General features: G+C 45.8%; 14 protein-coding genes and 7 long non-coding RNA genes across 98 annotated transcripts; 12 read left to right on the top strand and 9 right to left on the bottom strand.

Moving 5' to 3' along the window:
* The first annotated feature begins 14,978 nt into the window (after positions 1–14,978).
* On the top strand, positions 14,979–26,535 carry PVALB (parvalbumin). 3 transcript variants are annotated; one of them, XM_032444972.2, is made up of 5 exons: positions 14,979–15,042; positions 18,382–18,449; positions 20,292–20,424; positions 20,996–21,105; positions 26,312–26,535. In XM_032444972.2, exons 2-5 carry the CDS (start codon positions 18,389–18,391, stop codon positions 26,338–26,340), a joined length of 333 nt encoding a protein of 110 aa, XP_032300863.1. In that variant the 5' UTR covers positions 14,979–15,042; positions 18,382–18,388; the 3' UTR covers positions 26,341–26,535. The 3 variants fall into 3 exon arrangements, with proteins under 3 accessions (XP_032300863.1, XP_015717794.1, XP_015717784.1); XM_015862308.2 differs by lacking the exon at positions 14,979–15,042 and adding an exon at positions 17,553–18,111; XM_015862298.3 differs by lacking the exon at positions 14,979–15,042 and having other exon boundaries at positions 18,173–18,449.
* Positions 26,536–35,780: 9,245 nt separating this feature from the next.
* Positions 35,781–48,844, top strand: IFT27 (intraflagellar transport 27). Of its 9 annotated transcripts, XM_085539644.1 has the most exons (8): positions 35,781–35,899; positions 36,906–37,172; positions 38,888–38,967; positions 40,042–40,101; positions 40,783–40,842; positions 41,813–41,930; positions 42,235–42,344; positions 42,548–48,844. In XM_085539644.1, the coding sequence occupies exons 3-8, from the start codon at positions 38,923–38,925 to the stop codon at positions 42,644–42,646; spliced, it is 492 nt and encodes a 163-aa protein (XP_085395770.1). In that variant the 5' UTR covers positions 35,781–35,899; positions 36,906–37,172; positions 38,888–38,922; the 3' UTR covers positions 42,647–48,844. The 9 variants fall into 9 exon arrangements, 7 of the variants coding, with proteins under 7 accessions (XP_085395770.1, XP_015717743.1, XP_015717732.1 ...); XR_014943432.1 differs by lacking the exon at positions 36,906–37,172 and having other exon boundaries at positions 41,785–41,930; XR_014943431.1 differs by lacking the exon at positions 36,906–37,172 and having other exon boundaries at positions 40,744–40,842; positions 41,785–41,930.
* A 10,292-nt stretch (positions 48,845–59,136) lies between these two features.
* Positions 59,137–107,865, top strand: CACNG2 (calcium voltage-gated channel auxiliary subunit gamma 2). 2 transcript variants are annotated; one of them, XM_015862227.3, is made up of 5 exons: positions 59,350–59,921; positions 60,466–60,611; positions 102,792–102,875; positions 105,653–105,793; positions 106,101–107,865. In XM_015862227.3, exons 2-5 carry the CDS (start codon positions 60,470–60,472, stop codon positions 106,634–106,636), a joined length of 903 nt encoding a protein of 300 aa, XP_015717713.1. In that variant the 5' UTR covers positions 59,350–59,921; positions 60,466–60,469; the 3' UTR covers positions 106,637–107,865. The 2 variants fall into 2 exon arrangements, with proteins under 2 accessions (XP_015717706.1, XP_015717713.1); XM_015862220.3 differs by having other exon boundaries at positions 59,137–60,611.
* A 7,581-nt stretch (positions 107,866–115,446) lies between these two features.
* LOC146762414 (uncharacterized) lies at positions 115,447–116,334 on the bottom strand. The gene is made up of 2 exons (XR_014935665.1): positions 116,243–116,334; positions 115,447–115,606 (listed from the first exon to the last, which is right to left on the bottom strand). It is a non-coding gene; the product is annotated as an uncharacterized LOC146762414 (long non-coding RNA).
* A 43-nt stretch (positions 116,335–116,377) lies between these two features.
* Positions 116,378–124,102, top strand: EIF3D (eukaryotic translation initiation factor 3 subunit D). Of its 4 annotated transcripts, none has more exons than XR_014935663.1 (15): positions 116,378–116,479; positions 116,705–116,838; positions 117,987–118,032; positions 118,422–118,558; positions 118,661–118,746; positions 119,206–119,278; positions 119,418–119,530; positions 119,729–119,861; positions 120,445–120,592; positions 120,854–120,984; positions 121,470–121,555; positions 121,733–121,923; positions 122,318–122,460; positions 123,411–123,691; positions 123,990–124,102. XR_014935663.1 is itself a non-coding variant. In XM_015862178.3 (15 exons), the coding sequence occupies exons 2-15, from the start codon at positions 116,716–116,718 to the stop codon at positions 124,001–124,003; spliced, it is 1,644 nt and encodes a 547-aa protein (XP_015717664.1). In that variant the 5' UTR covers positions 116,378–116,479; positions 116,705–116,715; the 3' UTR covers positions 124,004–124,102. The 4 variants fall into 4 exon arrangements, 2 of the variants coding, with proteins under 2 accessions (XP_015717664.1, XP_015717657.1); XR_014935662.1 differs by having other exon boundaries at positions 119,415–119,530; XM_015862178.3 differs by having other exon boundaries at positions 121,733–121,862.
* Positions 124,103–124,213: 111 nt separating this feature from the next.
* Positions 124,214–132,347, top strand: FOXRED2 (FAD dependent oxidoreductase domain containing 2). 6 transcript variants are annotated; one of them, XR_014935656.1, is made up of 9 exons: positions 124,214–124,369; positions 124,525–125,046; positions 126,383–126,634; positions 127,311–127,580; positions 127,812–127,978; positions 128,628–128,797; positions 129,300–129,541; positions 130,405–130,575; positions 131,334–132,347. XR_014935656.1 is itself a non-coding variant. In XM_015862156.3 (9 exons), exons 2-9 carry the CDS (start codon positions 124,538–124,540, stop codon positions 131,597–131,599), a joined length of 2,043 nt encoding a protein of 680 aa, XP_015717642.2. In that variant the 5' UTR covers positions 124,214–124,369; positions 124,525–124,537; the 3' UTR covers positions 131,600–132,347. The 6 variants fall into 6 exon arrangements, 2 of the variants coding, with proteins under 2 accessions (XP_015717642.2, XP_085375377.1); XR_014935655.1 differs by lacking the exon at positions 131,334–132,347 and adding an exon at positions 129,679–129,787 and having other exon boundaries at positions 128,628–128,793; positions 130,405–130,541; XM_015862156.3 differs by having other exon boundaries at positions 128,628–128,793.
* A 477-nt stretch (positions 132,348–132,824) lies between these two features.
* TXN2 (thioredoxin 2) lies at positions 132,825–138,851 on the top strand. 2 transcript variants are annotated; one of them, XM_085519279.1, is made up of 4 exons: positions 132,825–133,118; positions 133,277–133,488; positions 133,973–134,096; positions 138,155–138,851. In XM_085519279.1, the coding sequence occupies exons 2-4, from the start codon at positions 133,277–133,279 to the stop codon at positions 138,269–138,271; spliced, it is 453 nt and encodes a 150-aa protein (XP_085375405.1). In that variant the 5' UTR covers positions 132,825–133,118; the 3' UTR covers positions 138,272–138,851. The 2 variants fall into 2 exon arrangements, with proteins under 2 accessions (XP_085375405.1, XP_015717678.2); XM_015862192.3 differs by lacking the exon at positions 132,825–133,118 and having other exon boundaries at positions 133,150–133,488.
* Positions 138,852–155,854: 17,003 nt separating this feature from the next.
* MYH9 (myosin heavy chain 9) lies at positions 155,855–221,443 on the top strand. Of its 2 annotated transcripts, none has more exons than XM_015862207.3 (41): positions 155,855–155,979; positions 169,595–169,947; positions 174,673–174,829; positions 184,815–184,842; positions 185,610–185,703; positions 190,058–190,150; positions 190,829–190,892; positions 191,088–191,186; positions 192,034–192,177; positions 194,217–194,312; positions 195,366–195,484; positions 196,439–196,591; positions 197,981–198,154; positions 199,065–199,238; positions 199,828–199,942; positions 202,317–202,510; positions 202,841–202,962; positions 203,319–203,388; positions 203,913–204,073; positions 204,811–204,919; positions 205,884–206,015; positions 206,601–206,807; positions 207,321–207,458; positions 207,977–208,100; positions 208,919–209,090; positions 209,660–209,872; positions 210,290–210,434; positions 210,945–211,151; positions 211,976–212,080; positions 212,722–212,874; positions 213,211–213,459; positions 213,949–214,161; positions 215,127–215,339; positions 215,678–215,839; positions 216,524–216,652; positions 217,006–217,094; positions 217,298–217,421; positions 218,522–218,730; positions 219,167–219,275; positions 219,494–219,666; positions 219,826–221,443. In XM_015862207.3, the coding sequence occupies exons 2-41, from the start codon at positions 169,615–169,617 to the stop codon at positions 219,941–219,943; spliced, it is 5,883 nt and encodes a 1,960-aa protein (XP_015717693.2). In that variant the 5' UTR covers positions 155,855–155,979; positions 169,595–169,614; the 3' UTR covers positions 219,944–221,443. The 2 variants fall into 2 exon arrangements, with proteins under 2 accessions (XP_015717693.2, XP_085375353.1); XM_085519227.1 differs by having other exon boundaries at positions 212,722–212,940.
* Positions 221,444–229,388: 7,945 nt separating this feature from the next.
* LOC146762413 (uncharacterized) lies at positions 229,389–231,217 on the bottom strand. Its single transcript, XR_014935643.1, has 2 exons — positions 231,083–231,217; positions 229,389–229,769 (listed from the first exon to the last, which is right to left on the bottom strand). It is a non-coding gene; the product is annotated as an uncharacterized LOC146762413 (long non-coding RNA).
* A 13-nt stretch (positions 231,218–231,230) lies between these two features.
* Positions 231,231–388,882, top strand: RBFOX2 (RNA binding fox-1 homolog 2). Of its 50 annotated transcripts, none has more exons than XR_014935598.1 (15): positions 231,231–231,731; positions 261,870–261,920; positions 331,515–331,739; positions 341,670–341,816; positions 352,245–352,298; positions 360,684–360,776; positions 363,502–363,562; positions 365,928–365,981; positions 366,118–366,210; positions 366,789–366,856; positions 367,270–367,402; positions 373,376–373,415; positions 381,134–381,222; positions 382,169–382,241; positions 383,339–387,381. XR_014935598.1 is itself a non-coding variant. In XM_085519211.1 (15 exons), the coding sequence occupies exons 1-15, from the start codon at positions 231,534–231,536 to the stop codon at positions 383,391–383,393; spliced, it is 1,446 nt and encodes a 481-aa protein (XP_085375337.1). In that variant the 5' UTR covers positions 231,238–231,533; the 3' UTR covers positions 383,394–387,381. The 50 variants fall into 50 exon arrangements, 37 of the variants coding, with proteins under 37 accessions (XP_085375337.1, XP_085375339.1, XP_032300879.1 ...); XR_004307447.2 differs by lacking the exon at positions 366,789–366,856 and adding an exon at positions 376,088–376,130 and having other exon boundaries at positions 231,238–231,731; positions 383,339–383,590; XR_014935631.1 differs by lacking the exon at positions 360,684–360,776 and adding an exon at positions 357,056–357,096 and having other exon boundaries at positions 231,238–231,731; positions 383,339–383,590.
* On the bottom strand, positions 281,133–282,642 carry LOC146762412 (uncharacterized). The gene is made up of 2 exons (XR_014935642.1): positions 282,527–282,642; positions 281,133–281,786 (listed from the first exon to the last, which is right to left on the bottom strand). It is a non-coding gene; the product is annotated as an uncharacterized LOC146762412 (long non-coding RNA).
* A 4,390-nt stretch (positions 388,883–393,272) lies between the features above and the next one.
* On the bottom strand, positions 393,273–397,138 carry LOC107314328 (uncharacterized). The gene is made up of 4 exons (XR_001555351.3): positions 396,769–397,138; positions 395,829–396,108; positions 393,888–394,036; positions 393,273–393,788 (listed from the first exon to the last, which is right to left on the bottom strand). It is a non-coding gene; the product is annotated as an uncharacterized LOC107314328 (long non-coding RNA).
* A 132-nt stretch (positions 397,139–397,270) lies between these two features.
* Positions 397,271–400,949, top strand: MB (myoglobin). Its single transcript, XM_015863455.3, has 3 exons — positions 397,271–397,433; positions 399,446–399,668; positions 400,548–400,949. The coding sequence occupies exons 1-3, from the start codon at positions 397,339–397,341 to the stop codon at positions 400,692–400,694; spliced, it is 465 nt and encodes a 154-aa protein (XP_015718941.1). The 5' UTR covers positions 397,271–397,338; the 3' UTR covers positions 400,695–400,949.
* A 24,779-nt stretch (positions 400,950–425,728) lies between these two features.
* On the bottom strand, positions 425,729–434,403 carry RASD2 (RASD family member 2). The gene is made up of 3 exons (XM_015863463.3): positions 433,389–434,403; positions 429,520–429,799; positions 425,729–427,981 (listed from the first exon to the last, which is right to left on the bottom strand). The coding sequence occupies exons 2-3, from the start codon at positions 429,788–429,790 to the stop codon at positions 427,452–427,454; spliced, it is 801 nt and encodes a 266-aa protein (XP_015718949.2). The 5' UTR covers positions 429,791–429,799; positions 433,389–434,403; the 3' UTR covers positions 425,729–427,451.
* A 31,398-nt stretch (positions 434,404–465,801) lies between these two features.
* On the top strand, positions 465,802–473,465 carry LOC116653498 (uncharacterized). Its single transcript, XR_004307477.2, has 2 exons — positions 465,802–466,162; positions 473,030–473,465. It is a non-coding gene; the product is annotated as an uncharacterized LOC116653498 (long non-coding RNA).
* Positions 473,466–481,287: 7,822 nt separating this feature from the next.
* On the bottom strand, positions 481,288–489,057 carry MCM5 (minichromosome maintenance complex component 5). 2 transcript variants are annotated; one of them, XM_015863474.3, is made up of 17 exons: positions 488,991–489,057; positions 488,729–488,911; positions 488,349–488,475; positions 488,144–488,272; positions 487,846–488,018; positions 486,212–486,367; positions 485,824–485,990; positions 485,497–485,668; positions 485,270–485,381; positions 484,446–484,589; positions 484,276–484,341; positions 483,818–483,994; positions 483,135–483,247; positions 482,713–482,841; positions 482,311–482,453; positions 482,042–482,169; positions 481,288–481,612 (listed from the first exon to the last, which is right to left on the bottom strand). In XM_015863474.3, the coding sequence occupies exons 2-17, from the start codon at positions 488,893–488,895 to the stop codon at positions 481,511–481,513; spliced, it is 2,205 nt and encodes a 734-aa protein (XP_015718960.1). In that variant the 5' UTR covers positions 488,896–488,911; positions 488,991–489,057; the 3' UTR covers positions 481,288–481,510. The 2 variants fall into 2 exon arrangements, with proteins under 2 accessions (XP_015718960.1, XP_032300919.1); XM_032445028.2 differs by having other exon boundaries at positions 488,729–489,007.
* A 779-nt stretch (positions 489,058–489,836) lies between these two features.
* Positions 489,837–490,286, top strand: LOC146762411 (uncharacterized). Its single transcript, XR_014935486.1, has 2 exons — positions 489,837–489,933; positions 490,024–490,286. It is a non-coding gene; the product is annotated as an uncharacterized LOC146762411 (long non-coding RNA).
* On the bottom strand, positions 490,173–495,446 carry HMOX1 (heme oxygenase 1). The gene is made up of 5 exons (XM_015863488.3): positions 495,337–495,446; positions 494,957–495,077; positions 492,448–492,939; positions 491,857–491,965; positions 490,173–490,911 (listed from the first exon to the last, which is right to left on the bottom strand). The coding sequence occupies exons 1-5, from the start codon at positions 495,366–495,368 to the stop codon at positions 490,775–490,777; spliced, it is 891 nt and encodes a 296-aa protein (XP_015718974.2). The 5' UTR covers positions 495,369–495,446; the 3' UTR covers positions 490,173–490,774.
* Positions 495,447–499,154: 3,708 nt separating this feature from the next.
* On the top strand, positions 499,155–518,012 carry LOC146762410 (uncharacterized). Its single transcript, XR_014935483.1, has 2 exons — positions 499,155–499,301; positions 517,075–518,012. It is a non-coding gene; the product is annotated as an uncharacterized LOC146762410 (long non-coding RNA).
* Positions 500,671–520,107, bottom strand: TOM1 (target of myb1 membrane trafficking protein). 4 transcript variants are annotated; one of them, XM_085518946.1, is made up of 16 exons: positions 520,021–520,107; positions 514,122–514,206; positions 512,480–512,558; positions 512,190–512,339; positions 511,936–512,070; positions 511,489–511,635; positions 510,358–510,474; positions 509,738–509,871; positions 509,043–509,076; positions 508,383–508,491; positions 507,278–507,398; positions 504,533–504,608; positions 504,029–504,091; positions 502,396–502,455; positions 502,151–502,187; positions 500,671–502,058 (listed from the first exon to the last, which is right to left on the bottom strand). In XM_085518946.1, the coding sequence occupies exons 1-16, from the start codon at positions 520,070–520,072 to the stop codon at positions 501,910–501,912; spliced, it is 1,548 nt and encodes a 515-aa protein (XP_085375072.1). In that variant the 5' UTR covers positions 520,073–520,107; the 3' UTR covers positions 500,671–501,909. The 4 variants fall into 4 exon arrangements, 2 of the variants coding, with proteins under 2 accessions (XP_085375072.1, XP_015719019.2); XM_015863533.3 differs by lacking the exon at positions 504,029–504,091; XR_014935473.1 differs by lacking the exons at positions 500,671–502,058; positions 502,151–502,187; positions 504,029–504,091; positions 507,278–507,398 and having other exon boundaries at positions 502,395–502,455.
* Positions 520,108–520,227: 120 nt separating this feature from the next.
* HMGXB4 (HMG-box containing 4) lies at positions 520,228–534,482 on the bottom strand. 4 transcript variants are annotated; one of them, XM_085518929.1, is made up of 12 exons: positions 534,275–534,482; positions 532,199–532,304; positions 531,504–531,607; positions 530,035–530,110; positions 527,991–529,071; positions 527,912–527,954; positions 526,737–526,818; positions 525,636–525,700; positions 525,245–525,350; positions 524,613–524,782; positions 523,630–523,752; positions 520,228–520,726 (listed from the first exon to the last, which is right to left on the bottom strand). In XM_085518929.1, exons 2-12 carry the CDS (start codon positions 532,227–532,229, stop codon positions 520,619–520,621), a joined length of 1,989 nt encoding a protein of 662 aa, XP_085375055.1. In that variant the 5' UTR covers positions 532,230–532,304; positions 534,275–534,482; the 3' UTR covers positions 520,228–520,618. The 4 variants fall into 4 exon arrangements, with proteins under 4 accessions (XP_085375055.1, XP_085375052.1, XP_085375061.1 ...); XM_085518926.1 differs by having other exon boundaries at positions 527,912–529,071; positions 534,233–534,482; XM_085518935.1 differs by having other exon boundaries at positions 520,228–522,062; positions 527,912–529,071.
* Between the last annotated feature and the right edge of the window lie 28,792 nt (positions 534,483–563,274).

Here is a 563,274-nt window from a genome sequence, read left to right as displayed (position 1 = left end):
TTGTTCATTGTTCTTGTTCATCACTGATGAAAATGTATTTATCTTGGTGGTGACTACTGAAAAATGGTGTTTTGTAGCTGAGAATTTGCATTATCAAGTAGTGTTGTTGTGCTCCTTGTAGCTGTAGTAGTTTCCATGGAAATGAATACGAAGCAATACTTTTGGAGTGACCTACGTACATCCCCAAACAGTCAGGCAAAGGTACACCTACACATCACATCTCTTGGCAATTCACCTGTAAATACAGATGGAAATGCAGCCTCCACCACACATGCCTCAGGGCAAAATAAGATTGGCACAGCAAAAAAAATTTCATGATTTTATGATGTAAGGAAGGAGCCAAAACACAACCTCAGCCGTGACCTTTTCTGCAATGGTTTTTCTGAATGACATACCTGCTACTGAGATAGCATCTGAAGAATCCAGTCCTTGAAGAGCTGTGTCTCTCTGCTTTAATGCCTTTGCCCTGTTTGCCAGCCCCTCATTAAGTTTGCCAGATTCCACTACGAACAGCTTGTAGAATCTGCTGTAGAACTGGAATTCAATGCCACAACAGTGGGTTTCTCACTAGGAATCAGATCACAGGAGAGTGGAAAGGAAGGCAGAAAACCAAATGTCAATAGCTCTTCTTCATGAGTGAAGAGGGATCTCCTTGTGAAAAGACGCAAATGAAAAGAGTAAGTAAAGGAGAAAATATGAAAAAAACATTCTTATTACCACAAAATACAATAAAATGTATTTGCTATCTGAGCAATTTTGTTCCATGCTGTCTGGTTGGGACACTCTCAGTTCAGTCCGCCGTGAAACACTCAAAAGTGGCGGGGGATACGATGTCCTGTTCCAGTTCTTTCTGTTCCACCTCTCGCCTCTGAGTTCTGCTGAATGTGACATTTTTCCCTGGCGCCTAATACACAGAACTCTGCTGCTAATTTTATGCACAGAGTTCTCATGCTGTGTAATTTGAGGCCAGTCTCCTCCGACAGCCTGCCAACCAGAGTACACACCTTCCAACACCGCTTCTGCTGCAGAGAAATGGGGGAAGGGAGGTGGAAATGAGCCAGACAAGCAACAAGCTTCTCAGAGGTGTTTGGCTAATTTTTTGGCTCTCGGATCTTTCACCATCTCTCCCTGTGCAGTTTGTCATCAGATTGATCCAACAGGTCTGTCAACAGTTCCAAAAAGCCAACTCAAGGCTCTCTTCTCTCCCCTTTTTTCCTTGTGTTAGATACTATGAAGCTGCAAGTCTATTCAGACTTTTGGCCATGAGGCTTTTCTAATTCTACAGAGACACAGAATAAGAACAAATTTCTGCAAGATCATAGTCAAAGGTTTTAAAGAGAAACTAGTGTGTCCTTTTCCCCACCCCAGTTGATGTCTGTGCATCTCAAAGATGAGAGTCTGAATTACACAGGATTCTATCAAAATCAAAATGGTCAAGTAGCCTTCAAATCCCAGTTTGATCATACTCAAAAAGAAACTGAAACTGGATATGTTCCCATTAACTGAGTAGAAAAACTTTTGTGCCAGATGCTCTATTCTGCTTTCAACCAACTGGACCAACTTTTGCTGAAGCTTTTTAGTGGAGTCATCCCTTTCCACAGTACAGAAAGTATTGAATTGGACTCATTTTCAGTACTGCTTATTTCTACTCTGGTGCTGATAATACCAGAAGGAGAATATCCCATAGCATTCTCTTCTCCTACCTGCATTTTAAAGCTGTCTTGACTGTATCAACCAATAGGCAGGTAAACTGTTTAAACTACAGGTTAAATAGAAATAATAATAATAATGTTATTAATCGCTTCTACTGCACTTTCTGTTAGAACAAAATAAACTATGTTGCCAAAAGACTTCTTTGGATGGTACAATATCCTCCCCACTAAATGCTTCTTCTGGTATAACTATACTGACCTGCAGTATTAACTGCAGACCTGGTCTCAAGGAAGAAGATAGCAGACCTTGCTGTATAGCAAGTGTTGTCATAGTCCAGAGATATAGATGAGACTAAAGAAATTTTTACTTGAGAATTTTAAAAGAGATGAGACATTTTCTGGTGCCCTGCAGTAGGGAATAATGAGCTTTGATATCCAGGCAACTTTATTTGTAGCTCCTCTCAGAGTGAAGAGGATGAGAGAATAAAGAAGGAGAGACCAAGAAGAGGAACATAGTCCTTTATTCCATATGCAGAGTGTGGAATAAGCAAAAGATAAGGCAAAGAAGTCAGCTTATTTATATACTGCACAGACGTAGCTGTCAACATGTTTGCTGAATAAAAAGAGCAGAAATAAGGGCAGTGGGCAGTGGGCAGTAAAAGGAACATAAGTTTGTGAAGGCAGTAAATAGAGATGTGTAAGAACACTCAAATGTAAAGAGGGATTGAGAAGAATCCATCCCTCCTCTGAAGACAAGCTTTGCATTTCCACACTTGACCCACATGTGTCTGACCATCTAATTTATGGGAGACCTCAAGCTGACCAGCCAGCCGGCTGATAATAAATTATTTCTCTCAGATAAGCCAGGATGATTTACACTGGGAGAAAGGAAGAGAAAACTGAGGAAAAAGAACCATTCCCTTTCCTTCCTTGGATGATTTCTGCTTGAGATATGCTGTTGTCACCTAAAAATCTGCCTCAGGTACCCTGTGGTGACAATGCTCTTTGCCAAGATCTTCCTGTTATAAAAGCCAACAGATCAGAGCCCTTTTCCACTGCCTGCCAGCATGGCTGCCTAGCATACCTCCTCCTTCAGCTCTGTGATACTAGCAATTATGCTGACCAGCTTTGCTCAAATCCTTTCATTTTCCTCTTCTTTCATATACCTTTATCATTCATCTTCTCATATTTTAGTTATTGGTTTATTCTTTAGAAAGAGTCTAAAACCAGTCCTGAATTATATTCCCATTCTCTTGTTTTCTGTTTGTTGCCATTATTCTTACTGTCCTCTATTTTGATTTCTTGCATTTTCTTTGCATTCCACCCTGGAAAAGGGCTATTTTAAGAGGAGCACTTTAAGAAAAATAGAACCATTAAGAGGTCATTTTTCTATCTGACAAAAAAAGGATGCAGATCCAAGACAGGGGAATGTCAAAGATGCCTGCACTTGTGTGTTGGCTTGTTTTAGTATTTCCTCCAGTTATTTGGATCTGTATCTTGTTTCCTGCCTAACTGGATGGAAGCACTTCTTTTGCAGCATTCTGTTGACCTATGGGAGGGCACAGCCACCTTAAAAGGGACCTAGGCAAGCTGGTGCAATAGACTAACAGCAAAACCATGAAATTTGGCAAAGGTGAAGTCCTGCACCCAGGTTAGAAAGAGTGAGGGGATCAGCTGGACTAGTAGAAGCCCTGTAAAATGGGACCTGGGCGGCCTGATGGAGAAAGTAAATTGAGCATGAGTCAGCAATGGTGATTTGCAGCAATGAAGGCTAATGATTTCTAACAAGACTAGCTTCATTAATTATCAAAAAAATAGCTAGTAGGTAATGAGAAATTATTTTTCTTCACAACTAAATGCTTACAAGGCTTTACACGCAATACTATTGTTTGTTCTGGAGCCAGAGCTTTGAGCAACCTGGTGGGTGATGTCCCTGCCTATAGTGGGGGTCTGGGAATAGATGATCTTAAACATCCCTTCCAAATCAAAACATTCTACGATCTTAAAAACAGAAATATTGACTATCTGAATAGGAACCAACCCACTTGCAACTGGGGGAGGAGTGTGAGACAGCCATCGTGAAAATGCATAGAGGCAAAACATATGCAGTGCACAAGCACTAAGCATGCACTAATTATATCAGTAATAAATGTCATTCTTCAGATACTCCTTTGTCCTAGTAGTTTGGCTGCTACTAATAAGTCTCTTTATTCTTGTCATTGCAATGGCCTTTAAACGTCTAGATGCTTACTAAAAGAAATAAAGTCATATAAATAAATCTAGCATGCCTGGATACACGTCTGACATGCTGGAAAAAAAGAATGCAGAAAAAGTTATGCAGCTTGACGTTGGATTCTTACATCCATAGTCCAATCAGAAATGATGCTGTTCACATACACTTGCATGCCAGATGTAATGCTGATAGGTGATGTAATCACCTATGTCATGATGTAACTCTGCAAAGAGCAGAACATCAGAAAATGTACTAATAAAATATTTAGCTTCTCCCACTCTTGAATCCATCTTTTGATTCCTAAAAGTAGACCTGTAAACCTACTTTGAGTCCCTCCTTTCCAGTAGTGCCTTAATCTATATGATGCAGGAAAAAAAATAGTCACAAAGCACATTTGGCTGCTTCAGCCAGCATAGCTCCCATACTTAGTCCTTCTGATGATTGACTGATGCTTTCAAAGCCTACAAAGCTTAGATAGGCTAACAGCAGATATGCTACTTTTACATATAATCCTTTTTCAAATCTCGACGAACCCTTTGTTGGAATAATAGTCATCCAGCTGCTAAACTCACAAGATAATTAAACTCTGTGTCTCTGTGTGAAGGGACATTTCTTTTTAAGCAGATTTAATTTTTATCGAATTATTTCTCCATCTTAATTTGATAATAATTATTCAAATACTTTTTTTTTTTTTTTTTGACCTTTTTTCACATAAGTCCTTTCCTGGGCTATGGGACAATGGAAAAACTGAAAACATAGCTGAGATAGCAGAAGAAGGAAGAGGGAGGCAAGAAATAGTTCCTGACCATTCACATTTAAATCCTAAATCATACTTCAGAGATACTCTTCATAGTTGAAAAGTAAAGCATATGCACAGGGCTGTGCACGATCACAGTGTCTTTGGCACAAGAGTTGTTTCTCTCTGTGAGACGCTGAAGTGCAGTACTTATGAAAGGCCCTGGTTACAGCTGAATCTACAGAAAATGATGCAATATAAAAACAAGTGAGGAAGGAGCACGTAGGAAAATAAACTTGAAATCTTTTCTAATAAGGCTGTTCTCCAAGTAAGTAACTGACCAAATTTTCATGGACTGATTTGGTTTGAGTCTTCTTTTTTTGACTGCACACAGGGAATACTGGTCAGTGCATCCACTTTACTATCCACTGAAAGTGTTAAGAAGACACACTTACGAATTCTCATTTGAATTAACACTGCCACGGAAGTGCAAAGACCTTATCTAAACACGACAGTCTATGCATTAGATGTAGTCAGCACAGCAAGTTACCAACAGCTTTTTCTTCTGGGACAGCAAAGTATCTAGAGCTATGGAAGGGCATTTGCTAGATGCTATTGATTCCAATCAGGATATCACCTCTCTGGCTTTGTAGAAGTAATAACATAAATAGTTGCATCTTTGGATTTCTTCCTCCAAGCGTCTGTACCTACAAAAACCTCCTTGTCTCTGAAAACCACCCATTTACTTCTGTAAAATGATGACTTTCTGTAGGCAAAGCATGGCATGCCACTGTTTAAGGGAGATTTTTAGCAGATGTTTTTGTTTTGCTCTCTCATCTTCAGGCTCCTTTTAAGGAGCTATTAGCCTTTTAGGCTCCCTAATCCCCCAACTAAATTTATCAGCAGTTGATAGCAGCCAAGAGTTAAGCTAAATTAAACTTTGAAATCTCTGTACAGTGTATCAGATGCACTTCTGGTAGGGGAGGTGGAGCAGACAGCTCCAAATGTTCTACTTAACAAGAGTCGGAAGAATCATGCTTTTCTCCAAAGGTTTCTCAAAGCTTCCTCAGATTTTTCAAGATCACCACCACTTCCTGATTTTATAAAAGCAAAAAATGAACTACTGAAACAGTCTGCTGTTTACCTCTATATCACATGTGTACATATACATGTGTGCATATACATGCACAGGCGCACACTTTCCTCTACAAGTGTGTACATCATGTGTGGAGAAAGGCGTGTGAATGCACACTAAGGTTAAGGCTGCATGTACACTTCAGATGTCTGTTCTAGCCCACACTCATGGTGAGCTAGTATTTATCTATGTGTGTGTATGCCTCCGTGTGTCTATGCGTATCTGTTCCCCAGATCTTGTCCTCACCCAATCAATCATTCCCTTGCTTGCTGCTCTCACACTCTAAGCATTTATCAGAACAGATACCCCTCGGCTCTCTATCCTGCTCTTTAAGATGAGTAGTAAAATAGTCAGTCTCAAATAATTTGCACGTCAACATCAGTAACTGGTTAGTTTTGATGACACTATATCGTATTCCCCTATTATTCCAGAACTGTGCACTTTTCTATTGGAAGATGGGCTGATATGCATCCTTATGATAAAATAAAAGCCAACAAAACATGGAAAGGGACAAAAAAATCTTAATCTTTTTGAGATAATATAAAAAGACATGGAAATTAAAAAAGGAATGTTTAAGAGGAAAAGGTATAAGATAGCAACTTTTCAGCTGTAGGACAGCAATTGTGATATAAACTATCAGATGTTCTCAGAAGCCACTGATATCTAACAACAGATCAGTACCAACATTGACCAGCAGTCTCAATCAAGTTCATAACAGATCGGCCTTCTCTCCACCAAGTAATTATTCAGAGCTATTAATCAATCCCTGTCTCACTGAAATTTCTATTAAAATCCCTGGAAGAGAAGTCTGGTCAAATCTCCGAGGAAAGCACCAGAAGGAGTTCCAATGACAAATGCAGAAGATGGCTCAGGTCCTAAAAAGGAAGCTGAGTTAATACTACTGCCCTCTGGGTGTAAAAGCAGTTGTTGCATACTGGATTACAGTATAGTGGTGAAATGAAGACAAACTTCATCTTTGAAAACCTCATAGCATTTTTATCTGAGGTCACATCAAAGATTTGTTTCCACAATCAGTAGTCTATCATTTTCACCAGTTTTTCTTTTCAGTAGAGAAAGTGTGTGTGAGAGGTGTGATTTCTGCTGTCTGTGTCCCCATGGCTACTAGGAACAGCTAGGAAGGGAATTGGGCACATCACAGCATACTAAATGTCAGGTTAACAAATTCCAACACAACAGCTCCGAGAAACAGACGTTTGCTTTCTCCCACCTTCATCCTCCCATATCACACTAAAAAAAAAGGAAAAAAAAAAAAATCAAAGTGAAGTCAACTATGGAAAACCAGCCAAAGCCATGTAAGGGGATCAAATACGTCCTTCAGAAACATAAACATCTCTAAAAATAGGGAACAGCCATGTAAGCCACTTGTTTTTACTCATCGCAGTAATAAAAGGTCCTTGCAAGGGACTTGCACAAGCTCTGTGCTGATACAGTAGCATCTGGTCTCCCCATTGCTGGAGAGAAATGGTGAAGAGGATTTAGAGCGTGTGTAACCTGAGAGAGAAATCATCTGTCATTCCCTCACAGGGCATTAGCAAACTTTCTCTCTCCCGAGAGTAGAGCTGCTTTCCTTTCCCTGCCTCTTGAGATTACTGCTTTAAGCGCTATTATAATATACATGATTTTGAATAATATGAATAACAAGGAAGAAATCCAGCTCTATTAAGAAAAGGCAAGGGAAACTGAGCTGACAGGAGACCTCTGTGCCCAGGGAGGTGGTGCAGTCACCGTCCCTGGAGATGTTCCAGAACTGTGTGGATGTGGCACTGAGGGACGTGGTCAGTGGGCATGGTGGGGATGGACCAAGTGAGGTTAGAGTTCTTTTCCAGCCTTCGTGATTCTGTGATTCCACATTCCATGCAGTACACGGTGTGAACTCAGTAGCAGTGGTCATGTAACAAACAGATCCCCTCTGTGAAAGGGAAGATCCCTGCGCTCCACCCAGGTGAAACTGCCATGGGCTGTACTTCTCATAAGTGAGATCCAGAGCACCAATAAAGAGAAGGATACAAGGATCCAAAACAGTCAGACAGCAGTAAAGGAAGTGTATGAAGGTACGTGAAGTACACTAGCTCAGAGATCAGCAGAGTTTTTAGTATGCTCTGCAATCTGTCTTCTTTTTCAAAAGGTAGAGGGTAGAAATGTCAGGGTAGAAGTGCAGGAAAATAACAGAGATGATACATTTCAAAGAGGCAATATGCTGACAAAAATCACATCACTTGTATCTTGCATGCCTCTGGTTTGTACAAAAGCAAGGTATTAATGAACACCTTACTCAAACTATCTCACTCTTCTTCAAGACAGCAGCTTCCCTGTCCCACTGAGATCAAAACCCAAAGGTTCTGGGAGCTACTGCTTCTTACAAATGACTTTGAAAACACCCCAGCACAAGCTTAGAACTCTGATATGTATCATTCAGATATGTACCACATGTTATATTTGATGCTCCACGTCTAGATTACAAAATTGCTTTTACCTAGACAAGGAATATTCACAATGTTTTGAAAGGTGAGGTGCAAAAAGACCATATGGTAAGGTGATACACATAAGAAACAGCCGCTCTGAACTGCTTTAGGAAGGAGAAAGAATACCAGCGTCTAAGCTGAAAATGTATGCCTGTAATGAGAAATAATTCAGATGTGCATAATAATAATATTTTAAAAAGACCATGGTACTTTTTATAAAATAATTTAGCCCAATAGAGCTATTTTATTTTATTTTATTTTATTTTTGCAAATAATATTGTAAATCATGAAAATAAACCTTTTTTTACATCACTGAGAAGAAAATGAAATCCCTCTGCAGAGAAATATCAACGAGATGATGAGCTTATCATCAAAAGAAGAGTTTAAAAGGGAATTGCAATAAATCATGGGCCACCACTAATGGCAGATAAGGTGCCATTACCCTTAAGAAGATGTCCGAGAGTCCTTGGTAAACATTCTCCCCAGAAGGTGAGGTTCAGCAGAAGAGAACAGCAACCCAAGTTGATGAAGGAGAGAAAGTGGAGGGGAATTGGGTGGTTGGGTCTGATTCAGTCTGGGAACTACGTGGAGATATTCTTTTGGTGACAGCGTGTTTATTTCGTGCGCATCTATTAACAACCAGACTGAGACTGTTGGACTCATTATTTAGGATGACCAAACCATACTATGGTACAATGACTTCTGTTTGCTGACATTCTCCTTGGAGGGACTGAAATTGTTACCAATCCTGTAAATGGAAGAATTGATTTCTAATGGAATATTGACAATGAACAAAGAGCTGAAGTAACACTGCTCATTTCTGATGCTAGTTAGAGGCTTTCTTACTGGGAACTTTCTACCTGGAGGTTGGCAGGAAAAGCCCCATTCAAGCATCACTGCCATGGAATTCTTCCCACTCACTGTTTACCCAGAAACACGTGAGTCCTTTACAAACTTCTGACTTTTAAATCCCTTGCACTGTGCACTAACAGCTCTGAAAGAAATTATGAAAGCATAAGGGGGAAAAAAAAGGCACAGCAGATTAGAGAGTAACTAACAGAATTTGGTTTACCACAGGATTCCAACTGCTAAAACAGAGGTCTAATTTCCCCAAAAGCTACCTACCTTGATTCAAATGCTTTGTCTGCTCCCCTTCCAGCAGCCTGATACAAATGGGAATAAGTAATGAAGCCATCTTTCTGCTGTGCCTGTTTTCCTAGAATATAACCCCTGTGGTAATAATTACATGGGCTTATCCATCTCAGTATGAACACCACCAGAGTGTCAATTATGACAAATGGCTGATGCCCATGAGTGTCTTGTAAAGAAAACCAACTGTTTCCATTCTCTTAACCCAGGGTCAAGGTTTCCCACTGGGACTAACAGCTTTTTTTCCTGCTGTAAGTATCCATTTGAGAGTTGTTAGAAGGTGTTATGATACACAGACTTCCTTTTTCAGCACTAGCTTCTTTGTGTGTGGTAATCTGAGCCTAACTCTCACTAGGGGTTTGCACAGAAACACCTATCGCTGATTTCCATTCAGATTATCCCCTTTGGGTTGTACTGCTTATTTCACATTCTTTTCCACATTATTTGCAATGCAGGCTGCAGATTTCCCAAAACTCACTGGTGGCATGGACTATTAGTGACCTGCTTCTGGCCTCTGGGGTATCTCTTGTAGCTATTTGCTATTTTCAGCTTTTGAGCCAATTACCAGAGGAGTCACACTGAAAAACAGAACTACTAAATCTTGATCCTAGGCATATGACCTGCTATCAGGCAAGCCAAAAATAGTCAATTGCATGGATTATTAGGAAGTAATGGAACCTAAAAAGCCAGAATCATAGGATCACAGAATGGCCTGGGTTGAAAGAGACATCAAGGGCCATCCAGTTCCAATCTGCCGCCATGGGCAGGGCTGCCACCCACCAGCTGCCCAGAGCCCCATCAAACCTGGCCTTGAGTGCCTCCATGGGTGGAGCATCTCATCAGTCTGATATAATCCATATGGCAGAAGAAAATAATAAGTACATAAAAACAACTAAAATTCACAGAGCACTGGTGTAAAATATAGGTACAACTCAATAAGCACGCCCATATGCAGCCTAAAGAACCCATATATGAAGTGAAGAGCAGCATATAAGCAATAAGTCACAGTAAACAGAATCACAGAATCACAGAATGACCCGGGTTGGAAGGGACCTCAAGGATCATGTAGTTCCAACCCCCCTGCCTAGCAGGGCCACCAAACATACACCTTTACTAGATCAGGTTTCCCAGGGCCCCGTCCAACCTGGTCTTGAACACCTCCAAGGACGGGGCAAAACAGGGACTGAAGTTTCCGGGTTTAAAATAGTGAGGAAAAATATTTTTCTCCCAAGGGTAGTCAGTTATTCTGTTAACTGATGTATTTTCACATTTATTCTCTCCACTCGACTGTTCCACTGTTCACGTGTGTGGTTATCATAATCTACACTGAGGAAAATCAGAGCCACCACATTGGATCGCTTTAAAAAAGAAACAAAGTCCCTCCAGTCCAAAAGCCTGTCCCCAGCAATGGACACATACAAAAGCCTTTGGAGGCAGACAAGCTCAAGGAAAACACATTGTGACACTTTTCCCAAATCCAATCCCAGATCTCAACTACTTTATCTCAGGAACTTCAAAAGCTGGATGTGGCTCATATAAGTTTAGTAACTTACAATGGAGCTCTCTACCATGAATCTGCCTATTCTCCTCTCCCATACACTGAAGCTCTCAGTATCACAACGTTTTTGACAAACTGCGTGGCAGACTAAATGTGATAGGTGTCACACCCTTATTGTATATCCTATATACATTATATTTACTACTATCCTTTGAAAAAAATTGTAGGTTGTACTCATCAACATGGTGAATTTTTTCCCACCAATTTTACCATACAGTTCTGGACAGCTTCTAATGTGGGTATTGATATTCCATCTTCCTAATAATTCCCAAATGCACTATAGTAATTCAAATTAATATTCACTCCTGTGTCTCCACAAGACTTTTAGTACAACATTTGTATAAGTTAAAATCTCAGTATTTAATAGTTTCCAGTAATATGGAGCTGTTAAAGTATCTAATTTCAGTTAACAAAATAGCAATGAAATATTTCTTCCTTCCTTTATTTAGAGTTAATGTGGAAGAGGACCATATACCTAGCACATTGTAGGAAGAAGCAAGGAGGAAGAAAACATACATCAACACCAAAGAAAAGAATGCCATTTTAAGGCTTCCTATCCTGCCTATAGCTGGACACATAGGTGAGGTCAGCGTTAAGCTTTGCAGTAGAGGAAACTGGAGGGGTTCATGTGTTGTGAGTAATGGCTGCAAAATGCTTCAATAGGTTTTTAAGTGAAAAAATGCTGCAGGCATACTGTATGTGTATATATACGTGTGTGTGTGTGTGTGTGTGTGTTTTCTTAAAGATTTAAAATCGTTGTTTCCAAACCTAAATGCAATATGGATAGATACACACCTGTCTTGGACTGCAGCAAACTCAAGCAGATTAATCATTCCTGGCTTATATCCTAGAAACAGTTTAGAAACTATAACAGATACCTATCACAAAAATGTCAACAAAACTGGGAGAACACCAAAGCAAGCAAGAAACAAAAGTCATTACAGACATAGGGAGACTTATCTGTGAGGAAAGATGTAAAATAGGTAATTCTGCATAGAGGCTATAGCCTGACTAGTGCAAGGACTTGAGAATATTATAACTGTAAAATCAAATGGAAGGCATTAACTCCAATAAGAGTCAATCCAGAGAGTTATATGAGAGACTGACGATCTAAAAATGTATGAGAAAAGTTAACTGGCAACTAAGAAACATTTTTATTCAATGCCAACTCTGAATTTTGGAATATGTTCTCCAGTAAAGGATGTCATACAGTTTACATGTACTAGATAGAAGATAGCAGCAGGACAAGCTTTCTTTCCAAAGCACTGGTAATGCATTATGATGCTAACACTGAAAATTTCAGGTACGCTGGCAGGTGTGGACTTAGGGCACCTGATTATTCAGATGGCAATTGTTTAGGTATGGACTGAGAAAAAGAAGTGAAAATGGATGAGAGTCCCAACTAATACTGCAGGGGAAGTCCAGTCCTTAACAAGCCTGATTAAGATGAAAACTGCTGTTAAACAAACATTCTCCCTAAATCCTATTGTTTCATATAGGTGAACTCTCAGTTGTCAAGTGTCCTGCAGCCACAATGCTCCACATCTTTCTGTTTCAGTCAAATCTGTACTAATAACCTAGAAGGATCAGTTTTTACTTGTGTTCTTCTTATCCTTAAAAAATAAAAAGAGTTTTAATTAATGAAATACTTGACATGTAACAAACATCTGTCCAACAAGGTCATAAGTCTGCTTCTCTCCTTGTAAATAAGCATTAGCGGGAACTCAATAAATGGATGAGAAAGGATTTAAGGAAGGATTTCCGCTAATCAGGATAGCTTTCTTATGGTTGAATTACTCAGAGGAGTCATAATGGCCAACCTTGCTCTCGTTCCAACAAATCAGACAGAAATGGAAGTCATACTCCAGTAGTCAAACAGGCTGTCCTACTGTCCTTAGCCACCCTAAGCTGCTAGAAGTACAGAAGGAGGGAAAGTTGTTCTACTGGGTACTGATAGAAATACAGCAACCAGCTGATAGCCATGAGGTGCTGGTATCTCTAAACCAGAACATGATTGTTGTACACATCAAAGGTATATAATGTGTGAAAGTGTAATGCAAACTCTGCATCACTGAATGTAGCCAATAGAGCACTGCTGAATCATACCGCTCATAGGCAACACATCATTTGGCTAAAACATTTGGATCCACAAGAGTCAGCTGCTTTACAGTGTAATTGAGTACTAGGCTACACCTGCTCTGATCGAGGGCACAGAGGAAGGTTTGTCAACATGAGGAATAAAGGAGCCCACCTGAAATGCAATACTCCTTTCCCCACTACTGGAGTACATGCAAAATTCAAAGACCGCTAGAGGAAATGTAATACAATTAAATAAGAGAGAGAAATTTAAATTGATTGAATTAACACTTGTCATTTTTGATTCGATAAAGCTTCCTCTTCTGAAATTGTCTAAAGCTCCTGGAGAGTTTCCAACTTATCGCAGAACTTGGCATCATAATGATGCTGGCATTAGCAAAATATTTTTAAATACCCTCATCCCACACACAACTCAATTATCTTTCCTTCCTTCTAGGATCAATTAATCAAGCTAGAAGAATCAAATCTCGCTTTTGCAACACCCGCCTTTCCTGAAAGATAACTTTCATTGTATCACAGCAGCCTAAAAACTATTGAGTTGGCATCCTGAAACTGAAAATATACTCCGGATAAATGTGATTCACAGTTCTTCACAAAATGTTTCCCCTTGCCAGATGAACATTTAAAATCAAGGAAAGTGGCCCCAGGTGGAGTACAAAACAGCAAACAGTTCTCAATTGTGCTTTTACTTTGTTATTATTCCTTGATAGAGTAAAAAAATAGAGGCATCCTCAAAGGCTAAAGGAAGCAACTCTGCATAAAGAGAATTCATACACTGAGAAGGTTAGAGTCCATTTATTATGCTCATATATACTGTATCTCTTCATTTACAGTCCTCTACCTCTCCTATGTGAGCTCAGGTTGTAAATCCTTTAGGCTTCCACAGTACCTTTCCCAATGAGATCCAGACTGGAGATTTTGTAGGAACAACCAATGTTGCACAAACTGATGCCTGTGGGAAGCACCTCCTGAACAACTTACATTGGACATAACTGCATTTTGATCTTGGCCTGCACTGAAAAAAATTGTTTCTGCCACCTGTCAAGGTCAGGACTAGATGATCTTAGAGGTCTTTTCCAACCTTCATGATTCTATGATTCTAAAGATGGGTGGTGAAGCTTTAGTTGGGGGTTGCAGCTTAGGACTGGTTTCAGGTGGTGTGTGCTGAGGCTAAGGAGAAAGGAGGACAAATTTCAGTATTGCCTCTGTTTTGCTCAGTGGTGGATGAAGTGGTTGTATCTTCATAAAGTCATAGAACTACAGAATCACAGAGGCTGGAAAGACCACCAGGGTCACCTTGTCCAACCGCCAACCCATCCCCACCATGCCCACTGACCACGTCCCTCAGTGCCACATCCACACAGTTCTGGAACACCTCCAGGGATGGCGACTGCACCACCTCCCTGGGCAGCCTGTGCCACTGCAGCACTGCTCTTTCAAAGAAGAATTTTTTCCTAATGTCTGACCCAAACCTCCCCTGGTGCAACTTGAGGACATCACCTCTCATCCTATCCCCTAAACTGGGAGAAGAGCCTGACTCCCATCTCACTACAGCCTCCTTTCAGATCACTGTAGAGAGTGAGATCTTCCTCCCCACCTCCCAGGCTGGACTCCCTGATAGAGCTCTGCAAGCTGCCTCCGTCTGATAGAATCTGAAGGCCCATTTGCTCTGCACAGCTGATCCCCGCTGCCTGCCTCTCCCCTTAACAATAAAGTCTCAAGCAGACCGTCAGCTTGCCGAGGTAATAGGTTTTCACAGCCAGGGGAAGGTGAGTGCCAAGGATTATTAATAGTGTTCCTTAGTTAAGGAAAAGATAAATGTGACACCGTCACCAAAATCCCTGAATATCAGATACCAGTGAGGAGTGGGTATCACTTGCTAAAAATAGAAAGAGCAGGAGAGATTATATAAGTGGGGTCCCTACCCCGAGTTCCACTTCTTTTTGATCACCTCCGTATCTAAGAACCTTTTCAAGAGTGCTTAGGAGAGATCCAAAAGGTAAGTAGCAAGAAAATGCTGAAACTTCCACAGAGAATGTGGATTCGTCCGATCTGGGCAGAACCCCGGACCTCCGCCCGAACGGACTGTAAACGGGGAAGCGCTTCCATCACTCCGACCCCTTCGCACAGACCCAAACCGAAGGACAAAGAGGTGCAAATCTCCCCCGCACAGAGGAGTGGATTCCCGCAGAGAAGATTGCGGGCCATTAGGAAGAGGAAATGGAACGCACTGAGGGAGGTGGGGTGAAAATGCGGGGAGAAAGTCAGAAAATGGAAACAACAGAAGAGGGGAAGGGAGAGGGGAAAGAGAAGGAGAATTAGAGGATTTCTCGAGAGGAATTTAATGAAGCGCTCAGTCAGACACAGAAGGTGAAAAAGAAAAGAAAGCAGCTCCAAAACACGTGGCAGAAAGGAAACGTCTCTTTATGCACATGCGATGGGATGAATGCGCTCTCCTTGATGCGGTCATTAGGAAGATGGATGTGTCACCCTTTTCGCCTGCCTGCAGCTCGAGCTGCTGGCGTGGGGCTTCTGCTGCTCATCCCGTTCTCCCGACTCTCTTGCTTTGGCAAGGGAGGTTGGATTTCGACTTGATTTCCTCGATGCTGGTGAGGACATCACCGCGTTGGTGCTGGAGGAAGGGGGAGTTATCTCTGCGAAAGCCCTGCTTGGAAATGCACTGTGTAGATTTCGCAAAGTGTTCGGGCAGGAAAAAGAAGGAAGGAAAAAAAAAAAAAAAAAAAAGGAAAGAAATTGGCAAAAATTTCAACAGTAAAGCAAAACGTGTCATTCATCCCGGAGGGATGATGCGGAAGAGGTGAAGGGTCGAGTTTGAAACTGCCAATTCGTGAAACGCCTTGTTTATATTAGGACAGCATATATTAGGATAGCATATATTGGGATAGCATCACAGTTGTGACTAAAGCTGGGCGGTTGAAAGCTTCTAGAAGTTTGTTGGCAGATGCTGTGCCGAGATTAGAGACGGGCCTCGGCCTCTGCCGAGGCTGCATATTATGTCCCCTTTGGGTAGCTTTGTAAACCCACATGCGGCCTCCTCTTCTTATGGGAAGTCGGGGGATAGTGTGCTTTGTGCTACACAAAGACTCCAGCTGGTGCTGGTGCTTCAGCTTTTCTGGCGCTTTTCACTTCTTCTCTTCTACAACAGGCTGATGCCTGAGGGGTTCCCACATCGTTAGGGATGCAGGGTCTCAGCCCAGGGTGCTGAGCGAAGCTCCGGGCAGGAGGCTCGGAGCACTGCAGCCCTCTGCCAGCCCTGGGCTTGGATTACGTGTGGGGGAGGGCAGCCGTCCAAGCGCCCTGCCTTGTCAGCAAAGCGAGACCGACACCGAAACCCGATTCACCCGCAACGAGAGCATCTTCTGAGGCCGATGGGCAGCAGCCAGCACCGCTCGTGGGGACCTGAAGGGAGGCTCTAAGGATCCGAGAGAGAGGAAGCCTCGGTGATGGGGTCACAAAAGAAAGCGAAGAAGAGGTGGAAGGTGAATCCCAGCTCCTGAGTGGATGGCACCGATGCTAGACTTGGCAAAGGGGATGAGGATGTCCTAATAGGATGGAGGCATCTCCATTGGAAAAAAAAAAAAAAAGAAAAAAGAAAAAAGAAAAAAAAGATATTTTTTTCCTCTTCCATCAATAGGAACAAGTAAAGATACACCAATTACAGAAGATCATGCAACCAGCACGGTGGTTTCTCCTGTTAATAGTTGTATATTTGTGGGACTACATTTGACCTATGCGTAAAACAAGGCGACGACTGACTGCACTACACAGAGCTTCTTCAGCTCCATCCTCTGAGCCGAACTCCACCATTTCTGCATCAACTCTTCCACCTCCCGGCCCCGAAACCACTGCAGGAAATACAGGGGCAGCTGAGGAGAGTGAAGCCCTCCGGGTTGAGTGTGCATCCCGTTCTGTGCGTAAAGGAGATGGATGCTGCTCCCCCATCCGTCACCAATGTTTGTCCTTGAAGACAACAAAGCCTCTCTTGTATCCTAGGAAATACACAGAAATTAGGGAGAAAGGGGGAAAAAGGAGGAAAAAAAAAAAGGTTCCAAACGACAGTCCCTCCTACAGGGAAGACTTCGCTGTTTAAAAAGGAAAAGAGAAAAAGTAGGGACCCCAGCGTCACCTCCTCCTCCGTCCTTCTGCTCTCGGTGACACGCTAATGACTCATCTGCTGGAGCTGAGCTTGGGCCGCCGAGAGGAGGGTGGGGGCTCGTGCTTTACGAAGGGATTACCGACAGCCAGACGCTCCTGCAAAGCAGCCCCCTCCTTTTTGAGGCCGCTCTGGCGTTCGGGCCATGGGTGCCATTGCGTCAGCGGGGTCGGGCAGGAGCTGCTGACAGCGGGTGGGGATGCTGCTGCCACACCGCTTCCCTCCCCGCCTGTCCTCAGGCAGAGATGCCAGTGTTCCTACCGAGATCTGCCCTACTCCTGGGCCCTAACCTTGGCTATCTCAGTCCTATGGCTCCTGCCCAAACTCTCCGAGCGGGTCGGTCCCGAGGTGAGAAACGGGCACTGTCTCTTGAAGCAAACAAACCCAGAAAACACAGAATCTCTCAGTCCTTTTAGCTGCTCCTTTGAGGTTGTGGGTCCCGCTCGAGGACCCCGGTGCCCTGCAGGAGCATGGCATGAGCCCGGGGTCACCTCCCGCTTCCCCTTCGGTGAATCCCATGGCGGAGGGCTCTGCAGCACAGTGGGAGCGGCAGCCGTGAGATTCGCGGGGATGTGATAATGAATTCAGCGCGGATGATGCTTAATATGGAGTGGCCCGAAAGAAACGAGGTCTAAGGGGAGGGGGGTGGGGGGGAGGCGGAATGGGAGGGGGACGTTTCAAGTGTTTGAACGAGAAAGCAAACGTTCAAGAGCTCCGTTCCATTTGCATCCCGACCCCAAGAGCTGCTTGAAGCTTGGCATATGCTGCAGTTCCGACTACAACTGGTAAAGCTCATCCCGACTTCCCCAACGGAAGGGATCCGCTCTGCAGTTCCACCGCACCCGAGGACTTGACCTTGGCACGGCCGCTCCGACTCAGCCCCGCAGCTCTCCCGTAAGGCACCGCCCCGCAGGGAGCGCCCCCGGCCGGGTCCCCACGAAGGCATCCCCGTACCCCGTCCTTCAGGGGACCGCTCCGTACGCACCGGGGGAGCGGCAGCCCGTGGCACTTCGCCACGCGCAGCTCTATCCGTGGCTGGCGCCGGGCCAGTCGCTCCCGACGTGCCATCATCCCCACACGGCACTGCAGCTTTGGTCATATGAGCAGAAATGATGAGAAAAGCACTTTTTTAATCTTTTCGCACTTGCTTCCCTGTTCAAACAGTTGCAGGATGGCGATGACTGACGTGCTCAACGCTGAGGATATCAAGAAGGCTGTGGGAGCCTTCTCAGGTAAGTGCTTAATTTTCTTTCTTTTTCTTTCTTTTTCTCCTCCTTTTCGTCTCTACAGCCCAGGATGGCAGTGCATTTATTTAAGCTCGGGGAAGATTACAGCTAGATAAAATAGCAAAGAGGACGCGTTCTCAGAAGCGCGGCGAAGGCGTGACAGGTTTATCAGGTGCAGGGCTGCATCCTCAGCAAAGTTGCTCTGCACAAGAAGGAGCTGAAATGCTCATTCCTTTTCAGAAGGAGGTAAGCAGCAGCTGCGGGCTGTGCTTTGCTCGTGAGAGGAGACTTCTAAAGGAACCGAGGGGGATTATGTCCTGATGCAGGATAGGGACGGTGGCAGCTTTCCAGCCATCCAACATTCAGTTTCAAGTACTGCAGAACTGCTCTTTTGCATTTCAAGGAGATAAAAGCCTCTCTTTCCTTACTCCCTATGCGGAATGCCCCAGCGGGCTTTGCTTTTCGGGATGGAGCAGGAGGCAACAGCAGCAGAGCGAGCGAGTGCGCCGCTCGACTGCAGGAGCTTTCCGCAGGGCGAATGGCTGCAGCGGTCCCTACGTCCCATATATCTCGGGCTCCTCCGGTGTTCAGATATTCCTCATCTCTTTCATTGTCAAAACTGACGGCAAACCCTTTTCCTGCTCCGTGCTCCGAATGTTAAGGGTTGCTCTCAAGGAAACGGCGGCATAATGCCCCCCCATCCCCATACCACCCCCTCCGCCCCTGCCCCGAAGTGCCCTTTTCTCCTGCTCTGTGCGGTGACCTTCCCGAACAGAGGCAGTGCAAAGCCCGCTGAGCTCCGATAAACTCAGCAGCCATAAAGTCGCAGGGACCAACGAACTGCTCTACTCGATCCGGCGGCTGTTTACCTCATTAGCTCCCGTTGTTCCAGGACCGTTTCCAAGTCCCGGAGCAGAAGCAATTAGGAGCAACTAATGACAGGTCTCAGCCAAACAGATCCCGAGTGATTGAGCTTCCTTCGCTTTATGCAATAGGAAAAGCTGCGTTAGGAACAAAGATGCATAATAATAATAAAACATAAATAAATAAATAAATAAATCCACAACACCTTGTGGAGGTCACGGGACTGGATTTCAGCAGCACTTATCTAGGCTGCACCATAGCCGTTAGCGGGGGGCTGCATGGGTGGGACAGGCGGTTTGGTTAAACTACGGGGAGGTGCAGCAGGTAAACCCCATTTATTATCTCCACTCCCATCTCCATGGCTCTGCTTTTTCCCCAGCGACTGTGCCTCAGAGGGTCCTGCAGGCACAGCACAGCACTGCCTTGCAGAGCCTGAGCTTACAGACACTGATAGCACATGCCTTTAGTGGTAGCAATGCTCTATTCCAATTTTGGGCGAGCCTTAAGGAAAAATGGACCAGAACCATACAAGCCACGTGCACCAAAATAGATCTTGTCCACGGAGGTGGAAATATCAAAAAGTGACAGTGGTCTAATAGTCGGAGTTTGCTCTTTGAATGTTTCTCTTTTTTTTAGGGTAAAACTTGTTAAAACATATTTTAAGGCACTGAAATGAGAGTAGGCAGGTTAGCCTTCAGCCTCCAACTCTGCACAGAGTTCCTGTGTGACCTTGGGCAAGTCTTCATCCCTCTGTAGCTCAGTTCTTCACTTGCAAAAGGGAAACAGTTCCCTTCTCACCATTTGTTTATTTAAACAAGTGTGAAGCGTGACTATTGCGGTGCTCCTGCCGCTCCATGGCTACAATGTACTTTAGCCTCCCAGGGTAGGACATGCAGCAGTAAAGAAGAAAAGCATGGGGTTATGCATGTTATGTAAGTTTTAATGATTTTTCTAAACCATCCTATGGCTTTTCGCCCCCTATAGCAGCTGAATCTTTTAACTACAAGAAGTTCTTTGAGATGGTGGGATTAAAAAAGAAGAGCCCAGAAGATGTGAAGAAGGTTTTCCATATCCTTGATAAAGACCGGAGTGGCTTCATTGAAGAGGAAGAGTTAAAGTAAGCAAAGATACGGTGTTTCTCAAACAGCCTCACCTTAAGAGTCTGATTTCCTTCCCACAAGATTCTAGATAACAGCTTATGGTTTGGTCTCCCAACTGGTATTTGTGTGCAGTAATCAGCTGTTTGCTGGTTGAAGGGACTATAGTGTGTTGGAGGTAGCTAGTTGTGGGATCCCTCAAACTCTTGAATGATCAGTACCTCAAGGATGGTATTTCCCATAGATTCAGAGTACAGCACTCCTTCTGAATGATAAAGAGCAGTGCTGCAGTGGCACAGGGTGCCCAGGGAGGTGGTGGAGTCTCCATCTCTGGAGGTGTTCCAGTGCCGTGTGGATGTGGCACTGAGGGACGTGGGCAGTGGGCATGGTGGGGATGGGCTGGAGGTTGGATCAGGTGATCTTAGACCTCTTTTCCAACCTTTATGATTCTATGATTCTATGACCTTTCCTGAATCCAACCAGGGATTCTACCTCATATATGAAACAGCAATGCAAATAAATACTAAGTGAAAGTGTTCTGGAGCAAACAAACAAAAACAGTTTTCTTTTTTTTCCATTCTTCCTCATTAGGTTTGTACTGAAGGGCTTTACCCCAGATGGCAGAGACCTATCAGACACAGAGACAAAGGCTCTTCTGGCTGCTGGAGATAAGGACGGCGATGGTAAAATTGGCGCTGATGGTACGTAACAAGAGGAATAAACTTGCATAGGAAAAATCGAATATTGCTCTTACATACAAGAACTGAGTAAATCTAGGAATCACCGCGGGCGGTGACCTTCTGAAGGGCACAATGTGGGTTTAATGAAATGACAAGCCCTGCTACATTGCCCGTACTTTACTTGCATGCTTCAGGGGAAACAGAAGCCGAATTCTGACACTAGAGGGGGCAAGAGTTTAGAGTTTAGTTTGTAATTAAGAGACGTAGGAATAAATACCAACACGACTTCTTTTTAGAATCATTTTATTCTTTCTGCGGACTTCAATGAGGGTCAGGACGCCGAGACTTCACAGAGAGGTGTGAATTTAGAAAAGAAAATAGCTGAGTTCCAGCATTTTGCCTTGGTAACTAGTGAAGAAGAAAGTAACGCTTTCTGAAATCATTCAAAGCCTTGCAATGTCCTTAAAATTCAAAGTACAGTCAGTCTGCAACCACAGTGTCATCCAATAACAGTCTATATGTTAGTCTATGTGCTAGTGTTTATGCAGGTCTTCACAACTAAAGACTCCATTGATCTCTTTTTATAAATATGAGAACTACAAGGAGTGAGAAATTCCCTCTCACCATGTTGCTTTTCAGTTTCCCCTCGGGGTCAATTAAATCGGCCCTTTTCCCTCTTTTTCTCCTGTATCCCTGAGACAAATCAGAAGAGGCATTTCTGAATTACATCCTTCCTCACTGCAGGAGATGATAGCAGGGGATTGTGGCCAGAGCACTAAATCACCCAGACAGCAGGCAATTGCTAAGTTTTCACCATGCCGATAAGCCACACGATAGGTTGAAGTGTAAACATATCTTAAAATAATAATAATGGTAATAATAACCTCATATCTCTGTTCTCTGTACAACTCTGAGATCAATTAAAAATGTTGTCTCCAAATAAAAAGCAATTATAAAAAGGAATAAAAGGCAAAATGAGGTTATCTGACAGTCTCCTAGTTTAGAAGCTGAAGCAATGTCATACAGTTATCCTCGGACAGTCAGGTGGTATATTTGCTGAAGCGTCTGCTTGTAGCACAATGGCATATCAGTGAATATCATCCTGTTTCTAATCTAAAAGTTCTTAATTTATCAGATGCTGATTATATTACAGTTATAGAGGAGTAATTGTGAAGGACTTGGGAAGCTCTTGCTAGATTTTAGCAGCATTACTGAAGCTGATGAGTCCGCCATTATTTAACATTTTATATACTATATGGGTCCTTCTTAGTCCCATTAAAATGAATGGCACTGACACTAAAGTCAGTGGGCCCAATTTTCAGGAGAAAACTTGATTCAGGTAAGTAAGCTTGCAGCTGATTGGCCAACCTCACGTCAGACATTCTCAGTTATGCAGAAGTCTGCAGAGCAAAAACCAGCTCAAATGGAATAAAATAAGTATCTCGCAGAGCCATTTTAGCTAATATGAAAGAACGACATTAACATTTTCACGCAAGATTGACCATAGCACTTTTTTAAAGTTGAAACAATGCCTAGAAGTTATTATACTATGACAAAACAATATGAAACACTTATCTTTTTCCTTCTTCTGCAATTATCACTCTTCCTTAACTCTGAAATAGAATTACTCTGAATTTACACTAGATAATGAGAATGAAGAGCTTCTTTTCTTTTCCTTTCTCCTCTCCTCTCCTCTCCTCTCCTCTCCTCTCCTCTCCTCTCCTCTCCTCTCCTCTCCTCTCCTCTCCTCTCCTCTCCTCTCCTCTCCTCTCCTCTCCTCTCCTCTCCTCTCCTCTCCTCTCCTCTCCTCTCCTCTCCTCTCCTCTCCTCTTTTCTCTCTCTTTCTCTCTACTCTCCTTTTCTTTCCCTTCTTCTGGCCACATCACTACTGCATAAAATCTGTTCCTTTTCACTTTCTTAAATTTGACTCTGACAATCAGTTACACCACAAAGGCTGAAAGAGCAGGTAAAGGAAACAGCTGGAACTGGGACCAAAGGGTGAGGATGACTGATACTTCACACTTTCTCCTTTAGTTCATAAATCCAATTCCAGATTATAAGTGCTCAGAACTAACTACCTAAATTAAACACAGTCATAAATGTACATTACATCATATAGCAGTCGGGCTGAATGGATTGTCTTTTACCACCACAGAGCTGTTTCTCTCAGCTGTTTCACCACAAACATTAATCTCAACCTCTTAATCAGCCTCCTTTCCATAAGAGGTCTCACATTACAAATTCTTCTCATAGGTTCCCCACTTAAAGGATTCTTTCCTTTCTGCAAGACTGTCCAGCTCAAAAATTATTGCATCAACTTATTGAATCGAGATTTGTAATTTGTGGTTCCTTAGCCCATTTCAACTAGCTGAATACATACAACATGTTCATGCAAGACACAGTCACTCTCTCTGCAATGCCAGGCCTCTTTAAGTTTCAGTGATATGAACAGAAAGTGAAGAATCTGAAAAAAAAAAAAAATCTAGGCCAAAGCCAGGTTAGTTACCTAATAAAACTACTAGCATTAGCTTTCAGATTGGACTGAGAAGAGATGCTGAAGTAGCTTCAGGAGAATGTTTTTAGCAGTGGACAGACATGCTTTTCAGTTTCTTAGTACTAACAGACTTGAGGAAGTATATGTAGAGAATTTTCAAAGACCATGTGCTGTAGATGGAACAAAATGTCAAAAATATCCTAAGTCATAGAATTACAGAATGGCTTGGGTTGGAAGGGACCTCAAGGATCATCAAGCCCTAGCCCCCCTGCTGCATGCAGGGCCACCAACCTCCATGTCTAATATTGGACCAGGCTGCCCAGGGTCCCATCCAACCTGGCCTTGAACACCTCCAGGGATGGGGCGTCCACAGCCTCTCTGGGCAGCCTCTGCCAGAGCCTCACCACTCAGTACAGGTAAACCTCTAAAGCTTTTACAAATATTCTAATTACTTTCTTTAAAAGTTGCAAAAGTGAGGCATCCTGCATTCAAAATTACAACTGGTATGCTATGACCTTGACTATTAGTGTAAGTCATTATAAATACATTTTCTACTGTAAAAATTGAATCCAGTGAGAGGAATTATTCTTCTACAACCTGTTCTCTGTAATTACATCTGTCATTTTGGTAAAGTACTACCAGGTATGTGTTAGAGTATGCGCTACTGAACTGTATTAAACACAGTGGGACAATCCTTCCCTTTTACATCAGAGCTTTTGTGCAGGACAGCAAGCAAAATACTTTAAAACCTTGTAACTGAAAACTATAATTTGTGTGTTTTTATATTTGTTTGGAAGGAGGCTTGCACCTGTAGGAGAGGATGCAGTCAATCAGAAGGGTTATCTCATCAACAGGCCATTCAACAGCAATAAACTGTTACCAAAATGAGCATCATACAGGGCCTCGTGAATAGTGCCTTATGTCAGAGGTTTTGCATACATGAATATGCTTTGTGACAATGCAGCCACAGTCCGCCTGCAGTTAAGCTAACCTTCATGTGAAAATAGTTGGCAAAATAGTTTGCAAAGTTATTAAGCTGGAGCATCTCTGAAGAATCTATGAAGTATACTGAAAATACTGGATAAAGTATTAAGTGTATAGCAATTATTCATGAAGGAACGCTTTATGGTTTGGTGGCTTTCAGAAAGTACCCTTGAAATATATTGCTATCAAGTGATAAAATCTAGCATAAGGTAGTACAGAAATTTTCTTGCTTCAGGTTGAATAACCTTTTCCAAATACATTCAGTAGACACAACCTGTTTTAAAAATGAATTAATTAAGCAGTAGCAAGTATGACAACCTGTTCTAATAGAATATGCATTGTTAGTTTTCCCTTTTAGAAAGGTTTTGTCTATGGGAGTTCATGTTTCTCTCTATAGGATCAATTCACTCACTGATTTAATAACCACTTTCCCTTCCTGCCCAGAACAGTCTGGGTTTCCATCACAAGTGGTTTATATTATCTCTTAAATCCAGTTTGCAGCACTTCTGATCTAAGTACCCCCACCATGTACAGGATTTATGCACGTTTCATGTTAAGTAATCCGCATAACTAATCCTAATTTGGATGTACTTCTTTCAAAATGATGGACAATTGTGGATTTAATTTAAACCTCTGACACTTATTTCTCAGTCTGGCATGTGAGTGTTTGGCAAAATATTTTTGGACACATCATAAGTATTATCTGTATGCACATACCAATCAGTGAAGATATCACTGAGTTAGAGATTCGCATTTTCCTTCTGAATGTTAGAATGTTCTTTAAAATTCCAAATTTTCACTTGCTTTTACTAGATGAAAGACATCGCTTTTTGTTATGTCAAACTTCAATAATTTTCTTCTGAGCTTTTACAGATGTCTCCCTCCCATTTGTTACCTTCCTCTGAGCTGGTTATGTTCAACCCATAAACTGCTTGATCTGTAGACCCTCTAATCCTTCTATCATCTTTGTTTCCCTTCCTGGAATTCCCTTCAATCTGTGATTTTTAACACTTTTCAGAACATACAACTGTGACCCATCCAAGGTTAGATGGAGTTATGAATTTTAACCTCCATAGGTAATACTGCACTGAAAGGCATTAGATACATTACACTATAAAATTATCCCAAACTGCAGATAGATACCTTTATGTAAACATTATGAGTAGAACACTAATAAAAGGCCAGAGAACAAATTCCCAGCCCTCTGAAATCCCAGTAATTTTTCTCATCATCATCAATGTGGTCAACATTACTATGTAGGTTCTTACAGTGGAGTCAGCCTTCTGTTTTGCAGTCTATCATTTTCAATTTGCCAGTCCAAAATTGCATTTGCATGTAATATATTTATAACGCAGGGACACAAACACTCTGAATGGCTCATTCATGAGTCTCTTTGCCAAAATCTGATAGAAAGGAAATTTATCTGACTGCGGAATTAAATTTCTAGCTCTTGCCTTCATCCCATTGAGATCTACAAAAGAAAAACAGGAAACCAATCAAGTTCTTCACATGAATAGCAGCGGCCAATTCTGACAGCCTGGCATGCGTAGCATCTATTTCACTTCACTACAAGATTTCCTAAGTCAACAGTGACTTAGGAATTACCTTTAATTAACTTGGATTTCTTTTGTTCCTCTGTTCTTGTGATGTCTCTGCTACATCAGCAAATCTGTAATCACCGTAATGTGATTCTTCTTTCTTTATATCTTCCTTTATTTAACATTTGATTTTCTTTTTCCCCCTCTCCAGAATTTGCAACTATGGTGGCTGAATCATAAAGGCTTTAAGCAATGCAAACCCTTCACCCATCCTTCTCTGCCCAATTCCAACCACTTCCCGCTGACTGCTTTGGCTCCTGTTCTATTTATTTATGTTATTTTATACTCCAGCTCTGTTCTCTGCAATCCTGCAACTCTGTAACTGTGCTGAAAGACTCTGTTAAAAGAATAAAGGTCACATCAATCTGGGCTTCACTCTCTCTCACTATCACTTGTTTCTTATTTCACATAGTCTTGGCAGACATTAAGTGAAACTGCTGCTTTATCCCTAGTTAGGGTAAAGTGTAATTATTTGGGATAAAACTTGCACAAAAATGAGTCATTCAGTCCAAGCTCTGAATTGTGGAAGAACTGACTGCATTATTTTTAAGCCACAGACGGATGCATTCTCACAGCCTGGAAAATCACTAGTGATGGCGATCACCCAGCTTCATTTGGCAGTTTGTTCTTCTGACTTAATCAGTTGTTATAGCTAAAATGAATTTCCTATATGTTCGCCTACATCTTTTCTGATGCATTTTGGTGACCGGTAAATGATTTGTATAGTTTGCTAAATCTGCCTGGTGCAGGGGGATTCCAAGATTTGTTAAGAGTATCAGATGTTGCTCATCATGCAGAGGGATAACTTTGTCCAGTATTAAAATGTGATCACTTTTGAAACATAGGGTATGTTTATTAGCAGTGGTATACAAGTATCTAGGATAGAAAGAATGCATTACACAAAAGAGTCAACGTTATGAATGTGAGGAAAGAAGCATCGAGATTGGGCGGTGATGCTACTGCTGACATTCCCACTGTTAAAATGGAGTATCAAAAATATACACATACCAAAAAAACCCTTATCTTCTACAGCTGTTGAAAACAGTGAACTTCTTTCTTTGAGTTACATATAGGAAACTGAGACTCAGACTAGAGAAGCAAGTAGACAATGGTAAAGCTATGACAGAGCAAAGAACCAAATGTTTATCTCCCCAATCTTTGTCAGTAACTTTGAAAGCAAGCTACTGCTTTTTCTCCTATTTTATTTTCTTTTAAATCAAAGATTAGAATGTATATAAATCATTTTCGGACAACGTTTCCCCCTCATTTTGACAGAACATTGATTAATACTTCAATTAAGAGGAAAGGTATTTGCCATTCCTTGATTCCAAACTACTCCCTGCAGCAATAATATCTTAATCCATTCTGACTATCATTGATTTCATATATATACATATGCATATATATATATATAAGGTTAAGATTGAAACTCTGTCACCACCACATTGTACAGAGCTCCATTCTCTGCCACAGCAATTGCTGATGCTACTTGCAATGCCAATAAACACTCCCTAGAGCCATGCTAGGTTTTCCCTCTATAGTCACTTACAAGGAAGACTTTATGCTGAAGCTGCTGTTCATCCAAAAGAAATCCTCTAGTTTTGCACAATGTACATACGGATCTGAAAAATGTATTGATTTTTAAGTATCCAAATAAAGCAAATGAAAATGTATTGCAACGAAGCAAGATGGTTTATTTATTTTTTTTCTCGGCAGCTGCTGACCTCAAGTGGTAACAAGGCGTAATTACAAGAGCTCAGAGGCCCACTGAAAAAAAATGTTAGTCCCCCAAACACAGAAGCATCACGAATAAAGATCCATTTAATCAAAGAAACGCCATAAAAATCGTTATACAGCCAAAGGTTTTTATATTCTCTGTCTGTCTTACATTTTTAATACATCCTCGTGTGGGATGAAAAAAAAAACAACAAAACCCTGTAATTTTATCCAGGGCTTAGCAAAGAAAAAAATATATCTAGCACAATAGAACAAATAGCAAATAATGAGTCTACAAAATTACTTACAGAACTCTATTGGAAATAAAACAAGTTGAAGTAGCACTTATTGAGATATTTTACTGGTATAAAAGTCTGAAGACTCCAGTGATTCCCACCTCGGTCCCTCAATGACTTCTGAACAAGCAGCACTTAATTGGCCTGTATTTTTCCACTGGATAAGATTAAAAGACTATCCTTTTGCTTTCAGATAGAAGAAGTTACAATCAGAATGCCACTTTCAGTACATTCAGAGACCTCCAATGCAGCACATTCAATTTTCGTGGTAGACTTGATATTCTAAATGAGAATCAATATCTCACTATCCACACCTTCGGTTAGTTTGTGCAAGCCAGCATACCTGGGTCATCTACCCACACCATCAGAACTCTCAAACTCTGCTTTAAATCATTATTCTTAACTGGGTTTTAAATTCAAAGTTCTAACTTCAGTATTTCACACCTTTAGCAGTAGAGAACATATATATATATATATTCAAGTGTCTAATGAAAATACGCATCTGCCCGAATCCAAAAGGACTATTCTATCAGTTATTAAACTACCACCACTCTCAAATCTTGAATTGTCCATTTTCCACCAAAGAAAAACTCTCAGAACTTTCGTGACCCCTCGATGTTAAATGGAGTTTCCCCATTTGCGATTCAAAATGCAGCAAGTTTAAATGCATAATTTTACTCTAAAATAGAGAATAAAACACACGTAATGTATCAAATGTTTCATTTTAATATCATTAAGACTGTCACAGATTGTCTGCTGTGAAGACTGAAGAATCTGCAATGAAATTCAATCAGGCTTTCCATCAGGGTGTGCTTTACAGTACGTTTGACTAATTAAAAAAAACACAACCCACATTACCCTGTGATGTACAATTTTGTACAGAAAGATGTGTTAATTTGCACAGAAATTGAGCTTCTCAGAGAAACATTTGCCTTAATTTCTTTGCTGGCATTATCATCTTTGTCATGAACAGTAAATCCTCTGTAGTTTACTCCCCGGTTGTAATGCAGCAGAAGTTATTAAACAAACAAACAAACATAGCAATAACTCCATCATCACACTGAAGACAAAATCTTAAATAACCAATACACATCCCTTCATCAGGTACAAAACCAGTGGCTTGCAACACGACTCAACTGGATGATTTAAGACATAAATTAGAGTTACCCACATGAAAAAGATACTACTTGTTCATAGTGATATTATATATTGCTAGAAAAGAAACAGAGACATCTCTCAGGTGCAGCTCAAAAGGACGAACCAGATCCTCAAGACATAAATAAAATATGATTTCCTGACAAAAGACGAAACATTCAACAATGAAAATTTACACCAACAGATCATCTTCAACTCTTAATGTTTCTAAGACCACTGTTTACCAGTACCAAATCTTTAACCAACAAACACATAACTGTTTACGCTTTACAAGGTCCTGCCAAACTTTTAATGGAGTTTCATGGATCAGCAATTTTCCACATGCCTTATTTTTGCAATCAATGGACTGGAGGCCATAACACCTGTCCACTTTGTAAAAATGGAGGTAGAAGGTATATCTACTAGTCTATCTACCGATCATGAGCATATCACTGCCTAATATTCCATGAATGCCTCCACTCTTCATCAAAGAAAAGCTTTCTCATTTGCTCCTTTTGCCTCCTCTGACTTTGCATCTTTGAGTGAAGAGTAAAGACACTTTCCTCCAGTTTCTAAATAGTTTTGAAGACTGGAAATGCAGTCCACGCTCCCCAGTAGCACTTTAAGAGATCCTCTAAACATCAACAATATTCCATCTGAAACAGTTAATACTGTTCTCGCTATGGGATTAAAAATTACATAATTTAGCAGTATTTTAAATAATTTCTGCCTCAACCCAACAATTCGACACTGAAGAGTGCAAATTTACACGAGGTTTACTGAAGACACAAATTAGCCCACAGAATTTATGCCAATGAGCATAAAAGCACAAAAGAAGTTCATTTGACTCTAAAATCCCAGGTGGAAATTTATGTTGTCAGCAGATAATGATTTTATTTATAAATTAGCGGCAAATGAAATTTCAAAGCACACATCAAACCATCAAAATCAAGCTGTGATTGAAGTTTTTGCTGACATTTTTGTAAGAATGTCAAAGATGCAAGAGTGCAGACTTCAGTACGTGAATGTCATTGGAACACCTCCCCTGGGTCTTGGCCTCTCTCATTGCTCAGGTGCGTATGAAAGTGAACTGCTGCTCAAACTCTCAAAGAATATTTTGGCAGATTCTCTTTTCCAAAGAGAAACACTCTTTAGAAATCCCACACCTAAAACAGCTTTTCAATTAAATAAGTGAGAGTAAAGCAAAATGTTTCTGAAGGTGGTAAGCTGTGATAATGAGCGATCAGTTGTCAAAACCTTCCCACACTGTAGGAACTCCTACTGTGGGACAATTACTTCACATGGGAGGAGGTACATTGCTGGTTAGAGCTCTCCTAGTTAATAAAGTGACAAAGCTTAACAAAGCTTGGTATACTTTCTAGCACAGAAATTAATATAAATGCAAATATTAGAGTTACTTCTCCAGCTGCCAAATAAATAGAAGGAACTGCAGTAGCTGCAATAATATAATAATACAAACATAAAAGGACCTAAATAAAAACACTGGAATGTACTTAATTAGGCAATGTATCACGTAGCTAGAAAAGATTTTTCTTTTCATAAACTTATTTGGTCTTCTATCTAGGAAAATCTAAGTGAAAGGATCTTGTCAGTGCCTGAATGAGAATGGCCATCTCAAAATACTGTAGGTTTTAATTCTAAGGGATACTCATCTTGAGCCATTAACAGCTCACATACAAAAATACAGATGGTTTAAGTGGTATCAAGCTGGCGTTAACAGATACTCAAGCTGCCAAGTGGAAAGAATAGAGTAACTATCTGCTAATCTCAATTTCAACACTCTAGCGCTTGAGATGGAGAAAGTGAGGTCAAATGTCTAATAGGCATAACTGGAGGGACAGGCCATGGGTTGCTGAGAAGCCAAATGGTTTAGAGCTGTTTTTCTGTTTTGGAAATGTTGCCCGGAAGGGTACTTTCTTAATTTCAATGGTTAACAAACTTCATTTCCAGTAGCTCCATAATGCAATGCAGTTTTTAGAATGTATCACTGTATATGAAAATAGGTAAGTGTAAATTATCAAGCACTTATTACTGCTCTAATACAGAGACAAATTAGAATTATGTGGCTTTGCTAATTTTAGGCTTCCTTCTGTAAATGAATGAAGATTTTCTCTTTTAAAACATTTGCATTCCATCCCCCTCCTTAAAGTAATTTTCAATTTTGCTGGATACAGCACAACTGCATCCACTCCTTCAGCTGCAATGGGTTGTTGAAATTGAGCTATTGCCCAGCACCTGCTCTTAGTCAGACAGCTCAAATCAGAGGTTAGGGGAAAAAATAAAGATTTTATGTAATTGTAATGCAAGTCTCCTTTCAGCTTTGCTGCAGTCAGTGTTCAATTATGTTCTGTAACAATCTCCATTACTAGAGCCAGTGTTTCTCTGTTCCTCCCTGCATGCATTAACTCTTGTTCACACGTGACAGGCTTCTTAGCAAAGCAGAGGAGTCTTAAGAGACATTTTCCCATAAATTTAATGAGCCTACGTCTTTTTCTTTGCCTGCTGAGGATCCTAGTGTTCAAGTGTATCTTCATTTTTAATGCTCCAAAGGAAGATAACCGGAATAATGTAACTTATTTCTCACCAAAAGCCCAATAGGTCAAAATTAGCCTAAAATTTCACCTCGTCTACTGAGTACAAACCACAGAGCAGGTTAACAATGAAGTAATCTTTTTTTTCCCCCAGAATATACACTATTTTTACAAGCTTAAGATCCTACTCATTCAGCATTTTTATTAGTTCACTCTGTGGCCAAGATGTTTAAGACTTCGCCAGAAGCAGGAAGCAAGGCTTCACATCTGTAGGAAAAAAAGTGATGAAGAGCTCATCTAGCAAGGCTTGACAGCAAATGGGAAGGAAGTAGCTGGTGTGAACACCTACTGGGAATTCAGGAGGGGGAGCTTTGCTTTTAGTATTAGAAAGCTAGAAATTTATGGAGAGAGAAAGCTGTAACATAGAGGCCAGAGGGTGAACAAGATAGAAATTTGGGGTCTGGGACTTGGGGAGAAAATAATCCAATCCAGGTGATTAGAGTGAGGATTTGAATAGCTTGGAGAAGGAGAGGCTTTATTATATTATCAACGCATTATCATAAATTGACCTTGAAAAGAAAGAACATGCATAGTATGGAAAAGTTTGTGCCTGAATATTAACCTTTTATATGAGAGGAGATGGTAGAAAACAGCAAGATGCAGACTCCTGATTTCTTTTAGGAATCTCAAGTCCTTCTTTTTTGTGTCTCCCATGAAAGCTGTGGTCACATGTCTGACTCTCAGCTGTCAGGAAAGGCCAAACAATTCTATCAGTCATGGTGGCAGAGAAAATCCTGAAAATTCAAACCCTAAAAACTTAGGGACAATATGAAACAGAACATCACCTTCTGTATCTTACAGCCCCTTCCCCACAGAGCAGAAGCATACTCAGTGCTCACTTAAGAGCACAACAGTGGCTGCTCCAGTAAGAGCATACTCAGAGCTGGGAAAGGTGCAGGACCAGTAAGATTCACTAAAATTAAATGAATCCTGTATGAGGCTTCAGATTCCAATTCAGCTTTGGGATATACTGCTAAAAACTGCAGAAAGATCAGGGCTGTCTTCCCAGTATTTTTCCTAGCCTTACTATTTTTCAGTGCAATCTGACACTAAACTGTGACCCTGATTTTCCTATATACTGTATGCAAGAGCAAACAAATAAGAAAGAATCAAGCTGGAATTTTTCCAGGCATATTCAGAATAATTATTCCAAATAACTCTCCTTATCTTTATCCTTGTGGATTTGAACACATCCTTGAGAAATCTGTCCCTCATTCCATATTCATCAGAATAGAGGACAAAACAGTTAAAATTAGCATACTCAAACCAAGTCTATAACCTTGCAGAGATACCAACTCTACATATAATAATTTACCGCTTTCTATTGATGCTACAACCACCATTCATTTCTAACTTCCACTTTCCCAGTGTAGTACATCAGAAACAAATGGCAGATATGCCAGATCAATCAGAAGTGCTGCAGTAGCTGCCAAAAAATTCTTTGGCTGATGCCACCATTTCACAGTCATCTTAAATTTCAGTGCAGGCTCATCCAAAAAGCCTTCATACCCATGTCTCAGTTCCCACCACAAAAGAGCAAGAACAGAAGACCTGTTATCAACAGCGATATAGGAAGCATCCATATCCATACTTCTGTGCTAAGAGTCTCACTTCAAATAAAAGAAACAAAAGGCAATTTTGAGGGATCCCCCCTCTCACAGATTTCAGAGCCTTCCAGACACATCACTAAAAACTCATGGTTAATGTTGTAAGGATGCATACAGATTAAAAGCCATGCGAACTCTGAATATTCATCAGTTTTCAAGGTTTTTCTTATGCTATTTTGTCAGATTGTTTTAAAGTAACATAAGATTTAAAAGGGAACTGATGATACAGTTTGTATTTAAGCAAGTTCTTACCTAAAGATCTACTAATTCCTTTCATCAGCACTAATGCCCTCCTGAGAAGCATCGCTGACTCCAAGGATAGCTACATTAGTACCTAGAAACCTCAGCCCATTCAAGACACAGGTTTCTACTCGCTCAACCCAGAACATCCCCTGAGTCTTTGAATCTGAAATACAAAATCAAACCCTAGGAATATTAGTGAGTTCTGCCTCACTGGAATCACTTTTGAACAAGTACATTTTGTGAAGGACGTAACAAAGGGAATAGTTAAGCGTCCTACAAGTACATTTATCAGTTTAAAAGACCATATGACCTTTGTTTAATCCCCACTGCAAAGCCCTGCTTTACCTTGTTATTGCCATTTTTTGCCACTCCTGCTGGAGCCACAGTGCTATCTGCAACCCGATGAACTGTGAGCCCCACATGCTGTTTATTTGCTGCTTCGTGACCATTGCCTAAAGGAACGTGACTTCAAATTTCATGGTCTTGCAGCTGCCAGAGCAACTTATCCTGCTCACATTAGACAAGGAGCACTTCCCACACTTAAGGAATCTTGCTATATTTGATAAGGAAATGAAATGGGTGAGTAAAGGAGCGCTCTATTTCTCTCTAGCTGCTAAGTACAGGATTTAACCCAATCAACACTTCTCTGGGGTAAGAACCTCATCCTGTGCTGTGGTTTTTGGTGTTCTGCTTTGTGTTGTTTGACTTGGGTTTTTTTCAAGCCAGCAGGGTTTCTTTCCCCCTCCCTCTTCATGTATTCAAGATGAGAGAAGCTTCAGTGAGCACAGTTACCAGTACTCCAATTTATTCAGCAGCAACCCCTGTGGACTGCTAACAGCAGAATGCAATTCTGCTTGGATTATAAGGTGTAGATAAGTAATTCCATCCTTAATCTATCACTGTCAGTGCAGACAAGGGAAGGACTTTTACCTACGAGAAATGAAGCAGAGGAAAAAATATATATATAATGTGTGGGGCAAAAGGACAGCTGAAAAATAGCAAGGATACGAGTCCTTGCTGCATGCTATGTGCATGCAGAGCTAAGCAGGAAAAGGGGGAACAAGATAAAGTACCAGGATGCTCAAAGTAAAGAATGTGATAAAGGATATAGCCAGGTTCAAAGCAGAAATTCTCAATAGCAATGAGAATTCCACTTCTAGCATAATCTATGCCTTCTGGTAAAGGTCCCCAGTGTGAATTGTAGAGGTGTTTTGAGACCTTGCTAAATGCTGATGGATTTTACTTTACATTTACATTACAGACGCGATCGATAAATCTCAAGTACATCATAATGAAGCCTCAAAGCCTTTGCATGCAAACCTGTCAGTAAACTGGGACAATATAACAAATAGACAAGGATAACACAAGGGTTGCATAAATAGAACTGTAGGGGCTGGAAGGGAACTCTGGAGTCCAACCCCCTGCTAAAAGCGGCTTCCATGGAGCACAATGCAGAATGGTGGGCAAACCAAGTCACAAATAACACACTTGAAGCCTCACCCCACAGCCATGCATTAACACGGCTCTACACCCAGCCATACATGCGAGTGAAGGGCTCTTCTGCCCGGAAGATCCCATTGCTTGGAATGGAGATAGATGTAGGACGGAAGCTTTTCTGCCTCGCTCACACTTGTCGTTTTGCTCCTTAGTGCTTCCAATCTCCTCTTCTGTAGTCTTTTGCCCGCAGCTTTATTTTTTTCTGCTCTTTTTCAAGTGAGTTAATTTTGGCTAGGTGGTACCGTCCCCTGAGCTCTATCCAATAACAAGTCGGTTTCTACATACGTAGTTAGTTGCTGGGCAGAAAACACTCCGCTTTACCACAGCGGCACCGCCCTCCGCCTCGCCTCAGCCACAAGAAGGGCGGGAGCCAGGATTTGAGTGACAGGACGCTCGGAAGGCGGGCAAAGACACAGCAACAAATAGTAACTCCGGCTAGCCTTGACGAGCAGAGCTCGTAGCCAATCGGATTTAGCGTCCCGGATGAAGGCGGGGCGCCCCGTTGCTAGGGTCGCGCTGTTGTTAGGGCCGCGGCAGAGCGTGGTGGCGGTCGCCTCAGCATTCCCGGCCCGGCGCATCCGCCTTCCCCGGGCCGGGGCGATGGTGAAGCTCTCCGCCAAGTGCCTGCTGGCAGGTGAGTCCGGCCTCCGCCGCCTCGCAGGCATGGACAAGCCCCCTTAACGAGGTGGGAGTTCTGGGAGGGAGTTGGTGGCGGGTCGTGCGGCCTGGCAGGTCGGCGGAGGTGACGGGAAAGGATTGGGCAGCACCCGGGGGATGGGGCGGTGGTACCGCCTCCCCCGTTCGCGTGGGAGGGCGTGAAGTGCGGTGAGATCGGCTGGGGAAGGGGAGGGTCTGAAGCGAGTGGGTGGGGGAGGATGGAGGGGGAGGGGGAGGACAAAGGGTGCCTGCTGCACGGAGCATTCCTTCCCTCTAAGTGAGCTGGAGGTTATTCTGAGGGGGGGAAAGTGAGGTGAAGACTCCGCTTTGTTCAGTCAGGATGGATTACGGAGGTGCTGAGAGTAAATTCAGCCGACTGTCAATGCTACAGGAAGGAAAGGCTTTTCATTGAGCGCATGGTATCAGCCACAAGTGCAGAACCAGAAAACCTTGGTGTGCTGACAACTCTCCAGTTAACTCTTTGCTTCAACTTTGTTTTCCAGAATTAATCCAGAATTAAATCTTTTCTTTTTCCTTGGAAGTAGCGAACTGTCGGCTCGCACAAAGCCAAGTGCAAGCTTTGGCAAATGCAAATGAGTGCTTTTCCTTGCTGTTACTGTTGACAGTTACCATGGACAGCATGACTACCTTACCCATCTTCAAGATTTGAGACTTGCACATCACTTCCAATTTGGTTTCCAGATCCTAGTATAGGTTTTCTTTAATGTTACCAAAGGCTGATTCCATCACACTCCCGAACTCACATGGTTTTTCTTTGTATGACTCAGTTATGTTCTTAATCCCAGCTGGGTTTGAAGCTGCCCTTTCAATTCTGCTCACAATGCAAACAACAGAAACGCTCTGTTCCATGTCATAGAAACAGATCCCTTTGTAGTGCTCTTAAGAACTAGGATAGTACCTGTATCTTGTTGAAAATAATGAATTAATGCAGCAGTCCAGGCAAAATAACTTCTTTCTTTCAGGAGAGAATGTAATAGATGTGAGAGGCGAGAAACCACAACAACCTGGAGAGAACAAGAGAATGCAATTACATTGGTAGAAGCAAAAACATCTGAGATAGATCGAGAAATTCTTGTGTACCTAAGGAAATGATTACGAAGAATAGAACGGCTGACAGTACTGGGAGCTGCACCGTGGTCAAGGAGAACAGCAGAGGGGAAAGGACTTTTGTTAGCAGAACAGATGCTATTAACTTGACAATAGAAAGCGATCCCCGTGTTATCTCAAGGGTAATTTACAAACACAGACGAAGATACTGTTTGAGTTTACTTTGGAGACACCATGAAAGGGTTTTCTTTGTAAGACACGTATTTTCTCCGTAGTAGGTATTTCGGAGACACGCAATGATTTCTGGCAGAATAACAGAAACATGGATGGAATAAATTCTGTGGGATGCAGTATTTGCAGACGAGACCAAGCTAAATGGAAAGTGCAAGGAAACTTATTTTGAGGGAGGAGTGTAATGATATAATGGGCGAAGAGAATGGCAAAGAAGAAGAAAAAGAGGGGGGAAAAAAAAAGCTGAGGCTGCCAAATAAAAGAAAAGGAACACCTTAGGTAAGAATTTGCACTCGATGTTGAAAGTAAAAGGAGCTTGCAGAGTTTGTAGCAGTGTATGCTTTTCTATCTCATTTTACAAAGACAGATCTAATTATCTATTGAAATACAGAATAGCTTCCACTCAGAACAGAGTGTTGTCTTCAGCACAAGCTTGAACTGATCAGGGAACAAACAAGCTGATTTACCAGATTTTCCTGTCTAAATATTATGAACCCATCTCAGCTCAAAGTAAGCAAGCATGCTAAAAATGTTTAAACAAGAACTGCTTTGGTTTGTACATCCAGTAGCAATTGTAACTATCCAAAATACTCTTCTTTGAAATATGATGTGAGGGGATAACTTACCAATCTCCTTCAAAACACCATCTAGGATATTTTAATAGGGCCAGAATGTACCCCTTTCTGAGGGTTTTTTTATTACCAGTATAACATAGGAAGTTTGTGTTCCCAGCTTGACTGTCATGAGTGTTCTTTGCAGGGTAAAGCTAGAACACTGAGATACTTAATTCCTGGTTTTTGTCCCTTTGAACTATCCAGGCTGTTGAAAGGATATGTGAAGAGAAGATAAGCTTCCTGAGAACATTAACGTGCCTCTGTTTTGCAGGGACTGTGATCTGTTTTGTGGAATGATTTGGGCTTAGGTGAATTCTGCAGTTCTCTGCTGTCACTTTAGGTCTTGCAGAATTTTCTAACAGTGGGCCAAAGAAGGGCAGAAATTTACCCAAAGTGTTATGCAAGTGACACCAGTAAACCTTTGTTCTAGAGGAGCAAAAATGAAAGCCCTTTAGTTTGCCTTCCATACAGGGATGAATCAGCAGGCTTCCTTTCCAGCCAAGTGACATTTGCTTCTGTTATGCCCAGGATGCAACTAATGAGCCACCAGCAGCATTGAGTCAGCAAGAGCTGCTCACTTAGCAGGGTCAGCAAGAAGAGTTCATCGAGGAATGTTACCAGATTAAGCAGCTTTGAAGCGTATGTGTATTTTAAGGAGAGAAAACAGCCAATGCACCTCAGTCTCCCTTATCATGTTGTCATATTCTTTGTGTCACCACACCTGGAAAACATGAGTTCTTAGGTAAAGGCTATAGGGTAGATTCCTAAACACAAATTCTAAAACAAACAGCAATTCAGCCTCAATCTGGGAACTCTTTATTATCATTCATAGAGTAAAAACCTGATCTCAGCATCAATATGCATAATAACAATATTGATTTCATCACATAGGTAGTACATTTCAGATTATTTTGTCACAGTCACCTTGCCTGCATTCAGAGTTGTAGTACTCAGTGTCTTGTGGCATAAGACAGGAACAGAACTGAGGGAAAATAAAATTCTCTATGATTATATATATATATATGTACATATATTGATCCTTGGTTTTGCAGGTGATCCAGCTGTGGGGAAGAGTGCCTTAGCCCAGATGTTCCGCAATGATGGGGCTCATTTTCAGAAGAATTATACGTTGGTAAGTGCAAGTTACATGACAAGCTCAATCTGCTGTCCAGCAACTTTTCTAAGTTACATGAGAGAAATAAGAAGCCCTAGAACAAAGCAAATAATATGGTTTGTTGAGGCATTCAAGTTGGGTCTTACTTAGTTCCCTTTGTCTTGCACCGTAGAATCTGAAGAGAAGTGATTTAATGTTCTGTAAGTTTTTTACGTTATGTGGGTGCTGGTTTTGAAACAATGGTGAGTATATCAGTTAATTGTTATAATTTTCCTTCTGAACCAATATTTTCCCAAGCTTTTGTGGTGTGAGTTGAGTTCTCCCCCTTAGGAAATACTCTATGAAAAAAGCATCACTGAAGGAGAAAGCTCTTAATTCCAACTATTCAGTGTGCATGTGGACATTGTGCTTATCACTATGCAAACATGAAGATGTTCTGCATAGCCCCAAGATAATTATAATCTGCAGAAACTGTTCCCAGATGAAGAGGATACAGTTTGCAGTCTTTCAGTGAGATAATCAATGGTGATGACTAATCAGAAGCAGGATAAAAATAAAAGTAAATATAAGTAAAGTAAAAAAAGGAAAATATGAATGCAGGGGGAAAAAAGAACCCTATATTATGTTTATTCATTGAAATAAAGATGGAAACCAGAAGTTAAGGATAGAAATAGAACAAACAAACGAGCTACAAAGCAGAATGAGATAAAAGGTGGCAAGAGGCACAAATAACCTCAGTCCCATATGTTAGCTGATCACATGGCTGGTGCAGAATGTTCCGAGGCTGCTTCAGAGCAGCAATGTGACAGTGAATGTAGCCCCACAGATTTCAACTAATACGCTGGTATACAAACAAAGCTCTGAACACTGGTACTCTGTCTTTTTCCCATTTGAGCAAATCTACACAGCTGTGACATGTAAGGAGGACAATGTTACCAAAGCTATGAGGAGCACTGCTGAGTTCCCAGCAGTCTGTTTGATGGGATGGGTATGATTTGCAAAAATTGCCTCAATCTCATGCATAGTTGGTATGCAGTTGGGCAGGCTCTTAAAAACTCTTTTGATCCCTGTTTTCCTGATTCTTCTTGACAGACAACGGGCATTGAACTGTTGGTGAAGGCTATATCAGTTCCAGAGACAAGTGATAGTGTGGTGAGTTTTTCTGTGACATAAATTGGGTCAGAAAGAGACATCTGGAGCTCAAGCCTCCCTTTCCATCTCATTCCATTAGAAGACGGCACTGTATGTTCATAAGGCCATTAAGTTGCAATAAGGAAGTGAGACTGGTCATGTGTAATTTCTTGTGCTCCATGGTTAGCTTCATCTTAAAATATGTTTTATATAGTTGTGTCCAAAAGGACATCTTAAACCGAAGCTGTCACAAACACTTTTTGCTTTCTGTTCTGTCTTTCAGGACAATCAAGTTTAGTTCATGTTTCTTAGAACTACAGAAGATGAAACTGTTCCTTTTCCTTAAATGCCCTACACTTCCACTACTGTAATATGGACACGTGTGTCATTTTATAAAAATAGTGGAAATTACCTTTTTACTGCCCCACTCTTCCCAGTGTTCTCTTTCCAGTAGAGGTAGAAACAAGGCCTAGGGCTTTGGAGGTAATCCTTTTATCATTTATACATGAAAAAAATCACCACTTCTTTTATCATACTGTCTGAAGTTGGGGTACACACAGTGCCAGGAGCAAGTCCCTCAGGGACGTGAGACTGCTATACTGAACAAAATGCAGGGATGACAAGTTGCAGTGTTTACTTTCAGAACCTTCCTCTACTTTGCAGTGTTCCTGGCAAGAGCCTTCTTTCTGCTTCTGCTTTCAGGAATTCTTCATTTTTGACTCTGCAGGCAAAGATCTATTTTCCGAGATGCTGGAGAAACTGGTAAGTGTTATGTAACAGTCCTCTTCTTCCAAAGAAGTGCTTTTGCTTTGAAGATCTGAACTCCTCAGTCTGACAGATATAGCAAACTTTTTCTTTAGTGTAAATGGGAGCATTTACCGCAGTTGCCAATGCATCCTGTTCTACCTCTCTAAAACTTGTAAAGGTGCTAGAATAAATACTTTTAAGAGGAAGGAAAGCAGATAATCCTTCAGTTTTCTGACAAAAGAAGTAGGGATTTTTAACTGTGAATAACTGTGTGCTGTTGGTTATAGTATTTCTTTTTCTCAGAAATACATCTATTCTGCTGCTACTTCAGCAGTGATGTTTTTTTGTGTGTGTGTTGTAAATGATATCTTGATACAACAGGACACATTTTTGTCCTTGAGCATAATACTGCCTTTGATTGTTGTGTGGTTGGTTTTTTTTTTCCTTCAATCATTCCTCTCTTTTCTGGTACAGTTCTCCATTGTGCTATCTCACTTGAAAGGTAGAATCAGTTAATTGATAGGAAGTTTCCCAAGACAGCTAAGTCAACCTGATACTGCTCTACAAGAGGCAGTTGCACTGTTGCCCTTGCACCAGGTCTGATTTGCAAGGGACCCCTCTGGAAGCTGACTCAGCTTCTCAAACTGGCAGAAAACCTTTCTAATTTTTTTTCTCTAGGATTAATTTTGTGCTGATTGAGCATGAGGAATCAGCTTCCCTGGGAATAAGATGAGTGCCAAAGCTGGTGCAAGGAGCAGGACCATAAAGATAGAATTGAGGAAGTAAAGCAAGACTGTATCACTCAATGCCAGCTATCCATTTAATCAACTCAGCTGAGATGCATAACCTCAACCCAGGCATAGGTTTCCTGTGTATTAGGCTTTTTATTTTTATCTTAGCATCTGTGCTTGCCATGCAGATGTGGACTGGCTGTTGACCACATTGGTTTCATTACAGCTGACAGTGTTCCTTTCTTGCTGTGCAGTGGGAGCAACCAAATGTCCTGTGCCTTGTGTATGATGTCACTAATGAGCAATCTTTCAACAACTGTGCCAAGTGGCTAGAAAAGCTGAGGGCACAAGCAGTTGGAATGCACGTCCCAGGTAAGAAATGGATGATATTCTTGCTATCTGCACCCCTGTTGTATGGCAGCAGTTGTTTCTGTTGAGATGTGGCATAGTGCATTTATTTTAAGGCAGGTGCAGACACAGCTTCCTCCTACTCACAGTGCAGATAAAGACATGAATATGTTTTAGATCATTCCTTAGTGGAACCTTTTCTAGATGGTCACATTTTGTTATGCCTCACACCAACTTTTTCAGGTACCTCTGCAATGTCCCAGCATTTATTGCTAACAAATCATCATTTCTGAGTTCTATTTCCTTTGTTTCTTTTTGTTTTCTGCAGGTGTCTTAGTGGGGAATAAAACAGATCTGGTTGGTCGTCGAGTTGTGGAACAGAAACAAGCGCAGGAATGGGCTGACAAACACGGCCTGGAATACTGTGAGATGTCAGTAGTGAGTATCTGCTCTTTTCGCCTTCTATAGAAGTGGGAATTTGTGAAGTTATCTTCTCTTTCAGCTGAGGGTAAATGACTGGGGACTCATTTCCACTTATTTGTCCTCTAACTCACCCTCAGTTTTAGTCTCTTTTGTGAAGCTGTTTGAACAGAAATAGTGAAATGCTTAGTTATCTGTCATTTACAATTTTCTTTCTACAGAAGGAGATGAAAAATTTTGAGGCCCCTTTCAACATCCTGGCAAAGTCATTTTACCAGCTGTACAAAGAAAAAGTGGAAATCTTTCATTCACTGGCTTGAGGGCCATGACTGGGATGACTTATCTTCAGAGCTTCTTCTAGTGCCCAGAATCCTATGGACTGGAATACAGAGAGAGGAAAAAAGATGAGCTTTTTGCTTCTTCGCGGTCATCTTCTGGTAATTCAAAATAAACTAGAAATAAGTGAGTGGCAAACATTGTTTTGGAACTGCTACCTTAGCATCACCTTCATGTCTGTTACCTCGGTTCTTTGCTAACTGAAAGTCTGTTAGGTTGGAGAAGGCAGGGAATAGAAGGGGGAAGGCAGAATGGAAATTGCCAGCTTTTTGCCTTGTTAATAGTGCCTTGTCTCATGTCTGAACAAACTTTCTGCTGCTACAAGCAAGGATGTAGAGATTTGAAGGAGGAGATGGGAAGCTGGCAGGATACTTTTTTGCTTAAGCAACCCAGCACTGGTACATACATCGCAGGGCAGGACTGATTCAGCCCTACTACTTGCTAAGCATTTTCAGTTGAAAGTCTGTGGCCTAAAATGGACGCGTAGCGTCTCTGATGTGTGGGGATTGAATTGGATTTAGGTGTGCTGTGGGAGCACCCACAATTTGAGACCTATTTTAACAGTGTTATTCTTATCAGTTCTAGGATTTATATAGTGATGACTAACATCTCTTTGTAATGACTAGAATTTGGTTTTCTTCAACGAGGCTCTTCCACTGCTGGTCTGTCTTGCATCTATACCACTGTCAATTGGTAACGCAGTGCCCTCTGCTGGCCCTCGGTCACAAAATTTCTGGAGCAGCTTGCTCTGTTGAAGCAAGGACTTCACACAGTCTTAGCCAAATTGGCTTATCTGTAAAATGGAGTCATATGGTGAGAATACCTCTTTTATTCCAGGGGCAAGTCTAAAACGGAAATTGCCATTTCTTCTTCATGCGTTTGTTATTTTATTTGGTTTTATGTCATTTTGTATCTTGTCAGCTGAACTTAGCAACATCATGTTCTCATTAGGCTTAGTTCTCAATCCCTTACTAGAATCAATCATCTTTGTTGTTAAACTTTCCCTGCTTATCCTTGCATTTCAAAGAACAAGCTATTCTGATTTCAGAAGTGGAAACAGGACTCAGGAAATAAAAGACAAACTGGCTAAGTTAATTTGATTCAGCCATGTATAGCTGGAAGTTTTGTATCAAAGGGTAAAGGCATGGACAGAACACTCTGTGTGAGATGTTGACATTGCATATATAAGAATTGCTAATATTTGCTAATGCAGTATGTGAAAACATCCAGTTAAGTACTGCCTTGCAGTTCAAAACTGTAACATTTCCCCTCTTCCAGAACTATTTTAGCCTCCCCTGGGTAAGGAAGGCTAATTTCTGAGGAGAATAAACAGTAAGTAGTTTTTCAGGCAAGCTTTTCAGGAATCTGTGTTTCAATATTTTTATACGTATATTTTATAACCACTTTTATGCCCAGTGCTAGGAATATGACTGCAGATGTTGTAGCAGAGTTTATGAAGCACTTCAAGAATCTGGAATAGCAGCTGGGCTCATTTTACTGGCAACACTATGTTGATGCTGGGAATTAGCTAGGGAGCATGAATACAGTCTAGAGGTTAAGCAGGCACTGAGCCTGCTGGAAAAGAAAATGAATAGGTTTGTTGTTTTGTTTTTACAAATCCACTTGGAAAAAAAGGTGACAGAACTAGCTGGGGAAAGCTCTTATTTCAAGAAAAGGAGGACTCCTCTGTGGGCTTAGGGTCACTAGACACAACTCACCTTCTTTAGGCTTGGGTTGGCTTTAACTTACATGTGTTGCCTTGTTAATCCTGAGGGTGTGTGTTGATTTACAATAGACTGAATGGAAGTTTGCCTGCACATGCTTGTACCTCTTACTATTAGGAATAACAGTTATTTTGGATGTTAAGCTGATCTAAAGGAGGTAGTTCATTTTCCCCTACTTCTACTGATGATGTGATTGCAACACAAGACTTTTTTTTTCATCTTGAAAATAGAATACCAGGTGTGTCTGCCACCTGTGATGTGATAGATGGGGGCAGGGAGGTGAATGCCTTAGGAATGGGTGATGAAATGAGTCCTGAACGATCACCTTTAGCGGGTGAGTTTAATCTCTCTGCACCAGAAAGACCTCCCATAACTTCAAATAAACAGCTTAAATGCACCAGTAAGATTGGTGAACATTGTTTTATTAAATGAACACATAAGCTGGAGGATCTCATTAAGGGAGTGCTGGTGGTGATTTCTGATTTATTGGGAAGCTGCTTTTGATAGGTTAGTGAAGAAAAATGCATCCTATGCAGGGGAAGATATATTGCCCAAGTGAGAAAATGTATGATCTAATTAGCTAGCAGTAGGGATTCATCTGGTGCCCCTTTCCTTCTTTCTGCAGGCTAAGACTTGAATTAGAGAAGAGGTTGTGTCAGAAGCACATAGCCCACCTTGCTCTTCATTTCAAGCACTAAAGTAGTCATAATTTAACATCCTTCAAAATACTGTGTTTGTCCATTACCATCTCCATCGTTCTGAATGGATTTTGAAAGCATAATATATTGTCTTTTTTAGCTACTAGGCTGTGTAACAGTAGCGTGATGTGGCTGATACTATTTTCCTAGTTCATTTGTGACTTTAGTTATAGAGACCAATAGCGAAGGGTGAGTGGAGACCATGGGAGTCAGATACAAACAGGCTGTGGAAAAAATTTGTTTATGAAGTGAGGATGTTTGTTTGCTGCTTATAGCCTTTGTATCTCCCTGAATTACAAGTGCTGCGGGAGACAGTGGGAGAAAGGCAGAAATCATGTCTGCTGGCCATTGTTGTCTTCTTATAGCTCCCCTACTTTGTCTAGGTATGCAGTGCTGTAGGTGTTACAAGGATAGATAATGCCGGGACAAAAAGAAATGGTTTTAAGTTAAAGGAGGAAATATTTAAGGTGGATGTCACGGGTAAGTTCTTTACCAAGAGAGTGGTGAGATGCTGGCAGAGGCTGCCCAGAGAGGTAGACGCTTTGTACCTGGAGGTGTTCATGACCAGGTTGGATGGGGCCTTGGGCATCCTGATCTATATTAGATATGGAGGTTGGTAGCCCTGCATGCAGCAAGGGGGCTGGAGCTTGATGATCCTTGAGGTTCCTTCCAACCCAGACCATTCCATGATTCTGTGTGTTCAGCATGCGTGCTTAGAACCCAGAAGAACCCTAATTCAGCCAGAACTGAAATTTCAAAAGACAGGAGAAGAAGCAAGCAGGCCTTTAACCATCTTTGTGAAGTACAGTGAAGATTAATCTTTATTGTGGGATTTAATAAGCATTTCAAAGTTGATTATACTGTGATAAGATCTGTTCATTCTTAACAATGGAGTGGTCACTGCTGTTCATAATAAAGCACCACAAATACTGAAATGGGGCTGTCAGAACAATTTCTTCCAGGGATCTGTTCATTTTACAGACTTAAAACTTAAGAAAGGACATCTTTTAGAAAACTGATCTGATAAAGGACGCTATTTGGGTCCAGAGTTATTTCTGATGTAACTTCAGTGACTTAAAGGGCTGGATTTAGTCTCTTATGCCATTTGACTCCCTTGGGTAAGCTTCATTTCTTTACCTTCTATACATCTTGGACCGATCTGACCTGATAGCAAAAGACACATGATGTTGTTGAAAATGAAATACTGCCTTGGGGCAGAAGGATAAACTGTGGCCTCCTGAGGTCTTCCCAGCAATACTTTCTATAATTCTATTAGATTAAGTGGGGAAAGAAGTAGTGTGGAAAGCATAAAACAGGCTAAGTCATAAACTAGCAATTAAAGTGGGAGCTGGGCCGGGCTACAGCAGAAAAGGTACAATCTATCCCAATTAAGAGCTGTATCTCAAGAGAAACCAGGAGCCTGACGCAGGTGCTGACAGCAGGGAAAACACTGCATTTCTGTTCCGTAGGCAGCAAATCCTTTCTACTGGTGCTTACACAGATCCATGGGGGTCCATACCCTGCTCAGGACTGTGCTCTGCTTTTAATAATTACTGTATCTACGATATTCAGCTGACAGCTGCTTGCAATTGTTTTCTCATCTGCCTGTATAAAGCCAGTGGTGTGATGACAGATCTCTATTAGTAGAAGGAAGATGTGTCTGTTCTTGACATCATCCATTATGGGATCCTTCTCTCTCTCTGTGTTCACAGACTTTCTCCATTTCAACTCCTTCTTCATGGAGAATAGCTACCACTGCTTGTTTTCAGCAAGTAATTTTTCAGTCTTGTAGATGATGCTCTGTGTTCCCAGGGCTAAGAGGCTTCTAGGTCCTTCTGCGGCAGAGGTGGATTGCAAGCAGGAAATATTCAAGGGCCATGTTGGCCCCCTCAGCGTTTCTCTTAGCCTAAGGGCACATCATCTCTCTGCTTCTCGCATCCTATTTTCTCCTCCTGCTGTCATCTTGCCTTGAGAACAATGTTTTCTGTGCCGGTTGCCCTTGGCTCTGTTGACCCGGAACAACAAGGCTTGGGGGAGGGAGAAAGAAGAGAGCATCTCAATCTCGAGTCCTTTCAGGTGTTGTGAACTCTTGGGTGCTATGATTCCTTGTCAAAATCACCTCAGAAGTGGGGATGTTGCACAGTCTAGAGTGTAATTCTCTGGCAGAAGACCCCCAGCTGAGTCCCAGCAGCCTCATCTTGGCTCTTCAGAGTTTGCTGCAGTATATCTTTCATAGACACTGGCTGTTCTTATTCTGACTTGGAGTTGTGTTTGTTTGTTTGTTTATTGTTTTGTTTTGTTTTTACTCCTTGGGGGTCCTTCTCTTATTCTTCTGTCACAGCTTCACATATTTCTTCCCCTAGAGCTGTTTGTCAAGAAAAGTCTGGAATTGCTCTCTTTCCTGGTCTCTGAGATCAAATCCAAATTTGGCAATGTTTAAAAGGGAAATGTGACAGACCCTACATGTCAAGCTGGGGTCAGGGATGGGGTCAGTTTGATGAGTTTCCCTCCAGCCAGATATGCATCAGTTGGAGAAATGCGGAGACTGTTATCTTTCTGTACAAGTACTGGAAAAATATGCAATGTGAAGACTTTTAGTCAGGGAGTGTGAGCAGAGTAGGTATATAGGCAGAACTCCTATACTGCCGTGCCTCAAACAGCGGGAATGAAGGAGAAGTAGGGGAATAGGAATGTGCAGGAATGAGTGGGGTCTGTGTTCCTTCATTAAGAGCCCAAGAGATTTGCAAAGGGAGAGTGGGAAATGCGGATGGAAAGACCTGAGGCTTTTCCTGGCTTGTAGAGTTATGTATGGAAATTAAGTGAGGGGAAACGTAATTTATGCTTGAGCTGTTGAGGGAAAACGAGGATACAAGATAGTGCTGGGTGACACTGCAGGTTGGAGAACAGGTGGTAAGAATAAATAAGTGAATAGAAATTTGCAGGACCAAGATCTCCTGGTCAAGCTTGGTTTGGAGAGTTTAGAGCCATGATGAGTAAGGTCAATGGCAACCATGAGTTCAGGTTCAAGATAAAGAGTTTGCAATAGACAAAGGCAGGTTGAATTAAAGTCTATGTGACAGAGTTGATGCTGGAGTTTGATGCCGCAGTAGTGAGAACCCATATAAGTAAGCCTAGGAGTATTGTGGGGAAATAAACGCAGCAAGCTGTGATGCTCTGAGGAGTGTATTCAGGGGAGGCTGGGAAAAATAAAACAGCTGTAGACACCATTGGACTGAACAGGTGGAAGAATGCAGAGACTGGAAATTCAGATTGTGTGAGTGCAACTCCTCGATAGGATTTCTGAGTGGAAGGAAATAAACACCTACAATTATTGCCTACAAATTTTGGTACTATTTAAAAAGGGAAAAAAATAAAAGTTAGGTTCTTTTACCAGCACTATGGTGATACACTTGCTTAAACTCTTTTTTTTTTTTTTTCTGGGGGGAGTGGATAGAGAGACTAACACATAAGCTTACACATAATTGTGCTGCACCATATATTATATCCGTCCATTCAGAGAATGGAAAGAGAACCTTCATCTCATTTGACCAAGCAAAAGTGACAACTACAACTTCAGGATTGACATTTCACTACAAAAACTGTTCATGACCAGCTAATCAGTGGAAGACCTCCTGAAAATATCAATATTAACCTCAAAAAATACAAAATGCAATGTGTATGTGGTCGATGTAAAGCAGATAGAAATCACCCTGTTTGTGAATTTGCTACTAACTATAATAAAAATGCCTCTAAATGCGAATGAGTGGAATTTCTTTTCTCTCTTGGTTTCCCTTCACTCTTGCTACTCAGTTTTGATACTTGTGAAGCATCTCTTAGTATCACGGTTGTGTGTGGCCATTGCGTGCTATTTCTAGGTCTCTGATTTTGTGATGCTGAAACTGGAAGTGCTGGAATTCATGTTGCAGTTGAAGCACCAGGCATAAAATACAGAACAGTATGTCTAGGAAAGACCACTTACAAGGTTAAAGTAATGCTTTTCAGTGCTATTGTCAGCAAAGAGGTATCAGGCTGTGAGGAATGGGAAAATGTTAGATGGGTTAGGAAATCTGGTAGCTTATAAACAATTGTCATTTCTTGGAACTGAGTTAAATATGATGCTGCAAGTCTCTGGATACAAATATCAGGGGAGGCAGCAGAAAAGGTAAGGGAGCTTTCTTACCCAGTATCATAAAACTGGGAAAGGGCAGGAGAATATTTCTGGTATGGACACAAACAGAGTATTGCAGCTTTTTCTGCCCTCTCTAGTCTCTGCACCCACTCAGACCTGGGGGTATTTCCTTCAAGTGGACTGAGTCATTGCTGTTGATGGACCTTCTAGCTAAGACTGCCAGTAGGGTGGCATCCCTCTTTGCCTAGACAGGTTCACAACCATTTGATTCCTCTGTACTGTCCACGCCTCTAGCCTATGAACAGTCCCTGCACATGGGGGTCTGACTGCTGCTAGTAGCCATACATCCCCTCAACTCTGATTCACTTCCCGTGCTAATGCTCCTCCTATCCCCATTACCTTCAGACTCCTTAAATCCTCACATATACTCACCCTTGTGGGGTTATACACCAATGTCAGGAAAAAGCACTGGACTTCCTATCCGCTACTACCTTCTCTTGCCCCTCTCTTCTCCATCTGGTGCTAGGGTAGAGCTTGTTCATCCAGCTAATTCTGGCACAAAACCGAACTGGTATGGGAGTGAGAGAGCTGTACCCATGTTGGATATGTGTTTCTTTGCGGGTGAGGGGCATCTGAAGCAGGCACCCTTTCCTCCTTTTATTAGACTGCTCTCATTTATTACACCATCTGTTTTCCCAGTGCCAGAGATGATGCTGGGGATATGTGACTTGGGGCACTCAGGCAGAAACTGGCCTGCACAAGGCCGGCCATGTGTTTGCCTCCTAGCAATGCAGCGGTCAGCAGCAAATTCTTTGCCGCCGCCTCCTCTCAGTATGAGAGAGCAAGCGTGGGCCTGGGTGTGTAGGAGACACAAAGAGATAAAATATGTGAAGGAACAGGGGAGGGCACGGGAGGGACGTGAACTGGGGTACATATCTATCAGCTAGAGAAAACTGTGGGAAGGAGGGATGGACAGGCAGACAGATAGAGAAGGAAAGAAGGCAAGAGGAATGGATTGTCAGGAGGGAAAGGAAGAACTGGGGTAGGGGGAGGCAAAGAAATGGACTGGCTGGGGGACAGTGAGAGCAAGGCTGAGAAGGAAGGGCAGGCAGGCAGAGTTGTCTGATATGTATTGGGGGGAGAGATGGATAATCTGCGGGAGAGAGACGTGTCAGCTAGGTACTATGGTAATAGGTAACTGGATAACTACAGAGACGGGGATGAAGTGATTGCTTGTGTGTGCATCTGTGTTTGTATTTGCCTGTGTAGGGGGGAGCCGAGTGAATGACAGAGAGGGAGAACAGCCATAAGGAGAGAGGAAAGAGATAAAGCAGTGCTATAAGAAAGAGCAAAAGAGCAAAGCTAGAGATAAAATGTGGGAAGAAGAGAGATGAGGGAAGGCAAGGCAGCCCTCAGAGTGCAAACAAGAATGGAGATTTGGTGGGGAGAGAGGAAGGAAGCTCTCATGAGAAGGAGGGAGACTAAGTGCTAGTACTCGTGTTCAGAGCTGAGGTTCTCTTCCTGGGACCTGAGAGAGGATAGAGGGCAAAAAATATGAGCACGACTCCATAAGACTAAGAAGCAGCATTTTCTTACACACAGGGCTCACTGCCAATGCAGAGACCCAGTGGACCTGGGAATGTAAATGCCACTGTTCTAGTGCAGGGTGTTTCCTGCTTGCTGACCTGCAATGTACCTGAGCATCTGCAACCTGTGGACTTCCTATTTCCAGTATACCTGCTTGACTGCTAGGAGCTGTTTATGATGGCAAGTCAGACATTTATTTCTAATTTTATTCTCCTTTCTCTTGCCCTTTTTCCTCACAGCATATTCTCAATGGAAAAAGAGACATGAAAAAAGAACAGTGCCCAAATTTACAGGCACCTTCTTAGTTCTTCTGCCTCATGTTGTAGATACCACTTTGCCCTGCAGCCTGACTCAGCCAGTACCCCTCTCTCTGACCATTTCTTTTCAGTCCTTTGCTGTGTCTTTTTTTTTTTTCATCTCCTTATTTATGTCTTCCTTTAACTTTCTGCCATCTTAATTCTGTACTCTTCCCCATAAATTCACCTTCTCTATTACATTCTAAGATTCTAGGTTATGTGCCTCCCCTTGTTGTTTCAGCTTATTTCTTCTAGTCTTTTCTTTTGCTCCTTTTATTCTCTCCCTGATTCCTCCATCTCCTCCAGTCTGTGCCTGTCTGCTTGCTTTCTCTCACTCTCTGTCTGTCTCTTTTGAACTGGGTTGTGAATTCTGTTGGCATCAGAGTGGGACAAACTGTAAAACTGAGGTTCCCGGAGGGCCAGGTTGTGATCATTTTATTTTTACAATGTCCTTGGATGTATAAAGGTGTTTGTTTGAGGGGGAGGAGCAGTGCATGTGCTCCATGTGGGAGAATACAGGGGAGTGCAGGCCGGAACGAATGAAGCTTGAAAATAATATAGGTCAGTTGCAGAGAAAGTCCCAGTGGTCTGTGAAACAGAGAACTGCTTTGACACTTCAGACTGGCTACTGGAAAGATGGCAACTGAACAGTTTTATCCGAATGACGCAAGCAACCTGGAAAAGTGTCCTGTGAAAGAGTGCAGGAGTGGTGAGCATTTGAGCAGAGCCAAGCCCTGCCACCTCCATAATACAGGGAATAACCAGCCTGAAATTCCATGTTGCTGCTTCTGAGCGGTCTTCTCCTATATGCATCCCTCTGACCGCTGCATGGAATGGGGAACATGGTGGAGATGCACCTCACCGTGCACATTTCCAGACCTGCTCACCAGGTCAGAGATGGCAACAACAGAACAAAGAGATCAGTGGAGAACCAAGGAGGACTGTACCCCCAAACCCTTGGCGAATTTTGGCCAGCCTCTGCTGAGGATGGTGCTGCAAAGGAACCTCACACCACCAGCAGAGAGACATCACCAAGGCTCTGAGCCTGGCCTGGTCAAGTTGGAAGAACCAAGTGCTCTTCCTGGCAGTGCTGGGAGTTGATTTGCTCTGCGTTAAGAGTTCTCACTTGCCATGATTTACCATAGACTGTAAACTCTGCTCTCAGGCCTTTCCCAGAAAATTTCACAAGTGGCTACTAGCTGCAGTGAATGATTGAAAGTGGCAAATCCTGATAAGTAACTTCTGATTTCATTTCTATTAAAAATTTTTGTTGATATAAGAGTCATCTGTTAAGATGACATTTAGATATCAAAACAGACATCCAGATTTTCAGAGACTTCGTCTCTGTGAAATCAATGTGAGCTGCTGACTGCTCAGCATAACTGAAAATCAGGACAGTTCTTCAATGTCTAAACGTGGAGTTAGAAGCCTAAATACACGCGTGTTTTGCTTTCTTTTTAAAATAGACCCCCATTCCCGAGAAAGGGAATGTCATCTCTCTACAGCTTCTGTTCATGTACGCTTTTCTGTGCATAGCCATAATGCTGTGGTCTAGCATCTGATTGTCTTAACTCAATGTGTTTCACCTAATCCCTCTATAGGAATTCACTCGCTGGATCCTGAACAATTATGAAAGTAATACAAATGCAAGTCCTAGGAATTCATTTGGTGGCTCCGTGGCCACAATACAGCCACTGGCTTTCACTGAAACAGTGTCTGAAATACATGTACGTTTCATGAGATGTCTCCCCAATGATAAGATGCTGCATAAAGAAATCCCCCTCACTGTTATCACTGATGTCAGTGGGACCCAGTGATTATGAATTTTCTAAGATTCCCGACTTGCTGAGTTCTCAGATAGGTGCTGGGATACATGTTTCTCTTGATTTGTCCCACTGAAAAGGCAGAGGTATGATATGACCTATCCCAGAGTCTAATCATTTCTCTTAATTTGCTTAGGATGTTCTTTCAAGAGACTTTAAATTCAGGTGGGGTTTTATTTTCAGTGAGCATCAGAAAAATTAGGAGTTCATTATTCCTTTCCTGGTATTCTAAGCTACACGACAGAAAAAGAGCTAAGGACACCCTAAAGAAGAATTGGTTATATAGCTCCCTTGCAGAAGGGTTACCTGTGTTGTTATCTCCAGACCTAGAAGAGCAAGTTTGTCCCATGCAGAAAGCTTCAGCGATGCCTCTGTGGCTGTTGAGGACCAGAGGCAAAAGCTGGCTTTCAGGCTGGACTATGGCTTTAAAAGATATTACTGAATAGATGAGGCTGCATAGGATCCTCTTTGTCCTCATCTTCGCCCTTTACACTGGAGGAAAGTCTGATATCAGAGAACACTGATCAAGGTCAACATGAAGCATCCTCACTGTAGGCCTCACCTTTCCTCCAGCATTTATCACTGTGCTGATATTTCCAGGAAGCTTCCAAAAACCTTCAATTCAGAAAAAAAGAAACCCAACAACTTCTCTTTCTCACCTTATTCTTCACAGTTCTCTGATTACTTCTATGTTTACATGAAAACAAGCTTTGTTGTTCTTTAAGAGTCAAACTGCAGCTACTGCATATTTCCTCACTGGAATTTTATTTGACCTATTTGTCAAGAAATCATGGCTTTTTTAACCCTTGGATTCTGAGCAATAGTGACCATCCCTGATCATGAGAGGTGGATCTTGTGTGAGTTGTGGTCCAAGTTAACTGATGGGTAATGGATTTATTATGAACAAGACCAAGTTATCTGTGCCCATGTTTCATGTAGTTCCAGTGAGATGCATTGCTCTATGCTGTATTCTGAAGACCTTTTCCCCTGTGTCTTGCCTTTAAGCAGATTCTGATCACAAAGCCTGAGCTATATTCTTTTTACTACCTTTTTGTGAGGAATGTGTGACTCAGCTTGGGTTTTTTTCTCCACTTATTTGTATCATTTAGTTCTGCTTTTCAGGCATTTGTTTAGTCAGGTATCAAGGCACTGTACCTCTTTGCCCTGTTTCCTGGAATATGCTTCCAGGACTGCATTTATATGGATGTCTTTGAGAACTGTGTATGCCTGATTTTGCATATGGATGGAGAAACAACAACAAAAAAAGATCTAGATGAAGAATCTGAGGATACAGCAACAGAGTAGGAATGGCATATGAATAAGCCGGTCTTAAACTGGATTTCTATGGGACATAGTTTATCAAGGAGTAAGGGTGTGTAGAGGAATGCATTTATTTACACACAGGATGGACCAGTGTGAAGGTAAACTCAAAATATATATCAGGTGCATAATAACATACACTCCAGAGTGGAAAATTATGAGGGATAGCATCTGATTGAGGAGGGTAGTGTCTTTAGTTTAACACAGGCAAATACATGGAATAGACATTCTGATGAGGTGGGGAATTTTGCTGTAACTAATTGTCTCTTTTAGTCATATTCAGTGAGTTTGCATGTGTATGCATGTATATCCTCACTGAGGATACTTTACCAAATGCTGTAATTCCAGATAGAGTGATTGGTTAGCAGCCTGCCCTCTGTTACAGTTAATGGGTTGCAGGCATTGATTTTTTTTTTTTCTATTCCTATTGATTAGGAGGCTGCTGTTCATACAAACCTCAGCATGGAAAGGGAAAGAGAGGCAAAACAGTTCTCATCCCAGCAATTCATGGTGGCAGAAATGTCATGCTGGGAATCTCAGTATTCTCTTACTACCCCTTTCAAGTAGAGAAGGGCACCTTTCCCTTTTTGAAGAGTTCAGTCCTTAAGGCACATTAGATGACTTCCTTTTCGTCTTACCATTCGAGGTAGCAAACATTTCAGTCAGAGGTTACCATTCAGTGGTAAATAATATTGTGTGAGACAAGGGAGTCTTGCTTGGGAAGCAGGGGTGTTTTAGCTTCAACACTCAATGCACAACAGATTTTTTGGACAACGATTGATCTCAGTTCATTTATGACAATACTCGGATCTCACTAACATCAGTGCATAGACTTTGGCTTTGGTGGGGTTTGTGGTTTCAGTTCATCAGTGCTTTCACAAAGTAATTCAAGTGTTACCATTAGCAGCATGTTTATTTGTGAGACTTCTGTACCATATCTCCTTTTTTTTTTTCTCCCCTTCTGATTGTAGTGTTATGCTAGAGATGAATTTCATAGAGTATTCAAATATTTTATTTTTACACTGTCTTTTATGTTGAACCTCAAGTTAAGACTTGAAGTTAAGGAGAGAGGACCACTGAGGATTTGTACGTCTGTATTTATCTCTCTATCATCTCCACATGTGATTCTTGGACAAAACAAAGATTTCCTTCTTTCTTCAGTTTGCTAGTTTGTCAAACTGGTCTAAGAAAACCACCAGCATGCAGATACTATGTAAATGATGTCTTACATATTTTGGGTCCCCCAGATTTGGATGCCAGTGATGACTGCTCTGATCACCCTCTCTGCTTACCTAAACACATGGATATACGGGGTTTTTTTCAACCTTCTCCAGTGAAAGTTCTTAAATATTAATTCCTTTTCTGGATCATACCTCACTTCTGTCTTTCTGCCCCATTGGTTTTCAGTTCTATAATCATCACTCTAACCCCAATTTATTTTTCCTAACATCTCCTCCGCTGGTGCAGCTGTCTATTAACACCTCTGCTCTGCTTGCAAATACAACTGCATCAACTCCATCCCTTTTACATCTCATTACAGCAGCTCGTTCTGAGATGGCTTGTCCAGTATGAAGATTCCTAGATACCAAATCACTGTCTGATTTTATTCTGAGCCAAAAATCTCCACTGCAGCACTCAATCCAGAGATACTCTATTCAGCTCCATTACCATCCCATAGAGTTGCTTCCGACTTCATGCCCTTCATCTCCCTTCCTGTATCTTTCTCGTGCCCCTTTCTTTCCTACAGCACTGCCCCTTCTCTCCACAAATAGCAGCACTCATGGTTTGCCATTGGAAGCAGACTTCCTGCGGCTCCTTGTCTCATCAGCCTCTCATTTCAAGTAATTTAAAATGTAATTTAAAATCTCTCTATTTCCTCCAGACTATTAATTTCTCTCTCCTTACTCTTCTATAGATGTCATTCCGTGTTGCACTATTCAGTAAGATGCGACTGTTGTAAAATTCTGCCACGATGTTTTTAATCTGCATTCTTGTTTTGTATTATCATTTTTAACGATTCTTTGTAGGAAAGATGAAATCTCAGCACAGCATCTAGCCACAGCACAAGCAGTCACACAGGACATCCTGGCATTTGCATTGCCTTTGTTTCGTTCTTCTCCAGCGGCATTTAGAACAACTGTAGAGGGATTACTGTGAATGGTTTAAGAGGATATAAGTAGGGTAGCAGGAAGAGAATTATTTCTGAAAATTGGGAAGTGTGAGGCAGGAAGTCACCTTTAGTCCTGATCCTGAGACATAATGAACCATCACAGGACCCACTGCTCTTAGCCAGAGATTAAAAGACTCATTGTTCTGCAGGCCTGGCCTTCTTATACTGGCAGTTTCTTTGGAGACATTGTGTCCCTGTCTTGTTGCTGGAGTCATTTGAAATCAAACTTGTAAAACCTGTAGAAATACATAATAAAGGCAACAGTTACAGATTAGTTTGAGGGCCACTGTTTTGGCCCAGCTTCTGCTTCATCCTCTGAAATTGTCTGAATTAGTCAAATGTAAAGATAAGTAATCCAGCAGTTCCAGCAGTATTTTTCTAGTTACAGATGAAATGTGTGATTTCTCTCTATGTTGAGATGCCTTGAAAGTCCCAGTCTGCAACTTCTGCAGTGGCTGTTCACTCACTCTACTTGTCTCGCTCTACTCAGTTACCAACAGATGCTACCAAAAGACAACTCCCATTTGTGCAGCCCCATGCACCCTGATCTGAAGGGGCACTCCAGTTTGTCACAGTAAAATAAACACTTAACAGCATGGGGTGCCCAGGAGAGCCCTGAGTGAAAATACGCCTTTTCTCCCTATCCTCTTTGAATGACCCTGCTGTTTGAGCACAAGTGAGGTTCCATAAGGCTTGAGTCCTTTTTGTTTCCACTCACTCTAGCCGGGTTGCTTTGTGACATTACTGGGAGAGCTGTATTGCACTATTTTGAGATCGCAAAGTAACTGAGGACAGATTTCCAGTGTGTCTTTCCCTTCCATGTACTCAGTGTTGATGCCTGATGGATTTTAGTGCCAACATAGTCTGCTGAAATTTTTCCTCTTCAGAGTCTTCCAGGCTGCTCCTCGTTCAAATTTTCTTCGGAGAGTAATGACCACCAACACAAAAATAAATAGCTCAGAACCACCAGAATGGCACATTCATCCCTTATGCTGCCTTCTTTCAACAGAAAGCATTCAGGAGCAGAGGAGAAGTCCTAGGGTGATCTTGTGTATCTTTGCTAGCTAAAAGCCTTGTAGAACCTCCTCCTCATCACAAGCCACCTCTGTAGTGCTTTAATCTCCCACTGTCTTAGGGGGATTCTCTGTATCTCTCCACCCTTTATTTGAACCAAGGCCAGTAGTTCAGAGAGTCTGCCAACAGCTACCATGCTCACCACTGTTCCACCAGGCTGAAATACACAGTCCACAAGGGCCACCCCCTCCTTTGCCCATCCTCAGCTGTTTGGCAGCTCCATGAGTGCAGAGAAAACAAAAACAAAAACCAGCTTTTCCAAGAGAGAAGACCATCAGCCCCCCCACACACACCCCTCCAAATGAGGCTAGGAATTATGGTAGTCCCCCAGCAATGTATTAGTGGGCCCAACCCGCACTGTCACCTTCCTCATCCTACATCCTTTCTACCTCCCCAGGACCTGCTGGTAGCAATCTGCATGCAGCCGATGCCACACACCATCCATGCTTGCTAGTACGACACCCCATCATGTTCTCAGCTCCCTGCTGAACCGAGGAAATGCTCAGCTGCCTTTTGTCCCCCCTCCTCTCCTGCTGCTTGCCATAGAGCCCTTCATGTCCAACTGTCCTGGGGGAGATTGTCCTGAAATGGCAGTCCCAGGCTGCACCCAAAGAAGGACAGTGGAAGAGAGAAATGGAGTTATGATATTACAGTGTGTCTGAGGCCCTCCAACTGGTTCAACTACCCAGCACCCCCTCCCCTCAGACCCTTTATTCCCCTGGAAGAGCAGTGAACTTAATGCAGCCCTTCTGGTTTCTCATTCACTGAACAATGAATCTGATCAGAGTGAAACAAAATCGGAAGCATCATGAATTAGATGGTTTCTTTTCTTTATGATTGCTGCATTAATGAGCAGCTACATGTATAGAACGAGGAGGTGACTAATGTAATTAACCTGATGTAATGATACTGCTGAGGAAAGGAGAGACAGTTATGACATACTAAGATGTTAGCATTGCACAGTTTTATATACGTTCTCAGTACTATCGGGTTGTGTCTGACACAAAAACTTAAGCACTGATAGATTTCAGTCTGCATCAATTCACCTCATGCATATTTCTGTGGAAAAAAGAGGACTGATATGTGGGATATTTTCCAGGGTTGGGGGAGAGGAATTCGGTTTGGCGGTCCCGTTCCTTAGCAAAATCACAGTAATAACAAGAAATCGACCTTTCTTGTGAAGAGTCTTCCCAAAATGTCTGCTTCTTGAAGGAAGCTATGGGATTTCACAGAAAGCTACGAAGAGAAAGTAAAAACGCAGGGATTCACACAACATTGGTCAGGGGGAGACAGAGGGACGGAAAACGAGCAACACCAAAACATATGCAACTTGCAGTAAAGCCGAGAAGAGTGAGAAGCGAGCACTTAAAAATAATAACAACAACAAAAATAGGAGAAATAAATGCTTATTTTAAAATTACCCTTCCACGTTACATTTCATCCGTCTCCTGGGGGAGAGAAACGGCTGCCTGAAGTTTTGTGTGGATCTAACTGCGGCATGTGCGGGTTGTGCTTGCCGCTCTGGGCACGTATGGCGGGGATGCAAAGGCAGCTGAGCCGGGGGGCGGAGGGGGAGTGCGGGTGGGGGCGAAAGGCTGAAAGGCAGAAAGAGGTAGAGCCCCAGCTACGCCTTCCCTTGGGCTCCGGCAGCCGGGGGGAGCAACCCAGCCCGGGGCTGGCAGCGGAGGGGTAGGCACAGGGAGGGGGGAGGCTGCCCCCTCCGCCCCTCCCTGCCTGCCTGCCTGCCTGCCCGCGCAGAGCGAAGGAGGGCGGCTGCCGCCCGCGGATGCTGGGGCGCGGGCAGGGCGGGCGGCGCGGGCGGCGCGGGCAGGGGAGCTGTCCTTCAGCACCGCGGGCCGCGGAGCGCCGCTCCGGCACTGCCGCCCGGGGAGCTGTCCTTCAGCACCGGGGGGCCGGGAGCGCTCCTCCCGCGCCGCGGACCGGGGAGCTGTCCTTCAGCACCGCGGGCCGCCGCCGCCGCCGCCGGGGAGCTGTCCAGCGCCTCGCCGCCGCCTTGATGCAGTAGCGGGGCCCGGGAGTCGCCGGGGGCCGCCGCGGGGCAGCGGGTGCCGCAGCCGGGCGCCGCTCCGCGCCCCCAGCCCAGGAGGGCACCGCGCCTGTCCCCCTCCTCCCCTAGGAGCCCCCCTCTCTCCTCGCCCACCTCCGCCGGGAGCGAGCGCCGCGGCTGTGCGGAAAAGCCATGGGAGGCAAGACCTCGGCACCTGTTCAGCTGAAATCAAGGGCTTACAGTATACTGGGCAGTCTGGCTTGGTGATAGGAGCGAACGAAAGGAAGGAGAAGCGAGCAAGAAAAAGTGAGAGAGGATTGGAGCGACTGCCGCTGCTGGGGGAAAAAAAAAATAAAAACCCAAGGAAGATAACTGGGAAGGAAAAGGATTTTCATGGCGCAGGCTGCAGAGCTAAGCAAGAAGACTGAAGGTTGCATCTCTGCTCTTACAGTCTCTAACTGTCTAGGTCCAGATAATGAGAGATTGTGTTGAGGATGCTGCTGCTGCTCCCCTGTTCACTGTGGAAGCCATCTCCAAATTAGCCATTACATATGGAAACTGGAGACCAGAATTTTAGAAAAAGGGATTAAGGCGTCTCGTTTTGGGGGGGGTTCTCTCTTTATTTGTTTGGTTTTTTCTTGGTTCTTTTGTGTCTCTTTTTTTTTCTTTTTCCTTTTTCCTTTTTTTATATTTCAACCAGAACGTTTCCGATTTAAAAGGCAAGCCTGTTCCCGTGTGGTCTTTCTAATTTACACTCTTTTCCGTGGGCTTTCTTACCTCTCTTTTTTGATATCTATCTCTCTATATATACCCATTATATTATTAGTCGGAATTATTATTCTTTTATTTTATTAAACACACACACCCCAAGAATCAGAAGGCGGTTGGGTATTTGTATAATGAAGAATTATGGGGCTCTTTGACAGAGGTGTTCAGATGCTTTTAACCACCGTTGGTGCTTTCGCTGCCTTCAGCCTGATGACCATAGCTGTGGGGACCGACTACTGGCTTTACTCCAGAGGGGTTTGCAAGACTAAAACTGTCAGTGAGAACGAAACCAGCAAAAAGAACGAGGAAGTCATGACCCATTCTGGATTATGGAGAACCTGCTGCCTGGAAGGTATTTGATTCTGGATCTCCACCCTCCCCCCCTCCTCCCCCTCCACTTTCCTCTCCCCCTATCCCATATCCCCCCCCATTCCCAATAATCCCTTCACATTCCACCATTTTCTAACTTCATTCCTTTCACCACAATTGAGAGTGGTGGGCTTAGTTACATGGGTCACAGAGGCAAGAAGACAAGCAAATTATTCTTTTCTCCGTTCCCTTCTTCCCTTCCTCAGCCTCTGCCCTACAATCTCCCCAGAATTTCATTGCCCCCCTTCCGACGGGAATAATATGTGTCTTACAAAAACACCAAGAGACCCTTTCAAAGAGCAACTATGTGGTCTACCTGTCCTCAGGTTGTTTGTATTGCCTGGGAAATCAATGCCAAAATGCTGTGTTATTGCTGTGCTCCGTCTGCAACCACAGAGTGAAATAATTTGTCTTTTTGCAAATGGTTTATTTGCAAAGACTAGACTGAGAGTGAGGGGCAGTGTGGGGAGGGGGTGGCTGCAAAGCAATTCAGATGCATTTATTGGTTCACTTTAGAAAGGATAAAAGAGAGAAGGGGAAATAACCCTGCGATGTCCAAAATGTCTCATTCAGTAAAACTGGTGATTCCAGTCCTCTCAAGCAGAGTTCAGAGCATTTCATAATGTCTGTGAGCAACCACATCTTACTGGGCTGGGTGCAGGGGGTTCTATTTGGCAGCTGATTGGTTTGTTTTGGGGCTGGGATCCTTCCCCCACTTGTTTGTTGTTGGGGGTAGATTTTTGTTTGGGGGCTTTTTTTTAAGGTTTATGGTAGAAGCTAAAAATAAACAAGTGTCTGAATAGAAAAATCAGCATAAGTCTTATGTGGTGAAACTGCACAGCAACTCAGTGACATGTCTGATGGCATAACAGCCACTGCCGCAGCCAACTTCTGGAATCAGACGTTCGTAAGGGAGGGGGAGAGAAGTGAGGGGCCAGCAGTTCACTTTTGAATATATGTTGCTCAGTCCTGCTATTGGCACACATGTGGGCTGGGGAGGTGGGCTGCAGCTGATGATGGAGGGATAGGGGCTACCGATGTAAATGCGTGATTTTCTGTTATACATGTAGCGAGATGGAGGGAGCAAGAGCAAGGCAGTGCACATTGCAGCCCGGTATCAAAATGCTGCTTATGAATCAGCCTCCAGCCAGAGATTGGGCTACAGGGGCTGGTGGGTGCCTGCAGATAACGCCCAGGTCTGCTAGTGCCCCCCAGAGCTGGGTGTGCCTGGAGCTCCCTGATGGGCAAGAGGGGAAGCAGGTACTGCAGGAACGATTTTCTGAGAGTGCACTGGAAGATGCAAGGCAGGGGGAGGGGGAATAAACTGTGTATGTCCTAACGTCTCCCACCAAAGCAAGCTAAAGCTGCTGTTTAGAAATGGTTGTGTCCGGGAAGAAGCGCAAATTTCCCCCCCATTCTTGGTGCAAACGGTTGAGTGATGGCTGGACATGTTTTGAATAGCTAAGTGACTTCATTGAGCGATGGTCTATTTGACGCATACTGCATTTAGTGCCCTTTGTCAACCCAAACTGCTGCCTTTTAACATATCCTGCAGAGGAGCTCTATGCTGAATACTATATGCTGTCTCCATGCCAGAAAATCAATAGCAGTAAATTAATGGGGGATGTTTTAAACACACTCACTCGCGCACATGCACGGATTTCTTCCAAATAGATAAATATATGGAGATATATATTAATAAAGAATGAAAAGCCTTTCACATAGCTATTCATTACAACAGGGGAGAGAGACATTTCCTTAATTAAAAATTAATGAGGAGGCAAAAAAAAAAAAAAAAAAAGAAAAGCAAAAAAAAAAAGCAAGAAAAAGCAAGCCCAAAAGCGAAGCCATGTGGGGCGGGAGGGAGGCTGCAGTGAGAACTCCCCTCATGAGCTGTGTCCCCGAGCCAGAGGGTGGAGGGAGGCTGGGGAGGAGACAAGGTATGAGGACCCCGGCCAGGAGTGGCAGTGAATTCAGATCATGTCCATGTGCCCACGGAGCCGGATCCAGAGGGATGCGGTCAGAGGGGGAGGAGGAAGAGGCGGGTGAGGTTTGTCAGATCGGAGGAGCTCAAGGCTCCTTCTCCTTTACATCCAACAGGACCCCACAGGGACTGTGGAGAAGTCGTTGCATGATAAGGGAAAGAGACAGGATGCTCCCCATCAAAAGTTCCAGTGTTCCCATCCCTTCCCAGTGCCATCTTGGTCCCCTGCCCATGCTCTCATGCAAAATCAGACTGCAGCCCAACACAAGAGCTGGGAAGGGCAGCATGAGGGATGGTAATTCTTTTTTGTCCCCATGACACAAACAAGGGGGCCTATTTGGCTCCCCAGAGCTGCTGGATGTGGGGCAGAAATTGTAAGGGGGGCTGGAAGGTGCTAGGAACTGCCTGGGAGCAAGCCCTGCTCTGAGCATCACCAGCCTGAGGACACAGGTTGTCTCAAAACTTCGAGCTAGGTAACAGGAGTTCCATGGCCATACACTGTGCAGGATATGGGCATGGCTGTGCCTCATGGCTGAGGATGCCTCTAACTGGCTCCCCTCATTCCAAGTCTGCATGGGCTGGTGGCTGTTATTCCTTAATCCCAGGATGGCACATCCCCAATGGACACACATGAGAGGGCACTGGGCAACCCCCAGATGTCATATCTGATAAGCCAGAAGGTTGTCTTCCTTCTCAGCATAAGGAATCAAAAAGGTGTCCCTGATTCACTTGATCTCCCAAGTGAAAGCTGCAAGCTGGGTGGAGAAGGGTGCTGCAGAGGCTCCTTACCTTCATGGTGTGTGGGTTAGATGGGTTTGGGAAGGGAAAAGGCTGCTCCCAGGATGCTGTGGAAATGGCCAAACCCTTGGACTCTGCTCACACCCTTCTCACAGTGTGGCAAAAATACCTGGAGAAGAGAGTGGGACAGAAATGGTGCAAGCCCATAGGGTTTGGAGAGTCAGTGAAGAGGAGGGCAGAGGAATTTTAATGAGAAAATAATCAAAGAAGGAGCCAAAACAATCTTCTGCTAACAATAGGAAGGCTCTGATGAGGTTGACTTCATTCTGGGGGATATAAGGGAATGCTAGCACTAGCCAGCACTATAGACTGTCAGAAATGGTGAACTCTTCCTATTCCAGTGCTGTGGTAAATAGTATTTCTTTATCTTGGCCAAGATATCCAATAGCAAAAAGGAACGTGGAGGCTCAGCCTGTGCACACAGACATGCTGCAATCAGAAAGCAAGTTCGCCTTGAACAGTTCGGTTCCTGGGCTTTTAGGATTTTAGGGTTCCCTCTGTCTAGTCATTCAGCATTCTCAGTCAGTATCTTCAGAGCCTTGTGTTGTTCCTAAAATCAATGTTATTTTGGGTGTTCAGCCTCTGTTGGGATCCCTATCCTCTCTTTCCTGCATCCTACAGGGAGCCCCTGTTCAACACCAGGGCTGGAGCAGAAAGGTAATGATGTTTCCCATTACTGCAGACCATGCTTACAATTCTTTTCCTAATCTTCCTTCAGATAATTCTCTCTAAGGTTTTGGGAGTGCTTAAATGTGTACTTAAGATGCTCAGAAACCTTTGCTCTGCAAGAAAAATGGGAGAACCTATGTCAGCCCAATGACCACGTATACACAGAGTGTGCATGAACGTCTAGCAGTTGAGACCCATGAGCTCATGGCACACATAGGTGCTGCACCTCTTGCAACTTTGAAATGGCTGCAGAGCTTCCAGCCTAATTCCTCCTTGCCAACGAATGCTTTTAAAGCACTTTTTATTATGAGTGATGCCTTGTCTAATTCTTTCATTAGCTCCTGTAGATCTCCTACAGGATCTCAAAAAGTGAATGACGAAGCCTTATCAGGGTCTTATGAAGCAAGTAAATGAAATGTATTTTATATCTGTAGGTTATTGGTTTTGTCATGTTGTCATTATTATTAGGAAAGGGATAGGTCTGGGAGGCTTTTCTACTGAGAAGGGAGAGATTGGAGTCCGGGGCAGGCAGGCATGAGTGATGCGCATGGGGTTAGACATCCCTGTAGATCTTACCGGTGTGAAGGCAAGTAATTGAATGGATGTTGGTGCAGAAAATAATTCCTGCCTAGAGACCCTTCCCAAGGAAAATTAATGAGCTGATCTGTTCCCTTTCCAGTTTGTTACATCTGAGCAGCGCATGAGAGTTAAGTGGAGTTACAGTGTTTGCAGAAACAAGAAGCTGAGGGCAAGGCAAGGCAGAGCACAGGTGCTGGACACAGTCCTGGTGCTGCATCTCTTCCCCACACTGCTTCTTTCAGTGCTGTCTGCTGATGGACCACTTCTTTCCCTTCACGTGATCTTATGAGCATTTCTTCCTTCTCTTCCCTCTTATCTACCTTTCACCCTTCATTTTCCTCATGCCTAGTCCCACCCTGCAGAGCTGCCCACCATCCTATTTCTGTGGATCCACAAAGCTGGTGGCATCCTTTCCCCTGACTCTTGCTGCCCTACACTGGAAGATTTCTGAGGAAGCAGTGTAAATAGCAGAAGATTGAAGGAGAGTCCCCACGCTCATTGTGCAGGAGCATCCCAGATCACAGCCCAGAGACGCAGGAAGCAGAGGCTTGGTGCCGCACTGCCTGCTGCCGGCATTGCCTCTGCCAGGCAGAGGGAGGATGCAGAGATACACGGGCCTGGTGTGAAGAGGGAGGCAAAGGATTTCCAGAAGTGGGGTGCAGGTGGTGAGGGGGAAGCACGTGGGATCCCAGGCATGGGTGGGTTTAGTTCTCACAGTGCTTAAATTCACACATCACTGAGAGCTGGGGATTCAATGGGCTGAGACCTGCAAGCTCACTTCATTTCAGATTTGACAAGGAAATGCTGTTCCTTGCCAACCAGCTGCTAGAACCGACTTCTAAATTGTGCTTGAATTCTGGATCTCCCTACCGACAGAGAAATAGGAATGGGTTAATATTGTCCTGAAATGCACCAGAAATTGCCTTGCTGAAGAGAGTGAGAGTGAAATGCAGTGGGAGGGACATGGAGATGCAGTGTGGCAGCAGTAATGTATAAAGAAATTACACAGAGATAGAACAAATGTCTCCTTGCCAGGGAGACCAGGAGCTATTCCTATCCCACGATTCCATGTTAACCCATCACTTTCCCACCCAAGCCCCTCTGCTCCGTCTCGCTCAGCTGCAGTTCAGTGCAACCTCATTGGGAATTCATGGGAGGAGGGCTGCCAGGGCTCGCCAGCAGCATCTCCATATTTATTTCCTTTAAAAGCAGCAGCGAGGAGGTTGCCGAGAGGAACGGGGAACATTTCAGGCTCTCATCTGGCTCTGCCCCCTGCCCCTGTTTTAAGAGCAGGATTCCCAGTCAAGCATACCCTCTTTATCCCAGGGGGAGCCCTCGCCACCGCGTTCTGCGCTTATTCCCCCTTCACATCTCCCCATTGCTGGGGATGCACTGCTGCCTTCCGGGGCACCATAGCCTCCCCTTTGAGAGGGGCTTTCCGGGAGGACTAGGGTCTGCTGCCTGAGGAGGGGTCACGAGCAGGACCCCCAGCCCCAGGGCTGCAGCAGCCCGACAGGGAAATGCAGAGTGCAGGATGGGTCAGGAGCACGGGGAGCAGACTGCAAATGCAACGCACCCCAAAGTTATTTTTCCCTCGCCTGCATGACCCCAGCTTGCTCCTCACCCTCCATCTTTGACTCATTCTATCCATCTCCATTTTAATTTGTTCTCGTTTCCCTCCCCTGTTTTTCCTCTTTATTTTTCTCTTTCATCTTCATGTCTCTTCTGCGCTCTCTCAGAAGCAGCTTCCCCTTCATTATTCCTCCCTGATTCTCTCCAAGTTCTCCGAGGCCCATCCCCCTTTGCTCTTTCCTCTGTTACATTAGCTTGTCCTTGCTTTCCTCTGTCCCCTTTGCTCCTGCTATCTCATCTGTCTGTCCTCTTTCCTTTTCTCTCTGCCACCACATCACCCTGGCTGCCCCCATCTCACATTCTCTCAGCCCAGAGAACCCACCCTATCAGAGCTCCTTTCCAAGGCAGCTCCTCGGGGTGGATGTCCCCCATCTCTTTCTCTGGCCAACCTCCCCTCCCCCCCCCCCTCCACCCTGCTCCCAGCAGCCTATGACACCGGTTGCTGTTGCTGCCTTCTCTCACCCTCAGGGCACTACAGCTCCCTCTGCCCCCCTCCCCCCCTTGTGCTCCCCTCATTGCTCGTTGCCTGTGGTCCAGCCGACGTCCCTTCACTTTGCAGCCTCCAACCTCCGTGGCCGGAGGGCTCACTGGCAGCGCAGCTGATGAGCTGGCTCATCTGCATGCAGCCAGCAACTGGGCTGGAAGGAGCTCCCGGCAGCCCTAAATACCCTCCCTGGCAGCCCTCAGACATGAATCAGGCCAGTCTCCAACGGGAAAATCAGGGTCTCTGCAACCATCACCCTGGGGCCGTTGCTGTGCACTACAGGGAACGTCTCAGCAAACAGCCATCCTTTTCAAGCTGCTTACAGGGAGAGAATTCTCTCTGAGATCCTCAGGATCACCCCCACAGGGTTGAGGAGAATGGGGCTGGGGTCTTCAGTGGGTCTCAATCCTGAGATCAGAGAGTACCGTTGGCTGATGGGAAAAGGAGGGCTGTAGGGTTTGCAGGGCTCTAAATGAAACATAGCAGCTCCCCAGTTCCCTGAAACAGGAATATTGCTACCCCATGGCTCGGGGAAGTGCATGGCTGTAGACAGAAAACCCACTGGCAGCAAGTCCCCTAGCATTTGGAGTGGAGGAGGGTGGATAACAGAGTACAAGGAGTCATCTGGGGAAGAAAGTAAAACCATTAAAGCTAGACAGGGATAAAGAGGAGTAAGGAAGACCATGTGTGTGAGGACAGGCTGAAAGACTAGATGTGTTTGCCTGGAAAAGGAGGTGAATGAGTGAGAAAGCAATTGGATTGTGTTGAATAATGAATGGGCTAGAGAAGATGGATCAGTAGCTCTTGATTTCCCCATTTTGTAACACACAGACAAGAGGACCTGACGTGAGTCACCGGAGACCCAGTTAAAGCTTTCTCATTTGATGCGTATCAGGGCTGTGGAGTTTATTGCCACCGGAGATCCCGTGGCCAAGATTTTAACAACATTTAGCAAGCAAGTGGGCATTTACAACAGAGTTCACGAAAATTAAGTGTCCTCATAATGGATATGAACAGCGTTTTGGGTGTTTTGTAATTCAGCAATTAAGCTAGGCTCCATAAAAACTAGGATAACATTTCACAAGGGCAGTCTATCCCCTATCTGACTGCCATGTGCTTCTTGCCTCTTCCCTGAAACATTTGTCAGGGATTAAACGGAGCTCAGATTTACTTAGTCTGGCATTCCCTTTGTTTCTAGATGTTCTGCTATGCAATTGCAACATAAGATGCAAACTAGGCCTGCATTTCTGCCAGTGTCAATGACTGCCCTAATTTGACAAATTAACTGTGAGTTTAGGTATTTCTATCATATTTTGTTAGAAAGGATCTGGGATATAGAGCAATTAAGAGCATACAGAATTAAGTGGAGTCCTTTTTCTTCACACCCCAGGGTATAAAGTGAGTAGTTAGCAGTGAAGGTACTATATAAGTGCAAAGAGTTATTATTGTTGATATCCCTGCTTCCCAGAAAGCAATAGGCTTTGGGTCTCTTTGATGCTATCATGACTAAATTAGAAACGAGGTTGTCTCTTTTCTTTTGCATCTGTGGCAGTGATTACTGAACTGGCAACTGATGACGTACAACACTGTAGTGTTCCTATGCACAAGGGATGAAGGCCTGATTCTCCCCTCCTTTGCACTGGTGCAACCTCAGTGACTGGGAAGGAGCTGTGCTGCTTTCACGGTCCATGAAGGCAAGAGGGAAATCAGGCCGAGGAAGGGCTGTGCAAGCTTTAAGCAGCTGTTTCCCTTGAGGTTGCCATGTGCCCTGCTTCCAACAGTGCTGTATCCCACAAACCAGAGGCTCAGTTTGCCTTCAGAGCGTGGAATGCCTATTTATGTCATCTATTCCTCCAGCCCAGCAGTACCTTTCTTTAAACTACTTCAACTTTCTTCATCTTTCACCCTCTCTAGAAAAGTCCAAGTTGGCATCTTTCACAGTGGGACAAAAGTCCTCCTATGGGCTCCTCACCTGAGGTTGGTAGAAGTGAGAAATGGCAGAGGAGACCATGCATCCCCTGGCATTCAGCTCCCTGCTTTTCTTCCTTCTGCATTTCTGTCTTTCATAGAATCTCTATCATTTGCTGACAGCTTTCTGTCTCCCAGCCCCATTTATCCCCTTTGTGCTACAAAAAAGCTCCCCTATAAAATTCCAAACTACACAGTCAGAGTTTTCATAACAAGCCCTGCAGGATAGGTGAAATCCACTTCTGTTTCTGTGGCACAGTCTGATGGAGTTTTTATATCAGCTTCCTATCAAACCTATAACTCCCCAGAGAAGTATATGGACTTTATCCTGCACTTCCTGTTACCCCAGAGCATATACTTCTACCTGTTAGCCCTGAAAAGCAGAAAATGAGGATGCTATACAAAAACTTGAGACTGCAGTGCCATGCTATCCATGGGTAGGAATTCCTCTGATGTGTGTTTTTGCTAGAAGCGGAACAACTATAAATTTCTGATTTAGCTTGTTGTATAAAGTATACATTCTGTCAAATAAAGAATAACACTATCCACCTCCATCCCCTGGATTTCTTCCTGTTTCTCAGTTTTCATTCTCTCCATGAACATGATTTTTTTAGCGTGTTTTATTTTTCTCCTCCCACTGCTTCATAACTGCATTTCATTCTTAAATTTGCCATCGCTCAGGGAAGTTCCCTCTTCATTCAGGTCCTGTTTATACCACCAGTGTAGCTGCAGTCTGATGGATCTCACTTGAACATTGAATATTTCCCAGGTTTATGGTCTTGTTCATTCAGTGTCATAGACCAAGCACTGTCAATCACACAGCTTTTCATCCAACCCTATTTGCTGACTCCTGCAACCTGTCCATTGCAAATAGCACATTTCTGAGAACATGTTTCTGGATCTTCATTCCCTCCTGCAAATGCTTCTTAGAGCTCTCCTTTCTGTTTTCATTTTGTCCTTTGCTCATTCCATCAGTCCCCTTCAGAATTCATTGCTTCTACTTATCTTCCCTTTTTCTTTACTTACTCTCTCAGATCTCCTCTCCTCTCCTCTCCTCTCCTCTCCTCTCCTCTCCTCTCCTCTCCTCTCCTCTCCTCTCCTCTCCTCTCCTCTCCTCTCCTCTCCTCTCCTCTCCTCTCCTCTCCTCTCCTCTTCTCTTCTCTTCATTTCAATTTACAAATTCTCCTGGGTAGGAGACACCCCCAATCCCAAACAGCTCATCCAGTGGAGTGGTGAAAATGGTTTGACAGCTAAACATGTACATGTGTGTGCACGTGTGTGTATCTCCTTTCAGATGTGGCCAGTCAGAAAGCTTGGGAGTTGAGATGAAGTATCCTAGCTCTGACGTTTGCCTTTCAGAGAGCCCTGAGGAGTCATTTCAGAATGCAGATGGCCCTCAAAATTGCCTTCAGAGGACAGGGTCCCAAGGAATCAATCATCAGGAATTTCTGCTGCTTTCTTTTATATTCAAGCATTGCCCTTTTCCTTAGGCTGAGGGTCATGTTTTTGTTGGCTTTTGTTTTGTTGTTGTTGGTTTTGTTTTTGTTTTTTAAGGGCAGTGGCAGAACCATTAAAGAAGACATTTTTCTCTTACTCATTTTTGACTGAGGGAGTGAATGAACTGTGATAAATATTTTTCTGTATATAGCTTGAGCTGTCTCAGAGAAGTGGCAGAGGAAACAGATGGCAGAGGCCCTTTATAGGCAGCTGCTGTTGTCTCTTAAGGTGTCACCAGCACAAGAAAAGTGGTTGTAATTGGGCAGCTTCAAGATCAGCAGCCCCTGAGAGGACTTGAGCAGAAAAGAATGTCATCCGGTGTGAAGGGGGGGGAGGCAGAAATCAAATATTCAGAGACTAAGGAATAGCGCTTGAGGGGTGAAATAAAGTACAGGAAATAGTTTGAAGCAAGGATGAACCCTTATTAAATGACATGACTGGAGGATGGTTTTCTTGCATTTGGGAGTTCACACTTGGCCACAGACAGTGGGAACATTGTAGGCAGGGTGAAGAAGGTGGTTTCGGGTATTTTGGGGATAGAAAGAGGAGGTGGTGTGCAAAGGAAACAGCTGAGTGAGAGACACAGATTTTCAACGTGCTATGGAAACGCAGCCCACGGGAGAGGAAAGGTCCAGGAGTAGCCATTTCCAGGCTCTTCTTCCTCCAGCTTGCTTCACAGCAACACTGCAGTGTGCTTTTGAGATGAGGGGTGCTACAGTTCAGTGTAGAAGCCTCTGTCCTAGAAATTCCCTGGATGATTTTCGTGCATGGAGCCCAGAGCCTGCCAGTACCCAGCACAAAGTGAAATTGTAAGCTGACCTGTAAAACAACAGAACTGGAGACATGTAGTGGCTCCCTCAAGAAATAACCAGAACAAAGATTCTTTATAACTTTCAAGATGGGAGAGATTTTGCTTTGGGCTAGACTCCTAAGTCTTCTAGTCATGGAGATGTCTACATTTCTTCTGCTGCCTTTGTGTCCCAAAAGCAGGATCCACGTATTCCTTTGCAGAAGAAAATTCACAGATAAGGTCAATAGGAAGCTTGGGAGGAAACCAGAGAGGATTGCAGGGTCTGTCTTGAAGTGCAGGGGTTTGGGTTAACATAGCAGCTGTGGACAGCTGGGGATTAATGCAGCTGAAGGTTTCGGTGTCCTCTAGCTAAGACGCATCCATTGCAGCTGTACTCAAGCACCTCATCGTCTTGAAAGAAAAAACTGCTGAGAGCAGACCAGTGCAGCTATTTCACTACTGGTAGGAGGAAAAACAGAGAAACTAATATGCCAGCCCTGCAGAGTGAAGTGTAATGCAAAGAGCAGCACACAGGAAAAAAGTGTGAGATTGACAATTTTCCTAAATTTCAGGTGACTGCCTATTCATTGCAGAACTCTTCCCCAATCATTGCACCACTCTCCCCCATTTCAGTCATCACTTTGTCCCTTTGTACGCAGAAAAGAATAACTCAGTAAGGCCAAGAGCAGCTTTCCAGGAATTAATTCCAGGGGCTGTCTAAGATCACAGGAGAAGGGTGTTTTTCTGTGTGCTGCATCATTACAGCTTGGCCCACATTTGCGGGAACAGTGAGGGGGAAAGCATTCAGAGCAAGGCAAGACTTCAAGAAAGAGCGCTGTGAGGATTTGGAGGAACCGGCACCAGTAAGGATTCAGAATCTTCTGCAGAAACTAAGGGCAGGGGTTTATTGGTTTTGTTGGTGCTTTTTAGTTTGTTTGTTTGTTTGTTTTTCTGGGAGTAGACTTATGGTAGAAGGAAGCACCTCTGCTGGAAAGAAAGGGAAGGTTGGGGATGTGGCATCTATAAAGCACAACTGGCCAGAGGGAGAGCTGAAGTAAGGGGAACCCAGGCCTCAACCACAGCACGGTATGGGGATTTGGTGAGGGCTGGAAGGAGATGCCTTGAAGATAGTTGGGAAATATGGTCAGAGAGAGGAGACTGAGTCAGGAGAAATCATGGGAGCCGTATGTATGACAGACTTGAATCAATCTGGTCCGAGAAAAGTAGGAATATCAGTCAGAGCTGATGGATGGAGAGACAGCCTCCTCGTCCATCTTTTCTGCCTTGTGGAATGGCACTGATTTCCTCCTGAATGACACCCCTAGAGACCTTTTCACCCTCTCTCCCCTGCTCTGTTCCATGGCATAAAGAAAGATTTAAATACACATCGGCAGGGAAGGATTGATTACACCTGCACAACCTATATGGAAAGTGCGATCGGTGCTCATGGCTCTAGGCAACAAAAGATTGACAAAGGAGGGCTGGTGAGAAGACTCAAAGGAGCTAAAGTTTGCAATTTTAGTCTCAGCCTTTTCTTGGCGAGCTAAGAAATTTATCCATGTAAGCAAATTAAGCAGACATGGCCACCTCCTGCGATGTGTCTCCCTGCTTGAGACCTGTCTCCTTCTGGAGGTCTGGGGTACAGTTTTTGTGCTAGAGAATCTATAGCGTGGACAGATTATCTTCAGTAAAACAGAAGAACCAAACTGGAATGCTCCTCTTTGGCTGCTGCTCTTCAGCAGAGTGTTTCTGAGCATTTTACTTGTTTCTGCTGTTGTGCCGTTGCAGTTGCACCAAAATGCTTCATGTGTGGTGGAAACACCTTATTCTAGACACTGTGCATACATTGAAGTGCTCATTCAGATGTCAAAGTGACAGTCTAAGATGATAAATGACATATGAAATGCAGCAAAGCAGAATACAGCAAATGTGTAAATCTTGTTTCTGGATCATTGTTTTTGATACTGGTGAGAGTATTTCATCGCCTTCTCCAGAGTAGGGAGAGCAGTATGCAGAACAAAGCACATCTGCCCAGCACCAGGCAGTACCCGAAAGAGATACCTGAATAACTCGAAGCAAGCTAGCTTATGTGTTTCCATCTCTAATGGCTACTCAAGCATAGTATTCTGCACAGACAAATTAGCAGCACGTCTGAGAGCTGTCAGGATGCAACACTTACTCGCGTGTGCTGCTTCTGAGACCCATGTGAGGTCACATTATGTTGTGCCGTGGTGACTTATAGCAAAAGCCTCACTTAGTTCTCAATCTAAATCTAATTCCCCTATCCCCAAACAGACAGGCCTGTGTACTTGGAGGTTTTTTCCCTTATTAGGTAACCACAGGTAGTATGAAAGAAATGAATGGTTCATGTCTCATATCAGTTCTTCAAGAAAGGGTACTGTGTTATTTGGGATTCTGAAAGGGAGCTCATTCCCAGATGTGTCTCTGAGTGCGTGGGAGATCTGAAGTCAGAAGAAGCTGTCACAGCTGGATTTCTCCTTTGTGGTTTTAGCAGGCAGGGCTGAAGGACACAGAAACTAATCTCCACGTGACCTGGAGATTCTGTCCTTTCACATGAGGGCAAGGGCTGAAGCTTGCTGAAAAGGCAATGCTGGAATGCTTTCACCCATGTGGTTATTGCCCTGGGGATACATGGCCACTTCTGTCTTCAGGGTTGTCACTTACCAGTGAAAATTCATTGGATTCATGACAAAGCTGTGGAATTTACCAGCAAAGAAATAGTTTCTCTGAAAATAAATAAAAATCTGATCTGGGGGTGGTAATTTACTCAGACACCCAAGAGATCATTTATTTTGAGTATCTTGTTTAATTCTCACTGAGACTGCTCATTTTCTGTCATTCTTGATCTTAGTTTTCTCGAAGGAAAAAAAAAGAAGGTATAATATGTTACATGGCTTCTTCCATATAATAAAAGCAAAATAAAGGTTTCAAGGAGAGGAAAACTCCATGGCCATCTCTTCACTGAGCTGCACTGCAGCAGGGCTGAGTGTTGAACTCTCATCCAAATTCTTAAGACCCACATAGAACCTCAGTCTTCTTTGGGATCCAGGTCAAGAATTAGATCTCTGCAACTGATACACCATCGGCAGCTTTTCCCAAATAATGAACTAATCAGAAATACTAAAAATAGGCTGCATCGGAACATCAGTTCAGCCATTTGGAATATAGAGCAAATGGCACTGAATGTGTTTAATGAAGTGAAAGTGCTTTGTTTTTAATCACTGAACTATTGATAAATTGTTGATAGGTGATCAAATGTGGACTATACTTTCAAATGCTGTGATTTTTGAACCTGCCAAGACTCTCTTGAGCCACCTTGTTCCTTTCATTGTTAATGCAGTAGGACTTCCTGCCCTTTTCAGGACCTAATTCAAGAAAAATAGTTATGTCGTCTTTCTTTTCCAGATAACAAATACGTAGCCTCTGGGCCAGTAATCAATTTTCAAGAATAAATGCCCATAATTCTACAAAATCAGGCCCAGGGAACTGGGTCAGAAGATGGAAGGATGGGAGTCAGATCAATTCACGTCTCTATATGCTGTTAGGAAAACAACAATAGGGCACCAGTTTAGGAAAGTGGCGAGAGCAGGTGAGAGAGAACCTGATTTTGGACTGTACATCAGCAAAAACTGTGTGGTCTTAGGGCAGAGTCTACTGCTGAGGGGAGATTTCCTCTTCTTGCAGGGAAGGAAATAAGCTGGGAACTCATGGAAATTAGTGAAAGGATATGCAAAATGAGTAAGGAAAACTGAGGCTCTGATAGGAAAAGAGGTTTATTATGAAAGATAAGCCAACATTATAGAACTGAGGAAGTTCAAAGTAGTCCCTATTGGCTATCCTTTACATTTGGACTTGGTCTTCTGGCCTGTGTATATTACACTTGTTCCAGAAGGACGGAGGAAAAAAGCATCTACCAGTACCTTCATATTTGCATGTCTCCAAACTTATATCATACAGACAGAATGTCTTCAAAAGGAATTTAGGCAAATATCTTTGCTGGTTTGTGTTATTAGGTGGTGTGAAACAACTGGAAGTAATTTAAGGGCCAAGCCCCACATCTGTGCTCTGTGTGACAAGTACTGAAGAACCACAATGTCTTTCCCATAGTCTGCAGGAAATTTCAAACTATATTGAAGATACAGCTTATGTGTTTTGCAGCATAATACTGATAGACTCAGTATTCATAGTCATTAATAGTTCTAACTCAGTGTTTTGGATGAAAGACACATTCAGTGTACACTAAACCTATACAGTAATTAATTAGCTGGCTGAAAATTTAAATTTTGATCATAATTTCACAAATTATTCAACTGTATCCTGTTAGGAACCAGGTTTTCTTTTATCATCAACCACAAATGAACTGTCCATCAATTACAATGTGCTCCTGCTTCAGGGTGATGAGAACAGCAGAAAAGCCTAACTGGCTTGCTAGAAAGTGCTCCATGTAAAATAGAGCTGTATTTCATTAGCTTTGGGAGGATTGGCCGCTCGTTAATTGGATGAATCACCCAATGGGTGTGCTCCTTAAGCCAATCAGAGTGTGCCAGTTCAGTAGGGCCACAGTGAGCATCGCTGTGCTGCGTCATTCGGCATTCTCTGGTGAGTGATTAAATCCATGTCATTTGTAATAAATCAAATCTTGTCACAGGGTCAACCCAGTGGGTCACACTAGGTTATCATGGTGATTTTGCACTGGTTATATCAGGTACTGCTGTGTCATACAGGTTTTTGCTGGGTCATGGGGTCATGCAGGGTCCCTTAGATATCATCTCCTGAAATTGTCAGGAGGAGTCCTGGAATGCACTGAAGGAATAATGACAACACTGTGCTGCATAGATTTTGGCGCACCTGGTTATTGCCTCTTCTCATGGATGAAGTACCTCTTCATACCCCTTCCCTGGAAATTGTGCGTTTGTTTCATTTCTTAGTTCAAACAGACACTTTGATTTCTGTGTTTTGTCCCCTTCAAAATACTACCTGCCCTAGGCCCGAAACAGGCAAGGTCTAGTCTTGAGCCAGTGACCTCTTTTTCAGAGCAGAAAACATCATGCTATTCCAGTTGATTATATTGCTGTCTGACTCCATAGAGTCAGAAAGGGATCCTGCCCTCTACTAACATGAATGCACATTGCTGGTTTTAGTGGCTGCTTGGAGATCACCCTGTTAAGGAGAAATCTCCATGTAGCCAACAAATGCATAAAATTCCCTTCAATTAGGGGACGGGATCAAGAGAAAAAGATTACTGACAACAATACATCTCTGCCAGGAGTCAGGGGGACTTCAGTGATACCTTGTTTTGAGTTATGATTTGGTCAGGTGTGTATTAGAACAGCCTTGAGGTGACTCTAACCTGCATCAGAGACTAAGCCAATGTTTTCTGGTCTAATGGTCAGAAAAACACAAAGGCAGCATAAAGCCACCTTTAGCTGCCACACTGTCTACACTGTTTCAGATATCACTGAGAAAGCTGGAAATACTCAGCTCCTCTAAAGAGCTCCCTTCAGATGACAGGAATCTAAAATGTTGACATTTTTATGCATGGAAGAACTATTTGAGGGTTACTTTTTTTTTTTAAGAATACCATGGCATCCCATGGTCTATGTGATTAGTTTAGTAGAAATTGATGATTGCTTTCGCAGAGGAGGAACACAACAATAGCTTCAGTAACCTTTTTAAGCCCCTCAAAAAGTAAATTTACTTTTTATGACACGTGGCATCTCCAGAATATACAGTGGCAGATTATGGTATTAAATTTTTACTGGTACCAATCAGGATGACATGCCCAGCCCACTGGTGCCATCGCTAGTCAGAAAAACAAGGACTAGCAGATGATTTACTGCAGGAAATGTCCCATTTTCCATTGGCAAAAACAATGCTTCTGGTGAGGTTTCAGTTTGTACTTTCTCTGCATAACGTTGCTGTTCTCTGCTCAGGGCAACTGAAGTCATTCTGCTAGTGCATTATTTCTCACTCTTAGATGTATCCCAGCACCCAGTGTCCCTGGAGCACAAGGAAATGCTTCTGTGTCCGTGATATACTTGGAAAATTTGGGACCCAGGAAGGCTAAATGGTTTGTCAAATATACAAAGACTGTGACAGAGCTGAACTCATTTTTTTACTAAGACCTAGGTCTGTATCCATATTACTCCTCCGCCATCTTTCCAGAGCTCTGTTTACTTGGCCCCACTGCCTATCACAACACAGAAGGACATGGCTTGTTTTCCAAGTGTGAAGTACATAGATGATCTCTAAAGAACCATGGAAATGTCACGGATGCAATCAGTAATGTATTAGAATCAATTCAAGTTCTACAGTATTTCTTGCCAGCTCCTGGATTCTTTGCACATGGGAGGTCTCTGCAGGAACTGCATCAGATCTAGCTAGTCTTCTGCTGAAGTCGGAGAGCGAGCCAGGAAAAATCTTATTCCCTCAGCAACTGAAATCAAACTCATATTTTCCTCAGCAGAGCTATTTTAAGTCATTCATTATTATCTCTTTTTTTCTCTCCAAAGCAGAGTCCCTTTGATACTCAGAGACTCTTAGAACCAAATGGAAAGGGAGAACACCAGGGTATTGTTCTTACTGCAGTTGCAGGCATGCTTGATACCTAGAAAAGGTTTTGTTAAATAACAAGCCAATTCTACAATGCTTCAGGACAGAAGAAGAAACAATAAATAAAATAAAACAAAGGGAAAGGAAAAAAAAAAAAAAAAAAAGAGAGAGAAAGAAAATCCATGCTGTCGAAATCTTGGGCAGGGAGATTACCAGGGAGGTAAGGCCTCTATTGGCATCCTAGGTCAAATCCATAGCTGGTACAAGTGAGCATAAACCACTGATTCTTCTTTTTGGCAATGATGCATGTGAGGCTAAGCAACAGATTATTTCATTTAACCTTTGTGATGTAAGCAGGATCCAATACTGAATTCCTGTGTACATCTGCAACAGATGGTGTTTAATAGCAGCAGCAGTCATTGTAGGTATGCCTTTCCACATCTTGCTGGATACCAGCTTCCTCCTGAGGCTGTCCATTTGAGTTGGAAGCCACCTGGAGAAATTTTCAGGTGTGTTCTAACATACAAGTAAGCCGTGGCTGTGCATCCACATTAAATTGCCACAGCAAATTGCTGTGCATCCACATTAAATTGCCACAAACTCATGTGTGTTACGTGATGCAGGCAGAGACAGTTTTGTAACTTCCTATTGCTTGTTTTCTACCATGCAACAGCACAAGGAACCATCTCGTTATTATTTGTTACTTCTTTTCCACCTGCTTAATTTTTTTCTTCTCACTCATGTTCAGTGAGTGCTTTCAGCTCTTAAGTTCCTAGGCATGTTCCCAGATTTTTTCCAGTGTCAACTGTAGAACACTAAAAAGGGATTTTCTGAATTTGATGGGTCAGATTGTCACAAACCTGGCTGGGAGCCAGTCGCTGGACATGCTTCAGATTGCTACCCCAGAATCCAGGTGCTGATTTTCCATTGTGCTTTAAGCCTGTGGAGAATAAAGAGAGACGAGCACAACACCTGACTGGGTGTCTCGAGGGATGTTTGAGGGGCACAGAACCTTTATTGACTGTCCCCTCCCAGGAGCTTGACCTCCTGCTGCAGTTGCCTCTCCCTGCAGGCTCATACAACTTCCCCAGGTAGCTTAAATGCAGCCTCTCACAGAAAGCTGTCATGAGGCACGAGCCTCCTGGCTTACACTTATTTCATCAGGCGCTGCTTGATGTAAAAAATGTACAATAAAGATGAACTTTGCACACAATGTCTGAACCCAGCACTGCTTGGAAAATACAGATCATGAGAAAACAACAAACACAATGCCCTGTGCACAGCTCCCTCTCTCTTTGACTCTGTGGGGGATCTCCTGCCTTCAGGTTGCCAGCTCATAATTTGTCTTTTCTGAACATGGTTATTCCCTTCTCTAAATTTAGCTTTTTCTTTCAGAGAACATTCACTCCCCTCTATGCCATCTACTCTCACCTGCCTCTTGATGAAGTTTGTGCTTTTGTTCCTCATCCAAGTCTTTCTTTAATCTTTTCCATCCCTACATGGCTTTGTTCAGCTTTTCATAACATGCAGAGGCCTCAGCAATCCCACCTTCCTTCTGTTGGATCTCAGTCATGACCAAAAGGATTCAAGGACCAGCTACCATCAGAGATGTGTGAAGAGCTTCTCTATCTCCCCTGTCAAATAATCAGCACATATCCACACTGAAACTATTCCCTCAGCAACAGCTATGTAACAGCACCATAACATCAAGGAGGCACTCAACTCATGCAGAAGTCCCAGGACAACTTGAGTTGACATTCTAAACTGACATCCAGGGAAGACCTAGTGCTAATCCAGTAGCACTGAAAGCTCAGTGGGTACAGTGACTTTGAATGAGGTAGAGACATTTGCCTAAGCAAGAGACTTGGGCTTCTGGTTCTGGAGGATGCCTGCTCACCTGAATCTCCTCCACCCATTCAAGGTCCTTGAACAGGAGCTCAGAGCATCAAGACAAGATCAGGATACAGGTTGTCTTCCTGATGTCAGGGACTCATGGCACAGTAAAACCTGCATGTTTTTGTAGGTGGAAGGAAAGTAGGTGGAAGCATCACATTATCTGCAGCTGCAGCTCAGCAGATGCTCCAATTGCACAATGCAATTTATGAGCCGTGATGGGGTATGATTTAGAGGACAGAGAGCTTTAGTTTCATCAGGAGCATGGAGGTGAGGGAAGAATTCCCATAAGCAGGCTGTGAATAAAGCTTAGGGTGAGACAAAATCTTCCTACGCTGACATGCCCACACACAGACCAATGCACAGATCACCCTTGGAGTAAAGATGGTTCGATGGGCTCTTATTATAAATGATCCTTGGCTTACAACATAGACAAAGTAATTTATGGCTCTTCCTGCATTTCTGAATAATCTTTAGCAGGTTGAATTGTCCATAAATCTATTTGCTGTTCTTTGGATACAAGGTGTGAATCCAAGGACTCGCTGACTCTTAAAATGATGAAGTTTGGCAACCAGAAATCACTTTTTAGATCAAGGATTCACTCTCCCCTACTTAAAGACTTCAGGAAGTGGTGACACATTTACAGGAAGTAAGATCTGATTCTGATAAGTAGGGCTGAAATAACTTGCCATTTTCAGAGCGGAATGAAACACATGGCAATTATAATGCAAGAAGCGTTATGAGGATGTAACTGTTTAAAAGCTGATTAGGAAAAGAGGGACTTGGCATCCAATCTGGAAGGGCAGTAGAGGGAAGGATGGCTGCATGGCAGGACTCCTGTTGGTGTATGAATGTCTGCGCCATGGTGGCATTGTTATCCCCTTCTTGTCCTGACAATGTACAGTCAATGGCACTTCAGGAGGTGGGTGGGGGACATCTGGTTAATGAGGAACAGATGGACCTTGTAGGACGTATGTTACACCTGCTCCTTCCTCCACTGCTCCCTCCCTTGCTCTGTGATTTCTCTGTTTTCCCCTGCAGCTGAGCTCTTCCTTCTCCTTCCTTTTACACGGGAGGAAGCATTTGTATGCTACCAAGAAAGAGCAACAAATATCTCTGGTCAGAGCCAAGTGTAATACCAGCAAATGCAACTAGGAAATTTCAGTCCTACACGCTGAGCTGGTCCCTGCTTACCATGTCCCCTGCACATTCCAGTCCTGGACCCTCACACCATCATGACACATGACTGAATTACTACTCCATAGAGCCCCCCATAGGCCTGGCAGACCTGTGGATATGGAGAGCTGCTAGCAAGATGTGCAAATCTCATGCCTTGGCACAACAGAAGCAAGTGGTGGGCAACAGAGCCCACCTTCTTGTTTTCCATTCCTCTGATATGACCTATTTAATAATTTGAGAAGGACTTTCTTAAAGCCCATCCTTTGGGATTTGGTAGCTTAACTCAGTTTGAAAATTCCTGTGTTTATCCCTCCTGCTTCTCCTCTTCTGGCTCATAGAAGTGATTTTTAGAAGTGCAGTGCTTAGAGCTGGCAACCCAAATTTCCCTTCCATTCTTCTGGGTCTCTCAGAGCACACAGGTAGGACTTGTATCTGTGCTCTTGCCCTCTTATCCAGTTACTGAGTACCAGTGAAGCGGGTTTCTTGGTCTCCCATAAAAGACTGAAAAGCTGAGCACAAAACAGATCCTGAGAGAAATACAAATTCCCAAAGGTTTGTGCATCTCACAGCCCCGAGGAGAGAGCACAGTGTTGCTACATATGTTTCTACAAAGGAAATCTTCCAAAATCCCTGTGTTCCAACCAACGCTGACAAAACAGCAGAATAATTCCTATCAAGTTCCAAATGGCTTTCATTAATACTGGTGGCTTTTCTTGAGATTTTTTTCCCTGAGAGATATGACAGAAAAGTCAGTCCCTAAACCCTTCCTCACTCCTTATAGCAATTTTATTCCACTATGGTTATGCCTACTCACAGTTACAGAGTTGAACTGATCCCACAGTTTAAGTTACACGATGTGCTTAGGTAGCATCAGAACAACGTTTTGCACCTTCCTTTTACTCACTGAGCATTTTGTTGTGGGTGAACAAAGTTCCCTGAATCAGACCCTTTCAAGGGCAGCAAGCAGAGGTATAGTCAGCAGTCCAGCCATGCTACCTTCTTCTGACTCTCTAATCTGAGAGCTGTTACAGTGTCCCAGAACGGGATTAATTTTCTTTGTAAGTCTGTTTAGGATAAAAGGCCTCTGTGTCCCTTCTGTGGTTTCTACTTCAGCTGCCCTTGAGACACAATGGATTTTATATATAGGGCACAGACATAGCATGAATGAGGAAGGAGAACTTCAAAGGAGGGTGATTTAGGCAGGGTGAGGTGGAAATCAAGTTAATTCACTTTATTTGAGTTGATCATTTCAGTGAGGAGAATGGTCTGATTCCCTGTGGTATTCTCATCATAGCACACAGATGCTGAGCTAGCATACAGAGCCATCCTCTGCCAGGTACTTGACTTTACGGGCAGCTCGGAAGTATTATTCAGTATATATCTCAGCCAAAGCATCATGACCACACCTGATTGCCCTTGGGTTGCTGTCCAACATCTTTTCCATACTCGTTCTCTTTTTGCCTTTTCCCAAATGAGCCTTCACTCCTCTCTTATACCCATGGGGTGACAGCAAGCAAAGTACCACAATGAGTTAGCAGTACTTCAGCAGCCTTACAGTCCAAAGCCTGCTGGCAGGATGGAGCACACCACAGGAAAAGCCTGCTCATCCCTCTCCTTCTGCCATTCATCAGAAGCTGAAGTGTGCCCATCTTAGCTTTTTCCTTTATGACAACTGTGGAACTTTGTTCCTCCCTGGGACGTTTCCTTCAGTTCAGAGGAATGAAGGTTGTGAGACTGTTCTTACACTGCTCATCTCCCACAGGTTATGGAGCATGGCAACACAGTCTGGAACTGGTGTACACTTCACTGAGCTCATAGGGAGATTCCAGACTAAGGATCCCATACAGAAATCCCCAGGGACAAAACGCGCTCAGTCATCCCTGGCAGCTCATTCCCAGACTACACCATCCACATACAAATGAATGTTGGACCAGTCAGCACTTTCCATCTGCTTGGGTAGCTGCACACTTCTTGCTTCCTCTTAGATTCTTACTTCAGACATCTCTCAGAACTCTCCTTGCACACATTCCTCAAGGACAACAATTTTTTCTTTAAGTTCTCTAACCCCATGACAGAAATATCTGCTCAAGGTCATTGATTCCTTCTGCTGGAGCAGAGGAATGGATTTGGAGTTATCTGAGAGTTTCTTAACAGCATAACTTTACCATTTAACAGTTCCCTTCCCCTCAACCCCAGGGTGCAGGTCTTGGCAATAACGCCATCTCCAGTGTTGCTCCTCCAAATAGCCCTCCATCTGCTGAAGAGTGAAAATCCGTGTCAGTGCACCTGAACCTGTTCCCTTGCAAGGAGATTTTCTCTGTACTGCCCCAGATTTGTCAAGTCCATTATGAAGAATCCTGTTGTGCAGAACTTCGATTCCAGACGCGCTGCTTTGTCAGATAAATGCAGGTTGAAAGTGTGCAGCTGCATTCCTAGAGAAGAGGGCTACAATTCCCCAGGGACCCTCGAAGGTCCAAGGCAACTGCAATCATGACCCCATTGCCTCCACCAGTCTCATCACTGCAGTAATTGAATAAATTTGTACAAACCCCACTGGAGAGGGGACAAAGATAATAACCCCCATTCTTTCTTGTACAGCAATTGCTTGTCTGGAAGTGACCTGGCAAGCCTCTGAGGAAACCCCATGCCCACGGCTGAGGAGGAAAGTAGCTAGGACTTGCTGATGGTTTTAAGAGTCAGCAGGGTTTGGATATTTGCTGCAATTTCTTGTGAACTACAAGATGAATTTTTGTTTTCCACTTAAGTGCATTGCATTTTGGCTGCTGGCACTGCTTCATAAGGATTTGTGGATGCCCCACCCCTGAAAGTGCTCAAGAGCAGCCTGACCTGACGGCTGGCAGTCCTGCCCACAGAAGGGGGTTGGATCTTTAAGGTCCCTTCCAAACCATACCATTTGGTGATTCTATGATTTCAGGAATCCTTTTTTCCTGCTTCATGGATAGCACTTCCCACATGTGGTGGGCCCATGTTTATCCCAACTCAAAAAAGGCACCTGTGGCCTGAGTCAGAGTTCATTTTCAGTCATTTTCTCTCATTTGGTTTCACTGGTAAGTTGGAAATAATAATGCATCATAAATCTTAACCCTGGATTTTCATCTCAAATGAACTCAAAGGCTTATTAGTTATGCCAATGGAGTGGATCTGCTGGAGCACTCAACCCTTCCCTCTGTATTGACTCATATGTGCGCTTCTTGTTCTCTAATATACGATGCCTTGCAGATGTCTGTCAATATGCAGCTAGTCTAGGAAAGTCTGTCTTTCCCTATGCGTGGCTTTTAATCTCATTCCTTTTCTCCTTGCAAGTTCTAGTTATAGCTCAAGTTCAGCAGTTGGATCCCGTGACAGGATGAAATTTTACAGTTGCTCTGTAGGTATTTATAGTCCAGCCATTATCATGCTGTGTATGTATTTTAGTACTGGGTTTCCAGGCTTTGTGATGACATAACACTGACTTTCACCTCTGGTTGTGATTGCTTATAGACACCCTCCAATCACAGGAAACTTGGTGTTTGGAAAGAAAAGGCAGATAGCTGTGTTAGTCAAGTCTGAGTTGTAGGATGGTTGAAGCCTTTTGGTGGGAAGGAACCTCACAAAGTCCCTTGTCTACCCCCCTGCTCAGAGCAGGGTCAGTTATGAGGCCAGGCCAGTTTGCTTTGGACTTTATATAGCCAGAGTCAGGTTTGATATCATATCCCATCAGAACTTCAAACAAATGTTGTTTGTCACTAACAAACGGTGATTCTCAAACTTCCAGAGGCATATGGCTGTTTAAAAATTAATACTTTGATTTTGTTTGTTCGTGCATCACATCTTTGAAACTTATCCCTGCTCCTTACTCTAGCAGCCTCCCGTATTTACTGATCCAGGACTGAAAACAGCCCATCTTACATCTCATACCAATATTAGCTCCAAGCCTTGCCGGGCCAGATTCTTGCAAGAAAGCCAAAGAAGACATACTGTATGACTTGTCCAGAGTGATGCACAAAAGTAGGGAGAAAAAGATGCATGTTGTCATGTTTGATGGTACAGAACTGAACTCCTGAGGTTTCACACAGAAGATTGAGGGAGTGTTCCAAAAGAGGTAGAGAGAGGCTGGAGATTGAGAAATGCAGAAAAATGTGATCTTTGTGATCTTCATTATCAAGGACTTTGAGAGTTCATGGGTGGACACCAGAGCTTGTGAACCTATGGAAACATCTCTTTGTGCATCTCTGGACCAGAGGCGAAAACTCGCGTGCCTTATTTCTAATCCCCTGCAGTCAGATGCACGTGAGACTCTCCTCTTCTCCGGCTGTGAGCAGACTCCTCTTTGTGAGTCACCTCTTACATGTGTTGTGTACGTTACAGCAATTTATGTCTTTCACAGTGAGGCTGGAGGCATTTCCAGCCATCAGGGTCATGCTCAGAGCCCTGAGAGGAGGAGTAGGTATCTGAACCCAGTGCCTCTCTCTTTGATTAGCTTGGGTGCTGCTGGATTTGGATTCCTGCGCCAGGAGGCAATGTGCTGCTGATGGCAGGAGGGACAAGGAGAAAAATATCCTTGCGAAATTGCATTTGTTTGGTATTTTATGCAGGAAATTGGACAGTAGCACAGGGAGTTTAGTAGTTTTGTAATGCAGTGCAAAATGGTCAGGGAAGGTTTAATAGCAACACCAATGAACGTAGTCATTTCAGACAAAAAACTGTTGGTTTTTTTTTTCACTCTGAATGTGATAAGGGTTCATAGTTCGAATGCACTGAGGATCAGCTACTGTAAGTCCCAGGGCTGAAAACTGTGTCAGCCAGGGCTGCTCAATAGTTCAATGGCCCAATGGACAAACGGGAGGACAAAAACACAGTAAAAAGCAATCTGAGACCATGTGACAGTCTGTCAGCCAATGCCACAGATCTGGAAAACCCTGGGTTGTAATTAGAAACAGTGAGTATTTCAGAAAGCAGTATCTCCTGCTGTGATACGTGTTAGATAAACACAGAAAAAGACTTTCATCTAGCCCACTCTGGGTTGAGTTCAATCAAAGCAAACCCACAGATAGAGGAACCTTCCCAAATTTTTGTTAGATCTTGGGAGGAAATTCTTAACTTAGAGAGCAGTGAGGTGCTGGCACAGCTGCCAAGAGAGCCATGGTGCCCCATCCCTGTAGGTTCAAGGCCAGGTTAGATGGGGCCCCTGGGCAGTTGAGCTGGTGCGCGGCAGTCCTGCCCACAGCAAGTGTTGGGGCCCAATGATCTTTAAGATCCCTTCCAACCAAAGCCACTCTATGATTCCATGATTCTATGATTCTATTAATCCCACATCCCAGAGCCCAGTGCTCAGCTGGGAGCTGAGGATGTTGGAGGTGGCTTCTCCACTCCCTGCTCAGAGCTGCACAGCCAGAGGAACCCAGTCAAATGGCTCTGCAAATGGCCCCCAATCTGTGTGCTTATTTTCACTAGTACACCCTGTGGCACAGCGTCACAGCACTGCATATGGTAGATGATCACTTGGTGTTTTGTTGGGTCTGAAATGCAAGTGTTTTCAAGGGCTGCTTATCGGTTTTATAGCTAGTTTATAATCTATACGTTAGGCATGTAATGGTGTGCAGGAGCACGATTGATCCAGAGCTGGATGCGGTAGCACTGTCGGCTCTGTCAGCTCTCTTTTAAATGGTTCATCAGATGTTTGCAATGCTGGCTCCTCTACCACCTTGATTTACCCGCAGCCATGACTGCACTGCAGCCATTTCACTGCATGCAACATCTGGGAATGAGCTCCAGGTCTTCCCCACTCAGGAGCCTTTTGTCCAATGAGCCATGAGAGCAGTTTGGCTGGCTGGGACAGAGAAGATGGGAGCTTATAAGTAATAAAAATTCCGGCAAATCGTATACATTTGGCTGCATTCACAGCTTGAGCTAAGTGAATTGGAGGCAGTGTGAGCCGCTGTAATATGTCATTTTCTCCATCCCGCAGGCACATAACTCACACAACTTCAGCTATCTCTACCAATGCCAGACTCCCCCATGTCTGTCCCTTGCCACCCAATAAGCCAGATAGTGATGTGGTGCTCATAATAGCACCTGCAAGGCTGCCCTGAGCCACAGCAGAAGCATTCCTAGAGCAGCCAAAGAAGGAAACGTAACTGGGTAGACCAGTAATTGAGAAACGTGATATATTTCCGCCATGAGAAGGTAGCAATTCATATCCTCTACCTATCATTATCCTTAAGTATTGATTCCCCAGTCACATTTTCTTTGTTAAATGGCTTATTTCATCAAGGAGGGATTCTGCAGCTGCAGTCAAAGTGGAACTGAGCGCATGCATACATTTGGACTGCACAGTGTATGTGACCTGAATTTTGGAGTAGCCTCTAAGGCTATTCTCCTAATGAAATCTCAGTCCTCTGCGTCTCCCACTGCTGGTTAACTCCCACCATCTGATGGGATTGTCAGGACCTGGTGTCTTACTTTGCAAAAATTAAGTAGTGACCATCAGACACGTGAGAAGATGCATTTTGGTAAACAGCACATTAAACATTTCTATGCGATCGTTCAATTTATGTTAAACAAATCTGCTTCGATTGTGCTCCCATTCCATTTGTATCTGCCTTCTGTGAGTGTTCCAGCAACATATTTACTGGCATGGATTTTCACCCAAACAGCAACATATAAGTGAACACATTTGTAAAAAGCAGATGTTGAAGCTACAGTGAAGCAGTATTTGGTATTAACGAGTTAAAGCCACTATCAAATAGCTACTGGAAATGTTTGTTTGTTGGAAAATGAGAATTTATACACAATGACAGTAGTTGCCAAATAACTCTTTTGGGGGGCGATTTCTTTTTCTGGGGGGAAGGAGCAATGGAAAGTAAAGCATTTTCCATTTCCAGTTGATTGCATGGATTAAAGGTCATTCAGAATACATGCCCAGTCAGAAAAAATAAGAAAAAACCCTTATATTTCATGTCTCATATACTTAAAGCAGTGCTGACAGAAACAGTTTAGCAAACAAATCAGAGGTTGAAGTGACCTTGTGTTGTCAAAAAATGTCAATCAACAAACAAATTAGGGGAAATTATGACTTTCCTCCAAGAAAGATTTAAAAACAGATGGGAGTAAGGACTAATTGTTTTGTGGGAGTGAACATTTCCCAGGCTCTTCAAAAAAAAAAGAGAAAGATTTTTCTACTGATCAGGCATAGAATCGTACCTTTACATTGCTTTTAAATCCCATCTTTTGTAACATTTGTACTGCATGCTGGAAGAATGTAGGTTGTCCTGTTTCACAGTGGAAAAATACAAGAATGAAGTTTTAAAAAACAATTGGAAGCAAATCTGAGATCAATTGAAATCAAGATAGATAGAGAAGAGAGCAAGCCCAGGCCAAAGAAGCAGAACTGAAAAAGATAGGTCAACAGCTGAAGCTGTGTGGGACCCTGAGGAAATTGGCACTGGCAGAGAAATGTGAGTAATGGCACAGACGGGAGCAAATCACTTTTGGAAACAAAGGAGAGGAATTTGAAAATTTGCCTCAAAATGCATGGGAAATAAAGAGTCTGAGATGAGCAGGTAAAGATGCAATACTGTTGTGTCTTCTTGTGCACACCAACTTGGAAAGGTGTGGAGCAAGAATGATGCAAAGGTCAGACTGTGCTGTAGACATGAGGACTGGTGGGTCAGTATTTGGGACAGGTAGAGAAAATGAAGAAAAAATTCAGAATAATCGTAGAATCATAGAATGGTTTGGATTGGAAGGGAACTCAAAGTCCCACCAAGCTCAGGCTGCCCAGGGCCCCATCCAACTTGGGCTTGAGTGCCTCCAGTGATGGGGCACTCATAGCTTCTCTGGGCAAAAATAAGGCCCAAGTTATGCCTAGCATACACAGATCAGATCTCAAAGAGGGACAGAAAAGAAAGATGAATTACTTGAGGCATTTTAGATTAAGAGAATCTATTCTAGCTGTGAAGGAGTTAACTGAGAGAAGCTGGTACAAATCCAGATGCTTTCTTAGACAAGAGATACTGCAGGTAAGCAGGGAAGAGCCAGTGAAGACATAAAAGATGTGTGTATTTCAGCATTACTGACATAAAAGTGACTGGTAGAGCTCACAGGAATTTTCTTCTGAAACACATTTTTCATCTGTGAAGTCAGTTTGTTGAAGCTGGCACTCTGTTGGAACATGCTTTCTAGTCTCAGTGGAAAAGGTTGCTTAGATCTAAGATGGGATCACTAGTCAGGAGAGAAAGGGAAGAGGCAATCAAAAGAGGCAAATAATTAGTTCGCTCACCTAAAATAGAGAAAACCCAGGGTGAAACTTTGCTATGTGAGAGGAAGAATTCTGAACCAATGTTCTCATAATTTTGACAGCAAGCCCAGCTGCTACGCTGCTACATCTTCTAGGGCAGGGTTTTCTCCCTTCCTCAGAGCAAATACAAAAACAACTGAGGAGGTCTGGATACATCACAGTACAAACAGCATATTTATTCTGAAGATTCTAGAATACCTGGATGCTTTGCAGCATCACCACCTCACCATCACTTAAGGCAGAAGAAGACCAGCAGTATCCTCCTGAATGGAGTCTCTGTCTCTGATGCCAGAAGTAACTGAGTTCTGTGTGGCCATGATCAGGTAGTAAACAACTGCTTTTTTGTAGCTGCTCATTTCTGAGTGCTCATCTCAGATATTTTGCATTTCCTGCTCTATTTGGTATTGTTCAAAGGTGCTGAAGACCTACTGCTCCCTTTCAAGTCCTACAGCAAAGCAATTAGGTTAAGTTATTTCAGACAGAATTCCCAGAAATTGAGATGCATAAAATGAATGAACACATGAAAATATTGGCCCTAATATCTTCTGTGACTCAGCTTTTCCATCTCTACAATGGAGAAAATGATGCTTACTGATTTTTCCAAATACTTCTGAGCTCTACAGATGTAAACCAGAGTGGATGTTAAGTACGATTATCATTCTTATTAGAAAAATACATAAAAGATTGTTTATTCCTGGAGAAGGGATCCCAGAAGAGAAGAGAAGAGGCATCCCTGTCTGAAGAAGTGCCTGAGAGCTGAGCAGCTGCTAAGAAACCAGAGTACCCTCGTCCTTATGAATACCCTGAGAGGGATGGAGCGGGCAACCATTTCACAAAGCTGCCACAAGGTGAAAAAGAGATGGGGCCAGGCATCATTAGCAGCAAGGAGATCATTAGATTTCTGCACTACGGTCTGCATGAACCTACAGTGAAAATGGCTGAGGACAGTCATGTAGGAGAGATAAGAGGGAGCGACTCTCTTAAGCACTCTATGAAGAATAAGAAGGCTCGGGGTGCTTGTTAAATGGGAAGCCAATGTCAATGCAGGAGCCTGGGAGCACAGCAGATAATGGCTTATTTTCAAAGAGTTGAGCAGTGCACCAGAAGCTAAGGAATTACTGGATTCAGGAGTAAAGTAAAAAGACAGAGTAAGGAGATAGGCCTAAATGATGAGAGGTACCAGGGTCAAGAGAAGTGGTTGTTTTCTTGAGTGAATGAATTATGTCAGATGCTTCCAAGGCCACAAAGAGAGTAGGAGGAGAGCCATGAGAAAGGCTCTGGAAAGAGAGATGTTAAGTCTAGGTGACCTAAATCGGGGTGATCTGTGACTAAAAGACAAATATATATATATATATATATATATATATATATTGTGCATGTCTGGAAAAAGACTAGGTGAAAACAACATGGGTGTTCTGGGAAGAACAGCAGAGTCTGAGAAATGGGGAGAAAGGGCTAATGGCAGCTAGAGAAATGAAGGAGGAATAGAAGCAGTACTACCCATAATGAACTGTCCTGAGTCTCCTGCTGGACATGGAGAAGGGGTTCATACTGTCATTTTAGATGGTATAAGCCAAGTGATTGAAAACCAGAGACTGGGCAAAGTATCATGAAGAAGATCTTGAAGTGATGGATATTTTTTTCTGCTCTTTAATGCAGCCAGTGTTGGACAGAAATGGAGATTATGCATCTCTGCAGGTATTGCCATAATGGACTCAGAGGAAAGGAGGGAGCCAGTTACACAGCGGAGGAACACTAGTAGGCATGTGGGCAGAGTGTTTGAAGGCAATCAAAAGTTCAGTGTGATCCTGAGATGAAGAGACGACAGAGAAATGGTGCAAACCCAGGAAGGCAGCAGTGGGAAGGGATGGAAAAGTTGGATTCATTAGGCAGAGTCTCAGAGGTCAGGAAGCTGAAGGAGAGAAACTGCATAGCAACATATGGGAAGGAAGAAAAAGTAAATGGAGAACCATAGAGCAATAAAACAAAGACTGTAAGAAATCTGATGTATTGTGGAAGGCAAGAAAGAAGAAATTCACATGCAGGGAGCTGTCTCAGGATTGGTGGAGAGCTGAGCTGTTAAAAATAAATAAATAAATAAATAGAGGAGGATCCACTCAGAGTTTCAGAAACTGAATCCATCTCATTTCACAGCCTAGTGATCTGGATGCTGTCCTTGCTCTCGCAATGATCTAACTGAGCTTAAACCTGAAACTTGGTACTCAGGTCTGGCACATCCTGTCCCTGGCTGCCATGCAGAGGTGAATTCTGTCCTCCTTCCATCTTCCACGGTGCTTGTCTTTTAGCTCTTGTTTTCCATGTGTCTCAGGAAAAGAGGCTGTTGTTCAGGGACTGCTGTGTGATTTCTGCTCCTTCTGTCCCAGATGTTACCCTGAACAGAAGGTAGGAGATGGAGACTCTCCTGTGGGGGATCCACAGGGATGGGGAGGTTTCTTGTTTATGCTAGCAGTTCTTTCCTGCAGGGAGCATCCTTGGTTGGACATGATCCAGAGAAACTGCAATAAACAGCAGAGAGAACAGCGCTGATCTCCCCAGAACCCTGCAGAATGTGGAAATGGAGAGTTCTTGAGAATGAAGGCAACCCCATTGCCTTCCTCTCTGTAGTGCCCAACACCTGTGGGCCAGGATAGGAGGTGCTCAGCCCCACAGTGTGCCCACAGTCTCATCCCATTGCATGCAGACAGAGCTTTCCCTGTGACTGCCTCCTCCTGGGAATTATCGCTCCCGACGTGTGGGTGATTGATTAGGCAGGAGCAACCCAGAGGCAGTGCTGCAGTTATTCAGACTAGATCACGAAAACACAAACCCACTCAATTCTGGGAGATGGAGAGGCCCAGCAGGACTGTAGGGTAGGCTTAATACTCACACTGAAAGTAGCGCACAACAGCATTATCTTTTTCTTACCTGCTGTTCCACTTGTGTCACTCTCTGCTCGAATCCCTGTGCTGACTCCCAGCCTCCTTCGACATCAAAGTTCAGCTCCTCACTTCATTTCCAGGGCCTCACGTGGCTCTGCTGGGGCTTAGGTCCCTTTGTCCCCAACCCTACCCTGTGCTGACCCAGCACATCTCCCACTCCTCAGCCACTCCACGTCCTTAAATCCATAGCTCTGCTCCTCTCTCCCCCTCTCAAGCCCAGCCTTTGCCACCTCCCTGCCAGCCACCCTCAGGGCTCATTCAGTGCAGCTGGTCTTCCTGTACTAATGACTTCCACTTCTGTGTCCTTGGCAAGCATTTCCCCTTCTGACTATTAACTTTGTTTACTACACTGCATCTTCAGAATGAGAAATGATTCAGAGATACCCAGCTAAAGCCAGGATCAAACAAGACATGAACATGCGATGGTTTAGCTTGTGACCTTTCTCAGATGCTTCCTCATTCCAGCCTGCACATCTCAGACCTAGTCACATTCCCAGTGATTTCCCGTTGGCCTTACAAGAAGCAGGATCCAGGCCTCGTGGATGCAGCCCAAAGTCCTGACTGCTGGGAGCCAGCCCCCTTTGGAAGAGCTGAGCTGGTGCCCCAAAGGTCGGGGTCTTTGTATAATGAAACTCTAGGGCAAGAGTCTGCCTTTGTAGCTGCCAGTAAAGTGCCACGTACACATGAAGGCATGTGGAAATACATGATGCTTCACAGTACAAGTAGACAGCATTAGCAGGGAAAGGCTTTCCCCTCCCACTCACCCTTTGTCTATCTGCTCCTTTCCCGTTGTCAAAATATAGCATCCTTCACCAAGAGACTCAGTTTTGTTCTGATGCTTGGAAGGCATCCAGTCCCAGCTTGCACGCTGCTCTGCCAGTCTCCACAGGTATTCTGTACACAGGGCTTCCAGCTAGTCAAGAAATGCTCTATCTTCTCCCCTCCCTGCTGGGGAATCTCCAAGCACCAGGGTTGTTACAGGATCCTGGTGGCTGGGCAAAGCCAAGCAATCTTGCTGTGATGTATTAACCCCCACTGCTTTGCTGCACATCACCAAGCACACTGCAGCAGGAGAGAAGCCCTTTGTAGGGGCGGAGGCCTGCCATGGAGAAGCATTTGCATGGTTAGGTCTTAGCTTGGCCAAATCTTATTCTGATGTTCACTGAAAGCGGCTCCAATAAAGACAGTTTGGGCCATAGAGGGGTGCATAGAAGAAAGAGGCAGACTGGGTGGGATGACAGAAAAAAAAGAGATTTTTCTAGACCAAAACCATGAGTCTGATGTACTGAAAATGTCAGTAAGCCGACAGTGCAGGCATTCACCTCATTCATCCGGGATTCAGGTGATCAAGTCACAGTCTCTGTAACCCTCAAAGAAATTTCCTCTGAAAAACCCTGACCACCTGCTAAAGAGAAAGGCTTTCTGCTGCAGCTGTAGCACGAGGAAAAATATAAAGAAAGGCTTTACTCATGGCAAGGCAAACACAAAGTGAGGCTGAAACGCTGCAGTTCTTTGATCTTGGCACACGTCCTGACAGGCAGCTCCAGCACAAAGATAAGATCACGAGGGTAAGATCTGAGGTGCAGCACAGCATTTTAAGGCTCTGTTGCTTTTCAGGCTGCTGTCAGTGCAGCAGTCAATTAGAAAGTGGGGAAGGGGCTGGAATTTCAGCTCAGTGTTTCTAGAAGGAACTGAGAATTTTTTCAGGGGAAAATGGATAAGCCCAGATGAGGTTTTGGCAGCTTTCATGTGGCAAATTCTTGTTTTACAGGTTTTATAGCAAGCTTCAGATCCGAGACCTACCTTACCCAACATATGGGGCAGACACAGGGATGTGGTTTGGGGCAAGAAGCTCTAATGGGCACATCTCCAGGGAATCCAATCCCAACCACATGAGGTGGCTCGGACATGATTCAAAACCCTGAAACGGCCCTTCAGGTTTCTAACTGAGTGTAACGGTACCGGGTCACGTTAGAAATGATATTCCCCAGTCTGGTACTGTGAGTAAATTTTATCCTGTTATGAATAGCCTCCTCCCCAGGACGCAAGAGCAGTGTTACGTGTAAGCGAAGCTGTAAACGCTTCAGAGATTAGCCCCAGCACGTAGATCCAGGCTCTTTCGTAATGAATTAGTGTGTTCAATGAATGAAAAAATATTGGTGCAGCAGCACAGCTTGCAGTCAAGCTTCAAAGGGGTTCTGGTGGCTGAGCAGCACTACCTGCTCCAATCGTGCCACAGGGGCTTTAACGCTCATCCGTCACAGCCCCCCATCTGCTTGCTCCTTTCCAGATCACCCTCACTGGCCTCCACTCACCTTTCTTGCAGGCATCATCCCTAAACCTGGCACACTTCTGCCCTCCGTGGATTTCATTTTAAAAGCAAGCATAAACTTAACAGGATACAGGCGCACGCACAACCATAAATGTCTCATGATCATGTGCTGCTATAAACCTCCCTCTTCCAAACACCCTGCTGGCACTGTTTGCTTGTTAAATAACCCCAGTGCTGTGCTTAAGTCTAACTTTTGTTACAAGCACTTCAGGAGAGGGCCAAGGCAGTTTGTCTCCTTGTAAAGCACCAGGGTACCTGCAACTCAGGAGGAATAACAATAATAAAATTATTAACGTTCTAATAGCAGCCTCCAAAAGTTAACACTGCTTGTGAGGGTTGGCATTTGTTTTCTCTAGCTGCATAAGGAAGGGACCTGAAATTAAATCTGTGCAATACCTCCTCCAACATCTGGTGTTTGATGTGGATTAGGGGCACCTAGTCAGAGAGGTACTCGCTCACCTAGTGATGTTGGGAGCTGTGGCACAGCTGGATGCCATACTTTGGTGGAATACCCCATTCAGTTCCACATGGTGTAAGCTATGCTTGCCAGCATGATTTGGACTGGGGAAGGGGCTGCAATGGGGGCTATTCCCAGCAAGTGAACATTGCTGGGCCAGGAAGTTCCCTCTCCAGCCATTGGAGACACCAATAGCTTTGTCCCCAGATGCTGGCAAGAATGGGCTTGCTATGCATAATATCTGCCCCATTCTCCCCCTGGTTTCTTTATTGCTTTGAGGGCATTTTTCTTCCTGAAGGGACAGCAGAATCTCCAGGGCACTTTATCTTAAAGGGATTAGAGATGCTCCCCATCTGGGCAAAGCCTGGGCGAGCTCAGTAAGCACATAATGGCAGCTGCGCTCTTGCGCGACAGCCCCGCACTTGGGGACCTTCCTCAGCCTTGCGTGAAGGGCTCTGGGTTCCCCCAGTGTCAGACATGCTGGAGGAAAGCCAGTCCTGCCCTTGTTCTGCTTCCTTGCCTTAAACCATCTCCATACTTGTCTCCTAGCCAAAAGAGGGTTTTCATGCCCAGCAAAGCCAATCATCCCAAGTCTTGCAACTGTGGCCGATCCCCTAGTTCTAGTTATAGATATCAATTGCTAAACATATGGGATGGGGTCTTACCAAGCCCTGGAGGGGCTTGCAGAGGGGCAGCAGTGCTGAAAGGGAAGAGGGAATGCTGAAATGGAAGATGGAGCAAAAGCTGCCGTTGTCCTTGGCTTTCTCCACTCTCTGGATTATTTCCCTGGGGTACTCGGATGTTTTTATTATTAATAACTAATTTTTATCTAGCACTTTGCATCCTGAAGGACCCTAAAGCGCACCACATACTTCATAAGCTAATTGCCAGCTGAGCCTAATTCCTCACTCGGTTGTGACCGTATCTGCTGAAGGAGCAGCTCAGGGTCACACTGGGTTTGCACCAGTTCAGCCGAGGACAGCCTCTCCCTATAGATCCAGCAGGATATGTCAGAGATAAATGCAGCGTTGGGTTGGAGGTGAAAAATTTGAGTTGCCTTTTCTCCTCCTTCATAATTTAAAAATGACTAATGAAATGGTGGTCACAAAGCCTTCTGACCATGGCACTGCAATTGTCAGTGTTGGTATCTGTGTGCCATGACTTCCGATCACCCCTAGAGTTATGATCTCACCACCCACCCAAAACATGACCTTCCAGGGCAAACCTGGCCCTGTCCTCCAATGTATACACACAGATCAGCACCGTAGCTTTGTCCAGGGAGAAAATGCAACCCCAGCAGACGAGCTGAACCATAAATCTTCTGCCGCAAGGATTTCCTCTGTGTGCTTCTGGGGAGGACCAGAGGAGCTCAGCTGAGCTGTGTGCTTTCAGTTCAGGTTGGAGACTGTTCAGTGCCTACGTCCCCATCAGCTGGGATGGTGTTTACGTGTTCTGCTTTCAGAGAGTTTGATGTGGTATCCCTCCATGTAAAAACTGTCCTAGTTACAATATTGCTGCCGTGACAAACAAAAAAAAAAAAAAAAAAAAAAAAGAAGCAACAGCTCTTAAACACTCCCTTCATCCCATCCACCCCTTTCCCCCCAGGCTTCCATTAGTATCTGCCTTCCCCTGACATCTGGATGTGCCGCCGCGGCTTGGGATTGCCTGTGGTAGTGGTGGAGCAGCTCCTCTCCTCCCACACCTTATGCACATCATTTCTCTCTCACTGCAGATAATTGCATCACCCTTCCTGTCACTCGGCTCACAGTTGTAGTGTCACATTTGACTCATTTTCCACACACACACAAATGTTCTTGCTACAAATTGCCAGTTTGGGTTTGGCTGTGTTTCTTTATCCTTTCTTCCGGAATATCTCAGTTTCTTTCATTTGCCCTTTCTGTTTCGTCAGGACTTTTATCCATGCCCTGACCGTTCTCTGCTTTCACTCCTCTTCCCTTCACCTGGCAGCTCTGGTGCTCCAGTTGTGCTCCGGGAGCTTAAACCCCAACATAATGCTGCAGCATCCAAGCTCAGACACTTAAAAACCCTTACCTCAATCCCTTTTCTGGTTCTCACTCATTTGCAGACCTGTTTTGCCTCTTTTTAAGTGGAAAAGGCAATAACTTCTACCAGGTCAGCTGACATACCTTGAAAACCCTGTGGCAGGACTTGTACATGTGGAAGTTCACAAGGTTTTGTGCACCAGTCTCTGCAGAATTAGTCCCTAAGCAATCTGCTGAGGAATCACAGATGCTGTCAGTGCTTTACGCTTCCATCAAACCACAAAGGAAAACAACAGCAAGACAAACCCAAATGCCTTCATTGATGTGTCTACATGAAATCACAACATGCAATTGCTGTATATGTAGATGTAAAACTGTTTTCAATTCCAGCTGGGAAACGCAAGAAATACAACATTAGGAGTAGTGAGTTTACCCATAGCTTTAAATAAGCCTACAATGTTTTTCTGCTTATTACTGTTTTTAGAAGAAATTCAGCTCAGGTTTGATTCAGGCAGCATCTAGAAAATAGAGGCAATTGATTACTGGGGGAAATGCTTGTGCTGAACGTATGCAAAAAAGAAAAAAAAGAAAGAAAAAAAAAGAGAAGGATTTTTTGAATGACTTTTATTATTGCTGTGTTAGGTTTTTTAATTTGTGACTTGGACAGATGTCTAGCAGTGCCTGAAAACCAGCCACCCACAATGCTTTAGCTTATATAGCTCAGACGTGCTGGATTTGTCCCTGCACCAAAATGCCTTCCAGAGCCTTTGCCCAGTTCCTCAGCCAATCCCCCCCTCTGCCCTGTGACGAAGCACAGGAAATTCCAAGCAGTGGCACAGACATTCTTGAAAATTACAATTACAAGAGGGTGCTTATAAATGGAAATCTTTGGATATTCTTAAGTGTAGGTTTTGCTTCTGTTGCACCTCCCTGCACAAAGGCCGTGGAGTGGGACGAGGACGCAGGGAGGCCCAGCACTATGAGGCCACAATGGGAACCTGGCCCTGCTCACCCTCTCCTCCCTGCTGCTGGTGTCTCACTTCTTCCTCCTCTGCCCACCTATGTCAGTGCTTCTATTTCCATCTACTAACCGCCTCCCAACCCAAGTCATTCCCCCAGAATTGCTCCTGTCAGGCTGCTTACTGCTGAAGCGTTGGCCATGGCTAATGCAGTGCGATATAGCCCTTCCTTCAGGCTTATCAAGGCACTGTAAGGCAGTGTTTGTACCATTTTACTGCAGAGAAACCTCTTTATTATCTGATCCTTAGCAGCAGCTGTAATAAACACGATTATTAATGATAAGGTGAGGAGAGCTGGTATAATGGTTCTCCCTCGTAGGCAGGGGGGATATTCTTTAATAACTGTGAGATCAATTTCTATTTTGCATCAGTCCTTTTACAGTCTTCTTTGCCACAATATCTGAATGATTTCCAGTGGCACATTAAGTGATGGGGCTTGATATCAGTCACATGTGGTTTGTTCTTTTATCCTCTCCCCAGGGAGAGAATTATGTATGCAGCATACTGGTTATGTTGCTAGGGTTTTGTTGGTTTTTTGTTTAACATATGCACTGCTGCAAGTTTATGTTGGGGAAGGCCACATCAAAGCAGGCACGCTGCATTTACATGAGAAGGTGATGAGGCTTCTGATGGCCCTTAGTTCCCAGAGGATCTCCACTATTTCCTAAGTGCAGGCTAAGCCCTGCAGACCCCATTCCCTACCCCACTGGTATCACCAGCACCATTTTGGGACAGTGATGGTGAACCTTCTCTCCTGGTTTGCAAGTCCTTTGGCAATACTTGTAAAGCTTACATACCAGCAGTTTGCCATATAGCTCTGGAATTTGTCCTCCAAGTTCCGAGCTTCAGCACCTGGTCCCAAAGGGAATAATCTCAGAAACAGAACCTTGTAGCAGAAAGAAATGTTCAAGCTCTCCGTCCTCCCTCCTGCCCTTCCTGTGCCATTTTCCTCATTTCTTTTGTGGGCAAATAGTAAATATCAATTTAATCTGCAATGACGATCACTTCTAAGGCAGGAATCACAAGTGTGGATTTGGGAGGTCTTTCACATGGTCACAGCCTTTGTGTTCATCTGGGAGAAGGTCACGTCAAGGAGGAGCACGTTGTGTTTGAACTGGAAACTGGGGAGAAATATCTGGCCCAAACAGCTCCAGTGTCTGATCTCCTTCATGTTTTTAATACAAATATCCTCAGGCAGTTCCCCCAAGGCAGGGAAATGCCGTTATTCCCTCTGTCTGTGACAGAAGAGTGGGGTTAAGTGACTTGCTAAAATGATACAGGAAATGTGTGGAGGTGCTGAATCCTTGGCTAACACCGAGCCATCATTCTGAGCTTTTAGAGACAACAGCTATATCCAGCCACCTTTATTTATTTCTCCAGAAGCCACCATGCCAAAACCTCTGCTAAATTAGAGAGGGAGGCTAAAGGAAAGCTTTCAGCGGATTGCTTTTTTCCGTAAATGGAAATACCACAAATCATTCTGGGAAAAACAGGTCTTTCTGTTCTCTTCCCTCTTTGTCTGCCTCTCTCCTTTTGGATGTCTCTCCTTCTCCCTCTGGCTCCCAGTTTACAGCTGTACAGCCCTGACCATCTAAAAGCATTCCCTTCTCCCTGCAGGAAGGATCAGCTTTGTATTCTTCGGAACTTATATTTGCCGACGGATTGCACTCTGCAGGAAGGAGAGTCTTCTGATAAAGCCAGGGGCTGCACAAAGCGGCACAAAAATAAAACGTGCCATCAACAGCACTGAGCCAGGTTCCCATCAGGGGTAACTTGGTCCGGTTCGCGCTGCAGCAGAGCCGGCAGCTGCCAGCTGCCCTGCATAGACAGTGTGTACCCAAACGATGGCTGGCCGCCTTGCAGGAGGCCTCTCTGAGACCAAGCGCTCCATCAGCGTTGATGTCTATGCGTCTTAGATGTTCAGTCCCTCTTGGCACTATGGCAGGTCACAATCCAAAGCGCTGCCTCTGCAACCAAGCTTTACAAAGCTCAGGCAGGTAAACGCTGGGGGTCTGACTGAAAGACTCCCAGTAGCATCTTGGGGGGATGCTCTGGGATATTGCCATGGTGCCAGAAGGCTGAGGGCCAGGATGAGGGGTGTTTTCCATGGACCTGGGCATCCACACCTTTTCGGTCCTGAGACAAGTCAGAGCTCTTCCCCAGCTGTTCTGTACATCCAAAATCAAGTTGCCCCAAATCAACGTACTGAGTTGAGGAAGGTGGCTGTAGAGCATGAGACTGACAAATGGGAGAAGGATCTGGAGGGTGAGGGGAGAGCTGGAAGCTGGGAGAGCTGCAGTGAAAGGGTGGAAATGCATAGCTTGAGTGTCTCATGGGCTTGCAGAAGTTGCAGTGCTCAAAACCTGCCTGGGGTTCACAGCATGAAGTAGTTCATCAGGAAGAATGGGAAGGGCAAAAGGACATGAGTATGCATGAGAATACATCATTTCTCTCTCCTAAAAGGGGTCCCAGAGTGCTGAACATCCTCCAAAATAGAAGCATGCTCATGCTCAGGCATTCAGAGGTACTAACTGTGGTGTGAAACATGATTCTTCCCTTCCTGGCTTTGCAAATGGCATGTGTAGAATGGGAGAAGGGCCTTGTGTCAGACCTCTGAAACACTGCTGAGCTTCTCTAAACCCTCCCCACAAGTGGCTGAGGGGCTTCCGCTGGCACAGGAGCTGGGGAGGCTGTCCCACCATCCCAGCAGGCCACAGATGTCCAGGGGAGGATTGCCAAGCTGCCTTGGCATGAGAAGCGACTTCTCCACACTGAGCTGATTTCTGAGCTGTCGCATCTGCCCTGAGCACACACACAGCCCTTGACAGTCATGCAGCCACCCTGTGCCCTTTGGAGGAGTACAAGGCAGAACAGTGCTGTCCCCACAACACATGAGGTTGGTCTCCAAGGCAGAGATCAGAAATGGTTTCAGCAGCGTGCCTGTGGCAGAACAGAAACTGAATCTTGTTCTCTCCTATTCCCAGTCACCACGTTAATGACCTAAATTCTGCATCCTTTCTTCATCCACTGCCCAGATGAGCTAGGAGGCATTGGAAGAGAAGCTGTGGAGGCACAGGCAAGCAGCTGTCTTCTGGAGCCACGGCTCCATGCTGGTATCACAGACAGCAGCAGCCCAATGGGACCAGTGCTGTGCATGTTGTCCTCATGAACACCAATGAGGCTGAACCAGGACCAGACCAGAGCAGCACATCCTCCCGGGGTGAAAAGCAGCTCCTCAGTAACTGTGCTGTGGAAGAGTGATTAATAACTTATAGCCCATGGGTTAAATGTAGGAATAACACTTCAAAGATACATGGAGAGGCTTTGTTCCTACTTTCTCCTCCTAGTGCTTACCTTTTACACACACTTCTCTCCACTGTGACTGGCCTCTTCTTGGAAGCTCCTTGAACTAACAGCAAAGGGTGATAGGTTTCTCAGAATTACCAGGCAAAAACTGACAAGACACAGAAAAGCCAAGCATAGAGGTTGACCCAGAGGAACCTCAGTCTCTGCAGCCTCCCAGACTTTGTTCCAGCAAGGCTTTGCCCAGAGAAAAACCCAGGGAGAATTGTCTATATTTCCCAAATACCTGAGAGATCATTGGAAATCATCTGGAACAAATCTTCCAAGACATGACTCAGAAACCTGACATATTGTCTGAGGTCTCAGTCTGGCAAGAGTTAGCCTGGAAGAGCTCTAGGTTCCTCACAAACAACCCTTCCAGGAGGCAACATCTATGACTGTGGCTTCAAAATCCCCTGCCCTGCACACCTGGATGATACAATGGCTGGGCAAGGATGGCAGGAAGGTTTCTCAGGTTGCCACAACACTTGCCCCTCTCAGTATTCAGGCTGCAAAGTCCCTTGCTGAGGGCTCAGTCAGTTTGAAATACTGATGGCTGATCAGCCCCTGGGGCTGCCATGCCTAGCCATGCACCACACTTGGGTACTGTGCTCCTCCTTCCCCAAGGGCCACCCCTATACCAACATGAACAACCAGATACCTCAAGATACTAAGCAATCAATGTCCAGTCAACCAATGGCCATGACGATGACTATGCTCAAAGATTACCAATCTGCAGTGGTACTGCTGATTTCAAGAGGAGAGTGACACAGATGTTGAAAAGAAGAGACTGGTAGAAATCTCAGATGATGCTGGACTGGGAAGGTCTCTCTAACCTTCTGGTGAAATGGCTTTGCTGGTCATGGGGTGAGTTAAAGAGGATGCCCCATGGCTAAAGCAGAGAGGCTGGTAGAAGCATCTGTATGGGGGTTTTTCACCAGCTTGGTGAATCCGTGTGTGACCCAGATTCTCACCCACAGCAGAAAATTTGGTTCATCCAGCACAAGGGGTCCTTGGCTGCAGGAATGAACCCCAACACTCACGCCAAGCTTCTTGCAGGCTTAATCTGTGAGCGGACACAAGAGGAGGCCTGCTAAAGGTACACAAAGCAAGCAGTCATACGGAGCAAGTAGATTAGGAGCTTTTGTTCTTCTTGTACAGCAGCGGAACAATGGAACATATCCCGCCAGTGAAATGAATAGGTATAGCAAATTCACAGCAGAGGAAAACAAACACTTCTCTGCACAAATACAATCAGCCTTCTGTACGCAACACCACTGGAATTCACCGAGGCTATGCCAGGTGAAATTCAAGTGGAGAATTGGCCTCTCTGAAACTATGCAAACATCCAAAGTTGCTTCAGTCAATGCCAACAGAAGCAATGCTAACTCATGAGTTTTGCTATCAGTGACTACAGTTCCACCTCCTACAGAGGCGGGACAGACCCCTTGTCCATGCATGGCCAAAGCCTCCAGTGCTGCCAAATCCCAGAGCAAGGGATACTGGTCCAAGTGGACATCAGTCTGTGCCCAGCCTGCATTCCTGTGCAAGGAAGAGGGAAATCGGTGTGTGAGCATGTGAGGAGAGAAACTAATGGTTCCCATGTGAGTGTGCGTGCTGCCTGGGAGAAAGGAAGGGAGGGAGTAAGGAGCGACACAGAGGGCAGTTGCTCCTTCAAGGAGGTTGCTGGTGTTCTCATTTGTTCTTTTTTTCTCTTGTTCCCTAGGGAATTTTAAAGGTCTGTGTAAGCAAATCGATCACTTCCCTGAGGATGCAGATTATGAAGCCGATACAGCAGAATATTTCCTCCGTAAGTCCGCAGGCCCTTTTCCCTGCAACTGCTCATAGGTGCTGTCATCAGGTGCCTTTTGCTCTCTGAAGACAGTGCAGCACAGATCCTGGATCCCGTGGGGCTCAAGGGGCAGAGGGAGGGACAACTGTGAAAGGTGGGCAGGGGGCCCCCAGATCCACTGAGTCTTTGCATCTGGCTGCAGTCTCACCTCCCTTGGACCTGCCATTGAGACAGGTCAAGTGTCATGACAACCAATAGCATTTCTTATTAGCACCAATTCTTGGTGATATAAACCCCAAGTCTTTTGACCCAAATGCATCAGAACTTGGCACGTGATGATAGCAGTTTCTGAGCCCCTCTCCAGTGGACAAGAAGCATGGGGACAGAGGAGGGCTGCAGGGGCCATCCTTCATAGCTGCAGCTGGTTCTGCAGCCAGATCCTGGGCACAGGAACACCAGAGCTCCCCTCTGTACCACTGATTTAACTCAAGCATCCTTTCCACCCAAACATACCCACCTCACATAGAAAAAGGCTGTGCTTCCTCACCTCATACTCTGATTGCATCAGATCTAAGAAATCTGCTGGACTGCAGTGAATGGAGATATCCATTTCTTTCTTGTTCCCCTCTCTCCGAACACTGCATCTCTACAGAACAGACCCTGAGCACACACCACCACAGCTGGCAATGAGCCACCACTTCCTCCTACCCTGAGAGATCAGATGAATAGGAGTCACTCCCCCTCTAGGTCCTCACCTTGCCTTCTTTTCCACCCTCTGCACACTCACAACATCTTTTGGCATCGTGATAAGAGATCTTCTCCATTCAGGAATCTGAGACAAGAGATTTTGACCTCCCAAGGTGAAATATCAGATGTCTCCAAAGACCAGCAGCCTTTCAGAGCTGCTCCTTGTCAGCCAGCTGTGCTGGAAGCCAGATGTGAAGACCCACCCCTGCGGCAGAGATGAGAGAGAGAATTTAGGCTCTGAAAAGCTAATTTGTATGTGAAAAGAGATGGCTCTTACTGCTTGCACGGTTGTTTGTGAGCAAGGAAACTGCAAGCATTCTCTGCACTTCAGAAAGGAGAGCTGGGGGAAGGGAGTGAACATCCCAAAAGCTGTGGATCCATTTCCTCAGAGGGAACCAGACCCACATGCAGCACCTGGCCAATGCCAGGACCTGAGAGTGTCCTAAGACAGAACATTTTTGAAGAATTATGTTCAAAGCGGGATTTGGTCACTTAGTTAAGGAGTCTTTCCTTAACAGAGTTGGGCTTCTGCTGCCTGGCTGCATAAGGATCCCACCAAGCAGCTGCTTCTCCAAGCCTTCTGCCAAATTGAGTCCATGGGTGCTCTGCATAGGCGATGCCTGGTGGTGCTAGCAAGGGCAGCTAGAAGGGTATCATTGTTATCAACCTAAGTGATCCCTTTGGTTCGAGGACGAGGATAATCATGGGACAGTGCCCATAACCCATCTAGAAGGGCTCAGACTTGACGGTACCTCATGTTTCTGAGAATTAAACACCCATTAGAGAGGAAGCAGTGGCATCCTTATGTTCGCTTGCTAAAATGAAGTTAGAAAATAGGCAGATGCTATGAGCACCCAAAATACCATCACAAATCCCTTTTATCTTTAGCCTCAAGGATCCAGAAAAACAGATGAAACCCTGCCCCTCTCTTGTTTCCTTGGTCCTTTCAAGGAGTGGAAAAAGAGGCTACCCTCACACTTCTTATGCTAACCGCAGCTCCCCAAATCGACCAGCACATTCTGGTTCTCCCAGCAGGTGGGAATTTCTGAGATAAGACCCAGTTAAAACTGATAAGGTCAGAGCAGGGTTGTGAGCATCCCTCTAGAAACCTTCCAAACAGAGGATGCACGCTTGATATTTGCTCACCTCCATTTAGCTTCACCTTGTTGAATTCTGCCTTGCCTTCCAGAAGCTATTAAGATGGTTATTATCACTCTCCTGTTTCCTGAAACTCAGCCAAGGATAAGTCAGAAAGCAAGCAAGAGGTTTGCCCCTACTTTTTGCATTCTCAATACAGGCAAGGGGCTTGAACCCCCATTCAAAGACCCCATTCCTTCAGCCTGGTGGGACTCCAAGACCAGCAGGGTCTTTGAAAGAAGTCTGTTCTTGCACCAGAAAAAGTCCCACCTTTGGGACTTAGGGGCTGGACTTGATGATCCTTATGGATTCCTTCCAACATGGGATATTCTATGATTCCATGATTTGCTGCAGGAGGGTCCATTCCTGTAGGCAAGGAGGGTTTGGCTTTCCTCCCTCTTTCCCGATCTTTGCTCCACAAGCAGAATCACACCAGCCCGTCTGATACCTTTCTTTAGCAAGCAAGGCTTCATTTCATGCTTTACAGATTACTTCCTCTTGGGAAGAGAGGAGGGAAGCCCTTCTTGGTAAAAAACACAAACAGTGCCAACACAAACCAGACTGCCCAAATAAGTGTGAGTTTTCCCCCGGAGCTCTGGGGTTCATTGTGCATCTGCGTGCATCGGTGTCATTGCCAGCTGAGCTATCCACTACTGACCAATGGTGTGTGTATGGAGCTGGCACACGCACACCCACCCCTGTCCTCTGGAACAAGCCCAGCTCTTTCATCACCAGCACCTTCTGACACACTTTGTCTCTCTTCTCACCCCCTTTTTACTCCTTCATGAATTACTCTGGCTCCCCCAGGTCATGCCCTCTGGTCCCCATGCCCCATGTTGCTGCCACAGCCCTGATTCTTCTCTCTGACATGTGCATTGTTGTCTCTGCCCCTCTCCCTCTCTCCTCTACAGGGGCTGTTAGAGCCTCTAGTATTTTTCCGATCCTGAGTGTGATTCTGCTTTTCATGGGTGGACTCTGCATTGCAGCCAGCGAGTTCTACAAAACTCGACACAACATCATCCTTAGTGCCGGCATCTTCTTCGTGTCTGCAGGTAATGGGACATGTGTGGGCTGGGCTCAGGGCTACGGGAGGGCTGCATTTCCAACCTGGGTTGAAGGCAGCACCTTCAGGAACCTCTCCATCTGCCACATAAGGAGGGAGGATCCCCATGGCTGGTGGCTTTGGGGTGTCATCAGGGTGTGGGGGGTGCATGAGCAAGGGCTTGCCCTGGAAAAGCTGTGATGGAGATCAGCAGGTAGGTTTGGGACCCCATTGCCCCTCCTGGCAGCAGGAGGGCAGGAGTCTCATCCCATGGCCACCGCCACACATTGTCCTCATGATGGCTGCCTCTCCCCCAGGTCTGAGTAATATAATTGGGATCATCGTATACATATCAGCCAACGCTGGAGACCCCTCGAAGAGCGACTCCAAGAAGAACAGCTACTCCTACGGCTGGTCCTTCTACTTTGGGGCCCTGTCCTTCATTATAGCTGAGATGGTGGGAGTGCTGGCCGTCCACATGTTCATTGACCGGCACAAACAGCTGCGCGCCAACGCTCGCGCCACGGACTACCTCCAGTCCTCCGCCATCACCCGCATCCCCAGCTACCGGTACCGCTACCAGAGACGCAGCCGCTCCAGCTCCCGCTCCACTGAGCCTTCACACTCCAGGGATGCCTCTCCCGTCGGGATCAAAGGGTTCAACACCCTCCCATCAACAGAGATCTCGATGTACACCCTGAGCAGGGACCCGCTGAAGGCCACCACCACCCCTACCGCTACCTACAACTCCGACAGGGATAACAGCTTCCTCCAGGTTCACAACTGTATCCAGAAGGAGAACAAGGACTCGATCCACACCAACACAGCCAACCGCCGGACCACCCCGGTATGAAGCCGCCGCCAGGAGCTGCAAGTGGGGAAGGAGGAGGCAGGAGGACGGGGTGGGGGACGGGGAAGGGGGGGGTGGGCGAGCGGGTGAGGACGAAGGGGGTGGCGGGGTGGAAGGAGGTGTGAGTGCCCCCAAGGTGGGGCCCTCGCAATCGCAAAAAACAAACAAACAAAAAACAAACGAAGAAACAAACAGAAAAACATAGAGAGAAAAGTGTAAAAAAAACAAAACAAACAAACAAAAAGCATTAAAAAAATAAAAACACGCGCGAAAATAGGAAATAAAATACGGAGCGACCGGCGAGCAAAGGGATAAGCAGACAAATGAGCACGCAAACATAAAGCAAATGTACAGCGAGCAAACAAACAAAAACTAAAGGAAACGTGAGGGAAGAAACTATGGAGAAAAAAATAAAAAACCTTTAAAAAAAAAGAAAAAGAAAAAAAGAAAAAAAAGAAAAAAACTTTAAAACCGAGAGAAAGAGATTTAAAAAAAAAAAATAGAAATAAATTTAAAAGAAAATGCATGATTTCCCATGTACCATTATTTTAACATTTAATAAAAAGAGATTTAAATGAAAAAAAAAATATAAAAGGGAACCAAGAAATAACGACAATAAACTAAGTGGGAGGAGGAGGAGGAGGATGAAGGAGGCGGCAGCTCTTTGGGTTTTGGGGGACGGCGGGAGGGGGTTCTTTAATTTTATGGTTCATTTCCCACCTCCTTCAGCTCAGCACAGGCTCCCTGGGGGGCTCGGGCCTGCAGCAACCTCTCCATGTCCCCAAGGTCACCCAAAGGCTGCAGGGGCTCTCAGCGTGCATGGGAGCACTCAGAACCCCCCTCCAGACCTGCTCAGCCTCCTCTGGGAGCCCAGGAGCCGCTTGCGGGTCCCTATGAATAAGGGTGCCCACTATCCCCTGGGAGAGCAGGAGCTGCCCACAGTGTACCCGGGGTTCCTGAGGGCTCCCCCGGCTCTGGGGACCCACCCCCCCCTCCCCTCCCACCACCCAGGGTCAGCAATGACAGCGTGAAAAAGCAAAGACACGCGATGTCAAAGAGAAAAAAAAAAAGAAAAAAAATATATATATTAAAAAAAGGGGGGAGGGGGGAAAAGGTCGAAAAAAGGTTTCTTAAAAAAACAAAAAGTGGCAATTTTTTTAATAAAACAACAACTATAAATAAATGTAAATATAATAAGTGGATTTACTTGCAAGAGAAAACAGATAGCATTATTTTTTGTTTCGGTTTTATTTTCTCCAGCTTTAAACTGTGAAAAATCAAGGCGGGCAGCAGAAGGGGGGGGGGGGGGGGGGGGGGGCTGCAGGGAGGGGGGACCAGAGGGGAGAGGGGCTCCCAGTGCTCAACATGCTGCTGCGGGGGGGGGCTGCAGGGGGGTGTGGGGCACGCACTCACTCCCCTGTGAATGCTCACAGGCTCCCTAAATGCATTTGGCCACCCCCCACCCCGACAACAAGCCCCATTCCCCCCACCCAGGGCACCCACCTCTCCCACTGGGGGGGTCCCTTTTTAGCAGCCCCCCATCTCGCCTGGATTCAGCTGAATTCATTGGTGCACCTGCGCAGGAGGAAATGGGGACGGGAAGGGTTGGGGGGGGGTGTCAGGGTCCCTGGGGATGGGACCCACAGGGGCTGCCCCCACAGCTGTGGGGTGTGCAGGATGGGTGTGCCGAGCCCTAGGGCAGCTCAGACCTATTAATTTTTGGTTTTAATATGGTGGGGTTTGGGGTTTGTTTTTTTGGTTGTTTGTTTGTTTGTTTTTTGGTGTTTGGGTTTGGTTTTTTTTGTTTTTTGTTTTTTTTTTTTTTTTGTTTGGTTTGGTTTGGTTTGGTTTTTGGTTTTTGGGGTTTTTTTTGCTTTGTTTTTTTCCATTCCCATCCCTGCTGCTCCAGTTTCAGGAGCCTGAAAGTCTCCGCTTCAGCTCCCAGTGGGGTTTCTGCTTAAAAACATCCCGACTCTTCCACCCCCATTGCCCCCAAATATCTCAACCTCAGCCCCCGGGGTAGGGCGAGTGGAGCAGGTTAGATATCCAGACTCCTGCTCACAATTCTCCCCTATCTTCCCACCCCCAAACTCTAACAAATATTAGCAAAAGAAAGAAAAACAGGGGACAGACATTCAAAATGAGCCCCCACCAGCCCACAGGGACAAGCGATTCACTGCACGCCCAGACTGCAGCATAAAGGAGAGCAGTGTTTGGGGTTAAACCCAAAAGCTCCGTGGAGCTGGAGAGCATTCACAGGGAAAGGTGGGGGGGGCGAGTGCCGGACCCCCTCACAAGGGATGGGGAGGGATGAGGGCTGGCGGGGATGCGTTCTAACAAGGGTATTGCACATGTCCAGCTCAAAGCAGTACAAGAAAAAAACGACCTCCATTTACTTTCTTTCGTGGGTTTTTTTCAGACTGTTATAAAAGAAAAAAAAAAAAAAAAAAAAAAAAAGAAAGAAAAAAAATAAATAAAAAGAAAAAATAAAAAAGAGAAAATGACAAAAAAAAAGTACAAAAAAAAATCCTGGTACATGAAATAAAGATTTTTTTTTATATATAACTTGGTCCTCGTTCAAGTGGATTTTTTTTTTTTGGGGGGGTGGAATTAAAGTGAAAAGGGCCCCTGTGGGCTGGAGGAGCACCTGAAAAACAGCAATGGGGGTCAAGCCCTGCCTGCAGATGCCTTCACCCAGGGGGTGGCACTGAGCCCCGCATCTTCCACTGGCAAAGGAGGAAGAAGAGGGACGATGAGGCTTTGCTTGACAGTGAGCACAGGTAAACTCAAGCCATGCCGTCCTCCAGCCTTCAGAAGTGGCCATGAGGATGGGTGCATTGAGGATTTTGCTTGACTGCTCGCCAAATGCCCAGCTGTGCTCCCCAGGGCAGGACGGGATGGTTGAGCCATGGCTCCCTTTGCTTCCCCCACCTGCTGCCCCATTTCGGCTCCTCCCTGGGGACCCCTCCCTCACAAAATCAGGGCACGGGCAGGGAGGGGGAGGCAGCAAAGCGGGACAAGATGCAGCCAACCCTGCAAGTGGGACGCTGCCAGATGTGGCTCCAGTCCCATGTCCTGCACAGTGTCCGGCCGTGATGGGGGGCACGGCTCAGCCCCTGCCTCTCGGAGGTGTTCCTTCCTCACCAGGGCTAAAGGTGTGCTCCCTTCTTCCCCTCCACGATGTCCCTCTGCCTCCTTGCTTTTGTGGGTCAGGGCAGGAGGGGGAAGGTAACGTCTGGGAATCAGGCGTACCCAATTCTGCTCGGTGCCCCAGACAGGGCCAGCCTCCATGCAGTAATAAGGAACAGCAGCACTCAGCACTTCTCATGTTCAAAGCACTTCCCTAACATTCTCTAATGAATCTGTCGCATTGAGCAATGCAATGGACTTGCGCGTGAACAGCAGCCCTCCACTGCCCCATCCCCTGGGCTATGCGGACATTCTGGGTGGGTGCCAGCCCTGTCCTCACCCAGGGTCACGGTGCTCCTCCTGCCCCCGCTCACTTCTCCCAGCACTGGTTCCACTGGCCCCTGGCTATGGAGAATACACCACAGCCTGCTCCTCCACACCACCATGCAGGGAGAGGGCCAGGGGATGTCAGAGACCTCTTGCCTCGTGACTGGGAACAGCCAACATGTCTGGTCCCCCAAAGACAGGACTGAAGAATGTATGAGAGACTCAGCTTTGCTTCTGCTGAGACTCTGTGAGAGCTCTGCATGCGGGAAAACCCAGCTCCATGGCAATTAAATTAACACAGGGCATTTAGCAGTGTCGCTTAAACGGTTTCAACACCTAGGAGCAGTAATTAGTAGTAATGGTTTGGCGAGGGAGGAAATTAAGACCCAGGTACGGCGCTTTTGTCTGCAGATAATTTTCAGTGCCAAACGGCTGTAAGGGAGAGGCCAAGTGCCAGGCATGCAGGTTGCTTGCCTTACTGCCATAGCGGGACGCTCCTGAAACCAGAAGGCAAAGCAACAGAAGGAAAGGGGAAGGTGAGGCTGCAGCTTGAGTCCTGTGTTCAGTTCTGGGCCCCTCACTACCAGAAAGACATGGAGGCCCTGGAGCGTGTCCAGAGAAGGGCAGTGGAGCTGTGAGGGGTCTGGAGCACAAGTGTGATGGGGAGCGGCTGAGGGAACTGGGGTTGGTCAGCCTGGAGGAGAGGAGGCTCAGGGGAGACCTGATCACTCTCCACAACAACCTGAAAGGAGGGTGTGCTGAGGTGGGGGTCAGCCTCTGAGTACTGGTCCTGGGTATTGTCTGATCACAAGGCTGGACTCACAGAGAAGCAGGTACCCCACAGAGCCTTCTTGCTGCAGGGAGGCTTCTGCGGCAGAGGCAGGAGGAGGAGGCCATGGTTTGGGGTGGCAAAGGGAGGATAACTTTCAAGCATGGCCTGGAGACCTCCAGCCGCTTCCAGGAGGTTCCCACACTAAGAATATAACTTGAAGGTCCCGCTCTCCTGCAGAGCTCAAGTTCCCAGAAGCAGAGGAATGCTAGAGGAATCATGGAATCATTAAGACTAGTAAAGACCTCTCCGATCATCCAATCAACCCATCAGCCCATCCCCACCATGCCCACTGACCACATCCCTCAGTGCCACATCCACATGGTTCCAGAACACCTCCAGGGACAGAGATTCCACCACCTTCCTGGGCAGCCTGTTTCAATGCTTCACCATTATTTCTGGGTAGAGCAAGGGCCACGCTGCTTCCTATGGGCACAGCTATGAGGCAGGATCCTGGGCTGCAAATCCCAGCCTGGTGCAGACGTGAACCCTTCTGGCAGCACATTGTCACTTGTGCTGGTTTTCCACCAAGAGGAACAATGTGTGGGTGATGCCAAACCCCACTGTCCTCCTTTCACTTTCCCTTTGTCGAAACCTCCAGGTTGACACAGATGCGGAAGATGGGGGTGTAGGGCTGGGTATGAGGACAAGGAGGTCTCGTTGCCCTCTGCAGCCATCGACTCTTGACATTGCGCAAAGTCAGCGATGAGGAAGCCGGCAGCTTCTGCAAAGGGGTCAAATGTACGGTCGTGGGCTGAGACCCAGAAACAAATCTGCAAGGGCAAAGCACTGGGTTATGGAGAACAGGTTTGCACTTCTGCTCCTCCTCCTGCTGTTCCCGATCCCCTCCGGGCTGGAGGAAACGAGGGACTTTGCTCTCTGGGGATCCGTCAATCAGAAGCCGCCACCGCCGTGCAATTTGCCAAAGGCTCTGCTGCCAACAGCGGGGCTGAGCCCATGGCTGAGCAGGCACTGCCATCCCGTGGGATGATCCCAGCACAGCAGCCCGGCCCCAAAACAGCGCTGAGCAGAGCCGGAGGACCTGCAGGTTTGTTCGGCCCAGAGTGACAGGACCTGGACTGGCATCCTGCTGCTGCACGTGGACATCTTTCATTGTTTTCAGGGCTCCTCACTCCTGATTGCTCTCCTTCCTGCAGGAAATCTGCGAGTAGACCCAAGGACATAACCCACTTCGATGTGAGAGTCTGACCTGCTCTAATGGGACAGGCTCCAGCCAGCAGGTGGGGAAGTGCAGTGTTATGAGGTCAGAGCAAACACAGGGCTCTGAGCCCCTCAGCATCACTTGCAGGGCCATCTGTGGACCAAGAGGTGCCAGCTTAGCCCCTTCCCGCCCACTTCTCATCCCCATCTGCAGTGTTTGAAGCTGCTTCGGTTCAAGGGTCCAGCCTCAGGTGTCAGCAGTGACCTTGGGAGGTGTCAGTTCCAGAGGAACACGAAGGGAAGAGAAAGGAACACTTTGGATTGCTGCAGCGGGAGCTCTCTGGAACAGGGTGAGGGATGCACACCCCTGCTGGCTGCCCCGCAGCACCCGCAGCCCGGTGGGGGATGTATGCGACACGGTTTTGCCCAAGGAGACAAAAGCACGAGGCTGACTCCTCCAAAGCCAGCAGAGAGCAGATGGCACCGAAATCTGCTCAAGAGGAGAGAAAGGAACAGCCCCAGGGCTCAGCTCCCTGTGTACCTCCAGACGGACATTTGTCCCCATCCGAACATCTCCAGCTGACCGAGAGATGGTGGGGATGGCAATACAGGGCTGCTCTGCATCCCTTGCCCCTGTTCGCTTCCATGGGGACTCTTCATCCCAGAAGCTGAAGCCATAGGGAAGAGAGGATGGAGGCGGCCTCTGTACTATGGCTTCATGGTCATTCAGCGGCGTTGCTTTATAGAGGAGAAGAGAAAAGGGCTGAAGCAGATCCAGCTCTGCCTCAGCTCCTGATAATGTCCTACTTAGACCTCTTTGCCTGGCTGTCATAAGCAGCATGCTTTCAGAGAAGGGATCAGCTGGGCAGGGGCATTTGCAGAACACATTTAACCCCAGAAGATGCTGATTTTTTTGCACAGAAATTACTGCAACGTTGCTGATGTTGAAGGAAGCAGCTGTGGGCACTTGCAGGGCCCTTGTAAAGAAAGCCAATGGTGCTGCACTCTGCTCCCCAACCCCAATACTGCACAGCATCCAAGCATCCGGCTCCCAAATAGAACCCTTCCCAGGGACACAAGCAGGACCACTGTGCAGCAGGGTGTTGCAGCTTGCTGTGTGCAGCTCTGGGCTCCTACCCCAGCCCCTGCACCAGCCCTCCCCGCCTCCAGCAGGCACGGAGCCAGCAGGGACGCTGCCGGCACCAGCTGCTCTCATTGAGCTTTGCAGAATAAACTCATGGAATTAGCCTGTTGGCTGCCGGGATAAAATCCAGCGCTGAATGCAGATCAAAGGAGACGATCTTCCCAACAGCTTTGCTTTGGAAAGGGCAGCGTTCAGCAGCTGAGAATGGAGCATGATGCACGTTGCGTCTTTGATGGTGCATGTGCTCTAAGCCCTGATGCTCAGAGCTAGGGGTGCCTTGGGACAGATCCAACAACACTGGTGACAGAAACGGCCAAAGCCAGGCAAGAGGCAGCGCTAGAACAGAGAATTTTGTGGTGTAGCCTAAATTCCAGCAAGCTCTGCCCAAGCCTTTTCATAGCAGCATGAAAGGAACGAGCGATGCAGGGCAAGGCTCTGAGCCAGAGCAGAAGCAATACAGTTTCTAAAGGCAGGGAAGCCTGCTCTTGTCAGGTTTCTGTCCACCTTCACAGGTAAGGCTGTCTGACCCAGGAGATGTGGGAAGCACTCGGCATGGCTGGAGCAAGTAGACAGAGGAAGCTTCATACTGCAAGCACAATCCCCAACCAGGAATGAACTCAGTATATTCCCTGCTTGGACCTTCCCAGCACACACAGCAAATGTGCCAGGTGTCACCTGCTCCCAGCCCCACTGGGCTGCACAGGCAGCAAACTGAAAACCAGATTCATGGCATAGGGAGTTATTCAATGGCTGTTTCTTTTTTCCAGGAAAAAAAAAAAAAATGTAGCAGCAAAACACCTGGCCTCAGAAAGCAGCAGCAGGAGGCAGATAGAAGCACAATGGCAAGGATGGGATGGGAAAATGAATGCCAAGGAAGAAGGAGGGCTTCCCAGGCTGTGGACACAGAGAGAGCTATGGAAACCATGAGCCTCCAGTGCAACTGAGCAAGCAGGCAGCTGCTGCACACACTGATGGTGAGAAGCCAGGAGCCAGCAGTGAGCTTCGCTGCTTCAAATACAAAGGCCAGAGAAAGAGTCTGAGCTGAGAGGTGTGGAAACGCTGGGCTCCTCAGTTTGAGGAAGGTGACAGGGTTGACGACTCTTTTCTTTGGGCTTGCCGAGGAGCTCAGGACGATGGGAACTAAATATATGGTACAGGCAAACCATGTGTTCGTTGCTGTTAGAAGAAGAAAGAACTGGCTATTTTTGATGTGTTTGTTGTAAGAATCAAGAAAGGAACTACCTGTTTAGTGTAAACATTAGTCTTCCAGCACTAGGCTGCCTCTTGGAGTAAAAAGATGGCTGTGCAAGAAGGAAAGCAAACTGTCCCAGCTGCATACTGCACTTGCTCAGCAGGACAAGCCTGCAGTGCTTCCTGGAGCTCTCGGAGAAGCCCTGAGCTGCTGTGGGAGGTGGATGCCTCAGAGGGAGGGTGCCAGGTGATGGCTACAGAGGCTTTGGACTGGAGCAGCCACAATGCTGGAACAAAAGCCCTCTTTTATAGATCCACAAATACCAGCATAGATCCCAGAAATGGAGAAGCAGAAGACAAAAATGCAGAACCAGATGGAAGCAATTTATCCTGGCTGTTTCATAAGCATCTTCCAGGGAAAAGTGATTAGCCTTATTAACTGATTAATTAACTGATTAACTGAAATTATGGATCACAGATCAAGTGATTGCAAGCGAGTGTATTTTGAGCAAAGTCAGCACTTTTCTGGGACACTGTGTGTCTCACGTGCTGATAATGATAGCCGACAGCTGGATGGCAAATCATCTGCAGAAACAGTGCTGGAGCTGACACCAGCACAGCCCTGAGTGCAGCCCAGGACAGGAGGTGAGCTGGGCAGGGTCTGGTGCCAAGTAAGCGTGAGCCAAAGCCACCCTGTCCCCTCTTCCAGTAAATCCCACTTAAATGGGGGAACAAATCTCACCTTCCTCAAGGCTGGATTTTTCTTGCAGCTGAAGTTTCTCCTCTTGATAAGAAACCGGTAGGTTATGATGTGCCTAAAAGAGCATTTGTTCTCTGATGGCCATTCCCTGTGCTTGCTTTCCCCTCTGAGACACACTAATACCCAGCTCCATTCCCAGACGAGGCAGCCTGAGGGGCTGGGCCCAAAGTGCCAGCACTCTTCAGCAGGCAGCAGCAGCGCTACACTTGCCTTTCAGCACCTCACACAGGACTGTAAGGGAACAGGCAAGCAGGGGGAATGCAGAGTCTAGGTTTATCAGTCTAGTTGTTTTCTCTTTCTTCATTCCGTTTGCTCTTTGGGACTTCCTTTTACGTTTCCTAAGCATGACTTGAACGTGGCTATGCTCAGGTTGAGTCTGTGATATCCAGGGCTGTTCCAGCACTGACGTTTGTCACCACAAAGGCTGTTTGCCTGTGAGAGTTACAAATGGTATTTTATAAACCGTGTTTCTGTAAGTGGATTTCTCTTTTTGCTAGCGGGGAAAACTGCTTTAATAATCCGACTTCTGATTAATGGCGCAGCCTCCTGGCAAAGCACACTGCTTCGGTTATTTCTCGAGGAGGGTTTAAACGCAGTAAATAAAGGAGGAAATGCACGGTGCTCTGCCTGCAAAATATTGATCTAGACTCAGATGGTGCAAGATACCCAGGGACGTTCTGCAAACAGGTTGGGGTGAGGAGGGGGTCGGCCTCTGCTCACAGGTAACAGTTATAGGGTGAGAGGGAATGGCCTCAGGGGAGGGTCAGGTTGGATATGAGGAAAGATTGAGATATGAGGAAGGTGCTGCAGTGGCACAGGCTGCCCAGGGAGGTGGTGCAGTCACCATCCCTGGAGGTGTTCAGAGCCGTGTGGATGTGGCACTGAGGGACGTGGTCACGGGGATGGTGGGGATGGGCTGATGGTTGGACCGGGTGATCCTAGAGGTCTTTTCCAGCCTTAATGATCCTATGTAAGGCACGCGACGAAGGCACGCGACGAACCCACCCTGCCCCCTCCCTACCCCCCGGGTAAGTAAAAGCCGTGGTGACGTCACACCCCACCACGTACAGCCCGATGCCGGCGGTGACGTCACGGGGCGCATTGCGCCTAACGGGAGATCCGCGCTTTACGGCAGTCGCGCTCCGCCCCCTCGCTCTCTCTCTTTTACGACGGTGGTGCGCGGCGGCGCCGTCGCGCAGTGTTGACGCAATAAGGGCGGGACGGGGCTGCGTGCGGCCTTTCCTCGCCGGCCGCCGCCGCCGCTGCCGTATCCGCCGCCATCGGGGCCGTAACGCGGCCGCTCAGGTGAGGGGACGCGGCGGCCGCCCCGTCACGCTCCGCCGTCTTACCGGGACCGGCCCGCGGGCAGCGCGACCCCCGGCCCCGCCCAGGCGTTACCGCCGGTTCCGGTGGGGCCGGGCCGGCGCCCCCGCCTTCCTGCGCCCGCTCCGGGCTCCCTCGGTGCCCCTTCCCCTCACGGTGGCGCCGACGGGGCGGGTGCTGAAGGAACATTCCGCTTGTTCCCCGCAGGGCTGTGAGCCATGGCGAAGTTCGTGACCCCCGTGATCCAGGACAACCCCTCGGGTTGGGGCCCGTGCGCCGTGCCCGAGCAGTTCAAGGATATGCCCTACCAGCCCTTCAGCAAGGGGGACCGCCTGGGCAAGGTACTGCGCTGTGTGGCTGCTGGGTGCACCCCTCTGCTGAGCTACCAGAGTGGGGAGCTGCTGGGTTAGACGTTAGGAGGGGTCTCTTTTTTTGCTCGGCAGAGAAAGACCTGGGGGTCTTGGTGGACGAAAGACTCAACATGAGCCAGCAGTGCGCTCTGGCAGCCCGGAAAGCAAATGGGATCCTGGGCTCCATCAGGAGAGGGGTGGTCAGCAGGGATAGGGAGGTGATTGTCCCTCTCTACTCTGCTCTTGTGAGGCCCCATGTGGAGTACTGTGTCCAGGTGTGGAGCCCTCAGTACAAAAAAGACATGGAGATTTTGGAAAGGGTCCAGAGGAGGGCCACGAAGATGATCAGGGGGCTGGAGCACCTCCCCTATGAGGACAGGCTGAGGGAGTTGGGTTTGTTCAGCCTGGAGAAGAGAAGGTTGCGGGGTGACCTCATTGCAGCCTTTCAATACCTGAAGGGAACTTACTCCCAGGAGGGGAGCAAACTCTTCAAAAGGGCTGACAACAGCAGGACATGGGGAAATGGTTTTAAGTTGAAAGAGGGAAGATTTAGGTTGGATGTTAGGGGGAAGTTCTTCACTAGGAGAGTGGTTAGGCCCTGGAACAGGCTGCCCAGGGAGGTTGTGGATGCCCCGTCCTTGGAGGTGTTCAAGGCCAGGTTGGACGGGGCCCTGAGCAACCTGATCTAGTAAATGTGTATGTTTGGTGGCCCTGCCAGGCAGGGGGGTTGGAACTACATGATCCTTGAGGTCCCTTCCAACCCGGCTCGTTCTGTGATTCTTTGTTTAGAGGACGCTGAGGCGCTGGCACAGGCTGCCCAGAGAGCTGTGGGTGCCCCATAACCTGCAGGCTTTAAAGGCCGGGTTGAATGGAGCCTTGGGCAGCCTGAGCTGGTGGGGGGCAGGATTTAGATATTCTTTAAGATTCCTTCCAACTTGAGCCATTCTGAGATATGACATTATATGGTTCTCCAGCACCTTGACAGTTATGAGCATTCTGTGAGGCTTGCTTTTGGAGGTGGGAGTTGAGGATCATACAGCAGTCCCTTGTTTTGCCTTTTGAGGCCCTACTGGGGGGGGGACGACACACACATCATATTAACACTTGCTTTTTTTTTTACTGTATATTTTTGTCCTTAGGTGGCAGATTGGACGGGAGCCACGTATCAGGATAAGAGATACACAAGTACGTGTTGTCCAATGGCCGTTTCTGCTATTTATTTTGTGCAAAGCTTACTTCAAACGTCATCCCTGCTTTTGTGTTTCCCACTGGCTCTACCGGCTACATACACACCTCAGCAGAGGTGGCTCTTTAATTTCAGAAGCGTGTCTCACCGCTTGGAGAGCTGCGTGGGGCTCTCCCTGCCCTTAGGGTTCCCTTGTGGGTTTGTTCCATGTGCTGACTGGTGCTTCTCTGGGAGGTTCAGAGCAGGGAGGCAATGTGACAGTCTAATGCAGGAGTCCTAGTTGATGCATAAGACTTGAGTAAAGGCTACTGAGAAAAACTGGGGGGGCGGGTGGAGTGTCATATTTTGCTTCCAAGCTTCATAGCAAAATGATTTATTTTATTTCCAGACAAGTACTCGTCACAGTTTGGTGGTGGAAGTCAATATGCGTATTTCCATGAGGAGGATGAGACCAGCTTCCAGTTGGTGGATACAGCCCGGACACAGAAAACTGCATACCAGAGGAATCGCATGCGATTTGCACAGGTAAAGCTTTACTTTCAGAAACAGGCTCAAAAAAAGAGATTGAGCAATACAGAATTACTTTGCCACTAATCTGTCCTTTTATTCTTTGCTGCGTTCCCACAGAGGAACCTTCGGAGAGACAAGGACCGCCGGAACATGCTGCAATTCAGCATGCAGACACTGCCAAAGAGTGCCAAGCAGAAAGAGAGGTGCGGGCTTCACATACAAGCATTCTGTACTTGGAGTGTGTGAACATACTGTTAACGAGTAATTTAAGTTACTGTAACAGAACCCACCAAAGTACCTAGCAAAGCATTTCAGGGTATTTTACTGGTTTGCTGATGTGCCCAGTAGTTACAAGCATGGATTTCAGGCAGCTATTTAAGAATCTAGGAGACATTTTGAGTCAAGTTTAGGAGGTGTGACAACTTAAAGCAGGATGTGCTCTTCCTGGAAACTGTGTTGTGGTCATTAAGGATAAAAACATATAAAGGGTGTTCAGAGTGCAGAACAAAGCTCTTAACGCTTCAGTTGTTTGGATAACTGCATTCTCAGCCTGCAAACGTTGTTCCTCTGGTGATTATTTGGAAGTGTGGGAGTCGTTGTGGCAGGGAGCTTCTTTTGTCGAGAACTTGTTGTAATGGCTTTTCACCTATTTGTCATTGTAGGGATCGTTTGCGCCTCCAAAAGAAGTTTCAGAAGCAGTTTGGAGTGAGGCAGAAATGGGACCAGAAGTCACAGGTAAATTAGCCAGCTTCCTGACCCTGGTGATGGCTTAGTTTGTCTGTATGTGCTCATGTCTGTATGTCCTCGTGCACAAATCCTGATGTGCTATGTGTGTTTTCTCCCTTTACCCTTTTCACCTCTGGCCGCGCAGCAGAAGCCTCGTGATTCCTCTGTGGAAGTTCGCAGTGACTGGGAGGTGAAAGAAGAGATGGATTTCCCTCGACTGATGAAGATGCGCTACCTGGAGGTGTCAGAACCACAGGACATGTAAGTTCCTAAAACAGTTTCCTGAATGGACAGCACAGGATAGCAGGAAAGCAAGGGGTCTCTTGGCTTGGTCCCAGTGTCCCCAGTGAAGTAAGCAAAGCCAGGAGTGGTAGAACACCCAACCATTCCCTTAGTCCTTTGTGGTTTGTCAGTGGAGGTGTTTATGTGACCAAGATGATCTGTCCTTTCTCTCTGTAGAGAGTGCTGTGGAGCTCTAGAATACTATGATAAAGCCTTTGACCGCATTACAACAAGGAACGAGAAGCTGCTGAGGAGCATTAAGCGCATCTTCCATACAGTCACTACTACTGATGACCCAGTTATCCGAAAGGTATGTTCACTGGTTTGCCAAATCCAAGAGCGTGCTTTTCATTGCATGCTGTGCTTTGAGAACTGTCACAGTCAGACCAAAGACAAACAGGAAAAATCTACATCTCTCAGCTTACAAAGGGGAAACAAACTATTACCTTGGTATTTTCCTTGGACCTAAGGTAAGCTGGGACAAGGCAAAACTGGGAGTACTGAGCAATGAAAGGCAAACAAACAAGTACTTGGACAGTGCTGGAAAAGGAACTTCAGTGTTGGAGAGCTGCTTCTAGAGTTTTCTGCTTTTGTAGATGAGGAAGGCTCAGGGACTGCTCTTTATGACTCTGTCAGTAAGGAACCAAGTCCTTTCACAGTAGATTTCCATTTTGTAGTAGGTTTCTTTTTGCTTGTCTGAGCAAGGGTGAGCCTGGATTACTAGGTAGTACTCCACACGTGGCATAGCTGTCAACGGTGTACCCAGCAGTCTGTCTTTCTCGGTATGGAAGAAGAAATTCACAATCTGGTTTGCTAGCACTTCTGATCTTGGCTGGGAAAGGAAAGGTATGTCTGTAAGTGCTGCTGAAATATGGTGTTTTCTGTATCCGTAGCTGGCCAAGACTCAAGGGAATGTGTTTGCCACAGATGCTATCCTGGCCACACTGATGAGTTGCACTCGCTCTGTGTATTCCTGGGACATCATTGTCCAGAGAGTTGGATCCAAGCTTTTCTTTGACAAGAGGGACAATTCAGACTTTGGTGAGGAAAACTCTTGAATTAAAATTTGTCTCATTTTTCTTTATGCTTCTCTGGTGGTGGTTGGTTGTTGTTGTTTTTTTAATTTATTCTGTGTCTCAGTGCCAAGACCGAGACACCTGGAGCAAACTGAAGGGTGCAATATGTTGCTAACTGTGAGAGTACTTTCAATGCTGATCTGCCTCAGCATGTGTGGTAGAGATTCACTGAAGCCGATACAGATTCTCCCCAAGTGTAACAGCATGTGACTGGTTTTGTTCTCAGATCTACTGACAGTGAGTGAAACAGCTAATGAACCACCACAGGAAGAGGGCAACTCCTTTAATTCTCCACGCAACCTTGCCATGGAAGCAACTTACATCAACCATAACTTCTCCCAGCAGTGTCTGAGGATGGTAAGGCCGAGTAGTCCTGGGCAGTAAGGTCTGAATTTTGGAGAGTCTGGAAATGAGACTTTATTCAGACTTGCTTAATGCTGCTGCTCAGCACAAAAGTGTTTAAATTGGTAAAAGTAGTTTGCACTGATGTTACCTCAACTTGAAACAGGTGGGATTCCTATGTTGAGCAAAGTGACTCATAAAATGATTTTCACCTTTATTTTACAAAGAGAAAATCCCACTCCTGTTGGTAAAGTGGGCAGGCTTCTGATTACATTTATTAAAGCTGGAGTGCTAAGAGGAGTAATGATCACAGGGAAATGGTTACCATGGAAAGGAGAATTTGCATCTGTTGTTTTAAATCTTTTAGTGTATTCTCTGTGTAAGGGAAGTCAACTGTTGTTGCTGTTAAGAGAATATTCATCCGAGAGGAGAGCTCTAAGTTTTGTTTTGTTCTTTTGCTTGTTTGTTTTACTAATAAGCCTTTCTGTTTCCTTACACAGGGAAAGGAGAAATACAAGTTTCCCAACCCAAACCCCTTTGTGGAGGATGACATGGATAAGAACGAAGTAGCTTCTGTTGCCTACAGGTATGTTGATGCATCTCTTATTCCAAGCTTTGACAAGGGTGCAGGATATCAGCATGGTTTGCAGGGTAAAACAATCCAAACCAGTGAACGGATAAAGGGTGAAAGGATTTTGCTGAGTACTTGGAAAGATCTGGCAAAGAACCAGGATCAACAATGACCTGGACTGTGTGTGTGCAGGTACCGAAGGTGGAAGCTGGGAGATGACATAGATCTCATTGTCCGCTGCGAGCATGATGGAGTGATGACGGGGGCTAACGGCGAAGTGTCATTCATCAACATCAAAACTCTGAACGAATGGGATTCCAGGGTGAGGAAGAACAAGATCCCAAAGCTAGCTCTAACTGCTTCACTGCTGCCTGACATGCCAGGTATAGCAGGCAAGATGAGACAAACATCTAGTGGTGTCCCCTGAATTATTACCTTCTGTCAAAGATGCAGAGCTTTGGTGGACTAGCAGTGCTATTAAGCCTTACCCAGGCATGAGGTAGTTGGTTTGAACCCTGTTCTTGTTCCCAGGTGCTCTGTGCAGTAGCTGATCTTTATCCATGCTGCCCTCATTAACTGTCCCTAGCAGACTTCCTCTCCTAGCCATTGCTACTGCATTTCTCCCTTTCCAGTGCAGGGGCTCTCTCTGCAAGTACAGATTTGCATTCCCTAGTTACGGTATCATAGTTTAGATAGAAGAAGCTTCCCCATGCAATTGCTGAAGAGATAATTGTTGCTGGCTTGTAAGGTTCACCCTGTTTTTGATTCTCCCGTTAGTATTGCAATGGAGTAGACTGGCGCCAGAAGCTTGACTCACAGAGAGGAGCCGTGATTGCCACAGAGCTGAAAAACAACAGCTACAAATTAGCTCGCTGGACATGTTGTGCACTGCTGGCTGGATCTGAATATCTCAAACTCGGGTAAGACAGGGTTTTAATACCAAGTGTCTTTCAGGTGCATTCTCTGTGATTTAACACAGTCTGTATCATAGTGAACTGTTGGTAGAGTCTGGATGATCATAAAATTGCCTCACGATTTGAACAGCAGTAGGCAAAGCTTGCAGTAAATGTGCCAGTGGTGACCCAGGCCTTAGCTTTAGCTGCTTACCCTCAACGTCTGATTGATGTGCCCTCCGTTGTGGCTGACCTTGTAAGACCTCATGTGTGTGACAAGCAGGCGGCCTCTGCCATTCCCAGTCTATTTGCTGAAATTGCCACCAAGGGAAATAAATGCAGTGACCGTGCTACCTGTCAGGAGTTTGATTGAGGTCCTCAGCGCACCATTACTGAGAATTTGAGTGGAGGAGGGAGGTATCACCACAAACCATTTGGAACTGTCAGTTTAAAACCAATTGAGTCTGTGCTCTGTTATTGATGGCCTGAATGAGCTGCTGTGTGTGCTGCCTTCTGCCAGTCATCCACTTCTACAGAAATCCAGACCAGAGTGCGTTTTCTGTGCTTTCTTTGAACAGCACCAACACAGAGCGTATATCACCTTATCTGTAAGTGGAAATAATAACTGGTGATAATGAAAAGGGCTCAATTCTGGTGTGTCTGCAATTCTATATTGTGTTTTGGGATATGAGATACCTGAAGTGTAGACTCCCAAGTAATCAAGCAATCGCTGAGCTTTCATCTGTGGCACTAGTAACTGCTCTGTGAGGTGTTGGGATAGTGAGAGGATTCCAGCTGTGTTACTGATGGCAATAGCTTGTGGCCAGGATATCCTCTTAGCTTTCAGTGTTGGAGTTAGGATGGCTCTTCCTTCTCAGAAAGCAAAAGCAAACCAATCATGATGCTGGGTTTTCTGATGGTGCTTCAGTGGCCAAAATTAATCCCCTGCTACTTCTCTCTTCGTTCTTACCCACCAGGTACGTGTCCCGTTACCACGTGAAGGACTCTGCCCGCCATGTGATTTTGGGTACGCAGCAGTTTAAGCCCAATGAGTTTGCCAGCCAGATCAACCTGAGCATAGAGAACGCCTGGGGCATCTTGCGCTGCGTCATCGACATCTGCATGAAGCTGGATGAGGGGAAGTACCTCATCCTCAAAGACCCCAACAAACAGGTGATCCGAATCTACAGCTTGCCCGATGGCACCTTCAGCTCCGATGAGGACGAGGAGGATGAAGAGGAGGAGGAGGAAGAGGAAGGTTTGTATTACTCAGGGAGTTAGTGCTTCTCAGTCATCTGGATGAGAAGGAGGGATGTAGGGTAAGGATAAGAGCTAATGCGGGGCTGGGGAAGGTGCAGCCCTAAGGATGCTGTAGAGTGTGTGGTGCAGTGACTATAATATGTGACACACAACAGCTGGCAGCAGTGGGGCACAGACTGGTGCTGCTGCTGCCCGGGGTCTGACTGCAATGCAAGGAGGGGCTGTGAGCCTGTTATAATTAGGGTGGGATGTGGCTTTTCCTTTTGCCCCAGCAGCAGCTGTGCTTTGTCTTACAGAAGAAGAGAGCTGAGCGCCAGGGACTGCGACTGGGCACCTCCCTGCACCGGGATCCGCTGGAAATGGCCGGCAGGGCCGAGAAACCGGAATAATAAAGTGGCTTTTCTCTGCACGGCTGTTCTGCACAGTGTGCGCTGTCGGGGCAGGGAGAACATGGGAGGAGGGGCGGGCTGACCGCGGGGTGCCTGTTCCTTTAAGGGCCGCCCAGCTCACGTGATGCTGCGGGGAGGCGGAGTCACGTGATGCGGCGCGAGATGGCGGCGGGCCCGGCGCGCTCCCGCGGTTTCCGTTCCCCGCTGCGTTGGCGCGCGCGCGGCGGCGCGTGAGGAGCGGCGCGTGTCGGCCCGCGCTGCAGGTGCCACGCCCCGCACGCCATTGGGTGAGATGGGGCGGGTGGGTGAGCAGCGGCGGGTCCCCATTGGCCGGCTGCCGGCGTGGGCGTGGCCTAATTGACCCGCGCCGGGCGCTGAGGGGCGCGGTGCCGCCATGTTGGCCGAGCCGCACGCCGCGACGCTCCCGCTCGTTTCCCCGCAGGCGCCGCCGTGCCATGGCCCGCGGGATCCTCCTGCGCATCGTCCTCAGCGCCCTGTGCGCGGCCGGAGCCGCCGCCTTCCTTTACCACGACTACTGCGTGCTGGGAGCCGGCCCTGCCGGCCTGCAGGCCGCGTACTTCTTGCAGCGGGCCGGCCGCGACTACGTGGTCTTCGAGCGCAGCCACGCTCCGGGCAGCTTCTTCGCCATCTACCCCCGGCACCGCAAACTGATCAGCATCAACAAGAGGCACACGGGCAAGGCCAACAGCGAGTTCAACCTGCGCCACGACTGGAACTCGCTCCTCAGCCACGAGCCCCGCCTGCTGTTCCGCCGCTACTCGCGGCAGTTCTTCCCCCACGCCGACGCCATGGTGCGGTACCTGGAGGACTTCGCCGCCTTCTTAGGGCTGCACATCCTCTACGACACCGCCATCGTTCACGTCACGCTGGAGAAGGACCCGCAGGCGTGGAACGGGCACTACTTCGTGCTGAGCGACCAGAATAGGCAGAGCTACAAGTGCAGGTAATGGGCACGCAGCTCTCTGTGCGGCCTTTCACTCGTGGAGTTACCAAAGCTCGTTCTGTCCGAGCCCTCTGCTCAAAGCTGAGTTGAAAAGTGTGGCCCAGCCTGTTGGGGCTCTCGCTTGGCTCAGGAGCAGCAGGAGGGAGCTGGGGAGCAGTGGGGCTGGGGGGGCTGTGCTGGAATTAGGTGATAACAGGTTCCTTTCAACCTAAGCCACACAGTGTCTGATGTTCAGTTCTTTTTTTGGCATCCTCCAAAGTGGGTTTGGTGGTGATGAGTTGATGCTTGGACTAGTTGATCTTAGAGGTCTTTTCTAACCTTAATGATTCTATGATTCTAAGTCCCAGTGAAGCTTATAAGCAGGATAGACCCCTGAAAGCTCCTTGTCATACTCTGACACGCATCTTGTACTGCTACTCAACCCTCTCGGAGTTACTCATGTGAACATATGGAGTGTATTTCTCAGCTCTCTTGAGAGCCTCAGATCTACGGCAGCCGGTCACGCTGACTGTCACTTGAAGGTGCGCTGGCTGCCAGGCTTGGAGGGGGCAGAGCCCAGCATGGGACACCCACGCACCACCAGCAAGTTACTCTCAGGAGCTGTGTGAGCAGACGCTGCCTCTCGGTTCTGCTGCTTGCTGCTTCCTTATCAACTGCAGTAATTCCTGTAGTACTTGGGCAAGCGTTCTTACAGAGAGCTATGAAAACACCATTGTGTACATCTAGTGTTAACAATTAGCACTGCTGCAAGTCCTATTTGTATAAATATTAAAGTGTTTTAAAATTCTGAGACTATATTCCATCCCTTTTAAAGATGGCTTTTGTTCCTTTGCATGAAAAGGCAGCAGATTTGTTTTAAATCAAAGTAATTTTTATGCAGCTTATTAAAACGTTAGTATTACAGCACGCGTTGTAGCACTGCATGTCCACAAACACCTGAAGGTTGGGGAAGTCTGTAACTACTGTATTCACACTGAGTTTTGCTACACATAATGCCATCAGGAGCCCTCCTCGTCACCATAATGACAAGTAGGGTAGGAGCAAGTCATTAGGTGAAGGCAGGGAGAAGTTTTTATTGAAGGTATGCAGCACGTACTGCTCAGCTGTGGATGCCCCATCCCTGGAGGCATTCAAGGCCGGGCTGGATGTGGCTCTGCACAGCCTGGTCTGGTGGCTGGCGGGGGGTTGAAACTGGATGATCATTGTGGTCCTTTTCAACCCAGGCCATTCTATGATTCTATAGCGGGCACTTCCACTGTGTTAGAAGCAATGAGATGGAAAGACAGTCTGACTCCTGCCATTCTTGTCTACCATAATGCTATTCCTCTTTTTGCAGCTGTTTGTTGGTTGCCACTGGCACGTGGGTCCCCAATGTGGTAAACTTCCCTGGCTCAGAGTATGTTGAGGGTTATGAGACTGTGTCTACCAACCCGGAGGATTTTGCCGGTCAAACTGTGCTGATCTTGGGCCGAGGGAACTCAGCCTTTGAGACGGCAGAGAACATTCTGGGTGTCACGAATTTCATCCACATGGTGAGCCGGTCCCGTGTGCGCCTCTCCTGGGCTACACACTACGTCGGGGATCTGAGGTAGGAAACTGTTCTTCTTCCTAATGCAGCTGGAGCAAAAACAAGTGAGAATCGTTGCTTGCTCAGGAGACCAGCCAGACCGGAGGAGGAGGAGGACACATGAGTACTTTTATGTGTAGGTCTTTGGTTTGTATTAGCCCAGGTTGCAGCTGCTGAGTAGTATGCAGCGGGAAGATGTTGCCATGGATTCTGTATCTTTAAAAAGTGCTGGCTCCTGAGTTGGTCCCCTGCTTGCAATCAAAGAAGAGTTCAGAGGTTGACTGCTTCACACAAGGGCAACACTCTAATCAGACTAATTCTGGGGGTCAGAGACCCACATGTGGATAATTGCTCTGCTGCGGACTTCCTAGCTGATTGTCAGCATGCTGTGTGCACCCTGTGTGCCTGTCTGTCTTTCAGGGAGGCTGATAGCACTGCTGTACACAGCAGGAATGCAGTGAGAATTAAGGCATTAATGAGTGTTCAGAAACAGGGCCAGAGGAGGTAGAGCTCCCCTATCGTTTGTACAAGGCACACTGGGGAGTGTGCTGATGGCTCACAAGAATGGCAGTGATCAGTGCTGTGTCACTAAAGCCCTGAGGCACACCTGGTAAGCTTGTCCCATTTCAAGGAGCTGAGACCAAACCCTGGATCCCACTGTGCTCATTAGCCTTTGTTCCTTCCCTTTTGTTTGCAGAGCAATTAACAATGGTCTGCTGGATACCTACCAGCTGAAATCACTGGATGGACTTCTGGAAGGTGACCTGGAAGATCTAGCTATTGTCAAGGACAAAAAAGGGAAGCTGCACATCACTCTTCGGTTCTACCTGGAGAACAGCAACACCAGCGCAGGCATCGATGGGATCACCCTCCCACAGGATGAACTGGATAACTTTGCTACCCGCGCACCTTACGACCGTGTCATCCGCTGTCTGGGCTGGAAGTTTGACTTCTCTATCTACAACAGGTGAGGCACAACCAGTGTCTAGAAAAGAGTGTATTTATAGCAAGAGACTGACAGGCCAGAGCATCCTTGCTGACCTTATGCTCTTGGGAAAGTAGTGAGTTCCACTGAAGGCAGCGGGGACATGGATCAGTGGTTCACCGTGGCTGCCGTGTAATATGTGCCTTATCAGAAATCCTTTATTTTTCCACCCCTGCCCTTGCTGACAGCCTGTTCTTCTGTTTCACACATCAGATCCCTTAGAATGATGCCAGGAAGAGGGAATAAAAGCAAATATCCTCAGATCAAGCCCAGTTACGAGTCCAGAGGCACTCGGGGGCTCTTTGTTCTTGGCACTGCCAGCCACTCTGTTGACTTCAGGAAATCCGCTGGGGGTTTCATCCATGGCTTCCGGTACACAAGTGAGTACTGGGGCTTACAGAAAGGGCTGGGGCTGGGGTTCAGTGCTCCCTTCCAAGGAACAATTCCTAGCTTAGTGCTAGAAAAGGATGACCCTTCATCTTGTGCTGGCAGTAAGAATAACAAAACATAGCCAAGATGCAGCTGCACAGTCTGAAGGGGAGGAGAGGCTATGGAAGTGCCTTGGGGTCATATCTGAAGTCTTTGGTTGTCTGTCTTTGTTTTGTCTTGTGTCTCTCTGGCCCGCCGTCTCTTATTTATGTAACAATAAATTTCTGCCTGCCAGATGCTCTGCCTCGTGGCAGGCTGTGGGTGAGAGGTCTGTGCCGCGGTGTTAAAACCCAGCAGCTTTCAGCAGCAGGGAGAATTTCTGTTTGCGTGCGTGTCCATCCTTATCGTTATAGGGATGCTCAGGGGAAATGAAATACCCCAGGGACCCCTTGCCCCCTCACCAGCCACTCAGCATCACAAAAGTGTTCTGAGGGCATCTCCACTGCAGCTGGTAGCGATCTGGGTGGGATGAGCCGTTAAGCTTCTTTATCGTGTCCTGCCAGGATCTGTGTGCAACAGAGCAATCGGATTTTTTTTTCAATTCAGATGTGCAAGGCTGGATTGTAAAATAAGCCATCTTTGTTTCTCTCCATGTCTTAGCTCGTGCAGTCCACCGCCTATTGGAAAACCGTCACCATGGTGTCCCCTGGCCATCCTCGGTCTACCCCATTACACAGCTGACCAACTCCATCATCAAGCGGGTGAACGAGGCCTCGGGCCTCTACCAGATGTTCAGTGTCCTGGCTGACATCATCCTGCTGAGAGAGTGAGTGAGTGAGCAATTATCCCCAGCACTGCGCTCCACGGTTTCGTTTCTTTTCCTTCACTGTCACTGCCTTTGGTGCCACCACAAAAACTGCTGCATTGCTGCCACTGATGTCACACAGGCAGACTCCTCAAAACCTGTACCTCTGCCATCACTGGTGCTGCTGTCCCCAGTTCTGCAGATTATTTCCTCTTAAAAGTCTGATATGGTCCACACCGTCCTGCTAGGGTCAGAGCTTTTGTTCTCTTTCACTGTCCCTAGGGAAAAACTTTCCTTGGGCACTGTTAATAGAGGAATCTGAGAGTCTCTGAATAGAATGAAGTCTTGTAACCATATATGCAGCCTTCTTAAGCTCTGTATCAAGCCCAGCCCAGATCTGTAGTGACTACAAATGATAGCTATCTGATGGTTCTTTGGCCTTAGCCTCAATCTGCTGAGGGAGTGTTGGATCCCAGATGGATTTTCTCTGGCAGAAAGATCTTAACGGCTGTGGTTGCGATTTGTAGGAATGCCACATCGTTTGAATACCTTGAAGAATACCCAGTTGGAATCTTGGCTGAGCTGGAAACACAGACGGGGAGAAAAGCTCCCTCTGGGCTGTTTGTTGTCATCATGGAGTACGGGAGGAATTTCTCAGGAGATGACAAGGATGTCTTCTACTACAACCGAGCTGTGGGAGAGGCACAGCATGCCTGGCAGTCCAACTTTTTGCACCCTGTTATTTATTACTACAAGCGCCTCCCAACAGGTGAGCTTTCTAGCCTCTCTGTTAGTTATCTGATAAGAGCAAAACTGAGAGAGAAGATAGTCGAGAGCCAGAGTGGGTGTGGGGCAAGACTGGAATGTGCTGCTAATTCTCTACTACTTTCATATCCATCGTGTGAGGACGCACTTGCTGCCCCTGTGTGAGCTGAAGAAAAGAAGCTTCCATTAGTCCTGCCAAAATGGGGCAGGTCATACTAGAAACCTCACATTGGAGAAGATGGTTAAACAGGTATGCTGTCTCCAGAGTCATGCAGCAGCAATGAACATTGCCTCCCTTTGCAGCCTGGAGTGCGTGCATTCTGCAGAGTCCCAACAGTTAGAATTGGGCTGTTTTGTCTTCCTGCCTGAAGGAAGCTGCTTTCTGTGGCCCCATCAGGTCTGAGAGGCTGTGTAGTGATTGAAGCAGCCAGAAGCAAACGTTTGAAGATGAATGTTTTACCCAGCAAACCCAGTGAGAACGTGTTTCCTTGGGAAATAGCGTGTGCTGAATCTTCATCTCCAGAAGCTTAGTGTCAGGGTCTGGCCTGACTTGCACAGAAAGGAATGTGATTGGTAGCTGCATTAAAGTTTGAACACAGTTCAGCCTGGCTGGCAGTCTCTACCCAAAGGGAACAGGAGTGAAAAGTGAAATGGCAGGAAATAACTGTGGTCAGGGACAAGGGGCAGCTCTGTGGTGGCAGGGCTTTTCAGGACAGAGCTAACAGAGGGGATTGTAAATGAAAGTAAGGTAGGGATTAGAAGGTCAGAACAAAAACTGAACAGCTGCTGTGGTTGCTTTCTGCTTTCCAAGCCCTTTTTAATGCAGTTTTGATTTTGAGATTTTTGCCCTTAATGGTCTCTTGGCAGAGCGTGAGATGAGACTTCATCCCCCAGATTGGCCTCTCCCCCGCCCAGATGCCATCCATCACATCGTGGAGGATTTTCTGACAGACTGGACAGCCCCAAACGCTCACATCCTGCCACTGAGGCGTTTCTTGGAGAACTGCCTCAGCACTGACCTGCGCAATTTCTTTGCAGGTAATTTGAGCCCAGGGTGGAAGATGGAGGAGGAGGAGGGGGGATGCGAGGGACGTGTGACAGGAGTGATCTCTTCTGCAAGTAACTGAGATCTGCCTGTGATGCACTGATAATTGCAGTCAGTGGCACCTTTCTGATACACTCTCCAGACAGTAGAATGTGCTCGTGCTGTGTGTATGTTCCCAGATAGCATTTGCTCTTGCTCACCTCCACAAAAAGACTGATGCAAGTACACCCAGGTTCATGAGTACATGAGATTCAGTTCGGTCCCCTTTGCAGCTGTAGTTTGCCTTGTTCTCCCATTATCCAGATGTTCCTTTTTGCCATCAGATGCCTGACCTGTTCTCATTTACCATGGGTGGGATTGTTTCCATCAGGGAGATGAGTGAAAATGGGAGTGTTGGGATATGGGAGCTGGAGAACCTCTGCTGCCTCCCTTCTTGGTCTGGCAGCCTAATGGGGAAACACCACATGGCACACAGAGAAACAGTTCTCTGGTATGAAGGTGATGACAGAGAGCTGAAAACTCAAGTCTTTTTCCTGTCAGTGTACACTGCAGGTGCCAATCTGCATCTCCTGATACTTGCAGCCTTGAGTCAGTTGCTCTGCTGCAACCCTGAGCCAAAGCTCCAGGTGGGAAACTGTTCTTCCCTGATCCTTTCTGCCTTCTGTCACAAGTGTCTTCAAGAGCTTATGTGTATTGTTCTCTACATGGTTTCTCTGGTTAATATGATTTTTTTTTATGTTTTCCTTGGCAGAATCCTGTTTTCTCTTTGCCCTCACACATCAGAAACTGCCTCCCTTCTGTCAGCAGGGCTATGCAAGAATGCAAGGGCTTGCCGGGAGCGAGAGGCTTCGACGTCACGCAGTGGATGCTGGGCTGCTGGAGGATTATGCTGTCACAGGACTCTCAGGTGACAAACTCCCTGACAGCCGCCAAGGGTCCCAAGACCAGTTGCTGAGAGACCATGTGATACCGCTCCGTCCTCTGCACCATCTCGTTAATGCCAAGGATGAATTTTAGACTGTCTCTCACCACGTGGGAATCCACAGGTGCTGTTGTGATAATACTGTTAACAGAGATCCACGGCGGGATTCTCCCCTCTCCTAGATGCCTCTTACATCCCAGCCCCTTCCGCTGATCATGAATTGCCAAAGACCCGCTCAGATCTTGCTGTTACCAAGAGGACCAATGTGCTCTGAAGGATAAGTCAGAGCCTAAAATCCGATGATGCTGAGGCTCCTGCTTTGTCCTCGAAGAGTTCAGAGTTGCTTGAAGATGGTGTTTGTGTTTATGTGGTGAACCGGTATTCACAGCGACAGCCAGGGGTCAAAGAAGGGAGAGTTCAGGGATTCCTGTCACCTGCCTCTTCCAAGAGAACTGGCTTATGTTCTGTTTCAGCCCTGTGCAAGCTTTCTGCTCACTGGATGCTCTGCATACTTGAAGATTTGTTTGTATTCTAGACAAACTTCATGGCAGTTTCCCTGCATTTGAGTTAGGGCAGGCACAGAGCTTGGCTGGGGAGAGATGGTGGGTTTTATTTACTGTATGAGTAGGATAATAGGTCACTTCCTGCAGAGAACGTTCCCTCTGCAGGGGTGAATATCTTGCTTAGAACACCCAGGACACTGTTACACTGAGCTCCACTCCCTGTCCTAACAGATTTCTTCTCCTACACCAAAAAGCCTGAAATGTTACCCCTGTGTTTTATAAAGCATGACCGATATTGTTCCTATTTGCACTATATCCCATCAAGGAAGTTTGGGATGAACTTTGGTGTTGGTAAAATGCACGTTTTCTTATTTCTTATCCCCTCCAGTCACCTTGAAACCTCCCAAGCTTTGACTGGTTGGTTGTCTGCACTTTATTGCTCCCTTTTTGCTACCACATACATTTGTCACCTTCCAGGGGGTTCCTTCCAAGGCCTTTTGAGCTGCAGAGCAGAAGTTTAGAGCCCAACCTTACGATGTCTGTGTGATTCTAGGAAACAGACAGCGAGAACAGACTTGTATCTCCACACACATCTTCCAGTTCGTAGCACCTGAACAAACACCCCTTTGGACTCGTGCTTCCTGGATCACAGCAGGGCTGTACCTGCAGCTCTCGGGATGCTTTGAGAGAAGAAGTGGATGAGATGACCAATGAGTCGGGCTTTGCTGCCCCCTGATTCAGTGCTGCCTGTAGGTCCTGAATGCAGGTCTGTTGTTGCTCATGTATTGCTGAGCAAACACAGCAGCTCTCATTCACACCCTGTTGATCCCTCTGGATCCCTTTGGTTCGGCCACCAGTAGCACCCACAGACACCATTCCATCCTTGTCCTGCGGAGCTGTACTTCGGTGTGTGTTGTGTTACAGTGGGTTCCTGCCTGCCGTGCTCTGTACTCTGCCGCTGCCGTGTTGTATGGGTATCTCCTTCCTACGAACTCTAAACAAAACCATGACGTTAACGTAGAGGTGCGCCATCATTCCTCCAGCCCATTGCGGCGCAACATCCTGTTCCCCAGCTGACAGCCGCAGCAGCCAATAAAACCGCACCGCTCTGGTGAGGGAGCGCGCTGGAGGGCGGGACCGCTGGGCGGAAGCGGGGCTGAGCAGGGGTCACCTCCGGGCCGGGGCCGTTACCCGTGCGGGCGGGGGGCGGGAAGAGCTCGGGGTTGTGCGGGGTGTCCCCATCCACGCGTCCCTCCGTTCCCTTCGCAGATGGCCCAGCGGCTGGCCATAAGGCGCCTGCTGGCCCTGGGGCGCAGGCCGCTGCCCCTCGGGCCCAGGCAGTTATCCCCGCACGGCGTACACGGCCGGGCCTTCGGCTGCTCGGCGACCCGCGGCAGCGCCTTCAACGTGCAGGACGGAGGCGACTTCCAGGAGCGGGTGGTGAACAGCCCCAAGCCCGTGGTGGTGGATTTCTATGCGCAGTAAGTGCCGCGAACGGCGAGCACCGAGCTCTGCTGTGTGGAGCAGTACGGACTTGTATTGCTGTGTGAAGGCTGCGGTGTGTGATACATAATCAGTGTGAGCAGACACGGCTCACTGTGCTGATTGCACAGTGGGGTGATGCGATCAGCCGGGTAACAGCATGCGAGACGGGGGACGAGTGGTGAGAAGTGTATGGAGGGCAGTGAAGGCTGGTGGACCTGGTTAATGTTTATACTTAAAGTGCCACCACTTTGTGTCAGCATGAAGACAGAAGAGTTGAAGCAGTGCTATGGACGCCTACCTGTGTGACATGGTGTAGGGAGCCTGCTTTGGCAGGGGGGTTGGACTCGATGATCTCTAGAGGTCCCTTCCAACCCCTACAATTCTGTGATTCTGTGCTAAAGGTACTGGTGTCCGAGCCAGCCTTCTGCAGCTGCTGCAGCGCTTGTCTCTTCTCATGTCCACTGTCCTCTTTCTCCTTAGGTGGTGTGGTCCCTGCAAGATCCTCGGCCCTCGGTTAGAGAAGATGGTGGCCAAGCAGAAGGGGAAGGTGGTGATGGCCAAAGTGGACATCGATGATCACACAGACCTCGCGATTGAGTACGAGGTAGGAACCAGAAAAGCACAAGGTCGCTGTTGCTGCTGGTGCAGGGTGTGTTCCTCAGCACAGCAGAGTCTGGGTGGGCAGTGAAAGCCCAGTTCTGCCTGTTGGTTCCTGGTCCACTGGGTCCCTGTCCAGTAGTGGATTTCACTGTGTACCTTTCCTTCAGCTCTGTGGTCTCATCCGGCATCCCCACCTCTAAATCTGCAGAAACATGGAAATCTGTGTGTCCTCTCAGCCACACAGAAGTTTGTCACTGTAAATGCAGCGTGTGCAGCATTTTACTGTGTGCACAGGTTGCTTGGGTGTAGGGTGGGAGCATGAAGTAACAGGCCCCAGGCACTCTTAACCACCATTCTCCACGCAGGCAGCCCTTCCTCTCTCTCCTTTCCTCATTCTTGCTGGATGACAGAGACTTGTCCTTAAGCTGCATCGCAAGGAGATGCCGTGGGCTTTGTTAGGACAGATGGAACGCAGGTCAGAGAACACCTGAGCACAGCAGGAGCGTGCATTCTGTTCTTGACAAGCACAGGCCTCAGTGATTGTGTTAGCACTTCACGTCCTTGTACTCTACTGTGCCAGAAGGAGGAGGAAGTCAAAGCAGTTTGTTTCCTCCCACTCCTTCCTGCTGGTGCTGTGGTAGTGGCCTCTCAGCTGTTGCCCACCAGTGTCACTTGTAGCTTCTGTGGGCTGAGCACGAGAGTCTCTCATGTTCTTGTTGGCAGCAGTGTGTTGAGTGCTGGCTCATTGTATTGCAGCCTGATGGTTCTGCAGCTTAGGGACACTGGTAAGAAGAAATTGAAGAGGCTGTTTCTGCTGTAGTCGGAGATTACGTAATCCTGATAGGTGCAGGGGAGGTTCTGCAGCAGCTATCCTAAGGAGAAGAGAATGGAGATTATTAGTTTAACTGTAGTATTGTCCCAAGCCTTCCAGTAGGCTGAATTAGCGAGCATTACAGGAGGATGATCTCGTACGACTGTAAAATGGCAAGCAGAGTACAAATATGGGAAGAAAGATCTTGAAAAAGATGCTGAAAGTTCCTTTGTTCTGCAAGTGTGATTACTCATTGCACGCACTGCTACTGGATGTGTGTGAGAAGCTGCAGGCATACAGCTATTTATTGCAGGGTCTGTCTGTCTTCCAGCTCTGATGGGCGTATGTGTAGGCAGCAAGGGCTGGCTTCTTTTTGGAGCCTAACATACAGACACAGTAAAGTTTTGTTTAGCAAGAGGACCCCTGGATCATCTCTGCATCTTCTGCTCTTGCAGTGATGCATGTATCTGGTCCTGACCATTCTGCACGCAGCTGAATCCCTTCCCTGGTAGTGTTGGTGAGTAGGACAGCTGCAAATGGGTAAAGGATAAAGTTTGGTTTGATTCTCATGTTTTGAGGCACCCTTTTCACAGCAGAAGTTTGGGTTGTGCGCCATGCTCATGCTTGGTCTTGTTCAGTCTTCAGTGAAGTTGCCAGCTAAGGAGATGTGGGCATGAGAGCTGACGGGGAGATGCTGAGGCAAGATCAGAGGGGAGACATCAGGAGAGCCAAAGAACGTTTTTTATGTACTTACTTATTCATTGAGTCTTTCCATCTGAGATTGGATGTCTACAGGCTCAGGTTTATGTTTGAGGGTTTCAGGGTCTGTTGCCACCCTCACAGTTCCCCACTAACTGCAAGGAAGCCTCATCCACCTGTGTCCATTCCCCTGCCCACATGCGTACGCCGCAGGTTGCTGCCTGATTGTGCAATGTACTTTCCACTGGCTTCCTTGGTGCAGAGGGGGAAGATAGAGCCCCCAGGAGGAGCTGGAGAGTGCCATTAGCTCCCAGCAGCCCCATCTAGCATGACACACAAGAGCATTTCCTGAGACCAGAGATGCCGCAGTCACCCTCCTCCATCCAGGTAGTGCAGCACGCAGGTTCTTTCTCTGAGGGTTCCCCCTATTGGCTTGCTCCTCTCCTTGCCAGTTGTGGCCTTTTGCTGCTCCTCCAGCCTGCTCTTGTCCTCTTGAGAGCAGGAAGGGAGGAGTATTTTTGTTTAATTTGCTTTCTCTTGAAATTCCTTAGATTCCTTTTTTGCCTTGGCCTGGTGCCTGTTGGGAAGGAGCAGCCCTTGCTTCTGCTGCTCTGCATGTGGGCATGTGAGCTGCCCTGTGGAATGATGGACGTGGGGACATTGGTTGTTGGCAGAGCCCGTTCCTGCTATGCTTTGTTCCTAAGGCCGGGTGAAGGCTTTCCCCTGCCCAGCTCTTGGTGTTTTCAGTTTTAGATGGGAAAGAATTCCCTCAGCATGAGTGCTGCCACGAATAGCCTGTATGTCTGCTTACATTTATCTGTTTGGCCGGTGCTGATCAAAAGCAGCCTGACTTTTTCTTCAGAAATGCTTTGAAGGAAGAAGAGAGTTTATTTAGTTTATTCAGTGCAAACCAAGCCCAAAAAAAGAAGGAAAAAATAAAGCTTGCTTTCCAGTCATTCTCAGCAGCAAAAAAAGAAGTATGAACCCATGCAGCCAAAGTACAGCAGGAAGGATGCTGTCAAAGCACTTCTGAGCAGCTGCAGGGTTCCACAAGGTTCCTTGCTCTCACCCACCTCACTGTACCGAGGCCCTGTAACCTCGGGGTGCTTGTTACAAACCCAGTTTGCAGTCCAGAGGGAGGCTTGGTGAAGCTTTGCCCTTCTGAGAGAGGAAGAGACCAGTCAACTGCAGTATCTTTCTCATCCCTAAGATCCCGAGCAGCTTGCCATGCGAGCAGCCCGGCTCTGCCTCAGGCTGTCACTAGGAGGAGCTGAAGAACCTGTGTCGCAGCAAGGCTGGTGGGGTGGTAGCAGCCTCGGTGCTTCCATCCACTCAGATGGAACTGCACAAACCCCAGAGGACAGACTGCGGGTCCAGGCGGGAAAGGAAGAACAAAATGTCCCTTTCATCTCAGCCTCCTGCTGGGAGAGAAGCCAGACCTCTGGAGGGTTTCCTGCAGGAAGGATTTCTGAGTGTGGTAGATCCGTGCTGGCAGCAGGGCTGGGACAGCTGGAGCACACAAGAGAAGGCCCTATAGGTTGGCACAGGGAACAAGATAAGGACAGGAGGTGGTTGGGGGGAGAGGAGAGGCATTGTGCTGGTGCTGGGTAGGGGTGAGCAGGCTGTCATGACTGCGTCTCTGAGCTCCAGCAGCTCCTTCTCGTGATCACATCTATGAGGTCTCTTCTGTCTCCATGCGCTCAGCAAGTCCCCAGGGAGCGTCATCATTTCCACTGCTGTTCTCTTCAGTAATTCCCAGCAAACTTTGTTCTGGATGAGAAAAATAGCACCTGGAGCAGTGCAGCTGGGCTCTGGCTGGAGGGATTTGTCTTATCTGATCAGCAGGGGCAGAAGAAGAAAGATGGGTCACAGGGGATTAGAGGATGGCAAAAGTCTTCCTCCTGCCTGCCAATGGGTGGGGAGCCCTCCTTCAGCTCCTGTGCTATCTGAAGAGGAATACAGGTCCTATCTGATACCACCCTGGCCATAAAAGTCTAAAGGTCATCATGTCAGAGAGACAGCCTGGTAAAAGTCTGGGTTTGTCTGTTTATGATAGGGTAAAAGAGAAGGAGAACCTGTACTGGAGAGGAAAATAGCTTTACCTTTTGCTTTTATATTAGGTTATTAGGTGTGGTCTTGTCTTTTAAATTGTAGGTTTTATTTAAACTAGAAAAGCTGTTGAGACTTAACATAGACTGCTGTATAAGGCAATGCAGAGGTGAGGCCACAGAGAGAAGGAACTCAGTCAAGCTGTCGTTTTGTAGATGTGCCTGCTTTGAGCAGTGTGGGGTCAACTCCCCAACCTGCAGGCAGAGCCCTCATCACTGCTTACAGCCAAATGCCCTCAGCTTCAGAACGCCGAGTCCCTGCAGTTCAGAAGCAAGGCTTTAGCAAAGAGAAAAGCTTTCTGTCCTTTGTTGGCTGCAGTTGTCTCCCTGTCTGAGGCAGGGGATTCTGGATGGGCACAGCTGTAGAGCTCCATTTGGGGCTGGGTGCAGCTGGGCTTCTTGCAGCTCTCTGCTCACATGGATTTCTGTCTTTCTTGCCCCCAGGTGTCAGCAGTGCCAACAGTGCTGGCGATGAAGAATGGAGATGTTGTGGATAAGTTTGTGGGGGTAAAGGACGAGGATCAGCTGGAAGCATTCCTCAAGAAACTCATTGGAGCCTGAAGTTAAAGGGTGGCTGTACCTCTGCCTCTGGATATGTTCATCTTGTGCATTCCTTGTTGAGTTGAGGAGCACGTGGGCTGCCTGCCTCGTACAGCCTGGGGTTTTCTTCTGTTTGGGGGTCTTAGGAGATGGACAATGTTCTAACCCTTCCTTTCTGTTCCCCCCTTCTCTTGAGCAGCAGTAGTTGTAAAGGATGCTGAGGAGCAGAGCTGCTTATCCTCAAAATGAGGAATGCAGCTGGGATTAGGAGCCCGTGTTCATCAACAAATTGCTGACGTGTGGAACTTCTGCTGAGCTAAGAGGAGGAATATTTTCCTTTTGTCTACCATCTGACAGTCCAGTGCAGAGGGCAACTGCTCCAACATGTGGAGGCTTATCTGCTCTGGGTGGGTTTGTTTAAAGTTGAGAATGCCTCTGCCTTGCCTCTTGAAACTGTCTTGATCCTGCTGTTTGGATGTCCCCAGGACAGGTACAAATCCTCTGCAAACCCACAGGCTCCCGTCATAATTTTATAAGAGAAAATAGAAGTATTTTATGGATCTCCTTTTGTAGGTCTGTAATAAAGAGAACTTTATCGTCACATCTGTCTAGCTGGAGAATGAAACTTGATTCTCTGAAACCCCGGGGGAGCCCCTTATCTGTCCAGAGTAGCGAGAGGCACTATCAGCAGAACAGTGGCTGATTCCTAATGATGGGTTGGGAGAGTGCAGGTTATGACTTGATCTCTACTAAAAGGTAATGTTCTGAAAAACAAACAAGTGGATCGCTGTCACAGGGCTCCCAGTGCTGCTCCTGTGTCCCACATTAGGTGCAGCTGGATCCCAGGCTCTGCAGGGACACTCCTTGTTTGTGCAGAGGCAGTGGCTCACTGCCCCCCATGCTTTCCTCACTTCCTTTCCAGTTTGAGAGCTGCCCTCCTTCTTGTGTAGATAATTCAGTCTGCTCACATGGGTGACCCCTGACAAAGGTGGATTTCTGACTCTTAATTGCCCCAACCTTTAGACTGAGGGAGGCAGCTGTGTGCCCATATCACCAACAGCCTTCAGCCCTACCCAGCTCTCCCTCCCTGCACATGCTTGGTGACTTCAACGTGCTCCTGGTTTCCCTGGGCAGTGCCCTACTCCCAGATCCCTCTTACTGTAATACTTCACATTGGTTTGCATAGCTAAGATGCATGAGGGCACTGTATGTGCTTAACAGCCACGTAAGGGCTGCTTTCTTGTTTTCCTTCCCACCCCCGTTTCCCTCAATCACTCCTAACTCTGCCTTGGCTCTGCTCCATTTTGCCTCCCTGCCATAGGTTGTTCTAGGCGACGAGGCGAGTTTGTTCTGCACCTTTGTGCCAATGATTTACAGCCTTTTAAGGAGTGAAAGAAGCAGCCATCCAACTCCTGTGTGTCCCACCGCAACCACAGCACTGTTCCCACCTGCGTCCATCGGGAGCGGCGCAGCCCCCCAGGTGGGTGCCTTCCCGGCAGGGCTGAGCTCACACCCTGGCACACAGCCTGCACAGCGCGCTGCCTGCACTGATGTCAGCGGGCTGTAATTCAGTACGTTGTGAGCAGTAGGCAGTGGCATTTGCTTTTGTGCTGCTGCAGACCGCAGAAGGCAAAGCTGCTTGTGGCCCGCTCCTGTTGTAATCTGCCCTGCCTTTTTGGTGCACCTCAGTGTTCCTGCTGCCCCCTGAACGCTTCTAGTAAAGACCATCCTCGTTTTCCTGCGTGTGCAGGAAGAGTAGGGGAACAGCGTCACGTACCCAACAATAGCCAACTTTTATGCTTCGCCATCCCACAGAACAGGAAAAAACACAGTGACTTTACATTGTGTGTTTAAGAGACAGTATAAATCGGCTGTTTTATCGCTTCCTTCTAAGGAAAAGCGGAGCCAGTGTCCCATTCGGCTATGCCCTAGGGTGCGTTATGTGAAAGCCATGACTGTTTCTTTGAGACAAACAGTGAAGAGCCACATAGACAGTGCCCTGTGAGCAGTCCTTCAGAAAATGCATGGCTGCCAAGGGCAGGGATGTCGTTCTTCCCTTTTGGAGTTAAACACATCCAAAATTCCCCTGATCTGTTAAACATTGACTCCCTCCCACTCAAGCATTACAGCAGTGCTCCACTTCTCATGTTCCCAGCTGCTATTTTAGGAGTGTGCAGCCATCACTGCCTGTCACAGTGGAGCTGGCCATGCCGCACCCTCCCTGGGTGCTCTCTGAGCCCAGCACCAAAATCGCCCCCAGGTTCACCTGCAGTGCTTCTGCGTTCAGTCTGGTCAATGACACCCAACTTTCAGCAAGCAGGGGCTCTTCCTCTCCTTGTTGCTGAGCCCAAGGGCAGCTGCTCCTTTCCCAAGCTGTTTGGGTCTTCTGCTAAGCCCTTGTGATGGGGAGAGGTGTGCAGTGCTGAGATCCCCCAGTGTGCTGGAAGGGGATGGGGCATTGGGACCCCAAAGCATAGGATGAGAAGTAACAGTCTCAAGTTGCACTATGGAAGGTTCAGATTGGATATTAGGAACAATTTCTTCTCTATAATAATGGTGCTGCAGTGGCACAGGCTGCCCAGGGAGGTGGTGCAGTCACCGTCCCTGGAGGTGTTCCAGAGCCGTGTGGATGTGGCACTGAGGGACGTGGTCAGTGGGCATGGTGGGGATGGGCTGCTGGTTGGACCAGGTGATCTTAGAGGTCTTTTCCAACTTTTATGATTCTTTGGAAGTGCTGCCTGGTTGTGCTGTAGGTTTTGGCTTCCTGTATGTTCAGCTTGGACAGCTGCAATATCCTAAGCAAGAAGATAAGATACAAAACATGCAAGTTCCAGACCAGAGCAGCTCACAGAACAGTTCCCCATCTCCCCACCCTGCCTCTGCAGCCCACCCAGGTGCACATCCACCACCAGTCCTGCATTGCCCCAGCACAAGGCTGTGCCTCGGGGCAGAGGTGCTGCATCTGAACACAGGGCCACACCGCGCTGCAGCCTGGCCAGCACAGCAGCTGCAGGGCAAACACAGGGCTGCGCTGCGTGCAGGCTGCAGCACGCCTGCCAGTATTTATATAACACCATTTTGCTTTAATCTGGCTTTTTAAGTAAATTGTCAAAGCCCTTTCTGTTCAGTGGGAGCCTCTATTTTTTATTATATATATATATATATTTTTTACTACAAGTTTCGTCTTTCAAAGCTAGGCCACTTTTGAGTGATGCTGAAAAATCCCATTTGCAGTGGCTTTTTTGTTCCATGCCTGCATTGTTCAGGCAGCAGCAGCAGTTGTTTTCTTTTCATCCTGGCATAGCTTGGGAGTGACTGCATGGTCTTAGCTCCAGCTTTCTAAAAATACTCACCCGTGAAGCAGCCTCACACCAGCACACGAATGCTTTGGAAAGACGATGGCCTGTAAAGAAGCCGGAGGCAGCGCCGTGCCAGCCCTTTGGTGGCTACAAGCAAATACATCTGTAGTATGTGTCAGCCAGAGAGCACCTGCAAAGTGCTTTGGGGTGCTGAAGCTTGAGCGGTGTGGGGACAGAGAATGCACCAGAGGTGCCTGCAGGAGAATTGCTGCCTGCAGGGTGACCCAGATGTGATGAAGAAAGTACCTTCTGCATGTAGAAGCCACAGCAGCCACATCCTCTTCCCTGAGCATGGGACGCCCAGTGCTGGGGAGGGGGTGGCAAGGATGAAGCCATGTGTGAATCAGGCTGTGGCAGTTTGCATGAAAGCATTTGGGAGCTACCCCTCATCCTGCCCCAGGCCCATGGCAGGAAGCTCCCCAGGTGATGGCTGTAGCAGCTGCTGTGACAGGAGGCCTCATTGTTCTGAGGCCACAATCTCAGGGCCGTGCCAGCTTTCGGCAGGAAGCTGCAAGACAAAACCTTCAAGTTCTTCTTCCTCCCTCACTGGCCTCATTCTCAAAGGGGCTGAGCCTTTGGTTGGGCTCCTCCAGCGCTCACCAGCAAGAACACCCAACTTCCCCCTGCCCTGTGTACCTCGCTGGGCTTCCTCTTTCCCCCCCTCCCCAGTCTGCAGCTCAAGTTCAGTTCCCAGTTTGTGGTGACACTTGGAAGCATATTTGGAGTCCTGACATTAGTGCCTGCGTGGAGATGGAGGAAGCCTGTGAAAATGAGACATCGTCCATCAGGGCTGCTCCTCCTGGCAGGGTGCTCCTGCTCTGCCCCAGCCCCATTGCATTGCCCTCTCCTGGTCAGGGCGGGGGGGCGGAGACAGGAAGGCCCTCATTATTCAGGGCTTGCTAATTAGATGGGAATGTTATCTCCAAACCAGATGTCTGCTCTGACCTCCCTCTAACCTCCTGCTGGAAATCAAAACAGACGCAATTCTGTTTGTTTTAAAATAACAAAAAGAAGCCTTTGGGGTGAAGCAGGAAAGTCTGGCCCGTGGGGTACAGCTGGGGAGGGAGGAGGGCACGCAACAAGATAAGCATGGCAAGATATGCCAGGTGGCAGAGTGGAAGGGATGGGCAGAGAGCAAAGTCCTGTGGTTTAGGTCGGCTGTATGCATGTGCTGTATCCTCTCAGAAGAGAGGGCTTTGGAGATACATTATAGCAGGCTTCCAGTATCTAATGGGATCTCTGCGAAGGTGGGAAGGAACTCTGTATCACAGAGCATAGTGATAGGGCATGGGGTAACGGCTTTAAACTAAAAGTGGGTAGGTTTAGGTTAGCTATAAGAAAGAGTCTTCACCTTGTTGAGGGCAGTGAGGTGCTGGTATAGCTGCCCAGTGAGCTGTGGTGCCCTGTACCTGGAGGTGCTCAAGGCCAGGTTGGATGGGGCCCTGGACAGCCTGAGCTGGTGGGGGTCAGCCCAACCCATGGTGTGGGATGGGGCTCAATGATCTTTAAGGTCCCTTCCAACCTTAAGCCATTCTATGTTTCAGTGGTTCAAACCCATATCCAGCAGCAATGGCTGCTCAGCATCAGTCCCTTATCAGACATGAGTCCCCATCCCATCCTTGCTGGGCTCTGTAGATCCAGAGGTGGAACTACTGGAGGAGGCTGAGCTGAGCCTGAATTTCACTTCCTCACCTTCCTTTGGTGTTGACTGAAGGGTGCAGCAGGAGGTGCTGATTCCTGGAATGAGTTCTGCTTTTCAAACCTAATCCCAACCTTCTTTTGCTCATGGCATCAAAGGCAGACCTCAGGTTGTTTCAGAATAAGCAAGCCAGGTGACACCAACAATGGATAATTCCCATCCTGTGCTTACAGTATAAACCTGTTTTATTGCATTTCTGCAATAATCTTCTATAGCTGAGGAACAAACTTTGCCCTGCTCTGAGCGCTTCACCCATGCTGAGGCCCAGCACACTCCGGTTTCTCTTTGGGCCGCAGCCTGCCCTGCATATCTACACGGCACCTGAAAAACATGGCTTGCACCAAAGTGCTCCAGGCCCTCTGGGTGGTGCAGAGACCCCTTGGGATTTTCATCCCTGGAAGCAGTCAGGGTGCCCTGTCCCTGCCTCCTGCCTGGCTGTGGCTCTCGGGCAGCCTCATATCTCACATCCTGTGGTGCCTTTCCTCAGTCCACAGCCCACAGCCCATCTCAGCCCATCCTATTTCCCATCTCTCTTGAAGGCTGCTGAAGGATTATACCACAGAAGGCACAGCTGATCTGCAGCTCTGTGTCATTTTCCCTACCGTTGCCCCCAAGCCAGCAAGTGGGTAAAAGCTTTGAGGTCTCCCTTCCCACTTACCTCCTTTCAGACCACTTCTGTCCCACAAATGGGCACTCTTTTCACTCTGCTCTAAAGGCCGTGCCTCACAGATATGACCTCAGAGGAATGATGCATTGCCCTCAGGCAGCATCACCGAAGCAGAGAGTGATCTCTGTTGTCTTCCAGCCCCTGCTGCTGCCCAGTACACCCCGCCTCTCTCTGCTCGAGCCACTGGAGCACAGCAATAGCTGAGAGGTGAGTAATGGAGAAGCTACCTGGCCAGATCCACCTGGTAAATATCTCCAATAACAATGAGGGTGAGGACCTGCAACTGCTGAGGCAGAGCTGCTGGGGGAGAAAGATGGTGCCCAGACATCAGGGGGTACGCAGGCTAAAATTAATTAAATAAGTTAATGGTGTCACTGGAGTGGAGGCTTCCTGGCCTCCCAGGTCTGTGACTCCTTCAGTCCTTGTCTGGTTTGTCAGTGAAAAGTCCTTCCCACGACCGTGCATGTCCAACACTTCTCTAGCACCCGGGCACTTGACTGAACCAAGGAAATGGTTGAGCAGGAGAAACAGCTCTTCCTCTCAATTTGGGCCAGTTTCCAGCTGAATGGAGCTGTGAGATCCGGGGCTGGCAGTGGGAGTGCGAAGGTCAGAGGAGGGAGGGGAGGAGAGGGAAGAGGACTTCCTCCTCTGGGGGCTGCCCAGGCTTGGGTTGGCTTTGCACAGTTTTCAAACCACAGCCCTGACCTTCTGAGGCTGAGAAGGAACAGGATGTTCCCTTGGAGCTTGACCTAACCCGAGTCACTCATCCCAAAGGAAAGGCTGCTCAGCCTCTCCTGAGCCTGATGCAGCCCCCAAACAGCCAAGGAGTGACTGTGGTGGCATGCTTAGGAGAGAAGTGGCTCATCCCCTGCTCTTCCCCAAAACACAGCATCATTTTTAGGAAGTAGGTGCCATGACACCTCTCTTCTCTTTGTCCATTGAGGAAACCTGTGTAATGTCCTGCAGGATGGCACTAAGCTCAGCACTAGAGCTGCAGGTCGCACCGTGCCCCTGTCTCAGTCCAGCCACCTCGTGTACGTGATCTGCTGCCTTGACTTTCCGTGTCCTCGGTCTGGTGAACTCATGTTAGGAATGCTGTGCACATAGCGACCTTATCTGATGACAGTGACATGCTCAGCGTGTTTATGTTTAGTCTTGTTCGCAACCACAGTGCAGAGCTGGATGGGTCAGGCTGGGCTGTACGAACCCAACGCCAACGCCAGCAGTGCTGCAGGATCCCAAAGCTGGCAGGAAAGCAGCGCTTTGAGCACCGTGTTTGCCAGCTGCAGCTTTTCACACACTCGCCAGCGCCTGATGGGCCACATGGGGTGGAGGCTGTTTGCTTTCCCTTCCTTTTCTTCTTCCGATTCTCAGCGCTATCGCAACCAGATGGGAATAGGTTTCCCATGTCAAACGCAGGCGACTGTGCAACCCATCGCTCCCAGATCCCAGCCGATTCACCGCAGCTCTGTTGGGAGGAGCGGGGCAGAAGGGAGGGGAGGGCAGTGTTGGCCGTTCCAGCAGCTGGGCTGCGGGAGGGTTCCCAGGGTTTTTCCCAGGAAGGAGGTCAGAGCCGGGCGGCCTCCAGCCCCGGGAGGCCCCACCTCCGCGCTGCCTCCAGCGCTGCGCTCCTGCCCTTATAAGGCTGTGGTTGTTGCCGAGGAAATAAGATATTGAAAAAAAGAAAGGCCATAAAAAGCAGTGAGAGCGTTACCTGCCCTGCTCTGCAGGAGGCTGGAAGCTCGCCTCAGAGAGCTCCACGCTGACGAAGCCTCTGTTCTGAGAGTTCTTGGTATGCTTCACTAAGTGCAGTGGGAGGAGGCTCACAGCTTCTTTGCACTGGTTTTTTTTCCTCCCTTTTTTTTTCGGCTGCTCGTGAGCCAAAAGTTTCCGTGCTTTGAAGGGTGGTAGTTTCCCCCTTTAACTGAGCATTTGTTTTCAGGGGAAGGGGTAAGAGAAAGGAAATGGCACCACAACACACTTGCAAAGGTAATACACAGCACTGTTCACATTGCTGCTGACTGCTTTGGGGTCTCCATCCCATAGAGAGGACTCATGGGCAGGCTGGGTGCTGAGCTAGGCCCTAATCCTGCACTGCCTCCCATGTGAGGTCCCCTCCAGCGTGGGGACACGTGGCCGTCAGTGTCCTGTGTCTCCTGCTTATAACATGAGCCCCCACACTGACAACAACCTCCATCACTTCTCTGAGCAAAAATGATCTTCTGAGTGTGTACGTAGTGTCTTTGCTGAGATGTAGTGCATTCCAGCAGGGAATAGCCAAAAGCAGAGGAACCCTGCTGTCTCCTGGAAGGGGAAGCTTGCTATGATGAGGAAGACACCATGGGCTTGAACAGCAGAAAAGCCCTACACCAGCAGTTAGCAACCTGGTGTACCTATCAAACAATAGCTTGCCTGTTTCCTACTGTAGCTGAGTTTGACTCCTTTCCCCCTTCTCAACTTTTCTCTAAGTAATGAAGCAATTCATTGTCAGTGCATGTTTTAAACACTGACTCTCTTGGTTTCTCTCTTAGACCCAGCATGCACGTCCCAAAAGTTTCCTGTGGGCCCCAGCTCCAGCAGTTGAAACATTTTCCACCCTATGTGAAGTGGCTGCATGCTGCCATGGGATCCCTGCTTCCCCAACATGCTGGGTCAGTCAGAGCAGGATCCTGTCCTATATCCCAGCTGGTCACGCTATGGGCACTGGGGCCAATCTCTGCCTTTCTTTAGGGTCCTTGTTGCACTGCCCACTGTGCATCTGGGGTTCTGTGGGTCTGAGCTACACTTTCTCCAGTTCCACTTCACTACTATCTTCTAGGCAGCCCCTTGGGCACAAAGACAGCCTTTAGGGAGGATGAGTGGAGCTACCTGCTAGTGTATGTGGATGCACAGGGCGGGAGGATGGGTGACACAGGAAGCATGATGCTGTTCACATGGACACTGAATCATAGCTGGGTTAAAGTATCTCACTCCACCTTGCTCCAGGAGCCCAACAGAAAACATAGATCAGAGAACATTTTGTGCCACTGTAGGGCATATAATGTTTAGTGTTCAGACTTCAGTTGTCCTTATCCCAGTTTCCCATCCCTGGGATTGCCTCTTCCAGCTCTGAGGCAGGCAGACCCCAGCCCCTCAGTTTCCTCTTTACCTTGTAGGAGGAAGAGGAGGGGTGCTGGTGCCACGGTGGCTGTGGGACTGTGCAGTGCCAAGAGGTGAGATTATGGCTATCAGGGTGATGCCGGACTTGGCTCACAGGTGAAGAGGCAGAGGCCTCTCCCTTCCCAGAGCTGTGCATACAGGATCAGCCAGCCAGAGCACACAGAGAGCTGTCCCGAGGGCCAAGCATCTGCTTTATGCAAACCTGGTTTTGCAAATGGAACTACTGCTAAGGTAGCACCTGCTTCAGGACACAGAAGTCCAGATCTGGTTCTTCCCTGCCCCAGGCATTTCCACACACAGTTTCCACACACCTCCAGGAGAGCACAATCAAGGCATCTATTTTTAAAGAAGACATTACAGTGATCTGAAGAGACCTTGGGCTCTTGTCTCCTAAGAAGCACAAATAAGGCATCATTATGTGTGCTTAATTATATTTTGTTTTCCCCCCTCCTGCTTTACATATTTTCCTGCTTGGGATTTTCTTTTCCTCCTTCTTAATTAGAAGACTAATTTTAGAAATTAGTTTTGTCCACTCTGGAAAACAAATAGAAAATGAGTGAAAATGTGGTAGCATGAAAGTGAGCCCGAGGAAAGGTAATTGTTTATAACCGAGGGGTTCAGTTGACTCCTGTGCCTAATTAACACACCACAAAGGGGAGCCTTTGTTGAAGGCTCCACACCCTGCTTTTCCAATTAAAGTACAAGAGAGATCATAGCAAAAAGAGCTGGGAGACAGCTGGCATGTCCCCTAGCAAAGCCAAACCTGACTTAGCATTCCTTAAGTTAAAAAAACATAATAATACACATACCTCCTCTTCCTGCGTGCATTTTTCTCTCTGTGTAATGCAATACTCCTTCTCATGGATTCCAAGTAAGAACAAAAACCTTATCTTTCTGATTCCCATCACTGATGTGTTTCTAAACCACAAGGAAAAGGGGTCAGGGTGATTATTTTAAGGGTTCTGGTGGCTGTTGAAAGAAACTTTGCAGGAAAGCTGAATCAATGGATAAGCATCTAGTTTTTGTCTTTATGTGTTCTGCTGTCCCACATCCAAGGGGTGGCTTATAGAAATTCAGAAGGCTTTTAAATATGTACATTCTTCTGTAAAGAGTCAAAGAATTAATAGGCCTCCATACTGTCTCACAATTAGCTGCAGATGTGTAAATAGGTGAGTGCCTGAAGTTCATTGCAGCAGTTGTTGGGGCAGTGGCAAAGCAGCAAGGACCAGAGAATCATAGAATGGTTGAGATAGGAGGGACATTTATAGGCCATCTAGTCCAACTCCCCTGTAATGAACAGGGTGTTTCTGCTCCATGTGCGAACAGAAAATGCAAGGAGAGAAAGGACAGGACTTCTTAGCATGCTTATTTAGTACATGTTTTCACCCAATAGGTAGAAGACAGTAGAGCTTTCTTCTCATTTAGTGTTTTATATTTGTACCATGTGTGGGCCTCTATCTCAAAGTCTGGGTACTCTCCCACCAACTCTCTCCTATATCCCTGCCCAGAAGACAGTGGGGTGTGCAGGGCTGCTTCCCTCCCAGCCTAATGCAAGCAGCTGCTCACACAGAGGGGTTTCACAAAGAGCCCCTGAAAACATCTCTGATCTGTGGGTTTAGTTCTTCGAACACTTTACTGCCTCTTGATAGCTGAGAAATACTGCAGGGTGGGTGCTAGCCGGAGGCTGGGCAGTCCAGCAGCCTGCTGCTCCTCAGTGACGTATTGATTTTTGACAGGAATTCGTTATACAAACACAGGGGGTGCCCTGTGAGTTGCTTTCTTTGTTGCAGAATAATCCCAGGAAACAATGCTCTCACAAACAGGGGAAAAGGTGGCTGCATTAAGTGGGGCTCTTGGCTGCATCTTGGCTAAAATGTGGTTCTCCACTGTGCCGGTACCTCATCTATCTGTTGGTATTTTTTCACACCCTGCAAAGATAATGCCTCAGTAAGTCTCCAGGACTCAGTTGCTGCCTTCTGTCCTGGTACTGTCAGTTCTACAGGTCTTCTGTTCCAGGGCTGAAACAAGGACACTGCACGCATCTCTGCCCAGCTTCCTGCGCTGCCCCATATGTTCTCAAAGGCTGTACAAAGCTGTACCAAACAGTGCATGCTGGCAGTGGGAGGCTGGAGGATATGGGAGAATGGAGGAGGCTCTCAAGGGAGCAGGGAAGAAAAAAGTCCCAAATGTGGGAGGGAATCTTGGCAGAACGGAAAGGGGGTTGTTGAGGAAAGCACGCACTGGCTTCAGCCGCACAGAGCTTGCAATATGTTACACTGAGAATCTGTGGGTGTGTTTATAAGACCTGCTGCTGACTTGCATGCACAAAGGATGTAGCCTCCTCTTATCAGAAAAATGTGGCTCCAGGCTTGTAGAAGAGGGTAAATGTTGGCGTGACTGCACATGGAATCTTCTGGCTGTAGAGCCGTAGCCCAACAGAATGGGCCCAAAGCTTGGCTTTGACCGGACCAACTTTGGTTTCTGGCAGACAAAAGCAGTGTCTTTAGTTGTGGTAGGCTATAAACTAGTTAGTTCCCCTGCAGTTCCCACAACAAAGCTGTAATGGGCATCTGGATGATTTTCTACAGCACTGGAAAAATCCCTTGTTCCAAGCATCTCTTGGGTATACTTGAATATTTCAAGCTAGTTTCACTTCGTCCCCAGCCAGCTCACTGGAATGAGAACCACAGAGTCACTCCATTTGAGCAAATATTTGGCCTCGATTACTCTTGCAGGCTGAACCCAAAACCAAACAGCAAACATGAGGTAAGCTTCAAGGCACCATTAGCACACACACTGTAACCTTTGGAAAGGCAGCAGGCTGAAACTGGGGCTGTGTCCATGTCCTGCAGGGATGAAAAAAGGGAGAATCAGTTCCCTCTGGAGGATGAAGATGCCTGGGGAGGGGGCCAGGGAAGTGAACATCGTTAGATGCCCTTTGTATAGAGGACTGTTAGAGGCGAGTGATGAGGAAATGCAGTTCAAACAATGTAAGCATTGTGCAGTAGCTAGCCACCTTTCACCTTTGCAGATTCTGAACTTGGTCCTGTTTTCCTGCTACTCTGTTCTTGGTTCTGTGAAAACTGGGCCCAGACTGAGACCAATGAAGGAAAAGAAAGGCAGAGGCAATGTATAGCTCTCCATGGTCCTACCTAGCCAGGAAAGCAGCATCTAGATGGCTTTGGCAATCCATTGCAAGTATTTTCTCCTTATCAATATCTGATCCTGGCCAGTATGTTTGCAACCTGTGTGTCACAAGCATGACAGCTGCAGGGCGACACGAGCATTTATTCCCCTTTCAGCTTATCCTGTACTGAGTAAAGAATGCCCCCAAGCCCTTCTGAACTCAGGAATCTGAAGCATTTCTTACCCCCTCTAAGAAAGGGAGAAGGACAAGGAGGAATTTGAGATGGTAATGAAGGACCGGTAGCAATTGCTGAAAGAGAGAGCTGTGAGGCCAGGGTAGGCAAGTCCAAAATGTTTTGCCTGGTACTGGTTGAATACCTGGTACTGGTACTGAAGGAGCTAAACCACAACAGTATGCGTGAAAATGATCTTTGTTTTCTGTGGCAAGGAGATGGCATGTTTATTTCAGGTAACAGGATGTGTTCTGCTGGCATTTTGGACAAGCTGTGTTAGGCTCAAGGCAGGCAACTCTGATCTCATGTGTTAGCTGGGGGGCAAAGATATTTTGCTGCATGGCTTGCATTTCTGATATATAACTCCTTTTGTATAATTGCTTTCCTGGCTTTTAAGGCTAGATAGAAAATAGCAATCAGCGGGAGAACAGGAATAGAGGAAAGAAGGTTAGGAAGGGGGTATACTGAACTAAAAAATGTATTCTGCTTAGCACAGTGCTTGCATTTACATGGCAGCAATAATTATATTTGAATTCCTTGGAGGTAAATTGCTCTGGGCCATTGTTCTTGGTATGTCAGATCAGGAATGCGGTGTCTGCAACCCTGCATAATGGAGTTACAATTCCATATCAGGGTCTGGAGGAACTCACAAGCTCCAAGGAGAGCTTTTCTCTACCTAAAGCTGAAGTTTTCATCTAGGTGTGTTTTGGAGGACACTTCCCATGACTTTAAGCACAGTTGTGACAACCTGCTTTCTTAGTTAGGTCCCTTGTACAACACAGCATCAGTTCTGTTGTATTGAAAGGAGGCTCTCTGGTACAAAGTAAATTTACTTACTGTGCTACCTACTGATGGGTAGAGATTTATGCCTCTGACCTATACTCCAGCTGAGCAGTGAGGCTGTATGTAAATGTAACTGTTTTAAATGGTTAGGCACAACTCTTCCCCTCCTCCCCAACCTTGGGGTTCAGGTATACCGCCCTCCTATTTTGTCCATCAGCAAAGTCAGTTTGAAAGATTCTTGTCACACAGTTTAATCCCCCTGGTTGTGCTGCTTCGTCTCTCTCTCTGTGGGCCTATAAACTAGATCAGTGAGCCGATCTTTCTTTCTTAACCTTCTTTTTTAAACTCCAGCGATCCACTTTACAATATGGTTTGTGAAACATCTACGTCAGCACCACTGTGGCAGCAGTGGCTGTGACACAGTATGAAGAATAAGTGGCTGGGGGGAGAACAGATAACATCTCAAGCCAGTTTGGCTGACAAAGACATCATTATAGAATTGCACATTGACACATAAAAATGAGACAATGAAGTTATACCTTCTTCAGAGCCATAACAGGACCTGGGTAGGCATGTGAAAGGTAATCTCTTCCTGTAAGAAAAGGGCAAATATATTCTCTTCCTACTGTCTGCTTCTGGCCACTTCTGAGACAGGTTGCTGGGCCACATTTACATTAGTGTGGTTCAGTGTGGCTCCTTTACATCAGCTGTTCCTGTTAGAATTTGGAGGAACAGAGCTAGAATTTGGGCTTATATAGTCATGAAATTTGTAAGCTCTGATGCCCCAGTGGGAACATCACTTGCTTTTACTCCTTCCACATCTTATGTTCATGGTTTCCCACCTTCTGTGCTTTCACAGTTTGAATTTGGCATTTGTTACGGGAGCAGAACAATAAAGAAATGGCACAAGGGGAAAAGGAAGTTATGTGCTAAAAGTTGGTGCCTAAATTCCAGACAAATTCCATGTTGTTTAGAGAGCACAGGCAGTGAATGGTGAAGTCCACAGTAACGTTGCTTTCTCCTCCTACATACTCTGTTCCAAAGAGCTGTTTCCTTCTGTTCCAGTATGTAAAAACCCTTCAAGCTCTCATCTGCACTCAGAGCAGCTGCTATGTATGGGTGTCTCTATTAAAGTCACTCCAGAGCTGCTTTTTTAATTAGTTCCAATTATGAAACTGCTCTGAAACTACTGATGTTTCAGGCATCTGCAAAAGCAGACTTAAAGCTTCTTAGCAATAGCAGATTGTGACATTCTCCAGACCTGTGTGCATGCGGTTTCTGTGTGTAAAGTCACTGTGGTTAGCATTTAGCAATGTGACTTCTCTAATAAAGTAAACAACTTTTGTCTCCTGTCACTCTTCTTTAAGTCTCTAAGAAACTTCTTTTGGAAGAGATTTCCTCTGCCTTGCAAAGCACTTGGAAAATGTTTATCAAAATGAGTTTGGATACTTTGCCTTTTGTCAGATATAGAAATCAAACGTGGCCAGTGTTCATCACAAGAGTTCAGGCTTCAGCCTGATTGTCTTGGGTTAGGCCACTGTAGGGGAAATCGGTGTCATTTGGCGAACTGAGTTTGTTTGGTGCGTAGCAAAGGCTGGCAAACTGAGGAGTAACTTCTGGATACCCAGCGCTAAGGGGTTTTCTTTCCTCCAGGAACGCTAGAATGGAGTTATTTTACCCCCACCAAACTTGTAAATCCAGCTGCTGCTGAGAAGCTGATTTTCAGTTCAGTGACCATTATAAGGATGCTGGCTTACAAGCACTGGTGGAAGATGTGAGTGGCATTGATCAAAAGGACCAAACAAGCATCCCGTGAATTTATAGACAGTAACGGAAGTATAAAATTAATTTGTTAGCTTTTTTACTCATACTTCTTTCATTCTGAGGTGTGTCTCATTTCCTGGGTAACTTCCTGCCATCAGATCAACACAAAAACCCTTTGCACTTAGTTTCAAGCTACAGAAAATACTTTTCCAATCTGACTTGTCTCAACTACCGTGCATCTACACATCTGAGCACTGGGCAAATATGCAGAGTTTTCAAAAGAGGTGTGACACTGCAATCTCTGTTTTGAGCTCAGTTTTGGTGCTTGAAGTCATCAAGTTGCCACTGATTAAACTGGAACCAACTTCTCAGTTTCTTTATTCAAGGAAAAAAAGAAGTCAAGCCTGAAAAAGACACTCCAGCCTGATCTCAGCCTGAAGTCTTTGACTCAGGATGTGCAGTGTACATATGAAAGTATGAGCCAGAAAAGAGCAAGAAAACTTGATATGTTCCCAGATCATACAGTCCTTAACAATGATTGACAGTCCTTTAATGTCTGCATTTCATACTTGCTTTTATTACTCACATTACCTTTTATTTCTCACATTACTTCTGTTGTCAGTTGAATTTTGCCTTTTGTGTTCCTTTGATTGCTTTTATCCTTCATAACCTTTACGTAGACTTGATATTGACTGCTTGCCTTTGTTTACCTTACTTAGCATTTGGCTGAAGACAAAGCCTCTCCTTTTCTTCAAAGGTTTTTGATATATGTTGTACTCTTCAGTATTTTCATTGTCTTATTTTCATGGGAAAAGTTAAAACCCTGCCCTTCAATCTTTAAATATTCTTTTTTATGTTTGCCACTTTTTCAGGGATAAGTCATGAGACGATGCAGACTGTGTCCCCATTTAAGATATCTGATCACTTACATATCTCTGGTTGCCTCATTTCACAGTTCCAGCTTCCTTTCATCCTTTGCCTTAATGTACTAGCTCAGACCCATGTTTTCTTCTTGCTGCCAAATCCTTATTTCTGTGTTCTACCTATATTTATACCATTCATCTCCACCTTTAACAATGACACCTTTGTATCCCTGAGACTCAGCTGTACAAATCTTTCAAAGCTCTCTGAGATCTCTTCCACTGCCTTTTGTGTCTCAGACATCAACGCCTGGCATTGTTTCCAAACTGCGGCGATGAATCTTTCTGAGCCAGAAGTGTTTCACTTGGACAAGAGGTGCTTACTCAAAACACTTCTCTGCTGATGTCTTGATTGCAGCCTCTTTCACTTCATTTTCCTGTGTGATATTACCTGACAGTACAGAATCACAGAATTGTAGGGGCTGGAAGGGACTTCTGCATATCTCCTAGTCCAACTCCCTGCTAAGGCAGGTTCCCTACAGTAGGTTGCAAAACAGAGCATTATGACTGGTCTGTAAGACGTCCAAAGAAGGAGACTCCACAACCTCGCTGGGCAGCTTGCTCGATCACTCTCACAGTAAAGTTCTTCCTTGTTTGTATGGAACTTCCTCTGTATCAGGTGTTATTTTTTTCCCACTCTCTCTTGTTCTACTGCTGCACACTGCTGAAAAGAGTCTGGCTCCATCCACTTGACTGCTGCACTTCAGTGATTAGATGCCCCTCAGTCTTCTCTTCCTGATTCTGAACAGTCCTAGGGCCCTCAGCCTTTCCTTATGAGGGAGATGCTCCAGACCCCTCACCACCTCATTCACTCTCTGCTGGACTCTCTAGAAGTTCCCTGTCTTGATCTCAGGATCCCAGAACTGGACATAGCACTCCAGATATGGCCTCAGCAGGGCAGAGAAGAAGGGAAGGATCATCTCCCTTGACCTGCTGGCCACACTTTCTGTAATGCATTCTAAGATACCAATGGCCTTCTGGGCCACAAGGGCACACTGCTGGCTCCTGGCCAACCTGTTGCCCATCATGACACCCAGATGCTTTTTGCAGAGCTCCTTCCCAGCAGGTCAGCCTCTCACCTGTATGATACAAGTGTTAATGTGCAGTGAATCTCATCTTTACAGCTGGATCTGACGCCTGGCCTCATGTGCACCGTATTCACCAGACTTTTCTCTCCTTTTTGGCTCCTGAATCCTCCCTTTTCCCCGCTCAGTTTCAAGATTTTGGAGACGGCCGCAGCGGGTGCCAAGAGTGAGGATGACATCAGCTCTCCCTTCTCACACCTCTACTGTTTTGGCGTGCCTTTCCCGATCTGTTTTAGGCTCATTGCTCAGCACCAGTGCCTGGCTATACCCACGTTCCCGCTCTCCCCAGCGCTGCCCTTTATAACGAGACCCCGACGTCTGCCCTCCCACCGCTCCCAGAGGCCGAGGGAGCCGTGCCCCAACCGCCCCCTGCCACAACGCTCCCACCCGTCGCAGGGCATTGTGGGGCCGGGTTGGCACAGCGCGGCGCCTTGTGGGAGCGGCTCGGCACGGCGCGGGGCGGCGGGGGAGGGGAGAGGTGGAAGCGGGGCTCGGCCGGGACAACGGCGGCCTCAGGGCTGGGCCGGGGCGGGGCAACTCGCGCCTCCCGAGCGCCGCCAACAGCAGAGGGCGCGACGCAACGCGACGCGACGCCCCTCCCGCAACGGCCGCCCGCTCCCCTCAACGGCCGCCTCTCTCCTCAAACGGCCGCCCGCTTCCTCGCCCTCGCCCCGCCGCCGCCTCCTATTGGTGGAGGCGGCCGCCAGTTCTCCCCCCTTCCGCCTCGCTATTGGCTGACGGGCGTCTATGGGCGGGGCAGCGGGCGGTGCCTCAGCGCGGCGGCTCCTCCTCCCGGCCGTGCGCCTGGCAGTGCCGGTGAGCGAGAGGCGGTGGCGGCGGTGCCTGCGGGAGGAGCCGGCAGCGTGCGGACGCCACTCTCTCGCCGCCAGGAGCGCAGCGCGGCGCTTCCTCACCTTGCCGGAGCCTGGCTCAGGTAACCGCTGCGGTGTGCCCGGGGGGGGCGGGCGGACTCGTTCCCTTCTTTCCTCGCGGAGCTCCGCGCCTCTTTGTCCGCCGGAGCGCTGCCCCTCCGAGTTACGCGCCTTGCCGCGTTCTGCCCGGCCCGGCCGCTCGGAGCGCCTCGCCGCCCTCCCGCCCTGCCCGCTGCCCCTCGCCGTCTCCCTGCCCTCCCTCCCTCCCTCTCACCCCAGGGGCGGCCGCCCCTTCTCCTCTCCCTGCCCCGCCGTCCGGCCCTTGGAAATAACGGGAAGGGGAGAATGGGACCGCTCGGCAGCTGTCAGGGCTGCAGCCTGAGTCACGGGCTGCCCGTCCTCCCGCAGACATCGCGCTGGGCTTGGCTTCCGCCCTCACATCTCCACTTCCTCATTCAGTTGGGGCTGCAGAGTGAGGCCAGGAGGCAGAGGGAGGAGGGAGTGACAGGGCAAGATGAAGCTTGCAGCAGGAAGGCTCGCAGATAGCTCGCTCTCGCAGGCATCACCTCCGACGGGGTCGGAGCGGCGATCCTCCGCCTCTCGGTGATATCCCAGCAGCTGTGGGGGGGACCGAACCTCCGAGCCCCCCTCAGGAGCGGGTTTCCACAGGCGGGGCGGCTTCTGCTCTGTCTAAACGTGGGGTGAAAGGAGCTGTGAGGGAACGCCTCGTTTCTGGTGGAGAAGCTTTCTGGGAGCTGCCTGTTACACTCACTTTTCTTTTCCTCCTTACAGTTCCTCTCTTTGTCTTCTCTAGAAATACTGTGTTCTTCAGCTTTCCTCTTGTGTACCTTTTCCTTCTGCGTTCTGTGTTAAGTCTCCCGAGCTGTGATCTATAAGAGCATACTAAGAACGTTGGCTTTTCTCTTAGCTGAGTAGCTCTGTCAAAAATGCATCAACGTGCCAAGTAATGCATAAGAAAGTCATGCTTCAAACCGGGGGAGATATGGCAGGAGGTGGACTTTGAACTCTGCCTTGGTGTCTCTACCCTACACTATAAAGAAATATAGATTAATCTGCACGGAGGCTGTTCAGCTGTGGCTTCAAAGGCTAAATTGCATGCCCTTAGCTCTCCTATACATCTTCCTTCTGCAGACCTCAGTGTGGTGAAGTTTTAACTCCCGAATAGCAGCATCTCTAATCAGTTGCTGCTTGTGTAAATGCTTTTGTAATTAGTCACCTGGTGACGATGTGGCTGGGTTCACTTAGCCGTGGCGTTCCAGTGAAAATGGTAAACCACGACACAGATATTTATTGACTCATAGATGCGACTGTGGCTCTCTTTCCTGAAGCTGGAATGAGATAAGCAAATATTTTTGTTAACTGGAAAGTTGTAATGGGGAGGGGAGCGACTGATAAGTGAAAATGCTTTTGGCATAAAAGGGTTTTGAAGCTGTTCATCACAACCACCATCACCTGTATAAGCACAAGATTGTGCTGCTGACCTGACCTTGTAAAAATAACTACGGGGTGAAATCATACAGCGGTTCCATGAAGCTCTGCGTCAGGTACAGGTGTTTAAATGGACACGTACCCCTTCTTGAGAGCGTTATTCCTTGTGTAGCATCTGATCTTGCTGGAAGTGGACAGGCAAAAGTTTCAGTGGCTTAAAGTTACCTGTGAAATTGCTGGTAGCTGATTGAAAAAGGTCAGAACTTATTGTATTTTCTGTCTTGGCACTTTATGATGTGGTGGTTCTCGTAATGTGGAGTCATCATCTCCTGGATGATTGGTTGGGCGGTGTTAAGATTTGATTTGGAAGCTCTCCGATATCTTGAGACTTTAACCTCAAAGTTTGCTCTGTCAGGTAGCAGAGTGGCTGTTTCTGTATAAACAGGGTGAAAGAATAGTTGGGTGTCTATTCCAGAAGAATGGGTGTAGAAATTTAAGGCCTTTTATTGCACTTTGCACAGTTGGTGGGGATATTTCTACTATGGTATGGATGAAAAGGATTTCTTCCATTGGAGGCTGAAGTAACTTGTGTTGTCCCTCACGTTATTTTGGTGGGTTTCATACAAGGTGTCAGAGGGTGAAGGTGTGCTCCAGCATTGGTGGCTGTAATACTTGATCTTGAATTGAAAATTCAATTGTTTCTAGTAGAGTTTGATGCTGCAGGTGCTTAAATTCTTCCTGGCAGTGCTTGGCGCTGCAGGTATTCCTTCAGGTATGCAGAGAGCTTTAGCACCACAGCAGTGTATCTTCAGAACCTGAGCCATTATTATCTTAGCAGGTATGCTAAAAAAGTGTTGTACAAAATGTATAACTAATAACTCCTGGGTTAGCTCTCTGTTCTGGGAGCTTCAAGTAGTCTGCTGTGCCCAGAAGTTCAGGGTTTGTGCTGTTAATCCCAGGATGCTAAACAGTTGGGAGAGGGCACGTATTGTAAGTGTTCTGATTTCCCAGCCCATTTTGGAGTTTGATGTGCCTTTTGCTGGAAGGAATGACTCGGTACCTTTAAGTCTGGAAATCTGATGGCTGTTGTGCTCGAGCCCTGTGTCTTGACCACACTGATATATTTGTGTGACTGCAATAGGGTGAGTTTGTGAGCGGACCCACTGGAGGTACAGGAACTCTTGTGGTTAATGCAACATCTACCAAAAAGGGAAGTCTAAGTTCAGGTTGTTTTACCTCCCACCCTGTGTGCTGCATCTGCTTTCTTGCATCGTGACTTCAGGTTATTGGGTAACATACTGAAACTAGCTGATGACTAAAGTGTATTGTGGAGGCCTGGAGTTAGAGCACACATCTACTAAGTGCTTTCCAGACCTTTAATCCTGGGTGTAGGGCTTCAATACGGTTTGGTACGTTTGACTCAAAAATGCACTCGGTGCCCTCTAACATTGTTCAGATTTTTAATTTCTGCTATGAATATCTTTTTAGTCTTTGTTTTCCTAGCTAGTAATTGAGGCACAGCTGTTTGCATGTTAAGTAGCGAAATTGTGTGCCTGACGTTAAGTCTTTTGTGGGTTGGAACAAAGCTATAATAGCATAGGATTGCCTACAGCAGCATTGTTTTTGCTGGCAGTCGCTCTGGCTCAGTGGTGGCTTGGTGACCTTGTACCTTAAATTTCTTTTCAGTTAAAGCACATCGTGGCTCTAATTGAGTTTTCTGGTGTAGAAAGATATGGAAATTAGCAACCTGATTTAAAAAGGGTACGAGGAGACAAAAACATGCATGCAACTTCTGCCCTGGAAGCTAATGCAAATGGGTGTTGTCCAACTAAATGAAATGCATTGGCTTACAAGTTCCTCTTAATTTCATACCAGTGCTTAATTATGGTTTAGTGCTCTTGCTTTTTTTTTTGGCGGCTGTGAGAACTTGTTCCGAGCACCTGAAGTGGTTGGTAATGTCAATGCTGATTGGTCGCGCTGTGCCAGGTTCCTGTAGCACTTAACACCTTCTCACCAGACTCCAACCCAGTGTTGTTCAGCATAATGCATTAGGTCTCCAGTTATGGCCTTTCAGTCTGTGTTTGGTACCATGTGCTGTCTCTGGGCATCCTACAAAGACTGAAGAGCTCTTGGTGTCCACAGTTTTCCATAATGGAACTGCCATTGAATTCACTGGATGGGGAGCCAAGCACTGCAGAGTCAAGTCATTTTTAAACACAGCAAAGAGGAAATGGTAAAATTGATCTAACGTACTTGTCTACTGCAAGTTGTTTCTTAACAAGTATTACAAATGCACTGCTGTTGGATGCAGAAAGGCGTAATAAAATAGAATTCTGCGTGCTGTGGTTTGACTCTGTGACCTCTTTATGAAATGTGTACCTCTAGAGGTTTGTACACAGGCCTTGGATTCTGCTCGTCTTCATGACTGCGAGTTGAAATTTCTCTTTAATACATGTATACTGATTCTTCTGAGAGCAGTAAATAAAACCACATGGATGAGTGATTTCAGTAAACTCAAGCTAATAATCAATATGTATTGAGGGAAACTGAACTTGGAAACTTGTAAAGTCTGTGTAACTGATGAATACATCTATTCATCAAGAGCTACCATTTTAATGAGCCTCGGCAGGAAAACTATTGTGATATATGCCTCAACGCTGAACTCAAGTTCTCATTTAAACTAAAGCAAAGTAGACGTTTAGGCTGGTAAGAAAAGAGGTTCTGAGAAATACAACAGCTTGGCTTTGATAATTCTGTGTGCGGTCAAGCATTTTTTTTTCTGCTGGGCTGCTTCCTGTTTAAAATATAAGACTTAAAGCACGCTCTTGTAATAGTTTACTTCCCGTTTAATTGTCTGTAGTGATCAGAGTACTGCATTCGTCTCTGTTTTTCTTTTAAGGTCAAGACTTCAGCAGCTCACTTGAATGTAGGCTCCCCTGATCAGCCTTTGAGGTAGAGAAGATTTGACTTCAACCAAAGTGGAATATCTGCAATACTCAGTGCAGCTGGTCTCATTAGCACACATAGAGTTGATGCAAATAGTCATGAAAAAGAGAAGCATTGAATTACACTTAGACAAAAGTTCAATTTCAGTGGTTTCAATCTTCTTTGGCATAGCTGTTCATAGTTAAACATGCAGAGGAGGCTGTGTACATTTCTTGTTCCTTTTTTGGGTGGCGCTTCTGTGTGTTTTAAGACTTAACAGGCGCAAAAAAACAGTTTGAACCGTGACTTAAAGTTTGTTACTTAAACTGGTTCTTGCAGTTTTCGTCTTGTTGGTTAAATTGCAGCACGAATGTTAATAGCAGATACTGAAGTCTTTGACCTCTTGTTATGCAGTAAAGTATGCCGAGTTATTTTAATGGCCCTTCCCAAGTCAAAGTTTTGCTTAGATGAACTTGAGCTTAACGCAGTACATGATGGGAAATGTAAAATGAGAATGCACAAATGTGATGAGGCAGGCGATTAGTCATCAGTTTAAAGCCAGACTGTCAGTTTATTAGACAAAATGGTGTAATTTGTAAGAACCATATATTCGCATATTGTCCAGATAGGGCTGCCATATATGTGTGCATAGTCTGGTTATTGTCTTCATCCACATAGTAGCGAGGGTTAGTCTTTTACGTGGTTTTTCTTTAGGAAAAAAACTATGTATCAGCAGATTTTAGTTGTATTATACTCCTAAAAACTCAGTGTAGATGTAACTGATAAGTATTACCACATCGTGTGATACCATTTTTATCACGTCCGGTAATGGCTCGCTGCTGCTTGTGTAGATAAGGGGAAAAATAGTGATTGATCAGAGCGGGCTGCAATGCTTCAGTGTGTCTGGTTGTGGACAGTGCTGCTAATTGTGGTAGCAACACATGAAACAGTTCTGCTCCTGCATGATCAGTATTTCCTGAACTTGTTTTTGTCTTCTTAGAGCAGAAAGCAAAACAGTGCTGGAAACTTCCAGATCACACGTGCCTCCTTTGATTGGGAGAGTGGAATGTCCAAGTGTGTGAGTCTCTGGTGCGGATGGGAGAATTTCTTTCTTTTTTTTCCTAAAAATCTATTTTCCTCCTGTGCTGGAACAAGAGGGGAGAGAATGAAGTGTTCCTTGTGGCCACTGTTGTAACAGTTCAGATTAGATTCCTGCTTTATGTGCCCTTCTTGCACTAATTTCACATTGAAAGCCAAAGGCCTTTATGTCCTTTCTTACAAAAATCAGTGCTCCAGGAGGGCACAGTTGGGTGAATTCTAAAATAAGAGAGATCCTTGTTAAAGGTTGATATATTTGATGCTTTGGGAAGGAAGCATGGGTCAGGACAAAGCAAACTAACCAGAAAATGAGCATGAGGGTGAGCTGTGCAGGACAGGCACTCTGCATCAGAGGGCGTTCTCTAGGACGGTGCTTATGATGGAGGGCTAAGCAGGGAGCTGTGAAATACCTTGGTTGAAATGGGGAAATGTTTCCTTCCTCATGTTTCAGAGCTTTCACTAAGTAAGTGTATGATCAAGAAAGCTGTTTTCATCCTGACCTCCTTCACCCATCATGAAGCTTAAAGCTATTAACTTCTCTTTCCGTGTAGGAGTTGTTGTACTTGTGTTCAGGGGGCATCACTGTCCTGTCGTCCTGCTCCCACCTCAAAGACTGCCATCACACACAGGAGTGAGTCCTCTCAATCGCTCCCTGCTAGCTGAACCAGTTGCAGATCTAATTTGGACCCTGCAGAGATGGCTGACTTCCCCATGCAAGGCTTTTTGCCTACCACGCTGCAGTTAATGGTGAGGGAGACTATTTGAAACAGGGAAGAAAGTGTGAGATGGAGCAGCAGGAGGCTGTTCGGACGTGGCCGTGGTTTTGCACAGCGGGTTGAGTTGTGAATGTCTAGAAAAGCTTGGTTCTCACCACAGTGTAAAAATAACCCTTTAAAAAATGTCTTGCCAGACATATTTGCAGAGTTTCTTGGTTCTTTCCGGTGAGATCAGGAAGAAAATTGTTTTTACCGATGTTGAGACCAAAGCAAGTTTTCTGCTTAATGGAAGTGAGAGTAATTGTTCTTGGCAGATAACTCAGTCTTAGCCATGTATGTGCTAACTATCTGTATCTAAAAGACTGGACTGGAGTCATAGATATATATATATATGACTTTGTCCCTGTCTTCTAACTAGGTATAATTTATTCCTTGTTCCACCTGGAATTGACAGAGGTGATAGTGCTAACTGTTATAAAGCTGTGTATTAGCACAACGGCTTTGTACTTCAGTGCTTCTGAGAGCTGTTGGCAGATAGCTTTTTAGCCTTAAATCAGAATATTAGAGAAGGGACTGAAAGTGACCCTGCCATAACAAGGACAGGCTGAAACTTTCCAAACTCTCGCCCCTTCTCTCGTGAGATGTCCCCGGGGAATTCTGCATGCCTGATCAGAACTTTTGCAGGCCATTATGCGGCCTGAAAACAAGGCTTCCAGCAAAACAGCTTGAACAGCAGGGATGGGCCGCAGTACAGCCGTCTCCTTAAGTGGGATTACTTTGCTGAGTGGTCACGAAGAATGCGTTCTCCCCCGGAATGTTTTCCTTGTGGGCACACTGTCTGTGGAAGAGGAATTCTCTCCTCTGCTGAGAAGGCATGTACTGTACATGCACTAATGAGAAACAACAGTTGCAGAAAGTGTATTATGCAGGATTGTAAACTTGGAATATTTATTCAAAGTGAATAGGGTTGGGTGGCAGCCAGCCTAGCTTTGTCATGCTAAAGACTGGACTTGAAATTAACAGGAGGCCTGCCCTCCCCCTCGTGAATCAGTGCTCGGGGTGTTTAAACAACTGCACAGGCTGCAGAGAACTGATTCGCTTTATTGGTGCCGTGTTCGTTGTAATGTGCCTTTGTATCTCACTGCAGTAATTAAAACACGGGGTAGCATAACTCAGGGATGCTCAGTGTGGACATATTTGCCTGTAACCTATAGATTAAGTGTTTTTATGGCATGCAGCACAGTTGCCCTGGAGCTTTTCTGTGCGTATGTGTGTAGTTTGTGGTGAAAATTATGTTATCCCATTTTTGACTGCTTGGTAAGCTTGGGAGCTTAGCTTGTTCAGATCTGCGTTAATTTACATTACATCCCTGTGTGCTTAGTTTGTAGCTTCTGATTGTAGTGTGAACCTAATCTTGTTCTTTTCTTGAACAGTGGAAGAGGTGACTACTAACCTGGCATGTAATGACAATGTCTTACTTGTGTAGGGCTTTGTGGTGTTTGCAGTTAGCCGTGAAAAGTCCCAGCTTCACAGAGCAAACCTCCTGTGTCAGCTGTTATAGTAGAATGTGCAAGTGCTGCCTCATGCATACCACAAAAGTGTTGCTTGACAGCTGATGAAAAGAACTGGATATGAAGAAATTGAGAAACTTTTATTCTATATTTGTTCTGATGATGCCTGCCAGCTACCTCTAGGCCACCTGGAAGAGGCAGAATTCCTTTCAGATCCTTCTTTCCATCTTGCAGCATGTGGTCTGGTCGGTAGGTCACTCCTGAGTAATACGAGTATTGCTTCTGCAGTAGATATTTAGGTACCTTCCTTCTTCATTCTTGGAACCCTTGGAGCTTAGAGAGAAAGTATTTCAGTGCTCTACCTTGTGTTCAGCTTATGGTAATAAACATGGTAGCTGGCAAGTCTGGGCAGCACTACAGTCAAACTGAATGTGCAACAATAATTGCCAGCAATCTGCATTCCAGTTATGAAATAAAGCTTTCAACAATGCATTGTGTGCGTCAGAATGTGACTTGAGAGGAAAGAAGTGAACTGCAGTAAGCCTAATAGCAACCATTATGAATCCCAAATAAAGCTGAACTAGAAGAAATGAGACTGTGTGGCAGCTCAGCATGCTGAACAAGGGTAAGGGTAGCTGACTGCCTCTGCAGCTCAGTAGGTTGTCTGAGGGAGTATTAATTGTGAATTTGCATACTTGCCTGATGTATTCCCCAGTGGAGTAGCTGAAATTTGTGATTCCTGAGCTTTCTATTGAAGCATTAGGTACTGGTGTGTCACAGTGTACTGGGTTTGAGCAATGGGTAGATATAAGCAGTCCATCAGGCACAGATGCATGACAACTTTTCTCCTTCCCTTCCTCCCTCCTCCCCCTGCAAACCATCACCTTGGTGATTCAGGCTTCTTCTCTTATATAGGTGTTAGCACAAACTACTCCGACTTGTAAATAACAAACTTCACAGTTTTCCTTCCCTTTGGCATCCTGGTAGGTGAAGCAGAGAAGTGTCTGTCTGGCGCATCCTAAGCAGATGAGAGCTAAGCAATTTCTTAGTGAATACAAGGGAATTAATCTGTTTGGGGGTGGGTCTGTCCTGCACATCCTACTTGTTGCACTTACTCCAACTGTTTCTGTTGATTTGCTGAACTGTGTTCAGCTGACTGAAGAAAGTGAAATAGTCGAGTTTGCAGAGGTAATTCAAGTATTAGCTGTTCAGATTGTATGTGTAATGAGGATTTCTGGCATAAGAATGTTACTGATCAAACTTAGTTGGAATCACCAGCTTCTCGGTGCCAGGTTATTTTTAAATGCTGTGTGTTAACAAAGAATCAAGTTTCTTCATTGTGGAAAGTTGAGCTGTATTTGAAATGGAGCTATAAGTGACTGCTAATGCTGTAGTTTTCTAGCATAAAAGCTGTATGCCTGTAGAACAAGGTGTACATTCCTGCACTCTGTGAAAGGGTTTCTTGTGCCGTGGGCTCTTCTGTCACAACCTGCTAAAGGTAAGCCAGTGTGAATAAGAGCATGGAAACTTTGTTCCTGAAATGCTTCAAAGATGTGAGCTGTATGAAAAATAAAGGGTTGTTTGTTTAAGTGTGTTTGCATTGCTATTTATTGTTCGTTCTTTTCATCACCTTCGTGTTAAGGGTAATACCAAAGGGCACCAAATGAGCTGGGGGGAGTACACAGAAAACTTACAATGGCATCTTACTGGTGGATATGAAGCAGAAGAACTTTTCTAGTAATTACCTATTTACGTGCTCTTCTGACCATATTATGCTCTTACAGCTACAGCCCGTACGTCCATAGCTTAACGTAACACAAGCTCATCTTACTGAACAAGTGGTTTAGTCCTAGAAGCAGCAATTCTGTGGCTGCTGACAGACTTAAATGGTGTAGGGGTGGAATAATGCAAATGGTTCTGGAAAACTGAATTGCAAACAGATAGCATGATGTGTTTTTAGTGCTTGCAAAACACTAATTCAAAGGAGAAGAACTTTAGCAGAGACAGCTTTTAGACCTTTCCAAGCTGGCAAGGTGTGTTTCTAGACTTTTGTGGATGCCTTAGGTGGGGAGAGGAGTGAGTGCAGTGTCTCCTAATTGGAGCCTTACAGCTATGAAATTGTAGCAAAGGCCAAGGCAAACTTGTGTCCATATGATGAATCAAATTAGGGTTTTGGGTAGTTCTGCCTAGTTCAAAGGGAATGCGTGGCATTTTAGCTTGAAGCCAGCATTTAGTTTATTCATCTCAGAAGAATCTGCGGGAAAATGTGTAAGTAAAGGTTTCTCATAATTCTTTTAAGGTTGGGTTATACATTGACGATGTCTGAGTCTCCCCCTACTCAGGACCATAGAGATCACTTTTTCCTTCTTGTGTGACTCCATGGCTTCACTAGCTAGTGAAATAGGGTAAGAACCTCATTTGGTTCCTGAGATATGGAAAACAAGCTATGTTTGAGCAGCTTGTTCTTCAGACTGCTTGGGAAGCACAACAAGAGCACGCTGGGTTAATAGGGAAGTGACTCTGGAATTTCATTTTTGGAAACAATACTAGGAAGGAGGCATTTAAACTGAAAACAAGGATGGTCCATGTCTTCCTTCTGTATTTTTGTGTCTATTACCTGTAGACTGGTACTGCATCAAAAACAATATTGTTAGCAATATACTCATTTGACAGTTGCACAACAGCCGGGTGAAGATAAATGTTCATTCCCCACGTAATTATCTACACCCCAAGTGCAAACCACTGGGCAAACAAATTGCTTCCTAATTTGTTCCTAAAATGGTCATGACTTGTGTTCAGCTGGGCTGTCGTTGAGTTGCAGTTCATTGGACTGACTGACTGACTGTCCCTTGAGGAGTTCATAGAAATGCTCCATGAAACACACGATAAACTTGGAAGATAAGTTCTGGAGACCACGAGACAGAACTTGCTGAATCTGATTCCTCTGTTGGTTCTGTTCTTGCAGACAAGATCAACTCAATGGTTGGAGCTTAGAGCCCCTGTGGGGTAGAGGTCAGCCATGAGAGGAGCGCTAATACCATGTTATTGCAGCATGATCCTCCAGTGCCTTAGTTTTTGTACCTTGGGGTTCTTCTATTGTGGGCTAGTTTGAGATGGTGAATTGAGAGTAAGGCTGTTTCCCGCTGCCCCACATAGTGTAATTCTCAAGTGCATTTGAAATCTAAGGTGCACAAGGTCTTCTAACCTTGCTATTTAGTAGTACAGCCATAAAACAAACACCCAAAACAAAAACAACCCAACCCTTGGTGTTTGGTGAGATTTTAGAACAGCTGTGTTTGGCCATTTATCTTCTTACTTGGATGGCTGTTGTTTTGAGCACTGAGAATGAAAGGATAGATGCTTTGCAGTGATTCTTTAGGGACTGAAGAATGCAGTCTTGCAGTTACTGAAACATTTCAGGACTTCTCCTGTAAGGAGATTTGACTCAGCTCCCTGTAGCTATTTTCTTAGTTCTTTTAGGATCTAGAGCTGGCTCGAAGTACCTCTTGAAAGGGTTCTTGTGGTCTGATCTATATTTCTTATCTAAAAAGAACTATTCTTTATCCCAGCACAGATCTCCGAGGTGTGTTGGCTGCACATACTTTACCAGTAAGGAGGTGAGGGCTGTGTTTCGGTGTAACGCAGGACACTTCAGGCGGCTGGTTACTTAGGATTCCTCAGGAAATGATGAAACCGAATTTAGCTGAAGCACGCTGCCTCTGTGTCCTGCCTGATTATAGCCAAAAAAGGCAACCAGTTAGAATTTTGGGAGTTGCAAAGGCAGGAAACTGTGTAATGGAGGGTAGAGCACAGCTGCTGCCTTGCCAAACCTGATACAACTCTGGACACAATTGAATACTTATTTCCTTTATTTTACTTCTTTTTTTTTTTTTTTTTTTCTTCCTCCTCTCCCTTCTTTTAACCCTTTGACCACAACCTGCAGGAGACACTGCAGTGGCAGAGGCTCTCAAAGTCTTTTGTTGAATTGTTAGACTTTGCTATTTCCCACTTGCTTCGTCAGGCAAGCTGTTGTAGTCTGGGCTTGCAGCTCTCTTGACAAATGAGTGTTTCATGGTGAGCTCTTTCATGGTGTTCGCATCCAATTCTGGATTTTCAATAAGAACACGAAAAGCCAAGGAGGTGGAATGGCTCTGGGAATTGTCACTGTGGTGATTGAGATGGAACTGTCAGTGTGTGGCAAAAGAAAGATGAGGCAAAATGCGGGGGGTGGGTGTTTGCCCTTTCCTGTAAGGCTTAAGACAAAGACTTCAAATGCAGGCTAAAAGGAAGAATTGTTTTTTGGACTTTTCTTTCTGTTTGCTGAAGAATTTTTGACTCTTAATGTACAAGTACCGTAGTTTCTGGCACAAATTCATACAGCACATACAGTGATACATTTGTTGAGAGGAATTTCCCCTCATGCTTATAAATGTCTGGTGTGGGCACTTTGTGTCCATCTTTATTGCAGCTGATGTTTTTCTGGCTTTGTTACTGTTGAGTGCTGGGATGCAACATTGATTGCTGCTCTTACAGTTCCAATAGGTGAAGATCAGCCCCTCCCTCAATATCTTTTTTTGGCAATATCTGTAATCAGACTTCACCTGTTTGATTTGTAGGTTGGCAAGTAAATATGCCTACGTTCTGTAACATAGTCATCCCAGTAGCAATACGAGTAGTTATCCCTGTAGCCTTCCATGACGTGAATATTGATATTATAATTTCCTGTTCCTTCAGGTGGTAAAGAGCTCTAGCTTCTATCCAAGTTATGAGAAGCATATATTAAGCATGCTGATATCTTTGTGAGGAAGGATCCAAGAAGTAATGTTTATGGGGCCATGTAAAGAGGCTGCTGTTACGTGGTTAATGAGCCTTGATGCATGAAGTTCTTTCTCGTGATTGAAAGAATTCCTGAATGGCACCAATAAAACTGTTGCCTTATTAACTGGAAAATCCCTGGCAGTTGTGCTCTGGTTTTGATGAAATGCTAAATTTAGGGTGCTGTTTTCTTAGCACGCTGCCTACATCTCCTCCTTGGAGTGGTGGCACTTTCTTCTACCCAAACACAGCTTTGTAACTGCTTTATAGGTGGATCTTGGGGAAGAATTTTTGACTTTAAAGTCTCGACAGCAGTATTTTTATTTTATTTTATTTTATTTTATTTTATTTTATTTTATTTTATTTTATTTTATTTTATTTTATTTTATTTTATTTTATTTTATTTTATTTTATTTTATTTTTTTTCTCCTTTTTAACTGACTTGGAGCTGTTCTGCTGCTGAATGTTGACTAGAAAAGAGATACCAAGTGGTAGGTTTGGTGTTAACTACTGAGCTAGTGGTGGAAAGGATGTAGGGTCTGCATTAATTCATGTCCTTAAATTATTCAGTGTCTTCTAGGAGTGGACTGTGTCTCTTGCATTGTCTAGACTGGAATATGATGTTTCTGCGAAGCTGTGAATTTTGTTATTATTCATAGTTAATCATGACAAGGAGATAGAAAGTAAAATAGTTGGTTAAACTTTTTTGATATTTCTGAGCAAGTATTTCTACTGAGTAGAGCACTAAGAGCTAATCTTACCTGAACATTACCAACGTAGTATCTGATGCTGTGAATGTTGGCACATCTTCTGAACTGTTTGATGCTTGCCACTTTAATGTGCTTTCTCTCTTCTGCCAAATAATGACTTCCAAATGCTTAACGGTCAGTTTTTTGTTCTGTGTTGTTTTTCTTTTTTCTTTTTTTTTTTTAACTGCTTGCTAGTTTGTTTTTTCCCATCCTCTTGGCAGTCAAAACCTTGACCTTATTGGAAGTCTGACAGCTTACCAGTGCTTACTAACATGTAACTGAAGGCCGGGGGAGGCGTATTTTGACAAGGAAGAGCTCAGAGTATTTAGCATAGGAATTTAGCAATGAATTTGCAAGGCAACTTGAGGCTTTAAAAACACTTTTTTTTTTTTTTTTTTTTTTTTTCTGTGGCAGGTCCCTAAATCTAAACCACAATGGCGCAAAGAGATGCAGATAAGTACCTTTACGTGGACAAAAATATCATTAACAACCCCCTTACTCAGGCTGACTGGGCAGCCAAGAAGTTGGTATGGGTTCCCTCAGAGAAAAGTGGATTTGAAGCAGCTAGCCTAAAGGAAGAAGTGGGAGATGAGGCCATCGTGGAATTGGCAGAGAATGGGAAGAAGGTGAAAGTAAATAAGGATGACATCCAGAAGATGAACCCTCCCAAATTCTCGAAGGTAGAAGATATGGCTGAGCTGACGTGCCTGAATGAGGCTTCTGTGCTTCACAACTTGAAGGAAAGATACTACTCTGGACTGATCTACGTGAGTAATCTTCTCCATTAAGATAAGAGTTCTCTATTTTGTAGTGTGGGAACTTACTGTAATCAATTTGCTTTTAAAGGGTATATGTTAACCTTTCATTGCCCATATATATAACTCTCACGTGACTCAACTTCTTCCTTCTACTTACAATTTTTTCACTAAACTGTGCCAATCCCCCCCCTTTAGTTAATGTAGAAGCTTTCAAGGAATGCTGTGGTAAATCAGTCTTTCACATTTCAATGTCTTCATTTGCAGAATGTTTTGAATGCCACTTAACTTGCTTTTAGCAAGAAGTGAGAGCAGTTGGAAAGTGGTAAACAGGAAGTCTGAACTGAATTAAATAATAAAAGCATGATCTTAATATACCTAACATCTGAGTTGATTTTTCCCATGTCTGGAGCTTCACTGGGAAAAAATACCAGTGCCAAGCTGGTTTGTTTGTTTGTTTGTTTGTTTTTAAACACAAATTCTGGATCTTAGAGTGTGCTATTAGAAAAGGCACATATATTCACATGTGAGTTTACAGATGGGGTAACACTTCCTTCTCACCCCAGAACGGAATTATTATTATTATGGAAAAGACAAAGATACCATGTGTGGGGCCCATGACCATAACCCTCTAAAGCACGCAATAACTGCTTCACTGCATACCAAAAGTAGTAAATAAGGAAAAGTGAGGAAGGAGAATTTGGAACTTTGACTAGTTCTACAGGTCCCTTCTATCTTAACTTCTGTGCAGCCAACAGAAATATGTCCTGCTACTTTTTAATACCCTGTCAACATAGGGTAAATAAACTCAATAGTAATGTAAAATTTGGCTGCAGTGACTGCTTAAAACACAAAGAAGTGTTCATTGGCTTGTTTGTTCTCCAAATGCCCTCTACTTACAGAATCAAAATGGGTCTGCCAGAGAGAAAATCCCTGATGGATGTAGAAATATTTGATGTTCAGTATTTTAGACATTATAAAATGTTTTTCACCATAGATTAGAAGAGCTACTAGGTTGCATTAAAGAATGAATTTAATATGTAAACATGTATATTAGCCCAGTTCTAGATAATAAAGCATATCTAGATACTTTTTCTCCTTCCTTTTGAGCTTCTAAACCCCCAAATCTGCCTCTTTCTTCATCTGGAAATGACAACATAAATAAAAGCTGTTACCTTTCTGTATGTTTCTGGCTTTGGTATTGTGTTTTGTTACCTTTCTGTATGATTTTGGCTTTGGTATTGTGTTTTTTTTTCCCCTCCTTTTGTGGTGTTTTTTTGTTTGTTTGTTTGTTTGTGTTTTGGGGTGCTTATTACTTCACCTTACCCAAAGAGATTTAGTCTTTTTTCTAGTCATCTTATGAGGCAAGCTGTAGACAATCTCTTCTGTCCTAACAGAGCCTGGTTATCTTCAAGTTGCTGCACAGCAGGAGTTCACTGTAATTATCTGTCTTGGCTAGAAACCTCTATGGATGGTTGTATTCTAAATTAAGAAACATGAACACAAGCTAAAAGTTCTGACTGATGCTGTGACCATAGCTCTTCTAGTGTGGCATGGTGGTGCACGGACAACCTCTGCTTATATAATCAGAGAACACCTGCAGGGTGCAAAGCTCGTATAAATTCCATCACCTTCTGGTCTCAAGATTTTGAGACTTAGGAGGTTGATGCAGTTAGTTATTCCATGCAGCTGAACAGCTCTTCTGGCTATTGGTCAAAACCTCTTATCGGAGGGAAGAATCTTGGTCTTGTGTTGAAATAGGATATGCAAGATCATGTGTGTAACATTTTTAGAACAGGATGCATTGCTAGATTATGTAATAAGGTGTTGAAAATAATTCACCAGTGTTGTGTAGTCTGTTGTGCACTGTACAGTAGGTTATTTCATTTATCTTGCAAGACATCCTCTGAAATTTCAGACATGATCTGTGGCTGTAATAAACGGAGTGCTTTTAGTTAGGTAGAAAGTAGTATTGAAAATAAAAAATCCACACCCTTCACACATATAAACTTAGAGTAGCAATGCTCTATTACGGAGCCTTAGACTTGCCAAAATGGTGTTTCTGTGCACTTGTGAAATGGACTGATCGTACCTGTCAGCAGTTCTTCTCAAGTCAGAAGATTAACGTGAATGCTTACGATACTTTCACTGAAGCGGCTGTTGCTTGATGGTTAATCCTCTTGAAGGAGTACGTGCAGTGTACATAGGTCACTCTGAAAGTAATGCCTCCTATTTATTTCCATGGGAACTGCAGCTACAAGAAGCATAGCACTGCTTGATAGAGCAAATAGTCAGTTACAAAACACTGATTGTTGACACCATTCATAGCAAGGAAGGAAGGTTTTCCTGCAGGCCTGTTTCATCAGTCTGAGGAAGTTAATGCCTGCCTTCTTCTAAATTGTTGTTCTCCTCCAGCAGAGTGCTTCAGTTCAACTTCAGACCCTTGCGCTATTTTTATTTGAAAAGGGACTGTTCTTCTTTGTGGGCAAACATGTCCATAAGAAGTCATGCAAATACAGACAGGAAGACTTCAAATTCCTTTTCACATATTGCCACTTCTTTTCATTTACTCTCACTTGTAATCCTCTGTGGCATGAACTGAAGTGTTGAGGAGAACATTAATTTCACAGTGCTAGCAATTCCCATGCTAATATAGGGGAAAATAAGTGTAATGAGTGCACAGTGAATACAGTACTCTGGAGTAGACTGCTTTCTACCTCTCCACTACTGTATTCAAAGATGAGGAAAGCATGACCCAGACTTTCAGCTGCTGTTTTTGTACTATGCAAGTGCTGTCTCTCATGATGAAGGACTGAAGCTGAGGTTAAAGGAATTAGTAATCATGTTAGTTTCTGCAACTTATAGTTCCTTTCCAGCACTATCTCATAGCTAACTTGACTAGAATCTCACTGACATTTAGCTTCCTGAAGTCCTGTGCTGTGTGAATAGGTTAATTACCTAAGATTTAAATGAGTGCATAGAAAACTTGGATATAGAACTGTGAACTATGTAGTAGATGCTATTTTCATCCTTCTGATCAATGTACTCTAATTCTTTCCTTTATCTAGCTAAGAGGCTAAATCCGATTAAGTACTTTCTGCTCTTACTGTAGAGAACTCTTTACCATGTCAAAGCTCTCTTCATTGAGAAAACAATGGAAGAGATATCAGCAATAGAAGGTGCTAAATGTACTCTTCTGGTAGCACTGCAAGTATCTGTAGAGGGCTACATATATCCAGATGTTTTGGACAGCTGCCTCTAAAATTGATAAGGAACTCTAAAACTCAGCACCAAGGCATGGAATGCTATTCTTAAAGCATCTAAGCAACATGGAAGGTCTTTTCCTACTGCCTTTGCAATTAAAACACTTCTTAGATTTGCTTTTAGATATTTAGATTTCAAAAGAATTTTGGAGGAAAAAATAGATACTTTCACTAAAATTATTTTGACAGTTGTATTAGAACTGCAGAATTCAACTCAGTGAAAACCAATTGAGAAGCTGAAATTTGCTTTCAGATCAGAAAATTTTGCTATGGAATGCATTAGAAGTAAACTTTGGCAAATGTTCCTGACTCTTCAAGAATGGAATACTGTTTAATTGTTCTCTATACTCACTAGTTTGAAACTAGTTTACAATTACAATTACAACTAGGTCGCAATCATTACATGTAAATCACAAAAGTCTTTTGGGTTTGCAGGGTCCTCAGGAGGCCATCCAGTCTAACTTCCCATTAAGAGCAGGGTCAAAACTGAATTCAACCTAGTCCAGTGGTCTTGAAAATCTCTAAGGAGTATGTTGGTATTCCTTTAGTAACTATTTTGGCGTGATTCCCTCTGCTGGAGTCATGTTTTGACTAAGTGTGGGATGGAGGGGCAGCTTTTCATCAAATAAACTTTATATGTAAGTCCTGTCAAGTTGCACTTATCTAGTCTTTCTCATCTAGAGAGGTGTCCAGCCTATTTTCTGCATACCGAGCATAAGTGAGCAGGGAGATAATAGAAAATAAGCAAGCCTGACTCCTACAGGCAATATATTAAGGCCTCACAAAGTGATTTGATGCCACCAGTAACACTCATTTATCAGTAAGACTCCAAGGATGTGCTATCTGTCCTTTCCTGTATTTAGTAGCTATCATTTAGCATGAAAATTGTTGAGCGCAGACATGAATATCTTCATGAGTGTTGTGCTAGAGTGCAGAGAATGTATATCTTTGTGTTGTGTTTTCTGTAATATCTTGCTGTCTCTCTGCATCATCTGTGCCATTTCTGGACACAAGTAAACTCACTTGCTCTCATGTGAAGTTTTATTATGTTGTAGTTGATTGATTACTGAATAAATTCATCTAGTAGATACACAAACGTGATGTAAAATGCTTCTTTTCTAGAAGCTGAGTGCCTATTTTATGTAATGAAATAGACAAATATCAGGATTTTGAAAGGAGGCAAAGCCACTCCTCACAGGCTGTTAATTAGCTAGGGAGTAGGCCACTTTGATTATCGACGTGACTAATGTGTCAGTTGATGCTATTTGCATACTTTGAAAGGTTGAGTACCATCCAAGTTGATATAACTTTAGGCGTTGCTGATATTCTAATATTGCTTAGTGGGAGGCATCCCTCTTAATATCACTGGAAGAAGCACTTGAAAATGACTGATCTGTTTTCAAATAATATGCTGTTAAAAGGCACGAGTATACAAAATTTTAACTCCTTGTTGCTGGGGGCGTTTTCTTTACAGACCTACTCAGGCCTGTTCTGTGTGGTAATCAATCCTTACAAGAACCTGCCAATATACTCAGAAGAAATAGTGGAGATGTACAAAGGCAAAAAGAGGCATGAGATGCCCCCTCACATCTATGCCATCACAGACACAGCCTACCGGAGTATGATGCAAGGTAAGTGCTTACTGAGGTAACAATTCATTTGTTGAAATCACAAACCAGGATTGCAGTCAAAACATTGTAGAAGAGCAGCATCTTACTGCTATCAAAAGGCATTGCTGCACCGTTGCTTACAGGCACGACACCTGCTTGGTACTAGTTCTTGTGCTCAGGTGAATAGCTCTCTCCTGGTCTGGTGTTTTGAAGAACATTGCAGGGGGGTCAGACAAGTGCATAATTACATAAACTGATCGGTTTCAGCACAGCAGGCTTTAGAGAAGCATGCAAGGATAACTGAAGTAAATAGATCTTCCCTCTATAATTCTATGGAGTCATAGCTACAGATAGGTGCAATCACTTAAGAAAACTGTTAAAATCCAGCCATGCAGTCTGGTTGGATGAAACAAGGTTGGTATAACATGCATTTTGGGATGTGATGATCAGTAGTAGTTTTACTGATGATTACTTGTTTTGTTACATTCTTGTTCTGTTAGACAATACTAAATACATTTGTTGGTTGTTTATGGGTAAAAGCAAGCAAGCAGGTTGACATGTTTCCCTAATAACTCCCTTTATACCAAGAGGAAGAACTGTATATTTTATCTCCTTGATTGTCACTTGAGAATTTAATTACGGAGTTCTGAAGGCTGGGTATATATCTCTCCTTCTCTGAGGAGGTTTTTCACAGAGTTGGTGCTGATGTGTGGGATGCCTGGAGAGTGTTCAAACATGGAGGTACTATGCTTTGCTTCCTGTTTCTTCTTGGGTTATGTGAAGAGGCATGCTTTGTGTGTTTAAAAGACAGCTTGATTTGGCTGGTTGGTATAAATTTGACTTTTCTGATGGATAGCAATGATGATTAAGGTGTTGGTCTCTCAGAGTCTCGTCATTAGTTTCACTTTTTGAACAAATGCCAGTTATAATAAAAGCATACTTTAAAATTCTAATTAGACTCAATTTTAAACGCTTGTGCTTTTTCCCTGCCCTCACTGTTATTTGTACTTGCAAGCATAGGAAGAATATAACAATGGGGTTGCCCGGAGTGGAAAGAAAGCAAGAAAAACTTCTTCCACTTGCCAGAGTTAATGACTTTAAACAGTTTTTCCTTTTGGAGGATGTCAAGGAAGTTTGCTGATGTGTGGTGCCATGTGGAGCACAGCACACAGGAGAGCTAACATGATGGATAAATTAAGCTGTATTGGTAAAAAGAGTGAAGGGGAGAGCCATACAGCAGTGGACTAGTAGCAGAGTACTGATGGCAGTTCATTGAAGATGTGACAGGTCTGAAGAAAATACATCTATACTACTTAAACATTACTCTGGAAGAAGTACTGTAAGCAGATGGGAAATAAAAACAAACCTGTATCTACATAGGGCCTTTCTTTCTTTGAACCAAGACTGGATTTGCCATGAATCGCAGAGATAAATGCACCTCCTGCACAATATATGGCAGTATGGTTGTCTGCAAAGCGCTTATCACTGTTTCACTTCCTTTATTACTTCCTTCTTTCTCTTGCTCACTCCTTCTTGTCAGCTGAAGTACCAACATATATTTTCCTTAAATGAGCTATTGACTAATCCCTACCAAAGTTACGGTTCCCTAACGAGAAATCTTTTCTACATAGTATCAGAGACAGACTCTTTGGCATTGCTGTAAAGAGACTGAAGATGTCTTTATCATTCCATTGTTAACAGTTAAACCTTGTTCTTCTTCCCTGCCAGATAACACCAGTATGTTGTAGTGTATGTCCAGACAGCTGCAGGAAGGGACAGATGAGCTTAGCTTGTCTGAAAGTGCTTCAGAGATGGTGATTGATCTACGGGGATATTTCCTTTCCTTTTGAAAAGAGAAGTGTTTCCATTCCATCACTTCTTGAGTGAAGTCTAAAACTCAGAAATCTCAGACTTGAATTTGTGTTGGTGCTCAAAGCTGAAGACTGGAAGCCCTGCCACTGTTTTTCCTAGCAGCAGAAAGTTGCTATGAGCTCTTCTGGAGTGTTTGCCTTTTCCAGAATTGTAGAATCACAGAACAGTTTGGGCTGGGAGGGACACTTTTCTTGGTGCAACTCAGAAAACAGTTGGCTTTCTGAGCTGCAAGCACACGTTGCCAGCTCATGTTGAGTCTTTCATCAACCAACACCCCCAGATCATTCTCCTCTGGGCTGCTCTCAAGCCATTCTTTGCTCATCCTATATCTTTTCTTGGTATTGCCCTGACCCTTCTGCGGGACCTTGCACTTGATGAAGAAAAGCCAGAATTATTTTAGCTACCCAGTATTATCAGTAATTTTAACAATCTAGAGGCTTGTCCAAGCTCTTCTCTACACATCATGTCTGTATGTTTGCTAGCAAAAAATGCCCAGACACTGTTATATGGTTATTTGCTGCTTTATTTTAATGGCTAGCAGCAGCATTCCACTGTATGCTACTGGGAGCAAAGGTGAGTAGGCTATTGTAATGTCTCTGGTCCTGGCTAGCCTCTAGGGCAATGGAAAGCAACATTCCTATTCCACTTTCTCAGTGCTGCTTAGCAGTGGGGGAGGCTTGATGCAGCAGCCAGTGGTATGGCAGGAATCCATTCAGAGAATAGAAGATAAAAGGGTACAGTTCTCCACATGAGCTAGAGGCATTTAGGATTAGTCTGTCTTCCCTACCATGCTTTCTGAGCCCCAAAGGCAAGGATTCCCTTCATAGTCCGGAGAAGGATAGCAAGGCTGGTGACTGACTTATGCCAGCATGTTGTGTAGTTATCTCTTAAACTGACAGAGTGGAGAAGTCTTGCATGTTAATTGATTTGGACTTTTTTTTTTTCCTTTTTAATTCTTTTTTTCTGATTTTTAGTCAATTTATGGTATTCTAACAAGCAAACCTCCTAAAGGGAGGTCCTTTAGGGAAGGGAGAGGAAGATGAGAATTTTATTCCAACTTCTGCTAATCCAGAAACTATTTAACCCTTTTCAGGCGTCTATGCCAATGCACTAAGTTTGGTCCTCTTTTTCTATCTTCCATGGTTAGTCTATTCAGAAAAGTGTCATGTGGCATTCTTATATCCCAAGGGGTTAAGTTGTAGGGTGGGTTTTTGGGGGTTATTTTTTTTTTCTTCTGGTTAAACTTCACCAAAAGCATTTCCTTGAAGCTATAATATAATGGAAAACGTGTTTTAAGTATCCCCCTCCTTTTTTCCAACCAAGGACATTAAGACTCAGAAATGAGATAAACCCACAATTTTGCTGCATGGTGCTTGGAGATACTTCTTAAGTTTCAAGAGAAGAACTCTGAGAAAATTATAACATTTTTGTTTTCCAAGAAAACAACCATTTGTCTTAATGTTTCTGTTCCCTGGGTAACCTGAATTCCAGATGCCTCAGGTCTGACTGTTTTCAGAAGAGTTATTTTTCTGGCACTGATGATGGAAGTAGAGTGCCTACAAGTGGAATGGTTTCTTCAGCAGACAAATCATTATTGCAAAGCAGCAGATGTGCATTGAAGGGATAAATTCGCTACCTCAATTGATGTTCTCCAGAGGATCTATTAAGGAAAAAAAAAAACCTTTTAAAGCTATTAAATGGCACCTGTTTGTCTATTCAGAACACACAAAGGAAATTTTCTGTGTCAAATACTTAAGCTAGCAATAAGCTGTGAGTTTTCTTGGTGTCTGGAGCATGATGACCATTGTTAAATGTCAGTGTCTGAAACTTCTTTGTAACAGCTTTGACATGCATGGTTATTCTGGAACCTTTTCTCCAAAACACTTTCCTTGTACACATTCTCTGCCCGTCTATTAGCCTCTGCTCAACTAAAAGATGGGTAGGAGAAGGTATAAGCAGCACATTGCTATTGAAAGTGCTTCATCTCACTTCTCATCCAGTTTTTCTGCGTATCAGTATAGGGTTCCTAATGGTTCACTGAACAAAACACTTAAAAACATTATACAGTTATTAAATCCTCCTTGACCTTGATGGATTAATCTGCAGAGGAACCTATGCAGCCAGCGGCTTGAGATTTAAGCAGTCAATGAGTTTGGTATTTAAAAGAAAAAATCATGAAGCATAGCACCTTTCTGAAATTTCTTAGCCTTGTTATATTAAGGGAAGAAAGGGTTAGCTACTGTAAGACAAATTACTTGCTTTTGCAGGTCATTAGATGCACCTTAGACCCAGCTGTCATTTTTATAAGAAACAGTCCTTGAGGTCTGCTCCTGTGGAACATGACCTTGAAGTATTTTATTCATATTTCTCAGATGGTGACATATTTCTAAAGTTTCCAAGCTAGTAGAATACTTCTGTTCTAATTTCTGGATCTCAGTGCTGCTTTCTCAGCTTGCTTTGTAACTCTGCTCTGCTATACTGCACTGTGTAATGTGCTACCCCAAAACACACCTTTATTTTCTATCAGATATTCTCTGTGTTTACCAATTCAGGAATAGCTGATTGAAGGTCTTCTTGGATTATGCAAGGGCACAGATGTCTCTCTCAAGTTGCATGCAAAAGTCAATTCTGTTTCCACTAAAACCAAAGGAAAATAGCATGTGGTTTCACTAGTTTATTTCTGAGATTTGTCCAAATTTCTGAAGCAAAGGGCAGCATTAAATTGGGATACCAATTACGGAGGATGTTTGTTTGATGCTGTCTGAATACAGATTGCAAGAAAAGATGCAAGCAGTTTCTGATTTTTCTTAAGAGGTGTTTTATGTGCGTGGAATCATTTGAGCTTTCTGAATGCAACTCTGAAAATAAAGCATCTTGAAATGTGGTTCTCAATAGAACAAGGAGCTAAAAAGAGTCCATTGCCCACTTGTTTTTTAGTAGTTACCACACCCTTTTTGCTTCATTCCTGCAAACCAGAGCGAGAGCCTTCTGGCAGTTCTTACATAACAGCTCAGCCCTTTCTGTCAGTCCCCCCTCTGCATGCTGTCCTAGGACCACGAGCAGCCTGAGCTTTTGCAGGCTGTACAGCGGTTTTTCTTTCCTGTCAGAACTTGGTAAACATTTGTGTAGCCTAAAATTACAGCCTAACTTATTTTCCCATTTCGCTATCTCCAGATTCAGTCCTGAAATGTTAGAGAAAGGGCTGTGGGCTTAAGTCCAAAAACAGGCTCAGGGAAATAAATATTTACATTTCATCCAGTAGGATGTATTTCATTTTTGGAAATGGCACTTTTTTCCTTGTGCTTGCCCTCCAGACTTCATGTACTGCAAAGCTGAGTCTTGGCACTGTAGCTATCCTGCCAAACCAAGTGACTTTTTTCCTTTTTCAGATCTAGGAGCTGTGTTTTGTAAGAGCTGTCTTAAATATTCCATGCTTACCATTCTCTTTCCCTCGTGCTCGATGGTAGGTTATTCATATTTAGAAACTTCTCTCCAACACATTCCCAAAATGGGAATGCAAAAGCAAGTTTTCAGTCTGTGTCTGGGTGTTTCCCTGGGGTCTTTTTGATCCTACTCAAAGCAGCACGTAGGTTAAAGCACCGCTGTGAATACATTTGATGAGATTCTATGCCAGCAGGGTTGTTCCAGCAGCACAGCGTTGTCAGGTGCCTGGGGCTCCTCACGTGTCTGGGCCCCGAGGGAAGGACGTGCTTGTAAGATTGCTTTGAGGTCAGACAAGAAGTTTGAGGAGAGACAAGGAACTGAAGCTGCTGCGTGGCTGAAGTGTTGCATTTCAGCCCACTTCTTGCTTTAGGTCACCTCCCTAACTTGGCCAGCAGACAGTTGGTTCCCCAGTTGGGCTGCAGGCCTGCACAGCCTTACAGTAACGGAAACCTACAGGGCCGGGCCCCGTGGTTAAGAAGGTGGGTGGTACCATCTAGCTACGGTTAAGCTTGTAGCCTTAATGAGTCAGCTATAGGCAGCGGATAGCAAGCCAAGCCTTTGCCTTTCAGCTACACTTCCTCTTGGCTGGAGGGATGATGTCACCATTGTGTGAGTGCTATAGCACTTCTCCTTTTATGGAGATGAACAGGCCTGCAACTGCAGTCACTCATGCAGAGGAAGTGGGTGATAAAGGCCTTGGTAGGATGTGCTGTAACTGAGATGGGGAGCCTGAATTGCACGTTCTGTTCTTCTGTTCTAGCCTACCAACCTCTTCTTCTTCCACCCCCAAACGTATTAAACAAATTCAGGAGTTTAGAGCTCTGTTCATTCATGAGTAATGCCAATGTATTTGAACACAGTGGTTCAGAATTCTTCCAGATCTGATATTTTACAGTAGAATATTTATCTGAGCACCACTAATGTACAAGATTTCTGTCATGTTGAAACAAATTTTGGCTTAATTAAGTTTTTAATATGTCCTGGAAGGTCCTGGAAGCAGTCTAAAATTAAATCTTTTATTTTTAAACTGAGAAAAGTAAGATCTGCTTTTTTTCATATAGTAAAATTAATCTAGTGATCTCATGATACCATCCTGCTGTATAGCCTAAATGTGAAGGATGTCTTCTGCATTTCTGGATGCTTGAGCCCACTGCTTCTTAGGGTCTCTTGAATACTGTGGTGATGAGAACTGAGGAAGAGCCTAGATAAAAAGCCTTCCTCGCCAGCTGGTCTGAAATACAGAGCTGTTGCTATAATTAACTAATGAGTTGTTATTCTGAATTGTTTTTAATAAGTGACTCTGTTTAGGATTGAAAAGCAGATGCAGATTTCTTTTAATCAGGCGTTTCTTGATTGTGTTATTATAAGCGACTGAGTTTATGGTACCCAGCACATTCTCTTTTGCTGAGTAGGTTGCTTGCACAACTGACAGCGCAGTAAAGGCAAGTGCTGACTGAGGTTGTGCAGTACGCCCATGTCAAATGATCGCCTAAAAAAAATGTGGGAGAGTGGAGGTGGCTTCTTGTCTGGGCAATTGGATTTGGATTCGTGATGGCACAAGTCAGCATTGTATAGAGAATAAATATTGGCGTTTACAACAAGTCTTAATTGGAAGCGTGTCTAAGAGTTATGCTTTTGTATTTGTTAGCTCTTTGGCCCTTTGGTAGGCTCCAATTTCCTGTTGCTCAACACATTATTCAGTTGTCTGTCTGTACACAATTAGAAGAATTCCAGCTATCCCAATGACTGCCGCTTTGCCGTCCTGGGAAAGAATTTCCCCCGGATTGCAAACAGGAATGTTGCCTTTTATGGCAGTGTCTGCACGCTGCCGGTGGCTTGCCTGCACTCGCAGGTACGTTCTTGCTGGCTTAAAGCAGAGGTGACTAACGCAGCTGCAGCGGGCCACCAGACAAGTGTGCTGGGGGAGGCAACCCTACCGCCGAGAGGGCTTTTAAACACTGTCTGTGGCTCTTCCTGCTGAGCACCTGACAACACCTCGCTTTGCGTTAAGGCCTAGAGAGATCCTGTGCTTGCCCCTTTGTGGCTTCTTGTGGTAATTCCTTAGTGTTGTTAATGCCTTGCCCCATTGTAGCTCTAACAAGAGCTGCTCAGCAAGTCAGTAAAACTTGTGATGATCGTAAGTTTTTTGTGCCAAAGGAAAACTGAGGATTGTTTGATGTTGGTCATCTCTTTTTCCATGCGACATTTGGTTTGTCTGCTTACCAGTGTGTTTTGTAAGAATGAGGATCCTACCTTGGATGTGGTAAGGAAGTACCTAGAGTTCCATTGCCTGTATGAGCCCCAGTGCACGATTCCAACACCAAAGTTGGTTACCAGAAGTGAGGTGTGTCATCAGGGGCATCTTTTTTTATCTGATAGGCTTCTTAGAAGAGCCACTGTGGTACCTGAATGCAAATATAAACTTTTCTAGAACAAGTGGGCTAGTCAAGCTTCTGAAAGGCAGATGTTATTCAGAGTCACAATCTTATCCTTTCATATAGCTACTTTGTGATAGAGCATTGCACCTAAGTGTTGCACTACTACAGAATACATTTCCTTAGGCGATCCATAAATGAGTCATTAGTTATTCCCCTGATCCACCTTCCCAGTGCCCAGTCATGCAGATTTGCCTGCTGAGCCATTGACCCACTGAGAACTTGGAATGGGTGAGGCCTTTAAGACTGCCTCACATTTACTCTTCAGCTCTCCCTCAGCAAAAGGAATACATATCTTGAAGGCAAAAGAATAAAATTCAGCACTTGAAAAATACAAATGTGTAATGCTAATAAACTTGCAGGTGTCTGGTTTTAGATGTGTTTTCTGATCCAAAACTCTATGAGTGACAATTTTCTTTTGCTTGCTTTCTTCCAGTCCTAGGCTGATCAGCACCTTTCTGAGGATGGTATTAACTGGGATAAAGCAGATTATTTTCCTCTAAACTTTTATGCTCAACTGAATACAGGCAGTTTCCAGCAAAGCAAGTTCAGAGCAGGTTAACCTCTCTGTAGTGTGTGAACCTAATGTTTCCAATATTGTTTTTGGAATAGTTTAAGAAAAGACAGAATCTCAAATTTGGTAGGTTCACTTGCTTTTCCTGTTCCATGAAAAGTCTACCTGACTATAAAGCCTTCCCTAATTAGAATTCAGTCTCGCTATCTCACACGAAGAAACTTGAATGATGACTCGGTTATATCTTCTAAGCAGTTCTCTGGAGGGGAGAGCATGGAGTACACTTAAGTTCTCTAAGAGAATGGAGAAATGAAAAGAAGTAGCTAAAATGTGGACACGGTCATAGTTGTAAACATACTGATGAAAGCTACCAATTGCTGAAATAATTTATTAGAGGAATGCAATGAATTTTCTATTTGTGAATGCTTGGGGCTTGCAGTATGTTTAGAGATTAGGCTGGAGTCTGACACAAAGTTGGAGTACGATGTGGAAAAACAACAGTAACAAGATGAAATATAACTGCTGTGACACTCGGGCTCTCAGAGTGGATCGTAACCTAAGTAAATAAATAAATGCATTTTGATGGCACAGTGCGTGTCTCAATAGCTCTTAGGTGATGCAGGATTTTCTGTGCATGATTTGCAGTTCCTGAGTCTGTTCTGTGTTTGAACAGGTATCACTTCCACTCTGATTCCTACAAGCTAGTGAAACTGTACACGGTGCAGACACTCTCCAGTCTGCCCAGTGCTTCTAACTGGGGGGAGAATATGGTGCAGACTCTGGGGGCTAAAGTGGAACTCAGAGTGGAGGGGTGGATGGAAAGTGAAATCAAGGCAGAAGCAGGGGAGCGTGTTTGCATAGAAGTGGTTGAGGAGCAGTGGGATGAAGACCAGACAGGGATTGCCTATGAGGAAGTGGAATCATAGGTGGAAGCTGAGAGGAGGTTAAAGATGTTGGGGAAGATAGTGTAGATTAGGCTGGGTGAAGTAAGTTCTGTAACTGGAAAGATTTCGTAATCCATAGCTGGGAAATGAACACAGGAATTAGCATGTCTACTGTTTAGCATTCAGCACAATATTCCTGTTCCTGCTTTTTGCAACTTGTCAGCATGAAAAGGAAAAGATTCTGCTATTATCGACTGCTCTGTTAATACAAAGGAACTGGTGCCACAAATAAGTAATCTGTACAGCACTTAGGCTGCTGCTCAGCATTGTAGCTTTCAAACCCATTCTGTATAAAATAAGTAACAGTAATTTCTTACTGAGCTTCTAGTGTTTCTTTTTGGGGTGGGAGCCTCAGCTTGATGTGAGCTTTTGATTCTTTGGAATTTTTAGTGGTTCCTGCCCCATTTCCACCTCCCAAATGTATTCTCTGCTCTTCTGATCATTGTTGCAAGTCAGTAGGAACCCAGAATAATGGAAGGGGAGGTGGGATGAATAACTAGTATAAAATGAACTCTGTGATAAAGAAACATTCAGTGAGAGAATTCTGTGATGATTACAGAAAAAATGATGTAAATGATTGTTCTCTCTGGATGAAGAAAACATGATGGCTCTGCTGAAATTTAACTTCAGCAGATGGTGGGAAGTTGGCTTCTGCTTCCATGAAAGGGGTTACGTGGCCTTATTTCTGATGATGCTGGTCAGAATTTGCTGCTTTTGTATTTGATGTTGATTTGTTTCTGTCACATTGATTTAAGTTTCAAGTCTAGATCTAACTACTATTTTAAATTCTATTCTAGACCGAGAGGATCAGTCCATCCTTTGCACGTGAGTATATACATTTGCAAGCTTGTTGGGATGTCTGTGTTAAAAATCTTGGTTGGAGGACTCTTTTAATAGTTAGCACTTGGGGGTGTTCTCAATTAAATTGAGCATTGCTGGAGGGTTAAGGAAGGTCCTGCTTCAGTTCCTCCAAGATTTAATCCTTCTGCAGAATAATTTTCATGGGAACTGAAGGAAGAAGGAAAGGAATAAGATGTTTTTAGACAGTCCAAATTCCTGAAGAAATAAGGTTTTGTCATTGGAAAAGTCTTGGAGAACTCCTTAAGATTTGATGCAACTGTTGTGATTAACAGCATCAGTGCTGATGAGCCCATTGTAGTAACAAATGGATAGTCTTATTTATTACAGCAATTTCTCTTCTTGACACAGCAAAATTGATTGGCCCTCAGTTGGGGACCTTCGCTCTGAGAGATTCATTTCTTTACCTTTCACTGCTAGCTCTATAACTGCCTCAGGACTGTTCCTCATCTACTTAGAAGTTTTCATATCTAAGTGACTAAAAAGTATAGTTCTTGTGCACGTTGCCTCCATTGTGTGAGCAGGCAGAATCCATGCCCATTGGCAGACTAACTAGCTGAGGGCTATAGCCTTCCATCCAGCTCCACTCATGCAGCTCTCTGGTATGATTCAGTTTTTGTTGGCTGTTGTGATAGAGTGGATTTAAGAAGCTCCGTAGCCCTTTGGAGTTAGAAATGTGCTCCCCTGTGTCTTGCTTTTTGTGTGTGTGAATGAACTGCAGACTTTCTTTGCAGAGGTGAATCAGGAGCTGGTAAGACGGAGAACACCAAGAAGGTCATTCAGTATCTGGCTCATGTCGCTTCCTCGCACAAGTCTAAAAAAGACCAGGTAAGACCTAGATTTAATTTAATGATGCTTTATTGTTGTGCTGACTTTGGACAATAGATGTGTATTGGCTGTCGTTGGTGAAAGCCATGTTACTCAATAAAAGCTTAGATGGTAACATCTCTCAGGGGACTGAGGAGGACAGTGAATCATAAAATAATACAAGTTTATTGATAACTGTGAGCCAGGGTACATTGTTCTAAGTCAAACCTCCTTTGAATTCAGTGGAGCTACAGCAGGAATAAACTCATCTACAACCTCTTGGATTCATGGACTAGAAACACTGTAAATGAAACATCACCCATCCTGATCTTTTTACGCAGACATACAGCTTATAACCAGTCCAGGAAGCTTAAAACTGATCCTTCTGAGGAGGAGTTGTCTCCAGTCTTCCGTACCTTTGTTTGTTAGGCTTGGCTATTACATATAATGCCTCAAAACTGGGGAATACAGTGGTAGTTTAGTGAACCTCAGCTGAAAACTTTGAAATTGTAGGAGAACATTAAAAGGGTGGAAAAGAGCCAAGTAGCAGCACATGAAAGGAGGGTGGTGGTGATGGTGGGAGGACTTTGAAAATGTCTCACTTATATTTTTTTCCCCTCCCTCTCCCCCGGTGGACTATTGCCGAATTCATCAGTTGTATCCTCGTAGGTGAGCTGCACGTTTACTGCACGTTCTGCACCAGGAATGCGTTTTCTGTCCCATTGTGTGATTTATTTATTTATTTATTTATTTGAGCAGCTTTTCACTCCACACCAGTATCACTTTCTGCAGCTAAACCAAACCCATAGACAATTCACAATTATTTTTGTGTGTGTGTGTGGTGCACAATAATCTTTTTAATAGGATGTTCGATTGAGGACTAAAGTAATGTAAAGAAGGAATACTTGTGTTGTGTGCTAAAAACTAGTTTACATTTTAAGACTTTTCTTGCAGGAGTTCATGAACAGTTTATTTGGAAATATACTCCTCAGAGGCAATAGAACTGGACCAGACTTTCATAGAACTGAGTATCTAGTGTGTGTGGTGTTCCTAGTAAGATAAATGTAGGCATGTGTTTAGCTTTCTCCTCCCAGCAGTGAGATGTGACTGCAAGTTGCAGAGAAAGATGGATGAGGAAGGCAGCCCTGCAGACGGGGTGTTCCAGGACTGTGAGCTTGTTAGTCAGAGCTGAGCACTTTGAAATGTTCACTGGTGAGCTGTGTAATGAAATCCAGATGCCAAGTGATCCAGTGTTATCTCTCAGTAAAAGTTTTTTTGCTTGTAGCTTAGTGTATAGGCATGCCTCATGTGTGTAGAGTATATGAATAAGGCATGCTGTGCTTGTGCGCACACATTCTTATAAGTCACTTCTGGAATACAACCAAAAAAAAAAAAACCCTTCTACATGCCAAACTTTGAGACATATGAAGGCTTTTTCCGTGGTCTGTCAGTAGCTGTATTTAGAAACATTCTCCTTTTTTTTTTTTTTTCTTTTTCTTTTTTTAAATGTGGAAAACAGAATCGTGGGCTTAAGCTAAGTATTCTTCCACTGTGTAACCTGCGGATTCTTAAATGTTAGTTGGTAAGGAGAGTTCTGGGCAACAATCCTTTACAAATCTTAAACTTGGAATGGGATTATGAGGGGTTATATATTATTTGACAGATTTATTCTTTAAAATAGAATATGACAGTGTCAAGCCTTCATGCTGTGATACCAAAAACCCACTGCTAGCACTGATTAGCAAGACTAGATGTGGAACTTTGTCAGTGACAGAGTAAGAAGTAGTGACACTCAATCTACCAGGAGGGTTTCTTGACTGTCTTCTTGTAGAAGTTTTGATCTTAAGCTCCTTTTTTCTGAAGTATCTCAGCAAAATCTGATTTACAAAGCATATTTGTCAGCTGTAGCTCTTCTGCTTTGGAGGTTGTGGCTGCTTCCACCAAGTCCAACGCACTGGTATATTTAGCTAAATAGCTTCTAGCTGCATGGTGTGAGTACTAAGTGCATTAAAGCTGCTTTTGGGGCCTAATGAATTGAATCATATAAACACATTTTCACTTAATCAAGCTTCGTTTATGGAAGTTAGGACCAATGTTTTCCCCTTTTTAGTCTCTGCTTCTCTACTGACTTGTTAAATCATGAAGATGAGAATGTTCACAGCTAATTAGAAGTTCGGGGTAGTGGTTGCTGATGTAGAAACCTTTGTAATAAAGGTTACATTATTGGTGATCTCTTTCCACCTTCCCCATCAAATCTAGTGTTGGGATCCAGTTATCTGAGAGTCTTTCACCTGGTTGTGGAAAAGCATATAGAAACTCATTCTTGAAATGTTTAAAAGTAAATAAATGAAACCAACAAAAAAAAGGGAAACAACATCTTTTCCTTTAAAATAAAAGATGTGGAAGCTAGCTGTGATTTCTGGATGCCCATCTCCATACAGAGATAAGTCATGAGAACTAAGGGGTGTGACCAGATCTAGCCTTCTTCTTTCCTCACATTGCTGTATTGCTATAAGCCCTGAGCTAGTGTTCTCTTACACCTATTTCTACCTTGGTGTGGTTCAAGAGCCTGAGTCACTTTCAAACTATGGTTTACCAACACCTGTGTAACACTAGGGACACTTTCTTACTGAGGAATTAAGAGGAGATTGGGTAGAAAAAATTTCCGTAAACTTTTGACATTTGTGTAGCGAAGCACAGTCTGAGTTTTATTTTTAACCTAATAATTGAGAAAATTCAGCCTGACTTCTTTCTGGAGGAAAAAGCAACTCTTGATCTCTTCCCTCCTTGTGCCTTAGTTGAGTTGAAGTGTTGACCTCTCCTGCATAGCAACAGTTTGTAGTCACAAACAGAGGCCTGGGACTTCACTGCAGGGTGGTGAGGGAAGTGCGTTCCAGTGTCAGGACATGTGCCAGAATAGGAGAGGGAAATGTGATGGCTACACAGTTTCAAGGACTGAAACCTAGTTTCAAGGTTTTCTCCTTACAGGGCTACACACTGGCTCTGTTGGGATCGAGCAAGTATCCCACCTTTCCCTTTCCATGGTTAACCAACCCCCTTGTTGTGTATACTTGACAGTGAATGGAAGTGTTTGCAGCAGCTGCCCCCTGTGTGTGTGCAGTTCTGCAGGGACTGGAGGTCATGTTTGGCATTTTGTTTGGCGGTGCACTTTGCAAGCATGAAGAGAGATGATTGTGGTATCAAGAAGAGAAGCACTGGTAGTTCTTTGCTTGGTTACTGATGCACCACCTCTTTAAAAAACAAAACAACGACTCTGCAACACAACTCTAGTGCTTTTTCAGAGAGACAATGACCTGTTCTATAATGCATTCAAAAATGAATGCCAACAATTTTCCTTTATAAACACCATTAAATATTTTGCCCATGCATTCCGGTTTTCACACATCAAACTCAATTTCCATCTGTTGTGCACAGGAAGTCTTGAATATATACTGATAACTGCTAAAAAGAGAACTATTAATCTAAACTGGCATTTTCTGTCTCCAAAAGTTTTTCAGGTAATATGCAGAACTCCACGTACTTTACACAAAGGACAAATGTTTTTAATAACAGCCAGAGATGTATCTAGATGTATCTGAAGGGAAAGGTGTACATGCTCCAATGATTTAGCACTTGGCAGGGATAAGAGTTTGGATTTGTTTTTTTTCTGCAGCTCCAGCATTTTGTGTTCCCTGAGGGGAGGAGGAGTGTGCAAATATGGCAGCAGAATGTGAGCGATCCTGCAGTTTGTGGGATACCACTAACTCTCTTTTTTCTGTGTGCCTCCTTACAAAAGAGTCTTTTGCTTGTTTGTATTGTGGAAAACAGACTCTTAGCACAGATTGGTATTGCTGTTTTCTTTACATATTTATATATATATATGTATATGTGTGTTTGTTTTTACAAACATTACAACTTTTCAGACTAACTTATTAACCTACTGTTAGCAGAGTTCAGAGCTGTCTCACAGTAGCAAGAGAGGATTTTTCTCACTCTTCCTACCTAGAGGGCAAGACATGTCTGAGAGGGGGGCCTGATCTTGAACAGAATGGTTTTTTTGTTTGTTTTGACTCTGGGAAATCTGTGGGGTGTTGTGGCCAAGTGACTTTAAAGGGCTGCTTGTTAACAGAAAGACAGCACTTGGGACACCCTTGTCTTGGGGAAGGGAATAAAGTATTTTTGTGAATGCTTCTGTTTTACCTGGATAACTAATGAGTCTCCTTTTGAAGGTTCTAAGAGATCATCTTCTAAGGTTTAATATGGCTTCTCTGCTACAGATACCAAGCTAGTGTGAACTGAAACCTCAGCGCTGGTTTGACCCAAGCATAATGCAGCAAACAGCTACCTACTTTATTCATTTCTAATTTCACTCTAGGGAGAACTAGAGAGGCAGTTACTGCAGGCTAATCCCATCCTGGAGGCCTTTGGAAATGCCAAGACAGTAAAGAATGACAACTCCTCAAGATTTGTGAGTATTACTGTCCAGCATGATTTCCAGTATGCTAAGCTTTTCAGAGTGAGGAATGTTTTTGGTTTTGATTGCATTGGTATCCTGACAGCTATCTGTGCGACTTCCTTGAGTTAATCTGGGAAGAGAATTTCATTCAGTGAATTATCCAGAAAGTGCTTCTGGTAGGTCTCTAGTGTGAAGGAACCTGATCTTGTGCCAGGACTATTTGCACTGATTTTTATCCTAAGTTTATTACAGTTAGTTTTATCCTAAAGAGCAAATAACAATTCTTACTTTGCTTGCTCTGGAAAGATGGACAAGTGTCTGAGGCAGACTGAGGAGCCAGAGCTGGAGCTAAATGGAAATGGTTGCTGTTGGGCGTTGAGGGAAGCAGAACTGTTTGAACTGTATAGCACAGAAAACTGAAAATGCAGTAGTTGTGGGAAATCTAGGTTGAAACATAATTAAGTTGAATTGTAGGCTGTCCATCCTTAGTTAAAGGTGTCTGGTGTCTTGGTCACTAAATTGCTGTTGCGATCAGTAGACTTTGCCTATTGGCTGGTCTTATGTTTTGCATTAAACTTGCCTGACCTGTTCTGAATTTCCTCTATTAAAACAATAAGGTTAGCCTTTGCTGCCCATTGCAGTTGCTGGATAGAATGAATACTAACCTTTTTGCCAATACCTTCCTTTCAGGGCAAGTTCATCAGAATCAACTTTGATGTCAATGGTTACATTGTTGGTGCCAATATCGAGACCTGTATCCTTTTTCTAACTGTTTAAAAGTAACAGGGTATTGAGAGTGTCAGTAATAGTGCTTGTTGGCTGATAACAATTGCTAAATCAATACCTCTGTTAATTGGCACGAGAAGAAAATCAAATACTACTAGGTTTTCTCCTGTGATAAAAGAGAAAATGTTTTGTATGTTCTGCCATATGCCTTAACTCTCAGAAGATCTACTGGAGAAGTCACGTGCAATTCGTCAAGCCAAAGAGGAGAGAACTTTTCACATCTTCTACTACCTACTCTCTGGAGCAGGAGAACATCTGAAGAGTAAGTTTGGTTTTTGTTATAGTTATGGAGTTCTCTTTTTACCACAGCAGAGGGTCCGAAGTCTTTATACACTTGCACCTGTTCTTTCATAGTTTCATGTCTCTGCCTCTTAGGTCTGTCCACCCCTTCTCCACTTCTGCATACACATACATCCCTCTGCCCTCCCCTTTCAGTTCCTGAAAACTTGCTTCTCTGGTTCCTTCCTGTGCTTGTCTCCTTGCCAGAAATGAATCTACACCCTTCCTTATCTAAATCACTGTCCTGTGTTTAGTCTAGTCTTGTATGACGTAAGCCCTTCTTGTGCAGGAATTATCCTACTGTGATGTGCTCAGCATTTAACTGAATGGAGCAAAGCATCTGGCACCTATGCAACTCTAGGATGCTAGCACATCTACCTGTAAAGCTTTAGCCCAATATCGGACTGCATGTTGTATGAGAGCTGCAAATTGATATGGAGGAATAACAGAAAGAGAGGGCTTTTCTCATAGCTGCTACTGTTTCGAGAGCTATATATTAACCTTGGTGTGACTTGAAACAACTAAGGTATCTGAAGTTGAAGGCAAACTTACTTCAAAGTTAATAACCTGCTTTTTTAGACTTGAGGCATAATGATGATTGGCACTTCTGTTGTGGAGTATTCCAGAGGAAAGAATAGAAAGAAATAAGGCAAAAAATCTCAACTTCTATTCTAATATATATTTTATTTTCATCTGTTAGTAAAACTGATCTTAATCTCAGATTCATCCAGCACCTGCTAGTGTGTGCAGGTGAGAAATTTGCTCTCAGTGGTAGCTTGTCTGTTAAAATATAACACCACAGTAACTTCCTTCTCATTTTTTATCTCAAGCTGATCTACTTCTGGAACCTTACAACAAATACCGCTTCCTTTCCAATGGGCATGTTACAATCCCGGGTCAGCAAGACAAAGATATGTTTCAGGAGACCATGGAAGCAATGAGGATCATGGGCATCCCAGATGAGGAACAATTAGGTATGAGTCCTCTGGAGAGCTTGAAATGCTAGAAAATCAAGGAGGAAATGGATCACATCTCTCTAGACCTTTATTTTTTATTTGTTTCCATTTTTTGGTATTTTTTTGTTGTTACTTTGTTTCTCCAGCCTCCATCCCAAACCCAAAGTGAGCAGGGTGCATATGGTGAGCTTAGTAGCTTTGGAGTAACCCAGCTCAGGGTATACCAGCATAGTTTCAGTTCATACATTCAGTGTTAGAAGTCAAACTGCCAATGAAAACATTCATCTGTTTGCTGGTTTTGATCCTAGTCTGAGGGCTGTGTATCTGGTTTATGAGTAACAAATCAAAGATACAAGATTTCCCTGTCTATCTTGTGTAATGCTAGGCTTGTGTGCTCCCCTGCCCCTTAAGCAATGGCTTTTAAGTATCTAATGTAGTGCTGGCTGGATTAGTACTTTGAAAATGGCCTGCTCGTAGTGCCTTTATTTCTAGCTTAACACTGAACTGCTGATCAGAAATTAAATTGTCTGATTCTGGGAGCACAGTTCCCTAGAATTTATGCTCTCATTTATAATCTGCCTTGCTGCTTGGGAACCAATGTTCTGCCAAATTTCAGTTTGTAGATGTATAAGGTCTTATAAAACTAGAACTTTTTTTCCTGCATTGAAACAAGCATCTGTGGGTTTTTTTTTTTAATTGAGGTCACTGCTTCCTCTGCTGGAGGCAGTAACTCTTGTGGCTGGAATATGTACCTGTGCCTTAGCTGTTGCTCTTCACAGTGCAGCCAGCAGTAAATCCGTGCTTCTGTTATCCACGATTTAATACTATATTCTAATACATCGAAGACTGAAACTGCTATATAGAGTTGAAGACGTTTGCCTAAACAGAATTAAATAATTGGCAGCCTAATTTATTGCTAAGATGTCCTACTGTATTGTGTTTGTTGTTGTCATTTGATTTGCGGTTTGTTTTGTTTTCAATGTATGCTCTAGGGCATGTCTTTGCTGTCACATAGATGAACTATTGGTTCCAACTACTGCAGCAAAGATAACTGTAGTATTTTGTACTTGCCATTCAAGGTATGAAGTTCGTCTAGGCTTAAAATAAGAATATCTAGAGTAGCTGGCTGGGCAGTAAGGTTACTTAGTTTTGATGTGTGATCTAAATGCTAACTTTCTCCATGTATGAGACAACATCAAAACAAGCTGTATGTCCAAGTGCCAGGACTCCAGATTCAGCTGTCAAAACACTGGATTTCAAGACATGCCAGTAGGAGCATATATGGTTCTCTTCTGTTAGTCCTGATGTAGAATCTATGGAGCCTTTGTTTGTTCTGCTGTCAAAATGATATTGTTTTAAAGCAGCTGTTTCTGTAGTAGGTAAAAAAAATTAAGAGATGAAAAAAATCTTTGGCATAAAACCATTTTTGTGAGTGACTACCAATTTTTTTCAAGGCAACGAGAAGCTCTTATGCAGTCAGCTCTGATAGGTACATAGTGAACGTTAGACTGATGCTGTGACACTGAACATTTTTTTCCCAGTCCTAATGTCTGATGCTACATTGGCACTGTTCAGAAGTACAAATATATGATTTAATAATGGTTGAGATGATTCAGCAAGTGATTTGGTTATGGTACTGGCCCTGCTGCCCACATCCTGCTGCCCTTCCTATATTGTAGTTGTCTGTATGGTCTACAGATCTTGGTCAGGGAACTGAAAGTAATAGTGCATTTTGGTTATCGGGAACAAACATCAAAAAGTGTGGATGTTATAGGTTGAGATGTGACTCTTGGTCTTGTCTCCAACTTTACTGTAGTGATGCTGAGGGTGGGCATATTCCCAGGTTGCACAGCCTTGCACTGGAGAAGCAGGGAAAGTCCTGTGTGCTGGATGGGAGTCCTGTAGAGGAATTACTTACCTGTGGTGGGTTTTTTCCCTCAAATTCCAGAAACATTTTTTGCTGTTGAGAAGAGCTTGTTATTTTTCATGACATGGTTAACTGGGTCATACTGGGGCTTTTGCTGATGTCTGACACTGAGCTGTTATTATTTCAAAAGGTCTTCTGAAGGTTATCTCAGGTGTTCTTCAGCTTGGCAACATAGTCTTCAAGAAGGAGCGCAACACAGACCAAGCCTCTATGCCAGACAATACAGGTAACCAATCTCCTTTCCCTGCCCCTCCACCCCTAAAAAAAAAATCCTCCATAGAAAACTGAAGAAAAAAAAGCTTATGGGAAGTTCTTGCAAGTAGAAAAATCAGTTACAGTATGTAGGGAATTCTGCTGTCCTATTTTTCTATCAGTTGGCTTACTGTCAAAGGAGTTGACATGCCCCTTCATATGAATATAAAAAGAAATGCTTTGTCTTGCCAAATGTGGATTTGCAGCCACTCGCGGGCAGGAATGTGGCACTGTTATTGTAAAAGAACTGGGCAGAAAGTACACATAACGGTGACCAGATGAAAAGGCTTACTCTACTGGAACACGTAGTGTGTGTCTGTTTTAACCATGCTAAGAATGATTACTTACATACCTGATTAAGAAATATTTACTAACTTCATATTTAGGCACCTTTTAATTTCATTGCCTATTATTACAGGTGTATATATACATCATATTTCACACAACGGATGTCTGCATGTTGGAAGGCATCATAAAGTTCCATTATAGAATTACTGCAGAAATGCTGAGAGGTGGCTGATCGCTCTTTAAATGTTTTTATTTTTGGCTGTTATGGTAGAAACTGTGCTTTAAATGGTACCTTAGGAAGGAGAGTAAGCCATTTGATTTTTTGGCATTTTAATCTGAAATAAAAAGAGTTGCCCCAAAAGCTACTTAGCAGATGAAGAAAGTACAGTTAGTTTGATAAAGTCAGTCACTGTTGGTATCTTTAATTTGATGGTAAATGTGAAGTTTATGAGGATTCTGTGTTATGTCTTAGTGGTATGTGATAGTATTGTGTCAAATGGACTCCTGTAGCTTTTAAAGTAACCTGTAACCTCAAGCATGGGCTGCTTGAGCTTTTTGGGAGGGTTTCTTTGTTTCATTAACCTGCTCTTCATTTTATGGCTTTTTGAGAGCAGTCCTTACTGTCCTGAGAATGCAGTTGCAGAAATGTTTTCTTTTTCTTGTTTTCTTTAAGAAAAAAAGAAAATAAACAAAAAACCCAGCACATGAATACCTTTGTTGTTTCCTTTTCCTTCTTTAGCTGCACAGAAAGTGTCTCATCTTTTGGGTATCAACGTGACAGACTTCACCAGAGGTATTCTGACTCCTCGCATCAAAGTTGGACGAGATTATGTCCAGAAAGCTCAGACCAAAGAACAGGTAGGCATTCTGTACAAGTGAATGAGTACTTCAGTCTTCAATTTTGCTGTCACGAAGCTAACAAATCTATTAAATTTTTCTTTAGCATTTAATGGCCATCTTCGTGGCTGCAATGTTGGCAGCTACACTTGAATAATACAGCATCTGTGTTCCTTCTAGTATTAGCTCTCTTGATCTGTTTAAAAATAGAAGTCACCCCTGCCCCTGTAGCACTTTTTCTCATATGAGGAAAAAATGAGAGCACAACTCTCCTAATTTTAGTGACTGGCTGTCCCAGGAGAGTAAGTTTCTTCAGTTCTCTATGCAAGGATGACATTTCCAAGTTGCTATAATATAGAAAGCACCATTTCTGAGTAGGCCAGCTACTCGGGTGAGAGAATTTGTATCTCACCCTTGAAATTGTTTGTACGTTTCTTAATAGTCTTGAATCAGGCTGTACTGAATGTGCTGTTAAAGTGAACCTGAACTCAAAGCTAACTAATAAAGTAGAGTCCCTGTGCTCACTCTCTACGTGGCTTTTTCATAAACACATCATTATTCTCAGTGTAAATAAACATACCCCATAACATGAGAAGGATTAGGAAGGGAAAGTGAGATCTAGAAATATTCAGACTGTCCTTTTGTTTTGACATTTGGTTTCTTACTCTGTATGCTTTATTTTTGTGTTAATCATGGGTACGGTAATGGCACTGAGGGGAAAAAAAAATGACTTTGACAAATTCTAAATTACAAATTAATTTAAATGCTTTTCTTTGGATATATGTGAACATACTATATTGCCTTGGAAGGGACTTGGTTTTATTTATTTTTTCTTGAACATTAGGCTATGGTTTCTCACGTGGGCAGGGTCCTGAAAGTTGGTTTTGACATGCTACTTTATTAAGACATTATTTGCTCCCACTTATGGAATATCACCATTATAACGCAACTCCTGATATTTGTCTTTCTGCATAGGCTGACTTTGCCATTGAGGCTCTGGCTAAGGCCACTTATGAACGGATGTTCCGGTGGCTGGTTATGCGCATCAACAAGGCGTTGGATAAGACCAAGAGACAGGGCGCATCCTTCATTGGAATCCTTGACATTGCTGGCTTTGAGATTTTTGAGGTAAGGACACATCAGGTCCCTGCACTCAGCACAGTTTGCCATGGAGCCAGGTAGGAAATTGTTGAAGGAAATAGTTTTAAAGCTGGAATAAGATAGAATAGCTTTGGATATCATGTGAATCCTACTTTTGTTTGAGATCCATACTGATTTGAACTGTCAGGTTATTTAATAAAGTGTCCAAGTAATTCATTCTTTCTTTCTTTAAGTATACTACAAATATTGTTATCCCGTTGCTTTCTGTTCTGGTGCTTGCATCCTTTCTGTCATGTGCATCACAATTACTTTAATTTCATAGTTCTGGCCATTTGTGATTCTCTGTAATTCAGCATGTAGCAGAATGCAGATACTGTTTTTCTTAGGGTGGCATATTATTGAGTCAGTCTGTGAAGGGGAATCTAAGCACAAAAACTGATGCAAGACAAATGTAGGAAAGAAGCAGCTGAAGGAAAAGATGGAAAAGGGAAAGTGGGAGCTCCCTCTATAGGTAACAGGGAATGGTTAGGCTAAATCATAATGTCCATGAAACTACAGTTTCAGAGCATGGCTTTGCATTATGCTTAGTCCTATCTAGTCACAGGCTAACACCAGAAAAGAACCATCCTGCCATCCCTATGGCAGCCAGGCAATTCCTATAAGCTTGTGTTTTTCTGAATCTAGCTTTTCTGCAGCTGCTACGTTACTTGGTCCATTTATTAATGAAATAGGAAACCAAGCCACAGGAAAATTGCTTTGTTTCTCTCTGATCCCGTTGTTGATCCAACTGTACTTTTGGTTGCTACATCTCATAATGCGGAAATGCATGGTTAGGAATTACTGGAACATGGAGGGAGTAGAACAGAACCACTCTGTTCAGCAGTTACATTAAAATTAAGTATGGTCTAACATGAAAATACATCCTTGGTTTTTAACCTTATCCATGTAGTTTGAAGAAATCAGGACACAATGAAAAATTTTGCTCAGTTTTCTCCTTCTGATTTTATACATGAGGATTAAAAAGGACTTCCCAGTACACGTGTTTTCAGGAATCTGCCTGCAGACCTCCATTGCTTCCCCCTCCTATGAAGAGAGGACTTGCCAGCTCTGAGTTTGTGAGAAAACTGGAGGCTTTTCTGCTCCTGGGTTAAGTGGCTACAGTAATTCTTCTGCTGTTTATGACAAAACATTCTTCTGCAAATTCTGAGGAGCAGCGTTTGAATTTCCCTTGGGACTGATGCAGTGTTTCAGTAGCATGTGACAGGAAATGCGGTTCATAAGCAAAAGGGTTAGAAGTTAAGACAAGAACACTAGCTTAGAGTTGCTGTACTATAACTATAAATGTGATGTTTATTGCTAGAATAGTAGATATGCCTTATAACTGTTCAAATATCTTTCTACCCTTTTCTTCATTAGCTGAACTCCTTTGAGCAGTTGTGTATTAATTACACAAATGAAAAGCTGCAGCAGCTCTTTAACCACACCATGTTCATTCTGGAGCAAGAGGAGTACCAGAGGGAGGGCATAGAGTGGAATTTCATTGACTTTGGCCTGGACCTGCAGCCCTGCATAGACCTCATAGAGAAGCCGGTAAGAAGCTTGTTCTCCTGTCCTTGGACAACAAGAGATGGCTGCACTAGTTGTGTCATAGAAAAGGTAGTCTCTGTATACAGCTAGCTTTTGTAATCCTCTACTGGCACGCTGGTTTGATAAGAAGCAGAAATGAATTGTTTTCTCTTGGTCTTGAAAGTATGTCATCAATAAAACTGTTAGTATCGGTTCTGTAGGAAGTATTGCATGCAAACAGATCACCTTGTCACCTGTCTTTTCTTCTCAGAAAATTATCTTTGTGTAGAACTGCATGGTGCTGGGTGCGTAAGTGAAGTTTAGGATAAGTAGTGTGAACTTCCTTTGTTGCCTACAAGTGTGAAGAGAGGCTGTGAACCTCTATTGCTTTCACTCTGCACTTGCAAAACTTGGAAATTCACACATTTCACAGCAGATGTTCCAATAGTAAGAACTAGTGTCTGCAATTTTCTGCTCTGGTCTTCTGTAGTGTTCCTTTTACTAAAATATATACATATTTTATATATATATATTTCACTTAAAACACCCTGTACAAGTGTCATGAAAGAGAGCTTCTGTTAAAAATGTTCAGAGGCTGTGGATGCCCCATCCCTGGAGGCATTCAAGGCCTGGCTGGATGTGGCTCTGGGCAGCCTGGTCCAGTGGTTGGTGACCCTGCACACAGCAGGGGGTTTGAAACCAGATGATAATTGTGGTCCCTTTCAACCCAGGCCATTCTATAATTCTATGATTTCAGAAGATAATCTTGAGAGATTATTAATAATTTCTATTACTATGGCAGCAGTTGAACTGATACCACAGGACAGGGGAATGTGACAGGGATTGTGTGTCCTTTTTTTCCTAGCTGTCCAAGGGTTTTAATTACTGACGTAGTCCTGTACTTAACGATGTTTGGGTGTTTCCCTCTTTTAAGGCTGGCCCCCCTGGTATACTGGCACTGCTGGATGAAGAGTGCTGGTTCCCAAAAGCAACAGACAAAAGCTTTGTGGAAAAAGTTGTACAAGAACAAGGCACCCACCCCAAATTTCAGAAGCCAAAACAGCTGAAAGACAAAGCTGACTTCTGTATCATACATTATGCTGGCAAGGTAATGAATGAATAGCTAAACTGCATGAGAAGAATGTCTGTCTTATTTTCCACTGCGTAACTACTGTTTTTTAGAAGTAGCTACTTAGCAAAGTGACTGTGTATGGGAAGACATGGGAGGTTGGTGGGAGACTTCACAAAGCCATTTCATTGCTGTAGACTTTACGGGGCCTAAGGAGATTTACCTGCAAATTATTTATGAGTAGTTGAGGACATGTCAAAACGACACCAGCTGAAATTTGTTCTCTGTGACTTAATGGGATTGGAGATACTTCACAGAAACCTTGTGTCAAGATTTCATCACCAATAATGGTGGTGCAGCAGTTTTTTGCTTCACACTCAGGCTGATGCATTCTAGCATTGCAAATCCACCCCCTTTACCAATAGAGCAGAACAATCAGCATTCTGGGAGGGGGGGGGGGATGGTGTCTGTAGATATGCTTGCTTTGATGACACATTCAAGAATAATTAGGTAGTCTGTTGTTGATTATGCAAACCCTGGTGCTGCTTTTCTAGACCTTGCAGAATCTTGCTGGATCTTGTGCTGCAGAAAATGGTCTGGAGTTTCTTGATGTGTTTTTCTTCTCCAGGTGGATTACAAAGCAGATGAGTGGCTGATGAAGAACATGGATCCACTGAATGATAACATTGCTACTCTTCTCCATCAGTCGTCGGATAAGTTTGTGTCTGAGTTGTGGAAAGATGGTACGTAGATAAATTTAATCTCATATATTTTCTCTTCCTGTTTTACAGGGAAAAACTTGTTGGTTCATCAAAAATCTGTTATGACCTATGTTACTTTTTTTCCCTGGGGACTAAACCACCAAAATGAATATTATCCAGTACTTCCTTTGCTTAGACCCTGGTACTGCGTTTAAAATTCACTGTAACACAAAAGAAAGGCTCGTGTGCATTGACTTACATTAAGCTTTCTGCATATACTGCAATTATTGTTCCAATTGAGAATTCCAGATTAAAATATGAACACACCAATGCGTCCTGGCAGCTTGCTTAGCTGCAACACTCAAATGCAAGATCTGAGGTTGAATCTAGGTTTTCTGTCCTGCAACTAGCGTGTTTTTGCCACAGTGTTGTTCAGTATTTTATTCTATCTCCTCTGAGTTTATCTGCTTTTGAGTCTTACTGTTACTGTCACTTTCTGTCATGGGTTTTCTTTGACGTCTCTGTCTGTTGCAGAGATGCAGAACGTTCAGAGAGCCTATTTCTATCAACACTTTCCTATTCTTCATCTAGAACCAGGTGACTGAGAAATCCAGCTGTTGTGTCGTGTGTAATGCATCCTAGAGCCATGCAAGAAATGCTTCCATTAACTTCTCTTTGTCCCTTTGTCATACCTGCTTGTCTCTCTTGTTCATTTCCTTTGCTTTGTGCTAGTAGCTCCTCATGGACTTAGAAAAATAAATAAATCCTTGTGAGTGGATACAAGACAAATATGGACACATTCAGGCACAAAAAGCGTTCTTGCAAGACTTTCACAAGAACAACTAAAAGCAAGTCCCTGTCAAATGTTTGAACACAGAACTAGTAAGGCTATTTTTCATTCCAAAACTTGGAAGAAGGATTTCTAAGACTATGTTAAAACTGAAATTCAGTTTAATGCTGATTTTAGTGCTGGGGTTTGATTTCAGCCACAGATCACAAAAAAGAAAGTTAGTTTGGAAAAGGAATTGGTACTACATGAAAAATATCTGTCAGCAAGTAGTACCCAGTAAGGCCTTTGCTGTGTGAGGCTGACACATGCCTGTTGGAAATAGAATGTCAACTGAGCCACAGCTGTTCAGATCTCATCTATTGTTCTTAGCTGGATCTTCTGTTGCAAGTGACTGTCCTTTTTGCCATCTTGATGTAGATGGCAGAGCTCAAGTTTTTAAGAGGATTGTTCCAAACAGAATCTGGGACACTCTTCTATGGATTTCCCTGTGGTGTCATCTAGTAAAATAACCTTCTTTTCTTTCTGATAAGACAGCTTTGGCCCTATTCTAATGGCTGCTCTAGAAGTGAGCAGTTGTAAACTGGCATTAACTGTAAATGAGAGTGTTTGTCCTTTCTTGTTTCTTCATTTGTGGGGATTTCTCTTGACAGGTTTTTTTAATCAAGCCAGTTGAGCATAAGTTATATATTTTCAGAAGTTAAGACAGGAGCCTGGTTGTAGGCATCAGGCAATCACTGAGGATAGTAATGAGAAAATAGATTGAGGCCCTTGAGAAAAAGTACCTTAGGGTGTGGGAATTTATAGTGGTTGTGAGCGTGAATATTTATTTCAACATGATAGAACAACAGGAAGAAGAAGTGCTTTAGTTTCTTCTGGCTGATGATATTTTCAGATCTAACTGGTTTCTATTGAAAAAAAAAAAAAAACAATCTTGGAGTTTACCCATCAAGATGATAGCTTCATTAGTACTCGGATGTCATTGTGACTTAGTGGAGAAGCTGTTGGGGCAGGGAGTTCTGGCTTTCTCCTAGTGGTGTTGTTTGTGTCTGTAATTCATGGAATACTCGTACTGCAAAATAACTCAAGCAGTGCTATCTTGGGATTTGGTGTCTATCGTGCCTTTAACCGTGTTTGTTCAGTTAGCAAGTAGGTATGGCTTTTCTGATCACCAACCATGGCAAATCTGCTTGTGACTGAATAGTCAGGCTGGGCTTTTTCTCTAACTGTAGCCCCTTCTGGATCAGAGTTAATGAATAACTCTGGTGGGCTAGCAGCTAGAACTCTTGGTTTGTTGTTTTCCATTGTAACCTAAGCAAGTGGAAGCATCTGAAACACACTTCTAGATTGCTCTTCCAGATCTGTCCTCCAGAGCATCAGTAGGCTATGTTTGGGAGTAAGTTTGATTCCATCACTCAAACTTCCTGTAGTGAGCTGTTGCTTTTTTTTCCTTCCTGCTCCTATCCCTGCACAAATTCTGTACAGGAGTCGACATCTGTGTAGAGATGAAGCAAAAAGGATCCTGCAGCTCCTCTCATTTATCCTGTTCTACCCAGATGTTCTTTGTACAGAGCAATGTTTCCTCTGGTTGTGGCTGAATGTTAATTCCCTTTCTTGTGTTCTTTTTAGTTGATCGTATTGTTGGACTGGATCAGGTAGCTGGCATGTCAGAAACAGCGTTGCCAGGAGCCTTTAAAACCAGGAAGGGTATGTTCCGAACAGTGGGACAGCTTTACAAAGAACAGCTGGCTAAACTGATGGCCACCCTGAGAAACACCAACCCCAACTTCGTCCGTTGCATCATCCCCAACCACGAGAAGAAGGTAAAAGAGGTTATAACTACTGCCCATGCAGTCATAGATGGACTTCCTTGGCAGGAAGTTGTTTTATCTTCCCAGTTTTTGCAACAAATCTTGTAGCGGTCCTATTTATTCAAGATCTCTCTTTACAGTTACCTTAAGTAATGTCACACTTTCCAGTTTGGGAGAGACTGATCTTTGCAGTTATTTCTAAGGTGGCATAGAAGCTTTTGATTTCTTATAACCAGAAAAAACAGAGAACCAGTTGCTTTACAAAAAAGGGGAGGAGGCAAGGTGTTAAGCCTCTTCTGTACAAGGTTACCGATATTAAGCAAATGTTTTTTTCCTTACCAGGCTGGAAAGCTCGACCCCCACTTGGTCCTTGATCAACTTCGCTGCAATGGAGTGCTGGAAGGAATCCGTATTTGTCGTCAGGGTTTCCCCAACAGAGTTGTATTCCAGGAATTCAGACAAAGGTAAAGACTAGGAAATAATCCGAATTAGTCTCTACCCTGCTATAAGTATATATATATACTCTTATATATATATATAAGTGTGAAAACTGAAGTACTTTGTTACCACTAAATCAATGCTGCTTTGAAAGGCACAAAGCTTCCCAAAAGTATCTTTGTCTTTTTCTCTACTAAGCATGGAGTTGTGCTAAGGAGCAGAGGACCCTATGCAAGTCTGCTGCTTCACGTTCTTTTGTCTACAGGTGCAATTTCTTGTTCTAGCAAGACCATTAGACATTGAAGTCAAAATGTGATAGGAACTAGTGCTTTTTGTTTCCATATATAACTATGTAATTAACCCAATGCATTCTGCTCTTCAGATATGAAATCTTAACTCCAAATGCAATTCCCAAAGGATTTATGGATGGAAAACAAGCCTGTGTGCTGATGGTAAGACATTCCATAAACTAAGGGGCACTGAATTGAATTTAAGGGATTCCTGTTCATTCTGTCTCAGAGGAATATAGTTTCTTCCTTTGAACTGGTATCGGTATCAACAACAAATCCTTTAAAGGAAGGGAAAGTTGGTTGGGGTGCCTTTCAGATTAGAATTGGGAAAAATTAAATATGAAGAATGAAGAGATGTATTCTTCTTAGGCAAGGAAGAGGACTTTTGGAAAGAAAAAAGTATTCCTTGCAGCATTGTTGTATCTTTGGGTACTGGATGTGCTGTTATATTAAATTATCGCCTTCTAATGTGTTTTCTGTCTTATATTGGCTCTGTTTCATGCTGTGCTTGGCTGAACTCCAAATCTTCTAATTAAACAGGGATTTTGCAGGAGTTAACAGTGTTGGCTGACCTGAGTGGGTTACTGTGGGAGAAAAGGGGTATCTTACAGCTGTGACACATGTTTCACAATGTGATGTGAAGCAATCTTTGCAATAAATGTATTCTTCTCTTTCTCTCATTTTAGATCAAAGCATTGGAGCTGGATTCTAACCTTTACCGAATTGGACAGAGTAAAGTGTTTTTCAGAGCTGGAGTCCTTGCTCATCTTGAGGAAGAGAGAGATCTGAAAATCACAGATGTCATTATTGGCTTCCAAGCGTGCTGCAGAGGCTACCTGGCCAGAAAGTAAGGATCAGATTTTACAAAATACATTATAAACATATGTATTTCTCCTCTTCAGGTGCAAGTTTCTCTTCCCCCCAAAAAAAAGCTGATTACCAATCGGTTTTTTTTGTCAGAAAGACCACAATTTGTTCATTGTATATATCAGCTGATAATGGTTTTAGAGTTGTCCAATCTCTGTAATACTTGAGTTCTAGCACTTGCAAGAAAACATACATGCTGCTGTCCTACATGCAGAGCAGTAAAGTTTATTTCCTTCCATAGGAACACTATACAGCAATACAGCAGGCAACTTTTTAGGTTTGGGTTTTTGGGGTTTTATTTTTGTGAAAGAGCTGCAAGCTACAAACGTGATTTCTCTGAAGCTGTTAGGTAGGACTGCAAATGGTACGTATCTAAAAACAAGAGTAGTATCTGTCAGGTACAGAACACCTCTGTTTTACATCTCCTTGTGGGGAAGTGAGAATGAGACTTCTAATATTGGAAGGTGCTAGGGAAAAACTTTTTAATACAGAGGAAATTGAGTAGAGGAAACAATAATCAACTTTACCTGGGCAGAAAAAGTCTTCAAAAAGCTGGAGGAATTTAGCTGCAAATTTTGATCTCCTTTTTTTTTTAAATTTTTTTTTTTTGAGGAGGGAACCTTATCATCTACAGTTATCCAAGAGGGGTCTTGATTGAGAGATTAGTGTCCCACTGGGGGTTCCTTTGTTATCTGATCTCCATTTTTTACTTTGTAGAGCTTTTGCCAAGCGCCAGCAGCAGCTGACAGCCATGAAGGTGCTCCAGAGGAACTGTGCTGCCTACTTGAAACTGCGGAACTGGCAGTGGTGGAGGTTGTTCACCAAGGTAATATTTTTTCCATTTATGAGAGTTTTGGTGTAAGTTTGTAGTTGTGATTTAAGCTTCTCAAGTTGAACCACAGCAAAAAAAAACCAGAACAACAACAAAAAAACACTTCCTTTCCAACTGAGCTTGCCTACAACTGCACCTTGATTCATTTAGATAGATAATATTGCGACATATTTTCTATCTGTGCAGTGTGCCTGTATAGAATAGTGCAAGGCTATGTGCAAGTAATGTGGAAAAGCAGAAGTCATGATTTAATGTTTTATGCATAGAGGAGGATTGCTAGCTTTGGTAGTATATCACTTCAGAGATTTGCTTTACTACATGGCTAGTCAATTTGGCTGGACAAAAATTGTTAACATGGAAAAAGAGATCTGTCATCTCTTCCTCCAGAATTATGAAAACACTGGAGTCTGATTCTGCTGTTAGATTTGCACAAGTTTATTTTTATAAAGACAATGAGCACATGAAGGAATGGTCTTTTTCCCACACTTGTGGGATTTTTTGCTCCTCAACTATGGAGACGTTGCAGCTAAGTCTAAGTTGAAAGTAGTTTCCTCCTTCCTATGAAGACTTCTAGGGTTTTTTGGTGGGGAAGCAGAGATGAGTGGTGGTGTTGTTTTCTTTACATTGACTGCCCGTGAACTATAATTTGCTCCACTGCATGGTGAAACTATTTTACTGTTATTACTGCTTACACCTTGAGTCCTGAAGTTTTTACCCATTGCTTTCCTGAATTATCCCATCCTGGAGGAAACATCAGTTAGTCAGGCTTAGTGGCAAAACAGATTGTATGTAGTCCTCTGTGATTCTCCTGTGGTTCATAACAAAGTAACTGGTCAGTCCTTCTGATACAGTACTTACAAAAAACATTGTTTTGTTGGATGCTTATCACATACAAGAGCATTTTGTCATGTTCTCAATGTTCATTAAATACATCCCAATCCCTTGGTTTCCTTTTCAGGTGAAACCCCTGTTGCAAGTAAGCAGACAGGAGGAAGAGATGATGGCCAAGGAAGAAGAACTAATAAAGGTTAAGGAGAAGCAGCTAGCTGCAGAAAATAGACTGAGTGAGATGGAGACATTCCAGGCCCAGGTGAGTTATGTATAAAACTCATTCTGTCTACTGTCTCAAGAGCTGTTCCTGTGCTTTAATGGTCTGATGCACAAGCTGCAGGATTCCTGCTTGCTGTAATATGTGACTTAGCTCTACCTTGTTCAGTTTTGCTTGCCCTTCTCCCCAGCTCAGTTTTTCCACCAGGTCATTTAGTACAGTGAATAACTATTGCCTTATTACAGCCATTATCTATAAAGTCTCCTTTGGCTGAGTATTATAGCAAGCTGGTTGAATTCAGCCTCATCGTAAATGGAATTATTTTTGTTTGGAACTCAGAAGGTGCAGCAGGCTTGTTTTTCTGCAGGGATGGTACTTACATTACTTTTTCAGGGGAAAACTAAATAATCAAACTGAAAACAAACAATCAAAACTAAACAATTTCAAACAGTCATGGTCTCTAGACCACGTGAATGTGGCTCTAACTTATAGTATAGGAGACAGCTGAAGTTGTTATGATATAACTGCAGAACACTGGGGTATATATCCTCAATTAATATAAATTGCTTAGTGCTTTGCTAAATTGGAGTTTGTCTTACTGTTGTTTCTGTTTTGTATACTATGAAGCTTATGGCAGAGAAGATGCAGCTACAAGAACAACTGCAAGCAGAAGCTGAACTCTGTGCTGAAGCTGAGGAGATAAGAGCCCGTCTGACAGCCAAGAAACAAGAACTAGAGGAAATTTGTCATGACTTGGAAGCAAGGGTGGAGGAAGAAGAGGAACGGTGTCAACACCTGCAGGCTGAAAAGAAGAAAATGCAGCAGAACATTCAGGTAATGCATTAGGAATGCCATCTCTGGTATCAGTAAACAGGCTAATAGGAGTCAGAGTGGTTTGTTTGTCTTATTTTGGAGGGAATCAGAAGAGAGAGAATAACAATAAAAGAAATACAATTGAAAAATCTATGCATGGGAAATAACAGGGCAGAACAATTCTGATGCCCCAGGCATTCAAACAGTCATCTGGAATGTGTCATTCCATTTTTGAAGGTGAAGGTTATGGCTACTTGTCAAATAACTGGACAAGTTTTTGCTTGAACCAGGTGTTTTGGGAACTGTAGTATTCTTTGCAACACAGTATTGTTTTCTTCTGCTGTAAATTTTATTTACTAAAGTGCAGTATGTTGCATCAAGTCAAGACAGAGAAGTCAATTCTGGAAAATGCTAATATCACCTTGTGGGAGGGGTGGAAAAAACATTGAAAATTAGAACTTGACTATTGTGCTGGTTATATTGGCCAGTAAGCAGCATTGACAAGTTCCTTGTTTTTGTGTTTGTGTTGTGAAGGAACTAGAGGAGCAGCTTGAAGAAGAGGAAAGTGCAAGGCAGAAGTTGCAGCTGGAAAAAGTGACCACAGAGGCCAAACTGAAGAAACTAGAAGAAGATGTGATAGTTCTGGAAGACCAGAATCTCAAATTGGCCAAGGTAAGACTCCTGCAGTTTTCCATGCAGACTAAAGATGTTCCAGTGACTCCCTTGGAGCTACTAGCCAAAGGCTGACCTTTTCCTTTTTATGGGAGGCTTATGAATTAATTCAGTCTAGTGATAAGCAGCCCTAACTGGAATTTGTTTATGAAATTAGATGCCTGTCTGTATTTTTCACAGATCAGTGTTATATATTTAAATACAGTTAGTCAAGTTAGCCTTGACTAACTAACAATAGGTGAGCAAATCTTTTCTGGTACATTGCTATGCCAAGCAGTATCAAGTTACTTCACAAACAGGCTTCCCTTTCGGCTTTGAAAGGGTTGTCAGATACAGATCTGTAAGCCACTGTTTATTGGAGTATTATCTGTAATCCTGAATGGATTTGTTTCCTTCCACGTTTCCTTGTTGCAGTAGTAGTCACTAATGACATGAATATCTTCTTTAAGCACGGTCAACTCTGAAAATTCTCCTGTAATTCCAGCAACTGCATTGACAATAACTTCCCAATTCCACAGGAAAAGAAACTGTTGGAAGACAGAATGTCTGAATTCACAACAAACCTAACAGAGGAAGAGGAGAAATCAAAGAGTTTAGCCAAACTAAAGAACAAGCATGAGGCCATGATCACAGACCTGGAAGGTGCCGTCTTTTAGTATATTTTAAGAAGTAGATCCTGCATAGGAATTGTTTGTTCAGTTTTGGGTGGTTTCTTGTTTAAAGCTGTGGAGTTTCAGTTTCATTTCTGAAGCTTGAGTCTCAGTCTGGTTTTTGAGGGGTTAAAAACTAGTCTATAGTGTGTATGCTATTGATTGGTTTGATAGAGCTGTTCAGTGGCTGGGTGAAGGTTATGTGCCTCATCAGCTGAGCCTATGATTTAAATAAAAAGCCTCTCCAAAGCAGCAGGCTAATGGAGAAGAGAAGCTGGTTCTCTTTCTTCTCCTACTGTGGAAGGGTCTCCACCTTTCTACTTCCAGCAGCATCATTTTGTCAGGGTTGGTGTGGGTTTTGATGCTCCATTTGTGCAAGTTCTTCAGAGTTCAAGCTAGATGCTCTTTATCGTGGGGCTGGCCAGGTCAACACAGCAGGAGATGGCCTATTTAATTGCAGTAAAAGGAGAGCAGTCCTTGTGCTCAGCATCACTTAATGAGTGTCGTGTGGTGTGGATGCTGGGAGAGACTAGCATTGTGCTTGTTATTTATTGTTTTTTTACAATGAAGCGGGGAAGGAGGTTTGGATATAAAATGAGGGAGAGGAAAATTGCACGCGTATCTTTTAAGTGCAAAATACGTGAGCCATCTGCATTATCCTGACAGAATAATGCACTCCAGCTAGTTTTTACGGTTGTATTACCAGGAAAGATATTATTGCCTGAATAGCTTTATTTTCTCTGCCTTGCACAGTGTTCTTTGAATGACTTTGTGTCATTGTGCAACTTACTTTGTCCTTGTCTGTATTAGAACGTCTTCGACGTGAAGAAAAGCAGAGGCAAGAATTGGAGAAGACTCGTCGAAAGCTTGAGGGAGACTCCAGTGATCTGCATGACCAGATTGCTGAGCTGCAGGCTCAGATTGCAGAACTCAAAATACAGCTGTCCAAGAAGGAAGAGGAGCTGCAGGCAGCCTTAGCTAGGTGAGAATCTGACCTATGGTACTGCCACATTCGTTAGGAGGTATTTCTTCTAGTCTTGTGTCACTTTGGAATGTTATGTATTTCAGTCTGTGAACTGTTAGGATTCATATCCTTAGCATCAGAGTTCTTTGGCTGTTACTCACTGCCACATTCTCTGTACAGAGCTAGGCTATCACTGCAACATGTGCTGTGGAAGTTTTGCTATAGGATTTCAGAGGGGGTTAAAAAATAGTAGCAGGGCGCTGTCTCTCTGTGGTAGGTGCTTTATTTGTCTATTCAGTGAAGTGTCCAACTTCCATTGTAAAATGGAACTTTTTCTTCTGCTTCTGTTTTGCTTCTGTTGTCAGTCTCTCTGTGTCCCCCTCTTTAAGGTAAGTAATTGTGCTCTGTCAAGTATTGAGAGTTAGAAATTAGAATTTTGTAGGTGATCTATGGATCAAAGTTTGAAAGTAATCGTGTAGAGCCTATCCATATCAGCTTTTTTTCTGGATTATTCTTGTAGGGCAGGTGGTTTTCATTTATGTATGCTTTATATCTGGCTCTGACCAAAACTCTTATCTTAAACACAGGGTGGAAGAAGAGGCAGCTCAGAAGAACATGGCCCTGAAAAAGATCAGGGAACTTGAGTCCCAGATCACTGAGCTGCAGGAAGACCTGGAGTCAGAGAGAGCTTCCAGGAACAAAGCCGAAAAACAGAAGAGAGACCTGGGAGAGGAGCTGGAAGCATTGAAAACAGAGCTAGAAGATACTTTAGATTCTACAGCTGCTCAGCAGGAGCTCAGGTAACTACAATACGTAGTTGTGTTGTATGGTCTGGTTTTGTTCTTGACTTCTTTATTAAAATAAGTGCAAGTCTTTGTCAGAGCATGCTGGTTAGCAGCCTCCAATGGCTACAGAAGGAGACTGTGCAAGCTGTAGTCAAGACTGCGTTCCATTGTCTGGTGTAAGGAAGTTAGTTTGTTCTGTAACCCTAGTGGTGGTGATACCCAAAACATTCACACTTTCACATTCGATTGTTAGTGTAGTGAGCTTGTACTTAAGAAGGGTACAAAGATAAGTGCTAACTTTGAGAAATGTATTTGTAGCGTGTAGGGCTAACCAAACCTTGGTGTTCTTCTGCATTAGAGATGCTGTTTGCGGATATGCACATCCGTTTGATTCTCTCCTTGCCATCTACATAAGAGCTGTGAATTTTGCAGGTCAAAGAGAGAACAAGAAGTAACGGTTTTGAAGAAGACCCTTGAGGATGAGGCGAAGACACATGAGGCTCAGATCCAAGAGATGAGGCAGAAACATTCACAAGCCATTGAAGAACTGGCAGAGCAATTAGAGCAAACCAAACGGGTATGTGGAACAGGGAGTGCAAGACCAAAGCAGTCAGCCTCTCTGAAGTGAATGAAGTGATAGCTGCTCTGTTGCAGTGTCTTAATACATGATGCAAATGCTCTTCATTCCTTGGTAGATCATTTTGTACTATGGAGCATATTATAGATGTATAAATAGTTGCATTCATTCATTTGTTCCCATCAGGCATCTTCTACTGAATAGCCAAGATACTGTTTAGTTCTTTTCACTTCTAGCATTTGTTGAACTGTACAACCTTTAATTTGAAACTCTGATGGTGCAAGACTATCTCCTTTATTGTTGTCTGCTCTGATTGTTTAATTGTCTCCTGCTTATCAGGTGTTCATATTGTTTTTTTCTGAATGAGCAGTCTAAGACTTAGCTGTAAAACATGCAACATTGGTTTGTTGGAATAATTTGGAGGGGGGAAAAAAACGTAATCACTCACTGGATGTATTCTGCTGTATCTTCAGTCTAAGGTATTTTGTTGTTATTTCCCTCCCCCTCCAGGTGAGAGCAAATCTTGAAAAAGCAAAACAAGCCCTGGAAAGTGAAAAGGCTGAACTGTCCAATGAAGTGAAGGTACTTCTGCAAGGCAAAGGGGATGCAGAGCACAAGAGGAAAAAAGTAGATGCTCAGCTCCAAGAACTGCAGGTGAAATTTACAGAAGGTGAAAGAGTAAAGACAGAATTGGCTGAGAGAGTGAACAAGTTGCAGGTGAGTGGCATGGGTTTTCCTTAGCTTCTGTTGTAGCCAGAGAATAGAGAGGAAAGAAGGTTATAGGGTGGTACCTTCTTGTGGTTAATTTGAAAATCTCTTGTTCCTCCAGAGGATCTTTATCCTCTGCTTTTTTGTAGGAACTTTTTCCTATAAAAAAGCACAGACATAGTTTGCTTCCCAAGGACTCAGCAAACTCCTTAACTCATTATCAGCTCAGGCCATTAGGACTGGTGTCATTAATGAGCAGCCACCAAAAGGTGCTTCCCTTCAGCGTGCAGCAGTTTGTACTGTACAGTTCCATAACCTTTCAGCTACTTGTGAGCCTAGAGTGGCACAGTCTGGTGATTTGGAAGAATGTATCTTGATAGTTTGTAATGTGGTTGATGGTGAAGAGAGGTGGCTAAAGGGAGATGCTGAAATTCAGGATTTTTTCCAGCTCTCTTCAAGATAAACAATACCTTTGGTTCACACCAAGCATTGCCTATCATTAGGGCTATCGTTAGGTGTTTAGCATTGCTGGTGTATGCATACTCTTCTGGAGTCTGAAAATGTAATTTGGAGTATCTACATGCAGTCCTGAAGCAAATCACATGTGATAAAGAGATTTAAAGACAAAAGGTTGTTGCAGTTGAGTCTCTTTTGGATTCTTTGTATTTCATCCCTAGGTACCTAGAAATGACACATTTCTTCTCCCAGGAGATGATACGCATGCCTTACTTTTGAGAAGTGCCTTGTTTTTCACATTCAGGTCTTGCAGCTGTTCCTGGCTTTCTTCATCTTGCTGATGCATTTAATAAGTGATACTCTCATCTCTCCTGCAGGTTGAGCTGGACAATGTCACAGGCCTTTTGAACCAGTCTGACAGCAAATCAATCAAATTAGCAAAGGACTTCTCTGCTCTGGAGTCACAGCTTCAGGATACTCAGGTGAGAGCTCTGGAAGCCAAGATATCCATATCATCTGTATAACTTACATCCACTGTCTGTTACAAATGGTCTCAACTAAAGTGAGAAAGCAATCTGGACTGCTGTTAACTGACTATACAACACTTCAAAGGATTGAATCTGGCTGTTTTGCTAAGGGGCTGTGCAGCATGGTGTTGAGAGCATTACTGATGAAACGAGCTCTTTCTCTTCCTTCTGCTTCTTCAGTATATGGAACACACATAACTTTCCATGTCTTAGAATTAGAAGTCTTCCTCTATCACCCTTCTGCTCGGGAGTTCTTTGTTGCTAGTACTGAGCTGCAATGCTAGATTCTTGTGTTTGATGGGCTTTTTTTATTTCTCTGTTCATGATTTCCAATAGATCCATAAAGTTATCCCATTGGATAAGTTAGTAAGTTAGAAGCTAGTATATTGTTGGTGCCCCAAGTTGGTAAATGATCACTGTCTTAGAATTCTGCTATGAGTAAAGTTGTTCTTAACCATGCTAAATCACTTTAGCCTATTGTCCATTTCTGTGGTAATAAACTTCAAAAATATTCCTGCTGGAGAGAATGACTGAGGATGGTGAGCCTTGTAAACCAAGGAGATGTACTGAGTTCCTCTGGGGTGCTTGTGTTGTAGGAGCTGCTGCAGGAGGAGACTCGCCTAAAGCTGAGCTTCAGCACTAAACTGAAGCAAACAGAGGATGAAAAAAATGCTTTGAAAGAGCAACTGGAAGAAGAAGAGGAGGCGAAGAGAAACCTAGAGAAGCAGATCTCTGTTCTTCAGCAACAGGTACAGTCTACCTTCCATAAATCAAACACTTGGGAGGAGAGGAAGTGCAATTCTAATTTGAAGGAAGTAAAATGTAAATGAGGAATGGGCATCTAATGAGAGAACCTTTGATGGACAAGGGTGATCCTGCTTACTTGATTGAGTCTCAGATAATGATCTTACTGTAGATTTCTACCCAGGAATTCCTTTGGAGTCATTGATACAGTGTTGATGATTGTAGGTGATTCCTTCAGAACTCAACAGGCCTATTTCCTCAGCTCATCTAGTGCTAGTATACCACATACAGTGTTGTGCTACATGTGGTGAGATTCACATGCAGTCTTTTCTGTTCTTCAGGCAGTAGATGCCAGGAAGAAGATGGATGATGGTCTGGGCTGCCTTGAAATAGCAGAAGAAGCCAAGAAGAAGCTGCAAAAGGACTTGGAGAGCTTAACCCAGCGTTATGAGGAGAAGATAGCTGCATATGACAAGCTGGAAAAAACAAAGACCCGCCTGCAGCAAGAGCTGGATGACATTGCTGTGGACCTGGATCATCAGCGCCAGACAGTTTCCAACCTAGAGAAGAAGCAGAAGAAGTTTGATCAGGTATGACTTCAGTGTCAATCTGTTCAGTGTAGGTACATCTGACTAGGCAGGTTTGCCTCTTAAGAATATCTAAACAGTGCTGTTTGGAGAATGCACGTTTATTTCTAAACTCAGGTACAGCACATAAAGTGGAGAGAAGCTGTCATAGAGGGAAACTTGTTTCTTGCACAAGAAATTTAGTGATGCGCCTTTTCCCAAAGGGCTAACATTTATACTGATAACAATATCCAGTTGTAAATGCTGGCTGCAGTTTTTGAGGGGCTGTTTGGAACTGATATGTTGGATGCCTAGGGAATCAGAGGTTTATTCACATGGGGTCAGCACATTATTGGAGATGGGATGGTATGCATTCTCTGAAGACAGGTTTTCTTGATTCTTTCTGTCTGAGGCAGAATGCTACTTAGAAGGCAAAAAACAGAAAAGATGCATGTTTGCCTTGTTCAGAATGGCTTAGTGATTTCTCAAAATACTAATGCTGTGCTCTTGTAGCTCTTGGCGGAGGAGAAGAACATCTCAGCCAAATATGCAGAAGAGAGAGACCGTGCTGAAGCTGAAGCCCGTGAGAAGGAGACAAAGGCCCTCTCCCTGGCCAGAGCCCTTGAAGAAGCCATAGAACAGAAAGCTGAACTGGAACGAGTCAATAAGCAGTTCCGCACTGAGATGGAAGACCTGATGAGTTCAAAGGATGATGTTGGGAAAAGCGTAAGTATGGAGCTAAGGAGTCTGTGCAGGACATGTCACAAAGACATTACTGTTAGTTTGATGCTGCAGAATACTTATGCTGGTGTGAACATGGTGAATAGTAGTAGAGAGAACTGAATGCTTTGAGGATTTGTGAATATTACATTTGTATTACATTAGTGAGCAGGAAAGTTGAGTAGAAAGAGCCTGGAAATTACCCAGATGACATAGTGTTAGAGACTTGTATTGTGTGAGATGAATTAGAGGCTGTGGCACAGTGAAAGTCAGCCTTTTCTCTTGCATAGCTGGTGATGGGACTAGAGGGAATGGATTCAAATTGCACCAGGGGGTGGGGTCAGCTTGGTTATGAGGAAAAATTTATTCTCAGAAAGATTGGTCAGGGACTGGAATGGATTGCCCAGGGAGGTGGTGGAGTCACTGGCCCTGGAGGAGTTCAAGAAACGTTTAGATGTGGTACTGAGGGACCTGGGTTAGTGGGGAGGTATTGGTGGTAGGTGGATGGTTGGACTTGATGGCCTTGGAAGTCATTTCCAACCTTAGTGCTTCTGTGTGGAAAATGCAGGGAATAGTTGACAGTGGAACACGGTAACCCAAATATTTCATAATAAGGAAAAGATTGTGAAAGCAGGAAGGAAAAGATTAAAAAAAATCATCATTAGAAGTTAAAATTACTTTATTGAACTTTGTCAGAATCAGGGGTGTCTGTATACCTCTGGTAAGTCATTTGGGACTGCACTTACAAATACTTCTTCTCCTGATCACCACACATAGATGACCAGAGTTAATGGTAATCATAATCCATGTGGCAGCTTGGGATCAGAGAGGTATCCCTGCATTAATATAAGGAACAAATACAGTGTCCTTGTGTCTTGTCTAGAGTAGTGGCTGCTCTCAGGCTTTTTTGTTCTTAGGATAGGTGAAACTGTCCTCTTTGAGGAAACCTTGTATGTGGTACTGTGCTGTAGGTCCATGAGCTGGAGAAGGCTAAGCGAGCCCTGGAGCAGCAGGTGGAGGAGATGAAGACGCAGCTGGAAGAGCTGGAGGATGAACTGCAGGCCACAGAGGATGCCAAACTGCGGCTAGAAGTGAACCAACAGGCCATGAAGGCACAGTTTGACCGAGACCTCCTGGGACGTGATGAACAGAATGAAGAGAAGAGGAAACAGCTGATTAGACAAGTAAGAATTGCCTTGTAAATCCTGAAAGTGTTCTGCAAAGGCATTTATGCCCAAGGATGGCTAAGACAGTGCCAGTACATACATTGTTGTTAATGATAACTCTCCAGTCAGTGCTACAAAGGCTTTCCCTTGTGTGCATGATTTTTCAGATAGCCTTTGCCTATCTGAAGATCCTGTGTTGCTTTATTAGTGAGGAATGTTAGCCCTCATCCGTCTGCCAGCAGGGATTAGAAGAAGTCACGTGCTTGCACTTGAGTGCAGTTTGTAAGGTGGATGTGAAAAGCAGCTTTGGGGAAATCAAGAAGCTGAAACGCTGATGCCTGAATTTCTGTGTACAGGTGCGGGAGATGGAGGTGGAATTGGAAGATGAACGAAAACAGCGTTCCATTGCTGTGGCTGCCAGGAAGAAACTAGAGCTGGACCTGAAGGATCTGGAAAGCCACATAGACACTGCTAACAAGAACCGCGATGAAGCCATCAAGCAGCTCCGCAAACTGCAGGTGAGGAACTGCAATTGTTTTAGTTGTCAGCATAAAGCATATTTACCTAGGGAAATGAGATACAAGATTTCACCTCATGAGAACCATGCATCAGTGTCACAAGAGCAGCAACTTGGTAGCAGTTTACCAGGAAAGATTTATTGGCATTTCAAATATCTTTCTAACCCCCTTCTGCCTGTTTAATTCCCTGAGAGACGAGCTGCTGGGAAAGTCTGCTCGAGCGCTTGCCTCATATCAGTGTTTCAGTAAAGGATTATGGAGTTGCAGAGCTAGAGAGACTTAAAAGATGATGTAGGCCTTCTCCCGCCTGAAACAGTTCTGTCATACCGTTCTAATTCTTACAGGCATGTGTCTGATCCGTTTTGAGGAAAAACGCCAAATCCTCCCTTAGGCCATCCATTCCACTGCTTCACTAGAAAGCTTCCTGTACTCCTCCCTCCCCGTATCTAAGAATTGTTTTCCCCTGCAATTTAAGCAACTCTGTTTACTTCAATTACAACTTCTCCTTGTTTCTTGTGAAATGAAATGAGATGATTCCTTCATTTTACAGCAGCCTTTTAGGTAGCTGAAGACTAATGTAGTCCCCATTTCCACTTTCCCTCCCTGTATTTCCTGTAAGGTAAATGTAAGCATTTGTTCATGCAGATGCTCTGAAGTCCATCCATTTTTGTCCTCCTTTTTCAGGCACAAATGAAGGATTACATGCGGGAACTGGAGGACACGCGCACCTCCAGAGAAGAGATTTTGGCTCAGGCCAAAGAGAATGAGAAGAAGCTGAAGAGCATGGAGGCAGAGATGATCCAATTGCAGGAGGTAATGGCATATGCATAAAAGTCAAGGGTTTGTTTGTTTTCTTGACCAGGAACCAAGCGTGGCAGCTTGAGCTTGAGCAGTTGTTCTTTTCCTTTCTTTTGTGTTGTTTTTTTCATTCTGTTCAACTACGAGGTCTGTTTCTAACTGCAGAATTCGGTCCTTTCTTGACAGCTGCAATAGGAGTGATGCAAAACAAAGGAAGTTGTGAAGTAGGAGGGAAACAAATGGTGTCTTATAATTCAGTCTGGATCTAGCCAGAGGCTGTACCACCCATTACTGTTAACTTCTTTTTCCTGTGCTGCATTAGTTGGTCGCTTCCCATTGCATCAGTGACCGTCTCGTTTCCATTCCAGGAACTTGCAGCTGCTGAGCGTGCCAAGCGCCAGGCCCAGCAAGAAAGGGATGAGCTGGCTGATGAGATTGCCAACAGCAGTGGTAAAGGGTGAGTAATGTTCCCTGCTCAAGGGTGGAGGAGCTGGTTGGAGAAAATACTTTGCAGGCTGTTATTTTTATGTAGGCTGCAGTTTGTACTGCATCCTCTGTGCTTTCGGAAGACAGAGCTTGTTTTATAAAACAAGAGGTGGCAGGTTTTCCCCCAAGTCATTAATGCTGCCAACATCACGTGAATGTTTGTGTGTCCTGCAGAGCACTGGCCATGGAGGAAAAGAGACGCCTGGAGGCCCGGATAGCACAGCTGGAGGAAGAGCTGGAAGAAGAACAGGGCAACACTGAGATAATCAATGACCGGCTCAAGAAGGCAAATCTTCAGGTACTTATGCAGGCTGGATGTGTGAGCAGAGGCTCTCTAACCTGTGTAAATTGTCAGGCTGTGCTCTGGAAAATGCCAGCTGCTCTGTGGATGTTATGGGCCCTGGGAAGTGTATAGACATGAGCAAGGTAAAAAACACCTGAATGCCACAACAAAAAAGGCGGTGGGCAGTTGGAGCTCATGTTAACTCACTAGTTCTGATCCTGGAGTATGAGGTGATTTTGGTAGCTGGAACCATCTCCAAAGTTTTTCAGGAATTTCCTTTTGTTTTTTTCCTTTCTTTTTTTTTTCTTAATTGAGGGACTCTGAGAAATATGATCTGTAGTCTGTTTTTCTGCCTTGGCATGCTGAACAGTGCCACAGTGTGTTTGGAAAGAGTCTTTTCCGCCAGTTCTATGCTTCTTCAAATGGACTATCCATATGGAATTTGTTAGGCTGCTATAGAAACGGTGATCCTAATCTGCCTGTTCTCTGCTGTGCTTTATCTTTCCGACTTTAGGAGTCAGGCACGCTGTTCTGTTAGCTCTCTAAAGCCAAGAAGTTGGCTGATGGTTTTCCAAGTGGTGGCTCTACTCCAAAGAACATAACTCTCTCCTTGACTATCAGCCAGAGCGCTGGATTGGAAGTGGATTGAGTTTTTGCCCTTTTGTCTTTGAAAGTCAGTAGTTTCAGGCTGCTTCTTTGTTGTTGAAGCAGACATAGACAGCAAGTAAGCGATAGATCGCTAAAGCACTAGAGCACGTGTATTGAATCCACTTGCCTTCAGGACGGATGCAGTTCTCTAGGACTGGTAGTTATTGCGTTAAGTGCCAAACTGCTCCTTCACTCGGGAGAGGCACATGATTGGCAAACATAGTCCTAAGAGAAGGTTGATAAGCCTGTTTTTCAAGTAATTACTTTTAAAAAAATTGGAATAAGCTAAGAAGTTTTGAGTAGTAGTCTGCATCTCTGCCTACAGACAGCTCCTCCTGTAGCAGTTATTCCAGGTGTTCAGCTCACCCTGAGGGTCCTTTTTCTTTGCATGTCAGCATGTGTCTGAGAAACAAATCAGCCTTTCACACTGGGACACCTGATATACAAAGGGCTGCTTCTCTCCACAGATTGATCAGATGAATGCCGACCTGAATGCTGAGCGCAGCAACGCACAGAAGAATGAGAATGCTCGCCAGCAGATGGAGCGCCAGAACAAGGAGCTTAAGCTTAAGCTGCAGGAGATGGAGAGCGCAGTGAAGTCCAAGTACAAGGCTACCATCACAGCCTTGGAAGCGAAGATAGTGCAGCTGGAAGAGCAGTTAGACATGGAGACCAAGTATGTCCTAGCCAGAACTCTGGTTGTTTTACAAGCACCCGCCCTCTCAGGAATTTTAAGCCCTTCTGAGCAAATTCTACCTTGTCTGTATGAGGGCCTCATCATAGAGGTACTGGGTGGTGCATCCTTGCTCTCATTGTAGAGTCCTTTTTGCTTCAGCCAAACTCAACCAGTCCTAAAGCTGCAGCTGTGATGCGCTGTTGCTGTTCCTCTGTAGCGTCAGGAGAAGTGTCTGTGGTGCCAATACCTTTTAGTAGCTTTTAATCATCTCTAGGAAACCTTGCTTCCCATCCATTTTTTTTCTTTCTTCTTTTGTAATCAAAAATTAGTGTGATTTCTGATATCCTCTTTGTTTCTAACTTACCTGTGTCAGGTCTTGATGGGGGGACAGCAGGGGGTAAATTCATATCTGAGCTGTTGCTGTATTTCTGTGCAGGGAGCGCCAGGCTGCCAGCAAGCAAGTGCGCCGTGCTGAGAAGAAGCTGAAAGATATATTGCTGCAGGTGGATGATGAGAGGCGTAATGCTGAGCAATTCAAAGATCAGGTGTGTTTGGTTACCTACAGCATTGTGCAGTCTGCTGGTGGGAGGGTTCCTCTCCTATGGTCGAGGCATCCTCTGTATTTAAGAGGAAAAGCTTGGAGCTGCCAAGTCCGAGGCAGCTTCTTTCAGGAAGGAGAGACTTGGGAAACTGTCCTTATTGCCACTGTAACTGCTGTGCTGTAAGCGAGGGAGCGCTGATCTCTTTCCCTGCCCGTTCTCAGGCGGACAAGGCGAACATGCGCTTGAAGCAGCTGAAACGCCAGCTTGAGGAAGCAGAAGAGGAGGCCCAGCGAGCCAACGCGTCCCGCAGGAAACTCCAACGCGAACTGGACGATGCCACTGAAACAGCTGATGCCATGAATAGAGAGGTCAGCTCCCTCAAGAGCAAACTCAGGTAAGACAGAGCGTTTTGTGCGGTACCTTGGCACCCGGCACAGCATAGGCTTGCTGTAGCCACCCACAGCAAACAGTCTGTTTCCTTTTTCCCAAGCCTGCCGTGTCTGGTGTGTGGGGTGAATCTGGTGTTACTGATGTGATGTCTGTCCTTCCCTAGGCGCGGGGACCTGCCCTTTGTTGTCACACGTCGGCTTGTCAGGAAGGGCACAGGAGAGTGCTCCGATGAGGAAGTGGATGGCAAGGCAGAAGCTGGTGATGCCAAAGCTACTGAATAAGTCCTCTCATTTTGCCCAGGTTACACACGATGGAACAACCCATCCACCCTCCCCTTTTCCATTGGACTTTCTGCAAACCCTCTCCTCTTAAATTGGCTGGGGATCTGCAGAGCAAGTCCGGCTCTGTGTATCTGGAGCCATTGGGCATCTGCGTTCCTCGTTTCCTCCTCTTTTCCAGTTTCCTAATCCTCTTTGTATTTAATGCCAAAGAGTTGGGGCTCTGAAATCTGAACGGCAGTTTGGCATCTTCAAAGTCGTGTAGAACTGTCTGTGCCACGTCTGCTGATGAATCCTTACACAATTTGGAGGGAGTGGGGTTAGGGAAAGATTATTTTTGCTGTAAATCTCCTTTTTGTCTTCAGATGCTAGCTGCAGGGAAGCTCCTTCCTGTATTCTTTCCCCTCCCTCTTTGTTTGCTTTCGGCAATCGTGTTCAGTGACCTCAGACTTCTGCCTCTTTTCATCTGCCCACCCACACGGTTTGGGAGCAGTTTCAGGAAAAACGGTGTGCTTTGGCCATGGCAACTCAGCCTTTCTTCTTTCACACGATTCCAGGGAGGGGTGAAGAGGGAAACAACCCCCACCCCAAACCCAAAACCCCCCCGGGACTACCTGGAGGACTTGCCAAAGTTGTCTTTTTTACAAAACAACTTCCTTCCCCTTTCTTTTTTTCTCCCCTTCCCTCCCCCCTCCTCCTCATTTTTACTGTCTGGACAGATCTCTGAAGTGCAATGATGTCCTGTTAGTGTCTCTGCCTCTGAGCGGTTTCATCTAAGGTAGCGTGGACCAGTAGTTGATGACAGGCTGGGGAAGCAGAATGATGTCCTTGTGCTTGTCTGAGAATCTCTAGGGGACCAAATATATTTAATGGCAATAGAATCTAGGGGAATTTAATAGGGTAGCGGGCAGAGGGTGGGGATGAGGGGAGGGAAATCCCTCTTTTATTGACATGTCCGAGCCTCTTGCACCTGCTCTGTAACCAGGGGTTGGGATTAGTTATTGTGCACCATTGACTAAGAGTATATTAAAAACCCTTTAATCTGCACAGGTATATGTAAGGCCTTTGTATCTCTCGTAATAAGTAATTAAGATAAAAAAATAAAGGTCTTTATCACTGCCTTTCTATTGGGACCATGGTTATATAGAGATAGTCTTTACTTTTCTACACCGTACACTGGTTGCTGGATTTACCTGTATTCTTAACCATATTGTATATGCTGCATTTAGACCTACTTATGAGCAAAGTAAAGATAATTAAGGCTGGAGCACTGTGCTGTCTGCCTGGAGCGCTCTGAGTGCAAGAGCCTCGTGTCCCAATTGCTGTCACAAGGAAATTTTAATTTCTTTTTTTTTTAATTTTTTTTTTTTATATATATATAAATATATATATATAAAATAAAAGTGCCTTAGCATGTGCCTCAGCTGTGTGTCACCACTACAGTCAGTAATGGATTACTGGTGCTCCACTGATGTTACCAATAAAGATTATCCATGTGCTGCAGTCTATGTGCCTGCGTTGCCGTTCCCTCCTTCCCTGGCCACACTGAGGATGGCGTGCACCGCTCCCAAAGCACCACGTGTGTCCTCAGAGCATCGGCCTGGCCCTGGCAGTGGAGCCGCACAGCTCTGATGCTGACATTGGATGCTGGTGTATTGCTGTGGCGGCCGGCAGTGGCCAATGATGTGGACTTTGGAGGAAGGTGACACAGGTGTGCTGTGAGTGTCCGTGTTTCAGAAGGCGGTATTTTGCAGCTACAAACAGCTCAAATCTGCTGGAGCAGCCCCAACCGCTGCCTCCGCTGCATCACACCTGTAGTTGGGCCGGGGCCTGATCTTACAGCTCATCCGTGGGCCTGAAATCGTCTCCAACAGGCTGAGGTTTAAAGCTTGGTGAGAAAGGAGCCGAGCAGCGGTGAGCGGGAGCGCTGGGGCTGCTGGAAAATGAGAATGCAGCCTGCAGGAAAACAGCAAGAATCAAAGTCTGCTGCCTCCAGGGGGTGGCATTTGTCTAAGCAGTGCTGGGAGGGGAATCAGTATAGACTCTAAAGCCTGAGCTGGGGAGAGTGGAATAAAGCAGGGCAGACATGGATTGTGTGTGATGGGTGGTGTGCTGGAGCTCTGCCTGTTGATCCTACCTCAGGGCTGACTGCAGTGGCTATTGGAAGGACCCAAATGAGAAGGGAGCACGTGGATGTAGCTCTAGATGATGGAGTGGCTGGCTGTGCCATTGCAAACATTCCCATCCCTGCACCAGGCTTGTGCTGCCTCAAAGGTTCATGGGTCTGCTGTAAACCAGATCATTAAATATAATAACCCTGGCTAAAAATAGTCCTCCTGGTGATGCAGGCTACAGCATGCACTTGTTGTAGCAGCAGAACGGAGCGGGCAGGGTGATCAGCTGCAGGGATGTGGAGGCATAGGGCCAAACCTGCAGCATCCCCTCCTGTGCGGAGGGCACGTGTCTTCTATCAGAGCTGCTTTCAGCTGGGCCCCAAGACACAGCCCCTGACCCGCCAGGCTTGGGATGAGGATTTTGCCTTCCTGCATTTCTTCCCCAGCCATCTCAGATTCCTGCTCTGGCACTTGAGACCCCTTGAACAGCTTTGGATGCAAAACTTGCTGTTGGACCTCATATAGCAGAATTCCCAGCTCCAGAACAGAGAGTTTATACTGGTTGATGGCTGCTTGCTGTCCGCATGCACCTTTTTTTTTTTCCTTCCCCTGATGCCCACAGTGGGCACAAAAGCAGAAGGAAAAGCCTCCAGTCCTGAACTTGTGACTCCCCAGACCTTGCTGCCATTCTGAGCCTGCGTGGTTCAGCAAACAGCTGAGCAGCAAAGGGGAAAGAGAGCTGTGAAGGAGATTCTTTTTAGCCCAGAGAATCTGTGGGTGCCCCATCCCTGGAGGTTCAAGGCCAGGTTGGATGGGGCCATGGGCAGCCTGAGCTGGGGGTGGCAGCCCTGCCCATGGCGGGGGTTGGGGCTGGGTGGGCTTTGAGGTCCCTTAAAGCCCAAACCGTTATAGGATTCAATGATCCTACGATACACAGCTCAAGCAATGAGGGCCTGGCTCATCAGGGGAGATGCCGGCATCTCCATCACTGGCATGGGATGCTTTCAAGTCTGCAACATCCAAATGCACAGAGAAGGCCGGTTAACGAGCAGTGAGGTGAGAGCGGGGACGTTTTTGCCTGGATTACTCTGCCTGCTCTGCTCACAGCCTGGGATGCTGCCACCTGCACGGCAGGCTCTGGCCCAGCGCTATTGCTATCACTCAGCCCCAGGGACGAACAAGAGAGGGAAAATGGAGAAGTGATGATGATGGAGCAGCTGGCTTCACTCTTCTGTTTTACTCATCATTTAGCCCTGTGCTGTTAATTAATCTGAAATTATACTGCAGGGGGCTTCATCCGGCACGGCCTTAATTGACTTTTGATGGAAACCTCGCTCAAGAGGGTGCTCTGACAGGGCGCATCGCTCAGGATAAGTGGATCGCTCTCCTAAACCCTGTTCTTAGGGAGGGAGACACAGCTCCCACACCTGACCATAATGCTGGGCTGAAGTGGAGCTCTGCAGACAGCTGAGGGGGTGGTGGTGCCCAGCGGGGAGGTTTGCCTGGAAGCAGCACAGTGCCAAGCAACACAGCCAGGGGCCATGTTGCGCAGCTGGGCCTAAAGCAGGCTGACCCCTACCTTTCACGGCATTATTAAGGCTGGAAAAGACCTCTAAGATCACCTGGTCCAACCGCCAGCCCATCCCCACCATGCCCACTGACCACGTCCCTCAGTGCCACATCCACACGGTTCTGGAACAACTCCAGGGACGGTGACTGCACCACCTCCGTGTGCAGCCTGTGCCACTGCAGCACTGCTCTTAACTGAGAAGTTGTTCCTAATATCTGACCTGAACTTCCCCTGAATTCACCTTTGGGTGCAGTGATGGCTTGATGTGGGGATAAGAAACAGCTCTTGGAGCTGTGATTGAAGAAACGTGCTTCCTACTCTTTGCTCCTGCTGTATCCAGGGAAACATCCTGTGTGCTGCCTTACAAAGCAACATCACACAGTGCAGAGCCCACCTTCTACTTTCTTTCCCAGGTGCTGCAGCAGGGGAAGCATCCTTCCTACAGCATGTTCCAAGGCACTGGAGCCACCTCTTCCCTCCAGAGCCCATTTTCCATCCCTACCCTGCTCAAGGAGCAGGACAGAGGCCTGGCCATGCCACTATGAGATGCTGCAGCCTCCTGGGGCCAGCTGATGGGCGCATGTCAGAAGCTGCTTTCAGTTCCTCCTCAGCACTTCCCCATGCAACTCAGGGAGCTGAGAGGGTCACTGGGCCACATTCCTGATGCCAGACCAGACCCAACCTGCCCACAGCCAAAGAGTTAGAGCTTGATCTTCTTTGAGATCCATTCCAAGCCAAGACATTCTACACTTCTAAATCTGAGCATTAGTAAGGGAGTGGTAGAGCAGTCACACCTTCTGGTGATGTGCCCCATGCCATGAAGGAGAGCCCTGCAGGAGGTTACTCCAGCCCACGTGGCAGGCTGAGAAGCTTCCCAAAGCACCTGGGCTTCTGTTCCAGCACATTGCTGGCTCACGTTCAACATGGCATCCAGCAGCACACCAGAACCTTTCTGCCAAGTCACTTTGCAGCTGGGTGGCCCCTTGCACATATGTGTGTGCAGCTGCATGGATGTAGGTTGGCACCGTGTGGGTGCTATCCGGGGTAAAGTCCACGGTGCAGGTATTGTGATTAACCTGAGCAAACAGCGCAAGCCGAGCGCTGTGGTCAGATGCAAAGGAAAGGCAGGCGTGCAGATGGGACACACAATGAGCTGCTGCCTGGGGAAGGGGAACCGGGGAGAAAAGACACCCTGTGCCTCTAAAACTCAGTGTCAGAGAGTCTGGGTGACGACCCTACAGTGACACTGGTGTTGTGCAGCAACGTGGCTGTCACCAGGCACTGCAGCTGCCTTTGTTTGGGTGTCCCACCTGCTGAAGGATGAGCAGATTGCTTCCAAGCCTTCCCTCTCCCGCAGTCAGGGGCTCCACCACAGTTAGGCAGCAGCCTTGTGTATCCCTCTCTGCGCTGCACTCAGGGCAATAAGGTTTTCCCTTGGCTTCAGGCAGCAGCTCAGCAGGCAGGGCTGGGAGACAGGGCTGGAGAACATGCCTAAATATGGCTGCGTTCCTGCGAGCTGTGGGGCCCCAGCAGCGCTGCGAGGTTCCCAAGGTCTGTGCAGCACCAGGAGGAGCTGCAGGCCCGGCCCCCACCCCGTGTGTTTGGGTGTTGTTTTTTTTTCTGTTTTCCATGCAGAAATGTGCAGTCTTTTGCCCAGGCCAGCACTCTTGGCACCCTTTGGCTGCCCAGAAAATTGCATTAGGCGTTTGTGTTTCCTGTAGTGGATTATGGGTTGTCTGGGATTTCTGTAATTCAGGGAGAGAGAGAGAGAGCTCGACTTCTTTTTCAGTAGGGGCTCCAAATTGCATTTGAAATAATTGCATTGTGCTGGAGGCGAGCGAGCGCTGGGGCGGGATGATGTGTTCCCAGCAGTGCCTTCTTCCACCCACCACTGTGTGCACAGCACAGCCCAAAGCCCACACGGCCCGGGAGCCTCTCGGTGACCTCAGGGACTGCAGGGATATTTCCTGGGCTGAAGGTTAAGCAAGAGCCTCAGTGCCACGCTGAGTCACAAGGAGAGGATTTCTCTGCGCTCTGACCATCAGTTCTCTCATCCCAGCTGGCTCTGGGCTCGGGCACACATCAGGTTTTTAGGCAAACTCTTAGGATTTGTGCAGATGTGGCAGCTATGGGGGATTTCTCTATAATATGGTACCCCCTAATCCTGTGGTGTGAGCAGCTCGCCCCACGGTCCCTGCAGTAGGAAAGCAGGGCCGAGCAGCCAGCAGGTGGAGGCACCCGTAAGGCACAGGGAGCTGCGATGCTCAGCAAGCCTGCCCAGACACGTGGAAGTTTGAGCTGAAAGCTGAGACCAAGGAAAATCTGAGGAATGGAACTGGAAAAGTCTGCGAGCTCGAAGTACACAAAGGGCTCAAACTTGAGCAGCAGAAGAGGAGGGGCCTGCAGAATGTTTGGAATAGCGAAAAGCTGGAGCAATCCTGGCAGCACGCTCCCGAGGCGCAGTTTGTGCTGTCGCAATTCGGCTCCGACAGCTGGGAAGCATCAGGGCGCAGCACACAGGGTGCAGCACAGCCTGCACTCATCCGGCAGGCGATGGAGCCAGAGGTGGTGCAGGGGCTGCTGGGGGAACACCCGTGAGCCGTACAGGGCTCCGCTCCTCGGCTGGCTCAGCCCCGTTACAGCCCACCCTGGAACCCTGTGTACAGCAACACACGTCGAGGTGCTTCTCAGTAAAGCAATTAGTGAGGGAGAATCAGCCTCGTCTCCAGAGATCAGCCATGTAGTAAATTGAGTTGTAGCTCAAGGCCCTACGAGCCAGGGTGCTCCGCTGGAAACAAATGAGAACGACAGGATAAAAACCATTCTGCTCTTGTGATGAGTGTTTTGCTTTGCCCTTTGCTTTGTCTGCCCACCCCGCTGCAGACAAACACTGTCTCCGGCTGGGCATTCGCGCTCCTTCAGCAGCGTATTTGGAAACAAGCAGCTGTAAGCAGTGATTAGCACTGCCTGCCCATCGCCCCGCACACAGCTCACAGCGCAGGGGCTGCTTGATGCTACCGGCTGGGAGAGGAGAAGAGGTGCAGCCCCAATGGCTTAGATCACAGGGCTGGGAGCCCCTCCAGCCTGACCTTGGATGTCTCCAGGGATGGGGCATTTACCACCTCTCTGAGTAACCTGTTCCAGGGCTTACCACCCTTACTGCAAGAAACCTTTGCTTTATATCCAGTCTAAATCACCCCTCTTTTAGTTTGAAACCATTTCCCCTTTCCTATCACAAGGCATCAAGGTGCTCCCCATCCTTACAGGCGTAGGCAGGGCAGGCAGCAGGCATTTTTATGCTAACTGCATAGATGCAGATAACTGCATCTGCACTGCAGGTGTTGTACTGCCTTTGCAGCAGCAGTGTTCTCCAAACGATGCAACTTCAATACACGATGCTGCCCCACAGAAGCACAGACCGGCTGGCTATTAGCAGCGATTAAAGGCACTGCAGCAATGTCTGAAGCAGGCAGGAGAATCATAGAATCGCAGAGTGGCTCAGGTTGGAAGGAACCTTAAAGATCATTGATTTCCAACGCCGTACCACGGGCAGGGCTGCCACCCACCAGCTCAGTTTGGACAGGGCCCCATCCAACCTGGCTTTGAATGCCTCTGTGGATGGGGTACCCACAGCACTGTGGGCAGCTGTGCCAGCACCAAATGGATCATGGTGAGGCAGGGCACTGTTTGCTGAAGCCAGGTGTCCTCAGTGCAAGCATTGGCACCCATCAAATTCCAGGCAACCGCTGTGTGCTGCTGCATCAGAGCAAGGTGCTGACAAGGACTGGCCTCCTCCAGCCAGATGAATTAGCTCAGGTGACAAAACCTTTGCATCCTGTTGGCTTATGTTACACATGGATCAATGACAAGAGGCAACTTGCGCTAATAAAATTTTGGACCAAAGAGCCAACCCGGAGATAAGCAAGGAGAAACATTGACTCTTGCCTGTTGATAGGGAAAGCTCTACCGCTGCCTCCTGCATAACCAGGAGCAAAGTGCAGGCTGGAGCTCCACCTTGGCAGCACGTGGTTACCTGTGGCTGCTGGGAGGAAAAGAGTCTGGCACCTGGAGCTCAGCTGGCAGGAGGGAAACAGAAGAAATGAGGAGGGTTGGGCGAGACATTAAAATGTCACTGATCCGCTCAGCAGAGAGGCAGATTGCAGTAGAAAGGAGAGGGGCACAGCTGCAGGGGGTTGTGAGGGCAAGAGAGAGCCACGTGGGATGAGCCACGATGAGCAGATGATGGCAGCAGCAAGAAACTTTTCCCACTTGTGGTGGAGAAGAGAGGTTGGCTTTGAAGTGTCTCCTAATGATTTCTATGTCTCTGGGTCAAAACTAATAGCTGCGTTTGTGCCTCATTTCACTCCTGTGCCTTAGAGCTTGTGTGAGTCACCATCTCTGTGCCATGCTCTGTGCTGCATAGACCTTTTGGGCATCCTGGTGGGACCTGATTGCAGTAGGAGCCCCAGCACACATCCTTCAAGGAAACCCTTCATGGGGTGTTTTTCTGAGAAAACAAAACAAAACAAAAATAGATCAAGTTTAATGTAAAATGGTGCCAACTGGAAAAGAGGGAGCTCAGGGAAGACCTCATTGTTCTCTACAGTGACCTGAAAGGAGGTTGTGGTGAGGTGGGAATCAGCCCTTTCTTCCAAGTAACAGCAATAGGGCAAGAGGGAATGGCCTCAAGGTGCACCAGGGGAGGTTCAGGTTGGATATGAGGAAAGATTTCTTCTCAGTAAGAGCGGTGCTGCAGTGGCACAGGCTGCACAGGGAGGGTGGTGCAGTCACCATCCCTGGAGGTGTTCAGAGCCGTGTGGATGTGGCACTGAGGGCCGTGGTCTGTGATTCTATGTATTGGCTTCTGAGAGTTCTCTGGAGGGACAGAATTTCTTATAGCTGCCTCTCAGTCTGTCAAAGACAAGGCATTGACAAGCACTTCACAGACTTGTGCATAACATAATGGCAAATAGGCAGGAGTGCTGTGCTGCAGAAAGGGTTAACAGCAGAGGCAGCTGTCTGGTTAGCAGTCTCAGATGGCACATACACATACCTAACAGGCAGCTGGGTTGTGTGAAAAGAAATCAACAGATTATGATTGTAGTCCCAGCTCCAAGGCTTTTTTGTGACTCCAGGAATGCCTCCCATCTCCTCTGCTAAATGGAAGTAATTCCCATCCCACAAGCACACTGCGAAGATCAATTCATTAATCTTTTCTTAAGTGGAAATGCATAGAGCCAGAGAAATGCTAAGACAAAGCATCACGGCAGAATCACAGAATGGCCCGAGTTGGAAGGGACCTCAAGGATCATGAACCTCCAATTCATGCCACAGGCAGGGCCACCAACCACCCCCTTTAATACTAGACCACCCTGCCCAGGGGTACATCCAACCTGGCCTTGAACACCTGCAGGGATGGCAGCAATGACAGAAAGCAAGCACTAGCACACAGCACACCAGTGGAAACTGAGGGTTGGCTTGGCAGCGAAGGCACAGGAACTCTTGTTGACTATTCCACGCACACCAGCACTGAGGGCTCTCCAGGGTCTATTGCTGCCCTGCCAAAAATGCCTTGTCAGGGGACCTGCCCTCAGCATCACTCACAGGCCAGAGCTGGGAGGGATGGGAGTAGGGGAAGGTAGGTAGAAGTGGAGTGAGGTACCACAGAGCAACTCTGTCTTGCAGTATTTCTCAGGGAGAATATCAGACGTATCACAGACGTGTGACTATCAGAGAGGGGGGCAATCAAGTGCGCTCATATAGATTTGTTTCTAAACTGCTTACTTCTAACTTGAATCCAGGCTGAATCCTGTAAGAAGCACTTGAAGCATCCTGCAACATCTCACAGGCAGTATCTTCACCTGTGATCTCCACTCACAGCTGCCCCACTGAAATTAGGATGAAGATAAGGATGGAGATGCTTTTCTCCCAAGGAGCAGCATCTCAGCCACGAGACTCTGCACTTCTTTTCGAGCTAAGGGCAGACTTGTACGTGTGCCTTCAGTGTTGTTTGACAGCCTGGCTCACTTTATCAAGCCCAGTTGAGATGAATGAGACATGTATTTACCCTCGGTGGGCGAGCAGACTGAAGCTGCGTGTAATTGTCCTCTGGGTGCCTGCCACTCCGTGGGGATTTGTAATCGTTCTGAAAAAAAAAAAGAGATTTCCCTGTCACTGGAGGAGACAAACTGGCACCTCATAGCAAAAACATACCACTTAAAATAGCTTTTAACGTGGCCTTGAAGACTATTTTTGGATGAAGAAAAATGTGGTGTATGGGAAGACTGGAGCCAAGCATTGTAACTGCCACTCGCAGCCAAAAGCTGTATGGTTTTCTGAATGTCAGCAGGCCCGTAGGGACCCACAAAGACCACCTAGTGGGTGTCCAGGCTGCACGGCACTCTCGAGAAGTAGAGCATGGCTTCCTTGTGTGTGTGCTGGCACATTGTGACCACCGCCATTTCTGGTTGACTCCTTTTGATCCGGTTGGATCAATGGGCTGAGGCCAATTGTATGAGCTTCAACAAGACCAAGTTTCGGGTGCTGCACTGTGATCACGGCAACCCCATGCAGTGCTATAGGCCTGGGGCAGAGCAGCTGGGAAGTTGTGCGGAGGAAAAAGATCTGGGGTGTTGTTTGACAGCCAGCTGAATGTGAACCAGCAGTGTGCCCAGGTGGCCAAGAAGGCCAATGGCATCCCAGCTTGTACCAGCATTAGTGCAGCCAGCAGGAGCAGGGAGGTGACCGTCCCTCTGTACTCAGCTCTGGTGAGGCCGCACCTCCAGTGCTGCGTTCAGTTCTGGGCCCCTCACTGCTAGAAAGACATGGAGGCCCTGGAGCGTGTCCATAGAAGGGCAGCAGAGCTGTGAGGGGTCTGGAACACAAGTGTGATGGGGAGCGGCTGAAGGAAATGGGGTTGGTCAGGCTGGAGGAGGCTCAGAGGACACCTTATTGCCCTCTATAACGACCTGAAAGGAGGTTGTGGTGAGGTGGGGGTCAGCCTCTGCTCCCAGATCACAGTGATAGGATGAAAGGGAATGGCCTCAAGGTGCACCAGGGGAGGTTCAGGTTGGATATGAGGAAAGATTGAGATATGAGGAAGGTGCTGCAGTGGCACAAGCTGCACAGGGAGGTGGTGCAGTCACCGTCCCTGGAGGTGTTCAGAGCCGTGTGGATGTGGCACTGAAGGACGTGGTCGGTGGGCATGGTGGGGATGGGCTGTTGGTTGGACCAGATACTCTTAGAGGTCTTTTCCAACCTTAACGATTCCGTGATTGTTTTCCTCTGACACAGGGTTACAAATACGGGCCGATGTACAGGCTTTAGGCTTCTGTTATGCTTAGTTACACATCAGAAACACACTGTGAGGGTCCGAAAGCGAATCACCGCTCGCCCAGTCAGCGCATCCCCACACCCAGGGCTCCCATCAGCGCGGCGCTCTGAGGCGAAGCCACCGACCTCACCCGCAGGTAGCAGCCTCAGCCCCCCGCCTTCCTCCCGCAGCGCAGACGCCTCACGCCGGCGGGAGGCGGCGGGCACGGCGAGGCCGTATCGAGGCGGCCATTTTCCGCCCTCCGCCGCGCGCCCCGTGCCCCGCCGCGGCCCCGCCCCGCCCCGCCGTCCCTCCTCTCCCCTCGCCCCGCCCTCCGCCGTCGCCGAAGGTTGCCGAGCGGGGGTCGCGCGGCTTCGGCACCTCCGGAGATTGCCGAGGGGCTTCGGCCCCTCCCCGGCCGCCGCCGAGCCCGTGACCGAGGCGCTCCGGTGGGTCGGAGCCCGCCGCGCTCGCACGCAGCTCCTCCGCCCGCTCCTTCTCCTCGTCCTCCTGCTGCTGTCCTCCGGCGGGGCCGGGCGGCGCGGTGACAGAGCGGGGCGACCGCGGCGGGGGGCGGCCGGGGCTCCGGCGGCGCGGATGGCGGAGGGCGGCCAGCCCCCGCAGCAGCAGCAGCAGCCACAGCCGCAGCTCCTGACCGGCGGCGGCGGCGGGGCCGCCCGCGGCGTGAAGCGGGAGCCGGAGCTGGAGCAACCCATGCCCGGCGGGGACGGCGCCGAGGGCGGCCACAGCAAGCGGCTGCGGACGGAGGCGGAGGCGGAGGGCGGCGGCATGCAGGTAGCGAGGCCGCGGGGCCCGGGCCGCACACGCACGGCGTGTCCCGGGGCCGCGCGGAGGGCGCGGGGTGCGGGGTGCGGCGGGGCCGTAAGCGGTGCCGTGCCCAGGTGCGGGCTGTGCCCCTCGCCGGGGCGTGGGTGCTTCCCTTTGTCTGTGTGCGCGTGGATCGCTTTATTGTGGATCGCTTTATTGTGGGTCGCTTCATTATGGCAAAGCGGGATAGGATATTTTTTTTCCTTTTTTTTTTTTTTTTCCCCTTTTTTCTTGGCTTCCGTTCCTCGTAGCACATCTATGGTGGGAGCAGTGCAATGCATCCATCCCAACTTCTCCTCGCTCGGTCTCTCTTACCGGTGAGAGTTTCAGCTCGCCGCAGCATCCCCGGCTCCTCTCGTTGTCCCGTGACTCTCCCTCCCCATTCCCCGGCTCTCCCTGGTCCTCGCGGGCCCTCCTGGAGGCCTCCCGCTCCTGCCGTGTGGCGCTGCTGCAGCCTGGTGCCTCTGAGGGAGCACAGCGAGTCGTGGGCCGGCTGGGGGAGCTGGGGCTGTGCGGAGGAGCTCAGGGGAGACCTCATCGCTCCCTACAGTGACCTGAGAGGAGGTTGTGCTGAGGTGGGGGTCGGCCTCTGCTCCCAGGTAACAGTGATAGGGTGAGAGGGAATGGCCTCAGGTCGCACCAGGGGAGGTTCAGGTTGGATATGAAGAAAGATTTCTTCCCATGAAGAGCGGTGCTGCAGTGGCACAGGCTGCCCAGGGAGGTGGTGCAGTCACCGTCCCTGGAGGTGTTCCAGAGCTGTGTGGATGTGGCACTGAGGGACGTGGTCTGTGGGCATGGTGGGGATGGGCTGCTGGTTGGACCAGGTGATTTTAGATCCAGCTTTAATGGTTTTGTGATTCTGTGAGGCTGCAGCTTTGCCTGCACGTGAGGCCTGGGCATGGCATGAGGGTGCTGGGTGCCACTGGGTCCTGTGCTGCTGTGGGACGTGTACCCGTTGTGCTGCAGCTGGTGCTAAGCTGGGTGGTATCCATGTGGACCAGTCAACCTACTGACAGTTCCCCACCAAGGGACTTGATCTGGTTTAACAGCCCTAAAATTCAGTTTTTTACATGTACGTTGTCTGTATCCATTAAAGCTGTGCTCCACATTCAGATGAAGGAAAGCATTTTGTTTTCTTCTCATTGACTGCTTTGAGGCAGTAGGATTGCAGTGGTGGGGCTCCCTCAGTGGGCACACACAGCCATGTTAGCACAGTAGGAATGGATGGGGCTGGGTATCAATGCCCAACACTGCCAAACATCTGGGAAATTAAATTCTACATCTTTGTCCCAAGAAGCGAAGACGGACCATAAGGTGTCTTTCATCAGCATTTCTGTTCACATAGCGTGGTCTTTTGAAGTTACTTTGCTTTCAAATAACGGGTCTTTCTTTAGCATTTTCTCTGTGTTTAACTGTATGTAATGCTTACAAGCAGAATAAAGAGCCTATTCTTTGATTACTTCTTTTGCTTTTTTCATATGTACTGCAGGCTTTCTGGAGGCTGGAATTAACACCAGCGACTGTTGTACCTTGTTTTTCCTGCAGATCCTGTCAATTTTCTACTTCCTGCTCCCGGGCCACGGGCTGCTGCTGTGCAAACTCCATGACCTCGTGTTTTGAGGCTGATTGGGAGGGATCCCGGGGTGCCGCGCTTGCCACGGTTCCTTCCGTGCACAACTGATGGCTCAGGATGTGAACGCCGCTTCTGGTGCTGGGAGCAATCATTTAGCTACAGCAATTAGTAACGCAACTGGAAAATGAAGAGTGGCTTTTTTGTTGTTGTTGCTGGTGTTGTCTGGTAACGTGAAATATCAAGCCTAGTCTATGGGAAGGTAGCGGCTGGTTGCCGAGAACTTGAGGCAAAGAGAGCCTGAGAGCTGCCAGTAGCCCTTATGTTTATGGGGCTTCTTGCTTTTTGCTGCGTGCTCAGACAGCTTATGCCGTTAGGGTTTCATTATCTAATCCATCTCTGATCAGGCCGGATAAACGGTGTTTGGCCAGAGCTGATCTTGTTAGGAGGGTGGTGCAAAGCAGCTTGAGTTGGGATTGGGACAAATCGGATCATGGCTGCTATCTGCTCCTGGGACTGATTGCAGTTAATCGTGGCACGGGAGGAATGGTCGTGCACAACCTGCTGCTTTCCAGCTCCCGTTAGTGTGTGAGTGGCAAAAACCGCTGGCCAGGAATGTCTCCTGAAAGTATTTGGGTGTGTTTGTAAGCTTTGGAAAAGAAGGGCCCCAGAGGTACTGCTGCTTTTTAACTGTTTAGATCCTACCTAGGAATGGGATCACTCGCTGCTTGCAGGCTTGGGTGAGTGGAATCGTTTGGATCAGCCCCCTGATCTGCATAAAAATCATCCCCAACAGAGGGGATGACAGTATACTGGCCTCAGTCACTGGTGAAACTTCACCCCAAGGCAGTTGTTGATGCAGCTGTATTTGATGCTTTTCAGACGGGGTTGCTGTACAGATGGAAAGGAAAGTTCTCCTGCAGTAAGCTTGTCTTTAATTGTGCGAGGAACACTGGGAACAGCGGCCAGTGGGGAAGAGCCCCTTCTTTCTCTTCAGGGCTGTAGATGAGGCTGTCAAGTCAAGATGCTGTGTTCCTTCCCCGTCGTTGTGCTAAAGGTGTGCCAGCTGGCTTAAGCTGCTGAGGGAAGTTGTTATTAAACTAGCTTGTAGCTTTGCATGGGGTTGAATGAGTTGATTCGGTCCCCAAGGTGAATTTTGATTTAATTTTTCTGAGGTCTGCTCTGGTTAGTGAATTAAAAGTGTGTCTGAGAGTAATGTGGTACGAGTTAGATGAAGAGTGTGCGGAATTGATCCTTCTTCAAGAACGACTTCTGTGCTCAGTATCCCCGAGTCCCTGGGATGTGGCTGATCAGGGAGGATGACTAACACAGCTTCTGGCCTGCGCCTTATCTAGTCCACATGAACTTTTAATGGCTGCAACAAGTGACTTTGTGTTGCCATTCTGGCATGTTAGCATGGGGTTTGTAAAGATGGCTGGTGCTTTGGCATCAGTCCTTTGTAGCAGGAGAGGTCCAGGCAGGGATGCGATGGCTGTTGCCAGTTTGAGGTGAAAATTCCTTCGTGGTCTGAAATGGAGCTGTGTGCTTAACCTCAAGTGGTGTGCATGGGAGGGATCTCAATGGCTGGCCTGTTCCGTGGTTTCATGGTTCAAGCTGTGGACCCTCTGTGGTTCTTCAAATGAGGATGAGAGATGGATCTGCTACTAATTTCCAAAGAGGGTTTTGAGCTTTATGAGTAGAGGGGCTGACTGGGGCTGTGAAACAGAAGAGGCCTGTGAACAACAGCTTCTGAACCGTGTGTGACCCTGTGGAAATCGGAGTATTTAAATCTCATGGAGGGGAACACCTAGTTCCAATCCATCATGGCAAAGCATGACTCAAAATCAGGTTAGCTTTTCCCCCCTCTTATTATTCATGCCATGACCGTCTTTGTAAAGAAGCAGCAACACAAAATGTCTGAGATATCCAAGATGAGGAATGGAATTCCACTTTTACAAAGCTGACCCCTGCCTTGGGTCCAGGATGAAGTTGGTGGGATGCTGTTTGGACAGGCTGTTGTGGAGGTGCTGAGGTGTAGGGAATCACCTTCTCCTTTGTTGTTACTTCTCTGTTTGCTTTTGACCTATGGTTGTTTTTTTCATGTTGTTGCTGTTCTGTTTTTGTTTTAAATATTTGAGTGTTCGGAGTTACCTGACACTGTCTGGGAAGGCTTAGAAAAACTCCAGTTCAAAGCACCCTTTTGGCACGCAGGCTGAAAGTTGGGATTATAGAGGTGCTGAGAGCACTTTAAAGTTGGCTCTTTTCCTGCCATATTCGGGAAAATGGAAAGCCCCAATCAAGTATTCTGGATACTTGAGTACCCCTGCAGGCACTGCCCGTGTTTCTCTTTGGATTTCAGAGGTTTGTGTTTAGAGGCGATGGCTGGAGTTGAGAGGTTGGAAGCTGAGCAGAGGTCTGGCTTTGCTGGAGCTGGTTTCCTTCTGCATGTGTGTACCAGCTGTACGCATACGCTTACTAATTTTTCCTTTCCAGAACTCCCATTTAGACGCACAAGCGTGCTGGCATCTGCAGGATGCCTGGGCTCTCTTTTTGCAAGAGCTGAGCTTAGAGCGGTATGTCTCTCAGCATCGTTTGGCTTTTCCTCCCAGGGAGCCTATCAGCAGGGCTCCCACTCGCTCTCTGGCATTTATGCCTCACCTCTCTGCTTCCAGGTAATAAAAACAACAAACCCACGCAAAACAGAACCAAAGTTAGGCCAGTGGTGAGCCACGTGTGTGGAAGCCATGGACCTGAGCAAGGCTCTGTGTGTGGCCTGGGGCCCCCCGGAGACCTGCTAAAGGGCTGCTTGCTGGTAGCTTGTGAAAATAAGCCTATCGCTGGTGGCCTTCGGGCTGCTGCTGGGGAACCTCTGGCCCTCAGGGCGTTTTGGGTAGAAATTGTTGTAAAACCTATTAGTCTGTGCTGATGGCTCGTCTTGTGACGTGGGGCAGACTCCAGTTTTCAGTGGAGAGAAAGAGAAGCTGGTGTTTTGGCTGCCTGGAAACTTGTTGTTTAATTTGCCAATCTTGGATATTACTTGACCTTCTCTGTGTGTGTGCTTTTGAAATGCCGTGACTAAGGGATCAGAGGAACATCCAGAAGTGAAGTGAGAGAAGCAATTAGAGGTAACGAGTTCCAGTTCATTGAAGCATCCTGTTGATCTACATTTTACAGTGGTATTGAATGGAGGCTGGAGTGTAGCTGTCATGAGATAATCCCAATGTTTAGGGATTAGTTGCTTGACTGCGTTTTGGGCCTTAGCTGCCTTTGCTCTCCAGTAAATTTAATTTTGCCTGCAATCTTTTCTTAAGTCAAGAAAGTGCTGGTTTGCAGGATGCGCTTATATTTCTCCAGGGGTGCTTCCCCTCTATTTCTCTTTCATGAGCACACCGCCATTTTGTAGAACCACAGAATCATTTAGATTAGATAAAACCACTGAGATCACCCGGTCCAACCCCCAGCCCATCCCCACCGTGCCCACTGCCCACGTCCCTCAGTGCCACATCCACACGGCTCTGGAACACCTCCAGGGACAGTGACTGCACCACCTCCCTGGGCAGCTCCAATGCATCACTGCTCGTTCAGTGAAGAAACTTGTCCTGATATTCAGCCTAAAAGTTCTCTAGTTTGTCCTGGAAACCAAAGATCCAGGCCCAGCTGAATTTGAGCTTGATCCAGAGTCTCTTCGGATACCGCCATTAGCTCGCTTGGTGAGACATTGATGTTCAATCGTCTATCCCATTGCCACCTACTAACCTTTGGAGAGCAGGCAAAGTATACTTGTAATTGGTACCGACTAGAAAGCTGGGCATGAGATCTTTTACTCGCATCTCTGTTGCAGGACACTGGAATGTTGTTACAGTGGCTGCGCCTTCCCATTGCTGCTGCCTTTGTCCAGGAGAGTTCACTGTGCAGGAAAATTGGATGCTTTCTTCAAAGAGTGTGGGCTAGAAGCAATTGTTGCTTTTTCTTTATGACTTTCTTGGGTTTTATCTGCTCGTAATTGCCTCGACAATAATGCAAGTATTACTTAGCATAGAAATGGGGAACAACATGCACCATTTAAGGGAGGGGAGAAAAAGCAGCAGCACATCTTACCCTGTGGCTATATGTAGCTAAATTTCCTTTAATAGAGAGGCTAAAGAAGCAACCTTATGTGGTCTTTCTGTCTGTTGCAAATATCAAAACATTCTCCCCAGAGGCTCCCAAGCTCCGGGATCTGGATCCAGCTCAGGTTTCTTGCAGGGCCGCGTGCTCTCCTTGCACAGGCTTTCTGCAGAGCTCTTCTCCTGTAGGAGATCCTCACAGGTGCTTGGGGTGGCTGTGGCTCTGGGGGCGAAACCCAGGAATAAAACCCTACCAAGGCTTTACAAGGCTTGATTTAGCACTGCGTGGGTTGAGAAAAGGCTGAAGCTGTGATCCCAAGCCTGTAATTTGCTGCTGGTGGTTGCTGTTTCTGCGCTGGCAGTGGGGTGGGAATGTTGCTTTTCTGAGTCCAGAGAGCTGGCTTCCACAGGGCCCTCCTTATCTTCTCCCTTGGGTCTGAGTCTTGCAAGCAAGAAGGCTGGAGGGGATGCTCTTGGATGGTAGTGTATGGGAGGTGATGCTTCAGAATAGTTCCTGCATTGTGTTGATTTGTGTTCTATTTCTTTGCATCCTCTTCATGGGAAGAAGAAATAAAGAGCTTCTCCATTGCCCTTCTTCTGTTCCAGAAAGAAAAAGGCTGCTGTCCTGTGTTTGCTGCCAGTAAGAAACGCCTTGGAGCCCAGCTGGATGGGAATGGGTACATGTGCAAGTGTTGGGCTCTGGATGCTTCTGAAAGCTCAGCTTTTGAGTAACTTGTGGTGGTTTCTGGGATTCAGGGCAACATTTAAGTGATGCTTTTCTAGTCCCATGATAGGGTGGGGCACCGGGAGAAGAACCCAAGCTGCTGCTGATGGCATCTGGGCGAGTTTGCTCCCTATGGAGTCCCAGCCGAGTGGCTGTGTGCTGTGTTTTTACAGATGACCTCATCTCTAAGGGCATCAGATGGATAACACTCACCGAGGTGCTGTTAAATCTGGAGGGAGTTTTGTTATCAGATAAAATGGGCGCAAGTTCAGATTGAGAGCTGTTTGGTATTTCATTTCTTTTGTTTTCATCTCTCATCTGACCCCAAATCGTATTTACCACAGGTAATCTAAACCCTGCACCGAATACAAAAAAATTAATTTTTAATGGTCTTTTCTATGGTACTCATCTCTGTAGCGTGGGTACTTCATAGCTACTAATGATCTTATTTCTTGTTTTCCTGAGAGGTAGAAAAGATATATTATCTTTTATTGTAGGAAATGAGGAATTGAGGTACTGATAATATGGCCAGCTTGCAAAAATCTCATTAACAACTGCAACCTGACTCTTTTTCGTTCTTATTTCTATTTGTTTTTACTGTAGCTGGTGGCTCTGTGGTAATGTTTAGACGTTTGATCTGCAGCTCTCCACAGCTACCGCTGCTGCCACAGGCTGATGTCTAAGTGTGCCATGTTGGGCAAATGCAAAGTGATGCAGTTTTCATTTGGGGGGAATGAGAAAGTGGAAAAGCTTGAACTAAGTAACGTGGTCATCATTGTAAAGGAACTTCGCTTTCAAGGTGAGATAGGTTTGAAGCCTAACTTTGTAAGCAGAAGGGATGCTGTTAGCTCAGAACCCATGTATCTCTCAGTTTCTGCAGTGATGGGCAAGTGCATTGCACAGCTGTTTCTCTTTGAACACAGTCCTTCCTGGGCATAAATAAGAGTCAGGAACAAATTGCATAGAAGTCAGTGTACCTACATGAAACCAAACGGAGTTACATGGATATCTGTAGCTTGTATCTTTTAACATGGAGCTCTTTTGCAAATAAGATGATGTTCCAACAGAGAATGTCGCTACCTTACCTTCAAAGTAAAAAAGCCCAGAGCAGAACTTTTTGGTCTTTTAACAAGGAGCAGGCTGCTGTTCACACAGAGAAGGACAGGGACCAGCACCTCTACTCTGCAGCTCTTTGAGTTGATCTGGTGGCTGCCGGCAGGGCGCCTCATTTGCGGGGACCTGAGGTTTGATGCAGGAGAAAACAGAGTATAGAAATGTGCTGTGTGGCTGGGGCTGTGCCATCTGCACAGAACCCTAAAGAATAGGATGAGGATTTTGGACTGGGTGCCTGATCTTGTTGCCAGGCTTGTCAGACTACAGCATAGAAAGTAGTATAAAGCTGTAGGGGGGGGGAGAGGGGGTTGCAGGGAGTGAGATTTAGATGAGGTATCGGGGGAAAGTTTTTTACAGAGAGAGTGGTGAGATGCTGGCACAGGCTGCCCACAGAGGTTGTGGGTGCCCTGTCCCTGGAGCTGCTTAAGGCCAGGTTGGATGGGGCCCTGGGCAAACTGATCTAGTACTTGATCTAGCAGTTGGCAACCCTGCATGTGGCAGGGAGGTTGGAACTTTATGATCCTTGCAGTCCCTTTCTAACCTAAGCCATTCTATGTTCTGTAGCGTTTCCATCAGTCCATCTGCACTTCCAAGGCCCACTTCTGACCCACAGAGTTATTCTCCAAGAACTGGACTGCTGTGTTGGACTTGGGAGTGCTGAATGAGGCTGGGGCTGGTGTTTGAGTCTGTTCCAATTACCCATTTATCAGACGTGTGTAGACATATGTGTCTGAGCGCGTGTACGGAATATGCCAAGAAACTGAAACGATGCATGTAATTAGGTCTGTTTTTCCTTTGTGTGTCACTATCTGCTGATTGAGTCCTTGCAGAAAGGACTTGCTGCCTTTCGCCGTCTTGCCTGGTCTCTTCTGCCTTCTTTCAAGTACAAGCGCAGTGTCGCGTGCTCAGTGCCAAACATTGCAGACAGATTCAGAAGAATAGCTTGTCTCTAACTGTTGATAAGTCACAAATTTGCATCACTAAATTGTTCATGTTTCATGTTCTGGCCTGAAATCCGCCTGTTTGCGGGCTTAGGAATGTTATCTGAGCTTCTTTCCATCAGGCTTTTTTGACTGCTGTAGAGATGATCTTGGGGTAGGTCTTTTTGGTGGGGAAGGTGTTGACTACAGTGCATGGAGTACGTGGAGGCCCTGTCAGACTCCGTGTGGATTTGGTTGTTTGTTTTCTTTCTTCTTTCTCCCTCCTGCTCCCATTATTCAAGGCTCAAGGAGGTAAGTAAGGATCCTTCCCCCACTGCTCAACAAACTGATGTTTTGATCTTGAGTGGTATCAGTTCTTTGTGACTGCCTTCGGGAGGAGCTTGGACCACGATTCCTTTTAGCACGAGGAATTTGTTGATGTGTGACTAGGGTTAACTGTGGACTGTTAGCTGATGGATGTCGATGGAGCATGTCCATGCTGCTTGGAAAGGTTTCCTTAAATAGGCATGACCTTTCCAGTGAAAACAGGAAGATAATTTTTGCCATTTTTTTTCTTTCTTTTGAGCTTGGTGCTTGTTTCAGTTTTGGAACTCCTGATTACTGCAGGCACTTGCTATAGAAGAAGCAGGTTCCAGTCTTGGTAGCTTCATGGGACAGGGTTTGTCAGCTTTCTTAGAGTTTGATAGAGTTTGGCTTGCTTTGCAGTGCAGCATTCAGTATAGCATTCTTTCTGTACCAGCTGCTATTTTTTTTCTCTTTTAACCTTTGGTGATCTGTTTCTCTTTCCTTTTCATGCTACCATCCGAAAATCTATGTATAAGGACAAGACATGAGGGCAGGGAACGTGTTCTGGTTCATCACATGATAAGAAGCTCCATTTCTGTTGGCTTTTGGTGTTTGTTGGTGTGGACGTTGCAGCTGAGCTGGGGACAGTGGTCCTTTCCCCACCGAGTCAGGAGCCCCTGGCTGCCAAGTGGACGTGGTGACAGGCTGCTGCCCAAAGCAGGCACCGCATGGAAACACAACACGTGTTTCCAGCTCCTGCAGGCACTCACTTATTCCAAGATGACAGATCCCTGTCTTTTCATCATTGCCACTGACAAGGTCTTAGCGGGCTCTTCTATGAACTCTGTAGTCTGTTTCTGTCTAAATAAGCAGGAAATCTATATGCTTTGGCCCCTATTGTAAGATATCATGCGGAGTTGATTCTCCTGGGTTTAATTCTTGATAAGGAGATGGTTCAAATACTCTAAAGAGTGGGCAGGTTGACCGGTCTTGATGTCACAGTGGTATCAAGTATTTTATTTGGCTTGTGTGCCTTGCTTGGTCATCAGAGTTGGTCAGGATAGTCTGTGGAAATACAGTTATTATGGCCATTCTACTGAGCAGTTCCTTACTCCAGACTACCAGTTTGATTCCTGAACTCTTGGACTCTACAGTGAAGATGCAGAGGTTTGTCTGTATTCCCAGTTCCTTTTGGGATTAGCAAACTTTACTTCTGCTTCCAGAATAGGATTTTGAAGACCATCCCTAAATCTCTGAACCCTTTAAGCAAAAGTAAACATGTGGCATTGTTCCCTGCCATGGGTGAATTCCTACCATTGTGAGACTGTGTCTGGCTGTGACTTCCTGAGCAGGATTTTGATGATGAGTAAGGTCACACTAAGTAACAGAGAACTTCGTAATGGGCCGCTGTTCAATTTTAGTTCTTAGGTAAGTATTGTTCTGTCTTGTATGGATGCTCCTGGGCTGTGGAGGCTGTTGGGTGATCAGCTTTGCGCTTGGCAAGATGCATTTCTTTGTAAATCATTACTGCATTGTGCTTATCGCAGAGGTAACTATCCGCGTGAAGTTACAACCAGAAAATGAGGTGAATTTTATACAGGCTGCATTCAAAAAGCTGTTCTATGGAAATAAGGCTGTGCTGGGAAGCATGGATGGGATGTGGCACGTCTTGTCTCCTGCAGGCTGCTGCTGCTTCCCTGGGTGACTCAACAGAGACTTTTACCTCTGGCCGCTGTTGAATTATTCCTGGGTCAGGACTCGCTGGAAGCTGTCTTGTTGAATGCTAATTTGACATGCAATGTGTGAAGGTTATTAATTAGCAAGGTGGGAAAACCAGCGTGCCTGTGGGATGCTTTCCTCTTACCTGGACGAGCTCAAATAGTAAAAATGTAAAGCATCCGGCAGATTTCCTTACGCTGTTGTCAATGAGAACCAAGAGCAAATTGTGCTGCCTTCAGAGCCCTCTGATAGTATTGTCATGGCTTCTGCTTCTGTTTACAGATTTCCCGTGTAGCTGAATTAAATTAACAAGACTGGTCAATTCATTGGTGCTGTTTTTAATGCCCTGGGCAGCAATGAATCTGGCAAGGATGCAGCGTCGTTTTCACGTGCTGTTCAGAAAGGGAGGATGTAGGGCTGAAACACGAAGCAGTGTTATTGCTTGGGGGAGAGGTTCACAGTAACAATGAGGATGTCAGGGGAAGGGAATGGAAAACACTTCCAGCAACTCATTTTCCTCTGCCACTCGCAGGGTGGTCAGTCACTAGGTGGGCCAAGTTGTTTTTGTCGTGTATTGGCTAGACAGAGACTAATGTATCCACAGAGTTTATACAAGGCAGATAGCTGTACAGGAATCAAAGCAGATCTCTTGGTTCCTGTTCACAGATGTAATCCTTTGTTTTCAGCAGTTAAATATCCCTGTATTCTTTGGCCTAGCTTTCGTTATCATAGAACTGAGCCCTTCTTAAGTCCTTATGTGTGTAATGGCATAATGCTGATGCTAGGAACAAAAGTTTTGGTGTGAGAATGCACCCAGAGAGAGAATTAACTGCACCAGGCTGTTTGTGGAGAAACAGATCCTTGAGCACTGGGTTCAGTCAGTCATCAAAGAGGATGGTCCTTGCAGAGTGCTTTGGGAGCACCACTGAGCTGCATGCTGCCACGTCTTATGCTGCAGCAGCTGACTGCGTACTGCAGCATCCTTCCCTAGCACCAGAGTTCATTGAAATACTCACGTGGATCTGTAACCTGTTGTTAGGGGTGGTTTCTGCGGTAGCCACAGTGCTGTGGCTTCCGGCAAGGGATGTGTGGTGTGAAACCTTACCTTGGGGCTAAGCCAGTCTGACTGGAAGAAGCAGTCCTCTACCTCTGCTCTCTCTTCAGTTCTGATTTCTCCCTGTGTTTTGATCTCATAGAAAATGAATAATGCCAAAGGGGAATTTGTCGCTGAAGCAAGCTGACTCTGCTGTGGTGGATCTTGTGGCTTGGAAGATAATCTTTAAAAAGAGGACAGGGTTCTCAAATGTGCTATTTGTTTGGGGAAGGACATTGAACTGTGCCTTCTGGATCCTGATAGGTGTCGGGCTAGTTTATTTGGCATGTGATCCTCAGTATGCAGCATCTGTGTCTTCCTTGGGAGCTTCAACAGATCCCAGATGAAGGTGCCATGGTGCCTGCCAGCTGAGCAGTGCTGCTTCCTCCATAGTATGCTCAGATCAGCGCTGCAGGGAGCAGGTCTGGAGCATGAGTCGTAAGAGGACTGGCTGAAGGAACTGCAGTGGCACAGGCTGCCCAGGGAGGTGGTGCAGTCACCATCCTTGGAGGTGTTCCAGAGCCGTGTAGGTGTGACACTGAGGGACGTGGTCAGTGGGCATGGTGGGGATGGACTGATGGTTGGACTGGGTGATCTCAGAGGTCTTCTCCAACCTCAGTGATTCTGTGATTCAAAGTGTTTGGACAACGCTCTCATGCATAGGATTTGAATTTCGGGTGATCCTTGTAGTTTCCTTCCTATTCAGGTTATTCTGTGATTCAGTGAAAGTTCATTTACATCTCTGAACTGGCTCAGTGTGGAGTCACATGTCATCAGGACACAGGAGAGGGGAGTGAGTGCTGCAGGGCAGAGCTGGAAGCAGCTGTATAGGTCAGCCCGAGTGTGTCTGGTGCCATTAACATGGGATGCACTCTTCTGGCTGAGGGTGAGATGGGAGGGCTGGGCAGAGGCTGTTCGTGACAGCAGATGCTGGGATCTGCCGTGTTCCTGAGGCTGCCATGTGGCTGGGAGTGCCCTCTGCTCTTGTCCTCCCTTGGCTCCCCTGCAGAGATGGGGAGTACACAATTGCTCACTGCCATTTCCCCAGCATGCTGTGTTTCAAAGTCCCCACTTTAGTACGTCTGTGACTTGCATATGGACCAAACACATCAAAATCCATTTGAATTGCCATGGCAGCCCTTGTTGCTGTGGGCTAGTAGAAAGGCAGTGCCTTCACGTAGTGTAGTGAATGGGACTTGGGCAGAGGCTGCTTGTGCCAGTGGTCCTGAGGTTGGGTTGGCTGGGTTGGCCGTCACTGTGAGCCATCAAGGGAGAGAAAGGCCAGGGATGCCTTGTAATGAGGTTTGGCCAATGGCGCTACATTTCCACCTCCTGTGTAGGGATTCACACCCTTCCTTTTATTGTCCAGGAGTGTCTGGTTTGTAGATGGGTGTTTGCAATTGAACGCAGCACCTCTCAGCGTGATGGCTGTGAGCTGTTCCAGGCACAGAAACTGGGAGATAGAAACCGTCCTACATGCTGAAGTAACTCATCTGGCCCCTTTCCAGCTGTTTCCTCTCGGTAAATATTCCTTCTAGACTCTTACTTTGCTGTTTCCTGTAGGTTGAAGGTCATTATGTAAAACAGCTCCTATTTCCTTGGAGTGAAGTGGGTTGGCTACAGAAATGAAGGCACCGGGACTCTCGGTGAATTCTTTTGTGCTGCTGCATTAGCAGAAGGCTGTCACGTTTTGATTGTTGGCTTGTGTATAGACCTCTGTGTGTCTGCAGGTGTCAGGGGGTAATAAAGGCAGCAGATGCTGATGGTTTCTGTGCTTTTCACAGTGAATTTTAAGCTAAAGGAAAATTGCATCCTTTATCTTTTTACAATAAATCGGACAGGGTGCGCGTAAGAAGTACCAGTGCAAACAGCACCATGCGAACACAATGCAAGCATGGGGAAAATTACATAGAAAAGAGCTTGTAGGAAATCAATAAATTCTTTGAAAGGTTTGAGTTGGGGCAGGTGGGAGCTGGTAGCTCACTGCGTATATAAAACTCAGGGATACCAAAGCCTGTGTTGTTTGATAGTCCTTTCCAATTTGTGCCCCATTCCTTGTCTTTCCAGGATGTGCCCGTAGACTTGTCCACGGGTGAGCTTGTTGTTTCGGCCTCCTGTGTTCTGGAGCGTGTTGTGGTTCAGGCAAGCTGAGATGTGCCTTTGGTTTCTTTTGATGGGGAAAACAATGCTGGGTGATGCATGGAGGCGTGAGGTGCTGTAAAAGTGAGCAGGGTGAAACAGCCCCAGGGGTGGCTGATGTGGGGGCTGGTCTGAATGCCTCTGCCCCTGGGGGTCGGTCCCAGCTGTTTGCAGCTGCCCCAGGACCATGCCCCGCTGGGATGGCAGTGGTGACTGACTCAGAGGGGATGGCTTCCTGGGGAGCGGCAGCAGCAGGATGTGGAATGCTTCCTGTGCGTTTGATCCCTCCGTAAAGATGATTCTGCCTCTGTGTAATTAGGGACTGCTGCTTTCTTTACTGGTGTACTAAATATAAATGGAGGAGCAGGTCTAATACACTCCAAGTTGCAAATGTCAAGTGTCGATAGCTTTATTTTCCTCTCACCAAATCTGATTTGTTTTTAAGTGCTGCCACTAAATCTAATGATGCAGTAATTCTTGTTTGTTAAAAAGAATGTGAGGTTGAGGCTGAGAGGGACTATGTATTCTTCCCCATTCTTTCTCTTTCACGTCTTGATCCAGAAGTGCCCAGTGCTAAGTTTATGTTTGGCTAAAATATAGTTAAAGTTTTCTCTCTGCGTGGTTTTTTTTTGCTATGGATTTGTACATTTCAAACGTTACATCTGCGACAGTCAGCAGAGTGCAGAAACTGTAAAAGGAAAAACCGCAGTGAAGACAATGAAGCTGCTGCCAGAGCCCAGGCTTGTGGGGATTTACTTGTGGCTTCACATTGGGTTTGGGATTCTTTGTCTGCTGAGCTGCAGCCTGAGCCCTCGCAGGCTCCAGGGAGATGTGTAATGGGACGGACATCTGTGTGTAAGATGCCTTGGCCTGTATGTCTGCCCCCATAGCAGGAGGAGTGGTGACAAATAGGAGTTTTTCTCAACCCCCAGGGATCCTGTGGGGCCCAGTGGGCCCTATCCAGATCCATCTACTCATGCCCTGGTCTGAGCAGGGAGCAGCCTGGAGCCAGGCGTGCCTTAGACACAGGGGTACCCTACACCCTGCAGGGTCAGCCAGGGCTTTTCTGGCTTTGGGAATCATGGTCTAGCACAGCAGTTTCACTGTAAGTTATTTTCTGGGAGTGGGTGGCGGGGTGAGGGAGTCTGAAGAGGTGATCTTTCATCATGAGGTCTTTCCATCACTAGTGGGAGATGAGAGTAACATCTGCCTCTGGAGCTGGACCTGTGCTGGCCTATTCTCAGCCTTATGGAGAGGGAGAGCTGGCCCTGTACTGTGCGTGCCTCTGCTCAGCTGTAGGCATTGCTGACCAGCACAGAGGATTTGTTTTCCAAAAGCTGTTTCTTCCAGTGTGTGATAGCGTTAACAGCCACATCTCTTTGAAGGTGGATGTTTTCTGTGTCTCCAAACACTCCTTTAAAATTACCTTTTCTTTTTTCCTTCTCCCCACCTTTCCTCTTTCTAATAACCTAATGCTGCCTGTTCCAATGGAAGATGAGATCTGCCTGTCTCCTCACCAGCTTTCCTCCCAGGGCCGTGCTGCTGGCAAGCACATGACGGTCCCATCAGCATTCCCCTCCCAGCAGCACACAGGGAGCAGTGTGCGCGGGGACAAGCAGCCCTGTGTGGCTCTGCCGGCGGGCACCCGCAGCATGGCTTTGCCTTTCCTTAGCACGATGTAAGTGATCGAGGGCCTGAATTATTCACTGCCTGCCTGGCTGGGGGTATTGAGTTCCCTTGGGCTGCGTGTGTGCCCCGGTGCCCTGTGCCGTCTGGGCAGTGGGCTGCTCAGAGCATCAGGGATGCCCCTGAGCCACGTACCCGCAGGTTGGTGACATCGTGCTGCCCTGCAGTCTGTCCATCTGTGGCCTTTCTGCTGTTCAAACAGCTGTCAGCAGGTCTGCGTTGGTTTCCATCCACGTTCGTGCTCCGTTAGTCTTATTAATCTGAATAAGTTTATTGTTTTATTGCAAGATCTCTATCGATGGTGTTATCACAGCTCTTAAGAGCTCCAAAGGTATATTTTCAGCTTTTGGAGGAGTGTTTTGCAATTCTGTGAGAACTTCGGGATGTTTGTGTTGCTCCCAGCCCTGCTTTGTTCCCCTCTTTCCTTTTCAAGTGGTGACAGCAGGTGGCTGGTCCCTGGGGAAGCTGGCTGTGACCACAGTGCTCCTTGGTCCCCGGCTGATGGTGCTGGGATGGGGTTTCAGGTCCACCTCCTGGCTGCGCCGAGCCCTTGTTTTTTCACCTCTAATTGGATCATGTAAATCAGCTCTTTCTTTATCTCGTCCTCTTTGTCCAGAATCTCCTTCAGCTGATTTTGTTGAATAAATCAGCCCTGCTGTTGGATTGATTTTTCTTTTTCTTTCTTTTTTTTTTTTTTCCTGTTGATCTTTTAAAAAATAGAGCAAAATAGGGGTAATTGAGCTGTGACCAATAATTTCCATCAAAAACTGACTTCTGCAGCAGAAATCATAAGCAAATGATTGAGTACAAAGTGACAATTTATTTCATTCTTTATAAATGCTGTGCTGATACAGCCTGTTGGGGTTGCAGTGTACTATGAACTGCTTTGGGGTCCCTTGGGTCTGACAGATGTTAGGGAAAACAGAGCTCCCTCCCAGGGTGTGGACTGGGGGATATCTTTCCTGCTCAGCTTGGTCCCTCTGTAACATGAGATCTCCGTGACCTCAGCTTGGGGACCTGTGGGTGGGTGTTCTGCTCCTTGTGCCCCTCTGAGCAGCCAGGCGTGCTGCTCCTTCTGAAAAGGTCCTGAAGCGTGTCCAGAGAAGGGCAGTGGAGCTGTGAGGGGTCTGGAGCACAAGTGTGATGGGGAGCGGCTGAGGGAAATGGGGTTGGTCAGTCTGGAGGAGAGGAGGCTCAGGGGAGACCTGATCGCTCTCCACAACAACCTGAAAGGAGGGTGTGGTGAGGAGGGGGTTGGCCTCTGCTCCCAGGTAACAGTGATAGGGTGAGAGGGAATGGCCTCAGGTCGCACCAGGGGAGGTTCAGGTTGGATATGAAGAAAACCTCTTAGTAAGAGCGGTGCTGCAGTGGCACAGGCTGCCCAGGGAGGTGGTGCAGTCACCGTCCCTGGAGGTGTTCCAGAACCGTGTGGATGTGGCACTGAGGGACGTGGTCAGTGGGCATGGTGGGGATGGGCTGCTGGTTGGAGTGTATGATCTTAGTGTTCCTTTCCAGTCTTGATGGTTCTAACAATCTATGATCGCTCTCTGTGACGTTTCTACAGTGAGTGGCAGAGGGGACCTGACATGATTCCATGCAGTGAGAAGCAGAACATAAACCCCAGGAAAGCCTGAATCACTGCCTGTGTCAGTGAACATCGACCGGTGATTGAATTAAAAGGCTGGGAGCAAGTGAGCAGGGGGTGGTGATGCCCTTTATGTCCTTTGTGCATTTGGGGATGGATAAAGATGATGTGATTCCTGCCAGCAGAGAGGAACAAGAGAAGAGGGAAATATTTGAAACAAGCTACCTCTGATTGCCTTTGTAGCAGGGTGAGAAGAAGGGAGAAATGAGTAGCACAGATGCTTCTGTGTGAGGCCTGCATGTGTTCATGCAGCAACTGAGAGAAAGTGGTGGGGTCTGTGCAGGATGTGGAAATAGGGTTTTCCTGAGGACTGAAGCACTCAGTCTGCTCAGAGACAGGTGGGCTGGGGCTCTGGGTGGCGAGGCATAGATGCCACGGGTTGAGAAGGTGGGCTGTGTTTTAGCTCTTGTCTCTCAGGCTGAGGGAGCTGGAGTTTGCTACCTCTTCGACTTCTGTAACAGCAATGGGAGAAGGAACTTCTCTTTCTTCTATCATCCCCACTTCCCCCCAGGTGACTTTTGACTCCTTCCAGGAAGCAGCAGATTTCCAGCTCCTTCCCTTGTGCTTCTGATCTGACCAAAGAGCAACAGGAATGAGAGGCAATCTCAGTCAGTCTGTGATTTGCACGTGCTGAGACCTTCTGTCCCAAATATGCGCAGCGCCTTTCTCTGCTGCTGGAAAATAAACAGGTTTTGTGTGTGCAGCAGCAGCATCTCTGTGAAATTCCAGCATCATCTTATATTTTTCTTGCTGCTGCTGCTGCTTTAAAGCTGCAAGTAATCCTCCAGGCACTGGCGTTGTCTATTGCTAGGCTGACTGATGCAATGCTGTCTTCCTGTTGGTTGGGATTTGGGAGGTTTGGTGTTTCACCCGAGAGGATTACAAGCTTCATTTTGACACAAACACAGATACACTGCAGGTGGTAGTGTTGGTGCATCAACACTCGACTTTTGGCACCGAGAAGCTGCTCTGTAAGTCAGGCACCTTTTGTGGACCTTTCTTATCTTCCGTGACAGTTTTCTTGCTGCAGTTGCTCACCGCTGTTGCCAAATGGTTTAGTGATCTGCCATGTTTTGGTTTTGGCCCAGTTAATTTAAAGAGACGTGCAATGTGTGTGCATGTCTGTATGTTTTATGAATGTCCACACACATGTTGTCCTCTGCAGCCATAATTGGGGTGTTTTCTTGTGACGTGCTAAGCAACGTGACTAATACCGCAAAGTGTTAGTGCTCTCCTGTTCTGTTTCTCCCTCTAAAAATCGGTCCATACTCCTTCAAAATTTGCTTTTTCTGTTCAACTTCTTAAAGGTAAACCAAAGATTTTGGTACATGTTTCTGTTAGAGGACACCAAGTACTTATCTGCCTGCTGCTCCTGGGAGGTGATGAAAGCTGTGATGCTCCTGGGCTTCAGAAGTAGCTCATTTGGCACCGCAACCTGTGTGAAAGCTCCCATGGAGATGTGCTCAGCCACTTGCATGCAGAACTGCAGCATGTCAGGGGATGAAATTGTCAGCTCTAGGCTCCGTGTGATCTGGAGCTTTCTAAAAGCCTGAAGCTTTGTGCTGTCACTGTCACCATGCTGTAGTCCAGCTGGGAGGTAATGAAAGCATTAATAATTGAAGCCAGGTCATTCTCCTTGCTGAGGCAGACTCTCTCAGCTCCTGGACTGTGCAGACCACGTTACTGGAGGCTGTAGGAACAGGAAGACATGCAGGAATATTTCTGAAATAAGGACCATCTCTTGAGAATGCGCACTTCTAGGCTGCTTATTAGTGAAATCTTCAATATGCCCCATCCTACCACCAACACCTTCCCCAGCATCAGCGTCGGTCAATGCTTCAGCAGTTGGGCTTGTCAAGTTCTTGGCATCCATGTGTCTGTACTGTGCGTGCAAGACATGAAGTAGGGCTTCACACTTGGGAGCAGAAGGAGAAGAAACAAGACGATGCCCTTCTGTGCTTGTGTGATTTTGAAATTGGCTGAGTCTGATTGTAAAAGCCATGCTCTTAAAAGAAAGCGCTTTGTATCAGCGTGTAGCTCAAGGGGGTTGAGATTTCATCTCTGTTACCAAGTGTATGGAGGGAAGGAGCACTTAGAGCTGAATTTGTGGGGCTACAACTAGAGCTCTGGATAAAAACGTTGGCTGTATTTACAAAGGAACCTTGAAAAACGAAACCAAAGAAAGGCAGTGGTGCTTTGGCGTGGTTCGGAGCTTTGGCCACTTTTTGCCACAGTGCCTTTGGTCTGCTCTAGTACAGGAGCTTGCTACACCACCAGCATCTCTGTGCCTAAATTAAAGTGTTAGTAGTGTGTGTGTGTGTGTGTGGTGGGAGGGTCGCTCCCTTTTTGTTCCCTTCAGATGGATGTGCCGCATAGGAAGAAACACCATGCTGTAATTTCAGGAGCCGAGTTCTTTCAGATCTCTGCTGTTCTGCACTTCATCTCCAGACTTGGGGAGGGAGATAGAACTTCTTAATGCAAATAAATCTCCTGGGGCTGCGCATGGAAGAGGTTTTTTAGACTAAATTGTGAAGGAAACAAGATTTATGTGAATGTGCTATGACAATCCCTTCCCACGCACGCACGCTTACGAACCAAGCGGTAATTTCCATTGCTCTTACAAGCTGGTAGGATTGCAATATTGCCGCGCTTCTGAAAGCAGCAGGAGAAACAAAGATAGGGCTGGGGAGGTCTGGGTTAGGGCCGTGCTGAGGGAAAGGCAGTTGGGTTATGCATGTGGAGCAGTCATTACCAGTTGTCCTGCATATGCGGAGCTTGGGCCTGTAGTGTGGGCTGCCTGCCTGGTGGTACTCCCATATGAGACTTGCACTTGGGGCTGAGGTTGCTGCTGGTGGGAGGCTGAACCGATCTCCCCAAATCTGAACCAGTTTGGGTTAGCCCTCGGCTGGACAAGGGGCTTGTTTATTGCATTGCCTGGAAGGCAGGGAGTAGATGAGGCTTTGATGCTTTTGTGTGGTACTGCAGGAATGTTCTGTCTGGGAGTTTGAGACCTCTGGGGGTTGGTTCTCTTCTTCCAGTGGCTTTAGATGATCTGTAGAGGCAGCAGGGTGGAGCTGAGGCTCTGTGAGGAGGCTGCTGGCTATTTCTAAGGGCTTCACAGGCACTAACTGAACTTAAAGCTGGTAAAATGAGGGAAAAATGCATTGCAGGGTTGCGAGGTGCTGCAGGGAAGAGCTGTATCCTCCTGGCTGCTCTGCAGAGCTCCATCTCATGGGGTGCAGCAGCCTTGGTGGTTCAGTGCTGCAGTGGCCACAAAGGTCTCTGACACCCGTCCTGATCTTCCCCAGGCCTGCTTTGTTCCTGGGACCTCGTTTCATTTCAGTCTTATTTTTGTGGCTGATGGCTGTATTTAAACCCAGGATGTACACTAGTATAAGAATATCCAGCGCACGTGACAGTTGGCAGTCTCTCACTCTGTTTTTCCATTAATACATAAAGTTCTTGGCCTTTCTGAGTGGAATACAAGCAGCGGCAGCTTTTCCCTTATAAGCAGGACTAGTACTCTGATCTGGGCCAGACGTGAGAATTCAGAGCACTTAAAGACATCTCACTGGATAATTGTGCTCCGCACAGCAACACAATCTTTCTTTGGAACGCCTTCAGCGTGATTTGCCTTGCTCTGTGTGCAGTGAAATGGCAGCAGCCATTGGGTGTGGGTATGGTTGGGTATTTCTGGTAGCTTAGGCAGGGTTTTTCTTTATCATGTGCTTGGCAGAGGGGCATCATACCCACAGCTACCACGCTGGCATCCCAAGGCAGCTTTGTTTAACAGCAGTCAGAACTGCAGGAGCAGCGAGGAGATTTGTATGGCATATGTGGACTTCACCGAGTCCTTGGTTGATGGTTGAGAAAACCTGTTATTTGAAGACTGTATTTTTATGAATCGTTCTCTGATTATAGAGGGCCTTGGCATGTGGCCACGTCTCATCCAGACTGCCTGTGGCCCATAAAGAAATGGCGCTTGGTTATAGAGTGGGTGTAAGAGGAAAGCAAAGATGTGTTTTCTGTGGTGGAGTGGCATTGTGTTGTAGTAGCAATCAGTCCCGTTCCTCTTCGTTCGTAATTGCTTAATTGGGATGTTGAAAGGTTAACTTTGATTTTGTTTTGATAGGTTTCTACATTTTTGTAGGCAAATGTGTAGCTCTTGGGTGTTTAATTAGAAGAAAAAACCCTGAAAAATAGTGATGTGTGGGAGAGAGGCGAATAAAGGTAACAGCAGGGAGGGAGGGAAGGAGCCCTGCAGGCTGCTCTTGGTTGCGGAGGTGGCAGCCATGGCAAGCTGTGTGCCAGGGAGTACCTCTGGAATAAACAAACTTCTCTGGGGTGATTTACTTTGGTAAAATTCAACAGTCGCTACCTTTTCCCTTTTAAAATACCAGTGAGCAGCCTGCAGGTGACAGGACGCCCCTCCAGTGTCTCCAGAGTGTGTGCTGGGGCAGAGGCTGAACCCTTTGGGATGGAGATGGCTCCTCCAGGTTGTTGCCCTGGTGCCTCTGCAGCAGGGTGGAGGCATTGCCTTTGTGCTGTGCTCTGTCTGCACTGGGGTCTTTCCCCTTCATATGAAACTAAAGCTCTTGCACGTGTTTGGAGCATTTATTGTCGTCTGTGTGCTGATTTGGCTCAGAAAGGAGACCTTCCCGGGGTCACAATGGTCAGTGAGCAGCCAGCTCCCATTTGGGAGATATTCTGGCTGCAGCTGGACATTGTTGAAGCTGGCCCATGTAGGTGTGATTAGTGCTCTGCATACACTTTCATAGTGCTGTACAGACACTAGGAGGGGTCTAATCCTTCCATTTGCTGCAGTGCCATCTTGGGATGCCTCTCAGAAGCAGAGAGGGCCACTGAGCCATGCAGGGGGTTCCTGCTAGGCCATAGATGCCCTTTTGTTCACCACTGTTGCAGGGAGAGGAGCTTTCCAGAAGGGGGATGAAGGGGCCAGGCTTAATGGTCTTAAGAGTGACTTTTAAAATATTTTTCCTTTTTTTTTTTCTTCTTTTTTTTCTTTTTTTCTTTTTTCTTTTTTTTCTTCTTTTTTTTCTGGGAGGGAAGGCCTGAGAGTTGTTTCTCTCTAACTGTTTCCAGATGGTGCTGCTGGAACACAAAGATTACCACTGTGTTTGGGATGGCAAGGACTGAGACCACCCCCCCCTCACTCTCCCCCCAGCACTTCCTGTGCAGCTCCACAGTTGTGCAGGCTTAATCAGAACCAGCCGTGGCCATGGGGCTTGGATGAAGCCTGCCTTTTCTTCACCCCCAGCCCTGCCACCTCCCTCCTCCAGGCTTTTTAACCCCTCATTTCTCCATCTCTGACCCCACTGGCTTCTGCCTATTTCCTGGTCAGTTGCTGTAGGCACTGGTTCTCAGGAGGTAGAGCTGCCACTGCCTGAGCAACTGACCCCGAGAGATGATGTCTGTGGGGAGAGGAAGTAGTTTGTAAGATGAGCCTGGAAAAATCATCTCTGTAGCTATCTGGGGCAGTTTATGCAATCAGGTCAGGATGTCCAGGGCACAGAAATTTTCTCTTGCACCTATTTGCCTGCAGGACTTGCTATACAGCATGATTTTGGCCAAATTGTGTTGTTGTGCCACTCTATTTTTTGTGCCAATTGCCCTAGAAGTAAGGAAGGTTTAATTTTATATTGCAGCTTCTTCACAGCCAACCCACAAATTAGTTTCAGCCTTCCCTTCTGCAAGTAATATAACAACTCTAATTTCTTCCTGCAAAGTAGGAGTGCGTTTCTTTCCTTATAGCCTCTGAGCAGCAGTCTCTGAATATCTGTGTGATCGGCCAAGGAGTTTGTGATCCACTGACTTGTCTTGTTTGAGATGTGTCTTCTCCCATGTTCTGTTCCCTCCCACATTTCCCATCCTGTGTTCCTGGAAAAGCACAGGCGGAGAAGCTGCCTGCAAAGGCAGGGTTCTGCCGTCCTCCTTACCTTGCAAAAGCTTGCGGGTGCTGTGTTTGAGCAAGCTAGATTCTCATGCCGTGAGCGTGCTGCCCTGTAATGAGTGGCTTAGAGCGCATGAAATGCTTCCCCAGCTGCGTGTGGTAATTACAGCATGCAAAAGTGCCCCCCAGTGCTGGATTTTTAAAGCCTTGCTAGGAACCCTGTTCTGTTCCTGTTGAGTAGGAGTGGAAGGGAAGACGAGCTGCCATTTTAAAATGCTTCTGCCTACTAAAAAGAGGAGGGAAATCAATATTCTGTGCTATTGACTTCTGTGCATGCAGATTGTCCTTGTGTTTGCTGGATCATAGACGTCACGCTGTGCGCTGTATTCCCAGGGGCTTTAACTTGTGCTGGATCTATTGTTGCCAGCATAGGTCATGGAGCAGCAGAGACAGGCTATATTTCCTCAGCGCCTCGAGCGGGGAGAAGATGCTGCCTTATGTAGTCCAAAAAAAAAGAAAAAGTACACTTTGCACATTTAAATTACTTGTAATTAATGAAATCTCATCTCTTTGAGAAGCTGAAAACACCCCTTGGCTGAGCTGGAAAATGAAAAACCCAGTTGGTGGAAAGCTGCTTCTGACCTCTAGTAAGCTGCTTCCATTATTAAAATAAAACAAAAGGAGGGGGGAGGAAACACGTTGGAGGAGAGTCTGCATTGTTACAGAGAACCTCACTAAAGTACTTCCATTTTAGCTCTTCCAGGTTAGCTGTGGAAGTGCATTCTGTGTATGAAGGTATCCCTTCTCTCTGCGTAGTTACAGATGTCTGTATTGTAATGTCATGGGTTTTAAGATGTCAGCATCCATGAGTGTCTGTATGCTTCATGTATACTGCATTTTTAAGACTTGAAAGTTTAAATGCTGTCTTCGTGTGTGGTTTGGTCAAGCGTGTGCCTTCAGTTCTGCAGCGTCTGTTATTACGAGCTAATTACTGTTCCTGTAGCGTGTGTGTGTAAGATTTCCCTGGTCTGAAGTTCCCTGAGGTTGGAATTAAGATACGTATTTTGAATGCATATGAATAAAGGCATGGCTGTAAGAGGCAGAAATCGTAAGGCTACGTGTTGTATATATGCTGTATTTGAAAGTTAAGCTTTTATTTGGGATCCATTTGTGGAGGTAGGAGTTGATAAGGGAATCTGGGAGGAGAGGAGGAAATAGCTTGATGAAGCAGGGAATAGTGATGTGGCAATGCCTCCTTCCTGCTGGACAGTCACACGGATAAGTTTGGGTGACTTCAACACTGCTTTGTTTGACAGGGACATGGCCTCTCCTATGTTTTGTCTTACTGGCTACATCATAAGCTCGCCTGGCTAATTGCTCCAAACTGTTCAAATCCTGGTCAGGTCAGAAGGCTATTTTTATTAATCTGACATCACCTTCCTTTCTCGTCTCCGCTGTGTCACTGGGTAGCAAAACAACCTCGGGCTGGGTCTCTGCCCTGCAGAGCGCGTGTCTCTTGGCGTGCTGCTCTGCTCTGCAGTCTGCTTCCTGCTCGGGGAGCCCATCGGGACTGGGTGATCCCTCTTCTGGCCTTGCTGACGTCCTGCTGCCCATGGCAGCTGGAAGGGAGCCGGCGAGCTATGAGCTATGTGGTTGCCTGGGGAGGTGGGCTGCTTGTACCGACACCAACGAGCAGCAGAGGGGGGCTGCCTCTTTTTATTTCATCTTCTCTGTTTTTCCTGGCAGTCCACCACCTTCAGTACAGCTGGAGCTACGGCATGGTGGGACGCATGTGGCAAGATGGCAGCGATGCAGGGAAACTGTGGCCTCATTGGTGCACAGAGGCTGGCCTGCAGCATCACTGTACAGCACTGCTCCCTGGCCTGTGGGAGGGAAGGCCCAACCCCTTCCAGAGCGTTTTGGGAGTGTTGAAAAACATCCATCCTCGGTGGGAGACCCGGATGGCTGCTCCCCAGGGGCGCCATGGCACTGTGAGGAAGCAGGAGGCCCTGCACAGCCCACACCCATGAGGGATGGCCTCACTGCCTGCTCTCCCTGCCCACTTGCCCTGGCTCCTGAAAACACCATATTTTTAGGAGAAGGGGAAAACTTGGAGGGGGCGGGCCCAGCTGGAGGCTGCTGTTGCTGCGGCAACAGGCTAGAATTCCAGGAAGGAAGAGGGCCCAGATGGGCCTCCGGCCTCCAGGCCCCGATGGAGCGAGGCCGGCACTGGAGCCCATGGTGGCGGTGCCTCTGGTGTTCCTTCCCTCAAGGCACGACCTGAGTAATTCAGATATGGAAAAACCAGAGCCATGTGAGCCAGCACTTGTCCTCCAAGTGATCAAGGACAGCAGTGTTCATCCTGCTTGGCGAAGTGCCTTTTATCAAAATCTCTTGCTTTTAGTCCCCCAAACATACTGTAGAATAACAGAGGACGAGTAAGGAGTAAAGACTAAGTCCCGCTGCTCGCATCCCTATAAACATGGGCTGCTGATGTCAGGATGCTAACAAGGAAGTGGATAAATGGAGGTTCTCTGCTGGATGATGTCTGCGTGGTTGGAGTCTGGCCAAAGCTAAGATCCAAATTTAATTGAAAGTGAAGACAGTTGAAGGGAAGCGTCCCACACTATAGATGCAGTTATTGGAACTGCAGAGTGATTAGCAAGAGCTGTGTATCAAATTAGGGTAAGTATCAAGGGAGAAGGGTGACATTAAGTTCCATTTAAAAACTACTTTAGTTCAGTTTTTTTCATTAGTAATCGGTAGTTCAGCTGTAGATGCTGATTTCCCCATTAATTTTATCCACAGATAATTTGAGGTAGGGAAATGGCACAAACAATCGAGAGGGCAAACTAAATGCATCGGATGCACTTGGGAAAAGAAGAAGCTATTTCCTGTTTGCTTAAATGCAGTGATTTGCACGAGGGAAGGGTCTAATGAAAGCATACCTGTTTTCCTGGGAGCTGGTAATAATGTCAAAGCTTTTACCATTTTACTACTGCCCTGCCATAGCTGGAACACCAAAATGTCCATTTAGAGCCCACCCCTCTCTAAGCCTGGGGCTTCTGTCTCTCCTGCCATGTAGGACGTAGAGCAGAGAGTACAGTGAAACCACTGAGCTGCAGAGAACGGTGCTGGGATTTCTCTCTGGCTCGCAAGCTTTACTTTTTCATATCTGCCACTTACAGATTAATAGCTTAGTTGCCAGTGCTTTTTTTCAACCTCTTTTTGTGAACGTCTTATTCTTTGTGTTCTAGAAAAGTGGCTTCTGTTTGTCTAGCTCAAGTCTCTGATAAATGAGTAACTTTTGCTATCTTTTGCACTTCAAAATCCCATTTTGCTTTCAGATGAAAGAAGTAACTTTCTGTCGCCTTTATGTCCTTGCTTTGGGTAGTCCTGGGATTTCTGGCTTCCTGGGGCTCACCCTCCACATGTATGTCCTGGTCTCCTGGCTGCTGTGCTGGTGGGAGCTCAGAGCAGAGAGAAAGGAGTTATTTCATCCCAGCTGTGCTGCCGTTGCCTGGATCCTAAAAGGTGGTTGTGGAACTTGAAAGAATCGCATTAACTTCACTCTGCTTTTCCTCGCACTGTCGAGAAAGCAGGCATCCTGCAAACCCAGTGGAGAGATGACTTGGTCTTATTTCTGACATTCTCTTTGCAACTGAATGGGCTTTGCACTTCAAGATGAAGTCTGAATTCAGTGGGAAATCAATTCTATGGCTTGGGAAATATGGATTAGCTTACTGAGCTAATAGCACCTGGTAGTGCAGCTTTAACCTTGCAGGCTTTAGGCTTAGTTTGGCAGTCAAGAAAATTCCTTATCAGGCTTCTCTGATTGTTGAGTCTGGCAAAATGAGTCTGAGATGTAAAATTAATTTGTTCTGGGGTCAACTTATGTCGATGAGAATTACTTCCTCTTTAAGTGAAAATTTAGCTTAATTTTAAAGGAAAGGGAGAGGAGGCTTTTAGGCCTCCTGTGATCCATTACAGCTGTGACAATCCACTTGGCTAGCCCAGGGAAGACTATTCCCAGAGCACAAAATGATGCTCTGGTGCCCCATGGAAGTGTGGAAGCCTGTGTGTGAGACTGTCAGTATGGCTGGAATAAAATCACAACGTGTGCTACAGAAACCCGATGTACTGTATTATTGCCTATTTTTCTCTCTCTGCTCTAAAGCAAATTGCAGGTACCTGAGAAATGTCTTTCAGTGGTAAACAAAGTAATGAAACATCCCAGTGGCAGTTTGATCTGATTTGGCAGGCTAGCACTGCCTAACTCGATTTCTCTGTGAATGTCTGGTTGCATGGTGGTAGAGAAAGAAATAGGTAATTGCTGGGAGAAAGCCAGTTAGCTGGGGCTTCCCTCTTCTGCCAGGCTGCTGAGGGAAGGAGGGACCCTGCGTGTTTGAGGGCAGCGAATCTGCATGTGATAAATGTTCTCACCCTCTCTTTTCACTTGCATTTTGTGAGATGAGCTTGGTGTGTCAACAGGCTGAGGTGAGGCGGCCATATCCCTGCTCCCTGATGGGGCCGTCTGCACTGCACTGTCCCATCCCAGGCACAGGAGTTTAACTCCTTCACTTTCTGCTCTGTTTAGTTTACAACAAAAGCAAGCTCTGTATGGAATAATCATGCAGCGGGCCCTGGATTCACCATTAGTGACCTGTAAAATTGGTAGTGCTGGAGATTATTGGCAGGAGACAGTTTCCCTAGGCACTTCTTGCCTTCTCTTGGAGAGCGAGGTTCAATTAGAGCAATGATATGCACAGCGGGGATTTTGCAAGCAGTTCGGTACTTCGTGGCAGTCTTGCTGTATGAAAGGCAGAGATAGCTTTGGCCCTTCGGTGACCTTAATGTTCCAGCTGCTACCCTCTCTCTAATGTCTGCTTTTTCCAAGCTTCTTGGAGTAACAGTCTTTCACCTTTTACCTTCTGTTGTAATGATATCCCTCAAATAGTTTTACTCTGCTATTTGTGGGTTCTTTATTATTGTGTTCTAGTTGTGTTCGCTGCTATCTTCAGCAGCTGTAGTGGTACCTTCTCCATTTATTCCTTACTTACTGTGTATTCAAGGCGTTGTTGGCACACATGTTTGTTGGAAGCGCTGACCTTCCATGTGTGTGTACAAAGTGCTGTTCAGACTAGTCCTGGAACAGTCTCACAGCAGAAGAGAAACAGGAGGTGGATGTTTATTGCACTCTCCTAGGTTGGTAGACTGTGTGGGAGAAGCATCAATCAAAGTGTTTTCTTGCAGTGTGCACTTACATTGAGGGTGTGAAGGAAGTAATATCTGTGCGTTTCATAGAATCACAGAATCATTTTGGTTGGAAAAGACCTCTAAGATCACCTGGTCCAACCATCATCCCACCCCCACCATGCCCACTGACCACATCCCTCAGTGCCACATCCACACGGCTCTGGAACACCTCCAGGGACGGTGACTGCACCACCTCCCTGTGCAGCCTGATGACATTGCTTGTTTTCTTTCTTCAGGTCTGTATTTGAGGACTTTTGTACTTTACCTGCTTGGTGGCTGTCAGTGCTTGAAAAGAATGTACTCACAGGGTGGTCCATGTAATTAATGACTGTGAATCCCCGAAACTGGCTGCCAGAAGTTGTGCTGTCCTTGAAGCTCATATACCCTGCATGCTGTAGTGTGAGAGCCTGAAGATGAAGTTTGATGTTTCCTGGCAAGTTTCCGTAGATAATCCCCTGGGCAGATTTGAAGTAAAAAGGAAGAGAGGAAGGACGAATGCAAACTTAAAATAGCATTGCTAGGCTGTGTATTGAATTATTAGTGTCTTGCTCTTTAGTAGATGTTGTGTTAAAATGTTTGTGTGTAAATTGTGAAATGATACCCACAATTGCATGCCCTGCATAGGGCAGAAACTGCCTTTCTGGTTGGAGCTGGCAGGTGGGAGCCCAAAATCCCAGCACTGGGAAAAAAAAACCTGAAGGATCTCAATAAAAACTTGGGAAGGTCTGGAGGTAGCTGAGATCTGTGATCTCTGTCAGCTGCAGGCCTGGCATAGCTTTGCTGTTGATGGCTTGGGACTGTCTTGCTGTGTTGTGTCAATGTCTCTCCCTTCCCCAAGAGCTGCTGTAGAAAGTGCAGGGCTGGCTTAGGAATTTCTCCTTGTCAGCCATAAAAAGAGAGTGGAATGGACTTGGAAACTGATTGTGGAGGACTGCTGGCCTCCTTTCCTCCCAGCCCTCTGCAGGGAGCTGCTCATGACCATTGCCTGATGGTCCTTGTCGTCCCTTTCCAACTCAGTTCATTTTGTGATTCCATCAAGAAGGTATTGTGTAGTTTAGTTTAGCCTCCACTCAGGGTGAAGGATGCACACATGGGACACATGTGAGTAGCCTCTGTCTGTTTCGAATAGGATGTGTTGGAAGGAGAGTATTGGAGAAGAAACTGAGACTGAGAAATAAGCAGAAATAAATGTTTAGGAATTATAACAAGCTGTGTTATCTTAATCTTTGCTGGTAAAATACAGCAGAGCCTGGGAATTGAATGGAGAAATTCCAGAAGTGCTGGAGATTCATGTGTTCCCAAAGAGCAAAGTGACACTAACATGAGGAATGTAGACTTAGGGTCCCTTCAAGGGTGAAGGAAGAGAGTCTGGAGCATTGATTTCCTATCATGTGAGGTATTGCTTAGGCTTGAAAGGGTAATTGAAGTAGTACTGACTGCTTTTTATCTCGTGCTAAGCTATTGGGGTGGTTTTTGATAAGGAGAAAGTTGACACTTTTATGGCTAATGTTTAGGGAAGCATTTCTTCAAAACTGGGTGACATGGGCAGCAGCTTCTCTCATCTCTTGTTCTACTTTATTCAGTTTTCCTGGTGGTAAATGATGCTTGCATGTAAAAATTATTTGGAAAAAAAAATATTGGAGATGATAGGGAGTAAGGTGGGTTTAGTTTATGCTCATTTTTATGGCTATGATTTTTCTGTATTCCTTTTGCACAACTCAGCAATCCATAGGTGAAAATGAGTCTTGGTATATTGGCTTGCATGGATAATAGTAAGTTAGCGTACCGTAATCTTTGCTCTTTCTTTCCCCATTTCACGCGTGTTCTTGTTTTTGTCTGAGTTAAGACAGACCTGTAATTATTTGGTTTCCATTCCTTGCAACCACTACATTCACTCTTTGTTTTCTTGTCTTGCAGAACGAGCCTCTGACTTCAGGTTATCATGGATACCCAGCAAGAGACAATCAAGTAAGAGTCTGATTGCAGTAAATGTGTGCGTGTGTTTCTGTACACTTGTGGATGTTTTGTCTGACAGCTTCCTGACCGTCTTGTTAAGGTGTGGAAATTATTTTGTTCTGTTGTGCAGTGCTTGTGGAGATATAGATGGTGAACTGAATGTGGCCTCCAGCAGTATGTGGCAATGTCTCTGGTGAGGAGTTAAAAATGATCCACGTTGCCGGCGGCTCAGGAAATGGTTTATTCTTAAACATTTTGTAGCTTAAAATGCCCATTTTAAGCTCCCATTGTATCTCCTTGTTAATGAACGTAGATGTTTAGTGTTCCCCTGTTTTATTGTGGGAATTCCAGCATTAGGGGAGCAAGATGACAGTGACTTCAAGAGCCTCCTGTGCTAGCTTTGTTTGGGGGAGTAGGGAATGCCGTGTCACACTGGGTTGTTCCAGTTACTGTGAACTTCTCTCCCTTTTATATCCTGCAGGGCCCCCACCCCTTGCTCTCATTCAGGATATTCTCACTCTGCAGCAGTAAAAAATTATTCTGTTCAGTGCATTGCAACTGTAAGCATTCTCTTGTGTCCTAGCAGAAGACAGAGAAATCCCAGTTGATGAATTTGTGCAAGGGAAGGAGGAGATGCTTTGGAACAAATGAAGTTTAATGGATTATGAGATACAACTGTCACGCATTAAATCTCCCTTCTTGGAATGGAGGATATTCTTTTTTCAGTTTTCTGCGCTGCAAAGCAGAGCATGAGCCAGTGTAACAGGAAATTAATATGCACGGAAAATCAATAATGCAGCACATTTCAGTAATGAACAAATAATATGAAACTAAAATCAAGTTCTTTAATACTCTCAGGTACTGCTATATAAAGAAAGCGATTTTCATCATGTCTTGATGAGACCTGTGTGTATGTAGCAGCGGCTTAAAGGGAGGTATTTTTGTAAAGGAACTGCAGCATCAGCAATTGAAGAGCTCAAGCCTTTGGTGCTTGTAACGCGTGTATGAATTTCAGTGTAGGAGGGAGTTACTCAGAATGCCTATTGGGATATACTAAACTGTTAACCAGCACAGATAGATAATATGTGCTGGGATGCTCTGGGAGTTGTGTTCCTACTTATCCAGGCTAAGTAAGGAATGCTGTTGTTGAGAGTCAGAGCCAGTTCTGGCTCCTTCAAGCAGTTCCCATCTGCTTTCAGTTTTTCCATTCTGGTTAGCAGTGTCTGCAGTGGATTTTGTGTTTCACTGTACCCATTTAGGAGCAGTTTGGGGTCACCTTGGAGTTTCATTTTGGTGTCCTGCTTCATGAGTTTCCTTATTCTCATCCCTTAATAACTTCTGATTAGTAAGTCCAGAGCTGCTGTTGCTGACTGCTTGCTAAAGCAGAGGCGATGGGCATGGGAGGCCTTACAGCAACCAGGGGTGAAGTGAGGGTTATGGACTGCACAACCCCACAGGGCGCTGTGTGGGTGAGCACAAGGAGGGATGTATGTGCGTGTGTCCTTCAGATGGCGTGTACCTTCAGGGAAGTGTCACAGTGGACAAACAGGGTCAGTTTCACTTGAGTGTGTTCATTTTAGCAAATGTTTGTTAAAAATAAATATCTACATTTATCTGTTCTAGGTAATATCTTGATCTGCGGTAAACATTTTTCCTTCCTTTATAGCCCAGAAACGGATTAGATTCAGGTCTGGTTTTCGCTAATGAGGTTCCAAGGCTTTTAGCTAATCTGATTGGAGCCTCTAAGATGATAGCGGCAGAAGGAAGGCCTCTCTTGCCACGGGCTGGGGCTGGTGTGGGAGAGGCAGCGCTGCCTGATGCATCGCTTGCTTTGCTGCACTCAGGAGGGAGGAAGGAAGTGGTGTGAGATTGTGTGCATCCTGACCCCGTAACAAAGTCATGATGAGATGCAAGGACAATTGAGTCAGATTTCTCCCTGTCATCAGTTTAGGAACTGGATTTGAGCTGGAAAGTGTAAGTATGTGCATCTTGCTCTTTGCCGATGCGCTTGTTTGTAAATACAGGTACTGTACTTTACTATTGCACTTATTTATTGTAAATACTGTATTGTGCTTTTGACCGCAGTGTTTTCCTTAGCGCAAGCAGCAGAGCTGAGGTTTATTTTCAAGGCACGTTGTTGTGTGACCACAGTAATCCTGCTAGGAATTCTGGATATAACTTACCCTCTCTTTCTCTTTCTGTAGCATCCTCTTGCTCTGCTTCATTTATATGTCCTTTTCCTTCCTTTCAGCTCTCAGTTCCACTAATTGCTGGCTGCAAACCTTTCACTATGCTGTTTTTACACCCTCTAGTGGTTAAACCATACCCAGATGTTCCAGATTATTACAGTTTTTCTTCCCGCCAATGGAAATCAGTGATTGGTTTGAACCCTTGCTCTGACCATTTGGGAATGCTTAGGTCTACAGTACAAAGTTTATCTTGTATCCTTTCCCAAATATTTAAGCGTTCTGTCAGCATCACACACGGGCAAGCAGCACTGAGGCAAAGCAGATGGGTTCATGCTGGGGCTGGATTTCTCTTAATTCAGGCGTTGCATGATTGCTTTGAGACAACCTATAGCACAGCTGCCCCGTTCCTTTCCCGTCCTGCCAGAATACCTTTTTGTGGTAACAGGGCTTGAGGAATGTGAGTGCTAAACCTGTATGGTAAAACTTGTCATGAAATGAGAAGGCTTTCTGTTGCTGTAAGCGTTATGCTGCTGGGGATGTTAAAGCTGTGTAAGGAGCTGAAAAGCTCTCAGGGACTGTACTCTAGATCTCAGGGTTCGTTCTGTGGGTGTCTAATGCATACAGAGGCATGGCAGGATGCCCCTGCTTTTCCTAGTGCTAGCCTGATGGCAAGAACAAGGCATTCTGTAAAGGGAGAATATGGGAAGCATCGACATAATGCTGGTAACAGAGATGAAAACCAAGTCTTTCGGTGAAGAGAGCTTATTCTCTGGGGACTGTTCAGTTCTGTATCCCTCTGTTGGGCCTGCCAGCAAAATGGTGTTTCTTTTTTTTGTAACATGAGTGCCTGCCTAAAACGCAGTGAAGCAAGACTTCTTTGCTTCATTTCCCAAGCTGTGACAAACAGCTCTGAGATACGATGAGTTTGTCTCAACATGGAAAATGACTAGAGCAGCTATACTGATATAACTTTTACGTAAAGACAAACTCATCAAGAACACTCTGCCCCTGGAAAGCTGTTCCATACTAAGTATGCCAGCTAGTTTAATATATATAACCAAATATAACCAAGGCCTATGTCTTATTGCTTTAGTGCTTTTCATGTGTATTAGACACGGTGTCCAAAATTTGTTTGAGTTACTGCTGAATGCTGGTACTTCTGTGGCAACATTTGGAAGCTGTGCAGAATAAATATATTCTCCAGAAGGAAACAGAATGAGCAGGAACACCTTGTTCAGCTCCCATTGAAGGGAAGAGGGGAGGAGAGAGTTTATGCAAGCAGGAGGTAATTGCACATGCCCAGAACTGGGTCAGGGTATTAGAGCTGTTACACCTCTTCTGTTACGGGAAGTGATCCTCAGCCATCAAGGCAGGTTAGGATGTTGATTTGAAGCCTCTTTTTAAAAGCTTGTACTTCCGTGAGTGCCATTCTGAAATTAAACTGGGCCACTGACTTGGTACTTAGGTGGTGGAAACATCATTACCTGTCACAAGTGACACTTCCTTCAGCAGCATAATTTCAGAGGCTGATCTACCGTCTGAGTGCTTTCCAGGTCTGACCTGTTGTTCCTGTGCATGTAGATGAGCCTGTAGCCCAGAGTAGCCTGGGTGCCCATGGCAACTACTAGGAACAGCTTTATCACCATCTCTTCCACTGGAGTTCAAGCTTAAGGTGAAATGCTGTTAAATCCTCTCCAATTGTCAGCCTGTTCCCCTGGGTTGCTGCTTGCTCACTGCGTTGCTGTAGTCTGTTGGAGAATTGCAGGCCCCAGCAGGCTGCCTGGCTCCTTCCCTGGTCCCGGCGAACAGCACAGCAGTCTGTGAGAACAGGAAGCCTTCCTTCTCGCTTGTGTTCTGTTTATTTTCATTGTGTGGCCCCTCGTAGTGTGGGGAGCTCAGCAAGGAAGTCCTTCGTCCTGAGATGTGGGGGATGTATGAGCTCCCACAGCAATGTGGGGCCTTCCTCTGGAGGCACTGCTGCTCCATTCCCTTGGTGCTGTCTGCCCCAAGCAGCAGGGCTCTTGGCACAGAGCTCATGGGGAATCCTATTGTCTGAGTGCTCCAGGTTTCCTTTATCATCTTCCTCCTCTCTCTGTCATGTGGTTGAGGTGAGAATTTGGGGATATCACAGCTTGCTTAGCAGCTGGGTGGTTTGATGAGGACATCCTGCACTTGGGTTGGGATAGGTCTCATGCACAGATATGGGGTGGGCAGAGAATGGCTTGAGAGCAGTCCCGAGGAGAATGATTTGGGGGTGTTGGTTTGTGAAAGATTCAGCATGAGCTGGCAATGTGTGCTTGCAGCTCAGAAGGCCAACTGTATCATGGGTTGCATCGAGAGAAGAATGGCCAGCAGGATGAGAGCAGTGATCCTGCCCCTCTAACTCCGCTCTCATGAGACCCCACCTGGAGTACTGCGTCTGTTTCTGGAGCTCCCAACACAAGAAGGACATGGAGTTGTTGGAGCAGGTCCAGAGGAGGGCCATGAAGATGATCAGAGGGCTGGAGCACCTCCTTTACGAGGACAGGCTGAGAGACCTGGGGCTCCTTAGCCTGGAAGAGAGAAGGCTCTGGGGGGAACTTGTAGCGGCCTTCCAGGACCTGAAGGAAGGACCTACAGGAAAGCTGGGGAGGGACTTTTTGTAAGGTCATATAGTGACAGGATGATGGTAAATGTCTAAATCTGCCCTCTTCCAGTTTAAAGACTAGATATTAGGAAGAAATTCCTTACTGTGAGGGTGGTGAGACACTGGAATAGGCTGCCCAGTGAAGCAGTGGATGCCCCCTCCCTGGAAACATTCAAAGCCAGGCTGGGATGGGGCTTTGAGCAACCTGGTCTGGAGGGAGGTGTCCCTGCCTATATCAGGGGGGTTGGAAGTCAGATGATCTTAAGGGTCCCTCCCAGCCCAAACCGTTCTGCTGTTGAGGAGCTGAAAAGGAGGGCTGGTGTTTGTGGGTTTTAGGTTTGTTTGCCACTTAACTTTGCACTTCTGGTTTGAGTGAAGTATATTTAATGCAAGTCCTTAGCTGAGGGACAGAGGGGAGGGATAAAAGCTGTAAATAAAATTTAGAAGCCTTTTGAATGAAGAGCCAGGACAAAGATCAGGAAATCCTCTGTATAAAATGGAGAAGGCCTGTCTTAGTGATCCTGGTGCTCTGGGGGAAAGCAGACAACCCAAAGCCTTGGGATAGAACCAGCTAAATGAGGGAAAGCTGTTCTAAACATCTTCCTTATCTAAGACTGGGCGAATTATGGATAAGACAGCCAGATCTTCTGCTTCCTGGCTCCCACAGTCTCTTCAGCCAGGAGTGATGGGATGGATGTTCTTTTATTCACTGAACTGCAGTGTCCCATAAAAAATAGCTCGATAACAGCAAGCAAATTGTGAAGTTGTGTGAGAAGGAGAAAATAAGAAGTGCATCTAATTCACATACATGGGAAGACTTCCTGACAATAAGATCCTTTAGTCCTATAAACAGCTTCTCAAGGGAAGTAATGATTACCTTGCTGATGAATAGTCTGGCCAAAGCTCTGGAGCTGCAAGGCGTTGGCAGGAAATGGGCTGGATGATGTAATGAAAATTCCTTTCATGTTTGAATTCTCTGATTCAAGCAATTTCTCATCTCTGCTTGGGGTCAGAGAGAGGAGATGTGAGTCATCGTTCTTGGGTGAGGACCAGGAGACCACTTTCTTTGTTCTCCGATGTACTTTTTGACTGTTGGGGTGTTACCCGGTGCCTGCAAGAGCCTTGGAGTCTCCCGGCCCCCCAGTTAGCTGTGTGAGTGGGACGGCATTTTGTTTACATTTCCTCCCTCTGACCAGTTACAGGAGCGTTAGAGATCGTGTCACGTGTGTTAGATGAGGTCTGTAAAGTGATTAGTTGGAGTCCTGCTTGCTGGAGCTCGAGGCCAAATGGTGTAGAGAAAACAGCTTGTTGATGAATATTACATCGTACTGGAGAACATAAACATCGCTGTTCCGGGTTGGACAGGAGGTTTCTGCGTTCCAGCATTCTGTCTTTGACAGTATCTAATGGCAAGTACTTAAAGCATGGGGAGCAGTGCCAAGATTCAGCAATACTTCTATATTCCTATACTTCTTTATCCTCTTTAAGCTGTCCGTTGGCTTTGGAATTTCCCAGCCATAGGTATTTTGTGAGGTCACCTACAATAGACAGACTTAGTAAAGCAAAATCTAAATGGTTTCTGAGGCTGCCTGAGTTTTTGGCATCAACAACATCCTGCGGCAATGAGTCCTGCGCTTTAGGTGTGCTTTAGGAGTAAGAGCACAGCTCCATGCCGTTCCCTCGTGCCCTGTCGCTGTCACGCAGAGCAGAGCTCAGCGCTGCCCCTCCGCTCCCCGTGAGGAGCTGCAGCCGCCATCAGGCCTCCCCTCAGCCCTGCTCTGGGCTGAGCCGACGAGGGGAGCTCGGCGTGCTCCGGGCCGGTGCCGCGGTGGGGCTGAGCGCTGCCAGAAGGGGGCACCCAGCGCCCGGCCTGCGCCGCTCCGCCCGCTCGGTTTGCAGTGCGGGGCTGCGTGGCGAGCGCCGGGATGGGCCCGGCCGTGAGGTTCGTAGGGAGGGCTCTCCTCCTCCGTGCCCCTTCGGCAGGGTTTCGTTGTGTGCGTGTGAAATATAAATAACAGTCCTCCATCCTTCGTATTTCTTTATTTGTGAAGGGAGGGTAGAGACCCTAGGAAATACAACCAGTCAGTGTAGTTTCCCAGATGTTGATGGAGATCAGATGGTGACAGAGATCAGATGCTTCACTAAAGGAAATTAAGGCAACAGCAGATGTACATTGCTTAATTTTTAAGGACCAGTCACGTCAGATCAATTTAATTTCTCCCTTTGACGTGGCCACAGGCCTGGCAGATGGAGAAAGGCACTGGCTTTGGATGGAGCTTGGTCTGACCTTTACATACACTGGGCAAATGGAAGGTGAAATTAAGAAGCGGCTGAGCACCTCCTTGGAAAGCCACGTCCGGAGTCATTATGTCATGGCTTTCTCTGTATGTGTTATCTGGAGTCTTAGTGTGGTCTGTCCTGGCTGCCGTGTTCTTCTGTGCTTTTCATCACACATTAGGGTAATTCAGTGAATATATATATATATATATATATATATATATATATATATATATATATATATATATATATGTACATATGCATAATGTGGGGATCTGGCAGCCTTTAGAAGGCAGGAATATGTGACAAAATGATTGTGATAAATGGAAGAAATGGTCTGAAATTCAACAGTGTGAAATTCAATAAAACCAAGCTGTATTAACAAAGGGAACTGAATACACAATGTAAAATGGAGAGTAGCTGGCTAAGCAGTAATATCGAAGGAAACATCTCGGGTAACAGAAGATAACAAACTGAATACGTAGCGCTGTTTTCTTGTGGTTTTAAGAACCTGGAATGTCTTTCCAGCTATGTCAAGTAACTACAGAAGGTAATTATTCTTCAGTGCTCGAGCACAGTGAGTTGAGCCCCAGTTTTAGGAAAGATACAGATAGAATCTGGAAAACATCCAGGGAAGATCAAGAAAAGGAGGCTTAGAGAGCGTGATATATGAGGAAAATATTGAGGTTGTTCCTTCTTTAAAAGCAGGGGGAAAAAAAAAACAAGAAAAAAAGAGTGTGGAGGATGGGGTTTGATTATTTACTGTGCTTACTGAAGGCTGCTTAATTTGCACCGCAGTCTAAATTGAGTATTACGGGGTGAAACGTTTTCTGTTTCCACTCAGTGAAGCACTGAAGCAGGGTAATTTTAGGGGACCAGAGTTCCTGTTTCTTGGAGCCTGTAATAACAAGTTAGGCAATTTCTGATGGATGCTTGTCTAAACATGCTCTGCGCTGCCTCTGAGCATGGAGGACCTCTGTCTCCCTTGCCCTGCATTAGCAGTATTCTGTGACAGTCAGAAAACAGTTGTTACCAGGCACATAATTGCACAGCCATATGAATGCTGTTGTTTTGGACCTTTCTCTGTTTTCGGGGGTGTCTACGTTTTATGATAAGGAGGCTTCTTTGCTACTGTATGATATTCCAAGTGGCAAGTCCTTTCTTTGAGACAACTGTCTGATAGCTCTGTTTCTTCCTCAGCTTGCTTATTACTCAAAAAGAGCTCAGGATGTTCAGCATCTCTGAGTCAGTCCTTGTATCTGCCTCGCTGTAATAACGTGTATCATGTATGATCCTCAGAGCTGCTTGCTGTCTTTGTTTCCCTTTAAGCTCTCTGGCCAGATCTCCTTCTCCAGTCCTTAGAGATTTCCTGTTTTTTTACATAAACACCTTCTTGCTACCCTACCTGCAACTCCCGCTGCACCAAAAAAGGATGGAGACAATTGGGCAGGAGCCTCCCTGCTGTCAGGATGTGCTGTAGGAGGGCAGCTGTGTGTTAACTGCTTCGTTGCCCGGCCCACGCCAGTCGCTTCAGCAGGACCGTGAGTCAATGAATGGGATCACTTGCTCCTCTGCTTGCTTCTTCGGCGTGGTGAGTGAGCAGCTCTGCACTTGCCACTGAAGGATGCTGCGTGCAAGCAGGTTCCCTCAGTGAGCTAAGCAGATGCTCCCCAGAATAGCTGATGGAGAGAAGATGGTTTCATTCTTCTCAATATTAAGGGAGAGGTGTTTCCAGCGGTAGCATAACGTTACTTGGAGCAGGCATTTGCCAGATGGTTTCAGCTCCCCCGAGGCTTTGGGATGCGAAAGGGAAAGGGCCAGAACACTCTTCTGATTCATTCCATTAGTAGATTAATCGGCACTGTCCTGGCTTAATAAGTCTCTTAGATTTCCCAGTGGAAATGGCACATGTAATTCTGCCCAGGTCATGCTCTGCACACCTGTGTTGAAGCTTGCACTGCAAGAAGCTGTGCTGCTGCCAGCAACATCTGCACAACAGGGCCTTGTGGGGAGGGCAGGCGTTTTGGTGGGGGTGAAGGAAAGGTGGGAGAAAATGTTTTTGATGAGTACGGTTAGGTAATGCTGGTGGGAGAGGGATGGCTTGTGAGAACACGCTTGAATTCTTCTGCCATTTTGGTGGGAGATGTATTTAAAAATCTTGTGGTGCTCATTTGATGTTATGAAGGGTTTTTTTGTTCTTCTTTTTTTAATGATTTTGTATTAATTGCTGGGCAAGTTGCATTTTCTGGGAAGTCTGCGATTAAAGGACAAAGGTGCTTTTCCTGCTATAGGTTGGAGGCTGTTGTCTCCAGAGGGACTTACATGACTTATTTTAGCTGAAAACCTGAGCATATGAAGCACTGCTATTTACTCAGGGGTGGGGGGCTCCCCCCCGACCTGTCTCTTCTCTGCCTCTCTTTCTGCGGGCCAGCCAGTTGCTGGGGAGTGGATTTAGTTGCTGCTGCCGCCCACACAAGAGAAGGTTTGTAGCTCTTGGCAGTTTTAGCAGGAATCTGTGTTTTTAACACTTCTGGTGCCAGCGGATTGTGATGAGCTGCTCTGTGGTGGCACAGCAGCATTGAGCCATAATGCCTAATAAAGGTTTCCTGGGAGGACTGTTTCTGGTGAGACCCATTATATTCCTTCACGGTTGGGTTTTAATGAGGAGAAACTCGAGTTACTGCCAGCAACTGCCAGCAAACACATCCAATTGTTTTCTGGTCCATCATTGCCCTGATACACCTGGAGAGCACAGGCTGCCCTTTCTTACAGGTCAACAGGACAGCAGTGGCTAATGTTGGCAACGGTTTGATCATCATCTCCATTTCTGGAGCACCTGTCACTGTGGCTCCTTGCCACTGTTTCCCCGAGTTAAAACAGCTCTCCTCAATTTCAAGGGCTTGGAGAACATGTTGTTTTCCAGCCATTTATGGCAGCTAGCTCCAATCCTCTGTGGGGTCTGCAGGAAGACTGACAAGGGCCAAAGGGGTAAATGTCATAAGCTCAGGAGCTTTCTGCTGAAAGCTGAGCTTAGAGGTATTTTACATCCCGCAGTATATGTAGCCGGATTTAGGCTCTTTGGTATTTCCAGTAGAATGGCATTTCAGAACTGGGAGCTGAACTCTTGACAGCAGCGTTGTCCCCAGTTGCTGCCAACTTCACCCCGGACAGAGAACTGCTGTGTTTCTTGAGCAGCTGTTGCTGTGGAGCAGAGCAAGTGAAGAGTGCTGGTCTCTGAAATAATTTGAAATATACTGGTACAATAGACAGATAGAGCCAACCCTCTGAATTTCAGTCAAGAATTAATCTAATCACTGTGTAATATGTTCTTACTGGTCTATCCTACCTAAAGGGCAAACTTAACTACGTTAGGCACAATTTGGAGCATTTGATTTCCTTCAGAATTAGGATACAGCTGACTACCCATGTGCATATTTTGAGGTTTCTGGGCATCTCTAATCCAGTTTGTAGTGACATTGGCATTAGATAGCCATAGCAAGGCCTTTATCTGAGAGGAAACATGCATTCTTCAGGTCACAAAAGGATGAAAAAAGATTGTTCTGGTCACTGTTGCTCTCTGAGAATTTGGGAGCGGGGAGGAATTTCATCTTTTGTTTCTGCTGGCTGTTTTGATACCAAAGTGTGTGGCTTCTGTGGACAATGCTGTAGTTGTCAGAGGGTATATCTACAATTCAGAACTTAACTTTGGAGTAAGGTGAGAATCTCTTCCGTAGGAGCATTGGTACTGTAATTCTATGTGTTGGCTGACCATTGTCACTTCACACCATTCATCTCATCTCAGCTGAATGCAAGGCAGCTGCTACTCTTGCAGGGAAGAGCAAGGAAGTTGCAGTCAATCTGTAATGGAAGAATCTAATTTTGTCAGGGTTTCATCAGACAGGGCAGCAGAGTGGAATTTACAGTACGGTATTTTGTTGTGTTAGGGTGGGGAAAAAAGGAGAGGTGGAACAACTTTAATATGGGCTCAGCTGGAAGTGTTTGAGAGTCCCATTGTGTTTGTTCCCCACAGTCTGCAGTGATGCTGAAGACCAGATCTGTAGCCAGTCTGTTCATATGAGTGTCAAAAGGCTCCTCACACAAGTATGTTGGTTGACACATGTGCCAAGAAACGTATGGAAATTTGCTGGAACATCCAGTGTTACAAGTTCCTGGTGTTTAAAGCGTGTATAAGATCTGCAGGATGGCTTATCTTAAGAGATACGGATAGATGCCTATCAGAATGTCTTCAAGTCCCATATTAAATACACTAAGAAGTGTATTAAGACCAACAGATGATGTTTTGCAGGTATAGCAGGAAAGAAGCAGCTTAGTTAGCTTTGCACATACACACAGATCTCTCTATCTTCTTGTGCTCCTGATGCAGCAGGGAGCCAGTCGGATGGAGGGAGCTGCTGGCTGCAGCCATTAGACTAATCCAGCTTGACAGTGGTGGCGAAGGTATGGTTAAGGGCTGCTGTGCTCAGAATGAGATCACAAGCAGAATAGCTTTTCTGACAACTGACCTTTGCTGATCACTGTGAATTGGAGTTTGAGATATTGTATTCTATAACTAAATTTTTCCAGTAGTGTTTCTGTCCTCCAGAAATCTTCCTGTATATTTTGTGTCTATTTATGCCTCTTGGCTCATGCTTTATTAATGCCTTTTACATTTGAACAGGCTGCCGTTCCTTTATGTGGTTTGACAACTGCCAATACCCCTGTTGAAATATTTTGCTTTTAGTTCAGTTAATGGCGATTTCGCCTGGATTTTCTTACGACCGTTATGTAATGGAAGTATCTGCAGTCCCCTGACACCCGTTTGGTCTATTCCCACCCACCCTTATTTATCTTGCTGATGCTGCCTTCCACCAAAGTCTTTTAGCAATTTAGCTTTGTTGTTTCTCGGGAGATGTCTCTTGGTGTTTATCAGTGTTACCTCTTCATTAGCTGGAGTCAATCCTCTCTCCTTTGCTGATTATATACTGGTGCCATTTCTCATAGTGAAGCTGTAATTCAGGTATTCGGCTAACAGAGACGTGGCAAACTTGAGATATTTTGTCTTCATTAGGTATGTAAGGCTCCTATGTAGTGTCAAGGATTATTTTGCTCCTCAGAGTGTCGATTGAAAGAATGATATTTGAATAAGGAAAGAAATAAAGCACCTATGACAGCAGGATAAAAAACAAAAAGAATCGCACAACATATATAATTTGTTAAGCTGATTTTTTCACTCTCATAGGTGTATTTCCAGTCTGGGGTTTGTTAGTCTTTCAGTTTGTCTAAGTTGGAGAGAATACATTTTATACTCTTAAAAAGAGTTGTTAAATCCTGGTCTTCAAACTAAGTGAAACAGGAGAGAATTTCATTCAAGTCTCTAGCAGCTTTACTATCCTAGGATTTGTAAACTGCTTTCTAAGCTGTAGTAAATTAGATCCCAGCAGTGCGGGGCCTGTGTAGATAAATATAGTAAGCCATTATACTTTGATATAGTTGTATTGCCTAGGAAATTACTACTGTTATTGAAAAGGAATTTGCTCAGGGCAAGAGAGTATCCATTACTTCCTGAATAACTCCCTAACATTGTTAACCTCCCTTTGTGCAAACAAGCCAAAAGGCGTCCCTTTCTGCAGGATGGTTTTGTCCTTGCTTTGCATTGCCCATTTTCAGCAGGAAGCCCAAGCCAAAGTTTCGGCATATTAATGAATGCATGTGGTCTGGGGAGGAGAACTGTGCCCTCTCCTCCTTTTTCCACTGTCGCAATACTCTCATCTTGATATTGTTTCTCAATTTGCTGGACTGTTGCCATGCTGATGGATCACTCACGCAGTACGGCCACTTGGCGCGGTAAGCAGAGTTGAAAAATGGTGCAGTGATGCTGCATCTCCATTGCTGAGATACATGGAGCAGTTTCTTTCTTGCTACGTGGTGCCTTCTGCCTTAAAGAGGGTAACACTCGGATGCCATCAGTTCATCCTTTGGTACAGCTACCATTGTGAGCTATGCTGAGGTGGGGGCTGAGTTTGGGTTTTTAGTTATGGCTTTCTCTTCTGCAGGTGAATGTCCAAACCAGCACACCATCGCTGTAACAGTTCCTCATATCGGAAAGTTACCCTGCTCTTCAGTGTTTGACTTTGAGTTCTCTGGCTTCGTGATTTAGTTTTGTTGATGTGGGTGTTTTTCATCTTAATGTAAAAGTATATTTCTGTCTGGGAACATATTTTCAGCAGAATGCTTTTTCTAGTTACTGAGCTCATTGGGTTTCTCTTGTGGAATTGGCAGTGTCTTTCAGAATGGTGTTCCCGAGCTACTTGTGAAGAGAGGAAAATCCCAAACAAAATGTAACAAGCTTTTCTTGTTACCCATTTCCTTTCTATTTGCTACATACTTGCCTGTGAATCGAGACCTTCTGAAGCTCATTTAACGACTTAAATTTAATTACTGTGTGAAGTCAGTAGCAGGACAGTCCCTGAGAATTGTTGGTTTTGTTTGCGTGTCAAGGTGTTTTACTGCTTCAGGCTTTTTGCTCTATTCTGTGGAAGATAAACTAGCCCTTGATCATTTGCTTTTAAATAAGTAATCTCTTTTCAGAAGCCTCTTTCTGCATAGCCAAACTGTACCTGCCAGAGAGGGAATAGGGAATCCAGTTTTCCAGTAATGAAGTGAGTTACTCTGTAACAAAATGGCTTTTTCTCTTGTAATATGCCAATGTTGAGCTTATTTGCTTGGCTAAACATCTAAAATCTAAAACGGATTGTGGTGTTCTGAGTGATTTATTGTATGCACTTTGTATTTTTCTTTCACAAACGGGATAATGCAGAAAGAGACTTCCTGGAGTCCTTTTGGACCTGCAGAGGAAATCTACCTGTTGGTTCAGCAATTCTGATAATCAGAGGTAATGCCAGGATCCTGAGTGGTGTGAATCTTCACAAATGAGAGGTAGTCTGTCACGGGTTGTCTCCAGCAGCACCCAAAGGAGCAAACCAGCCTCAAAGAACATCCTCTTATCTCCATAGGAACTGCAAGTGTGTCTAGAGCTGCCTTCAGTGCCTTTCCCCAGGTAGTTCCCATCTCCAGTCTTCTTTAAAAAAAACGAAAAACCGAGACACGAGACTTGCTCAAACCCCACAGATAGCGGGAGTCCTATTCCCGTGTTCTCTTGCTGGGACATTCTGCCAGAGTCAGATAAGCTGTGGAACGCAGCCACTTACTCAGAGAAATGTGCCTTTAAGCATTGCAGAGCTTCCCATCTGCAGTCTGGCCTTTGTGGGCAGTCGGTGAAGTGTTTACCGTGGTGGGACGACGAGCATCCTCAGTCTGAATCCAGTGCCTGTATAAAATGTGAGAGCAGCTACTTTGAAATGAAATTTGCCTCTTCAACCCATCCCAGCTTCAGAATACCTCCCCTCCCACTTTTTAGCCAAGGAGAGCTGCCCAGTGAAGAGGAACACATGCGTTCAGAAGCAGTTATTAATAATCATAAAAGAACTTTGTCTTCCCTTAGTGTTCAGGCTATTTTTAAAAACTATTTTTCAGCTTTGTTTTATAGGAGGGGTTGCCAGGAAGCCATGTTAAACATCACGAGTGGATGTTTTTATGGTCAGTATCTTTCATTCATGTGTCTGAATGCCCTCCCAGATGTATTCAGGAACACAACTGAACTTGCGCTCCCCTACCTGTGGCCTTCAGCCTCCATTTTCTTTCTCCTGTTATAAGAGGAAAATACAGAAGCTCCAAAAATTGGTATTGGTAGCTTCTTCAGTTGTGCTGCTTCCCTGATGTAGCATTCTGGAGTTGGTGGAGGTACAGGTTTTTGGCCAAGCTCAGCTAACAGCATCAAGGCTTTCACAATACAGATTCTAACCAGTGCTTGCATTTGAGGGTGTCATTGCCCTGTGGTTGTGCTTTTGGTCCTACGGCAGGAGAATTGTAGGCTTCTTGGTGCTGTGAGTACACATGGAGCAATTAGCAACTGCAGGCCTTCGTAAGTGTCTACACCTGAATGTGTTCACAGATGTATTTTGGTTAAAACCCACTTGTTATCTGGTTACATCCCTCCTGTTTGTAAGCTCTAGCCAGATAAGAGGACAACAGCGCTGTTTGTTGGGAGGCTGTTGGAACATCTTCCTTAGTTACTGTTGGAATGGAAGGCATTTTGTTATCATGGGACCACAACAGCTGACTTTTTTTCCAAGTATAGAACAGAAATACGTATTGAATGCTTTAGTTCTATCTTCAGTATTGCCTGTGTTCCTACCTTTTCCCCATCGTAGCACATCAAGCTGATTGTTGTTGTAGCTTCTTGAGAACTGTTGAAAAACTCATCACTGTCCTTCAGCTTTGACTTTAGGTTTCTCCTCCTGTCTGTAGGACTCCCTTGTCTCTTTTTTTTTTTCTCCTTTTTGCCCTTCCTAATTAGTTTCCTCCTCTCAGCTTTGCTTTTTTTTTTTCCCACTTGCTAGAATATGTAACAGCATTTCATTGTGGGAATGTGACTGGCAAGCCCAATAAGTGATCTGTTTGTCCAGGAAAAGCAGGCCAGTGCACCTCTCTGGTCCCACTCAGATGCCAAGTATATAAGTAAATGTACTGGCTTAGTTTCCTTTCTGCTTCCACATACCAAAATGTGATTGTCACAATCTTTTTTTTTACCTAAGCTACCACTAATTTCTATTTTTACGATTGATTGCTCTCTTCTGTCAAGATGAAATCTAATATGAAATTGCTCATTTTAAATGTAACACTCCTTGAACTAAGAAATTGTTTTCTATAATTTAGAAATTTCAAGGGTGTTCTTTGGCATTAGCTCCACGCCGCTTCCTGTGTGTGCCATTCCCTTTGAAATTCCTGGGGATCATATGGGTTTTTCCTCCGTTATGAAGAGGTGCTTAGCTAGCCACTCATCCTGCTTACTATCTAATGTGATTTCAGTAGTGTGTAGCAGACACACCAGCTCATACCCTGTCTTGAGCTTTATCTGCTAGAATGTTAATCCACAAGCATTTGAAATCATATGCCTCTGAGACACAATCAGCTAGAAACAGATAATGTCAGTTTGAAACGGTGCCATACCTGCTCCTCATTTGCCCACTGAGATCTTTCCTAAATAGGTTAGAACATCTTAAAATTATTTCTTTTTTAATCACTTGGCTCGTTGGAAACGTTTTTACCAGTGATATCCTGAGACTGAATTGTGTGCACATAACTGAGCAGCCACAATTCTTCCTATGTATGTAGAGCTTTTGATACAGATACACAAGCACAGAATGGCAGAATAACCCATGTTGGAAGGGACCCAAAGGGATGATTGAGTCCAACTCACAGGTAGACTTTTTTTTTCCTGTTTTACAACTGCCTCTTATTTTGCCAAATGGAAGTGGCTACTTGCTCCCTTTTCTCTCAGTCCCCTTTGTTACTTGCTGACATCTTCCTTACCTCTCTAGCAAGCACTAATATCTTCCTCGGGCTGTTTTTTCCCTTTTCACTTTGATTTACACTACAGCTTCCCCTTGGAGGAGATGTGCCCGTGTTTCACTAGGCTAAAGCTCTCTGAGCATTTTTTTTTCTCTTAGTTCTGTCTGTATTAATTTTAAAATGTGTTTCTTTTCCTTTCTAATCCATTCTGAGACAGGAAGGATCCCTAATAGATCACATGCATTTCCACAGACAGCAGCCTTCTGAATTCTGTAGCATATACGTCCTGGAAAAAGCTGTCATTAGGTTGGAGATGAAGAATTTGCTGAGGATCGTAGCTACCTGTTTCAGAGCCCTGTCTTAGTGATGTCTTGCTTTGTGTTTGTTCGTTTGTTTTTTTCCTGCAATCAGACTCATTAACATCTTGTCATCTTGTTTATAACCTGAAGCTAGCATGGCCTCACTGCCACCAGTACTGTCTGTAGCTGTGGAGAGCCTCGGGAGCCTTCATGTTCTTGGGCATTTCACTGACCATCTGGGCAGCACTCAGCTGAACTAGAGCAGCAGTGCTGCTGGAGGCATTCCACAGCATCATTTCCTTTCTGGTCAGGTACCCTCTGATTGTTTGAGAATAATGAGCATAGGGAAACCTGCTCTTTCAGTTCATTGTGTCCAGAGAAGGGCAACGAAACTTGTGAGGGGTCTGGAGCACAAGTCTCATGAGGAGTGGTTCAGAGAGCTGGGATCGTTTAGCCTGGAGAAGGCTCAAGGGAGAGACCTCATTGCACTTTACAACTTCCTGAAAGGAGGTTGCAATGAGGAGGGACTTGGCCTCTTCACCCAGGCAACAAACCCAAGGAAATGGCCACAGGTTGTACCAGAAGAGGTTTAGACTAGACATAAGGAAGAACTGTTTCTCTCAGAGAGTGGTCAGGCACTGGAATGGCTGCCCAGGGAGGTGGTGGAGCCACCGTCCCTGGCAGTGTTCAAGAGGTGTCTGGATGAGGAGCTACAAGATATGGTTTGGTGGTTTGTTGTGGTAACAGTAATGGGAGGATTGTTGAACTAGATGATCTTGTAGGTCCTTTCCAACCTTGTCATTCTATGATTTTATGATTCTGTGATCCTAAAGTGCTCCGTGTCTTGGGTGTGTTGTCATCCGAAGTCTGCTGCTCTCTGTAGTCTCCTCCTTTTGCTTCCATGGTGAGTTGGTGGCTTCACTTCACTGTCAGCAGATAGCCAGCATTTGGATGACCTGAGGAGGGCTGATCAGCCTTGCTTCACTTGGGAGGTTTAGTTGCCACTGACCTGACCTTGCAGCTGGAACATGAACTGGAGCATCTAGTTGTGATATTTAGGAACACGGCTTTTCACCTCCGGGCTTGACCTGCTGTGCTGAGGGGTGAGAGCAGAGGCAGAGGCCTGTCTGGCATTGTCCATGTTTGAGGTCAGGCCTTGGCTGGGAGCAGAGCCCACTTGTTCCCCACGTTACCACGACTGGAACAGGGCATCCGTGCTGCTGGTCCACTCTGTTGCCTTCAGGTAGTCTGTAAGAGAAAGGAGCGGAGGGGATACGTGTTAGAGCACCCTCTCTCTCTCTCTTTGCCAGAGATAAAAATAATTCTTCAACACTCATTTCCAAGGATACCGCTGCCTCAATGAAAACACGTTTGTTGTTTTTTTTTTCTATTTTTTTTCCCCCTCTCTCCCCATTTGAGAAGAGGCCAATTTTAACTTAGCGTTAGGAGCCTGGAGAGGAAAGATGATTCTACATTTTGAAGCGGGGAATGGAAAGGGGTCGTAGAACCCGTTTCCCGAGTCTGGCAGAGCCGTGTGACTGTTGAAGGAGATGAGAAGTGACACTTGTCCCCTGGTGCTGGTACGGGCTGGGCTGAAGGCTCACTGGGCTGGGCCTGTCAGGTCTTGCTGGCCTGGGGCAGGAGTGGGTGACACAGAGAGGGGAGAAGGGTGGGAGTGCAGCGAGGGGCTGCTGCCTGGGCCGGGCTGTGCACGACACCCGATACGCTCTGGGGAGCTGGAGCCAGCTGCTGCTTTCCCTCCGGCACTGCCGAGCCTGCGAAATCCATGCGTGCTGAGCCACCTGCAGAAGCACATTAACCCCTTTATCTGAGAGCTGCCTCTCTCCGAGCTCACTGCGGTGGCGTTCGCCTGGCTCGGGGTGACCGGTGTTGTGTTTTTCAGTGCCAGGATTCCCCTCAGTGCCTGCCGGTGGTGGTGATTAAGTGCGGCTTCGGAACCAAGACCAAATTGTGGGTGTTGGCTGATGGGGCAGGTGAAGGCACGCAGCGCTGTGAATAGCGCTGGGCTGTGGGGATGGGTTCTGGGGAAGCGATGAGCAATGGGGACCTGTCCCCAGCCCCAGAGGATGGCTTTCTGCCTCCTCCGTGCACAGACAGCCCTCTTTTAAAAGGAGCACGCTCGGGCGCTGGGAGCTGGGCTGCATTTATTTCAAACCCCACCCATCCCTGCCTCTTGCAAGAATCTTGCGAGGCCGAGATCGTGTTTTCAGAAGTAGAATGACAGAGAGAAATTCCCTGGAGGCAAATGCAGAGTGTGTGCTGTGCACGCCAGTGCAGACACACGGGCTGGGAACTCCCAGGGAGAGATTAAGTGCGAGAGCGCTGCGCGGAGCAGCCAGAGCTGGAGGAGGGGGGAGGAGGAGGCGAGACGCTTTCTAAGCCTCAAACTGAGCCATTCGGATTTGTTTTATTTTTTATTTTTTAAAAAAAAAAAAGAACAAACGCAAAACCATCTCAGTCTCTACAGCTTTTTCCTGAAGTGCCTCCCGCGTTCCTGGATCATCTCACTGCTGGGTTCGAGCGACCCAGGCTAACATGATGTACCTCTGGGTGAGTAGAGCTGTGTGTGCGGGCTTGCACACTTTGCACATATAAGGAATGGAAAGCTGAAGGGCTCCTCACTAACACGAGCGGCCTTCTCGGCTGAGCTCAGCTCTGCAGCCTCTACACACAGCGGGCTTTAGTTTCCCCTTTAGAAAAGAAAGCTGTAGAGCATGTACTGCTAACTGGGTATCGAGCAGGCTTTTCCTGCAGTTCTGACTTCCTACGGGGAGAACGGCTTTAGGCAGGTGCCTCACATGCAGAATTATCCATCTAATGCTGCTCGCTGTCTCCCATCTGAAACCTGTGTGTCCTTTTTCCCTGTGCACCCATACGCCTCTGCTTTACGGGCTTTTGGTGCTGCTGACAGACAGCCCAGGTAGCGGAGGAGCCCTGCTGGAGAGGATCTGCGATGGTGGGGAAACAGCGTGATCCGGGGGCGGGGGGAGAAGCTGCTGGGACAAAAGTTGGATGCGAGGTTGTTTTTCCAGAAGTGGCACAGTTGCTCAAGTTTCTGGTGGAATATGGAAAATAATGTCAGAAAAAACATGTGTAAAATGTTATATAGATCCAGCGAGCAAAGTAAAAGCATACAGAAAAGCATATGTATTTTCAGCCTTTGAGCAGGGGCTGGAATTTCCTCTGGAGCAGCCAGCTGCTGGGCTGCTCAGTTTGTCTCAGACACGCAGCTTTGTCTGCTCTGGGCACCCTTGAGATCAGCAGTTTGCCCTTGGGCTCCTCACCTAGATACGGGAGGTTAAAAGTAATCAATGCCAAAGTTTTTGCCTTTTTTTTTTTTCTTTTAATCTGTCTGTAACACTGAAGCTGGGGGCCCTGATAGTTTCTGCCTGTAGAGCCTGACTCCCTATCCCTGCCAGGAACAAACACAGATTTATTTCAACAACAGAACAAGCCTTGGAGCCCAGGCAAAAGGATTTTCCTTCCCTTCTGTGTGCGCACACACACACACTCTATCTTTGTTGCAGAGTAACTTGACTCTGCATCGGGTATGCACAGTTGCTTGCTCCTGTACAGCCGGCCCTGCTGGCAGGCACGTCGCCTCTTTGCCTTTCCCCCCGCAACCTTGCAGGCAGACCCTGGCTTGGCACACCAGTTTTTATCGAGGGAGGTTGGGCAGGCCCCGTGGCTGGGCTAAGATTTGTGCTTCACTAGCACGTGGGTTAAGCCAAGAAGTAATTCAGCCACGCTGCTGCTGATCTGAGATAAGTGGTAAACAATGGGGATGTTCCTTACCGGGCTGAGAAGCAGAGGATGCCAGCCGGTGTCCTTCTTCCTGTTGCTGGTGGCAGGTGTGTGATTGCCCTGCTGGGAAGCAGAAGTGTCAGCCAGCATGGGGACTGGCCTCAAGGCAAACGATGAAGTGCTGCAGCCCTGTTCATAAGGCGAGATTGAGTTCTGGGTCACTTTCCAATGAGCAGTTGCCCTCCGCAGGCTTCCCCCTGACTTAGGGCAGTGCTGGTGCCTTGCTTGAATTGCAGTTAAACTTCCAGGCGGTGGGTAAAAGAAGCATTAAATACCAGAATAGCTGAACGGGTTGTAAGGGCATCATCTGGGAAGCGTGCCACGTTAATTATAAAAAATGAGCAGATTTGTGCTATCTGGGTATGATCTTTCTCTTCCCAACACAAGTTATCCTGTTACTTTCGGGGAATCTTCCCCTCCTCGCTCCTTTCAGGAACCTTTTCCTCCACGCCTTTTTGTTTTTCTGCTTTGGGCTCTTTGGGCCACATAGCCTTCCGTGGGAACAACTGGGGGCCCTGAGCTGCATATCTAGCATGGTGAGGGCTTTGCCGTGCTTCCACTGTGCTGCTTTCTTGCTTCCACACTTGCAAGTTCCCCTTCTCATTCCCCACGCTGCCGTGTTGCTGCTTTGAGGCTCTTGTCCTTGGGACATCAGGACTTCAGGAGAGAGATTTGTACTGAGTCATTCCTTAATTCGATGCATGAAGCTACATTAATGCAAAGTTAAATTTGAGGTTTTAAATATGCAAGTCTTGAAATCCAGAATTAAGGTTCCCACAGCAACCGTAATGTTTCTTCCCCCCTTAGGGGTGCAAACTACAGAATTATCTTCCTCAAAGAGCCTCTGCAATACCGAATGCCGTCACATTTGACGAGTAACACAATTAGAGGAGAGCACACCTTTCTAAGTAGCTGTAGCGTGGCGTGGATGCTGGACCCATAAGTACAGCCTATCTGCAACATCACAGTCCTTTGATTATAGTGCTTATCCTTTAAAAGGAACCAGCTCTGCATCCGGTGCTCAGGCTGACATTCCTGCTCGCTGAACTGTATTCCCTGGAGTGAAACTTGTTGCAGAATGCTTTAAATGAGGGCCTTGGAGGCTTCAGGGGATTGTGGGCTGTGGGGAGCCGGAGAGTGGGAAACTTAAATATCTGTCGTGGTGACCTAATGCTTGGCATTGCGCGCGAAGTGAAGGCGGCAGACTAGCTGTGCCATTAAATATCAAGAGAGACTATTTATCTTAACACTTTTATTGTGTGGGATGCAGTTGTATGAAGCCTTTCTGAGGCAGAGACAGTTTGATAGTTTCTTTCTGATGTCGCAGACTGTTCAAGTGTGTGCATTCAATCATCAGTGCTGAAATTCAAGGTGGGCACTTCTTTCTGTATGTCAGAGCTCTGGTTTTGCTGACAACATTTTGTTCATAGGGGGGACACCTAAATCTACCCCTGTCCCTGCTCTCCCTCACCACCTTTGAGCTCCCAAGCTGCTCAGAAAGGCTCCTGGTCATTGATTTTGTGGACGGGCCATGGGATATATGCTGATAGGAAGGGGAGAGGGTCCTGGCTTGGTGAGACTAAGCCAGCACCCTGTAGAGGCAGCCAGGAGCAGGGTGGTTTGAGTGTGGGAAAAGCTTTCAACTTTTCTGGATAAGAAAGCCCTATTTTATTTTATTTTTTTCATTTATGAGCAGATGAATCTCCGTGTGCTGTGAGTCATAAGATACAATCTAGAGTCATTTCATTCCAAGTGTTTTCTAAAGAGCATGATGTGTTCTGAGAGTTGCATGTATGAATGTTGCCTTGTCAGAGGTCTGTTGTTACAAGAAAGGTTAAAAGGAAGGGGCAGCAGCCCTAGCAAGCAATTTATCAACCATCCTTTGCCCATGCTCAAAGGCAGCAGAATCTATCAAAGCCAGGAGAGACCAAGGTAGGGGGGGTCCATGCTTTTGCTCGGCTTCTGATAGGAAAGCGCCGGATTCATCGCTCTGATCTTCGATTATAGTGGGTATAGATAATTTCCTTGTTTCCTAAAGCCATGTGCAGAGGACATGCTGAGTGTTTGTGAGACGGCTGGCTGCCTATTGCAGCAAGAAATGATTTCTTTCTCTGGAGGCCTATGAAAGTGCATATCGTACCTAGACCTACTAATTATCTACCATAGAAGCAAGAATAGGCCTAGTAAGCTTGCCAAGCTCATTTTGAATTATTTCTGTTGGTTTTCTTCTCGACCTGCCTTTTACTTGCCTTTATGTCACTTAAAAGCCTCTCTTTGCATTCACTGGAATAAATTTTCCCCCTAGGCTCCAAGCTCATCAGCTTTACCACCAAGGGACTGGAAACCCAACTCTGCTGCCAAACCTGGGCCTTAGCAACGTGCTTTTCCTCACGCCACATCTTTTTTGTTGTTGTTGTTTTTATTCCTGAGAGGTATGGTCATTACAGCGTGGCTTTCAAAGCACGCATTGGGTAGCAGCAGAGCAAGTGGCTATCTGGGAGGATGCCCTGCCCGCTCTGTTTTGGTGCCAGGCCTGGGGAGGGAAGTCTGGCTGTGCCTGTGGGCCTTTGGATGGAACTTGTTTGGTTGGTATGGCAAATAAATGCAGCAGCCATAAACTGAGACTGTGGAGGGTTGGAGAGCATGCAGCTGCCGTGAAGGTACACACGCACCATGCAGTGTGGTCAGCACAGGGGAGAGGTTTGGGAGTGGGAGCTGCTGGGAGGCTGCAGGGAGATTTCCCTGAATGCCAGTGTGCTGCACTCTTCAGAGATCAGATCTGGGTGGATTTCTGTGGAAGTGGCAAAAGGCACTTCTTGCTAATATAAACACCAGTTTTAGATTCATGCTCCGGAGCAGGAAAGCCCTGGGAAATCGTAAAATGGAGCTCATGCAGAGATCCCTGAGCTAACAGCCAGTAAGCTGATTCCCCAGCCTGCAAGTCCTTGTGGTCCCATACTGTGGTATGCATATGCAGCAGCTTGAATCCTGAGGTAATATAGTTCTGTTTGTCCAGCGCTGCAACTGAGATAATGAGTTTTGCTGCTCGATAAGGTTTATTAGCTTTGGTGCAGCACCTTGTGACCACGCCTGTACTGCTTCCGTACTCAAGCTGCTCTGTGCACAGCTTCTTTTGGGACATCCTCACTACCTTCCCCAGGGAGGAGTGTGACAAAGCAACTTGCATCTGTTTGCATCTGGGGTTTTAGACAGGCTTTGGAGATTTGGGAAATGGAGAAAGAAGACTGTCTGAAAGAGATTGTATAATGTGACCGTCGGTGTTATTAGGGGACTAGAGCTGATAATTCAGGCAGTCTTTTCCAGTTCTGTGTTCCTGCAGGCCTGTAATCCCAGAAGAAGCCAAGGTCACTACAGAGAAAAGAAAGCCCAGTGCAGCGCAGAGAGAGAAGGCATTTCAGATTAAGCTACCAGCTTCAGAGAAGAGAGATTAGGAGTCATGATCAGCCATCAGCACACTGCACCTGATTAGTATAAAAACAGGTAAAATCAGCAACTGTCATATTACCATCATGTTCAGGAATTTACTTCCTTGATGAGTGCAAACAAAAGAATCAGAAGGATTTTGGCTGGCTGACTTGGTGTGAATTTCTCCTGCAGCTCTTCTGCCTGTCTGCTCTATTCCCACCTGTCCAAACAGCAGTGAGCACGGGGGACTCTCTTTGCTGTAGAACTGGCCAAGTCTTGCGAGGCTGATGGGGACTGAGTTCTGTGTGAGTTAGTTTTCCACAAAGCAGCCTGTTTATCTTGGAAGGAAGAGAAGAAACCTTCAGAGAATAAGAGAATAAACCTCAGCCTTCCTGGTTTCCAGCTGAAGGTTTGAGGAATAGTGTAGATAATAGCGACCTGAGGCTGAACATCTGTGTTTCCTGCACTTCCCATGGTGCTTGTTTGCAAATCTTACTTCCAGCAGTGCCAGAACTTCACGCTTATCCCAACCCCAAAGGTTACAGTGTTGATACAGGAAAGGTCTTTGAGTGGATCTGGGTTTGGATGACATTTTTGCCAAAGCCCTAAGCAGTCACTAGGGACACATATGTGTGTTTGCTACACTACAAGATGACTTGAGTGATTAGCTGGAGGAGATCCCATGCTCCATCAGCGAGGGCTTCTGGGTACAGCAGAAGTTTGAGTCAGGCTGTGATGTCAGGCAAATATTTTCTTTAGGAAGTTAGTTTGGAGGAGGATGTGCAGTCTGCCCTCAGGTCTGTAGCGTGGTGGTTCTGGCTCCATCCGTAGCACGAGGTGATGCATCCTGCAGCCTCTCGCTGGGGAGGCAGGCTGTGTGGTGTTGGACCAGTGTGGATAGTCCCACATTGGAAGTGCAAACAGGTCTGCTGAAAATTAAGAAATCAGTCGAGGGTGTGCTTGGTGCCCTCCAGTGCTAAATTCTGCTGCTGAAAGTGTTAAGGATTCCTCAGAGCTGTGAAGAAGCTTAAGCAAGTAATTAAGCTTCCCTTGTCTGTCCCTCAAATTTAGTTTTCATTGTTCTCAGAGTCCTACATCTCATGACTAATATGCTGCCTGCACAATGCTGTTGATTTTTTACCAGATGGTTCTTGGGTCTGTAGCTGAGTCCAGGGCAAAAGCAGTTAGTTTTTCTCCTCCTCAAGTGAAACATACTGTCCCTCACACAATGCTCTAATTGAATTTGGGACATTAAGACGATGATAATGTGAAAATATTTTGACCAGATGACAATTGTTTTTTAGATATTCTTGGGGATTATTATTCATCGTGATTTAAGGAGCTGGCATTGGATGATCCTGGAGCACTGCTCTGTACTTTGTTATAATTATCAATCATCTGGTGTTGAAACAAAGTTTAAATGCAGAAAAAAGCTCAAGTTCAACTATGCCAATGTGGCTAGGAAACAGAAAATGCATGCGGTGTGATCTGCCTATTGCTGCTTTTTAACCTTTCATTTCTGTCACAAGGGCCTCCTTTCATGTCCTCAACCGCTGCGGTGATGCCTGTTTGAATCCTTAGGGTACCTTTGGGGTGCAGAGCCCTTCTGAGTAAAGGCAAAGCTTCTCCTGGGAAGGTGGCAAGGCCTCTTTGGCAGTGTAAGTGGGATGCACAGCTCCATCAGCGCTGTCTCAGTAATGCTCCCCAGTTTATTATTCTGAGATTTTGACTCATACTTAGTTGTGGAAAAGCACTGAATGCCAATTACTGTTCTTGTCCAGCCAGCTGAGAAGAAGGGACATATTCAGCACAGGTGAGGACAAGGTGGCATCTGTCAAGAAATGGGTGGTATTTATGTCTTTTAGTTTTGGTCCTGGGGAAGCTTCTCTTCAGCTAGAACGTAGTGTCTGCTGAAAAGAAGACAGACTTTGCTGGGGTGCATATAGTGTATGTGTAATCACTGTTTCTTAACATCTTCGGGACTCAGAAGTGCTGCAGAAATATGAGATGCTTTAATGCTTTTTCCTTGCATGTGGAGCGTGGCTCTCAAATGCAGCTGTTGAGAACAGGTGTGTGATAAGCACTCCTTCCCTCTTCAGCGAGCAGAGTGGTGATGGATACCATCTAATTTAAACATGCATGCTTTTTTTCTCCTATAAGAATAAGAACTTCCAAAATAGTATACGTGTCTAGAAAGAACCAAGTGCCTTGTCCTGGCCCCCTCCTCCCCTCCCCCTGCTACCAACTCAAATTACCAGCAAGCTTTGGAAACTTCAGGGCAGTGGAATCAAGGTGCAGCTGGCCCGCATGTGTTGCACCAGCTGTAATGCAAACGATATGTTCTGAAAGAGGCTTTTCTCACTTTTGTAATTCTTGGATATTGTTGTGCAATGGGGACACGTGATAATTTGTCTTAAATGTGTTTGCTGATACATTCCTCAGAGTATACTGCTCCTTTTGTTCCTCTTCAGCAAGAGACTATATCAGAATCCAACTGCCCGTCTGCAAGCATGCCTGGATACAGCTGGGACTGTCCTCCTGGCTTTCCCAACCATCAGTCACAGGGTGATCCCATTGCATTTGATACCACTTGGTTTAGAGCTGGCTGGATCGGTTACTTAGTGAATCATTGGCTCTTTTGGCCATTTGGACCACTCATTACACGCTCAGGTTCTCGTCCTTTATTTCTGTATTCCATGGTGCCTTCTGCTCGGTGGTGGCAGGGCTGAAGGGGGGAGGAGCCTGGCTGAGCCCTATGAAGAGTATTGAGGTTCCTCGTCAATCCTTCTTCTCCGTATCCAGAGCAGTGAGACTGTGGGCACTGGGGACTCAGTTGTATAAAAACAAAAGCTGATGTTGATTTAATCCCATTACATTGCGTTGATCTCTCAACCACTGGACTCTTAGTAGGATTCCAGCTTTAATCCTGTCAGGATCAATCTGGCCCGTTGCTTTTCTGTCCTGATCCTAAATCCCCCTTTAATCTTGTTAATTACACCAGGCCTTTTTCGGTCTCATTTTTTTCCCCTAGTGGACCAGCAAAACCCCATTACATCTTCATGCTGCCATCTCCCACCTGGTGCTTTTGCCCTTTGTGGGTACTGCTGTGTACTGGGATGCTCCTGACAGTATCATGACTAGATGCTTTGACTTTCATAGGGTGAGGTGCTGTGCCCAGTCCTTTCTGGTTCCTTTCAGTGCTCCATTTTTTTCCTCATCTGTTTTTGATACTGTGTTGTCTGAAGGAGGCAAGCATGGAGCATGAGAGCCACTTTAACCTAGGAAAAAAGGAAGAAGGTTTCTCTGAATGGAGTCTCATTCAGGGCACTGTGGGAGAAGGAACTTTAGGGGAATATGGAGCAATGCTGTGGTAATGAAGCAAAAGCTCTGGGGGGTCTTGAGAAAAGGCTTGGATGGTCCTGTGACCCCAGATCTATTCCGAGGGTCAAGGAGGATTTCAAGCTGCTTAAGTCAGCCTTTTAATTTTTACGTGTGCCCGGTCGCTTAAGGAATGAAATGATGTGCATTCAGACTCGAGACTCTTTATCTTCCCGTTGCACTGTCTGCTGGCCTCCAAACCCAGAGCTGCCTTTTCTGTGTGATGCACAAGGCCAATTTCTCACTGTGACAATCTGCTCTTGGCACTCGCAATAATAGAAACTAGCTGTGCTTAATGTATTCATCTCTGGTATTTCCTATACTGTAGAGGAGAAAACTGACCCAAAACTGCACCTCCATTTGTTGTAACTCGATCAAGAGCTGACAGATCATTGCTGGGACATGTCTGCACTGGGACTGTGACCACCCTGCCAGGTTTTCTTCCTTTATCTCGTGGGGCTGTTCCCTTTTCCCTGCCAGCCCTGCTCTGCCTCACGCAGCAGAACCTCCTGCTTTTCCAGCCTTTCGGCCAGATCCCGGCTTCCTCCCATCTTGCCAAAATGCTCTGATCTCCTCCTCATTGCAGCGACAGGTCTGCGGCATGAGCAGCCACGCTAATTCCCTTTACACCAGGGAGAGGGGAAGGGATTTTGGATCATGGGGTTTGAGCTCTCCGGATGTGTTTATGCTAATTGAAGCAGCCCCGGTGCTTAATTTTTGGAAAGCACTTAGAGCCACGACAAGAGGTGGCAGTCGTTTTGAAGCAGGCGTGGGCATTTTCCCAGCAGTTGTAGGGTTAAGAAAACTGCAGAGGGGTGACATGGTGACTGTGTTCCATATTTTTGTGTGTTGCCAGTAGCGAGAAGGGGGAAACTTTGATTTCTAATCCGCTTTGGAGGAGGCTCCGTATCAGGGCTGCACAGAAACATCCAGTCAAGCAGCTCCTTTATCATAAAGGGGATTTTAATTAAAACTGTTCTCGCATCATGAGCGGAATGAGCGTCAGTGCCAGCCAGCCCTGTACTGGGCATTTATCTCCTTCAAACCACATTACCAGTAATTGCTGCATTAAATCAAAGTCGAGGGAGATTACGGGTCTGAATTGGGCAGGCGGCCGGTGCCGGTGCAAGGAGCTCCGTGCTGCCGAGGCGCTGATACGGGAACCCCCTCGCCCCTGGCCGTGGGTGAGGGTGGGAGGGCTGCAGGATCCCCAGCATCCCTTCCTTCTCCCGGCGGGGTGGGAGGTTCCCCACGAGCTGGGAGGAGCAGAGCAAAGCCTCTGAAGCTGCCACTGTTTTGCTGTTAGCTCCCTTTTAAAACAAACAAACAAAGCAATAACAAAACAACCCGTTAGGCTTTGCCTGTCCCACCCCATTCCCTGTTCTGATCCACCACGGCCATTCCCTTTTGTTCACCCTCTAATGCTTATTCCAGCCCTTAAGCTCTGGAGTAAATTCCTCCTCTTGCACATCCCTTTCTCTCCCTGCTTGTCACAGCCCCACTATAGTGCTGTAACCTGGTCCCCTTCTGCTTCAGAAGCTGCTCCCCATCCTTGTTTCTCCCCTCACTGAGGACTTGTATATTCCTTGACCTGTGCTCCACGGCTCATTAGTCTGTTTAATTATTTTTCTAGGTTTTTAAGTATTTTGTCGTCTCAAGCTCTGGAGCAGGTGTTTCCCTTCTTCCTGTCCCTACACTGTGACCTTGTTGCATGGCCCCAAAATCTGTCTGATCATTGCAGCGCTGTGCTCACCTCCGCTCTGCAGGCCTCTGGCAGGGCCAGGCTGAGAAATGGCCATGCCCGCACGAGCTGTTGGCCATACGGACTGGCCGAGGTAATGAGATCTCAGTGGGCAATCACTGAACTAGCAAACTGTGACAGCTGGATTTGTAGGGGCTGTTATTAGAGCTATCCCATAATTGTACAGGAGGTAAGTCAGGAACGGAACGTGCAGAGAGCATGGTGGTTTTTTTTATGCAGTCATCATTCTCTTTGCATCTCAATGGCGGCCACGCGTTTCGCTGGTCTGCGACAGTTGGATGGCACTGTCATTTTTAAGGCCTTTTGCCCATAGATGCCTTTGGCACTTAGCCATGCTGAAACTTCATAGAATGGCTTACATTGGAAGAGGCCTTAAAGATCTAAAGGCTCTAACCTCTGCCATTTGCAGGGTTACCACCCACCAGCTCACGCTGCCCAGGGCTCTATCCAGCCTGGCCTTGAACCTCCAGGGATGGGGCACCCATAGCTTCTCTGAGCAGCTGTGCCAGTGCCTCACCACAATGGGTAATGAATTTCTTCCTAACATCTTACCTAAATCTGCCCTCTTTTAGTTTAAAGCCATTTCCCCTTGTCCTGTCACTGTCTGCCCTGTGCTTTTCATTCGCATCACTGTGCTGAGGCCTGGGTGATGACTATGAAAGAGGGCACTGCGGCTTGACTTGCTGCTAAGCAGTTCAGTCACAGACACCCAAGCTGTATTAGATTTTCAAGATTCATACACCTTTTTCAGAAGCTAATTCTGAGCAGCTGCAGGAGGTGCGCCTGCTGTGCTCCTTAAGAGCTTGAAGTTGCAGCTTTTGCTTCATTACAGCGTGAGTTTGAGATGCAGCTTAAGTGTTGCCCTAGTTTGACTCTGGCCCACGCACAAATCCCTAGCTTGAGGTAAGTGGTTCTCTTAAATTCAAGCTAAGAGACCTGTGAGGCTGAGGTTTGAGTGCTGCCGTTACCCAAGCTGATAGCAGTGGGCTACTGTTAATTTTGGCAGTGGTAGACCCATTACTGTGAGTGCAAGCAGCTCCATCGCAGCGTAACTGGAGAGGTGCACGGAAAACATGAGCTGAGTCCTTGGTGAAGATTTCCTGATAGGGATAGAAAACAGAGAGGAGAGTTTTCATGTGAGCCAGGAAAGCATCTTCACAGCATCCTGCTTTTTGTTGAGTGGATACCGACAGTGGCAGCAGTAAGATGAGAGGTAATGGCCTCAAGTTGTGCTGGGGAGGGTTCAGGTTGGATATGAAGAAACATTTCTTCTCAGTAAGAGCAGTGCTGCAGTGGCACAGGCTGCCCAGGGAGGTGGTGCAGTCACCGTCCCTGGAGGTGTTCCAGAACCGTGTGGATGTGGCACTGAGGGACATGGTCAGTGGGCATGGTGGGGATGGGATGGTGATCGGACCAGGTGATCTTAGAGGTCTTTTCCAGCCTTAACTATTTTGTGATTCTTTGAAGTTGGGGCAAATGAATGTGTGTGAGTTGTAGAGGTCACAGAAAGCTGCTGAGGAGATGATGTTGGTGCTACAACCAGAGAAGGCCCTCAGTGGTGGCGGTGCAGAGCCTCAAGGTGCTTTGTCCTCTTCTAAGCTGGCTGGGAGGCCCATGGGCTTCCGGCTTCATTCTGTCCTCATGGATCTTGGAAAAGTATTTTTAGCCATTACATTACATGCTGGTAGAAGACTACTGAGCCCGTGTCTTGAGACTTTGTGAGGAAAATAATCCTGAATTTTGGGCTTTGATCATTGCGGCTTTCTCAGAAATAAATAGGTTTCCCAAGCAAACAAACACAAAATCTAGGTCTTCCCGCCTCCTGCTATTTTTGTCTCAGTCTGAGGCAGAAGGTGACGTGAAGACTGTTTGATACCAAAGTGCTGGCATGGCCTCAGTTTACCTCTTCTTTCTCCACCACAGCTTTCTATTTCTTGAGTAAAAACAGCAGAGTGGGGCCGTAACACCCACAGCAGTAACCAGCACTTCAGCCCTGAAGAGAGGAGCCCCCGGGGTCGCTCCTGCATTAAGGCACGGTTTGCTGCTGTTGCCATTCATTTAGCAAGTCTGTCTTTCTTATTTCAGGGTAAACTGTGTTGTTCTTGCCAAACCTTGGCTTTATGTGCTATTTCTGGAGCCTTTCTTTGCACTCAGCAAATGCACCAAACTCTTCACTGCAGCACTTGGTATTTTTGCTCAAATCTCTTCCAAGCAGGCTGCAAGTTGGAGTTTTTCTTTTCTTTTCTTTTCTTTTCTTTTCTTTTCTTTTCTTTTCTTTTCTTTTCTTTTCTTTTCTTTTCTTTTCTTTTCTTTTCTTTTCTTTTCTTTTCTTCTCTTCTCTTCTCTTCTCTTCTCTTCTCTTCTCTTCTCTTCTCTTCTCTTCTCTTCTCTTCTCTTCTCTTCTCTTCTCTTCTCTTCTCTTCTCTTCTCTTCTCTTCTCTTCTCTTCTCTTCTCTTCTCTTCTCTTCTCTTCTCTTCTCTTCTCTTCTCTTCTCTTCTCTTCTCTTCTCTTCTCTTCTCTTCTCTTCTCTTCTCTTCTCTTCTCTTCTCTCTTCTCTTCTCTTCTCTCCTTTTCCTTTTCCTTTTCCTTTTCCTTTTCCTTTTCCTTTTCCTTTTCCTTTTCCTTTTCCTTTTCCTTTTCCTTTTCCTTTTCCTTTTCCCTTTCCCTTTCCCTTTCCCTTTCCCTTTCCCTTTCCCTTTCCCTTTCCCTTTCCCTTTCCCTTTCCCTTTCCCTTTCCCTTTCCCTTTCCCTTTCCCTTTCCCTTTCCCTTTCCCTTTCCCCTTTCCCCTTTCCCCTTTTCCCTTTTCCCTTTTCCCTTTTTTTCCCTTTTCCCTTTTCCCTTTTCCCTTTCCTCTCTCTCTTTCTCTCTCTCTCTCTCTCTTTCTCTCTAGAATGAGGAAAAAGCAGGATTCACTCGCAGCTTTGCAGTCATGCAAGATTTTAAATCAAGGCCAACAGAAATGAATGGACAGATGTAATTCTTCTCTCACTAAATGGTCTATGCAGATTATGGTGTCATATTCTATATGCTGCCACGCTGGAACCATTCCCAGACCATTTTCTGAGATGTATTTGGGATGTGCTGTTTCAGCATCTGAAGGAACCTACCTGCGCAGTGTTCTCCAGCTCCCCAGTTCCTACCAGTATCTCATGCAGCCCATGCTCCATGTTTATTTCTCTTTTACTTCCATTCAATTAAGAGTTGAGCTTAAATAATATTTTTGACATGTTTTGTCTTTTGCTTGCATGGTTACAGTGTGTGGGCAGCTGCTCTTCTGTTCTGATGGAGCCAATTTGGGTAGGGAATGCCTTTGCTCCTGCATAAAAAGTACAAACGACTGCCTGGGAAATCCTTTCCTCCCAATTCTGGCTCTCAGTGCACGGTAGGGAAGCCATGCTGATCTAAGGTAGGGCTGAATTTCAGTCAATACCAGAAAAATTTAATGTGTGGACACTCTTTATTTTGACACAAGTACCTTTTGCTATTTTAGTTTGTCACATGGGAGCAATTTGATAAGCGATGGGGGGAGGAAAACCCATACCCAACCCCTCCCTGCTAGGGCTCGAGTGCTTGGCAATTTGAGCAAGCCACTGCCTTGTACTGAAATGCTCTGTGATAACCGATCACGTGCTGCTTTCGCCCCAGGCTGAGGCAAGGTGAAACATGTTGGCTCCAACCCACAGCAAAAGGGGTCTATTTGGTGATCCGCCTCCGAGCATCAGGAAGTGCAGTGACTGTCGCTCCTCTTCGCACCGCCGGTGAAATCTCCAGTGTAGAGCAGCCCTCGTTTGTGATTCATTCAATTAAAAATACTTGGTGAGAGTATCTCGGATATTACCATCTGGTGACTTTTAATAATATTTATTCCTGGGAAGATAGATCTTTAATTAAGGAATTAACCTTAATTTTTGTAGGCTTAATGTAGATCTGGAGAAATGCTCAGGCTTAAGTCTTTCTCTTCTGGATCTCCGTGTTAACGGTCTAGGCAAAAGTTGTCCCCTGAAGGATAGCCTAATTGAACTGCTGCTGCCTGTGAAGGGAAAATCCAAGTGGATTTTGGCAAATCTGTACTCCAAGTGGGCAGAGCTGTTCTCTGAGGATCTGGAGCTCTCTGGTAGATCTAACAGGCCTCTACAGTGAAGCGGAGCTCTTGGCTGAATCCTTCGTCTTTGTTTCCCCTTCTCCCCACCCCAAGGAATAAAGAAAGGCAGCGTGGCTGTCATGTAATGTCTAAACTACCAAGAGAAAACTTCTTCTCTTCTTTGATGTTGAAATGCTGCATCTGGAAGTCTTTTTGCTTCTCAAGTAACAGGCAGAAAGCATTTTGATGGACATCTAGCATTACCAAGATCAGTACATACACAAGTGATCCCTAAAGAAAACTACGCAACGATCACATCCTTTGCCAAATGTGGCTTAGCCTAGAAGTACACTTATTTTCTTCCTGAAGCAATGCCAAGCACTTGGAGTTCTCCTTGAAAAGAGGCCCAACACGTGGGTATTTTTTTTTTCCTTCTGGAAAATGTATATATTTTCTTTTCCCTTCATATTGTGCCTCTGGTAATAACTGAAGTGATGGAGCCTGTCTGGTTTTAGAAGCTCCTTTAGGGCTTGTCGCATGTCATACTCAGATGTGCTGGTGTTTTCTCAGGACAGCATAATTAAAACCTGCTTTGTAATGTGTGTAAAGCAGCGGATTGGGGTAGACGTGAAAGCTGAAGTTCTGTCTTACGCATGCTGCTGGTATATCCAGACTGCTGTCAGCTTTATTTTGCAACTTAATCACTAATATATTTTTGTGAGTTATTGTCCTGTTAAAGCTGTCTTCCTGGGAGCTGGCTCGTTAGTTAGCATGATGCCTAAAACTTAAGCTTTGGGAGCACAGTCTTCTGACAGTGGATATTTCAAACTTCAGATGAGCGTTCATCACCGCCTGACATTTCTCCTTTGTAATAATTTAAGAGTCAGACTTTGGGCAGTCTCAATTTTGCCTGAATAGACTCTGGGTCTTTGTTTGGCAGCTGAAGTTGCACGAGCAGGATCTGTATCATTGTGAGGTTTCACCAGCTTCAGGAGGTTTGTGCCTACACTGATCTAGCTTCAGGATCAAGAGACTCTTGCAACTTCACTGTGTCTTTCTTGACAACTTTAACTGTGTGGATTGGGTACTCGGGGATCCTGGATTCTGCTCAAGGAAGATCCAAGACTTTTCATGCTTTATTTTATAGGCTCCTGGAGCTTGCTGATGATCCTGTTCTACTGGATGGCTGCAAGAAAACTCTAAAAACTGAAAAAGCCAGTTTTCCAGTAATCAGAGGCCTTGCACTGTGCTGCTTTAGCAGGCTCACACGGTGTCCTGGCTCTGCCTCCATTTTCCATGCCCTTCCCTAAAGCAGAGTGTGTTTAGGCTTTGAAAATAAGTGGCACTTAGGAAATAATTATCTTCAGTTCTGACCTGTCCTCTTATGCTGTGTGTTTGCAGCTATGTTTTAAAACTGTGCTAGTTTTCCAGTCTAGACAAACCATTAATATTTAATAGCTAAGTGTAGGTGTTGCAGGGAAGAGCAGAGGACAGTAACAGGATGCAGGTATCTTATGACCGAGTTCAGAGTGTGTATCTTGCCTAGCTGCCCAGCTACTTTAGATCCGTTTAAGGACTACAAAACTTCCTTTGGGAGTGGTGGAGGCAAACAAACTCCACCACTAATAAATATCTCTCACTGTCCCTCAAGCCTTAGCTTTAGTCTGTCCAGGAGTTTCAGATTGGATATTACAAAGTTTCTTCTCAGTTAGAGCAGTGTTACAGTGGCACAGGCTGCCCAGGGAGGTGGTGCAGTCACCGTCCCTGGAGGTGTTCCAGAGCCGTGTGGATGTGGCACTGAGGGATGTGGCCATGGGGATGGGATGGCGGTTGGACTAGATGGTCTTAGCGGTCTTTTCCAACCTTAATGATTCTATGAGTCTTTGCCTTTTAAGACACCCAAGTCTCCTGAGCTCCCTGACCTGCATGCAGATGCTGCAGCTTGAGGAAAGATGCTGTTCTGGCTGTAGGAGTAGAACTCATGTTCTCCCCACCTCACCTCCCATCTTATGTTAGAAACGAAGGTGTCTGAGTGGTCCAGATGATGCTTTACAGAGGTAGGTGAGAGTATTTGTTCATATATCTTGGAAGCTTTGCTCCCATTAACTCAAAAATCTCTCTCGTGGCTCCATCACTGTTGGAGCAGCGTCCCCAAGGGCTCAGCCCTGCACAGACCTGCTGGGAAGTCTGTAGCTCCATGTAATTCTTCCAGCTGCTTTTTACTGTGGCCATAAAGGCCCGTGGAGCAGCGCCTTGGGAAAGTTGGTTGCTTGTATTGACTGTGCACGTGTGTGCAGATGGTTTCACATTAGGCATTGCTACTTCTGCAATCAGTGCTGGGGATATTCTGGATTCTGGTTTCTTCCTTTTACTGCTCCTCCCATCCTTTTTGCTTTTTAAAAATAGCTGTAGTTTGAGGTCATAGGGGAAGGGTTTTTATTTCTTTTTAATTTGTTTTATAAACTAGGTATAGATATTAAAGTTGGTATTGCGAGAGGAGCTGAAAGTTGAGCATAACGCTTTGATAGGGCATATTGCTTTGCGAATGGAGGATGTGTAGCAAAAGATGATTGAAAAGGGAAATCTCCAGCGCTCCGAGGGGAAAGGAAATGAGCAGGAACTATTCAAGAGCTTCCATTTTATTAAATAAAGTCTTTGGTATTTTTCCCTTTTAAATGTCTTAAAATCTTGAATTGTGTTCATGAAAGCAGGAGAAGGTAATGACTGAGGTCCCATTGTGTGCCCGAGAGATTTCCTTGGCAGGAGCAGCGCTGTGATGGGGCTATCTTCTCCACTGCATGTAACTCGATATTGGCCGCTCTCTCCAGCTTTGGGCTTCTTAGCTCTTTTGCCAGAGGGATTTTAATTTCCTTGGATTCAAAGTGTATTTTTTTGTTAATTTCATTTGTACTAATGTGGTTTAGGAACATTAATCCTAATGAATACGAAGAATCAGTAACACTAACTAATCAGACCAGGTTTGGGAAAGCGGTGGTTCCTATGGCTTTACCGGAGCATTGAAATGCTTCTCTGTGATGTCCTTATTACACTAATCCAACACGCTCCTGTTTGCTTCTGCTGCTGCTCCTCATCCCCCAGACCTGCTGGTTCCATTTCTGCTTAACGCATCTCATCCCTGATCTTGAGCATTAGCATGCTTAACATGTTTCACTGGCAAAAACCCACGGTGGCTTGGTGCTGAGTTGTTTACTCTGCTGAATAGCTGATCTGCCACCAGTTCTTTGTTCTAGTCCTTGGTTATATCACATTTGGAAGAAAACAATCACGGAGCTTTTTGGAAAAAAAGTTACACCTATTCGCACCAAACAAACAACCAAACCAGAAGACCAGAAAATGCAGCCCTTCCTGGGAGTGATGGCTTTGCAGCGCAGTTCTCACCTGGCATGAGCAAAGCCAGCCTTTGTGCCCAGGCTGTGGGACTTGTCTTGACGCAAAATGAAGAATCTCTTGCAGTTTTTAGAGATGCAATCCTGGTACCTTGTGCTGTTTGTCTGACACTGGTACGAGCTGGCTGAGCTGCTTGATCTATTTAGCTGCTATGGAAATCAGTACATGCCCAGCCAGAAAATGCATCCTTGCTTGCTGGCATGTTTCCTACATTTACATCAGTCTTTAAAAAGCAGAGACATATTGTAAGCTGCTCATCAGATCCCTGATGACCCAGTTTAGCAGATGTAGTGATTGGCTAATTGTTAAAGATGCCATTTTTGGTGGGTGAGAGGAAGAGCATCAGCCAGGCTTCTAGCGATGAAGAGTTAGAATCAGCAGAGGTAAGAGCTCTTTAGTGGGAGTAACTAGATAAGGCTTAGATTAATTTGTCTGGAGAACAGAGAATTATACTAAAGATTTTATAAATTCAGTTTATAAAATGAAACTGTTGGTGTAATTTCCTTAGTAAAGATCAGTGTGGTGTAACAACTGTACGGCATGGAAAATAGCTCAGACTCTGTGCCGTATGGCTGTAACCCTACAGCACTATGATTTTTAGCAATTTGTGAAAATTGTGTCCGTGGAAAATATCTACCATGGATGTACTTCAAGTGCGGGGAGACCATGGCGAGGCTGTGTCCGTCTGACTGTACTTGGAATAGTGGCTTAGCGTGCTGGCTCTGTGCAGCCCGAGGAGAGCAGGCAAAGCAAAGCCCAGGGCTGTGGTCTTGCGTTTTCCAAAAAGCTCTCCTCAGTCTGCAGACATCAAAGAGAGCTGTGCATGTGAAATAAAATCCTGGGTTTTGAGAACGTTGGGAAAAAACTTGTGTAATCTCCGTGCCTTGCTCAGCACACAGAAAGAGGAAAATTAGGTAAACGCTGCTACAGTGGCATGTAAAACAGTGTCTCTAGGCGAAGTGATGGGTTGGTTGGAGATGGAAAATCATAAAATTCAATGTTATAGAAAGGATAATAAAATTCAGCAGTAACTGGATGGGTGATGCTGTTAGTAGAGGGAGCTGTGAGCTGTGTGATCGGTAAATATGCAAACACAACAGGGTTTGGTTGTTTTTTTTTTTTCAGGCTCCTGGCATTAGAAATAGCAAGTAGAGGAACCAGAGCTACTGGTGCAGAACATGAAACTGGATATTATAGGGATAATATCAATCTGCAAGAATAGTAATCGTGACTTTAACATGTATTCGAGATTATGTATGGTTCAGACAGGGTAGATGTAAAGGTGATAGGCTGTATTGCATGCAGTAGACTGTAAAGAAGAAAAAAGGGTAATACTGATAACACAGGATCTGTTCCTGGTCAAAATTGCTGTGGGGAAGAATGGTAAAAGAGGTCCCAGGGGGAGCCCCGGGAGTCTGCTGAAATCTCTCCTAGGATTGGATTCGGATACAGACTCGAGTCTATGAAATGATATTATTCCCAGAACCATTATAGAGATAAATATTAGTAGAGAAACTTGAATTTTTTTCTCAGATATAGCTTGGAGAACAAATGCTGCTAATAATAATAGGGTTGGAAGATTTCTTCACTGTAGCATCGTCTGTTGTTGAGACAGTGGATGTACCATAGGCAGGGCGACTGCTGCAGGAAAACAAGCTGTTCAGAAGCCTCCATGTCCCCAACTTGGGACTGGGTGATGGTGGTACAAACTTCAATACGTGAAGCAGCATTTTAAAGAGGTCAGTGAGCTGGATTGAAAAGTGAGACACTTGAATGTAGAGCTGTGAGGTGGTGGGGGTTTTATTTTATAAGAATCGGCAGAGCCTGCTCTGTCTTCAGGGTCAAGAAATGTGGGGATGAAGGGGAGAACTGCCAGAAAACTGGCTGAATTAAACCTTGCAAATGGTACTGAGAAAATGGGAGAATGTACTTCTGAAAGTACACTGAGAGAGAAAGAAGGATGTGGGGGCCACTCAGTGTTGAGGACAATGTAGGTAAGGAAGATAAATCTGTGGGATAAAATAGATAAATTGATAGATATACCTAGGATATTCTTACATATATGTAAGATATGTAAGGAAGATATAAACAAAAGCAAATGTTTTTGTGTTGAAAGAGTTCATCATGGGCCCAGAGGATGGGTAGCAGGCATGGAAGTACTGTAGGAGCAGCCATGTTAAAGTGGGCTGGGGAGCGGGTCTGCGTGGGTAGCGATGATACCTGATTCTGAAAGTGAGAGAACAAAGCTGCAGATCTAATGCAAGTTTTACTAACGTTATCAAATCAGGTGTGGTATCATTTGCTTGGAGAAAGGGAAGCATCACAGCCCTCTTCGTGAGGGATGACCTGAGTAAGTATAGACCTGTTTGTCCAGCCTCTTGTATGCAAAATCTGAGATGAAAATAGTAATTAAAGACTAGGACACTAATGAAGAATGGGATAAAATACAACACAAATTTATCGGAACATGATTGTGCCAGATCAACCTATCTGTTTAAAATAACAATTTGTTTTCTTAATGGATTGATGCTTCCCATTGTAGCACAGATTCTACAGCATGGTGGTGCTACAGTGGAAAGTGCTAAGGAGGCAAAAGAAAATGCAGTTTAGTGCCGGATCTGTGAAACGAATTAGCTGCTAACCATCTTGTTCTGGCTAATGTCCTTTTTTTATTCAAAAAAAGAAGAGAGAAGACGAATGCAGGCTAGCTCAGGTGGAAGAAAAGGCTTCTAGAGATTGGGGAATAGGAAGCCTGTCGTGAGAAAAGACTGGAACAGCTGCTTGTTTAGAAGGGATACATCAGGGAGGTTAATTGTAAGGGAAGGAGAAAATACGTTTAAGCCAGAGGACAGCACTGGCAGAGGAACAAAGGACAAGCAGAAATTGTTGAGGAATAACTTTAAGCCTGAGATGAGTGCAGCCCCCAGCTGCTGACGGGTGATGTTCTAGAGCAGGCTTTTGCCCAGGGGAGCGAGCATTGCTGCAGAACCTGATTCTAAGATGTAGCCAGCTGAACCTTAGGAAGAGATCAGGTTATGTTATAACCTATATATGTATAGTAGCAGCTGATCTGATTCTTTGTGTCACAAGGTCTCTTCCAGCCTGAATATTGCTGTAATTCTAGATTTATTTTTTTTTGTCTGCGTAAGCATTTTCAGGAGCAAGGCTATGGTTTTACCACAGTTACCGAACTTGTGTTACTGGAAATACATGTACATAGCAAGTTATATGGTAATGTAGTTGGGCATTTATCTCTGAATAAAATTATGGAGTGCAGCCTTCTTATATTTGACTAATACTGTTGTTACAAGTCAGCGTGCAGTGGTAGACCAGCTGTATGGACAGTAGTTCATTACTGGTCAGTAAAATGTGGGTATTCCTGCTGTGTCCGTTCTGGCGGTTTGTGTAATGCAGTTTTCTCTGGGACACAGGAGATGTGATTCCTTGTTGCTGCAGTGTCACCCAGGTCTCTTAATATCAGTTAAGGCAAAGTTCTCAAATCTGCATTAAGATCTCGAAAGCATTGCGGTTCTGTGTGTGTCTGCTATAGCTGAAGCAACCGAGAGGCTGGGCGATACTCCCTGCTCCCCCCCTCCCCTTGTTTTGTTGTGCCCGTTTGACAGTTATTTATAGATAGCAAGATATCTGCACTAGGATTTGGAAATGGTTTGTTCCCTGGAGGCCCGGTTGAAAATAACAAAAATTGGATTGTGAAATAAATGTATGGTTTTTAACTTAGTTAGGGATTCGCTTTTAAAACCTGGGGCGGTAATATGGAGTAGAAGAAACAAGATGTGGAAAAAAGACTGGGTTTTTGTAAATTAATGCCTTTTCATAAACAGATGTTATTGGAGATACTAAATTGCCTGGATGCATAATAATGAGCTATGCAAAAGAATGAGGGGCAGACACCTATTGAACATGTGGTTACAGGAAGGGGGAAGAAAGAAGAGCATTGGCTGCTGAGAGGAAGCCTGATCCAGTCTGTGCCCTGTGGTGGGGCTTGCGGGGATGGCAAGGAAGGGAAGCCAAGAAATCGAAGTAATTAAAGGGGGGCTTTAATAAAGATAGGGGACAGACTCTTCAGCAGGGTCTGTTGGGATAGAACGAGGGAGAGGGTTTCAGATTAGAAGAGGGGAGATTTAGACTGGGTATAAGAAATAGGATTTTTACATTGAGGGCAGTGAGGTACTGGAACAGGTCGCCCAGAGAGGTGGTGGATGCCCCATCCTTGGAGACACCCGCGGTCATGCTGGAGGGGCTCTGAGCAACCTCATCTACCCAGTTCTTTGAAGGGGAGGCGAACTAGATGGCCTTTAAGGGTAACTTCCAACTCAAACAATACTATGAATTATAATCTTCTGGAAGTGAGCTCCATAAAGTTTGTGTGAGACGGGGATCAGGTCAACTGGGCATAGGCAGATGGACAGCTGTTTGGGAATCATCCTTCTTCTGCAGCAAGGAGGTTTATAAGCATAGCTGCTTTCCTACTTATGGACTGTTAATTTCTCTGTTTCCTTTGCAAATCTTCAGACATAAACAAGGACTATAGAAATGTTTTGCTGGTGGTGTTTGAGAAATAGAAAATGGCACACTTTGTACTCCCGAATTTGTCTAGGAGTGGCCCTAGGAAAGCTGATGGGAGCGGGTGGCAACTGTCATTACTGCTCATGTTCTTCTGCAGAAAGTCACAGCAGAAAGGGTGCTGGGGGCAGAGAACACGCCAGGAGCTGCCGTGCTGGTGGAGAGGTCAGAGGCTGCGGTTTAGGCACCCATCCCCACGTTGTGAGGTGCCAGGCATGCAAACCACGCCAGCTAATATAACCTCTTAGGAAAAAAAAAAAAAAAGAAAAAAAAATAAAAAAGAAAAAAACCAGAAATTAACTCTTTCTGAAGGGAAGGAATTTACTTGCAAGCCAAGGGCAGAGCTCAGACTTTCAGTTCTTTTTTTTTGTTGTTCTGGTGTCTGAAGTAGAGTGAAGGTAACCACAAGAATGCAGTAAGGGGGCAGAATGAGGGAAGGAAACCCATCTCTCTTGGCTTTAAGGCTGATAATCTCTGAATGCTGTCATGCAGAAGTAGCTTTGAGAGTCGTGGAAAGAGCAGGTAGGTAGTACCCAGCTACTATGTAGGAGTAGCTTGGGCTATGTGCAGGAGCTAAGAATCAGAAGAGGTTAAAGAAAACAATCAAACAAAAAAAAAACCACCCAGACTACAAACCACCCCACAGTGTGCACTGGAAAGAGTAGGGGGGATTTGCAGAGCTTTCCTTCGTTTTGATCACTGTAGCATTCTCACTTTGGAAGCCTCAGAGGGAGGCTTCACCTGCTCAGAGGACAACTGGAGTTATGTGTAGGTAAGAGCTGATGGCCATTTGGTAGACTTGGTGCAGCCATGGGCAGCAGCTCACACTCTTTGCCGTGGGCGCTCATTCCCCGTCCGTGTGGTGTCTTCTAAGAATCACTGGTGGGCTCTCAGGTTTCGGTAACACGTCCGGCACATGGAGCCGGGCTGGGTGAACCTGCTGGCCTTTTGTCAGAGCAGCCCAGCATCTGTCCCTGTCAGTTATCCCTCCCCAGGAACGCGCCCACTTCTTTGGAAAAGGTGCTGGGGAGGGGGACGCTTCCAAAAACAGGCACAACAACTGGCTCTGCCCCATGGCCCCAGGGCAGCGCCGATCCCCTGGGGGGAGCGGGACAGCTGACAGTGGGTGACCTGCTGGCCCTGGGGTCCCGCTGCCTTGCTCCCCCCTTGGCAGCTGCCCAGCCCCGGTGTGGAGTGAGGGCGAGGCGTCAGCCGATACCCAGCCGAAAGAGATCCCTTGGCGCGAGGCACCGAGGCGGCCACTCTCCTCTGCCCCCCTTTGCAGCACCAAAGGGTTCTGCAGCGCTAATCCCAGCACCTGTCCCTGCCTGGGGCGGCAAGGAGAGTTTGGGGTTGGGGGAGGAGCAGTCCCATATGTTTTTCGCTGTCCTGGATTGGGAGCGTTCCCTCTGACGCACCTAGAGCCCAGAACATATGCTCTCAGATCCGAAATGCTGTCTGCTTCCTTCCATCCCTGGCGGCTGCAGCAAGGATCCTGCCTTCCCTGCTCCCCTGCACCCGTGCCACTTGCTGCCTGGGCACTGCAGGACACCGCGCGGTCGAGGCTTCCAGGGCAGTTCTCCGTACGGGATTTCTAATTTTAGGAGCCTCCGCTGCGTATGGTTGAGCACTGCCTCGCTGGATCCCAGAAGAGAGGGGCCGAGCCGAGCCGAGCCAGGCAGCGCCTTTTTATTTTCAGCTGAGCCAGTGTCAACCTGAGTGGCCCCAGAGGCCTGAGCCAAGCACTGCGCAGGGCTGCCAGAGTCCTTCCCACCAGGCTGAGAGACGGAGGCTTGCGTCTGAAGCCTCCAGTCCCGCGTCCTCTTGGCCTTCACCTGGAGGATCTTTGGCTATGTATGGTGTGTATTGTATGGATTATCAATACCCAGTCGTCCAGGTAAGCGGAAGGAGAGCGGCGGCTGTACGGTGGCACGGTGCTTGCTCCTGGGGCACGCCGCAGCCTGTGCGCAGGTTGGGTAGGGCGCTGCTCAGCGCGTGCCAGGCCTCGGCTCCCCAGAGGCTCTGCCTTGAGCCTCCCTGCATGCGAGCGCTCCTGTTTGGCACTTCAGCTCCCCGGACTGCGGTGTTTGAGACCTGTGCGCTTTGTTTTGCATTTTTGGCTTTTAAAATACTTCTTTTTTTTTTTTTTTTTTTTTTTTTTAAGGGCGGGGGGGTTGTGATTTGACAGCAATGTCACGCTCTGCCAACTGCTGTGTTGTCAAGTGCCTCGCTGCTTTGTCCAGGGCATGTGACTTGTGAGTGTGACTGCAGCCTGTCCCTCGGGGCTGGCAAGATACCGTGAGCGGCTGCTCGCCCACTTTTCCTCTGCCTTCCCCTGAAACCACCAACAAAACCTTGAGCAAACTCTTGTTCATCACCTTCCCATTCTTGGAGACCCAGCGAGGATCTGTAGGGCGACAGGAGTTGGGTGCAGCTCTTTGCTCAAGCCTTGCTGGGGAGGGGGCTATATTTGGAGCACACGTGTGCGTTCCTGGCTGTCCTGTGAAGTCTTGGAGGAGCCAGAGGCCGTGGGTCAGGCTCGAATGCTTTCGGAGCCAAGTGAAGGATGATGTTCTCCACGCAGCCCTCGGCTATTCAGTGTCAGCATTCCTCCTCCTCAGAGGCACCAAATTCATCCAGAAAATGTGAAAGGTAGACTACGAGCTGAAGATTATCTACCCTGAGATAGTTCAGATAGCCACTAAAGGGTATTTTGTTAGGTTACCTTGTACCGCGGGTTTTGTTACGTACATGAATAGGCTCCACAACCAGAAGTGTGTCTTTTGGTTGTTAAGATTTGTTCCTGATAAATTGGTTCTTTACACTTGAACCCTTTTTTTTCCCCTCCCTCTGGCCTTGATCCAGCTGGCAGGTTTGCTCCATCTAAACTTGAGCCAGCACAGAAATGCAGGTAATGGGATGTTAAAATCGAAGGCAGCGCTTTCTTTCCACCCTAGCGGTATAAGGGAATTAGAGGCATAGCAAAAGAAAAAGACCTGAAACTTACTGCAAGTAGGGTGGTTGTGGCCTGTGGCCTTCTCTTTCCACTTCTGCCAGTTTGGAAGTGTGTGTATAAACCACTTGGTCCAGCTGAAGGTTAGTTCCTTAGTTGTGCTCTCTCCTGTGTGATCTCAGCAGCCTGGCTCCATCACCTGCTGCTTGAATGGTCTCGTCCAACTCATTTCCTGGTAGGGTGTGAATGATGGGAACTAGCAAATGTCATCTGATATATCTGGATATGAGGAAAAATGTTCTTTGAGAATGAGCGGTGCTGCAGTGGCACAGGCTGCCCAGGGAGGTGGTGCAGTCACCATCCCTGGAGGTGTTCAGAGCTGTGTGGATGTGGCACTGAGGGACGTGGTCAGTGGGCATGGTGGGGATGGGCTGGGGGTTGGACCAGGTGATCTTAGAGGTCTTTTCCAGCCTTAATGATTCTGTGATTCTGTAATGCCACTTCCACAGTACGGGAATGAAGTTTCAGCATCTATGTGCCTGTGATGCACTAACCCCCTTGAGAAGCACAAGTATTGGCATCTAGATGTGTTCTAAATACGTGCTTTTTGAATAAATTCAGCAAGTAGGAAGGGATGATCTCATGGCTCCAAGCAGTATGTTGCTTGGGCTCTGGTGCTTAGCTCTGCTTGTGCATTCTTGTTGCTTTCAGCGCTCTGTTCTGCAGTTGGGGTCTTTGGTTCCCTTTATAGAGGGCTTAAAGGGGCAGCTAAGTGAGGGCCCCACCAAGCTTATTGTGCTTGACCATCAGACAGTGCTTGAACCCCAGTCCTCAGGGGGAAAGGTGACTGCCACAGATCAAGCAATTAATTTTATCTGCCTTGTTCATTATCAGATGTTGCTTTGTTGGCTCCAGGGTGAGCCCAAGACAACAAAGACCTCAAGTGTTAACAAGAGTCATCTTGTTCTCAGTGGTATTTTTGAAGCTCTTGAAACTCTGTATTAGATGTTCAGTTCAGATGGGTTGGGGGCAGTCAGGACTCCTACGGACCCGTGATTCTTGTTGCCTGAGTTTATCCCTGTGGCACGGCAGAAACCAGGTGAATGCAAAAGTTGAATCAAGTTTAAATGAATGGAGATGGCGCTGATTTACAGAGAGCTGAAGACAATATGCACGTAGCTAAAACTCAGTGCTTTGCCATGGCAAAGGGATAAGGAGGTCACCGTGTTTTGACCCAGAATTGCGCTCTGGAATCTCAGGTTTGTAATAGAGGAGGGGAAAGAAAAAAAGAATCCAAGACTTTCCCTGGTTGGTTGTGCAATATTGTCTGCAAACCTGTAGTGTCTTCAAAGCTGAGTTAGTGGAGAGGATGAAATAACTCAGGAGAACACGGACTCTTGAGTTAGAGCCCCGTGGGGCCGTGTGGGGCCTGGCTGCCTCCCAGAGGACCACACAGCGGGCTGCGCTCCGCAGCTCTCTGCATCCCAGTAGAGCAGTGAGGCAGCAGCTTGCTCGGTCCTTACATAGCGAAGGAGCAAGCCGGGCTGCAAGGCGTGCTGCTCCTGCTGCCCTTTGGCTGAGCAGGAGGGAGGAGGAGGTGGATTTGCGGCCGTCAGATTGGGAAACTGCTCGGTGACACAAGGCCATGAAGAATCACCGCTAGGTGTATATATCTATTTAAGTGTAAATTATAATGGGCTATAAACGCAAAGGAGAGCAAACGGGGATGAAAGGTATTACTGCGCTGTCTTTTCTGCTGGAAAAGCCTGGGGAGCCTCTCGAGGGCCTGGGGTCGAGAAGAAGGGCAGCTCAGCTCAGCACTCTGTGCTGGCCGAGGACTCGTGCCCGGTGCTTAGATATCTGGGTGTCTGGGGTCCGGCTGAAAGCAGCGGGCCCTTCTTGGGCTCCCTGGGGAAGGAATGCCGCCATCCGCCGGCAGCTCAGGTGCGGAGGTAGTAAGGGCCAGATGCTCACTGAAGATAAATGGGGAGGTGCGGAGAAGGGGAAATAAGCAATCTGGGCAGGAGCCCGGCGCCCTCGGCTTTTTATCGCCAACGAAACGCAGCTCCCGGCGCTGCTACTGCTTCCGGTTCAGCACCCGGGCCGCGCACCCCCTCCGCTCCCCTTTGTGCGGGGCTGACAGCTCCGCACCCCGCGTCGGGACGCGTCTCTCCGCCCCGCGGCGCCCGGTCCCGGGCAGCGCCGCTCCGCCGGGCGGGGGGCGGCCGGAGCTCCCGGAGCCGCGGAACCCCTCCGGAGCCGGGCTGGGGGGCGCCGGGCCGGGCGGGGCGAGGCGGGCGGGGTGGGGGCGGGCCCGGCTCGCATTAATTACCTTCGGCATTCGGGGGCGGTGCTTCCCGCAGCCATCTGGCTGAGCCGGGGGGGCGGCGGGAGGAAGGGGGAAGAAAGGGAGGAACACGAGAGAAGAAAGGGAGGAAAAAGGGCTCGGGGGGCACCGCGCCGGCGAGGTAGTGCAGCGCAGGCACCCGCCGCCCGCCTCCTTGGGGCTGCTGCTTTTGGCTTTTTTGTGTTTTTTTTTCTTTTCCCTTTTTTGTTTTTTTTTCCCCCAACCCTTTTTTCCCCCCCTCTTCCCCCCCCCTCTCCCTTCCCTTTCTCCTCCTCTGCTGCCGGGCTTCCCCCATTTTGGTTTATGGAGAAAAAGAAAATGGTAACTCAGGTAAGGCTGGCGGGCGGCTGCCGTGCCCGGCTTTGTCTTGGAGGCGGGCGGGCAGCGCTGGGCTCTGCCGGAGCCCGGGCGGGGGGGGTGGTTGGGTGGGAGTGAGCCCCGGCGCTCCGCCGCTCACCTGGCGCGGGGGTCCCGCACTGCCCTCTAGGGAGAGCGGGGCTGCGGCCGCCCGGCCCGGAGAGCACAAAGGTGAGCGGCTTCCCCGAGCCGAGAGCTGCCCGGCGGCTGAGGGGTGTGCATCGCCCGCTGCTCGCCTTGAAAGGCTGCTACGTGGTTTGGGGCTTGGGTGGGTTTTCTTCTTCTTTTTTTTTTTTTTTTCATTGAATTTGTTATTTTTGGCATGGCATCTGCAAGTCGCCGCCGGAGGGAGGGGGGCAAAGGGAGGAGAAGAGCGGCATCGCCGAGCTGGAATCCTTTGGAGTTGGGCATTATATAATGCCCCGCAGTGCCTTGCGGAGCTGGGAACCTTGGGGGGATATTCCTGAGGGGAGGCGGAGGGAAGGGCTCTCGCAAAGAACTTTTCTTCGGTTCGGGCTTTTTCTTCTTTCTTTCCTGTGGAGCTTTGCATTTTCCTATCCAGATGCACACTGTAGTCCCGGCTGCCCACATTGCCCCTGGCTGCGTCCCCCTGTGCCAGCCCTGGCCGAGCTCTGCATGTCCCGCTGCACGGGGCCGAGCAGTCTGCTGCAGGGAGGGACACCCTCGCTGACCCTTCTGTCTCCTATCCTGCATTCATTGTCAGGGGCTGAAAAATGGGTCTCTGTCCTATGCAGTAAGGTATCTCCCAAGCCCCACCTCTGCTCCTGCTGTTTCATCCCATCCATTACCAATTCCTTTATATCCAGACCAAGGCTTTCTGTTTTGAGACTGAAGAGCTCTGCAGAAATCTCCGGAGACACTCTGTACCTATGTTTAGTTCTGTGAGTGATGCAGGAAAGCTGTCTCTTTGCAGGCGGGGTCCATTTGTGTGTGACTGCATGCTCGGGTCGTGCCAGGCTGGATGGAGGGGGATGCCCATGGACACGCTCTGGAGTTGCTATGCACAGCTGTATATGCAGGGTGCTCCCTGCCACCGCTGTTATGCAGTGTGGGATGGTGCTGAGCGTGTGCAGTCAGTGTGTGCCTGGGAGCTGGCACCCCAGAGCTGCCTGATTGGGAGGAAGAGGTGCTGGGGAGGATGGGGTGCAGCTGGAGCACTAAGTAAAACAGGAGGGCACAAACTGGCCTGAAGGCTGGAGATGCAGTCGGGCTGGACGATCTTAGTGGTCTTTTCCTACCGCAGTGGTTCTTAGATACCCTTGTGGACCGCATGTCATTCGCATTGCTTGACCTTGCATTATAGCTATCTTAAGAGCATGCAGTACTCAGGCTAGAATCACAGGGTTTTGCACTGCATAGTCATGCACTGCCGTTGAGGAAGATGCACGTGTGAGAAAGCTCCAGCAGTAAGGGAGGAGAGCTTGGGCTTCCCCTGGCTGGGGCTCTGGGGATGATGATGCTCGCTCAGATGAACCCCACAGTGTTGGGCTGCACGGGGGGACAGCGGCATCTCTAGGGCAGTGTCCCCATCCACAGCATGCTGCAGTGGCGTAGCCTCATTCACAGCTTGTGAACTTGCTTCCTCGGGGTTGCATTTAGCTTATGGGAAGTCCGTGTTGCTGGTGCCTGAAGCTGCTGAATGAATTCAGCATTGCTGTGGCAGTGCTTTGCTCTGCTTGGTTCCATCTCCAGGCGCTGCTGTCTGCCTTGCCCGTTGCTTTTTAGGGAGCAGCTTGCCTGTTTCCTTTGGAAATCCGGGAGATGAACTGCTGTATAAGCACGAGGGAACGGTGAGACAAGGTGGACGGCAGTGTGGGGTGAGAAGAATGGAAATAGCGACAGATGGGAGGTGCTGGAAGGCAAAAAGAGGAAACCTAAATTACTAATGAGAGAGAGATTCATTAACAGAAAGTACTCTGCTCTGATCCCCCTTAATCCTAAATCGGTGAAAATGAGTGTTAAACGGAGCCCAGTACAGCATGTGCTAATTGCAGATGAAAGAGAAACTCTTGGATGGACAGGAATTCCACGTTTAAGGGCTTTTTCTCCTTGCGGTGCATGGCGAGGCTGCTGGCTCGCACGGAGCACAAAGCCCTCCCTTTCTTGGACAGCCCAGTGCCGTGCTGGCGTTTTCCTCCGAATCTGTTTCCCATCAGGGCTGGGAGAGGGGGAAGGTGTCGAGCATCTCAGGGAGCGGGAGGGGAGCTGTGCCTCGCTCAGGAGTCCCGCAGCCCATGTGGCAGCGCTGCGCTCGGGGCCGTGTGCCTTTGTAATGAATCACCCCGCCATTGTCTGCTCCCCTCCCTGCTGCCGCGATGGAGCTTTCACCTGGGCTGCTGCCTGCGCGCGGGCCTTCTTCCAAGCTGGGAAGAGGAGGAGGAGGAGGAAGGGCTGCTCGCTGTAATTAAAGCCAGAGCGGGGAGAGCTGCTATTTTCAGCCCGCAGCACCCCGCTTTCCCTCTTTCCCCGCCTCAAGTGGCTGCCTTTTGATGTGGGTGTAGGCAGGAACATCTGAAGGTCCCCTTTTGTGAGGTTGTGGGATCACCAGGCTCCATTTTGCGGCACCATCTGAGGTGCCTTCACCGCCAGCGTGCCCCCTCCCGTCCCCCAGCACCCCTCGGCGGCTCCAGGCAGTGCCGTTTATCTTGGCACGTGTTTCGCTCGCTGTGCTCTGCCCGGGGCTCGGGGAGGTGATGGCGTTTGTGGCTTTGAGACTAATTTATGTCCTTGTTAAAACGAACCAGCAAGCAGCCTCATTTTTTCCAGAGGTTTTCATCCCTTCCCCCTTCCATAACCCTTTCCCTTCCAGACCCCGTGTGCAGCTGGAGACAACCTTGAGCAGCCCAAAGTTGCTCACTCAGCCAATGATTTGAGGAAAAAAAAAAAGAAAAAAAAAGGCAAAGCTCCATAAATGGAGGTCTTATTTAAATCAGAGCGGAGGCTGACTCATTAAAGGCCTCTCTGTCTCCTTTTCTTTCCTCTGCCTCATTCTCTTCCCCTATCTCTCCCTACCTCCCGTGACAGCAGCCTGTGCTCATGCTGGGCTCAGGCAGTGGGGGTGAATTTGGGGACCAGAGCCATTGTCCATCATGATGGCCACCTTGCAAACGTGCATCTTGTTGTAGGAGAGCATCCTCCTTTGTTTGCACTGTCTGCAGGGATGCCTAAGTGCCAGGATAGCCTCTCCCCCTATCCTCCTATTGCTTTGGGATCTCCTTCCCTCCAGCGAGCTGGATGCTCCAGCATCTTCTCCTTTCCCCTTTCCCCACCCCTCCCTCTAAAAAGGGAATGATGGTGAAGAAGGCTTTTCTAAGCATCGAGGGACTCTATTGGGAGCTACTGCTATTCCCCAGCCCCTTTCCTTGCTTGAAGGACGGCAGCCCCCTCTCCCTCAGCCTATTTGCTATTTGCTCCTTGGTTTGGTGTCCCCCTGCATGAGCTGTCTGAAGGGGATTGCTCTTCTTGTATCCCACGGCCTCGTGCTCTTTTCCTTTTGTTGCCGTTCTGAACGCGGTGCTTGTTTATGTGTTACCTGACTTTCTGCCTCTGTGTACCCCCTAGTTCTTGCCTCCCTTCTGCTGTTTGTCGTAGGACCTCGGTTTAGCGCTGCGGGCACCATGTCAGCAGCAGAGGTTTGTGTGAGAGGAGTCCTGGCCAGGCCCTTTTCCAGGAGAATCTCCCCCGGAGATTGAAGGATGGACCTGCAGCTCACTTGCCCTGATGTAAGGACTTGTTTGTTTGATGTGGGCATATGGATTGTGTCTGTATCTGTTGGGATACATAGGGATTTAACTGCTGGTGGAGAAGGGCTTATTCTTAAGGGCTTTTTCCCTTAATCACCTTTTCCGAGTGCTTTCAGATGCACTGGAGTAAAAGCAAACTCATGGGGCAGCCTCGGGATGGCAGAAGTCGCATGTAGCATTGCCTAGGAGGAATAGCAGTGCTAAGGGAACCTGATACAGCAGTGCCATTTCCTTAAGTCCCTGTCTTAGAAGAGACCTCACTGCTCCGCAGCACGTTTCTTCAGCAAGTGGCTGGGAAGCTGATCCCACAGACCTGGGAGCTGGGGCAGGAGGGAGCATGGGTTTTGCCTCAGTGTATGCTTTCCTACTTGGATGAAGAGGCTGCGTAATACAAAATGCTGTTGCACTGCTATCTTAGGAACTGATAATTTGTGAAGTATCTAGATTAGTGCAGAAGGTTGTAGAGAGCTGCCCAAAATACCCTCAGTTGGAGGCTGTGAAGGAGGGAGCCCTTAATACCAGTAATGCTTTTCCCTGCAAATTGTTCATTTATGATGGCTCCAGTGCATTTAATTAGTATTGACCATCATTTTACTTTAATATTCTCTCATACCAGTGCAAAGAGGGCTGGGAGGGGGGCTGCTGTTGTTGTTTGTTTTTCTTTATTTTCTGATTCTGGGCTTATTAAGCGCTTCAGGTAAAATGCCTGACCTATTTCCCTCTTAGCTGCAAAGTCACAGAATTGACAATAGGGCATTCCTCTAAATACTCGCAAGGAAGTGGTTGTTTTGCCTCAGTGTGGTCGTGAGTAACATTTGAAGGGCTGTAGTCAGGTACTCTTCATGGAATCCGAGTAGAAGGATGTTAACGTTCTTACCAAAAGCATTTTGGTTTGCTCCTTTGGAGTGATTTGTGATGCTGTGCCGCGCGGGATGGTTTTTGCAGTGGAGACCGGAGATGGATAGGCTGCTTTTGTAGGGTTCCCAGAAGCGAGAGCAATTAATGATCAAGTGAAAGCAGCGTAAAAGCAGCATGCTTCGTATATAGAAAAGAAAATGGGACAAATGCAGGGTCTGTTCAACAGCGTGATTTGTTTAAAATATCTGATGGATTTATTTATATTGCTTTGCAAAACTGTCTGTTGATACGATTCAGCAACATTATTCATGAACTGAATTGAGAGTATCGAGATGGTAATGGGAAGGCACTTCAGTTCTAGGGCATTTCCATATTTTAAGTTGGGAAGGAAACCTTTGTTTGCTCTCTGTATTTCTGTGTCTATTTCTGATGGTCTTTAATCACATGAGTGCCTGCTATTTTTTTTCCACATGCACAAAAAAAAAAAAAAAAGGGGAAAGAAAAACCAGACGGCCGTGCTCCCATCCCCCCAGCTCCAGTCCGTGTGGCACCATCATGACCTCTGCCAGTATCAGTAGCAGGGTTGGCCATTCCAGATGCATCCCACAGACCTCTGCCACTTACCCCGAATGTGTAATTAGCTGTCGTTTTCTGTGTGGACCGGCTTGATGTGTGTTTGCCAGTTGGTTTTATGGATTTGCTGACAGCAGAGGAATGGCGTCTTTTTTGCAACGTTAGGCTTTGAGCATGCACAAATAGGCATGTTTTCCCTTCTCTTCCATCCTCATGTGACCCTGGTGTGAATGGTTGAGGTGAGATGGACCTTCTCAGTCATTCCTCAGGAGCTCCAGTCAATAGCTTGCCCCATCCAAGTCCATCCTTTCCTGCTTCTATTGCAGTCAAACTTGTCTCATCTCTTTCTTCCTAAGTAACTGTATGTCCTCTTGGCTCTCAGTCTCCTTGTCCCAATTTACTTTCCTTCTTCTACTCCTATAGTTCATTATTTTTATTTGGAGTGGGTAACTGCTGTGCAATGATTTGCAATCCCTACAAAGGGGATAGCTGAAAATACAGGAGACGGGTCATCCTTCTGCTGTTGTTGGTCTCCAGACATCTGGCATGGCCTGTGCCTCCTGTAAGCTGTGGATGAGACCTGAACTAGAGCATGAAATCACAGAAAATGACACGTGAGTGGCACTGCCAGTAGTCCTCAGGAGCGTCCCTATTTTCTGATACAGCTGATGACATATAAACCATTGCTGTGGACGGCTTGAGCAACCTGCCTTAAAACATTTGCGGTGCTGTTGCCTGCCCTGGCAGTCCAAGTCCTTTGTTTTCCTTGCATTACAAAGTCTTTCCTAGTATGTCATACTTCTTGTCTGCGTTTGTTCTTTCCATGATAAATGCAGAGAGTAGATTCGTTCTTCCCTTTGCTACGGACAGTGTATGCTGGATCATTTTTATCTTTTTAGCCTTTTATTTATTTTATTTATTTATTTGGACCATCGTGTATAGCTTTGATAGCGAACTCGATAGAATGTAAAAATAAGCAAAGCCAAATGTTAACGATCCCCAGATAAAGAATGCAGGTAGCACAGGTAAGAATTTGGATGTTCTTTTCAGGGCTGTGAACAACTGAAAGCAGGGTCTGGTAATGGGAAGTATCAGCAGCCTTAATAATAGGTGGCACTACCAGCTCTGCCTGTAATGGAGACTTTCTCCCAGAGCAGTCAGTTTGTAAGTACCAAAGTGGAACTGCAGTCTGAGTATCCTGTAATCTGGGGGTGCAAGGAGACACCAAAAGCGTCCAAGTGATTGCAAAGGTAATCTTTTAGCAGGCTCTGAAGCCTGCCCTTGGGCTGGGAGGCTGGGATACTGTTAAAACCCTCTCAGCTGTCCTCCTGTTATCCTGCTTAAAATTCACAGTCTGCACTGGTGGTCCTGGGGAGTTTGGGCTTTCTACGTGCTTTGTAAGTCCTGATCTCACTGAGCTGTCTGACTTAGAAGGCATTTTTGACTTCCACATAACTGTTTTTGATTAACTAAGATTTAGATAATCAGAGATTGCCCTATACTGTGCAGAGACCATCGTTCACCTATCGGGTTTTGCTGAGGCCCCTTATATGAAGCCTGCGTTCTCCCTCCAGTCCTAATAGCAAAATCTGCTTCAAATTACTTGGAGACCGCTTTTAAAAATGCCTTGGAGAGGAGGTCTGATTCCTTGGATAGTGCTAGTCCTCCTTTGTTTCATGTACCCTCAATGAATAGCAAAACCCTTAATTTGATTTGTTGTTCTTTGTAGCCTTTCTTATTTTTGCTATTGTTCAGTGTGGCGTATAAAAGGGGGTTATCAGAACTGAATGATTATGCAAAGGACTCAGGAATATTAGGGGAGCTGAAGTAAGAAAGGCTTTTGTTTTCCGACTTGTGTCCTTTCCAGCTCTGTAAAATGTAATTTAGATAAATAGGGCAGCAGGGGAAAGGACTTCAGGATTTCAATAGGAAGGGTTGTAAAACTGTACTATCCTGTGGAGGATCCTTCCAGTGTGAATGAGGAGGCAGGGGAGAAGTATGGAAGTTTGATGAAATTAGTAGATCAGACTATCTGTACCTGTTGGTTGGGCTGTAAGGCATTGTGGTATGTCAGTTTTGCTCAGTGTTGAAGTATCTTGTACACATTAGTTTGCTCTGACTTTCCTTTGGCTTTCTTTGTGTGCATGATGAAATTGTTAGATTTGGTTACAGAATTGGCGTATGAAACCATTCCCAGATCTGCATCTCACCTGATTGTAGGATGAAGCTCTCTGCTGTCTTAAAGCAGCAACAAAAAGGAGAAAGAGTACTTCTAGGAATCCCACTTAGGTACTTTTGGCTTTGAGGCTTGTGTTCTGGTGGTGGGGTTGGTGTGTGTTGAAGGATGTGGTGAGGAAGGGAAATGGGAATGCCAGGGGCTTTGAGGGGAGCCTGGCTTCTCCGTTCCAGGTATCCATACAGGACCAGGCTCTGACTGAGCATGCAGTAAAAGTGGCTGATGAAGTGTCTGAAGAGTAACGTGTGCTTGGCGCTGTGCTTACCATGGGGTGCCATCTTTGGGAATTCCAAAAAATGCCTTTTCACAATCAGCTCAATCTTACAATTGACTGAAAGTGGCTGTGTCTATGATCCCTATGGCCCATTGCCGTGTGGTGATGCTGCTCCTGGACCACTATTAATTTACTTTCTCATTTGGTTACAGTAGGAATGGTTCTCAGCTGGATCGTTGTCTCTGTGACCATCAGTACCAGCACGACTGTGATGCAGAATGCAGTCAAGGGAACTGCAAGTCTTGGTGGCGCAAGGAATTTGGGTCATTCAAGGTCTGCTGTCGGCCTGCATCTTAACAAGTAAATTTTGGAGGGACTCTTTTAAGACTTCAAAGCTGTTGTTGGTTAATGTACTGGAAGGGATGTGAGAAGTTAACTGGTAACGTGAACTGAGGAAGGTGGGGGAAAAAAAAGAATTGCTGCTCATGTCTTGATGCACTGTCAGAAAGTGAGAGATGAGCTTAAATAAATCATGTTACATCAGATTAACGATCTCTGAGCTGTATTTTCCATCAACTCTGAAACTGTAGCTTTAGGCAGCCTGGTGGCAGCTTTGGTCACGTTGAGGGTCCCCCAAAATCAGCCCTCTGTGAGGAGGCAGCAGAGGCAGTGATGTAAATGTCCCTCTCAGCTTTTGGCTCAAACATGATTTCTCAGGATTTTATTATGTGGTTTTTTTTTTTTTCTTTTCTCCTTTTTTGCTGTTAGCGATATTCTTAATTAGTTCTGACAACGAGCTGCGGGAGTTGCAGTGAGTGTGGTACAGAAGCAAGGAGAGAGCTGTGCCGGGGGCTGTGGGCTCCAGCTCGCTGGGGAGAACGCATGCCAGGCCCACTCCCGTTCCATCAGATAGAAGCCATGAGGCCTGTCTGCTGCATAAAGCACAACCAGAAAGCCAGAGAGGCAGGCTGTGAAGCTCTGAACTGCTTGATGTGTCACGTGGAGGGGAAGGACAGCTGGAGCTGACTAATAGGGATTTCTTAATATCTTTGAGGAGCATAAAGGAAGATAAAATTCACTCTTCTAGGTAGGTTATCAAGGAGTGGAGTGCTTTCTGAAGTACAGTAGGGCTCTAGGTTGGCTGTGAGACTCAGTACATTGCCATCCAGTTGTTCTGAGGTGCTGTCTGACCTCAGACTTGGAGAAAGCAAGTTGGTGGTGGAAAGGAACCTCCTGTGATTGACATGCAGAGCATGCTGGGCCTCCTGGCTCATACAAAGTGTGAGTGTGCAGCTGAAGTGGTTTAGGAGCTGCCCTTAACTGCATCTGTTCCTTCCTGAGCCCACATCCTGCAGTGATGGCAGCAGCGTCCATCAGAAGCACAAAGCAGTGCAGTTGCTGATTATGTTTTCTCTTTGGTCACTAAAAATTGACCACAGCTATAACATGAGAGTAGTCCTGGTTACACTGTAGTAGGGAATTCCACGGTTCTGGAAAGGCTTTACGTTAGGCATGCTAGGGGAAGTGCTAACACTGGCAGGCTGTCATCACATGTTCATCTTAAATGATTTTTGGAGCGTTGCTGTCTTGAATAAACACTGTTGTTTAATTTCTGGATTTGAAGAAGTTTTTTTCATGTGTACTGACCTGCCTGTTAAATCTCCTCGAGTGTTTTGAAGATGCAGGAAAGCAAAGGAGTTCATGGAGCGATACACTGGCTGCTATAGGCTATTAATGACACTGTCACTGGCCACTTTTGAACATCAGCTCTCACTGCGAATTTAGTAGCAGGCATATGATCTGTTTGCAGAGCTTTACCAGGCTGGGTTACGTGGAGCTGGAGGGGATCTTGCAGAACAGCGGTGTGAATTGGAGCAGTGATCTGTTCAGCACCTGGCTAGGCCTGCAAGTTCTCAGCATTGCCTACCCTGTCACTTCCAGCAAAACAGAGAAGCTCAGACAAGATAAAGTTAAAACCAAGTACTGAGGGTTGTTCTGGAGAAACTGAAGAATGTTTTTGAAGTTTGGCAGTGATGGAGTATGGCCATGGGCTGTGCTGGCCCAGCTGGGGGATGACTGTGTGGAGCCCATCCAGCCAGCTGGGTCTCCAGCTTCCCAAGGAATGAGTGTGTTTGGCCACTCTGTTTTGAAGGAACTTTTTTGGGGGGGCAAAGCAGCTGCCTGTCCCTGTACCATGCAGTGCTTTCAGGTTAGCAAGAACAACTCAGTTCCTGATGTTCTCGTTGCTTTGGCTCAAGACTTTTACATCTTGAAAGAAATGGTTCGCTTTAGCTTATTTCTTCCTTTCTGTTAATTGTCCTCCTTCTGAAGCAAAGAGGATTATCATCTTGACCACTTACACACTCATTTTCCAGGATCTCCTTCCTCCTTGCTCTTGGTTTCAATATTAAGTGTTTTGCCTCTCATCTCTTAAAGGAGGCGGTTGCACCTTTGGAAGTTGTTGGCAGAGCCTGCTGAAATCTTGTGGTGCTTTAGGTCAGCTGTCAGTGATAGCAACCTGATCTATGGCAAATCTCTCCCTCCCTCTCCCTAGGGTTCCTGCTCTGCCATTTGCGTGCCATTAGGACTGATATGATCCAAATTAGCTTCTTCATCTGTTTACATTTGTTTTCTGAGTCATGAGAGGTCCTCGGGAGCCACGGGATTAAATGTTGTTTTCCGTCTTCACGCTTTTCTTTCTGTGCTTTAATGAACTTTCTTTTCTTTCTTGCCTGGGTCAGATGCCTTCTTTCCACCTTAGTGTGCTGGTGAGTACATGGCCCATGATGGGAGCAATCTGCAGCTGCACTGTCAGCAGAGGAGCACTCATTATTTTGATGTCTGCTGCAAAATGGTGGCTCCTGCTCTAAATTACTCGGTGAGGTAATTGCTTTGCTTCCAGTGTATTTTGCTTACACTGTGCATGAGTCCTTTAATAGGACAGAAAAGCATAAGGTGTTTCTTCAGGGCCAGGCTGGGTCTGGCTTCTTACTGGATCCTTTTTCAGTTTCTGTGATACAAAGGACAGTTGTGATGGTGGTTGGGAGCAGAACTGTAAAATCCTGGCACTCACTGCTGGCAAAGCAGCGGGATTGTTGTCACTCTCTGGACTACACTGCTGTGATTGCTATTTTATATTTTTAATACAAACAGCATCTTTTTGGTGCTGCTGGTGTTCCAGGAGCTGTGATCCAGAAAGCATGGAGGGAGGCAGCGAGTGATTGATCTAACTGCTCCTTGAAATACTGTCTGCAGGGAAGTTTTGCCGTTTGACAGCTCGATACTTTGCTTTGGAGCCAATTTCTGCAGGAGTGGAGGGCAGCAACAGAGAATTTCATGAATATGAAGCTGGCTTTCCTGAGTAGGCTTGTGCAGCTGTTGGGTGCTGTCTTAGTTGGGGGGAAAAAAAACACATGGAGGGAGCGTGAGTCTCTGCCTTGCAGTGGAAAGCTTATTGATATCCATTGAGGTTGATTCTATGTGCAGTTAAAACTCAGCTGTTCCCTTCAAAGCAATGGCAGCTCATCCCTAGAAAAGAGAGGGCCCAGTGCAGATTGCTTGTAGGCTATGGCAACCCAGCCTTGTCCCTTTCTTAGGTAAACCCTTCGGCTGCTCCTCGTGAGTTTGCCTTCTTGGTTTCCCTTTTGTAGAATCATTAAGGTTGGAAAATACCTCTGAGGTATCCTGGTCCAACCATCACCCCATTCCCACCATGCTCACTGACCATGTCCCTCAGTGCCACATCCACACGGCTCTGGAACACCTCCAGGGACGGTGACTGCACCACCTCCCTTTCCACTGCAGCACCGCTCCTTCTGAGAAGTTTCTCCTCATATCTGTTACCTTTGTGTGGGACAGGCTTAATTCAGCCTTCTGAAGCTTCCCTGCCTGTTATGTGACCAGTCAGTGTTGTATGTCTTGTGAATCTAGGAAGGGAAGTGCTGGAGGCTGGCATGGGAGTCCAGTTCTGAGCATGGCCATGTGTTTTCTTTGGAATCTTACTTATTGACACAACCACAAGTGCCTTATATGGGATTTCTATTCCCTTCAAGGCTTGTGTTTCTCCCTGAAGTTTTAAAGAAACTTAAAGTTTTTTTATGGATGTGATTAAATCAAGAACCACCAAGGTTTTAGTACTGTGCTAGTCAAAATAGCCCCCCTTGACATGAATGACATGCAGATGACAGCTGATTAAAAGAAAGCATTTTCTGTTATGTCCTAAACCTGTTTTCTAGCCAATTTTCTTCATTCCAATGATGGCAAAGTTCTGTGCATCTGTTAGCATCCTGCAGAGAGCCAAACAGAGCTGCTAGCAACCGAGAAACACCAGCGTGACTGCACCACTTAAATGAAGGAGAGGAGCTGCAGGGGAAAGAGATGGGCTTTCACACTTCTTTGCTCCACCGGGCACCGAGCTTTTAGGTTTAGTGGTTTTGTTTTTGTTGCATTCTTGAGGTGTGCTACGGGAGCATAAAGCAAATTTTCCCAGCTTGCCATCACCGCACCCCAGAGCCAGCGGCCCCATGAGAGGTGGAAGCACACCTTGCTGGGAAGTAGAGCACCTTTTTACCTTTTTGTGTTATTTTGTGTGTTTGGATGGTAACAGGAGCTGTGCTCATGAATATTTGAGGCACTCAGGTGCCTGTGGAGCGCTGGAGGGAGGGGAGGTGGTCGGGGCAGAGCAGGGAGCGGCCGTGGCCCTGCATGTTTGTGTCCTCTCTCTTATTCTAATAGACTTCTCATCGGGATGGATGTGCTCTGAAATATTTATTGCCCTGTTTAAATATTCATCGCTGCAAAGGCAGTGCAGCCGGATGGCAGCAGCAGAGCCTCGAGGGACAGGGGCTGCAGCAGTCGTTGGCATTTCCTTTCGGTAATATGATAAAAATATATATATTAAAAAAAAAATATTGGGCATTCCCCCTCCCCCACGGATTGACAGAAGCAGCCAGGCGTGCGTCTCCGGTGTTTTCTCTTCATGCTAAAGTCTTGCTCCTTGGCTTGGGTGCAGGGTGCTGCTCCTGGCTGCCAGATGCTAATGTTCTTCTCTAAGCCCACATCCTGGGGCTTTCTGCATCCTGGTGCTACGGGCAGAAGGAGTCAGCTGGCAGGGTGGATTCCAGTCCTCTGTAGTCTCTTCTCCGCTCTTCTGGAGGTGCATGCTGGCAGATGTAGCTGGGAGAAGGGCTCTTCTCACTGCCATAGAGGTTGCTGAGAGCCACCAAGGGGTCATGGGAATGTGCGTAGCGACGCACTAATGGAGCAGCAGGTGCTGGCGGGCATGTCATCAAAATGAGAAGCTCTTCTGTCAATTCAGCTTTTAAGTCTATCGATTCAGCGTCAGTAATATATAGCAGCTTAAAAGTGCGGCTGCCAGTAAGAAGCAATTGTTTAATCAGAATATTCGGTGCCTTTCTGCTGTTAAACTGAATGCTGAAGGCGTTGCCACTGTGGTGAGGTGCAGGTGGGCCATGTGCTTGAGAAGCCTGAGCTGGTTGCTGGCTGCAACAGGAATTTGGTAAACACACCTTAGCTAAAAGGCCTGAGGGAAAGAGGCTTTGTAAGGGCTTAGAAGCAAAGGGGTCCTCTTTCCTGAGCTACCTGACATTCGTGGCATGTAAATAAACAACTATTATGCTAGCTTACATTGGGACATTCTAGAAGTTAAGCATAAGCAAAGCAGGCTGTAGCAATAATACATGTTAGACGTTGGCAGAACCTCTTGTTCTGGGATAAAGCAGCTTTCAGGTGCGTTCCAACCGCAGTTAATGTGGCGTATCCATGGGCTGTGCAGGAAGAATGGTCCCCCGCCTGCCCGCCCCAGCCATATGCTGCAGCCTCCTCCTGCACTGGGCGTCCTGCTTGGGCTGATCCAAGGCAGGCCGCCTCAGTTAGTGGCTGAACAGAAGGCTATTGTTCAGGTTAACTTCTGGCCGTGACACGGCTGGATCTCACAGCAGCCAGGGAAGGAAGCAGAGTCACTTCTTCCGAGGCTGGTGGATAGTTTATCACAGCAGCTGGTACACAGAACTGCAGCCGTGCTTCTCGGCAGCTTGTTCCTCTCAGGGAGACTGAACCATTTTACTGATAAACGTGCCTGCTGCTCAGTCTCACCTTGAAGCACTGACTTCCACCAGCTTCTCCTTTAGGTAGTCTTCTGGCCGTGTCTGCCTTGTAGGCCCTTAATGCCTCACCTGATGCCTCTGCTTTGAATTGGGGAGCGCTCTCAGCAAAAAGGCACAAGGAGAGCACCGAGTTCTTCCCGGTGGCCGACTTAATGACGGCTGCTTACAAAATCAGTAAGCTAAATAAAACGGTGTCTTTTACCAAAGCTGAATTTATCAGACTCGGCTCTTGGCTATTGGTTTTCTTGATGCCTTTACTCGTTAAATACTGTTAGTGCCCAGTGTTTGTTTTTTTGTTGTCCCTAACCATTAATTTACTTTCACCAAATCATCAGCTGGCACTTAATTTTTTTTTAATGATAAGAAAAACAGATGGGAGTTTTCAGGTTTTTTCCAGTGTATACCCATATTTGGGTTTGTGGTCACTTTTGTGGCTTTTTCCTGTTCTCATTTATATATATAAATATATTTAATTCCCTTCTTAGAAATGTGCATGTGAAAGGATTATCTTTCCAGGCCCATGTACTGAAGTGATGTTGCTCCCATTTCCTACTTGGTGGTAATGTAGCTGAGTGATTTTACTTGTGCCTTTCACCTGGCTTATTGCTCTGCTGAGTTGCTTCTTAGTGACTCTCCATTCCTTTCCAGCATCCCTGCTTTCCAGGATACATAACGGAGCCTTCCTTGAAAATGGAAAACTCATTTTGGAACAAATAAGTAACAGAAGATAGGAGAATGCGTTACTGGAATGGAAAGTTATTGTGGGAAGGACTCTGTGTTTTTAAACTGTCAAATTTCTGTTCTCGAGCATATGCCAAGTCACAGATTTCCTCCCCACCGCACCCCGACAGCAGATTGATTATAATATTGTTGCTTTGTTACCCTGGCACTTGAGTCACAGATGAGTCTCGTTTGCCTTGGCTGGAGCTGTGTGCATCAGAGCCCGTCTGTTCAGCGCTGAATTGTGGCCGTCCCCGTGATGGGCCGGCAGCAGTGACAGAGTTGGGAGATTTAGCTGCCTGCATAAAAGGAGGGAGGGGAAAGAAAGAGAACCTCAGAGGAGCTCTGATATTGTTTCAGTATGCTGTATATGTCTCATCTTCCAGTTTTGCTCCATAGTCACGTCTGAAAGCACGACTTCTTGCTCTGCTTTCTGCCAGCTCTGCAGTTCTTTCCGAGGCATTCAGAGCTTTCCCAATTGATTCCAGATGTGCTCGCCTTCCCTGCATTTTTCTCCCTTCCTCCTCCTCAGCTGGCAACTTTTCTGGGAGTAGCTGGAATCAGGGCAGGCAGGCAGGAGGGGAAGGCTACCACAGGCTGGTGAGACTGGGGGGATAGAAGGGACTGTGATACAAGTGGAGATGACTGACTGGGCTTTGAGATTTTAATTTTTTCCCCCTGATGGTCCATCCTCTAGCTAAGCCAACTTAGAGTAGCACCATCACACGTCTCCTGCCACTGAGGGGGGAAGCCGTACGCCAGAAGCCATCTTCAAAACCCTTCCTAGAAAAGCAGCAGTTATTAGAGAGAGATCTGGAAGTATATTGCAGATAGGTATGTCACATAGTAAGGGCTTTGAAAAAATTCCTCTGACTGAAGTAGATATAAATCTTGCAAAGGGGTTGAATGAGCTTCTTAAGGGTTTAACTTTTCAGGAATGAAGTCTGAATTCTCAAGGCTGCAGGAATAACCCTTCCTACAGCGTGGTTTGGTGGTGTGCTTGTAGATACTTCTGCAGAGCAGAGCTGTGGGATGAATGGGAATGGCTGCTGCTCAGTGCAGCCCAGGTCCCTGATCAAATCTGGGGACAAGGATGCTGGTTTTCATAAATACAGCATCATCTGGAGTGCTGCCATCTTCCTCAAAACAAAGCTACTATCTGACTGCAGGGCTGCCTTGATGTCCTGGTAGAGAGCTGCTGTGGGATTTTCTTCCATATAGGCATTCTTGTGTTCTGCAGCGCTTACTTCTGAGCGGCACCTACAAGCTGCTGGTTAGCGGTTGGGATAGGTAAAAAAACAGTGCTGTGCTGCATTATAGCCATGTAGGTGTGTCTATTCATGAAGTCTATTTAGGGCAGACACAGTCGACTCCCAGTTAAGCTGATACTGCACTTCTTCCCCACTGCCAGCCTTCAGTCCTTGCTGCCTCCCAGCATGGGAATCCACACTCGTGCAACTGCAAGTGTGATCGGTTTGCTAATCCGCTGCAAAGCTGATCACGGTTAGCTTGGATTAAACATACGTGACACATCTGCAGAGCGCTGTGTCTTAGCTGTGGTTCATTTCAATTCTGGTCCAGAAGAAGAAACCTAACCCTCTTCGCCGAACAGTTAAGTAATCCCACTCGTACGGGGATGCTTCCACCGTGCTGGGTGCCTGTTGGATTAGCGTGTGACTGGATGCAGCACATTCAGAGGCTGTGCTTTCATACTGATTTGTTGAAAGCTGGTCCTCGTCTTACAGAAATCTCTCTCCCAAGAACGTTTGACAGTGAATGCCAAATGGAAAATACTCATGCAGGGGATTGCAGAGCTGGAAAAAACACTGCCAGGGCAGATGCTAAAGGACTGGTTTAGAGCGAAAATGCGAACCTGGCCTTTCATTTGCCTGCTGGCTTTTCTGCTTGGGAAGCATCCATCCTGGTGACCTTTCTCTTTCATCCTCAGCCCCCCCTCTTCCCTGTAATGTTCAGAGGTAGTTTCATTTCTAATGTGGAATGGAAACAGATGTTGAGGCCTTGATGGGGTCTCATGAAGCACATTTCTCTTCCTAATCAACCCCAGAGAGCGTGAATTGATTGAAAGCATTTGGTAGGATGCCTTAATTGCCAGTAACATTTCACTTTTTTTTTTTAGGTTTTTTTTTGGTTTTTTTTTTTAAAGGGGGAGATAATGTAGATTTCAAGAGCACTAAATCAGTATTGAAATCTGAAAGCCCGTGGGTACGTTTCAGGCTGGCAAGCCAACATAGCTCTGTTACTGGCATTGCTCTGGCTGTATTGTGCTGGGAGAAATTGTAGTGTTGGGGTGAGCGAGTGCTTCCTGGGTAGTGCAGTAAGATAAGACTGTACTTTTTTCCTTTCCTATAAAAGTAAGGCTTGAACTGGGGGGTGAAGGGGGAAAGCCAAGAAAGCCAGCTGTTTTCTTTTACAGAACAGTTTTCGGTGGCCTGGAATGATAGTGTATGCTGGAAGATAACTTACTCTTCCATTGCTTTACATATCAAGGAAAAGGAAGGAGAAGATTAGATAATCCGGTGTAAGTTTGCTCCAGGAAGTTGGAGGAAACATGCCTTTAAATGGTTAGATGTGTGCCTGTCTGTGTGCAGGCAGCTATTTTGGTGGAAGGTCAGCTCTGTTAGGCTTAAGTTGAGCCAACTGAAAAAGAGCATCCTTAAAATGATTGCTCGAAGTTTAGATTAAAAAAACCCACACGAATGTGCCTGTCGGCTTTTAACAAAACTGACATAAAACTCCACCACCCTCTCGCCAAACTGCTTGTAGGCACAGCATTATTTCTGGGAGGGCTAAAGAGGAATTGCTGTTGGATGTAAGGGTTGAAGTCCTCAGCCTGTTGTAAATCAAATCCCAAACCCTCCATTATTGTGATCTTTCTGAAGGTACATTTATGATCAGTCCTCATCGAGGAAAGAAGTGTTGATTTTATCCATCTGGGTCACCAGGCAGACATGCCAGCCCTATGCCCTGGAGCCACAGCAGTGCATTTATGGTGTGGGTGATGGGTTAGGGCCATGCACCCCTGGGCTCCAGCAAAGGTTTGTACAGAGAGGTACCAGGGGATGGTTCTGTAGTAACGTACTTGGAGTTGTTCTGTACTGTCCCCGGGGGTTGTAATCATTAAGTAACACTTGTGGGGAAATCATGTGTGCTTTCTAGGACACTTGTCTATTTTCATTCTTCTCTCCCTGCTTTCCCTTCCTTTTCCTTTCTTTTTTAGCTTTGTATATCCTTTTCATCTCTCAACTTTCCTCCCATAGATTTCTTTGCCTGTGTAGTGAGTGCTAAAGGGCTAATTGATAGAGAACAAAGACCAGAAGGTTTAAAACTCATCCTGTTCAGAAACTGAACAGGAATGAAATGGCTGTGATGTGGAAAGTGTTTGGAGGCAAAGAGCTTGTATGATATTCTTGGGTACCTAAGGAATTCACGTGGCTGGGTCAGTGTTCAGCAGAATCTGGGGAGGTAAAAAGCTATCACTAACCATCCCATACACATCACTTATATTTGCATGTCTTCATGAGCTGAAGAGCAGAATGACAATTTAGAGAGGTTGTAGCTCCAGTTCCAGGGTCTGTGAGGACCACTGCTGTCCCCCGGTCCTTCCCTCCCCACTCTTCCACCCCCTCAGTGGTCTGGCTCCAGCTCTCCTCGCCCTTTGCCAAGATGTTTCAGAGCTCTCAGCTGGGAGCAAAACTAACCTGACAATGAAAAGCAAGTCTTTTTTCCTCATTTTTTTTTTTCTTCCCATTTTTTTCTGGGATACGTGCTGAAAGGGGTAGAGGCAGGGATGCCTGGAGGCTGAGACCTCAGTGCTAGGAGCATGGGGAGGGTGTGCTCTGCTCCCCCTGGGCCAGCTGTGACCTGGTTAGAGAAGAGTGGTGTGCATTCCTGTGTCCCCATCAGGGGCAGCGTGGGGTGGGCAGTGGCTCTGGGTTGAGCTGTTGGTTCTGCAGATAGGAGCTGGGCGCGTTTTTGCTATTTGCAGAAGGGATTAGGGTTGCGTGGAGAGCAAACAGCCATAGCTGGGAGCACAGTGGTTGTCACAAACACCTTAATTGCCTCCAGCTAGATGGGAGGCAGCTCCTCCCAGGCTTAATAACACAGGCATGGTGAAGGCGAACCTGTCAACAGCGGGCTGTCCCTCCCCCCCCATCCCCGTCCTCCATCTATTGCAGTGCTTGGGGGTTTCCAGAGCTGAACAGTACTTTGGAGAGGTTACTTTGTGTATACATGCTGTAGCGTTGCCTCGCGCCTTCCTCTGAAGCTCATGGCTCTTCATAAGGTAGCGGATACCACAGAGCTTATGGCACTTCACATGGAGCTGTCCATGCAGAAATTGCACCAGGTTAGTTTTACCAAGATTACCATTTTAATCTGTTACGCTTTGCTATCAATGCAAATACGGGCGTACCAATACAGACGGGATCCATGGTCATCTCACTCTGAGGCTCTTTTCACGTCCCTCTAATTACACTCGTTTCTCCAGTGCACAAAACAAAACCAGCCCCTCGCAGAATAAACCGATCTTTGTTAGCTGACAGCTTTATGGAAGTGGGAGGCCTTTGTGCATGTTTGCGTGCTGGCGCTCGGTGCCGTGATCTTGGATCACCACCTGCTGTCTGCTGAAAGAATTCATCTGAAATCGCGTTTGCGGAACCACGTTGTGCTTGTTGAGGCGTCCCTGGCTTCCTCCCCTCTGCGAGGTACCGCTACGCCTGTTTGCGTCCCGCCTGGCTGCTTAGCTTGGAGCTGCAGAGCTCGTTAATTAAGGTATGTGTGCATCAGCTCTTAAAAACGTGTCCCTGTTTAGGATTTTTCGCTGGCTTAGCTAAATTGTTTTTTCAAACAAAGTGTGGGATGAGCCATAGGTGAAATTACAGCCCAAAGAAGGGAAGCTGACACCTCGAGGCATGACCATAGCTCTGTTGATTTGGGAACCCAGGCTGGTGTCCCATGTCCTGCTGGTGCCCTGGGCAGGGTGTGCTGGTGAGACCAATGTCAGAGCTCTGCAGGAGGGCAGCTACTCTGAATCTCTGCCTGCTGTGCATGCTTCCTGTGGGAGCCCGGGAGCTGAGTGAGTATTTAGCATAGGGGGTTTCTGGTTTTCTTAGAACTGTAAGCTACTGTGTTGTACTGAGGCTTTTTCCCTTTCTGAGGGGTTTGGTTAATTGTTCTGAGTTACAGTTGTGTTGAACAGCCCATCCCTGCTTGCTGGGCATGGGATGGCAGCTAGGTTGACACGTGGTGGTACGAACTCATATCTGCTAACCTGGAGCTGCCAACATTGTTCCTGCAGCCGGATATCCCTCAGGTTTCCTTCCTGGAGACCACCATCCATCTCGTGTTGTGGCTGCGAGAAGTCTGTCCGAGCCTGGACGTTAATTAGGTTCATTTTATGCTATTGCACAAGTTGATAACAGCAGTAATTAGCGGGAACTGCAGCTGAGCTTTCTTTGTCCCGCGATGGCATCTGTGCGTGCATTTGGGGATGGTGACTACTCTGACATATTCGTCTCAGTCTGTCGATGTTGAGTCATGATGCTGAGAGGTTCATGAGCTAAATCAGGCAGTGCTGGTAGTGCAGGGAGGCACACTGCTGAGACAGGATAAGACAAAATACTTCCACCTCGGCTCTCTTGGTTGCGTCTGTCTCCTGCATGCCCTCGCTGGGGGTTTTTTCAAAGCTCTTTGTACCTCCTGGGATGTGGGAAAATCAGCGCTTCTGACTGCAGGACCTTCTGCAAAGGGCTGGAGGTAGGGAAAGGAGTTCAGGTTCTGTATTGGGATATAAGCGGGATTTTTTGTGCGTGTTCTTGAAAATACAAAGCGTTGGGTAAATGCTGAAGTTGGGCAGAGCAGCAGAAGAGGAGGGTATCAGTGCAGCATGAAACCTGCAGGGCACACATCGGGAGTTCTTCATAGGCACAAATGGGGGCAGGAAGAGTTAATTGTAAAGCACTGCAGGAAATTAAAATGTTGAAAAGTAATCAGACAGGAAATGTGTAAATAATCGCAACCAGAGGAAAAATAATTTCAGATACAGGTAACTCTGTGGGATGGTGAAAGCTGGACAAGCCATAGCAGTGATAGATTTGCTGATAACCTGAGATCCTGCATTTTAATATCTTTAATATTATTATAAACGTGAGATTAGGAAAATCCCTGAAGTTAGAATGGTATTAAAACACCGCATTCTGCATTAAAAATCTCTTATTTTAAAATCTTAGGAAGGTTAGAGAGAAGTAATAAATAAAGTTGTCAGGCTGTTTTGGCTTGTGAGATGTGATTAAGCTTAAAATAAATGTGTTATCAGAACACCACAAGAAACAGGGGAGAGAGAGAGAGAGATAGCATTTTTCATCCCTCAAACACTTGTAGATAATTGAAGAAGGGAGAGAAAATATTTAAAAGGTTGAAAAGCATTTAAACTAGGAGGGGAGCAATGTTAACCGAGGGAGGGGGGGATGTTGGAAATACGATGACACGAGGTTTGTAGGCTGGCATTATAAGCAGTTGAGGAGTGAGATTAAGCAAAATGCTGGAGTATGTCCTTTAGGGAGCAACAATAAGCTGTTGGGAAGACGGCACAATGGGTTTTGTTGGTGGCTAATTAGCATTCTCTTCCTCCTATCAGGGACACCAAGGGCTTGTCAGGCTGGTTTGTTCTAAGAAGACTGGAAATAGTTTTTGCTGTGGCATCTTCCCAGGAGTTGTTGTAGCAGTTCTTGAAATGAAGTTTAAAAAAAACCCCACCAAACAACAAAAAGCAGCAACAAAACCCAACCAAACAAAAACCCAGACAGTTTAGTATTCAGATCTAATGTTAAGTGATTGATGTTAAGCTATGATTAAAATGAAAGAAACAGGCAGACCTGAGCTGTGTGGAAGCATGCTAGAGTTTGGGTATAACAAAGTGCAGGTAAGGCCCTGCACATTTCAGACATGGCTGAGGTTGCATACAGCTCCCCACTGCTGGGGCTGGACAGGAGACAGAGTAAGCACAAATGAAGCAGGATCAGCCCTAATGTAGGGAGCAAACCCAACTCTTCCAGGAAACATGGCCTTGGGCAGGCAGGCTGGGCACTGTGCAGACACCTTGAAGGAGCAATGAGGTCATGGTTGTCATCCAGGCTGGGAAGGGAGGGCTGTAGGCAGGGAAAAGGAGCGTGAGGTCTGTGTGCTCTCTGGTGAATTTCCCCTCTCTCTCCTGTCTGTAGGACAAGCTCCCTCTCCCTTTTCCTCCCCTGGTTTAAGCATGCTGCCCTACCTCTGGGCTTTGTGGGGGAGGACCAGGGCCTGGAACAGCAGCCAAAATTTAAAATCAGGATTAGTCTGTTGACACGCACATAAATCAAACAGCCGTGCTCTCATAAATCTTCTCTGTGGGTTTTGCTGCTGTGGCAGTAGGAGCAGTGCAGCAGGCTGGGCTTCCCAGGGCTGGATTTCAATGCTGAGACACTTGTCCTTCACCTGGGTGGCTCGTGAAGGTCACCCCAGCTCCGTCCTGTCCCCTCCGCTGCAGCCTTGCAGTGCTGCAGGCTTTGTGTTTGCTGCTGGGTTTTATTTTCAGGCGTAGCAGGATGAAGTATCTTCTGGGGATATATTTTGCACAGTCAGCTGGCTGTTTCTGGGTTGTGCAGTTGGTGTGCTAAAAGCTGCACCTGTGCTCGGTGCTCATCGCTGCCAGCGCAGGGGAAGGGGCTGCTGCACAGATGTGTGCTTCTTTCTCTTGCTGTAATATAAGTGTGCCCTTTAAACACGGCATGCCCGGATGCAGAGCTAGAAGAGATGGACGTAGCACCCTGCTTTTCTGTGCGCTTCCATTCCAATTCCCAGGTTCCAGAGCCTCCCTACCCTTTCAAAATAATGCCTTACTGCATGTGAAGCATTTTTGTGAGATTTCAGGGGTGTGCAAGTTGCAGACCCCATAGGTGGCTCTCCATCTGCCACTCGGAAGTGAGAAAGTTACCCAAGTGTGATTAAAAACCAGTGTGATGACTCAGCGGAGCAAGGCCTGCTCTTCTGATAGAGAAGATAGTAGCGGACTGTTGCAGCGAATGGGATATTTACGTGAACCGTGTGCAATGTGTGTGACTGTGGGTGATTTCTCGGGCTGATGTTTCCATCTGTCTTCCGTGGTGTGATAAAAACTGCTTTCTCTTTTCTCCAGGGTAACCAGGAGCCAGCAGCAACTCCTGATGCAATGGTGCAGCCATTCACCACAATCCCATTTCCGCCACCCCCACAGAACGGGATTCCCACAGAGTATGGGGTGCCACACACTCAGGACTATGCAGGCCAGACCAGCGAGCACAATCTGACGCTCTATGGGAGCACACAGCCACATGGCGAGCAGAGCACGACCACAGCCAGCACGCAGAACGGATCTCTCGCAGTAAGTGAGGAAAAGTGCAGGGCAGCAGAATGACGCCTCTGGAACAGGCAGCTGTGCAGGAGGTGGCTGCCTGTTGCTCAAGTGTGCAGCAAGTCATAGGCTTGGAAAGGAGAGAATGGCAAAAAGCCAGGGGTTCTGATGATTCATTGCTGCATTCTCATCTTTCCCTTTCTGCATGTTCCCCTTGTAAATAAATGCTTGCAACAGTACCTGAGATCATGGTGCTTTTACCATGATGGTGCTGTCCAAAACACAGTCCTTCCTAGAAGGATTAGTTGCCTTCAGTCTCTTGGTGAATGATTCACGTGAATGTGACAGGGGCAAATTCTGGAAGGTTGACGGCATGAAGGATTGGAGAGTATTCTGTCTTGGAATGCTTCTGTTTTCAGGAAGCTAACAGAGTAGAAAAAGACTTTTCTTTGACTTTCTGAAAAAGGCAGGGAGCTTCAGGAGCAAAGATAGGAGAGGACCTCTCAGCTACTAGGCGTCCATTTACCAAACAAAGATTTCCAACTTCTTACATTTTTTTGCTTTCTTCTTCCCATGGCCTGGAACTGGCACTGGGCAACATGCTGGCAGATTATCCCAGGAAAAGCTTTATCCACCCCTTAAGCCACTTGTTAAGACTTAACTTCCTAATAAAGAGCCTTATGGTGAGAGCCTTCGGTGCTCAGGGGTGGATTTAATCTGTTAATGCTTTCAGTTTTGCTTGTAGTTGGGTGTTTGGCTCGTAGAGATTACTTTCCCCCTGTAAGTACTGAGTGAATTTAGTGCCAGCGATGGGAAGAGCTGATAGTGCCAGCCCGAGTGTGCACGGCTCCCAGCATGGGGCCTTGCTACTTCTGCAATGCGTACTGGTTGACAACGCCAGCTATGGCTTTGATAAGGTATCATTGAGCTTATCCTGGGAACGCCTCAGCTGGGAGCAGAAGATGGTACAAACCCAGTAAAGCACATCGATAGCGTGTAAAAGGAACTTCAGAGGCCTTACTTGGCCTAAGGCAAATGCAAATGTAGACAAGAAGAGATCGGGCTGGAAATAAAACTTAAGGCCGATGCAGGGTACAGCATGCAGAAATGCAGTTGGTCATAAAGGCATGTTGTTCAAGCCTGGAGGATCTGGGCTGCCTGTCTCCAGCAAACAGCTGGGTCGATGAGAAGAGCGGAAATGGGGAGCAAACCAAAGCGGTGCCTTTTCTCCTGTGTGCATTCGCTCTTCCCATCTTGGCCCAGAGCTCGTGAGCCTTTCTTTATAATGGAAGTGATGCGAGCCCTGACCTTGGCCATGGGCTCTTGCCAAACCTCTTGCTCCTTTTCCTTATTAGGAGCCGTCCCCACAGTGCTGCAGGGCCTGGCTCTGCCTCCCATCAGCCAGTGCCGGCTCCGCACAGCCCTCCGTGTGCGCGCCAACTGGGGATGGGGACGGAGCAGCCTGTGTGTGGGAGGGAGCGTTGCTGGGAGACTGCAGGGAGAAGCTGGTGTTGCCAGGAGGGAGCATGACTGGGAGAGGTGATCTGAGAAACAGGCAGGGTAATGTGCAGCGCTGTTCTTGGGAGCAGTTGGGCGTGTCTGGTGTGAGCACTTAACGCAGTTAAAGGTGTGCAAGCTGAGCGTGCAAAGTCAGTCTCTGTGGCCACAAAGGAGTGAGGGTGCAGCTGGGACTGCTCAAACCCAGAGCATCCCTGTTATTGGCGTGTGGGGCAGGGGATGCAGCTCGGCCATGGGCATTCCCACACTTCTAATGCTTCGGGTTTTGGATTGCCTTTGTCCCTCTATCTCTCTCTGTACAGGAACCCTACTGTATGAATTTATTTTTATTCCGTGGGGTGCCTTGGGATGTAATTGCTTGCAACTTTTCTCCTTCTCAGTACGCTGATTAATGATGTAGGAACTAGAGGGAGGAAGAAGGCTCAGCAGTTGCTCAAGCTAAAGCATGCTGTTAAAATACAGCAGAACAGGTTGGTTGTTTCATCTTGAACATCTACAGCTACCGTCAAGCATCTTGCCTATCACACAGGCTGGTTATTGCTTGTTTGACAGACATGTCCAATCTATGTGGAATAGACTGCTATGCTTTAAGGAGCTTTCCCTTCATTTTGTTGTCTTGCTCAAATGCCAGTGCTAACTTTAACATTGCAAAAACTCGTTGTGGGTGATATACGATCCTCCCCTCCCATTATTGGGATTGACAAGCACAGCTGCTGTCATCTGTGCGAAGGCGATACCCCTGACTGAATAGCTAGCGGGTTTTTTAGCAGCTGACTGCAAGCCTGTGCTCCCATGGGATAGCTCACACATTTCCTTAGGCCAGGCAGATCAGGTCCCTCCTTGCTTTTAAGAACAAGGCTTGTAAGACTGCCCTCTTGGCAAGACAGAACGGGATAGCAAAAAATGTGTGGATTTTTGGCTTTTCAGGCTGGTAGTGTTAGGGAGAATTGCAGAATTAACAAAATATGGGGTGACTTATAGGTCCCTTATAGGAAGAGGAGTGTCATCTGGTTGGTATTGGCTTATGCAGTAGTGTGGTGGGGTCTGTATTGGGGTCCCTTACACAGTGTAGGGTTATCTCCTCATAGGAACTTGTCAAGATCTCATGAACAAGTTGGACTGAATGACTTGAGATTAGCCTTGGGATCTGCTGAGTTAATGCACAGTGATCTGGAAGGCTGAGGTCAAACAGCAGCTGTGAACTTAAGTGAAAGAAACCTTGGTAGTTAAAGCCCATGCCTCACTGTGTGCTTATCTAGGCTGAGCAAAGCTCTCAATTGAAGGGGTTGGCTAGTTGGTGTGATCAGCAGAGGGTGAGCTTGGTTCTGGAGGCCAAAGTGTGGTGGAAAGCATTCAAAGCTCTTGGAGCAGAGGCACGGGAAAGGAATTGACACAATAGGTGGTGTAATACAAACAGCTTAATAGTTTGGAACCTTTTTATTTTGGGATCAGGCTTCATCCATGGGGCTTTGTTTCTTGTCTGGCATGTTGGTCTCCTGGTCATCATCTCTGAGCATCTGTCCTTTCTCTTGATACTGTCCCAAAGCACAGCTGAAAGACCTGCCTTAAAAATAGCCCGAGGTAGCAGACCATATTTGGCCTACTCTCTCTGCCTGTTACAGCCTGTCTCTTAAACTGTTGACACTCTGCATTTCACTTTTTATAGTGCTGGGCTGCCTGGCTTCATCCCCTTCCCCTTTCTTAGTTTACATGAATTCTCCCTGCTGGAGACAGAGAGCACAGAGAGCCCCAGGGAGCGATGCTAACGAGGCCATGGCTCTTCTGGCAGCTGAGCTGATCTAAAGATTCACTGCTGTCAGAAAGAAGAGATCTGGCTCCCAGCACAAATTCCCACTCCTGTTTACCGGCTCTGGCATTCCTCACGTGAGCCACTTGAATTCACTGACCCGGCAGAAAGCTGTCCAATTCTTTGGCTGGGTTAATGAATTAGAGGGGCTCCTGGAGGAATCCAGCACATGCTGTTGTCGCAAGGTAGGCACATGGAGAGCGTGGCCAGGAGCTGAGAGCAGTTGTCAGCTCGCTGCATCTCCTGGTGCTCTACCCGCAGAGGGAAGATTAATCATCGCTGAGCTACAAAAGCTTGCTTGATAGTAAATGCATTGCACTTAATACTGTGAGCTGATTATTCAGCTCGTTTCTCTTGTTAATGTCAGAGGGAAGAATTTGTGTGTCTATATAAATTACAGAATGCAGCTGGAGCTATGGAAGTCGAGGAGTAAGTTTATGCAAATGACTTTGCACGAAAATGGCAGGTGCTGTCGCCTCGGCACTGCGTTGTCGTGAACCAATATAAAGCATTATTTAATTACAGAGCAGTGTGTCTCTCAGCTTTTCAGCTTGCCATACTGAAGCATATATAACTCATCTGCCGCACCATAAAGGGATAGAGTCTTCCAGGTTTTGTGAAGACACATCTGTGGTGGGGGACCCCTGTGTACCATGTTCAGAAGCAGGATGGGAGGCTGCTGGGTCGGCTGGCTGTGGCCCAGGCATCCAACAAGGCCTGACAAGGGAGGGAGCCAGCAGCATTATGGAGGTTCCTCAGTTTATTTTTATAATGCATGACTTTTTACACTGTCGGATAGTGATAGGACAAGGTGAGAAGGCTATAAAAGGAGATTTAGGTTAGATGTCAGGAGGAAATCTTTCACTCAGAGGGCAGTGAGGTGCTGGCACAGCTGTGGTGCCCCATCCCTGGAGGTTCAAGGCCAGATTGGATGGGGCCCCGGGTAGCCTGAGCTGGTGGGTGTCAGCCCTGCCCATAGCAGGGAGTGGGGCTGAGTGGGCTTTGAGATCCCTTTCAACCCAACCATTCTATGATGAGGCTGTAAGAATGACTTTCCCTCGGGTATTTTTTACCTAGTCTGAGATAGAGGAAAATTTTCCTCTGTAATTATTTTTCATCACTGCAGTAATTAAAGCGTTTGCTCTTGTTAAGGTATTTCAGGTGAGAGATATCCTTAATGAGCATCCTTGGTTCTCTTTTGATACCACCGAGCAGGTAGATGTGAGGAGGAGCAGGCTCCCAGTTTGTATGTAGCTGCTGGTTGTTCAGACACCACAGATTGGAAATCGCTGTCTGGAGGTAGCAAACTCTGACATTTAACATCAGAAATTTGCTTTGAGTATGAGGCAGATTATTTTGGTTGTCAGCGCTTCCAGACTCGTGTCTAGTGGGGCAGATTTAAAAATGATTTCAAAGGAGAAATAGAGAATAAATCAGAAAATATCATTATGTGAGCATATACAGCCGTGGTAGTGCTGTGTATCTCTCAAAGGTTAGAGGAGATCTAGAAGCAGCGCGGAGAAGGATAATAGCGATGATGAAAAGGGTGTAGCGGGTTCTTTATGAGAAGAAATGAAATCTTCACTTAGGAAAAGAGCCGATAGGCGAATGAAGGGATGTGACATGCGTGGAATACTGAGTAGTAGTGAGAACTCTCCCACTTACTAGGATGCGTGCAGGAAATAGCCCTGTGGTGTGCATATTTAAATTACAAAAGAAAAAGGAAACAACAAAAAACAACCCTCACAACTTCATGTTTTTGCCCATATAATGAAGAATTTAAGTGTGGGACTCTTGTACATAGAATAACAGAATTGCTCAGGCTGGAAAAGACCCTCAAGATTGTTAAGTCCAACCATAACCTAACCATCCTACCCTAACAACCCTCCGCTGCATTGTGTCCCTGAGCGCCACTTCCAAATGGTTTTTAAACACATCCAGGGATGGTGACTCTGGGGTGCCTATTCCAGTGCTTAACAACCCTTTCTGTAAATAAGCTTTTCCTTGTATCCAACCTAAACCTCCCCTGGTGCGTTCATGGGATGCTTTGGAAGCTGAGTATGAATGGGTTCATAAAACTCTCAAAAACATTTTATGGGCAAATGGGTTCATTGCCAGCTACAAAGAAGGCATGACCTGGCTCTGCTTGATGGAGGCTGAGAGACCTTCAGGGTGAGAGGCCAGAGGAGCACTGCTGTGCGTTTGCCTCATTCCTGTGTTCTTACCCAGGTAACAGCCAGAAGCAAATACACCGAAGGTTACCCTAGCTAATAGAAGTAGTCAGAAGCTCAGCAGAAGTGGTTTGGTATATGCTTAGCCATTTTTTGTAAGCGGTGGGAGCTCCTGCATCCTTCACTCAGTGCTGCTCAGGTGCAGTGTAATAAGAACAGGAGAGGTTTTGCCATTCAGTGCCCAATTCCTTGCTCACTTTTCCACCAAATCTTCTATGTGGGTATCTGGTGGTGAGCATCTGTTTGTTTTGACCCAGGCATTTCAATGGAAATTGCAGAGATCTTCTAGCATTTTCTGCACTCCTTCTGGCAGCAGGTAGGTTGCCTTCTGCCAGCCCCAGTGTGCAGTCCCTGACTCCATACAGTTCCTTAAGGTCTTGATCCTATCAAGGTGTTTTTGCTTTTTATGCATCCAAGACTGGTCTAGAAGCAGTGGAGTGAGCACAGTCTGTCTCTCAGATGCTGTAAGCCACCCAAGTCCCCTTTTAAATAAGGCTGTTAGTTACAGTTTGTATTCTGTAAATATTTTCTTCTGCAGTGATTTATGGTTCATGGTGGTTCGCAGCCTTTGGAGTGCCTGTTTCTTGAGGCAAGAAGTCAGGGGGTTGTTGTTCACTTTGCTGTGGCTTGGATCTGAGGCAGTACCAGTTCAGGAGAAGCAAGTGGGAAGCAATGTGTGACCTGTTGGATCAGGGTCCTTTTTGCTCCTGGCGGAGTGGCCCCTTATCTGCTGGCACAGATGGATGTCTACTCCAGGCTCAGGTGCACCCACTGCTCCCCCTTCCTCCCAGAAGAAATCCTTCAGCATTGGCTTGTTTGTTCAAGCTGTTCTGGGGAGGAAAGCCCGGTTGGGAGGGTGGCTGTACAGCCGTTTCCAAGCCCTGCAAGATGCTCTATTCCCCCTTTATATGTATGTTTCCCTTTGCAGCCGCCCCTTCTTGCTTAGGGTTTCTTTACTGCCAGTGGGTATGAGGAGGTGGCATGGGGGCAAGGGGAGGGAGGAGCTGAGCGAAGCAAATACCGTGTGTGCGTGTTGAGCTTCGGTGCAGCTCTCGGTGACCTTGAACAGCTCAGAGCTTGTGTGTGCAGGCGTGAATGACATTATCGCTGCATAAGTGTATGTTACCCGGACTACAGTGAGGAGGCAGCGGGGATCCAGGGCTGTTTCCAAACACGGGGTCTTTGCCCAACTGCGTGTGCTGAGACCCAGGGAACAGCTGTCAGCTCCCTTCTGTGTCTCAAAACCTGATGTGGGGAAGGGAAGGAGTCGGGGTGAGGAGCGGGTGTTGGGTGAAACACGATGATAAAAGCTTGGGCTCGGTCAGGGCAGCGCTTTGCCAGTCTCCATTATGTGCTGCCGGAGAACGGGCTCGGGGCCCTTCCTTTCATCTCCTTCCTAATGAATTAAGACAAGGAATAACTATAAAAGGAAGGGGGGAGGGGAAAGCAAGATCTGAGGAGACTGTTTCTTTCATTAATGTTGCAGCCGAATGTGTGGCAGTAGACAAATGTATCGAGCTAATGTTATAGTGGCAGAAAGTTCAGCTCTTACCTTGGGGCTGTGGATGCAAAGAAATGAGAGAGGTTGCAGCATCCAGAGAGAAGAGGTATTTAATGTTAAGCTACTGCTGAAAAATCAAGGAAATGAGTGGGCCTGCAAAAACATGTAGTCAGAAAGGTAAGGTTGGGCTGAGGTCCCCATCCCTTCTCTTATTTCTCCAATTTAAAGCCTTTGTCTTGTACACATCTCACATGCTGGAAAAGTGACTCCTATGTGACAGCAGCATGCTGCCATATGTGGGAACAGCTGTGAGTGTTTTTGAGCAGGCCACTGTAAGTGATAGATTGCACCCTTGGTAAGAAAAGAGTTCTGCCCTCTGCTTATAAACAAATGGCTGGGAGAAGAGTTCAGGCAACCTCACCACTCCCTCTCTTCTGGCAGCAGCAGGACCAGTCCTATGCCATCTATATTTCAGTTTAGGGTCTAACATGGTTTTGTTGTCGTCGTTCAGAGCCTCTGTCTTCCCTGATTCCCACTGCAGAAGGTACAGTGTTGAAGCATGAGAACATTTGCCCACTTGCCAATTCTATGCATGACTTGGGATGTGGTGAATTGCTCTATCGAGACTCCAAAACGTGCTTGAAAATGGGTCAGAGATACCTTACAGCAGGAGCATCAGTGATTCTGGGGGAGTTGTTTTGGAGCGCTCACTCCAACACAGGCATTGTGTGCAGTGGTGATGAATGGGCTACCCCTGTGCTTTGTCCTGCTTGGGCAGACTTACCCTGAGGAGCAAAGGACTCTGATGGAGTAATAAAAATAAAACCACCAAATAGCATGGTGTGATTTAATCACAACCCAGCTGCATTGATTCTTCCCCCAGGGTACACTCTGTGTTTGAAGATGCATTTTGTCACAGGGGTAAGGGTAGGAGAAGAGTTGGGATTTGAAGAGGGGATGGCTACTTTTTAGATATGGTCAAATGGAAGTTTCTGAGGTTGTTCTTGAAAATCTGATATCTGAGCAGTAGAGGGGTTGAGCCTTGGCCAAATAAAAATTCTTCATCCTGCTTGGCTTCTCCCGAGACTCACATGGCTCTGGGGAGTAGAGATAATTGCAGGGCAGTATCTCTGCTCCTCCTATCACAGCTTAATTTATATTAATCAGATCAAATGTGTTTTACACTGTCCTACTAAAACAATATGGAAAGCTGCCACTGCTTTGCTCAGCACAAGAGCCTGGTGCTTAACCATTAGCTTGTTTTTGTCAGCCTGTTACAACCACTGTATGAGTTCAAGGTCATATCTGTCAGGGACATTTCTGGCTAGAAGAAGCTTTCTTAATGTTCCCAGTATAGTTTATCTGTGGAAAGATGAGATAGTTTATTTTTTTTTGTCCCAAGTATCCCCAAGTGTTGTATATGAGGTGATATGCAGGGCAGTCTAGTGTGCCCAGACAGTGGTTGGGGAACCAGTGCGGGCAACTCTCCACATGCTTTTCTTTTTCGTAGACAAACTTATATTTAGAGAGGGAAGAGAGGGAAAAGAAGAAGAGAGGCCTTCGCCAAAGCAACCCCCTACTTCTTAATTGTGAGTTTGAAGGCATGAAGGTGCCTTAAAATGGCTTACAATTATGCAGTCTTTGCTTTCTCACAGAGCTTCTTTTCACTAGGTGTATTGAGGAGAAAGTCAGGTTGGCACCTAATGAAATGAAAGGACATTTTGAAGTGCATCATACAAGTGTCAGAGCGTTAGTCCCACGGGGCTGTGGCAAGCAATAGGAGATGGGAGTGAGTGGGTGGATGCTCTTTGGATACCTTTACCCATCCCTGCTTGCTCTTGCACAGGGATGGAACAATAAGACTGGCTGTGTTATGGTCTGCTCTGTTCGGTGGCTCTGAGTGTTTGCTGATGTGCTTTTAATGAAAGAGCAAAAACCCCACCATATCCTCATGGGTGCATTTTGCAGAGGGACTGTCCCTTGCCTGTTGAGTACTTTGCTCAGATGTTACTGCCTTTTACTCTTAGCCCAGCACAAGCAGCTGAAGTTCTCTACCTTGCTTCTTCTCTGTGGAGCCATTAGGTCTCCTGGCACACGTGTACCTCCTTGCTGTACATTCTCTTTGCACAAGTACTGAGAGCCCACCCTTGCCCTGGCTTTGCTGTACCAGTTGGTGCTTGGGGGTGCCGGGCCTAATTCCTTTAGTTTAGTTGCGGAGCTGGCAGCGGAAAGTAGCATTTGGAGGTTCTTTATAAATCCAGCAGTGCTAATAACTGTTTCCCGTCCCTGGGATGGCTTTTAAATGTACTAGAAAAGTTAATCAAAGACATCCGTAAGCTGTCGATACGTGGATTTTACCATTTAATTATAGACCTTCTTTTGGGGGTGGTGTCTCTCTGAAGGGAGCTTGACGGAGCAGATGCCTTTTTGCCTGGAGATGCATTTCTGGTATTGGCCCAGTGAAGAGCTGCCACTTCAGCTGTGGGATTTTGATGATTGCAGGAACATCCTGCCACATGAGATTAGAGCGGCGGTGCTACCTCCCAGCTTCAGGATACGGAAGATCCGCCTCTTCATTAGAGCTTTCATATGGTGGCAGCTGAAGTGAGGAAGAGCAGGGGAAAATAGAAGTGATTTAAGAAAACCAAAGGCAAATCTACTAAGCTAAAAGGTGATACGAGGGGAAGGAAGATGAGATCTCATTACTGTTTAGTTGTGGAAAGGGAAGGGAAGAGCAACAAATCGATGGTTAAGCATTGCTGGCTTTATCAAAGTAATCGTCAAGTACTCAGATACTGCAGTCACAAATAGAGTACTAATACATAAAAAGAGATGGATGAAGTGCATTAAAGTAATTTGTATGGTTTCTATTCATGCACACACTTGTGTCTTTCTGATTTCAGCAGACAGAAGGAGGGGCGCAGACAGATGGACAGCAATCACAGACACAGAGCAGTGAGAGCACCGAGAGCAAATCCACTCCAAAACGACTTCATGTGTCTAACATTCCCTTCCGCTTTCGAGATCCTGACCTTCGACAGATGTTTGGGGTAAGTTTACTGAAACCCTTCAAAGCACAGCAGGTTCTCCTTCACCACAGGCAGAATGTACAGTGCTGCCTTATGTTCTCTGGGGGAACCTTTCTTTTGACCCTATCCCAGTTTACTGAGCACCTTCTAAAGTTGTTGCAGGATTAGGGCAATTAGTAGCATTTGGTCAGTACACATGAAAACTCTGTGTTGTGCATATAAAAATGTTAATTATGAGCTAATGATAGGCTTGAGGGGAAAAAAACAAACAACACAACAAAACTTCACCTCATTTCCCAGTGAAGACTAGGATTAAACATTGACTTAATATATCCCTCACAAAGCACTGTTTTTCAGTTGCTTAGGAACTTGTTGAAATATTTATGTCTTTCCTTGTGATGCACTTTCTGTGATGAAAAATTACTTCAAGGAACTGGCCAACTAGTAATTGCATATGGAAAAGCTAGTGCAAGTCAGCTGGTATTTTGAGTTGAGTATGATATACATTTTGTTTCTTTTGATGGAATACTTTTGTCTCCCCTAATCTTCATGTGCAATTCATCTTCTCAGTTTATAAGCTCTTTGGGAAGAGTTAGTTTACATGAGTATAGCTGGTGGCTTTTTCCATGTGGACCCAGATGAGCTGGGTGCCTCATGACCCAACATTGAGGTGAAGTTGGCTATATATCATCATCAGGAATCTCTGACTTGTTGGTATGATGGTAGCGTTCTTGGTTGATGATGTGTCTCAAAGTCTTTAGAAATACTTCTTTATAAAGGTAACAGGCCTAACATGTTGCTGCCTATTTAAGATGCAGTGCAGAGCACTCAGGTCAGGAAAGAACAAAGCTGAGGTTGCTTTACTGTGCTGCTTTGAGTGTGTGTCCTTGATGCCAAACATGTAGCCAGCTATTCCTCCAAATTCTGCACTATTCTGCAGTTTCAGCTATTGCATCTCTTTAGACTTGTGTATGTGTATATGCATCTATGTGAGCTTTCAAAGGGACAGTAGTGTTACAGTATTTTAAGTGTGTCAAATTGACGTTTTGACTTTAAGCTTAAACTTACACATGAAGAAAGGGTTAACTGGAATTACTGATTCATTGCTTGGACAATAGAAAGCATGCAGAAATACTAAAACTGTAATTGATGGTCTTCAGCTGGAGCCTTAAGTTGCTGTATATTGTGAGATGTATTTGGGTTTTGTTCTTAACATTTTTTTATTTTAGTTTTTATTATTATTATTTTGTGTTTTTATTTTCTTTAGCTGTAAGAAGCTATTTTGTGGATGAAACCAAATTGAGAAGTTGTGAAAATTCCAGGGGACAGGGCTGCTATTCAGAGGGACCTCAGCAGGTCTTCAGACACCTTCCATCCTGGGAGGTGTTCGACTTGACTGGATACAGCCCAGCCAAACTGATCTCATTAGACCTGCTCTGAGCAGGTGTTGAACTAAATGACCTCTGGAAATAGGTCCCAGTTGAAATTACAACTCTGATTCTATCGCTAGAGGCCTGGATTGGCATTCCTTCTTGTTCATGCATTAGATTGCTGCACTTTTGACATCTGTGGGAATGTTTTCAGGGCGAAACTCATCTCCTGGCAATCTGCGATTGCTGAGTCTTCAGTTGCCTGCTCTGCTTGTGTTTTTTAGCTTACTTTTTGCTGTTTCAGAGCTGTGCAGTAGGCATTTCCGTCCGTTTTGGATAAACTGGTTGCTGAAATCACAGCCAGTTCTTGGACCACCTGCTACAGTCTGTATTTAGCACACCCTGCTCTATGCTGCTGCTTCTCCCTTCTCCTGGGAGCTGTATCACTTGCATAAACTGTTCTGTGTTTGTGCTGCCCCTTCCCTTGGGCCTGGTGCTTGGCTCAAGGCTGGATGCTTTCATACACGTTTACACTGATACTTTCCTCGCTGTACTCCTGGCATGGGGACAGGAATGAAATGGAAATGGCAAGAACATCCCTGTCTCAGTGACTCTCAACTCTCATGTCTGCTTTGGAGATGTAGAGACACAGATGATAAGAATGAACTGATGTTCTGGTGTGGAGCGTGTAGAAAAGATGGCTGCTGCATTAAGGTTTCTTGTCTTTTTTGGGGACCCAGATGTTGCCACTTGTGCACTTCCGAACCCCTTATGTGAGCTACATGGGTTTCTGTTGCTCCCTAAGTCATCTGATTTTGGTTTACTTTTAGTCTGAATGTCATCTGTAGTTCCAGCATGGTGTTGTGATTTTGACTCAGGTAAATGGTGTATTCCCTCTAAAACCTTTTTGCTAGTTCACTTGGCACTGTGTTTTCTGAGAATTATGCATACCAGACCATATCTATCTTTGGAGGCATTAAGAAATTTCCTGTAAGGAAAAACTTTATTGTTTTGCCAAAGAAATAATCAATGGTTCTTGCAGCTCTCCCTTCTTCTCCGTGGTGCTTCTCTCAGCAAGTTTAGAGCCTCAAGCAAGAGAGCATTTCTGACTGAATCCTCGTTACTTCTATTTCTCTTTCAGGATCAGGATGCTTTCCCTTGGGTGACTCACTGAAACCAACCCTTTCTCCTACAGGGGACTCATGGTTGTCTGAATCTTCAGCTGTGGCTGCCTATAACCCCTGTCTTCTCCCTCTCCCTTCTGTGTGTCAGGTCACATCTCTTCAACGTCATATCTGAGAGACTCAAAATCCTTGCCTGGAGTGGTTTTCCCAAGCTACTGTACAATGAGAGAAATTGGGTAGACAGCAAGGCAGCTGAGGAGGAGGAAATTAATGTGATGGTGGGGAATAGGAGGAAAGAAGTCCCCTGAGGACTCAACAGCATGCGAGAGAGGTCAGCCCAGTCCTGAGGCACAAAACATTAGCTGATGCCTTCACCCCCAGTCCTGAGTAGAGGTGGACTTCAGATGTGTTGTTGTGTGTGTGATTAAGTGGAGATTACATAATGCTGTCCAAACCATTGCCATTTGGGAGAGCTGCAGACATAAGGATTTCCTGACAAATTCAAGTTCTTTGGGTTTCAAGTCGTCTTTCTCCTGTCACGTGTTTCTAACAGTTCCCTAAAATATCCTCAGCGATGGAACAAACATTTCCTTAAGTATATGCTTCTTATAGGCTGGCAAATAAAATAGGCTTCTTAGAGCAGGTAATATTTACCTGACATTTTGTGATGCCAATGGAAAGACTTCAAGAAAGCTTCTAGAAAGAACAGGTCATTTTTAATGCACACAGTTCTGCACCCAGTGTGGAATAAATCAATAGTTGACCTTGTTCTAGGAGATAAAGAAGAGTTAATAGCTGATCTGAAATCCCACGGTTGCCTAGGTACCAGTGATTGTTATTTGTCTGTATTTACTTTGTGCAAATAGAATATGGCATCAGTCAGTAATGCAAGGAGCCTTAGAAGAGTCTGTTTCTTAGTTTAAACAATTGGAGAAGGTGCATTTAAAAGGGGGAAGCGTTAATGGAAGCTGTAAAGTATTCAGCAAAATCATCCTGATGGCCAAGAAGGCGTGATTCTGTGGTCATGGAAAGTGTGGTGCCTTAAAGCAATCTGCACATCACACAGGGGGGATGAAGAGAAAGAACAAAATAAATAGCAATGAATGTAATTACTTAAGCAAAGAATTAGGTGGGAAAGAAAATGCGCTACATCTCTGGGTTACTGCTGACGTAATTTCAAAGGAGAAAGTGTCATTTATTTACATGCAAAGAACAAAGACCTAATAGGGCGTAGGGCCAGTATAAAATTAGTATTTTAAAATTAAAAACCAAGTATTTGCATAGTATTTGCTGCGCTTGTGATGTAATAGGAAGTATTTTTACCATATCTGGTTTTGTATATAATTTATAATGAGGGAGGATAAGATAGTGCTTGCTAATATTTATTAGAAATCAAGCAACAACCAAAAAGCCAAGTGAGCATTAGCAGATAGATAAGGTATGCCCAAGGACAACAGCCAAACCAGTAAGCTCTTTTATTCATTAATATTAATTTTTAACCAGTTTGTGTAAGCTGGGGAAATTGGGGAGGGCTGAATTCACTATTTGGAACAAAATAAGGGGGTGATTTGAAAAGCTACACGCTAATTATCTGAGTGTTGATCCGATGTAAAAATGACTTTGGGAAGTTTTAAAAAAGCATTGGAATTTGAAGGAGGAGTTTACTGTCATTCAGTGCGACTTCCTGTAAGGTAATGCATCTTTCTAACAGATTTTGTCGCTTTTGACAAGACTATTCAAAACAATACTGAGATAGTTGAATATTGCTTTAGCATTTGGATTAATTAGTGTGGCCTGTTTTTACTTAAAACAAGACTGTAGAAGAGAACATGTCAGAGAGGTTAAAAAGTCCTTAATAGTAGATCATGTAAAGTCATGCTTACTGGGGAGTAAAAAAAAAAAAAAAAAAAAAGTTATAAAAAAAAAAAGTTATAAAAATAACTTATGGCTTTTAAGATGAATAGATGAATGGCTTTTGAGGTGTGTAAGGTGTTGGGTTCATTTCTTCAGCTTCAACCTCGAAAAGAGGTTGGAAGATGACTAGGTTGTGCTGTACAGGTGCTTACACATGGATGATACCTACTTATAGGGCTTTTAGATCTTATTTGCAGCCATAACAAGATTTTCCAGCAGGAAGGTAGAAGTTATCACAATTAACCTTGAAATAGAAGGATAAATTCGTTGTCAGTTAGGCTGATACAAACAATGGAGCAGCTTACTGGGGAGTGAAGGAGCTGCTGTCAGTGCTAAAAACAAGCTAGCCCATTTTTTTAAATGTTCTTATCTAGTTTTTGAGGGACATTCTGCAACTTGTGTGTGAAAGGTTTCTGACACAGTGGTAGTCTCCTTAATTGCTAGTGAGCTGCTCCCTTCCTTAATGGACGGTGTAAGCAGAAGAAAATCTCATGTTTCCATCAGCACATTCCCAATCCTTTCAGCATTGTACTGTGATAGTGTCTGTGATCGTGCCTCATCACTGATACCTTCAGTCCTTCCTTATTTGGCTTCAAGAAGCAGTTTGTCTCCCAGTTTAAAACTGACTGAGATAATGTGGTCAGCTCTGATGACCTTCATAGTCTCCTGGGGAAGATGAAGGCTGGACCGGGTTGCTAAAAGAGGAATATCCATCTGCTCTTCGGCTAAATCACAAATTTCCTCCGCAAACGAAAGCAAAGTGGATCGATTTGGCGGTTCATAGAGACATTTGTGTACTAAATCCTACTTATCTGCTGTGGAAGCAACAGCACAAGTAGTAAGGAGTGATTTTTCTCAGATTTTGCCTTGGTGAAATGCTCTCAAGTGCTCACAAATCTTCTCCTGTTATTAAAAATGAGAGGAAAAAGAGCATAAGGTAAAAATAAGGAACATGTTGATGACGATTGTAGGTGAAGGTGGGATAGAAGTGTAAAGAATGTGAGATCACAGGCTCTGGCTTCAAATGGCTGGCTTTTTTCTTTTTAGTGCAACATTTTGCCTAGCTTTTGTCACAGTTTCTTACTGTAAGTTGTTAATTGCTTCTGTTGAGGGAACCTCTTCAGCCCAGCCCAGGTGATTAGGGAAGCTTTGTGTGATCCGAACAACTCAACTCTGGGACCTCTATCGTGAATATTCTTGGAAGGTTTTGCAACCTGAAAGTCTCGGCCTCTTGGCACTCTGTTTCCTAAAACAAATCAGTGGGTATAAGTTCTCATTGAACTTTCTTCTAGTGTCAAGAGTGCAAAACACCTCTATGTGCCTATGCTTTCAGGCTGAAAAGTTGATGGTAGGGCTTTCTACCAGTAAGTTGATTTGAATCTACAAGTAATTCATGATACACAACTGCTGACGATGTCAGAAAACTATTCGTTAGGTATTAAGGTAGGCAAATAATCTGATGGAACAAGAATAATAGGAAAGGTCTGCAAAGGGACTTGTCTGCTTTTTGATTAGATTAAACATTCAAAGGAGGAAACTTATCTTTTGGGTATTGAGATCCTTTCCTAGCTCTTCCTGTGGTAAGGTAGCACCAGGCCTTTGCTTCTGCTGATTGATCTAACCGAGTAGTGTTAGAAGAGCTGTTCATCCTGATGTTTCACCAGTGCAGTTCCAGGAGTCACCTTCTGTGACTGAGTGGTGATGGCTCAGCACTGCTTGAGCATCGTGCTCTGTCTGAATGGCCACACCAGGGACCACAGCACTCCTCTACAGAAGTACATGTGCCACAGCAGCTGTCATGAGCTGTTGGACTGTCTCATAAAGGTTTTACGAGTCCTCTCTAACCCATCTTGGAGTCTCTGCTGCTTCTGTGGGTGCAGTTGCAGATACAGATGTTCTTAGATGAAAGACATCCCGTCAGGTTGGGAGCTGGAGCAAGGGCACTCACTGCAGCAATGGCCCCTCCTGCATACAAAGTACACTTGCTTGTGCACCTCAGGCTTGAGGACCTGAAATTATTTCCTGCATAAGCAATTGGTTTCTTGGTGATGTTGAATTTCTAGTGGAATTTGGACTCTCACTGAAAACGGACTGTTGGATATCTTCTGGGTTTAGGTACTTTACTGCACTCATCTCTCAGTGAATTGCATAGCTGCTTGGGCATGGAAAATTCTGTTGTAGCAGTAGGAGGTTGTCAGATAGTGGCTTATGTTACCTTTTGATTGTTCCATAACTTACAGAGAATTCACCTTATAATCCCTCTTGCTGGCTTCTGTAGGGTTAAGTTATTTGTCTGGCACGTTTTGGAGCTGGTTTCTGAAAGCTCTAGACAGGCAGAGGAGGTAGGGCCAGCTGGAACAGAGCCTGCAGGAGGGGCCCTACCAAACTGTCAGTGCCTTGGAAGGCAAAAGCTCTCTGGTGCCAGATCTCTCAAATTTATTATATGTAATGTAGTTATGGCCTCTGCTGGAAAAATCTGCTGCCTTTGTGTCATCTGGGTAGAAAGAAACACACAGCATGCTTCTCCTTTCACAATGCCCTTGCTCCTATGAGGTGCATCAACTTCAAGCAAGAAAATTGGGTTGTGTTCATGGCTGTTGTCTGTTAATACCTGTTAAAACTGTAATCTCCATCAGTCCTTGCTGCCATTGCAGAAAAGATGATTCTAATTTACCTCCTTTCCTGAAAAATAGCTGAACACACATACAAGATCACTTCAGGGAGTGGAGAACTAAGGCACAGCAAGATTCTGAGACCCCTATGCCATAGCATAATTGAAAGCGTGTGTGTACATATATATATACCTACCACATGATTGAGATATGTACATATATATCTCACACACAGCCAGTTCATGGAGAAGGCTTCTTGTGTGACCTGATGTGTATCAGGGTGATGTGCTGGTCTCTCAGTCGCATAGTAAGCTGCTGAAGTCATGATGAAGAATGTTTGAGATGTGTAGTTCTAATATGCTTTCTTTAGAAGCTTGTGCTCAGAATTTTTTTCCACTGCTGCTCTGCTGGGTTGTAAATAGGCGTTCATGGTAATAATTGAGTGAAAGAATCGGGTCTGTGAGCACAGTGATTCATGCCTTCAAGGTCAGAGATTAGAGGGTTAGTCCCCATCATGGGTGACATGAACACGGGTCTTGTTGTATTTGGCTCGAGCCACTGTCTGCTGTAAAACACAAACATGCCTGTATACGTGATTTTAAAAAATGAATACAGGGACATTTGGTGTTGATCATTGTTTTTAGATGGCCTGGCTTATCTGTACAGAATTTGTAACCTTTTGCAAGGGAGCTCTTAAAACTTCCATTGTTTGCAGTCGGTTGTTGACATTGGTAGGGGAAGCACCATTGGAAAACAAAGTGCCTTTTTATGTTCCACTCAATTAGATTCAGCTTTGAAGGAGATATAAACTGCTAAAATGAGCTAGTTCTTTTTTTCCTGCTTTCATTCTCCAGGAAAATTCTGGCACACAACCAAAAAATGAAACCCTCCAGTCCTGGATCTACTGTAACCATTGCAGCACTAAGGACAAGAGCTGCGATGTTTGGAGCAGCCAGAGCAGCTGTAGCAACTGCTGCAGCAAAGTCTTGGATAGCCCAGCACACGTCCTGCTGCCTCACAGCCACATTGCTTTCTCGCAAGGAATTTCACAGAGCACAGAACCTTACCAGCAGCCCTCAGTACAACAGTTAGCTGTTGTTGTCCATGCTAGTTTTTTCCCTCTTGCTTCATCAAACATGGCTTATGTGGAAAAGTGGTGAGGTGGCCATAGGCCACTGTAGGCTTCAAGCGTGTACCTGCTGCAGCAGCAGCGGTCTTTGACTGTCTTAATTGTCACCTGGGAAACAACACGTATATCTCCTTCATCTTCAGGGTAGGGTTGCAGCCCTCCGTCTCTCTCAGAGATCACTTACATTCAGCATTACCTCCAGCTTTCTGCCAGTCCTGAGGAATTAGAGGCACAAGACAAGGTTTCCCATTGGTGTGGAAACTCTGAGTGGTGAGCTTGGCCAAATGGGGCTGGCAAGCAGCTCTGGCAGCAATACCCGAGTATCCAGGCCCAGCTGGGTATGGATAAAGGGGAAGATGGTAAAGCATAATTGTGCACCAGAAGCTGCACAGTTTGTTCTCTTTTAAGATGACTCTAATGAAGAAGGAACCGGTGATTTTTGATGGCTCTGAAGTTTCTGAAAATAGTTTTGCCATTTGCATTTATCAAGAGCCTGCCTGTTTCAGCGTGTGTGGCAAGGCGAGACAGCTGAGCTGATCTGGCAGGGACGGATCTCACTCTTGGGCTGAGCATTCAACTTTCTGTTCTCTCTTGCTTCTCAAAGCCTTATGCTCCCATGACCTTTTGAATCAGCTCAGACCAGTAAACCGTCAAAAATGTGTTGCTCGTTGCATTTGTTGGGCTACTCTTTTGTGGAATTGGTGAGCTGTATCAGTTGATATATGAGTGAGAATGAGAACTGGGGCCAGCTTTTGGAAGCTGGTGAGCCCAGGCAGGAAGGATGAAGGAGCAGGAGCAGCACTTTGGCAGCCGTAAGCTGTCAAATTGGTTCAGCCTGTCTTGTAACTACACTGAAACACTTGTAGTTTATCAGGAAAGCAGTCGTGACTGATTTCTTTCATGGCGGTGCCCAAGTAACAAAGACAACAAAAAGCAATCAATGGCTAATCTCCTTTATAGACAAGCCCACACCAAGCATGGGATAGAAATAGAAAATGTATTTCAGCTGTGATTGGCACAGCAGTGGTCAAAAGAGGATCCAGCATGGATCAAGCCTGGCTGTCTGGGATGTTGAGGCTTAAAGGAAGATGCAGTCGCTGCTCACGTTTACGTTAACATTATTCAAACTTCGTGTAACGTAAGATATTATGCATTCAATTGTTCTGGAGATGAATAGAAGATCAAGTATTGTCCTTACACAATAGAACAGTAAAAACAACATCTGTGATCCAGCATTTGTAAAAAGAATACAACTATCTCCTTTTTAAGAATGGAAGATGGAAGCAGACAGAAACTATAGCTAAAATTGTTGGAAGAGTTTCATTTGCATAAAGACGATTGAAGGGACTTAATAGCTTTTTACTGCTTTACATATCCAAAGCTTCTCTTTAGTCATCATGGCTTACTGTTGCAAATGTTCCACGTCTGCAAATCTGGACACAGATCTTTCAAGCAGGGCACTCAGAAAATAAGCATTATACCCACTTGACTCGATATGGAAATGTTGATGTAAAAAAACAAATTGACAAATATCACTTTGCACGGTGGCCAAGATGAAGGATGCTGGTGCCTAGAGGTGGTGTTCATCATCTTTCCTAACTGTGGAACCATCCTCTCTTCTTTTGTTGTCTGTTCCTTCATTTCCTATAGCCTTTAAACCTTCTGCAGGTGTTGAGATGGAAAACTGTGGTGTTGAAAGCTTTAGTAAAGAAAAGGGTAGGAAAAATGCTTAGATTCTAGAGACGTACATTGCTTTGAAACCAGTTATGACTCTTCCATATGTACCTGAGAATGAGATCTTGGCATCTTTCTGGAGAACAAACCTACCCTTTGGAAATACAGAATTTCTAGTGGAGTTCTGTGGGGCTCTGTTGAAGTAGTGATGCCTTACAAATAGTTAACTGGTTTGAATCTCACCAGTTCAATAACAGCGCTAAAGTATGTTCCCAGCTAAAGGATGTGATTAGTATATGGTTTCACAGTGTAGAAGCCTTTTTAACTTACAGTTCTTGTTGTCCTCAGTTTTGATCTGTGCAGGGACCAGCTGGAATCCCTAAAACTCTTCTCGAGATCTTTCTTCAGGCTTTTTTGAGGAAAAAAAACACCTTGTGTATGTGGCCAAGAGGGTCTGCATGCCATAAGCTGAAAGAATTTGGTCACATCACTGCAATTTTATGCCTTTGTGTATATGCTAGAGATGGAAATATTCTCACCTCCCTTCTTATGTTTAGCCTGCCCCAAAACGTTACCTGAAACGGAGTGCCAAAAATAAACCTTTTCTTCCCCTTGTCTCTTCACAGCAATTTGGCAAAATCCTTGACGTAGAGATAATCTTTAATGAGCGCGGCTCCAAGGTAAGTCCTGTTTCTGTACTCGCTTCTCATGTTTTGATTGCACAGAATAAAAGGCAGTTCATTGCCTAGAGAATATACTCTGTAGAGATCAGCAGGAATTAGTGTGATGGGGGAAGGGAAAAGCTATTCTGGGGACTGTCTCCTGTTCCCTCTGACTCCAGACTCTGAGCACAGTCATTTCTGGGCAGCATGTACAAATGCTCCTAGATGCCCCCATCTGTAATAAGGGATCAGGTTCCCAGCCCTTCAAACAAACAGGGAGTCACTTGAGCCTTCATAACAACCCCTTCTCATTGCCCTAGCAATGGGTGCCCTGTGGGGAAGGCAGTATAAATTCAATCAGTGTCACATGAAGGGAGATGGCAAAGTAATAAAATATATATATATAATAATAATAAAGAAATAAAGGCTAACAGCCCTGCTCCAATGAAGCCACATCTTCATTGCATTAAAATATTCCCCTAGAATAACTGTAATATCTAACATGTGGAAGGATCTTGTTTATTCTCCTTTACAGACTTGCTCAGTGTTTCTGAGAGACTGACCTTTCACATTTGAGATATTTGATACTTAATAAAAGCATCCTCATTCCCCTCGCCCTGCCCCTGTGGACCTCTCCCCATTGAATTTGCACTTGCACACCTACCTTCCTCCTTAAAATGTGTTAAGAGGGAGGTTTTGTTGAGAGCCAATGGTAATTTATTTCTCTGAAAATGAAATTTTAGATGTTGCTCAGGTCAGTTGCAGAGAGATTCAGTGCTCTTTGTCCTAATTGGCAGTTGGTTCTCATCGTGTAACCAGTGTCACCACAATGACAAATTGATGTGATTCTCTCTCTGCCCAGGAGGTTCAGCACTGGAATAGCAGGGAGTTTTGCAGGTCAGGAGCAAGGTGCATTGCCAAAGCTCTATGGGGGAAGCTTGCACAGTGCATGTCTATACTCTGCTTGACTTAATCAATGCTAAGATTCCCATTTTCAATTAAAACAAAACTTCCCTACTCCCCACGTACACGTGTGTGCACATGTGTGCATGCACACAAGAGATTTTGAAGTTGCAATCCAGCTAAGCAGTTCCAGTTTAGAGTTTGTATGTCTGTCTCCTGGATTTGAGGTTCACTATCTTAACGTGGCCTCTTTGCTTTAACGTACCTTCTGAGGTCTGTTCATGTTCAGAGCCCTCTGCAAATTCAGCCCGTGTTCCTCAAGATGCATTCTGAAATTCTTCAATCTCTGTGTTATCTGGAAACCAGCAAGCACTTGATCTGTGTACAAAACAAATGAGATTCAGCTCTTTCCCTTTCCACGCTTAGTTTGTGCTTAAAACTCCACCACCAAACATGGTATTTCTTATTTCTTTTTGTTGTTTTAATAAAGCAGTCTGAAAGAGTAAATGCCTTTATGGCTTAGTTAGAGAGCTTTACTTCCCTTTGGGGATAAAAATCTATACGCTTTACCCAAACAATCAGCTATGCTGAGTTTGTAAATATTTATTCTGCTCTCTGCTGTTCTTCTGATATTTATAGGCCAGAACTGTCTGCGAATTAGTCTCAATTTTAGTCATTTCTGTTTGGCTTTGGGGGTAGCCTCTGGCCTCTATCAAAATCCCTATATACATATTTTTTTTGGATGTAAGTGCAAAAGAAAGAATGAAAATAAGTGGCCTGACAAAGTGGTGAGCTCTATCCCTCATCATCCGCTGCCTGTGCTTTCCAGCACAACGTTTTCTTCTCCGCACATGAACTTCACTCTTGTTCTTCCATCCATACATCCATATTAAACACCCCACCACCCTTTTCCTTCTAGGCAACACTAACATGGGAGGCTTTCTGCGAAGGCTTGATTTATGACCATGAAAGCTGTTTGCTTCTGCAGTTGTTAAAGATCAAGGCTTCTGGTTTTCAGTTAAAACAAAAATGGTTGCTGAAGAGTTCCTTGACCAATTTTATCCCAAGCCCGTAATAAACATATGAAAAAATAAAGCAATCCAAGGAGTTGTTCTTCCAGTTCATGACCATGCAGTTTTCTACTGCTTTTTTTTGGTCATCTTACAGCAAAAAGCAGTTGCAGAACTGATAGCCAATATGAGGAATGGGGCAGAATCTGAACAGAATGAGAAAACACCCAAAGAATAATTTTGTGGTACCCCTGCATCCTTCTCAAGCTAAAATAATCAGTGTTTTAAAAGAATGTGAGATTATTCCTGCTTAGCATGAAAATGGGAGGCCCCAGTGTTTGAGTGGGGTGTAGCTGCACGAAGCACCTGGTATTCACATAATAATGGAAAAACAATAGTCTGGTGATCTGATGGTGAAGCAAAGGAAACTGATCTTTCTGGAGGCCACTCACTCACTCTTGGGTTCTTCCTCCACCTTAGGAAAAAACAAAATCGGAATGCATTTTCCTGCCCTGTGGTTTCCATTCTAATCTAATGATATGAAACCTCTCTCTCTTCTTCTTCTCCTCCTCCTCTCTTTTGGGAAACCGAAAGCAGATGCTCCTGTTGCCTGCCTTGTGCTGTGTTCTCAATGCTCCCTCCCCTTCCCTGGGTTCCTAAGGGTGTAGAGTTTTGTGTATATGTTTTGTCAATATTTAAGAGGTACAGGCAAATCCCAAACTGCAGGCTACCATGAGCAGCGCTTTGACCCTGGGCCTGCTCCAGTGATGGCAGGCAGGAGAGCCTGGAGGAGAGCTGCAGTGGGTAATCTGCCTTTTGAATCCATCTGAGATGACCAGGCAGTGTTCTTCCACAGCCGTAGTGGTGTGCCTGAGGGAACCATACCAGGCACACTGTGTGTTCAGGGTCTCTGTGCATTTAAGAAGTTTGGAAGAGCAGTGTGTGTACATCACAGCCACCTCATGCCTCAGGTTCTTGTGCTTGGCTTAGGAGGTGTTATTTGTTGTCTTTCCGTATCATGGCAGACTGAGAGGCAGCTAATAATTAGTTTTGCTGATTCTCCTCTGAAAGCAATGTGAATGATTGTTCCCTAACTCGATTTCTGTCTGGATTCAACAAATTTAGTAGGATTATGTGGGTAGACTTCACACTGATGCTGCTCAGCTACATGTAGAAACAAGATACAAGCTTGAAACATCCCTTGAATCCCATTTAGTTTATTCGGTAGCTTGTATGACAGAATGACATTAGTCTTCCCTCAATTTATCTATTTTTGTTTGCTTCCAGGAAGCTATCAGTTAGCTCCAGTTGTCCTGTGTGCCTTCACAATTCTAGTCTGACCCATATAAATAAATGCCTAGAAATAGCATTCTGATCATGGTTGCAGTTTGCCATGCGCTTCACTGAACCATGAGTAAAACACCTCCAGAGAAAGCTGAGGGGTAGGATTCCCACACCTCTTCTTGTGGAGTTGTATCATGTAGGTGCATATTTTGGCACTGTTGTGCTGAACTGAACAAATGGACGTATTTGCAGAATTAATGCAGTCTGCCTGAGTAGCACTTAAAACGAGAAGCCCATGACATTCATAAAGCTGCAGGGGAGGGCAGTCCCAGCTCTCTGCTTGATGCTGTCTGCCCGGTGGCATTCTGAGATGTGCCCTTAATGACATTCAGATACCAAGGGTACGTAAGCACACAGCAAAGCCTTGGCTGAAGAAGGGGAATGTTTTCAGTTTCTATATGGCAAGAGTTTGTGTTAGTGCAGAGTGAAAGCCTAGGATTTCAGGACAGTGCAAGTCTTTCCCCTACTACAAACCAGTTGGGAAGCCCAGGTCTGTGAAAAGGAGAGTGGTCTCTGAATTCTTGTTTAGGAGTCAAGTGTTAAAGTGCGGTATTTTCTTCAGTAATTGTATAGTTGCTTATATCTGCTCTTCCCAAGGGAAATGCAGGTGTTGGGTGGGTGAAAATCCATAAATACGTCTGTACTAACTAGAAACTCGTGCAGAAGGCTGTATAAAAATGTGTAAATCTTTTCTTGCTACCTTCAACTCCATGATAGTAAATGAATGAGTTACCACTGTGAACTGGTTTACTTAAATTTGAGTAATTAAGGTTGAAGTTGATTGGGCAGGGAGTTGGTATATTAGCAAAAACGTGAGGGAATGGATTTAAAAATCATAATAAAAAAATGATCTGGGAGAGGGAGAGTCTGATATTAAGCCAGCAGAAGATAAGCTCTCATTTTTAGCTAGGTTCGCTAGGTAGCGCAGGTAGGTGGTCAGGGCCTTGAATTTCAAGACATGCTCAGGAGTCATGTAGGGATTTGGAAGGGCTGCAGAAGTGATGGCAGCTTTGGTTTACATTGGTTCCCTCACCAGTTTGAAGTGAGTGCATGTAACTCAGGTATAGTGTGATGAATTTTGGGCTGTGTTCCTGTCGGTGCATCCCAGTCCTGCTCATCTCAGGTGGATTACACTGAAACCCTCCTCCGCTCTCAGATGCCTTGGAAACAGGTAGCCTAAACTTCTGTACCGTGGCCTTTTTTCGGGCTCCTAAAAGGTGGTTAAATATGGGGGGAGGGGAAAGGGCGAAGGGGAAGGGGGGATATATAATCTGTTTAAAAAGGAGCACAGCAGTAGAGGACGGCAAAGCCCATTGCTGGCTGCGTGCTCTGTGGGGGTACAAGGCAAAGACTCTGCTGCTGAGGTGACTGTCTAAACTCCATGACAAATGAAGGGTTAACAATGCATGGATTTCAAGGGGCTCTGTTTAGTTTCCTTTGTTTTTATTTTATTTTATTTGTTTTATTTTATTTTTATTATTTTTGTTTGTTTAATTTCTGTGTTCTGGCCACACCCAGGAGAACCGTCTGCTTTTGATTTCTCCCTTTACGGTTACATGGTAAATTTTCTTTCTCATTCTTCAGAGATGGAAACGTTCAAATACTCTCTCTATACATTTATTTATTTATTTATTTATTTTGACACTGCTCATCATGTTGCTTGTTATTTATTGCAGAGTCTGAGGCCAGACTAAAAGGGTGACAGTTACTCGGTCTCTTCAGGCCCTTTGAATAAACCTTTGGGTAAATGGGGGCTTAGTCTGGCCCTGCAAATTTGCTCACAAGTTCTGGAAATGTTTGCTGGGGTTATTCAGTGCCCACTGAGTATATTGAAGCTTACGTTTATTTTCTGCTTGGAAAAAGTTCCCTGCAGTTGTTGGTGGAGGGGAAATGTTGCAAAAAATCAGCCTTGTTATTATAACAGCTTTATTGAATGCGAGCTATTTAAATGAATTCTAGAAACTTTAAGTCATCTTTTTTTTTTTTTGCTTTTTTAACCCAGGATTGCATCTTCCCTTCCTCTGGCTCCACACATAGTACTGTGGGGCAAACCAGAACCTGCTGTAGATCTGAGCTAGCAGACATTGGTCATCTGCCTCCTGTTCTTGTTGTTTTCTTTATGGTTAAGACAACCTTGGGAGGGAAAACTGAGAACGCTTTGTTGAATATGCTTCTAGGTACACATTAATCCCTATTCTTTGCAGGTCATCTGTGAGAAGGAATTTAAAATACATGTATAATTCTTCTTCCCCGCTTCAAAAATGTGTATTTAATTGCTGATTTTCAAACTTGGAAATAATAGAAATGTCAAGCATGGCTCACTTGTTTTTCCTGATGAAAATGTGAATGTCTAAGAGTTGCATTAAGAAGACTAACCAAGCGGGCACAAATATTGACTCTATCATAGTTGACTATGTAAAGTGTTAATTCAGCATTGACGTTAAATGGTTTTCAACAAAGAGTTGCATAAGCTAAGGACTGATCTTTGAATAATAAAAAATACGGTTAATTACTTATGTTGTTCAGAATCAAATTAACTCTGTTTTAATTCACGTTGTTAATTATTCCTATCTAGTCTGCATGTGGATTGTACCCTACCTTGATTTAACTTACTAAAAATACTGAAAATTCCAAGTCAGTTTAAAGGTATTTGATGATGATGTCTTAAAATCCCTTACAGACTTCATTAATTGAGAACAAACGTGAATTTAAATGGTCTTAATTTGGTTCTAGTCTGCACAGGCTAATGTCTAAAAAATTACCTTCCCTCTGCTCTCCAGCTTTCAGTTCACAGCATCACAGAAGACATAAATCGTGCTCAGGCTCTGCAGGATTGTCTAGAACAAACAAAAATTTTCATGTCAAAAGAGAAGAGGGAAATAGAGATTGCTGTCGCAGTCTTTTCCTCCCCTCCTCCTCAAACCTTTTTTAAGATGCTTTTTCCCCCATTATATCGAACGGAGGGAAACGTGTTACTTTATTTCTCAGTCTCCCCTTTCTCCGTGAGGGCTCTTTGAAGCAGATATAATGCACCATCCCTTCATAATCAGCTTTGTTATTATACCACCCCCCAGCTCCCTGCAACCTCTTTGAGAGTTGCGTGTGCTTGGACTGATTTATTGGCCCCTATCTCTTGTAGCTCTGATTTTAAATCATTGCAACTGAAAGCATTTGTTGTTCTGAAAAAGGCAACAGTTTGTTATCTATATAGCCTTTTATTTCCTTCAAGCTGGGGAAAAGAAATTATCTGAAGTTTTAGATTAGAGGCTTGGCACCCAAAAGGGAGTGCTCTTATTGGTTTCAATGTGACAGTATTGGGATATCCAAGTTTTGGTTTTCTTTCTTTTTGTCTTCCTTTTTTGATTACTGCTGTTCCTGAGATAGGAAATAGAAAAAAGAAAGGCTACATTACATTTTACAGACATTTAACGGTTTTGTGCTGGAAGCCTAGCTGTGGATGATAAAGGCCAGCATGTGCAAGGCAGCTTCTTAAGATTAGTGTGGTGCAGCCTTTTAGAAAGCACTTAGAGTGATGACTTGCTTGTGTCTTGTTGCTAACAGTGCCTAGAAATCAAGATGGTATTTTTTGACTATCCACGCATCCTGACCCTGAGCTTCATGGAGGGCATGCCAGGCTGGCATGCCATTTCCCTGATGTGGCATAGCTTGCAGTTGATTACCTTACCCAGTGCTCTGCTTAATATCAGGAGTTTTCATTACATTGGATGCAGACCTTGGTCTTTCTGCCTGTGCGTTAAACTGGGATTTGCTTTATAGTAAGCCATAGAAGCCAGTTCTCCTGTTCTTAAGGTACCCTGAAAGCAAAACACAGGCGAGTTTTTGGCTTGACCCTGCTCTCTGCAATGGCATGGAAATCATGTCTTCATGATCGTCTATGGTAGAGCACCATTTCCTACAAGCTAAATTCCTAATACCCTTAGTCGTAGATCTGCTTGCCTGTCAGCACACTCAGCTCTGGAAGTGAGCATGTTTTCAACTGCCCTTGTACCCATCTGCTTGAGTTGATGGCCATGTGAGCATGTGGGACAGGAACACTGTACGTGCCCTGTCTAGACGCATAGACTAGGTAAATCTGAATCAGTGTTACGATCAAGGGGGACGCATTGGTAGTCCCTGAGCTTGTTGCTGCGTGTTTTCTTCAAGCTTTGTGGTGTATCTAGGCAGGATCATCACCACCCACAGCACAGAGATTCCAATATTAGAACAAAGCTAGTAAGATGAGTGGCAGTCCCTGAAGGAGGGAACAGTAGGCCAGAAATGCCAGAAAAACCCTCTCTTTACCTGTAGGTCTGTGTTGAGGTGTTCAGGCTTACCTGCAGGTCCAACATGGCACAGGTAGGAAAATATGGAAATTAGAACAACCCTAATTGTTCTAAATCTTCACGTTGAGTGATGTTCTTCTCCTGATGCTACCGAGAAGCCCTCCTTTCTCTCAGGGCCCCGTGCATTGTTAGGGAAGCTATAGGCCTAGGAGTAGGCGTGAGCTGTGCCCTGAAGAGCTTGCAAAGGATGCTTTGCAAACAGCCTTTCCTCTCAGCCGCTCTCCAAGGTAGGTGTTTATTAATGTCTCCATTTTACAGGTGGGAAAAACAAAGTTCAGTGTTTGAATTTCCCGATGCCAGGAACTCAGATGGCAGTTAATGTTCAAGAGATCGAAGTGCTGCGCTGTCCTGTCCTGCGTCTGGGGCAGGAAACGGGCTCAGCACTGTGTGCGTTTGCTGTCAGGGACAGAACCTAACCCTCTGCCTATGTCAGGCTTAGTTCTTTGAAAAGGAAAAAAGGAAAAAAAAAACCAAAAACCGCAACCAAAAAACCTTAAAACAAAACAGATTGTCTCGAGTAACTTTGTACTTCTTTTTTGGTCTGGCCTCAATTGCTTTTATGTTTTCTTTTTGAAATTACTCTTATTATTCTTATTATGATTACAGTTCCTTTTGTTTTATTGAATTTTAATTTCTTTCATTTATGAAACATGCATGAACCGACAATGTGACTCTAGGAGGTTATTGCTGAGTTGTGCTGATGTCGATTTCATACTGTGATATTTTTTCTCTATTTACCTAGAGATCAGTATTTCAATATATAACGATGTGCATGTTTTCCCCCCTTCTCCCGCTGCATGCAGGGATTCGGGTTCGTAACTTTCGAGAATAGTGCTGATGCAGACAGGGCCAGGGAGAAATTACACGGCACCGTGGTAGAGGGCCGTAAAATCGAGGTGCATGTCTTCAGTAATTCAATTTCTTCTTTATATTTATTCTTTTGATTTCTTTTTGTGTCTTGCCTCACTTATTTCACATTTGGATCCCAGTCTCGTGTGTGCGTGTGTGTTTGTGTCTGTGTCCTTCACCTCCCTGCACTGAAACGTATACAAGTTTTACACTCCTTTATGAAATATTTTTATCGTTGTTTTGGGTATTCTTCTTTTCCGTTTCCTTTTTTATTGAGTTTTTTGTTTTTGTTTTTTTCCCCACCCACTCCAAATTTTTGCCCTTCTGCTGTCTTGATTTTTCCTTTGCTTCAGTTTGCGAGGCTCCAGTCTCCTGTTATCAGGCCTGAACGACACTAACCAAAAGAGTACTGTCCGACTTGTAACTCTGTGCCCGCACAGAGAGCAGGGGGCCAGCCAGTCTCCTCTCTTTCCTCCAGGCCAGTTCTCCTCCACACAAGTGTGAGACGATGGGTTGGGGAGGTGGGGGGGCAGCTCTGGTTCTGGGCTGCTGGGTGGCAGCTGGGCTGCAACGCTCCAGGCTCTCACATGGGCCCTAGATGGGTGTGAAGGGGTGATCTTGGGCGGCCAGCAGGGCCGTAGATGTGGGGTAGGCCCACTTTGGTGATCCACCATGGTGAAGGCTAACTGGCTTTTCCTTCTTCTCTCCCTCTTTCTTGAAAAGAAGCAAACAAAAAAGTACAATTATTTGAACAGATATGAAATCAAAAAACAAAAGCCGCCGTTTTGAGTAAGATGTCTGCATATTTTGCTTTTTTTGTTGTTTTTTTATTTTGTTTGTTTTTGTTTTGTTTTTTTGTTTTTTTTATTTCCCTTTTCGATGGTCTAGCGTTTAGGGCCCTTCACTTGACTCACTCTTTCCATGGTAACTATACACAATGCTGGCGATGGTACGAGTTGGCGGTAAGTGAAACGAAAGCGCTAGAGAAGAAGCTTTTCTTTTTTTCTTTTTTTTTTTTTAATTTTTCTTAAAATTACAAAAAAAAAAACAAATTTAAGAAAGAAAAAAAATCCATCTGCCATCTCACATTAACACAACGAAATGTGATTTGACTTGTTGTCCCCACCCACCTCCTTCCCCCTTCTCCCCCTTTTATTTTCAATGCTGTTGAGTAATGCCGCCTGGACTTTGGATGTACATATCGTTTTGTAGCAGTCTGAGCTGTTTGATTACTGACTTCATGGTGATTTTCCCCTTGCACATCTTACTCAGAGTTACTGAACTCCAGTTTGGCTGGTTTTTATTAATGCACCCATTTCCTCTTCTCTCTCTCCTGCCCCTTCTTTCTGCTGCTCTGAGACCTGTTTGTAGCTGTTACTGTTCCTTTCCTATACCTTTTTTTTTCTTCTTTTTTCCCCCCCCCCCCTTTCCCAGTTTATTTCTTTACTCGTTTAAATGCAGCTGTTGGTCTCTTTGCTGACTGGTGGTTTCTGATCGGTTCTGGCAATTTTTCCTTTAAGTGCTTGTGTTGCACTTTGCTGTAGCAGCTGATTTCAGGCACTCGCTCCATCTTAATGATTGTCTGTGAGACCCTATCTCCTCCCACCTCCCTCCCCACCCTCTGAATCAGTTGTGGTGTTTTATTTTCTTTCTTTTATCTGTGTGTGTTTTTAACTGCATGCTCTCAGTCTCATCATTGTTGTTTCCCATTCTTTCTTTTTAAATGTGAAATGTTTCAATTGTTTTGGGGCTAAAACAAGAGTAAATGTAGTTCCAGATTCCCCGCCTCACATAAGCTCACCTTTCCGTAAGTCTCAAGGGCCCAGAGCAGCTTTTATCCTTATAGTATTCTTTTTTTTCTTAACCCATATTCTCATTTGGTAGGTTTTTTGGTAGATTATTGACATTGGGTAAAGACTTCTGCCCTCTTTGCAAGAACTCTGAGGCTGTCTGACGCAGGGCTGCAGTAACTTGGCTTCCAAACTGGTCCATCTTTTCTTTGTCAGCACCATCTCTGTGGTAACACCCCACTTGCTTGAGCAATCAAACCGCTTGGAACGATGCAGAGCTCTGTAAAGAGGGTGGAGGGCACAATAAACAACAACAATGAAAGACCCAGCTCTACTGCTGTCCATTTTCTTCTCTTTATTTGGGAAAAAGATAACTTGGAAAAAGATTTAAACACGGTGGGGAGCAAATCAGTGAACACAGTCTGGCCAGACGCTTTGTGACTTGCCCAAAATCTCAAACCGTGGCAGTTCAAATCTTAAGCTGATGGGTTGCAGGTTACGTTTTCCTATCTCAAACCTGCCTGTAATCTGTGGGCCCCAATCCAGTGGTGGGCTTGAGAAAAAAAGTCAGCATGTGCATCACCTGCCTTGCTTTCTTATCCTGGGCTGCAGCTGTGAGCACCAAATGTTTTGCCCTTCAGAGGGATGAGCTGATGGTAACCATGCAGCAAGGGGTGCCAGGGTGTCTGGGAATCTGCACTTTACTCTTGTTGGCCTTTTGTTTAATGCATAATTTAAAGTGCCATGTTTAGCTGTAACATTTAAAATAAAATGGCAATTGTTAAAAGTAATTTTAAAACTGCATTTTTGTAAAATTAGTTATTTAATTTTAATTTTTTTGCTCAGAAAAAGTGTAGTGTGTATGTGTGAGTGTGTGTGTGTGTGTGTGTGTGTGTGTGTGTGAGATATCAGAGTTTTCCATTGTTTTCCCTAATGTCCTCTGCTTCCTTCCCTCTCCTCCCCATCCCCTTTTTGCTTGTAGGTTAACAACGCCACAGCGCGAGTGATGACCAATAAGAAGATGGTCACGCCATATGCAAATGGTAAGAGAGACTGTTTGTACTAGTGATGAGCTGAAAGGTTAGAAGGAAGACAAAAGCTTCCTAGTGAAGGAAAGTCATGGGCTCTCATCAGGACCTCCCCAGCCAAACGAAAGCCAACAAACCCTCTCCCCAAAAGGAAAAACTGCTCCTAAGCTCTAATCTACAGCATTATGCTTCTGTATAACTGTACGAGTTGATGAAGGAGTACCATTTTTCAGGTGGAGAAGTTAGGGTAGAGAGAAGAATAGTGTTGTGCTCAGTATGACCAAGCTAGGAAAAGAACCCAAAGTCTGTTGTGTCACCTGCCACTGCTGCAGGCTGATGCTGTGCCAGCCTGCACTGGGTTGACCACCACATAAATACCTAAATAAATGAAGTATTGCTTAAGATACATAGCTGGATATATCTCAGCTCAAGTTCTAACAGCAAAAGTGCAACTGCCCCCAAGCAGCTGGGAAAATAGAGGCACTGGGCTATTTGTATGTTCCCTTGTTGCAGGCTGTGTCTGGCATTCATTCATTTTCCAACAAACCTGAATAGAGAATGACCAAGTTGTTTGGGCAATGAAGAATCCTGTTTTACTGGGCTATCTAGGTTCTTATGTCTGTGCAGTGATTTTACTGCATAGGCACATATATAGCATTAAAAAGTCATTCTTCTCCTGTCTGAACTGAATGCTGCTTAGATAAGCATTTTGAATTTCAATCTTAGTCCTGAGCCAAGCAGGAAAAATTCTTCTTGGCCTGAAAATGTTCCTGAACAGCTTCAACAAGCAGGAAGCTTGTTGCATAGGTAGTTGCTTGTGCAAGAATCTCTTCTAATTACAACCTAAGATTCAGAAACAAGAAAATAAAGATTTTTTTTGTGGTTCTGCTGCTGAGTTGTTGTGTGGCTCCTTGCAGATCATATAGTTGGTGGTTTTTTTTGGTTGTAGAACTGGGGAAGCAGGGACAGGCAGAAAGGTTGGGATTCTGGCTTTTAGTATTTGAAAGGAATTAGGAAATCTTATAGTGAAAGGCAGTACAACCATGTTACATGCGCATGAGAGGAAGGACAGAAATTGTGTATGACTGTTTGGTATCAAAACCTGGTCTTAGGACTTGGGAAACGTGGTAACAGGAATATTGTGCCTTAGCAGCCAGCGGTGTTTGCTTTAAAACTGTGCAAGGGACTCGGTATTAGGCCAAGCATAAGGCATGCTAGCAAGTGGTGGTACAATTGTTTCAGTGTCACAGGGCTGATCCCAGTCCAGTTATTGTCATCACTTGCATTAGTGTTTGCCAGCAAGGTGTGCAGTGCAGGACAGCTTTCCCACACTCACAGAGGAAGCATGCATTGCATCTCACTGGTTCAGATGGGGGAGTGGTGTTGATGGGCTGCACCTCATGAGGTTTCTAGGCTGAGTAGGAGTGGTGAAAGTGCAGTGTGTGTATCAGGACTCCTAAAGCTAGATAGAGGAGAGGTTGGAATCTCTTTCAATAGAAATAGTTGTGTGATTGCTAGCTGAGCAGATACAGTCTTCCCTCCTCTTTCCATGCCAGCCCAGATCATGTTGTTAGTTCTACACCCATCTTTGTGTGCCCAAAGAGGAAGCTGGTGGGGATGGCAGACGGGTTTCTAGATCTGACAGGGGAACGTGCTCTTCCTCACTCCCCTTCCACAGTGGCAGGCCAGTGGTGGCTCCTTTAAGCATTATTCTCCTGTGTGTTTTGTGTTGATGACTTCAGTTCTTGCCAGTTATCCAGATGATATTAAAACCAGTTCTCTGGGAAGGCTTTCATCTGAAAAGGAGCGTAAAGATGATAGGAAACTCTAAAATAACACGGAGTGGAGCAAATGTGAGATGAGGAGAGTGAATTGCTTTTTTTGCAGTGCAGTCGTGCAATCCAGTTAGTGAGGAAATCTCAATCACTGATGCTTTTTAGATCTCTAGCAAATATGACAGAGAGGTGATTTGAGAATTTAAAGGTGTAAATTGACTTCCCTGTGGCTTCGGAGAGGTTTTTGGATCCACGTGAATGCGTGGAGGAGCTGACAGCACGGTTCACACAGGGAATGTAGGTCTGTGCGGTGCTCGCGGCAAGTACGTGTCTGAGGCAGTTGGCAATTCCCTCAGTGCCCTCCTGCAGGTCAGCTGGCGTTTGGCTGTTCCCTTCAGTACAGCAACCTACACCTAGACCTCGATGTTAGAAAAAAGCAGTTGGCCTCCATCTACACCAAGGGGGATTGTGGTGAAGCAGAAATTCGAAAGAGCTGCTGCATGTGAAGCTGGGGCGCATGCACAAGATCCGTTCCCTGTACCCACGCTGCCTGCTCCTTCTCTTGGTGTAGATTCTGGCATTCACTGCAGTCTTTGTTGTTTCAGGTTGGAAGTTGAGTCCTGTGGTTGGAGCGGTGTACGGCCCTGAGTTATATGCAGGTAGAGCTTCAGCAGACACTTCCACTTCTGCCATTTAACTGCAGTGGTGTTTGTTTATGTTCTCAATTTGCTGTTTCTTTATAACCTTTTTACGTTTTTGTTTTTGTTTTTTTCATTCTTTTTAAAATTAAATTAGCGTCCAGCTTTCAAGCAGATGTCTCGCTGGGCAATGACGCCGCAGTGCCCCTGTCAGGAAGGGGGGGTATTAACACTTACATTCCTTTAATCAGTAAGTAGCCCCCATTGGCCCCTCTCTTGTTACTGTGCTTGAGTTAACTATGACCTGTTTCCCTTCTTTTCTCCGGTCTGTACGATATATACTTGAAAGGATGGGTCTTGTCGGGAATGAGTTTACCTATAGCCCAAGTATGCTGCGCAGTGGCTGTAACCCGTTCATCTGCAGTTTTTCTGTACTATGAATGGGTTCATCTATGTGACAAGGAGGCTGCAGACCAAGGGGAGGGTGTGTGCAAGGAATAGGCCATTCCCTTTATTTCCCTCCGCCCCTTGGGAATCAAAGAAACCAAACGGACAGTTCCTAAAGTACATATTAGACAAGCTGTCCAGCTGTGAGTGCACAGGGCGCCTTGGTGTGCACCTGGGTGCACACCAGGTTGGGTTCATGCCTCTCCACTTGTCCCTCTTGGTACCTACTCATGACGTGTCTGCAGATGCCTCTAGGGCTTCACGTCACTCCACGGTGAGCCAGCATCAAGTACAATAACATTAAATGAAGAGGGGCTCTCAGTAAGCTGGCACTTTATGGGAAGTTTCTGCTGCTGTTATATGGGCTATCTTGTCTTTCAGGCTTTAAAATGAACATACAGAGGATTGGGTGGCAAAGAGTGGGAGGGGAAAGGAGGGAAGAGACTGATGTAAGTTGATTGACTTTAAGGGCCTCTTGACAAATTATTTTAAAGAGCCTCTGCAGTTTTGGAAGAGCCGCCTGCTATATTGATAGTAACTCTCTGCGCTTCTCGGACTCTAACCAGACTGCATGGCGGTGTCAGAGGGGGGGATTTGGACCCTGTTTGTGGTGGGTGAGGCATGCCAATGCATTAACCTCTTGCATGCCAAACCTCTCTGCAACCCCTCCTCCCTGAAAGGCCATGGTGTAGCAGGACGTATGTATACGATGCTTGCTGGGTTAGAAGCATGCCCCTCCGCAGGATTGATGCAAAACATCCCACCGCTGCGGAGCTCTTGTGTCACTTTGTTTGAAGCAGGCGGTTGTTCCCTGGGCAGGAGCTGGGATCCTTTTCACCTTCTCTCTTGTCTGTCTTTACAGTTCCAGGCTTCCCCTATCCAACTGCAGCCACTACAGCAGCCGCGTTTCGGGGAGCCCACCTGAGGGGCCGAGGAAGGACGGTTTATGGGGCAGTCCGGGCAGTACCTCCTACAGCCATCCCTGCCTACCCAGGGTAAGCATTGGTCGCAAGAGCAGAGTGCTCTGCACAACCATGTCAAATAATGGATTGGCTAACAAAAACGTAACTAAAATTGTTGGATGGTGAGAGTCAGGCTATTTGCTTAGCGCCAGAGTGTTCTGCATACGATGGCATCCAATGGGGGCAGTCCTAAATTTTGCTACATTAAGTTCATGCCTGAGAGAATGTTCAGTACTTGCAACAGCCTGAAGTGCTGATGTACTCCTTCTCAGAATTTCTCAATTCATCTTCTGGTATTTGTCATCCATTGACCCAATACATTGCAGCACTACTGAGAAGGACGCAAAGAGGGGTCTAAGATGTCCTAAAAAGTTACAACTCTCTGCACTCGTATTGTGGTTTTCTTGCCCAGGAATGAGGAATATTATCTCTTACCTTCATGCCTCACCATCTGGCAGTAGGACACAGAAGAGCCAGCTACCCACAATGGATTTGCTTTCTTTGTTGGAGACGGTTTAAAAAGGTTTAAAACAAAGATGAATCAAGTCCATTAATTTGAAGTTGGGAGTGTTTGGGATACCAAAGTACAGCATTCTTCTGATTGTTGTATGAAGCAATGCTGAATTTGCAGTCTCAGCACACTTCTCTGTCCTCTGACTTTACACTAGTAATGCAGTGGAAGAGATTTCTGTTACAAAACAACATTCTGCTGTTCAGAAGTAGAAGGAACCGGGTTGGTACGTGTGTTTTGTTTGGTTGGTTAAGTGTGATAGAATGACAGAGATCACAGATCCCTTCCGAGCTGTCCTTTTATTGTTTCTGGTTTTGAGGGTGCTTTGTTCGTATTGTCTCTCTAGAATTTTATTGGCCATATTTTCAGATAGGTCTCTCAGAAAGGAATAGGAGCAAATCCTTCAACACAGAGAATGGGCTGATCTTTTTATTTCTTTCTTTTTTTTTTTTCCCCTCAGACTAGCTTCAAAAGGGCAGAAATTAAGCTGTAAATCTTTTTATTAGAAGGGAGGAGGAAGCTACACACATAACGTAAGGAGCTGGCCTCATATAGATAAGCTTGTAATATGTTCTGTAGCACATGAAGTGGGAAGAGCTTCTGTGGCCCTTCCTTATTGGTGTCCTGTCTTATAATTAAAGTTGAAGGTAGCAAGCTGCAGTGGTGGTGCAGTGGTCTAGCTTTACTCTCAGAGAAATCTAGCAACGTTTATATTTAATTTACTCAAACACTTCAATTGAAACCTCCTCAGAACATGTAGGCTTTTGAATGGGGAGTGGTGTTTTGAGCTTTTAGATCCATCTTTTTTGCCACCTCCTATAGTTCATATGTGACATCCTCTAACTTAATCCTCTGACCTGCAACTTGTCAGGCTGTTGCTCTGGAAATGACCCAGCCCTGCTAAATTAGGAAGAGCTCCACAGCGAAACAGAGAAGCAAAGTTGAGGTACCATCTAGGAGAATGTGTAGTACCTGCACTGGGGAGGTTGTGTGCTTCATCCCTGGGAGTAACGGCTGGAGCATTCCTGGCGAGAGGCTGTCACTAGGAGAGACTCAAGCTCTGTCTTCCATATAAATCCAGCCTGAGTCCCCTGTAAAGCATGTATTTAATTTGGAATATGGGCCAGGCTCCAATGATTATCCTTTCCTAATACAGTCTTGTGGCTGCATTTATTTACATTAAGTCGGTTTTGTTTGACCTTGCTGACCAATTTCATGTCTTCATGGGCAGCATTCTATCCAGTAAACATTTACAGGATAGCAGAACATGAGTTGCCTTCAGAAGTGGCCCAGAACCTCCCATCCTCCCAGGCACTGGGATGTAATTAACTGTTTCTGGTGCTTACCATTGTCATAAGCTGAATCTCCACATAATAATCTGTAGAGGGAATTTGATTCCTTATGGAATAATGTACATTGTGCTGTTCAGATCCATGTTGCAGTAACCTGTAAGACAGCAACAACTGTAGGCGCTGCTGATCCCCACTAAGTCAGAGCAGATGCCTGAAGGTCAATCAGCAGCGCACAAATGATGGAAACATAGTGAGTTTTGTGGAAGAAGGCAGTAAAGTGAGCTGTGGGTTTACTCCAACATGGTAGAGGGAAATGACCTTTCACAAAACTTAGTGCTGTTTAAGTTGCTTTAAAACTCAATGGTGTAACTGAATTTGTGAGCTCAGCAGCATTATAAAAAATAAATAAATAAATAGAACATTGAAGAGTGATACAAGCTTGTTGGAATTGCTATACTGGATCAGACCTGAGCACTGTTCAGGTTGTTGTAATTTTTGACTGTCTGTAGTGCTGGATTCTCCAGAGGAAGGTGTAAGAAATCGTATCGTTCTTAAATAAATAAATTTCAAGATATAAGGCTAGATCCGAAGCTCAGATCTACTAATGCATATGTAAAATGTACTTAAACATATGTGCGGACATGAATGTTTACTCAGGAAGGGTTATTCAGATGATAGGAAGCAATGGCTCAGAGCAGTGAAGAAGCTGGTGGATAATCACCAGAGCCTGACCTCAGAACACCAATGCAGCCCTCAAGGTATAACTGAGGCAGCATTCAGTACAAGTGTGGAGACACAGTAACCTCTGTTCTGTAGTGTGATTCGAGGCAGTGCTGGAGTATTGCCCTGATTTGTGGTGGCCACGCTTTCTAAACGAAAGCTGACAAATTGCACTTCAGACCAAAAGCTGTAAGAATTAAATTGAAGCCTGAAAAAAACAACCACCCTTGCCTTCTCTAAAATTCTGAAAATGAAACAAGCGTGGTCAATTTTATTTCTCAAACTGCAGGTTTAGGCATTGGCTTGTTCATGGTCGTTAAGTGCAGATACGAAGAGCAGGCTTGTCATGGTGAAGTGTAATTTAGTTTAGGAGCGTAAACATATAGAAGATTCTCTGAGTCGAAACCAAACGTAGATAAAAGTCAGACTAGACATAAGGCAGGGGGATCTTCGTGGGATTTGTTTGTTTTATTTTGGTTGGGTTGGATTCCTTTTGCAACATGATCAACTGTTGGTGCAACTCAGTGATAGAACGGCTGCTATACAAAATCTGCATACGTCTTACTCTTGTAGATGTGTTTTAGCTCAGCTAGTGGGCTTTTCACGGATGCCACTGAGATGTGATGGGGCTGTTTTATGCTTCTGGTCAGTCTACATAACCAGAATCACAGAATCACAGAATTACCCGGGTTGGAAGGGACCTCAAGGATCGTGTAGTTCCAACCCCCCTGCCTAGCAGGGCCACCAAACATACACCTTTACTAGATCAGGTTGCCCAGGGCCCCGTCCAACCTGGCCTTGAACACCTCCAAGGACAGGGCATCCACAACCTCACTGGGCAGCCTGTTCCAGGACCTAACCACCCTTCTAGTAAAGAACTTTCCCCTAACATCCAACCGAAATCTTCCCTCCTTCAACTTAAAACCATTTCCCCTAGTCCTGCTATTGTCAGCCCTTTTGAAGAGTTTACTCCCCTCCTGGGTGTAAGTTCCCTTCAGGTACTGAAAGGCTGCAATGAGGTCACCCCGCAACCTTCTCTTCTCCAGGCTGAACAAACCCAACTCCCTCAGCCTGTCCTCATAGGGGAGGTGCTCCAGCCCCCTGATCATCTTTGTGGCCCTCCTCTGGACCCTTTCCAAAATCTCCATATCTTTTTTGTACTGAGGGCTCCACACCTGGACACAGTACTCCAGATGGGGCCTCACAAGAGCAGAGTAGAGAGGGACGATCACCTCCCTATCCCTGCTGACCACCCCTCTCCTGATGGAGCCCAGGATCCCATTTGCTTTCCGGGCTTCCAGAGCGCACTGCTGGCTCATGTTAAGAATAGCCTCTGTGGTTCTCAAGTGAAGTTTTCGCTAGCATTGAGAATCAGAAATACGGCTATTTTAGTACATAAATAAACCCTGCTAAATTTCAGCAGTTGGTGTCAGGTCCTCACCGAAGGAGAGACAGGATGCACGTGTGCTCTGTTGCTTGGGCTTGGGAAGCCTTTCTCTTACATGTTACAGTGGTTTTTTGCAGTTTTCTCTGGAGAGCTGGCGCTAGCATCTCTTGCTGACAGAATACTAAGTTACATGAACAGTGCCCTGATCCAATGTGGTAATGCTTTTATTTAATCCAACTGATTGTGTTCGGAATAACTGTTGAAACTGCTAACGTGTTCATAAACCAACAGTCACTTCCTCTGTCATGCGTTTGCCTTTCCTGCAGGAGCAGGTGGAGTATCACTGCTAAAACACTCCTGATCCTAGATAGAGAACCCAGCAATGTAAGTCACTGCCCCAGGAGCCCACTTCTTTGTTATGTGATTGTAAAAAAGAAATTAGCTTCAACAAACGTGATCTTATGGCCTGCTTCTCTCTGCTGAAGTGGCTCCCCTCTTCCTCTAACAAGGGTCTCTATCTTTGTATCTGCTCCCAGCCCTCTTGGAGACCGTAGTAGCTTTGTCCAGTGGGATCGCAGTGTACTTTTCCTGGGGAAGTCAGCAAGACTAAATTATTCAAGCAGTAGCTAACACTGCAACAGATTTTATTTTATTTTATTTTTATTTTTAGTAATAGCATGCAGAATTTTGGCAAGATATGCTGGGCTTTCTTGTGTGTGCGTGCCTTACAGTAGGTGGGTGTCTGAGGGTGGCAGGCTCTTTGTAGCATTTCACATTCCATCCGATGAGTTAAAAAATAGTAGTAATTAATAGAAAAGCTGGCGTTTCATGCCTCCTTTTTCCTTAATGCTACTGGTAAGTCATGCGCATTAGGTCTGTGAATATCATCAGCATGATGGGGCTCTAATGCTTCTTTAAAGCCTTGAGTGAGGTTGTGCAGAGCTGTCCAGAGGACAAAGCAGGAGGAGATTCCTCAGTACAAAGGACAGGCTGAAGGCACACGGGTGGGGGGCATACCCTCTCTTCCTTCCTCATCCTTCCCCAACCCCTGTCCCCAAAGCAAGCTGCGTAGTCCTACGTTAGCAAATGCTCTGGCAAGACTGGCTCTTTGGGAACCCCAGGCTCCAGTTTAACTATTTTTCCTGCTTGAAGTTCTGAGAGAAAGAAACCGATGGCTTAAAACAGAAAAAGTATCATCCCATGGAAACACTTCCAGTTGCTCCTCTCTGCTATGGAACATGTCATTACTACCAGGGACTCCCACTGCACCTTTCAATTCTCGGACCTTGGACCAGTCACCTAACCTTTTTAGCTCATTATCTCTGCTTGTGAAAGCAATGCATTGTGGGTATTTTTGGTTTTTTCTTTTTAATTACATTTCTCTGTGTTTACTTTGATCAGAATTGATTGACTTGTTTTCCCGAGGTGTTGCATTGGTTCTTTAAGATGCTGAATAATAATACTTTGCATGCTTGTGTGATCAGCCAAATCTTATCGCATGTCTAATGTGCAGGGTAAAAGCAGGTGATGTATGGATGTCAGAAACAAAGCCAAGCAGCCCTGTGAAACTCGAAATACGTAATCGTACACAACTCTCTGAAACGTGCTTCTGACATAGGTGATTCCAGCCCCTGTGGGATGCCTTCTGAGGGGCCTCTCGATTTCCAAGCCCATTTCACGAAGCCAATGTTTCCATGTGTGTAGGGGGGAACTTAAACAACTCCAGGAGAATAACCAGAGCGGAGGTTTCTAAACCCTTGTTTCTCTTCTTCAGGACATCAGATCTTTTTGAGTCTATTTTTATTGTACAAGATGGTTGTTCCCCTCCCTCTCTCCTTTACATACTGTCTCCCCCTCTGCCCGCCCCTTTCCCCTTTGCATGCCATGGAAGATGACTTGGAGCCGTCTAGCGTGCGTGCGCACACATCCTCTCGCTGATTTGCTCCTGCCAAAAGCCCAGGTTATGGATTCATACATCACCTGCCTGTGTAAAATGCATGTGCATGCTGCCGTCCTCAATAACCGGAATGTGTTTTCTGTTCTTTTGTTTTTTGTTTTTTTGTTTTGTTTTTTGTTTTTGTGTGGATTTTCTGCAGTGTGGTTTACCAGGACGGATTTTACGGTGCTGACCTCTATGTAAGTACACACACCGGAGCCTTCTCATCCCCAACCCCTGACAAGCCAGCCTTTTTTTTTTGTTGTTCTTTCTTTTTTTTTATTATTATTATTATTTTTCTTTTTTTTTTTTTTTGTTTGTTTGTTTGATTTGGTTTGTTTGTTTTTTAAATATCATTTACTTTAATTTTCTTCTTCCTTGTGGATATATATTTATATATTTAGGAATGCAAGCATGCTTCTCTGTCACTGCGCTTGCCCCTGGGTGCAAGACCTAAGCCTTTGGGTTTCCTGATCATTGCCAGGGCCAGTTTACTGGGTGTCCTCTCCCTCACATATGCACACTGCTACTAATCAACCTGAGAGATGATTAGCAAATTAAAATTTCTCTCAACACTTCTCTCATTTACATAATTTGGATATAAAAATAACAGGACTGGTTTAGCCTCAGACCTTTCCTTTCCTTCTCCCCCCCTTCACCCTCCCCTTTCTCTCCACTCTTGGGACCCTTTCAGGTTTGATTTGTGCAGCCCACACTAAACGGAGCAAACTGGATGTTTAAAAATGTTCGTGTGCCACTGGGATGTGGAGCTTGTCCCTTTGGGGAAGACACTGGGACTGATGAAAAATGGAGGCTGAGATGCTAGAGTGAAAACCGACACCTCCATTTGCTAGTCAAAGTGGTACCTAAATGGGCTAGATCCTCTTACCTCTTTGGGGAATTGTAAAGTACAGATAGGTGGAGATGTTCGGTTAGAAAAGCCAGCAGCCTCCTCCTGGTTGGCTGTTAGCTCTGGTACCATGGGAGATGTTGTCCTGTCATTGTCTGTGTCCTACCTAGCCAGTCGGTATTGCACATCTCTAAAGTATCTCTGTAAGCAGCTGGGTTGTGGCCGTTGTGGGTCTAGGGACCCTGGCCAGAAAGGAAAGCCATTTCCTCTCTTAAGTGGAGAGCTGTTGTAGAATGGCTCTGCTAGGAGTATGCCCTTCAAAGCTAAAATGTTCAGGCCTACCGCTGCCATTGCTACTTGTGGCCTGTCTAGCTCTGGCAAAGTTCTCTTGTGTGGCATTCGTAGGTAATAGCTCTTCAGAGCTGGGGAAGCTTTGTATTGGTAGTGGCATGAGTGTCAGCATGGATTTCACATCCCTGCTCCTTTGATGATGCTACTCCTGACATTTATGAAGAGGACCCTGGGGGCTAGACTGAAGATAATGGACGGAATTAGCTTTTGGATTTTGTTGGCTTATATTGGAGGGTCAGGTCTCATAGAGGCACTTCTCCCAACACCGTTACAGCAGTCAGAAGACATGCTCTGTAAGCACGGAGATTTTGGGTGTGCTTCTTCATGCTTACATAAAGTAGTATGTGCACATCCCTCTAAAAACTGATCTGCCTAGTCCGGTGTTACTTTATAAGATGGTAGTCCTTGACACAAGAGTTCTGGGTTTTCCCACCTCAATCCTAAAATGTCTGCTTTACAGACCACTGGCTTTGCTACAGCAAGCAAACACAAGAGCAATACCTTCTGCTTAGTGCCTCTTCCCTCAAAGTATGTGTAAGACATTGTCATGTTGAAAGGGAAGACTGGCCAAGGTTACTCCCCGTTTCTTTTCAGAAGACTCCTTCAGAGCTTCCATTGCTGGTGGGGGATAGATAATTATCGAGCACGTTTTAGGGACAGTTACTTCAGCAGTGAAGAATCCATCATCACTTGGTGTTGAAGTGCAGTGGCATCATGTAATATTTAACGGCCTCCAGGTCAGGTTAGAAGTGGGAGGTGAACTTCTGGTGACTTTGCTTTCAGTTGCTTAGGTCTCACTGCGAGAAAGCAGGACAGCAGAATGGGACACTCATCAAGGGAGATGATGGTCTGTTATCCTGTGTTACTGCTGTCTGGCACCCTGTAACAGAGCTCAGGAGAAAACACTGTCCTAATACAAAGTTGCTGTTCCAAGCAATTTGCTAATTGGCACATGCAGAAGGGATGCAGCATACCTGCGCCTCGCTGATGTACAGTGCTGTTCCCTGCAGTGCTTACATCCTTCTGGTTGCCATGAAAGGATTGTGTAGATCATAGAGGGGAAAGCAAGAGGGTTCTTTGATTAGTCTTAGTCCTTTCTGGTCGGATTAGAGAGAAAGCTGAACTGCGGCTCCCTTCTGAGTCAAGGCAAGGTGGCAGAGACCCTGAGCTAGGTAGGAAGGAGGGGTTAGCGGTAGGTGAGACAATGGAGTAGTGTCCCAAACTCAAGCTGCTTTTTCCACATAACTGCTGTATACCAACTTCTCATTTTCCTCCTTCTCCTCTTCCTCACTCCTCCTTTTTCTCCTGGGGCAACCAGCCTGCTAGCCATGTCTTCTCTGATGAGGGCACTCCATCTCTTGTTGGATGCGTCCCACTCTGGCAAGACACCTGAATTCATAAACCAAGTAGCCCCAGGATGCAGAGGGCTTCATTTCGGATCCTAAGAAAGATTATTTTTCAATGGGGTTAATCTGGGGTGGAGGATAAGAGGAAAACAAAACAAAACAAACACAAACCACCCCACGTTGCGAAGACCGCTCCTGCCTGTGAAAAGCGTGCTTGCATCCACTGGAAAGAAAAGGCTGGTGAGCCCCACTGCGGGCTGTTTGTATGATTGTTTCTTTCCACAGCTGTGTTTTTTTGAACTGCTCTTCCTGTGTTCTGTTATAGAATAGTCTTACAGGAACCAATCATTAGCGCTAAAATACCTCAGGTAGGAGTGCCAGTGTGACCTGCCAACCAATCAGATTGTGGATTGCAGTGGAAAAAACTGAATTATACTAACCATTCCAGCACCACATTAGAGATGGGAACAGAGGCTTTTTTAGGGCAGCGCAGACTCCCGTGTGAGCCAAGCCCCCGCTGTAGCAGGGTGGCATGTGTCCAGATTTCACACCGAGTGGCATTTCATCCAAAAAATGTATTTATGTAAATTCAGTGGAAGAGTTAACAAGGTCATGCTTGTCCCATTACCATGTAGAAGCACCTGCTGGCTGCAATGGACACTGTTGTCCTGTCACCTCTTTTAATTCATTCATGCTCATTCCTGGTGCACGTATGCCACCCTTCTAATACAGAAACACTGGAAACAGTTCCAGCGCATTCTGCTTCTAACTTCTGCTCTAGGGCAGTTTTGGGGTAGAAAAGACCCGATCAAGCTTCAGCAAATTAAAGATCCCTAAACTGGGCTCTCAGTCTAAACCTGGCAGGTGGTCAAATGTGTGTAACAGGGATGTGAGATAAATGTTTCTTAGTGGCATAAAGAATGCACAGCCACGCTCTGTGCGCCTAGGGCGGTAAGGGATGAAGAAAAGGGAAGCTTATAACCATAGAATATGCTGACATAGTAAGCCATAGGCTTGGATTTCCTCATATTCCCATTGCAATGATGGTCCCATTGCACTGAATACCTAACATGTGCCTGAAGAGCGGAAGAGAAGATGGGACTTCTTTTGAGCTGAAGTATATAGCTTTAACACGCTCATTTATCTACATTAACATGATCAGTAATTGGAATGCTGCTCTAGCTGGGATTGCAGTTTTCTATCTATGTTGTTTTGCCAAGTTTTGTCTCATTCCCTGAAATAGCACAATATTGAAAAAGCTGGCATCTGATGTTAAAGAAGGGATAAAAAAGTTTTTTGTTTTCTGGTTTTTGAGTTGTTTTTTTTTTTTTTTTTGCTTCCTTGATGAGCCAAGGATAAAAGCATGACAAAGAGTCATTTAAAATACAGGCTTTTGTGAACACCTGGACAAGTCCAGTTGTTTGCCAGTTGAGATCTATAGGCTCAGGCTCTTTACACATTCTCATGAGAAAGGGGGTATAGGGCATAGCCCCCAGCAACACTGGCAATACAGTAACAAAAACAGAACTTGAGTTAAAATAAGCAGCATTATAAATTGTGTCAATCTATCTCACATGCGCTCCAGATAATCCAAAAGAGTATACCAGGAAGATCCAGTCTTGGTTTAGACAGTCTTTGATTGTTAACTATTGCCCAGTAGAAATGCATATGCTAAGGCTGCCCTTAGATTGTCCCATAGACAGAAATCTTGGACCTGGCATCTTCACAAGGAGCTCAGACACACTCATCTCCTTCAAGCCAAGGCCAGTGATTTTAAAGACTGAACCTAGGTGTGTAAGCCAACTCACCTAAATGGAGTGGAAATATGCATGGCTGTCCCGTGTTTCAGGGATCATGCCACTTGACAGTGTCTTCTGTTGCAGTCTGGAGGAGTGCGGTGCAGCTGGCAAGGGCCTTTTTGAAATTATTATTCATGTCATGGGTAAACATGATTGCTCCTGTTTGTTGAGGATGCTCTACTTCCATGTTTTTCACTTTCTATAGTACCTGATGTGAATGGCATCATGAATTGCTAGGAATGGTAGGACCTTGTAGCTGAGGTTATGGCCGAGCTTTGCACACTAGTTAAAGTTGTCTGAGAACAGGAAGGGCAGGAGAAAAACTGGTGCATTGGACAAGCTGAGTAGGGCTTTCAGATGCATTGAAGGAATTACACGTGGGTCCTGGGTTACAGAGAACAGGAGCCTCAGCTGGGAAGGGCAACCTGCACAGCGTCTCCTCTCTGTAGAGCTTGGCAAAAATGCTGATGAAATCAAAAGGAGTAATTGCTGTGACTTTCTCCTCTTTCCTTCAGCCTGTTTTGGTGTATTTGGACCTGCTGGTCGTGCTGAATACATCCCCTTGTCAGAAATCCCCCAGCTGCCTGCACTCATTGCTCCTAAGACAGGACCATACCATGGCCATTATAATCCCCATTTTTGGTTTTATTTGAAGTACACACAAGTAGAATTTGCAGGCTGCTTTGAGCCGAGCAGGTCTGCCTGTGCGTGTGTACCCGTATCCCGTGACTTTGTTTATTTTCTTGGAATTAACAGTAGCTTCAATTTTGCATCAGCGCATGGTTAAAAAGCAATACACGTCAGCTATTCCTTAACTTCATTTCTCCAATGAATTATTTCTCCTGTGTTTCTTTTTTTTTTGGTTGTTGTTTTTTTGTTTTCTTTTGTTTTGTTTGTTGTGCAGTTGACTGAAGAAATGTTAACATCCCGCTCTAAATCTCTCAGTGGAGTCTCTGTTCCCTTCTCTGATATAACAGATGGGTTATTGCTTGTTATAATTATTAACATTGTGGTGTGGGACAGGGCATGGGTGGGAGCAGTTTTGGGGGAGGGAGGGTGGGAGGCTGCGGGAGTCGTTGAGGTTGGAATGTTAACTCCAGTGGTGACTGACTGTTTCCGTAATAGCAGGTTGTTGTGGCTGCACGCTCTAGTACTTGAGGCTGTGTACTTCACTGAGCTTGTGGTAGAGCCTAGGGCGATCTGCTGTCCCAAGAGAATGCTGGGATGGATAGAACTAGCCAATATGAGTCTGAACGTGGTGACTTTGCTGGTTGTTCTAGCTCCAGATGTCAGCATGCTTAGTTTTTAATTTTGATTAATAAATGTTACGTCAACCCTCCCCCACTTCCCACACCTGATTCCAACCCTTCTTTTCTTTTTTCTTGTTTTGGTTTGGTTTGGTTTCATTTCCCTTTATGAGAGATATGAGTTAAATGAGAATTACTTGATAACCCTTTCTGGGTTTCAAATTGCATCTTGCTCTCATGCGTAGGATGTGTGCCAGTCACATTCGAAATGGCTTCTGATGTGACACGTGGCTGATGGGTGAGAGGGAGAAGGGGACAGTGCTAGGAAAATTTTGCTTCTCTGCCATGCCCAAGTGACAGACTGCACTAAGAGTTCACTGAGGTTGGAAGCTTAAGGAAATACCAGGAGGTCCTAATTTGGTGAGGTTGGTCAAGGCTTCATTTGCATTGTTCTTTGTTCATCTAATTTCCCTCATCTAATTTAGAGCTGAGGGTAATAGTGGTGTAATACTCGCATGCCAGAAGTGAGCCTGATCTCCACAGACCATCAGTGTGAAATGCACAGATTGAAATAATTTGGTAAGAGCAACCTGGTGATTGACTTCACTGCTGAAGATTCATGTTAATCTCTCTTCCATTAACAAGAAGACTGAAGGTCTACCAAGTCCCTCTCCTCCAGAGTAGGAAACCACATCTAGCCGTGTTTTGAATAGCCCTTCCACAGGGGCAACCAAAATGAAGTTAAAGTCATGACCTCTGTTTCAAAAACTATCTGTCTCAAAACGGAGCATGGCTGAGCAAAGACAAATTGTAGAATCATAGAAATCATAGCATGATGTGGGATGGAAGGGATGTTAAGTTCCAGCATCTGCTTTATGCATTTATGACATCTACTTTAAATGTCCCCTCTTTTAGTTTAAAACCATTCTCTCTTGTCCTTTCGCTGTCTGCCTGTGTAGATGTAAAATCATTACAGGTAGAGGAGACCTCCAAGATCAAGTCTAGCCATGAACTTATCACCACCATTCCCACTAAACCAAGTCCTGTTCTAAAGCATGTCCAGTGCTCTTAGTTGTATACAACCATATGATGTATAGAGGTAGTGATATTTTGAGCCAGTGCTGGAGGTGAAGGGCATAAGTCTGCCTTCTGGTCCTTCAAACTCTGAAATGTCAGTTAGAAAGAAAAAGGAAAAAGCCCGAAGCAATCTGGAGTTTTCCGATGTTATTTACGGCTCGTTGTGTTTCTGGCAAATCAAATCCATGGTTCATTTACCATTGCACCTCCCTCCTCTCCCCCAAGTTAACAAAAACATGTTCAGATCTGTACAGTCAAGAAAGATCTGACCTTGGCTTCAGAGCTTGGTCCTGACTGCCATGTGCAGCCCTTGTGCCCTGGTCTGAAAAGTGGATGGGATCCGTCCCTTGTTGCTGCGAGGTGCACAAAGCCATGGCTGTGAGCCTGGGCTTCCTCTGCCCCCAGAACTTCTGGTGTGAATTTAAGCAGGACGCTCCCAAGTCTTCCTCCGTGTCAGAATTTGCGTTTCACATACTCAGCTAGAGCTATATTTTCAGAAACGGCCTCTTCTGAGTGTAACCATTTTAAAGATCTTTAGTACAGATGTGTAGCATAGGTGGAAATGCAGCAGCAGTACAGGCAGTTCAGACATAGTTTCTGCCAACCTGTTTCCTTCTTACTTTAAAGGAGGGGTATTCGTGCTGGTTTGCTTGTTGGCACCCCTGAGACCACCAGAAGTTTATCTCCCTGGCCATCGTTTCCTGATTGCCTTTTGACTTTCCTGGCTATTGATGTTTTTATGCATCAGAACCTAAAGAAATTCTAGCCTTTTGGGTCTCCCAGGCTTAAAAAACAAGAAGAGACAAAAGCAATAGGGGAGAAAAGCAGGAGTTGGTCTGAATTATGCCCTTTCTAAAATACATGCTTCACAGAAAGTGCCCGTCTCTGATTTCCCCAGTGTAGGAGGAACAGGACATAGAAATTATGTTGCATGCAGTATTTCAGCTCTCTTCTGGATTTCTGTTTCCACATGCCAAATTTAGTTTCCTACAGGGATATCACCATGCTCAAGCTTGCTTTAATTTATTCCTTCTGCTAAACGGGGTAATGGAGGAGTCTTCATAGTCCTGAGCAAAGGAAGACGCACGAGCTTATGGGCAATGCTCATAATATACGTGACATGGGAGCTGATGCAGTTTGAAACACTTCCTCTCCTTGTGATGTGTGATTCCTTTTTCTTTTTATTCTTTTTTTTTCTCTGCGTGGGTGGACAGGTATCTGTAAAGTCAGTTCTCTTCTCTCCTGCAGGGTGGATACGCAGCCTACAGATATGCACAGCCTGCTACTGCAACAGCAGCCACGGCCGCTGCAGCCGCTGCAGCAGCTTACAGCGATGGGTATGTAAGGGGCAGGCATCCACGGGGCTGGCTTGCTGTGCTCAGAGACTTGAGGAGCGGTGATCCATTACAGTTCTTCTCTACTTCTTCCCCCATTTCTTTGTCTTACTTGCACCCGCACACATGCATGCACATCCCAACGTGAAGGATGAGTGCACGATTTGTCTCTGCTCCCAGGCAGCGCTGCCTTCTGGTGTGTGTGAGCTGGCACAAATCCTGGCCCCTTCCTTAGCCTGGGGACTCCTTGTGCAAGGGAGGACGTGTGGTCACTGCTCAAGGTTGAGAGCCCCAGTGTGCATTGCTGGTTTCTTGCTCTCTGACTCTGAGCAGGTTGCTCCATCACTGAGTATATTTCTCTCCCCATCTGGAACTTTAAAGTTGCTCAGCTCATATGGTATAGGGTGCTTTAACATGCAGCTCCGTATAAATGCAAAGGATGGTCATCATCAGAGTGCTCGCCTTAAGATTTTTCATCTCCTGTGCAGTGAGGCTGTGTTTTAATCTTAGCACACATGAGAGCATTAAAGTTGGTGCTCCCTTCTCGTTCTGGAGAACCCCACACTACTTTCCATTCAGCAGCCGGTACCGTACCAGTAGAGCTGGCATCGGGAGCTCACCCTCCTCCTGTCCCACGTCACTCGAGGCAAGGGCTGCAGTAGTTGCCACATCCAAGGTGCTGACCTCTTTCCTACAGGTTGAGCTCCTGGTGCTGCCACGTCCCTCCTCGCAGGCCTGTCTCTCGCCCATCTCATACCATGCATGGCGGCATGCCCGTCGGCTCTCTTCCAAGAGGGGCAGCCCATGTGCATGTGTGTGCATGTATGCATACATGTGTGTAGAAGGGCATGCTGCTTCTTCCATTGCCTGCGGTCAGACAACTGTTTCTCTGCCCCTCCAAAGTGACTCTCTTTCTCTTTTTTTTTGTATGTTTTCTCCCTCTCTTCAGTTATGGCAGGGTGTACACAGCAGATCCTTACCATGCCCTTGCCCCTGCCGCTAGCTACGGAGTTGGCGCTGTGGTAAGTGCAATTTTCTTTCTTGTGCTGTTTCTCAACCCCGGTATGGGGGACAGCTGCTCGCTGCGTGTCAGGTACTGGAACTTCATCCTGAAAGATTTCTTCATTGAGGGAGGAGGTCCCTAGCTGCAGTGCCAGCTCCCTCGTAGTTGTGCATTCGTACGTCTGTGAATGTGCACTAGGGAAAGGAGCCAGGTTTAGGAGACCAGTTATCACTTATTGTATATGTTAAGTGACATCAGGAATCAGAGTGCTGTAGGTACATTGGTACATCTGTATCAAGGAGGTGGATAGAGTGAGAATCAGCAATGGCTGGAGATGCAGGACATTCTTCCTTGCCTTTTTCATTAGCTTTACGGCTATGCCGTTGCATTTTGAGAAATTGGTGCGAGGTAGAGTAAGGGAATAAGTTGCTCTCGTAACATCTTGCAGCAGAGCTACTCCACTTGGTTCCCTCTTCTGCTAGCAGAAGCATGAGGTGTCCTGCCTGCCAGCAGCGGTTATGCAAGGGCAGGAATGAGGTATGCTGGCATCGCATGGGAGTGGCACAGCTTGCTGAGAACACATGCCTGCCCATCTGCTTCTAGCCAGTGCGGTATCTGTGTTACTGCAAAGGCTGGAATGCAAATGTGTGCGGAGAAAAAAATGCACCTAAATATAGATGACTGCAGTGTAGCACCTGCGTTTGAGCCTCAGCTCAACGTGTGGATTCCTTTTAGAGTCAATGGAGGAAGCAGAGGTTCTTCTAGGATAGCAGGTCATCGTGCCTCTGTCAGACCTGTACCTTAAGGCCAGGTGAAGAGCATCCTAGAAGTGTACCTCTGCTATCTGAAACGTCAGCCTAGGCAACTGGCTTAGAGGGTAGGACTCATGAGTCCTTCTCATACTGAGGTCCCCATGCCTGGGACTTGCCAGACTTCCTCTCCAGCTGGCTGCCTGTGAGCCTGGCCCATGAGCTATGGCTCACTTTGGCAGGCAAGATGATCTTTTATCTCTCACATGGCGGCCGGTCAGTGCCAGGACAGTCCACTAGTCCTGAGTGCCTGCAGGCACAGTTTGCCCTCCTAACAACCTCTTCTCTTCTCATTTGATTTCTGCAGGCGAGTTTATACCGAGGTGGCTACAGCCGATTTGCCCCCTACTGAAGTGACGTGAGCCCCCTGCAAGTGGGACAGCCCCCCCAGTTCATGAGGCCTGGCTATTGCAATATTTACTAGTAGAGGAACTCTATAGCAAGATGAGGAGGAAAAACAAAAACAAAAGAGAATACTTTTTTATACCTCACTATGTTCTTTGAATATGTATTTTTTTTTTCTCCTTTAAATTTCTGCCTTTAATTCTTTTGTTCCAAAGATTGTGGGTTTTTTTTTTGTTTGTTTTGTTTTCTTTTTTTTTTTTTAATTATTATTTTATTTTAACTGTGGTAAAAAAAGAAAAAAAAAAAAAGAACAAAAAAAAAACCAAAAACAAAAAAAAAAAAGAAAAAAAAGAGATAATGCATTTCCGTGTCTGTATGTTGGTGCAAAGCTTATCCTACCAATCACGGAAAAGGCGATTAGCGATAAGGAAAGCTGTTAGGAATCGCTGTGGTGAGATTAATCAGGAACGCGCAGGCAGAGTTGCTGCCCTGGGCCCGGCGCTCGGTGCCCGGGAGGACGTGAGGGAGGAGTCTTCACCTGCCGTGTTTCCGCTCTGCAGAAGGAAGCGCTCCTTGGCTGTGGCTGGGACCTAATGCTGGCAGGAGATATTGCATACGGAGAAGGGGGAAATGCGGAGACTTCCCTCCTTCTTTTTATCAGCACCTGACGCGCGCGGTTGGGACAGTTGCAGCAGTGTCAGGACTTTAGACTCGGCGAGAGAAGATTTCCTCAACCTGCCCAAAGACTTTGGCTGTTACCGCTGCGTAGGGGACGAGACTTTGAAAGGAGTTTTTCAAGGAGGAGGATCCTTCCCTCCCGCACACACAACTTACTCTAGCTGATCGTTGTCCATTGCTGGTGGCTGTAACTCTCTTAGTTTTCCATCCTCCTTTTCGAGACCCTTCTCCCTTGCTGTCCCTTTGCTCCCTCTCTTCCTCGAGGAGTGGCCGATGCAGTGCAGCATCACACGGTACCTCTGCTGTGGATGGCAAGCGGTTCCAGCTGCGTGCAGCCGTGATGATGAAGAAAGCTGTGGCTGAAGAAAAGCGTGCATCGATGCTGACATCCAGCCAGCAACGTCTCTCCTCCTGCTCATCCTGAGCTGCTTAGGCACTGCAGCGAGTGATCTGTTTCTAGTAACGTGAGTGAGGAAAAGCGAGTCAGTGTGTAAGCTGCTGAGGTGAGGGGAACACGCATGTGGGTTTGTCTGGGGGAGGAGCGTCCTTTATGTTCAAATGTGATCCTGAAGTGGTTTTGTTTTGGTCGGGAGTTTGGGGGGAGGCAGGAGCAGCTTGTACAAGCTCTGAATTCATAGGAACTTCCCACCTCAAGCTCTAAGGCCCTTTCAGTCACATTGGAGCTCTGAGTCCGTTCTGCCCAACCTCCCATAGAAAGTTGTGCACCTGGGCTGCTGGGTCCATAATGACACTACGTATGACAAGATTTGGAAGTGGAGAGCCTGCTCGGGGTGCAGCTCCATGACCCCCCCAGCACTGTCTCCCTTCTCTCCCCAGCAGCCATTTGGCTGGGCTGCAATGTTGGCATTCTTGGCTGACCTCCACCCCAGGTTCCCAGCAGCCCCAGAGCTCAGAGGGAAGTGCTCTTTCACCATCCCTAAGCTGTGTTAGAGAAGTGTGGTTTCTCTGGGCTGCCACAACTCTTGCTTCTTGGAAGGGCTTCTTGGAGCACAGGTTTGTTGGTGGAGCCTCTCCTACTCCCGCCATTCCCCTGCTTTGCATCCACTGCTGATCCCACAATAGGAAACCTCCTGCATTTAACACTAAGCAGTGTCCACAAGCTGAGCTCCCGGGGAGGTGTCCTGGCCCAGCCATGCACAGCCACACATTCTTTGCTCTCCCCCAGTGAAACACAGCCTCTCTGGGTGCAGCAGAGGGGAAAGATGGGGAGACCATTAGTTAAGCTAGAGACCCTTAAGCTATTGATTCTCTGGAGGAATAGCTAGAAGAAGGGGGCACCAAACTGCCAGCCTGTTGGCCACCTTTTGCTGGGTTTTGTTTTTGTTCTGTTTGTTGTTATTTTTATTTTTTTTTCCTGGTTTTATTGTTGGTTTTTACTTCTTTATTTTTTTCCCAAGCCAAAGTTTGGTTTGTTGCTGTTGTGACAATTTTTTTGTTTGTTTGTATATAAATATTTTAGTTAGATTGAATAAACAGGGAGGGGGGGGCGCAGGGTGTTGGGGCTTTCACTAAAACTAGGAAATGAGAGGGAATCGGGGCTCCTGGGGGCTGTCGCTGAGCTGCAGGAGGCTCTGTGGTAGGAGCAGTGTGAGGGGAGCTGTGCCCACCGTGGGGTTCATGACCCTCTGCCCCTTCCCTGCAGTTCAGTTCAGTTGGTTCTCGCCCTTCTCACCCACCCCCAACTCTGCTTCTCGGGCGCAGGACGCCGGCCCCATTTCTGCCTCCTAGCAGAGTCTATGCACGGCAGCTTCGGCCCATCTGTCGAGAAGCCAGGGGGCTTTGTTGTGGTGCCCCACTGTACGATCTCTGAGTAAAACCTGCTCCATAGTATCCTGGTTCCTCCTGCTCCCATTGCTCCCCATCGAGCTCCCAAAGTCTGAAACGTTGCAGTGAGTGGCGGGGGTGCCGCGCTCCCCATTGGCAAACAGCAGGTGTGGTTTTGCTTGGATCGTAATGAGGTGCATTCAGAGCAGCCAAACCTTGGCTATACTGTCTTCTGGAGGAGTGAGGACAGAGCCTATATCTCCCTATGCAAAATGAGTTGCTCTTAATGAGTTTAACTGTGTCCTGGCTTGTTTGGCAGACAGCAGCTTACATTGTCCCTGAGGTGGCTCTGTAGGCGAGTCCCCGGGGCTTGGCTTTCACAGGGACAGCAGGGGCTGGCACAGAGCATAATGCTGTCACCTCTTGTCTGGTGGCACCCGGGGGTTCCTCTTGGTGCAGAGGAAGGGAAGTTCCTCTGAGTGTTGCTGCCTGTTCTGTCTTACAGTGGATATGGCCAGCGCACCATGTAATCATGATACAATTTTGAGTTGAAGAGCTCCTTTAGTTTTTACTTTAATGTGCCGGTCTGTCTTTCCTTGAGGGAATGGTTGTGCTGGTATACAGCTGAATTGTACTGGCATAGCACACTCTCTATTGGGAATAGGTCTCATCGGGTGCCTGGCGTGCAGTACAACCCTCCCAATGCTACCCAGCTGCTAGGAAAAGCTTTAGGAAAAGCTGTGTTGGGAGCTGGGACTGCAGGGAGCTCAACCAGGTCTGGGTGGATCCAATGAGGGATTCGGAGAGACAAAGCCATGTTTTGAAGTAGCCTGAGGGAGAGCAGGCTGGCCCAGCAAGGACTTGCTCAGGAGACCTGTGGTTCAGTCAGGGCCCTGTCAGTGACCTTCACATCACTGCCCTAGGCTTGCTTCCCCATCCCTAATGCACAGGTAGTAGTTTGTCCCCTGTTCTCACCCATTTTATCTGTGGAAGTGTGCAGTATGAGAGGTGTCAGAGTAGCAGGCTCAGGTGTTGGCTGTGGTACCCTTGGTGCCACCATCTCATCGCCCACCTTTCTCATCCTGAAAGGAAATGTGGGCTGCTCGCTGGTGTAGAGAGCTCCCAGCTGGGGAGTGCAGAGCCCCCCAGTTGGTTCCTACCCACACACATCCCCAGCCCTTCCCTGTCTGCGTCCCAGCTCAGCCCCAAAGCAGGAGGCGGGTAGAGAACATGTTTGGGAGCACTTGGAAACTTATCAAAGGGAAACCAACATGGGCTCTGGGTCCGGCTGCACTGGGGAAGCGTGCGGGGGCTGCAGCCCTTGGTGCAGAGGGTGATGGTTGAAGCGTGTTACCTGTTTGCACTGTTTTCATATAGGAGTGGGGGGGAACTGAAACCAACCCAACCTAGTGAATGCAATGAGCATCCAATGTAAACTTCTTTGTGTTTTTATTTTGTCATGCTCTTGGAAAATGTCAAACATTTTGTAGTATACAGCAGTGAGACTTGATTCTTTGTTGCATAAAACACTATTTTTGGTGATGTTAATGTCTGATGAGCCCCTTCCCTCCGCCCCACTTTACTGGTTGCCCTCTCTACCCTCAAACCTCAGTCAAACCTCTCTTCTGCAACAGCAACTCCAGTCCCCAAGGCGAGCAGGAGGCCAATGGCCAGCGTGTGAAATGGGGCCCTACTCAAGCAGGCTCAGGGCTTTTCCCTGGTACGTGTTCCTTTAGCAGAACTCAGCAGGACAGCCCCCCTCCCTCCCCAGCATGCATTGAGGGCAGATCCATGCAGCTGCAGGCGTCTGGGTCCTGTCCCTGCCACCAGCTCAACGTTGGGAAGCACTGCCAGTGATCATCCCCTGGGTATGGGGCTGCGCCTCTTAGCAAGCCAGAATCCTTCCCTGATTGACCAGGAGACTGCTGGTGTCTGAAGCCGTCCACCCCATTGCTCCTTTGGCTGGCAGTCAGCGAAACACCACTTCATATCCCCCACACACTTCTTTTTTCCTGGAGTGGGTCAATGAGAAATCTTAGACCAAGCTCCCAGTTCTCCACTGGTGGAGCGGCTCATTGCTTCCCCAGTCAGTGGGTTCCATGCAGCATTCAGGCCTCCCGCAGGAGCAGTCTCAGTTTTGGTCTTGTTTTCCTCTGACTTTTTGTTTGTTAGTTTGTTTGACCACAGTATTTTGTGTGCACGTTGTAGTTTTGGCAGCTTGGATTTGGCTGCATTAACCATGTGATTAAATGATCTTTTACCCCAGGGGATGTGATTTGGTTTGGGGCTTTTTTCTTTTTTTTTCCCCCCTTTTTGTTTTGTTTGGGATTTTTATATCTTTTTTTCCCCCTATGATAGAATCCTGCTTGTAAATAGCTGGAGCTCAAACCTGGGGCCCGCAGCAGCCTTGAAGCGGGGCCGCAGAGCGATGCCGACTGGCAGAGCATGGCGCTGACCTGCTGGAGACCCAGAGGGTTTCCTTGCAAGGCTGAGATGCTGCAGCGCCTCCCGAGGCAGCGAGGGATTCACCCCTCCCCACGGCCCCCCCAGCACCTCCCATTGCCAGGTACCGCCGGGGAGCGGGACGTGCCCCCATGGACGCGGCCCCTTCCCCTGGCTCATTTCCTAGGACGCCCGAGCCGCTTGCCCAGGGTCCCATTTCCCCGCTGACTCTGGAGAAGCAGCAGCTGCATCCCAGGGCTTTGTGACAGCCTCTTGACTTCCCACCCTCCCTCGTTAAGTATCATATTGTATAGTAGCTTTCAGACCATACAGTATTCATTGGGTTATTCCTATAATTATCAAGTAGCTGGAATTGTGAAGGTCGGAGTAGTTAGATCTTTAGCTTTTATTCCTTTTTTTTTTTTCTTCTTTTTTTTCCTTTTTTTTTTTTTTTTTTTTTTTTTTTGTATTACTATCCATGTGTATAAATTATTGATCATGTTGCTGGCTTTTATAAACTCTAAGCAAGGGGGGAAAACCCTTCCTAACCCTTTGCAAATGGTAATGAAGCACTGTTTTTAAATAAAAGAGAGAAACACCAGTCGGGTGGCTCCGTGTTGTGTTTGTCCATGCATGGGTGGGTTCCAGCAGCGCATCTCCCACAGGGCACTGCTGATAAGGGGGGGAGATGGAGATGGAAATGGAGATGGATCCATGGTGGGCAATACCGGCGGTAGGCAGATGGCTGAACAAGATGAGAGCGCAGCCCTGTTCCAACCATAACAGGTCCGTGGTTCTCTTGTAAAGGGTGAAGCCTGGTGCGATCTCAGCCTGCCTGCCCGTAACCCTGCGCTTCTCCAGGAGCTCAGACGTGGCTTTAACCACTGCTCTGCTTCTCCCATCTGCACCAGCAGCAGCACTGCAGCCAAGCGGGAGTTCATTCGTATTCCGTGAAGCGCTCAGAGATCCTCAAGTGAAAGATGTCATGCAAATATATATATATATATATATACACACACACAGACACAATCAGATGCCTTTTCCGCTGAAATGAGCCTAAAAATAACAAATAATAAATCCCCGTGGGCAATTTGTAAGTAATTGCGGAAGAATCAGCTGAGTGAGACGATGGTGCTGAATGGGCCGAGTACAGCTGAGGCCAGCACGGGGTTTGTTGGGTTGGTTTTGGAGATGTGAGACAACGGGCACAAGAGGAAGGGGCTGTGGGCAGCGCTGCGAGACTGCGTGTGCTCCTCCAGCATTCCTCTGTGGTGTTTACTGAGGAGCTGCAGTGTGTTCCCGTCAGATGATGCTCGCTGCATTCTAACAATAACTTGAGAGGATGTTCAGCAGCAGCTGCTAAAATTAGATGCCTGGGAGTCAGGGCTGATGGTGGCAGAGCTGGGGCAGGGGCTCTGCATCGGGAGATGTCTGGAGATGAAGCCCTGCAGCGCTGGGACCAAAGCACGAGGCAGTGGGGTGCTCAGAAAGTGAAGAAATGACAGCACGGGGCTCAGCCTTCATTTCAAGGCATGTGGGGAAAATGGCTGCTCTTGGAGCTGGCTGCTAAGCCCTTAAAGCAGTCGTGAAATCACAGAACAGCTCAATTTGGAAGGGACCTCAAAGCCCACCCAGCTCCACCCTGTGCTGTGGGCAGGGCTGTCACCCACCAGCTCAGGCTGCCCAGGGCCCCATCCAACCTGGCCTTGAACCTCCAGGGATAAGGCACCCACAGCTCTCTGGGCAGCTGCGCCAGTGCCTCACTGCCCTCTGAGTGGAGAATTTCTCCATAACATCTGGCCTAAATCTCCCTTCTTTTAGTTTAAAGCCGTGTCCCCTTGTCTGATCAGTATCAGCTCATATAAAGAGAGTGAGTGAGTGGTTCTCAATGCAGTAACATTTCTGCTTTACTCAAAGTAGGCTTGCTAGAAATAAAGTGTGTCCAAGGAAGTTGATGGTGATACTTTAGCAAGCTGACCAAGGGTAAGAATGGTCCATTAGGAGTGGGGATGGTTGGGATCGAAGTGTCAGTGCTGGCCCAGTGGCTGTGGATCAGGCCCTGCACAGTGCCGCTGTCCTTGGCCTGGTGATCTGGTGGGCAGGTGCTGATGGCTGGGGAGGAGCCCCGGTTCCCAGGGCAGCAGCGGGGTGACTTTTGCTTGGAGTTTACTGCTGTCTTCCTACTGACCATCCTAGCTTCAGGGTGATGGCCTGGGCATTCTTCTGATGGCCTTTAACTTTGGTTCAGGTGGGATGCATTTGTTGTTCTCAGTGTTAATATCCATATGAGCTGTGTTGCATGGTATGGGCTCCTGCAGCTGGGGCTGAGCTGGAGCAGCTGGAGGTGGAGGTGGCAGGAACAAAGAAGATGAGACTGCCAAAGCTCATCTGCTTGCTCACCCCAAAGAAGGGCAATTAGTTGCTTTCTAGAAGTACCTTACAAGGAGCAAAGCTCTGGCTTTCCTAGTGCTGTAACACACCCTGGTGTCTGGGTCTTGTGGCTGGAAAACTCCAGCCCTCTGTGTGGGCCGCGGGGCTCACTGCAGTGAGTTATGGCTGAAGCATTTCTAAATGTCACATCCCAAGCCGGGAGCTTCCAGTGACTCATGCTGGCTGGCCCTACTGCTGACCTTATTTGTGGTGACTCGCCCGCTGGCCTGGCTGCTCTGCCTTCACCCTATGGCCAAACCCCCACAACTGAGTGCTGCTGCTCCTCCAGCTTTTGTGTGCTCCTGTTTCTCTCCCTGCAGCAGCAGCAGGGCAGGAGCTTCACAGCCTTTGGCTGCTTTGCTGCAGCAACGCATCCATGCTGGGAGCCATGCACAGCCAGCAGCCCCAGCAGCTGTCCCAGTTTGCAGAAACTTTCTTGCCTTTTTAAGGACATGCCGAGCGCCGCACTCTAACTTTAGCACAAAGGTATGGTTGACTTGGCTTCTTTTATTAATGGGTGGGTATAAATATATCTGCTCTTGGTGCCTGTCTTCCATGTGTAAACACTGAGCTCTGTCCCAGCTCTTTTTGATGATAAATTCCTCATCTTTTGAATCACAAATCACTTTTGTGTGTCTCGGGAGGAAGCGTCAAAACTCAAAGTCACTTTGCTTTTTATAGCCCCGGCGCTCCCCGGCTGAACTCCGCTCGGAAATCACTGATTTCCGACTGCCCTTCGACAACAGCAGCCCCCACGTGTTTACATCAGTGCCAGCACAGCCTCGTGTTGCCATCCTCTGCTGTTTGCCAAGGATGCTCCCATCCTCCCAGAGGCTGGGAAACCTCACCATGCAGAAAACTGCTGGGCCTTTGCTGTTCCCCATCGGCGCACCCCCTTGGTGCTGCTGCTCTCCAGATAGAGCTCACGCCTTCAGCCGGGTTCATGCAGGTGGGAGGCACAGAGCTGCCTGGGGGGAGAAGAACCATGGTGCTCCATGGGGACATCCCACAGCAGGGCCTTCCCTGCAAGGCCATGGACCTGCGCAGGTGCACAGTGAGTCTGCTTGGGTCTCCTTGGGCCACATCTCATAACTTTACCATGGCAAAGGCAGCAAGAGACATTTTGGGTCTTGCCCAGCATGCCAAGAGCCCAAGGTCAGGCTATGTGAGTAAGAGGACAGGAGTGTCCCTTAAGTCTTCAGCAAGGCCTGGCTTCCATGTCAAGGCCCGCAAGCCAGCAGGAGTTGATGGTGGCAGTGCTGATGGAGGTGGGTGATGCCATCTCCAGGTCTGGCTGCCATCCAAACCATCGACAGCGTTGTACAGGAGACGTTTGTCTGAGTGGTGATGTCTGTGCTCAGGGTCAGGTCTATTTTTGCTGCCACGCCGTGTATTTTTAAATCCTGTTTGAGCAGCACACAGTGCCCATGGCGCAGATCCTCTCAGATCATTTGTCATGTCAGAAAACGGTTTTGAATATCTGTCTGCTCATTTCAAGCTAAATATTTACCCCTTAATTAGATTGTTTTCTTCAAATTATTGGTGTTTTTTGTTTTTTTTTTATGGACAAGAAGTCACCATTTGGCTGTGTAAAGTGATGGGGATATGTGGCTGGTGGGTAACATGCTCCTGCAGTTCCTGTTCTGTGGGTGTGGGTGGCAGGCCTTCTTGAGACACCCCTCCTAAATGGGCTCCTACTGGGCCCATCACTGTGAAACCTCTCCCTATCAGTCTCTAAGCCAGCATGTGATGGGATATTGCAGCCATGTCGTGGGGATGAGCACATGGCTGGGTTGCTTGGCGCTGTCTCCTCAGCTGGACCTTGGGCAGTGTCCAGCCGTGCAGAGCCACCAACCCACAGCCCCAAATCCATCTGTGTCACCCCTGATGTGGGGGCAATTGGGCAGCTCCACATGTGGCAGGCTGCACAGCTATAGGGAACGGAGAAGGTCTGGGGCAAATGTGGGTTAATGCTCTTCTGCTGCTTGGCTGCCTGAGGTCATGTGCTGGCGGAGGTGGAGGGAAGCCGAAACATGCATGTGTGGGCAAAGACAGAAAGGAAGGAGCACGTTTCATACCTCACTGAGGCACCTGGAAAGCATTCGCTGCTGCTATAATTTCACTCCTGAGCAGAGATGTCCAAAATTTCAGCTTCTGGTTCACTTGTGAGTTCAGGCAAGGGGAGAGGGGGGGGGGGAGTAGGAGGGTGGAGCTGAAAGAAAGAAAACGATGGTGTCAACCTCCCTCAAGCTGAAGATACTTCTCTGGTTGCTGGCAGCCCCAAAGCCCCCGGGGCCCTTTGGCTGCTCCCTGACATAGGGGTGCCACTGCCAGCAAGCGACTCGAGGTCCCTCATCCCTGCCCAGGTAAGACAGGGGCACAGGGACAGCCCCCAGAAGAACCTCCCGGTAATGCTCCTACAGAGACAGCAGAAGACAAACTTGCAAAGTTCACAGCTATATGGGTAAGAAAAGGGAAACTAAAGGTAAGGAAGGAGGATAAAGATTTAAATTAAACTCTGAGACGATACTTCAAAGGGCACAGCAGGTGGCTGAGCTGCTGGGGAGCACGGTCTGAAGTTTGGGGATTTGGTTCTGGGAGCATCTAAGAGCATTGAGCCTCCACATAGACCTGAATGTGGTGCCAGGGGAGCTCTGCCTCAGAGCACAACCTTCCGCTTAATTATTTCTACCCTAATCTGTAGGAAGTAATTGTGTATGATGAAATTATCCCACTCGACATACGATAGCTTTGTACTCGCAGCAGGCGCCTTTATTTTTCTTACCCTGTGTAAATTAGGCACACATCCACCAGCTGTTTGGTAAATAAGCTCCTGCCAAGGAGTGCATTGGCCCTTTCTTCTTCCTCTTCTCACCTCTGATGGCTTCTGGTGATGTTGTTTCCCGTCTGCATAGCCGAAGCTGTGTTAAAGCAGGTTGCCTGCAGCAGTTGTGTCTGCTAAGATGTTCACAGTGTTGTCTGACTGCACCAGCCCGGGGTACCCTATGGGAGCAGGTGGCTCTGAATGGCCAGGGTGCGCCCTTCTGGTCCCCATGCTGTGATTTCATAGGCCTTAACTAAAGAAGGATAACAGAAACAGAGAACCATGAAGATTGGAAAAGATCTCTAAGATCACCTGGTCCAACCACCAGCCCATCCCCACCGTGCCCACTGACCTCAGTGCCACATCCATCTGACTCTCTGGTGAGCATCCCTAGCACAAAGCGCTGCCGCCAGCTCTGCCAGCCGTGCTGTGGATGATGGGCACTGTGGATCCTCGAGCTGGCAAGTTGATAGATCTCCATGGAATCGGGAGGAGGCAAAGCTGCAAGAACAGTAGCAGGGGGAAGATCCTGTGAACACAGAGCCTATCCCAAACACAGTGCTGGACGCCCTGCTCCTGCAGCCCAGCCACCAGTGCTGTGCTCAGGGTGTTCACTGCCACCCGGTGTTGATCTGCTTGAAGAAAACATTTCTCTTTTGCCCAGAATTTTCTATACAGGGATCTGTTTCCGGCATACCCTGTAAGAATGCTGATGCACAGAAGGAATTACTGAACAGGGGACTGCTGCAGTTGCTGCTGCTTCATGGAAGGGAAAAAATCCAGATCCTTGCTTAGTGTGGGAATGGTAATGCATAGCAGAAAATGAGCTTTGAAGGCACTGCTGACCTTCCTGTCTACCACAGCAGCCTCTGGCCAAGCACTGGTAGCTGGAGGGCTACTCACTGGCCCACTGTGGCAACGAGAGGATTTCCCCTCTTTATTATTCTGGTTTGTAGGGTAGAAATCCCTGGGTATCACTACAGCAATATGAGGCTTAATCCCCAGGTTCGAAGGCCTCAGTGCTTTTCTGGCAGTGAGGGGCCCAGAACTGAACACAGCACTGGAGGTGCGGCCTCACCAGAGGTGAGTACAGAGGGACGGTCACCTCCCTGCTCCTGCTGGCTGCACTAATGCTGGTACAAGACAGGATGCCTTTGGCCTTCTTGACCACCTGGGCACACTGCTGGCTCATTCTCAGCCAGCTGTCAACCAACAGCTCCAGAACATTTTCCTCCATCCAGCTTTCCAGCTGCCGTGCCCCAAGCCTGTAGCACTGCATGGGGTTGTTGTGACTGAAGTGCAGGACCCAACACTTGGCCTTGTTGAACTTCATCCCATTGGTCTCAACCCATTGATTCAGCCTGTCCAGATCCCTCTGTGAGTACTGAATGAAAGCAGAGCTCCCTTTGACTTAATGGCATCCTATGCTAGGGCGCTCCATGCATAGCACAGCTCTGTGACCCGCAGCTCAACCATTCCCCTGGTGCTGCCATCTCCTCATCCTGCGTCTTCCTTTCAAACAGGCACTGAGGTCACCTCCCAGCTGCTGAAATCCATCAGTGTGTGGGAACCCTGCCTGCAGCACTGCTAAGAATAGAGCTTCAGGGTGACGGGGGAGAGGAGATGGGCTTGCAGCACCGGCCTGTCCCACCATGTCTCCTACAAGAGGCAGGAGCCACACAGTGCATGCAGTGCATTTTGATCCTGCAAACACTGTAGCCAGGCACAGCTGGAGAAATGCAGTGCTGTTGCCTTGCTTTGGCTGTAGGCTTTGCTGTTATCCTGCTCTCCCCAGCTAACACCACAGTGTCCCACCTGTCTGGCTGTCCGTCTGCATGGCACAAAACCTCAGGTGCTGAAAGCAAAGCACAGCTCCATCTCCTAGCAGAAGCCACGCATCAGCAAAACACCATAGATACCGAAGCTGGGCTGCAGAGGGCCTTATCCTTAGCATTATGCAATGCTAATTATGTAATTGGGATTTACATAACGTGCCCAGCTTTTTTTTGGTGCTCCCTCAGCACAGCGCTGGGTACCACAGTAGGGCCACGGCCATCCCCTGCTCCTGGTGGGGTTCTTTTAATTGCATCATGTTGAAAAATTCCATTGAAAAGGCAAGAAACCAAATAGGGAATGATCAAAAAATCTGCTCGCCTCTCTGTGCTGTTCTGCTGTGCAAACACAGAGGATGCTCTGGGTTGTTAAAATCGGGTGCTTTTAGAGTATCCTTTTCTCCCTCCTGCCTGAAAGTATTTATAATGAAAAGAAAATAGAAGACAACAGCAAAACCCACAAACGAAACGCCAGGATTCATCAGTGCCTCTGCCTCAGGTGCACGTTTCATTGCAGCTTGGAATCACGGCAGCGCGGGGCTGCGGGGCTCCCATCTGACAGGCCGGGGCTGCGTTCTGTCTGCAACGGCGATGCTCCAAGGAGAAAGAAATGCGGCCCAAAGGTGCGGGGCTGCCCCTGTGTGTCCTGCAGCCTGTGCCCCGCTCTGCTTGGCTCTGTCGCCCGTGGCCACTAGGTGGTAGCACGCCCTGGCCGACAGCGCGGAGCCATCGCCGCTTCACCTGTAGAAAAAGCAATGGGGACACCCGTATTCTTATTAAGCCCTCAGACAGTTTGCTGTTAATGCCCGCACAGAGACTGTTGGCTTCCCAGCCCTGGGGAAAGCTGCAGAGAGGGAAGCGCCGACCAAACTCAAAGGGAGATATTAAGGCAACAGCTTCAGCATAGGGAACAGGACAGAGCTTGGTGTACAAGGAGCAGCCCCTCGTGTACTGGGAGCACATTGCTCTGGTGTCTGAAGGGCACGTAAACCAGTAAGGTCAGCATTCAGGATCCTGCTCAAGGCGGAGCCAAGCGGGATGCAAATCCCTGTTCAGAACGAGGAGGACTTGAGGAGAGAGGCTGCAGGGAGGGAACTCTCCAAGCGTTCCTCCGTCAGTTTAGCCAAGCGTGACTAAGTGATATTGCCCTGCTGTCTGCACTTAGAAATCAGGGTGAAATCTCGGTTTTGAGGTGTTTAAAAGGGGAGATTTCAGACATGGAGCAAACCGGTGCATGGGGGGGGGAGGGGAGAGAAGTGCAGGTTGGCTTGGCCACCAGGCAATAGCTAAACCCAGTGGGAGAAATTCACCTACCTTTGGGCTTGGATGCCAAACTGGTTTGGCCACCCTGCCTACCCAAGCTATCTCATTTAACCCTTTGGTTCATCTGCCCGCACTCACCTCTCAGAAGAGATTAATTAGAGATGGCCCAGAGGTCCCTTTCAATTCCTCTCAATCTGTGATTTTGTGATTCTGACACTTGGCTTGAGAGACCTCGACCTACTGCAGGGAAAGGAGAGGCGTGAGGAGGGCAGAGTGATGCCACCAGCCGTCCCTTGGCAGGCAGCATTGCCTTGCAGACGAATATGCTCTTCTGGAATCTCCCGCTGCACAGCTTGACACTGTCAGTGGGACCTTGGGAAGCCAGGACAGGCTGCTGGCAGTGTGTTTGGGCAATGCCCTTTCTGTCTGGCGCAGGACATATGCCAGTCCAATACGAAAGGCAGAAATGATGCCATCAGTAGCACTCACAATAGCACCTGACCCAAAATAGCTTCCTAGAAAAAAAGAGAGACGCTGATTAGTTAGACAAGCCTGAAAGAGAGCAAGATGTCCAGCTGACGATTAACAGGTGTAGGTCTTCGAGGAGGGGCTATAAAGCCCGCGGGTGAGCTCTGCAGCCACCCTCTGGGGAGAGGCAACAGCCGTAGGCAGCACTTGAGACCCGTCTGTCCCTGCCACCAGCAAACCATGGGGCTCAGCGACCAGGAGTGGCAACAGGTCCTCACCATCTGGGGGAAAGTGGAGGCCGACATTGCTGGCCATGGACATGAGGTTCTGATGAGGTAGGCAACGAGCATCGGTCCTGAGCTGAGAGCTTTGGGCGGGAGACCACTGAATGCTGAGTACTGGGGCTCAGCCGCGTGCGTTTCAACAGGCTGTTTTGTTGCATTGTCGGGAGGTGGTTCTCCACTGCTGTGGTTTCTGGGTTAGAAATGGAGAGGCTGTGCTTTTGCCACTCCGTGTATCAGATCTCAGGGCTTTGGAGCAGAAAATAGCACAGTATCTTTGCCTGTCCTTAGGGACCAGCAGGGCTGAAGACAGGGAGACCCTCTCGAGGGTGCTCTCGGGCTGCACTTAGCACTCAGTGCCAGGTGGGTAGGGACACCAAGGACAGCAGGGGGTATTTGGGGGGGTTCCTATCTCAAGCACAGCTAAAGCAAGAAGCCCACACCACTGGGCAAAGCCACAGCCCATTCAAAGCCTTTTCCACCTCGTTTCTCATTCCTTCAGGGGGTTTCTGAGGGAGGGAAGCAGGGGAAGCGGAGCAGACTTCTCTTGGTTTAGAAATGTGACTGCTTGTGCCTCAATAAAGACTTTTTAGATAGGTAACATATCCAGGGAATATGCTTAGAAAATATTGATCCAACTGGAAATTTCCAATGGAAACAAACAAGCAAACAAATACTCCTTGGAAGAATTTTCAAGAGTCTTGGGAATATCTCATCATGGAGGACGTGAAGAGAGACCTTTGAAAGGAGATGCCAGCAAAGCCTGGTCACTCGTTTACAGAATGTTTTTGCTGCAAGACAGCTCGTGTTTTCCATGCAGCTGAGGTATTTGTTAATGCAGCCTGACCTACAATTACATCGCATAATGGAGAGTCTGGCCCTCATCCTAATGGCAACCTATATGGGAGGAATGTTTGGTTTGGGATGGATGTAAATACTGCCATTGCTCCTGCTGGTGCTGCAGCAACTTCGGTTATGCCCTTCAAAGGGCATAATATCCGCAGGTATACTTGAGCAACGGAGCTGGCGTCTCTCAACACCAAATTATCAGACTGCTCCTAATAACCAGGACAGGCAGTTTTCCCTTCTCACCCCGGCTCTAGGCAAGGAAAAGAGTGGAATTTCCTTACAGTTTGGTTGCTAGTGGTGTCAGCATCCTGTCTCCTGGGAAATGCAGCAGAGGGGAAGCATGAGACACCACCAGCCATCCCAATTTCATTTCGACTTTGCAATCAGAGCATCTGTATATAGCACTGAATGGCGCTGGTTGATGCAGAGATGGACTGGGAAGGTCTCAGTGAGAACCTGGGATCTGACAGGGTGACAGGCCGGGGGAAGTAGAGGATGGATCCTTAGTGAGGCAGTGTAGGTAGGTGGTTTTGCTTGGTTTTGTTTTTCCCTCAGGTTAATGTGAGAATTCACCTCCCAGTGTCACCACCAGCCTTGGCACCCATCTCTGTCTTGATACAGTCGCCATTACTCTGGGGACTGATGCCAAAGTGTTTGTTGGCAGAGCTGTTCAGAAATAAGGATGGCTGCTCTGTCGCTCCAGTTGGATGTGGTTGGGGCAGTGTCTCTGTCTCAGCCAGAGCAAATGTTAGGACATATAAGAACATGGGATTAAAGTAGATATAATACAAAGGGAGGTACATCACGAGCTTCTGCACTCCAAAGACGAGAGGCATTTTATCAGTTGCTAATGATAAAAAGCAGGCTGGATAAAACAGATGGTGAAATAAACTTCTGAACACAGAATGTCATCAGGTTGTGGAACAGCCTCCCAGAGGAAGGATGAAAAACACAAATTCAGAGTAGGGTCAGATGCTTTCCTGGCTTATAAACATGCTAAATGCAGTGATTGTGAATGGTGACAATTTGGAAAGTCTAAAGCATCAGAATTCTCAAGTGAAAGCAGGATTTACTAGCAGGGACTAAGATCTCTTTGAGGAGGGATGTAAGTTATCACACATTTGCCTGTCTGTATGTGTCCAGATCAGCAGGACCATGGCTCTGCTCTGGCTGACAGCTCCCTAATGTCTCACACATCCTTCTGCTTCTGCCCACAGACTTTTCCGTGACCACCCTGAGACTTTGGATCGCTTTGAGAAGTTCAAAGGCCTGAAGACCCCTGATCAGATGAAGGGCTCTGAAGATCTGAAGAAACATGGAGCTACCGTCCTCACCCAGCTTGGCAAAATCCTGAAGCAGAAGGGTAATCATGAGTCAGAGCTGAAGCCCCTGGCTCAAACCCACGCCACGAAGCATAAAATCCCAGTCAAATATCTGGAGGTATGGAAAAGACAGGGAAACTTGGTGTCTGATGTGTGATGGATGTGCACAAGACAGCCACACTGAGAGCTGCACTTCTATTTCAGGCTGGGTATTAGGAAAAATTTCTTCACCAAAAGAGCAGTGCTGCAGTGGCACAGGCTGCCCAGGGAGGTGGTGCAGTCACTGTCCCTGGAGGTGTTCCAGAGCCGTGTGGATGTGGCACTGAGGGATGTGTCAGTGGGCATGGTGGGGATGGGCTGGAGGTTGGATCAGCTGATCTTAGAGGTCTTTCCAACATTAAAGATTCTCTGATTCTATTTAGTGATGTGTAACTGGACTTCAGTTAGCACTTTCTCAAGTCAAAGGTCTCTGCGTACAGGCAAGAAGAGGCACAGAAGCTCCTGTGAATCTCCATTAGATTTCCATTCCAAACACTATATGCTGTCTGAGACACTCCTAACAATAATAAACCAGCCCATGCAGTCCCTGCATGCCTGGGAAATGACATTACATAAGAATTGGCAGTGGCCACACACAAGGGACGTACAATTTTAGAGTAAGCCCTGGGGGGAAGAACTGGAGACCAAGACCCATGAAACTAAGCACTTTACAAGTTCAGGACATGGATTTGCAGCCTTAGTGGATGGGCAGACAAAGAGTGGGAAGGACTGTGGTCTACTCAAGGTCACAGAGTGTATCAGTGTCCGAGCTAGGAACAAAGCCCAGCCAAGGCTCCTTGCATGCTCGGCCAGTGTTTCTCTAGAGACTGCCGGAAGGGCTACTGAATTAGCCTGGAGATATTTCCAGGCTCTGCAACCTAGTTTTTAGTCTGGATATTCTGAAAATAAACCCTGAGCGTCCCTTCTGTATTTTTTTTCTCTCTCTCCTTCTTCACAGTTCATTTCTGAAGTCATTATCAAGGTCATTGCTGAAAAACACGCCTCAGACTTTGGGGCCGATTCCCAGGCTGCGATGAAGAAGGCCCTGGAGCTGTTCCGAAATGACATGGCCAGCAAGTACAAGGAGTTTGGTTTCCAGGGTTAGCATGTATACAGAAGGACACCACGATGGAGGCCTTGCCATGCGTCTCAGAGTAGCATCCCCAGCACTATTCTGGGCATCTTCCAACTGACCATCCATGACGTGTGGGAATGCTTTGATGAGAGGCCAAGAGTCACCCTAGGCAGCACAGAGGCACTCAGAGTGATGTCCATGATAAATTGTTGCCCTTTCCTGGCTTCATGTATGCAAAAGAAATAATGTTTTCTTAGGAAAAATAATATAAGGGGTTATCTGTCACCTTCTGCATATTTCTGTGTCCTTTATCTTTCCTCGTCCCCAAAACCCAGTCTCATTCAAGAGGGAAATGGCATGGCAGGAGATGAGGGGATGTGGAACAACATGGGGCGTGTTGAGGTGTGTGGTGAAGGAGTGGGTGAAGAGAGAACCCAAAGGTGCAAAAGAGACGTCAGAGTGGGAAGTGGGGACACAGCATCTGATTCCTCCCGCAGGTGAGACTGTTAGCAGGTGACTGTGGAAAGCCTTCAGCACCATTGCTGGTGTTACCTTGTTTCATGGGGGTGAACGCAGTCAGTCTCCAGGGGCTGTCAGCTTGGCAACCTGCTAAACTCATGTTAGCAAAACCATAAGGAGTAGTGCGCTCTGTGATCTGCAGGCTTCCGGCAGCTGCTGCTATGCATGTAAAGTTGTGTGGCTCTGGGAAGCAAAATACATGCTTCTCAGAAAATAAAAATCCCTGCATTGATGCTGTGTAATTCACTCCAATGCGATGGCAGAAGCACAGCATTTTGGGTACAATCCCATCCACCAGCACTCGTGACACGGTACCACCCCATCACTTGAATGACATGAGGGGACTCGGGCACTCATGTGTCACCATGAGGTTGTGACCTGGTCCTTCATTCCATGCCTCAGTGCTGAGAAGTGCTCCATGACTGAAGGCTGAGGCCACAGCTGAGTTCGGGGGGCATGGAAGGGATGGGTGGCTCATGAGTGCTCCACAGTTTGCTTTGTGCTGAAGGGACAGCAGTGAGTGCCTTCAAGCCACAAGTTTTGCTGTCCATCACATTTTGCAGTTTTGCTGGGTGGTCTCTGCAAAGTCTTGACCTGATGCCCAAGTTCACAGCCTGACTGTATGTGAATTGTGCAGTTTACCTACTGGAAGGGAAGCTCTACTCCACAGTGAGCACTGGAATCTGTGCTCCCTCCTCTTCCTCCAACCCCATCACTCAGCTTAGGGCCTCAGCAGTATAATGATGTGAATCTCTGCAGGTACATGCACCCACCCTGTGTCCATGCAGAGAGGGTGCAGCTTGCTGTCTTTCCATGTGTGTGCACAGGGGTGAGAACATCCATCACAGAGTCACATCCCTGCATAGCAGTGGGATGCCACAGAGGTGAGCAGATTGGTCCTTGGAAGGGAAAATATATGGCGACAACACCGTTGCTCTTTTCTGGTATGGAAAAAGTAATGCAGTTTTTCTCCCAGAGACAGCATGAGGGCACGCATGAGGAAGAAAAACGAGGTGCTTAAAATGAAGAGCTACAAGCGGGGTCTGGTTCAAAGCACTCTGCTGGGCTGTGTGCAGAGGAGACAGCAGGAGCCACCAGCTCCCTTACAAATCAATCATCTCAAAGCAGTGTGATCTGCCAGGTCTTTGGTCAGGGCAAAGGCCACAGAATTTCAGTCTCTGAAAGGAGAAGGAATGAATTCCTTCGCAGAACAGAGCATCTCTGATTTCTTGCTCTTTATAAATCCTCACTATACCTCTGGGAACTTGCTTGGGGTTTCAACCTTTCAGGGAGAGTCACAAAAGCATATGCTGTCACACAGATGAAGTTACAGCCAGGTGGTCCCTGGCTTAAGCAGCCCGCTCCTTCTGACTCTTATCTAGCCTGTCTGGCCTCACAGGAAGGGCAACCTATTTAATTAAGGTCTAGGATTGCCTGTCCAACACAATAACATTTCCTGCCAGTGACAACAGCCTCTGCTTTGGGATTAAAAGCTCCACTATGGCAGCTGCCTCTGTCAGTCTGAGTAGCACTGTAGTCACCTCTAGATATATTTATGTAAGGCAGCACGGTGGAGGAGGGAGAATTTGCATGTATATTGTGCCTGGCTTCTAGTTATCATTACCTGGAATATTTCCTGGTAGACTGGGAGAGCTGACCCTTCACTCAGGCTGCCTTACCCCCTCTGTCAGCGTGCAAGGGAGCATCTTAAAAACCATGCTAGTCAGATATGGGGTCTGAGGTAGGTTGCTTTGTTAAGCATATGGCCCCTTGAAGTTGTGCAAGCCAGAATGAACCAATGAGTTCAGACAACAATAACTGTGGGGCCAAAATCAGTACAAGCTGATGGTTTAGAGGGCATGATGGTGATGGGATGACAACCGGACTAGATGGACCTAGTGGTCTTTCCCAAACTTGATAATTCTATGATTCTATGAAAGGGACTGGGGGGAGAGAAGATCTCTGGCCTCCAGACTATATTGATTGAGCATCTGTGTTGGAGTCACCTTTTCCATGGTGCTATTGGAAAACATAGCTTTTCTGATCTACGTATGGGACAAAGTCCATCAGTGGAGATAAACTGTATCAGGGTAAGCTCTGAAATTGCCCTGCCTCCTTTCCAGGAATAGCTTTGCATGAGAAGGCTGGGTCCCAGTTAGCACAACCACGTGTCACATACGTGTTCCTGGTATCAGGATGGGAAGTGGATTGTGTGGCTGCCAGCCCCTCACTCTGGCACGTACACACCAACTACAGCCAGATGCTGGGTACCCCACAATTAATTCTGTGGTCTGTCTCTGGGTCAGCTTGCCCAGTGGAAGAAAGGGACTGGGCTCCAGTGGCAAACTATGAGACGTACCTAGCCCCTTCAGGTGAAATTTCTGTCACCATCCATGTTTGCCCATCTCTGTGGGACTGACATGAGGAAGAGGATGGGAAGTTTCCAGCCTCATCATGATCACTGAGCAGATATGGCAGTGCCGTAAGGCTGCAACATCTGCACAACACAGAATTTTGCTAAGGATACTCAACCACCACATGCTTCCAGTAGCTTTGTCACAACTCCTGTTTATCCTACCAGCCAATCAAAACCTCTCCCGTATGTTATGCCACTGATGAACAGAAAGCAGTGGTGGAACCAGGTGTTCCTTTGGTGCACCCCCACCTGCCTGCCACAGCTTTTACAATAGGCGCATGGGATCAGAGCACATCCTCCATCTCCCTACACTCACTTGTTCTCAGTTTTGCTCAAGGGCGCATCCTTGCTGTTTTGGACTGTGCCAGGCTCAGTGTTCATAGCTATACAGAAGCCCCAAGCTCACAACACACACTGTCAGCAAAGCTTCTCTGGCCAAATCCTTCACATTCCTGCGTGCTTTTGTGCTGGTTCTTCATATAAGAGGAGGATATGTGTCAGTTCTAACATGTGCATAAATGAAATGTGCCAGTGAAATCAAATTCTGCTGAGGTCTAACTAAGTGAGAACACGGACAGTGTGAGGGCGTGGTACCTGGAGGGTACCAGTAAGTAGGAGGGGTATTACATTTCATGAATGTATGCAGGCAAAGTCAAGGAAGCCATCTGGAATTACAGTAAGTGAGAATTCCCAGTCGGTCTCTTTTATCCAAGAAGTTAATAAATGACCATTAATGAATATGATACAACAATGCAGCCTTCTCAGCCAGCACATAAATCTCTCCCTCCACTCTGATCACAGGCATCACAAGTCCATCTCCAGTCCTGTGACATCTATAAAATCCTTAACCAAATGTTAGCAAAGGTGACCTTGTGTCTTTGTAAAGTACTATTTTATAGTGCACTTGGCTACACTGTTCCAAGACTCTCTCCCTGTTTGGATTCCATCTCCTGTAAACAAACAGAAGAGGCAGCCTCCACATTGCCCCAAGCCATGCAGAGGCCATCTCTACAGCAGTCAGAGGACCCAGGGGCTTTGTGGGGCAAGGCAGGCCCTGGCACAGGATATATATACCAGCATGGCTGGCAGCTGAGTGGACAAGGCAATGTGTATTTGGGAAGTGTAGGGTACTGGAGTACTCATCCCTTATGAAGTGCCTCTGAAAAACAGAGACAAAGAGCAGTTTGGTGGTGCTGAGCTGGTTGGATGGTCACTTAGGTTATGCCCATACAAACGCAAACACAAGTGCAGCAAGGTCAGGGTTGGCAGCCTAGATGTGAGACTGTTCTGCTGCATTTGAGGCACTGCCTCAAAGAAACGGCAGAGGCTGTGGGGCTGGTCTACTGAATTTTGTGAGAGGAGGCTGCTGCTGGTATGGCTACCCTGCAATCCAGCAGCAGATACAATCCCAAACTGGTTTTACTCTAACTACCTTACATATTAAAAATGAGTGCAACATAGATAAACTTGTCTGTGAAGTCTTGAATTTACCAAAGACATAGGGCTGAGGAGGGGGCTGTGGCCACACAGCTATGCTGCTATTGATATCCAAGACAGCTACCTTAAAACTAATGCTGGCATGTGTATCTTAGCTGCAGCCTTATGTATAGAGTACAGCAAAAAGAAAACTGAGCCTGTTCTCCGTCTGCAAAGAAAGCTCAGTATGAATGCAGCCTCTGAATCTCTGATCTTATTTTAGAGTCTCCTTAAAGCAGGTTCAAACATTCCAGTGATAGAATAGCTTTGGCTGGGAGAACTTCTGGATTATTGGCACTTAAGTATCTGTGTCTCCATGCTTAATCTGTGGATCTTCTGTGGCTTTTCTGTGTGTGCAAGTAATGGTGCTTTAATTCACTGAAGTTTTTCTTCTGTCCTCCCCCTACAAGTCCATCTGTTTCTGTTTTCCAGCTGAATTCCAGCATCCAAACTCACAACAAAGGGGTGAGAAATTCCTGGAGCTGATACACCCATTAAGATTTTGGATTGCTTTGCCCAGGGCATGCATAATAGCTGTCTTGTCCTCTTGACTCTTGGTGAGCTTTTGGGTTATCTGGAGAGCTAAGTGATATATAAGTGATATATGATGTCAGAGTGGGTCTGCATCTTTTCACTCGCTTCTCAGCTGGATATGCACACACAGGAATAGCCTGGTGCCCTTTGATGGATGTCGTATGTCACAGATTAACTGTGAGTTGGTTGGAGAAGTAAGAGAAAAAGACAGAAAAAACAAGCAGAGCTTTGTCTAAATCATCCGTCCAGTGTCCCTGCAGATCCTGCGTGAGAGCCTGCCCTGAGCTAAGGGCTGGCACCAGATAGGCTCAAACAAGCTGTGAAGCCACAGAGAGGAAAGCAGGCAAGGCATGCCATGTGCCATGCTCACAGTCATTCCTCTCTGCAAGCAGATGGATCTGTGGGGTCTGTGAGGAAGAACAGCAAATGAAATGCAAATGGGAGTCAGAATAACTAAGGATCTCTAAGATATCTAGGAAGATGGAGGCACAGATCTCTGCCTGGACTCCTGAGCCCAAGGGCCATCAATGCCTTTTGAAGACCAATAACATCATTCCCACAGCTGCTCTGCTCTAACAGGATGGGGGGGATTTCCTAACATGAGCTGGTAATCTGTGTGGTTTTGTATGGGATGAAAGAGGGACTTGGTGTTTCTCATTGTGCTCGCACTGTTTCTCAAGGCTGGCCCATAAATCACAAGAAGTATTTCTTGCACACTATTGGTTTTGCTTTGACAATAGCATGTATCACTAACCCAGCTAATCCCACAGCCAATTTCAGCATCTTACATTGAAGCTTCTGGCCCTACAACTTCTGCCATGTTCCTTCTACAGCTGAAACAATCCCTCACTGCACATTATGATCATTTTATTTTGCTTTTCCAGACAAAATTGTCTTTCCCAAAATGGAGCCATTTGTAACACTCACAAATTGCAAACTTGTAAAAACAAGAATGATTAGAAAATAATCTTTAACATATTTCCTCCTACGTTTCTTTTCTACTTCAGCTGTCCTGTAACTTGTCTATTTTAGATCATAAACTTGTGGACTGTTCATGAGCATCATCCAGGGCAAACTCTCCTCTGATGGTGGATAGTAATTAAGAACTGTTTCATCCAACTTAAAGTTCTACATATAGATGCATTCCATCTACAGTACTGTGAAACTATAGGGGTAAACTGAGGCAGAGCCAGCAGCATATCCACTATTTGCGCTTTGGTCATTCAGCTGCATACTAGACAGGGCTGCAGGATATCGGTGTAGAAAGACATGGAGTTGTGCCATCCACCAGAAAGCAGCTCTTGCTTTCATGTGGTTACATTTCAGCAGCTGACAAAGGATGTAGCTGTTCAGCTGGAATAGTGGTGTGGCGTAAATACTCAGATAGATTACAGATGCTGCATACAAAGCAAAGCGGCGTAAAGACCTTTGGGCTGAACTTGGAATGAAGTGCTCTGGAGATTAATACACTGTGGTATCATCTGGGACACTGCTAATCTTCTCACTTTCAGAGCAAAAAACCCTGGACTGAGATAATAAAGGACTTAAATAGCTAAAATAGGTTACTGACAGAAGCGAGGCCCCTAAATCCAAGTGTATGAACCTTGAACCCTTATGCATAATTCTTTACATGCTTACATTTTCATCAGTGAAAGCAGTGCTGGTTTCTGACATTCTGCTTCAACTGTACCCTTACCTTCTACCACCCTGGAAGAATCTAAGCCAGACAATGTTCATCTGTCTAAATTCATTTGTGATCCTCAGATGAGACCTTCCTCTGCCTCATCCAGCAGAATCCAGTCATACTTTGCCTATATCTGACCTCCAAAAAATGCAGGTCCAACCAGTCCCATCCAGCGGTGTGGTTAGGGAGTGAGGCTGGTTTTTTCTCTTTCATCTCCTGTAAGCTTGAAGATAGACAAATTTAGTCTCAGTACTGCAACCATTTCAGCAATAAAGAGGTTAATTGTATCTATGAAGAGTGTTAGAGCCTCTCAACATGAGAAATAGACCAAAGCAGAATAAGTGAGTGCTTCGGAGTACATCAGCCTTTTAAGCACTGGCATTGGCAAGATAATATTTACTTTGAGAGTATGTATTGAGACAGAGAGAGAAAGAGGGGGAGGACATACATTGCTTGTATCTTGAGGGCAGTGTATCTCAGAAATAAATTTAAGGCATAATCTTTTCTTCAGGTATTTAATTTCATTCCTGTTGGGAGTCTTTAGTTTACAATTAATTCTGTGATGAGAGTGTGCATGTGGAGGTGTGTGCATATGTACAGCACAAAGCCTATAGTTAGAACACAGAACTAAATGTTTTGTTCTGGAGCCCCAAAGGTACACAGCCTCTATGTGTTCATTAATTTCAGTGGAGGTGAGTCCTTTCAAAGACAAGGATTCATACAGCAAATTCTTTGCCACAGACTTGGGACCACTCATTTCATTCTGCTCATGATGCAGTAGAAACTTGGAAACCAGCTCTGCATCTATTCACCAGCTGCAGTGTGAGCCCCTTTATTAGTGCCTTTTGTGGCAATAGCTGTGATCTATTTAAAGTGCTAAGCCTTCAAACAAATTCCCTGCAGCAGATGTAGTAGAAGATATCCATGGAAGTGAGGCAAAGTGAACTCCTCACGTTGCTGCTTAAAGGTCAGGTTCCACCCCAGTCATCAACAGTTATCCAGGTCCTGCCACTTGAAGATACATTTTTGGTTCTTTCTTTGATGGCTGGGAGCTTAGAAGGAGGTTAGGTTTCCTAAGAAAGTTGTGCTGCAGTTTATATTCCCTGCTTCATACTCATGCTCTTTCACTTCTTCCCCTTAGAGGGCATTCAAGGAGAAAGAGACATTCTGTTCTTGTGGCCTATCTCTGCATCCTCAGAGACGTCATGGCTGAATCCATGTGGCATGACTGCCAGCCTCTGTCCCAAGTTAACAGCACCAAACTCATTCTATACCCAGCAGTTGGTCCTTAAATATGAACTTTATAGCTGTGTGAATGGGTAAATATTGCAGGAAATGAGAGGGCATCAGACAGATCCTTTTATAAGAGAAACTGCTGAGATATTTTCTTGTATTTTTTTTTTTTTCTGAACTGACCACTTTATTAACTTTGCACCATACTGATCGGTATCAGAGTCATCCAAGTGCAGGATTTCTCTGCTTGGACAATAGCCTGGTAGAATACCATGAAGGGCTATAAAGAACTCTGGATAGTAAAAGTTTGGCTACAAAATTCTGCTTAAACAAAGGCTCATAATCATAAAAATTGATGTCTGCCAGGCTTTTCTCATTGGGGTGAGAATGGAGCAAATGGAGGAAACAGAAAAGAGGCACTTATGTATGTGCCCTATGAAGGCAGAGTGGTGTCCTCAGTGGTGTCTCCTGGTCATGTCTTCTTGCCCCCTTTCTCAGCTTTTCCATTCTGCCCATCCTATCAGGTTCTGAATGAATGAAATTATCTCACTCTCACTCAGGAAGCAAGTTTTAAAGCACCGCACACACAGTACCATGAAGTTGCAATGCCTCATGGTTGCAGTCTCATTCCTGTAGGCCTCGTACTGTCGTGGCTGTTATAAAAAGAAATACAATTTATGCTTGCTAAGTAAAGGTTTCTTACAGACACATTAACCCCATGAAAACCCTTTTATATTTCCAAAGGGGGAAAAAAAAAAAAAAAAAAAAGAAAAAGCCATGGCTGAGAATCAACTGTTTAAGCCTTAGTTCATGCATAGCAACAGCAGGGTATTTCTGTTTAGAAGAGGTGTGGGCGACAGGGAAGAAGCATAGCTATTTTTCTACAGGAGTTTAGTCAGTATCTGGGTTTTTCTAGTCCAAAGGGGCATCTGCTGTCTTCTACCAGGCTCTGTCAGGCTAACGCTTGGAGATAAAAAGTCCTGACAGGGATATAACCAGACAGAAATGCCACCCAGACTCCCCAGGGACAGCTTTTCTTTTGCAGACACATTGTTGCACATGACGCCCACCAAGCTGGTGGAGGAGGGGACTGCGCAGTTCACAACCAACAGGTGAACTTCATGGGGTGCTGGGATTACAAGAGGCCAAGTTTTGCTCTGCTTCTTGAGTTCCAGGCTGTTGTCTCCTAAGAAAATTACAGAGCAATTAGTGCAACCCCCTAGTACAGACTAAATTAGTTGTCATGACATCACTTGTTTATTCTTCCCCCTCCCCCCTCCCCCCCCCCACCAAATATGTCTGAATAATTGTTATTTGGCTTGCGACTGACAAAAATGGGAAACATATTAGCTAACCTAGGCTTTAGAGAATGCTTTTGGATGAGGTACCAGCATTATTCAAGTAGTGGTTTGAGTCACAACAGGTACCGCAGCACAGCTGACTTGAGAAACAGACCTCTGGGAAACAAAACAAGGAAAAATGAAAAAGAAAAAAAAAAAAAGAAAAAGAAAAAAGAAAGAGCCCTAAGTAGCAGTGTGATCACTCCTCTTTGTTTCCTTGAGATGTTGCCTTCCACATTACTGGAAGAGACACTGTTTGGTCTAAGTACTTCTCTGACGCTTTCCTCCCAACCCCCCAGTAAATGCTAAAGTCCTTTTCAAACCAAGACAGCTGGGACTTGTGGTTCATACTGTTTTCTTTCAGTGTTAGTCTCATGTCCTGGGTGTTAGACAAACTGCTAACACAGAAACACCTAACCCCAACTCACACAGGAATGAGAATTAGAGTGGAGGGAAGGAAGCTAGGGTCTACTGTTTCCACCTGGTTCTAGACCACAGATACAGCAAGGGGCCGTGCAGGTCCACATTCAGGTGACAAGATGCATCATTTCATTATACCGTCTCATTCTCAGCCTCCCACAAGGCACCATTTTCTCATCTAGGTATAACATGCTCTAAGAAAGGCCATTCATTTCAATGAAAAACAAACTTCGTCTCAATTGCTTCCAAATGCTATGTCCTGTATATGATTTTATTTTATTATATTACCACATATACTTGACACCACCTAAAACAGAAGCAACACCATTCAGATTCAAAACATGCTCCAGTGTCTGCTCTCCATACAAATCCTCTGGTCATGAAAGACAACACACTATCTGTAGGAATAGGCACCAAGACACAAAGGACTTCAAAGACTCATTCAGATAGAGAGAAGGTTTCAGAGGAGGCTGCTTGAAGTAGTTACAGGGTAACCAGGGTGTAGTTTGAAACAACACTGAAATCAATTGCTGATTAAAAACAACAAAAACAACAAGAACCCAACCATAATGCAAGAAACATTATTTTATTAAGGACTCAACTCAGTGTTTGTAAAGGGAAATTCTTCAGCTATGTTGTACTGAAGGACAGACAAGATGACCTCAGTCTTTATGGATGATTTCTACTACTTTCTACAGAAAAACAACAACTTGTTTGTTCTAGTTTAAGGTAAAGGCCATTACAGCATTTCCAGCAACAGTCATTTGAGTTGACCTAGACGGAACAAGCATTGGATGCAGACAAAGCAGGAGATGTGAAACAGCTCCTTATGCTTTCAAAACGTGCAAGACTCTTGGATGTGAAGTACAGCAAAAGAAACTTAACAAAAGAGATGTGATATTCGAAGACATGAAGTTCATAACTAGCTCTGCCAGTGTGTGAGCATATCCATGTCTCACTATGCAATAGAGCACAAGACTCTGTACAAAGAATCCTACCAAGGATTGTCCGGGATACATTCACACTGAAAGTTAAAAATCCTTTTATATGGGGAATTTTGGAGTAAATGTTTCAACTCCCTTCATTCTTTCAGATTTTAAGGAAAAGTTTTTATGTGAATCTGTGCTTAGGAAGGAGAGACAACAGAAGGACAGACATCACCTCCAGAGGACAACACATCTCATGCCCTGCCATATGGTAGCCTATATTGCAGGACTGAGCTAAGAGAACTGTAACCTCTAGAGGAGCGCAGGAAAAAAAAAAAAAAAAAGAAATCCAAAGACACTTGCGAGATACGCCAAAGGCGCTAGGACAAACATGAACATCTTGTACTGGTTCTTAGCTACACGAAACATTTTTGGTCGGTACTGTCATGACACTCGCTTCCCCTCAGGAGATAGGATGTGGAGAAGGCCGGGCCGGGGGCTGAGGAGCGCAGGGCCCGCCCCGGGCCGCAGGAGGCGGAGGGATGGCGGATCCCGGCTGACAGCGGAACGGCGGCGCCACAAGATGGCGTCCTGCCGCCTCGCGCCCCGCCACAGCCGCCGGGGGTGGAGGCATGGCGGCTTGGGGTGGGCCTGCAGAGGGGGCGGCTGGGGTATGGGATCGCAGTACGTAGTGGGTGCGTCAGGCTGTCACCACGTGCTTTGTGTGCTTCTTATTTATTTATTTGTTGTTATTTGCACAGCAGCAGACTGTGAGAAATGTCATCTGGGCTGCCACGCTGAAACTTAGGTTTGGTGGCATTACCCTCCTGCCACACGCTGCCCTGCGGCTGGGTCTTTTCCTAGCCCTCTGCAGTGGCTTCTGTGCAGTTTAAAGCTGTCCTGAGTGTGTGAGGTCCTGTAGTGAGATAATTTGGCATTTTCTCCTGTAGTAGACACAGCATTTGGAGGCAAATGAGCTGAAGTCTGCTCCCCTCTAACGCCTGCCCACTGTCGCTGCCTAAATGCAGCAGCTGTAGCCTAAGGCTTGGGAAGCACAGGGATCACCATGTCAGCGAGCACTGAAGAGGCTCAGGATCACAGCATCATAGAATCATGAAGGCTGGAAAGGACTTCTGGGATCTCCCTTTTCTCCTCATCATTCTCACTGACCACGTCCCTCAGTGCCACATCCACACTGCTCTGGAACACCTCTGGAACTACCTCCAGGGACGGTGACTGCACCACCCCCCTGGGCAGACTGTGCCACTTTAGCACTGCTCTTACTGAGAATAAACAGTTGCTAATATCCAGCCTGAACCTCCACTGGAGCAGCCTGAGGCTATTCCCTTCAGTCCTGTCTCTGTTACCTGGGAGAAAAGGCTGAACCCCACCTTCCTACAACATCCTTTCAGGTCATTGTAGAGAGCAATAAAATCTTCCCTGAGCTCCTCCAGACTGACCAACCCCAGTTCCCTCAGCTGCTCCCCATCACACTTGTGCTCCAGATCCCTCACAGCTCCACTGCCCTTCTCTGGACACACTCCAGGGTCTTCATGTCTTTCTGGTAGTGAGGGGCCAAGAACTGAACACAGCACTGAAGGTACAGCCTCATCAGAGCTGAGTACATAGGGACAGTCACCTCCCTGCTCCTGCTGGCTCATGTTCAGCTGGCTGTCAACTAACACCTCCAGAACCTTTTCCTTCCAGCCTGCTTTGTGAATTCAGCTTTATTTTTGCATTTAAAAAGTCATTTAATTTGATGCTGGAACTGTTGGAGGTACTTTTGTTAGGGAGTATAAATCACATCATTGCACTCACCTCTTCCTATGTTACAATTTGTGCATATCTCAGAATATTGGCTTATCTTAATCATCTTTAGCAGCACTGGAAAGCTTGCCGGACCTGCTTTTGAGGTTTTTGGAACCTCTACATGTTCCTTTAAAAAAACTCTTAGGTCCATTGAATTGCAATGGCATGAAATGCTTTTGGGCAAGAGAAGGAGTGGAAAAATGATAATTCAGCTATTGAAAAAAAAAAAAACAAAAAAAACCCCAAACAAATAGTGGAGGTTGCTTTTTCTAAGTAGGGGTTTTGGTTTATAGGAGATTACTAACTCAGTTAAGAATAAAACAACCCCAAACTGACTGACATAAAATCAGTTAAAAAGAAAGGGTGGGGAGAGGAGGTTTATAAACTGCAGGAGACAAACTGATTTTTTGGAAGCATATTTTTGCCTTAATTGGACATCTATTTCTGGATAGAGTCATTTGTGTGTGGAATTCAGCTGTACAGCTTTTGTTTGACAGTCAAATGATCAGTTCCTCAGAAAGTGTGAACTTCATGTGGGAGAGCCCCATCACAGCTTTAGAAAGGACTCTTGCCCTTGCAAGGCTTTGTCAGCAGTTTCAGAGTGTGAGGATTCAATCTCTGTTGTAATACGTAATTTCATGTCATCAGATAATGGCCTTTTAATGGTAGCAGTAGTTTTGTGGGTTGTAGTGAGAACCCCAAGGAGAGGGTGGATTTGTATGTGCCAGGTGCTGCAAAGGGCTGGGATAACATGGAAGCTGTTGCTTTCACAGGCATTACAGGAGAGGCAAACTGAGGTGGATCTGGGCAGAAGCACAACAGAGCTGCCTTCAGCAGCGAGATGTCAGAGTAGAGAGATGTCAGGCAGCTTCAGCTGCTGATTCCCTCCACCAGGACCATGAAGGTGAGGTGGCTGGGGCTCTCACAGAGTTTGGTGGGTGGTGATAACTAAGCCTCATAGTGTCTATCTTAGCAGTATTAATAGCCTAGTTTTACAGAAGCTGGAACTTATACTATATAACCTATCTCTGTCCCATTGTAGACAAGACTTTCTACCCTTTTGCTGCATTAAGTCCTGCCTGAAGTGCACTGAATAGCTACTAAGCAACAGGGATGTTTCTGTCACACTGTAGTCTAAGGCATAAATTCCTGTTTTTGTCTTCACCCAGATTTCATCTGGGACTCTCCATAACTCACTTCCCAACTCTGCAAAATCCAAATAAACCCTTACACAGGATGGTGACCGCAGCTTCAATTCCCAGGAATGTCTTTTGGCAAGATTCTTGTTCAGATCTTTGCAACTCAGCACCGTTGGTAGCCACTGAAGTCACCTCTCCTTGGCAAAATTATTTTGTATGGAGCTTCCAGGATGTTGGCTGCCAACATGCAGATATGAAAATCATTCTCCTGCCTCCCTCCCCTTTCCTTCCCTGCCTATGTATCATGCTGCAGAGCTCTTTTGGGCTCCTGCCACATGGAGCTAATCCCATAAAGACAATCAAGCTATCTCTGCCAGATGGATATTGATCACCTGCCTTCACAAGGGATACACCATAACTAACATGATTTCCCAGTATATATCACCAGCCCCTGACCCTGAATCATTTCATTGCCAGGGCATCAAACGGTGTTCCTGAAGTCAACCTAACCTCTCTTTTTTTCCCTTTAGTAAATTAGATCATTTCTTTCTTGCACACAATAAAATCAGCCATGAGTCCTCCAAGATGTTTTCATCTCCTCCTCCCCCCACCTACGTGGCATGAATCTCAGGCTGTATTTCACATACTTGATTTTAAGTAAGTTTCTTACTGCTGGCAGAACCTGCCTCCGCGCTCTCCGTGCTCATTCAGTGAGTGACACTAATCAGTGGTGTGGGAGGTAGGGACAATATCAAGCACCGAGGTGACTGACAAGCCTCACTCAGAATTTACATGTACCCCAGTAGGTACATGAGGGTGAAATAGAGTGGATCTATCATTGTACCCTTGTATCATTGCCCATCGCTTGTGGTAGTTCTTCACTGAAGTTAATGGTCCACTCAGAAGAAAACAATAAACAGGGATTTTTTTCTTCCCCCAAAAGCCCTATTTGATGAGGGTTTTAGCTTTTATTATTATTATTATTATTATTATATATATATATATATATATATATATATATATATATATATATTTCCCCTCAGTAAATGAGCAAATACCTCCATATTAATAACAATCTGTAAACAACATGAAATATCAGGCCCTGCTGGGCAGGGAAAGATACTTTGAATTATTTCAGCAGGAGGGCTGGCATTAATTTATTGCTGTTGTGCTCCAAGTACTTCTGATGCAAAAGATGGCTGGAGCTGAAACTTTGCAACTTGACTTGTTCATCTACATGCAGTTTTTTTGCATAGTATCAGCAAGGCAACATAAATTGGCATGAGCCCCTTGGAGCATCATTAGAGTCAACAACCTAGTCTTTTCCTTCTTGTTTTCATTTTAAACATTCTTTCTTCTCCACCCACCCCCTGCCACCACTTTTTTTCTTACCAGGCAAGAGACTTAAATGTAGAAATGTTCTGCTGTTTCTCCATAGTTTCTTCTAGAAGGATGAGTTTTGTGCTGGTTCTAGTTCATTTCCATTAATTTACCAGTGGGTGTTTTATAAGGAGAGGCAGAGCTGAAGAAGGCAGACACAACGCTCTCGAAGAGATGTAAAGGATTATGTTGTTTCACGTGATGGTCAGGTTACAGAAGATATATTTACAAGCCCTGTAACCTTTTTTGCCTTCCTTCAGTGGTAGTGTAGGCTGTAGCTGTACTAGAAAATTAAATGCAGGCCTTTTCTCTGGCACTGACACCAGCTGAAACGGTCTGTAGCCACTCCATTTAACCTCATTACCCTCCTGAACTGGGTGGCTGCCTGCAAACTCCTTACTAAGAATTGTTCCTTGACATGGCTAAACCCCATGTGACTTGAAGGAGTTTTCTGGGAAGACCCCCTTAGTCTGGGCCAAAGCTGTGACAGGAAATTTACAGTTTAACAGAATGAGTTATTCAATTCCAGAATCTAAGACCTGTACTTCCAAGAGATAACTTGCCCCTTTAACCACTGTTCAATTGTTTCAGTTTTTTGTTTTTTTTTTTTTAATCAGGTATCAAAGATACATTGATATATTAATTTCCTGTGTCTTTGGTTAACATTCAAAAATCAATCTTTTTGGGCTTGCATCATATTACATGCTAGTATGGCCTCACCTTGCCCACATGTTCCCACAGCTGATTTGGAGGCACAGACTTCTCATGGACTGTTGATTTTACATTAACCCAACAAGTTGTAAGTCATTGGTTCCCAGCTATTGCTGATCTGATGTCAATTTCCAAGCCTCAGTAATAACACTACCAGTCACTTAGTTAACGGAAACATCTGATATACTTGTCTGCTTTCACAGTTTTTGTTAATCTGGGTTTGCTTTTTCCTCAGGATGGCCTTCACTTGGGTTGAAACTAAAGGCTTTCTTCTTTTCATGCCTCCCCCTGAGAAAGAAGTCTGCAGAAAGCCAGAGCCTAAGCTCAGGAGCGCATCACTGGAATGCCTCTCTTGGGTCAGGGTGTCCATTTCCTGGCTATAACAGCCTATCCTGTCACAGAAGCTCTTTCCCAGTGCGTCAAGCTTATCTTTAAAAATAGTCAGACTCCTTGAAACTGGCCTCTGGAGCACAGGCAGAGAACAAAACTTGTAAAACAGTCTCAAAGCAATATTTCCTGCCCAGAGGACAAACTTCACCCAATGACAGCTTTGTTTTTGCCTGTTCCTGCAAACATTTTGTGCACTTTTTCCCTGCCTCTTCCAGGATCCAGAATATGAATGGCGTTTAGGCATTTTGGGGCAACCTAAAGATTGTCTCCTGCCATCTTTTGACCTTACCTTGTTCCATGTACACTATTGGAACACACGGAGTATCTCTTGCAGCACATCACAAGTTCCTTATAGAATATTCACCCAATTCTCCTGTTTCTGCAGAGCAAACAGTGTGAATGACTAGCACGTTCCTGATGTGTAGAAAGGACACAGGGAGGATAGGCACTGAAAAACTGAAATTTGGAATGACTCCTTTAGTTTCAGCTTACTCTTTACAGTACTGTAGTGGATACTGTCACTGAATGTACCAACATGTGGATTTCGTTGACAATCTGATGATGACAGATGATGTACAAGATGGGGAATGTCTGGTGGTTTAGACACAACTCATACGGAATACAACTGAGTTGTGCAGCTGATGGAGCATGGGCATGGGTTGCTCAGAGAGGCTATGAGTTCTCTTTCTTGAAGATCTTCAGAAGCCATCTGGATGTGGTTCTGGGCATCTTGCTCTGAGCATCCCTTCTTGAGCAGAGCTTGGAACAGATGGGCAAGTGGTCCCTGCCAATCTTAATTCTGTGATTTTTGTGATACCACTGAGGGGGAAAAAAAGTTGGGAGAACTATTCACTGTGTAGCAGCACATCACTGGCATGTGTTCCTTTTCTCAGTTCTTTTAAGCAAAACCTTATCTTTTTTTCTAATGTAAATTAGTGGGAAAGTAGAAGGGCCTCTCAGACAATTCTAGTTTTACTGATGAAACTTTTCCACTTCAAGCATCTCTCATGCAGAATTACTTATCTTTTCAGTTTTCTTCTTCAGTGGAATTTTGGTTCAGAACAACTTTGCCTCCTGATAAATCAGAGTCCTTATATGATCCCTCTTCAAGCAACCAATTTGGATAAAGTTGAGAAAGTGCTTAAGCAAGCCGAAGCTTATCTCATTTTCAACAGTCAATTCAGAGTATAAAGTCTCATGGAAAATGAGCAAAACTCAAGGCTTCTTAATTAATGAGGTGCTTTCATAAATTTTCCTCTTTGGTAAAATTCTTTCCTGACAAGAGAAAAATGTGGTGTGGAGGATGTCTCAAGTCCCAAGAAGGGATAAAAAACTTATACAAAGCTCTTGCCACAATCAAGGATGTTCACATCTTTTTCATCTGCTTGCTGTCTAGCACACTGAAGTGTCCTGCTACATCTGGGGTACTCTGTATCAGCTGGGATCTTTATCATCTGAAAAAGTTTTACCATTCTTTTGCTGGAAAACCTTTATCCAGCCATCGTGCTGTGGAGGGAAGAAAGGATGTTTTATGATACTGAAAAGTGTTTTGACAAAGCTTGTGCCAGAGTTACTTGTCTTTGGAAGATCAAGGGCACACAACAGCTTTTTGTGCGGGCCAGTGAGGAGAGCCTCCATCCTTTCTTTGTTTTTTCATTGTTTTCAACTTTAAATCTCTTAAGTGGATAAAAATTCTTCCTGCTTTGCAGGCCATAGCTTAATTTGTATTTCAGAGCTGGGTAGATGCCCTGCTCTTTGGATTATATTACCCACTTCTTTCTTCTGAGAGCTTTCGGAAGTCCTGGAGCAGCTCACAGGCAGGAGAGAAGCAGATGTCCCTTGAGGCATCAGCTGATCACTAAAGGATGGGGCAGTCAGCAGGCTTTTGTCATTGCTTGGCAATGCCAGCATAGCTACCTCTCTGCCTCAGCCAGCCCAGACCCAGATTTCATGACAGCAGCATATCAGACAGCTTGCTGACTGACACAGAGCACAACTTGGAGCTGGATCTCAACTGCTCATTGGTCATGGCTGCCTTGGGGTTTGCACAGCCACTGGGCCAATTGCATGGCACAAACAATCTGCTTCTACCTAAGAAATCTCTTTGTCAAGATACAAATAATCACTTCTTAGCACAAGAATAATAATGAAATTACCCATTTCTTGAACATTTTGGAAATAGTACATAACCCTTACATCTGCTTTCTCTGTTTCAACGCATCCAACTGAAGGAAGAGCACTACTAAATTAGACCAGGTCTTAATGCAGCTGCTACCTCAGCGTAGTAGCTACAAGATCTCCATAGAAATATTCAGCTATCATTTATTAATTGGCAAAGTGGTGGGTTAGCACTGCATACAGCAGCTCCTTTTTACTCTAGCTTCCATGTAGGATGCTGGTAGGAAAGAGGTAGATAGCTATGATGGGATAGGACGGATGTTGTGTAGCACAGGATGGGTATAACAGATGCAGGTAATAACAGATTCTACCCTGGCTTTTGTGTACATTAGGACTTTTCATTTGTTTTGTATCTGTATATTGTCTAGTGTAATTGGGTCCTGATCTGTGGGCAGGGTTCCATAACACAAACAAATACCACCATGACTAATGACAGACCCTTGTGTAACTGCCCCAAACTTGATGAAAGTTGTGAGTGGTCTGAGTCAGTGCCATTGTGTAAGGGGATAATTTCTGCTTTGGCAGTGTTGTGACCAGCTGGAATTGTTCTCTCTGATAATTGCCAATCTGGATTTCTCCCAGATGGCAGCATCTCATAAAGAGTATCTGTGAAGAGCTGTGATCCACTCTTTATTAAGGATCCGTGAGAGAGCTGTTCGTCCCTGTCACCCCTTGTCCGTTGCCTCAGGCAGGTCTCCTGTCAATTTGCAGAACAAGTCATTGCTCTGTGTTTATTTTTCCTTTTTATTTTATTCCTTTTTAGAAATGTGTATTTATTACCTTGGCAGCACGCCAATCAGCAAGGAACAAACTGTTTCGTGGCAGAAAAGATGAGACATTCTGCCTTGGATCAGCCTAAAGCAACGGCCCCTGATCTTTGCTGTGCAGTCTCTTAACCCCCCAGGTTGCATTTAGCGAGGCTGCATTTCCCCGAGTCTCATTTCTCCAGCAGCAAGAGGTTAAAAGAGGAACTTATTCTGTGTCTGCCCAAGACTCCCTGCGCCCAAACCTTTTTGCAGCGTGCTCCCATTTAGCACACAGGTAGGAAGTGATGGAAGAGCTGAGGGGAGCTGGTTTGTAATTTTAATTCTGAGGCACCTGGGAATTACCAGCTCAGTGGATGCTGAGCTGAACAAGGCCATAGGTAATGCAGAAATCAAGGATTATGCAAAATGTAATTGCTCTCCTGTGTAGCTGGCACTGCCACAGTGTGGCTTTGATTGAGCTGATATTTGTTTCTGGTCTGCCTCTTCAGCCTGTAGCATGTTTATCCATCACTGCCATACCCAAGTGCCTCACAATCTAGAAGGTGTTTATCCTCTCTTGGCTCTCCTGTGAGTGCTGTTGGCCCTGTGTCAGGGATGGGAAATGAAGATGCTGATTTATGTAAAGGGATTGGAGACTTGTAGGGCTGTTCATCTGGACTGTCTCAAGGAACAACATACAAACCCTTGGTACCTAATGTGTATTTTAGCAAGTTGAACGTACTTTAACCCCAAGGCTTCTAGGAACTTTGCAAAGGTTGCAAGAGACTAGGTGAGTTCTGCCACTGCTTTAATCTTAGAATCATTAAGGTTGGAAAAGACCTCTAAGATCACCTAGTCTAGTCATTAGCCTATCCCCACCATGTCCACTGACCATGTCCCTCAGTGCCACATCCACACGGTTCTGGAACACCTCCAAGGACTGTGAGTCCAACACTTCCTTGGGCATCCTGTTCTGATGCCTTACCATTCTTTCAGAGAATGAGTTTTCCATAATATCCAACCTCATATTAGTAGGAACTGAAATGCAGGCTCTGGCCTCACTGCTGGGAGTGTGTTTCTGTATTGCTTTGGTTCCCAGTCTAACACAGAAAGGCCACCAGTCCCATCGTAGTAGATTTCTGTAGTTTTCCAAATAGGGTCTCAGTGTGTGAAGCATTTCTTCTTGGAGACAGAAATTTTCTTTTTTTTTTTTTTTTTCCCCTCTCCATTTTATTCACTACAATTGTAGAGCTTATTTTCTTTCACACTCTCTCACACTTTTTTTTTTTTTTTTTTAAATTTCAAAATATGGACTTGACATATTGCTGAAACCAAGCTAAAATATTCAGTGCTCTCATCTGTGAACTGTTTTATATTAACTGCCGAATGTCAAAAGCTTTCAAGTGAACAGTCTTGAATAACTATAGTCCTGGAGAGGAGGAATAAGGGGCTAAAAAGGAAGTTTTCTTCCCTCTAGGTCAGAGTGATGTGAGGACACATATTCAAGTTGTTGTTTTCTTTCCATTTAAATTCTTTTACTTTGCTACTAAATGTCCTGAAACACAGTGACCTCATCCCTCTTTGTTTCCGTGTTTAATCTGAGCTAATCTCAGCTATTCATCCTAGCCACAGCACAGTACACTTCTGCATAAATCATTCATCAAATACTTCTGAACAATAAACGAATACGCAAGGAGCTGTTCAAGGATAGTTTGCCGAAGGAGTTCTTTGCTGCAAACAGTCCCAGATCTTTGTAGAAATGGTCTAATAAACAGGCTCTGACGTAAGAAGCCCTGTCTCTATTGTAAGTGGTCTGGCTGGAGGGGACTGGCGTCTGACTTACCCTCTGCACAGGGGGTCAGGAGGCTGTGGTAAAGATGGGCAATCTGGGGAATTTCTTTGAGGCTGAATTTAGATCAGGCTGCATCCCAGAAACAGTGAAGTGTGAGGGTTAGAATACTGGCTAAGCCAGTCCATCTCACTGCTAACGCTGAGTTACCTGTATTGGCTATGTGGGTATCATTATTTTTTTACCCAATATTTTACCAATGGGACTTTGATGACATCTCTTTGAAAATTTGCAAATACATTACATTGCCCTAAAGTCTGCCCTACTCTTTCTCCAATGACTTCCCACTTACTAATCTTGATCCCACTGAGATATCCCACTGTCCAGCTCCAAACAATGTGCAGTCTTAGCTGTCATATCCATCTTTTGAACGTGTCTAGGGGTTTCCAGCCAGCCTTTCTCAGACTTTGTTTTCCTATGTGGCATAGAATCATCCCTTTCAAACTCCTTTCAAGGCTTACCCAAGTCAATCCCCCTTTGCTCATAAAATGTTTGTTCTTTCTGGTCCTTGGCCTCCTTCCAAACAGTCAATAACTTTCTAGGAATGTGGTGCCTGGGACTCAGGACAGCCCTGCTTGCTGTAGATGTCCAATGATGACAGGGGCAGGGAAAGGTCTTTGACTGATATTGTCATGAGAGCCAAAAAAAATACATCTCCAGGAAGTCTCAGGCTCTGGCTGTACCCTTGTGGCAGCCTGCAAAGACACAGGAAAGAGAGAAGTGGGGGAAAATCTCATAGCTCTAAACTTGAGTGTGGAAGATGGGTTTATAGCAGTGATACGTATTTACAGAAAGAGACTGTCCAAGAAAGTGGTGGAGTCACTGTCCCTGGAGGTTTTCAAGAAAAGGGTAGGCATGGCACTGAGTTTAGTGTGGTTTAGTGGGCATGATGGTGACGGTTTGATGGTTGGATTAAATGTTCTTAGAGGTCTTTTCCAGCCTCTATGATTCTCCAAGGCAGGTCCTGTGTTACAAGCAATGCTTCACTTTACAATAATACCATGGAAATTACTTTCTTATCTGTTATAGAATATCCCACAGCTTTGCCAGACATGTTGAGTGGTTGGCAATGTAGGTCTGGCTGGTGGTCTTTGTTTCTCCACATCACAGAAACTGAAGGGAGGAGAACTTCCTGTGAGGGCTCAGAGGTGAAGGAGTGAAGGATCTAGAACAGCTCAACGCTACTTATCTCCCCCCTGCAAATTCTTTGATCTTTCTGAATGCAGAGAGAAGAGCGTTGCTATAGAAACCAATGGGGATAATGTACATTTTATCACATTTTATATCTTGTTCTAAGGAGACCCTTTAATCTTAGCCCGCCGCTATGTATTTTTACAGAAACAATATTGCTAATAAAAACCCTAAGAGTAGTAGCAGCAATATCAAATCAAATGAAATAATCATCACTTATTTCAAAAACACTTCTGCTCAACCTTCAACCCTAGCCAAGATGCTGGGAGAGGGATGGAAAGATTAGCTACGGTGTGGAACGTGAGAGGAAGATAAAACTGAGGCAGCAAAAAATGTGATGGAGGATGAAGCTGTGTGTGGGTTTGATGCAGCAAGCAGTGGTTAACATTTGAAGAAGGACAAAGTCGAAGTAAACAGTCATCAGACTTCGTTTGTGTGTAATGAAACGTGAAATAGGGTGGAAGTTACATTTCTTAATGTACAGCCAAATCTACCTTTCTTTTACTCACCCATCCTCCTACTGCCACTCTGTGTTCTTAAGGAGACAATGCCACTTGTGAGATTGCACCCTGAAAGACTTTTTCTAGCACCAGTCTGGCCTAGTGGCAGCAGTCCTCCTGGGGATCCTTCAGAACAGAAACCTAATTTAGTCCTCTGAATGTCAAAACAGGCTTTCACTCTGCCCTTCCCACCCTTAATTTATTCTTTTCTTAATTCACTGTGACCATTATTTCCTTCCTGATTTGTTCTGACCCTTTGGCTTAATTAGATTTTCCTCATTTTTTTAAACGGTAGCTTCTATAATGTGTTGAGTTGTAATTTCTTCAAGACAAGGACTTTTTCACTGTGTAGAGCACTGTACAAAATTAATCTCAGCCCTGCCTTTTTCCAGGGCTATGACTGATCCTAAGTCTGTTATGTGTCCCTGCTCCTTGCCCTGATAGAGGGTACACAAAAAACAAAACAAAACACACTGAAGCTTTGGTTCACTTATGCTAGGTTTTATAGACTGCGATGCAGAACAAGGTAGGGCTTGATGTAAATCAACTTAATTATGCTAGGTAAGCCCAGTTAAGTGTGGATTGTTGATGAACAAAATTCTCTACCTTCTTGCAGCAACTTTTCAGGATGGATCTCTTCCTCCAGGCTTGCCCTTAGGCCAACACATTTAGTGACTTAGAAACATGGAATCCTAAAGTCATTTAAGTTGGAAGGGACCTTTAAAATTCATCTAGTCCAATTCCCCTGCAATGAACCGAGATGCAGATAGATCAAGTTGCTCAGGGCCCCTTCAGCCTGACCTTGGATGTCACCAGGAATGGGGCATTTACCACTTCTCTGAGTAACCTGTTCCGGTTCCTCACCACCCTTACTGTAAGAAACTTCTTACTTGTATTCAGTCTAAATCTCCCTGGTTTTAGTTTGAAACTATTTCTCCTTGTCCTGTCATGATGACTTCTGAGAGATACATCTCTTTCTTACCAAGGGCTAAGCAATATGCCATGTTTTTTGGGTTACAGAAAGCGGATTCCATGATCCCACGAAATAAAAAATACATTTATCTCATTTCATTGCCTCTGAGACTTGGCTGCGAGTCTGCTCTCTGCTACTTTCTGGCTCTCACAGTCTCTGCGTGTACTCAATAGGGCTCCCCATAGCACCCTGCCCTGCTCTGCCTTGCGGCCAGATACCAACTGTTAGCAGAGAGGAAACAGTTCACCTTTTCTCTGCCTGCCTTGCCTTGTGTCCTCTGTGCAGACAGGTAGCCCAATTCCAACCAACCCCATTCTTTTCACAGAACATAATGGCTGCTAACTGTGAATAAACAATTGAGATATGTTCTGTCTGTCTTAGGAGCTGTAAGCACTTCTAGAGTCCAAATAATATATGAATATTAATAGAATGACTACAATGATATAATAAAAGCAAAGCAATAAATGTCCTCAGGAACATGATAATCTAACTTCAAAAGCAATTACCATCAGTAACAAAATGCAGAGAGAAATCTAGGATTACTTTAATAAGATTACCTGCTTTTTCTCATTTGTTTCCGTCACTGACTGTAATGCTGTTTCACCTTCTCTCTCAGTCTGTTTCACAGATGCTTCTCACTCCAACCGTTGGCAGGCCATATTGGATGCTGAAGAGGGGTCTCACTCTATGATCTTTCAGATCCAGTCAGTTGCTGCTGCTTAGACCTTGCCCTCCCCTACTCTTGTGCACTTACTGTCTCCATAATGTTTTTGTGCACTCAGTGCCTTCATAACCATACCAAAAAGAGGAATGGGAAGACATGGAAGAGTTAGAAAAGCTGGGGGTCATTCTGAGGGTAGAAGGGCAATAGGGAAAATAATTGTTAAGGTCAGTATTGTAAGGTGGGGACAGAGACTTGATGATTAGAAAGTCGCTTATAAAGCTCAGCTTTATTAAGCAGGACAAGAAGAGCTCAGTAATGTAGCAGATAGGCTATTGTCCAAGGAACTCTTCTCTAGCTTCCTGGAATCCCGATTAGTGCCAGTGCTCATGCCCTTTTTTCTCCATTTTCAACCCTCCATCCATGCCCATGTGGCACATGCGTCCCAGAGCTTCATCACTGACACAATCAGTAGTCATGGGCTTGGACAGAGGGTCTGTGGGGATCTAGGCAAGTGCTCAGGGGGCCTGAGACTGATACAGCTGAGAGATGCAGATGGTGTGATGGAAAAATTGTTGAGAGAAACTGTGATGTCTCTGCAGAGACCTTGATAAATCACACTAGGGATAAGCACACCAGCACTGTGTATGAGAGGCTGTTCTCCACGGCTGGAGGCAGCACTGGAAAGACTAGCTGTCTGCTTCTGCTTGAAAGGATATCTGTACATATATATTGATGGTGAGATAAAAAGACAAGGAAGGAAGGGAGAAAGAGAGGGAGAGAGAGATGTAGTTATGGATACAGTTCTGTTTCGGAAAGACCATTATTAGACCCCTAGTGTATGGAAGGCAGAAAAGACTCCTCCAGAATTTACTGGAGCTCTCAGCTAGGTTCTTAACCCATACCACACTGGCTCAGTTGCACTTACACAAGAACAAAATAGGACCTTCCTTGTTCTTGTTGAAAGTAAAAATGGACTGGAACACAGCTAATAAATAAAACAGGTTTAATCATAAGTGGCATACATACTTATAGATGAGAGGGAGACATGGTTGGAAGGTTGCTGCCCTGGAAATGGGGTTCATAGAACAGTGTATTTTACCAGTCAATATACAGTACCAGCAAAGGATGGAACTGATAAATGAATACGGGATTTTGAGTCCCAGCAGCTAATTTTCACAGACAACCATAATTCCTAATTTTCTGTCAAATTACAGCATGAACTAGCTCACAGCTCTGACCAGAACACAGCAAAGCAGATACAGCCAAGAACAGAATTTGATGGTGAGGGAGAGACATAAGGTACCCAAAGGCCATTCGGAGATATATAAACCATACGTACTTTGCTGTTGTGTACATTTTTGGGGCCACGCTCTGCCCGCAGTTATGCATACACACCTCTTGCTCCTGTCAGTGGGAGTGGCAAGCTTACATCTAAGAGAATATATGTGGCTTTGATAGCACAGGGAAGCAGATCAAACAGCAAAACCAGAAACAGGACAGGGAGAGAGCAGAAGACAAATAAGCCTGGATGGATTTGAGGAAGGGAAGATGTGAATGATGGCTTCAGATTTATCTGGCCAACCAGTTTAGCCCCATTTAGACAGCCAGCATGAAGCTTCACTTCTGGAGTCTTCTGTAGCACAAAGGTTTCCATCAAGGTAACCTTTATCAGACAAGAGGAAAATCCATGAACAAAATGACTGGAGACATGTTAACAAAATAAATCTGATGGAGCTGGTCCCAGATCAAGAGCCTACAATCAATCAGTTTCTACTGTTGGAGGAAAACCTAGTCCTGCCATGATGTGGTCTAAGCCAGCATGTGGTCAGTCTCAGCTGATACAGGCAAATTGGTTTGGTGGCCAGCAAGGCAAAGGGTGGCATTTATACTGTGGAGTTTAGAGTTGGTGTGGCTGATTTGAGGAACTATCACACCAGGCTTGCAAAGCAGTCAAATGTATTGGCCTTTTGCAGAACAATTTCATTTTCAGTCAATGTAAATATTACGTGGTTTTACAGATGGAACACACCTTTCACTTCTAGAAAGTAGATACTGTTTTGATATCAAGCACACCCGCCATCTGGTTTAAAAACCCACACAATAAAAAAAAGCAAATCCCAAATAAAATCTATAATACAAAACAACATTCATATCAATAACTGTCCCAGCAAACATAAAATCAAGACCTTCTTGCAGGCCCTCTCAGAAGCGACCTAGAGCCTTGTGTCCATATGCAGAGTCTACTCCCTTGGAAAGACTGCTGTCCTTTGAAATGAAAGTCCCATTTTTTGAATGGAGTGCTCCTCACATGCACATACACACACATACAAAGACATAACCTCCTCTCTTAGCAAGTCCTGCACACTGGGTAACTGCTGATGCCTTCTGTGCATTTTTGATCTACTTTCTTCATAAGGATGAGGTTGATTTTTCTTTACTTCTCCAGTCACTTTTCTTTAGACAAAAAGGGGAATGAAGATGGACTACGTTACAGAGAATGCACACTCAGGCATATAATTTTTCCTAGTCGCTTACGTGGTTGATGTTATTTACATTCGTGGACTCAGCAGAATCTGCAGGAAGAGTTACCCTTTTGCTGTGTAGGGTTTCCTCGATGAAACCAGTGAGCTCGTTCTGTGCTTCCACAGACCATTTTTCTCTAAGGCACTTCATGTGGATGATGACTTCAGCCAGAAGCACAAGACCTCTTCACTGGATTGTGCATTTCTCCCTCTCCCTTGACTGACCTTCCCTGAGAACTTTTGATTTGATGTACTTCAGGTCACTGTTGACGCTTGGCCGGCGAGCAAAGGGAGAGATCATGCCATAGGCATCCATGTCCTTCACTCGCCGCATCCGGAAGGATTTCTGCTGAAAGGTGTCCCCGTACTGGATGGAGATTTTCCTGTGGAGGGCAGGGCTCATCTCATGAGGTAGCTTGGCCATGCTGAAGAGAACATAGAACATCTCATCCACGTTGGTGTTCTTCTTAGCTGAAACTTCAAAGTAAGCACAGTTTTCATCACTGGACACAAGGTTCTCACCTTCGTCTGAGCGCACTTTGCGGTAGATTTCACTGTGGTCATTTTTGTTGCCACAGATCACCATGGGCAGGTCAGCTGATTCCTTGGTCTTGTTCTTCAGGCAGGATTTGACCTCGAGGATCTGTTTCTGGAGTCTCTTGACTTCATCAAAGGATTCTCTGTTATCTAAGCTGAATACCAGGATGAAAACGTCACCTGCAATTGAAAAAGGAAACTGTAAATGTTTAGGAAGCTGTAAATGTGTCAGAGAAGCTCATTTTCAAAAAACAATACATTTATTTGCTGTCTCCTACCCATAGTTGTTAATGTTTTTCCTTTTCCTGTGGTCTTTTTGAATCCCTTCATTCTGTTTTACTTCAGTTCCAGTTCTTCTAATCCAACTCCTTACTCGTTTCTGCAGTGCAATTGGTTATGACTTTGATGTTATTTCAGCCATATCTGAGTATGTACCCCCAGGCAGCACTGGACTTGCAGGTTACTGCCCATTTGTACCGTCTTTTGTAAAAAAGTTTCTATCCAGCTCTGCTGTATTGAATTTCTTTTTATTCATTTTCTCTGAATTGCTGTGTAAAACACAGCTATTCTTACACTGGGAAGAGTGGAGAACTAGTATCCACTCAGTCTTGGCCTTTTGATTATGCAATACAAGAAGAAACACCTGTATGGAAGGTTTCCAGCTAGTCAGTCCCAAATGCCTAAGTGAGGAGTGAGAGTTTTCCCAGTGTTCACTGCTCTGCTGCCATTTCATTTTCTTGAGAGAAACAGACCATGGAAAAAAAGAAATACATAAATGACACAGATCCCCTGGCATTTCCTTTTGACATTTTCTGACATACAGTTCCTTTTGCAAAGGAATCACTGCCTGTTGAATGACAGTCATGTTGAAAGTGTGAAGAGACTTCACGGACAAAGCTCACATCCATGTCCCAGAAACTGGCTCTAGGACCTCCGTGAATGCAGATGGTAGCCTGGTCTGATACGAATGTCATGTTTCACTGGCTAGCTAGAAGGGGAGACAGCAGACCAAGAAAGTTGGTTTGTTGTGAGCTGTGGCTGAATATGTATCTCCACTGTCACTTTTGCAGTTTAAGAACATCACAGAAGGAACTGCTCGACAATGGGGATGTACAAAATGAGTCTACTATTTTCCCTCTTTAATTCATTTGATTAATTGTAGACTTAAGGAGAGAGGGTAAAAGTAGAGTGATCTTTTTTACTGGAATATTAAATCAAGGGAGTCAGGCTGGGACTTTTAAGAAAAAAAAAAATCTTTGAGCTTTTCTCAGTTTGAATTCCCTGCTTGTGCATTTTTCATTTGGTTTTCACTGCTTGTGTCTTATAATGACATGCCTGTTTTGTCCCTTGCCGCTCTTTATTGCCCACGAGATTTTATTCAACCATTAATTTGTGATGGCTGGAAAAATAAAAATGTTGTAGGAGAGGGAGGTGGTAGAGCAGGGGAATAAACTAGGGGGAAATCTTAATTTCAGACCTTCACCCAGTGGACTTCTCCTCTGCGGCTAGTGCATTCCATATAGCATTAGGAAGCACACCAGCCAGGAAATATCTCTCTGGAGAAGTGAATCTTGCAATGAAATCCCACAGCCCATTTTGCTGCCTCCCAAATGCATTTTATCCCCAAGAAACACTCATCTCCAGGATACAGTTTTCAAGCTACACTTTGTTATTATAAACTTCTATCCATTGTTTGCAAACTTTCTTCACTTTCTCACCTGTCAGGATGGAAAGCCTTCTCATGGCAGGGAAAGGGTGATTCCCTGAGGTGTCCAGGATGTCCAGCTGATACATATCTCCCCGGATGTTGTAGACCTTGCGGTGAAAATCCTCAATAGTGGGAGTGTATTGGTCCTCAAACCGGCCATTGAGAAAGCGTGAGACTATGGAGCTTTTCCCCACCCTGGAGGCTCCCAGCACCACCATGCGGTACGAGTTCTTGGCTGGCACATTCAGGGTGCAGTTTCCACTGGACATGGTCTTCATCATTGCTTGGACCTGAAAGAGGGAATGGCAAAGTAGAAGGAAAGGTAAGAAACTGTGTGGAGGACAGAGCAGGGACATTCCATACCATTAGTTGGTCAAAGAGTACTCTTATGTTTACACTGAATATAGCATGGTTCTTAATTGTAATTTGCTATTTTGTTTAAGCATTAAGGGCTAATTTTATCAGCTGCATTTGAACTTGGACACCAGGTTCCTTCCCATCATTTGCGTCACTTAGACATTACCAGATTTTTCAGTTCTGGTTCTGTTTTAGATGCATAAACACAGAGGTCAGATTTCCTAATATATTGCACCCACTGAGGTTACCATCAAATTTCCTAATGTACTGTATCCACTGCAGCTGTCGTCAGGACCTAGACCACTTCATTTGGTTGCCTAAATAGGAACTGCTCACAGCATTCATTTTCTGAGATCAACCAAAAGTCAGACAGAAGCCCGAATCACGTTTGACATCTGTGGAAGCTAGACATCTCAGTTATTTTAAATAGCTGGTCCTGTATAGCCTACATTGCTGACGCGAGGAATTCAAGACACAAAATAGCATTGAGTAGTGATAAATTCTGCGCCTCCTGTGACCTTTCAGAAACCAGAATTTCATCTAGCTGCTTGGACTGACAGTGTGGGAACTCCCTACCAAGAAACTATCAGTGCTGCAATTATCACTGCCTTGCAGTAGGACGACTGACAATGGATAGAGTTGCAGTAATGAAGATTTCTTAGGAGTTTCAATCTTTATACGTACACAGATGTTGTGAGTGTCACAATCATTGAGCATTTAAGTACAAGAGGAGAAAGAACAAAGGACAGCCATCTTAAATTACTATCTGACAAGATTTCCAACCCCTGACAAGAAAAAATGTGTCTCAAGACCTTGGAGATCATGTTTAGATGCAGTACTCAGATACGGGAAACTTTGATGGGGAAATAAAAAGGAGGGTCGCACAGACGTTTTTACGTGTGCTATTTCAAATACATAGTGTACTGAAAGGAAAAATACAACCCCAGTGTGGGGAGAGCTAATGTTAAAGCTAAGAAAGCACATTTTGGGCAGAGTTTATTTTGGTTACTAGGATCTTATTAAAGAATAATCAAGTTCCCACTGTGCCGTTTATTTAACTTAGGTGTTGTTTACTTAATATTACAATTTGAGCACTTTATGTACACTGAAATATCATCTCTGGGTTCAGATCTGGATTCCTGCCTTTCCCTCGAGTGTATTTTATCTCCCAAGCGTTTATGCAGCTGACACTTATCTCAGTCAAGAGCTTAAAATCTTTGACTTTGTTTAACATGTGCAAAGCACCAAAGCAGAAGTGAAGATACGGCCACTGCTAAATAAAGGAGTCTCTGGAATTCTAATCCAGAATCATTACAAGTGCTATAGCCTGAGGCAACAGCAAAACATGACTATTTATGATTATTGCTATCATTTGCTAGCAGCGCGTTTATCCCTATATAAAGCATGGAAGAAAATGCAGCACTTTCCTTGAAGTATCTTATGGTCTAAATTACACACAGAGGTCAGGGCTGCACAATATTAGAGGCAGACAGTAATGTCCGATTATAACTTTGGATGTAAACACACACACTCACAGATATGGTGCTGCTGAAATGACAGCAAGGAGCACGCCTGTTTTGGATCGAACCGCTTTGTTTAGAATAGGACCCATCTCCAGCATCGCAGAAACACCAAATTTAATCTGAAACAACACTTCCACGTGCAGTGGCTCTATCCTACATGGCCAGTCCAATGCTGTCATGAATCCATAGGCCAGATGAATGTGAACAGAACAGCTCTGGGATACTTCCTTTCGACCTCTCAGGCTATATTTAGCTGACAGAGAAAAGCAGGGAGATAGATTTTATGAGAAAAAAACACCAACTTCTCTACAGCCTGTGCTCAGTGCTTAGAAATCAGTCAGCTCCTCAGACTGGGAGAGACTGGTATAGCTGCACTCCTGTCTGACTCCTACTATGTGTACTGCTTTCTAACAGGTAAGCACTGAGCTCTGTGCTGCTCGGAGGGCTGGTTTTGCACCCTGAGGGCAAGAGGTGCTTCTGTCTTCCTCCTTGACATGGACTTCACTGCCTTGGACCTCAGCTAATTTGTGGTCATGGTGGTGATGAGTTGACTGTAGGACCAGAGGTCTTTTCCAGCCTCAGAGGTTCTTTGATTCTAATGCCACAGTACCCCAAATACCTTGGAGGAGGAACTGCCACTGTGGCACCTTTGGCCACTAAATCATGCTGCCTCCTACCTCCATCAAAGACAAAATCCTATCTGCAGGTGCGTGCACTTCAGGACGCTCTGCACCAGAGATGCACATGCACTGAGGAGGAAGGGCTGTAAGCACATTCAGATTTTAATGTATTAAATAGTCACTCAATGCTGTCCTCATTCTGCCTGTCCAGGCATTCAGTTAAGAGGGCTCCTGTGCTTTCCTGACTGCTTTTTGTTTCACATGGAGTCTAACGGAGCTTTTCAGCTCTTTGATTCCTGGAGTTTCTATTCATCTCATCACCTCTGCTGCAAATCTGACTCAGAGCATACCGTTGAGCCGGGAGCTTATGTTTGTTTTTGTGCTCTCTCCTTATCCCACCACTTCAGCTTCTCTCCAATTCAGCGCAATCTTTCTTCTTTCCTCCTCACAAAAGGAAAGAAACTTCAGCCCTTGCTCCCAGCACAGGGACTCGTACATTGAAAAAGATTAAAGACAGAGGAAAGGAAATAGAAAGGAGCCACATGCTCATGTACTAAATAAAGCAAAATCAATCAGAAGAGAATGAGGAGGCAAACAACCTCCAGCTGGCTTTAATCTACATCTTTTCCTTCCAGTTTAATAAATGCTTAAGCATAGATTAATTCCCAGTGGTACCTTTTTCTTTATGCACTGTCTCCATGGCAGAAACTTTGCGTTAGTATTTTATATTGGTGAAGGGATTTCAGAATGCCACAGAAATACATGCAGTGAGTATTATCTCCAGTTAATAAAGGGAAAGATTTGCATGCCAATAGAGAAATGAAACAGCTGTCCAAAATCAGCATCAAGCCTTGTTTCATTGAACTGCCCGCATCTTCTACCTGCTGACCCCCCGCTGCCTGTTCTGAAGATGCACATCAGAACAAATGACAAGGCACCTGATTTTCCTCGCTCCGAAAAGCACTTGTCTAAATTCCAGTGAGGTGCTGCCAGGTTTAGTTCTGAGCACCTGGAGAGAGCTACCTAAGGAAGACATTCCTCATTGAACCTGCCAGCAGCTTTTCCACGCGAGCATCCCGGCTCCCATCAGTGACATCTGCTTATCCTCCCCACTGCTTCCCATTCAAGAACGCACACCCAGAGCACATTTCTTGCACTCCACTGTCTTTAGCTACAGTTTGATGCTTCAATTTGCCATCCAAATGTACTTCACTGCATCCAGCTGAAAACAACATAGGCAGATGCAAACTGCATCATGCATAACAGACCTGCCACCTGTTAGTCACCACTAGTACCCCTCAGTTCCCATACACACTCAGATCACTCCTTTGGGATGTTTGTCTCCCACTGCTATCCCAAACTCCGTGCTGCTCTCTTACCTTTCTCTCCTTGGAGGAGCAGCCCCAGGTTTGGGTGTAGTCTGATGAAGTTGGTAATTTTAATCAGAAGCAGCTATGCTGTAGAAGGCTGTTGTTCTGAGGATCCCACGTTGCTTGCTCAGGGCTCAGCTCTTCACCGGTACTTCCTGGGAACTTAGCAGGACTGGGAGGGACTGCAGGGCTCCAGAGGACGTCCCCCCATGGAAGGCAATGACTATATCAGGGCTAAAGAAGGGTCTCCAGACCAGCAGCAGCTTTTTCCTTTCGTGAGACGAGCTCTTCTGCTCCCAGCCTCAGGTGAGGAGGAGAGGCAGAGGCTCTCCTCTGGGCAACTCTGCTGGAGCAACACCTAGTCCTGCAGGGCTGGGGGTTCATTCACCCTATGCCACCTCAGACCCTATGGGAAAAAAAAAATCACTGAGGGCATGGAAGTTATCTACCGTGACTCTACGCTTCCTCAGGTCTTGCCTTGCACACACACCCCTCCCCACAAGCTTCTTTTCTTCTGACCTGGGATTTGAATTGTTCTATTCTCTTTCGAGGACAGAAGGGGCTTTTCTTTACATTTGCCAATTAAGTTTTTCTCCTTCCACCCCCCTGCCTTTCTCTCCCTGGCTCTCACAACTACTGGCAAATTGCAGATTTCCCTTCTGTAGGACTCACAGATAATTGGCTCAACTCCTCCCTTGAAGTCAGTGTCAGACACAGGGGAAGGAGGGGTGCTGAGGGGGTGGGATTTTGAGCCTGTTGAAAAATCTTTTATATATATATATTTTCCTCCTGAACAGAAAGTCCATATGCATTCCAGGCTGCGCATTCCTTTTCTTCCCACCAGAGACCTGTATGCATTCATGTGTAGGGAGAGGGTTAGTGGATGTGTATGAGAGACAGAGACTTCACTTTGCCAGCCACCAATTCAGAAGCTGTTTCTAAAGGCTGCTTCTATACTTCAGCGCTGATATTTTCTGCAAGGCAGAAGTGGACTGACTCATTTCCCGAGAAGGGGCTTTCTGTCCAGAATTCCTGTAACTCTTTTGCCATATGGAATACGGTCTCCCGTTCCCTCACCCTCAGCATCATTCTCTTGGGACTGCTGGTTGGTCTGATTAAGAAATAAGGGTAATGTGTGACTGCTGTTAATTCATTAATATTTAAATGAGCTAAACAAGCACCGTGGGGAGGCAGACAAATCAGAGAAATAAAGGAAAATTAGATTGAATTCAGGCAGTTTGCTCTGCCCTTGTTAAAGAAGTGTGTTTGCAATTCATTTCATCGTTTGCTAACTCTGCTTTTCTCCTTATTGAGCTGAAGTAATAGCTTAGACTGTAACGTCTATTAGAAAAGACGAAAAAAAATATATCATTTTAAAAGAGTTAAAATGAAGTCTTTCAGCATTGCCTACTAACAACTTTGAATCAGATAAAAGGAAGAACAGCACTGAAATCTTCAAGATATTTTGACAAAAAATAAAAACACACGCAAAAAAACAAACCCAGAAGGGAGGTATCTCAAATCCAAATATACTCGTAGTTTCAAGTCTCTCAATATTTTCTCTCACTTTCTCTTTGAGCAAATTTACTCTTCTTTAAAGAAAATAATCCTCCAACTTCATCATGTTTCCCCTCAAGAATACCCACAAGAATGTGTGCCGTTTTGGTGGAATCCCTTAGGTTCTTTTCTTTTGGGGAGCAGTAGCTCCTGGCTTCTGCCTTGTACGGACAGCTTCACATTTGGGAAGGAAGAGCACAACTTGGCACAGCACCACCAAAACACTGCTGGCTTCTTCCAGGGGCCAGTGAACTGCTAATGGGTCATGATCTGAACTCAGCTCTTTTCAGACCACAACACCACAACTCTTTTTATCAACACGAGTCTTTTCTCTTTGGTACAAAGTTGATAAGCGTTTTTACAGCTCACATAGAAATAAGATATGATGCTTTTCATTCCTAAGTCATTGGTTCAGATCAAACCTTCACTGAAAGGTATCATCTTTGGTGACTGGACTGCAATCTGTGTCTCAGATCCAAACTAAGTAAACAGCATGCTGGTGTCATTGCCACAGGAAGAGTTGCTGATGACAAAATTAGCATAGAATTCAAGTCCTATACTGCTACAGAGAATATACTCCTCTTTCATGTCTACAGCTTGCAAGAACTGGAGTTCTTTGCCAGAAAAAAAGAAAGAAAGAAAGAAAAAAAAAGGCGTAGTCATTGTAGAGACCATCTCATCAGCCTGGAATCTCAGCCTACTCAAGATCTTTGTAAACCAAGTGCAAAACTCCTGCCTAGCTGCCTTCACCAAGCCCAGACTCCCACTCAGTTGTCTTCTCCAGCATTTAAGCTGGCCATTCCGTTTCCTCTAAGCACATCAAAATAGGAAGGGAACATTCTCAGCTAGGCACCTTGGCATTATTTGGTCTCTCGGCAGATAGCTAGTAATGTTACTTTTAAAGAAAGCCTCCAAAAGATAATTGCTGACTATGAGTCTTCAGAGGCTCACTGATATTGCTGTGGCTTTGTTGTTGAGTATTTTTTGCCTTTTTTGTTTTTCTTTTTTTTTTTTTTTTTTTTTTTTTTTTCCCTGAGTGTGCTCAACAGTTTACAAAAGGCCAAGGCTTCCCTTAGGGCTCAATCTGTTTTTCTCATGGCTTCCTGGGGTACCTTGTGGAGAAGTAAGGTTAATTCTCAGTACTTGCTCACTGGGAAGCAGGGATGGCAGCACCTCTCTGCTTTCTGGGATGAAAAGGGAATAAGCAAAGCAGTGTTGCAGAAGAAGAAGAGGAAAAGTTCCCCATCTCAGCAGTTTTCTCTGGTTAATCGGAGACCATCAAACTTTCTTAGAGCTTGTAGCTATTTACTAATGTAGAAGTCAGACACAGAATGAAATATGCTCTGGAGGCACTTATTCCTCCTGCTCATCCCATGTATGAAGAAATCCAAGCTGAGCTTCTCATGTGGCTAATGCAGGCTCAGAGCATTGCAGGCTGTGGCTGCAGGAACCACCATGACTACCAGAGGCTATGCCTGCTTGCTTGGTGCACTTGCCAGCATCAGCATTTGGGCAGTGCACACTCGTGCAGCAGAAGGGCCACTATCTGGAGCCATTTGTCCCTTCTGCAGCTCCCAATGCTAGCTGCAGCTGGAGATGAAGACTGATACAATGGGCTGATGCAGCAGGACCAATGCATTTCTCTCCACCTTAAGGAAAACGACAGAAGTGACAATCACATGCTGTTAAGTTCTGGTCAGAATTAGTTCAAGACAAAAGATGTTCCACGGCTTTTGTCTCCTCTTCAAAAGCATATGCAACAGAGATTAAATATTTAAACCAGCTATTCTCTTTCTCTTCCCATTCATTTTCACTCCCCTCATTATTCAGTAAAGCAGGCTTGTTTTTCCACCCCCTCACCTTCCCTCCCTCCCTCCTACATTCACTTCTCCTTCGTGGTGCCCCTCCCTTCAAGCAATGCTGGAAAGTTAGCGTTCAGGAGCCACTCAGCTGCAGGTAGTTATTATGCTCTGAACAGCACATAGATGAGCAAACACAGTGCTGCCCCCTGAATTACCGGTACTCCCTGGGCATTTAAGCTCCTCCAGGGGGTGTTATGGGGTGCAGGCAAATAGGTGATGATCATCATCTATGAGTGAGAGCAGCTCATTTTGGGAGAATACAGATGGAGAAGGCACACATTTGAGAAAATGGTGATCTGGCTTGTCTTCTTATTCTCTTCAAAGGGCAACTATCCACATTTCTTTATGAATCTGTAATTTCTCAGTGTCCCAGGGTGTGAGATGGGTTAATCATGTTTACTGAGATCCCTGCAAAATGGAAAAACATTACTTTGCAGTGAAGAGCATCCAGATCACCTCTGATTTGCTGCATTTGCTATGAATCATTTTTAAATTATATTTTCATGAAATATTATGGAGAAAGGACTGCATTTCTGAGCTCTCTCTTTTCTTTTTACCACTGAGGAGACAGCACATCTGGATTTACTCACCAGATATGCACGCATCCTTTCATTTTCATCCCAATGTTGAAACTTTTTAAAACTTTCACTGTGCTCACTGACCACGTCCCTCAGTGCCACATCCACACGGTTCTGGAACACCTCCAGGGACGTTGACTGCACCACCTTCCTGGGCAGCCTGTGCCACTGCAGCACCGCGCTCTTCCTGAGAAGAGTTTTTTCCTAATACCCAACCTGAACCACCCCTGGTGCAAGTCTCATCACTGTTACCTGGAAGTGAAGGTTGACCCTGACCTCCTTTGAGGTCACTGTAGAGATCTGTAAGATCTCACCTGAGTCTTCTCTTCTCCTGACTGAACAATCCCATTTCCCTCATCCACTCCCCATCAGGCTTGTGCTCCAGACTTTTCACCAGCTTTGTTGCCCTTCTTTGGAAGGGTGTATATACTCAGTGAGTACTAAGGGTTTGTTATGTAGTCTCCCAGTCTCTACTGGAGGAACAGCCATCAAATCATGTCCTACCCGTGCAGAAGGAGAAGTTATGTGCTCACCTGAAAGTGACTGTATTGGCATTGCAGGAAGGTGTAGGTGTAGGGAGAAATCGTGATGTTCAGTACTCATTCAGGACCCATCTCCCTAGCTGCTCCTGGCCCAGTGTCCATGCAGATAATGGCATGGCTGGCAGTGAGCCCATACTTGTCTCTGCTAGTGTGTGATGCTAGGAGCAAGGGTTCATTCAGCAAGCCCCCAGCACTCTCCTCTGGATGACACCATCCCAGTTCTTCCAGAAAAGAGAGAGAAAGGATGCTTTTGGGGCCATTTCTATAGCTGCTGCTATTTGGCACCACAGGATATGCCCTTATTTCCTCCCTTTCACTGTCCTGACTCACCAGGGCTAATGATTGTCTCTTAAAGACTTTTAGCTGTGATGGGAAACGAGCAACGAAGGAGGGCAGAAGAGAAGGAGGAGTTGAGGAAGATAAAGAGGATGGGAGAGAAGAGACTTGCAAAAGTCTTCACAAAAAAATCTCTGATCAAAAGCACAGTAAAGGCTCATTAAATGCAGGTGAAAACAAAGATAAAATGAACAGCTCAGAAGTAAGAGGTGATGCATGAAAAATGCATGAAATGGAGACAGCCTGATGAGCTCGAGCCCTCTGTAGCACACGCTCTTGCTACCCGTGACCAGTTGAGCTTTGCTCTCTATGACAGCGATAGGGCCTGAGGGAACACCATGGAGCAGTGTCAGGGGAAGGTCAGGTTAGAGGTTAGGATGAGGTTCTTCACCAAAGGGTGGTGACATGGAACAGGCTGCCCAGGGCAGTGGGCACAGCCCCAAGATGCTGGAATTCAAGGAGTATCTGGTTAACACACTCAGGCATACGGTCTGACTTTTGGGTGGTTCTGCGTAGAGCCAAGAGTTGGATTTGATGGTCCTTGTCTTTCACTGAAACTGTGCGGTACGAAGAGACCTTCTTCAGTTGCCTTCTCTGATGCTGCATGTTGGTACTGGCTGTATATCTGAGTGACACTGAGCACGTTTCATTTGGCTCTGAGCTTCACTGTTTCCTTCCAGAGGAACAGCTGCTGCCTGCTGACGGTCAGTATGGATGCGATGTCCTCGGCATGGGGTTGATTGTTGCTGTGCCCTCCTCTATCTAGCAGACCGGTCTTACACTAGAGCTTGTGTTCTTTTTTTTTCCCCATTGCTCCCTGTTCTTTTTTCTTTTTCTTTTTTACTGCTCCTTTCATTAAGAAAAGGAAGAAAAAAGAAAAAAGAAAAAAAAAAGAAAAAAAAAAAAGGAAGTTTGGGGGATTGAAAAATGTCTTATTCCTTTGATCCAAGAAATATGATACGCCTTTATTTATAATCAAAGGGAGTCAGTGAATGAGAATAATTCCAGAGTAAAGAACAGGTGAGAATGACAGATCATTTTTTATATTTCTTTTTGTTCTTGTTCAGTTTTCCCCTCTCAGAGGACTGCAATCATGTACTCAAGATCCGGAATGAAATCCATTATAATAATAATGATGGTAATACTATGTACTCCTAGCGCAACTTCTGCTAATATCATCTCCACACGCACTGCAAATACCTAGGAAGAAGCCAGAGCACAAATATTTCAGCAGTTCTGTAGAATCAAAGAGTCATTGGATCATTTGAGCTGAAGGGGACCGTTAAAGGCCATATATTCCAACTCCTCTGCAACTAACAGGGACAGGTTGGAGGTGGGACAACCAAATGTGGATGCAGGTTTTAAACGATGAGTCTCAGGTGACTCAGGTGAGTGAGCACCAGATGTGAGCTCCTTCTGCCCACTCTTGAAACTATCTGGAAACTGAGAAACCATCATTGATGAGTTGTTGAGCCTGAGCTAATCAGCTCTGTGGCTGTTGGCCAGCTTGGAGCATGAGCAGTATCTGTCTGCAAAGGGCCACACAAATAGCAGCTGCCAGGCAACAAGGCTGGAAACAGGGTCCTCATCTTCTCCCCAGTGCAGGGTACCAGCTGGATGGCCAGGAGGAAACACAGCACACAGGGATGTATATAGCAAGCACTGGCTGCAGAATACCAAAATCTCCCAGGGAAGTAAAACTAATAATGGATACACTGATAACCTCATCCATGCCCTTGGAGGGAACCAGCACACAAAGCCACTTTGGCTTTCAGAAGGCCGTGCTGCTTGCTTCAAGCTTACCACGAATGTATGTCAGATCCTCAACAGCATGAGGCAGCCTGAAAAGCTGCAAGATTAAAACAAACTAGAAAAGAGGAAAGAAGCCCTTGGGGTGCTGCAGGCTCAGGTTTTTCTCTGCAGTGGCAGAGACCAGCATCTCAGTTTTTAAGTAAAAAATCAGAACTTAGACTAAATTTGTGTATTTTCATGGGGCTCCTGAGGCTGGGGTGATGCCCTGCACAGCAGATGCTATAAGGCAGCACTAACCTAGCTTTGCTGCAACCACTCTTGCTGTGCTGTACAAGCCCAGAACCCTTCTTTCAGTGCTGTAAAAAGCTATCATTTTCACATGGAAGCCTATCACAGCTGCTTTTACTCTGGTTCAAATGACTAGGCAAGCTGCTGAGGCATAGGAAATCAGGCTCAGGGCATTTTCTATGTGTTTGTTCTGGCTGAAGGCATAGAGGACGTGTACAGGAGTATAAATTTGCCCATTACCTTCTCCATGACTCTGTGTGCTCCCAGCCCTCCTCTGTCCAGAGGAGCTTGTTCCTCCTCAGATAATCTCACAACAATCCAATTAGCAAGAAAACTTTCTGCCTTCAGCACCAGATGAGACGGCCACATTATTAAAGGCTCCCATTGGTTCTGACCCGTGCTTTGCTTCAAAGCAGAGGGCAACTACATCTGTGAAACGAACAGAAGGGACAAATTTAATTAGTGCCAAACTCACCCATCAGGATTCCCACTCCCAATAGTGGCGGAGTGCAGAGAAAAGGAGCTCTGATTTATGTGGCAGGTCAAACAAAGGCAGGGAAAGGAAGAGGATAACCACAAGAATTTGCTCACTGCTGGAAATCTCTGCTAATTAGGATAGGATGCAAAAACTCAGAGCTGCTTCATCTGCCAGGCTCCTCTGTGCGGTACAGACCTAAGCCACCTCTCCTTATTGTTCTGTCTTCAAGATTTGACCCTTTTATCATGCAGAAAAATTCTGTACAGTGCTCTTTGTAAAGGAGGGGGCAGGGGAAGAAACATAAGGAGTTTGATTTTTTTTTTCTCAGTTTTGCGTTTGAAGTCAGTTTACATAAGTGCCCTGAAATAGCAATTCCTCCTTCTTGTTGTCTCCGAGAGACACTTTATGCTATTTTAATGCAGCAGAAAGGAAACCAGGCGCACAGATTCATGCCATGCTTGCAATTCCTCCATTGAGTGACAGCAAAAGGCTCAAGGGTACTGGTGCAGATTGGAAACCAGTTCAGCAGCCCCGGTGATGCACTGGGAGGACGATGTAGAACTGCTACTGGTCTGCGATGCCTCATCAGAGGCATGAGGGCGATGGGGATGCACAATTCCCAGGCCCTAGAGCCTCTCCCACCAATGAGTATTGCATCTATGCCATTCCTGGGTGGTTTTTTTTTTGTTTTTTTTTTTTTTTTGCTGGGGAGATGAATGGTAGGAACTGGGAACACCAGTTGGCATGGTAACCCCAGTATCAATCACTTCAGGCTTATGCAACCACACACAGGTTGGGAAGGTGTGAAAGGGCACTTTGCACAAAGCCTGATTGGAGAGCACTTTGTGTCCCAGACAGCTGTGTGGAAACTGGCAGTCTGTCAGAGCTTTGGGCTTCCCCGAAAGTCCTCACCTTGCCATGCTTTTCCTTCTGCCTTTGCAAGCCTTTGAGCAACAGCAGAGACCTCCAAAGCACTCTTCACCCCACCTGTCACCTACCAGAGTGCAGCCAGGACTGAGCTGAGAAGGGAGACCAGGTCAGTGTTCTTGCCCATTTTTCTCTTCTCCCCTGGAAGAAAGGAGGAGACGGGGCTTTTGTTTGCAGAATGGACTGCCAAGTGGCTCTTCCATCATAATGCAGTTTGTGGAGATGACTGGTGATTTGCTTTTATCAGCTCATTGCATCCTTAGTTATGAGTTTTTTTTGCAGCTGTATCTATCATGCTTATTTGAGAATACTGAAAAGGGCAAAAAGAGAATAAATATGTATATCACTGTATCTGAACTAGTTTAAGTTCTTGCCAGCAAGGAGAGCTTTAAAGTGGACAGATAGCAAGCTTGGGCAGAGTTGCAAAAGGGTGCTGCACTGAGCCCAGCATATCACAGCTCAACAACCAGTGCAAATCCCTGTGATTTTATGGTAAATCTCCTAACAGCTGACGAGATACAATCTGTCCCAGATTTTAATCCATGTGATGAGAAAAAGAAATCTCAGTTTTCATTTAAAGCAGGAAAAGCAACACAAAGACAACAAGCCAAAGTCTTTGTGCTTACAGGAACATCACTCTGTCATTTAAATTTACCCTATGAACCCAAAAGTTTGGAAGTAATGACAGTTTCTTCCTATTTTCATTTAGAAAATAAATATTAATAACATGCAAACCGGTCTCATGATTCTGAGGAAGGTGACTCATGCTTCAAAATGCTTGGAGAGGTGGTATTGACACTGCTGGGAACACCTTCAGTGCCCCATTAACACCCAGTCGGAGGTGCTAGGTCTTCCTGCATAGCCACCATGTAGGCACAGAGCCTTGGCTGCCCAGATCTTAACATTTTTATATCCTTCACTGCCTTGGCTTGCCAAGCATGCCCTGCTATGTTTCTCAGTGAATCTGGCCAGGCTTCTTTAAGCAACAGATTATCAGAAGATGTGGGGAGCATTTGGCTGGACAAAGCTTAACCTATTCTCTAACTGTGTCTGGACAGCTTCTTTCTTTATGGAAAACACTTCTCTCCAAGATGCAGCTTTCCAGCACTCCAGACACTGAGCTTCTGGGCCTTAGTTATGTGGCTTGTATAGGATTTTATTTTATTTTTTTGTGATAAGTCTAGGCATTTCTCATCCTCTGGATGGCAGGGAGCAGGGGAAGGTGGCAGAGGGAGTCAGCGAGCTCATCCCAACTGATCTGACATAAATCCACACGCGCTTGTGGAAAGGGGAACAATTACACAAGCTGCCTTCAGTGTCCTTTAACAACTGTCAAAAACGCATCCCACAAATCCAGCTGAGATATCAGCTGAAGAGGCACTTGAGATGCAACGTAAGGAAGACTGTCACAAATAGGTTGCAGTGATGGACTGGAGACAGGAGAGCTTGTTTCAGGCCCTGGGACATGGTCTGCCCCAATTTCTGTCTTACAGCCAGCCTGTGTATGGCCCCCAGGACTCCTATAAAATGGATCTGTGATGGGAAAGGAGGGAGGGATAGACACCCCATGACCTGCCATTTCCAGAGGGGAATGCTGCTCCTACAGCCTGCTCACAATAAGCCCAGACTCAGTGGGCTCACAGGTGAGAAGATAGTTACTGTCTGTTCATCATTGCCTGGGTGAGGTTACACCTGAATGTAGTCCAGTCTGTGCCAAAAGGTCCTCAGATTCAGTGGCCTGTGTCTGTAAGCTCCACTCAGCTCACTTGTTCGATTAAAGCCCATGTTATGACACTAAGGAGAAAATAGTAAGTAGCAGTGAGAGTGAGATGGCAGGTACTGTCACCTCCCTCTGCTCGTTGCTGAAGGAAGCTAGGCAGACCTACGACTGAAGCACCTCACTGCCAACTCCCCTGAGATCACACAAGTCATAAATAGTTGAGAAACATGTTGCAACTCAATTTTTAACTCTTGCTTGCGCTAAAGGTTTTCTAACTGTCTAACCAAAGGCATTCTCTATCTGTCCCACAGACGTAGAGTAGTCCTGGAATATCACCTGCATCTGCTTATGGTGATGGAGAGTCTTGTAAAGAGAAGCTATGGCCTTTTGAAGCTCTGACAGAATAATGCATCACATAGGCCGAAGTAGCATTTAGTTTTCTGGCTGGCAGACATACATATCTCACAGTCAAGCCAGATTTGCTGCTGGCTGTTTCATAGAATCATAGAAGGCCTTAGGTTGGAGGGGACCTTAGGCTGGAGGGGACCTGCAGCCCTCTGATCATCTTTGTGGCCCTCCTCTGGATCCTGCTTCAACTTTGTTTGGCCTTCTGGGCTGCAAGAGCTCAGTGCTGGGTCATGTCCAGGTTTTTGTCCATCAGGACCCTCTTTAGCCATGGTTGCTTTGCATTCCTCCTAATGTGGCACCAGTAACAAGCCCAGCCTGGCTTTTGGACACAGCTATGAAGTCAGAACCCGGGCATTCAGAGGAGATACAGAAGGCACCACCAGTGCCTTCATGGTGCTTCATTGCTACTGTCAGCTTAGAAGTCACCAGTGAATAAGTCTAAAAATGGAATGAAGAGCTCTTGGAGGGGGGTGGCTCCTGAGCTGTGGAGAGCCTTCTCATTGTTCCACTGCTGCCCTGACGTCTGTCTGCTCACACAGTGAGAGAATGCCAGCCATTTTCTTGAGCTTAGCCTGACTGCCAAAGCTGCCCTCAGATGAGAGTACAGCCAAATTCCTTCACATCTCTGCTGCTTTCTGTTGTCTGCCATTGTCATGGAGAGGAAAAATGATCCTACATGAAGCACTTGAGCAATATGGAGCTGGAGTCACTGGATGTGAAGTATGTCTGACACACTTGCCATGAGATCTTTAAGGGCCTCTGTAAGGCAAGCGTATCTCAGTTGAGTTTTGTGCAGCAGAAGCCACTAAACTGTTTTCCATGATCTTTTATTTATTTATTTTTTTATTTTTTTTATTATCAGCAGAGTGCAAGTGGGCATGCACTTAGCAGAGTCCTGCTTGACAGCGCACACCAGGCATAGTGATGTACCTTTGCAGGCTTTGTCTCCAGTGGGATTTGGGGATGAGAAGGGAGAACATTGCAGTTCCCCTACTTTGTGTTCTTCTCTCACTTGCCACATCTGAGAACTTTCACCCCCCAGGGTTGACTCTGGCCAGTTTCATTCAAAATAAGGCCCTGGTCCCCCTTGTGTAAGGCTCTCCTCCCAAGACTCATTGTACCAAGCAGACAGCAAGCGTCAGGAGGAAAACAACTTTGTTAACAGAAATGGATTTTTCTCTCCGTGCAGATGGGCAGTGAATATTTTTAAAAGCAGTCTCAACAAGATGTGCTAATTGGTACCACTGTAACCCCACAGCCCTTTCTCATAAGCAAGCTAGAGAACAGATGGGTATTATTATGAAACTCTAGGGAGATGGATGGCTGCATAGTAAAGTGGACATGCCTGGCCCTCCTCCAGTTCTGAGAAAGGACTTTGACAAAGCACTTGATTCTGAAACCCAGCCTACAGTCACAAGTGGTCTTAAGATATGTTCACCAATCTAAGCTCAAAAGCATCAGCACATCAGCAGCCTAGAGAGGGAAGGTATATGTAAAAAAGGACAGTAAGATCTGTGTAAAATGTTGAACTGTTGAAAACAGCAAAAAGCACAGATGTGCCCTGGGAGGGAGAAATGTGAAGCATCAGCATCTAAAGAGCCACTTGAGAGAAATAAAGGGCAGCAAATTGATCTTGGCTGTGCAGGCCATGTGTGTCAGCCAGAAAACAAACACAATTTGGCCTACATTGGTTTCTGTCACAGCCTTGAAAGGCAATACCTTCACTTTACATGATTCTGGACAGTAAATCATTGGAAAAAAATGAGCTAATGTGTGGTCCTTTTGTTACCAAAAAGTTTTTGGGAATTGTTGAGTTCCTTGTGACTCCTTTGCCTGGAACCCAGCTGAAATCACCCCCTTCTCACAGAGGACCACATTTCTTTGTTCTCTCAGCTATGCCCTGCCAGAATCCACCACAAAAATATGTAGAGGAGCCGCCTGCTTTTGAGATGCCCATTTTGCCTTACATAGAGTGAAGACTGAACCCACACATCTGGGATCATGGTCTGACCCTGATGTTTCAAGAACAGAAGATCTTGGGTCCCAATGAGACCACACCTGTCCAAAAATCTGTTACTACTGAGAGTGTGGATGGTTGTGCAGCTCTTCAATAGTCCCTGGAGAAATTCCTTTCTCTTTCCCTCTCTGGCCTCTTGAACTGCTTGTGTGGATCTCATGAAGATCTTTGTGGTCCCTCAGCAAATCAAAGAATTAAGCAGCTTTATATATGAAACAACCATCAGCCTTTCCTACAAGGGAGCAGATAAACTCTTTTATGAAGTCAGTAACTAAAACAAGAGCATTCTCTACCTCAAATACAGATCCCTTTGGTTGAAAAGGGATAACAGCTGTTAATCTGTCCCTCTGTAAGTGGTAAAACCTTCACACTTAGGACATGCTTGTGACGAGGGGGATTAACAGAGGATAGAACTACAGTCCAAAAACACTCTAAGGATGCAGATATCAAGGAGGAGGGAGAACTGTTAAGTGCGAGTCTGAAAGCAGAACACTTAATCTGATGCTCTGACAGTGTCTGGGAGCTGGGATGTGGCTGGCATTGGGCTAATCTCCAGGGTAAGTGATGAGAGTCGCACCGCTTTCTATCCCCTGTACACCTTGTGTGGCTCAGACTTTGGGATGTACAAAGACTTACCATCTCAGAACCTCTTTCATCTCTAGGACTTGGCAAGTAAACATACTATTGCTATGAACACCAGCCCTCCTGGCCCCTAAACAACCAGGGAGCATTCACTGCCCTGCTCACTGGGGACAGCCCTGTGACAGGACCCAGCAGCCTTCCCATGGCAGGCTGCAGCACACCTCAGCCCTCAGCACTCTCCACTGCAGACTTCCAGATCTGCTCTGTGGCAATGAGAAGAAATAAATAAGAAATGTGCAGCTTAAAATGGGAGCCTGTGCATTTGACTGTCTCTTGGAAGAATTTCCTTTGCTCCTGTAATGCAATCCCGTACATTCTCCTCCCCACCCTGAGGTCTGGAGCTATTCTTGTTGGCTTGATGGGATGCATATTGCAGGAGAAAGAATTTTGGTGAGAGATGATGTACGTTGCTGTCAGCACTGACACAGGGGTGCTTGCTCTTCTCCCTGGGAAGGAGGCAGCAGCCAGGTGAGGGTGGGAAGACGTCAGCCTATGTTTGCATCCCTCGATGATGCTGACCTTATGCCCTTGCAGCTGCAGGAAGGCAAATCAACCAGCTGATCTGGTTATCCTCCACTCGCCAGCTGATTGATAGTAGCAATAATGCATTGCTTTATGAGGCAGATTGATGTAATAGTTGCATCTCAGGGGCTGTAGTGTTTTGGAGGGTTCTGTCAGCTGGAGAGGTGACAATGGAGGGGAGCACCCATGTGGCACACACCCTCTCACCATGCAAATGCAGTTAGGTTTCTTTTTGCTGTGTCTTGTGTTTTCGTGCTGCAGATCAATTAATTTTCATGGTCCAATTAGACTTACAGCTGTTACAGCCTAGAGCATGACTGGCTGGTTAGGCTTTGAAGAATGTGACATTTTGCAGCTGAAAGCTTTATCACGCACAAGCAGTGTTAACTTCCAGTTCTATATGAGGCCCAGCAAGCTCCTCTGAGGTGTCCCCGTTCTTTATTAGGTCCTTGAGGCAGAGACTGCTCCATTCCCTGGCTGGTACAGGTTGTGGTGCTTCCTCAGCCAATGGAAAAGCTGGTGGATCCCTGTGGAGAGTCTCCTTCTGTACATCCTGGCTCACAACAAGATCTTGACTTTTAGAAGGAAAAGGAAACAAAAACCTTCAAAACATGTCTGCTTTGAAGATTAAATCATATTCTGTTCAGCCCATTTGTATATTTAACATGGAGTTGGGTTTTTTGGAGGTGATTTTTTGTTTTTTTTTTGGCATAGATATGGAAGTAATTTTCATTTCGTTTACACAGCTGCAAATCCCCATCAGAGTAAAAAGAGGGTAGAGTTAGAACATGTTAATCTACTCTGGATAAGATATTCAACCTTGTAATTCACAGTTTACATTAGATTTTAAGTGCAAGGAACTAAGAGGCTTTCTTTTTGCCCTTAGAGTCAGGACGCATGACTTACGGACAGGCCGACGTGGTTTATGTACAAAGCCATTCCTGACCTATGAAGTATCCCAATATATCATGGGGAATTACATACCCACTGGTGAAAGATTGCTGCTGTTTCCATTGGGATAATCCACGTCCATGGTCTGAGCCTTGGAATCACTGTCAGAGCCTGGTTCTTGAGTGGTCTGTGCATTGGCACAGTCCAGGAAAATATTCTGCAAAGGGGAGGGTTTAAGGAAAAGGTTTTGGGAAGAGACATATCATAGACATATGGATATATTGTCTGGAGTCCTTTCTGGAGGCTGCCTTGTATTCATGTTTAGGGAGAATTTGAAGGTAATGCCTTGTCCTAAAAGAGACATAGGGATCAAGCAGTCCTTCCCACTTTGCATCTCTGTCTTACTGGTTAAGCCTTTGAGATGTAAGTCCTCCCATTATTTGTACTCACAACTGGTAGACCAGACTATTCCTTCAGGACTATTTTACTGAAAGAGCCTTCTTTAATACCAGGACCTAAATACAACATCTCCAGATGGCTTCAAAACACATTATTGAACCTGAACTTAAGCATAGATGCTGAACTAAGCATAAAAAAATACAGTACAAACCTGCTGGATATTTGATACTTCTGTCTTCCTTAAAATGTTTTTTGCATGTGCAGAACTGTACGTGCTAATACAAATACCTGTGACTTCTGATTGTTCTGATCTCAGTCTGGATCCTGGCCACCAGGATCTTACTGGAGCATTCAGACTCAGATTTGTTTCTTGTCAGATGAAAATAGACAGCAGGGGCTGATGGATGGAACAGTTCTGCTCCATGCTGGTGTGATTCTGAGAGCTGCCTGTGCATGTGTGGGAGATGGAACCCAACATCTCCCAAATGCTGTGCAGTACATTGGCACTGTGCAGCTCTTTTGAGAGACAGGACATCACAGAGTGTGTCCACAATGCCAGTAACTCAGTTCTCAGCATTGTTACTGAGTGCTGGTCATGGGATCGTCCCCACTGCAAGTATGTTAGCTCACTCCTGGCTTCTCATTTAGAATGGGTAAACTAGCTGCTTCTGAAGCAAAAGCGGAGTGTCCTTCTATGGACATTTGTCTCTGCCCTTGAAGAGGCATGGTGCAGTCTGCACCATACTTGGCTTCCTCTGGGGCATCCTCCCCATAGGCATTGTGTGCTTACATGTCCCTTACACTAATTTCCAGGCATGTAACATATGCACACAGCATGGGGCTGAAAAAGCTCCACCCTGGTGGGTTGCAGTGAAGCCCTTATGTATTTTCAGACTCCACAGCACATGGGCTGGTGGGGGAAGAGTGAACACAGGAGGATGGTGTTAATAGTAATAAATCACAGAATTGTAGAATTGTAGAATTTGGAAGGGATCTCTGAAGATCAAGTCCAGGCTCCCTGCTAAAACAGATTCCCTATAGTGGGTTGCACAGGAAAGCATCCAGATGGGTCATTTAAACACACATAAATGGGTCTTTAGTGCACATAGGTGCCTGAAAAGACTCAAGGCTGATGGCCATGGCATGTAGATGCATCCAGGCCCCTCTCATGGTGGCTCCTAGCAAGATGCACTGGCACTGCACTGTATGGATGGAGAGGTCTTCCTCACAGTGTAGTCAGAATCTTCTGACAGGGCACTTTTCTGTCTTTCCTGTGGCCCTGAGCCCTGAACATCTGTTATAAACCTCTAGATAATCACTTGGCAGTCTCCTCAGCCCCCATGGCAGTTTTATGCTCCGTCCAGATCTGTGGGAACAGCTTTTTTGGGGGAACAGCCAATGTCCTCAGCAACTGATAGCCAGTGCTCTTCAAGCATGAGACTTGGTGGTGAGACATCTTGTAATTTGCACCTAGGATTTGCTTGCCAGAGGAAATCATACAGATCAGGAGTTCCCAAGACAAACTTCCTCCTTTAGGAGTCCTATAGTACCTATGGTAAAGAAATGAAGTAGCCTTTGATTAGGACCTCCTAACTACTAGTTATTTTCCCAGAAGATTTGGCTGTTTGCTGCTCTTCCATACTCTCACTTCCAGCAAACTGGAGGTTGTTATTTTGGGTCTGTGTTCTAAAACACCCATATGGGAAGAACATAATTTGCTTTCAGAACAAAAAAAAATCATGGTTACGTACATGCTTTAAAATGCAGTCAGCCCCTATCTGCTTCTTGCAGTGATATCTGGACACCTTAATCTTTCTGCAGCATTTACTCCCTCGTCTGCCACCCAGGAGTGATGGAATTTATCCATAGCTCTCGGGCACAGATGGGCTAGTTCAGGCACTGCCTTGTTCAGTTTATGAGGAATCCAGTTGCAAACCCTAATTCTCCCCATGAATTTTCATAAACCACTGGTGGCCTTTGCCGGGATGGGATGGGATGGGATGGGATGGGATGGGATGGGATGGGATGGGATGGGATGCTGCAGGCCTGGGAGATCTGGGCTGCTTCCTCTTGGGAATAAGAAGGGTGAAGGGCCAAGGTTTAATGATGATAGTTGTCAAGGGATATGATCCACTCTACATTTAAAAATGATTAAAAGAACAGCTGAGCTGGATAATTGCCAGGATCAAGAGTGCATCAAGTTGGTGGATCACTTTGGTAACTGAGATTCCCTTTGCAGATGAGTAATGTTTAATTTTTTTCCTTCAGTTTACTTCAGTCCAACAGTTACTCAAAGGTAGGAGACAGAATCAACCTTGGAAAATAAAGCTTTGTTTATCTCTTCCAAGCCAGAACTGACAATTAGGCTGAGCTCTACTGATTGAACAGCCCTGATGAAAGCCTATGGGACAAAGATTTCCATTAAGATGTTTCCCTTGTAAAACAAACCAAAGATATTGATGTGTAAAATTTTGATAACTTACTTCTATCTAGTATATGAAATACTGTTTGACTTAGCTAATAACATCGGTTTAAATGTTAGTTTTCTGGATTCTCAGAATGATCTTTACATAGGCTATGATTTTTACAGAATGTATCATTTTAGACAGCTGTGAATGGCAGTTCCAATATATTAATGTGTTTAAACATACGCACAAGTTATTGCCTTGATTAGAGAAAGTAAGTATTTATTATTCAAGTTGTAGTAAAATGTGAATCTGTTTATTAGCCACAAAGACAAGCAACTTTTCTTTTTCTTCTTCTTCTTTTTTTTTTTTTTCCCTGTGAACCAATTTAATGGAAAAGAAAGAAAGAAAGAAAAAACAAAACGAAACACCAGAATAGTAGCATTAATAATAAGTTGGTGTTTTCTGTTTGCTAGCTTTAACCCAGCTAAAGATGGTAATTTAAAAATCACATTCATTTAATCCGGTTGCCCTTGTGAGTGGCGACCTGACATTTCTGTGGGGAGCTGTCAAATATCATCCTGTTATTTGGTCTTCCACCTGTTACAAAGCAAGGATAGATGAATCCTTGTGCCGAAGTGAGATTGAGTTCCCATGTCCTCTGGCTCAACCATGCCTAACCTTGTGTGCACTGCGATGTCCCTGGGCTCTGCAGGATTGCATTCTTGCCAGAGAGGTTCAGATGTGTTTAACTGCATGGATCCTGGGGTATGATTAAACGAGCATAAGATCTGTATAGGTCATGTCTGTGATCTTTGTGTGGTCCTTTCTTGTTGCACCAATGAGCTCCCTGTCTCTGTATAAAGCACTCAATAATCTCCCATCCAGCTTTGCTCAGTATGCTACGGTTCAGTACGCTGTGGACTCTAAATATCTTTCCAAGTACAGCAACCTTATGATGCAGTGCTTAATGTTCCTCAGTGATGTAGCCAAGTAAGTTAGAAAGATTGATTGTCTTGTCTCTTCATGTTGCTATAGCTCTGGGCTGAGTGATGGGTGGGCCCTGGTTCTCTTGACCCTGGCTCACCCCTGCAACCTCTCCTTGTCAACCTGGCTGCCAACCACTTGTTGCCTCCTCTAGTTTTGGCCGCTGTTGGGAACTGTCCACGTGATCTGCTCACCAGCTCTGAAAAAAGCTTTGGAACAAGTCCTTGGGTCTGTCCCAGGCATAGGAATGTTTCAGTTTGAGAAATCTAGTGCTTTGGTTGACTTCTGCTGTCCCTGAGGGACCCTGGATCCTTGTCTCAGAGGTGAGTAGTGATTCTGGCAGCCCCTAGCAAGCCTGTTTCAGCAGCAGTGGGGACATGGGGAGCTCATGTCTTCATGATCTAAGTTTCCTTGGAGCTAGCTTGTGTACATTTGCAGTCTGGAAGGCCAAAAGAATCCTGGGCTGCATCAAAAGAGAGGAGGCCAGAGGGGGAGGGAGGTGATTGTCCCCCTCTTCTCTGCCCTCATGAGGCCCCATCTGGAATATTGCATCCAAGTCTGGGACTACAAGAAATATGTAGAGATGTTGGAGTGGGACCAAAGGAGGTCCATGAGGAATATCAGAGGGCTGGAGCACCTCTTCTGTGAAGAAAAGCTGAAGGAGTTGTGCTTGTTCAGCCTGGAAAAGAGAACGCTGTGGAGAAACACCACCATTACAGCTCTCCAGTACTTGAAAGGAGCTGACAAGAAGGAGGGGGATCAACTTTCTACGCATGTAGATAGTTATAGGACAGGGGAGCAATGGTTTTGAACTAAAAGAGGGGAGATTTAGATGACATGTCAGGGCGAAAATTTTCAATGAGAGAGTGATGAAGTGCTGCCCAGAACAGCTGTGAATGCCCCATCCCTGAAGGTGTTCAAGGCCAGGTTGAATGGGGCCAGGAACAGTCTGTTCTAGTGCCTGATTTAGTGGTTGGCAACCATGCCCATGGGAGGAGTTGGAACTAAGATGATCTTTGAGGTCTCTTCTAACTTGAGTAGTTCTGTGATTCTACCTTGCAATGAGACAGAGTGGTCTAACTGGAAATACACTCTGGGGCACTGTGAAGGGAATGTAGATGAAAGCATTTACACTCACTTGAGAGCTTTCTGCTCCTCTTCTACACATGCTGCCAGAGAAAGGGAAAGTGCCAAGAATCAGAATCAGTCAAGCCAAACCAATATTTTAGGATATGCAAGGCAAGCATATGTCTGTGTGATGTCCTGGTAGAGAAATCACATTCACATGATCACAGGCACTGTTTTCTTGGGACAGTTCAATCTTCATCAGAGTGTCCAGGGTGAGGACTTTGTCGCCCTGGAGAAAGCCAGGAGGAGAGGGTGATACCTGCAGGCCATGGTGGCACATGGAAGCATGTAGCCCCACAAAGCAGATATGAGGCTGGGAAGGGCAGCATTGTCCACTGTGCAGGAGCACTAGCACTGAAATACCCAGGAGACTGCAAAGCCTTCAGATATCTCAGGAAGGTGAGCTACAGAAATCCCTCAGAAATGTGGATACATGCTCTCCCAAATTAGTCAGTGTCTAAATATAGCAGCTCAATCCTTGCTGAATGACAAATAATCAGACCCCTATCTTAATGCTGCATTGTATTGTTAAGCTGTATGATCAAGAATAATCATCACATACGTGTGATTAATATACCAATATAACACATTGTGTTACAAAGGTGTTTCTTATTTTTTCCAGAAGCAACAGATAGAGGTGTGTGTGGTAGTGAAGGTATCCTTTAAAGGCAGGCTTCAAACTTTCTCAAAAAATGAATCATCTTGAGGGGTGGGACAAAAGATGGCGATAAATACGTCTGTTACAAACTCTGGGATAACTGCAGTTCACCGGCTTACATTTCAGATGCGGACAGTTCTTTCAGTTTCCTGCATTTTGGGGGAATTCTGAGCTTTTTTTGGCTGGAAGGATTTGGGATTTAAAAGTATAATTCCTGAAAATGTGAAAGGTTGTGCTGAAAAAACCCAAAACAAAACTAAGTGAGTTCATGATCACAAGAGCCTTTCAAAGACATTATCAGATATTCCCATGTTTCGTAATCTGTTTCACAATGTCACAACGGAAGGCAGACTCTGTAAGATATCTGAGAAAAGCAGAGCTTTATTTATTTATTTTGGCTAAAATAGTACCTTTTAAAGAACAGTAGTGTCTTAGGAACAAAAGCCTGGGAGAACCAACTAGCTCCATTCCCTTTCCCATACACAGACACAGCTCAATACTCATCTCATTAGCTTTCTTAGCTCCATTTTGAAATCATCAGTAGTTTTGGCCCTACTAGTCCTATCAGTGGGTGTTGCTATAAGGTTAAATTCATTTGTGAAAAACTTTTTCTCATTTTCTGCTTTGTTAACATCCTCATGTGGCTTTAACATCTGCTCTCCCAATCTGATATATTCCTCCTGCTGTGCTTAGCTGGAGCCGGGCTAAACAGAGAGGTTCTTCTGCTCTCTCCCCATACGCCAGATTTCCATTTCCTTAACCTTCTGAAGAAACTTCTCTCTCAATCTGTTGAATTCATCTTTCCTGGCCATGGCTTGGATTGGGCTGGGTGCTGCTTGCCAGCCCAGGTTTCACCACAGCTGATACCCACCATCCTTCAGATGTTTGAGCATCTGCAGAGTAATTTTAATTTCCCAAAGAGGTGCCCAGATATATGCTAGGAAGGCCTGGACTCGAGCCCTGTTCCCTTAGGAATGTCTTTCTTTCCAAAAGGCTTTTCATTTTGGAGGTGAAAGCTGAACAGGTAATTAATCCAGGGGATTTACCTTATAGAAGAGGCAGACATTTCCCTCCCCTTTTCTGCCAAGGTTAAGTCTCATCATGATGAGATTCCTTTAATGTAAAATGTGAATCCTCAGTGGGAGGCAGCTGTGGGAGATGTTTGGTTGAAACAGGTGGAATGCTAGAACCCTGCATCATGTTTTTGGCCCTGACGCTGATCTGTTATGAAGCATTAGGCAGATCATTTCTTCTCCATGTCCCCTCCAACCATATGGCTGTTTTCTCTTTTTTATTCATCAGTGCTCCCTGGGGCAATGGCTGTGCATTATAATGTATGGAATAAGACCTAGCACAGCACAGCTCAGATTCAGTAACTCCAGTTGCTACTGTGTTTTAAATACTAATTATCCCAATTCAACAAAAAATGCTTTTGGAGTAGGAATTCTCCTCCCATCCCAGCGGCTGATTGCTCTGACGTTATCTGTGCACAGCTCTAGCTTAGCTTTACCACTTCAGCCCAAAGCTAAAATAATGCATCATGGGAGCTCAGAGCTTTAAGAATAGCATCTTTCCTATTCACATCAGATCATTCAGCATGTAATCTTTTTATCTCCTGCCGCAATTGCTTCTTGCGGTGAGTCCGATTTTCTATTGCGGCATTATTTGAAGTGATTAGCTTTGACAGATTCTTAAATTCTGACTCCCAAAGTTGATTTTTGGAGGTACTGTGCTGCGGTGCTTCATGATACATTTCCCCCCAGATCATGATCAAAAATGGGGCGATGATTATTGTTTGTTTGAAGTTGAATTTTATTTCCCTTTAGGCATCTGAATCCTTTATCATGAGGCAGTTTCCTGGAGCTTGATACCCACAGAGGAAACACAAGATTAAGAGCTTAATCAAACTGAGAAACAATGCCTGGCAGGAGCCAAATACCTCCGAGTCTCCCTCTCAGTAGTAGCTTCTGCACGGAATTGCCTGTAACAAAACTCCTGGTCAGGAATTTTCCAAAGAAGCATTTGTCTTTATATCTTGCCATGCCAATCCACTGAAATGGAAGAATTTGTTTTGCAGATTTTTTTTTTTTTTAAATTAATTAATTAATTAATTATTTTATTTTGCCACTTAGGGTGGTGTCTTTGTTTGTCCTTGGGCTGTCTTTGTTGTAGTTCAGCACCACATTGTGTATTTCTTGTTGATCTTATGTCCTGCTGACTCTAATAACAGGTTTATCAGGAAGAGCAAAGGCTGAAGCCTATGCGTTGGCAGGGGGGCTACTGCTTGGCCATTCTTGCACTGGAACATGTACATCCTCCTCAGTAGCTTTATGACACCTTTGATTTGTACTGGTGCAGGAACAGAAGAGCATTCTACTGAGGTGAGTGGTGGAGTCATCATCCCTAAGTGTGTTCCAGAACCGTGTGGATGTGGTACTGAGGACATGGTCAGTGGGCATGGTGGGGATGGGCTGACAGTTGGACTAGGTGATCGTAGAGGTCTTTTCCAACCTAAATGGTTCTATGATTCTGTGATTTGAAACTCCAAAAACTTTTCATGGTGGAAAAATAGATTTAGTCTTAAATGTATCTTCCATTGAGAAAAGCAGTCAGGAGATTCTCTTCTTCAATAAATCACGGCCTCTTATACAAGCCTGTGGTAACGTTCAGTCTTCTTATCCCCCCAGAACTGCAAATGTCTTTACAGCCCATATATATGTGATCCAAAGTCAACAGCAGGTCTTACTGTTTGCTTCAAAGACTTTGGATTCATCCTCTCTGTATACAGCAGGAATGACTTGAGGAAACTCACATCTGGTATGAAATGTGGCATCTGCTTAACAGCCTGCAGAAAGCTTTAGTGTTGGAAGTGAAAAAGAATATTCTAGCCTAAACTGAAATTCATGTTTACCATATTGGGATCTGGCCAGGATGTAAACTGGCTGCTACTTTTTGAGAAAGTACTTTTTACTTGTGAATCTCCAGAAATAGTTTTTCTTGTCTTTTTTTTTTTTTTAATTTTCTGATCAGAATTTAGGTCTTCTGATACCTGAATGTCAGTTTCCTGTACAAGATATTCATAGATTTCTGAGAACAGAAGACAGTTACACTTATTTGTGGCAATGGAAATGATTATTTTGTGAGTAAGAGATAGATAGACTAGAACTGGTCACTAATGTTTGCTGTTACCCCCGTGAGCAGAGGTCCAGGATAAAGGCAAAACACTTCAATAAAAGTGCGAAAAATCATACAAAAAAGACAACTCGCATCTTTAAATGGGAAATAAAAAATAGTGTTATGTCAATATATACATTTCTAATGTTCTGAAAGTTATTTCATTCCATTTTTCAGACTGATGGAAGTAGGAGAAGTCTCTGTTCTTATCCTGAATGGCTGCTTGTTCCTTTTGCAAAGGACAGTACAAAAGACTGTGCTTCATTTTAATCGTTCCCCTGGCTCTAGCTGCTAGTGAAAACCACCTAATTGGCAGCCCAGAAAAATGAGATCTTCCATTTACCCGCACACAAAGAAGCTACAGCTGCACTTTACTGCAGTGAGGTAAGCTACTCTCCAATAGGAGAGGACCCAAGAGGAAAATATTTAGACTGAGTAGAAGAGATGCTTTCATAATCCATTTGATCTATTCAGCTCTACTGAAAGTGGTATCAAGGGATGTGATTTGGTGTCTGGCTACTGGGTTAAGGATCCTCTTTATTTCACCTTTCTTTTTTTTTCTTTCTTTTTTTTTTTTTTTTAAGTAGATCAATGAAAAAATCCATCTGACTGGAGCCAGTTGCAGATACTAATAACCAAGGTGGGGTTTGAATGAATGGACTGTAGAAGAAAGTATTAGTACTCTCCACATTCAATCCTTTTTTCAAGGACTCTCAAATCTATACCTTGCATTACTAAGAAATTTTTTCAGTTTGAATGACGGAATCATTACGGTTGGAAAAGACCTCTAAGATCACCTGGTCTAACCACCAGCCCATCCCCACCATGCCCACTGACCACGTCCCTCAGTGCCACATCCACACGGTTCTGGAACACCTCCAGGGATGGTGACTGCACCACCTCCCTGTGCAGCCTGTGCCACTGCAGCACCGCTCTTTTGACAAATAAATTTTCCCTAATGTCCAATCTGAACTTTCCTTAGTGCAACTTGGGGCCATTCCCTCTCCTATCACTATTACCTGACAGAAAAGGCTCACCCTCACCTTGCTACAACTGGCTCCTTTTATGCTGTTGCAGAGAGCATATGATAATATGACTTTTTTTTCCTGAATATCTATAGTAAGGGAAGAAAGGCACCAGGGAAGCTCAGCAGTTGAGACAAATGGAAGGGATTAGCAGTTCAAGCATCTCAGCCATAATCAAGGTCCTTGGGCAGTACTCCCCTTCACCAGGTCGGTACAATGTGAGTGGTATGGTCTCAAATCCAGAGGCCATCTTCCTATGGGAAGGCTCCTGCACCCTGTCCCAAGCTACATGCTCTAACCCCGTCCCTTGCCCTCACACTGGTGATTCTCTGTCCTTGGGGTGACCCAGAGGACAAAGTTATTAGTTGTCCACTGCTTTTGGTCTTTAAACCAGCATACTGAAGGATCAAATGAGCCCTGGTCCCATTGAGAAGGAGGGAACGTGGTAGTTGACATTGGAGAGGAAGAAAGAAACATCCCTTATAGCATGATATCCTTGAGAAACATCAGACTGTGGCCAGGAAAAATGATTGCAAATCTGCTTCTTTTTTAACCTCCTCCCACTCACCATTTGCCTGCTGTAGGAACTGGAAAATATACACAGAGGTGGAATAAACAAAACTAACAGAAACATTTCTAATGGTTTAATTGTTACTTGATGGTAAAATGAAAACCCCAGTGGTGGCACATAGCATAAGATGTCCTTGGAGCCCTTTCAGAAATGAAAAGTTGTTCTTGGATTTTAAAAGCTTATGAACCACTCCAAGGGCATTTCTCTTTGAGAAGCTTAGCCTTGTTGGCTCTATACATGATAAGCCAAGGAGAGGCATTTCTGTGTTACTCTGGGGAAAGAGACTGGCAAGGGGATGCATGGCCAGGATGAATGGGAAGCACCATATCACAGTATTGAGTCTGCTACAGACAGGCAGTTTGGGACTAACAGAAATATTCTTACAGTCTGCAAGTAAGAAAAGAGCTTAATGCCAATAGCAGCACTGACAGATACAACCCAGGATGGCAGGGAGAGGATGTGACAAACCCAGGCTGAATAACTTGTAAATACAAATAAATATCTTCTGTGGAGGTCTTTGGGTGGAGTCAAGCACCTTGTACTGTGTGCTTTGTATATCCATCCTCTGATGCTCAACCTCCTCCAAAGCCATACAGATCAGAGATCCCTGTGCTCCTTAGCACCCATGTCCCACCCTCTCCTGAACCAAAATCCAGCCCGTTTCCCCCCGCCCAGTTCCAGCCCCAGCATTTCCTGCTTGTAAATACAGAATGCAGCACAGTTTTGTCCTTCTTCATTTTTTTCATTTCCAGACAATCCTATCTCAGGTTGGGGTTTCTACCGTCTCCATCTCCCGCTGAGGCAGTGATGTTCTATGATTACCCGAAGCCAAGCATCTCTTCTTTAAGAGGTGAGCCTTGTACAGCACCACCCTCTGCACACCCCTTGCTCCACCTGGTGCTGCTGAGAGGCTCCCCAAGGCACATTTCCATTTTGTATGAGGCACTGTGTGGTCAGGGCAGAATTGCACTTATGTACGTATGGGATGAGGTGATGACTGAGTGAGGGTGTTGAGGTTTTTCTTTGTTCCACAGTGCTGGGCTTTTTGCTTCCAGCTACTATTTTGACAGGAGGTTGTTTTCTTGGATTAAAAGCCAGGGGATTTGCCTGGGGACCTTAGGGCATGGACTTGACCATGGTGAGGCCATGCCGCAGCCCTCACCATGGGATTGTTCTTCCTTTCTGAGTATGCCCAGGATCTCTCTGTTTCCCTGTGTTGTTATTTTCACTGGAAAAGCTTTCATATAATGAAAAAGTGACATATAAGGATTGGAGAATTAAGGACAATACACACAGGACATATGGATACCATATGATCCAAAGCCACAGAGAGCTGCCAGCGCAATGGCACCATCAAGAATTAGAGATTTAATCTTATGTTGAAGTGAGAGGGGTGCTCTGGATTTACTGACGGAGGAAGCTCTGTGTGAAAACAGCTTGCTGTACATGGTGAGGGATGCTCACTTGGCTGTGTGGCAATGCTGATTCATTCCAGATGAGGATCTAACCCATTACTGCTCTATGCAGAGAGAAAACCATAGCTTGCAATAATTCTTGCTAATTAACCCTGAAGTTACAAATAGATTTTTTTTTCCTCTCTTTTTAGTTAGAGATCTATCTTCCTTGCCCAGATCTCCCAAGCATGCCTCTGTGTGATGCTTGAGGTGTCATATTATATGATGGGACACAGCCAGCATGTCAGGGAGTGGCTGTGGGGATTCTGTGGCACTGCATGACCTCTCCCACCCCAGACACTGTAGACCTGAAGCCACCTGGGATGTCCAACTCTTTCCTCGCACAAAAGGGGCTGACAAAGACAGAGTGCCTTGTCCTGTGCAAGGTGCGTGAGATACTCATCCCGTAGCAAGTGAAAGGGAGATGATTAAAAAGTTCAAATGATAATTGCTGTGCTTCAGTATTCTGTCTCACTCCAACTCTACTCCACTCTACTTCCAAGTCTGAAACTGCCAGGCTTCCTTTATCCCTGGATATCTTCAGTATCATTGAGGAATACTTAAAATATGTGGGTTTCCTTCAGCTCTGTGGCCAAGTCCTCTTTCCCATGGATAAGTCTCTTCTGCTTAAATATCACAGAACAACACAGATGTGAAGAGAAACAGATTCACAGTCATTTGCCATGGAAGCCAGCCCAAACCATAAATAACAGGAGAGAAGCCAGGTCCCCATGGGCCTGGAGGACTAATTTGCTTCTAGCTGCTGTGACATCCCAATGCAGCTTCTCTAGAGAAGCACAGCTAGTGCCTGAATTCATGGGCTTTACCTTCACTTCAGGAAGCATGGCATTACCCAAGGAGAAGCAAATTGACCATCTACACAACTTATGGCACACTGCATGCTCAAAAAAATATCCACTGACAGAATGTAAGCACCCACAGGAGGATGGTAGACAGGTCCCCCAGGAGTCATAAAATTGTAGAATCATTAAGGTTGGAAAAGACCACTGAGATCACCTAGTCTAGCCATTGAGCCATCCACACCATGCCCACTAATCATGTCCCTCAGTGCCACATCCACACAGTTGTGGAAAACCAGAGACACCCAGCTGTGATGTTGGCAGTCACTGAGGTTGCTGAACCTCCCTCTGCTCCTTTCTCACACAGCCCATGTTGTTCCAGCCTATGCCTTCTTCTGTCCCCCAGAACAACCAGATCACCTGGAAAAACTTCATCAATCTCTACATGCAGCTGCTTGTAAAACTGAGTCAAAGCCATCCAAGAAGTCTGGCTGGGAAAGAAAAAGTGTGAAGAGAAGGAGGAATTTTGAAAATGCCACACAATGTCACTTAGATATGTGAAAAATGAGATGTTTCCATTTGGAAAATCTAAGTCTCATAAACGTTTTTCAGTCTAATTTCAGACATTCAGACTGCATTCTAACCATTGAATTTCAAGACTGTTTTTAACAAAAGAGCTGACCAGCATTTCTGTATAAAAATAAAAAGGGGAAGATTTTCAGAAGATAAACAATCTAACAGTGAAGTGTTTCCTCCTGGTCCGAGGAGAAAAGGCTTCAGGATGAGCTGAAACACCTTTTGTCTTGTTTCTACATTTTGTTTATTGAGAAAAAATATGTAAAACTTTCTCCTCCGCTTTGGCACAGGCAGCTCCCTTTACCTCTCCTACTTAATGCTGCAAGATGTCAGTACTTACCCAATGAAAGTCTGCATTGAGGAGAATGCTCTTTCACTCACGCCCTGTTGGAGCCTTGAGTTCTGATGTTTAAAATGAATTTTGGGCCTTTAGCTATAAGGCCATCTCCTTGAAAGAGATTGGCTTTGCTAACAGCAGCTTTGGCAAATCTGCATAGTAGGAACTCAGAGGTTGGTAGCAGTTTAGTCACAGTGTGAAAAGAATTGAAGTTAATGCACTTCTTACTACAGGAGAGCCTTAGGATAACAACTTTCAGCAAACGGTGGATCATTCAGAGAGCAAAGTGTGGGTGCCCCCCTCCATTACGATTTAATATTAAAATGAAAATGAGCTTTCTCATTCATTCATCATGACATTCTCACCTGCAAAAAAAATGAGGTGAGCAAAAAAATATATGACTCCAGATGCTTGGGGGTAGGGGGAGGTGAAAGGTTTAATGTATTTTTAAATTCTATTTCCATTATGCTGTGAGCTCTAGTTTTCATGGAAATTCTGAGGAAGCACTTGGGAGAGAGCCCAGAAAGCAGAAAAATTATAAGAAAGGGCAAATTTTGTGTGGTTTATGGGAACGTGAAAGAGAAGCCTTTGACTTTATGTTAGGCTGAGAGCAGTGATACCTCGTCCCATGAGCAATATGCAGCTTTTTTTTTCCTCCAACTCCTCTTCAGTGTTTCTTATAGCACTGCCTGCTAATTAGCATGCTGACTGTGGGTTGCTTGCTTCTTCTAGAATGTGCTAAGATATACAGTTTTGGAAGAAGCATACTGACATACTGATAAAACTGCAACACCTGTAATTATCCGCGGCAATTGCTACAACTTGGGTCCAATGGCAGTGAGCCACGCTATTACATCTCATCCTCTGCTTATCAGCACGCAGATAAGCACCCTCTGATTCCCAAAGTGCCTTTTCCACAACCATACAACAGCACCTGGCCTCTGGTATCTGAAAAGTGCTTCTCCCAGCCAGGCAGAAATGGCATTTCCACCCCACACTCAGAAATGTGGCTTTTGCCATGTTCAGACTGGATACTAGGAAAAGGGGCAGGCTGGGTATTAGGAGAAAGTTCCTCACCAGAGGGTGGTGGGCATGAAGCAGGCTCCTCAATGCAATGAGCACAGCCCCAAGCTGCCCAAGTTCAAGAAGCATTGGACGCTGCTCTCAGACAGAGTTTGAATTTTGGTTGGTGCAATGTGGAGCCAAGTGTTGCAATCAATAACCCTTGTGGTTCACTTCCAGCTCAGTATACTCCACGATTCTGTGGAGAAATATTGAACACAGCTGCCAGAAATCACCAGGAAATTCATAACCTCCACAGTTAAGATAATTTCCCTTCGTCCCTAGTCATTCTTTTTACATCTAAATCTGCTCTTCATGCAGGACTTGCTTAAATCCCATCTCACCTTTCCCACTAGTGCATGCCTGACACTGTGAAGCCTGGATTACTACAAGTCTCATGAAGCAGATCACAAATCTGGGAACACAGGGCTTGAAAAACCGAATGTCTTCTGATCAGAACCTTCATCCTGGCCTGATAGGGAGAACACCAGTTTGCAGGTTCTCCCACTTTTTTCTGAACTACACAGCAGCCCCTGCATCCTAGCTCTGATTACACAGCATCTGAGTGATGTGAATCATACAGTCAGGGTTTATTCACTGTCACATGTCAAGAGCACACCTACGTTTGTCACTTGACGTATCTACATCTTCACCCAGAGCAAGAGGGAGAATGCCAGGTTAGGTAGTAGCTGGAAGGTCCCATGGGAACTGGTCAGGTCTCTGGGCAACTCTACAATGAGCAGTTGGGATCCAAATAAGACCATCTGTCTCTCTCTGACATCCCTGACAGAGCCATTGCCCTCTGCCCTGTTACAGACCTTGACACTGGCTGCTCAGCCACAATATGAGATGCATTCTTTCAGCCAAAACTCTGGTAGAACAAGAACATTTCAGCACCTGCATGTACCAGCCTCCAAAAAGAATGGCATCATGTCACCTCTCCTCTTAATCTAGTTATATATATGCTGTGCTTACAGACAGTGGCCTCATCTTGCTCCGCTTTACCAAAACAAATAGAGATAGCAGACATTTGACAGCTGTTTCTACAGATGGCATAGCTAAATTTTATTATTTTTTATGTTTGACTTCAAGAGAGAAATATAATTTAATTGCACCAGTATTTGCAAGGCAGCTTTAATTCATTTTATAAAATAAGCAGAGTGAAAAATCTTTTTCCTAATTTATATTTGTAGATCATTCTTTATTTTTCACCTTATTCCTCCTCGGTTGCTTGCTACGTTTTTTTTTTCCATTCTTGTGTTGGATTCAAGTGTAGCTTTTCTCCATTTGTCATATTTGTCCATATTTGCCCCTTCCTCCCTTCCTCTCTCTCCCCTTTTGTTGTTTCTTTGCTTCTGTAGCTCATTTATATCATTAGAAGAAAGGTGTTTTGGGACTTTTCATCTGGCTGTTCTAAGGAATTGCAAGACAAGGCTGCCTGTCCAGCAGCCTCTTTAATTTCTGCAGTGAAAGTCACAAAGATCATAGAACCATCGTAGAATCATAGAATGGCTTGGGTTGAAGGGGACCTCAAGGATCACCAAGCTTCAACCCCACTGCCGTATGCAGGGCCACCAACCTCCATGTCTAATACTAGACCAGGCTGCCCAGGGCCCCATTCAACCTGGCCTTGAGCACCTCCAGGGAGAGGAGGTGCCCAGCCTCTCCGGGCAGCCTTTGTCAGCACCTCACCACTCTCTTGATGAAGATAACACATCCTCTAAGTTCTGTGAAAATCAGTGACCAGTCAAAGACATCCAAGCTAGGAATTTGCTGAAGGAAAGGCCACAGAGAGTAGTTATCACTTATTTTCACAGTTCAGTATGCCATCAAGTCAAACTTCAAGAGGATATCAGTCAGGTGATCACTGTCTATATTGTCTGGGCACTGAATGGAAGTAACTACAAGGGCAATGAGTACAAATATATAAGAATAACATTCACATTACATTCATTCTGCTGTTTGTAGGACAACTTCCTTCCTAAATTTCCTAGAAGACATATATTTAAAAGTAAAATAAACAAAACCTCTAATTACATCTGGTTTATGAAAAAAGCTAATGCTAAGAATGGGAAAACACAAGAATGAAGGGACATAGAGAAAGAGGTTTTGGATTAAATGCTGTCTCAGAATTGTGAACAAAGGAGCCATTTCCTGCTGTTTCATTTCTGTTTTGTTCAAGGACGTGGGGCTCCATTTACCTTCTTTGTAAATAAAGCAGGGCTGCAGTAAGGAAATACAGGGCTCCAATATTTGCTTTTCTTTTTTTTTTGTCTCCTAAATGAAACAGTCTACAAGACATTTAAGATTGGCTTACAGTGCAAGTCAGGGAGGGATAATAGTTCTGTGAAGTGAAATGATCCTGACATTGCACAGACCCGGTGTATGTACAGTATCTCAGTTCTCTGTATCCGTTTATTTTATACGTGTCGACTCATCAGAGTCTGACAAGGCTGGAGCTGAGTTTCCATTCCCTCCTGTTTTACCCTCCCAAAACTGACAGCCTTGTTAAAGTGAACAGGATGCTTAAGCATCCTCCCACCCCCCTGGCCCTTCCTTGTGCTCACTCTCTCCCCTACCCTTCGCCACGTGTTGCACCTTCTAAGTACTCCTGTCATACAATGGCATCCAAATTGCAATAGTGGCTTTGAAACAAGAAGTGCAAGTAGCTGAGAAACTTTGGGTTCACTTTCTTTCCCTCCTGATTTTGAATTGCCAAAGTATGTTGGTCTTTCTTTGTCGGATTTATTTCTTCTGTCTAATACAAGAAGCCTGATAGATGGTCATCTATCTCCTGGTCGAACTTTAAAATGCAGAATCCCAGATCACAGGATTCATGGCAAAGATTTGGCAGTGCTGGTATCTGCTTTAGTGCACTTACTCTAAGATTTCTGGGCTGTCTTGTCTTGAGTTACCAAAGAGCTCTCATGACTACCAGTATGGAGTCCTTTACCCTTATTGTGATGGAGACGATTTCAGATGCCAAGAAAGAATATTGTATGGATTGAATGTGTCGTGACTCGCTCCAAAAACGAGTCATAGGTTGTTTTGCTTTCCAAGTTAGTCTCAGTAACCATACCCAAATTTCCAGCTCTGAAATGTTGATGTCCCCACTCCTCAGGTTTCAGGCACCCCTTGCCTGACACTGTCCAGTGTCTGAAGTGTTAAAAAGTTTCCTTTATTGAACATTATTTTCATTCTGTCTTCAATATTCCCCTTCCCACACCCCCTTAGGATTTCATAACCTCCATGCTCTATTTTGGCTAGTGATGTCAGAGGCAGAGCAGTTACCATGGAGAAAGGGACAGACTCTATTGAGACGGACACAAACATAGCCTTAGTCTACAGCAAACTTGTGATTCATCAGCCAAATTACGTGCCATCATTAATGGCCTGCAAAAGGGGTCATCAATAATTTTTCATTGTAATGTACTCAGTGGTGGAGAAGTTTATTAAAACCTCCATGAAAGGCTGGCTAATGTTTACATCAGAAGAAGCCACAACACATGTTATTAATGAATAAGTGGAACAATATCAGGCACCATCTCAAGATTGGTTACTAGAACAAGGCTGTAGGAACCCAGCTAGGGGGCTGGAGCTTTCCACTGAAAGAAAACAAAATTAGTCATTGCATACTAGGATCAATGTTGCAATGATGCACAGACAATGCAAAGAGCTCCTTAAATGGTGAGTAAAGAGCAAACCCAATGGTGCTAGCTTGTACAAAGGGCATCTCCATGAGGATGCACTGATTCATTTCAAAATATTTCTTGTTTTTATTTCTGTTGCTTTGTTCATTTCTAATATTTGGTTCATTATTTTGGTTTTGGTATCATGTGAAACATTTCATTCCCATGTGACCCTCTTTTTTGACCCTCTTTTTTTTTCAACACTGCTTAAAGCTCTCTCTCTTCCATCACTCTTGGAACATTTTCTGAAGCTGAGAGCTCCACAGTTGCCTCCACTTGCATGCGGGGCTGTAGGAATATCATTTGGCTCCAGTATACTGTGACATCCAAGTAAGAGCTTAAGACCACCTTGAAAATCCTGTATGTTACCTGAACTTGGGAAAAACGCTTCAGAAACACCGCAAAACATTTTCTTGGTAGTAGAATTTAGGACTGACATGCTCTGCAAAACTATCCAATGAAAATAACTTTGCATGTTTATTTTTCCTTAGGAATGCAATATTCTAATTTACAAATATGAATAACAAAGTTTGGAGTTATTTTTTCTCTCTGTTTCCTTGATGTTTAGGAGACTATGATACCGCTCAGGCTGCTGAGTGGTAGTTTAGCCTGGAATATTTATCACCGTAGCAATAAAGAGTTTAAGCTGGAACACTAAATTCAGTCCACAATCACAAACACATGCAGAACTGCATCCAATCCACTCTCTTATAATTTTACAGTGTTTCCAAGTATAAAACTGTAGCTATGAGGGGTGCTCCAAAAGTAATGCTTTCTATTTTAATATGTCTGCCCATGATGTCAGAGGAGGTTGGTGGTGGTACTGCAGTAAAGGATGAACCTTCCCATCAATATCCTGTTCCATGTTGTTGCCTTACAACAGATGGCAGCAGAGGAGCAGTCTGACAAAATGGTACCTGGCATGAAAGTGCGTAGGAAATTAAGGTGTGCCAGTGAATTACTTCTTGTAAGAAAAAAAAATGGTGGCCACTGACATTCACTGACACTTGCTGAATGTTTATGGAGACCAAATAGTGGATGTGCACACAGTGAGGGGGAAGTGCTGTGCTTCAGCAGTGGTGACAGTGATGTGAAAGGAGAAGTTCAAGCTGCAGCCCTTAATGGGTAAAGTGATGTGCAGTGTCTTTTGGGATAGGAAAGGAGCAATCCTTCTGGATTTCCTGGAACCCGGACAGACCATCAACTACGACCACTGCACTATGGCCTTGACTAAGCAGAAGGTTTGAACTTGCAGAGTCAGGCTGGAGAAGAAACGGCCTTTTTCTTTCAACCTGGTAACACCAGGCCTTGTGCCACTTCTTTGAAGACCATGCAGCACATTGCCAGTCTTGGCTGGACTGACCTACCACAATTTGGATCTGACTTTTTTCTGATTGGGCCAATGAAAGATGGGCTGTGTGGGCTGTGTTTTTCCTAGCAATTATGCTGTCATATCAGCTGTGAAACAGTGGGTCGTCTCCACCGGTGTAAATTTTTATGAGCAGGGCATGCAGGCTCTTGGTCATAGCTTGTGAAAATGACAGCTAATGGTTGCAACTACATTGAAAAGCAGTGTTCTGTGGCTGAGAATTTTGTCTATCAAATAGCATTATCGCACTCTCTGTATCTGTTGTAGTTTCCATAGAAATAAATAGGAAACGTTACCTACTGAGTGACCAACATAAAATGACAGCATTAAGTAATCTCTGAATCTTGGCAAAAAGTGTTCACTATTGCACAGGGAAGCTTCTTGCTGAGGTGATGTGGAATCTTTAGCTGGGTTCTCCAGTGATTATCTGGTTATCCAGAACCATTTCTCAGCTCAGGAATCCTGATAACCATTGATTTTTGGCAGGGTTCTCCTTGTGCAAGAGCACTCATGCTGTATTCTGCATTTTCTTTGTGCATGCAAAGCTGTCCACTGGAAGAAGAGAAGGAAAGCTGTGTCTTGTGTTTGCAACACTATAGCTGTTGACACAACCTTATGCTCACAGCTGCTCTGCTGACACAAATAATGTGAATCTGCTTTGAGAATCCCAACTCTCAACTGCATTGGATGCATATAAGTGTGGGTCTGCTAAGAGGTGTTCTCACCTTGCAGCTCACTTCTGTGAATATAACCAGCTTTAACAGTTTGTGTAGCTTTAGCTAGTAATTGCTCTCACACCTTCAGGGTGTAGGATCTCAGAGAGCACTGATCTGTGACTATGGCTGTTCTGAGACTGTAGTCTGAGCAATGCCATTTCTAAAGCCAGAGTAAATGCAGTGCACCAGCAAAAAGGACTGGGAACTGCTGTCTGGAGGCTGCTACAACACCAGCATTGATTTCAGAACATTTTCTAGACCGTTAAACTCCATTTAATTGTTCATATTTGCATCTTTTAAAATCTTTGAGATTTATGTTTGAAAACATTAATTTACAGGGTCAGTTGTGATGTTAACTACCCCTCTGCTAAATCATCCTTTCTGCAGTCCGGTAACACATCCCTTTTCCCTGAAGGTTTCAGCTCCTCTCAGTTGGACTTTTCCACCATGGAACAGGGAGTCTTGCTCAGACAAGAAAGAGAGATTGCAACCTTCAGAAAAACACTCTACCCAGCTACGTTAAGAAATGAAAACAAAACAAAAAAAAAAAAAAAGAAGAAAGAAGGGAAAGACTCCTCGCTGTGCTGCAGTGCTCACGGAATGTCTTGTTCTTTCTGAGGTCTACGTGGGAAGCTTAAAATGAATTAGTTTGTTTTATGGATTTTAACTCTGCAGTCAAACAACTCCACGTATAACGAATTCGTGGAATGGGGGATCCTGCCACAAATCTGAAGCTCAAAGAAAAGAAGAAACGCAGTTTTTCTCTCCTAGTTTCCCTGTTCTTTCCTTTCCTCACCTCCTATCTCCCAGCTAAGGGAGGTATTCTGTGGAGTGCTTTTCATTAAGAAAACCCATTTGTTTGATGGCTGGAACTCAGGAAAGCAGGAGTAAACACTCCCCATGAAACACCAACGTAGATTTATTTAAGGATGGGAGTTTGCAATGACCAAAACAACATCTTGTACTCAAAACTCACTTATATAACCAGGCTGAGAGCACCCAGAGACTCTGAGAGTTGTTTTTAGACCAAGAAATGTTTTGTTCAGTTATCTGGGCTATCCTGGGAAGACTCTGCTAAGAGGATGCTGTTACCAAAGAGTGTCCTAGGTGGGCCTTCCTGGAATGGCCTTCTGCCCAAGCTGAGGAACATCTGGGACACAGAATGGCAAAACCATTATGAAAACCCATCTGAATTTTCCTTTAAAATACTCCAGGGATATTCTCTTTTCTTCCTGCCAAGATGGATGGCTGTTTTCAGCAATTTTCATTCCTGGTCTTGGTGGAAAACATAAAACTAAAAACTAGAAAGATATATATATATATATATTAATTTGGAGATCCCAACATTCTTCTTTTCTCTATGATAAAGCAAAGATTGGAAACACGGAGATTTGAAGAAAAAAAACCCCACCAAACTGGCACTTGTAAAAATTTCAGGCACATTTGTCATTTTCTGGCTGGGGTCACCAACCAGCATTGCGAAGGCCCCTGCCTGTGCCCCCTGCATCCCATTTGTACTGAAATCCACCCTCTTCACAGTTAGACATCACTGCCTGAAAGCCTCTCAGGGCAATGGTTCCCAAGGCAATAAATTCAGAGTTGCCCTCAAAAAGAATCATCTGAATGTGGCCACTGCTGTGTATCACAGCCTACAAATTGGCTCTGGCAAATCAAGTAAGACTGACCTTTTTCTGAGTCATTTATTCTAGTATAGCTGTCATTGCTTGTTCTACTCGGCTGTACTCCAGGTCCATCTTGATGGTCGAGGCACTTAGCAATAAAGCTTCCCTCCTCTTGTGTAATGTCAGGTGTTCCTAGATGTTAACTTCATCACACACCTCTGCCTCTTTCTTCTATGTTCTGCAAGTCCTTCCGAATGTCAAAAGCTGTAGTGCCACCACCTCTGTGCAGCAGCTGTGCTTTTGAGCTTGGGGCTGGATGCAAACCTGTCTCAAGAGATGCTGGCCTTCCCCTCTTTTGGGACAACAGCTCAGCTGAAACAAGTTACTGGAATCCCCATGTTACCACTGTGACTCACATTATCCATTAGTACACAGTAGCATAGAAGGCACAGATCAGTGCATTGCCAAACTAGAGGTCTTGTAGCAAGGTGGGGGTGGGTCTCTTCTCCCACGTAATTAGTGATAGGACAGGAGGGAATGTCTGTAAGTTTTACCAGGAGAGGTTCAAGTTGGGTATTAGGAACAATTTCTTCTCAGAAAGAGCGGTGCTGCAGTGGCACGGGCTGCCCAGGGACATGGTGCAGTCACCGTCTCTGGAGGTGACTGTGGATATGGCCATGTGGATATGGCACGTGTGGATAGACATGGATGGTGAGCATGGTGGGGATGAGCAGATGGACGGATTTGATGATCTTAGGGGTCTTTTCCAACCTCCACAATTCTATGAGTCTATCAAGCAGGAGTACAGATCCAGCTCTTCTGGGGCCCATATAGTCTCCGCCTCAGTTGAAAGGAGTTATTCTGCATCTATCCCCATTAGCTCATAGTTATTACAGCCTACCTTGCTGGAGGAGAGGAAATGTCCAGGAGGAGATCACATCTCCTTGTAACCAGAGTGTTGTGTTTTTAAGGACTACATGTTCCAGTGGCATCAAGGAGACCAGGGACAAAGCATGCTGTTCAGGGGTGTGTTTACTATGGTGTGTGCTGGTCTTTTTCCTAACTTGGCCAAGCATGAAGCTGGCCAGCAGCTAGCATCTGTTTACTGTGAGTGTGCAGCAATATTTCTTATAATGTTTGCAAGCTGTGTTTGGCCCCAGCCCAACTCTGCTCACATTGCTCTAACACTGCTTGTGTTTTCTGTTTTTCCCTCCCAACCCAAACCCTACCAGCTACCTTCTCCAACTCCAGTGGGATCTGTGACCCATAGCTACAAATCTTCCTGCTTGCACTGTGTTCTGCTGTCACTCCTTGAACCACCAATCATCCTGCAGCAACCCTACAGCAGCCCAATGGTACATGCTAACGACACCTGCCTTCATCTGCTCAACCTGCCTCACTCCTAGTTAACAACTTGCACTGACTGTTTCCTCCAGTGTAGCCTTGTTCTTGTCCTCTTATATACCACCTTTTCCTCTGATATCTCCATCAAAACCCAATCAATGAACCAGTGCACCAGGAGACGTAGTGAACCACATAGTCAAGCAACATTTCCTTACTGCAGAAAACTTATATCCAGGTCCCATGAAGAACTCCTGGAGGCAATGGCACCTCTTTGGAAGAATCCAAAGAGTCCATATCACTGAGCTTGGTCCTGCAAAGCAAGCTCTGCCACTGCCAATCAGGTTCATTCTGAGCAGCGAAGTATTAGCAAAGCAAGGCCCATGAGGATCCACTGGGATTTCTGCTCCATTCCCATCTATCCAGCTTTATTTGCCTCCCTTAATCCAGGGAAAACACTAACATGAAACTAACCTTCACTTCTTATCTGAGAGACACATTCCTTCAAAGCTTCTACTGCTGGGGCATGGTGATCTCAAGCCACGACGTACACCATCTACTTTTATTCTCTGTCCTTTGTGTGATGTCTGTGATGTTCCTATACAAACCCATTCCATGTCAAATAACAAAAAGCAGTGGGCAGAATCATGGGCAGGGTGACATTTTCATTTCAGTAAATGGCGTTTACCAGAAATAGGCTTTTCCTTTTTGCTTCTATAGATTATAAAGAGGTTTCTGTCCCTCTAACTCCATAAAGTTGGGTCTAAGAAACATATTTTACCCTTATTCTACAAAATAAACCTCCTGAATGGGATTGCTGCTGGCTTGAGCATAAGCAAGTGCTCTTGTAAACTGGCATAAACACAAGTGTGCTTATGGTTATGGATTTTATACAGTTTTTATGGTGTAATTTTGGAATTAGTCTCCAGGAAAACTGCCACAGACATCAGACAAGCTCAAATCAAGGGCTCCATTTCAAGTAAATATTTAAAGTGACCTCACATCCTTTCCATTTCTTCTCCTACACTTCCTTGGAGCCCGTCTTCATCCGCCCGGTGATCACCATAACTTTCTGCCCATTTTCATGGCTCTGTGCAAAAAGTAGATAAGAAGCAGGAACTAGGCAGGGCAGGTACTGCTGGGAGGATGCTCAGTGCACTGCGGCATGGCAGGCATGGTTCTGCCCATCCAGACACATACCCATAGGGCATGCACATGAGGTTTGAAGCTCACAGCCCCATGGTCCCAAATTGCAAAAGGCACTGCTGCAAAGAAAGACTTGGCATATGCCAAGGCCGAGAGGAAAAAAAGGAAGATGTAGGGACTGGTGGCTGGGGTGGTGGAGCTGAGCACAGTGTAGCTTTACGCAGCAGTCGGCATTCCTCTGCTCCTCTCCTCAGAGCCAGCTGCATGTTTTGTCTGAAACCAATCTCTCATTTGAGCTACACGAAAACAAGCACTGAGGAGCCCCTATTGTAAATACCATACAGAAATACAAAGGAGAGGGCCCAGGGCAAAAAATATTTCCATAATAAAACTGTCATGGGGGAAAGGGCCTTTGTAACACCAAGTAATTAAGTTAAGAACAGAGATGTCCTTTCCAAAATGCTTGACATAAACTGTCTCCTTAATGCTGTAGTTGGAAAAGAGCAGTCTGGGTTGAGATGAGCATATGGACCGGGGGAGTGGGAATCTCAGTGTGGTATCCTGGGGAAGAGAGCCCAGGAGACGCTTACATTGGGTATGTGGCTTGAGCTCCTGCCAAGGAGCACTGAAATCCCTGCTCCCCTCTGTGCCTCCCTGTGCTTCTTCCATAGTCTCTTCAAATGAGATGCCTCCTGCACAGCCTGCAACTTGCAGCAGCCAGCACTGGACCACCCAATGAGGAGACTAACACAGATAAAGCAGAAGCTCAGATGATGCAAGGCAAGGCGGATTGGGCAATAGAAGCATGATTGCCAGTTGGCAAGGGAAAGCAAGAAGACTTCACTGATGATAGTGCAACACGACCTCTGAACAGTGGCCCAGCCTGGAGTGGGAAGTCCTGATGGTGTAGTGCTCTGTGCGTGCACCCAATACAAGCTGGCATGCTGTTGGTCACTCTGCATCTGGTGAGTCCTCAGCTGAGCTGTTTTCCTGCCATCAGTAGAGGACTGACTCTGCCAAAGACATTTTCCCTGCTTGGAGACCTGTCCCCACACCCAGCTTTTGGTAAGGGTCTTCCAACAAGGAATTAAATGCAGTGTCAGGGTCCCAAGTTGTTCCTTGGTTAGATGGTAAGAATCATAGTCATAGTCATAGGATGGCTGGAGTTGGAGAACCCCCCTTTTTCTGTGAATCATTAAGATTTAAACTTCTCAGAACTGGACCAGTGGCTAGTCCACATCATAGCAGCCCTTACTGGGTTCTGCATCATGTAGACCTTTTTCTACATGTTATTTTACCAAAGTACTCTCTCCCTGAGACAGTGAAGAACAGCAAGAGGTCACTGAAATCCTGTTTCCCTCTCTACTCCTGCTCTCCACAGCCTCCCAGGCCAGAGAGCCATACCAAGTAGAAGCCAAATGTCATGACATTCAGGCCTCTCTAGGAGGAATGGTGATGAACTCAAGATCTGGATGGTCTCCCTGATTTGCAAAAGTTCATGTGCCTTCTCTGGGTTTATGAAAAGAGTCCATTTGTGGGCAGTAGAATAGAGACTAGACTACTTATTCCTCTTCCTCACTGCAGTTAGGGGAAGAAACTTACCTAATGGTGAAAAATCATATTTGGTTCAGCTCTCAGAGAGAGTGAAGCAGGTTGTGGCCCCTGAAACCCTCACATGGTAGGTAGTTCATGGCTCAGAGGCAAGGCATGGATTTTTGTGAGACTAGGAAGAGGATCCATGCTTTTGAACAAATCACCTGCTGGCCTTTGCTCAGACGCTGTGGGATAAAAGTGCACCAAATGAAATAACAGATAAAACACAGACATGGAAACCAAGACAACCAAGAACTATGGACTTCAGGTGACAGAAATAACCTCAACAGATCAATACCAGACGAGGCAGCACAGCAAAGCCTGCAATCTCAAATAGTCCTGTCGGATTGAGAGGCGAAGTTTCTCCCATTTCAGAAGCGATAGAGTCAGTCACACGCCAGGTATAAAATACAAGCACCAGACACTTGGCATTGTGCAGCTACCTGACAAAGGCACTAAGTTAGTTGGGCTCACTTGAAGCACAGCCTTTTTATATTTTCAAAACACCAAGTTCCATGCAAGTATTCAGGCTGCCATGGCAACATGGTACATTTGTTCCTGAGTGTCATTTTCCATCACAATTGGCTTCCCCCCCCCCCTAGAACTTTGCCCAACTTCAAAACTTTGGTTGCTGAGGCAACATCTCCCCTTGAAGGGAATCAATTGGCTGTGCCCATCTGTGCCAAGACAAGGGCTGTTCTTTGAAGACCAGCAATCTATAGAAGGGGAGGATGTGTTAGGGAAGCTAAAATATATCAGGAAAGCAGGGTGAGAGGAAGGAACGGTGCTGTGAAGTGGCTCTGGAGGGGCAACACACGCCTCCGCAGGAGGCAGGTGGGATGGGCTCTGAGTGGGAGGCTCCAGGCTTAGCACAGGCGAGATAATGTGCCGCATTACGTCAGTGGGAATATGAAATGAGGCCTTGGTGTGGCAATGCTTTGCCTTCCACGTATCCCTTCAGGTACTCATGGAGATGCATAGTCCTCACAAGACCTCCAGGAGGAAGGAATTTGTCACTGGGTTGGTTTGGCACAAGAAGTGACTGAGGCGGGGAGAGCTTGAATGAACTGCTAAAGGTCATGCAGTGAATTAGTGGCTCATATAGGAAGAAGCCCCCGGAGGTGCTGTGTTTCATTTGTAAGATCACCATTCCTCTGATATTTAGCTTGTGCTTAAATAGAAACCAGATTTGCCTTCCGCGGAGAAGCACTGCAATCACTTTTTCTCCAGCTAACACATTACAGTCCTCACCTCTGCTATTTGTCAGTGTCTTTGGAACTGAAATGCACTGAAGCAGGGAGCCCGCTTTCTGGACAGCCCTGATCCACACTCTTCCTGAAATTAACACACAACTAGTGCAGGAGGCCCTGGAGGGGGGTGGGGTATTGCTTCAGCAAGGGTTCTCCAAAGCCCTTGTTCTTGCCCATGAGCCAGTGTCTTTCTCAACCTGGAGATGCACACAGTGGATGCTGCTGAAAAGCAAACCTGATGAGTACGTTAAGGACTAGGTTTGATACCAGCTTCTACTTGTCCAGAGGGCATCACTGATTCATTGGGTTCACTTGCCAAGTCTCCACTTTGCAGACCGTGTCTCAGTGCCCCAGTTCCAGACCAATGATAACTCTGATGCTTGTGTATGGGTCACTAGAGATTAGGTTTTGATTTCTTTCCATTTCAGCAATTCATAGCTAACTGAATAAGCGGAGTCAGATACAAGCCTGCTGCCTGTATCACCACCTGCCTGTTCTGAATCTGGGTCATTTTGGCATTTAAAAACACAAACAGCCAACATAGCCCTGCCGGGCAGAAGCAAAAACAGTAAGCAAACATGGGAAGTGCTCTTGATGTCAAAAGCGAAACACAGAGACACAAGAAGCAGCAGGCTCTGACTTTTTCCTTCATTTATTTGTCTATGATGTTTCCTGCCCAAGGGTGTTGAATTTTAACTGCCTCTTCCATGTTGATGGAGGAGACCAAAATTGGCCTATGGCCCTCATATGTTTGGCAAGGCACCTCCCCGAGGGGCTGCATCCTCTGTATCCTGGGACCTTTTCTTGTCTACAAGTGACTGCAAAAACAGTCTGAGGAGGGATGATGATTTTTCTCAGATGATTTCCAGGGGTTGCACATGTCCCCAATTTTCTCTTGTCTGGGCACAAGAGAACTTGACCACAGGGAGTTTCCCTCACCAGTCCTGGATGTCTCACTACTTTGGGCACTCAAGTTCATCACTAGGAGCTTTGGCCAAGGGGATGACACCCCGAGATACTGCATGGTTCTGTTCCATGGGTGATGCAGAATATCCCTCGTGCACAGCTGCAGGAGGGGCAGGAGCGGAGAGGAGCCCAAAAACTCATGACATACTCCAGCACATGGAATTTAGAAGAGAATGTGAGGAAAGACTCGGGATCTATCCCCTGCTTGCCCATACCAGTGGGGGGAAAGGCAGTCTTCTCTCATGCTCAGGCATCTGAGAGTTGCCTGAGAGTATCTTCCTCCCAAAAGCATGACTTTCAGCTGCTGGATAGCCTAGCAAATCCTGCAAAACATATCTGGACAACTGCCTCATTAACCATAAGCATAGCTCTCCCCTGTGGTTACAACAGCTGCCCATTGGAATAAACAGGAAACCATTTTATCCTCTGAGGAGCAGAAAAGGTGAAGGGATCACAACTGCAAATTGTGTGTCTCTGGGTTTGGAGCATGCGGCAAGAGCCACAAACAGATAGATTTTCTGCTTTTTCTCATACAGCAGATACAAAAGTTGGCCTTCCCCCTCTGAGCTGATCCTCTGACCTAATGTTACCCTCTTCTCCTGTGCAAAAGACAGAAAAGCAAAACCCTGGCCTCACTGCTGAGGTTTTGAAGGAAAGCAGACGGATAGTAAGCTATGGAGATGCACTGCAGCAATGTGCCTACCAGGTCCCATAAAATGCGGATCTGTCTCATCTGATTCTGCACCCCCACGTGCGGTTGTGCTGTGTGGACCTGGCCACAAATGCACATACTTCTACACTTTGCATTCCTGCCAGCTGATGATGTTCATGAGTGAAAACTCCAGGCTCCTCTGTCATCAAATTTAATGGCAACTTTAGAGTCTTTTCGCCCTCTGGGACGGCAAACAAAGAGGCTGTACCTCAGACAAAGGCAACCAGTGAGCATTTGCTCCAAAACTGCTGGATTCTTTCAGTGAGAGCTGGAGGGCCTGTGGCTTGTAGGTCAGGTGAGCTAGGTTTGATGAGACTTAACACCTCAGGTTGCATTCCAGTTCAAGACGAGGATAGCTTCACCTTCTTTACCTTTCATGTATCCACTACTGTAGGTTGCATCTGCATCTGAGCATGCTACAGTAAAATGATGCTGGTGGAGCACAGCGGTAGAAATGTTGCTGTGGAAACCATGGTATTTTAATTGTCTGATTGAGGAGAAGCCAGGTAAATCAGGCATCGTGTTTTCACAGTAACAACCACTCTGCTGCCAAAAAGATCTGGAGTGCTACACAGGGCTCTGCCACTTGTGAGAGCTGCGTGTCACTGGGCAAGCCATTCCCACCTTCATGCCCTTTGGTCCTCCCCAACCCAAGCCACCATCCTTTGCCTGCTGGACCCATATAGATGGCAAATCTCCCACATTGGTGACACTCCATTTGGGCATGGCATCCCGATCAGGTCATCAAATGCCTCCTCAACAAAAAACATATGCTTCATAGAATTAAAGAATCATTAAGGTTGGAAAAGACCTCTAATATCTTGTCCAACTATCCAACTCCCACCAGTATTGCCCACTAAACCATGTCCCTAATTACTGCAACTACCCTTTCCTTAAACACCACCAAGGACAGTGACTCGATCACCTCCCTGGGCAGCCTGTTCCAGAGCAGTACCACTCTTTCTGAGGAGAATCCCATTGGCATCAGCCCATTGATCCAGCCTGCCCTCACTCTGTAGGGCCTTCCTTCCCTCAGGCAGATAAACATTTCCTCCCAGCTTGGTGTCATCTGAAAACTTACTGAGGGTGCTCTCAATCCCCTTGTCCAGATCATCAATAAAGATATTAAACAGAGCCAGACCCAATACTGATCCCTGGGGAACACCACTTGTGACCAGCCACCAACTGGATTTAACTCATTCACCAACCAGTCTGGGCAAGGCTCTCCAGCCAGTTTCTTTACCCAGCAAAGAACACATCCGCCCGAGCCACGGGCTCTCAGCTTCTCCAGGAGAATACTATGGGAGAGTCAAGGGATTCACTAAAGTCTAGGTAGGCTAAATCCACAGTCCTTCCACCATCCACCAGGTCATAGACTAGGTCACCTGGTCATAGAAGGAGATGAGTTTGGTCAAGCAGGACCTGACTTTCACTTAGAAGATAAATGAACACTGAACGTACACCTTGTTCTGACATGATGGTCTAGGACAGTGATATTACCTCTATGCTAGGTAACCCATCAACTATTGCTCTAGAAACTTCAAAATACCTTGAGCAGTGTTCATTTAACTCCTCAGTCCTAATTACAGGGAATTTCATCTTTGTGACCAGTTGTGACAGAGCCTGCAAAGTACCAGGCGCAGTTTGAAACCTGACAGATCCCATCAGGTGGAGGTTTCCAGGCGGGAAAGATGCCTATCTATTTATAGATACCTATTTATACCGCAGAGGTACTGGATGCTGATGAGCACACAGCATGTGGCCAACTGCAGATAGACCTGCTTTCCCCTCAGCAAGTATTCCACAGGTGCTTTGATCAAGGCAGGCAGATAAGGCTCCTTTGCTTTCACTCCAAGGACCCCAAGTCATCTGGTGCAAAAGGCACCTAAACCAGCATTGCCTGGTCAGGAAGTACCAGATGGTCCAGAGGATATTCTCTGGTGGGCATTCCTTAGTGACCCATTTCTACTAGGAAGCTTTGAGAGCTGATCCAGCACATTTAGGCTAGTGTCCTGTCCGCCTGTTAACTAGCAGACCCCTCTGCTCTCCTTGTGAGGAAGTTGTAGGTCGCCATAAGGCCTCCCCTCAGCTTCCTCTTCTCTGGGATAAACAGCAATGGGAACATGCAGATGTGTTCATCTCACATCGTTGAGCCGTGGTCCTCAGGACTCTGCAGTTTAGTTTTGTTTTACTTTATGGACGAAGTGACACTCACAACATGCTCAGAGTTCACACTGTTGCACTGCAGCAGCTCTCATCCCACACAGAGATGGAACAGAGCGGAGTGGCCCAGATGTGATGACTCAGCTTCCAGCGCCAAGAGCCCAAAACAAGCCTTCACCAAAGCCCTTCTCTGATACACATGGGGAGATTCTGCTTCCCATTTGATGCCTATGCTGCAGGAGTACCCACGCCATTTGGCTGTCCTGACTTCCTTCCAGTCAACAGAGTGAGGTCTTTGGCCTCTTTTAGATGTTTATTTTGGATAAAACCTGCTCTCTGCCCTGGCACTGACACAGCTCAGCTCTCAGCACAGGGTCAGACGAATCTCAGCCTGGCATTCCCAGACCTGGTCCTGTGCCCGTGACTGCAGCAGGTTAAAGGAGGTGCAAAGTCACTCTGCTGCACTGCTGATATGTTCCAAGTGTCAGACTGGTTTCACTCTCTGCTGGCTGAGCAGTGGGGAACTGCGTGGTCAGCTAAGGACACTCAATGATTTTGCCCCATGCCTCAGCACACCAGAACATCAGAGATTACCAACAAGTACAGCTAACTGTCTCAAGCAGCTGAGGAAAGGTCTGCTATTCTCCAGGGATACCACTATCAATGTAGATATTCCAGTAATTATGCCTTTACCCAACTGAGAACTGCTATTTCCTCCCCTAGATTCTCCTCAGCAGTGCTATTCGTAGTCAGTAATCTCAAGTTCCAAGATAATGTCAGAGTTGTGCGTATCCCAGCTCTTCTTGTGGCTGAGCTGCATACATTAGTTGCTAAATAACACTGTTTCGAGCTGTATGTACGCTTACATAACCTCATACCATATAATCAACATGTTTCATAGCACGAAGAGATCAATCATTCTAATCCCTGTCACTGAAACATTCCTCTGCTCCATATCACGTCATGAAAACAACAACAAAACCAACAAAACATCCAATGTAGATTGATACACCTTGAGATGCTGCTTCCTTTGAGCCCTGTAAGCACACCATGGTAGGCTTTGTGAATACCAGAAGTCAGCAGTCAAGTAAGCCATAGTTAGACTGATACTGCCAGAGCCTTCAGAGCAGGGATGGAGGTACTGGGAAGGGGTGGTAGAGGCTACAAGATGCATGGCACACCTGCCAGACCTGGGCTATAGCATGTGGCTGGATAGCAGCCATGGTATTATGCTGATTCAGGGTGGTGGTGGTGGCCCTGCTTTGAGCTGTGCCTGGATGCAAAGCATGGTAAAACACATTTGGGAAGTTCGGTGTGCCTCCTGCAGTGAGGCACAGGGACAGCTGGGATGAGTTTTCCACACACCTGTCATCATGCAGAACCTCCTCTCCCTTTTCAACCCCAGCAAAGGCGAGACTTATCCAGAAAAAGCAATAAAACAGAGGCTGGAGGGCAGAAGACTGTCCAATGAAGAGCCAGCCTCATGAAGGCCACCATTGCCTGGGAAGGTACACCTGACTCTTCAGCCAGCTCTGGCCCTGTCCCAAGTGCACCCACACAGAAGCACACAAAGATGCTGTAGAGCCCCAGCAGGGCACAGCCCAGCATCCTCAAGGCTTGAGTTCCCTCTGCTGGCCCTGAGCATCTATTCCACTAACAAAGCTTGTGCAGTCTGCTCTGAGGTGTGGTTTTTTTTGCAACCTGAAGGTCGCTCTGAGACATGCAGCAGCTTCTACCGCATGCACAGCACTTTTGCATGCCCAGAGCTGTGACAGCTGGGAAAGCACAAAATAATAAAAAAAAAAATCAGTTGGACAGTGCAAGGTTGCAAAGGAAATCCAGCAATACAAGACAGCTGCCACATACAGCACAACTGCATCCCATCGCCCCTACCAGAAAACACACAGAGCGCAGGTGAAGCTTTTGCTAAGCAGGATGTCCCTCCTGCTAACACATACATGAGGTGGCAGCTGTTCCTCTCTTGTACACCAATGCTTTTCTCAGCTAATGCCAGCAGGGGCCCAGGGCTCTGCCATGCTTCACTGAGGTTTTTGCACAGCCTTTTCCATTGCAGGGTGATGTGTTTTTGCCTCCTAGAGTCCTTTGAGATGCAAAAGAAGGGTGAATCAACTCCAGCTCCTAAGCAGGAAGGTTATAAAGCCTCCAATCCCAATCCCACACTGCTTCCAAAAGAGAGATGGAGATACAACCCCTCTCTCCCCTCCAGACAGTCAAGGACCCTGAGTTACCAATACCAGCTTTTATTTTAAAACTGACTAAAAGCATTTGGAGTTTCAAGAAAAAAACTGCAACAGAACACCCAAGGGGAAGCCTGGCTGCCTCAGACCTTGGCTTCAGAGGCCCTGGTTGGTTGGCTCCCCAAGGAAAAGCTTTCAGATGTGGCCCCATTGGGCTCTCATCAGGCAGATAGATGAGCAGCTGTCCTCTTCCAGGGAGGGGACACGAGGTTACTTGATGCGGTATAGAACTTTGCGTTGCATGCGGTGCTGGATCTCCCCACGGCGCATCATCAGCTGCAGCACCTTGTAGATGGCGTGTTCAGGGTATTTCTGGAGAGGGAGATAGCAGGGTGAGATGAGCTGGCGAGGAAAAGCTCAACACAGCCCAGCAAGAACTGCAGCCACTGCTAAAGGCTGTGACTCTCTGCAGGACAGCAGGAGCTGCTGCTTTCCTATTTCAACATTTCAGGACTGAGTGCAGCCAGTTTCCTGAGTCAAAACATTCTGGATTCAATGCTGGACTTCAGTCTATTACCAGGTATTACAAGATACATGAACAGCCCCAAACCTGAACCCCAGCACTCTGACAGAGAAGAAAAACCTCACTCTCCTCCAACTCCACAAACACAACATATGCTGCTCCCTACGAACAGCTTCAAAAGCAAATATGACCAAGGGGCTCTGCAGCTGCCTCCCAGGGAATGAATTCCCACAGCAGCAGTGGGAGTTGCCTGGTTCCAGGGCACAACCCTTGCCTACCTGCCGTATGAAGTCCTGCACGATGCTGTGCTCTGACACCTGTGAGCCAATGGCAAAGCGGCGCTTGAGTTGCTTCTCAATACGGGACAGCATCTCTTGGTCCTCCTGCGTTGTGAAGCCTTCTGCCCCTGGGGGGGAGAGAGGTTGCAACCAGATGTCACTCTGAAAGCCAAAAAGCCCATTTCCCATGTCTCCCACCACATACACACACACACATCTCAGAGATCTTGAGGGAAGCTGTAAGCCAATGCAGCATCATCCATCCTCACCTGACAAGCTGCCTGACATGGCTGCATCAAGCGTGGACACCTGGAAGAGCCTCAAGGCCTCCTCAACATCAGCCTCAGTGGCAAAGGGTTGCAGCTTCATCTTGCTGAGGGACTCGGCAATGCGCACAATGGCCTCCAGTTGCCTGTGGATAATGAAGATGCTCCAATTCCCCACTTCCTACTGTAGCCCCAAGGGGTTTTCTCCTTCCCCCAACACTCCCACTCACAGCATCTCCAGTGTCGCCCCACTCACAGTGGGCTCTCCCAAACTACAGCACCCCAAATCCTCCAGGTTATCCCAGGCAACACAATGACATAATCCCAACCCTGAGGGTTTTGGTGGGTACGGGAGGACAGCAACATTCTCCCTCCCCACATAGGACCAGGCCCCATGGCTCTCACCTGACAGTGATTGGGATGCTGGAGCGGCGGTCACTCTCCTGCTCATGCTGCCGACTGCCGCTCCGCATCAGGATGTAGCGGTTCTTCAGCTTCTCTGCTGCTGCTACAGACAGCCGAGGGCCACACTTCCTGTGTGAGGGGACAGGAGAGGTGGCATCCTGGGCAGGATGTCCCCTATGTGCTCCAAGCTGTTCTCACTCGCATCCCTTCCAGGGGAGAGCCCTTCCAAACCTAACCCCTATCAGCCCAAGAATTCGTTCCTTTCACTCAAAGGTGCTTGAGCTGCCTCACAACCCACTCCATGCTCCCAGTGCCAGGTGCAGATGGACCAGACCCAGCCCACACATCTGCCTCACTGCACACTGCAACCCCAGCAGCACCACGTGATGTGGGCACAGCCTAAAATCACCCCTCTCACTCACGTCCGACAGAAAGAGATGAGCTTCTTCAGCTTGTTCAGCTCGATTTCACCTTCCACAGCCTGTGTCTGCGTCAGGGCACTCACATGCAGGGACATCACATGCTTGGCCAGTGTCTAGGAGAGCAGGAAGCAGTCAGACCGCATGAAACCTCCCTGTCATCCAACCCTCCCCCAAAACAGGGCAGCAGCTTGGCAGTTCAGTGATGCAGTTCCGTTGATACTGAAGAAGGCATCCCCCAACTCTACTCCCAGTGCTTATGCCTGGCTCTGTTGTGACAAGCAGAACTATGGGACCACAAGAAGCTTGCCTTGCTTCAATGTGTCACGGCAGAAGCCTAAGAATCATAAAATTGCTTGAGCTGGAAGGAACCCTTACAGGCTATACCTAGTCCAGCTCCCCTGCAATGAACAGGGACACCTACAGCTAGAGCATGGTGCTCAGAGCCCCACCAGCCAGATCTTAAGTGTCTCCAGGGATAGGGCATCTTTCTAGGCAGTCTGTTCCAGTGCCTCACCACCCTGACTGTAAAAAAAACCTTCTTCCTTATACCCAACATAAGTCACCCCTCTTTTAGTTTGAATCCATTTCCACTTGTCCAATCACAACAGATCCTTCAGCCACATGCTATGGCTGTGTAAGCTCCCATGCCTCAAGCCCCAGCTGAGCCCACCACCCCGACCCACCATGTCTCGTTCCTCATTGTGCTCATCCTTGACAATGAAGATCATGTCGAATCGAGACAGGATGGTAGGCATAAAATCAATATTGTCCTCGCCCTTGGTCTCGTCCCAGCGTCCAAAGACAGAGTTGGCAGCTGCGAGCACTGAGCAGCGGGAGTTCAGTGTGGTTGTGATTCCGGCCTGTGGGGAAAAAGGAAAAGATGGGGTCAAGATCATGTCCATAAGACAGCAGGGCTAGAAAACTACTAACTCCTAGTATGAGCTCCTAAGCATTATGCACAAACTCATCCTCAAGCACTTATACTTAAGTAAAGTCAATTTAAGTAGCACTCAGTTGCACTGTAACAGTTCCACAATGGAGAGGGGTCATCCACCATGAGGGGCCCCAATGAGCTGGGCCCATGCATCCTTCTGGAGGAAAACTGGCTTCTGCTGAGACTTGAGCATGGCTGGTTTCTCACCTTCGCAATGGAGATGGTCTGCTGCTCCATGGCCTCATGGATGGCAACACGGTCATCCTCCCGCATCTTCTCACCCGAAGTGGAAGAAACAAGGAGGGGAGAAAAAAAGCCACTGTCAGTCACCTCTGGAAGACTTCAGCTGGACACCAAGCTCTGTGCAGCCCACGTACCTTGTCAAACTCATCGATGCACACCACCCCCCCATCTGCCAGCACCATGGCTCCTCCCTCCATGAAGAAGCTCCTTGAGGAAGGGTCGCGGATGACTGAGGCTGTCAAGCCAGCAGCGCTGCTGCCTTTCCCTGAAGTATATACCTAGTGGTGCACAGGACAAGGTGGGACAGCACATCAGCCACTGAAGGACCCAACAGCCCATTGCACCACCATGCCGTGGCCAGAGCTGAGGGAGGAAAGGCAAAGCCCAAAGGGAAAAACCCTCAACAAGCCTCAAACCAAGCAGTTGTGATACACCGGAGGGCTTGCAGACATACAAATACAGGTATTAAGTACAGAACATAGAGTGATTCATTTTTCGGTGCACTGCTGCATTAGCTTTGTTTTCCCCTTGAGGAAACAATGTGGTCAGAGGCTGACTTTAATGGAGGTTACGAGAAAACAGAGCTGAAAATATAATTTCATGCCTGGGCTCAGTTTGGAGATCTGTGCCTGAGGTATAGTCAGCTTCATTTGTTCTGACCAGGGAGCACCTCTGCTGATCTAGTCTCAATAATAAACAGCAGCACTGGCCACCGCTTTGGACATCTGCAAACCTGACTCATACCACCATTAAAGGCATTAATTACCTGCTTCCCCTTCCCTCCCTCATGCACTGTCCTCTGTCCCATCTCCCCCAGGCTGGCACCAGCAGTTCCAGTTCACACCTCCACCAGCTGCTCTCGCTGGGGATGCATGAGTGGGAATCTGCCAAGACTGTGGTCATCAGTGGCATGCAGGGAGCAGAAGGAAGAAATGAGCAGACACTTCAATGCACCTACCCCGATGGGAGAACACTTCTCTACAAACTTCAGTAGCTGTGATTTGGCCGTCCCAGGGTCACCCAGCATCAATAAGTTGATGTCTCCTCTGCGGGTCAGCCCATCTGGGAGCCTGGAGCAGCAGGGTGGGGAGATGGGGGAGAGATGGTGAGCTTTTATCTTGGTAACAGAGCATTGCTGACAACAGCAGGCAGACTGTATAAATCACCAAGTTGGCTTTTCCCCACCTCTTGCGAGAGCCTCCAAACAAGAGGCAAGCAATGGCCTTCTTGATGTCAGTGCTGCCATAGATGGAAGGCGCGATGCTCTTGGCAACCATCTCGTAGATGTTGGGCATGGCAGTGAGGCGGCGAAGTTCCTCCTCTTCCTGAGGGGTCACTGCACCAGCAAAACTGTGTCCTGCACAGGGAAGAATGAGGCAACAGTGAACAAACGGGTGTTTCAAAGAAAAATACATTGTGTCTCTCACACCCACTACAGCCAAGAGCCCTTCTTGCATCTCATGCCAAGTGCCACCAGGTCTGAAGGGATGGAGAAGTCAAGCATTTACTAACCTGAACCCTCCACATCCACCTGAATGCCCACCACACGGATGTAAGCGCTTCGGATGCCCACACCCACATTGTCCCGGCTTTTATTCTTGCTCTGGGCAGACTTCTTGATGGAGTAGATGCCCATGATGGTGACTCTGTTCCCTGGGACAACTCTGTCACACAAGTACCTAAGAAGATTAAAAGGGGAAAGCAAAGGATGGTGGTGTGAAAATGATGGCACCACCAACATGGTTGGACAAGATCATCTTACTGGTGTTTTCCGAACTTAATGATACTACAGTAATAACAGTCAGTCAGGGGAGAAAGCAAGTAAGCAGCAAGTGATGCTGCAGGATGACCATGAGATACAGCAGCAAGGCCACAGCCCACCCAGAGACCCAGCTGTCACCTGTCACAGTAGAGCTGTAGATGCCGGGGCATCTCCCCATGTGGCACAGCATCAGGGGACTCCTGCAGCTTCAGAATCTGGAAGTCGACACACTTGCACTTGTCTGGCATGATGAAATAGGGATCCAGCGGGCACCTGGGACGGCCGGCCTGTTCTCTGTGTAGAAATCAATGGGGAAAAGTCAGCCAAGTGTAGCACTAGGGGCATGGACAAGTCACAGCTGCCCACACCTCTCAGGTCAGAAAGGGGCTGTTAACAGCCAAAGGTTCTCCAGCCTCCCTCTTGCCTCCAGCATGTCAGAGCATCAGCACAGACCCAAAGCAGTGATGCTCCCTGTGAATACTCTCAGAAGCACCTTCCTCTCCCCTGCTGGCTAAAAGCAAGCACAAAGGTAACTCATTAATGACACAGAAGGTAACAGTGCAGGCTCCATGCCTTGACAGGGCATATTTATTTATAACCTCATACATGAGGCAAACACTAAGTGGTTTCTGGTGAGAAAGCAATTAGCAGTGTGACAAGGCTGCCATCAACCTCAGAGTCTCTCGAGACATCAGCTCTGCCTATCTGCACTGCTCTGCTACAAGCACAGGGAGACAGGGAGCAGCTCTGCATCCTGCTGGCTCCTCTGCAGAGCACCATCAGTGCCTGACTCCATGCAGGCAGCCATGGGACTTTTGGGGAGGATAAAACACAAGGGAGGAAAAGACCCACTGGAAAGCAGGAGAGAGGCTGCACAGTAGCTGTGCTGACCCACTTGTGAAGCCAAGGCTCAGGAAGCAGGCAAAAACTATGCCAATCCCACAGGCCTCTCAGGCTGCTTTAGAGATAAGGCAGAGAAAATAAATACTGGCAGGTTTGAGTTCAAAGACACAATCCATCAGGATCAGCCCATATGAATGCTGCAGCACAGCAGCAGCCTAATGCTTGCAATTTGTGCAGGCAGCAAAGGCTGTAAAACAGGATTTGGAAATTAACAGCAAAGTAACCTTATAGAATTTAATGGAAAACAGCCCTTCAGGGGAGGGGGACGTAGAAACAAGAAGTTTGCTCAAACAGGACAAGAACTTGGTAAGGAAGATGGAAGAGGAGCTGAAAGCAGAATTACAGGGCAACTGAGGCTCCCCAGTTCAAAAAGACAGGGAATTTCTAGAGGGAGCCCAGCAGAGGGCCATCAAGGCAGTGAGGGGTCTTGGAGCATCTCCTTCATGAGGAAAGGCTGAGAGCCCTGGGGCTGTTCAGCCTGGGGAAAAGATGCCTGAAAGGGGATCTTATCAATGCTTATACGTATCTAATGATGAAAGGGGGGTCAAGTGGATGGGGCCAGGCTCTTATCAGTGGTGCCCAGCGATAGGACAAGTGGCACAAAATGGAACACAAAAAGTTCCATACAAATGTGTGAAAAACTTCTTTACTATGAGGGTGACAGAGCACTGGAACAGGCTGCCAAAACAGGCTGAGGAGTCTCCTCTGGAGAAACACAAAACCCACCTGGACCCTTCCCTATTCAATCTACTGTAGATAACCTGCCTTAACAGGGGATTAGACTAGATGATCTCCAGAGGTGCCTTCCAACACATACGACCCCACGACACAGCCCATCCTACCCCACACAGCCCCAGGTCAGCTCTCACGTGTTGCATTTCCTGGGCAGCGAGTAGCCCTCCAGACCCGGGCGCACTGTGATGTTGTTGATGGTGTTGCGACAGCTGCGGCACTGGATGGCAATTTTGGTGGCTTTGGCTCTGATGGGGGTCGCTGCAATGACAATGCCAGGGATCTTCACCAGGTGGGACATCTGGTCGGACTGGAAGGGAGAAAAAGAAGGGAAGGTGAGGGAAACACCACTGGAGGATGGATAGGAAACTCACTGTGCTAAGGAAATGCAATGGCGCTTCCTATGTTTGTGAGCCCACCATCTTTCAGGCTCACCTTCAGGCTGCGGATGTTGGCCGCGTTGGCATCAGACCTCAGCATGACCTGTATGTCTTGGAGGGCTTCTTCCCCAGCAGGACGAGGACGAGTGACCTCATCCGCCACCTCCTTCGCTGCTTCTTCCAGCTATAAAAGAAACAGCTGTCAGGACCACCCTCACACCACGACATCAGCACATCACGTGTCCCATTCCATCCCTTACCAGCTGCAGGTGCTCAGCAGGCTGTTTGTACAGATAGTCAGCGAGATCCTCATCAAAGCTGGCCAGATCCTCCATCTCCACCTCCACCCAGTACTGGCCCAGGTTGTAATGTCGCTTAAGCTCATCCCTGCAAGGCAGCAGGCACAGGATCGGGGTCAGGGCTACCCACAGGGCTCCATGGGGAGGCTTCAGAGTGAAGCTCATGAGGAAAACAGCACTAATGGAATCAGGGGGACAGGGGCAAACCTTCCACCCCAAACACAGTGTGATGTGCCATCAGCCCTGGGACAGCAGCTCCAACATGGCGCTGCCCACCCTGCAAGGAGCCCTCTATGCTCTATATGGAGAGCAGACCAGCACTGCCGCCCACCCCACAGCACCTGTATTTGAAGGTGAAGCCGGTCCGGTCCGTTCCCACGCGGTACTGCCGCAGGAACTCCTTAAAGCGCCGCTGCAGTTGCGATTTCCGCACTTGCCCCTCATCCGCCGATGCGTCCACCCCAAAGCTGTCGCTGTAGTAAATACCGGGATCATCGAAGCCCGACATGATGCCCGTATCTCACCTGCGGGGCGAACACACGCTCACACCCAGGCACCCCCGCCCTGTTACACCGCTCCAAGGCCCACAGCCGCCCCACGCACCAACAACTTTTCGCGGCAAAACCAGTGCCCGGCAGACAGCGATCGGCAGCGCAGCCCGCTTCTGATTGGCCCGCCCGAGGCGCCCCGCTGCTGATTGGCTCGGCCGGCTCTTCCGCCCCGCCACAGCTGGAAGCGCGCCGCCTCATCCCTTCCGCTGATTGGTCGGGGCGTTACGTTACCGCCCTCCGGGAGCAGTTTGGCGCGAAATCTCGGGGGGAAGGGCGGGAGGGAGGGGAAATGGCGGTCGGACGGTACCATTATGGAGGGGGAGGGGAAGGGGAAGGGGAAGGGGAAGGGGAAGGGGAAGGGGAAGGGGAAGGGGAAGGGGAAGGGGGAGGAGAAGGGGGAGGAGAAGGGGGAGGGGGAGGAGAAGGGGGAGGGGGAGGAGAAGGGGAAGGGGGAGGGGGAGGAGAAGGGGAAGGGGAAGGGGAAGGGGAAGGGGAAGGGGAAGGGGAAGGGGGAGGGGGAGGGGGTCCTATGAAACCATTGCTGACGGGGGGAGTGTGGGCTTTGAGCACGTGCTTTCATTAGGCAAAAGATGGCGAATAATTGGTACTGAGACATCAATAGGGCAAGAGGAGAGGGATTTAAACTAAAAGAGAGGAAATCCAGTTATACATTAGAGAGAAATTCTTTACTCAGTGGGTGGTGAGGCACTGGCACAGCTGCCCAGGGAGCTGTGGGTGCCCCATGGCTGGAAGCTCAAGGCCAGATTGGATGGGGCCCTGGGCAGCCTGAGCTGGAAGGTGGCAGCCCTGCCCATGGCAGGAGGTTGGGGCTGGTTGGGCTTTATGGTCCCTTTCAACCCAGCCTATGATTTTTTTTTCTACCATCTTGCTGTATTTAGCTGTATGTGTGTCAGGCCCTGGCAGGGATTGGGGTTGCGTGGCTGGCACCAAAGTCTGCTGTTGCATGGCTGTTCTCCATCTGGAGGAGCTGTGAGGTGGGATCAAGGCTTGATATACGCTTGGTATCTGGGCGGTGAAGAGTTAGAGGTACTTTGTACAACCAGAGAACATTGTTCTATTTCTAGGAGCGTGTGGGAGCTGAAGGTGTTGGAGCAGAGTGGGAATGGGGCTGGTTCTGAGAGCTCCCACCTCCCTCTGCTCTAATTGCTACACACAGGGAGGGAGGAAAGACCCCTCCTCCTCCCACTTAACAATGGAAAACACAAGGCTTAAAGACTTTCCATTGAATTTTATTATGTATATAAATTATATAATCAAATAAAAGAATGACACTGTATCTTCAACAACCATCATCTCTCAAAAAAAGAAATTAAAAAAAAAAGAAAAATGATTAGAAGAAGATTTAACACCTACTAGTGTCATATAAAACAGTTCTATAGCCCACGGGAGACGTGTGGCTTCACAGAAACAGTGATCACAGTGTTATCTAGCAGTATAAAACATTGAGCAAACAGAGCTCCAGGAGCTGCATAGTTCTGAGGCAAGAAAGGTGTCAAAGCTGCTTTCCTCCTTCTGTGGGATGTTTGCAGATACTCTGTAGAATAATTGCAGCTCTTGGCCGTTGGTTTTAGGCTTTTCCAGCCCTTGGTCCTGGTGGTGATGTTGTTAGTGTGTGAGGAGAGCTTGCAGCAAGCAGGGAAAGGGCCTGGAGCCCCTTGCAGCACTCTGCTTTCTGGGGAGAAAGGTCTCCAAATATTAGTGGCAGAGCTGAGATCACAGCACCCAGTCGAAGGGATTTTCCCTCGGAAGGACTGGGGAAGGTGGATTAGTTCAGGGTGAGGGAAGGCACGAAGAGAAGGCGAAGGTCCTGCTCGCTCACATGGCAAATAAGCCCACAGCGACTGTGGTGGCGATGAAACCGAGTGCCAGGATCCACCGCACCAGGGGAGAGGTGGTCAGCATGTCTGCCTGCATCCTTCTTGTCCTCTCACTTTCCTTCGCAGCTGCTAGACCTGGTACAAATAGGAGAAATGAGCAGGTGAAGACAGAGGGAAAGAAGCTGCTTTCCCCAGTGCCAGAGCAGATCTGGTGGAGCTGCCCAGGGGAGGAGGACCCCTGATGGGTGCGAGAGACAGCCAAATAAATACTTAAGATAAATTAGTAAAGGGCATTTAGTCTCCTGTGTCTCATTGATTCAACTAGTTTAAGACTCTGTGAATCACAGAATCCATAGAATTCATAGAAGTAGAATCACAGAATCATTAAGGTTGGAAAGGTCACAAAGATCACCTAGTCCAACCACTGACCATCCCCTTCATGCCCACTGACCACGTCCCTCAGTGCCACATCCACATGGTTCTGGAACATCTCCAGGGATGGTGACTGCACCACCTCCCAGTTCCAAGGCATCACCTCACTTAGTACACCAAGCAAATAGTCTCCCTGTATAACTCCAGAATGGAATACTTCAACCAACACCGTTTTATTTTCTAAATTCCTATCTCTGTAGGTTTATTGGGAAAGGGGCAGCAAAGATTCATGGAGGAATTTTACTGTCCTTTCCAAAGAACTTGCTTTAAACTTCCTTAGTGATGTGTGAGACCAGCATGCTTTTGTTGTAGGCTCAACAAACCGGACTCCATAAAAAGCAATTGCCTTTCTTGCTCAGTTCAGAATCAGCACTTGCCAGTAGGTGGAGATCTTTGCAAGACAGCCTGAAAAACCAGCCTGTAAATTCCCTGCTCTTGAGCTGGCTATTTTTACCATTGAGAAAACCACACTTGTGCTAAACTCTGCACTCTTTTCCGGAGCTATTTTGAATCGATTTCTCTGAAAGGCAAGGAAATGACCAGTGGAAGATTTAAATCATAAAGACAGACTTGAGCAAGGCCGTGTGCCAAGACCAGAGCCAAACTGTGAGTGGCAATATTAAACCCCTGCCTTTGCAAATGCCTTACCATTTTCATGTGATTTGCTAACATTCCTTGCGCGGACCTCTGCCTTCGGCTGCACAGCATGACCATTCTCCTGGCTGTTGGACACCAGCTTCTGCAGCGCCTCAAACACCTGAGAAGTAAGAATGTTATAGCAAGATGTTGCTTCTTCTCCTTTGTTTTTGCCCTAGACACTTCGGGAACTAAAGGAAGATACAAGCTTTCAACCCAAGTTAAAGAATCATAGAGTCGTTTGTTTTGGGAGGGACAATTAAAGATCATTTATTCCAACTCCCCAGCTCCTGCACCCCAGGCTCTCGGGGCTTTTTGTGCAGAGCAGGGTCCACCTGTTCACTTTACAGGTAAGCTTCATGAGAAGGAGAAGGCTATTGCACACGTTCTGTTCAATCCCCAGAGGAAACAGAAGAGCCTTTCAGGGACCCACTGCTTGCTAGGCTCCCAGTCTGGACAAGTGCAGCCACACAACTTTAGGCTGCTGTAAACCACAACTTCCCGTAAGCTCCACAGCAGAAATACCGGCTTTGCCATTCCCTGTGGCTGTTATCTTATTTGAAGGAGGGTGTGGGCAGACAGGGATGGCTGGTTGTTACTCACCTGTATATTTAGCAGGAATGCTTTCTTGGCTTCCTCCAAGACTCTTTTCTTAGTAGCGTGATCCATCTCAAGGGCGTTCATGCGGGACCGATAGAGCTGCTTGAACTTGGTGGCGTTGGAGACTCCATCGAAGGTGAAGAAAGCCAACCCTTTTCCAGTGCTGGGCAGCTGAAGGGCTTTTTGGGCAATTTTCTTCAGCACCTGCCCCCCAGACAGGTCTCCCAAATAGCGAGTGTAGGCATGGGCCACCAGCAGCTCTGGATTCTTCTTGCCAACATAGTGGAGCCTCTCAACGTATTTCTGAGTAGCCTCAGGACATGGGATCTCTGCCCTCCAGTTGCTGCCATAGAAGTACTCCAAGTCTTTCTCCAGGGCATCTTTCCGATGTAGCTCCGTTGGAAAATAAACAGGAGCGTAGACAGGGTTGTCCTTGTTACGTTCGATCTCTTCCTCCAGAGCAGAGTAGATGAAGTACAGGGATGCCGTGACCAGCTGAAACAGAAGAGGATGAGCTACATGTGAGTCTGTCTGCTTTTGGGACAAATCCCACTAAGTTACTCATGCACACTCAGTATTACACTATGCGGTATATATGTTATGTTGCAGGTTTCCTGGACAGCAAATGGAGATGCAAGGGGCAGTGAGACACCATCTAGCCCATTTCAGCATATGCTGGCCTTACCTACCCTTAAAAGCTGCTGCCTTTATCTTCGAGTTAAAGTTCTCCCAGCTTGACATAACAGAAACTTAAGTCACTCCTCACCTGCTCTCTTCATCCCCCCAGCCAATATAGAGAGCATTCCCAAAGGCACATTTCCTAATGTACTGCTCCAATCTGAATGCTTACAGGAATGGAGGCACCCCTTCGCCTCATTCAGCTTCATTCGGGGAATGCCTCTTTGGTTGCCCCAGGGAGACAAGATATAAGGGACAGGAGGCCTCTGAAAGATGCCTTTGTGAAGGATCACTGTGCAGCTATGTGCTCATCCCTCTGTTTTGAAACCACTGTTATTGTTTTTCCCAGCTTACATGCTATTTTCGTCTATATCTGCCAGCTTTTCCACGTGGCATAAGACAATCTGGCTGTGTTCTTCCCTTCCATGGGCACCCTGTTTGTAGAGGCTGTGTACGTATCTATATCCCCACTTCTCGCTTACACTGAAATCCCTTATCGGCAGCAAAGCGTAGAACATGGAGGTACAGAGTCAAAGTCAGATTGAGGGGAATTCGAGAGAAAGCAGTTTACCCTCCCAACAGAGGGATCAGTACTGCGGGAATGATTTCAGCTTTTCACCACTGCAAACAGGACTTTGATACACATACAGGCAGTGACTTTGTTGTGGAAACTGATCTGCAGATCCCAGGAGTCACATGTCAGGGCAGGTAAATGGGTTTGCCAAGAAGGTAAATAAGGGGGGAAAGAAAGATGTTTTTAAACAATAACTCATTATTGGATTGGAACCGAAACAAAAACGTTGCCCAACCAATGAGGAAAGATTAACTTGGCCGGTTGTTTTAAGTGGTTCAGTGGGGAAGGTGGCCTTTGGAAACTGCTATTGCTATTCAAAGCCCGGCGTCACGTCCCATTTCCCATCACTGGGTAAATATTTTCTGGGAAACCAAGCCGTGCTCCTGAATCTCAGAGGCCTTTCTTCATCACCGGCTTGTCTCAAAGTCCACTGCCCAACGAGTGCCCCATTCCTATCAGCGGGAAGTCAGCGCCTGCCATTGGATTCATGCTTGACTAAGTGCTGTGAATACAACCTGTCAGAAATAAATGGACTAATTTCTGTTCTCGTGCATTTATCTATTGAGGAGCTATTGGACAACAAAGCAATTAAACCACGGGCTGGATCGTTAGCTGTTATTTGCAAAGCCGTGCGTCAGGTCCTCCGGCCTCCTGGGAATTTCTCAGCCAGGTGTTTGCATTGTTTTTGCTCACGGCTTTGTTACGTGGCTCAGATCCATCCTGTTCCTAGCCAGGACGCAGACTAGTACCGGCACATAGCTCTTACACTTCAAGCAATGCAACAGGCTCCTACCTGCTGGCAGCAGGCACAGCTCGCTCCAACTCACTCTGCCTTTGAGCAATTGCTCCCGATCTCAGCTCTGCTATAACCCCAGTGACGGCTAAAACACTGTCAAGTGTGGTGCCAGAGATGATCTCACAGCCTCACTTCATTGCTATTCCATCATTATTTCTAGCTGTAACCGCTTAGAGCACTCTAAATTCACGCTCCATTCATAGAATTACAGAATCTTTAAGGTTGGAAAAGATCACTGAGGTCATTCAGTCCAACATCAGCCCACCCCCACCATGCCCACTGACCACGTCCCTCAGTGCCACATCCACACGGCTCTGAACACCTCCAGGGACAGTGACTGCACCACCTCCCTGTGCAGCCTCTGCCACTGCAGCCCCCATATCCAGTCTGACCCAATACCTGCCCACTCTTCTACCTCTTTTAACTACATGTGACAGTAGCTCTGCCGTGCTGTTACACGCTACCTTGAACTCGTGGAGGGACACCTGTCCCTTCTGGAAGTTCTTCATGAAGGGTGTGTTCTCTGCCTGCTCGTGCACCTCCTTGGTGGCTTCCTTCAGGAGCTCCGACAGGTCCTGGGACATGCTGGGCGAGGGAGAGAAGCAAAACAGATGTCAGTGTTGTTGCTCTGCTCCAGCCAAAGGGACCTTAGGAAAAGGGGGAGCCGGGGACAGCAGGAGAAGGAGCCGAGCCGGGGACAGCATTGCCAGCATTCCCCCTCCGTCCTGAGCGGGGAGCACGGCCAGAACGCATCCAGAGGTGAGAGGAGAAGCGCAACTGAAAGCAGGGCTGAATACAGCACTGCCGGCTGAGCGCTTCCGTCTCCTCCCCGTCCCGCTCTCACCTTTCAGCGCCGTGTGGCTGCGAAGTTTCCATCCTTCTCCGCCCGCTCTCGAGCCTCTGTTTCCCTCTGGTTTCCTTGTTCGAACCCGCTCCCGGGACGAGAAGCGCTGCGCTTTGTACCCGGCTCCTGCTCCCGGCTTTATACAGGCGGGCCACGTGAGCAGCACAGCCGCTGACCTCATGTGAGCGCGCTTCTTGCAACACGCTGCACTTCCCTTCCCACTGCTGGGCCCCCCCGCAGCCCCCAGGGACGGCTGGGAGGGCTGGAGGAATTCACCCCTGTAACAGCACCAAGGAGGGGATGCAGCTTCTGCAGCATCTGCCCTAGAAAGAGGCCGGTGTCAGTGTTTTATCACCCACGGCTGTGAGCATCTTCAGAGCCTCTAAAGGCACAGGGAGCTTTGCATACTGAATTGGTGTGGCAGGTGGGCCCTGCAGTGAGCAGCACCATGTGTGAGGTGGTAGAGGAGGACAGCAGGCCATCCCCTCAATACCCTCAGCACCCTCAGTACCCTCAATACCCTCAATACCTTGGGGCTTGTCACATCTGCTGTGTGCAGACTACCAAGGTGTGATGCAGGGCTTCGGGGAGACTGAGGCAGGCTGCAGATATTTGCGAAAGCAAATAGGTTCTCTGATGTAGGACAGGAGAGTTGGACAAGGTGCTCCTGCTAGTTGCTGGCTGCTCTGCTGTTTTGTCTGCTGCGTCAGCCAAGGAGGCAGCCCGCAGATGTAGTGGGGCCCCTCTTCCATCTGGAGCTATGCTGGAAGCTCAGCTAACCAGGACGGGGAATGCATCATTCATCTGTGCTTTGGGAAAGCACACATTCTGCCTTGGAGCCAAAAGAGTGGGGCACTTAAAGCCATCATTACCCTGCTGCCATGGACTGGAAAGGGGGTCTTCTGTCTATCTGGCCACCTGGATTTGGGTGGGCATCATATGTCCTCTGCACAGCTGAGCTCGGTGCAGTGTTTTGGGGTGGCCTGGAGGGATTGTGCACGCACACAGCTCTGTGCTGGGCTGACATCTGGAGACTGTGCACACTCAGGAAGGATTACTCAGCGCTCCCAGCCTGACTCAGCCATGCTTTTCCTGTCTTGCTCTGCTCTTTAAAGCTACAGAGTGCTCTAGCAAAAGCTGGCTCTTACCCTTAGGCCACTTAATGCGTATTTTGCTATTGGGTAAAATATATTTATTGGGATGTCCAATTCTTTGAAGCAAGCATGAAGAAACCTTTAACATCCCCTGGCTCCTAGACAGAGGCCAGACCTGCCTCAAGACATCAGTGCAATTTTTGCCACTGGACTGGCTTTGAAATGAGCATTTTCCACTGGCATCATGTGCTTACAGCACAGTTCTCACTTCTTTCAATGAGCCCTATTTGGACATGGGAAACTGGAACACACTGAGCCTATAATTCTGCTCAGGGGAACAAGGAAAGATATGAAACTGAATGATAGTATTCATTACATGAGTGTGTAATAATATGACAAGCTACCCTCCCTAAACCATATTCCTCCTTTCATCCATGCTCTAAGATCACCCGGTCCAACCATCAGCCCATCCCCACCATGTCCACTGACCACATCCCTCAGTGCCACATCCACACGGCTCTGGGACACCTCCAGGGATGATGACTCCATCCCTTCCATGGGCAGCCTGTGCCACTGCAGCACTGCTCTTTTGGAGAAGAAATTATTCCTAATATCCAACCTGAACCTCCCATGGTGCAACTTGAGACCATCACCTCTCATCATATCACCTATTTTTGCTCTGGGGTGTCCTCCAATGTACCATCTTCTGCATCTGGGCCTTTGCCTTCTCCTGGGTTAGTCACAGGAGACAAGGTCACAAGAGCCAAGGCACAGCTCACTTCTCTGTGAGCTCTTCCACAGGAGCAGGGAAGCACGCCATACCCCAAGACTGGTTTGTCCCTGATTTGGTTGGGGTTACTGGAGGTGGAGATGCTGTGAGGCCAAGTTCCTTGCTCCAGAAAAGCTCAGAGGCCTCGAAGCGAGATGGAGGGAGAACTGAAAGCAGGCTGTCATCAATTTTGCAATCTCTGGGCTGGAGTTTTTTTGGCTTCGTTCAGCTCTCTGCAGTGAGGATTTGCATTGCTTCCTCTCTGCTTTTGCTGTGCTTTCACTGATCAGTGGCTGCACAGTGCTGGAGGGGATGGTGCTGTGTGGGTCTATTGCTGAGTTTGCCTGGGGGATTTGTAGGAAGATAAATCAAGCAGCCTGAGGCTGATATTTGTGATAGCATTGGGCTTAAACGCCTGTCTGAGTCTTTGAGAAAATGTGTAAGTCATGGGATGGGTTAGAGGAATGGTTAACAGCAACAGAAGTCACTGAGGAGACAGTGTTGCCATCAGGAAGGGAAATGTGGGAGACTGAAAGGGGCAGACTCTTTAGCAGGATCTGTTAGAATAGGGTAAGGGGAAATGATTTCAGACTAAAAGAGGGGAGATTTAGGTTGCATATAATAAAAAAGATTTTTATATAGGTGGAGAAGCACAGGAGCAAGTCACCCAGAGAGGTAGTGGATGCTTCATCCCTGGAGACACACAAGGTCAGGCTGGAGGGGCTCTGAGCATCCTGATGTAGCTGAGCACCCTCCCATTACAGGGGAGTTGGACTAGATGATCTTTTAAAGGTCCCCTTTCAACTTAAATTATTTAGTGATTCTAATATTTTCCTCTTTATGGACCTAGCAGCTTGTCCTGGCTGTAGGTTTCACAGTCAGAACCCTCTGGTTACACTGCCTGCCCCAGAGAACAAAGCTCTCCTGCCTTCTGGAAGCACTGCTCCACATTTGGCTCTGGTGCATTGCCTCCCAGAGGCTTGGCCTGTGCAAGGAGGCATCGCCTGGTCACAGCCAGTCTTGGCCAGCAAAGAGGGAACTGATGGATGGCCAAAACCATGACACAGCAGAATTGAGCCTGGCTGGGAGGGGGGCTGACTCAGCAACCAGATCCTGCTGTGTAATGGAGAGAAAAAAAACCCACACAGCTGCAATACCCACGTACAGCTGCTTGTGGAAAGAGGGAGTCACTGCTGGAGTCCACAGGACGTACTGTGTGTTAATTTGTGTTTACCAAAGGGAGGCTGCCCTGGCAGAACGGATTGTGCTTGCTGTTCTCATCGTAGAACAACCCGAACCAGATCAAAGATACAGGTGGAGCACAGCGGGTGGGAGCACCAAGACCCAAGGGGTCCTCCCTGTGGGGCACCTCTGGGGGACGGATGCTGCTGCTCTGCACAGACCCCGTGCAGTGGCCCCAGAGACGGATGTGGTGGGGGATGGACGTGTGTGCTGGATTCTCAGGGTGATGGAAACAGGAAGCAGCGATTACAATAAACATTGTTCCAGATGGTGCTGGTGGGGACAGACCCTGCGACCTGCTGGGACTGGGGTCTGTGAGCAACAGGGAGGTGTGGAAGGGAGCAAGGCAGCTAGCAAATACAAGCCCCACATTGTCCTGCATGAAGAAAAGTGCACCCTGATTGAGACAGGAGCGCAGTGCAAGTGGCTGCATTTGAGAACTCACACGTGGGCACTGAGCAGGACTTCGTACCGCAGCTCAGTGGAAGGGAGGAGACAGACTGGAAACCCAGTTCTGCAGATAGTGAAACCCCACCGTCCCCCTCCGCTTCCAACCCCCACACTGTGCGGCTCCCAGTTGGAGCACAGGGGTTACATATCCCACTGAGTGCTGCGGGGCTGGGCTTTATTTCTGGAGATTTCTCCAGACGTCCTGAGAAATGGGAGCGGGGCCAGGAAAAACAGCTGCAACCTCAGCAGGGCCTGCGGAAACCACCCTCCTGATAAACAGCCTCACGTGGCTTCTCTCTGCCATGACTCAGCAACTAAGAGCCCCTCTGCCTCAGCCCAGAAACATTGCTCAGCAAAACCCAGTGACCTGGCGTGACCCTGACTCAGCAGAATGGCCTCTCCGGGAAACAGTGAGTCAGCATCTGTGGGAGCCCCCACCCAGCAGGCTGTGGGGTTTGAGGGTCTGACCCAGGACACAGGCGATGCTCCCCTCCCCTCCTTTTCCCTTCACAACAGAAACAGAAGAGGTTTTATTCACATTAGGAAAAGAAGAAGGAATCTTGTTGTCCCAAATAAGCTTTGAGGAAGATTTGGCATGGTTAGAGTCCAGTGGGGTGGATAACAGCCTTCCCAGTGTACCAGCAAGAGGTACTTCTGTGCTGATGCATGAGATGGTGTGGGAAATCAGACCAATTTGTTAACTGCTCTTTAAAAATACATTTCATGTGCTATTCGAGTTGGGTTTGTTTTTGCCTCGAGGAACATGGTGCTGATATGCCAAGATCTGCACAACACGAGCATCATGGAAATTCTCGTGAGCTTTTAATATGTGCTTGATTTTTAGAGATAAGGAGCAAATCTGACCCAGCTCAGGGAAGTTCTGGCTTTTTTCAACCAGAACATGCAAAACGTCCGTGCAGGTCACACTCCTGTTCCCAGAGTGGTTTCTAATGGATGCTTCAGCCCGTGTGTGTGCACACAACCCCCACGTGCACACTCTGGAGCGGTCACCGTGTGAGTCTGTGCCAGGCTAAAGGCTGCGGTGTAATGCCTGGAATAAGGCACAACTTTGTTTGGTTCGGTGTCCTGCGTAGCACAGCCTGAACCAAGCGGGTCGCTGCAAAGCAAAAGGGCTTCCACTGCGGCTTGCAGAGCTCAGGCTGCCAGAGTGTGAGGCACTAGAGCCATCTGCTGGGAGAAATCAGCAAGCAGCACAGGGGGTTGGTCTGGTTTCTTTCAATGGAATCAATGGACCATTGAATCTAAAAGACCTCTAAGATCACCTGGTCCAACCGCCAGCCCATCCCCATCGTGCCCACTGACCACGTCCCTCAGTGCCACATCCACACGGCTCTGGAACACCTCCAGGGATGGGACTCGACCACTAAGGAGGCTTTTCCAAGCTCCTAGCCAGTCTGACTCCAGGAGATGGCAAAGGGGCAGCTGAGGACACACTGCTGATACCACAGAGCCCTTTCAGAGCAACTGTTTCTTACATGTCTTTGAGTGATTTATGGATCGAGATGTGCATCTGGGTCTGGTCACAAGGCAGACAGGGGGTGGGGAGGAGGTAGCTCACCCTCTTGCTATTTTGGGATGGGTTGGAGCCACCTCCCCAGGAGCCAGCACCTGTCTTGACTCACAGCACCCTCAGCCCCATGCCATGCCTCCTCTCAGTACCACTGTGCCCTCACTTGGAGAGCAAATGTGGCCACGTGGCTGCATTCCTCTTCTCCCTTCCCCACTCGGGCACAGAGAGAAGACACACATTCCTTCAGCGGAGGTTCAAGAGTTTGCTCCTTTAATGTGCAATAAAAAAGGCAACTCTCCCACGTTCAACAGGAAATCCCATGAGCAGGAGCCCCAGGCTCGGCACCCATCTCCCCAGCTGCCATACAGGATCAGGCACTGTGTGTGGTTTGCTCAGAAGGGGTTTCTCCCCCATGTGCAAGTCACCCCCGGCTGCTGTAGGGCTGCTTTGCTGTTGCGAGATGACTAATGTCTCACTTCCCCTCTTGCGCTCACCAGCTTGAACAAGCTCTCCCAGCAACAGCATTGCTCCCACCAGTGTAACAGTCCCTATGAGGGCCTTCTGCTTTAGGGAACACAGCTCTCTGCCATGGCACACAGGGAGTCAACAGCTGTTGGCTGGATCTGAGGCTAAGAGATCCTCCCTGCACCACAGCGAGATGTGGTTGAAGGCATCAGTGGAAGCAAGATGGAGGCAGGGTCATATTGGGGAAAGAAGGAAGGAAAGGATAGCAATAGGGGAATTAAATTAACTGCAAAGGGTTTGCTGAAGGAACATCCTAACCCACAGCAGACAGCCCCTTCAGCCTGCAGGCTGCGTACCACTTGCAGCTCAAGGCCTGCTTGCTGCCAGGGGCTTTGGTAACTGGCTGGTAAGCAACGGAAACAAGGGCTGTGAGTAGGATTCCAGATAAACTGATGGGAAGGAAAGGAAGAGAAGGGGTTGCAAGTGAGGTGCTGCAAACCACAAGCATTTGTGCAAGAAAATCTAGAGCAATAGCGCTCCACTGCCGTTAGTGTTTTTCCTCTGCCACCTGTAGCGTGTGGTACCCCCTTTGCTTTCCAGGCTAACAGCGGTATACAGAGGGCTGGAGGCCCACTCTAGAGATGGAGCTAGGAAAGAGGCAGGCAGGCATGATTTCAGCAGCAGGCTGCAGGCTCTCCTCTTTCTTGGGCAAGATCTCTGATTGACTCACTGGAGAGGAGGATGGGGAGTTTCTGCTTTACCCACACCATACCAAAAAAGCCGCCCACTGAACTGCCATGTTCTCTAGCAGCTTTGAAAACCCTCTTCACAAGCCTGCCGTGTGACATCCCTGAACACAACAATGATTATCTGAAAGCAGCTTTAAAATAAAAACAACTCAAAAAGAAAACAGGAAGAGAGTGGAGGAAGGGGACAGAGTCCTTCCCCTGCTGGCCCCTGGTTGGAGGCGAGCGAAACAGCACACACAGCCTCTTGCTCCACAGCACACCAGTCAGTTGCTTTCACAAGGCAAACATAGCATCATCTTCTTTTGCTTGCTTCTGATGACGGCTGGCAGCAGCAGGGGAGACAGACGTCCCTGCTGAAGAGCTGGACAAAGTGGGCAGTCGGTCTGCAACTTTTGCTCGTTCTTCCAGAAACTTGTCAAACTCTGGGTTAAAAGCAGAGCATTAGCAAGGAGAGGAGATTGTGGAAAAGCCAAAGTGCTGCCAGCTGGAAAAGCAGTTTGCTGGTGACTCTTACCTTCGCTGGTGACACCTTTTCCATCGTCTGACTCTCCCTAGAGAAGGAAAAGGATGTGATTAGAGGCTTTTTATACTGATACGGTAGCCCAGATCCTGTATCCTCAGCTTTTCCTGACCTGCTCCTTCCAAGCAGCCTGCACCACATACACAGCAGTGCCAGCGCTGTTTTACACTGCCCAAGATCCAACCTTACAGGCAGCTCTGACAGCACCGCTGCTTCCTGCTAAGCAGCCCTTCACTTACCACGTCAGTAGACAGCCACTTCTCTATGTCTTCCATGAAATTTGCCTGGGGAACTGGCACCTGGGACAGAGGAAAGAGAAGCTGAGAGAATGTTCTTGAAACCCAACCCAAAATCTAACCCTCTTGCCCCGTCACTCAGTCAGTTCAAGCCCTTCAAAATCCCACCACTGCCATTGCAAAGCTCTCCCAGCTGCCAATGTTTCACCTCCTTCCTCTGCCCCTTCCACACCCAGACATGCATAGTTTCCAGGATACATGACATTAAAAGTATCTGGGGTTTGGCAACTGACTTTGGAGTATTAACACAAGATGAGGCTTTAGTAAGGACCCACAAGGTGGAAACTGGATGCTTGTGTGGGAAAGCCAGAGAACAGGGGATGCGCTTTATTCCACACTGCCTCCCTTCCACAAAGCAGTTACAGTCTGATATCAATGTCTGTGGTGCTTAAGGTAACAAACGTTTGATGCCGTACGGAGGGAGAAAGGCCAAGAAGTGATTCCCTGGTAGGATCACGGAGCAAGGCAGTATTTGACATCACACCAAATTACAGATACAAATCAATCACAAAGTCCTCTACAATTAAATCTTAATTAAAATTAAAGTAAACCTCTTCCAGTAGGGAAGAGGTTAGCACAGAAGACTTTACATCTCTGGCCAATTTAAGAAGCAAAGAGACACCTTTTGAACGGACAGAAACCAAGACCAATTCAAACCCCAGATCCTTTTTCTCCAGTCATGAGCTCCTGAACAAAGCTGAGCAGCAACAAGCTTCACAAGCAGAAGCGCCAGAGGGTATTTGTAGGAACTTATTTCTTAGTCTCCTCATGTGAATAACTCCCTCACCCTCAGAAAACAGCCAAATCAAGAGAAAAAGCGACCCTTTCTCACCAAGGATGGGCAGACTTCCCCAAATGAGGTAGCAAGTTCAGATAGTTACTACAGTGGGCAGATGTATGAGGGAGGATGGAAGAGGATGTGTAAAATTAGGGAAGTTTCAAAGCGAAGTTCCTCTCCGGGTAATGCATACAAGCCAACAGGACAGCATGTGGGGAAACTTCCTAGAGTAGACATTAGTCTAGGCAGTGCTCATTTTAGGAAGAAAGGCTAGCAAACTTTGCATCTGGGACAGTGTCAAAACCTCAGCATGCCTGAAGGGATGCAAATGCAGGAATTCCTTCTGCCAAAAGACCAAATCTGAAAGCTTGAACACTTTATCTTCAGGAGAAGGCCTCCAATGTGATAAAAGTCAGAATATGTTCTCTTCCAAATGTGGCTGCTCATGCTAGGCAGGAGAAGCTGCAAAGGGAATGAACAGCTGCAGCCTTCCCTACACCACTGTTTCATGCCTTCAACTCAGATATCCACCCTGTAACAGGCCAGTCTTTGTGGCATATGCTCTTTTTGGCCTCAGAACTTCAGGAGTTTTTTCCTACTGACATGTTTGAGGAAGGACTGACACTGCCTACTTCCTTTCCAACCCTGGTCTCCATAACTGGCCCAGAGCAGGGTTGCTCCATTTCAGTTTGCAGTCTCTCCTGATGTCTGCAGTGCATCCACACATGCCGTGCCAGTGCCACCTGCAACCCAGCAGCCCCAGCATCCTTTCTCCCTACTGGTGCTCCACGATCTCACCATTCCTTGCCGCATCATCCAGTTAGTCAGCTGGGCTCCATCACTGGAGGCACTAGACTCCTCCTGGTCGAGAGAGAGTCTGTACTGAATGCTGCTGTTGCAGAATGTCAGGGAAAAGGGAGGCAGTAGGTTTAGGGTAGAGGAAAGTGCACACTGTTACTGGTGGCCCACTTCTCTGATTGCAGAGAGGAGGCAAATGGTCTCGGAAAGCTGAAATGTAATAAACTCTATTTCCAAGTGGTCATTTCCTGCAGATGTAAGGAGGCCATCCTATATCTGTCTGAGTCAAGTTCAGATCTGTCACATTTCCCTATCTCTGGGTGGTAAATAATGAGGTATAGAGTCCAGATAGTAAATGCAGGTTGGTAGAGCCTAGGAGTTATCATCAGTCATGTTAAATGCTTGACTTTTTTTTTCCCAAAAAGACAGCATGTTCACTGTGTTGGTGAGCAAGGAGGATACTCCCACTTCTGGTCACACATTAAAGGCTCTGTAGCCACTTACCGCTCCTGTGTTCTGCTGCCGGGCATCCAGGGCACCAGCAAGTCCTTTGGCAGCTTGGGGATCTTCGTACTTTACCCTGAAAGCATGAAGTTAGATAACACACAGGTTGATATAATGTCTGTGAGTGAAGGTTGGGAAGTTCTAAATATATACTCAAGGCTGCTGACTGCACAGCTTTTCATCTTTCACCATTCTCCTTCCAAGAGCTTCTAGAAAGGTGTACAGAACTCCTACTAAAGAAGAATGCAACCCACCATAAAACAGACTCATCTACTCACTGCAAAATTACTATGGATACCAGAGGACAGCTCTGGCACTTGACACGGGGATGACAAGGCATCGCCTAAAAACAACTGTCCGGCAGACTAGAACTCAGTCTTACAGAGCCAGGTGCATCTAACATGACACTGATCTTCCCTGGGCTTGACTATAGAAGAGAGATAACAGCCTGCGCAGTAGATCACAGTTGCTATAGAATGGATTTGAGCAACAAAGCCCCTGTATTACTCACACACCTTCACAGCAGAAACACATCTCAAAATCCTATCTCTAGCCAACACCACTCAAAAACTGATGGTGGCAGAGACTCACAGGCTTATACCATGTAGGAGGTTAAGCTGGATGATCAGAAAAGCCTGGTGTTGCTTCAGAGGCTCCAAACGTCCCATTGCAGCAACCTTTTTCTACACACAGACAAGTCCCACCCAGCATCTCCCTTATCCCATTTCTGTGTTCCCTCCAGGCTTCTACCACACACGCTAATGCCACGCTTCACCATCTGATCCACGCAGGCTGGGGAAAACAATCCATCCAAGCTAGGAGAATGAAGCCTCTCCCAGAAGTTCTCCTCAGGTTTCCCCTCCAGCCAGGCCCCTTCTTGCAGCTGCAGATCATCACGTGGAGCAATTTTTGTTGGGGGCTGAGGGCTTGGGCCACCGTTGATCAAACTTCTCAAAAAAGTGCTCATCAGTGAAGGGGCCACTGTGGACAATGGCATCAATGATGAAGTACAGCACTGCTATCATGCCACTGATGAGGAAGAATGGTAGGAAAGGCTTGAGGTGTTTCAAGCACTGTTTTGCTGAGACACCCATGAAGCATCAGGAGTCAGGAACAGATCTTAGCTGCCTTGCTTGTGTCTCCTGCCAGCACATCCTGCCTGGGAGCAGCAGAGATGTGGGTTTGCTCAGGGAGAGGGAGATACTGAGAGCAGAGAGTGCTGAGTGAAATGGGAAACCTGAGCCAGTAAGAATAGAGACTACCTAGCAGGGCTGCAAGTGCAAGCAGATGGAGGGCAGTGAGGAATAAATAGAAGACGCCTCATTACTGCAAAGATCACAAGCCTCAGTCCGTTAAGGATTGCGCCACATTGGAGAGGATATGATTCCACCCCTGCCCAACTGTTCCTCAGCCTCTAGCACTGAGCACATACCAGCAGCTTGGGTTTCAGAGGGGCAGCTGGCACCAGTGTTTCTGTCCCATCCTGAGGCATCACACCCTGCAATGTGTTGGGAGTACCCTCCATGCAGCAGTCTCATACATCCTGAGGGACTTTGCACATGGGTTCACAGCCCTGACTAAAGTGGTTCGGAGCTGCAATTGTTGGCAGTCATGTTCAGGCTGAGCCCAAAACAGCCATGTGTGTTCAATCACTGCTTCCCAACAGCCTAATGTGCTCATAGCCCTGTTGTGCCCTGAAAGGTGGTGAAGACCAGAAACAGTACACAGGACAGTCAATGAGGCATGAGCAGAATCCCTTCCTAGCAAGACCTGCAAGGGCTATCAGCTTGTGGAGCTCAGTGCTTGGACAAGATAACCAGGAGTACATCATGTGCTGCCCATGGGTTACTAGATGCAGACTGAGGAAAGGGAGTGAAAGGGGACATCTTTAAGAGATTTTAACTTGCCACTGTTCAGCCTCAGAGAAAGGCACTCTAACAGATGGAGATCAGTAGCACAGGTCTCTGAAATCTGGAAGCAGACATGAGCCTATGGATTCTGCTGTTTGGTAACCTATGAAGAACACTGGGTGATTCTGACAGGTGAAACAGAGTATGATTGTCAAATCTGTTAAGTCAAAAGGATCCAGTCAGTACAGTTCTTGCTGTCTCTTTCCAGTTAGAGGACTCAGAAAATTCACTCTTTGCAGAAGAGAAGAGACTTCTTCATTGTAGACAGTGTGTAGGCAGTACTACTAGATCTAACTCTTACTGCTTTACATCTGGAGGTCTTAACCACACTACAGAGGAAGAAAAACCAGTCCCACTTACCAAGAGGGAAACTGAGACCTATATCAATTCCCTGCCTTGCAAACCACAATGGATTGTGCACTTCCTGCACTTCAGCTATCACTGATATTCAGTGATAACTAAGTTCAATATCAGCCCAGTCAATGCACAGAGCAACTCATGATTTCAGAGATAGACAAGAAAACTGAGCCAGTCCCATTCTGCACCTTCACCTCTGACACTGAGCCTCAACAGCACATACAGCACAGCACTGTCCATTGGTGACCGATGTGTACACAGAGACCACTTTCTTTTCCACTTGACCAGGAGAACACTGAATGGCAGCAAGGGAGAATAACTGGGAAGGACATCCTACAAACACTGTGCGTGGGAAGAGTGCCTTTCTGTTGCACTCTACTGCCTCCCACCAACTGTTGCTGGCTGGGATCATGGCCCCAACTCCCCTGCAACCTCCCCACTCAGAAGAAGGCAAGGACAGAGGGGCTACTACACTCACTCTCTGCGTTGCTCAGCCAGTGAGCTGCCACGGGTCACGGCAAACATGTCAAACTCTTCCTCCAGCTTGCCAGAGGTGTCCAGGGAGTGCAGCCCTGCACTCACGCTCCTTGAGCCCAGGGCTATAGGAGAGAAAAGATAGTAAGCAAGCAGCTTGAAGACATGAATGGAGAGCTATGGAGCTTAGAGGTGCTAAGTGGAAAGCTAACATTCAAACAGGTTAAAATACTCCAGGCCCACTAATCGATTCTGCCCCTCAGAAGCAGCAGTGTATCAGTGTTATTGATGATGTGACAGAATCAGTTTCTTCTCCTACTCAGCAGATATTTTTAGCTCAGTCTCTGGCAGCAGCAGCAGCAATTTGCTGCACTTATTCTGAAGGGCACATGTTCCTGATCATTTAACACAGGGAATTGCTCCATAACTTGTGGAAGAGGATAACCTGTGTTACCCATTGGAGTAGATTTTCAGGAATTAAGCATCACCTGAAAAACTCTGACTTGAAAAACATTTCCACTAACTTGTTTGTAAATATAGTATCATTAGTTCTATTCAATTGCATCCAAGTTGTACTGAGCATGCTCACAGTCAGTGAGAATTTCAGGAATGACTCTGTAGACTGTTGGTATGTCCTGGATACCCCTCAGGATCCCTCAGGTTTTCTGACAGCCTGTCAACATCTGGGTCCTGAGCCCAAAATACTCACGGTTGCCTTTGCAGTAAAGCTCAGTGGCTTTTCTTCTCCAAGACCTTGGTGTCAGCCTCACACCACATGGTAAGAGAAACAACTGCACTGCTGCTAGGGACAGGAGGGAGAGCAACTTTCTCCCCTTCACCCCCCTGCTGGAAAGCTCAGCTCTTAGCCACATCCTAGCACTGAGATCCTTCCACAAGAAGGTTCACCTCCTGCACAATCTGAGGCGTTAATGTTGAGACGTGCTTGAGTCTCTTGGCATGCATAGATTTCTTCATTAGCTTATTAGTTGACAATATACTCTGTCTTTATGAATATGGCTAAAATATTTTGGGTGGTGACTGAAGTACATTACAGGTTTCTTATAACAGCACAGGAGAAAGACTGAGGAGAATACTGCGTGGCAACATACTCATTCCAGCCAGCTGAGAGGAGAGGTTGTTAGTGACTTCAGGTTGTCTCACTGCAGAGGGAGTGCTGGGTCTCAGATCAATCAAGTTATTCTCTGCCTCACTTGGTGCCTTCGGAGAAAAAAAAAAAGGAAGATAGATAGTGAAGAGTTTGTGAGGCTCGAACACTTGGACTCCTCAGTCATAGCTTATTAGCACTGACAAGGGAAGCCCTACTGTACCCACCGAAAGATATCAGCTGGGGAGCCTGTACTTGGGAGAAGTGGCTGGGAGTAGGACAGAATACATCTTGGTACCGAAGTCCCAGCTCTGCTGGGATGTCAGTAGGTTAAGTGCTGGCTCAGACAACAGGCCAGTGATGATACAAGGAGGGTTATTTGAGAAATGTTCCTTTTAATGCTCAAAACCCAGAAACCACATCTACTACTAGTCTCTCCTTATTCTTCGGGTGAGGGGAAGGAGACTACTACTAGGAAAGGAAAGTCTAGCGATGCAAAATGGAGTGTCCTACACACTGGTGAGGTCTGGTGTGTCTGGGCTGGGAGAGAAAAACCTATAGCTTGCAAGTGGGGCAAGTCTGAATCTCTTTTCAACTCAGCAGGACATCACAGGTTGTGCGGGATGCAAACTGATCCATACAAAAGGCAGTAGCTTTGAATTACCTTAACAGGCTGTCCTGTCCGAACACGCTCAAACCTGCAAGGAAGATGACAGGATGAAACAGGATGCATTTCAGTAGCACATACTAATTCACGCTCAGCCCAAGAGATTTCTCAGTAAGGCTTGGCATAGCCTGCCCCTTCCTACATACTAGGAAAGGGGGACCATGTTCAGGGCCCAATTTCTCCCCTAAACAGAAGACACAAAAAAGGGGCCCTCAGAGCTGATGTCTCCAAAGACATGTCTCCAAAGATGTGACATAAGGAAGCTTCTTGTGAAACTTCAGAGCTACTTCTAATGAAAATGGTTCAAACCTAGCTCTCCTAGACAGACAGAGGAGACTAAATTCTCTTTACCCTAGTAGAAAAGATGAGTTTGGTGAACTGGAGGACAAAAGCAGTTAGATATTTTACCTAGGCAAGTCCTTCCTGTGTCTGTCTGCCTCAGAGCTAGAAAGCCAGCTCTTTTCACGCAGTCCCTTTCTTCTTCTGGGTTATGTTTATATTCTATCAGCAACAGTGTATTGAAGGTGCATGGATAAGTCAGCAAGATCTGAAGACTAGCTCTTCTTTCTACAAAGGGTTATTCAGGTTGACACACCTTGATCATTACATTCATGGGCAGATCAAAAGGTGGGATAGACTATCAAAGGGCAGTCAACTCTTGTGGAAGAGTAGAGCAGGGAGGATAGAGGTACCTTTCATGGCGCAGAAACACATTGTTGAGGTTGTCATTGATGAGGAGTAGCTCCTCAGTAAGCTGCTCATGCTGGACACGGGGAATGAGCTCTAGTACACGCTGCTGCATGGCTCTGCATGTCCGATTCAGCTCCTGTTCATAGCAAGAAAAGTTACCACAAAGGTCAGGCTAAGGCTGAGCACTTGCAGATTTGAAAGTCTGAATGCAACAGACAAACTCCAGAGCCTACTGGAGTCTATCAGCAAGTGTAGAGGAGGAACAGAAGTTGGTACGAGAAATGAACCAAGTCTGGGATTTATAGTTACTAGTTTTCTCTGTCCCTGCAATAATTGCATACCACTTGCTTAACATATTATTCAGGAATAAAGGCCCTCAGGAATTTCAGGTCTTCGTGTCAGATGATTCCAACCTCAACAGGGCAAATTCCCTTAGTCACTGAAACTCCTCAACCCCCATGTCTCCCTTATCCCATCTGTCCCTGATAAGTCCCACACTGAACTGTTCCAGTGCAATTGTTTGCCATGCCTGGCATGTACATCTCAGTTCATCAACTCATTGCTAAATTGAGCTCCATGTGCCAGCCCTCTATCCCACCAGTAGCTGCCTTGTATTCCTTACTTGCAGCAGTTCCAAGTCAGAAGTCTCAGCCTGGGATGGCACCAGCTCTGTCAGCATCTCTGACATGACCTTCACATTCCCATTCACCACTTCCAGTTCACTGCGCAGCTTCTTGATCTGCAGAAGGGAGGGAAAGTAACTGCTTACCCTGTGAAGGATGGGGGATAGCTGAGGTAGCTGTGAAGGACAGCACATAGGGTGGATGCATTCACAAAGCTGAAGGGAAAAGCCACTGGAGAACTCATTTGTCACCGCTCAGTTTGGTTCCCAGGAGCTCTCAGCAGAAGGAAGCCCCATTACTTAGCATCAAATTCATTCGCTGGTAAAAGATGCCAGGATCTCACTGGGGACCTTTGCCACTATATCTAACCTTGATTTTTAATAACCAGCAAAGGCTGCTGTTAGGATTCAATCTCTCCCCAGCTAGCAGCTTCTCTGTGGCAGCCACTCAAATGATTTCATTTCAAAGGCAGCAGAAGAGGGGAAAAAAATGAATTCCCATTCAGAAGGTGAGTCTGGGCTAAGAGTGCAGTTGAAGGTTTTCTCTCTTGTTTCAGAGACTACTAATGAGCTCCTTGAGAGGAATTCCCAGCCTTTGTTCTGCAAGGGGATGCTATCTACTAGCAGCTGCAGAATTAATGCTGAACTTGGTGTCTTAAGTCAGGGTGAGAAAGGAGAAAAGAGGATGAGGAAACAACTGAGAAAGCCCTGGTCTCTGTAAGCTGCATAGCCAGTTAGGACTGACTCATATGGAGTCAATTGTTAGGCAAGATAAACAAAGATGGTACAGAGGCATCTACAAAGCAAAATTCTGCTCCACTGCACTACAAAAACCTTGCCCAAAGCCTGTAGATGTCAGCTCCTTGCTTCCCTACAGCCTGGAGATTCTCCCAGTAGCTGCAAGCAGCCCTTTCTTAGGGAAGCGTAACCACTCCGTGTTTGTGGTATCCCTGTTGATTACTGTGACCACGATGGAGCTCTAGAAAATTCCTGAAGAATGATGCTTTGGAACAGCTCCTTAAGGATATAGGCTGGGGAAGGAGCAGGACAGCAGTCTCAGAACAGCATTTGTGAAACAGACCCCAAGTGGAGGGACAGCCAGCAGCAGCAGAGGGTATGTGTCCAACTCACCTGCTCTTGTGTGGGTGTGATGGGTGCATTGCTGGATGTGTCTCTCCCAGAAGGCAAGGTGACAGGGTGGAGGATGGACTCCATCTGCTGAGGGGAGTTGACTGCAGGTGAGTTCTGTCCAGACTGGGATTTGGAGCTATACACAGACTATGGACGGAGATAGGAACAACAGCAGAGATGTAAGACACTCACAGCTGACAAGGTAGTACAATTATGAAAGAAACGTTGATGTCAAGTCCCCATCTGCTTTTAATAAGTCTTCCAACTTCTCTGCTTCACCTCCCTTAAAGCTCTTACCCTGAAGCTTTAAGCCACTTTGTCCACCATGGCCTTGCAAAGAGACCCTCCTGCAGCTTCTCACTTTCCACTTTCTCTAACAGCAACCCAGAGCTACTAGAGCACCCTCACAGCATTATGCCTCCCACCTCCTCAGAAATGCCTTATTACCCTTCGTGGTGTGTGGATGGGTGACAGCATGTCCAGATCAGTCATGGGAAACTCAAGGCCTTTCCGTCTAAGGTCTTCATAGACAGCAACAACACCAGTTAAGTCTGGTGAGCTGCGGAAAGCATCCGCCCAGGACTAGGGAGAAGGAGATAACCATTCACATCATCATTTACATAATTTACACTACACTGATATACAAATACCACAGGACAAATGGTCCCTCCTCTGGTGCAGATGCTCACTCTTTGGCTCACCTGGATGAGGGTCAGCACCTTGTCGTGTACTATGGCAGGTGGGTTATTCTTCGGCAGGATTGTTCTCACCAGGACACTTTCTACAAAGTCCTGGCTGGCTACAAGGATATGGAAGCGATGGCCACAGTTTTTGACACATGTCTCCAAGACCTTTGAAGGCAAAGAAGCATTAGCTACAGTCTTCTCTGCCTGCAGGAATTAGCCTTGTTGTCTTTTGGTGCCCATGTTTTTGCACCTGGGGACTCAGCTTCACAGCAAGAATCACAGAGCTAAGAATTGTGACCACTCACCGTCAAAGCCAGCATAACTTCGTGGAAATTCTTATTCCCTACAATTCTCTTCTTGATGGCTCGGAAGGCATCTTTGGGCCTGCAGGAAAAAGCAAATGGAGAAAGATCATCAGAAGGGTGAGACTCACCTAGGAAGAAGCAAAGCAAAACAACCACTGACATCCAGAGTCATGCACTCAATAGGTGATCTTCCCCATCACATTTTCACTGCATCTTGAAGTGGTGACTGATAAAGCAGTTTTTGCCTGTAGTTCTGTAGGAGGTGCTAGGTCCTGCTGCTGTGTGTTGGTGCTGAAACTGGAGGCTTCTGTGCTGATGTTTGCAACAATCCAAGGTGTACAGACAAAACAGAGAGTAATAGCAACACCAGAAATGTACTGTTTGGGGTAAAGCAAAATCCCATGGCAGTGACAATGCAGACAAGATCACAAAAAGCTTGGCAAAGGGTAGAAATAAGAAAGAGAGATGGAGAAGAAGCAATCCTTGTCATGTTTAGAAAGAAACTGTTAAACCTTTCCCTGGAGGAAGTGAGGCTAAAAAGAAGTTTGGGAGATGCAGTGAATCTTGCATAAATGGCAGCATAGCAGGGTCACTGTGGTCTTGTGAGAGGACACAAAAGGACTAACATACTCCAGTAGAGCAGGGGAAGAGAGGCTGGGCTGGAAGAGCAGCAGTGCTGGAAGACAAGAGTGAGATGGAGGCACCAAGGTAATGAGGAAGCATCTGGGGGCCCATGGGGCAGTAAAGCTGCAATGGATGGGCATTAGCAGGAGAACTGGAGAGACAGCTGTGTTAGCAACAGTCCAGAAATGAAACACAAAGTGGTAACAGCTTGGGACGGAGAACTGTTGGCAAAGACAGGCATATTTGTACCATGGGGAGAGCAGGGCTGGAAAATTAGGGGTGACAGATCTGTAAGAAAAGATGTTTGACTTTGTTTCCGTACAACTGTGAAGTTTCAAACTGAGCTTGCTATCTATCAGCCTCCCTGTGTGGTGGGACAGCAGGAGTGAAATCTACATTTTTCATTCCATGTATCACCTTCCTTTTTACATGCTGTTCTTGACGTCTCCACTGTGAGATAGAGCAGACCCCCTAGGATTCACTGGCAAATCCCCAGCTCCAGAGTTAACATGTTTGGCAGATTTCTAACATCCCTTCTCAGGGGGGAATGCCCACATTTGTGCATGTCAGAGTGACTGTATATGAAAATAACTGAGAACATAACCCCAGCAGGACTCGCCTGAGATTTTCTTCTCTCCTCAGTCATTGGCCTGAAGAATTTTACATTCCCAGTGGAGAGAGTGGGATAAGGAAGAGGAATAAATCAAAGCAAAAGAATTGCAAATGTGTCTCTGGGAGATGGGAGGCAGCCTGGCTTGAATCAAGATTTCTCAAGGGACGCTGAAGGCCTGTTTGAATGGCTCCTTGTGCTCATGAAGATCACAAGGAAACATCTAACAGATGCTCTGAAAGCTCTTCTCTGTCTCTAGATGTCCCAGCAGTTTCATCTAGGGGACTACTGGGACGCCCAGCTTATTACCTCCAACACTGTATGCTACCACTGTAGTGTAGGGATGTAGTGTTACGGGAAGTGCGCCGGGACCTGCTGCTGGATGAGAACCTTTGCCAGCCCTCTTACCCTTCTTCAGTCTCATTAATGATGTCGCAGATCTCCATGTTGAGAGACCAGTCCTCACCCCGCAAGGATCCATCAGTAGCTCTCTCTGGAAAAAAGAAACCAAAACAGCACAAACCTAAGAGAAGTCTTGGCACTTTCATGGGCTGCTCTTCAGCTGTGACCCTGGATTCTGTCATAACATTTAACAACATGAATCAAGCTGAAAAGTCTGAGCCACCAAGTGCTTCCCACTAGGTGTCACCACCACAAAGCACATTGCTGGCTGGTGTTGGGATGGGCAGTTGCGCAGCTTTGCCCACATCACGCATGCTACAAACTCACAGACACACACTGAATGATCTCTGGTGTCCTACACGCAAAGGGAGATGGCCTCAGTGGAGAGCAAATGACTTCAGCTGCACAACTGAAGAAAGGGGGGATTATTTGCTTTGTTGTTGCAGGGCCAGCAAAGGAAACCATGAGTTTGGCCTGCTCATGCTGACATGGATCTAATGTCATTGGCATTGCTTTTATTTGCATCAACTTAAGGGAATGAATTAGCCCCAAGATTTTTACAAGTCCTATAAAAACAAATAAGTAAACAAAACATATAAAAAACAAAAACAGGAGGGCTTGTTTAAAATTTGCATCTCTTGCCTGAATTTCTGGCCTCTGGGGAGTATCGACAGACAAGGACTGCGGGCTGAAGTCATGTTCCAGCTTTTATTGTGTCCCCTTTAATTAGGAATTCCTCAGTCAGCCTTGATGTTATTCAAGGCAGAGATTTGGGCAACACGCAACTATTAGTGAGATCAACAGTGCCTCCACCCTGTAATCAGCTGCGTCTCACCCCAACCACACTGGCTGAGTGATGCCTTTAGGGTCACCACCAGTGAGTGGGGGAAACAACTGCCAGTGGGTAGGCAGAACCAGACAATCTCTAGACCACGGGGAAATGCAGAGATACAGCAGATAGCAAATAGTGCAAGAGAACCTTCTTTCCAAGCTTTCCCATCCTATAAGATGCCTGATTTAGTAGTGGAGCGAGGCAAATAAAACTAGCCAGACCAGTTCAGCACCTATCAGGTGCTCTCCAGAAGAACTGGGACCCAGCTTCCTTACAGGGACCAGCTTACTTAAATACGTACTTAGAGGAGTGCCTGCATTTTCAGAGCTGCTGTCACCGCATAATCTGGAGCTGGCCCTTGCTGTTGTGGGTCCTCTGCCCTTCAGAGGGAGCCTCCTCTGCAACCCAAATAGCTAACGATCCCTCTGTGGGACTAAAATGAAATGCTTGCTCATGCAAGTGGTAATGAGATAGGGGCCACAACATTGGAAAAAGTTTTCTGACTCCTGCCTGGGTAAGCACATCCATCATGTTTTCGGATGCCCTGTTTTAAGGATCTGTCAGAGAGCTATTCACAGCACTATGCAATACACCCTCCCTTGTACACGTCCCTCCCACAGGTTACACACCACAGCATGAAGCTACCTGCCCGAATCTTACCAAAATCCAGCTGCCACCTTTTCTGCTGGCTGGGAAATCTACTGATTACATTGTGATTAGGTTGATTACATTGTGGCCACAACTTGATGGAAGAGGGCAAATGGCAGAGTGGCCATTCTTTGACTGCAGAACATTCTTAGACTGCAGTTCAGGCTGACTTGATGGATTTGGTGCACTTGGTCATGAAGCCACACTTCACTGCTGCTCCCCTCCATGCTGAGGGTTACCTCCTGCTCAGGACACACCTTGGTTTAAGTCCCAGCCTACCCGCTCTACCTACTCTCTTGCTTCCCTGTGCTTGTCACCACTCTTCAACCTGCTTTCTTGTCCCCTTTTCTTCCAAATGTGCTCACCCTGTCAAAGTTGGGAAGCGGGTTTGCTTTCCAGAAAGGAATGCAAACAAACCATGCGCACTCCTTCACCTGGCTGGCCGGTATGGAACGTGGGGATTCCTCAGAGGTGACATAACACAGCCTGCAGTCACCCCACAGCGGAGCAGTGATCCTGTCATAGTCAACCTCCTTTCTGAGGCTAATGGGTGAAAAGCTGCAGGAAAGCAGCAAACCTGCCGTAAATACAATGTGAAGTTAGAAAATGTGCAGCTGGAATAGCAGAATTAGGGCATAAGGAAAAAAGGAGGGCGACAGCTTTGAATCTGCCTGCTAAGATTAAGGCCCAGCCTCTCTGGCCCTAGGAGGGTTGAAGCTAATGCCTTCTAAATCCTCGCTCCCGAGTACTGAGGGACTGCCCAAGACTAATAAGATATGTTGAATGTTCTCTGAAAATCCTGAACTTTACCCTTTTACTGAAGCTTGCAGAAAGAAAGGAAACAAAGTATATTCATTAGCCACGTGAGGGATCAGAGCGGCTGGCCCGGTTTCATGAGCTGTAATTAGCGCATGAGCTGTCTACCCTTTATAAAATCTGAGCCTGAGATGCCGACAAGTCTCTAAAAACAGTGAGGACAGGAGGCAGGGCCTGGCTGCCTGCTCAGCACTGCTTGGCAGGGCTTATCAGGCAGCTTTTGATTCTATTTGCTGGGAGCTGATCCTGGCCTGACACGGGGCATGCCTCATAGGGAGGTTATCAGCTGGTGTATAAATGCTGCCTTCTTCAAAGCCTGATACCAAGACCATACAGCACGAGAGAGGCCCTCTGCGGGGCCACTTCAAAGCTGTGTTGTTTCAGTGGCCAGACCAGCTTCCTGGGTGTGACAGCACTGAGGTTTGCCTGATACTGGTTTGCTTCCTTGCAAATTGCCCACCTCAACCCAGAATCACAGAGTGCTGTAACATGAGTCAAAACAAAGCACTGAATCTTCCTTTCTGGCACCTGACACACTTTTGATGACTGTAAGCTATTAATGCATCTGGTAATGTAAGATAAGAAATTATTTTGAACTGATACACTGCAGTAGTACCTTGCATTGTGACTGGTGGGAATTTCATGGCTTTGTTTCCTTCCTAGATTCTTGCTTCTTCCTTGCTGTGATGGAGGGGACAGCTTGCTCTCCTGACATGTATCTCCAATCCTAATTCAAGAATGGTGATGGACATCTGCTTGATCTGCCACAATGCTTTGGGTATCTGCATCTCTGAACTTATCCAGCTGTTCCTTCCTCAGCTCAAAATCTCAGGGATCAGAGAGCTCTTCAAATCTTTCACAGCACAGAAGACAAGATTGTAACTTGCTGAGAAGCGTTACCTTGCAGGAACCCGTCAGGAGAGGGGAATGCTATTAACAGCAGACGATATCTGCTTCCCAGCAGCTCCTAAAGTCCAACTTGCAGAGGGTTAGGGATTTAAATAGCTGTGAGGCACATTCTATTTTATCTGCAGCTCTCCCTCAACCATGAGCCAAGGCAATCTGCTCTCTCTTACTTGCTCCCTCTCACCAGCCTCAACTTTTCTTGGTTATCACGCTTAACCCATATCCCAAACATAAAAAAAACTCCTCTCCATCTCTGCATTATATCTTTACTTCTCTCCCTCACCTTCTGCCCTCATTCAATGAAATAATCTTTCTTTCCCTTTCAGTACTGCCATAATTACGAGCTATTCCAGACTTCAGGGTTCAGGAAAGAGCACTGTTGATTTCCTCTCTATTCTTTCACTCTGCCTTGTTACTATCAGAGCATCTCCTTGAAAGTAGGTTTCCCACTCTGATGTTTCCTTTAGCTCCTAGGCAGAGGCCAAGCGAATTGCCCTTTCATTGGTAGAGTCCAAGCTACAATGCTTTAGCACTATTCAAAAATGTCTCCTTTGGTTAGAAGTACTTCATTTTTTTAAAGGCTGTATTCGTCTTATTAAGGAAAAGAGATCACAGCCCAAAACCAGGACAAAGGGATAGTCTGTGATGAAATCTCAGGATGGGGAATAAAAAGGTGTAAACCTACTCCTCTGCAACTTTTTTTTGGTAAGAAATCACTGAGATTATCTGAGCGTGTGTTTCCTTCTCAGCAAAAACAAGTGGGACTTGCTAGATTAACATTCATGAAGGAATTTGAGAACATCATTGTGCATCAGAGTACTTCCTTTTCATCCCGTACCCTTCATCTAAAGCTTTTATGCTTTATAAGACGTATCAGGCGTACATCACTCAGCCCATGTAATTTGCAAAGATGCAATATCAGCTTTCTGCAGACAGCCCGAAGCGGAGGCACCATGCAGGTTTGGTGATCAGGTTCATGGGCTCAGTATGCAGCTACCATGGACCTACCAAACAACTTCAGGTAAGTCTCGTTCGCATCTCAAATCAAAAAGGAAAGAAAGCATTTATCTGTGTCCCCGGGATGTCGTTAGGCAATGTTCAGAAGGAGAAAACATTCGTATTTACATCTGTCAGCCCTTTTTAAATCCTCCACCCCTCAGTCCCTTTCTCACACACTGCAAATCCTCCACCCCTTTGGACTCCAATAACCCCACTCAAGTCCAATCCTTAAGATTTTTCTGCTATGTTGTAGTACTATGGGCTCTAAGCTCCTGTCTGACAACACTCTTGAAACACTTTCTTCCTCTTCTTTGTTGTTTGTCTGTTGCTTGAAAATCCCTTCTTTAAGAGAAGTAAAGCCCAGCAAGGAAACCACTTATATCTGGCTGCTCAGATAAACTGTTCAGAAGACCCGGAGAGCATGAAGTACGCTGTAACACCTACAGATGACTTTGGTTTGCCTGGACCCAGACACATCAATGTATCTGATACCCTCCTAGAATAATCACAAAGAGCAGGTGACAGCATCTCCTGGGAAACTCAATGAAACACGTGACTGCCACCTGGGGAGGCATCACATATCAGGCAGAGCTGTTCTTTATTGAAAACCTGCCCTTGTTTGGGAAGGTTAAAGTCAACCTTCCCCCAACTTGCTGTAGTCGCATCTCACACAAACAAGAAATGGCCAAATTGCACAAGATGGAGACATCAAGCAGGAAACACCAGCCTCATTTCTTCAAGCACAACCTGAAGGCATTTAGACGGTACAACAGGAGAAAAGAATCTTTATTCTAATTACGTTAAGAACTGCATCTCTGCTTTGAGACCAGCATAGCTGCTCATGGCCTTATTCTTTCTCTTTGCTCCACTTTCTTGGGCTATTTTGTTCTGTGCTCAGCAACCCGATTTGAGCACAGTGACTAAAACAACGTCTGCGAACCTGAAGGGTCACCAAGTGGATGCCACACTGCTCCCACTGCTGGAGCTGGGGCTCTATCCTGTGATCAGGCCTGTGGTGCAGGGCAGAGCAGGCAAGGCTCCCATTCCGCTGTGCAGGGAAGTCCATGCCAGGCAGCCACGTGTTGGGTGCTGCCAGGTGCGGGTCCCACTAGACACGCCACCTCGGTGTAGGCCAGCCCGAGCCCCCACCCTGTCAGCCCCAGCTCTGCGCTCGTTGCCCCCGCTGGCTCCGCCTCCTCAGGTAGTACAAGGCGCCTTCCCGCCCAGAGCGCTAATAGGCCGCTGTGGCTGGAGCTCAGCCAATCAGCAGCCCCCGCAGGGTGGGCACCCGCTCCTCCCGCGAAGCCCCCCGAGTTGTGGCGGGAATGGCGCCGAGCCAATCACGGAGCTCAGCGCCGCCAGGGGGCGTGGCTCGGGCCGCCGCTCCTCGGCCCCTTTAAGAGACGAAACTTCGCCTCGCCACCTCGAGACCCCAACGCGCGCGGATTGGCTGGCGGGGCCGCCGGCGGCGCTGCCTCGGGCTGCGTGTTCTCTATTGGTCGAAGGCGCCCGTCAGTCACAGCGGAGCTCCCCTCTCACTGGCCGCCGTCTCCGTGTCCCACCGCGAGGGCGGGACCCGCCGCGTCTCGCAGGCGAGGGGTCCTGCGGGCGGCCGGCCGGGCACGGAGGCCGGTACGTCGGGGGGCGCGGAGGGGAGAAGGAACGGGGACGGGCGCGGGGGCCGCGGGAGGGCGAGGGACTCACCGATGCGCTGCCCCACCGGGGAGCTGAACGGGTTCCCCAGCAGAAAGTCCATCGCGCCGCGATCAGCTGACTGTGCCGCCGCCGTTCACGTGACCGCGCGCCGGGGCGGGCCCCGCCGTGACGACAGCGGCCGCCGCCCGGCAACACCGCGGGGCTGAGGGCAGCTCGGCAAGTTGGTACGGCGCTAATGAATGACAGCAACAGGCGTTAAAAAAAAGAAAGTGTATTGTAAGGACGGTACAAAAAAGGCTCGTATTGTAACGGCGTTCGGATCAAACGGCAAGGAAATAACAAAGATAGAAAAACTGCCAAGTCTTGCCAAAGTTTTCCCTCTAGTAGCAAATACTACAAGTAACAGATCATACAAAGTGTACAAATTTTAAATACAAATACAATACAATGGCGCTGGGGGCGTTTGTCGCGCTCCAGCAGGTTTGCACTGCAGAGGAAACAAAGCTGGAGAGGATCCCTCTCTGTCCCTTCGCACAATGGTCATTAACACGTGTCAGCCTGGAGTGGGGATCAGGCCAAGAACACAGATATGAGAGTCAGAGCACCCGGCTGTGAGGCTGGAGGTGCTGGAGGAAAACTCAGCTTCTCAAGCCAGTCTGTTGCTGCAGATGCTCACTACCTTCCCCACGTGATGCCGATGCGTAGTGCTGCACGCTGCTGATTCCTCTGCGGTGAGGTGAACCTGATCCCGCTGCTTGTGGAGGGAGAGAGCTCTGCTTTTAAATTATGTATATATATATCTATCTATGTACATAGTCATATACAGGATAAATTAAAATCTGTTAGAGATATATCGGTAGAAGTTAAATACATATCATATGAACACCACATCAACATACATACAGGTGCACAAAAGCCTATAAGAAAAATCAAGTGCTTTCCTACGGCTCTTCTAGAGGAGCGGAAAGTCAAACACTGAGTACGTGGCAGGAAATAAGTCCAGTCCTGTCCTGACCAGTCCTGACAACACACACGTGCCCTGGTCAGCTGTAACTGCTTCTAACTGGCCATCAGCCACCATCCCACAGCAGCACCGTGGCTCTTTCAGCACTGCTGGTGAAAGAGATGGGGGTCAGCAGACTCAGAAATCAAGGCTGCCTGTTCATAAAGCCAGTGTAAGATGGGCAGAAACGATCCAATTGTTTTCCCATTCGCTATCGCTCTCCATCAAAGCAGGCTGACCACACCCTGGAAAAATCAGCAGGAAGTTCATTCTCTGAAGTCAATTAAGTCTGTTGATACATCAACACTAGGGATGACTCGGGTGCACGTCCACAAGAAAAGATGAAGTTGTCATCTTCAACTTCATTTCAAATGGCAGCTACCAGACCGGTGAGCTGACACTGGCAACTTTCAGCTATTGACTGACTGAAGAAGGGGCTTAGAAGATGTGATCAAGAGGCAAAGCCCTCTGTATCCTTGCTCAGCTGTCCCCTCAAGCAGATTTTAAACTCAAAAACAGAAATGGGGCTGCTGGTGAGTTCAGTTCTATTCTTTAGTCCAAAATACCATCACTACTGGCTCACAGAATACTCTTAAAGGGCCTAACCGAACCATCCAAACCCCTGTTTATAATGTAAGTTAAGCCAGAGAAGGCTCCATCCTCAAAGATGAAAATTCAACAGCCTCTTTGGGCTTCCTGTTTCAATGACTGCTCCAACGGTTACATGTTTTTCCTTATATCCAAAAGTCCCTTCTCTTGCTGCTTCCCCCATTAGCAGCAGATCTGTATTTAAGGCTTGTATCTCAAAATCTTTCTGAATTCTTTTTACAAATACTTCCATATTGGATCGCATTTTATCCACCAAGAGAAATGTAGCTCTCTCAGCTTCACAACTTTTCATAAAATACAATCCTATGCATATAATATACATTTATGAAACTTTAAAAACACTACACGTGGAGCCCATTGGGAGCGCCGGTGTAACGCACATGTACACAGGTCAGTTAGGCTGAAGTTGAGTAAATCCCAGGCTCCTTTTCCATCAAAGTCCAGGCATGATGTAAGCGATGTTGTCTAGTGTGTTTGACTGGGAAAAAAAACGAGATGTTAACGTCCAACAGTGACTCAAAATCCCCCAAAATGACACAGAAGGGGGGTATTCAGCACATTCATTTGTCTTACAAGTTACCATATCAAGAGACAACCAAAGTGATAAGTCATGACTACCTACCACCACCTTATCACTGGCTTATTGTCACATATTTGGAAACTTAGAACTAAGCACAAAGGTAGCCCTAGTACGTGGAAGCACTTTGAAACAAACTTGAGGCTTTCCTCGAGTGACTTCTTCCTAATGAACTTACGCTCTTCTACCTTTCAAGATGAACCAACCACACTGGCTACATCACATCAACCACATGGAAGATGCAGTGAAGTACTTTGAGTGATAGAAGTTGTATAATGTGAAAAAACACCCACAGCAAACAAACAAAACAAAAAACAACACCCCAAATCCCTGGCATTATACTCACAAGTCCTTTAAGACATTCTGCAGTGTATAAGAGAAAGAAACACCTTCTAGTAGGGTGTCAGAAGGGAAAAAGAAATGTCCCTCCAGTTTTCCCTACAAATTTAATAGAATTCTGAGACGAAGTCCTTTCTTTACACATCAGAAAACAACACCAATCACTATATTGTCTGTATGTTCTTCAAATGTAGTATTTCAGTATCCTCAGATCTATGGTTAGGCAGCTGAAGGCCTTAAGAACTCGAGCTGTAAAAGGGTGATTCTAAAATTCAACAATGCCACCTACTGACTGAAAGGATAAACTGCATCCTATGTGCAACACCACCACTGAGAATTTTACTTAAGATACCCCTCTCTTTAGGTACCTGACTGTAAAAGTCAGAATAATGTCTTTCTTATCGAGTTTGAACATCAGTGACAGGTCAGTGCCTTAATCCACCTGCAGCATCACTGCCCTTTTATAACAATAAAATAATCAAGTTTCCAAGACGTGAGCCATTAGTCACGTGGAAAAGGGGTGTAACGTTCTGAATTAACTTGGCTAGCAGGGAGAAAAGAATTGGATGTTTTTCCATGGCTTATGATGGGAACACCCCGTTGACTCAGCTTCTGTATGGACAGCCAGTTTGTAGGAGCTCACAGCCTAAGCTCTCACATTTGTTCTTGCTAACAGTTTCTCAAAATGAATCATTAATTGGGCCGTCCTTTTTAGAAAACCCTAATCCACGCCCCATTTTGTTATTCTTTTGTCCAGATCCCAGATACTATTTCAGTCTCTCAGCTTTTGGAGACTACAAATATGTTTTTCGTTTTTGCTCTACTTTATCACTAATTCATGCCTCCTGCTGGAGGTACAACTTCTGTTTCAGTTCATGGTGCTGCTGTCTTAAGCTATGTCCACACTGTGCTACAGTGAGGTAACAAGCTGTTGCTAAATCAGGGCTCACTTGCAGCTGTAATTTAACATGGAAAAGAACCTGAAGCTACCCAGTTCCTTAAAAGAAACTATTTTCCACTTTAATTTTAATAATTCTAATTGCATTGTAGGACTGATTCATCCGAAAACTTTAGCTGGTCTCTACTGAAATTAACAGGGCTAGAATGGAAATAACCACAAGAAGCTTACCAAAACATGCTTAGGGCAGCCGTTCAACTCAGGTAGTTGAGTAGTCAGACATGCCAATGGCCCCAAAGCACAGAGGATAGAATCCAAAAGTACTGACAAACTTCCTGAAACAGCCACCATTCCCTGGAAGTAAGGAAAGAAAAACCAGATAGGGACAAGTAGCAGAAATTATGGATCCTTCACAACTATATTGATTTTCATTCACACACAGTATCCTCACTACTAAGCTCCCCTTGTCCACTTCCTTTATTTACACAGCAACAAAACTATGCCAAGCACTTCACAGCAGAAAATGTTAGAAAGTTGTCAGCTTTGTATACAATTTAATTCCCCAGTTTATGCCATGTAATTTCCTTGCCATTCCGTACCTTCTACTATATTAACTAGATGCAATAATGTTTTATTATTGGAGCCTAAAGAAATGGTAAGTCTGTAAAAATGCTTTAGATATCAATATATTTCCAAAAGAGGGAATGTGCCATTCTGTAAAGGGATTGATTTCTACTCCATTTGTTCTTTTGAAGAATAACCTCAATGAGGTCATACCAGAAACAAAATGCAGTAACGTTTATTTTATTGCTGCTAAAACAAAAAAGCACAGTGAGATGACTTTGTTAGCCATAAAATTCGCTGATATTTGTTATTTTACCCAAATATGTCCTCTGTTTCTAAGCTGTGCTGAGTTCTAAACCTGTGAGTGTGTGTGTGCGCACATGTATGCAGACAATTATTATCATCTAACATTAAGAAACCACTGGAAAATATGACATCTCCTACATTAGTATGTAAGTTGAAATCATAGTCATGGCTAACTAAAGCACTGAGAGCATGATACTACAAGAAAACAACAGTACATGCTAAAACATCTTGGTAAAGGCCTTCACTGATGCTTTTTTTTCCTAAAGGCTTGAGACAAAAATGATCCCCCCGGTCCTATATGTGATTGCATGACATCACTGAGACACTGCTGGGGACAAACTCACCTCTGTTTCCTGCAGTCTGTGTCCAATGAGGCTCAGAGATTCACCCAGCAACTGTAAGTGTGCAGCTACATCTATAGGCTCCGTCTCAGGGGCTTTGCCTGGTGAGGAGGGCAACACCACAGTGCTAGTGGGAGATTTCTTATGAGGGGAAATCGCTCCTGGTGGAGAAGCTGGAAACACAGGAATTAAAATTCTGTATTATCTACTTTGACCTAGAAGCCTATTTACTTTCTGCATATCAAATATCAAAGTTATTAGATGCTTAAATAGTTACATGGACCTTTGGAGAACAGAGCCTGACTTCAGTGTTGTGCAAAGCAAGTACCTCAGCTGGCTGTAACTTGATAGATTTGGGAGATTTGGTAAATGGAGATGCCAAACCAACAACAACCCTTTTTCATATTGCAGCAAGATATTCCCACTAGAACTTCCCTGATTCTTGCTTCATGTTTCAATTCCTGAATTGCTAAAGCCAATACCATTCTACTAACTAGACTTTTTGAAAAGTGCTGATATCATTCTTGCTCTCCAAGAAACATTGCTGTTGAGTGATATAAGTTAAGTGTAAAGACACCACCTTCCCCACTCCAAAATAAATCCAACAAGTAGAGCAAATAAAGCGTGGCAATTACCTTTTATTTTTGGAGCCCCATCTGAAGATGATGCCTTTCTCTTCACAGTAGTGGCCTCTGCTTTATTTTGCTTGTGTTGCAGGTACTGAGCTTTCTGTTTCCAGATCTGCAGTTACCATGGTATAAAAACAAATTCATAATGTTAGATAATTATTTCACCTAATGCCAAGACCTCGGGGCAGAATAATGTTACGTAGCCAAGTTGTGAAGCAATGCCATGAGAAGTAAATGGATGCTTTTATGACCACACAGGCAAAATATTCAATTTTCCCACAGTTTGTGGACAGAGGTAACATTTCTTTAAGGTATTGTGGCAATAATGCTGTTGTGTTCTGACCTAAGCACCTAGTTAACAAAAATCATTTTGCAGAAACATGTGACACGCACTTACCAGTTTATCCTTGTCAGGTAGCTGCTTCCACACTTCTGCCAGCTTTTTACTAAGGTCTCCAAAATCTGTTCGGAGGAAAAATAGACAGGCTCAAAATAGATTAAAGAATAAAACCACGGTGAGGACACAGGGATTTTATGTGAATTTCAACAGTGTGAAAAATTGGCCAATGCACGCACGTTTAGAAAGCAGTGCCTTTTACACATGGAACATTCCACACTGTCTAAAAATGATTTCCACTGTGCATTTCCTTACCGTCAATGACACTGGGAATACAAGATCGCACATGCATATGCAGGAAAGTAACACAAAGAAAACAACTCTTTAAGTAAACGAAAGGAAGAGTAGGTAATTTCTTCATCCAGATTCACAGCTTGGTTAAAATGCAATGAAGCAAATCATAAAATCAAGTTACGTCCCTTCTACCTCAAAAAATCAGAGGTTAGTATGAAGGAGAAAGTATGTCCTGCTAATTAATTAGACTGATGTATAATGGAGAGGAGAGGAGAGGAGAGGAGAGGAGAGGAGAGGAGAGGAGAGGAGAGGAGAGGAGAGGAGAGGAGAGGAGAGGAGAGGAGAGGAGAGGAGAGGAGAGGAGAGGAGAGGAGAGGAGAGGAGAGGAGAGGAGAGGCGAGGAGAGGCGAGGAGAGGCGAGGAGAGGCGAGGAGAGGCGAGGAGAGGCGAGGAGAGGCGAGGAGAGGCGAGGAGAGGCGAGGAGAGGCGAGGAGAGGCGAGGAGAGGAGAGGAGAGAAGAGAAGAGAAGAGAAGAGAAGAGAAGAGAAGAGAAGAGAAGAGAAGAGAAGAGAAGAGAAGAGAAGAGAAGAGAAGAGAAGAGAAGAGAAGAGAAGAGAAGAGAAGAGAAGAGAAGAGAAGAGAAGAGAAGAGAAGAGAAGAGAAGAGAAGAGAAGAGAAGAGAAGAGAAGAGAAGAGAAGAGAAGAGAAGAGAAGAGAAGAGAAGAGAAGAGAAGAGAAGAGAAGAGAAGAGAAGAGAAGAGAAGAGAAGAGAAGAGAAGAGAAGAGAAGAGAAGAGAAGAGAAGAGAAGAGAAGAGAAGAGAAGAGAAGAGAAGAGAAGAAGAGAAGAAGCTATGTTTTTCTCTCACCTATCCCAGGGTGCTCAGACACAATGTTTGTTCGATATTCCTTACAGAACACTTGGTAGGCGGACATGTTTTTCTTCTTTGGCTAGAAAAGAAGAAGAAAAAAAGGAAACAAAGATTTTTAATTATATAGAGATGTACTCAATTTCATTAATAATTTGACATTTATCAAAAACTTAAAGAAAGACATGGTGATTAGATAAGGAAGATAAAATAGCCATGTTTTACATGTTCTGGCCAAATTCAGCAGTTTTGAAAGCAATATGAACTGGCCAGAACCAGTTTTAATGTAAAACTTATTCTGCAACAACTATTGATGCATTTCATTCCTAAGTCAAAAGTTTTGCAATTCTAAATCCAGGAGCAACAAATAACTCTGTAAACATACCTCAGTTTTCAAATTTAAAATTGAAAAAAACCTCACAAATGTCTAGTATTCACAGTTCCAACAAGGATCTGTCAAAGCAGATCAGTTTTTGTTCTGTTTCAGTGTTCGTGTTTTGTACTTTACAAACGATTCTTACAAATCACTTTATGTTTTCAGGAAAACAGTTTGTACAAGTACACTGATAACAGATGCATAAGGAATTGTCAAGCTCTGATCAAAGAAAACTTTACACATAAAGCAGAATAGCTGAGTAAATTTGGGCTACACAAAGCAACACTGTCTATGTGGATGTACAAAACCTTTCCTTTCCCTATATATAAATACACTGAAAATTAGTCTGGACTGGAAATCTTAGACATGCTCCAATAAATGGATAAATAACTTCAGTCTTTCAGCTTACAACTCAGTTCCTTCCTACAGGAACTGACATGATGGACTATAAGACAGCCAGAACAGCCCAGAATTCTACTGGTAATAGTTAGAGCCAGCAACCTTAGTGAATGATGCAGTGGTGGCATAATCTGTACCAAGTATATCAAATATAACATTTTCAAATGAGCTATACTGGCTAAAGACTGCCTGTGTCACAAAACAAAGAAACAAACTATGATTAATATTCCCTCTGCTAAAAACCTGAAACACAGTAGAGGAAACATTTCAGCCAAACATGCTGTGATGAAACCATCAATGCTGACATTACTTATACTTCAATTTAACACATCTTTGTAACATTGTGTAATTCAACAGTACCCATCTCCCAATTTCTAGTTCCCCTTGTTTTTTTCCTTACTTTTTCTCTTTCTCTGTCCCTTTCTTTTTCTCTTTCCTTTTCTTTTTCCTTTTCTCTTTCCTTTTCTTTTTCCTTTTCTCTTTCCTTCTCCTTTTCCTTCTCTCTTTCCTTTTCCTTTTCTCTTTCTCTTTCCTTTTCTCTTTCTTTTTCCTTTTCTCTATCCTTCTCTTTTTCTCTTTCCTTCTCCTTTTCTCTTTCCTTTTCCTTTTCTCTTTCCTTCTCCTTTTCTCTTTCCTTTTCTTTTTCCCACTTCTCAGCTTTTTCCTTCTCCTTTTCTTCCTTTTTCCTCCTCTTCTCATTTTGTCCATCTGAGTGAAAAACAGCAGGATGAGGTGGAGGAAGAACATAGGGAGTGCTGGGAGGAGGTGGTGGTGATACTGTTATTTCCGTTGCTGCCACAGAAGAGTGCCCAGAACTCTTTTTAGACTTAGAGTGCCTCTTCTCTCTGTGCCTCTCCTTGTCTTTTTTTTTCTTACTTTTTTTTGACTTCTTTTTCTTCTTAATTTCCCGGTAGGAGTCATCTATCACTAGCTCACCAGCCTCCAATTCCCCACCAGAAGAGGATCCCGATTCCGGTGGTGCCTCCACACCTGAAATCTCATACTCACTCCCATGGCCTTCTGAAAAAACAGATGTGTCAGCACCAAAACTCTCTGAAGGGGGATGTGAGTCTGGAGGTTTGTGCTTCTTCCGAGATGACTTCAGGAAGCCATGCAGTTCGTGACCCGGATGAAATGACCCTTGTTCATCTCGAGACGATTTCTTTGAGGATTTTTTTGAGAAAGAATCATCGTCTGTAGCACTGCTTTTCTCTTTTGGCGAAAGGATAAGTTTCATCTTCAAGCCATCAGGCTCACGAAGGGTAAGTGTCTCTGTGTTCACGTAAAGAGGTTTCATTTTTTTAGTTTTGTGGAAGCTGCCATCATCCACTGAGTGCTCTGCACTGCTCCCACTCATCTTCTTCTTGTGGTGCTCCTTTCTGCTTTCAGAATGTCCAGAGGAAGAATAAGATGATTTTTCAGAGGTCTTCTTTGAAGACTTAGAGCTTGTGGATAAAGGTGTGGCGATAGCCTTGAGTAGATCCATGTTTTTGTCAGTGGAGGACGGGCTAGAAACTGCTTTTTTCTTCTTCTTTGATGGTAAATCCAAAGATGAAAGACCTGAAAATGGTCAAGAGAACTGCTTATCAATACAATTCTCTTAACGATACCATTACACAAACCAAAAGTGAAGTGGGAATCCTGCAATACTTAATATTACAGCTAAGTGATTTTCATCTTGGCTGAAGGAGAAACTTGCAGTCAGCTCAGTGTGCCCTTATAGATAACAATTCAAGAGCTGTAACACCAGAGCTGGTCAATCTATTTAATGAAGAAAGACAGAATGGGAAAGTTCTTGCATTTCATCAAAGTTTGTATTCTATTATACAACAGCATAATTTGATAAAAATACGTCTTACTAAGCCTGAAATACTACAAGCTTATAACATCACTTTGAGCTCTGGAGGGATCAATGAACTGAGAGCATAACCATTTTCATTCTGAAAAGAGATTTTTTACTAATTTCAGCTTGCAAAGAGATTCCAAAGACCTGGTTTTCTTTTTACACTGGGACAAAAATAAATCTTAAGCCTGCTAAGATTTATGAACAGGATTGTCAATTTCTGGGCTCATTGTGAGAATAACGCTTCTGTATACAATCTGAACCCAAAAGCAATCATATTGTATTCTAACACATCCTATTTTTATAAATTCGGATAAATTAATTAGTACTATCTGCAAGTAAGACTACAGCTTGTAATGCAGTGGTAAAAAAGAATGCAAATGCCAAAGAGGAAAGCATGAGTTAGAAAACTACAACTTGTCAGTGAAGAGTGGAAGATCTCTGCTCCAACAACAGCAACTTGTTAAGCTAAACTCTGAAAACATCATTGAGTGATCTTTTGCTGTTTGGTGCAGCAGAAACCTAATCAGTCAGGCGTCTGACTGCCTGGCCTAAGATAAGTTGGTGTACTTTCCCCCGATAAAGCGCTAACCACAAAGTTTGATGACACCGGTTTAACAGTATCCTTTCCTCAAAGTCAGTATTCATTATCTGCTTCCCCTGTCTCATAGCTGTCTTACCCCGGGAGCAGAACTCATCAGAGGAATGCTTCCTCTTCTTTCTGTGATGTTCTGTCCCCAAAAAGAGTTCACTGTCCTAAAAGAAGAAGAAAAAATAAATGAATGAAAAGCTGACAAACAAGAGGGAAATAACATAAGATTCACATGGACTGCTGACATAGGTAATAATATGTGGGAGGTATCAAGAAATACTTGTACTACTATAATGCCAAGTAAGCCTACGTATGAACCACTATTCTTATTCTAGGTGCTAAATCAGCAAAGAAAACATAGTATGTCACCAAGAGCCCATAGTGTAGGTTTAAGGTAAAAGGCAAAAAGCATGGTATGGATACACAAGAGAACAAAAAAATGCAGTTTTAGAATAGGTTTCTGCATGCCAGCCAACTAAGAAGCATCAAGCTTTCTGTGGAAACTACAGTACAACAGGACCATAGGAAACTGAAATACTAATCTCTATAGATTAGACTAGAGGGATATAGATAGATCTATAAATATAGAGGGATCCCTCCTCCAGTGAAAGAATTAATACACAAGAATACATGAAAAAGTACATTTGAGAATGGTAAGAAACAGACAATGAAAGACAGCACTTGGGCATCAGCTGATGAGTTGTTAAAAGACAGACATCCACGTCTTAATCAAGCTAAGATATAAGTGTGCATAGGCTGTCAAGCCTTAAAAATAAAGGTGAGCAGTACATATTTAACATGCTGGAGAAGATAACAGAAGTGAAAGAAAGCACAGAGGTGACAGTCAAAATGATAGGCCAGAAAATAGACCTTAGTAGCTCATGTAGCCCAATTATTACATATCTCTTGACAAATTTATGGTCTGAGAATGAAGCTCTTCTATAGAATTTCATCTATGTGGCAGAAGATTTTTATTTTTAAACTAGAACTTTTCCAGATTTGAAAGCATTAAAAAAAATCACAAGTAGTCACTGTTGAGCTAACAGCAGAAACAGCTCAAAGAGGAAAGTCTTAAAGAAACTTAAGCTGTTGCTACATGATTTCAAAGTTAAGGCCCCACGGAAACCGGGCAAATTTATCCCTCTCAAGAGCTATCATTTCAGACTATCTGCAGAATCTGGAAGACAACAGCGCATCACTTCACATTTCATTCATACTTTGCTGCCTATTTATGCAACTATAGATTCTAAGTATCTTACTTTTTGTGTGAACAGTCATTCATACTATCTCAGTTTTGCAGGGTAGTACATGAAGTCAAGGATAAGATACTACAGCTCTATTTTCTGAGGAAAAAAATCAGAATCCGTTTTAACTGGGACCGACCCCCTCCATTCACCCAGTAAAGCTACCGAACAATTCAGGACACAATTAACAGTTCTTGCTTTCTTCTACAGTAATTTTCCTAAGCAAAAGAACTTTTAAGCAGCCCATCCCATCTCATCTTAAGCTTTATGCGCTTTCTTGCACCTTCAACGTTTTCTCTACAGACTTTCTGACCTGAGTTGTTATCCTCTCCTCCTCTTGCACGAGATCCTTGTAATAACGCTTTTTCTCTCGATGTGCCCTGATGTCATCAGCACTTCGGTCACTCTCTAGGAATTCTAAGATTAATGTGAAACAAGAAAAGAAAGAAAAATGAGATACCGTGTTAAGAGACAACAGACACATGGACTATATACAAAATAAGACAGCACTGGACATTGGCACAGAACGATGCACAAGACCCAGCATGCACTAAAGATTAATAGACGACATTCTGTACTTTCTGGCACGGAACAGGGTTCAGTGCTCTAACACTATAACACAGGTTCTCAAGATTTCATTTCTAATCCTTTTAGATTTCTTTCTGAAGACAACTGAACTTTAAAACATTACCATGACTAACCACACCCCTGGCCTCCCGTTTCATTGTCCTGGCTGGGAGGAGAAAGGCTGCAGTGGCAGAGCTCCCAACTGTGGGGTTTGCACTAGGAAATACCACCCATTTCTCCAATCCCATTACTTTCCATCTGGAAGTCAAGGGCTTGGGATCCTGCAGAAACTAGTCCAGATTAACTTTAAGGGTTAATACCCTTCAGTGCTCCACAGGAGACTAACTTCCTTTTCCACTCTCTGACTCCGTGGCCTAGCAAGGGCTGCAGAAGGTAGCCTTTTTCTTGGCTACTCCCTCTGAGATTATGAAGCAGTCATACCTTCTTTCTTCTTGGAGTCATCATAAGCCATGGTGGTCCCGCAGGAGCCTGAGAATATGTTGCCACGTCTGGGCTCCTTCCCTTGTTCCCATCTACAGGAAAAGTTCTGAGAAACAGAGAATGAAAATAACCCTCCCATAAGGAAGAATCATGATGTAAAATGGGAAAAAACACCTGAACAAAATTAAGATTCTCTGGAAGACAGTGGGAAAGGAAAGTCTTCCTCCTCACTCATCCTTGTAAAATCTCCATGTCACTTAAACAATTTGTCCACAGAAGTGTTTCTCTTTCAAGGGGAGAATACAGCTGTTTGATTTTTGTCACAAACAAAACTGTTCCTGAACTTGTATTAAAGCCACGTTTAGTCAGAAAACACTGTAGCAAAGTGAGATACATAAAGAGAAATAATGAACTCTTGAATTTCAGATGAAGCGAAGGAAAAGACAAAAACAGGCAGGAATCATTGTGGTTTCAAATCTTTTGAGCTTAATGGTTGTACATTTTGTAGTGAAGGTGTACATCTTGCTGTTGAGTTTCCTGACACTACCACTGCAGCCATTCTGAGTGCCAGCCTGGGAAAGGAAACAGAGGAAAGTGCTTCTTTTTACTGGGACTTCTGCAGCCCCCCTCCTTCTGGCAGCTTCTGAATTTCAGGTCTCTTCCGAGTCATTCAGTTCTACAGCTGCTAGCATACAGGAGGACAGAACCACTGTAATTACTGTACTTTGTTTCTCTATGGAAACTGATTTTGTTTTTCAAAAGAAAGGTAAGCAAATGGCTTAACATGAAAAGATGACCTCTTCTTATAAGAGATTAAACCAAATGCACTTAAATGATTTATTATTGTTGTTTGTGTGTGAATGTTCAGCCACAAAGATGATGCAGTTTGCCCTTTCTAGCTGTCACAGGCATGGAACCACATTTAAGTTACTTTGAGATCAGGGAACTTGTACTACATCCCTGTGTATACACTGACTTAATAAACAAATGGCTGAGGTTACTTATGCAGAAGAACAAAGTTTCAACTAATTCAAGCTAAGGGGTACACAAATGTTTCTGTTTAAGTTTGTGAGAATTCAAGAGAACACAAGTTTTGGGAAACTACCCAAATCAAGATGTTTCCAGTCACTATTCTGACCACCGGATACTGTTGCTAGTAAACACTGTAATTTATAGGCAGAATTTATGCATGCACCCAACAACTTCATAGGCACTTTGCACCTATGAGGGCTGACAACCTTGAAGGAGATCTTGAAAACACCTCTTGATGCTCTGTAGTCTGATGGACTTCATTCAGATGGAGCACACACAACACTGAAGCATTGTGCTCAGGGCCTATTCTAAATATTGAAAGTGGTCAGGCCCTAGAACAGGCTGCTCAGGGCAGTCTGAGTTCAAGGAGCATTCACACAGCGCACTCAGACAGAGGGTCTGATTTTGTGTGGTCCAGTGTGGAGCCAGAAGCTGGACTCAATGCTCCTTGTGGGTCCCTTCCAACCTAAGATAATCAGTGATAAATAGTGCTCAGCAAAACAAAGCTGACGACAGTCATCATGAAGAGATGGCTCGGAGAACGTGTGGGCAACACTCTCAGACAAAGAGTTTCGAGTTTTGGGTGGTCTAGTGTGGAGACAAGGGTTGGACTCGATGGTCCTTATGGGTCCCTCTGTGATACTACGATAGCTGTAGGCACAGCTTCCACTCTCTTTGTGAAACTTAGATGTCTGTTAGGTACACAGGTATACAGAACACAGCCTGAACTTGCCTTGCACTACAAATCCCCATTAGGTTCCACTGCTCCAGCACTGCAGAAGCACTGGGAGCAGCGCTCTCCTCATGCCCCCATTCCCTCACACCCACGGCTGCAGGACCGAGGCCAGGGGTGCTCTGCTGGGGGCTGACGCGTCCCCCCGGGGCGGGTGACCGTCTCCCTCGCCTCACTTCCCGCCGCTGCTCCCAGAGCCTGACGCGAGCCCAGACCCACCGACACCCCACATCCCGGGCTCAGGCACAAGCCCCGGCCCCGCCGCCTACGTTTAAAGCGGGCTCAGCCGCCCCGCTCGCTCGTTCTCTCACCCGAGCGGGCCTCGGCCTCAGTCCAGCCCGCGGCTCCGCCCCTGCAGCAGGCCTGGGCGTGCCCCCGTGGCGGCGAGCGCTGTCGGCCTGCGGTGCCGAACGGAGGGAGGGGAAGGTAGGAGGCGCGCGGCCGCCTCACTCCGCGCCGCCGCTTCGCGCCGCGCTGCCGCCAGCCACCGCCATCTTGGAGAGGAGACAAGGGACAGCCGCCGGGAGCCAGGGGCGGCTAGACGAGCGTCGAGCGCCTCCAACGCGGAGTGGGGGCGGGGCAGGAGGATGTGAGAGGGAGTGCCGAGCGCATCGATGAGCGGGCGGGCAGGGAGAGTCATGCTCCAAAGCTTGGGGCAGAGCGTATCGTCATACGGGTTGCAAAAAAACCCTAAGATCTGAAGTTCAGCTACCAGCCCATCCCCACCATGCCCACTGACCACGGCCCTCAGTGCCACATCCACACGGTTCTGGAACACCTCCAGGAACGGTGACTGCACCACCTCCCTGGGCAGCCTGTGCCACTGCAGCACCGCTCTTACGGCGAAGAAATTGTTCCTAATATCCAACCTGAACCTGTCCCGAAGCGTCGTGACACAGCTTCCCCATTCACCATGGCTTTTTAAGAGACGAGGCCTAGAGGAAACAGCAGCAAGTCAGAATAAGATATTAGCATGGCTGAGAGAAGCTAGGTGCAGCCTAAAGGAACAGAGATTGCCTTGAAAATCAAACTCCTAAATTACCCTCATCATTTGATGATGACAAGTATTTGATAATGATAGCTAGTAAATGTGCAGGGAAGGTAAGTTTAATATCCTGCACCATAGAATGAGAAAGGATTCAGGCTCCCCTACAGCTTAATGTTTTCAGCACTGGATGGTTCCGAGGTATTAGAATGTGACAGTGATTGCTTGTGGAGGAGAGAGAATGAATTTGCAGATGAATCTGCAAAAATAAATGTATAGCAGGATACTTGCACATAAAGCTACTGAAGCAACAACCACTCAGATTTCCCTTGGTGAGGTTTACCTATGTGCCTTTCCTTCCACAAAAAAATAATAATAGTAGGAGTAGTAGTAATAACAACAATAACAACATGTAGTCCTTCCTACTGCACTTCTCATCAGAGCAGAAATGTACAGAAAAGCTCATTTCAATCATTCCCATTTTTTTCTGAGCTAATAAAAGGAACCGGCCAACACAAACCACTAGCATTTACTGGCTGCTTTTAAACAATTCAGTCTTTCCCCGCACTAGAAAATCTAGAGATCCTTTCAGAGCGTACACCTGAACTATACAGGTCGGGTGGGGAAATGTAGGATGCTGACAGCAAATTCAAGAGTCACAACTGCCTCAAATCCTTCACACTCGACAGAATTCTATTTATTTATTTATTTACTTATTTTCATATCCTTGAATTGAAAAGGTTGTAGTGAGGTAATGAGAAGAGCAGAATCTCCATAGTTTTTAAGGTCTGATGAGCACATTAGCCAGTCTCAGAGTATTTTGAGAGTATTCCTTATTGCTTTTGCTCAGAGCATCTTGCATTCTTTTGCCTACATTCCAGGGAGACAAACTGCTAAAAGAGCACACGTTGTGTTCCCTCAGTTGTCTCCTTGGCAATGAGATGCATATTGTATGAAGAGCTCTTGCCAATACAGAGCATTCTGGGATGTGCATATACTTCCTTATGCTTGATGTGAGATTAGTTCTCTGCTAGGGATAACTGCCCATTAAGCCACACTACTGAGTGGTCATGCTTTTTCCACATTATATCCACCATCTGTTCCTGTCGGTCTGCTTGCTGCCTGTGCTGAGGTGCAAGTTTCCAGATCCAGTAGCCCTCTTTTTTTTTGGTGCTGTTTTAGTACTTAGCCCAGTGACTCTCAACTGCAATGAATATAAAAGGAGTGAGCAGTGAAATGAGCACAAGCCCACAGCCACACTATGTACAAAATTAAATGCAGCTCTCTGAGGTGTTTGAACAACTGTCAATTCTCCATTGTAGTTTGAAACTCCAAAACCTTTTTTCAGTCCTGTTCCTTTTTTTTTTTTTTTTTTTCCCTGTATTTTTTTTCCCCTAGATTCCAAGACTATTTGGAATGAGACCTGGATTAAAAGCTTGATCTCTGCCTCTCCATGAAAAGCCTGTTTTGTTTTGCACAGGCATTCTACTCTGTGCATATTACAACACCTGTATATCACCAGCAATCAAGCTGCCCTTTGAATAAATGCATTTTAAAAGGTTAAGGAAATTCTTTTGGATTAAGTGACTACAGTGTTACAGTGGACTTCAGGTAAAATAAACAGTGGGTGGCAATTACTGTATAATTAGCTGCGTAATTTCCATAGTCTGATATATAAAGAAGGCAATCAAGCACTGTTTAAGCATAGACTTGCTTCTCTAGAGATGCAAAACTTCAGAAGATTTGTTATCTGCATGGTTTCAATACTGGGGACTGACTCAAATTACTTCCCATTTATCTCCAGTTTCTGCAGGAAGCACTCTTTTCCTTACTTCTTCAGCTGGGAATATAGTCATTAACAAAGCCGCAAGGGTGTGTGCAGTCATTTGTAACATCAGTACAACAGCCTGAATATCCCCTAGAGCCACAGCATCTGTCACAATGGACACTCACCTTCCCCTGCTGCTCCTATTCACATGCTGAGAGAGATCGAAAGGCAACATCCTCCTCCATCTGGTGGGGAAACAAACTATGCGTTACTGCAGGAGTAGTGGATTCCAGACAGGAGGAGAGTGCTCCAGCTCCAAATCACATCAGTCACACTCAGATGTCTTGCCAGCCATGCATTTGTGCACAACTTCAGTGACACCAGTGCAAAAATACCTCTTAATGGCCACAGGCAACATGCTGAGGGGACCTGCATTTGATGCCTGCTGAAAGGAAAGACAACCCTATTCTCTTCAAATAATATTGATGGGTTGTAGTTATTATATAGGTAAATCTAAGTAACCCGTGACATCTATGAAAGTAGGCTCCTTATTGATTCTGCTTCTGGCTAGAGATGTTGTAACTGGAGATGAGAGTTTTGGGGAAGAGCAAAAGACACCCTGAAAAGCTACAAAGTCCTTGAGAGTTTTCAAGAAAGATGGTGAAGGGCCTGGAGCATCTCCCCTATGAAAAAAGGCAAAGTGAATTGGATCTGTTTAGCCTTGAGAAAAGAAAACTGAGAGGGGACCTGATCCAGGTCTATAAATATCTAAGGTGTGGGGGGCAAAGTGGGGAGGCCAGACTCTTTTCAGTAGTGTGTGAAGACAGAACAAGGGGAAACGGCCAGAAACTGGAACATAGGAAGTTCCACATGAATGTGAGCAAGAACTTCTTTACAGTGAGGGTGACGGAGCACTGGAACAGGCTGCCCAGGGGGGTTGTGGAGTCTCCTTCTCTGGAGATATTCAACACCTGCCTGGATGTCTACCTGTGTGACCTGGCGTAGGGAACTTGCTTTGGCAGGGGGGTTGCACTTGATCTTTGGAGGTCCCTTCCAACCCCTGCGATTCTGTGATTCTATGATTTTGTGAAATGTCTGGACTGAGGGACATGGTTTAGTGAGCATGGCTGAATGGTTGGACTAGATAATCTTAGTAATCTTTTCCAATCCTAATGATACTATGATTGTATGAAAGTGTCAATGGAATGTGCAGAGAGAGGCTGTCAACAGGATGGTGCTGCCCACAAAGTGTGGAAAGAGCTCCAGACTCCAGAAGTATGGAGGCATGGGAAAGGCAACAAGAGGACATGTTTGTCCTGGGGCCAGGTGAATAACAGTTGTCCCGTCCATCTCTGTGCATTGCAGAATGGTGCATGTGCAGAGAAGAAATGTTGTTGCAAGGCTTCTTGCAGCTGTTTACATAGCAGGTAATTTGCAATGCTTTCAGGGTCACTAAACTAGATAAAATGCTAGGTCATCCAAAGCTGTTCCTTGCTTTGTGGACACACTGTCATCCAATCCCCATTGTAAACTGATCGATCTTTATCTTAAAAGCAATCAAGTCTCTTCCTCCCAAAACCTCCACTAGAAGGATGCTCCAGAATGTCACTCTTCTGATAGTTAGAAAGTGTCTTCTGAATACCAACCAAAGTGAATTTGTGGCTGGCTTGCATCCATTAGTTCTTGTGCCAATATTTTCTTTTAGCTAATAGAATTATTATCCCGTTGTTGTTTTCACTCTGATATGTTTATAGAGCCATCATACCTCCTCTCAGTTCTCATTTTGCTAGACTAAACAAGGCATACTCCCCTAGTTTCCTTGTAGCCGGTAGGCTTCTCACTCCTCTCTCCAAGCTGGTAGCTTTGTGCTGGGCTTGCTCCATGTCGAATCCTCCTCTGAAGTTTGATTTGCTGAGAAGTCTCATCACGGTCTCATGCAGTGCCTTGAACTCTTCCCCCTTCTCTAGGGGAAATGCTTCCCCCTTTTTATGATAGTAGAAGATTGGAATACTTTCTTAAAACCTTTGGGTACAACTTTCTGATCCTTCCTGTATCTTCAAACCCTATCCTCACAGGTTAATGAATTTTACAAGTTAATGAATTTTAAAGTTAATGAATTTTACAATAGCATTAATATATTCAGAGGTAAAATATGGCTAAAGAGGACCACACTGAAAACAACGATAGGTGTCTGGTTGCCTGTAAAGCGTAATATATTGTTAAAAGATCAGCAACAGTCAATTTCTTTATACTTTCCCCTGTAGTAAAAGGGTAATATAGCAACAAGGAACATGCATAGCTTATTCCTGTCCTTTCACAAACTAGTCTAGAGTCAGTTCAGCCCAAGGTTTACCCTGTGACTATAGCACAGTTATAGTGGAGAAAGGACTGTTATTTCAGGTAGGTGGCACTGAATAGGCATCATACTGTGGGGTGAGCTACTACCATAATGCTGGTTGCACTGGGGTACTACTCATGAAGAGATGTGGTCATGGCTATTTCTATGAAAACTGGACTTCCTCATGCTTCATTTTTGACCAGTCTCACAGGGTTCCCCAAATCCTCACAAGCTGCTTATTATAAAGAGGGATTAAAGCCCTCCCAAGAGGTGTTGGTCCCCTGTAAGACACACTGGCCTGTCTAGCACACAGTTGTTTTGTTGAGAAGCCTGCAGAAGGATTTGGTGTTTAGTAATTTCAGTTTCAGGTTGGGGGAGTCCCAAATAAGAAAAAAGCATTGTTCATTTCTGTGAAGGATGTAACAGTCAGTGTGCATAGGGAGAGGAGAAAGATCGTATCAGTGTGTATCCCCATCATAACTCATACTCTTTTTAACACTACCAGCCTGGTAAGGCTGTTGAGTATTGGTTCAGTGCTTGGAGCTCAGAAAAAAAGGGATGTTTTATGGTGTTAAATTCAATTCACAGTTACACGTCTCAGGTAATGGAAGCTTTTACCACATCACTTGAGAGACCATTCTATTGTCTACTGGATTTCATAAGCAGGGAGTTTTCTTTTTTATTTAGTTGGGCTGTTTGCTTTTTCTGAAGAAATAAATGACCAAATAAAAAACAAATCTGAAAACCTCCCCCACTGAGTCTATTTCAGTTGTTGCTGTTTTTCTTCGCGTTTTCCTCCTTGAAATGCATTAGTTTCCAGTTGAAAGAACCTGAAGAAAAGACGATTATTACCAAGAAATTTGCAAATTAGCACAGCTCAAAACACCCCCACAGCAGTGTTCTAGTAAAATGAGTAAGGCTGGGCTAGAAGCTCTACATATTTATTTGGATCATTCTATATTTGGATTTAGAAATCCTATTACTGAGAGGAAATTTAAGACGCTTTAGATACATTTATCCTGGAAATAGGACTGGTAAATTGTAAGCTCTGATAGGTGGGAGGATGAGGACAGTGTCTAAGATCAAACAAGGAGAAAAGCAAAAGGCATTCTTCCTTTTCTATTAAGGGTGTTTGCATATCTTCAGCACATTCAACAAATGAATATTTTCTGCAGATGGACAATATTAGTGGTTAAAGAGAAGTAAAATGCACAAAGCATGGGGTGTGGGGTACTGCAGTGCCATTACACAAATTGATGCTGTGCTTTCAGCAGGGGCTTTTGGTTCGATTTAAATCACCTTAGAAAGAGGAGGAGAGGAAGGTTGAGTCACCACAATGAGCCAACACGCGGAAAAACTATAGAAGGATTGAATCATTAGCAAAGTGTGGAAGATGAGGAAGTGGGTGGGAGAGGCAGACTGCATAAAGTGCTGTGCAGGAGAACGGGTCACCACTAAGAGGTGACCGCTTTTTGTTTGCTTGTTTGTTTGTTTGTTTGTTTGTTTTTGGTGAGCATCCCAGTTTCTTGAAGACCGGGATCTAAACAAATCTCTAAACAACGGTGGAAGTTTCTACGTACTTGTTTATGAGTGTAGGTAGTGATAGGACAAGGGGGAATGGTTTTAAACAGTCAGGGAAGGATTAGGTTGGATATTATCAGGAAATTTTTCACTCAGAGGGTGGTGGCGCACTGGAACAGGTTGCTCAAGGAGGCTGTGGATGCCCCATCCCTGGAGGCATTCAAGGCCAGGCTGGATGTGGCTCTGGGCAGCCTGGTCTGGTGGCTGGTGACCCTACACATAGCAGAGGGGTTGAAACTACGTGATCATTGTTGTCGTTTTCAACCCAGGCCATTCTATGATTCTATGATTCTGTGATTCTATGATTCTGTGTTAACTCTAGTGTAGTGACTGTAGTTTTAAGTGCATTTTTATTCAAATACAGCCATTCTAGAAAGGAGGAACCTACCATGTTCCAGAACAGAAGTTGAATTTGGATGTTGAGAAGTTATTAAGAAATACTCCCCTGGAGACAAATGATCACATAAATGTCAACTGCAGCATTTCTTAAATCTTCCTGTGAAGCAGTTGCTCCAGGCGCTGCCATTAACAGTGTCTCAGCAATATCTTCTGCCCTCCTGTACACTAAGCTACACAACATTGTGAAGTCATCTCGCACTGAGTTTTTCACCACATTCTACTCTTCACTGTAGCTAAGTTCACACTTTACTGACATGTTATCTTGTGCTGCTCACTCGTTAGCACTGTCAAGATTTACAGCATCTTTCCTTAACCTCAAATAGCTACAGAAGTCACCAGATGGCAGCAGAGTCATTTCTGGTCTGCTCTGTCCTGGTCACGGCTGCAGGCTCTGGGCGCTCTGTACAGCCACAGTTCCAAGTTTTGCAGAGCACACAGAGGCATCTCTCCCTGCTGAGAAAATACCTGCCTCTTTCTCAGAAGGAGGTTTATGATCTCCATTTGGTGCCTCCACGAAGGCTGGGTTTTAAAAGATGCTCCCCTGTTTTTCCTCTAGATTCTCTATTTTTCTTCAGAGCTGCTGCTATTTATAGCTTGCCAACATCAGTGCATATACATTCTAATGGCTTTGTTCTTATGGTATGCTATAAGTTGCAGGTGTAATATGAGGTGACTAACTTAGCTTCAGCTAAGGGTAGAGACTGTCTTCAGAATCAGGGCAGGTTAAATGAGCGGGTCAGGGATGTAACTGGCTGATAGATATGAAACCTGTTAATGTCTCTGTTTGCTAGTGCTCCATAACTGTGGTGGTTTTTGCTCAATAAAATGCTGAGAATATAATGTTGAGAAAAATACCCCAATGAATTAAAGAAGTCTCAATATATATATATATACACATAACAATCTTCAGCTTTCCCAAATCTGAAATATCTCATAAAAAGGAATAATTCCCAGACTCTTTCCCACCTACAGCAATCAGACACTGAAGCTCCATAGCAGCCTGAGGGGTGGACAGGAAGGGAAGGGGATACGTACACGGACAAGAAAGCAGCTGGCTAGCAATGCCCGTGTCATTTTGCTTCCTCTTCCATGTAATCTCACTGAATGTGAGCAGTTCCCTGGAACAATCCAGATGTTAGTGCTGGGTCCAGGAGAAAGTTTCCTCTGCTTGCCAGAGTCTGGTCTTTCTGAATCCAATAGCTCCTTCCACATCTTTTCCAAGAGCTTAATTCTTATTCCCATAAGTGTCCTCATTACAATTAGTCAGTGGGAGGAATCCCTCCAGTTGGTGCCATTCCACTCATTTTTGGAGCCCTCTTTACATTGAGAGAGACATAGAAAAACAGTAAGAGGAAAAGAGAAATAGAGCACTTTGTTGTATTTTCACACTCAGTTACTAACACATTTAGGATTGCAATCATTCACCTCCTCTTTCTTGCTCCTGCTTAACTTCAGCCATCCTGTCCTCCAGCTGAGATGAGAAGTTTGAAATGGACTTAAAACTACGTGCTCTGGCTTATTATGAGCATGTTTCAAGGGAAAAGTTGATTATACTTTTATTGGACTGAATGTATTCGGTTGCAGCAACTTTTATTTTTTCCAAACAAAGTTTTGTTATTCAGACAAAAGGCTAAATGTTATCCGCTATGCCAACATTTTCCTGTAGCTCCCTTTTAAAATAGCCTTTAGGATTTACATGAGTAAATCAGACCTCGGGAAGAAGCTTGCAGAGGGAAAAAATTCACTGCATTAGAGGCGATAAAATGAGAAATGAAAGAGATGAACATCAGTGCAAACTCATCAGCATCAGAATAAACTCAGAAATAGACATTCTACATTTCCATAATGCTGTCAGCTGCCACTACAGAGACAGGGATCTATTACCTCTGTTTATACTGCTGCTAACTTAATTTATAACAATTTATTCTATAAAAGTAGACAGTAACTTGACTGGTTGGGGGGAAAAAAAAAGCCTTTTGTGCTGAAAATAAAAATGATAATGCACACAATAGATTTCTAAAAGTAATTTGAACGGCCAGTTAAAACACAAGGTGAGTTAAATGTATTTTTAGTAGATCTCAGCATGAATTATCCACTCTCATACACATATTTGTTGATGGATCGATAAAGGAGGAACATGGCACACACTTAATGTGATTAGATGGGCTGAGGTTAGCACACTGGCAGACTTCATAATTTGGCTGGGGCTGCATGGGAGGAGGAAGTGGGAGCAATGCCCTCAGGCTGAAATCGGGCACCTTTCCATGATTGGCATTGTAAGAAAAGGATGTGATGCGGCTTGATTCAAGTAAAATGAGCAACTCATGACATTTCTGTCCAGGTGGCAAAGATGAGAAACACCACAGCATTCAGCTTGAGGAGGAGTCTGGATTCTATTGTGCAGTCAGACATGAATGTGTTCTGCTTTTGTTCTGAACCAGTCAACACAAGCTCCAAGCCAGAAGCCTGCTGCTGTGCTAATGCCCTCCCTCAGCACAGTGTATTGGACTTAGCCACTCACTACCACTGCTCTGTGTTTGTTCTGCATCTGACTACATTCTGCTGGACTGGTTCCCAAACAAGCTCAGATCAGATTGCAAGGTACCATGAAGTTGTACTTGGAGCTATCCCTGTTCATTGCAGGGAAGTTGGACTAGATGACCTTTAAAGGTCCCTGCCAACTCAAACGATTCTATGATTCTATGTTGGGATCTCAGCCCTTTTCTGTGAGGCTGTGTCCAAGCTGGTTAAATCCTACAGGCTGGCTCTTCTCTTGGGCAATTGTCCTTAGCCTCTTCATTTGCTCAGCAGGAGTCTTGACCTTCTCAGTAGCAAACAAGCCTCATGGTGAGAAGCTTACTCCTCTTAAGTGCCTTTCAGCCCCCCTTAGAAGTAGTTCATGAGCCTTTAGGGGTCCATAAACCAGAGGCAGGAAAGCATGGCCGTGAAAAGTCTAAGGGATATAATCATCAGCCCACAGGTGAACATGTGCTTAAATGCTTTGCTGATCAGAAACAGACTGCTGAAACGGGGCCTTGGGAACTGCCTTGTGACTACAGCTATTCCCTTTATGACAAGAAGCTGATCTTCAGGCTGTGCTGGAATATGTTCCTGTTGCAACACAGCCTGTTTTTGTACGGGAAGAAGAAAGAAAAACACTCACCTCCCATGATGCAATTAGTCAAGGAGAGGACTGGCAGTGCCCTGGCCCCACAGCCAGAGCATGTTCACCCTACTATGTGGTAACTCACCTGGAACACACATGGCACCTGAGCCCTGCCTAATGAATCATAACACAGATGGTGTAAAGGCCAGCCCTGAGGATAAGCCTGGGAGCTATTATCTCTGGGGTACATCCCCAGCTTTGCCTGGGTCAATGAAACCCCCTCCTAGTGGGGTGAGAGAGCATGGATGAATCTTCTGAGGGTCTGCATACCTGAGATCCTTAGACAGCCTTTCCAGTTTCAAAGAGAATCAGACATCATTGGTATGTACACCAGAACTGCAGGAAGGAGGGGAAAATCTCTCGGTGTGGGGTAAAAGATGGAAAGTCTAAGCCTCAATGTCTTATGAAACAGGATGCTAGACTGGCTGTGGGAAACAAAGATCAAGACTGGACAGGAATCTAGGGGAGTGACACTGGGGAGAGTGCTAGGATGTGAAGGAACAACGTGCATGGCAAGCTGAAGCCTTCTCTGTACAGTGTGTTCCAAGAAGCGAAAAAACACTGTCCGTAATTTCAAACCTAATTGCTGCTCCTTCAGGGTCCCACCATAAGTTTGATATGGACATGAAGGCAAGAGATTGCTTGAAAACATGGTTAAATGAAGTTTTGAATGTTGAAAGCTTTGATCATGGGGTTTATTTGTGTCCATTTATTTACAGCTTGTTTAATGTATAGAGGAATAACTCATGACAACATTTTGGATACTTATTACATATAAAGCTGGATTTTACTTTATTTGAGCACCCATCAGAGAGCTAGAAATATAAAGTCAATTAGCAGTGCAATTTTAATGCATTCAGCATGACACATACTGCAAAGATCAGCCATGCTGCATTCAAATAGCTGCATTGTCAGGTCTGCGGAACTCCATGAGGTTTGCCTTAAATTGCTGTTCTGCTCTGAAAAGCAGGCTCTAAAAAAGCTCGTGGTGTGGTTCCATGTTTATTGCCTTGCTCCAGTCCTTACCACATCATACAGCTTAAAGGAAGATGCTCTCTTCCTGCTGTTTGTCAGCTCAAGGTGGGATCAGAGAGGAAAGATGAATTGCTGTTTCATATCAAATCAGAGCAGATAAGTGATGCACAAATGGTTTAATCCCGCAATATTTTCCACTATGCTGGGACAATCCTCCTTGTCTCAACTAGTAACACTGCTGCTGGAGCATTCACCACAGTGTTCGCTTTTTACAGGAGCTAACTTCAGCTTCCCTGCTTGGTGTCATTTTAGATGAACACAGTTAGTCCTAGGATGAATGGCTGCAGCTCTCCGAGCTGTGTTTCAAGGTAAGGCAGCTCACAGATTGGTCAGTGAACTAAGAAGCTATGGGCTGGCCTCTTTCATTTGATTTCCCTTATCAAAACTCTGTCCAGCCTCAGAATTCCAAGGGCTGGGTGAAAAACACTTCCAGACACCAAAGGCTCTCATCTGCTCATGCTTGTATGAATCAAAATCTCTTGCTGTCAGATGAGAGGACAGCCAAAAGAAGTGAGACGGAGTGTTGAACACATCTATCAGAAACATCTGTTAGAAAAGAATACATAACATTGCACTGCATTGCGATACATTATTTTCCCTTTTGGTAGCTGCCAGCTGGGCCTTCTGAATCTTATGTTGTTTTCCTGAGTAGTTGTTTCCTACCCTTCCTCTTCTGCTCTCTTTCCAATGCAATGCAGTATTCCTGGGATCTTTGCTTTGTGAAGTTCTAAGTTCCACCTCAAGATCTTCTTGTGGTTGGGCTATTGTCACTTGTCCCTTTCTTACATCTGTTCCCCATCTCTCAGCTTTTTTCATTGTCTTGTTGGGACATCACACATTCTGACCTTCTCTGTCTAACCCGGATGGTATCAATCAGAAGGTTCAGAAAATACTCATGTGAGGGCAGGGAAAATTTATGGTTCCATTAGCTTTGTTTATTAGCCTTGCTTACATGGGATATCAAGATAACAAGTAATGGTCCAATGAGTTTTCCACCAGCTAAGGAGATGGCTTATAACAATGTTGCTTCTGGTTTCTTCTAATGTGCTTGTGGGTTTCCCAATCTACTCCCTAGCCTCTTCTAGGAAACAGCAAATGGTGATAGTAAACAATCTATGCTTTTCCCATGTGGTCTTCCCAACATGCTTGCTTGTTTTCTTCCTAATCTGCCTTGCAATGAGACCGTGATCTCATGTGAGGTCATATCTTCACTATCTTAACAGAAACAATTACACTTGTTTTAATTAACAGTGAATTCATCCCTCCCTTCCAAAACTGGAGGATGAATCTCCCTCAACTGTATCAGCACAGCTCTTGCTGGCTTGAAGTTCAACCAGGAGTATGGTAAGAAGCATCAGGTCACCTTCAGGGCATCCCATGTATAAAACCACAACGAGAGAATCCTCCTCATCCTCCTGGGACTGAATTATCAAATCCCTCCCTAACTTCCAGCAGAGAGCATTTAACTCAAAAATAAATATTGCATTCAGATAAAGGCTGCTTATCTGAGTTCTGGGCAGAGGCACTGTACATGAACCCCTTAGGAGGCACTCCATTATACACTTTCCCTACAAAGCAAGCAGCCAAGTAGAGAACCCTTGTCAGGAGAACATTTTTTCCCATCTCTTGGGATTATCCTACTTTGCTTCCTGCTGTGTCAGCTGGAGTCTGTGGTGTGAAGCTGGCCCTAATGTGCTGTGACTGGGGTGTGGAGGAACCCATACCCCCTAAGAGCTTTCTATCTATTAAATGCAAGCTTTCTATCAAATGCACTCCTCTAGAGACACTGGGGTTAATTCTTGTTGCTTAGCAAGGGTGTTTCACCTCCTCTTGCATAACCCTTCCATTAAAGTTCATTTCCCAGACACGAAAAGATAACACAGGTAATCTCTGCTTGCCATCTATTTTGAGATTTTCTGCCAGCCTTCCTCTTCCAGACTCCACAGAGTGGATTGGTTTGTGCAGAGTGGCCAACTTGCTGGCCTAGCATTCACTGCAGCTCAAAAGTGACAGAAGAGATGCCTGAGAGACCTAACACTGTTGCCCAGATTTTGGGACTGCTTTCCTCAGTCAGCTCACAAAAATGGAATGGAAATGTCCACACTGAACCAGGTTCAGGGATGGGTCTGGTAAGAGTAAAAACATAGAATGATAGAATCATTAATATTGGAAAAGACCTCTAAGATCATCCAGTCCAACCACGAGCCCATCTCGACCATGCCCGCTGACCATGTCCCTCAGTGTCACATCCATACGGTTCTGGAACACCTCTAGGGACGGCGACTGCACCACCTCCCTGGGCAGCCTAATGTCCAACCCGAATCTCCCCTGACACAACTTTAATCACCCATGGGGTAGCAAGAAGTAATCCTTACCCTTAATGGCTGATTAGAGGAGGGTGGAAATAGAGGGTAGTCTCTTCCCTTTGTGTAACTATACAAGGAACAGGGAAAACAGAACTTCTGCCTGGCCAGTGCATCCAGAGGGGCAACTAGATGCAGTGGGAGTAGAAGGGGCAATTCTCCCCCTCCCTGTCCACATCTCCCACTATGTGAGAAGAGATGGAGCGAAGCTGTTACCTGAAATGGACACTAACTGGTGACACTAGAAGGAAGAAATAAATAGTCTGCTGAGAGTGGAACTAATGAGATTTCAATACATTTTTGTCTCGTGGTCAATAGTCAGTCCAGCTGAAACTTTTCCAGTGCTTGAGACATTTATAAAGCTTCTCATCTGTGTGGGGTCTCTTGTGTCTAATGAACTGTGAGTTCAGCATGTAGATTTTCCTTCATCTGGGACACCTGGACTCTGTCCTCTACTCAGACCTCTTCTTTTTCTTTTTCTTTTTTTTTTTTTTCTTTTTTTTTTTTCTTTTTTTTTTTTTTTTCTTTTTTAATTTAAGCTTTCATTTAAGCCTGTCATTCCAGTGAAATTCATCTGAAATTGTACAGTGAGCTCAGGGGAAGGAGGAGAAGGAAGATGGAATGGAGACTCGTCTATGCAAAGAACTTAGCTGTGTGTATACCATTTCCTCAGAAATTCAGGACCAAAGCCTCTAATTTTTCAGCAAGTGGAAGATGGATTGAAGCATCCTGACAGCCCTGAGGAAACAAAGGACCACCCAACCAGGGTGCTCAGTTTTTCTTGCTCAGGAGGAGAAATGCCACACCTGAAATGCCAGAAATCTTCTTCCAGCATCAGCCTGAAGCTGCTAACTTTTTAAATGAAAGAAAATTGTTTTCTACTCTCAGTCTCTCACTGCTGCTTTCTTCTTCATCCTCTCTCTCTCTCTCCCCATTTTTCTTTTTTTTTTTTTTTTTCTATAAGCATCATAAATTCATCTCTCAGAAAGCGGGAGAGAGGGAGAGATTAATTAAGAAGCTTGTATTTCAGTCTGAGGCTTTCACTGATAATCAGAAACTGCTTGAGCTGCGCTTTCAGGGGTTTGTAATATGAACAGGATCTCTGGATAGGGAGACAGGCTGTAATTAATTTCTCACTCCAGGACGATTACAGATATAAATAGTAAAACAAAGATAGCAAATATCAGCAGAGGTGCCCACCTTGCATGTTGCATATTGCTCAGCAGATTATTTTCTGCTCAAGGTCAGTGGTCCACGGAATGAAAAGGGTATGGCACTAGATTTCCATTTTCACCATTTTCACCCACTTCTCCAACTGCCAGGCATGGTTGGGAATGTTTCTCTCCTTGTCTCAGTGCTATCAGAGAGCTGTCCTATAGGTTGGCAGCAAAAACTACTTAGGCTGGGTGAGTTTGAGTGTGGTTACTGTTGTAATGTGGGAAGCAGGGAGCCTTAGCAAAGAGATGAAAGGGAAGGGTTGGCAGAACCCTCTAGCTGCTTTTCAGAACTTCAGGTTTCTTGGGAAAAAAATAAGTGCTTTGCTGCCAGGGCACTGCAGCAAATTTCAAAAGAAAGTCTAGTGTTGCAGCACTGAGCAAGTTTGCAGACAGCCTGCAAACAGCTTTGGGATGTGAATGATGTCAATTTGTTTCTGTAGGTGCCATCTCCACAGCTCATGATGATGCTCTCAGTGTCTTCAACATGAAAGGCTAGATGTGGCTCTGGGCTGCCTGGTCTATGGTTGGTGACCTTACCCATGGCAGAGGGGTAGATGATCACTGTGGTCCTTTTCAACCCAGGCCATTCTATGATTCCATGTTTCTATGATTCAATTAGAGTTCTTTTTGTAGAATGAAACCTCAGGAGAAAAGGGAGAATGGTAGTCTTACAGAATGGGAGTTCTTGGGCAGACCAATGGCTTTCCTGTTCATTGAAGGGGAGCTGGACCAGATGACCTTTAAAGGTCCTTTATAACTCAAACAGTTCTATGATTCTATGATTCTTATGTATTACCTTAGGATACATCCTCTAAGACAGCAGTGGAGAGAACTAGGGGAGAATATATTCTTGCTTCCATATCCTATGGAGATGGTGAGGCCTGATGTTCTGGAGGTGTGGCTCTTCTGTGTTCCCATCAGTCCAGAGCTAAAGGAAAGCTGCTGAGATAACAGCCAGTTCTCTTCTAGTGCTCCTCATTAGCAGCCATCAGCACTGTTCAAAGCAGGTCAACAGCATCACTGACTATTTTATAGAGAGGGAAAAAAAAGCATGAGAATACACAGAGCAATGCAGTCTCTGCTAGCAACAGATATCATGTCTTTTATGACCCATAATATGCCTGATCCCAAAACAACAGCCTCATTTAAGGGCAAATAACCTCAAAGAGCTAAGCAACACTCAGCTTCCAGAGTTGATGTCATAGTGTTGAAAACTCCATTCTTCCCTCCAGGCTTGTCAACAGCAGTGCAAGGTTCCAGCTATGGATGTACATTAGAAGTAGAAATGAAGTGATAACTAACTTTGAAAGCTTTCCTTTAAGGCTTATGCAGAGAGATTTTATCTGCTTCTTCTTGCACTGAATATCTGCCTAAAATGAAGGATTTCCTTTGAAAATGATTTTTCAAGAAGCAGTAAAGAAGCAATGGGCAGTGACTGACTGAACTCTGCAGCAGGCTCTGTTCCAGAGGAGGACTGGAAGGACTGAGCTGCCTATGTGCTGTGGGTCAGAAATGGTTGTTTGTCAGGTGAGGAAAATGGTGGAGATATTGAAAGGTCCAGAGGAGGTCAATGAAGATAGAAGTGTCATTGAAGTTATAGATGATGAGAGATTGTAGGGTCTCTTTAGCCAGAAATGATGACTAGTTAGAGGGAAACTTGTCTGAGACATTCACAATGATTAAAGATGGAAAGAGAAATTGATTGCTCCTTCCTTTCTTTTATTTCTTTTTTTCTACAACCCTGTCCTGCAACATGGGAACAAGGGGTCACTGGCTGAAATTGAAGGGCAGCAGCTTTAGAGCTGATAAAAGAAACCTTTTACTTTTGAAAATGCTGCATGTAGTTTACCCATGGAATTTATTGTCCTTCTCCCTGAGGTCACAGGGGCAAAGGCTGTGGCTGGATTTTAAAGAGGCCAGACTAATTTCACAACCCTTTACAACATTTGTGGCTACCTGGGGAAAGGCAAAAAAAACCAAAGATGGGAATTGAATCATATGCTCTGGGGCAAAACCTCAGTGCTCCTGAGCCAGGATGGAAACCTCTTCATCAGAGTAAACCTAATGGCGGGAACGGACTTAGCCATGCTCATCCCTGTGCACTACTCCTCTCTGCAGGGCTTCTGCTTCACTTTGGAGGTAACTGAAGGGATTATGGGGCTCAGCACAGCTTCTCCCATTCCTGGGATGGTGTCTTAAAGAAAGCTCACCTTTACAGTCGCCATATTTTAGAATGGACTGAGAGGCATTAATGATGCATGTGCTGGTTTGCAAAGCTCTCATGAGAATCAATTGCTATTGTCATGCTGATAAGATGAGCTCTGTGTCAAAGAAATAAATACATGCCAAGCCCAGCACGTGGCTCTTGAGTGCTCTCCAGAGAAACGGGGCTTAGAGCTGAAGAATGGATTCAGCTCTCAGATTTGTCTTGGCCTTGTCCTTTCTTAAGCAAGGTAGCAACCATCATGTTTTGTTCCTATGAAAGAGATGGTTTCATTATTCATTGGCCGTGAAACTCCATCTGCTTAAGAATATACTGAACGGAGGACAGGTAAGGCTGCAAATCTACTGTGACATGAATCCCTGAGAGCCAGCTATGGATAAAGATCCAGCCATTTAAAGAGCTGGACCCTAGGGATAAAATTACAGCCCCATGTGCCTCAGATAAATCAGAGGGAAAATGTGGTATGGACTTTCAATATTGGGAACTGGGATTGAGTTTCACTTGCAATTTCATCTTCATGAAAGGATTATGGTGATGAAAGGATCATGGTGATTAGAAAGAGAGCTTGTCAACCAGCAAACCATAGATTAAGAAAGTTTATTAGCACCAGAGTCTACACTGAAAACACTTTGGTGATCATAGTTTTAAGTCCTTAAGTCATCAGCCATTTCCAGTGTTAGGAGACACAGAGGGGTTTTAAAATAGTGCTCTTCCCTTGGTATTTTTTGGAGTAGTGATTAAGTGTCACTGCCCCCAGCATGTATTTTCATGCCAATGGTCTTCTGATTAGTCTAATCTTTTTTTCCTCTGATTAGTCTAATCTTTTTTTCCTTTCTTTTCTTTTCTTTTTTTCTCTTTCTTTCTTTCTTTCTTTCTTTCTTTCTTTCTTTCTTTCTTTCTTTCTTTCTTTCTTTCTTTCTTTCTTTCTTTCTTTCTTTCTTTCTTTCTTTCTTTCTTTCTTTCTTTCTTTCTTTCTTTCTTTCTTTCTTTCTTTCTTTCTTTCTTTCTTTCTTTCTTTCTTTCTTTCTTTCTTTCTTTCTTTCTTTCTTTCTTTCTTTCTTTCTGACAGCAGCCATCACTAACAGCTGAGGTTCTTTATTGCTCTGCTCTGCCACCAAACATAAGTTTTCCCATCTCACCCGTCAGAAATCATGGGATTATGTCATCCCACTGACAATGCTGTCAGTTCAATAAAATGCTGCAGGACATTGCACGGTGTCCTCTCAGTGACAACTTTGGCTGGGCAAAGCTGTCAACTTTCTGTTTTCCTGCAGTGTTTTGGGGGTAAAGTCACCACTCAACATGCTTCATATACTAATCTTAACGGAATTACTTCCAGTTTCTTGCTTGAAGGGGTATTTCAATGTGTAAACCCTTTTCTTCTTCCCCATGAACCCCATCCTTCACCTGTATTGCACATGACCAGCTGGAGAGGTAGCTGTAAGCAGAACTGGACTAACTGATACGGTAAAGCAGACTTGTGAATTTTTTCCACATTCTCAGAAGGTGTCCTCCACTGAGACTGCTGTTGATCAAGTGGAGCCCTTTTCCATCTGGGTTACAAACATCCACATCCACACAGAGGAAGTGTTATTAATAATGCATCAGTGACTGTGATGAACCATGATAGGTGGTGACAGAAAGCTGGAGATGAATGCATTCAAATCAGCGTGCTTGGCAGGTATATGAAATATTATTGTGTTAGAGATGGGACCTTCAGCACTGTAATGCCAGTACCCCAGGGGAGAGATCCAGCACTGATGCTGTCAGTCAAATTTCATTTTCTCCAGGTACCTCTCACCCATCACTGCAGTGTAGGAGCACCTTTTTTCAAGCAGTACCATTGGCATCTGTCATGTGTGGTTCTTTTCACTTTCCTATTTTTCTGTATCCAGGAGAAAGAGAGCAAAATTAAAACAAATAAAGAAGGAGGAGGAGACTGGATGTACCTGTAGCAGCTGTGTTACAGGGGTGTCTGCACCACACAGCACTGCAGTAGCTCTAGCTATCTATCACACTTGTGCTCCAGACCCCTCACAGCTCCGCTGCCCTTCTCTGGACACGCTCCAGGGCCTCCATATCTTTCTGGTACTGAGGGGCCCAGAACTGAACACAGCACTGGAGGTGCAGCCTCACCAGTGCCAAGTACACAGGGATGTTCATCTTTTTCCTTCTGCTGGCTGCACTATTTCTTAAGCCTTTCCCGATCTTTCAGTCAGAAAGGGATAGAAATATTTCTGAATTTGAATCCTGCCTTCACAGTCTGACAATACTTTGTCTCAAGGAAAAACAAAACGTCCCATGATCTTTTAGGCTTGTCTTTGCCACCGGCTCCTTCTTCCTGGGCACAGCTCCCCTTTTCAGCCTGAAGAAATCAAGGCTGAAAAGAACAATGTGGCTGACAGGTCCCTTGGCAGTCTGCAAACACTGAGCTCTCGAATGAAGGTCACACCAAATGATCCACATGCAGCTAAACATGTTTGCACAAAACGCTCATCAAATAATTCGGAATAATGAGTGCAGGTGCTAAAATCTTGATGTGTTTGCAGTCATTTCACAATCAGAAGCAATAGCTTAGAATTTGCCAGCTTGAATTGTTCCCGAAAAAACAATCAAGCTGCTCTCCATGCAGTGTATGGTACCCTCCATTTTCTGCCTAAATGTGGGAGGTGCTGAGTGCAGCTAGACCTTCCTGTCTTTCCTTTATAACAAGCCACTTTTCTTGTTCTGCCAGGCCATGCAGGAAATCTCAGAAGTGAACCCAGTGCAAGACAAGTTGTGCTTGGGGAATTAAGAAAGAAAAATAAGAAAATTCTCCTGGCTCAGACTCAGAGAAGGCTGGAATTGACAGTGATTTTGGGCCTCTTCGGTCACAGGGAGGTGATATGGTTTCCTGAGCCAGCATGGCTGTTTTGCACAGGACCTCTGTTGGAAAGTTATGGATCTAGTGCTGAGCCACACCACATCTGGGAGATGAAACAGTTCCACATTCCATCAGCTGATAGGGAAGAGGGATAGGCCACAGCTGGGGGTTTTTGGTTTTCATTTGGGGAAGGAGCTGCAGCTACATGTTCTGGATGGGAAAGGTGCTTTTGCTGAAGGGCTGTACAGATGACTGTCTTCCTTAGAGACTATGAGACATCAGCAGTCCTGAGAATTCAACAAGATGTGTGGAACCTCTCTGGAAATCCTATAAAAGTCAAGCTAGCTATAGTCTCTGTGGAGAAATGCACATGGCTCTAAGACACACTAGCATCCCCTGTATGAGCTTTTTTCAAGTGTGGTCAAGAGCTAGGCACGCTTGGTGACCAGGCAGTTCCCTTGCCTCAAAGGGATCATCTTTGTTAGAAACTCTTCTGACCACATAATTCTGCCTGTGATATTGATGGGTGCAATTTTCCTGACCCTACAAAGTCATGTCAACATCTTTCTGCACCCAAGAGTCAGCAGATCTCATGCACTTTCTATAGTCAAATCAGAGGGAAATGCTAGGAATGGTTTTCAGGCAGGAACAGACAAAGGCTGACCAGGAGTTCTATTTTTCCGTGGGGAGAGGGCATTCATCTAATTCATATATGAGGAGGGGGCTGGGATGATTTGATTCATTTTCCTTCACAGCCCCTACCATAGTTGTGCCTCTGTTGTGGGACTGCTCCTAAGCTTGAGCTGCACTTGATTGCTCAGGAATTTTGGCTCAAGAACCATGGGCCAGTGGCTCCCAGTTAAAGCCGGGTGTGGTAAAACACAGATGTGAAGATAAACATCTTTGCTCAATCTTCTCTAACACTTGTACCAGTGCTGATCTGTAACTATACAATAATCTAGAACAGAATAATAGAGTCATTAAGTCTGGGAAAGACCCCTAAGATCACCTGGTCCAGCCATCAGCCCATCCCTACCATGCCCACTGACCACATCCCTCAGTGCCACATCCACACGATTCTAGAACACGCCAGGGTTGGTGACCCTATCACCTCCATATGCAGCCTGTTCCAATGCATCAGCAAATACCAAATCTAGAATAGCTGCATCTCTGTTGAGCAGGCTGAGAATCTCTGAGAGGGCTGTTTCATGCATCTGCTGCCCTCTTGCTTAAAAATAGAGGACTATGGGCTCTTGGCTTGGAGTATTACAGGGGACATATATGCAAATGTAATGTTATATATAGCTCCCTCTTGAGAAAATTCAAGTAATTCTTAAATTGGCACAAAGACAATACTGCTATTGAGTTAGAGGTGGTCAGCCTGCTGGCCATTGCAGCACTTCAATTATCTTTATGCTCAATTGGTGCCACTGAAGTGAAGTCATTTTCACTGACTAATGCCAAAAACCAACAGATATGTTCTTACCTTTTGTTTTCCTTTTTGAAATTGAATTTAGTTCTTGTGAGTGGTGCCAAAATGACAGCTCTGCAGCCTGGAGTGCTTTATTCAGCCAGGGAGCTAGTCCTAGCACACTCTGAGTGAGGGATGCTTTACTCTAAATGGATACACTGAGGAAGAAGGAATCAGACAGCTGCTCCTCCTTCTTTTAGTCCATTCTGGTGCAGCTCATGATCCCAGCTGGGGACAGAGTGGCAGCTGTGCAAGTTGTCACATCTCTATTTCAGCTATTTTTCAGTTTGGATATTAGGAAAAACCTTTTCTCCATAAGAGCAGTGCTGCAGTGGCACAGGCTGCCCAGGGGGGTGGTGCAGTCACTGTCCCTGGAGGTGTTCCAGAACCGTGTGGATGTGGCACTGAGGGACTTGGTCAGTGGGAATGGTGGGGATGGGCTGGCGGTTGGACTATATGAACTTAGTGGTCTTTCCAACCTTAATTATTCTATCATTCTATGATTGTTTGCATGAGACATACATTTTAGCTGTCAGGATAGCAATGGTCTCCATCCACTTGTCATGGACTACGAGCGCACAGGCATACAACTAGGCCGTGGTCCATGCTGAACCTTTGAAGGCGTGGAAACCTGTGAGCAAATTTTGGCTTCAAGTCCAAAGTTTTAGTTCATTTCAAGCACAACCAAGAAATGTACTGGACACAGGGCCTATGGGACAGGCCAATTAGCTTTTGTATGACTTCCCATGAAGCTGCTGCTCAGTATTGCTTCTCAGCACATACTAATGAAAGACCTTCTTTACTGTAAGGGTGATGGAGCACTGGAACAGGTTGCCCAGAGAAGTAGTGGAGTCTCCTATGGAGATACTCAAGACTTGTCTGGATGCCTACTTGTGCAACATATTGTAGGGTACGTGCTTTAGCAGAAGGGCTGGATTCAATGATCTCCTGAGGTCCCTTCCAGTCTCTGTGATTCTGTGATTCTGTGAAGGCTCTGTTACCCCAGGAACTGGGAATGTCAGACAGCCTCACTGCCTGAGTTTTACTTCCTTCTCTCCCCTCTGCCACCTCTCTACCCAGAGCCATGGGAAGGAAGAGGAGAAATGTGGATATTTATGAATGTGTCAGGGAGATAAAAGAGAAGCCAGCAGCAGACATGCTAGAATGCCATTAGAAGGCTTGTTTTTCTTGTGACATTTTCTTATCATAATTATTATTTCAGGTGCCTTGGAGTATAATCAACAGTTGTCTCCCCATGGATGTGCTTAGTAAAAATGTCTCCAGTGCACGAGAGAATCCATTTATTGCTTCTGAGTTGCAGGAAGCTGAAATCACTGCTTAAATAACCTCTTAGTTCAAGTGAGAGTAAGTCAGTGCTGACTACGGAGAACAAACAGTGTAGTTTTACACTTGTGACCCAAGGCTGCACACCATCACAATTAATTTGAATTGTCAAATGAAAATGGAGGTGAATTATCTGTCATTTTTCCAGCTGGTACTCCTATGATGTGGAGAGGAACTGCCTTATTACAACAGCTTAAAAATTTCCTTTTCTTATGTTGATTGCTGTACGTTTAAATGGGAAAAAAAAAAAAAAAAAAAGATGATGCTCTCCTGTTTAATGTGCTTGTGTTTATTGTCTCTTATGTAAGGTTTTCTCCAGCAAATAATTTAGAATCTTGCCAAGCATTCACTTTATTAACTATCTCACAGGATTATGGACCAAGCATTGCTATCAGCTCTGCATGAGCCTCCTTTCAAAGTCTGAGGAGTTTTGAGGCAGTAAATGAGATCATGCCCCTATACTTTCAGTTTTCATTGCAGTATATTCAGTACAGTGAGGTGCTAGATTTCCCACCTACACCTTTGGCTTTCTGTAACCCTGACAGAAGAGGTACAAATATAATATTGCTTGTATTGCAGCTTTGTGGCCAACAGAGTGCAGGTGTCTATTGAGATTTGTTTTGACAGAAAGTGACAGAAATTGGTCTAGAAGGTTGCATTTGATTGGCACCGCTTTTCAACAGTCGTGTTCAACTCAAGTTTACTATCTCATGAACTTTGCAAACACTTGGTCTATCACTGCTGGACCATGTAAAAGTCAGTCCCTCTCCTGCTTATAAGCTCCCTTCAAGCACTGGAAATCTACAGTGAGGTCTCTCCAGAGCTGTCTCTTCTCCAGGATGAACAAACCCAGCTCCCTCAACCTTTCTTCACAGGAGAGGTGCTCCAGCCTTTTGATCATCATCGTAGCCTCCTTTGGACCCACTTCAACAGCTCCACGTCTCTCTTGTGCAGGTGCCCTAGGCCTGGGCACAGTACTCGCTTTCTCTTTGAACTGCTTATTCAGCCACACATCTTTTTCCCCTTTTTTGAAAATATTTTGATTGGTGGTAGGATGTAATTCTCCTGTGTACTGAGATTTCACCAGTTTGACTTCTACAGCAAGTGCAGAAGGCCAGTTGGGAGCACAATATAGAGGTCTGGACCTCTGCAGACAAGGTGAGTACATCCTCCAGGGGTAATCCAGCACTCGGGTTCATCTGAGAGTGCACCTAGCTTCCAGTTCTTTGTCCTAGACTCACAAGATTTCAAGGTCTTCATAATATCTCCCAAAATGCTAAAGAGTTCTTCAGGTTGTTACTGGGATGATGAGATGAGGAAACTCATCACCTTCCAAACAAGACTCTTTTCTAGATGAGGCATTTTAACCCTACTGCATATTACTTTGTGCAAGAAGTGAAGGGTGAAATGCACTTTTTCATGCAGGAATGAAACTAATGGATCTTAATAGTCTTTTCTCTGCTTTTGAATTAATTTTTCCTTTTATCTTTCATAAGAGTTGAATTTGAATGACTCTGTTACTGAAAATACAGGTTAAGATTAGGTGGAGAGGGTCTTTTGCAAAGCCCTGGTAAAGCTGTTCAAATCAGCCAAAAAAGTCCTTGGTGCAGTCACAGAATCACAGAATCACAGAATCACAGAATTACCTGGGTTGGAAGGGACCTCAAGGATCATGTAGTTCCAACCCCCCTGCCTAGCAGGGCCACCAAACATATGCCTTTACTAGATCAGGTTGCCCAGGGCCCTGTCCAACCTGGTCTTGAACACCTCCAAGGACGGGGCATCCACAACCTCACTGGGCAGCCTGTTCCAGGACCTAACCACTCTTCTAGTGAAGAACTTCCCCCTAACATCCAACCTAAATCTTCCCTCCTTCAACTTAAAACCATTTCCCCTAGTCCTGCTATTATCAGCCCTTTCGAAGAGTTTACTCCCCTCCTGGGAGTAAGTTCCCTTCAGGTACTGAAAGGCTGCAATGAGGTCACCCCGCAACCTTCTCTTCTCCAGGCTGAACAAACCCAACTCCCTCAGCCTGTCCTCATAGGGGAGGTGCTCCAGCCCCCTAATCATCTTTGTGGCCCTCCTCTGGACCCTTTCCAAAATCTCCATATCTTTTTTGTACTGAGGGCTCCACACCTGGACACAGTACTCCAGATGGGGCCTCAGTCCAGACACATCTGAAGCTCACTTGTTTGTGTCCAAGGAAGGTGTCACAGAGAGGGTTCCCACTGACGGTCTTCTGGAAAAAGGAGTCTTTGGTCACCACAGCTTTGGCATCAGAGACAAAAGAAAATTCACAGGACAGAGGGAATATTTAATCTCTCACAATTTAATTTAAAGAAAAAAGTGGTCTCTGTGGTTACCATCCACATACTTAGACCCCCACATGAATCTGGAATTAGTAAAGGCTGTCTCCAGGCTGTTGGGTGATCTTAATCAAACTAAACTAATTATTTATTCAAATAAAAGAAGACGTGCCAATATTCTCCAGGGAGGCTGTAAGAATATTAATGCTTCTTATTGGAAAAAATATGTCAAAATCTCATAAACTTAGGCCATTTTGTTGAGGATATGGACTTCTTGAGTTCTTCAGGACTCAAAATAAGGATTTTTCATTTGCTTGTTGTGGAAGTCCTCCACTCTCTTATCATCATCCTTTTGCTGTTTTGTATTGTAGAACTACATGTATTAGGCAGATATCTCTTTCCCTGAGAAACTTTTGGCAGTCTTTATCCAAAATTTTAAGATCATTTATACAGTCTGAGAACTAGAAATACTGAGAAGATATTTATTTTCCATGACACTTCATGAGTGATGCTTGCATAAAATTGCCAAGCACTTGACAAAGTCATAATCACTAAGTAATGATCCATAATGCAATTGCTGTAATCAGAATTATTATTGATATTACCTTACTGGAGTAATTGGACTCACTTAACCTTTGTCTATATCAAGAGAAATTGGAATATTGATGCTGACAAGGACTGGCATCAAGTGGACAATAAACAGTCTGTACAGCAGTTATTTGTTGATGTGCCTGCAGCTTCGTCTCTGCTACTTGCCACAGCTTTGTGGTTGGGTTGGAGCTGCAAGAATTTGGAGCAGAGGACAGTCCTTTTTCCTCTCAAGTCTGCTCTGTGGTAAGGTTACATATGCTTCAAGTCTCTGAACCTGTGGATTAAGGCCAATATGCCCAGTGTCCTGAACCTGGAGATACATTATGAGGGTGGTGCGGTGTTGTCTCATTTTGGGGGCTCTGGCAAAAGCTGAGGAGCCCTGTGGTGAAGCATGCTTGTTTTTTTTTCCCCAGCAAGGAACTGGATTGAGCCCAACCACTCGTCAGATGGCAGCAGCTCTAGTTGCTAAGAAGCTGGGCTGGATTCAGCTTGTTGTTGTGGAGGAAAAGGTTGGCTGAGATTTCACTGTCAAACCAGCAGCCAGAAAGACAGGCAGTGGGTGTGCTCAGAAAGGTCTCCAGGTCTCCCTTTTCTAGTGAGGGGGTGAAATACTGTGCTGGATGGTGGCCATGTGGCATGAAATGATGGTACATCGGGCTGAAGGCCTGGAGTAAGGTCTTCAGGGAAATCAGCATCTTTCTTTTTTTAATAAATGCAATATATTATGTTGTCCTCCTCCTATTTCTTTTCAATGTTAAATATCCACCAAATGTGTTCATCTACTCTGCATACAGCCTGCGAGCATGAAGGTAGCATCTCTACTGTTCTTTATGGAGAACAGCAATGGGAACAAATGCCACCCCTGTTCCTACCACCCAGGCTGGATTACCTGGATGTTCCCCTTAGCTTGGAATTTGAAGGCTTTTTGAGATACAAAAAAAGAAAAGGTCTAGCAAAGGAAATAGTGTCTATGTGGAGCTCAAACTCTCCTTCTAGAGACCCATTTTGAGGGGTGCAGTGTGGATAAAGAGCAGAAGTGCTGAGAGAGGTCACTGCAGAGAGCTGCCTTGACCCTTAGCAAAACCATTCCTCCCACCAGATCACCCCAGGGCAAGAGAAGGAGCCTCCTCATCTCCACTGCTGCACCTGGCTTCATTAGGCCTGAGTGAGTGCCAGCCTGATATCTCTGTCTTCATTGTCAGGCCAGCTACCTTGGTACCGTTCCAATATTATCTTCCAATTAACCTTGACACAAACCTTCACTTTCTAAAAGCCTGCTGAACCTCTGTAGAATTCATTTTTTCCCTGATGAGGTGCATTCATATGAGTTTCAGCTTATCAGAGACAACTATTTCAGTCCCTTAAGTGTACAGGTGGATGCTTAATCGGACTTGTGCTCCTCATCATAGGTAAAAAGTGCTACATGCTAAAAAAAATCTAATTTGCTGATTTGTTATAAAATCTATCTGTAACAAAATCTACAAGGGGAAATTAGATTGAAAACTGACTCTAGACACCACTTAGTAAGAATTATTTAATGCCAGTATGTGTTAAATTCAATATCTATTCCATTCATGCAGTGTAGTTTATTAAAATGAACAGCATCTCAAATATGCATTTCTGCAGTCAGTTACCTCAGCCTATTTTTGATGGATCTATTACTGCCAAAGGATACAAATTCCTTCCGACTGTGAGTGAGTTCATGGCCATTTCATGGTGAGGGAAAGGAAGAAAAGGGGAAAGTTAAAGGCATTAAGTGTCTCGGCCTAAAAATAGCTGTGTGAACTAACCAGCAGGAGATCCACATCAGAGCAATATATGGGCTGTTTGTGGCCTTTCTTCTGACAGAGCCCAACTGCTACATCATTGCTTGCAGATGGCTTATTGTTAGCATTTTCCACTGATAGGCAGGCATTTTTCTGGGCTTAGTCTGGGAGGTACTAGAGCTGGGGTACTCTCACTAACCTTCAAATTATCACAGATCATGATGGTCTGAGCTCTGTCTGAGCCAACTGATCAGGTTGCTCCCCAAAATCAACTGCATATTTATCCCATCAGCCCTGCAGCACTTTTCCCAGGAACCCTCCACCCGTGGGCACCTCTCCATCACCATTCCTGCCTGCTTTCCCTGTTGGCATTTTTGGCTGTGTCTGCTTGCTCCTCTCTGCCCCTACTTTGTGCTTCAGCAGACTGATCTCCAGGTCAAATGTTCCAAGAAAGAGAATGAAGAATAACTAAGCTTGTTGACTATGTGAATGGGCCATCTTGTCTCCTCTGTCAGCACACATTTTAACTTTGCCAAATTTCTTGCCTTTGCTTCCTATGTTTTGCTATATTTAGGCTGATAACTAACCGTGTTTCTAGTAAGCTTAATTTTGAGCTAAATAAAGAAGAAAGATCCACCCAGAAACAGTATCATGTTATTTCATGTCACATTTTAGCTTATTTTTCCACTGGTTTTACCACCAGGGTAGAAAAGCTTAAGACACATAAGTACCTGGTGGTCTTAGGGTGCTTGCTCAGTCAATAATTATTTGCATGGGGAATATACTTCCACTAGCTTTAAAAAAAAGGGGAAAGATGAGGCTGATGCAGAAGATTTGCTAAGATAAGTCAGAAGAGATTCCATGGCTGAACAGAATTCATATCAAGGTCATTGATGCCTGCTAAGCTGGTAGGCAAGGACATAAATCAGTGGGTAAGCCCAGCAACAGAGATGTGTTTAAGAGGAATCCAGTTCTGCCAGGGGTAAATCTTCCCTGAGTCCTCTCTTTTGCAGCCTGACTTTGTCACGTGAGACTTAATTGACAAACCTCTCTGATATAATATTATCCGTGTCACCCCACTGACATGCAGTAGTGATGTTGAATTCTATAAATCAGCCTGATCTTAAAAAGCAGAGTTAAATGAGCATTGCATTATAAACCACAAAGCACATTCATCACTCTGCTACAAACCGTAAATATGACAAGTACATCCATCAACTCAGCACCTTTCTTTCAGGTCTGAGTACATGGACGTTAGTAACTTAATGGGTCCAGAAAGCTTTCCCTTCTTAAATACTCTGTGGAGTTTGATCTTTCATTTACTGCAGTTAGGAGAAGTGGAAATCAGACAGCCATAGCTGTGCTCCTGTGCTGAGAGCTTCTCTGAAGGAAAAATCTTTCTCCTGGGAGGGTGTACCTTTAGTAAACCCTTTGGAAAGGTTACTCTCACACTGTTCACTGCCTGTGCTGTGACTGCACAGACTGTAGCAGCAGAGGATTTCAGTCTGCTGTAGCCATCAAGCTATGCAAACTAGAAAATAGTCTAGCTAAAAAGGGATAAACAGATCTAAAGATAAGTTTCCAATGATTTACTGTCAGACTGTAAAGATTTATTGAGTGGGTACTCTGGGTCTCCTATAATCCCATGTTTTCATTATCAGCTTGCTGGATGCACTAGGGAATTGTATCTGCAGATGGCAGTGAGTTGGAAGGAGATCTACATGTGCCTTGAAGGCAGTGCTAGAATTTGAAATGGCCAACTGGAAATGTGGCCCTGTAAAACTGTGTGTGACTCAAGAAAGACAGCCACCGGGCTCTGCAAGTGGGCAGGAGTAATAAACAGCATGAACAAAGGACAGGCATGAGTGATGAATTCCACAAATACAAATCTGTC

Source organism: Coturnix japonica, chromosome 1, assembly GCF_054131305.1.
Source record: "Coturnix japonica strain WE chromosome 1, WE-NBRP24, whole genome shotgun sequence".
Lineage (NCBI taxonomy): Eukaryota > Metazoa > Chordata > Aves > Galliformes > Phasianidae > Coturnix > Coturnix japonica.
Note: the sequence above shows the minus strand (reverse complement) of the source record. Positions and strands in the feature narration are given on the sequence as shown.

Bases quoted from the DNA above. Each gene is read 5' to 3' on its own strand.
- PVALB (XM_015862298.3), top strand. From the start codon at position 18,317: ATGAGCAGAAATGATGAGAAAAGCACTTTTTTAATCTTTTCGCACTTG. The intron at 18,450-20,291 runs GTAAGTGCTTAA...CGCCCCCTATAG, and splicing joins GGCTGTGGGAGCCTTCTCAG to CAGCTGAATCTTTTAACTAC. The intron at 21,106-26,311 runs GTACGTAACAAG...CCCCCTCTCCAG, and splicing joins TGGTAAAATTGGCGCTGATG to AATTTGCAACTATGGTGGCT.
- IFT27 (XM_015862246.3), top strand. From the start codon at position 35,866: ATGGTGAAGCTCTCCGCCAAGTGCCTGCTGGCAG. The intron at 35,900-38,887 runs GTGAGTCCGGCC...TTGGTTTTGCAG, and splicing joins CGCCAAGTGCCTGCTGGCAG to GTGATCCAGCTGTGGGGAAG. The intron at 40,102-40,743 runs GTGAGTTTTTCT...TCTACTTTGCAG, and splicing joins CAGAGACAAGTGATAGTGTG to TGTTCCTGGCAAGAGCCTTC.
- CACNG2 (XM_015862220.3), top strand. From the start codon at position 60,401: ATGGGGCTCTTTGACAGAGGTGTTCAGATGCTTTTAACCACCGTTGGT. The intron at 60,612-102,791 runs GTATTTGATTCT...CTTGTTCCCTAG, and splicing joins GAGAACCTGCTGCCTGGAAG to GGAATTTTAAAGGTCTGTGT. The intron at 102,876-105,652 runs GTAAGTCCGCAG...TCTCCTCTACAG, and splicing joins TACAGCAGAATATTTCCTCC to GGGCTGTTAGAGCCTCTAGT.
- EIF3D (XM_015862171.3), top strand. From the start codon at position 116,716: ATGGCGAAGTTCGTGACCCCCGTGATCCAGGACAACCCCTCGGGTTGG. The intron at 119,279-119,414 runs GTAAATTAGCCA...CTGGCCGCGCAG, and splicing joins AATGGGACCAGAAGTCACAG to CAGAAGCCTCGTGATTCCTC. The intron at 120,985-121,469 runs GTAAGGCCGAGT...TTCCTTACACAG, and splicing joins CCCAGCAGTGTCTGAGGATG to GGAAAGGAGAAATACAAGTT.
- FOXRED2 (XM_015862156.3), top strand. From the start codon at position 124,538: ATGGCCCGCGGGATCCTCCTGCGCATCGTCCTCAGCGCCCTGTGCGCG. The intron at 125,047-126,382 runs GTAATGGGCACG...CTCTTTTTGCAG, and splicing joins AGGCAGAGCTACAAGTGCAG to CTGTTTGTTGGTTGCCACTG. The intron at 129,542-130,404 runs GTGAGCTTTCTA...GTCTCTTGGCAG, and splicing joins CTACAAGCGCCTCCCAACAG to AGCGTGAGATGAGACTTCAT.
- TXN2 (XM_085519279.1), top strand. From the start codon at position 133,277: ATGGCCCAGCGGCTGGCCATAAGGCGCCTGCTGGCCCTGGGGCGCAGG. The intron at 133,489-133,972 runs GTAAGTGCCGCG...CTTTCTCCTTAG, and splicing joins GTGGTGGATTTCTATGCGCA to GTGGTGTGGTCCCTGCAAGA. The intron at 134,097-138,154 runs GTAGGAACCAGA...TCTTGCCCCCAG, and splicing joins ACCTCGCGATTGAGTACGAG to GTGTCAGCAGTGCCAACAGT.
- MYH9 (XM_085519227.1), top strand. From the start codon at position 169,615: ATGGCGCAAAGAGATGCAGATAAGTACCTTTACGTGGACAAAAATATC. The intron at 199,239-199,827 runs GTAATGAATGAA...TTTCTTCTCCAG, and splicing joins TCATACATTATGCTGGCAAG to GTGGATTACAAAGCAGATGA. The intron at 206,016-206,600 runs GTGAGTTATGTA...TATACTATGAAG, and splicing joins TGGAGACATTCCAGGCCCAG to CTTATGGCAGAGAAGATGCA.
- RBFOX2 (XM_085519211.1), top strand. From the start codon at position 231,534: ATGGCGGAGGGCGGCCAGCCCCCGCAGCAGCAGCAGCAGCCACAGCCG. The intron at 352,299-360,683 runs GTAAGTCCTGTT...CGCTGCATGCAG, and splicing joins TTAATGAGCGCGGCTCCAAG to GGATTCGGGTTCGTAACTTT. The intron at 376,131-378,465 runs GTAGGAGTGCCA...TTTGTTGTGCAG, and splicing joins TTAGCGCTAAAATACCTCAG to TTGACTGAAGAAATGTTAAC.
- MB (XM_015863455.3), top strand. From the start codon at position 397,339: ATGGGGCTCAGCGACCAGGAGTGGCAACAGGTCCTCACCATCTGGGGG. The intron at 397,434-399,445 runs GTAGGCAACGAG...TTCTGCCCACAG, and splicing joins GGACATGAGGTTCTGATGAG to ACTTTTCCGTGACCACCCTG. The intron at 399,669-400,547 runs GTATGGAAAAGA...CCTTCTTCACAG, and splicing joins TCCCAGTCAAATATCTGGAG to TTCATTTCTGAAGTCATTAT.
- RASD2 (XM_015863463.3), bottom strand. From the start codon at position 429,790: ATGATGAAGACCATGTCCAGTGGAAACTGCACCCTGAATGTGCCAGCC. The intron at 427,982-429,519 runs GTGAGAAAGTGA...TTTCAATTGCAG, and splicing joins AAGGCTTTCCATCCTGACAG to GTGACGTTTTCATCCTGGTA.
- MCM5 (XM_015863474.3), bottom strand. From the start codon at position 488,895: ATGTCGGGCTTCGATGATCCCGGTATTTACTACAGCGACAGCTTTGGG. The intron at 483,995-484,275 runs GTGAGAAACCAG...TTTTCCCCACAG, and splicing joins AGACCATCTCCATTGCGAAG to GCCGGAATCACAACCACACT. The intron at 482,170-482,310 runs GTGAGGATGGAT...TCTCCCCCCCAG, and splicing joins CATGTCAGGCAGCTTGTCAG to GGGCAGAAGGCTTCACAACG.
- HMOX1 (XM_015863488.3), bottom strand. From the start codon at position 495,368: ATGGAAACTTCGCAGCCACACGGCGCTGAAAG. The intron at 491,966-492,447 runs GTGAGTAACAAC...CTTACTTCTCAG, and splicing joins CATTCCTGCTAAATATACAG to GTGTTTGAGGCGCTGCAGAA. The intron at 490,912-491,856 runs GTAAGGCATTTG...TATTTGTACCAG, and splicing joins TAGCAAATCACATGAAAATG to GTCTAGCAGCTGCGAAGGAA.
- TOM1 (XM_085518946.1), bottom strand. From the start codon at position 520,072: ATGGACTTTCTGCTGGGGAACCCGTTCAGCTCCCCGGTGGGGCAGCGC. The intron at 512,559-514,121 runs GTAAGAGGGCTG...TTTTTCCTGCAG, and splicing joins ATTAATGAGACTGAAGAAGG to GCCCAAAGATGCCTTCCGAG. The intron at 509,077-509,737 runs GTACCTCTATCC...TCTTCCTTGCAG, and splicing joins GTGTTTCTGCGCCATGAAAG to GTTTGAGCGTGTTCGGACAG.
- HMGXB4 (XM_085518926.1), bottom strand. From the start codon at position 532,229: ATGGCTTATGATGACTCCAAGAAGAAAGAAG. The intron at 526,819-527,911 runs GTAAGGAAAAAA...CTTCTTTTCTAG, and splicing joins GGGACAGAGAAAGAGAAAAA to CCAAAGAAGAAAAACATGTC. The intron at 525,701-526,736 runs GTGAGAGAAAAA...TCCTCCGAACAG, and splicing joins GTCTGAGCACCCTGGGATAG to ATTTTGGAGACCTTAGTAAA.